Here is a 562,864-nt window from a genome sequence, read left to right on the forward strand (position 1 = left end):
CTCCTGGCTCCCCAGGCTCCCCAGGTGACTGGGATCCACACACAGGATCCACCTGTGTGTCAGCCCCGCACACAGGCCCCGGCACAGTGCCTGGGGACACAGCGTGGGTGTCAGCCGCCACCTGCTGGTGGGACTCTGCATTGTGGCGTGTCGCCCTCTGGAACCTTCTTCAGGCTCTGGCGGGACAGGGAAACAGTGAGCTCAGGGAGAGGAAATTCTGAGCTGGGTGGTGAGGATGTGGGGGCTGAGCCCCAGCCCTGCTGCCCGACTCTGGTCGGCTCTGCCGGCCTCCAGCAGCCATACCTGGTCTCCTAGGGGAGGAGGTGACGCTCAGCCCAGCTGACTCCAGGGTCCTGGGGTCCCCCAGGAGGGGCCATGCCCTAGATCTGACTTGGGAGGCTGGGCGCTGTCCCCTCCCTTCATGGCTTCAAGGCTGAACAGGACCTTTGGGGCCTTCGACCTGGGGACTTGGCTCTCCAGCATGTGTCTTGGGACCGTGTGAGGCATCCTGGCATTGCCGTCACCACGCATGTCCTTTCCACTCTGCCCGTGCCCTGCCACGTGTCCCCAGTCATGACCTGCAGTAATGTCCAAGCTGCTGGATGCTCAGGTCCCGAGTTGCCCGACAGGCCCCACGTCAGCCCCTGTTTGCCTTCCTGTGTCCACTGAGGGTCTGGGGGCTGCTGCACTTCGCTGGGCCCCTGGGCTGCGACAGGGACCTTGGCATTTCCAAGAGGCGGGGGTTCTGGGCAGATTCCCAGGCACCCTGTTCAGGGTGACTCTGGGGTGTCCCAGGCAGGTACCCCACTCCACCCTAGGCCCGTGATCTCTGCAATTCACTGCCATTGCAGGGGCCCCTCTGGGGCAGCCCAGTGGTGGTATGACCCTTAGGAGCTGACCCCACCCTGCCACGGCCTGGGCCTCCTCCTTCCTGCCCTGCAGTGAAGGTCCTCCATACCTATGCCCAGGCCACTATCTGGGGTGAACTTTCTGGAAACTGGCACCACCCCCCTGGCAGCAAGGTCTCCTCCACCTGAGACTCAGCCCTGCGGCACCTTGGGGGCCAGGTGGTGGCATGGCCACACAGGCTTGGAGATGCCCGGTGGGCATCGCGTGGGCATCGCGTGGGCATCGCACACCCTTGCAGGGCAGTCTCTCACTTAGTGCAGCTGCCTCAGGGCACTGGAGGGCTGATGGGGCCCCCAGGGCTTCTGGCCACTGACCCAGCAGTGTCCTCCCTTCCCCTCCCTGGCCAGCTGCAAGAGCTGGTGGGAGAGATGGGCCTGCAGGAAGTGGTTTCCCTGGGGGCCTTACCTGGCGGGGAGGCACCACAGAGGTGGCCCAGATCCTCTCCCCTCTGCATGTTAGGCCCTACCTGGGCAGGGCCGGGAGGCCGTCTGGGCACCCAACACCTGCCTGGGTCTGTGCTGTTGTGTGGCCTGAGGACAGCTGGTCTCCCTGGTGACCGCCTGGACCGGAGAGAGGAAGTAGTCAGCCGGGTGGAGGCAGTGTTGTCCACTGCCCTGGGAGAAGCATCTAGGACTGTGATCCCATCCCTCAATTATGAACCAGTTAGCAGAGGCCTCAAAGCTGCCCAGGGGCAGCCCTGTGGGGACAGGAGTGGACACCAGGTGCCCACCATGCTGCCCCTGTGCTCCTGGGCAATGGGTCCTGCTCCTTGAGTGGCTGCAGCGTGGCCTCAGTTCCTGAGCCCGGCTCCCACCCTCACACCTTGCTCTCACCTACCCTGTGCCGAGTTCCTACCCACCTCAAACCCCGTGGTTACTCTAGACCCCAAGTCCTGCCCGACCCAGCCTCTAGAGCCCTGGAACCCCCAGACTCGTCCTCTCACCCTGCGCCCTACCTCCTCCCAGCTCACTTGGTATGTGAGGTGCTGGAGGGATGGTGGAACCCCCTTGCAGCTGTAGCTACAGGCCAGACCCACAGAGTGGGTGACAGGGTCCTCTGGCCTCATCTGTCCTCCCTGACACTTACCTTGAGCCAGAGGATGTCCTAGAAGCCCAGAGTCAGGAGTGATGTGGAGGGGGGTTCCTTGCTGCCCCACTCTGAATGGTGCTCCCCCAGCCCTGCTCCCTGTGGTGCTCCCCCTCTCCCTATGGTGCTCCCCAGCCCCTCACCCCATGGTGCTCCCCAGCCCTTCTCCCCATAGTGCTCCCCAGTACCTCACCCCATAGTGCTCCCCAGCCCCTCTCCCCATGGTGCTCCCCAGCCCCTCTCCCCATGGTGCTCCCCAGTACCTCACCCCATAGTGCTCCCCAGCCCTTCTCCCTATAGTGCTCCCCAGCCCCTCACCCCATAGTGCTCCCCAGCCCTTCTCCCTATAGTGCTCCCCAGCCCCTCACCCCATAGTGCTCCCCAGCCCTTCTCCCTATAGTGCTCCCCAGCCCCTCACCCCATAGTGCTCCCCAGCCCTTCTCCCTATAGTGCTCCCCAGCCCCTCTCCCTATGGTGCTCCCCAGCCCCTCACCCCATAGTGCTCCCCAGCCCTTCTCCCTATAGTGCTCCCCAGCCCCTCACCCCATAGTGCTCCCCAGCCCCTCACCCCATGGTGCTCCCCAGCCCTTCTCCCCATAGTGCTCCCCAGCCCCTCTCCCCATGGTGCTCCCCAGTACCTCACCCCATAGTGCTCCCCAGCCCTTCTCCCTATAGTGATCCCCAGTACCTCACCCCATGGTGCTCCCCAGCCCCTCACCCCATGGTGCTCCGCAGCCCTGCTCCCCAGCCCCGCTCCCCGTGGTGCTGCCCCTAGCCCTGTGGTCTGCAGCACACAAGCTGCCCGTTTCCTCCCTCTCTGGACACAGAGGAGCTGGGGGTCTCCTGGATCCTAGGTCCCCTGGCTCTTGCTATCCCCGCTGGTTCCTGGAAGATGCCGGCAGGAAGAAGGGTGGGGGTGCTGGACCTGTGCCCGCAACAGGACCTGGCCATAAACCCGGGCGTGGTGAGGCCTGGTGTGGGTGGCTGACCCTCCTGGTGGACTTTCCTCCCCGCCTGGCCTGCAGCTGTTGGCCCTTCCCGGGAACTGGCACTCCTGTTTGTTCCTTGAAGGACCTGTGGCGTCTCCCGCCCTCGCACCGCGGGCTTCCTCTCAGGCCTGGGGGCTGTGCCTGCCTCCCTGCCCCTGTACCCATCCCACCCAGCAGTGGGTGCCTGGAGAGGCCACCAGTGACCGGGCGGGGAAGCCGAGTCTACACGGAGCTGGGGCCAGGGCGAGGCCCTTGTGGCCCAGCCTCCTCTTGGTGGCAGGGAGGTGGTCCTGAGAGCGCTTTTAGTGGCTTCAGTTAGGAATGGGCTGGGTACAGCATTTCCTGGGGCTCCACCTGGCCTGCAGAACCCCAGGAGATGACCTGTCTCCGCCTGCGGGTCTCTGGGCATCCCAACCTCTTCAGGGGAGTCTGTGAACTCCAAACGACTCTCCCAACAAGGCTGAGAAGGGGCTAGCCTTCTTCTTTAGTGGTGCTGGACATGGAGCCCATGACCTCGTGCATGTGGGCTAGCCTGTGCCCCCGAGCCCCACCCCAGCCCTTCCTTGCTGGCACAGACCCCCATATGGCCCGGCGGGGCAGGCCATGCTCCCCTACACACTCACGGGGGAAGAAGGGCGGAGGGAGGCCATGTCCGCGTGGCCCAGCAAGGTCAGGATGGTTCACACCCCCATTGTGCTCCAGCTGCCTCTGCAGGACGGGAAGGGGCCGCCTGTCCACACGGGCGCTGCTAGGCCCTTCCCCAGGACGAAAAGAAGCACCACTGAGACCTGGTGCCCTGTGAGTCCAGGCTCGCTAGTGGAAAGCAGCGTTCTGGACACCCCCAGCCACCGCGTGCGCCTGGCGGGGCCATGACCCTGAGTGCTCCCTACTGAACGTGGAAGACCCCGGCTGCGCGGAGCCCTGGAGCCGCACCTTCAGAGAGCCTGCCCAGGGGCTCACACCTTCCTCCCAGACCTGCATCCCAGTAGGCGGGCAGGCCAGGAACCCGATGACCAGGATTCAAGACCTTGGGGGGCTGCGCTCTGGTCACCCACTTCTTTGTCTCGGAAACAGGATGATCTTCTATAAAGTGTGACTGGGTCGGGACATGGTGTGTCTGTCATCATTGTTGAAGTGGACTGACACCTGTTGGGGACTCTGAGGTGGTGGTGTAGGGGCATCGCCCACGCTCTCGGAACTTTGAGATCCTCCTTGTGGCCAGCAGTCATGGGAGGATGGGCCTGCTGGGGACAGAACATGAAGGACTCCCTGACATCTTCTTGGGGCTGCACCTTGGGGAGTGGTGAGGTCACTCCCATGTGGAGGTGCAGATCCCCCAACTCCATTGCCCCCAGAGTTGCCCCTGCTCTGTCACCTTCCCCGAGGGGTCACAGCAGGGGACTGGCCACCCTGGTCACTTATCTATTTACTTATTTATTATCTAAAAGGATTTTTCTCTCTTTAAAAAATTAAATTTAATTAGTTAATTCATTTTTTGTGGTGCTGGGCACTAAACCCAGGGCCTCACACATGCTAACAATTGTTCTGCCACGGAGCCACAACCATCCCCTAGAAATCCTATTCTCCACTGTGTTAAAATACACACGGCATAAGGCTCCCGACCTGACCACGTCCAGTGCCCCACCCTGGGCGCTGGGCACACTCACCTGCTGTGGCCCTCCCACCTCCAGGGCGTCCTCATCTCCTCCGTCTGAAGCTCTGTCCCTCTGGCCTGACTCCTGCCCTCCAGCCCCGGCCCCTAGGCTCTCTGCCTCTGTGGACCTGAGGGCTGCAGGGCCCTGCGGGATTCTGCAGTGTCTGTCCTGCTGCCTGGCCCCTCTCACCAGGCGCAGTGTCCTGGGGTCCGTCCAGCTGGCAGCAGATGTCAGGACGGCCTTCACTTTGGAGGCCCAGTAGCATCCAGCTGCCCGGCTGCACCACGTCTTGTCTGTCCACTCATGTGCCTGGTTCTGGTTCTTCTGGGCTTGCACCACAGTGGGGCTGCTGGCCACATCTGACCGTCTGCAGAGCTGCCCTGCTGGCCCCACCGCAGAGGCCCCACCTTACCTTCCCACCATCTCCCCACCTTGCCTCCTATTTCTGTTCTTTGATAATAGCCAGCCATAGGGAGTGACCTATGGCCTTCTGGCTTGGGTCCACGCTTGGGAGCTTGGCCTGGACACCCGGAGGTGGGTGTCCACCATTGCATTGGAGGCCAGATCCCCGGTGCCCTGCGCAGGCTCCTGCACCCACTGTCACCCCTCATCTTCCTTTGGGGACCCCTGGCCCTGTCTCCCAACTGGCCAGAGGCTGATGAGTCTGACCCATGCCTCCTCTGAGGAGACCCTGTGGGAGACCTGCTGTCTTGAGGTCATTGTCCCCAGGAAGGCACCCAGAGCCGGCTGAGAGCTCCTTGGGGCCTCACGTCTGTGAGCCACAGCCCGAGTGTGGCCTGGAGAAATGACTGGAATGCAAGGGGGGGCCTCCCTGCCTTTCCCCAAGTCCAGTCTCAGGCCCGAGTCGGCACCCAGGACCCGGGCTCCCCCGCCCCCTTGGGACTGCGGACTGGACGTGGCTGAAAATCCGCACCACTGACGTCTGTCTTTATGGTCCTCTTCCTTTATTGCGTTGTTTGATTTTGTTAAATGGTGGTGTGGTGTGGGACACAGGCATTTATGGCCTCCGGTGACCCTGGAGCGAGGCCTTTCCCTCTTTACTTTGTGATCCTGTGGTGGCCCTGCCCATGGCTGTGACATGGGGAGCGCTTACCTCAAAGGCCAGGGGAGATGACAAACAGGGCCGTGTCTTCCACAGAACGCTGTAGATGTTGCAGAAACTGGAGAATGTAGGACGGTGGGTGGCAGAAAGCATCGCCCCCTGCCAGCCGCAAGGTCTCACGGCCTTGGGACCCCTCCCCTCCACGCAGTTCTGGGCAGCCTTGGGAGCATCCTTAGGCACAGCCCTGGTCCCTGGTTCTTCTCTTTTCTTTTTAAATATTTATGTTTTAGTTGGAGTTGACACAATACTTTTATTTTATTTGTTTTTACGAGGTGCTGAGGATCGAACCCAGGGCCTCGCATGTGCTGGGGGAGCGCTCTACCGCTGAGCCCAGCCCCAGCCCTGCCCCAGATTCTTTTCATTAAACAGCATTTGACTTTCTGAGTGTGAGGTTCCTGTGGGGAACCTGTGTGGCCTGGACACAGTCAAGAATGCCTACCTCGACCTCCAGCAGTCCCTCGGCAGCCCAGGGTGCCCTGGGCGGCCGTGTTGTCCTAGACGGGGGGTGGTGGTGGCCGAGGCCACGACCAGGGTCCCTCTGTGTTGTGCTGGTGAGGAGAGTGCACTGAGTCCCTCTGTGCTGGCACCATCCTCTGGTCATGGCTTTAGGTTGCTTTAGAGCCACTTTCCCCCGTGGTGGACGGGGGGAGTTAGGGGAGAGGTGAAATCCTCACCAGCAGTTGATCGGCTGTGAGTTATTCTACAGCCCAGCTGCACGGCTCTGGAGCCATCCGGCCGGTGGTGGGGCAGCTGGGCAGTGGCTGTTGCTGACTCTCCACGCAGTCTCTGGCTGCTTCCTGCTGGGATGTCCTTGGGAGAGACCAGGAGCCCCAGGATGCTGGAGTCCATCCCTCCTGTACACACGCCCTGACTGGGACACCCTGGAAAGCCCTGCGAGGGCCCAGCCCAGGATCTCGTTCTACTTTTGGGGGGCTTTGGGATGAGCCTCTGGCCTCCGGGGCCCTCTTGGAGGGTCAAGGAAGTAAGGCAGAGGCACTGCACTTGGGCACTATGTTTGGGCACGGTGCATGGGCACCATGTATGGCAACTGTGTGTGGGCACTGTGCACAGGCACCATGGTGGGCACCATGTGTGGGTGCTGTGCATGGGCACCATGTGTGGCACCAGGTGTGGGCATCATGTTTGGGCACTGTGCATGGGCACCATGTGAGGATACCGTGCATGGGCACCATGTTTGGGCACCATGTTGGGCACCGTGTGTGGGTACCACACATGGACACCATGTGTGGGTACTGTGCATGGGCACCATGTGTGAGCACCAGGTGTGGGCACTGCTCATGAGCACCATGTGTGGACACTGTGCATGGGCACCTGTGTGTGCACCAGGTGTGTGCACCAGGTATGTGCACCAGGTATAGGCACTGTGCATGGGCACCAGGTATGGGCACTGTGCATGGGCACCGTGTGTGGGCACCAGGTATGGGAATCATGTGTGGGCACCAGGTATGTGCACCAGATATGGGCACTGTGCGTGGGAACCATGTGTGGGCACCAGATGTAGGCACCATGTGTGGGCACTGCATGGGCACCATGTGTGGGTACCCAGTGTGGGAATTGTGCAGGGGCACCAGGCGTGGGCCCTGTGTGTGTGCACTGTGCATGGGCCTGTGTGTGGGCACCAGGCGAGGGGTCAGCAGTGTCCCTCAGCGTGTGCTCTGGAACCTGGAGAGCAACTGCAGAAGGGCCACAGGGAGATGGCCTGGGCTGGCGCTCCATGGACCCCGGTCTCCCACCCGTGATGCCTGCATCTCCTGGAGTGCCCGTGGCTTCAGAGCTGGTGCCCACAGCCCCCAGCTCTGCTTCCCCAGTGCAGCTGCCCTGGTGGGAGGACGCAGGGGCTCTGGGAAGCTGGGAGAGAGGAGCAGTCCAGGATGCTTCTCCAGGAGACTCCCCTCCCCTCTGCTCACCTCCCAGCACACCTGCAGCCACCAGGTGTTTGCTGGCACCTCCCAGGGCCTTGCCTCCCACCTCTGCCCGGACCCTTCTCTGCACGGACCTGCAGGCCACCCGCAGGACCCCTGGAACATGGGTGGTGTCTGCTCCAGGGCCACTCTCAGGGGGGAGAACCCCCTCCCCTCCCCTTCAGTCCTGGGGGCTGACCGCAGGCTCACGGGCATCGCTGTGGCTCCTGGGCTAGGCTGCTCTTCACTCTCCATTCATGCCGCACCCTCACCTCCAGCTTGTTCTGCTTGGGATCCATCCCTGGACTGATCCAAGACGGGGCACCGTGCTCTAGCCTCTGTCCACTTCTCTGTGGTCCTCCCCAGACTACTGGGCCAGCTGCTTCCAAGAGCTCTGCCTACAGGGTGGAGGCAGAGGGTGGCCGTGGGAGCAGACGGCCTTCTTCCCACCCTGGAGTGTTGGCTCCCCCCAGGTCCAGCCCGATGTACCCCCTCAGTCTGACACCAGCTTCTGGGCCCCTGAGGCCTGGGGAGGTCACCCCAGCACCCTGCTTGGTCCTGGCACCTCCCAGACTCCCCAACAAATCCGTGGGCTAGACCCCCTCCATTCAACCCCCCTGGCACGGCTTCTGTGCCTCCACTGGAGGATGCCCACGAGCTCTGGTGGGCTCTGGGGGTCTGGGCACACGCAGCCAGCACTAGGAGCCAGATCCCGCCTCCGCTCACTGTCTGGGTGACTGTGGGGCCTGTTCCACAAGAGGACGTTCACCAGTGCAGATGTCATGGGAAGGGGTCTGCAGGTCCCTTAAGGGTCAGAACTAGAACTACCACATGACCCGTGATCCCACAGCTGGGTCCACAGGCGCCAGAGAGGAGGGCGGTGCCTGCACCCTGCGCTTCCAGGTCCCTGCAGCCGAGGGACAGGGTCAAGCCAGTGGGAGAGTGAAAATGTGCTGCATTTTCAGTCATAGAAGGAGGGGCCTGCAGCCTGGGGTGACATGGGCCGCTTGGCTGAGGGGCGCGGCTGCCTTCTCTCAGCAAACTCACTATTCTGCTACTTCATAAGTGGTAAATTTCTTGGGGAAGATATTTTGAATTTATGCAAATAGCTTATTTCTCTTGAGACCTTAGCCCACGGGTTTTAGAGTCTTTAGTGGATATCAGCAGCAGCAATTCCTGCTCATGGTACTGATGGTGAGTTTTAATTTTCCCCATTTCTCCTACACCAATTAATGGGGATTCTTTCATAAAACGCGTTGACTCTGTCACTTCTCTGCACCACTGAATTCCTAGGCAGTTCATTCTTTGGGCATATCCAGCTCTGGACACTGGGAGCCCCTTGGCCATGACTCTCGCTGTCCCTCTGACACGCTCTCATCCTGTTTGGAGTGCATCCTTATTTTCCAGCATCACAAAATGCTTCAGGTTTATCTTGCCATTTCCTTGCCCAGAATCTCAGCCACTCCTTGAAGGAGCTGTGGTTCCTTCTATGGGAGGATGGTAGTTAGAAACCAAGATCTGGGCTCTAGGTGTGATCATTGCTACCATGTGACATTGCAGGCCTTCTCAGGGACACTGGAGAACACATGTGTAGACTTACCTGTGTGCATTTGCACATGTGCACACACGTGTACCCACTGTTTATTGTTTGAAACCACTGGGTTTTTAGTGCTTTCTTATGCAGCAATAGCTGACTGATACACCTGGCCAGAGATTTTCAGATAGTACTTCCAGCTTCCCTGGCCAGACAGCTTCCTGGAAGGTGCTGTCAGGGGCTGGGGATGGGTGGCGTTTCTCTTTAGAGTCCCTCAAGCCACCGAGGAGGGCTCCTCCTGCAGCCTTGTAGCTTCTTTTGGCACTGTCCATGCGAGCGCTGCTGAGCTCACCTGCAGACCCTCCTCTTTCTCTGTGCCTGTGTTCTGGTAGGCCTGTCTCTTCCATCTTGCTCCTGCAGCCCTGGGAGTGGAAGCTGCTTCCTGCTGCTCCCAGTGCTGGGTGCCTCAGTGCCGAGTTCTGCTCTTCCGCTTTCCACACGGCTCCCCTCTGCTGGAAATGCCTGGTGTGCTTCCTTTCCCTGGCTGGGCAGTACTGGATCCTGGGTGCGTTTGCCAGGCGCAGTGGCTGGAGAGACCCCAGAGAGTGGACGAGGGGGCAGAAGCTCAAGGAGTGGCCCTGATTCGTGGGATACTGCTACAGCAGTGTGTGGGCAAGCCTTCAGCACTGACCGCTGCAGGAGAAAACAAGAAAGAGCTCCAGCCAATGCCCCTACCTTGGGAATCGGGCAAGAAAACAGGAGCAAATTAAGCCCAATACAAACCCTGATAAAACCGCGCAGTAACACACTAGAGAAAGACCAGCGAAGCCATCAAGGAGAGCCTCGGGCAGGCCGACAGGCAAAGGAGAGACTCGTCACCACTGAGGGGAACAGGAGTGTGACGGCCACAATGCCACAGCTGCTGGAGGATCGTGAGGGACGCTCGGACAGGCTCGGACAGGTTCAGCCATGGAGGAGGTGGACAGATTCCTGAAGATACATTTTACCAAACTTGCTCATGAGCCAGTGACTAGGAGGGCCCCCTGTGGTAAAGGAATCGACTGTGACTAAAACCGAACTAAACAAGGCTTTGCCTCGGAGAGAGCCCAGACGGCTTGGCTGCTGACCTCTGCCCAGTGATGAGGGAGCAACTAGAACCACCTCTACACAAGCTCTTCTCCAAAGAGTGAAGAGGAGGAGCCCTTCCAGCGCCCTCTGAGGCCAGCGTTAACCCCAAACGAAAACCACAGAAAGACGGTCCAGGAAGAGAGCTGTGGATGGACATCCCTCCTGAGCTCAGGGGCCGACATGACCATGTTAACAAATCACATCCAGTGACCTATGAAACTTGCAGCAGAGGATGTTAGGAAGGCAGGTTGGCCTAGCCTGAGGCTCTGTGTCTCCTGACCGAAGGGCACAGCTCTGTGGTTGTGGGACATGACACAAGCACCCGGCTTGTAGACACAGGAGGGTAGCTTTCTTTCTTTCTTTCTTTTTTTTTTTTTTTTTTTTTGGTACCAGGGATTGAACTCTGGGGCGCTCAACCTCTGAGCCGCACCCCCAGCCCTGTTTTGTACTTTATTAACAGTCAGGTCTCACCGTTGCTGAGGCTGGCTTTAAACTTGCGACCCTCCTGTCTCAGCCACCTAAGTCTCTGGGATTACAGGCAGGCGCCACCGCGCCAGGCCTCCAAAGGACTTTGAAAAGCCACCGGCCCGTCCTGCGCGCAGACCTGGAAGGACGGAGCTGGCTGGAACCTGAGCCGTGCCTTGGGGAGGAGGAGCGAGCAGACGTCCAGGCTGGGAAGAGGCAGAACTGCCGCGCGGGACAGAACGGCTGTGTCCCGAGAGCTGCTGCCTGGGCCGGTGGGTTGTTACGGTCACGGGGCCAGACGGTCAGTGCAAGCCGTTCAAAGTGGACAAAGAAGGTTTGCGAATGGACAATGATAGAAAAAGAGGACGTACTCCTGGTCACCAGGAAAGTGCACACAAGACCACTGCGCGATCCTTGCCGGCATGGGGTCCACTGAGAGGAGCGGAAGGGCACGTGCTGGGTGCTGCCCTGGAGAGGAGGTGGGAAGAATCTCCCCTTCCCAGGCCGTGTGGGCGGGGCTCCGGGGCCGTGCGGGCGGGGCTCCGGGGCCGTGTGGGCGTGTGGTCAGGCCGTGTGGGCGGGGCTCCGGGCCCTGGGGAGCAGGGCTGCCAGGTGGTAGACCGTGGCGGGTGCCCCGTGGAAAGCCACAGAATGGGCACATCACAAAGGGCTGAAAGTAGGGTCTTGGGAGATCTCTACACCTTGCCAAAGCGGGGGCTGGAATGGGGCAGCAGCGCGGGGGCGTGATGAGCCAGACCCAGCGGGTCGCACAGGGAATGGTAGTCACCTGCGAAGGTCTGACGCAGGCTACGGGGCACAGCCTGTCACCCCCGCGACTCGGGAGGCCGAGGCGGGAGGAGCACAAGTTCCAGGCCACCTAGGCTGACGTAGCCCCCGAAAAGACCCTTACCATAATTGAGCTTCTCCAGGGAAGCCCCCTCCCAGTAATCAAGCTTGTTGTCAGCAAGATTTTACGAAGAACGTCAACAGGATTTCTGCAGAGAGGTCAATGTGGTTTGAAGATTCCTCTTTCTTGTAAAAGTCTGGTTTGCAGACAAATTGTGTAATACTCGGTTTCAAGAGAGCTTACTGTGCCAAAGTTACTGTTTCTGATTTCTTGGTGAAAACTTGTGAAACCTCTGTCCAGCCTGAGGATATGGGACAAAGGGTACGTGCTACATAACCACCCACTGTTATGTAAACCTGAGTATAAACCTCAAAGAGTCTCCACGCTTGGGGTCCAGAAGCTTTTTTATACATTAGCATCTCTGGACGGCTGCAGCTGAAATAAATCTGCTTCCTGAAAGTTCCTCAGGTGTTCAGCCTCATCTGTCCTACATCAGGGCCACTTAATGAGACGTGTCTCAAAACAAACAAACGAACAAAAAGGCTGGGATCTGACACAGGGGAGGAGTGCTTACCTAGCACGTGTTGAACCCCCAGCACTGAAAAACGTGCAAACACACAAAAAGTGTAGACAGGAAGTAGACTGGGGTGCGCCTAGAGCCAGGAGGGGCACGGGAGTCAGTGTTCAACCCGGGCTAAGTTTGGATCTGAAAGGCAAGATCGGGGAGATGGCTGCCCATATATTTCACGTGGGGAAAAACATTCTGTGTAAATGCCACAGTTAAAAAGTCCTGAAAAGCTCGATTGTATTTCTGTATGTTAGCAACAAACAATTGAATATAGGAATCAAAGTGCCACTTACAAGAGCATCAGAAATATGGAGAACTTAGGAGAAAATCAGACAGAAGAGGCGGAAGACCAGGGTGCGGCCAGGTGGAGACCTTCTCTGGAAGAAATCAGACCCCAGGAGCAAGACTCCCGACCGTGACTGTCAGTCCTTCCCACACGCATCGGCGTCCAGTGCAACGTGTCAAAAATGCTTAGAGACGGGAAACATTTTTTAAAATTGTTTTTGAAATTGGCAAATGGGCTCTAAAATCAGGAGGTGCAAGGACAGAAGGTAGCCACGGCGATGTGAGAAGGAGCAGGTGAGAGGGTCGCACTCGCTGGGTCGGGAAACCAGCAGGGTGGCACTGGCATAGACACCGCAGGGTCCCAGCAGCTCACCAGCGTGAACCGCGGCCAGCCTTCCCCCGGCCTAGGGAAGCTCCCGCAGCACCCTCACCCCACAGGGAGGAGCCCGCCCACCTGGAGCTGCACAGTTGTTGGGGGAGACAAGAGTTCCTGTCTCACACCGAAGCCAGCCTTGTGGAAGAAGAGATCAGTTAGTTGGATTCATCAAAATCATCAGCTTTCACTCTTCCAAATACACTGTGAGGAAAACGAAGACGAGGATCCCTAGGGCTCAGAAAGAAAGCCAAGAGTTGACCAATGGGCAGCGTCAGACTAACAAGCTTCTGCACATTGACGGGAACAGGAATGTGGAGAGAGAACCCACAGGATGGGAGAGCTTTGCCAGCTACTGTCTGCAGGATGGATATCCAGACTGGTAAGAAGAAGGCAAAAAACTTAACACCCCAAGCCCAAATATCCCGATTAAAAATGGGCAAATGGACTAAACAGACCTTCTCAAAAGAAGAAATGCGAATGGCCAGCAAATGTATGAAAAGATCGTGATCAGTTAGGAAAATGCAAATCAGACTGCAGTGAGATCTCATCGCACTCCAGTCAGACGGCCATCATCAGGAACACAAATCGAGTGTGGGGAGAAAGGTCCACTGGTACCAGGTTGGTGGACTGCAAATTAGTATGTCCACTCTGGAGAGCAAGCAGAGGTGCCTCAAGAGAGGAATGGGACCTCCATGTGACCCAGCTCCCCACTCCTCGGCACTCACCCTGAAGAGCTGGCATCAGCACACCACAGTGACACATGCACATCATGCTTAACGCAGCACGATTCTCAGTAGCCAGACCGGGGACCAGCCTAGGTGTCCATCAGCAGAGGAATGGACTGAAACAAAGTGGTGTTTCTGCTGGGTGTGGCTCCGTGGGAGAGCACTTGCCTGGCACGTGGGAGGCCCGGGGTCCCACCCTCGGAACCACATAAATAAATAAATAAGATTAAATACAGTGATTATGTTCATCTACAACTAATTTTTTAAAAAAGAAAATGAGGTATATATACACATGGAATTTTATTCAGCCATAAAGAAGAGTGAAGTTATGGCATTTGCAGGAAAATGGTTGGAACCTGAGGCCATTCTGTTAAGAGAAATAAACCAAACTCAAAAGGTCAAGGGTCCAGTGTCTCTCTCACATGCAGAAACTAGAGAGGAAAAGTGAAGAGAAAGGGGGGCAGATCTCACGAAAACCAGAGGAGGATCAGCAGAGGAAAGCCCAGGGGAGGGAGGTCTGGAGGGAGGGGGACATGCTGGGGAGGGACGGTGGCTAAATTACTTTGTTATGTTGTGCGCATGTGTCAATCATCCATCCACCTTTGCATCCACCCATCCATCCACTCACACATTTATCCACCTGTCCACCCACCCATCCATCCATCTACCTGTCCATCTACCCATCCATCCACCCATCCATCCACCCACCTGTCCATCCACCCATCCATCCACTCACCCATCCATCCAGCTGTCCATCCACCCATCCATCCATCTGCCTGTCCATCTACCCATCCATCCACTCACCCATCCATCCAGCTGTCCATCCACCCATCCATCCATCTACCTGTCCATCCACCCATCCATCCACCCACCCATCCACCCACCGGTCCATCCACCCATCCACCCAGGTGTTCACCCACCTGCACTCCATGCTCCATCCTCCCATGCAAGCATCCACACCCCACACCTACCCAGCCAGAAGCAAAGTCATGGAGTGCACCTACTGTGAGGGTGGCCATGGAAGAGCACACACAGGTCACTGCCTTCAAGGAACTCGCTGAGGGAGGGCTGGAAATCGTCACACAGTGAGGACACTGGTCAGTGTGAGGGTGTGACACCTGGGCCACGTCTTGAGGGAAAAAGGGGGTGGCTGCCCCAGAATGGCTGAACTCCTGAAATGCCGATTCCTGTCGGATAGCCCCGAATGAGGCCTGCCCACTGCCCACCTGCATAGCGGATCCCTGGCCTGCTCAAGGACCCCAGCCTGCTGGGTTGGCCTCTCCCAACTCTTCTATCCCCAAACAAAGCCCGCGGTGTGCTCACTTACCCAGCCTTCAACACGGCACTGGGGCCAACATCCTAACTTTAACCCTCGCAGGAGTGGGAGGTGATGTGGGGCCGCGTCGGCCCTCTCCAGGCGTTCCGAGACTGCAAAGGCCCAGGCAGCACTGTGATGGCCATGTATGAGCTCATCCACACGAGGTCTCAAGGGAACACCTGGGCAGGGAGGGAGGGGCCCTGCCAGGGCTTCATTTGGGCTAAGCTACTCTATTCCCGTGACACTAGGGCTGGGTCTACCTTGGAGGTAGACCAAGCCCCACTAGGTCAGTTAGGTCCAGCTGGAAGGGGCTGGGCTGCCAGGTGCTAGTACCTGGGTCAAGGGTGATGATCAGTACAATGGAGCTCAGTCAGTTTCACCTCTTTTTAATAGTTTTATTGCTACATGATGAGAGCACATGGGTGGGGTTCACTGTGATGCTCCCACACACACCTAACATAGAGCACATGGGTGGGGTTCACTGTGATGCTCCCACACACACCTAACATAGAGCACATGGGTGGGGTTCACTGTGATGCTCCCACATGCACCTAACATACAGCACATGGGTGGGGTTCACTGTGATGCTCCCACATGCGCCTAACATAGAGCACATGGGTGGGGTTCACTGTGATGCTCCCACACACACCTAACATAGAGCACATGGGTGGGGTTCACTGTGATGCTCCCACATACACCTAACATAGAGCACATGGGTGGGGTTCACTGTGATGCTCCCACATGCACCTAACATAGAGCACATGGGTGGGGTTCACTGTGATGCTCCCACATGCACCTAACATAGAGCACATGGGTGGGGTTCACTGTGATGCTCCCACATACACCTAACATAGAGCACATGGGTGGGGTTCACTGTGATGTTCCCACATGTACCTAACATAGAGCACATTGGTGGGGTTCACTGTGATGCTCCCACATGTACCTAACATAGAGCACATTGGTGGGGTTCACTGTGATGCTCCCACATACACCTAACATAGAGCACATGGGTGGGGTTCACTGTGATGCTCCCACATGACCTAACATAGAGCACATGGGTGGGGATCACTGTGATGCTCCCACATGCACCTAACATAGAGCACATAGGTGGGGTCACTGTGATGCTCCCACATGCACCTAACATAGAGCACATGGGTGGGGTTCACTGTGATGCTCCCACATGCACCTAACATAGAGCACATGGGTGGGGTTCACTGTGATGCTCCCACATGTACCTAACATAGAGCACATGGGTGGGGTTCACTGTGATGCTCCCACATGTACCTAACATAGAGCACATGGGTGGGGTTCACTGTGATGCTCCCACATGACCTAACATAGAGCACATGGGTGGGGTTCACTGTGATGCTCCCACATGTACCTAACATAGAGCACATGGGTGGGGTTCACTGTGATGCTCCCACATACACCTAACATAGAGCACATGGGTGGGGTTCACTGTGATGCTCCCACATGACCTAACATAGAGCACATGGGTGGGGTTCACTGTGATGCTCCCACATGTACCTAACATAGAGCACATGGGTGGGGTTCACTGTGATGTTCCCACATGCACCTAACATAGAGCACATGGGTGGGGTTCACTGTGATGCTCCCACATGTACCTAACATAGAGCACATGGGTGGGGTTCACTGTGATGCTCCCACATACACCTAACATAGAGCACATGGGTGGGGTTCACTGTGATGCTCCCACATGACCTAACATAGAGCACATGGGTGGGGTTCACTGTGATGCTCCCACATGTACCTAACATAGAGCACATGGGTGGGGTTCACTGTGATGTTCCCACATGCACCTAACATAGAGCACATGGGTGGGGTTCACTGTGATGCTCCCACATGACCTAACATAGAGCACATGGGTGGGGTTCACTGTGATGCTCCCACATGTACCTAACATAGAGCACATGGGTGGGGTTCACTGTGATGTTCCCACATGCACCTAACATAGAGCACATGGGTGGGGTTCACTGTGATGCTCCCACATGACCTAACATAGAGCACATGGGTGGGGTTCACTGTGATGCTCCCACATACACCTAACATAGAGCACATGGGTGGGGTTCACTGTGATGCTCCCACATGCACCTAACATAGAGCACATGGGTGGGGTCCACTGTGATGCTCCCACATGCACCTAACATAGAGCACATGGGTGGAGTTCACTGTGATGCTCCCACATACCCCTAACATAGAGCACATGGGTGGGGTTCACTGTGATGCTCCCACATGCACCTAACATAGAGCACATGGGTGGGGTTCACTGTCATGCTCCCACATGCACCTAACATAGCGCACATTGGTGGGGTTCACTGTGATGCTCCCACATGTACCTAACATAGAGCACATGGGTGGGGTTCACTGTGATGCTCCCACATGTACCTAACATAGAGCACATGGGTGGGGTTCACTGTGATGCTCCCACATACACCTAACATAGAGCACATGGGTGGGGTTCACTGTGATGCTCCCACATGACCTAACATAGAGCACATGAGTGGGGTTCACTGTGATGCTCCCACATGTACCTAACATAGAGCACATGGGTGGGGTTCACTGTGATGTTCCCACATGCACCTAACATAGAGCACATGGGTGGGGTTCACTGTGATGCTCCCACATGTACCTAACATAGAGCACATGGGTGGGGTTCACTGTGATGCTCCCACATACACCTAACATAGAGCACATGGGTGGGGTTCACTGTGATGCTCCCACATGACCTAACATAGAGCACATGAGTGGGGTTCACTGTGATGCTCCCACATGTACCTAACATAGAGCACATGGGTGGGGTTCACTGTGATGTTCCCACATGCACCTAACATAGAGCACATGGGTGGGGTTCACTGTGATGCTCCCACATGCACCTAACATAGAGCACATGGGTGGGGTTCACTGTGATGCTCCCACATGCCCCTAACATAGAGCACATGGGTGGGGTTCACTGTGATGCTCCCACATGCCCCTAACATAGAGCACATGGGTGGGGTTCACTGTGATGCTCCCACATGCACCTAACATGGAGCACATGGGTGGTGTTCACTGTGATGCTCCCACATGCACCTAACATAGCGCACATGGGTGGGGTTCACTGTGATGCTCCCACATGTACCTAACATAGAGCACATGGGTGGGGTTCACTGTGATGCTCCCACATGCACCTAACATAGAGCACATGGGTGGGGTTCACTGTGATGCTCCCACATGTACCTAACATAGAGCACATTGGTGGGGTTCACTGTGATGCTCCCACATGCACCTAACATAGAGCACATGGGTGGGGTTCACTGTGATGTCCTACATCAGGGCCACTTAATGAGACGTGTCTCAAAACAAACAAACGAACAAAAAGGCTGGGATCTGACACAGGGGAGGAGTGCTTACCTAGCACGTGTTGAACCCCCAGCACTGAAAAACGTGCAAACACACAAAAAGTGTAGACAGGAAGTAGACTGGGGTGCGCCTAGAGCCAGGAGGGGCACGGGAGTCAGTGTTCAACCCGGGCTAAGTTTGGATCTGAAAGGCAAGATCGGGGAGATGGCTGCCCATATATTTCACGTGGGGAAAAACATTCTGTGTAAATGCCACAGTTAAAAAGTCCTGAAAAGCTCGATTGTATTTCTGTATGTTAGCAACAAACAATTGAATATAGGAATCAAAGTGCCACTTACAAGAGCATCAGAAATATGGAGAACTTAGGAGAAAATCAGACAGAAGAGGCGGAAGACCAGGGTGCGGCCAGGTGGAGACCTTCTCTGGAAGAAATCAGACCCCAGGAGCAAGACTCCCGACCGTGACTGTCAGTCCTTCCCACACGCATCGGCGTCCAGTGCAACGTGTCAAAAATGCTTAGAGACGGGAAACATTTTTTAAAATTGTTTTTGAAATTGGCAAATGGGCTCTAAAATCAGGAGGTGCAAGGACAGAAGGTAGCCACGGCGATGTGAGAAGGAGCAGGTGAGAGGGTCGCACTCGCTGGGTCGGGAAACCAGCAGGGTGGCACTGGCATAGACACCGCAGGGTCCCAGCAGCTCACCAGCGTGAACCGCGGCCAGCCTTCCCCCGGCCTAGGGAAGCTCCCGCAGCACCCTCACCCCACAGGGAGGAGCCCGCCCACCTGGAGCTGCACAGTTGTTGGGGGAGACAAGAGTTCCTGTCTCACACCGAAGCCAGCCTTGTGGAAGAAGAGATCAGTTAGTTGGATTCATCAAAATCATCAGCTTTCACTCTTCCAAATACACTGTGAGGAAAACGAAGACGAGGATCCCTAGGGCTCAGAAAGAAAGCCAAGAGTTGACCAATGGGCAGCGTCAGACTAACAAGCTTCTGCACATTGACGGGAACAGGAATGTGGAGAGAGAACCCACAGGATGGGAGAGCTTTGCCAGCTACTGTCTGCAGGATGGATATCCAGACTGGTAAGAAGAAGGCAAAAAACTTAACACCCCAAGCCCAAATATCCCGATTAAAAATGGGCAAATGGACTAAACAGACCTTCTCAAAAGAAGAAATGCGAATGGCCAGCAAATGTATGAAAAGATCGTGATCAGTTAGGAAAATGCAAATCAGACTGCAGTGAGATCTCATCGCACTCCAGTCAGACGGCCATCATCAGGAACACAAATCGAGTGTGGGGAGAAAGGTCCACTGGTACCAGGTTGGTGGACTGCAAATTAGTATGTCCACTCTGGAGAGCAAGCAGAGGTGCCTCAAGAGAGGAATGGGACCTCCATGTGACCCAGCTCCCCACTCCTCGGCACTCACCCTGAAGAGCTGGCATCAGCACACCACAGTGACACATGCACATCATGCTTAACGCAGCACGATTCTCAGCAGCCAGACCGGGGACCAGCCTAGGTGTCCATCAGCAGAGGAATGGACTGAAACAAAGTGGTGTTTCTGCTGGGTGTGGCTCCGTGGGAGAGCACTTGCCTGGCACGTGGGAGGCCCGGGGTCCCACCCTCGGAACCACATAAATAAATAAATAAGATTAAATACAGTGATTATGTTCATCTACAACTAATTTTTTAAAAAAGAAAATGAGGTATATATACACATGGAATTTTATTCAGCCATAAAGAAGAGTGAAGTTATGGCATTTGCAGGAAAATGGTTGGAACCTGAGGCCATTCTGTTAAGAGAAATAAACCAAACTCAAAAGGTCAAGGGTCCAGTGTCTCTCTCACATGCAGAAACTAGAGAGGAAAAGTGAAGAGAAAGGGGGGCAGATCTCACGAAAACCAGAGGAGGATCAGCAGAGGAAAGCCCAGGGGAGGGAGGTCTGGAGGGAGGGGGACATGCTGGGGAGGGACGGTGGCTAAATTACTTTGTTATGTTGTGCGCATGTGTCAATCATCCATCCACCTTTGCATCCACCCATCCATCCACTCACACATTTATCCACCTGTCCACCCACCCATCCATCCATCTACCTGTCCATCTACCCATCCATCCACCCATCCATCCACCCACCTGTCCATCCACCCATCCATCCACTCACCCATCCATCCAGCTGTCCATCCACCCATCCATCCATCTGCCTGTCCATCTACCCATCCATCCACTCACCCATCCATCCAGCTGTCCATCCACCCATCCATCCATCTACCTGTCCATCCACCCATCCATCCACCCACCCATCCACCCACCGGTCCATCCACCCATCCACCCAGGTGTTCACCCACCTGCACTCCATGCTCCATCCTCCCATGCAAGCATCCACACCCCACACCTACCCAGCCAGAAGCAAAGTCATGGAGTGCACCTACTGTGAGGGTGGCCATGGAAGAGCACACACAGGTCACTGCCTTCAAGGAACTCGCTGAGGGAGGGCTGGAAATCGTCACACAGTGAGGACACTGGTCAGTGTGAGGGTGTGACACCTGGGCCACGTCTTGAGGGAAAAAGGGGGTGGCTGCCCCAGAATGGCTGAACTCCTGAAATGCCGATTCCTGTCGGATAGCCCCGAATGAGGCCTGCCCACTGCCCACCTGCATAGCGGATCCCTGGCCTGCTCAAGGACCCCAGCCTGCTGGGTTGGCCTCTCCCAACTCTTCTATCCCCAAACAAAGCCCGCGGTGTGCTCACTTACCCAGCCTTCAACACGGCACTGGGGCCAACATCCTAACTTTAACCCTCGCAGGAGTGGGAGGTGATGTGGGGCCGCGTCGGCCCTCTCCAGGCGTTCCGAGACTGCAAAGGCCCAGGCAGCACTGTGATGGCCATGTATGAGCTCATCCACACGAGGTCTCAAGGGAACACCTGGGCAGGGAGGGAGGGGCCCTGCCAGGGCTTCATTTGGGCTAAGCTACTCTATTCCCGTGACACTAGGGCTGGGTCTACCTTGGAGGTAGACCAAGCCCCACTAGGTCAGTTAGGTCCAGCTGGAAGGGGCTGGGCTGCCAGGTGCTAGTACCTGGGTCAAGGGTGATGATCAGTACAATGGAGCTCAGTCAGTTTCACCTCTTTTTAATAGTTTTATTGCTACATGATGAGAGCACATGGGTGGGGTTCACTGTGATGCTCCCACACACACCTAACATAGAGCACATGGGTGGGGTTCACTGTGATGCTCCCACACACACCTAACATAGAGCACATGGGTGGGGTTCACTGTGATGCTCCCACATGCACCTAACATACAGCACATGGGTGGGGTTCACTGTGATGCTCCCACATGCGCCTAACATAGAGCACATGGGTGGGGTTCACTGTGATGCTCCCACACACACCTAACATAGAGCACATGGGTGGGGTTCACTGTGATGCTCCCACATACACCTAACATAGAGCACATGGGTGGGGTTCACTGTGATGCTCCCACATGCACCTAACATAGAGCACATGGGTGGGGTTCACTGTGATGCTCCCACATGCACCTAACATAGAGCACATGGGTGGGGTTCACTGTGATGCTCCCACATACACCTAACATAGAGCACATGGGTGGGGTTCACTGTGATGTTCCCACATGTACCTAACATAGAGCACATTGGTGGGGTTCACTGTGATGCTCCCACATGTACCTAACATAGAGCACATTGGTGGGGTTCACTGTGATGCTCCCACATACACCTAACATAGAGCACATGGGTGGGGTTCACTGTGATGCTCCCACATGACCTAACATAGAGCACATGGGTGGGGATCACTGTGATGCTCCCACATGCACCTAACATAGAGCACATAGGTGGGGTCACTGTGATGCTCCCACATGCACCTAACATAGAGCACATGGGTGGGGTTCACTGTGATGCTCCCACATGCACCTAACATAGAGCACATGGGTGGGGTTCACTGTGATGCTCCCACATGTACCTAACATAGAGCACATGGGTGGGGTTCACTGTGATGCTCCCACATGTACCTAACATAGAGCACATGGGTGGGGTTCACTGTGATGCTCCCACATGACCTAACATAGAGCACATGGGTGGGGTTCACTGTGATGCTCCCACATGCACCTAACATAGAGCACATGGGTGGGGTTCACTGTGATGCTCCCACATACACCTAACATAGAGCACATGGGTGGGGTTCACTGTGATGCTCCCACATGCACCTAACATAGAGCACATGGGTGGGGTTCACTGTGATGCTCCCACATGCACCTAACATAGAGCACATGGGTGGGGTTCACTGTGATGCTCCCACATACACCTAACATAGAGCACATGGGTGGGGTTCACTGTGATGTTCCCACATGTACCTAACATAGAGCACATTGGTGGGGTTCACTGTGATGCTCCCACATGTACCTAACATAGAGCACATTGGTGGGGTTCACTGTGATGCTCCCACATACACCTAACATAGAGCACATGGGTGGGGTTCACTGTGATGCTCCCACATGACCTAACATAGAGCACATGGGTGGGGATCACTGTGATGCTCCCACATGCACCTAACATAGAGCACATAGGTGGGGTCACTGTGATGCTCCCACATGCACCTAACATAGAGCACATGGGTGGGGTTCACTGTGATGCTCCCACATGCACCTAACATAGAGCACATGGGTGGGGTTCACTGTGATGCTCCCACATGTACCTAACATAGAGCACATGGGTGGGGTTCACTGTGATGCTCCCACATGTACCTAACATAGAGCACATGGGTGGGGTTCACTGTGATGCTCCCACATGACCTAACATAGAGCACATGGGTGGGGTTCACTGTGATGCTCCCACATGCACCTAACATAGAGCACATGGGTGGGGTTCACTGTGATGCTCCCACATGCACCTAACATAGAGCACATAGGTGGGGTCACTGTGATGCTCCCACATGCACCTAACATAGAGCACATGGGTGGGGTTCACTGTGATGCTCCCACATGCAGCTAACATAGAGCACATGGGTGGGGTTCACTGTGATGCTCCCACATGCAGCTAACATAGAGCACATGGGTGGGGTTCACTGTGATGCTCCCACATACACCTAACATAGAGCACATGGGTGGGGTTCACTGTGATGCTCCCACATGTACCTGACATAGAGCACATGGGTGGGGTTCACTGTGATGCTCCCACATGTACCTGACATAGAGCACATGGGTGGGGTTCACTGTGATGCTCCCACATGTACCTAACATAGAGCACATGGGTGGGGTTCACTGTGATGCTCCCACATACACCTAACATAGAGCACATGGGTGGGGTTCACTGTGATGCTCCCACATGACCTCACATAGCGCACATGGGTGGGGTTCACTGTGATGCTCCCACATGTACCTAACATAGAGCACATGGGTGGGGTTCACTGTGATGCTCCCAAATGCACCTAACATAGAGCACATGGGTGGGGTTCACTGTGATGCTCCCACATGTACCTAACATAGAGCACATTGGTGGGGTTCACTGTGATGCTCCCACATGTACCTAACATAGAGCACATGGGTGGGGTTCACTGTGATGCTCCCACATGACCTAACATAGAGCACATGGGTGGGGATCACTGTGATGCTGCCACATGCACCTAACATAGAGCACATAGGTGGGGTCACTGTGATGCTCCCACATGCACCTAACATAGAGCACATGGGTGGGGTTCACTGTGATGCTCCCACATGCAGCTAACATAGAGCACATGGGTGGGGTTCACTGTGATGCTCCCACATGCAGCTAACATAGAGCACATGGGTGGGGTTCACTGTGATGCTCCCACATGTACCTAACATAGAGCACATGGGTGGGGTTCACTGTGATGTTCCCACATGCACCTAACATAGAGCACATGGGTGGGGTTCACTGTGATGCTCCCACATGTACCTAACATAGAGCACATGGGTGGGGTTCACTGTGATGCTCCCACATGCACCTAACATAGAGCACATGGGTGGGGTTCACTGTGATGCTCCCACATGCACCTAACATAGAGCACATGGGTGGGGTTCACTGTGATGCTCCCACATGCAGCTAACATAGAGCACATGGGTGGGGTTCACTGTGATGCTCCCACATGCACCTAACATAGAGCACATGGGTGGGGTACACTGTGATGCTCCCACATGCACCTAACAAAGCGCACATGGGTGGGGTTCACTGTGATGCTCCCACATGTACCTAACATAGAGCACATGGGTGGGGTTCACTGTGATGCTCCCAAATGCACCTAACATAGAGCACATGGGTGGGGTTCACTGTGATGCTCCCACATGCACCTAACATAGAGCACATGGGTGGGGTTCACTGTGATGCTCCCACATGCACCTAACATAGAGCACATGGGTGGGGTACACTGTGATGCTCCCACATGCACCTAACAAAGCGCACATGGGTGGGGTTCACTGTGATGCTCCCACATGTACCTAACATAGAGCACATGGGTGGGGTTCACTGTGATGCTCCCAAATGCACCTAACATAGAGCACATGGGTGGGGTTCACTGTGATGCTCCCACATGACCTAACATAGAGCACATGGGTGGGGTTCACTGTGATGTTCCCACATGCACCTAACATAGAGCACATGGGTGGGGTTCACTGTGATGCTCCCACATGTACCTAACATAGAGCACATGGGTGGGGTTCACTGTGATGTTCCCACATGCACCTAACATAGAGCACATGGGTGGGGTTCACTGTGATGCTCCCACATGTACCTAACATAGAGCACATGGGTGGGGTTCACTGTGATGCTCCCACATGACCTAACATAGAGCACATGGGTGGGGTTCACTGTGATGTTCCCACATGCACCTAACATAGAGCACATGGGTGGGGTTCACTGTGATGCTCCCACATACACCTAACATAGAGCACATGGGTGGGGTTCACTGTGATGTTCCCACATGCACCTAACATAGAGCACATGGGTGGGGTTCACTGTGATGCTCCCACATGTACCTAACATAGAGCACATGGGTGGGGTTCACTGTGATGCTCCCACATGACCTAACATAGAGCACATGGGTGGGGTTCACTGTGATGTTCCCACATGCACCTAACATAGAGCACATGGGTGGGGTTCACTGTGATGCTCCCACATGCACCTAACATAGGGCACATGGGTGGGGTTCACTGTGATCCTCCCACATGCACCTAACATAGAGCACATGGGTGGGGTTCACTGTGATGCTCCCACATGTACCTCACATAGAGCACATGGGTGGGGTTCACTGTGATGCTCCCACATGACCTAACATAGAGCACATGGGTGGGGTTCACTGTGATGCTCCCACATGTACCTAACATAGAGCACATGGGTGGGGTTCACTGTGATGCTCCCACATGACCTAACATAGAGCACATGGGTGGGGATCACTGTGATGCTCCCACATGACCTAACATAGAGCACATAGGTGGGGTCACTGTGATGCTCCCACATGCACCTAACATAGAGCACATGGGTGGGGTTCACTGTGATGCTCCCACATGCAGCTAACATAGAGCACATGGGTGGGGTTCACTGTGATGCTCCCACATGCAGCTAACATAGAGCACATGGGTGGGGTTCACTGTGATGCTCCCACATACACCTAACATAGAGCACATGGGTGGGGTTCACTGTGATGCTCCCACATGTACCTAACATAGAGCACATGGGTGGGGTTCACTGTGATGCTCCCACATGTACCTAACATAGAGCACATGGGTGGGGTTCACTGTGATGCTCCCACATACACCTAACATAGAGCACATGGGTGGGGTTCACTGTGATGCTCCCACATGACCTAACATAGAGCACATGGGTGTGGATCACTGTGATGCTCCCACATGCACCTAACATAGAGCACATAGGTGGGGTCACTGTGATGCTCCCACATGCACCTAACATAGAGCACATGGGTGGGGTCACTGTGATGCTCCCACACACACCCCCCATAATTTCTTTCATTAGCTACACATGAGATTACAATGATCTTGGCAGTTCATTCATTGGAATCATTGGGGTATGATTTCTCATTTTTCTAATTGTGTAGATTGCAGAATCACACTGTCACCCACCATGATTTGATGGGTCTTCCCACCAACACCTTCCTCCTCCCGTCCTCCTTCTGATATTCCCTCCACTGATCTCTCTACTCTTATTTTTAAAGTTGGCGTGTTACCTTGCTTGTACAGTGGGACTCTGGTGTCATCACACGTGGGCTTGGCACACTGTGGTGGGTTTTCTTCCCCAGGTCACCTCCTCCCTGCTCCCAGTGCTCCTCCTCAGTGGCTCAGTCCCCCCTTCCATTGCATGGGCTGTCATCAGGCTGGTGATCATGGTGTCGTAGTGAGTGGCCCGAGTGACACACCTTGCGGACACATGGGATGGTTTCATTGAACAGCAACGTGGTGGCAGGGAGGTCAGAACAGGGAAGGTAGAAGAGGGGATGTGGGGCGGGCAGAATTTGCACCACACCAGAGGAGCCGGACAGTGTCAGCCACTCACTGTGCGTCTGTCACGGTTCTCCAGGGACAGAGGCAGTAGGGAGCGTGTGACAGAGTGTGTTCTGGGGTGTCCCTTGAAGGAACTGGCTCTTGACCTGATGGGAGCTGCAGGTCTGGCACTTGCAGGCAGGACGGCAGCTGGAGACCCAGTCCTGGGTCTTCAGAGGCTGGAACCGGCTCGAACCCAGAGAGCACATGGTGGCGTTCGCTGTGATGGTCAGAATGCCCTCTCCCTCAGAGTCTTTGCTCGACTGGGCAAGGCCCACCTTGCTCAGGTGGGCCACCTGCTCACCTCTGAAGATCTTTGCAGCAACCTCAGGACTAACGTCTGACTGACCTGGGTCTCATGGCCCAGCCAGGTGGACAGCACAGGGTATCCTCCCTGATTTCCCCATTCCTGTCCTCCTCCAGCAGCTCTACCCAGGCATCTGCTTCCTGATGAGTCAGTGGTGGACACGCCAAGTGGAACAGTCACCTCAGAAGCCCGTGACGTCCTTGCTGCTCCTCCCTGGCTCAGGCTGTAAATCCCACGTCCTCCCTGGGAACAGTGTCTTGTCCAGGTAAACACTGCGGGGCGTGGGGCCGGCAGGGAACCTGGCACTCTGTCCCCCTGGCTCTGGGTCTAGCCTGCCCCGGGTTGGACCGGTGGCTAGCTGGGCTGTCGCTCTCACCGGGGCACCACATTCTTCCCACAGTTTGCTGTGTCAAAGCCCCCTCCCCGTCACCATGCCCATTTTGTCCTGCGGGAAAGCTACAATGGCAGAGGACCCCGGGGCCAAGGGCTGAAGATCCAACTGAGGCGGTGGCAGCTGCCCACACTGCACCTGTGCTGAGAAGAGGGCTGACCAGCAGACGGTCATGGGCCTTGTGTCGGTCCACTTCAGGGCCGTCTGATATTCTGACCTTGTGCATCTCGACCTCTGCAGCCCTGGTGGGGCGTTTCCCAGCTTATTTTCACCCTGGGTCTCTTCCCCTGACTCTGAACTGTCCTGGTCCCCGACATAAGCTAAGGGCACTTGATGACCTCAGCCAGCAATAGAGAAGCTGGCAGTGAAGCCACCTGGGCTGACTGTCCTGTTCACCACCATCTGCTTCAACACCAGCCCCTTCCCACCATAGGCTGCCTCTCACTGCCAGCTCCCTGCTGGGCCACCTGACACCACAGCTCACACAAGCCTATTCGAGACCCTCTGATGAGCCCAGAGGGCTGGGGTCACCACCACTGTCCTACATAAAGGGGATACAGGTTGACATTGTCCATCCAGCAAGGACCCACCTTCCATATATATGGAGAACCCACCTTCTCCACCAGGGAGGACTACCTTCTCCATCAGGGAGGACCCACTTTCTCCATACAGGGAGGACCCACCTTCTCCATCAGGGAGGACCCACCTTCTCCATCAGGGAGGAACCAACTTCTCCATCAGAGGATCCACCTTCTCATCAGGGAGGACCCACCTTCTCCATCAGGAGGACCCACCTTCTCCATACAGGGAGGACCCACCTTCTCCATCAGGGAGGACCCACCTTCTCCATCAGGGAGGAACCACCTTCTCCATCAGAGGATCCACCTTCTCATCAGGGAGGACCCACCTTCTCCATCAGGGAGGACCCACCTTCTCCATCAGGGAGGACCCACCTTCTCCATCAGGAGGACCCACCTTCTCCATCAGCGAGGACCCACCTTCTCCATCAGGGAGGACCCACCTTCTCCATCAGGGAGGACCCACCTTCTCCATCAGGAGGACCCACCTTCTCCATCAGCGAGGACCCACCTTCTCCATCAGGGAGGAACCACCTTCTCCATCAGGAGGACCCACCTTCTCCATCAGGAGGACCCACCTTCTCCATCAGGGAGGACCCACCTTCTCCATCAGGGAGGATCCACCTTCTCCATCAGGAAGACCCACCTTCTCATCAGGGAGGACCCACCTTCTCCATCAGGGAGGAACCACCTTCTCCATCAGGAGGACCCACCTTCTCATCAGGGGGGATCCACCTTCTCCATCAGGAGGACCCACCTTCTCCATCAGGAGGACCCACCTTCTCCATTAAGGAGGACCCACCTTCTCCATCAGGGAGGACCCACCTTCTCCATCAGGAGGACCCACCTTCTCCATCAGGAGGAACCACCTTCTCCATCAGGAGGACCCACCTTCTCCATCAGGGAGGACCCACCTTCTCCATCAGGGAGGACCCACTTTCTCGATCAGGGAGGACCCACTTTCTCATCAGGGAGGACTCACCTTCTCATCAGAGAGGACCCACCTTCTCCATCAGGGAGGACCCACCTTCTCCATCAGAGAGGAACCACCTTCTCCATCAGAGGATCCACCTTCTCATCAGGGAGGACTACATTCTTTATACAGGGAGGACCCACCTTCTCCACCAGGGAGGAACCACCTTCTCATCAGGGAGGAACCACCTTCTCCATTAGCGAGGACCACCTTCTCCATCAAGAAGGACCCAACTTCTTCATCAGAGAGGACTACCTTCTCTATACAGGGAGGACCCACCTTCTCTATACAAGGAAGACCCACCTTCTCCATCAGGGAGGAACCACCTTCTCCATCAGGGAGGATCCACCTTCTCCATCAGGAGGACCCACCTTCTCATCAGGGGGGATCCACCTTCTCCATCAGGGAGGACCCACCTTCTCCATCAGGGAGGACCCACCTTCTCCATCAGGAGGACCCACCTTCTCCATCAGGAGGAACCACCTTCTCCATCAGGGAGGACCCACCTTCTCATCAGAGAGGACCCACCTTCTCCATCAGGGAGGACCCACCTTCTCCATCAGAGAGGAACCACCTTCTCCATCAGAGGATCCACCTTCTCATCAGGGAGGACTACATTCTTTATACAGGGAGGACCCACCTTCTCCACCAGGGAGGAACCACCTTCTCATCAGGGAGGAACCACCTTCTCCATCAGCGAGGACCACCTTCTCCATCAAGAAGGACCCAACTTCTCCATCAGGGAGGACTACCTTCTCTATACAGGGAGGACCCACCTTCTCTATACAAGGAAGACCCACCTTCTCCATCAGGAAGACCCACCTTCTCCATCTGGAGGACCCACCTTCTCCATACAGGGAGGAACCACCTTCTCCATACAGGGAGGAACCACCTTGTCTATACAGGGAGGACCCTGTATAGAGAAGACCCCCTTCTTCATCAGGGAGGACCCATCTTCATCATTAGGGAGGACCCACCTTCTCCATCAGGCAGAACCCACCTTTCTCATCAGGGAGGATCTCACATTCTTTATCCAGGGAAGATCTATCTTCTCTCTAAGATCTACCTTCTCCATCAGGGAGTATCCACATTCTCCATCAGGAGGATTTCCCTTTCATCCAGAAAGGACCCACCTTCTTGGAGCTAAAGGCAGGGGGCTGCTGTGCTTAGCATCCTATCTGGCTAGAATTCCTCTAATCCCTACCAAAGCAGAGAAAGCCTGGCATGGAAAATCACTGCCTCTTGGGTTGCTCCTTGGGTTCCCTCAGGGCTTGGTGCCAGCATGTGCAGCCTAAACAGGGAAGTGGTACAATAGTGTTCAGCTCAGTTCCCTAATCCCTACCCAGGCCACACACTCAGCGTCCCTGTGCTCAAGTCCTGGCTGAGAGGATGGACCCCAGGCCAGAACTAGTGGGCACAGTGGGACCAGATGAGGGGCTTCCTCCCAGGCCCCTGGCTAATGGTCTTCTTTGCCCCTGACATCCTTAGAGTGCAAGGACTCCACTCCAGTCCTGTTTGTCCCTATGGCCTGAGGGTCCTTCCTGTAGTGGTTTAGAGGCCTGAGAGTGAGGTGGCATCAAAACACAGGCTCTGACGCTGGTGGTGAAGAAAGTCTGGCCCTAGCAAGGGCTCCCCTCTAGCCCAGGTCACCACCTGTGTGGCCCTTGACCAGGGCAGCAGTGTGGCCAGGGGAAGAGGCACAGTGCCCTTGATCCAGTTCCTCCATGACCATTAGACGGATCCCTCCTCACTGTTTCTGGACCTCAGGACCCCGACTGGCATCTGAGGCCGACTTGAGCCCACTGTGAGCATTCCGGCTAAACTCTGAAACTAAATTCGGGATTGTCTCTGTTTTCAGGAGGATGAAAATGCAGTGAGGGGAGGGACTCCAGATTCTAGTTTATCTCCTGCTCCAGGGGGGGTGCCAGTGGGTGCCTCTCCCTCTCTGTGTGGCCTCGAGAGCCGGCACCCTCGGTGGGTTTGGGTTTGGGGCTGGTATATGCTCAAGGGCTACACACGGTTCCTGGGGGGATTCCAGGCACCAATGTCCAGCTTTGGGCTGGGCTCAGAGAGCCTGAGGTTCATCAGAGGCCACTGTTCTCCCTGGAGCAGGATCCACTGCCTTGAATGAGGTGTGGCCAGGGGAGCCTGGGCAGGTTGCCCCTCCAGGCCCCGTCCTCATGCATCCCCAGGGGCAGCAGCAGCAGGTGGGGGCGTCTGCGAGGGCAGGGCCTGCTGCGGGGGCACCCCCCCTACCTGGGCCTCCTTCCTTCGGGGACAGGCATTCCAGGCACTGAGCCAGTTCCTCCATGCTCCAGGGGACTGGGTTCCGGCAAGTGTCCCTGGCTGGACTGGTGCTCCTCAAGTTCTAATTACATGTAATTCCAGAGACTGGCTGAGGCTAGGAAAACAGGGGGATTAGGGAGGGGACAGAGCTGGGCTCTGACCCAGGCGAAGAGCTCCCTGCAGCGGGGTGGACCCCAGGCCCCACGGGAGCTCATAGGCTGCCTGCACACGGGGAAGGTACAGGTGGCCAAGTCCTGCCCGCTCCCCAGAGTTTGGACCCCTGATGGGTGGGCTTGGCTGCCTTGGGGTGACAAAGGCCTGAGCTCTTTGGGGGACCTGTGGCCATCTCAGTCCACACTGCCTGGGGAGGAGTGGGGTCCCGGGAATGAAAGAGATTGGTAAATGCTGGTCATGGATCTTCCAAAGCCCCTTGTTCATCCTGGACTTTGTTGGCGGGGGGGCACTGGACTGTGGTCTGGTGGGCTGAGTGGGCCCATAGAGTCTGCCAGGACACGCTTCCGGTGGGAAAGCCCCTACCCTGTCCCCTGGGGCCTGGTCCGCTAGTGGCTGGGAGGGGTGGGAGGGTCGCCCTGGGTGTGTTCTGCATTTGGGTAATTGGGCTGCTGCATCCTGAGGAAGGCCAAGTTTGCCCAGGGAGTCATAAAAAGATAAATGCAGATAACCTGAATCAATATTTTCCCACTGTGGTCTCCACGAGCCCCCACAGCTGTTTTCTTGATAATCTGGCCAACGCCCCCACCCTCTGCCCCTCCCCTGCCCTCCGCCCTCTGACGGCCCACTGGGGCATATAAGTCCCAGACTCCAGGCCGGGGTGCTCTCCCACAGTGCCCTTCAGAGCCGCCATGGGGCTGCAACTGGCCCGCCTAGTGGCCATCTGCCTGGCCCTGGCCTTGGCTGGAGGCTCTGCACTCCAGAGAGGTGAGAAGCCTGGTGAGGTGGGCAGGGGATGGGCAGAGAGTGCTGGCACAGGAAGGCAGGCATCCAGGAGCAGGCACAGCGCCTGGGGGTGGGCTGGTCCCCTCTGCCTGCATCCGCTGGACTGCGTACACTGGACAACCAGAGTAGCTCCTGCCTGGATGAATCGTTGCGGCCCTTGCCGTCCCTTTGAGCTTGGTAGCCTGGCCAGAGGGGCCCAGGGGACCCCATGCCCAGTGGAAGCTCAGCAGAACACCTGAGGGGTGCTTCCGAGGTGGCGAGTGTGGGGTCCCAGGACAGCCCTGGCGGGTCAAGGCCTAGGCGGCACCTCTGAAGAGGGGCTGTGTCCACCTGGTGAAGGGTCACTTCAGCCCAAAAGACTAGGGAACCTCCATTCCATCAGGGCTCTGCATCAGGTGGACAGAGTGACCAGGGTGCCTGACAGTCCCTCGGCCCTCACCGCCCGCTGGGTCGCACCCCAGGCCAGGCAGCTGGAGATGTGCTCCTGGGGCTGAGACCCCGGCCGTGACCCAGGCCTAAGAGGTCCTCCTGCAGTGGGGGGGCCTTCTGGACATGGCTACCTCTGGGGCCAGCTTGGGGTGGACTGGGGCAGAACTCCCTGGGCCTGGGTGGCTCACCCCGTGCCTCCACGGTCCCCACAGAGGCCAGACCCCGAAGCCATGGCCACAGCGTCTGCAGCACCTGGGGTGACTTCCACTACAAGACCTTCGACGGTGACGTCTTCCGCTTCCCCGGCCTCTGTGACTACAACTTCGCCTCCGACTGCCGAGACTCCTACAAGGAATTTGCCGTGCACCTGAAGCGCAGCCAGGGCCAGGGTGGGGGCCATCCCCAGGTGGAGTCCATCCTGCTGACCATCAAGGATGACACCATCTACCTCACCCACCAACTGGTTGTGGTGAATGGGGCCATGTGAGTGGGCTTGGGCAGCGTCCCACCCCGTAGCCTGGGGAGGGCTCTGTGGTCTAGATAGTCCCTGCTGGTGGCCCGGGGGAAAGCCCTGAGGGTGGACTCGGGTCACAATTCCCTCCGTACACACTGCTGAGGCCCCTGAAGGTTGACAGGGGTCTTCACCCTGGGAGCCCTAGCTGTCCCTCCCTTGGAGCTGGCCGGGGTCCTGGGCTGGGGAGCCTGGAGCTGCCAGAGCTGCTCCCCAGGGTAGGGTTTCAGGAGCTGCCCACCCTGGCTAGCTATTGTCCCCTCATTGTCTCTGGGACAATGAGGCCCTCTTAAATGTATTCCTGTCCAGCGGGTTCCCACCTGCGGGCCTGCCCTCTTCCTGCCCCAGGGGTTCTATTTCCTACCCTAGACTCTAGCTGAGCTCCTACCCTGCCTGGCCTGCCCGGCCTGGGTCATGGTGGGTGGAGAGCAGGAGGGCCCCTGGGTGAGGCAGGTGCCCGGGGGGGAGGTCTCCGAGAGCATCAAGACTGTCTAGGGTGCTGGGTGGGTGGGGGCTGAAGCCCCGCCCCAGGCAGACTGAGAGAGGGCCTGGAAGGGGGTTGGGTGGCCTGGCCTCCTTCTCCCCCCACTCTCAGGGCTCCTGGGAGGGCCCTGCCCAGGACAGTGCCCACAGTGTGAAAGGAGATGAGCAGTCTGAGTTGGTCCTGCCCCAAGGAACCTGGCCAGCCCAGAAGAGGTGTTCTCATGTGCCCCCTGGGCCTGGCCAAGTCTGTTTGTGGCCCCAGTGTGAGGCCAGGCCAGCAGCTATCCCCCATCTCCCACCATGCACCCAGCCTCAGTGCCCTCTGGGCAGCAGGACCCGGAGAGGACAAGAAGGGTGGGCCCTGGGCCAGGTGCTGGCAAGTGACTTGTGGTGCCCCCGCAGGGTCAGCACCCCACACTACAGCTCTGGGCTGCTCATCGAGAAGAATGAGGCCTACACCAAGGTCTACTCCCGCGCTGGTCTCTCCCTCATGTGGAACCGTGAAGACGCGCTCATGGTGGGTACCAGCATCCTGGCCCCTGGGGTGCAGGGCTCCTCCACCAGCCAAGTCCTGGTTGACCTTAGGAGGGTGCAGGTGGTGGAGACAGCGGGCAGCACCAAGCCTTGGGGCTGTCTGGCCCTGGGGGCTGCCTGGCCCTGGGCTGTCTGGCCCTGGGGTGGCCTGGCCCTGGGCTGTCTGGCCCTGGGGGCTGCCTGAGGGCGGCCTGGCCCTGGGGTGGCCTGGCCCTGGGGCTGTCTGGCCCTGGGGGCTGCCTGGCCCTGGGGCTGTCTGGCCCTCAGCTTCCCGCCCCCCCAACACGCTGCTTCTCAGTGGTAGATGCCCCTCTTCCCTGCTGCTCCTTATTAAGGTGCCAGCCTGGCCTAGGGCTCCCCAAGGCCTTGGGCCCACTCACCTGCCCACTTCCCCACAGCTGGAGCTGGACAGCAGGTTCCAGAATCACACCTGCGGCCTCTGCGGGGACTTCAATGGCCTGCCGTCCTACTCGGAGTTCCTCTCTGAAGGTGAGCGCTGGGCTGGGGTTCTGTGGGGTGGAGGCAGGGGTGGAGCTGCTGACCGCTGACCGGCTGTGCCCCCAGGCGTCACATTCAGTGCCATTGAGTTTGGGAACATGCAGAAGATCAATAAGCCTGAGGTGGTGTGCGAGGACCCCGAGGAGGTGCCCGCACCTGAGTCCTGCTCCAAGCACGTGAGTCCCAGCCTGGGGGCCCTTAGAGTTTCTGGGTGGGGCCCCCATCTGTGGGTGCTCTCGGGAACCCTGCTGCGGGGAGAGAGGGGAGCTGTGAGCAGTTGCCCACCCCCACGTCCTTCCTGCCAGCGTGCTGAGTGCGAGAGATTGCTGACCGACGCGGCCTTCCAAGACTGCCAGGCCCGGCTGCCGCTGGAGCTGTACGTGCAGGCCTGCATGCAGGATCGCTGCCGGTGCCCGCAGGGTGGGGCCTGCGTCTGCAGCACCCTCGCCGAGTTCTCCCGTCAGTGCTCCCACGCTGGCGGCCGGCCTGGGAACTGGAGGTCGGCCTCCTTCTGCCGTAAGTGGCCCGAGACAGAGCCAGTGGCAGCCTCCCTGGGTCTAGGGAGCCCCGGGAAGGGGTCTGTGCCAAGTACCCGGGGGCCACAGCTGTGGGGAGCCAGGTGACTCCAGTGGCCGAGACTGAGGCCCTTGGACATGGCCACCTGCCACCGTGCTCTGCCCTCGTGGGATCGCCTGTTCACGGAGCTGCCTTCACTTCCAGCCAAGAGCTGCCCCGGGAACATGGTTTACCTGGAGAGCGGCTCACCCTGCGTGGACACCTGCTCACACCTGGAGGTCAGCAGCCTGTGCGAGGAGCACCACATGGACGGCTGTTTCTGCCCAGAAGGTTGTTCTCGGGGGGCGGGTGCCTGCTGAGTTGGGGTGGGAGCCAGGCTGGCAGCCCCGCCCTGGGGAGAATGGCATGGCTGAGCCGCCCAGGGTGACTTCACCTCCCCTGCGGTCCCAGGCACTGTGTATGATGACCTCACGGGCAGCGGCTGCATCCCCGTCAGCCAGTGCCACTGCAAGCTGCACGGGCACCTGTATGTGCCGGGCCAGGAGATCACCAATGACTGTGAGCAATGGTGAGTTGCTGGTCCAGGGCACAGGGCCTGGAAGGCTGGGGCGTCCCCGAGCCCTGACCCTGTGTTCTGATGGCCGACAGTGTCTGCCATGCTGGCCGCTGGGTGTGTAAAGACCTGCCATGCCCTGGGACCTGCACCCTGGAGGGTGGCTCCCACATCACCACCTTCGATGGGAAAAAGTTCACCTTTCACGGGGACTGCTACTACGTCCTGACCAAGGTGGGTGGGGTGGAGCTGGGGGCCCTGGGCCCTCCCAGCAGGGGACTGGCTGGCCCTTGAGAAGAGGGGGCCTGGGGCTGTCCCTAGGGTGGTGAAGGGTGTTGAGAAATGGGCTTCCCTTCTAAGTCACTGTGGAGCCCTGGGTTCAGGGCTGGGCCCTGCCTCTGGGCCACAACCCTCCTGCCTTCCCCACACAGGGCGACCACAACGACTCCTTCACCCTCCTGGGCGAGCTGGCCCCCTGCGGCTCCACGGATAAGCAGACCTGCCTGAAGACAGTGGCACTGCTGATAGACAGGAAGAAGAACGTGGGTGCCCTGCCTGTCCCCCCAGGGCTCCAGACTCCTTGAAGCCTTCTCAGCCCTGAATACCCTTGGCCTGTCTTGTAGGTGGTAGCCTTCAAGTCGGACGGCAGCGTGCTACTCAACGAGCTGGCAGTGACCCTGCCCCACGTGGCTGGTGAGGGGAGGGGACCCAGAGCTGGTCTGGTCGGCTTGACCTGCTGGGATGTGGGCAGCTGGGGGCCTGGGGCCCAGGAGGCTGGGCAGGGGAGGGTCCCTGCTCACTGGGCCACGCGGGCCTCTGCGGTGGGTGGAGGGAGCCCCCTGCGGCACCAGGCTGCGTGCCCTCACTGCGCCCTCCTTGCAGCCAGCTTCTCCATCTTCCAACCCTCCTCCTACCACATCGTCGTGAACACGGCCCTCGGGCTGCGGCTGCAGGTGCAGCTGGTGCCCGTCATGCAGCTCTTCGTGACGCTGGACCAGGCTGCCCAGGGGCAGGTGCAGGGTGAGTGGCCCCGCCTGGCTCTCCCCGCCCAGGTGCCCCCCCCAGCCCAGACCCCTCCCAACCGTGTCCTGGCCCCCCAGGGCTCTGCGGGGACTTCAATGGCCTGGAAAGTGACGACTTCAGGACGGCGGGTGGCCTGGTGGAGGCCACGGGGTCCAGCTTCGCCAACAGCTGGAAGGCCCAGGCCAGCTGCCACGACAAGCTGGACTGGCTGGACGACCCCTGTTCCCTCAACATCGAGAGTGGTGAGGCTCGGCTCCGCGGCGCCCACGGCCTGCCGTCCCCGAGCTCCGGCCAGCGGGGCGGGCAGGCGGGGCTCCTGGTGGGACAAGGGGTGGGTGAGGGTGGGTGGGTGGTGGCAGCCTGCCAAGTGACATGGTGGGGGGTGACTGGCTCATGACTGGGTGGTGACCCTCGTCCAGAGATTGGCCCGGAGCCAGGACAGTGCGCCTTCCACCCAGCACCCCACAGCACCTGGTGGCTCTTGGCCCCTTGGGGTGGAGAGAGAGGAGGTAGCAGGGTGCACCCTGCCCAGAGCTTCCAGGGTATTTGACCAGAGGGACTGAGGGGGCCAGGGCTGGGGGCCACCCAGCCGCTGGACCCGGAGCGTGTGAGGGGCCTGGCCTTGCTGAGGCTCCCACCTGCCTCCCCAGCCAACTATGCGGAGCACTGGTGCTCCCTCCTGAAGAAGACGGAGACCCCCTTCGGCAGGTGCCACCTGGCGGTGGACCCCACTGAGTATTACAAGGTCAGTCCCCTCCCCCATGCCGTGTGCCATGCCCAGAGCCTGCCTGGCGTGCCCAGTGGGTGACGGGCGTGTGTGCTGAGTGCACAGGGAGCCGGGTCGCACCCGGGGCTCCACCTCACTGCCCCCCCCCCCCCCCCCGTTTGCTTTCCAGAGATGCAAGTATGACACCTGCAACTGTCAGAACAACGAGGACTGCCTGTGCGCAGCGCTGTCCTCCTATGCACGGGCCTGCGCCACCAAGGGCGTCATGCTGTGGGGCTGGCGGGAGCGCGTCTGCAGTGAGTGCCCCCCGAGGCTGGGCCCTGAGCACGGGTGGCCCAAGGGAGGGTCATCTCCTGCAGCTGGCTCTTGGCGGGCACCTTCAGGGACCAGGGATGGGGGTGGTCAGGAGCTGTGGCAGCTGAGTTCAGGGTGGGCGTCCCTGGGCGGCTGCCCTCCCTGGTCTCTTGGTCGGATGGGCGCTGCTGCCCTGAAGGAGCGAGGCTCAGGGACAGTCTTCGGGGATGGAGCTGGGAGCTGGTCTCTCCTGCGCCTCACTCTGGTCCCTTGTTCTCTGCAGACAAGGACGTGGGCTCCTGCCCCAAATCTCAGACCTTCCTGTACAACCTGACCACCTGCCAGCAGACCTGCCGCTCGCTCTCTGAGGGGGAAACCCACTGTCTCAAAGGCTTCACGCCCGTGGACGGCTGTGGCTGCCCTGACCACACCTTCTTGGATGAGAAGGGCCGCTGTGTGCCCCTGGCCAAGTGCTCCTGCTACCACCGAGGCCTCTACCTGGAGGCGGGGGATGTGGTCTTGAGGCAGGAGGAGCGCTGGTGGGTGTCTGGCCTGGGCAGGGAGGCCTGGGGTGGGGCAGGTCTGCCTCTGGAGCTCTGCTCTGAGTGAGACAGGGGTGCAGATGGGCCTGGGGCGGGGGACTGGCAGGGGCAGCTTCCCTTGACTGTCCCGAGTGAGGACTCCTGGGCCCTGTTTATCCCCCTCTCCTTCCCAGTGTCTGCCGAAATGGGAGGCTGCACTGTACGCAGGTCAAGCTGATCGGCCAGAGTAAGTGGATGCTGCTCTGGGCATGGCCACGGGCCCTTTGGCTTGCTCCCCTACCCCTTCTCCTGCCCACCCGTGCCCGCTAACTTCAGCGTGAGCTCAGGCAGCCCCTTTGTCCCACAGGCTGTGCGGCCCCAAAGATCCTTGTCGACTGCAACAACCTGACTGCCCTGGCCACCCGAGAGCCCCGCCCCACCAGCTGTCAGACGCTGGTTGCTGGCTATGTGCGTGCTGGGGAGGGTTGTGGTGGGTGTGGTGGGTGGGCTGGGTGGGCTGGGTGGGGTATTTCTGGCTGAGCCATTGTGGAGGGAGCAGGTAGACTCCTCTATGCCCTGTCCACCAGGTCCGGATGCTGAATCCTATGGATACTGGATTTTGTTGACACTGCCCCTGTTGTGGGAAGGAAGTGGTGGCCTCTGGGCCCCCTGGGAACAGGGGCCAGTTTAGCGGCTCTAGGCAGGCCACCTTCACCTGTCTTCCTGCCCACATGTGGGCCGGAGGGGAGAGGCCTGGGGCCAGGGAGAGATTCTCCCACTGTGTCCTCCCAACTCCCAGAGGGAGCTTTGGTCTCATTGAAGCCCCCTCTGCTGCCCCCAGTACCATACGGATTGTGTCAGTGGCTGTGTCTGCCCTGAGGGGCTCCTGGATGATGGCCGGGGTGGCTGTGTGGTGGAGGAGGAGTGCCCGTGTGTCCACAACAAGGACCTGTACTCCCCTGGGGACAAGATCAAGCTAGACTGCAACAACACCTGGTAAGTGGCCTGGCTGAGGGTACCCTGCTGGGTCCTACAGGGCCAGGGGTGGCTCTGGCTCAGCTGATGGGCAGTCTCTCAGGTCTGCCCCTGGTCCTGGAGCAGAGGTGGGGTGCAGGGTATGTTTGGGCTGCTGTGGGTGCTGTTCGGTGTCCTGCATGGGCTGCCAGGAGTTGTCTCCACCAACCCAGGGTCTAAGCCAGGTTGGTGTCTGAGCAGGGGTGGGGCCCTGGGCTCTGGCCCCTTCAGGTTTCCCTCCTATTCTCAGCACCTGCCAGAGAGGACGCTGGCAATGTACCCAGTTCCTGTGCCACGGTACCTGTTCCATTTACGGGAGTGGCCACTACATCACCTTTGACGGGAAGCACTATGACTTTGATGGACACTGCTCCTACGTGGCTGTCCAGGTGAGGCCTGCCCTGCCCCACGGTCCCCACGGTCCCCACGGTCCCCACGGTCCCCGCTCTACCGGCTCTGAGATGCAGGAGACCTTGTGGGAGGCCCGTCCTGTGCCCCAGGCCCCACCTGGTCAAGGTTTGGGCTTCTGGCTGGGAGAGGGGTGGGCATGGTAAAGCCCCCTCTCCAGTTCCGTGACCCTCCTGCTGAAGTACCTGTGTGTGCACACGCATGTGTAATCAGGACAGGCCTGGCTGGCTGGCCCAGCCCTGGCACCCCCGGTGCCACTGTTATCCCCAGCCACCCGATGAGGGGCTGCCCTCGCCAGGTCTGAGTTGGAGCTGGCTGACCTCACCCACTGGCCCCTAGGACTACTGCGGCCAGAACTCCTCAACAGGCTCCTTCAGCATCATCACTGAGAATGTCCCCTGTGGCACCACTGGTGTCACCTGCTCCAAGGCCATCAAGATCTTCATAGGGGTGAGTGCTGCCCATCCCTGGGGTTCCCAGAGCCCTCGGGGACCCTCGGACACTGCTAGTGACCTGCCTCTCCTCTGGGCAGAGGACGGAGCTGAAGCTGGAGGACAAGCGCCGGGAAGTGGTCCAGCTCGAGGAGGGCCACCAGGTGGCCTACACCACGCGGGAAGTGGGCCAGTACCTGGTGGTTGAGGCTAGCACCGGCATCATCGTCATCTGGGACAAGAAGACCACCATCTTCATCAAGCTGGCTCCGTCCTACAAGGTGGGCCGCCCCGCCGGCCAGCCCTCTCAGGGCCGCCCCTCTGTGGCCTCTGAACTGCGCTGCCCCCCCCCCCCCCCCCCCGCCTGGCCTGTGAAGCCTATGCTCCTTCCCCACAGGGCACTGTGTGCGGCCTGTGCGGGAACTTTGATGACCGCACTAGCAACGACTTCACCACGCGGGACCACATGGTGGTGAGCAGCGAGCTGGACTTCGGGAACAGCTGGAAGGAGGCCTCCACCTGCCCAGACGTGAGCACCATCCCGGACCCCTGCAGCCTGAACCCGCACCGCCGCTCCTGGGCCGAGAAGCAGTGCAGCATCATCAAGAGCAGCGTGTTCAGCGCGTGCCACAGCAAGGTGGGCGGGGCTGCGGGCCTGGGCGGGGCCACAGCCGGGTGGGCGGGGCTGCGGGCCTGGGCGGGGCCACAGCCGGGTGGGCGGGGCTGCGGGCCTGGGCGGGGTCACAGCAAGGTGGGCGGGGCTGCGGGCCTGGGCGGGGCCACAGCAAGGTGGGCGGGGCTGCGGGCCTGGGCGGGGTCACAGCCGGGTGGGCGGGGCCGGGCGAGGGGCTTGGGCGTGGCCCTGCAGCCTCTACCGTGCGCTGAGGGCACTCTGGGGAGGGGCTCCCTGTGGAGTACTTGTCCTGGAGTTTTCTCCTTTCTCATTGTTCTTTGGACACATGAGGAGATGACCAGGTGATCCTCTGAGACTCCTGGTTGGACCCAGCCTCCCTCTACCTCTCTGACTTACATGCTCACAATGGAGGGAGGGAAGGCAGGTAAGGGGCTAATGACCAGATGGCCCCAGATACTGGCAACAGAGGGCAGGACCGGTTTTAGGATGGCCATCTTATCCTGAGACCTTCGAAGCCCCAGGGCTGCACAGTCAGGGTGTCTTTGGACACCCCCAGTTATGAGTCACTTTGGAGCCCTGGGCCGACCAGGGCCAGACGCAGGGTCCTGGCCTCATGAAGGCAGCGAGGGCCCAGGGCACACCACGTCTTCTCCTCAGGTGGACCCCACGGTCTTCTACGAGGCCTGCGTGCAGGACTCCTGTTCCTGTGACACGGGGGGCGACTGCGAGTGCTTCTGCTCTGCCGTGGCCTCCTACGCCCAGGAGTGCACCAAGGCGGAGGCCTGTGTGTTCTGGAGGACACCGGACCTGTGCCGTGAGTGCCCGCTGTCCTGACCAGGGGCTGCAGAGAGGGCTGGGGGCAGGCGGCACTCCCTCCCCTCCAAGTGACAGCACGTATGTCATTAACCCCATGCTTCCTGGGATCACTGGGAGACCTGGTTGTCCAGACCTGGCTGGACGTGTCCCTGCCCACTCCCCCATCCCAGCCTCACCTTTGTCTGGGCCCCTGCCTGCATCCTGCTGAGTCTGACCCTGTCCCCATCCTCCTGTCCTCCCTCCAGCCATATTCTGTGACTACTACAACCCCCCGGACGAGTGTGAGTGGCATTATGAGCCGTGTGGGAACCGCAGCTTTGAAACCTGCAGGACCATCAACGGCATCCACTCCAACATCTCTGTGTCCTACCTGGAGGGTGAGCAGGGAGGGCCTTGGGGGCAGGGGGTAGCCCTGCTGGTAGGCGTCGTGGGGCTTAAAGCTGCCATTGGCTGGAGACCCATGGGAACCCTGGCGGGAGGCCTGAGGTCTGCAGATCTGAGGCCCAGGGGGCGGCCAGGCTCACCTGTGGCAGAATGTGTCCTTCGAGCAGTGGGCTTGGGCTGCCCTGAACCTCCTCAAGGAGAATCAGAGAAGCAGCAGCTAACAGCCCTGAGAGGGGCTGGCTAGGCAGAGGACCCCCAGGGGTGGGGAGACCCAGCCCTCTCTGTCCCCTGGCCTTGCCAGAGGAACACCCCGAGAGACACGACTGATGGGTGGGGCTGCTGGGGAGGCTCCAGTGGACCTCCCTGGAAGTCCAAGGCCCTTGCCCTGTGCCCGTCAGGTTGCTACCCCCGATGCCCTACGGACAGGCCCATCTACGATGAGGACCTCAAGAAGTGTGTCACTGGGGACCAGTGTGGCTGCTATGTTGGGGACACCCGCTACCCCCCTGGAGCGCTGGTTCCCACGAAGGACATCTGCACATCTTGGTACTCAAGCCCACAAAGCAAGGGGTCAGGCGGGGGCTCGGTGCACACGCAGGCACGCCACACACACACACACATAACAAGCACACACATGCCTGCACACACACACAATCCCATGCTGCTCCATGCAGGTGCACATACCCATGCGTGTGCACACAGCCACATGCATCTCATACACACACGTCCGCACACAGAGTGCCTGCCTGTACTCATGCATGGACACAGTCCCGCAGGTGCACACAGTCACACATGCACACGAATGTCACCTGCCTGTTCCAGCTTTTCCCCATCTTACCTGTCCCGTGCCTCTGCCCGCATTTAGAGCCTGGCGGGTGGGGCTCCTCTGGAGCTGGTTTTGGGGATGGGGTCTGCACTGGGAGCAGGCCTGGAGGGAGGGCAGGAGGCCTGCAGCCACTGTGCTTCCTTTGCAGTGTCTGCACTGACTCCTCACATGTGGTCTGCCTCCCGGAGGAAGGTAAGCTGTCCTCTGTTGCTACCTCTGCGGCAGGAAGCCTGCAGCCTGCCCCGTCCCTGCACCCATGGGCCTGGCCTGCGTGGGGTTGTCCTCCTGGGTTCCACCTGTTTGGTGCCCAGACATGTTCAGACCTGCTCTGCTGTGCAGCAGCCCATGGGCTCCTGTGACACGCTGAGTCCCTTCTTATGGGAGCCGGTGCCTCATGGGGAACATCTGCTGCCCCTCCCTCGGTGTCTCCTATGTTCTGATGAGGCCCCTTCCTCAAGGGGAGGAGATCCAGGAAAGGGGTCCTGCTGGGGCACTTGTGGAACTGGGGGCACCCAGTGTCTCCTCAGGTGTGAGTCTGCCTCCACCTGCCGCGCTGATGGCTGGCCTCCTCCCCCCAGAAAAGATTCTCAACCAGACTCAGGACGGTGTCTTCTGCTACTGGGAGTTCTGTGGCCCCAATGGGACAGTGGAGAGGCACTTCAACATCTGTGCAACTACCACGGCACCCCCGTCCACGCCGACTTCCTCCACCACCTCTGTCCCCACCACCACCTCCTCTGTCCCCACCACCACCACCACCACCACCATCACCCCCTTCACCAGCCCAGGTGAGGCCCCATGGCCGCGGATCTCTGCTGGGGACCTTGCCTTTCCCCAGCAGCCCACGTGGCCTGGGTGGCCAGCTTCTGTCTGCAGATCAGCTGCCAGATGAGGTAACATCCATGTGGCCTGTGTCCCTGCAAAGATGCCTTTAAGGCCTAATCAGAGGACTTCCTTAAATTCCTGTTTGTTGTGGTCAAAATCATGGACACACTGGACAAACCACCAGGGTGTGACAAGACACAGGAAGGCACACTGAAAAGTGAAGAGAGTCAAAGGGTCTCGGCCTGGGTAACGAGACCCTTCCCCTCTCTATTGCAGTTCCATCAACTTCAAGTAAGTGATGCTGCAATATGTCACGGTGACAAACAGGGCCAAGATGAGCAAAATCTATAGAACTCCCAGGAGGCTGCTTGGGGCCTGCGAGGCTGGTGGGCTTCTCTGCTGAAGGACCAGTGATGGGTGTATTTGGGCAACTTTACTGTCTGCTCAGGCCAGGGACTAGTGAGGAGGGGCTGGACCTGCGTGAGGGACCATGCGGTTGGCCAAGAGTAGAGACAAGGCCTGTCCATACTCCCCCTTCCTGGAGCTGTGGCTCTACGGGTTCCTCCTTTTGTTCCTTTTTAAATTTTCTTTTTTTTTTTAGTTGTAGTCAGACACAGTACCTTTATTTTATTTATTTTTATGTGGTGCTGAGGATCGAATTCAGTGCCTCGCACGTGCTAGGTGAGCGCTGTACCCTGAGCCACAACCACAGCCCCCCCTTTTGACACTAGGATGTGGAACAGCTGCGGAAGGGGTGCCTACCTGAAGCTTCAAGGTTTGGGCCTGTCAGACCCAGACATGGCCTGGGGTGGCCTCTGTCCTCTGGGCCTCAATATTATAGTTGTAAAATGAGGGTGAACTCAGTTTAAGCCCTGTCCTGCAAACTGGTCCATTAGAGATGACAGGAGGGGCAGCCATACCTTAAGGATGGTCATGGAGGTCCCAAGCCCTTCTGGGCATGGAGACCTTGAAGGTGCCTCTGCCCAGATGCAAATGACCACTGGGGGGGGGTTTGCTTCTAGAGCACTGCTGCTTCTGGACTGACTGGATCAACGAGGACCACCCGAGCAGCAGCAGCGATGGTGGTGACCGAGAGACCTTTGACAGTGTTTGCAAGGCTCCAGAGGACATCCAGTGCAGGTCGGCCACGGAGCCCCACCTCTCCTGGGAAGAGCTGGGCCAGAACGTACAGTGCAACCTCTCCGTTGGGTTTATCTGCAAAAACGAAGACCAGTTCGCGACTGGACCATTCGAACGCTGCTATGACTATGAGATACGGGTGAATTGTTGCGTACCATGGTGGGAATGCCCCACCTCGCACACGACCACGCCCACGCCCACACCAACGACCACGCCCACGCCCACGCCCACGCCCACGACCACACCCACGACCACAATCACAACCACGCCCACGACAACACCTATACCCACAACCACAACTCACGCCACACCAACGCCATCACCAACCACGCCCACAACCTCACCCACGCCCACGCCCACAACCACAACCACAGAGTCCCCGAGTCCAACGACCACCCCCACGGTGACAACAATCCCAACCTCCACCACCACCACGACAACCACCCCTCCTTGTCTGGACTGCGAATGGACTGGCTGGCTGGACTCCGGAAAACCCAACTTTGACAAGCCAGGAGGAGATTTTGAATCAATTGGAGGTGTCTGTGCCCCGGGCTGGGCAGCTAACATCTCCTGCCGAGCAGCGATGTATCCTCAGGTTCCAGTCCAGCAGCTTGGGCAGCAAGTGGTGTGTGACCTCTCAGTAGGACTGGTCTGCAGAAACGAAGACCAAAGGCCAGGCGGAGTCATTCCCATGCCCTTCTGCCTCAACTACGAGATCAACGTCCAGTGCTGCAGACCCTGTGGCTCCACATCAGCACCGCCTACGACCACCACCACTGAGACCTCCACAGGGAACGTTACCCCAACTCTCACCACCATAGAGAATTCAACCTCAACAACTGTCACCACACCGACAACTACCACGACCCACACCCCAACACCAACACCCACCACCACGACCACAGAGTCCCCAAGTCCAACACCCACCACCACGGTGACACCAACCCCAATATCCACCACCACACAGACCCCAACCCCAACATCTACCATCACTACTATCTCCACTGAGACCACAACACCTACACCCACCACCACGACCACAGAGACCACAAGCCCACAGACCACCACCACGGTGACACCAACCCCAATATCCACCACCACACAGACCCCAACCCCAACATCTACCATCACTACTATCTCCACTGAGACCACAACACCTACACCCACCACCACGACCACAGAGACCACAAGCCCACAGACCACCACCACGGTGACACCAACCCCAATATCCACCACCACACAGACCCCAACCCCAACATCTACCATCACTACTATCTTCACTGAGACCACAACACCTACAACCACCACCACAACCACAGAGTCCCCAAGTCCAACGCCCACCACCACGGTGACACCAACCCCAATATCCACCACCACACAGACCCCAACCCCAACATCTACCATCACTACTATCTCCACTGAGACCACAACACCTACACCCACCACCACGACCACAGAGTCCCCAAGTCCAACGCCCACCACCACAGTGACACCAACCCCAATATCCACCACCACACAGACCCCAACCCCAACATCTACCATCACTACTATCTTCACTGAGACCACAACACCTACACCCACCACCACGACCACAGAGTCCCCAAGTCCAACGCCCACCACCACAGTGACACCAACCCCAATATCCACCACCACACAGACCCCAACCCCAACATCTACCATCACTACTATCTTCACTGAGACCACAACACCTACACCCACCACCACAACCACAGAGACCCCAAGCCCACAGACCACCACCACGGTGACACCAACCCCAATATCCACCACCACACAGACCCCAACCCCAACATCTACCATCACTACCACCATCACTGAGACCACAACACCTACACCCACCACCACAACCACAGAGTCCCCAAGTCCAACGCCCACCACCACGGTGACACCAACCCCAATATCCACCACCACACAGACCCCAACCCCAACATCTAGCATCACTACTATCTCCACTGAGACCACAACACCTACACCCACCACCACACAGACCCCAACCCCAACATCTACCATCACTACTATCTTCACTGAGACCACAACACCTACACCCACCACCACGACCACAGAGACCACAAGCCCACAGACCACCACCACGGTGACACCAACCCCAATATCCACCACCACACAGACCCCAACCCCAACATCTAGCATCACTACTATCTCCACTGAGACCACAACACCTACACCCACCACCACGACCACAGAGACCACAAGCCCACAGACCACCACCACAGTGACACCAACCCCAATATCCACCACCACACAGACCCCAACCCCAACATCTACCATCACTACTATCTCCACTGAGACCACAACACCTACACCCACCACCACGACCACAGAGACCACAAGCCCACAGACCACCACCACGGTGACACCAACCCCAATATCCACCACCACACAGACCCCAACCCCAACATCTACCATCACTACCACCATCACTGAGACCACAACACCTACACCCACCACCACAACCACAGAGTCCCCAAGTCCAACGCCCACCACCACGGTGACACCAACCCCAATATCCACCACCACACAGACCCCAACCCCAACATCTACCATCACTACTATCTCCACTGAGACCACAACACCTACACCCACCACCACGACCACAGAGACCACAAGCCCACAGACCACCACCACGGTGACACCAACCCCAATATCCACCACCACACAGACCCCAACCCCAACATCTACCATCACTACCACCATCACTGAGACCACAACACCTACACCCACCACCACAACCACAGAGACCACAAGCCCACAGACCACCACCACGGTGACACCAACCCCAATATCCACCACCACACAGACCCCAACCCCAACATCTACCATCACTACTATCTCCACTGAGACCACAACACCTACACCCACCACCACGACCACAGAGACCACAAGCCCACAGACCACCACCACGGTGACACCAACCCCAATATCCACCACCACACAGACCCCAACCCCAACATCTACCATTACTACTATCGTCACTGAGACCACAACACCTACACCCACCACCACAACCACAGAGTCCCCAAGTCCAATGCCCACCACCACGGTGACACCAACCCCAATATCCACCACCACACAGACCCCAACCCCAACATCTACCATCACTACTATCATCACTGAGACCACAACACCTACACCCACCACCACGACCACAGAGACCACAAGCCCACAGACCACCACCACGGTGACACCAACCCCAATATCCACCACCACACAGACCCCAACCCCAACATCTACCATCACTACTATCTTCACTGAGACCACAACACCTACACCCACCACCACGACCACAGAGACCACAAGCCCACAGACCACCACCACGGTGACACCAACCCCAATATCCACCACCACACAGACCCTAACCCCAACATCTACCATCACTTCTATCGTCACTGAGACCACAACACCTACACCCACCACCACAACCACAGAGTCCCCAAGTCCAACGCCCACCACCACGGTGACACCAACCCCAATATCCACCACCACACAGACCCCAACCCCAACATCTACCATCACTACTATCGTCACTGAGACCACAACACCTACACCCACCACCACAACCACAGAGTCCCCGAGTCCAACGCCCACCCCCACGGTGACAACAATCCCAACCTCCACCACCACCACGACAACCACCCCTCCTTGTCTGGACTGCGAATGGACTGGCTGGCTGGACTCCGGAAAACCCAACTTTGACAAGCCAGGAGGAGATTTTGAACAAATTGGAGGTGTCTGTGCCCCGGGCTGGGCAGCTAACATCTCCTGCCGAGCAGCGATGTATCCTCAAGTTCCAGTCCAGCAGCTTGGGCAGCAAGTGGTGTGTGACCTCTCAGTAGGACTGGTCTGCAGAAACGAAGACCAAAGGCCAGGCGGAGTCATTCCCATGCCCTTCTGCCTCAACTACGAGATCAACGTCCAGTGCTGCAGACCCTGTGGCTCCACATCAGCACCGCCTACGACCACCACCACTGAGACCACCACAGGGACCGTTACCCCAACTCTCACCACCATAGAGAATTCAACCTCAACAACTGTCACCACACCGACAACTACCACGACCCACACCCCAACACCAACACCCACCACCACAACCACAGAGTCCCCAAGTCCAACACCCACCACCATGGTGACACCAACCCCAATATCCACCACCACACAGACCCCAACCCCAACATCTACCATCACTACCACCATCACTGAGACCACAACACCTACACCCACCACCACGACCACAGAGACCACAAGCCCACAGACCACCACCACGGTGACACCAACCCCAATATCCACCACCACACAGATCCAAACCCCAACATCTACCATCACTACTATCGTCACTGAGACCACAACACCTACACCCACCACCACAACCACAGAGTCCCCAAGTCCAACGCCCACCACCACGGTGACACCAACCCCAATATCCACCACCACACAGACCCCAACCCCAACATCTACCATCACTACTATCTTCACTGAGACCACAACACCTACACCCACCACCACGACCACAGAGACCACAAGCCCACAGACCACCACCACGGTGACACCAACTCCAATATCCACCACCACACAGACCCCAACCCCAACATCTACCATCACTACTATTGTCACTGAGACCACAACATCTACACCCACCACCACGACCACAGAGTCCCCAAGTCCAACGCCCACCACCACGGTGACACCAACCCCAATATCCACCACCACACAGACCCCAACCCCAACATCTACCATCACTACTATCTCCACTGAGACCACAACACCTACACCCACCACCACGACCACAGAGACCACAAGCCCACAGACCACCACCACGGTGACACCAACCCCAATATCCACCACCACACAGACCCCAACCCCAACATCTACCATCACTACTATCTCCACTGAGACCACAACACCTACACCCACCACCACGACCACAGAGACCACAAGTCCAACGCCCACCACCACGGTGACAACAATCCCAATATCCACCACCACACAGACCCCAACCCCAACATCTACCATCACTACTATCTTCACTGAGACCACAACACCTACACCCACCACCACGACCACAGAGACCACAAGTCCAACGCCCACCACCACGGTGACACCAACCCCAATATCCACCACCATACAGACCCCAACCCCAACATCTACCATCACTACTATCTCCACTGAGACCACAACACCTACACCCACCACCACGACCACAGAGTCCCCAAGTCCAACGCCCACCACCACAGTGACACCAACCCCAATATCCACCACCACACAGACCCCAACCCCAACATCTACTATCACTACTATCTCCACTGAGACCACAACACCTACACCCACCACCACGACCACAGAGACCACAAGCCCACAGACCACCACCACGGTGACACCAACCCCAATATCCACCACCACACAGACCCCAACCCCAACATCTACCATCACTACTATTGTTACTGAGACCACAACATCTACACCCACCACCACGACCACAGAGACCACAAGCCCACAGACCACCACCACGGTGACACCAACCCCAATATCCACCACCACACAGACCCCAACCCCAACATCTACCATCACTACTATCTCCACTGAGACCACAACACCTACACCCACCACCACGACCACAGAGACCACAAGCCCACAGACCACCACCACGGTGACACCAACCCCAATATCCACCACCACACAGACCCCAACCCCAACATCTACCATCACTACTATTGTTACTGAGACCACAACATCTACACCCACCACCACGACCACAGAGACCCCAAGTCCAACGCCCACCACCACAGTGACACCAACCCCAATATCCACCACCACACAGACCCCAACCCCAACATCTACCATCACTACTATCTTCACTGAGACCACAACACCTACACCCACCACCACGACCACAGAGACCACAAGCCCACAGACCACCACCACGGTGACACCAACCCCAATATCCACCACCACACAGACCCTAACCCCAACATCTACCATCACTACTATCGTCACTGAAACCACAACACCTACACCCACCACCACGACCACAGAGACCACAAGCCCACAGACCACCACCACGGTGACACCAACCCCAATATCCACCACCACACAGACCCCAACCCCAACATCTACCATCACTACTATCTTCACTGAGACCACAACACCTACACCCACCACCACGACCACAGAGACCACAAGCCCACAGACCACCACCACGGTGACACCAACCCCAATATCCACCACCACACAGACCCCAACCCCAACATCTAGCATCACTACTATCTCCACTGAGACCACAACACCTACACCCACCACCACGACCACAGAGACCACAAGCCCACAGACCACCACCACAGTGACACCAACCCCAATATCCACCACCACACAGACCCCAACCCCAACATCTACCATCACTACTATCTCCACTGAGACCACAACACCTACACCCACCACCACGACCACAGAGACCACAAGCCCACAGACCACCACCACGGTGACACCAACCCCAATATCCACCACCACACAGACCCCAACCCCAACATCTACCATCACTACTATCTCCACTGAGACCACAACACCTACACCCACCACCACAACCACAGAGTCCCCAAGTCCAACGCCCACCACCACGCTGACACCAACCCCAATATCCACCACCACACAGACCCCAACCCCAACATCTAGCATCACTACTATCTCCACTGAGACCACAACACCTACACCCACCACCACGACCACAGAGACCACAAGCCCACAGACCACCACCACGGTGACACCAACCCCAATATCCACCACCACACAGACCCCAACCCCAACATCTACCATCACTACTATCTCCACTGAGACCACAACACCTACACCCACCACCACGACCACAGAGACCACAAGCCCACAGACCACCACCACGGTGACACCAACCCCAATATCCACCACCACACAGACCCCAACCCCAACATCTACCATCACTACTATCTCCACTGAGACCACAACACCTACACCCACCACCACGACCACAGAGACCACAAGCCCACAGACCACCACCACGGTGACACCAACTCCAATATCCACCACCACACAGACCCCAACCCCAACATCTACCATCACTACTATTGTCACTGAGACCACAACATCTACACCCACCACCACGACCACAGAGTCCCCAAGTCCAACGCCCACCACCACGGTGACACCAACCCCAATATCCACCACCACACAGACCCCAACCCCAACATCTACCATCACTACTATCTCCACTGAGACCACAACACCTACACCCACCACCACGACCACAGAGACCACAAGCCCACAGACCACCACCACGGTGACACCAACCCCAATATCCACCACCACACAGACCCCATCCCCAGGCTCCACCACCACAGAGACCCCAACCCCAGGCTCCACCACTACACTCACCCCAACCCCATCCTCTACTGTAACTGCCCCTGTCACTGAGTCCACAGCTACAAGCACAGCCACTCCTGCTGCTACGAGCACTGTCTCCCCTACTCCCACTCCCACCAGCACTGGCACAGAGGTTCCCACCCCTACGGGCACAGTACCCACTACCGCGTCAACCGCGTCCACACCTGCAACTTCACCCTCCACCCCCGTGACCACTCAGTCAACCCCCTCCCTTTCCACGGAGTCCACCACCCTTCCCAGCACCCCTCTGACCACCAAGGAGCCTTCTAGCACCACAGCGTCACCCAGAACAACACCCCCTGTGGCCGCTGTGACTACGGGCAGCACTCCTGGACCTGAGGCCTCCACTTCGGGCACCACCCCACCCTCTCCAGGTAAGGAGACGCATCCCACCCTCCTCTCCCAGGAGAGCCGCCCTCTGCCAGGGAGCCTCACAGCTCTGGGCTGGCCTGGCTCAGTGCCTCGGGGGGCTGCCCTTGCTCTGCCCAGGAGGGTGGGCCCTGGGAAGGCCGAGGCTGGCTCCGCGTGCCTTTCCCTCTGAGCACCATCACTGAGTGCAGGGAGCCCCGACCATCATCTGTGCCTGGGCCGCGTGGGCAGAGCCCCTTGGCGAGCCTTGGGCTGTGTAGAACAAGGCCTGCCTGGGCCTCCCTGCCTGGGCCTCCCTGCCTGGGCCTCCCTGCCTGGGCCTCCCTGCCTGGGCCTTTGGAGCCTTGGCGTGGCAGAGGAGGCCAGAGGGGCCGGCACGCTCAGCCTGCAGCCCTGCAGCGCCTCCTGCAGCTCTGCTGCTGCCCTGGGCCTCGGCCTCCCCTGCAGTCCTCCCATGGCACACAGTGTGAGTGGTGGCTTCCAGAGCCTTGGTCTCCAGCCAGCCGGCCACCTTCCCCTCTGTGGTCCTGTTGTCGGGTCCCCGTGGCACCTAAGAGGAGTGACGGCCTCAGCTCACGACCTGTCCTTACAGGCACACCCATCTTGAAGACCACTCCCCACACTGTGCCGACAACCACTGTGGGGACTCCCACCAGGACAGGGCTCCCCTCTACCATGCCGACCACACGGGAGACCACCAGAACCTCGTCCTCCTGGGGGACCCTGGCCACGTCCACCCCGATCGAGTCCCCCAGCACCCCGTGGGAGATGAGCACTTCCACCACCTGCTGCGTGTTGAACGACACGTACTACATCCCAGGTGTGTTTGGCCGTCCACCCCCAACACTAGGCAGCCGAAGCTGGGTCTGATCCCTGTTTAATGTGACAGGTTAAGGACCAGGCAAGGTCCAAGCCAGGAACTTGCTCAGGAGGCGGGAGGACAAGGGTGGAATGGGACATCTGGCTGGAAAGAGGGACCAGGGTCCCTCAGCTCGTGAGCCTGGTCAGGGTGGTTGGTCCATTTTCTGTTGCCATGACAGACTACCTGACACTAGATCATTTTTAAACATTAGAGGTTTATTTGGCTCACGGTTCTAGAGGCTGGGAGGAGCGTGGTGTCAGCACCTGGTGAGGTCGTCTGTGCATCCTGATGTGGCAGAGGGCATTCCCAGGCGAGCGGGGCAAGCAAGCTGGCTCCAGCCTTGTTCTCTTCTTCTAAAGCCACTAATGCCACCCCAGGGCTCCACCCCGAGGACCCCATCTAAGCCTGGTCACCTCCCAGAGGCCCCTTCCCAACCCTGTAGCATGTGCCCAGGGACAGTCACACGGGCACCCCTGGGGCACATGACTGTCTGGGCCCACAGCAGTACCTTCTCTGTCTTCCACGGGACCTGCGTCCTCTAAGGTGGCCACCCTGCCTCTGGGTGGCATGGGGACTGGACCTCTCTCTCCCCGCAGGTGACGTGGTGTACAACAACACCATCGGGGACACCTGCTACTATGTGAACTGCTCTGTTGACTGTGACTTCCAGTACTTCAACTGGTCCTGCCCGTCCACGCCTTCCCCAACGCCCACATCCTCGGTGCCCACTCCGTCCTCGGTGGCCACGCCTTTGACACCCTCAACACCCAAGCCCTCCACGCCAGCGACCACATCCTCCCAGCCGACACCCGGCACCACCAAGCCCACTGGGTGCCTAGATTTCGATCCTCCGAGACAGGTCAGTGGGCCCGGGTGGCCTCGTTCCCCCGTGCCAGGGGTGTCCATGCGTCCGAGGCCTGAGGGGTCCGAGATGCTCCTCCCCCTCCCTGCACCATCTGCAGTGCAGGGTCCGCTGCAGCCCTTGGCCTTCTCCAGGCCTGGCCAGGTGGCTGGCCACCACGAGGCCCTGTTGCCGGCGGCCCCTCTGGGGTGGCGAGGACTGCCGTGCTGCCCACGTGCAGCCTGTTGACCCCCAGGGCCTCGTCCTGCAGGAGAACGAGACCTGGTGGCTGTGTAACTGCACCATGGCCATCTGCAAGCACGACAACGTGGTGGAGATCGTGGAGAAGGAGTGCCAGCCCCCGCCCATGCCCACCTGCTCCAATGGCCTCAAGCCTGTGCGCGTCCTGGACCCCGACGGCTGCTGCTGGCACTGGGAGTGTGACTGTAAGTCCCTCCCAGTCGCTCGGGGACTGCCTGCCACTCCCTCTCTGGTGGAGGGTGGCATGGCTGGTCTCCTGGGAGCACGCATGCCCTTGGGCGCAGAGTCCGAGGGCTGAGCACCTGCTGCAGGCTTGGCGCAGGGCCCAGGGACTTCTCGCACTCCTTCCTCCCCAGGTCTGGGGACCTCCCCAGAACGAGGAGGCCTTCCAGGTTAGAGGGGCCCCTCTGGCTCCACACCGAGGCCCTGTCCTGCGGAAGGGCCCTGTGGATGGTGGGGAGCCAGGTCCAGCCTGCTCTCACACCCAAGTGCACCAGGCTTTTCAGGCCCGCTCTCCCGACCTGACCCTGAATCCTGACTGTGACCCGTTGCGGTCCCCACCCCTGCCCGCCAGCTCACTGAGCTTCTTCTGCAGGCTACTGCACGGGCTGGGGGGACCCGCACTACGTCACCTTCGACGGCCTGTACTACAGCTACCAGGGCAACTGCACCTACGTGCTGGTGGAGGAGGTGACCCCGCAGGTGGAGAACTTTGGGGTCTACATCGACAACTACCACTGTGACGTCAACGACAAGGTGTCCTGCCCCCGCACACTCATCGTGCGCCACGAGACCCAGGAGGTGCTGATGCAAACCACGCAGATGATGCCCCTCAAAGTGCAGGTGCGTGGGGTGGGCCCGGCGGCGAGTGTCCACAGTGGGCGAGCACGCCGGGCTCTGAGCGAGGTCCCCACAGCAGAGGACAGCAGCAAGGGCCCTACCTAGCCTCCCCGGAGCCGGGCTGGAAGGTGGGATGGGGCGGGGTCTCCTGGGGACACAGCGTGCTCTTCTCAGGCCCTCCAGGTGTGTTCAGGGACCCTGCGTCCCACCACTCAAGCCCCGCCCGGGCACAGGTCTCGGCAGAAGCTCCTCCCGGGGACAGGGCGGGTGGTCAGGGCTGCCCTCCTGCAGGTGCAGATGGGCCTCTGCGTCACACACGGCTCCCAGAGGTGACCGAGGCTGGGCAAGGCAGGCCTCTAGCTGGCTGCCCCCTGCTCCTGCCGGGGCGCCTGACCAGGAATGCTGGCTGCAGGTGCAGGTCAACAAGCAGGCGGTGGCCCTGCCCTACAAGAAGTACGGGCTGCAGGTCTACGAGTCAGGCATCAGCTTCGTGGTGGACATCCCCGAGCTGGGCGCTCTCATCTCCTACAATGGGCTGTCCTTCTCCGTCAGGCTGCCCTACCGCCTGTTTGGCAACAACACCAAGGGCCAGTGTGGTGAGCTCCGCAGCCCCCGCCCGCCCCACCTTGGGAGCTGGGGGCCTGTTCAAGCGGCGGGCATGGGCCTTCTGCCCCTCTGTTGGGGCGCTGTGGTGTGGTCCTGGGTTTGGTCCCTGTGGGGCGCCCACAGGAGGGGGCTGGCCACGAGGGACCTGGGCGGGGGGAGGGGTGGTCTCCCAGGGACGACCCTGGCCCCGACGGTCCAGGCTGGTGCTGGTGCGACGGGACCATCCTTGCCGCCACAGGCACCTGCACCAACAGCACTGCCGACGACTGTGTGCTGCCAAGTGGGGAGATCACCTCCAACTGCGAGGCCGCAGCTGACCAGTGGGTGGTGAATGATCCCTCCAAGCCACACTGTCCCCACGGCAGCTTCACCACCAGGCGCCCGGCCCTCACAACGCCAGGGGGCAGCCACTCCACACTGCCCAAGAACTGCACCACGTCTCCACTCTGCCAGCTCATCAAGGACAGGTGACCTGCCTGGGCCTGTCGGGCCTGGCCACTGGGCAGCTGTGGGCCCCAGGAAGCAGCCTAGCCTACCAGGAGGATGCAAGGCCCAGCCGAGCGGGGAGCTGGAGGGCTGAGCACGGTGCTGTCTGGCCCAAGTCAGGGCGCAGGCCCAGGCCCCTGTTCCCACAGGCCAGCAGCGTTCCTGGGCACCCTGCTCTCCTGGCCTCCTGGGTGGTGCCAGCTTAGCTGCCCCAGAGGCCCTGGGTGGCCCAGCCGGCCGAGCACAGAGCTGGCACTCAGGGCTGACTCTGGGGAGCCAGGTTTGAGCTTAGATGGAAGGGGGCCTCCCGAGGCGGGCAGCAACGGACAGGTCGGTGCGGGGTTGGGCTTCAGGGGGCCTTCCAGGGCTGCTGGGGAGGCTCAGGGCACCCAGCGCTCCCCCTGGGGCCCAGTGGGTGTGGGTCTCCTGTCCTCCAGGCCGGTCCCTTCCGGCTGCTCCTGCTCCTGCTGTCAGCCACAGGCACCCCTGATGGCCACAGGCTGAGCATGCCGGGGGCAGCCGGGGTGGGGGTGTGGGACAGGCGGGTGTGGTCACCTGGCCTGGAGCCGACCAGAGCGTTAACTCGCCCCGCAGCCTGTTCTCCCAGTGCCACGCCTCCGTGCCGCCCCAGCACTACTACGACGCCTGCGTGTTTGACAGCTGCTTCGTGCCTGGCTCTGGCCTGGAGTGCGCCAGTGTGCAGGCCTACGCGGCCCTCTGTGCCCAGCAGGGCATCTGCATTGACTGGCGGGACCACACCCACGGGGCCTGCTGTAAGTGCCCCTGCCCCTGCCCCGCACCGGGGCCTGCAGGCCAGACGAGGCTCTCCAGATCTGCAGGTTGTGAAGCCTGGAGTTAGACCCAATGGGCTGGGCCAGGCAGGGCCAGCCAGGGCTGAGGCTGGGTCCCCAGGTGGGGAAGGACAGCCCGGAGGCCGGGTGTGGAGTTCTGCACCCAGCTGGGCCAGGGTTAGGGTGAGGTCGGTGGGTGTGGGCCTCCTGTCCTCCAGGCCTGTCCCTTCCCGCTGCTCCTGCTGTCAGCCACAGGCATTCCCTGATGGCCACAGGCTGAGCATGCCGGGGGCAGCCGGGGTGGGGGTGGGGGACAGGCGGGTGTGGTCACCCGGCCTCCAAGCTGACCAGAGCGTGACCACGCCCCCCAGCCAGGCACCCACCAGGCACCCACCAGGGCAGGACAGGGGCCACAGCACTGAGTCATTGGCCACCTCTGCTGGTGTGGGGAGGTCCTGGTTGGGAGGGAGCGGGCAGCTGTCACTGGGGATGTGCCCTCCTGAGTGGCCCTCTGGTCCTTGCTTTCTACAGCTGTGACGTGCCCATCTCACAGGGAGTACCGGGCCTGTGGCCCCTCACAGGAGCCCACCTGCCAGTCCAGGTACGTAGTGTGACGAGTCCCCGACGCATGGGCTGGCAGGTGGCTCCCTCCCCATCCCACCGCCCTGGGCCAGAGGCCCCCCTGAGGATCCTCTTCCTTCAGCTCCTCCCCGCAGAACTCCAGCAGCCTCGTGGAGGGCTGCTACTGCCCCGAAGGCACCACGAGCTACGCCCCGGGCTTCGATGTCTGCGTGAAGACCTGCGGTATGCCACCCACCCCGCCCCTCCTCAGTGTCCATGGGGCTGGGCCCAGGGTGGACCCTGCTCCCTACAGTACCAAGCTGTGCTAACAGGTGTTTCCTTCCTCTTCCAGGCTGTGTGGGACCCGACAATGTGCCCAGAGAGGTAGGTCTTCCCCTTTGTGCTGGGGGTCTCCCAAAAACCCTGAATTTTGGGGAGTGGAGTGGGGTCCGGTGGACATGAGACCGAGTAACCAGTCACTGAACCCTGGGATACTGATTTAGCAGGGACGCCCACGCACTCATCCACTGTCCATTTCTTTGTCCATCTGTCCATCCAAACATCTCTCCACCCACTTGTCCATCCACTCACCCACCTGTCCATCTGTCCATCCATCCATCCTCTTATCACCTGGTCATGGATTTATCCATCTGTCCATCATCCACACCCCCAGCCGACCCTCTCTCTGTGCATCCACCTGCCTGCCCACCATCGTGTGGTCTGTCAGCACTGGGGTGACACATAGGCCACTGGGTGGGGTCTGCCTCCAGGTTAGGGTCATGGCCCTGAGGCTCACTCCTGGCTCAGTTCTGCACAAACCTAAGTGATTTGAGAGGTGCCTTGGCCCCACACCAGGCCCGTGTTGGTGGGTGCTGGTGAGCAGGTCACGGCTGTGGATGGCAGCCTGGGACCCCAAGAGAGCAGCTGCTGTCCTTCCCAGAGCCTGGCCTGTGAGCCAGGGGTGGGCAGGGATGTGGCTTCCCCTCAAGACCCCTTGGCCAGCTGCCTAGGACAGCCCTTTCCTGCTTGGCTGGCCACAGATGGGTCGCCCTGCAGCCCTGGCACGGTGGTGGGCGGGGCCTGGTGGGGCCCTTGGCTTCAGCAGCCCACGTGCTTCCTCCGCAGTTTGGGGAGCGGTTTGTGTTCGACTGCAAGGACTGCGTCTGCCTGGAGGGTGGCAGTGGCATCTTGTGCCAGCCCAAGCAATGCAGCCAGAGGGCTCCCGTCAAGTGTGAGGAGGACGGCACCTACCTCGCCACCGAGGTCGACCCTGCCGACACCTGCTGCAGCATCTCCCTGTGCAGTAAGGCCAGCCGGAGCGGGAGGCAGGACCCTGGGCCCCACTGTCATGCAGCGGGCACCCTGTGGGCAGCCCCTGCCCTGGGAGCTCAGGATGTGGCCATCCCAGAGGCTGTGGGGCTCCACTGGACATTCCCCTGCAGGGGCTGGCCTGGGAGGGGTGAAGGGGAACCCCCCGGGGTGCAGGGGCCCTGTGCTATGTGGCAGGAGGTGGGGCTTTGCCGGTGGGAAGCACCCTCCTTAGGAGTCTGCATCCACCTTCAGAGTGCAACACCAGCCTGTGCAGAGAGGAGCCCCCCTCGTGCCCGCTAGGATTCCAGGTGAAGAGCAGGATGGTGCCCGGAAGGTGCTGCCCTGCCTACTCCTGTGGTACGTGAGGCTGGCTGGCATGGCTGGGCTGTGCGGGAGGGCTGGCTACGGGAAGCGGCACCCTCGGGGGTCCTGTCTGTGGATATGTCCTGAGCTGGGGCTAGGCCAGGTGGCCACTCAGGACAGCCTCTGAGGGCCTCTCCTGCTCTCTCCCAAGTGCCCAAGGGTGTGTGTGTGCACCAGAACGCAGAGTACCAGGTGAGCCCTGGGCTGGCAGTGGGGAGGTGGAGGAGGGAGGGGAGGTTGCGGCCCTTGCTCCCCGTGGGTGGGGAGGGGTGTGGCCGGGGCCTGGCAGGTCCTCATCGCCTGCCTGTGCCCGCAGCCTGGCTCCCCAGTGTACTCCTCCAAGTGCCAGGACTGCGTGTGTACCCATGCCGTGGACAACAGCACCCAGCTCAATGTCATCACCTGCACCCATGTGCCCTGCAACATCTCCTGTGACCCTGTAAGCCCCAGCTGCCCTCCTTCCCCGCTCCCCATCTCAGGGCACCTCCTCCCCTCTCCCTGAGAAGCACACAGGCCCTGACGCTTCCACGGAGTTTGTCACACTTCCTCCGTGCTCTCCTTGCCCACTCCGTCCCTGCCTCTCCACCTTGGCACCTACCTGGACTGCAGCTTCTCCAGGCAGGCAACCCCTGCAGCCCCAGGTGCCTCTGGGGTGCAGGACAAGCCTGCAGCTGGGCCTGGGCCTTGTCTGTCCACAGGGCTTTGAACTTGTGGAGGCCCCTGGCCAGTGCTGCAAGAAGTGTGAGCAGACCCACTGCATCATCAACAGGCCCCAAAGCCAGTACCTCATCCTGAAGGTGCGCCAGGGACACCACCCACGGCTGGGAGGTTCCACAGAGCGGGTGGGAGCAGAGAACAGGGGAACCCTGGCTCCGCTGGCCGAGTCCCCCAATTCTGGGTACAGCTGTGGACAAGGGTCCTGGGGCTGCTGCAGCAATGTACACAGTGCGGTGGCTTAAGCCAGCAGGACTCGATTCTCCCAGTTCTGGAGTGCCCAGCTCTGGGGTCCAGGCTCACAGGGCTGGGGAGGGGGAGCCACGGGGAGGCTCTGCCTCCGTCTCCAAGTGGCTCCTTCCCTGCGTCTGTCTCCTCCTCTGCCTCTCATAAGGATGCTGCCCCTGGCTTTGGGGCCACGCTAATCCAGGATGACCTTGTCTCAAGATCTTTTGTTTAGCTTCATCGTTAAGTGTCCTTCTCCCAAATGGGGTCACTTCATAGGTCTGGGCACAGCTCCCTGGGATGGGGACAGAACCTTTTCGGTTATGTGGGCTGCAGGCAGGCGCCTGTCCCGAGACCCCTTGTCCACTTGCCTGGTGCTGCTGGGCCTGCAGCTGGTCTGGTCTGAAAAGCTGCTCTTGTCGTGTCCCCACTCTGTCCTGGTTTGTGTCTCTGGGCTGCAAGACCTTCCCACGTGTCCTCACTGATGCTCTCTGCCTGCAGCCCGGGGACATTCAGAGCAACCCCAACAACAAGTGCATGTTCTACAGCTGCATGAAGGTCCACAACCAGCTCATCTCATCCGTCTCCAACATCTCCTGCCCTGACTTTGACCCCAGCCGCTGTGTCCCAGTGAGTGGGCCCCTGGGGCGTGGGTCTACCATGCTCTGCCCAGAGTGGGGCCCCCAGTGTTCCTGAAAGGCTGGTCCAGTGCTGGGACCTGGCCTCAGGCCTGGCTGCAGCTGCCCAGGAGGCTTTGTCCTGGGCTCCTGCAGGAACCACCCCTTCCCAACCCCGTGTCAGGAAGGGGGTGCCCATCCACTCGGGAAGTCTGGGGGACCCGGGCTCATTCTCCTTTCCCCCCAGGGCTCTATCACACTGATGCCCAATGGATGCTGCCAGAGATGTGAGTACCGTCTGGCAGGCACGGCCTGGTGGGTGGGTGCCACAGAGCCCCTGGAGGGAGGAAGGTAGAGAGGAGGGTGCCCCAGAGCCTGTGCCTGCTGTGCCGTCCTCTCTCACACTATGCCCAGGAAGAGGCAGGAGGGAGCTGCAGGCTGAGGGCTGCCCCTGGGGGATCGGTGGCGCCAGGTTGGGGGCTGCTGTACTTGGGCAGAGGAGAGGAAGTGAGAGCTGTGTGAGACCCCTGCCCCTTGGCCTCCTCCCAGGCATCTCTCTCAACGAGACCAGGGTCCCCTGCGCCACCATCCCAGTAATCAGGGAGATCTCAAGGGCCGGCTGCACCAAGAATGTCACCATGAACTACTGCTCCGGGTCCTGCGGGACTTTCGCCATGTGAGTCCCAGGCTAAGCCTGTGCCTGGTGGGGAGCCCGGGGGAGTCCAAAGAGAGGCCCGGGGGCGGGGAGGCGGCCCCTCACCCGGTCCTCGCCCCCAGGTACTCGGCACACGCCCAGGCCCTGGACCACAGGTGCTCTTGCTGCAAGGAGGAGAGGACCAGCGAGCGCGAGGTGGTGCTGGACTGCCCCAACGGCGGCACGCTGGCTCACACCTACACGCACATCGAGAGCTGCCTGTGCCAGGACTCCGTGTGCGGGCTCCCGCTGGCGCAGCAGAGCCGCGTCCGCCGCTCCAGCCCCCGGCTCCTAGGGAGGGCGTGAGCCGGGAGGCGCTGCCCCCGCCGCTGACCTGCCTCGCCCCTTCGCCCCTGAGCTTGGATTCCTCTCTGCGGATATTTATTTTCTGAGTCTCTGTTAGATCTTTTGCTTTCTGATAATAAACTCAGGCAGAGATGCTGTACTGGTGTGGTCTGACTTGATGCCCGTTGGCCACTGGTCCGCAGGGTCCAGGGGTGTGGGGGTGGGGTGCCCCAGAGAGGACCCTGGGCCCCCCACCGGTCCGGCCACCAGTGTGCACACAGGACCCAGGGATCCTGGCCTTGCCCAGTACTGCCCAGAAAAACCAGCCCCAAGCTCTCTGCGTGTGCCAAGCCCTGGCTGGGCAGCTTGACCTCAGGCCTGTGAGACGGTCCCAGGGTCTTTCATGGCCGTTTCCCAGGCTTTCTGCTGCTGGGGTGATTTTAGTCCAGCACGAGCTGTGGGGTCAGTGTGTGCCTGTGTGTGTGGATCTCTCTGGGTTTCTACCCCGGAAAAGCCAAGAGAATCAGCTCCCGCTGCAAACTAGCCAGAAGTGGCCGTGGCTGGCTGGCCAGGGTTGCAGGCAGCTTCCAGGCAGAGCCCGCCAGGCCTCCCACTGGCCTGAAGGCACAGTGGACGGCTGGCCACGCGGACGTGTGTGACCTCAGACACAGTGCCCTCACGTGTTTGGGAGCTGAGGCCCTGGCTGTCTGGGACTCATGGAGGCTGGTGGAGGCTGCCCATCTGTAGGTGCGTGCAGAGTAGCCCCCACCTCCTCTCTCAAGGCAGCAGGCAGTGTTGGGGGAGCCCCAGGTGTCCCGGAGGAGGCCAGAGCCCCAGCACCCAGTCTCACTGCGGAGCCTTGCTGCAGTGCCCTCAGGACGCACGGCACCTGTGCGGCGTCCAGAGCTGCCGGCCAGAGGCCAGAGCCCCTCTTCCTTCTCTCCACTCGAGGCCTCCTCGGGGCTGGGCTGAGACAGCTGCCCTCCCAGGCTGTCCCACCTCCGCCCGGTTCCCTCCCCACCTGACCTCTGGACCCCAGGGAGGGCGGCAGCTGTGTGGCAGGGGCAGTGGGCTGAGGGCCTGTCAGGGTGCCCATGCCTTGGTGTCTCCCTGGTCCTGGAGGCTGCTCAGGTGTGGCAGTCTTCCCAGTGCCCCAGCTGTCCTTGCCAGCCCCCTCTGGGGACCCAGAGCCCGCAGTGTCTAGGCCTACGGACTTCTTGGGAAGCCAGAGGGCCTGGGCCCACCCTAGAGCCACTGGGTCCTCTGGCAGAGCAGATGTGCTGAGGGGACGTGGGCTGGCCACCCCTGGCATGGCCATGCGGGGCCTGGTGCTTCAGAGCCAGTGCTTCCATGAAGTCTTCAAGGCCCGAGTCCCAGAGCCACTCCACGCCCCGTCTGGTGCTGGAGGGCAGGGGCCCTGAGCAGTCGTGTGTGGCCCGTCCTGGCAATGTGTCACTTCTCTGGCAGCCCCAGGATGGCGGTGACCTGCAGGGTGGGATAGGCTGCTGTGGACAGAGCCCTGGTCAGGAAGAGGAGGAAGGTGCTGGCAGGTCCCTGGATCTATCTCTGGGCCTGCCGCTGTGAAGCGGGTGCTCCAGGGGCCACCGAATGGGTGAGGGTGCAGCTGGGCCCCTGCCTGCCCTTCCGTGCTGAACCCTTCATAAAGGGACTCCACCCCAGAGCAGCCCACTCCTTCCCAGAACAGGCCCCTGACCAACCTAGGCCATAAAACCCCCGGACATTAAACTCAACCTCACACAAAAGGCGTTAGCCAGCCACCATGGAACTAAGGTAGACAGTAACAACACAGGCGACTGGAAGATCCCCCTAAATTTGGGAATTGGGACACACACTTGTTTTTTGTTTGCGGTGCTGGTGACAGCACCCAGGCTAGGCCTAGATCACTTACCGCTGAGCAACACCCCAGCCTCTGGGACACACACTAAATAACCCACGGGTCAAAGAGGAGGCTCAAGAGAAGTTAGGAAATGTTTTAAATAGACTAAAAATGAAAGCAAAACTTATCAAAAAGTATTCCTTAGACCTTCACAGCGTGTTTTCTTGTGTTGGTGAGAGGGAAGTCTCGATGGCCCATGTTCTACCTCAACACTCTAGCGGAAGACGAGCAGGTGGAGCTGGAACAAATGAGGCTAACACACCCGTCCAGGGGCCTCCGGGAGCACCCACTTCACGGCTTCAAACCCCAGACTCCAGGCACACAGAACCGAACGGGTAGAATCAGTGAAATGGAAAAACTGGCTCCTTGAAGAGATAGAAGTAAAACCGAATGAACCTCATCAAGGAGGATCATGCAAAAAAGAACGAGGACTATACACAGACGAAGTGTGGGACAGGGCTACACCTCCCACAGACCTCTCAAGGACTCGGAGGGGAAAGGGAGACCATGGTGTAATGGGGTTGACAACTTGATGAGGCAGACACGTCCCTCCACAGAAACAAGTTCACAAAACTGACCCAAGAAGAAACAGGAATCAGCCCCATCTTGTCTTAGAAACCGAATCCATCACCTGCAGGCCTTCCTCAGGACGCCTTATCTGTGATTCTGTAAATATTTAGAGAAGAAATAGCACCAACCCCATTTAAACTCTTCCAGAACATAAGTGAGAAGGGAGCACTGTTAACCACTGAGCCCCATCCCCAGCCCTCTTTATGTTTTGTATTTGGAGACAGGGCCTTGCTAAGTTGCTGAGGCTGGCTTTGAACCCATGATGCTCCAGCCTCAGCCTCCTGAGCTGTTGAGGGAAACATCTCTCAACCCATCTTGCAGGTTTGCATCTCTCCAGATTCCAGAAGCAGTGATGTGGTGAGAAACAGCTGTCGGTGCCTGCCAGGAGCAGAGGTACAGAGCCCAGAGAGGAATGTTGTGAGGCCGTCCGGCAGCACGTCCCAGGAAGGGCTGGCCAGGGCGACTCTCCTGTCAATACAGCACAGGAGAAAAGCAAAGTTAGAGGAGAAGGACTGGGCAGCCCTGAGGACCAGCAAGACAGCTGAGGGACCATGGACCACAGAGCGGGAGGGCCACCCAGGGGTGCAGAAGACAAAGTGTGTGGGTAGGTGGCCCCGCAGAACCCACAGAGCCCCCACCAACGAGCTCCGCCTGCAGGAGCCAATCGTGTGTCTAGGTAAAGGGATCAAGTCAAAGCAAACAACTCCACTTACAATAGTATCAAAAACACAACCCGTGGGAAGACATTTAACAAGATGGTGCAAGAAATGTAAACTGAAGGCCACAACACATCCCAAAGCTAAATTTAAAAAGACTTAAATAAGAGGAGACATAGGCCAAGTTCATGGGCAAGAAGGTTTGATATTGGTGAGATAGCTGCCTTCTTTGAATCTACCTGAAGAGTCACGAAATACCCATACAATCCCTCACGGTCCTTTTGGAAGCAATTGGCAAGCTACTTTTGTCTTATTATTATTATTATTAGTTTTCTCTCTTTTTCCGTATTTTAAACAGGTGCATTGTACTTGTATAGGTTGTTGTTGGAGGTTCAATATGTGATGTCCACACACACAATGCAGCAGCCTGGCCTGGCCGGTGTCCCTCCCCTGCACTCCCCCTTCCTCCCTTCCCCCCACCCCTGGTCCTTTCCTCTACTGACCTTCCTTTCATTTTCATGAGATACACCCACGGTCTCTTCTCCTTTTTCCTCTCGAGCCTCTGCTATGAGAGAAAACACATGACCCTTGACCTGAGTCTGGCTTATTTCACGTAACACAATGCTCTCAAGCTCCGTCCATGTTCCTGCACATGCCGTAATTTCCTCCTTCTTTGTGGCTGACTAAAACTCCACTGTGCATGTCCACCACATTCTCTTTATCCACCCGTCCATCGAGGGACACCTGGGCTGGCTCCGTCGTCTGGCGGCTGTGAATGGTGCTGCTATAAACGTGGTGTGTGTGTGTGTCACTGTAGTGAGATGACTCTAACTCCTCAGGGTCAATACCGAGGAGTGGGACAGCTGGGTCACGTGGAGGGTCCCTGCCTGGTCTTTTGAGGAGCCTCCCTACTGATTTCCACGGGGGTCGTGCTAATTCACAGTCCACCCACAGTGTAAAGGGTTCCTCTCCCCGCATCCTCCAGCACGTGTTGTTCACACCCTGATGGCTGCCCTCCTGACGGGTGTGGGACACAGCTCAGTGTGGTTGTGAGTTGCATTTCCCTAATTGTTAATGATGTTGAACATTTTCCATGATTTGTTGCCCATTTGAACTACTTCTTTCGGGAAGTGTCTGTTTAGCTCATTTGTCAATTTATTAATTGGGTTACGTGGTTATTCAGCTTTCAGTTTTCTGAGTTCTTTTTAGTTTTCTAGATATTAATCCTCTGTCAGCAGAGTAGTTGGCAAATACAAGTGGGAAGCTGCATCCTGTGTCCAGAGGGCACCAGAAGTCTTGTGGCCCATTGCAGCGGGATGGACAAAGCGTGGGCCTAGGCCTTCATGGGGCTCTTATAAAGGTGGTACCTGTACCAGTTGCCTGGTAAGTTCATGAAAAGATGCTTAGCGTTAGGACCTGCCCAGTAATCGCAGGGAAAGCCACGGGGTGAGGCAGCTGGGAGCGTGGAGCGCTCCTGTGCCTCAAGGCCATGGCCGTGTCCAGCCAGGAGTTTACCAGGAAGGGAGCCCAAGCCACACGGCTAGTCCATGAATGCTGAAGGCAGCCGCGTTCAAAACTCCCAGACCCAGGAGCAACCTGGGGCCCGAGGCAGCGAGGTCTGCGACGATGCGTGCTCAGCCACGGGAAGGAGCCAGGGCCAGGGCGGCCGGCAGGGGCCTCGCGGCGTCACACTGCGGGAGGACACCAGGAAGACTGCGGGGTCTACACTTAGGCAGTTGCGTGGGTCGAATCACAGAGACGGAGGCCACGTGACACCTAGGACCCGGGAATGGACTGCCGGTGGCACAGATGAGCTCTTTAGGTCCCTTGCCTTGTGTGTGGTGCCGGTAACACAATTGCATGCCATCACTCACCTCATAACACCACACTCCCCGGTGGAGCGTCCTGTTGGGTGTCCGCACAAGCGCATAAGAGTAAGAATGAGGCAGGCCTAGCTCCTGGGACAACCACGCTCTTCAGCTCCTGTCTGCAGTGGGCCCCTGGGCTGGCTCAGCGGCCATCCCCACTGTCCCCTGTGGGTCTGTCCCAAGGCCTGGCGGCAACAGCTGGGAGCTGGAGCCACGTCCTCCCCGTGTCCAGCAGGGCCAGGGCTCAGGTGGCCGGCACAGGGCATGCACAGGGCTGCATGGGTTCCGGGGCAGCTGGAGCATAGGAGCACAGGATCCGCGGCTTAAGACAGCACGAGTGCGTTCCCAGGCCCTGGAAGCCAGAGCCGAGCCGAGGTCTCCCCAGGACCGCCCTGCTCTGCAGGCTCAGGGGGTGCTTCCCGCCTCCAGCTTCTGCAGCCCCAGGTGCCCCGTGGCGGTGGCCACGTGGCCCCAAGCTCTGCCTCTGTCTCTGCAGGAAATCCTCCTTTGTGCGTCTCTTATAAAGACGGTCCTTGGGTTCAGAATGATCTTACCTTGAGATCCTTCTTAATCACATCTGAAAAGACACTTTTTCCAAAGAGTGTCACATTTAGGGGTTCCAGGGAAGAGGACATGGACAGATATTTTTGGGGGCCACCATTTGGCCCATGACCACAGCCAAGCCAGACCCGTATGGTCGTGGGTGTGGGTGCAAGTGTGAGCGGCTGGGGGCCGGTGTGACTGGAGGCCTGCCGGCGCTCGTCTCCCCCAGACTCTTCCAGATGGCTGACTGGAAGAGCAGGGAAAGTGGGAGCGCTTAGCCATCTTGTTTTTGAGACTAGTATAATCTCGATGCCAAAGGTCGTCTCTGAGATCAGCACAAGGGAGAACATTGCAGCTGAATCTCACTTCTTCACACAGCGCCGCCTGGCGAGGGAGTGTACCGGCATGTGGGACCCCAAGCTGCGGCCAGGGGCCGACTGGGCCACGCTCCTCCTGCCCTTCTCTACTGCACCCCAGGAGGGTGGGACTGCATAAAAGACCGCCATCTTTGAACATGGCGACAGAAGTGCACACCCAGCTCTTCTCTCTCCCCTTCTCTGGGGCTTCGCCCACCTCGCGTGTGCCTGTCCCCATGTCCCCTTGGGCGGGGTTTGTCTGGGTCTAGGGCTGCCTGTGGCTGGAGGCTGGCCTCGCTGGTTCAGGGGTTCAGAGTAAGAAGCACATGTACCCACAAGCACAGCCTAGCACTGGGCAGAATTAGTGGCCCTGGGCTGGTCCTGCCAGAGACGCCAGCTCCTTCACTTGGTCAGACACTCAGGTAGACTGGGGGTGGCTGCGTGCAAAGCCCCTCCCACTCTCCCATCCAAGACATCGGCAATAGGGCTTCCCTCATGGAATTCAGGGATGGTTCAACCACAGAAAACTGGCTATCTTAGGAACTGGTCAGGATGGGCCCTGCGGTGCCAGAGGGGACAGAGGCTGCCTAGTCCTGGGGCTTGTGACAGTCAAGGTCTCCTCAGGCATCCTGAAGCTACAGCTTGGCTGGCGCCTGCTCCACATCTGTGTCCAGGACCCAGGCAATGAGGCCACTCTCACCCCCCAGGTGGCCATCAGTCCTGGTAGAGAAAGCCACCCAGTGGGTCTTCCCAGTGTCCAGGACCCAGAGTGGTCCAGCACTGGCTGTGGCCCTGGGCGCAGGGATGGCAATACCTCCACTGGGCAGCAGAGGGAACCAGAGACACTTGGTGGCTCCTGAAGTTTCAGGAATGTCACAGGACATTTTAGGAAATAAGTTTTATTGGGTACATTTGAGGTTTGCAGCATGATGCCATGGGATGCAAACACTAAAACGTCACCATAGTGAAGTAGACTGACACATCTATCATCTCACACATTTTTTGGGTGTGGCAGGAGCTACTAAATATACTTGTGCATTTATTTTTAAGTTAAATGTAATTTAATTTTTATTTTTGAGACGGATCTTGCTAAGTTGTCTAGGCTGACCTCAGATTTATGATCCTGGGGTGGCCGTGAGTGTCACTGGGCCTGGCTGACAGGTGTGTTTAACCTAATCCCCAGGACAATGCCTCAGGCTCCCAGCGGGAAGCTTGCGGTCCTCTGCCCTGCGCTGATCTTAGTGGAGGCAAAACAGGACCAAGGGACCCACAGGGGGAGCAGGCGTCCCTCACAGGAGGAGGGGCCTCTTCCGAGGATTCACAGCGACACGGGCTCCCTGGGGCCTCTGCCCTTCCCAAGGCAGTTGGGAACAGGTCGCTGCAGCCGCGTGCTCTCAGTCTTTGCCAAGGGCAATAAAGCAAGAAAAGAGGTGACGGACATCAGGACGGGAAGGAGAGGGCTGTCTGAGGCTCTGCTGTGAGGCAGCTGGGGGCCGCATCAGAGGCAGAACAGATGCAGCTGCTTGATCTTGGACTTCAGCCTCCAAAACTGTGAGCTAAACCCCTTTTCTTTCTTTATAAAGTTCCTACCCAGCATTGGGTATTTTGTTGTAGCATCTGAAAGTAGACTGAGACCTGGAATCACTAAAACCACAAGTCATTAGAGACTGACACATTTGACTATGTTACACTTGAGAAATTGTGTTTGGAAACTATCAATGTGATGAGGTAAAAATATAAGCCAGGAAGTGAAAAAAGATGATTTCCACGTGTTCTGTGATTATTGACGACCAGTGTCCAGAGTGTCTTGTGTTACTCAGTTTCCACCACTGCAACAGAATACTCCAGATAATCAACTTAATGAGGGAAAAGGTTTATTTTGACTGACTTGCGGTTTCAGGTTTCCACGGTCACCTGGGAAGCATGCGCATCATGGCAGAAGTGGGTGGCGGAGGAGACTTTTCCCAGTGGTGGCGGGAAGCAAAGGGGGCGCAGGAAGGGGGTGAGGGCTCCCTTCGGGGCTCACCTCTAAAGAGTGACCAACTCTCTCCAGCAGGCCCCACCCACAAAGGCCCCACCACCTCCCCATAGCTCACAGGCGCCTGGTGGCCCCCCGCCTGCGGACAGTGGACGCCTATCCTATCCCGCCATCACCTGGGAACACAAGTGGCCAGCAGCAGAGCCAACCCGTCGAGTCCACACGTCTCCGGCTCCTGAAGGCGCTGCAGAGCGCCCAAGCTTGGGCACAGTGGCCCCTGCGGACTCGGCCGGCCTGCGCAGTGACCCCTTTCCAATACTAATGTGGCAGGCGCGTGAAGATGTCTGAGGACCTCCTTGCCTCCGCAGAGGACTGGACGGGGTGCCCCATCTTTGCTGGGACCTCTGATTTACCAAAGGAAAACTGGCGGTGTGCTAATGTGGTGAGTGCTGCGTGGTCAGTAGGTGGGGTGCGTGCTGCCCTCCTCTGTTCCTTGGGGTGCTTGAGACGGCTCATCTTGAAAAGCCTGGGCCACGGGCGCTGCAGCCACGTGGCTGGAGTGCCGAGCCCCTCCCACCTGGGCAAGGGCCTGTCGCTCTCTGGGCCCTGGTTCCCCTGAGGACGACTCCCCCCTGGACTGAGCCATCCTGGCTGAGGCCCTGGCCAGTGACCAGATGCCAGATCCGAGCAGCTTGCCCCTGGAGTGGCGTGACTGGCCCCTAGAGCCTCTGTGGGGCCAGGCAGACCTTGGAGAGGAGCCCCAGGAAGGCTTACAGGATGGACAGTGTCCAGTTGGGACCTACCTGGCAGGATCCCGCCGGCCACCCTGGCCTCCCACTCTGCTCTGGCGGACTGATGCGGCCGCCCGGGTCTCCTGCACGACGTCTGCATCTTGGAGCCTCCCCCCTGGGCTGGGAGACAGGTTCTTAGGGGGGATAAAGCTGAGGGGGCACTGGGGTGGTGTAATCCCACACCAAGGTGTTCTGCTAAGAAGGGAGAACAGGGCAGGCCCAGGACCCGGCAAGGACCCAGGGAGAAGATTCAGCCCGAGGCCCCTTGATCTGCGACCTCCAGCCCTGGGTGTGGGGCAATGGACTCTGGAAGCACTGGTCAGTACTGCCTCAGCGTCCAGAGCCGACTTCTGCACCGTGGAGCTTGCTAGTTGCTGCTGTTGGCATTCCCGTCCACTCCTCCGGAGACTGGGCGGAGCAGGGGTATTGATCAGCCTTGCTCCCCTCCCTGACATCCAAGCCGCGGTCTCAGGAGTTGACTCTTGCCTTAATCTAATGTGGACGGGTCAGCAGAGCTCTAGGCTGCTGGCTCGGGGGACCCTGCTATGACCTCAGAGGATGATGGCCTTCACGCCCTGGACAGCAGAGGCTGCCTGGATTCACAGCATTACTCCTGAGCTCCACAAGTTCCCAGCTTCCAGTCTCAGGGTGCTGACCACCTGCTGGGCAGCCAGCCGGTAGAGCCACCCTGCCTCCCTCTCCCCTCCCTCTGCTTCTTGGCAGTTTTCAGGCTGAACCAAGCCCACCCTGCCCTTTCACAGCATTTGGGCATTTCCCCGGCCTCCTCCGGGTGGGCGGGCCCATCTGCCAAGGCCAGCAAGAGCGGTCCTGGTCCTGGGCTGAAGGGGCTCCTCCCTGCGTCCTCTCATCTCAGGGGCTGCCACTGAGCCATCCTGTGGGCCCTGAAACCCTGCTTAACATGGCCAGTGAGTCACCCAGGTGTCCTCACACTCCCTGGACAGGGGAGGTGGCTCTGTGGCCCAATGTCACAAGAGCAGCCTGGCTGCTGCTCTGCAGGGTGGGCAGTGAACCAAGAGCCTGTGTCCCCCAGGGCTCTGACATGTGGCTTCAGGGGCCTCCAGGGAGAGACGGGCACCCAAGCCTGGCTCACCACTTGGTCTGGCTGCCCTCACTGACTCTGAGGCCCTTGCAATGCCACGGCCTAAGTGACTGGCCTCAGTCTGGGCTTAGAAACAGGAGCCACAGGGGTCAGTTGGCCAGGCACAGCCCCCGACCAGTTGCCCTCACCAGGGGATGAGGCAGGCTGCCCACATGGACAGCAGGACAGTCAGCCACAGAATAAGTTGGTGTGGCCTGCACCAAGGCCCTGTTGGCCCCTGTGCTTATGGGTACCTGTCCCCCATGCCGCCCAGTGTCCCCACACCTCACACGAAGACCAAAAGCCCCAGTGCCACCTGGACACCAGCCTGAGCCATCCTGACCCAGCCCACATGGTGGCAGGCCTCAGGCCCTGCCTGAGAAGTAGCCCAGGATGGGGGTCTGGTGGTGGGCAGAGTGCAGCTCCCCAGAGCCTCCGGCCCACGGCACGGGGCCCAAGCAGAGCCCGGAGCAGGACGGCCACCCTCTGCCAGACGTAGGCACCTCGGGGCCTTCCTGGCCAGGTGTCGGGGGATGGCCACGCTCCAGGCCACGGAAGTTTACCCAGCGATGGAAAGGACTTCCTGTGCGCCTTCCCGCGTGAGCTGTGGTCAACTCACTGATAAGCCAGATAAGCGTGTGCCAGGGGTGCAGGGTGCCGTCTGGGGCTGGTTACCCCCCCCCCCACCGCTGGTGCGGCTGTCCCTCTCCTGCCACTTCCCCGGTGGTGGCTGTGACAGGGAAGTGGCAACTCCACAGTGACCATGTGGCCCGTGTGGCCCAGTCCCAGCCCTGCCCGGGAGCCCATGGGAGCTCTTCCCCAGGTGCAGGGCGGAGAGGCCCCCAGGAGCAGCCGGAGGGCATCTGAAGGCAGAGGCAGCTCCCCCCCACCCCAGTTGCCTGTGTGGTGCTGGGTGCAGGGCCCAATGCCAGTGTGCGGTGGCTCCCGTGGCCGCCTTCTTACCCGGCCTCTTCTGAGGGCGGCTGAACTTCCCGGAGGTGTCTTCCCGCCCTGCCTGCGGACGCTGCAGAGCCTCTCAGACGTGCTCCCGTGTGGGGTCCTCCCTGGATGCCTGCTGGAGCATCGGTTTTGAGTCTCCCAGGCCAGCACCTTGCCTGGACTACAGGCCTGGGCTCAAAGTTCTTTCAGCGCTTTAACAATGTCACTGCTCAGCCAGGTGTGGTGGCCACGTCTGTCATTCCAGGGACTCGGGAGGCTAAGGCATGAGGCTTGTAAGTTGAAGGCCAGCCTCAGCAACTGGCAACTTAGTGAGGCCCTAAATTAATAAATTGAAAGGGCTGGGATGTAGCATAGTGGTAAAGCATCCCTGGGTTCAGTCCCCAACACCAAACAAGTGAACGAATGAATGAGTGAATAAGTAAATAAATAAAAATAAGTAATAAATAAAACAATTTCCAATTGTGGCAAAATCACCCAGCAAGCTTCCCCTTTAACCACTTTGCCTACCATTCTGTGTGCGCAGCACCCCTGCCCCAAGTGACCGTCCCCATCCACCCAGAACCCAGGGAGGGACTGCCTTCTGTGTCCACACACTCGTTGCTGCCTCCTCCTGGCTGCTGTGGACGTGGGCAGCAGGTGCGACAGTCCTCATCTGCAGCTGTCTCTGTTTTGATGTCTCTCTGTCTCTGTCTCCGCTGTGGTCTCTCCTCCTGGCTGTCTCTGCATTGTGTCTCCCTCTCCATCTCTCTCTCTGCTTCTCGTCCCTGAGGTCCATCTTGCCTGGGGTCCCTCCTTCCTGCAGGGTTGGTGTGGGTGGGGCTGTGGCGTCCTGTGCTCCCCGCGGGTTGAGGGAGCAGAGTCCCCCAGGTGGCCTCGCTGTGCAGGAGGGCAGGGTTGTGAGAGCTGTGGGCAGCCCCGACCCGTGTCACCCCCTGTGGCATAGTCGGAGCCCCAGCACATTCTGGAGGTCTGGCACGAGCCCCACTCTGCTGACCACAGTGTCGGGCCCAAGGCCTTCAGCCGGCTCTCAGTGGACAGGCTAGAGGCTTTTGGGGAATTTCATCCCTGGGTGAATTCAGCCAGGGCCAGGCACTGGACCTGACCCCCGACTGTCCTCCATACAGAACCTGCTGGGCCCTGGGGTGCCTCGGAGAGAGACTGGTTGGGCAGGCTCCCCACCCGCCACCCTCTCTGATGGGTCTGGGGCATGGCTCACCTGTCTCCTCGGGGGACAGAGCCGCTGGTCTCTCTGGTCTGCTAACTGCCCCGCCATGCAGGTAGCCCTTGGGCTCTTGTGCTCTCCTTTGCCGCCTTGGTTGGTGGAGAAGCCAGGGGCTGAGCCACACTCGGGCAGCCACTGGGAGGTGCTGCTGCGGCCTGCACGGAGTCCCCACGGGGGCCTGGGCCTCCTCCAGGCCAGGCTGTCTGGCACGCTCTGGAGGCTGCCTGCCTGGCCCCCAGGGTACGTGGACGCTCACTGGGCTGCTCTGGACAACGGGGGATAGGCTGGGCCACCGGAGGTGGTGAGACCCCAGAACCCAGGCCGGCCCATGGAGTGGGTCCCGAGCCCTAGGTTCAAATCCCAGCCCACTGTCCCCACCCCTGTCCTCACCCCAAATCAGGCCTGTAGCAGCTCCGTGCAGGCAGCAGCCAGTTCAGCAGGTGCCCTGCACCCCGAGTCCCAGAGCCTGGTTGGTGGGTGAACAGCGTGGGAGAGGGGAAGCTCAAGGCGCTGACAGAGACTGGACCCGGAAGCTGCAGAGGAGGGAGGGTCCCTTGAGCCGTGCCCCACTGGAGGCCAGCCCTGGCCCAGCCCCCACCTCAGGTAAATGGCCGAGGAACAGGGCCCAGTGTTTGGGGATAGTTGAGGACAAGGAGCAGCACCCTGGGGCATGTCCCTCACAGATGTGTCAGAGGGACACCCCTCCCTGAGGCGCTTTGTGCAGGGTCAGCAGGAATGCAGAGACCTAGGGCCAGTTCCCACAGACCAGCTTGTAGCACTCACCCCTGGCCAGCACAGGTGTGCACCGAGGCCTCGTGGGGGCCGAGAAGGGGGAGGCCCAGTGTAAAGGCTGCTGTGCTGTCACTGGTCATCCACAGCCTTCCTCCTCCTGGGGTGGACATGGTTGGCAGTGCAGGGTCCAGTAGGGGCAGGCAGGGCTCCCAGGCAGCTCCCAGGGCTGGGCATAGAGTGGGCCCCAGGCACATTCCAGGAATGGAGCAGGGTTGGGGCTGGCGGAGGAGGGCCGTGAGGCTACAAGGGAGGAGGATGGTGGGTGGCCAGGGTGAGGGCCACTGGGTGTCCAGCTGAGTGGGACCAATCAGGGGAGGGAAATGCGGAAGCCCATGATTCTGGAAGAATCTGCCAGGGGCTGAGAGAAAGAAGGCGGGGTGGCAGGGGCTCGAGAGAGCTGCCAGGGGCCACTGGGTGCAGCCAGGCCTGGGCCCTCCCTGAGGGGCTCTGAGCGTCCAACCTGGGGAGGCTCCGGTGGACCCCAGCGCTGGCTCTGGGGTGGGGCTCTGGGTGGGGGGGCCTCCTGGGTGCTCAAGGGAGACTCTGCACTGAGTTCCAGTGCAGGTGGGAAGCTCCCCACTGCCCACCAGCCTGGGCGCTGACCAGCACCTGGTCATCAGAGCTTCGTTGAAACCCCACAAATCCCATAGCTAAACAGGCAGCTGGGCCAGCCCTGTGTGCAAACAAGGTGCGCCCGCGTGGCCTGGCCACGTTGTCTGGGGGGCGCGGGTCCCCGCCCCCTGCCCTCCTGCCTCCAGTATTCCCACACGTCCTGAGGTGTGCCCTCCCTCACGTGGACGCTGCTGGCTTGGAGTCCTCTGGAGCAGAAGGGGGCAGCATCCTGCAGGGCCAGTGGCTGGGCCTTGCTTGTCTGGGGGACGGTGGGGGCCAGGGGATAGTGTGGTCGGCAGCCCCACGTGGTGACTGACGGAGGAGGAAAGGCCCACCATGGGAGGGGACCGCTGGGCTGGGGGCACCCTGTGGAGGGTGGGTCACGGCCTCCCGGGGCCACAGGCTCAGGCCCTGGGCTGGAGCCCCGTTCCCCCGCCCCGAGGTGGGCCCTCAGATCCAGGCAGGGCTCCTCCTGTTCAGCAGGCCGTGGCTCTGCCCTGCCGGGCTGTGAGGGCAAGTGCTGGCCCTGGACCCGGCTTGGCCACGTGAGCTGAGTTGACTGTGGCAGCCTCGAGGGTGACAGGAGCAGCAGACCGAGAGCCAGGAACATGATTCGCGCCTGCCACGCGGAGCTCCCACCAGCGTGCAGAGTGTGAGTGAGGTCTCGAGTCTGGGGGTCCATGGGGGCTCGGGGGCTGAGAGGCACCGTCCTCCCAGGCACCCCCTCAGCAAGGTTGGGCCTCCGCCTCCCAGGGAGGCCCCTGCCTCTGGGGCCTGCGTGACGGTGCTGGACAGGAGCTTGCCTGCTGCCCGCGGCCCTGGCCGTCCCGGAGGTCAGCCTACGGCTTCCTTTCTGGCTCATCTGCAGAGACCCCGCTTTTCCACCTCCTCAGTGCTGTCCCCACTCCCAGGACCAAGCAGACCCCCGCTGCCCCTACCTGCTCCTCACCTGGCCCTTGGCTGTGTGGTCACTGCCTGATGACCGTTCTCTCACATGAGCTGAGGGGCCTGGGTCCGTCTCCCACTGGCATCCTCCCACCCTGGGTGGGGCCCTGACACAGCTCCGTGTCTGCTGGACGAGGGAGAGTCCCCAGACTAGGACAGCCCTGGGGGGCAGCTGGGCAGTGTCCCAAGGCCCTCCGGTTGGAGTCCCTCAAGCTGGGCAGGCCTTGGAGGTGGCTGAGGGCAGCCCTGTCTGCTCTGCGCCATGGCACCTGCTCTTGGGCCTTGGTTGGCATTGCTGAGTGAGCATGGCCCTCCTGCCTCCTGCATGGCCACAAGTGGACTAAGAATCCCAGTCCACATGGTGCCCAGACACCGGTGGCACCCACGGGGACATCCCTGCTCCTGGGCCAGGGCTGCCGCCTAGAGGGGGATGGACAGCCGAGGACTCAGCTCCAGTTCTGGGTGTTGTCCTTAAGTGTGTCCATCAGAAGGGTCCTCTGCTGCCCTCAGCTTCCCCTGACCTCACCCCCTCTTGGCCTGGATCAGCATGGCTCCAGAGACACTGGTCAACTGCAGCAGTCCTCCTTCCCAGGGCCTGACCTCTGCGCCCAGGCCCATTCCCATGCCCAGGGGAGATAACCTGGGCGTTTGTTTTCCCAGGGAGGAGGGTGACCGGAGAAGATATTTTCCTTTTCTGTGAATAAATGCGTCTTTTGCTGGCACTGGTGCCAAGGTACACGGCTCACGGACCCAAGAACCCTGCTGGGCTGCAGGCCCATGACTCAGGCTTCCCCAGGGAACCCGGAACCACTGGACCTGAGCTGGAGGAGACCCGGATTAGCCCCGAGGGTGCAGTGCCTTGTCATCCCTGGGCTGTCCTCCAGGTGCCCCCAAGGGAGCAGCTGCCACTGACCCACCTGCAGCAGCAGCAGTGGCACAGGGGCTGGTGCTGAGCTGCCCCGGGGCCCCTCTGCCAAGCTGCCTGGCCCGTCCTGGACAGTCTGTGGGTCAGCCGGCGGGCTCTGCCTGCAGCACCCAGTGAGGCTCTCCAAGGGCACAGTGGCACAGGTGTGTGGTCAGAGCTCAGTAAATATTTGCTGAATAAGAGACAGAACGAATGGCCTGCAGGCTTCTGTCTGCAGTAGGTCAGGGAAGGCTCCGTGACCCCACTCACATGCAGCCCCGGGGGGCAGGTCTGCCCTCCCTCTTCCGCTCTTGCTCCCCTGTCAGTTCCTCATGATGTCCCCGTCACTGTCTTGGGCGTGACACTTGTCGGCCGAAGGCTGGCGGAACCATGTTTTGGATGGTCCTCTCATTGGGCTCCTCCATGAAGTTCAGGATTTGGTCCCGCAGCTCAGATGTAGCCTGGGCTCTGCTTGGACGCACGGGTCAGGCTCCGTGGGTGCAGCTGGTGGCATAGCTTGAGCACTCGGAGCCACAGAGCTGAACGTGGCCCTTACGTGTGGTCACGGTGGCAAATTCTACTGCGAAGTTCACCACGTTACAAAACACAGTATGAACAGAGGGAGGTGGGAGACAACCCCATCCTGACCACGTGCAGTGCCCCACCCTGGGCGCTGGGCACACTCACCTGCTGTGGCCCTCCCACCTCCAGGGCGTCCTCATCTCCTCCGTCTGAAGCTCTGTCCCTCTGGCCTGACTCCCGCCCTCCAGCCCCGGCCCCTGGGCTCTCTGCCTCTGTGGACCTGAGGGCTGCAGGGCCCCGCGGGATTCTGCAGTGTCTGTCCTGCTGCCTGGCCCCTCTCACCAGGCGCAGTGTCCTGGGGTCCGTCCAGTTGGCAGCAGATGTCAGGACGGCCTTCCCTTTGGAGGCCCAGTAGCATCCAGCTGCCCGGCTGCACCACGTCTTGACTGTTCTTCCGGCAGCTGAGGGATACTTGGTGGTATCTGCCTTTCGGGGTGATGGTTGATGGTGTGTGGACAGGACTGTGCAAAGGCAGGTTTGTAAGGACTGAGCACATGTCAGTGACCCATGAGCTCACACCCAGGTCAGCAGGTGGCTGCCCCAAGGATGGGGCTATGTCCCCTGCTGGGTGGGGCTGGAGCTGCCTATGGGAAGGATCTGAACTGCTTTGGCACGGCCAGGCAGACCTGGCCCTGCCCACCAAGCACCCCTGGCAGTCTCCTGGCCCATGTGGCCAGGCCCAGGACAGCATGCTGGGCACCAGGACCAGTGGTCACTGCCCCAAAGGCCCTGGTCACTTCATATCTCCTGAGCAGAGCCACCTGGGGGGAAAGTCACAGCAGGGCCAGGGGTGAGTGGGGAGGGGTACTTGACATAACTGGGGTCACCAGCAACACGGAGACTGCCTGAGCTTGGCTCACGGGGTCTTGGAGACCAACTGTGCAGAGCACCTGATGTGCTGCTCAACTCTGTCCCCCTTCCTGCTCTTCATGGGGTCCACTTGGTGGTGCTGAGGCTGTCCAGCCAGGCCTCCATGCCCTACCCAGCTGAGAAGCCACACGGGGCTTTGTCTGTGGACATGAGCTGCCCATCGGTCTTCAGCCCTCTGCCCCATCCCCATGACCTGTCACTCCCGTCCTGCCAGTCTCCTCCTGGAAGCCTGACCCTGTTTACAACACTGGGCTCCTGTTCTGGCCAGCAGGAGGGCTGGAGGATAGGGACAGCAATTCCACAAGCTCTGAGTTCTGGGACCATCCCACCCCTCAGCAGAGAAAGGGAGGAAGGGACACTCAGGACACAGCACAGAGCAGTGTGGCCAGCAAGGGCCAAGCAGGCCACATCCAGGCTGCCCAAGCCAACTTTTCCCAGACTTACTGCCTCTTCATACCTGTCCAGGGTCAGAGGAGGCACCTGTCTCCAGGGTCAGAGGACGCACCTCCCCAGGACAGGGCCCTGCGTCTGCTCTCTGCTCAGGGGTGATCTGGACATGGGTTCAGGGCTCAAGCTTTCTGGGTCTGCGTGGAGGAGCATTTTTCTGTCACTCTTAGCTGTCTGCCTGCTGGGGGCAGGCTGTGCCCAGGAGGGACTCGGACATGGTCTCAGCTCTAGTGGACCCTACAGCCTTGCCTGGGTCTTCAGTGCGATGGCCACTGCATGTCTCCTGGGTCTGCTGTAACAAATGACCTCAAACTGGTGGTTGAAAAGGACAGGAATTTGTCTTCTTGGTCCAGGAGGCCTCCATCGGACTCAGGAGGTGGAAGGGTCCGTCCCCCGGCTCCCGGCAGGAACTCGTCACTCACCCAGCCTCTGGGGGCTCAGTTGTCTCCTTTCTTCTGATGATTTTTGAGTCCCGAATCCCTGTCTGCCCTTCCCTTGTAAGGACACTGGTCCTAGCATTTAGCCCCCACCCGCCAGGTGCTCTTTGGGATCTACACCTGCCAATATCCCCCAGAAGGCAATACCCACAGGATCAGAGGTCAGCATTTGGGCTTATCTTTTGGGGACGGCCGTTCACTGTACCTCATTACAGTCCTAGGGGCCAGATGAGACTCACCGTTCAGCCACAGCTGTCCCAAGGAGGGGCAGGGTGGTTGCTCATCTAAGAGCCTTCAGGATGGGCAGGAATCCCACCTGTGCCAGGTCAACCCACAGGGCCAACAGAGGCCTCTTCAATGTCCACACATGGACAGCGGCAGGCTGGAAAGTCCTATGCATGGGCCTGTTGGGTGGGCAGGGCCTGCTCCTCATGAGCCCCGGGCGTCATCCACAGGGCCCTGTCAGTGGGCCCTAACCCTGAGCCAGGTGGCGGCCTCAGGAACTCCCAGGCTGGGTGTCCTGTGGGCTCCTGAGCTGGGTGTCCTGGGGGTTCCTGAGCTGGGTGTCCTGGGGACTCCTGAGCTGGGTGTCCTGGGGGTTCCTGAGCTGGGTGTCCTGTAGGCTCCTGAGCTGGGTGTCCTGGGGACTCCTGAGCTGGGTGTCCTGGGGCTCCTGTGCTGGGTGTCCTGTGGGCTCCTGAGCTGGGTGTCCTGGGGACTCCTGAGCTGGGTGTCCTGGGGGCTCCTGACCTGTGTGTCCTGGGGGCTCCTGAGCTGGGTGTCCTGGGGTTCCTGAGCTGGGTGTCCTGGGACTCCTGATTGGGTGTCCTTGGAGTTCCTGAGCTGGGTGTCCTGGGGGCTCCAGAGCTGGCTGTCCTGGGGACTCCTGAGCTCGGTGTCCTGGGGGTTCCTGAGCTGGGTGTCCTGTGGGCTCCTGAGCTGGGTGTCCTGGGGGCTCCTGAGCTGGTATCCTGGGGGTTTCTGAGCTGGGTGTTCTGGGGTCTCCTGAGCTGGGTGTCCTGGGGTTCCTGGGCTTGATCCAGGCCACGTTATGCTTTGCTCCCTCATGGACGCCCTCATGTGGATATGGGACTGTGATGGTGTGGTTTGGAGCGGACAGTGTCTTACTGAGGGCCTGTCCCAAGACAAGGTCATCGTCACATCTACCAGGAACCACCTGGGGCCATTTGGCCTCCTCTGCATAGCATTTGCTTTCTGAGAACCTCAGGGCAGACAGGTGGCACCGCGGGCTTGGTAGACAGAGAATATATACCTGAGAGTTACTGTTCACTTCCACATAAAGACAGGGACAGAAGGAGTCCCAGTGGGCAGTGTCCCCTGCTGCTGGGAGTTGGCAGGCCTTGGAGAGGGTAAGACTGATGGATGGCTTCCCAGAGCTGCTCGGGAGTGCAGGGCTGTCTGCGCCTTGCCTGCCCATGCACCTCCTCAAGGACACCACGTGGGAGAAGGCCGCTGGGCTGGAGACCCTCAAGCCCCCTTCTGCAGCCAGCCAGCAGCCTTCCCCACTGTCCAGGGGGACACAGTCCGTGGCTGGGCACCCTGTCCAATCACCCGCTTGGCATCTCACCCCAAGGTCCTGGGAATGGAGCCCCCCGAGCTGGCTGTGCATGGGACAAATCTGCTCACCCCAGGGACAGCAGTGTTTTGGGCCAGGGTATCTGTCCTGAGTTCCACATCTCTGTCCAGGGACGTGACAGAGGCCCTGTGGCCATGAGTTGAGGTGGCCGCCCGCTTTGCCGCCCTCAGACCCTGCCTCCAAGGCCTGTGCCAGCTGAGCTTCCAGCCTGGCTTACGGTCTGCCTGGACCTCAGTGCCAGGAGGCGGGCCCTTGGGTTCTGCGGTGTGCCCCACACGCCGGATCAGGTCAGCTGAGACGGACCCCCAGCTGAGACGCTGACAAAGGCAAGAAGGAAGTGGGGGCCACTCACATACCCCCGCTTGGCCCTGGGTGACCCATGACGAAGACAGAGTCCCCCGGGGCCAGTGAGCGAGGCAGACACCACCCCTGCAGCAGCAGTGGCCATGCTGCCCAACCCCAGGCTGGCCTGTGGTGGGGCAGTGTGGTGGGGGTAGCAGGGCGGGTGGCCCTGTGTCCAGGGTGACAGGCCCTGCCTCTCACCCCAAGGACATTCCTCACTCCTGGCCTCAGCAAGTGACAACTCTGGTTTGGACCTTGGCAGAGGCTCCTGGAGTCATGGGAGGTCCCTGGGGGCCTAGCTCTGTGGTCCTCCAAGGCTCTGACCCCGCCCACCACTTGAGGGTTCAACAGGGTCATGGGGCACCCCAGCCTTGCCAACCAGAGGCCCACCAGGCTTCACTCCCACACAGAGCAGGGCGGGTAGCAGAGGGGCCTCTGGACGCAGGTCCAGTGGGTCGAGAGCACCGGGGGTGAAGGATGCCGCGTGCATGTGGCCAGTATTTGAGGAAAGCACATGGCCAGCTGCCCAGGGCCTGTCCATGCTGTCCTGGACCTGGGTTGCCTGCTGCTCCAGATGTTCACACAGGAACACAAGTGAGTCCGGCAGGCAGACCTGCCCCCAGCCAGGGCCTGCTGCGTCCAGGAGCCCGCAGGAGCCAGGAGGGAGCAGGGCACTAGTGGGGACGGGGCCTGGGGTCCCGAGAACAAGGCCTGGGCTGAGGGCCCACCCCCACCCTGTGCTTCGCCTCCCCAGTCCAGGCCCACTGTCCACCCCTGGTCATCTCCCGAGGGAGGCTTCTGACAGGGTGCCTCTGGCTGCCTGTGCCTGCTGAGCTGTGACGGGTTCTGCCGACCATGTGCCCCCTGCGTCCCTACACGTGTCCCACTGCCCAGCCACACTGGCTCTCTGAGCTCTCTGAGGTCCACCTGGGGTCTGGGTTCCTGAGGTTTGCAGGCAGGAATCAGTGTGGACTCTCGGGGTGCCACTGGAGGGACAGATGGACGGACTGAGCTGCAGAGGCACGGCAGCCCAGTGCTGAGCCATGCACCCTCCTGGGGCGGCGGTCAGCATGGGCTGCGGGGGTGCGGTGTGACCCTGGGCAAAGCGCTCCCCTGGGAGGATGGCCAGTCCCGCAGGCTCAGTGCTCAGTGGCCTTGGTCTGGAGGGGGCTGGGGGTTGCCTCCCGGGGTCCAGGCCTCTGGCAGCCTGGGAGTACCTTCCCCTCTCGGCTCTCACCTCCCCCTGATGCAGGTACCTCGAGCTCAGGCTGGTGGGCCTGGCCCTGAGCGGACATGGGGCAGGCGGTGGGATCAGGGTGTGACAGGGACACTGAGGTCTAGTGTCATCTGCCTCAGGCCTGCCACTCAGCTCAGAGCTGGACCTTGGCCATAGCTGAGAGACTAGAGAGGGGATCCATGTTGGAGACTCCCTGGCTTCCCCTCCTAGGCATGGACACTTCCCTGGCCACTAACGTGGACAGTGGCCATCTCCCAGGGCCACTGTTTTGTATCTAGACCAGGCTCCAAAATGACCCTTGCCGGTGTGGTGCAGGGAAGGGGGATCAAAACCGTTTGCCCCCTGAGTTGGGCCAGGGGCCTGTGAGGCCTGGGCCCTGGCCTTGCTGGACACCTGGGAGTGGCCCCTGACCTGTCCCTTATCTAGGCTCCTGTCGGGCGTGGCTGTGCTGGCAGCAGATAAGCAGATTAACCAGGTGTGCGCCTTCAGCTGGGGCCTGGGCTTTATCAGGCCAGGATGTTGTCTCAGGTGGAGCCGGGCCGGCGGGCGGGCCCAGGCCGGAGGGCGTTCCCCAGCCCCTGAGAGGCAGCTCTGCCCAGCTCCCACCTGGCGGGGCAGGGCGGGCACCAGACCAGGGTCCTGCTGTCCAGTGCGTGTGGGGCACCTAGGGCAGGAGTGGAGGGAGCTGGGCGCTGGTGCGGCGCTAGGCCTGGGGTCCCTCCCAGGACCATCGACCTGGGCGTCCCCCACATGTGGAACGGGGATGGGGGTCCAGGGGGCCAGCAGGGGGCCTCAGGCACCAGTGTCTGCTGCTGGGCCAGGGCCCCCCAAGGCTGACAGTGTCCCCACACGTCTGTGGCCAGGTCCCAGAGGGGATCCTGCTGAGGGGGAGACTGCCCTGGAGTCCCTACTGGCTGTCAGTCAGACGGCGTCTCAGGAGAGGTGCCCGTCACAGTGACACCCAGCCAGGAAGAGTGAGCAGCTAGGAATGTAGGGAAGACAGCCACAGGCAGGTGTCCCCTCGAGTGGCGGGACAGGGCCAGGACGGTGAGGTGGCCCACTGAGGAAGGGGCTGAAGCTGGCTGGGAGGGGTGGGGCCTGGGCGCACCTGAGAGGCCCAGGGTGCTGAGTGGGGAACTTGGGGGGTCAGGCCCAGGGGCTGGGGGCCCCTCACGTCCTGCCTCGCCCACAGCCAGCCTGGCTTCCCACCTAGGCCTGCACGGCCAGGGCGGCCCTGCCCACCCCTTCCCCAGACGTCTCTGCATCTGTGCAGCCCTCCAAGCCCCAAGATGCTCTCCCAGCCTCACGGCCACTCGTCCACGTCCTGCTCTGAGTCCCAGACCCTCCATGAGGCCCCCACCCCCAGCAGGAGGTGCAGCTCCCCAGCCTGTCCTCACCCACCCAGCCCTGTGGCTCCATCCTGCCCTCAGAGGCAGCCGCGGCCTGGCCTCCGGGTCTGCCCCTCTGGTGGGGGGGCCCAGGCCCCGAGGCTGGCCAGGAGCCAGGGTGCAGGAGTGGGAAGGCAAATACCCTTTTGTGTGCTGCAGGCGCTCTGGGGACAAAAGCTGGGGGCTGAGGAGCCCCACAGTCTAGACAGCCAGCCCCACCCGGGGCAGGGGAGGGGGCACCAGCAACGAGGCAGAAGCTGTCTGGGCAAGGCTGCTGGCCCCTGGTCCACGGAGGCCAGGGCAGTGAGGCTGCAGGAAGGCAGCTCCATGCAGCCCTGGCTGGGGCCTGAGCCCCTCTGGACTCTCAGGCCCCAGGGAACCTGCTGAGGGGCCAGAGGAGGGCAGCTGGGGCTGTGGTCCTGGGCTGAGGCCAGGTCTTGCTGCCCATCTTTCTAAAGAAAGGCCTTCAGACCTCCTGTCTGCGAGGGGCGGGTCAGCATCGGCAAAAGCTCTGGCCAAAGCTCTCCCTCAACCTCTCCCTCCCTCCTTCTCCATCCCTCCCTCCTTCTCCCTCCCCCTCCCTCTCCCTCCCTCCCTCCCTCCCTCCTCCAACCTCTCCCTCCCCCCTTCTCTGCTGTCCTTGATCCCCTCCTCTCTTCCTTCCTACCTCCTCCCCAGACACCTCTTTGAGGCGAGGCAGACAGGAGCCTGCCTCCTGAGGTTCTAGAGACCCCACCCCAAAGCCCCAGTCCTGTGCTGCCAGCCTCAGAACCCCCCAGTAGGGCCATGAGAGTGGGGGGCCAGGGTCTGGGGCAAAGTCAGGAGGTGGGAGGGGTGACACCGTCCCGCGGTCTGGCTGCTGGTCACTAGCCATTTGTTCACTCCATGGCATGCGGTGCCACCCAAGGTTGGCAGTCCCACTGTACCCCAGGGAGGCACAGTGCCCCCCCCCCCAGACTCCTGGGCCTCCCTTCACTCCTGTGGCCTCTGTTGTTGTCCACGCTGGCCCTGCACGAGGAGTGCCCCTTGCCTCCCCAGCCCAGGTGCAATGCCGGGTGGACACTTAGCACCCTCAGGTCTGCCCTCCCTGCGGTGCTCTGCCTACCCCCCCTGCCCCGTCCCTTACTCTTGACTGCTGGCCATGCACCTGTGAAGTGCCCGGCCCCTGGCCCTGTTGCCCACGATCTCACCGCAGGTTGCCACCCTAGGCGCAGCCTGGTCCTGGAACTGCTCTCAGAGGCCCTGCTCCAGTGGGTGGGGAAGCCCCGGCCAGCTCACAGCTCATGCCCCGGAGCCTGGGGTGAGCCTTACTCCTTTAAGTCACGGACTTTTATGTCAAGGACAGATTTCCCAACCAACTGGTGACCCAGGGACCCAGGGGACCCACATCGTGAGCGCTCCAGGGAGGCCACAGCCTTGTGCCTGGCAAGCAGACTCCCAGCTGTCGGGGCCCGTGGAGAGTCCCAGAAAGCCCATGGAAAGGGGGCACTGCACCCGACAGAGCAAGGCCCCAGGGCATCGGAGCTCCTGAGGACCAGGAGGGAACTCCGGGAGGGAAGGCCCCGAGGGGCTCCCTGTGCGGCTAGGAACAGCCCCACCTGACAAACACACCTGCCACTCAGCCGCAATCAGAGGGGGCAGCATGGGGGGGCTCAACCCTTGATGACGCCAGTGGACGGGGGTGAGGTCCGTGTTGGCTGCTTTCCTCGGAGCCTCCCTGTCTGCAGGCACCCAGAGAGAGCTCAGGCCAGCAGCAGCAGCTCGCTGGGCAGAGCAGACTGAGGTCAGCTCCATGCCACCAGACAGACTGGACGTCCGGAGAGACTGCAGACAGGATGGCTGCTTGAGTGGCCGCTGACCACACACAGGGTGACACTACACAGCTGGAGTACAGCAGGCAGGGGCCTGGGCAGAGTGTGCAGCTCATGGTGGCTGTGGGGGCCGCTGGATCAACCTGGGCTTACCCTGAACTCAGAAAGGTGACAGCTCAGGAAGAGCACCGTAGCCAGGGACAGACTGCTAAATCCAAGGATAAGGGCAACGCCAAGAGAGACCAGACAGCAAGGACTGCTCCCGGGACCAGGTGGACCCACCAAGAATGGAACCAGCTGCTGGAACAGAACTTGTGCTCGCGAGGAGAGTGCCAGGTCTCAGGGCTCTGCAGCACATCATACCCAAGTCCAGTGCACAATGAAGACGTCCAGACAGCGTGATGGAACCAAGAACAGAGCGATCATGGACCTGCCCCACGGAGAGCCCAGGCTGGCATTGGTAGGTAAGTAAAGCAGCCGTTATAAACACACCGGATCACTCACAAGGGAAAGCAGAGAGGAGACGGGAGCTTGGGGACAGATGTGGAAACTCTAGAAAAGGAACCCAGTGGAAATCCTGAACAGAAAACCCACCAAATCTAGAAACCCAATATCTGAAATATAATAGTCCTCGAATGGACTTGACAGAGAATTAGAGCTTCAGAGGAAAGGACTAAAGAGGGTGGGAAAAGATGTAAGAGAAAAAGATTTGACTAGAGCCACCAACCCTGAGAAACAGACTCAAAGTGCAGTAAATACAAAGAAACTAACTGTACCTACACACGGGATAGATAGATCGCTGCAAAAACAAAAGGCCAAAGAAGACCTTTCGAGCAGCCAGGAACCACCCAGGACACAAAGAAAACAACTCTAACAGGTGGATATGAATCCAATCAATCACATAAAATTACACTAAACGTAAGTGAACTAAATATTCTATTAAAAGGCAGAGATTTTTCAGGTTGGATCAAAAAGCAAGACCCAATGTTATGTGATATATATATTTTGCCAAAGATCTTCGAATAGTCACTTTAAATGTATTGATTTTATTATACTAAATTAGACTTCAATAAAGTTTATTTTAAAAGAAAACAATTGGTTCCCTGAAAGGAGAGCAGACAAAGAGGAACACAGGAGCAAAAAGCAGGGTGACCTGCAGACAAGTGCAGACCCAGACAGGACACAAGCACGCCAGGAGGTGCTGCCCAGCCGCCTGGCCGGGGCTCCTGAGAACCCCCGTCACCCATCCAGGTGCACACAGACACACAGGACCCTCTCGTGGGGGCTGGGTTAGTGGGATCACAGCCCCAGCAGTGAGGGTTCAGCCACACAGAAGGGGAGCTCAGGGGTGGCCATAGGGACAGGCAGGGAGTGGCAGGCCCCCAAGGCTGTAAAAGCCCAGGGCCAGCAAGTGTTTCCTGAGGCTATCCTGCAAGTCCAGGGCCTGGAGGATGCATGTGAGCAGTGGTGACACGGATACCAACTCAGCGAGAAGACGAGGGGTGGTACCTGGGAGCACAGCTGGGGGCCTGGGGCGATCCGTCCCCCCTGAGGCGACCTCACGGAGTGCAGGGAGCACACTGTCTTGGGGCGACCCAGAGGCCTGGTCCTTCCCACCCTGTTGGGAGTGGTCCAGAGTGAGCATTCGGAACACACCTGGAAGGCGGGTGGGACCCAGGGGCGGGAAGCGGTGCCCCCTCCACACAGAGCTGGCAGACCAGAGGTGGGGGTGGGTGCTCAGGCCAGGGCGGCCATCACAGGGAAGAGGCCCTGGCCGGGAGAAGGCGGGCCCACCTGGAAGGCGCGGGGAGGGCGGGGAGGGGCAGACCAGGTGAGGGAAGGAGCTCCAGGGAAGGTGTCCAGCGAGGAGCGTGGGTCTGCCCTCTCTGCCTTCCTTCCACCTGCAGCGAAAACCCCAACCTGCGCGGGCGGGGCGGAGGGCGGGGAGTGGGCAGCTCCGCCTGGGGACAGCTCCCGGGGCCTGGTTTGGCTCTGCCCCTGGAATGAGCTGATGATGAGGGAGTGAGGGGGACCTGTGTCAGGAAAGGGCACCCGGCCAAACTCGGGGACTCTGGGGCCACCGCAGAGGGCCACTAGAGGTCCACCCAAACCGGGGGCTTCCTGCTTCTGTGTGCCTGGAAGGCTCTCCAGGGGGCTGTGCTGGAGCTGGCTCTCCCCCGTGTCCCCACCCCCCTCAGGGCAGCGCAGGCCCAGTGGAAGGTCAGGACCTTAGCACCACTTGGTGGGACCGCAGCCCGGCCAGGAAGGTCCATGAGGCCCACCGGGAGCAGAGCTCCCCACCCCTGCAGTGAGCAGACCCCTCCCCCAGGTGTCACTGCGCAGAGTGGAACGCCCACCCTGGGGCCCCTCCCAAGTGTCCACTCTAGGAGGTCAGCTAAAGAAGGTCAAGGTCCAGAGCCTCATAACAGCATCCAGAATGTTCAAGTTTCACACAAAAAGGCTCCACAGCCCCAGAACCAGGAGCATCTCCACCCAAGGCCCATGGCGGTCAGCAGGGGCCAGCGGGGAGAAGATGGGTGCTGCATCCAGCAGAGACAGGGCAGCTGCTGCGAGGCCTGAACTGTAAAACACCGACAGACTAAGAAATAAGACGTCTCAGTGAAGAACCAGAAAGTCCCGGCAGAGAAGCAAAAGTATGAAGGAGAACCAGGGAAAATCAGAGCTGAGATTACGATAATCAAAAGGATGAAAGCAGCCGGTGCAGTGGCCCACCCTGTATCCCAGCCGCTCGGGAGGCCGAGGCAGGAGGATCACGAGTTCAAAGCCAGCTTCAGCAAAAGCGAGGCTCTCAGCAACTCAGTGAGGCCCTGTCTCTAAATAAAATGCACAAGAGGCTGGGGACGTGGCTCAGTGGTCCAGGGCCCCTGAGTTCAATCCCTGGTACCCTGCCCCCCACCAAAAAAAAAAAAAAAAGAGAGAGATAAAAAAGCAAAGACAAAACCCCAGTGGTTGGGCCCAGAGACGGGGTGGAGGGAAAGAGCCCCAGAGTGGGCATCAGTGCACTGCAGCCGGAGCAGCTGGCCCACACCCTGGCCAGCAGGAGGTCAGCCATAGGGATTGCGGTCATGCAGACGAGGCTCTGACATTGGGGCCGTGTGCCGAGGCCTTGGTCCCCAGGGTGGCTCTGCAGGAGGAGAGCTCAGGAGGCTGGGCCAGGGGAGGCCTTGGGTGGCCGGCCCGTGCCCCGTAGGGGATGGGGGGACCCGGCCCCTTCCTCTGTCTTCTTCTTCCACTAGGACAAGCACCCAACCCCAGGCCCTCAAGCAACAGGGCCAATGGGTCCTGACCGGGGCCTCCAAAACGGTGAGTCAAAGCCCACCTTATCTCTTCCTAAGTGGCTTATCTCGGGAATGTGTTGCGTTGACGCACAGCTGATAACTGGAGAAGGGACCGGGCGGCTGAGAGGGCAGTGGAAGCAGCAAGGCGGAGGTCCTCCCAGAGGGCAGAATGGGAAGCCCAACCAGGAGAGCCCCAGCAGGCCACTCCAGGAGGCCTCAGGGCCGAGCATGTGGGGACCAGAGAGCGGGTTGGAAGCCCAAGAGACGGCGTTTTACCCACCGCAGAAGGATAGCCAGACTGGCCACAGGCCGCCTCGAACCCACAAGGCTGCAGGGAGCAGGACCGTTTCCCAGGGCTGGCAGAGAGGGGTGGGCAGCCCAGGATGACGCACCTGCATCCTGCGGGAGTGCGGGCGAGCCGAGACGCCCTGGGAAGGCTCAGAACCCGTCCCCAGGAGGCCAGGAGCCGGCAGGAGCAACAGAGGTGTCCACTGCCCTCCGCACACCAGCAGAGCATTCGGCCGAAGCCATCAGCATGCAGAGGAGCCAAGCACCGTGGTCAACCAGCTGCACCAAGCTGGCACTGGACACTCTGCCCGCGACCGGGCAGAGGTCCACGGAGTGTGCCTGGGACAGACCTGCCTGGGACAGACCTGCCTGGGACAGACCTGTCTGGGACAGACCCTGCCTGGCCCACCCAGCCTCATGTGGAGCTCGACAGCGAGTCAGGCCAGGGCTCAGCACAGGGTGTCCATGCGAGAGCCCCCCAGCACCTTCACTGAGGACCCCCCTCCACATGACCCTCTGGCCAGGAAGGAGCTGGCTAATTGGCAGCAGCAGAGTTCCACATGTACCCTTTTTGAAAACTTTATTTGTTCTTTTTAGATATCCACGACGTGAGAGTGTTTGGGCGTACACACAGGGAGGGTGACTTCAACACCGTGTGGAGCTACCCCGGTGTGTACTCACACGTGAGCGCAGGAAGCTCGGTCCCACTTCTCCTGTCTTCCCAAGCCCCTTCCCGGGTCCTCCCTTCATTCCCCTTTGTCTAACCCAGTGAACTTCTATTCCTCCCCCTTATTGGGAGTCAGCGTCCGTCCGTCCGTACATGACAAAGAACATTTTAGCCTTTGTTTTTTGGAATCAGCTTATTTCACTTAGCACAGTAGTCTCCAGTTCATCCATTTACCTGCCAATCGGCGATCACTCTTCAGAAAGCCCCAGGAAGCCAGGCACAGGGCCTCGCCTGGGATCCCAGACTCGGCGGCGAGGCAAGAGGATCACAAGTTCCAGGCTAGCCTTGGCCACTTAGCCAGGCCCTGCCTCAAGATAGAATAAAGAGGGCTGGGCTGCGGCGCAGAGGTAGAAACGCCCTGGGTTTCCATCCCAGTGCCCGAAACAAAACAAAACAAAACACCTCAGGAAAACAGGGATTTCCTCAGTGAGACAGAGAACAGGGACCAGGGTACAACCCAGACCAAACAGCCCTGGCACTAACCCTGTCCTGGGAGGCGAAGGGTGCGGGGACGGGCGAGGACTCGGCTCAGCCGGAGAAGGGAAAGGGTCCTGGGAGGCGGAGCTGGAGTGGAGCCTGTTGGCAGGTGACGTGGTTGTCTGGATAGGAAATCCACAGGCTCCACCCCAATTCAACCAGAGCCAGCGTGTGCTCAGGAAGAGGAAGGGTGCAAGATGCCCACCAGGTGTGACTCGGGGTGGACGCTGGCCACAGTCATGCCGTCACTGGCCTGCAGCACCACCATCCACAGTTGCTCAGACAGCACGGAAGGCCCAGGGCTGGAGGGCGCCCGGACGCGCTTGCTGAGAACGAAGAGCACCCATGGAAGAGCTCGGAGGTGTGCACAGGGACTCTGTGCTCAAGCGTGCCCCAGCGGAATTCAAAGTAGTCAAGCTGTCGATTCTCCCCAAATTAAGGTTTAATATAATTTCCATCGAAATCCCAGCAAGAATTTTTGTAGCTGGAGACAGGTCATTCTAAAACTCATACGGGAAGGTGGGTCCTAGACTAGTGTGTTAGTCTGTTTCCCGGGACTGCAGCAGAATACCTCAGCTAATCAGCTTATAAAGAGAAAAGGTCAGCTCACAGTTCTGGAGGTTCCAGCCTGTGGGCTGCTGAGCCTACTGCTCCGGGTCTGTGTCAAGATGGCCCTTCCTGGCCTGAGCCCTGGGTGGAGCAAAGCCGCTTGCCACAAGGACAGGAAGCAGAGTGGGAGGTGGGAGGTGGCACCGCCGGGCACTGAGGGGACGAGGCAGCTAACTGTGCGTTGGACATAGCTGGCCACCAGCCCCACTGAGGGCACTGGGCCATCCTGCATGCTGGAGCCGCCCCTCAGCCCCTCAGCTGGCCTCATGGGGTGGAACCTGACCGGCAGGGAGGGTCAGACTCCGTGTAGCGGTGCACAGAGCGAGGGAGCAGGCCCCAACGGTCACCTGTGGTGTGCTTCTATAAAGGCCATCTCCAGGGACAGCAGCAGCAGTGGCTGCCAGGGCGAGGGCACACACTGGGTGGTGGGGACACTGTCCACTGCTGGGGGGCCGCTGCCCTCACCAGACGCAGACGCAGAGGAAGGGTCTGCAGTCCACCTGAAGAAGCCGCTCACAAGCCACGTTCCCCGTCACGTGAGGCTCCACCGTAGGCGTCCCCACGAGGACCAGAGTCAATCTCATCAGGCCCCAGAGGAAGTGTGACTGATCCCATTGGGGAGTTACAGAAGCAGGGTCTCTGGGGAAGGCGCCACTGGGGCTCCAGGGCAAGACAGAACAGTGCACGGCCCTGGCCTCCAGGTGCCCGTGGAGTGGGCATCTCCCTGGAGCGCCATTCGAACCCTGCACAAGGGGCAGCACTTGGGTTCCCGAGGGCTGCCTAGGGTGCGTCTGCCGTGTGCGTCTGAGCCACCAGCATGGCTGTCTGTGTCACTGTTAGGCTGTGGCGCGTTATCACAACTCAGTCTGAAGGAGGCAGGGGCAGAAGCGAGGCAGCAAGCCTCGACTCCGAGGCCGGGGCTCCTCTGACCTGCCTTCTTTTCTGGCCTTCCATCTCCTGTATGGGCCACTGTCATGGCTGCAGGCCGCCAGGAGACCCAGCTCCCCTCTGGAGACCTCCCCTGACCTCCTGCAAGTCCCTTTCGCCACCTAAGCTAGCGCCCCAGGGGCCAGGAGGGCGCGCACCTGTGGGGCCGTCCGTCAGATGACGGGGTCCGTGTGCCAAACACGGGCACATCCGCGCTCTTCTGCACACTGCAGCCACAGGAGAAGGGCACGAGCCCATCCCTGGGAACACACTCAGCTCCTGGGACACAAGACCGGCGGGCCAAGACGCAGAGCTGCCAAGGGAGACTGAGGCAAAGCAGGTGGGCAGTGGCCACACAGGGGACAGCAGCACATGTTCAGGTTTCCCCAAGACTAGGGACACGGTGGAGAGGGGCCCTGGGTTAAGGGGGGACAGGGTGGAGGAGGGGCCCTGGATTAAGGGGACAGGGTGGAGGAGGGGCCATGGGATGGGGGGACCTGGATTAAGGGGGGACAGGGTGGAGGAGGGGACCTGGATTAAGGGGACAGGGTGGAGGAGGAGCCCTGGATTAAGGGGACACAGCGGAGGAGGGGCCATGGGATGGGGGGACCTGGATTAAGGGGGGACAGGGTGGAGGAGGGGACCTGGGTTAAGGGGGGACAGGGTGGAGGAGGGGCCCTGGATTAAGGGGACACAGCAGAGGAGGGGCCATGGGATGGGGGGACCTGGATTAAGGGGGGACAGGGTGGAGGAGGGGACCTGGATTAAGGGGGGACAGGGTGGAGGAGGGGACCTGGATTAAGGGGGGACAGGGTGGAGGAGGGGCCCTGGGTTAAGGGGGGACAGGGTGGGGGAGGGACAGGGAGACCTGGTGGAGGAGGGGCCCTGGGATGGGGGGACACGGTGCAGGCAGGGGCCTAGAGTCTCCAGGGAGGCCCAGGGTCCCAGGAGGCCCCTCTGCACACCCCCGGCAGAGCAGGCAGAGGCTGAGGCTGAGGCCAAGGCCGTGGTAGCCCATGGAGCGGCCAAGGCTCTCACAGAGCTGCCAGGTGCAGGCCATGGGAGGGGCCAGGCAGCACGTGGAGGCCGCAAGGCAGACTGGGCTCACCTGCTCCCTTCCTCGTTCTTCGCCCCTGGGTGTGTGTTGTGTGTCTATAGGTGTGTTTGGTAAGTGCATCTGATGTGGTCTGCGCTTGTGTTTGTGCATTTGTGAGCACCTGTTGGTATGGTCGTGTGTGTTTGCACATTTGTGAGTGTATGTGGTTGGGGTGTGTGCGTGGTTGTGTGTGTGGTTGTGCATTTGCATGTGTGTGGTTGTGCGTTTGTGTGTGGTTGTTTGTGCATGATCGTGTCTGTGTGCAGTTGTGAGTTTGTGTGTGTTGTGCATGTGTGATTGCGTGGTCGTGTGTGTGATTGTGTGTTTGTGTGTGTGGTTGTGCCTATGTGTGCGTCTGTGCCCCAGGCCGTGGCCCATGCTCTGGGCAGTGCGTCCACCTCTGCCCTCCCTGAGCTGACCTCCTGGTCCTTGCTGTGCCCTTCACCTCTCCCCCTCAGCTTCACAACTCTGAGCTTGTGCGTGATGAGTGTGCACTGCTTGGCACAGTGCCGTCCTTTCCCGAGGGTTTCTCCCCAGGGCCACTGCTGGCTGCCGGCCCTGACGTCTCTGACCCTGGTCCTTCTGGGTGTGGGGGGGGTGCCCCCACTTCCCTGGGGGCTTGGTCACATGAGGTGGGCCCGAGGTTGCCGTGCAGGGCTGAGCTGCTGGCCAACCCCCTGGGCCCCAGCCAGGAAGGTGGGCAGGCGGAGTCCAGGGGTGCCCGCATCCTGGGCACCCGGGCTTGTCTACCTGTGGGCTCCTCAGGGGTCCAGGAGGGTGAACATGGGGCACCTGGCTGTGCCATCCAGGATGGCTGCCCATGCCTCTGGACTCACGGCCCTAGAACACGGCGTCCCAGGCCTGGCCCCAGCCCTGGGGAGAAAGCCCTTCCCCAGGACAGGAAATTTCCCCAGGAAAATCAGCCCTGAAGGTCTGGGGCGGAGGGTGAGGCGGAGCAGGAGGTCAGCAGGACCCCAGCTGTGGGCGGGAGCGTGGCGCCAGGGCTGGCGGGGAGCAGCGCCTCCTCTCGGAGGACCTTTCCCCAGAGTCCCGAGAAGACGCCTTCGGGCTCTCAGGTGTGGGACCGCGTCTCCAATTTATTAAAGCAGGTCAAGTCCACAAACCCAAACTGCCCATCCTGACCTCGTTCAAGCCCAGTCCGAGGGTGCTGGGCACCTGCCCCTGCTGGGCGGCCTCCTCCAGAGCTTCCTCACCTCCCCAGGCCCCAGCTCTGCCCCGTGAAACTGCTCCGCCTCCTGCCTCTGTCGGAGGATCTGGGCGCTCGAGGGGCCCGCAGCAGCGGAATCCCGCAGGGCTTCTCTCTGGGCCTGCCTGTGTCCAGGAGGGCCCGTCCCCGCAGCAGGCTCAGAATCCCCTCTGAAGGCTGAGCCCTGCTCCTCCTGGGCGTGCCCTGCACTAGGTGTACACGTCCATCCTGTAATGGACAGGGGCTACTTGCCCATTTTGGCTGGTGGCTCATGGGCTGTGACCCGGGTGTGTGAACAGGTCCTCTGGCTACTGTGGGTGCACACCCACGAGGGCCTTCTGAACTCGTCACCTGGAGAAGCGGTCCCTTCTGTGTGCCAGGGCCCTGCACATACTCCTCTTGTCCAGGGGTCAGACGTTCTCGCTGGGCCCCAGTGGCCTGGGATCAATAGTGAGAACATTTGGAGGGACTGTGCACTGTGACCCTGAGGTGGCCCTGTGGTGCTCCAGGTCCCCTGCCCAGGGTGGGAAAACAGCTGTGGAGGGTGCTTGGGCAGGGTCCCAAGTGCGCCTCCCACTACCGGAGACTCCTGGGGGTCTCAGGGTTGGGAGGAAAGGTCTGGGCTGAGGAAACTGGCTGAGCCATGGTCCCCAAGGAGGACCTGGTCAGGGGATCTGTCCCAGGGTCTGTGACCCTCCACCCCAAATTTATTTGTAGGCACACACGCACTTGGAGCTGCTCTGAAGGTGCTGGGGACATAGGAGGGTGACAGGTGGTCAGGGGCTGGAGGACTGAGGTATGGGAGCCCTGGGGACAGGAGGAGCAGGACGAAGACCAGGTTCCCAGGAGCCAGCGCCAGGCCTGCTGGTGGGGGGAGCGGGAGACCTGGGCAGACTGGGCGGGTGCCCGTCAGGCTCTGGGAGACACGGGGCTCAAGGCCAGCATCAGCCCCTCTCAGCAGCCGACCATGTGGTCCTGGCTGTGGACATGGACGCAGGCAGCTGGTGCTTTGGCCAGAACCATGGGTCTGAGGGGGACAGGACTTCCTTCAGCTGCCCAGGCCAGATCTTGGGAGGAATTCTGTTTGCCCAGTGATTCAGAGAAAACAAACCCGTGCGAAAGGGCTCAAATCAGAGTGGCCCCACCAAAAACCAAAGTCACACTGCTCCTTTCCTCCCTGGTGCTGAGGTGCTGACCCCGCCCAGCCAGCCCAGGTCTCAGCTCCCTCTGTGCAGGGCAGGGAGGCCCCGCCGCGGCCATCGCCCTCTCTGGCCCCCTAAGCGGAGCAGGGAGAAACTCAAGATGATGTCCGCTGATCAAGGAAGTTCCTGGCTTGGTGAAAATCCACTGGGGAGCCTGCCCCTTCTGTCAACACCAGCCGTAATTCCTCAAAGTGTCAGGTTGCCCCGCTGGGCTGCAAGGGGCCTCCCCAGGGCCAGGAGGGAGCCCGCTTCCTCCTCGAGAGCTCACGAAATCACTCTCCAGGTTTCACACAGGTCTCATCAAACAGGACGCCGGGTCCTCCCCGCACACTGCTGACTTGGCAGTCAGAGTGCTGGTCTTGCTGGTGGTCTTGCTGGTGGGCCCATCCCTAGACCCTTGGGCATGCACCGTGCATCAGTGACCGGGAGTCCCACGAGCCTGTTAGTAAACCTACCGTTATTTCACATGCCGCCATGTAACCAGGAAAGGGGTGGGTGCCAGAGTGGTTCAGCGTGTCTGAGGAGTGCCAGGTGCCGGCCCTGGGAGCAGCAGGCAGGAGCGTCCTGGCCTCTGGGCACTGTCCAGGACCAGGATAGCTCAGAGCATGCTGCACTGACCTTGTCCTCTGCACAGTGGGTCCGACAGCCAAGGATTCCGAGGCATAGAGAGGGTGAAGGACTGGTCCACGTAGGCACAAGGGCCATCGCCTCCCGCCCTGGAGGGCCACAGGCCAGCCCCACGGAGCCCTGTGGGCCCCACAGTGGGGAGCGTGGGGAGCTGCCCACCCCTGGCCTCACAAGACAGAGCCCCTTGCCCTTCGTTCCTGGGCAGGAGAAGGAAGGCTGAGGCCTGGCTAGTCTGGGCATTTTACAGGGCATGGCCCCCAGGTCCTACTGGCCAGAACTGGGCTGACCCCATGTCCTGCAAATGACGGTGACAAGCTGGGACAGTCGGGGGGACCCCAACTTGGGCCTGGAGTTGTTGAAACCAGAGGCCCATCCCACTCATCTGGGCCCGTGACAGTTGGGCCGGGCCAGGGTCGGGCCGGGCCAGGGTCGGGCCGGGCCAGGGTCGGGCAGGGCCAGGGCCGGGCCGGGCCACGGGCCTTGTTTTCCTGACCCGAGCAGAGTCTTGCTGCTCTGGTGGGGATGGAGAAGCAGAGTGGGAAGGGCAGCCTAACCATGCGGCTCTGCTTGAGGGGACTGGGGCTAGTCATGTTCATCTCACACATCTGAGGGGTGCTGGGCTGACCACTCTGCCCATGAGGAGCACCTGGCATCCTGGGGGTCCTGGGGGTCCTGGGACAGATCTATTTTCATCCCCAAGGGAAGTAGGGCCACCGTATGGGGTCAGTGGCGCTTCCTTGTCCCCAGGCCCCCACTCCCCCACCTCTGTGGGGTGCAGGATACCCAGACTTGGCATTCCTTGCCCCAATATGGGGCCTGAAACCAACCGGATCTGGGCTGGCCTGGGGCTTAATCTCCACTGAGTCACCCGGGCACAGCCTGCCAGGACAGAGGGGCGGTTGGGTGCTGGCTTCCTGTGCCGGGGGCTGGAGGCAGGATTAGCAGCCTGACGGCAGCATGACCACGATGCTGTGGGACGTGCCCGGCCCCCACCCTGCCCAGGCCCCAACATTTTCCCTATCTCCATGGTAACTCCGGGGGCCACTCCGTCAGGGCCACAACCCCAGCCCTTCTCGCTGGGCTCTAGGAACACTCGCTTATCTGATCCTGGAGGGAGGGCCCTGGCTCAGCCAAGCCCAAGCCCAGCGCTGAGTGGCCTTGGGGCTCAGCGGGGGTGAGGGCTTGCAGGGCTGCTGCCTGGCCAGGTGCCCCACGGACTTCATGCCCTCCAGGGTGAGTGAGATTCCACTGGCCTGGCACAGCCCCTGTCCCAGTGACCTTCCTTTTGCAAGCCATGGGAGAAGGGCCCTGATATTTAGGGACTAGTCATTGGGCCACACTCTCCTAACGCTGGCCTAAAAACTGACTCTGCCCCCCCCCCCCCAAGGCTGGGCAGGTTCTGCCCCAGGGCAGGGAGAAGCCCTCAAGGAGCAGTGGGTCACCCACACGGTGGCAGGCAGAATGTGCCCAAGAGCGCTGGGGACAGAGGCCGTGTGGAGCCCCTCAGGATGGGCAGGACTCCTGGTGCCCAAACCTGTAGGCCTCAGGGACAGTCTGGGGACCCCCGAGGCCCTACTCCAGGTCTGGCAATGCTCATGATGTGATTGATGGCACCTTCTCAGCCAGAGCCATCAGGCCAAGTCGGCTCGGGCCCATCAGTAGCTCTCCAGCCTAGTGGGCATCAAGCTCTTCACAGCCAGAGGCCACCGGTGAAGGCAACTGGCCCTCTGCTGCCCAGGGCCTGCGAGGGGCTTGGAGCCTGAGGCATAGCTGGGTCTTGGGCAGGTAGGGCTGGGGGCTGCCCTGAGGAGGAAGCGAGGGTAAGGATGACCCCCAGCCAGGCCTGTGGCAGTCTCGGGGGGCACTGGCCAGCTGGGCAAATGCTGGGGTTTCTCGAGGCACCAGGAGCTCATGGGTCAGGCGGCCAGACACAGAAGGGGTCAGGGAAGGTCCCCATGGGGAGACAGGTGGGGAGAACTCCCCGCAGCAGGACTGGGGGACCCCTGGGCAGCCAGGCCCCACCCACAGACACACCCCTGTCTGCCTGCTGCCGGCTACTGACCAGCCAGCGCCCACTGTTTACCTGGGTGAGGGGGACCAGAGGCTGGCCCCGCCCACCCACGGGAAGCGGCTGGGGCTGGAGCCAGCCCCGGGGCTATAAAAGCCTGCTGCTGACCAGAGTCACTCCTCAGAGGCCACCTGTGGGGACATTTCCCCACTCTCCACACCATGGCTGTTGGCCGGAGGAAGCTGGCCCCACTCTGGGCCCTGGCCTGGGCCCTGGCCTGCACCCAGCACACAGGTAGGCTGGAACCTCCAGCTTCCCCAGGTGGCTCCCCAAAGACCCGGGGAGGCCCCGGCCCCAGGTGGGCAATGGCAGCTGAGTCCTTGCCTGGGTCCTGGGCTAGCTAGGTGTGTCCATGAGGGGTTCCAGCCATGCGCCCCTGCCTGTGGCCTTGACCACCCTCCAGCAGCGCCTGGCTTGGTGGGTCGGGTGGGCTCTGGGCTGCCAAGCTTCTGAGGGGAGAAGCAGGAGCCCATTTTCAGAGTCCGCTCAGGCCTGGTCAGGGCCGGCTCTCTGCCCTTTGGACACCCCACAGGCCTGGTTCACCGGCTCCTGCCTGTCTAGGCTCCTGGGGGTGGCCTGGGGTATGTCTTGGGGTAGGTGTGATGTCCAAAGGGGAAGCGTCTCACCCACCCCTCCACCCCTGAGAGTCATGGGGCTCAGGGTCCTGAGACTTCTGTGGTGTCCCGGCCTCTGCTGACGGTGCCCCGGGTGATGTCCAGGGGTGGGAGAGACAGGGCTCCTGGAAGGGCAGGTGCCTTCCCTGCCCACCTTCCCCTCCACTGGGCAGCCCCAGAGTCAAAGCCTCGGCTCCTGCCTCCTGCATCTCTCCGAGAACGTGCTGGGCTCCCTGCCCCTCCTGGCCACCCCCTTTCCTTCAGTGTGGCTCTCCCTGGGCTCAGAAGTCTCCCAGGACCCTTGGAGGAGTGCTGGGCCCGCAGGGAAGGACAGGGGTGAATGGGGCTCCCAGGGGAGCTGCCCGTCGCAGCCAGCACCACCCGAGTCCCCAGCCCCACTGACCCTCCCGGTGGCCTCCTCCAGCACATTTCCAGGGCGAGGACTGCTCCCTGATGCTGGGGGCCTGGCCTCACTGGCCCCTCCCAGGCCAGGCCTCCCGCCGCCCACTGTGGGGGTGTGGAGCACAGCTAGGACGTCCTGGCTGGTGGAGGAGGGGGCAGCCTCCGGGCGACGGCACGTGTGGGTCCCACTCTTTCTCTGTCCCCGTGTGTCTGTTCCCCTGGGCCGGCCAATTGGCACCTCACAGGACCCCTGGGCAGCAGGGCACCAGGGAGATGAGGGCCCCCAGCCTGGCCCGAGGACCCCAGGGGCAGTGTAGGATCTGGGAGGTGGGCTCAGTGGAGTGAGTCCACGCTCTGCCCAAGCCCCTCCTGTGCGCGGCTCTGGGTGGGCCAGGCCCCTCCCCCCACCCTGGCTCGGGGGGCGTCAGGCCAGTGTCTGGGATAATGTGCACATTTGTGCAGCCATGGAGGGCCCAGTCTCCCTGCAGGCCCTGCTCCAGCTGCCCTGGCCCTCCTGGCCCATCCAGCCACTGGAAGCACCGGCTCACCCTGGCCCTCCGACCCCTGGCCTCCTGTGACAAGCGGTCACTGAGCCATATCTCTAGTCCTGATTCCCAGTGGAGTCCCTTCCCAGGATGAGCATTGCTGGCTCTGTTCCCACACCCCACACAGTGACTGAAGGGACAGGAGTGAAGGAGTGGTCCCTGGAGATGCAGGGCCAGGGTGAGGTGGCCCGGGCCAAGGGCTCAACGGGGCCAGCAGAGGGAACGCCCCCAGGGGTCTCTCTCTAGCCGCCAGCCCGACTCAGACAAAGCCCACATGGACGGAGATGTCCAGCCCCCAACAGGGCAGAGGGAACATTCTGCGCTGGCCACCCCGCACCTCCCTCCGTCTGCAGGCCTGGTGGCACATCCCGAGGCACCTGTCTGCACGGCTCCTCAGGTTTGCCCCCTCTTCCGCAGGCCAGGCCCAGCAGGGCTCTCTGCAACCCGGCCGTGAGCACAGCGCCGACCTCTCTCCCCTTCCAGGGCACAGCGGTGAGTCTTGGCCTCTGTTCCCTACCCTCTGCCTGCAGAGCCCCTGACCCCACCTGGGTGGGCACAGGGTCCCCAGGGGCCACTTGTCTTGGGCTGGCTCTACAGCAGACAACAGCTGTGGCGTCAGAACTTGGGGCCGGAAGACATGCTGGTGTACACGGCCTGGCCAGTCCCTGCCTGGCCTCTCTGGCGCAGCCCGTACCGGTCAGGGGTGGGTCCCTGAAGCTCAGGCCCTGAGGGACCTCAGGGGCTGCTGGCTCCATCGCCACAGGGCCAGCCGGGTGCTGGGGCTGGGGGCCGGGTCCCTCCGTCTCTCCCTGTTTGACTCTGCTGCAGCGACCCGCACACCTTTCAGGCTCTGGTGCTGGCTCTGGAGGGCGGCCAGAGGTTTCAAAGCGGGCGTTTGGGGTGTTTCAGGTTAAAGCCCCGTCTGTTGGCCTTTCCCACAACAGTCCAAACCAGGAGCAGCAGTGCCTAATCTCCTAATCTCCTTGACCCAGGCCTTTTTGCATCCCAGGAGCAAGAGACCCCACACACAAGCAGCAGGTTCCGGGCCCTGGGGCCGTGAGGGCCAGCATCCCGGGGCTCTGCAGCGGAGAGGGATGGGAAGGCCCGGGAACGCTGGGTGTGGGCCGGGTGCCGCGCTCGGTGAAGGTCTCAACAGCAGGTGCCAGACTGGGCTTACAGGCCCAGAGCTTGGATCCGCTGGCCCTGGCCCATCTCCTCAGGGCAGTGGCGTCCCTGGCTCCTGGAGGCTGTATGCACATCCCATGAGCTGCTGTCTCCACAGGGGACCCCCTCCTCAGGATGACTGACACCCCGCCTCTGAGGGCCATCCCTGTGGTCCAAGGTGAGCGAAACCCGAGGCCGGGAAAGAGGTGTGGGTTAGCGGGGCTCCCCTCCCTCACACCTGCAGGGGCTTGTTGGAAAGGGAACCCCCAATTCCGGGTGTGAGGAAGCATTGGAAAATTGTCCCAAACTGCCATGGCCGGTTCCCAGAGTTCCCTGGGTGCAGAGGGGACCCCAGATGCCTGACCCTGGGCAGCAGCACGAGGGGGGACTCCGGGGGCAGGTGGAGGGTCATCCCTGGTGGGTGCAGTGGGCGCAGGGCAAGCTCCTCCAAAGGCCACGCTGTTGTCCCGCAGCCCTGAACCGGGCCCACAACGGGCGGGTGTGCAGCACCTGGGGCGACTTCCACTACAAGACCTTCGACGGCGACATCTTCCGCTTCCCGGGCCTGTGCAACTACGTGTTCTCTGCTCACTGTGGAGCCGCCTACGAGGACTTCAACGTGCAGCTGCGCCGCAGCCGGGCGGCCAACACCACCACACTGAGCAGGGTCATCATGAAGCTCGATGGCCTGGTCATCGAGCTGAATGAGAGCTCCGTCCTGGTCAATGGCCACCCGTGAGTCTGAGCCCCGGTGGCACCCTGTGGGGTGGTGGTGGGGGTGGGCAGGGCGTCACCTTTGAGGGAAGAGGCAGCGGTGCTGGCCAGGCTCTCTGGGCCCTGCACACAGCCACCTGCCCTCCGGGGCCCTTCCCGGTTCCTCCAGGACACCAGGGCCTCCAGGCGCTCTTTCCTGTCACTCACAAGGCTGGGGACCCTCCTGGCGGTGACCCCCTCCTCGCCCTGCCCCTGGGCGCCTCAGCCCCACCCTCTCTCCACAGGGTCCAGCTGCCCTTCAGCCAGTCTGGGGTCCTGATGGAGCGCAGCAACGGCAACCTGAAAGTCACGGCTCGGCTGGGCCTCGTCTTCATGTGGGACCAGGACGATGACAGCCTCCTGGTGAGGCGGCGGGGTGGGGAGGACAGGCCTCCTGGGAGGACAGGGTGGTCCTCTGGGTGAGGCTGGTCAGGCGGGATGGATGGGCTTCCCCGCGGGGGTGCACACCTCCTGTCCTCCAAGGGCCTGGCCTGCCCTGGTCAGCTGTCCAGAGGGTGGAGACTGCCCTGGGCCAAGGGGGCAAGAGGATGAGACCCTGCCCCACGGGAGGTGAGGGGCAGGACCAGCAGAGCCCTGGGGTCTGCTCCCACAGAGGAGCCCTGCTCGGGGCCGCGCTGCCTGCAGCTCCTGGGTGGGCCTCATGCTTGTGTCTCCCTGGGGATTGGTCCCTCCTGTCCTGGGACTGGCTCTGATGGCTCCTCCCATTCCAGCTAGAGTTGGACAGCAAGTTCGCCAACCAGACCTGTGGGCTCTGTGGGGACTTCAACGGCATCCCTGTGTTCAGCGAGTTCTTTTCCCACGGTGAGGCTCCTCGAGGCCACCTGTCCCCTCCTCAGCTCCCCGGAAGGCCCGGTCTCCCAGAGTCCCACAGCCCCTGCCAACATACTCTCACACCTGTGCACAGGCGTGTGCACATGCAGACCTGCTCAAGGGCACGGTTCTAGCACACACCCTACACACACGTGCGCAGACACACGTGCCCACTCAGTCCTGGCGTCTGCCTGCCTCAGGGGTGCGTGTGGGAAGCTGAGAGCCAGTCAGGACCCTGTCCTCCGTGCTGCTGCCCTGGACAGGGGCCCAGGACCCGCAGCCTCCCTGGAAATTCGCACCTGCTTCCTCAATGCTCGCGTCGTGGCCACGAGAAGTGGCGTTCCAACTGTGGCTGCACAGCCAGCCTCCCTGACCGTCCCCCAGCTGCCAGGCCCACCCCCAGAAGGGTGTCCAGTCAGGGGCATGGAGCCTGCCCAAGCCTCCAGCTGCCCCTGGCCAGCGAGGCCCTGCGCAGGGCTGGCCAGGGACGCGCAGGCTCACTTTCAGCCCCTGGCGCAGCCCAGCCCAGCGGCAGGGACAGTCTCCAGGTTCCTGCTGCTTCCTTGAGTCATTTCAAGACCCCCCGAGTGTCCCAGGGTGGGCAGGAGGGGGAAGCCCACCTGGGGGCTCTGGCCCCTGGGACTTCATGGCCTGGGTGCTGGGCTGCAGGGTCTGGGGCCTGCAGGAAGAGCCAGCTCCCTGCTTCCTACAGATGTCAGGCTGACCCCCATCGAGTTTGGGAACCTGCAGAAGATGGACGGGCCCACGGAACAGTGCCAGGACCCCGACCCTGCACCCCAGAACTGCTCCACCGGCTCCGTAAGCCTCAGAGTGCAGGGCAGAGGTGGGGGGAGGGGCTGTGGGTGGTCCTGCGATCTCGCAGGGCGTCCCCGAGCCTGGACTCCTGCCTGGCCCCAGGGCATCTGCGAGGAGCTCCTGCGAGGCCAGCTGTTCTCGGGCTGTGCGGCCCTGGTGGACGTCAGCAGCTACGTGGAGGCCTGTCGGCAGGACCTGTGTCTCTGTGAGCAGGCCGACCTGCCCAGCTGCATCTGCCACACGCTGGCCGAGTACTCACGGCAGTGCGCCCACGCAGGGGGCCTGCCCCAGGACTGGAGGGGCCCCGACCTCTGCTGTGAGTGCCCAGCCCTGCCCTACCCCCAGTGCCCATTCCCACCACGCTGTCCTGAGGGAAAGGAGCTGGGTGTGACGACCTGTCCGGTGGCCCTGCAGACCAGACCTGCCCCCTGAACATGCAGCACCAGGAGTGTGGCTCCCCCTGCACCGACACCTGCTCCAACCCCCAGCGCTCCCAGCTCTGCGAGGACCACTGTGTGGCCGGCTGCTTCTGCCCTGAGGGTCAGTTGGGGGCCCACCCCTGCCAACCCAGGCACAGGACCCCCCCCAAACACAGATGCCTTCTGGGTGCCAGATGGCTATGGCTGGAACATAGAAAAAAGACCCCTCAGACCCTGCTGGGGGTGCCCCTGGGCCTCAGGTTGGCTGGGCCCTGGGGGTACCTGTGTCACAGCTGACCTGCTTCCTGCAGGGACGGTGTTTGATGACATCGGCCAGACTGGCTGTGTCCCCATGTCTCAGTGTTCCTGCCTGTACAATGGGACCTCCTATGCTCCAGGGGCCAACTACTCTACAGACTGCACCCAGTGGTAGGTCCCTCCCTGTCCCCAGCCTGCCGAGGGCCAGTTCCTCTGGGAGCTCAGGGCTAGGCCTAGTTGCAGGTCTGCTGTGGCCTCGCAGCCTGCCGGAAGCCCCGTCTGGAGGGGTGCGGCAGGCCTGGTGCCCTGGGCAGCACACACTGTGCTCCTTCTCCTCTGCTCCTAGCACCTGCTCCGGAGGCCGCTGGAGCTGCCAGGAGGTGCCGTGCCAGGGCACCTGCTCTGTGCTGGGCGGCTCCCACCTGTCCACGTTTGACGAGAAGCAGTACACAGTGCATGGGGACTGCAGCTACGTGCTGACCAAGGTACAGCCCTGGGCACCTGGGACGGCCAGCCTCCCTGGGCCCCCCCCCCAGCCCGGGCTTCACCAGGGGAGACCATGAGGGAGTGCCTGGGTCACTTGGATGCTGGTTGGAGTGTAGTGTCCCCTGTCCAGTGCCCTGACCCCTCTGACCTTGCATTTGGGTTTCCAGTGGCTTTATTTTTAGAGCAGTTTGGGGGTCATTTGTTGGTCGGGCAGAAAGTGCATTGAACCCCAGCTGCCCACCTCCCCGCCCAGCTCGCCCTCTTATCATCTTGGGTCAACGTGGTGTTGGCCACCACTGAAGAGCAAAACCCACGTGCCCTGGTCCCTGTGTCGTGGCCTCCGGCAGGCTCTCTGGCGAGGTGCATCTGTGGGGTGGATGAGGCCTGGCGTCCTGCATCCACCATGGCAGTGTGGTGGGCAGCCGCTGCCCCGGATGTCTGCTCCCTGTCCCTCTGCCGGCCCCTGGGACCCCTGGTCTGCCTCCCGCAGGGCCTCCCCAGCCCCCCCAGCCCCCCAGGGCCTCCCCCAGGACCTGTGTGGAGGCAGTGCTTTCCCTCAGACGGTGAACAGTTTCCTCCCTGGGTGCCTGGCTGTGCCCTCGGGGCCTTCTAGCAAGGGGCAGTGTGGGCTGGAGGACAGGGGCGAGGCCGAAGAGGTGAGCGCCACGTTGCTCCCCACAGCCCTGCAACGACGATGCCTTCACGGTGCTGGCCGAGCTGCGCAGGTGCGGTCTGACCGAGAGCGAGACCTGCCTGAAGGGCGTGGAGCTGCGCCTGGGCGGGGGCCCGACGGTGAGTGTCGCCCACGGGCAGGACGGGGCGCGACCCCCGCTGCCAGGCTTCTCCGCCAAGCCCTGGATCTGGCCACAGCAAGTGGACCCTCTGCCCCGGCCAGCCGTGTCCCTGCTCGTAGGTCCTCTGAGGGACCGTCCCTAAGTGGAGCAGCTCAGTGCCAGCCCCACCCGGCCCCAGGAAGGAGGGACACACCCCTGGCCAGCAAGGTCTCTGCTGGACTGACACTGTCTGGTTTTTACGTGGCTAAAAGCACGTGTGACCCTCGGAAAGGTCAGACTCAGAGCGAGTCAGGGGCAGAGCTCAGGGTCGCCGCCCTGTGGGCTCTAGGCGCACTCCGCAGCCTCTGCAGGGACCAGGGGGCGGTGGTGGAGGCCGCCCAGGCCCCCGCTGACTCGCTGGCTGTCCGCAGGCTGTGGTGGTGAAGGCCAGCGGGGAGGTGTTTGTGAACCAGATCTACACGCAGCTGCCGGTGTCCACAGGTGAGGGCACTGGCCCACTCCCGCCCTGGGGCTGCCTGTGGGTCCTGCCCGGCACCTCCCCGTGAAACCCCTGTGCTGTGTCCGCAGCCAACGTCACCCTCTTCAGACCCTCGACCTTCTTCATCATCGCGCAGACCAACCTGGGCGTGCAGCTGGCCATCCAGCTGGTGCCCACCATGCAGGTGTTTGTGCGGCTGGCCCCTGAGCTCCGGGGGCTGACCTGTGGTAAGAGGTGGCACCCCGGGGTCCTGGCGCCCACCCCGTCCCTGAGCCTGCACAGGGCCTCGACATGACTTTCCTCCCCAGGTCTCTGCGGGAATTTCAACAGCATCCAGGCCGATGACTTCCGGACCAACAGCGGGGTGGTGGAGGGCACAGGTGCCGCCTTCGCCAACACCTGGAAGACCCAGGCTGCCTGCCCCAATGTGAAGAGCAGCTTTGAGGACCCCTGCTCGCTCAGCGTGGAGAACGGTACGTGGCCATCGCTGGCTCCCTGAGGACCACTCAGGGGCTGGTGCACCTGTTTGGGTGTCTCCTGACTCTGTCCTGGGGTACAGCTGTCCCCGCCTCAGGCTAGTGGTGAGCTGGCCATCCTGTGCACTGTCACCCGAGAGGTGAGTCTGGGAAGAAGGAAACGGGGGCAGAGCGGAGCCCAGTGTGTCTGCCGGCCGGTCGTCAGGTCCGGAGGAGCCTCGGGCCGACCAGGCTGCTCACCTGCAGCTCTGGGGCCGGCTGCAGGGTGGAGGGGAGTACGTCCGTCTTCCTGTGCTGCTGACCGTCCAGCCCCTGCCCCGGGCAGGCATTCAGCCAGCAGGTCCTGGCTCACTTGCTCTCCCTGTGTGGCCCACCCCGACCCAGAGAAGGGGTGGAGAGGTCTTGTCACGTCCGTCCCTGGTAGTGGCTACCCACGTCCCTAGAAGGTGGTGGCACTGGGAGGCTGGGCTGGGGACCCAGGAAAGGAGAGAAGCAGTAGCCATGGCGCCTCCAGGCCTCACGGGCCCTTCTGTGTCCGAGTGCCGGCTCTATCTGCTGCGGGCAGGAGCAGCCCCGGGTGGGTTGCCCAGGAGTGACCATGGACAGCCTGCCTTTCGCCCACAGAGAAGTACGCCCAGCACTGGTGCTCACAGCTGACCAGCCCTGACGGCCCCTTCGCCCAATGCCACGCCACCGTGAGCCCCAGCACCTACTATTCGGTAATGCCCACCCACCACTCCTGCAGTCAAGGTCCTGCTGCTGGGCTATGGGGACGCCCCCAGGGAGTCAGGGGACACTGAGAAGGGGCGCTGGGCAGTGAGCCTTCTCGGGACTGTAACAGCCCAGCAGGCCCCAGGGTGGGTTCCAGGACCAAGCCGGTCCCTGGGCTCCCCCTGACTCATGCACTGGGCCTGCCTGGGACTCCAGCCCTGTACTGGACGCAGGAGCTGACCCAAACAGGGAATCAGTCGTGGCAGGGGCTGGACCCCTGGGCCACAGAGATAAAGGGCCAAGGTCTTGCTGGAGCCCCAGCCCCATGGGGTGGCCAGCCCTGCATGGGGCTCTGCTCAGCTGCACGTGGGGTGTGAGGGAGGACCCAGGGAAGCGTCCCAGGAGGCCAAGATGGGGGCCCAGACAGGGGCTGGCAGGGTGGGGGACATTGGCCACATGTGTGCTGAGTCCCTGACCCTGATGGCTCTGGCCCCCAGAACTGCATGTTCGACACGTGCAACTGCGAGAAGAGCGAGGACTGCATGTGCGCGGCCCTGTCCTCCTACGTGCAGGCCTGTGCCACCAAGGGCGTGCTGCTGCGTGGCTGGAGGGCCGGCGTCTGCAGTGAGTGCCGGGCAAGCGGGCCCCCCCCCTCGCCAGGCCTCAGAGCCACCCCCCCCAAGGCCCGTCCTCTGCCCACGGCCATCACAGTCTGGGGCTCTGTCCAGGAGGCCTGGGTCCCTGACTACCCACTGCTGCCCACCTGGCTGTGCCCATCAGCATCCTGAGTGTCCCCTCTTCCTGGCTTCCTGCAGCAAAGCCCACAACCACCTGCCCCAAGTCGATGACCTACCACTACCACATCAGCACCTGCCAGCCCACCTGCCGTGCCCTGAGCGAGGAGGACGTCACCTGCCATGTCAGCTTTGTCCCTGTGGATGGCTGCGCCTGCCCAGAGGGCATGTTCCTGGACGCCTCGGACAAGTGTGTGCCGGCTGCCAGCTGCCCCTGCTACCACAGGGGCTCCATGGTCCCCAACGGCGAGTCTCTGCACGACAGCGGGGCCGTCTGGTGAGATGTGCCGCAGGGGTGTGGGACAGGGGCTCACTGGCCAGAACACACCTGCTGACCATCCCCTCCTCACAGCACCTGCACACAGGGGACGCTGACCTGCATCGGGGGCCCAGCGCCCACCCAAGGTGAGCTCGGAGAGGGGCATGGCTGTCCCCAGGCCCGTCCTCTCCAGGGGAAGCCCTGAATGGCTTCTTTGTCCCACTCCAAGCTAGGGGGCAGCGGCAGCTGACTGGCCTCTGTGTCTAGCACCGTCTGAGCCCTGGGCTCTGCCCCAGGTCAGCGGAGTGACACACACCAGTGTGGCACTCCACACTCCCACCCCCTGCCCAGGCAGGCTCCTCCGCCCCTGGGGGCCATGTGCACGGAGCCTGGCTGGAGGGACTTAGGGTCCCCTGCACCCCCCTTTTCCCCAGTGTGTGACGCACCCATGGTCTACGTCGACTGCCACAATGCCACACATGGGGCCACCGGAGCTGGCTGCCAGAAGAGCTGTCATACCCTGGACATGGCCTGTGTGAGTGACTGGTGGCCCCAACAGTCTCCCTGATGGTAGCCAGGGTCCCCCACGACCCCTCCTGCCAGGGTTCCTCAGAGATGCTCCTGGGGGAGGGGGTGGCCAAGCCGGGCCAACCGCTGGACCGGGTCCCTGGAGGACCCCTGCCTGCTGACTGGGCTCGCCTACCCTTGGCCCCGTGGAGGACGATGCAGGTCCAGGCAGCTGTCCCCACCACTCACTGTGTCCATGTGCCCTACAGTACAGCCCCCAGTGTGAGCCGGGCTGCGTGTGCCCCCCAGGGCTGGTGGCCGACGGGAGTGGGGGCTGCATTGCCGCTGAGGACTGCCCCTGCATGCACAACGGGGCCAGCTACAGGCCGGGGGAGACCATCTGGGCAGGCTGCAACACCTGGTATGTGGCTCAGCGCCCCAGGGGACGGTCCTTGTCAGAAGCCGAGGAAGCCCTGGCAAGGCCCCGGGCTGACACACATGGCCCAGGTTCTCAGGGGGACTCTGGGTGGCCCAGGCCACGAGACCCTCTGGGCATCTGTTGGTCTGCTGGGTCCTTCCTCTTGGGGAGGGGTGGCTGCCAGGAAGCACCGAGGGTCCCCACAGAGCCCCTGGAAGTACCCTGACCTGACCCCTCGTCCTCTGCAGCACCTGTGAGAACAGAATGTGGCGGTGCACAGAAGAGCCCTGCCTGGCCACCTGTGCCCTGTACGGGGATGGCCACTTCCTCACCTTCGACGGCCAGCGCTACACCTTCAGTGGGGACTGCCAGTACACGCTGGTGCAGGTAGGTGGTCTGCCGCCTCTGTCCATAGCCACGCCCAGCCCTGTGGGGCAGCTGCCCTGGGGGCTGCAGGCCCACCCGAGCCCCGCCCTGACAGCCTCCTCTCCCCAGGACCACTGCGGCGGTAACGGCAGCGCCAAGGACGCCTTCCGTGTGGTCACCGAGAACGTCCCCTGTGGTACCACGGGGACCACCTGCTCCAAGGACATTAAGATCTTCCTGGGGGTGAGTGAGGGGCACAGCTGGGTGGGGCACTCTGGGGGCTCCATGGTGGCACAGAGCACCTAGAGGGCAGGGTCCCCCGGACCTAAGGGACGCCTTGCCTCACAGAGCTATGAGCTAAAGCTGAGCAGTGGGAAGGTGGAGGTGGTCCAGAAGGGCGCAGGCCAGGAGCCGCCCTACACGATCCGCCAGATGGGCATCTACCTGGTGGTGGACACCGACGCAGGCCTGGTGCTGCTGTGGGACAGGAGGACCAGCATCTTCCTGAGACTCAGCCCTGAGTTCAAGGTGAGGCCCAGAGGAGGCCCCTGCTGGGGGCCATGGGACATACCGGAGGGGCAGAGGGACAGAGTCAGCCAGAGAGGGAGAGATGGGGTCTGAGAGCAGATGCCGGGGCTGAGCCTCCGGGCAGCAGCGAGGAGGGAGCCCTGGTGTGTGAGTCCTGCAGCGTCCCAGCCCAGGGGAGGGCAGGCTGCGGATGCCCTCAGTCTGGACACTGGGAGTCCAAGCCAGGTGCAGGCTGAGCTCCCAGGAGAGACCTTTCTGTCGCAGCTTTGGGCAGGGCATCCTTGTCAGGTGGCTGGGCCACTCCCCATCCTCTGTCACCATGTGGGCCCTCCCTGTGTGTCTGTGTCCACATCCTCCCTTGCATAAGGACAGCGGACATTGGATTGAGGGCCCATTCTACCCCAGTGTGACCTCAACCTACCACATCTGGAAAGGTCCTCTTTCCACTCAGTCTCGGTCCAGCCCCAGGACTGAGTCAGAGCCACTGCCCAGCCCACTACAGGACACACCAGGCTGGCTGCTGTGGCCCCAGCACAGGCAGGAGGCTGGAGGGAGGGCAGGCCGTGGTGGCCCCTGGAAAGTTCGCAGTCTCTGGCGCTGTGTGGGCAGCAGGGTGTGAGCAGGGCCCTGAGGCCACCCTGCAAACCTCGCACCCCTCCCCTTTGGAGGACCATCCTGCTGGATGCTCAGGTGGCGGTGGGCTGAGGAAGGGGCTGTGCCCAGGGTCTCTTCTCCCTGTGCTTCTGCAGGGCAGGGTCTGCGGCCTGTGTGGGAACTTCGACGGCAATGCCCTCAATGACTTCACCACGCGGAGCCAGGCCGTGGTGGGTGACGCGCTGGAGTTTGGAAACAGCTGGAAGCTCTCCCCGTCCTGCCCGGACGCCCCGGTGCCCAAGGACCCCTGCACCACCAACCCTTACCGCAAGGCCTGGGCTCAGAAGCAGTGCAGCATCATCCACAGTGCCACCTTCGCCACCTGCCATGCCCATGTATGGCCAGCCAGGCAGGGCAGGGGGGTCTCTGGGCTGAGAAGGGACCACGGGCAATGGTCCCAGGAGGCAGAGGGGACAAGAGGGGGAGGGCAGCATCAGCTAAGAGCGCAGAGACCTGGGGCTCGGGGTCCCATGTGGACATGCCACAGTGGCCGGGCTGGTGCACTGCTCCTAGCAGCCGTGGCCTGAGTTCTGTGGGGTGTTGCTCTGAGCACTGCCCCAGAAGCCCCAGGCGGGCAGGAGCCTGTGGGCCAGGTGGGAGCTGGCCTGTGGGCACAAAGGCAGTGCCGGGAAACCACTGTAGGCCATGCGTTTGCTCTCTTGAGCTCCAGTGGAAACTGGCCCAGGTCAGTGGCCACAGGCCAGATCCTCCAAAAGCCCAGTGGCTCCCGGGAGTCTGAGGCCCGTCTCCCTCAGGTGGAGCCGACCATGTACTACGAGGCCTGCGTGGGTGACGCGTGTGCCTGCGACTCGGGGGGAGACTGTGAGTGCTTCTGCACCGCTGTGGCCGCCTATGCCCAGGCCTGCCATGAAGCCGGCGTGTGCGTGTCCTGGAGGACACTGGACGTCTGCCGTGAGTACACGGGCCAGGGGCTCCAGGGCCCGAGGTGGCAGCGCTCAGCACCGTGTGCCTGGCTGCATGCATTGTCCCTGGAGGAGTAAGAAGGCCTCCAAGGAGGAGGGAAGGGGTGGACGGGCGTCCTCGGGTGGAGCGCTCAGCAGAGCTTCCGCTGGCCCAGAGAAGCCCGGGGACGAGGGCCCAGCTGGGCTGCTCTGGCTGGAGACCCTGCCCTGGCGCCTCCCCTGGTCTGGCCCGCCCTGGTCTGTTTAGAAGGCCCCAGGTGCAGGCCGCTCTGACCACCCTCCTTGCCCCGCCAGCGCTGTTCTGCGACTACTACAACCCCCAGGGGGAGTGTGAGTGGCACTTCCAGCCCTGCGGGGCGCCCTGCATGCGCACCTGCCGGAACCCCAGTGGGCGCTGCCTCCATGATCTGCGGGGCCTCGAAGGTGGGCAGGGGACGGGCCTGGGGGGGGGGAGAGGCCTGAGGCTCTGCTCCCAAGGCCTGGGCAGCTCACGGGGCTGCGCTCTCCTGACCCCACGAGGAGCCCGTGGCCTCAGCCTCTGGTGCACGGTGGTGTCGTGGATAAGGCTGAGGGCTGGGGACAGTCCTGGGGTGGGGTGGCCAGCTGGCCTACGTGGCTGGGACTCAGTCCTCTCTGTCCCACAGGCTGCTACCCCAAATGCCCCCCGTCGGCTCCCATCTTCGATGAGGACAAGATGCAGTGTGTGGACAAGTGCTCAACCCCAACACCCCCCCCACCCTGCCGCATCCACGGGAAGTCCTACCGGCCCGGGGCCACCGTGCCCTCGGACAAGAACTGCTACTCTTGGTGAGTCCCTTGGCAGGAGGCCCCAGAGCCTAGAGCACGTGGGGGATTCAGGCCCATAACCAGCAGCCCCCGGGACTCGTGCCTGCAGGACCCAGAGGGTGCCCTGGGCCGGTCTCTGGGGGAGGGGCCTCAGCTCTCAGGGGTGGTGTCTGCCGTGATGGGCCGGTGGCTCTGGGTCCGGGTTCTGGACCACGGCAGGCATTTCTCAGGGGCTATCCCCCGGATTCCCCAGGCTCAGGGGTGAAGCTGAGTGTTGGTGCTTGTTGGTCGGGGGATTCTTGGGATGCAAACAGGAGGGGTGGTGGGGGAGCTGAGGCCAGATGATCTGCCAGGGACCCAGGGGTGGGCAGCCAACGCCATGGTTGGGTAGAGCACCAGCAGCTCCTTGGCCCCCCACCCGGCTTCCACTTGTGTGGACTGGGGAGTCCTCAAGAGGGTGGGACCTCGGGAAGCTAAGTGTGAAGTCCCAGGCCTGGGCAGGGACTCCACCCCCGGCAGTGGGCATGGCCGAGGGCAGGCTGTGCTGGCGCCCGTGCCCCAGCCCTCCTTCCCTCTCCCCAGCATCTGCACCGAGAACGGCGTGCACTGCGCCTATGACAGTGGTGGTAAGCAGCCGTGGCCTCCTGGGTCTGGGGTCTGGTGGGGAGGGTCGCGGCCTCGCCTCAGCCATCTCACGGATGGCTGCTGTGCTCCCACAGCCTGCGTCTGCACCTACGACGGGCGGCACTTCCACCCGGGGGACGTCATCTACAACACGACAGACGGCATGGGCAGCTGCATCTCCGCCCACTGCAGGGCCAACGGCACCGTGGAGAGGAGGGTCTTCACCTGCAGCCCCACCACCCCCAGGCCCCCAACCACCTTCTCCTTCTCCACGTCCCCACACAGTAAGGACAACGGGTGATGGCAGAGGGCCCTGGGTGTCCTGGGGGGTGTCGCTCTCCCAGCGGACTGGCGTGGCTTCTCTTGCTGGAGGCCAGGTTCACGCCTAGCTCTGGGCAGCGGTGGCAGCCCCTGGGTATCAGGCACGGCAGTGGCTCACTCTCTCCTCCTTCCCTGCCATGGGAAGGGGCTAGCTCCAGGGTTTCACTCTGGCTGACCTGGAATCCACCGCTCCTTGGGGAGCTCAGGCCCCGGCTCGAAGCTTCCAGCACAAGGCAGCCAGATGCATGTGGCTTCTGCTCAGGGCAGGCCCAGGGGGCAGATGCCCTGTACTGAGGTCAATCCACTTGTTTATTGAAGTACTGTGATGCCCACCTGCCCACTGTTGGGCAGGTTCTGAGCAGACAGGTTCACTTGTGTGTCCCTGGTCATTCAAATTTCAACATTTGCCCATTTGCTGTGGGGAAGCCCACCAGGCAGCCAACAGGACAGCAAGGTCATCAGAGCCAGGACCCAGCGAAGCCAGCCTAGTGTGCCCCTTGCTCAGCCCGCAACCTTCTTTCCCACAGCATTCAGCTCGAGGCAGACCACAGGTGTGGGCTCCAGCCCCACCCAGAGCACGGTGCACTCCGTCCCTGTGAGCACAGCCTCATCCACGGCCACGGGCACGCCCCTCAGGACGACGCCTGCCACATCCCCTGTTTCGCCCTCTGCCCACTGTGGGGAGAAGTGCCTGTGGTCCCCCTGGCTGGATGTGAGTCGTCCCGGGCAGGGCGTGGACAGCGGTGACTTCGACACGCTACAGAACCTCCGTGCCCACGGGTTCCGGGTTTGCCAAGTGCCGAGGGCAGTGGAGTGTCGAGCTGAGGACGCGCCCGAGGTGCCGCTCCAGGCCCTGGGTCAGCACCTGGAGTGCAGCCCGACGGCTGGGCTGACCTGCCACAACAGGGACCAGGCATCAGGCCTGTGTCGCAACTACCAGATCAGGGTCCTGTGCTGCAGCCCCTTGCCCTGCCCCACCTCCAGCCCTCCAGCCACGCACAGGACAACCAACACAGGGGCCAGCACCTCCGAGGGACCATCCACAGCCTCTCCTGTCACCACGAGTGGCCCGGGCACGGTCCCCACGACCAGTGCCACGGTGTCCTCCACACCTGTCAGAACATCTTTCTTGAAGTCTAACCCAACTCCAAGGCCAAAAACAACTTCAGGAACATCCTCTGCCTCTGCATCACCCCCGGGGACTTCCCAGGTCACGGATGTGCCGACCACCTCTGGAATCAGCCCGGTGAGCTGCTTACGGGAGTCCTGCACTTGGACACAGTGGATAGATGGCAGCTACCCCGGGCCTGGAAGAGACAGTGGAGATTTTGACACTTTTCACAACCTGAGATCCAAAGGGTATAAGTTCTGTGAAAGGCCCACAAGTGTGGAGTGCAGGGCTCAGTTCTTCCCCAACACGCCCCTGGCAGAGCTGGGACAGCAGGTGACCTGCAACTCTGAGGAAGGGCTGATCTGCTGGAACAGGGACCAGCTGCCGCCAATCTGCTACAACTATGAGATCCGGATCCAGTGCTGTGAGCTGGTGGACTACTGCAGGAACGAGACCATAGGGACCCCAAAATCCATCGCCACACACCCCAAGTCCCTGGAGACCAGCGCCACCACGAAGACCACTGTGACCACGGGAAGTCAGGCCACCTCGACAGGGCACACTATCCACCCAACACCAGTGCACACAAGTAGAGGGACATCAGTGGGCACAAAGGTCACCCAACCCCAGACCACCGACTGCCAGCCACAGTGCACCTGGACCAAGTGGTTCGACGTGGACTTCCCAGACCCCGGGCCGCATGGCGGAGACACGGAAACCTACAGCAACATCCTGAGCAAGGGAGAGAGGATCTGTCTCCAACCTGAGGACATCACCCGGCTGGAGTGCCGAGCCGAGAACCACCCCGAGGTCAGCATTGAGGCCCTGGGCCAGGTGGTGCAGTGCGAGCCCCACACGGGCCTGGTGTGCCGCAACCAGGAGCAGCAGGGGCCCTTGGGGATGTGCCTCAACTACGAGGTGCGTGTCCTGTGCTGCCACACCCCCAAGGGCTGTCAGACCACAGTACCTGTCACACATTCCAGCACCTCAAGGGAGACCCTGACCAGCCAAGTTCAGAAGACAGACTCTGCACTCACAGTCAGCCCAAGCTCCACGAGGGAGACCAGCTCCACCTCTGTGCACACAGTCAGCCCAAGCTCCACGAGGGAGACCAGCTCCACCTCTGTGCACACAGTCAGCCCAAGCTCCACGAGGGAGACCAGCTCCACCTCTGTGCACACAGTCAGCCCAAGCTCCACGAGGGAGACCAGCTCCACCTCTGTGCACACAGTCAGCCCAAGCTCCACGAGGGAGACCAGCTCCACCTCTGTGCACACAGTCAGCCCAAGCTCCACGAGGGAGACCAGCTCCACCTCTGTGCACACAGTCAGCCCAAGCTCCACGAGGGAGACCAGCTCCACCTCTGTGCACACAGTCAGCCCAAGCTCCACGAGGGAGACCAGCTCCACCTCTGTGCACACAGTCAGCCCAAGCTCCACGAGGGAGACCAGCTCCACCTCTGTGCACACAGTCAGCCCAAGCTCCACGAGGGAGACCAGCTCCACCTCTGTGCACACAGTCAGCCCAAGCTCCACGAGGGAGACCAGCTCCACCTCTGTGCACACAGTCAGCCCAAGCTCCACGAGGGAGACCAGCTCCACCTCTGTGCACACAGTCAGCCCAAGCTCCACGAGGGAGACCAGCTCCACCTCTGTGCACACAGTCAGCCCAAGCTCCATAAGGCAGACCAGCTCCACCTCTGTGCACACAGTCAGCCCAAGCTCCACGAGGGAGACCAGCTCCACCTCTGTGCACACAGTCAGCCCAAGCTCCTCGGGGGAGACCAGCTCCACCTCTGTGCACACAGTCAGCCCAAGCTCCACGAGGGAGACCAGCTCCACCTCTGTGCACACAGTCAGCCCAAGCTCCACGAGGGAGACCAGCTCCACCTCTGTGCACACAGTCAGCCCAAGCTCCAAGCAGAAGACCAGCTCCACCTCTGTGCACACAGTCAGCCCAAGCTCCACGAGGGAGACCAGCTCCACCTCTGTGCACACAGTCAGCCCAAGCTCCACGAGGGAGACCAGCTCCACCTCTGTGCACACAGTCAGCCCAAGCTCCACGAGGGAGACCAGCTCCACCTCTGTGCACACAGTCAGCCCAAGCTCCACGAGGGAGACCAGCTCCACCTCTGTGCACACAGTCAGCCCAAGCTCCACGAGGGAGACCAGCTCCACCTCTGTGCACACAGTCAGCCCAAGCTCCACGAGGGAGACCAGCTCCACCTCTGTGCACACAGTCAGCCCAAGCTCCACGGGGGAGACCAGCTCCACCTCTGAGCACACAGTCAGCCCAAGCTCCATAAGGCAGACCAGCTCCACCTCTGTGCACACAGTCAGCCCAAGCTCCACGAGGGAGACCAGCTCCACCTCTGTGCACACAGTCAGCCCAAGCTCCAAGCAGAAGACCAGCTCCACCTCTGTGCACACAGTCAGCCCAAGCTCCACGAGGGAGACCAGCTCCACCTCTGTGCACACAGTCAGCCCAAGCTCCTCGGGGGAGACCAGCTCCACCTCTGTGCACACAGTCAGCCCAAGCTCCACGAGGGAGACCAGCTCCACCTCTGTGCACACAGTCAGCCCAAGCTCCACGAGGGAGACCAGCTCCACCTCTGTGCACACAGTCAGCCCAAGCTCCTCGGGGGAGACCAGCTCCACCTCTGTGCACACAGTCAGCCCAAGCTCCACGAGGGAGACCAGCTCCACCTCTGTGCACACAGTCAGCCCAAGCTCCACGAGGGAGACCAGCTCCACCTCTGTGCACACAGTCAGCCCAAGCTCCACGGGGAAGACTAGCTCCACCCCTGTCCCTACAAGCAGCAGCAGCCACACTCCAGCACCTGAGAGCACCCACTCCACACCCCAGACCACCGACTGCCAGCCACAGTGCACCTGGACCAAGTGGTTCGACGTGGACTTCCCAGACCCCGGGCCGCATGGCGGAGACACAGAAACCTACAGCAACATCCTGAGCAAGGGAGAGAGGATCTGTCTCCAACCTGAGGACATCACCCGGCTGGAGTGCCGAGCCGAGAACCACCCCGAGGTCAGCATTGAGGCCCTGGGCCAGGTGGTGCAGTGCGAGCCCCACATGGGCCTGGTGTGCCGCAACCAGGAGCAGCAGGGGCCCTTGAGGATGTGCCTCAACTACGAGGTGCGTGTCCTGTGCTGCCACACCCCCAAGGGCTGTCAGACCACAGTACCTGTCACACATTCCAGCACCTCAAGGGAGACCCTGACCAGCCAAGTTCAGAAGACAGACTCTGCACTCACAGTCAGCCCAAGCTCCACGAGGGAGACCAGCTCCACCTCTGTGCACACAGTCAGCCCAAGCTCCACGAGGGAGACCAGCTCCACCTCTGTGCACACAGTCAGCCCAAGCTCCACGAGGGAGACCAGCTCCACCTCTGTGCACACAGTCAGCCCAAGCTCCACGAGGGAGACCAGCTCCACCTCTGTGCACACAGTCAGCCCAAGCTCCACGAGGGAGACCAGCTCCACCTCTGTGCACACAGTCAGCCCAAGCTCCACGAGGGAGACCAGCTCCACCTCTGTGCACACAGTCAGCCCAAGCTCCACGAGGGAGACCAGCTCCACCTCTGTGCACACAGTCAGCCCAAGCTCCACGAGGGAGACCAGCTCCACCTCTGTGCACACAGTCAGCCCAAGCTCCACGAGGGAGACCAGCTCCACCTCTGTGCACACAGTCAGCCCAAGCTCCACGAGGGAGACCAGCTCCACCTCTGTGCACACAGTCAGCCCAAGCTCCACGGGGGAGACCAGCTCCACCTCTGAGCACACAGTCAGCCCAAGCTCCATAAGGCAGACCAGCTCCACCTCTGTGCACACAGTCAGCCCAAGCTCCACGAGGGAGACCAGCTCCACCTCTGTGCACACAGTCAGCCCAAGCTCCACGAGGGAGACCAGCTCCACCTCTGTGCACACAGTCAGCCCAAGCTCCATAAGGCAGACCAGCTCCACCTCTGAGCACACAGTCAGCCCAAGCTCCACGAGGGAGACCAGCTCCACCTCTGTGCACACAGTCAGCCCAAGCTCCATAAGGCAGAGCAGCTCCACCTCTGTGCACACAGTCAGCCCAAGCTCCACGAGGGAGACCAGCTCCACCTCTGTGCACACAGTCAGCCCAAGCTCCATAAGGCAGACCAGCTCCACCTCTGTGCACACAGTCAGCCCAAGCTCCACGCAGAAGACCAGCTCCACCTCTGTGCACACAGTCAGCCCAAGCTCCACGGGGAAGACTAGCTCCACCCCTGTCCCTACAAGTAGCAGCAGCCACACTCCAGCACCTGAGAGCACCCACTCCACACCCCAGACCACCGACTGCCAGCCACAGTGCACCTGGACCAAGTGGTTCGACGTGGACTTCCCAGACCCCGGGCCGCATGGCGGAGACACGGAAACCTACAGCAACATCCTGAGCAAGGGAGAGAGGATCTGTCTCCAACCTGAGGACATCACCCGGCTGGAGTGCCGAGCCGAGAACCACCCCGAGGTCAGCATTGAGGCCCTGGGCCAGGTGGTGCAGTGCGAGCCCCACACGGGCCTGGTGTGCCGCAACCAGGAGCAGCAGGGGCCCTTGAGGATGTGCCTCAACTACGAGGTGCGTGTCCTGTGCTGCCACACCCCCAAGGGCTGTCAGACCACAGTACCTGTCACACATTCCAGCACCTCAAGGGAGACCCTGACCAGCCAAGTTCAGAAGACAGACTCTGCACTCACAGTCAGCCCAAGCTCCACGAGGGAGACCAGCTCCACCTCTGTGCACACAGTCAGCCCAAGCTCCACGAGGGAGACCAGCTCCACCTCTGTGCACACAGTCAGCCCAAGCTCCACGAGGGAGACCAGCTCCACCTCTGTGCACACAGTCAGCCCAAGCTCCATAAGGCAGACCAGCTCCACCTCTGTGCACACAGTCAGCCCAAGCTCCATGAGGGAGACCAGCTCCACCTCTGTGCACACAGTCAGCCCAAGCTCCATAAGGCAGACCAGCTCCACCTCTGTGCACACAGTCAGCCCAAGCTCCACGAGGGAGACCAGCTCCACCTCTGTGCACACAGTCAGCCCAAGCTCCACGAGGGAGACCAGCTCCACCTCTGTGCACACAGTCAGCCCAAGCTCCACGAGGGAGACCAGCTCCACCTCTGTGCACACAGTCAGCCCAAGCTCCACGCAGAAGACCAGCTCCACCTCTGTGCACACAGTCAGCCCAAGCTCCACGAGGGAGACCAGCTCCACCTCTGTGCACACAGTCAGCCCAAGCTCCACGCAGAAGACCAGCTCCACCTCTGTGCACACAGTCAGCCCAAGCTCCACGGGGAAGACTAGCTCCACCCCTGTCCCTACAAGCAGCAGCAGCCACACTCCAGCACCTGAGAGCACCCACTCCACACCCCAGACCACCGACTGCCAGCCACAGTGCACCTGGACCAAGTGGTTCGACGTGGACTTCCCAGACCCCGGGCCGCATGGCGGAGACACAGAAACCTACAGCAACATCCTGAGCAAGGGAGAGAGGATCTGTCTCCAACCTGAGGACATCACCCGGCTGGAGTGCCGAGCCGAGAACCACCCCGAGGTCAGCATTGAGGCCCTGGGCCAGGTGGTGCAGTGCGAGCCCCACACGGGCCTGGTGTGCCGCAACCAGGAGCAGCAGGGGCCCTTGGGGATGTGCCTCAACTACGAGGTGCGTGTCCTGTGCTGCCACACCCCCAAGGGCTGCCAGACCACTGGGACACCTGCCTGGACTGTCCCCCCCGAGCCCTCCTCTTCAGTGCCCTCCACCTCAGCTGTGGCCTCCCCGTGGTCGCCCAGCTCTGCGCCATCATCCACCCTTCCCTGCTTCTGCAGTGTGCTGGACCAGCTCTACCCTGCAGGTGAGTGTCCCTCGGGCAGGCCTTGGAGGCCCACTCTTGACTCCCTTCTGGCCAAGGCCGTGCTGTTCCGGAGTCGAGTGGGCCTTTCTTGTGGCCAGGGCTAACTCTTGCCATGGCCTGTAGCCAGAGCCCCTGTGCACTCTTGGCCACTGCATTCAGGTGGGGGCTCCCTGCCTGTAGCCAGAGCCCCTGTGCACTCTTGGCCACCGCATTCAGGTGGGGGCTCCCTGCCCCCCTGGGGGTCGGCCAGTTTGCCTAGGGGGCTGCTGTTTTGCAACCTAGCTCTGCTAACCTACCGTGTCTCCTGTCGGCAGGGTCCATCATATACAGCCAGAGAGACCTCTCTGGCCATTGCTATTATGCCCTGTGTAGCCAGGACTGCGAGGTGATCAAAGGGGTTGACCACGACTGTCCCTCCACTACGCCGCCCCCTACCTCAGTTTCGTCCCTGTCCATGTCTACCCCTGAGACAGGGTGCCCAAATGTGCTTCCCCCAAGAGAGGTAAGCCCACCTCCTGCCCAGCAGGGCCCTGTGGCTACTGCAGAGCCTCCTCACCCCAAGTCCTCATGAGGGTCATGCTGACCATTGGGAGCTAACCCTGCTGTGCACTAGGGGGTCCTTCCCCCAGGATTTTGGATGGGTGGGCTTGCAGGTCAGTTGAGCCTATGGGGTCTGAGGCTGAAACACCACTTGCTGAGGGTGAAGTGGGGGCCAAGCAGGTGGCCATCACTGTGGACTGGGCAGCACACCCAGGGCCGGTGGCTGGGGATGGGCTCCTGCACACAGCACCTCCCCTCCGGGCAGCTTGGTGCTGTGGGGGGCACATGGTGGGTATGGGCACGAGGCTGGGAGGATGGGGCTCAGAGAGTCGCAGACAGCATGGTGGCCATTCCCTTTTCCCATGAGGACCTCAGGGACTGTCCCCCTGGGCACCGAGGGGAGGGCCCACCCCAGGGATCAGACCCTGCAGCTGCCCTTGCTTCTGCAGAAAGGCGAGTCCTGGGCCATGCCAAACTGCACCCAGGCCACCTGCGAGGGCAACAGCATCATCTCCCTGCGTCCACGCAAGTGTCCAGAGGTGAAGGAACCCACTTGTGCCAATGGCTACCCAGCCCTGAAGGTGGCTGACCAGGACGGCTGTTGCCAGCACTACCAGTGCCAGTGTGAGCTGGGGACCCGGAGGGGGGCCAGGAGAGAGGGTGGAATTGGGTCAGACTTCAGGCAGAACATGTCAGCCACGAGGCTGGGATGGGTGTAGGTGACCCTCACCTTGGGGTGTCCAGGGAAGCCTGCAGAGCCTCTGCGCCCTGCCCGCTGGGATAAGGGGAGGGGCATCCACTCCTGCTACTCTGAGGCCTCCCCAGCTCCTGCTGGCCACTTGCCTCTGGACGGTGAGGACGGGCTCCCCAGCTGCCCGTGTGGGGGCGGTGGGGGGCCAGGCATGCAGGAGGCCTGGAACCTCTGGTGAGCCCCCGGCACCCGCAGGTGTGTGCAGCGGCTGGGGCGACCCCCACTACATCACGTTCGACGGCACCTACTACACGTTCCTGGACAACTGCACGTACGTGCTGGTGCAGCAGGTGGTACCCGTGTACGGCCACTTCCGCGTGCTCATCAACAATGACTTCTGTGACCCCAAGGACCAGTTGTCCTGCCCACAGGCCATCATCGTGGAGTACCACCAGGACCGCGTGGTGCTGACCCGCACGTCTGTTGGCGGGGTCATGACCAACCAGGTGGGGCTGCCCTGACGTGCAGGCAGGAGGTCGGCCTGCAGCTGCCCACCCCTGCCCACGTGCTGACTTCCCGGTGGCTGTCCCCATGTCCAGATCATATTCAACAACAAGGTGGTCAGCCCTGGTTTCCAGAGCAACGGCATTGCTGTCTCCCGCGTGGGCATTAAGATGTACGTGACCATCCGGGAGATCGGTGTCCGGGTCATGTTCTCTGGCCTCATCTTCTCTGTGGAAGTGCCTTTCAGCACCTTTGCCAACAACACCGAGGGCCAGTGTGGTGAGCCTGCCTGGGCACCTGGGCAGCAGGCTCGTGGGCTGGGGCACCTGGCCGGGCTGCATGGGCCCCCGCGTGGGCTCGCTGGGCGCACACCCATTCACCCCGAGGGAACCACCTAGGGTTGGCTTCTCAGAGGGACAGTGCAGCCCGGGAAGGGGAGGGGCCGGGGCTGGTCCCACAGGTGAGGGTGGAGATGTCCGGCCAGACCCAGCAAGGACACACTGGGTGCTGCAGGGCACAGTCTCCGTGGTCCAGCTCTGACCACCTCCGTCTGGCCAGGTACCTGCACCAATGACAAGAGGGACGAGTGTCGCCTGCCTGGAGGCACAGTGGCCCCCTCCTGCTCTGCAATGTCAGGCCACTGGAAGGTGGACGTCCCCGGCCAGCCGCACTGCCACGGGCCTACCCCGACACCCCCCTCAACCACACCCCAGACAACTCCTGTCCAGTGCCCCCCATCGCCACTCTGTGAGCTGATCCTGAGCAAGTAAGGGTCTGTCAGGGGTGGGCAGCCCGCTGGGCCCCCTGCCAAGGGCAAGAGGGCCTTCAGGAGGCTCCTGGGAAGGCCCAGAGCTGCCCTGTCACAGGCCTAGAATGCTGTCCTGGAGCTCTGGGTAGGGTGGTCACTGCCAGAATGCCACCACAGGGCTTGGCTGCAGCCAGGCTGGTCAACCTCCGAGGGCCTTTGCTGTCCGCTGTCACGAATGCAGGCCTTGGTCACCTCCCCAACACCTGGTGATGGGGAGCCTGGTGCAGAGGCACTTGCAGGAAGGGGGTGGGGGCCCGACACCCTCCCTCGTGCGTGCAGAGCTGAGGAAGGCCACTGTCCTCACCTGGTGCTCTCTGGGGCGTCCTGTGTCGGGAAGACCCCGCTGTGGGCTGGTGGCCCACACCACATCTGCCCCATCTGCCTGCAGGGTCTTCCAGCCCTGCCACCACGTCATCTCCCCGCAGTCCTTCTATGAAGGCTGTGTCTTCGATTACTGCCACATGACCCCCCTGGACGTGGTGTGCTCTGGACTGCAGCTGTATGCGGCGCTGTGTGCCTCGGAAGGCGTGTGCATCGACTGGAGGGGCCACACCAACCATGCCTGCCGTGAGTGTCGGCAGATGATCTGGGTGGGCTCAGGGGGTCAGGCAGGGCTTCCTGGAGGAAGAGGGGAAACCCAAGTCAGGGTCCTATGGCCTCTGGAGGGCTGGATGCAGGTGGTCATGGGTGGGCAGCAGCAGAGCCTGAGGGGCCCAGAGCCTGGATGGACGGGTACCACTGACAGTTACTGAGGGCTCCGGAGTGGTGGTGCGCAGCCGGAAGTTGGGGTCAAGAGCCCAGAGGCACAGCCTCGAGCTGGCCCTCAGGGTGGCTTCTCTCCCTACAGCGTTCACCTGCTCGGCTGGCCAGGTGTACCTGCCCTGTGGCCCGTCCAGCCTCCCCTACTGCTATGGGAAGGACAGCACCAGCTCCCTGTACGTGCACCCTCACCCCACCCACCGTGGGTCCAACAAACCCCAGAGCCCCCCTGGGGGCCCCCTCCCTGGCCAGGGCACTGCTGCCCTGGGGAGCAGGGGCTGCAGCCCACTCTGCCGTCCTGCAGGGCCCTCCCGGAGGCCGGTCCCATCACAGAGGGCTGCTTCTGTCCCGAGAACACGATGCTTTTCAGCAGCGACGCCCAAGTCTGTGTGCCTGCCAACTGCAGCTGTACGTCCCCAAGGGCTTGGTGGGGGTGGCAGAGTGACCGTGCCTGCCTGGTGGCAACCTCTGATCTCTCTCTCTCTGCAGGGTGCCTGGGGCCCCATGGGGAGCCAGTGGAGGTAAGTGTGGATGGGTGACCCTGAACCCCAGGAAGCTGAGGCAGGAGGTCCCTGAAATGCAAGCCCTGGAATGGCCAGTGTGGGCTTGGGTTGAGGGCTTCCTCTCAGTCCCAGAGGCCCAGAGGAAGGGCAAGGAGATTGGCCAGTGGCCCGACAGGAATAGGAGGCCCCTCTTCTTAAGTGTCCTCCCTACCCAACTTGGGGTGACACTGGAGCTGCTTTGTGGGTACTGAGCCCCTGCCTGGCCAGGTCCTATCTTCTTGGGACCCCTTCCATCCTCACGGGGCAGGCCACCCCACAAAGCCCTTCCCACCTCATCTCCGGCCCTCCTGGGGTCTCCAGTACCAGTGCCAACCTGAGCTCCTGTCACTTCTGAGTGCTGCCCCAGGTGTCCCCCGCGGGCCCCACCTTGTGAGCCAGCCTGGGCCAAGGCTGACCTGTGGCAGGCTCACACAAGCCTCCTCCACAGCCGGGCCACACCATCAGCACCGACTGCCAGGAGTGCACCTGCAAGGACAGCTCCCAGAACATGACCTGCCACAGGAAGCCCTGTCCCCTGCCCCCCGCCTGCCCCTTGCCCGGCTTAGTGCCTGTGCCCACGGCCCCAAAGGCTGGCCAGTGCTGTCCCCAGTTCGTCTGCGGTGAGCCCTTGCCTGGTGGGGATGGCTGGAGGGGCCAGGGCAATCCACTGCTGGGGTAGGGAGATCCCTCCCTCCAGCCCCTCTGGGGACCCCAGCAGGGGTGTGGGGAGGGTGGGGTCTGCCAGCTCTCCTGGGAGCCCTGGGGAGCAGGCCCTGAGGCTGGTGGGAACGGGTGCAGAGGGGGCCGTCCCTGACTCCCTCGCTCACCTGCAGCCTGCAACACCAGCTACTGCCCGGAGCCCCAGCACTGCCCCAAGGGCTCCCGCCTGGTCCTGACCCACGAGGAGGGGGCCTGCTGCCCAAGCCAAATCTGCCGTGAGTGTCCTTGACCCTTGCACATGCATGCTGGACACTGCAGGCTGGGGACTCTGGCCAGGGATTCCTGAGGGCATAACTGGATGAAGCCGTGGTTTGTTGGGGCTGAATGTTGGCACAGATCTGATCTGATGACTCCAGCAATGAGCATCAGAACTTGCTGGTGCCCAGGAGGCCAAGGTGGCCAAACAGGGGAGGTCTCGGGTGGCATGGTGGGGTGGGCTGGGTCCCTGCCTGCCAGGGTTACAGCCTGTGTATCTCCTGGACAGGCGGAATCGGCTGCAATGTCAACGGGACCGTCTACCAGGTAAGGCCCGTCCAGCATTCGGACACCCCACAGCCACAGGGACTGGGTCTCCCACTCCTGGGCTCCCTGACGGCCCCTAGGGGTAGAAGTAGAGTTCAGAGCAGACCCCCCGCAGACCATGTCTCAGAACCCTGCCCGGACCAGGGAACGAGTCTTCATGGATCCAGTCTGCAGCTTGGTGTGGCTGAGGCCCAAGCCTGGCCCCAGGCCCCCAGAGGTGCTGATACTGGGTGCCTGGCCTCACTGGGTCCCAGCAGCTGGCCACTCCTTGGTATCCTCCTGAGTACACCAGGCCTCTAGCCGGGCCCCCAAAGTGTGTGACCCCAGAGCCCCGCTGGGGGGCTCATCCTTGTGACAGGGCTCTGCACCAGGGCCACCCCAGGGGTGTGGGTTGGCCTGTGGGCAGGCTGGGGAAGCTGACCTGTGAGGGCTGGGGCCTGTCCCTGGGCCCAGTCCAAGGGCACTGACACCTGGCCTAACTCCCCAGCCTGGCGCCATGGTCTCCTCCAGCCTGTGTGAAAGGTGCTGGTGCGAGGCAGCCGGCAGCCCCCCATCGGGCAGTTTCCTGGTCAGCTGTGAGACCCAGATCTGCAACACCCACTGCCCCCTGGTGAGTGCTGGCCCCACCACTGCCCTCGTCCCCTGGGCAGACAGCGCGAGCTCAGGCCGTACATCCACTGTCCCTGCAGGGCTTCGAATACCAAGCTCAGATGGGGCGGTGCTGTGGGAAGTGTGTGGCAGTGAGCTGCGTCGTGAACACCCCCAGAGGCCGTGGCCACTTCCTCCGCGTGCGTAGCTGGGCACCTGGGGCCTCAGGGCGGGGGGCTGGGAGCCTGGAGAAGCAGGTCTTGGGCTCCGGGTGGGCGGGGGGCAGAGCTGCCACCCCCCCTGTGGGAGCTCCAGGAAGGCCCAGGCAAGGCCCTGCCCATGGATATGAAGGCAGAGAAAGCATTGTGTCCTGAGCAGGCAGGGTCCTGGGCACTGGGCACTGAGTGGACAGGGTCTGGGGGTTCCAGGCTCTAAGTGGGCAGGGTCCTTGGCACTGAATGGACAGGGTCCTGGGGCCCTGGGCATTGAGTGAACAGAGTCCTGGGGTACTAGGCACTGAATGGACAGGGTCCTGGGGCACTGGGCATTGAGTGAACAGAGTCCTGGGGCACTGGGCACTGAGTGAAGGGTAATGGGGGCACTGGACACTGAGTGGACAAGGTCTGGGGGATACTGGACACTGAATGGGCAGGTCTTGGGGGGCAGGTCCTAGGGGTTCTAGGCACTAAGTGGGCAGGGTCCTTGGCACTGAATGGACAGGGTCCTGGGGCACTGGGCATTGAGCAGGCAATGTCCTGGGGCATTGGGCACTGAGTGAAGGGTAATGGGGGCACTGGACACTGAGTGGACAGGGTCGGGGGGATACTGGACACTGAATGGGCAGGTCTTGGGGGGCAGGTCCTAGGGGTTCTAGGCACTAAGTGGGCAGGGTCCTTGGCACTGAATGGACAGGGTCCTGGGGCACTGGGCATTGAGTGAACAGGGTCCTGGGGTACTAGGCACTGAATGGACAGGGTCTGGGGGGCACTGGGCATTGAGCAGGCAATGTCCTGGGGCACTGGGCACTGAGTGAATGGGGTAATGAAGGCACTGGACACAGAGTGGACAGGGTCTGGGGGATATTGGACACTGAATGGGCAGGTCTTGGGGGGCAGGTCCTAGGGGTTCTAGGCACTAAGTGGGCAGGGTCCTGGGGGTTACTGAGCACTGAATGGACAGGGTCCTGGGGGCACTGGGCACTCAGTGAACAGGGTCCTGGGGCATTGACCACTGAATGGGCAGGTCCTGGGGGGCACTTGGCACTGAGCAGGCAGGGTCCTGGGGCACTGGGCACTGGGGCACTCGGGAGTTCTCTCCAAGGCAGGTGCCTGGCAAGGCCATGATCTCCCCGTGAGGGGCACTTACCCTGCCTCCTTTCAGCCTGGTGAGTCCTGGTCAGACCCCGAGAACCGCTGTGTGACCTACCGGTGTGAGAAGCACCAAGACAGGCTTGAGGTGGTGACCGTGGAGAAGCAGTGTGCCCCACTCAGCTGCGCTCGGGTGAGCTCCCGCCCCGCCCAGCCGCGGCTCACCCAGTGACGGGAGTTCTGTGGGGCCAGCGGGCCTGTGGCCCTCGGCCTGCGTCTCTGCACCTCCATTTCTGGGTAGGCTGCTGAGTGGCCTCCCTGGTACTAACAGCTGTCCCTTTTTGGCACAGGACCAGGCCCGGCTGAGCTCCGACGGCTGCTGCTTCGTCTGCCCACACGTTGGTAAGAGGGCGGGTCTGCTGGCAGGTCTGACTCCAGCCATGGGGGTCCAGGAAACAAGTGGGTGGTGTTGACACTGCCTCACCTCCTGTGTCTGTCTGTCCCCAGAGACGTCCTGCATGCTGCACCACAGGAACCAGACCATCCGGCAGGGCAGCTGCAGCTCGGCCGGGCCTGTGCGCCTCTCCTACTGCCAGGGGAACTGCGGGAACAGCACCTCCATGTACGGGACCCCTGTCCGTGGCGCCCTCCCCGATCCACAGGGAGTCCCTTGGGGCAGTGTTCACAGATGTGATCAGCAGTGGGGTGCAGTTAGGTCCACCCAGCTGGGGTGGGGCAGATAGGCAGGACCATGAAGGGAGAGGAAGAGGGCTGGAGGCCCCCAGAGGGATACCATGAGGGCCACTGGGAGTTGGGGTGGGGCAGCAGGATTCTGAGACCCACAGGCCTGGCCTGTTTGGAATCAGCTCTTGTGTTTGCTGAGACCCCATCCCAGCTCCCCTTTGTAATTTGCTGCAGCCAGCCGTCCGTGGGTCCCTCCTGACCCTGGGACCTGGGACACACAGTGATGGCTGGGATCAGCCCTGATGGGAGCATCTGCCCCCAAGTAATTGGCGAATGAGAACTGGAAGCTCGACACTGGCCACAGGGCATGTGCAGCCTGGTTGTGTCAGGGTCTTGGCCTGGGTGGCCCGTGGCAGCAGCTGCCACTGTGGCACCTGTGGCAGGGCACCTGGTGCTGAGCAGACTCTGCCCGCAGGTACTCCCTGGACACCTACACAGTGGAACGCAAGTGCCAGTGCTGCCAGGAGCTGCGGACCTCACGGAAGAAGGTGAGCCTGACCTGTGCCGACGGTTCCAGCCGGACCTTCAGCTACACCCAGGCAGAGGCCTGTGGCTGCCTGGGCCAGCAGTGCCACTCACCAGGTGACACCAGCCACTAGGATCATCGGAGTCTGAGTCCAAGAAGAGCAAAGAGCAGAGCCAGGAGTCAGAGAGCAGTAGCTGGGAGGGACTGCCCAGGCCTCCCCAGTGAGCTGGCCAGTGCTGCTGTGTCCTCTGGGACACACCAAGGAAAACGTCCTTTGAATCCTCCAAGGCCAGTAGAACATGCACCTTCGTCAAGGTGGCTGCCGTCTAGGACATGCTGTCCACCCACCATGTTCTTTTCAAGGGAGATCTGACCCTTGAGATGTCCATGGAGGTGGGGAGGCCCTCATCCACCTGTGCCCCCCTGTTCAGGAATGTGGGGTCAGTGGGGCTCTTCTGGTATGACTCTGACCTGCTCCTTGGGACTTCAGCATCACACAAAGCTCTCACTAACGTGGGATGTGGGTATTGGCTGCCCTCCTACCTCAGCCATGGGCCCATGTCCCCCTCCTCAGGAAATGACCAATCTGTTTCATAAATACACTTGGAGCATTTTGCAATTTGTGGACCATGTGAATTCTTGAACTTGGACATAAACCCAGGAATAGGGTGGGGTCAGCCCCAGACCCAGGAGCTCATACCCCAGGCTGGACACTAGGGGCTGAGGGGCCTAGTGAGGGCCACCTGGGGAACCCTGCTGCCTCCAGCTCCTTGGGGTGCCCATCTGTTTCAAAAGGAAGACAGGAAGTGACTTTAGGTTTGTCCAGAGGTGATGGTCACTGTGCAGAGGCCACTGACAGTCCAGCTACTGCCCAGAGTCAAAGAGGCATCTGGTCACAGCACAGGGAGGGTCAGAGAGTGCCTCATGAATGAAGGAACAAATGAAGTGAGTGAAAAAAATCAGTGAATGAATGAGCTAATGAGTGATTGAATGAATCAGTGAATGAACAGTGAATGAGTGAGTGAATGAACAGTGAATGAGTGAGTGAATGAACAGTGAATGAGTGAGTGAATGAGTGAGTGAATGAATCAGTGAATGAGTGATTGAATGATCAGTGAATGAGTGATTGAATGATCAGTGAATGAGTGAGTGAATGAGTGATTGAATGAGTGAGTGAATGAATCAGTGAATGAGTGAGTGAATGAACAGTGAATGAGTGAGTGAATGAGTGATTGAATGAATCAGTGAATGAGTGAGTGAATGAACAGTGAATGAATGAGTGAATAATCAGTGAATGAGTGATTGAATGATCAGTGAATGAGTGAGTGAATAATCAGTGAATGAGTGAGTGAATAATCAGTGAATGAGTGAGTGAATGAGTGAGTGAATGAATCAGTGAATGAATCAGTGGATGAGTGATTGAATGAATCAGTGAATGATCAGTGAATGAGTGAGTGAATGAGTGATTGAATGAATCAGTGAATGAATTAGTGAATGAATCAGTGAATGAGTGATTGAATCAGTGGATGAGTGAGTAATTGAGTGAGTGATGAATGAGCATTAGGGCATGGATGAATGACTCAGTGAGTGAGTGGGTGAGGAACTGAATCCAGGCAGCCCCACAAGTGGCATCAGGACATGTCCATGTGCCCAGGAGATGACCTCTGAGCTGTGGCTTCAGCTGGTGAACCCACACTCCCGGGGTAGGCTCCATAGAGAGCCTCTAGATGCTGTTGCCTAGTACCCAGCTTGGTGTGTGTGCATGTGTGGTACCTCCAAGGGCACAGGGAGCTCAGCAACTCCACAGAGGACCCAGTGACACTTTGCAGAGTGTGGACAGAGTCCTGGAAATCCACCTAGCTCCTGCTCCTCCCTGTGCCCGCCATCCACCCTCCAGAACTGCCATGATCTTAGTGGATCCCTCTTCTGTGAAGACCCAGGGAATGAGTCAGTGAACGAGTGACACCTGGCACACCTGAGACACCTGGCCTTAGTCACTCAGCACCAGTTACACCAGGGGTGGAGGTGGTAGGCACTGCTGGCCCCAGGCTCCAGAGCTGGTGGAGGGATCCAGACAGGCCTGGAATGGGCAGGGAAACTGTCAGCCCAGGGGCCACATCTTACATCAGTGCCCAGCGGGTTCAGACCTGGCCCAGCCCCAGCCCAGGACAGGCGGGGCAGGGGGAGTGCAGTCAGAGCAGATGCCAAAGAGCAAGGTGTCAGCTGGCTGGGTCCTGGCCACATGTGGGGAGACCTGGGCTGGACCTTAGAGGATGGGGGCTGACACCTGGGCACATCCTGGGGCTAAGGGTCCTGCCTAGGCCTCCTAACATCTAAGGGGTCCCAGAGCCCCTCTGTCTAGGCAGAAAGTCCTCTGACCTGTGGACATTGGGCAGGGCGAGGTCAGACATCATCTAGATGTCCCTGTGACATCAGGAGGGCAGGGACATTGTCCTCATGTCTGTTTCTTGTCTCACAAAGGGAAATATGAGGCCCAGAGAGGCTGCATGCTGGCCATCAGCAGCATGGACGTGGGAAGCTGGTCTCGAGTCCCTTGTTTGTGTGGGCAGTTTCCCTGGTCCCAACTCCTGGAACTTGATGTCACTGTTTCGATCACCTGCTGCCTCAGTTATCATGAACCAGGCCCAGCTGGGGAGGGGCTAGGGGCCCAGCCCTGACCCAGCCCTGACTCTGCCCTGACCCCCAGGGCTAGGCTGCTTGGTCTGAGGTCAGAGCCGTGCTGGCACACTTTGTTGGCAGGAGTGTGGCTGCATGTCCTGAGCCTGCCACACGGGGGACAGGTCAGGTCGAGGGCTCAGGTCCTGGGGCTGGACTTAGGTTCTTGGCAGGCCTTGTCCCTTGAGGCAGCCCCGAGTGGGGACGCAGACCGCCTGGAATCTCAGGGGTGTGGCCCCTGGAGGGGGTGAGGTTGGCTTCTTAGGGTTCACATAGCGACCCCCTGGGCAGGGACTGGCTGGAGGACCACGGCCCTCCCACCCCTTCTGCCCTGTGGCCCCCAAGGCCCCCCAAGCTCCTCCTGCTCTGAGAGGTCAGGGAGTGCAGCTGGACCCAGTCCTCTCTGGGCTTTGGGTTTACAAGGGGTTCACCCTGACAGCTGGCCTAATGACAGGCGGCCTCCCTGGGTGTGGGGGGGTCACTCTGGTAGGGCCTGACAGCATGGAGGTTGAGGGTGCCCAGTGTTCTCCCCAGGATCTTGTCCCCCATCTGCCTCACCTGATTTGGGCTATCTGCTCCCAGCTGTGTGGGCCACAGAGTTGATTTGGGGGGTCAACTCTGTTAGTGACCAGGTGGGGGCAGCAGAGGGGCCTTCCAGGCATGACCACTGGTGGCAGGGCAAAGCCCAGCCTGGGAGCTTGGCCAGTCCTGCAGGTCTGCTCTGGGTGCCCTGCTGACCCCACTGACCTCCCATCACCCTAATTGGTGATGCTGCCCCCTGGAGAGGATCAGGTGTCCCAGCAAGCCACCTCTTCCTCTCAGGGTGGGGTGGGCACTGCAGTGACTAACTCTCCACCCCCCGGAGCCCTCAGAGGCCTGCGTCACCTCCCTGCCTGGAACCATGGCATGGTAGCAGGAAGTAACCGGATCACACGTCCCTGGGTGGCAGCACCCGCCCACCCTGGCCCCCACAGTCCAGGCCAGGTTGTGCAAGTCACTGTTTCCAGAAAGAGACACAGAAGCAGGACATGTCCCAATAGTGTGGTGGGGCCATTTGCTCTGCCCGCAGTGCGGCCCCTCTTTCCCATTCCTCCTGAACACGCGAAGGGGTGGAATGACCGGTCACGCTTGAAATGAGCAGGAAGAGGCTGTGGGCCCAGGCTGGCTTGGGCAGCTGCTAGGTGCCCCTGAGGCCCCGTGAAGCCTGGCCCTGGGGCTGGGCCCGCTGTGGGGGCTGCCGCAGGGGCCCACAGACTTGAGTTCCACCTCCTTCATGCTTGGGACCCATGCTGGGGAAGACCCTCTGTCCCAGGGCTTCTTGGAGCCTGGCAGACCTGACCCAGCCCTGGCCCCCAGGGGTCAGAGCCAGGGCACTGAGGCCCCCGCAGTCATCCTGGCAGGGCAGGGTGGGGTGGCACAGGTCGGAGGGGCAGAGCAAAGCAGGGACGGGGGGAAGGGAGAGTGGTCTGGGGGCGGAGGAGAAGGGGCCTCCAGACCCCTGCCACCCCCTAGAGGTCAAGGTGACAAAGCCCTGGAGCGGGGAGGAGGGGCAGCCACGCAGAAGCAGGGAGGTCTCTCAGGGCTTTGATGGGCAAACGCAGAGGGGTTCTGCCCACAGGGTCCCAGGACAGGGTGGCCGGGACACGAGACCCCAGCAGGCCTCTCGCTGCGGTAGCTTCCTGTCTCCCCTCAGAGGAGAATGCTCTACTCCTGAAGCCCAGCTAGTGGGCTGCGCCCAGGACTTCACCTTTTCACAGACAAAGCAAAACTGAGGCCGAGGAGGGCCACCCCCAGCGTGTCCTGTGGGTGGTCGCCAGGGCTGGGCAGGGGGCTGGCAAGGGTCGGAGCAGCTGCCGGGGCAGGTCCAGCGCGTGCTCTGCTCTCTCTTCCGTCACGGAGTGACTCAGTTCACCTGCTGGTGACGGCCCTGCTGCCATCTCACCCACCTCTGCCTGCCACCACTGTCCCAACCTGCATGCCCTCAGCTCAGAGCCCTACCCCAGGGGTCCCAGCCTCGGTGGCCTTACCTGTGACCCTGGGGCAGGGTCTCCTGCGCTGGACTCCCCCGGCTCAGCCTCCACCTGGCACAAATGGCCAAGCAAGGTCAGGCCTCCTGAGCCCTGGCTGAGCCCTGGCTGAGCCCTGTCCCTCCGGGTGCTTTCCTCATCACCACTGTCCCCACAGTCCACCCCTAAGCCCCAGGCCCATCCGTGGCTGTCGGGGGGGGGGAGCTTGATGTCCTGTATCCCAAACTGGGGTGGCACTGTCCCAGCACAGACCCCCGCCCCCCACTTCTCCCAGCTGCCCTGGCGAGTGAGGATGGCCCCGGACCTGGGTCTCTGGCTGTGCTCACTCCCTGCTGGGGGAGGGGACCAGCCGTCGTCCCAGGAAGGAGCCCGTGCCAGCTGCTGCCTTGCCAGCCCCAGCACCCGACGTGGGGCCTTGTGGGCTGAGCTGGGCCACAGGAGGGTGCCCAGAAGGGTCCCTAAAACAGATCACAGCTGCCACAGCCCATTGCAGACCTGTTCTTCCTCCAAGGCAAACAACCGAGACTCCGTGACATTCCAGAATAGCCAGGCTTATGCCCTCAATGGGCCCCTGGCCCGTGCCAAGCCAGGACTTGTTCTGTGAGTGTCTTGGTGCTTCCGAATTGAGGAGCAGGCCCGCCACAGCCTCAGAGACCCAATTTCCAAAGACCCCAACCTGGGCTGTGAGGAGTGGACCTCTGGGCACTCGGCAGGGCAGCCCTTCCCACCCACTGGCCCCTCCCACGACTCTTGCACTTTGGCTGGCAATCTTTCAGTTTCCACCCAGAGGAGTCCCCCTTCAGCCCCAGGGACATCTGAGCAGGGAGCCAGGCGGGCTCCCAGGAGCCTGGAGCCTTAACTGTCCCCAGACGAGGGCAGAGCCTGTGCCTCCATCTCAAGACCCAACTCTCCCAATCACCCAAGAGGAGGCTGTGAGGCGGGGCTCCCTACTGTCCCCACACCCGGCCTCTTCCTGCACCCTCGGTCAGCCTCAGCCTCCAATGGGACCGGGATGGGGCAGTTCCTCTCCGTCCCTCCAGCTCCATCTTTAGGGGTCTGTATTTCCTACTGAATGAGTTCTGTCTTGTCTGAGGGCTGTGCTCTTGGGCCTTCCATGAAAGGAGCCATGAACAAACACTGAGGGTTCTGGTTCTGCTCAGAGCAGGCCTGCAGGCGGTCCCACGTGGATGGTTCTGTATGGAAACGGTGGGGCTGAACCTTAGTGGCAGGTCGTGCCTTAAGTCCCCTGCTCCTTACACATGTCTGCCATGGACTGGGCACCTGAGCCAGGCTCGGGAAGCCCCTGCACAACTCCATAGAGACCCAGCCTCTTCTTCAGGATGTCACGGGCAGCTGTTCCCAGAGTGATGTCCCCAGGGCGATGTCCATACCTCCGACTGGGACCGCAGCAGCAATGGCTGGACCACTTTCCCAAACTGTTTCTGGAGAGGCCGGTGACGCCTTGGCTGTTGGCACGTGGGTGTGTACGTGCAGTCCTGTGCTGCAGGTCTCCAGCTCCTGGATGTGCACACTCAGGGTTCACCCAGGGGTGTGGACCTACAGGAAGGGGGCTCTCCCTGGCTGGGACCCTTCTTCCAAACCACAATGCATCCTGAGGGGGACCTGGTGGCAGTTCCTCTGGGTCCCCAGCAGCTGGGGGCTGAGCAGTGCTGGAGGAGAGGCCCTGTGACCTCACCGCAGCCACCCCCAAGCCAGTCCTCACCATACCCTTCATGCTTCCTGATCACCCCAGGGTACCGTTCAGTGTTGTTTCCTGGCCACTGACCTTGGGCAGCCCTGACCCCGTGACCCTCAGGAGCATACACTCACCTCCAGCCATCTGAGAATTTCTTTCCAAGCATCCACATTTGTCATGTGGTGATGTGGCCCTGGGAGGCCAGAATACAGGGACATGAAGACACCCAGCCAGGCACAAAAGCAGGGCCGAGGAGCCACACCTGGGCCTGGGCCCCTGCAAGGGTCGGGCCTGTGGGTAGGGCTGTGTCTCCCCTTCCCCGGGTCCAGACCAGGACTGGGGTCTATCTCTTGGGCCGGGCCAAGGTCTCCCTGACCCCAGGGGCCCAGGCAGGTAACGGGGGAGCGGGGCCAGCAGCCTGGGTGTGGATGCCCAGCCAGCCTGGGTACCAGCTCCTCTCAGCACCAGGCCCTTGGGGAAGGCGGCCTCGACGGCCCCGGGCCCTCTGCAAACCCCACAGTCACTGAGTCAACACCAGGTTCCTGCAGAGAAGGGAGGGCCTGTTTGCCCACTGACACTTGGCACCTCTGTCCAGGGACAGGACACGGGGCCCCCGCTCATGTTTGCTTCCCTCTTGTTGTCTAATCCTGAGCAAATGTGTTGGCCGCAGGGCCTGCCTCTGGCTTTGTCCTGCACGCACACCCGCCGCATCCGCTCCCACTTCTCGGCCCCTGTGCCCTGCCGGCCCACTGCCGAGAGGCAGCCCAAGGCCACAGCCCTCCACAGGGTGCTGGTGGGACAGGGGAGAGGAGGGCACACCAAGTGCGGGGTGGGCCGGGCGTCTGGCCCCTCTGCTACCTGCTCCCCCAAGACAGCCGCCCCCCCCTCACCCTCCAGTTCACCCCTTTCCCCTTTGCCCTCCCCACCTCACACTGGGGTCCCTGTCCACAGGAGGCTATGGCAGTGGCCCCTCTTGGCCTCCCATGGCTCATTCTTCAAATCACACAGAGCGTATGGGACTTTATTTTTTTTTATTTTTTAGGTGTTGATGGACCTTTATTTTATTTGCTCATTTACATGTGGTGCCCGGAATCAAACCCAGTGCCTCACACGCAGGAGGCACGCGCTCTACCGCTGAGCGACAGCTCCACCCCCGGGACTTTTTATCTTGATACAATTTTGAATTTACAGGTTAGTTGTGAAAACAGAACCAGGGGCCCCCCGTGCCCCCTGCCCCGATGGGCCAGCACACACTTTGCTCTGTGTGCCACTATTTGTACCTACATGTTTTTTCTGAACTTCTTGAGTGTAAGAAATATACCACTTCACCCCAAAGAGGCAGGAGTGTCCACAGCACCAGAGACCTGACGAGGGACCCCACGAGCCAGCCATGTCCCTCACAGCTGCTCACCTCCCACGCAGGCTGATCCAAGGCCACATGGCACAGGAGTGGCCTCTTTAGTCTCCTCTCTGGAACCTGACCTAGCCCTCCTGTCTCTCGACCTGGTCGCTCCTGTGGCGTGCGGGCTGGTCTTGGCGCACAGCACCACCCCTGGCCTGCCACACTTAGGTTGGGAGCCCCTGGGGCAGAGACTCGGTGCAGACAGGCCCTCCCAGGGCGGCGCATCAGACCCGCCAATGGGAGGGCCACGTCACCCCTTGGTGCAGCGCTTCCTGGGGAAGCTGCCCAACCCTTGGAATTAGTAAGAGCCTGTGGGAGACGCTGGGGACCATGCGACCTCCTGCTCCCTCAGCCTGCCTTTGCTACTCTTCGTGTCTGCCAGGATCTCCCTTTTCCCTCCACTTTTCTTAGGAGACATTCTGCCATAGAAAGGGCTTTCTCCTCTCGTCCATTTATTTATTTTTCACTTATCAGTATAGACTCCTATTTCAGAATGGATATTTTTAAAGCTATGCATTAGCTAGCGAAGTAGTGGGCTAGAAAGCTCTAAGTTTCCTCCTTTACGGAAACATTCACACCACCACCAACAACAACCCCCAAAGCAAGAAGAATCTGCCCGACCACCTTTGCCAGGGCTCTGGAGAAGAGCTGAGAGTCAAATTGAGCAACTAGCAAACACCCAACATGCAGAAGCCACTTGAGGAGAGGAGGGGTGTTCGCAGCACTTGACTCACACACCCGTAGCCGCCCCAGACATCCATGAGTCGGTCTTGAAGAGTCGCCCCCTGCCCGAGGCCAGTTGGTCCAGCATGCTGCGGGAACTCTTGGAAGACTGGTGTGACATGCCCAGCTCCGGTTCTGTTGGGCTCCATCTGGAACTCCAGTGGGAAAAGCTTCAAGAGGCTTCACAGACTCCTGGAACAAGAGATTAAGGGTGAAGACATCCAACAGACCGCAGGCCTAGATGAGCTGAGGGAGAATGTGGGAAATCAGGACATCCAAAGCAGCCTGTATACAGGGGAATGTAGGAGGGCACAGTCATGCCAGGCAAGACCTCACCACACGCTGATCCCTGGGCTTGGAATGAGCTGACCTCAGTGTCAAAGGACGGCTTCAACCCACAGCCAGGGTGCAAACTCTGGGGACACTTCTGTCAATCAAGGAAATCTCTTTTAAAACATTAGTGAAGAGGGGAGTGGAGTGCTGGGGAGTGATATTGGCCAAATTATATAATTATGTTGTGTGCCTGTATAAATACGTAAGAACAAATCCCATAATAACATACAGCTATAATGCACCAATGAAAATGTTTTAGAAAATTAGTGGAACACAAGCTAAAGGAACTGCATCTTTAGCAATCACTCATGACAAAGAGTAGTCCTTGCAAAACTAGTTTGGAAACATCTGAAAAACAGTGGGTTTTTACAACTTCCAGCAATAAGAAAGAAAAATAAGAATAGCAAACACTGGAGAGGTGGCAGAATCCAATTTCCAGGGTTATCACATAATAGTCAAATCCCTGATTTTTCAACAAAAACAAAATCACATGGCTTATAAAGAAACAGGAAAACATGACCCATTCAAAGGAATAAAATTAACTGACATAAATCATCCTTGAGCAAATTCAGACATCAGGACAAAGACTCTAGGACAACTGTGTTAAGTATGCTCAAAGGGCTAAAGGAAAACATAAATAAAGAAACAAAGGAAATCAGCAAGACAAAGCTTGCATAAAGCCAGAAAATCAACAAAAAGATAGGGACCGTAGAACCAAACAGAAATTCTGGGGCCAAAAACTCTGAAATGAAATCATGGCTAAAGTGTTCAAAAGCAGATGTGAGCAGGCAGAAGGGACTCAGAGAAGCTGAACATAAATTGGAAGGATCAAGCCTGAAGAGAAGAATTAAAGGCTGGAGAAGAGTGAATCGAGCCTGAGTGACGGTGGCGCAGCACCCAGGGCCACACCAGAGTCCAGAGGAGAAGACAAAGGGAGAAAAATCATCCAAGGAGACAAGAGCCAACAACTTCCTAAATCTAATGAAACACACAGATCTGCAAATCCAAGAAGGTGGTGACCTCCAAGTAGGATAGACTCAAAAAGATCCACCTTGAGACACGTGATAGACTGTCAAAAGATGAAAACAAAGAAAGAATCTTGAAAGCAACCGGGAGGGAGTGACATGTGCCATTTGAGGGCTGCAGAATTAGCACCAGATTTGCCATCCGGAACCTGGGAGGCCAGAAGGGCAGTGGAGCATGTTTAAATTGCCAGGAGAGGAACCACCTGCCAGGAATTCCCTATCTAAAAGTGTTCTCCAGAAACCAGGGGGAAGGTACAACATTCTCAGATAAGCAACGGCTGTCGAGTGCATGGCCCCTGGACACACCCTACAAGAAATGCCAAAGAAAGTCCTCCAGGCTGGAATGAAAGGATACTAGAGAGTAACTCGGGTACCTGGAGAAATACCTCCAGGAAACTTAATGCATGGGAAAACATGAAAGGCCGGCATTATTGTCATTTTGGTTTATAGCCCCACTTTTATTTTCTATAGGCTTTAAAAGGCAAATGCAGCTGGGTACAGTGGTGCACACCTGTAATCCCAGAGGCTCAGGAGGCTGAGGCAGGAGGGTTGTGAGTTCAAAGCCAGCCTCAACAACTTAGCAAGGTCCTAAGCAACTCAGTGAGACTCTGTCTCTCTAAATAAAATTTAAAAAGAGGCTGGGGATGTAGCTAGTGGTTGAGTGCCCCTGAGTTCAATCCCCAGTACCCCCCCTCAACAAAAAAGGCACATGCATAAAAATAATTATAAACCCAAGTTTTAAATGTGTGAGATGCAAGGGGAGGTGACAGGGCAGTGTAGAAGTAGAGTTCTGTAGGCAATTGAAGTTGTTATCAATTCAGATTAGACTATTATAGATTCAAGAGGTTATATGTAATCCCCACACTAACCTCAAAAAAAATCTATAGAATACCCACAAATAAAATGAGGTGGGAATTGAAATTTGTCACTTCAAAAATTCAAATAGACACAAAAGGAATGTTGAAGGGAATGAGGCTCAAAAAGACAAGCAGACTCAGGCAGCAAGGGGAGGCAGCACCCGCTTCACAACCCTGTGATGAAGATGTTGACCTTGCCCCTGGAAAGAGTGATTGGCAGACTTGGGACCAGAGCCCACCGTTGACCTCCGTGCTATCCACAAGAATTCCCAGAACCGAGGTTCCAAATAGGCAGAGAGTGACAGGACAGAGGGAAGGACGATGTTCCCCTGCAGACTGTCACCAGAAGAGAGCTGGGGAGGCTGCACTATGGGAAGAGAATCCACACTCAGGCTACAAGAGACCAAGAAAGACCTTACGTGGGACACAGGAAGAGTCGCTCAACCTGTGAATGTGTGTGCACCAGGCACCGGGCTCCAAGCCGCCCAGCCCTAACCTGGGCAGAACCGGAGGGTCAGACGCTAGCAGGCCTCTGGTACCTCATTTTCAGCAGCAGATGGAGAAAGGGGACAAGATAGATGCCCAGCAGAGGCCTGGTGCACCACCACAGCCAAGATGCACACACAACCCAACGGCAGAACACACGGCTCAAGCAACGAGCAACACACTCATGACAAGCCACAGGCTCTGAGCCCCAGGAGCCAGAGTGAAATTAAAGCCTGAAATCATACGGAGTGGGCTTTGCAACCACAAAGGCATGAAGCAACAGATCAACAAGAGGAGGAAAATGGACTGTTACAAATGCGTGGAGATAAAACATGGCACTCTTAAGCACCCAGGCAGTGGGAAGAGGGGTCGGAAGGGACGGTGGACCATTCCTAAGGCAAGGGAAACAACGCGGCCCCAGAACACTGGGGTTCAGAGTGGGAAGGTGCGCAGCCTGTGCGGGCAGTAGGAAGGAAAGACCTCTCATGGCAGCTGACCCTGCGTCTGCGGGAGCCAGGAGGGGAAGGGAAACCAGACCTAAAGCCGGCAGAGCGGGGTAACCAAGGTCAGAGCAGTGACGAGACAGCAGAGACAGGAAAGCAGCACGGGAAGCCAGCAGAACCAACGGGCTCTCTGGAAAGATCCGGGAAAGGACAAGCCTGTGATGGAAGGGCTAGGGACAAAGGAGCAGGTTCGATGGCTGAAATGGAAAAGGACGGTGGCAGGGCAGTGAATGACCCCTTGCTTGAACTGATCCCTGGACAGAGCTGATGCCACTCCTGGGAATTCCCCAGTGGAGCTCACCAACTGAAGACTGCCCACTTGATGGTGGGCTCTGTCAAGAGGGAGAGGTGTGTGCCTGCCGTGGAATTCTGTAGTTCATGGCTTTGAGTTCCACGCCAGCTCCCGGGACAGAGGCAGGGACGGAGGAGTCTGGCACAGCAAGATGACCGCATGTTCCCCCGGTGAGATCCTCAAGCCTGCCCGCTCAGCAAGTGCTCTTAACAAGGGCTTCCTGGGTGCCACAGGAAGCCCCACACACTGCAGCTGTGAAGTGGCAACACGTGTGTCTCTAGCCCTGAACTTTCTGGTGCACAAAGAACCACGCCGCCATAGCCTTTGACCCTCTGATTCTGAGCCCCTATATCAGTAGACTTGCTGGCCAGCTCCTGAGTCCCTGTGTCTCCACCAGAGTGCACGTTCCCCAATCCCAGCTTTCTCTCTGTACCTGTGTGTGGTTTTCTTAATCTCCCATCAACTCTTGCTGGTTTCTCGGGTTCAGCCGTGAAGGCTGTGGCATTTGGTGGCCCATATGGAGAACTGGACATGGGAATTTTGATGATTAGATGAGAGGATGCTCCCAAGGATACACGTCAGACAGAAAAGGTAAGGAGCCCAAGTGTGTCGTCAGGTGTGAAATAGGGGTCAGCTGGGACCCATAAAAGGGATCTCTGTTACTTTGCTTAAGACTATGCTTAAATCAAAGAAGGCACAGTTGTTAAAAGTCTTTAAAATTTGTTACTTGCCCCTGGTCCCCTAAAGAGGGAGCAGTAATATAGAGACATGAGCAACTGACACCCTACTTAAAGTAATGCTTAAGGCTGGCGGAAGAAAAAAGAGAAAAGGGGCTCTCCAGAGGAGACATAGACTATACACCACGCTTTACGAGAATGGTTTTATAAAAGAATGAACAGTTGAAGGACAACAGCCTTCCTTGCTTCTTGGTTTCTGTTAGATCATGTGAATTACACAGCCTGCAAGATTTACAAAGTTTATGGAAAACCAGTTAAGACAAAAGGAAAAAAATGTAAGCTGCTTGGCCTGGACTGGCTGTCTTATCTGCTTTCACACTCTACCAGCCTGCTCTCTTAACCAGTTCCTCCCTAATGCTACAGCACAGAAAGAGAGAAAAAAAGGAAAGATTCCAAATTTATAAACTCTTTTTCTTAAAACATTTTTCCTGAGGATTTCACAGGCTCCCACATTCTTTAAATATGGGAACTGATTCTAATCTCAGATAAAGTATACTCTGGCTTGATAAAGATGTTCTCTGGGTTCTTTTACTAAAAGAAAGATGTTCTCCATGTTCTTTTACTAAAATACAACCATGTAATTTTTAAAATGACTTTTATTTTTAAAAAAATCTATACTTTTGAGCTCGTGATTTTATGGTAAATTCACATTTGATCTTGTGTGTCTAAAATAATGCATTTTTTTCTGATAACTTCCACTTTATCTAATTATGGAGGTTTTACACTCTGTCTTTGTTTGGAGGCCAATTTTTCTAGGGATGGTGGTGTTGGGAGTGGATCTGATAGCCATCAAGGACAAATGGCCAGCAATCTGAATGCTTAATTTCAGTGTCAATAATGGCTGTTAGATTTTACACCTAGCATTTCCAATTGTATAGGTCTGTCCTATATTTAAGTCATAATATAAGTCTGATGGACTTTATTTTAATTTATAATAGGTTAAATATAATAGAAACTTTTATAAACATCTATAAAATTGCCTGCTACCTGTGGAGCTCCCCTTACAAAAAGTTACAAAGAACTTTTTGTTTTGTGTATGTGTGCACACCTGTGTATTGTGTTTATATATGTACTTGTGTCTATATATTATATACATGGCATCAAAATTGGCATATAGATAAAGGGATGCTCATAAATTAAAATTTAAATAAGAAATGGATCCACATATTTTTTAGTTTGCGTGACTTAAAAAAGAAGTACAGTATAAATTGGGTAAAGAGATAAAAATAAAGATGTCTTTAAAAAGTCTTTCTTGGTGGTCAGACAATAAAGGGTTGATTTGTATAAAATGTAATGAATATCCATTGCTTCTAGAATTTTTCTTCAACAAGAAAGAGATGGTTAATAATGTTAACTACATTTGTCTGATATTTTGGCTTTTACAGTTAAAAATAAGAAAATTAGACTTCACATAAATTAGATTAATTTTCATAAATGTGTTTGTTAAAGGAGACATCTGATTAATTTACAAAATTAAAATGCAAAAACATCAACTGCTAAATATAAAATCAAGCACTGTTAACTTCTTAAATTCCTTAAGATATTTAAACATTAAATATGTTTTCATAAATTGGTAAATGAAAAAAGTAAGATTGCTTTGTTTCTGGTCTTTACTAAAAACAAAATGATTAAGGACTAAACTTCTACTTTCATGTATTGTACTAGAAACAAGGATTAAGAAAATATCCTCAAAGGATGATAAAATACTACTATTTTATTTGGACCTAAAAAGCCTTCAGTTTTCAGACTCGGGCTTTGGGACCCCTCAAGGCCAGCGCTCTCTGGAGTGAGGTCAGCAATGAGGGAAAGAAGAGTCTGAGCCAATTACAGTGATTCCCACTCCTCCACCTGCCCTGTATCCTTCACTGTCCAGGCTAAAAAAAAAATTAAATTTGTCTGTACCAGTTTGTCTGTTTTAAAGATTCTAGGTATAAAAACATTTGGGGATAAAAAGTGAAAAAAATATATATTTCTAAATAGAAAAGTCTTTTGTGTGAAAAAGTTAAAAAAATGTCTAAGTAAGACACAAAGGGTTTGTGAAGGGTAAATCTAAAAAAAAATTGTGTGTAATTAAATTGGTATATATACTTAACATAATATGCAATTTAAAGACTTTTCCTCTTTTAAAAGGAAAATTCCTAATCTACAAGGCTGAAGGCCTTGAACAGGTCTCTGGGATGGAACATGCTTACAAAAATGAATAAGAAAAAACTGACATTTTCACAGACATTTGTTGCCGCAGCCCGGCTGGCTGGGCGAAATAATCGGGGTGTGGGGGGGAAATAATCGGGGTGTGGGGTGGGGGCGAGTGACGAGGAACTTGTGAAAGCTGATACAGCAGGAGTGGAGGAGTGGGAGCCGTTTATTGTAGGACAGGAGGGGTATATATACATAACTGAATACACAGCTTAACTTAATTAACATAAACTAGATACAGCAGTCAACCAATAAGGAATCCTCATCATCTTAATGATTACACACAGCTTAACTTAATTGACATAATCTAGACACAGCAGTCAGTCATTAAGGAATCTCTATCATCTTAATGGCTCGCTGGCATTACTTCTCAAACCACTCCCTCTGGCAAAGTGCCAGGCGCCATCTTGACTTGTCTGTGGTCCTCATAAGAATTTCTGAAAATATTAATTTGCTCTTACTTATCAAGATAATTTCTTATGTATTTTAAATTTTATTAATTAGAAAAAAAAGTCTTATTTTTTTCTAATCAATAAAATTTGTCCAACTCTGGTTAAACAACCACTGTTATTTGGAGGATTATACCACATTGCTAAGCCAAAATTCTTCTTCAAAAGCTAAACCTAGTCAATATAAAAACATCAGTGTAATTGTGGTACTGTTACCAGCTTCTTTGTATTCTAAACGTATTCCTATACAAGTTTTCAAAATATAAGGTTTAAGAGAACACTTTACCAAGCTGGTGTTCTCCAAACTGAAGTTCTCTGTAACAGTGGTCTCTTACAGACTTATATAAAAATATCAAATTCAGATGGAAATTTATTTTATGTCATTGAACATTTTGAAATTAGATAAGAATAATGTAAGTCATAAAATTTTGTGTCACTCTCTACACTAAGATGGGAATTTGAGTGCATTTTTAAAAGGCAATAAGGAGAGCCTTATTGGTTCATTTAAAATTTCATTATTTATTTAAAAGTTAACAATATGGGATGTAAAGATATTTTGCCACTTTCCAAAAAAAGGAGGTTAAAACCTCTCTTGTTTGATTCATGTAATGCTGAATTATGTTAACTGATTCATATGGACTCAAAAAATTATATTTAAAATTTTTATAAAATAATATTTGAGAAAGAGATCAAGGTCAGTTTCATAAGTAAAACACCTAAGATGTATCAAGAGGTCACTTCACCTGAGTTAAGACTCTGCCTCTCACCTTGTTCCCTGTTAAGATAACCTCTCAAGTTCACTTAAAGTTAAGTTCAGAAGAGAGTACAAAGATGACTGTGATCTTAAAATAAACAGCAAATATAATAAGTAGCTAAATAAAGGTTTTGATTACAAGTCCTCTTCTTCCTAATATTTGAGCAGCCTAATTATAAGACATGTGATTTGTCCACAAAATTTTAAAACTAAAACTGATGTTTCACATGTTCTCAGTGAATTTCAAGTCATTGGGAGATATCACCTGGTTATGGCCTCGCTCACATGTATCCACTAGAGATTTAAGACCTTTATTCGCCACCGTGTATGGCGTTCCCGCTCTGGCCTCTCCTGGACGGCTTACTACAGGAGCAAGGCTACATTCACAAAGGTTGAAACTGCCCTCAAGGCTGCAAGACTTACTAGAATCAATTCACAGGAGCCTATACGCCTGTTGATGCTTCCTACGTCTCCTATCCTCCAGGGGCCATACGGCCATCTTCAGGAGTTCTTGAACAGCCTTGCTCACGCTCCTCCAAAACCTTCAACCCCCTTTCAGAACTTGGTTGCTCAACTTACTATAAAAGACAGAAGCCGAGCCTTCCTTCATTGCGGTGCCCTTTTCTGTTGAACAACAACGTTGACTTTGACAATCCCTACAGGCCTCGGAGGTGAATTTGCTAATTTTTCTGATCAGTAAAATATACACATTAAGTCATTGCTCTCTGTGTAGTCCCTTTTATGCTCTCTTGGTTTTAAATTGTGATGCCAAGGGTCGCAGTGCAGCTCAGCGACACACGGCTCTGACGTCAGTAGGCCCGCAGGTCTGGTCTGGGGAGAGACTCACAGGCACAACGGTGGGACAGGCCAGATCCAGCCATCGTGTGGGGTAGAAGTCAGAAACAGCAGCTCATCCTATTTGGGTACCTGAACATGCTGTTAGTCATCATCATGAAGGTTCTTGAGCCGCAGTTCAAATGACTGAAGCTCGTTCAGGACATGTTGATCCCAACATCCATGGGGAACAAGAAGTTGAAGAAGAAGAAGTGGAAGAGGACTCACCAGACCCAGAATACCACCCTGCCAGCATGGGAGTAGAGAAGAACCCGTGCATCAGGCTGAGCAGTGGTCAGCCAGCGGGGAGGTCCCAGTCCCCAGCCGCCGTTTGTGGCTATGCTGGCTTTTTAAACTCTCAGGTAAGTAGGGTTCATGGGGAAACCTATCGGATTTATTTCCCAATCCACCTTTAGTACATCCAGCTGTGTGGCCAATATTTACTAATGATACACACACGATGGGAGGCCTTTTAGATAAACATATTACCCCTGTTCATTCAGCTGGATTTAATGATACTGGATGCCGTGGGAGTCTACCTATATGTTGGTCCCACAGTCACATACTGGATGTTTAAAAGTGGTCCCAAGGGCTGGGGCTGGGGCTCAGTGGTAGAGCGCTTGCCTAGTGTGTGCAAGGCTCCGAGTTCGATCCTCAGCACCACACCACATAAAAATGAATAAATAAAACAAAGTATTTAAAAAAAGTGTCCCCAAATGATGGGACAGTATATGGGGGAGCCAAGTAGCCAGTCACTGGCCCTTGGAATGTAACTAAATATTTCCACAGTTATAAAAAATGGGACGCCCCAATGACCATGTTTCCTACAGAGCACCCGCCAATACCTGACTGTCCTAAACATACTACTACAATGGTATGTTTCCTAGATGGGTGGCGTGTGCCAACATGTGGCCAGAATGATATAGTGTCTCTCGTTTTGTTGTATTTGGAATAGTCACTTTGATATCTGCTTTAGTCTCCTTCATGACCTCTGCTACAGCTTATCCAAAGGCATTCAAGATGCTCACTTTCTTGATGATTTAGCTCAGAATACTTCCAAAGCTTTACAAAGCCAGGCAGATATTGAAGACAAGTCGGGGATTAAATTAAATGCCTTAGAAGCTACAGTTATTAATATAGGTAATGAACTGGCTGCCCTAAAATTTAAACAGAAGCTTCACTGCAATGATAACTACAAATATGTCTGTGTCACAGCAGCAAAATATAACACTTCTCAATGGGATTGGGAGAAAGTTAAGAATCATCTTATGGGCATTTGGCAGACGAATGATAGTCTGGACCTTATGGAGTCACACCATCATATTCAAGAAAGTCAAGAAAGTCAAATTGATTGTGTAAGTCCCACATGGCTTGCTAATCAAATACTTAACTACTTAAATGATTTTAATCCCTGAAATATGTTAAAAAGACATCTAAGAACTTCAAAAAATAGCCCATTGCTGACACTTAAAAAATAAAAAGGGGAGAGATGTTGGGAGCAGTGAGTGACCCCTTGCTTGAACTGATCCCTGGACAGAGCTGATGCCACTCCTGGTAATTCCCCAGTGGAGCTCACCGACTGAAGACTGCCCACTTGATGGTGGGCTCTGTCAAGAGGGAGAGGTGTGTGCCTGCCGTGGAATTCTGTAGTTCATGGCTTTGAGTTCCACGCCAGCTCCCGGGACAGAGGCAGGGACGGAGGAGTCTGGCACAGCAAGATGACCGCATGTTCCCCCGGTGAGATCCTCAAGCCTGCCCGCTCAACAGGTGCTCTTAACAAGGGCTTCCTGGGTGCCACAGGAAGCCCCACACACCGCAGCTGTGAAGTGGCAACACGTGTGTCTCTAGCCCTGAACTTTCTGGTGCACAAAGAACCACGCCGCCATAGCCTTTGACCCTCTGATTCTGAGCCCCTATATCAGTAGACTTGCTGGCCAGCTCCTGAGTCCCTGTGTCTCCACCAGAGTGCATGTTCCCCGATCCCAGCTTTCTCTCTGTACCTGTGTGTGATTTTCTTGATCTCCCGTCAACTCTCGCTGGTTTCTCGGGATCGGCTGTACAAGTTGCAGCAAAAAGGGACACTACTGCAACTCTACAGAGATAAAACTATCCCAAGAGGGCACCGTGAGCAGCACAGGCCACGATGCCCACTCCCAGGACACCACCTGACAGTCAGTTCTGAGGAGTGACCAATAGCAAAAGCACAATTCTCAGGGGGCAAAGCCAGAACGTTCCAGGAGAGGTCCCAGGACCCCACAGACTTCCCAGGAATGCCTTCAAATATTTACCAAAGAGTGACACCAGTGCTTCTCAAATCCTTCCAAAATACTGGGGAGGAAGGGATGCTCGTCTGTGAAGCCATCCTAGGGCACTGCAGGAAGGGAGAAGAGAGACCAGCACCCCAAGCACATTTATGCAAAGACCCCAAAAATGTGCTAATGGACTAATGCAGTGGGATTTTAAAGCATTAACCCCCACCCCCGGCCAAGGGCGTTCTATCCCTGGGAGGCAAGGATGGCTTGAGATTTGGAGATCAACCAATGAAGTGCACCACATTAACATCCTCATATGGCAACCACACACAGGGAACGTGACCTGGGAGGGAAGCACTGAATATGACAGAGCCTTCCTCCAGGGTCAGGCAAGATGCAGGTTCCCCACTGATCATTGTTCAAGGCAGAAGTGGAAGCTTTAGCCAGAGCAACGAGGCAGGAGGAAGGCATGAGCCGCCCAAATTGGGAAGGAAGAAGTGAAACTACCGTCACAGGCGATGTCAGCCTCAGGCAGAACACCCTGAAACCTCCACAGAGGGCTGTGCTGCTAATAGAAGCCCTACAAGCTGCCAGGCATTGGCAAGGGACACATAAGGAAATGGCTCCACTCACAGAGCACCAACAAGGGGAGACATTCGTATGTCTGACCAAGCAGGCAAAAGATCTGCACTCCAAAAACTACCGAATGTGGTTGGAGAAGCATTTTGAAGACACAAAAAAATGGGAAACAACCTGTATTCATGGATCTCAAGACTTGGTATGGACGAGATGGTGATGTTACCCAAAGAATCTACAGAGTCCATGCATCTGGAAAGAAATTCCAGTGGTGCACTTAATAGGACCAGAAAAATCCATCCAAAAATTCATGTGCGATCTCATAGGACCCTCAGTAGCCAAAATATTCTCAAGGAAGAAGAATGAACTTGGAGGACTCCAACCTGCTGATTTCAAAACTTAATAAATACAAAACTTCAACAAAGGAAACGGCTGTGGTGCTGGCATACAGCAGCTGGGAATGAACACTCCACATGGCCAACTGGGTCCAGACTTGTGTGCAAGAGCTCGCGGTCTTTCCAACACACACGCAGTTCTGGAAACACTAGATGTGCAGGTGCAAGAGGGCAGCTAGACCCTTGCCTCACACCCACGAGCTCAGGAGTGCACCAAACAGCCCAGAGGCAGACACAAGAGCTGAACCATGAAACTCCTAGATGAGAACCGAGGGCGCTCGTGTCATTGAACCTGGCAGTGACTCATCAGACATGACAACAGAACACAAGACAATCGGTAAGTGGGACATCAGCACTAAAAACGCAAAAAGGTGAGGACCGAAGAAAATGCCTTTAAATCACTTACCTGAGAAGGACCGGCACCGGAGACACAGAAAGAACTAAACAACTAATGCCCCAAACAGCAGAAAACCCACTCATCAGTGGACAGAGGACATGGCAGGCACTATCCCAAAGAAGACATGTGGATGGGCAGTGGGCTCATGGAAAGAGCACCACAGGGAGAGGCTTAGGGAATGAACACCAAAACCAGAGGCTGCCTCTCACCCAAGCCAGAAGACAGCCAGCTGGGGACTCGAACGGCGTCCCTGTGGTGTGACTGTAAAATGGAGCAGCTGCCGTGGCAGAGGGACAGCTCCTCAAAGCCACCACATGGCCCTGCCAGCCCACTCCTGGCACGGCCAGGGACGGAGAGCTGGGGACTCCTGCGGGCTGTCGCCACAGCATTGGCCACAGCACAAGGGCCATTGGCCATGTGGACAACCCTATGTCAGGGCTGAGCCCTCAGGGCCGTCCACCAGGGCTGAGGGTGAGCAGGGCTGGGCAGTTGGAGACAGTGGGCGGTGGCTTGGGCTGGTAGCAGCTGTGGCAAGAGGTGGCATATGTGGAGACGGCCTCTGGAGGGGACTGGGGAAGGTGTCATGGCCCACAGGGTCAAGGCAGGCCCTCACTCCTCATGGGATGAGTCGTCCAGGGCGATGTGCCCTCCCGAGGCTCTGTGCAGTCCCCTTTGTCTGGGCTCAGAGGCTAGAATGATGGACAGGGACTCGCCCCAGGCTGGGCCAGGCTCCACCGTCAGAGCCACAGGGCAGGTTCCTGGCACAGCCCGGGGGGCCGCTGGCCAGCTCCCCCTTCCCAGCAGGAACAGCCGTGTCCCTTCCTCCTTACCCCTGCTCCCTGCTCCTTCAACTGTGAAGAGGTAAACTGGCCCCGCAGGCTGAGCAAACAGGCTGGGTGGCTGGCCACATCCGGGTGTCTCAATAGCCGTGACCCTGACCGGCCACACTAGGCCTGTCCTGCCCTGTCCATGGGAGGGTGCCCAGGCAGTCCAAGGGCAGGACCTGGGTTGGGGCTGCAGCTGCCCCCCTGACCACAAGCCTTTGTTGAGCGCTGAGTGAACACAGGGCTGAGCCCACCCCTGAGGAGCTCCATCTAGGAGAAGGTGGGCAAGGACAGGCAGGACACCCTGACTCAACAAAGGGCTGGAGTACGCCGGACCCCAGGTCAGCAAGGACAGAGGCCTCAGGGCTGCTGGAGCAGGGGAGAGGTGGCCACCCAGGCAGTGGACCCACACCTAGCAACATCCGGGGTGGTGCCCAGGTGCTCTTGCCACCAGCTTTTTGCCCAACCTGTGGGAGGAGAATGGGGTCCAGCAAGTGAGCAGCCCATGAGCACAGAGGGTCCAGGCCAGGGTACCAGCCCACCCCACGCCAGGGTGGGGGTCCTTCCAGCCCTGCAGCAATGGGCTGGATATGAAAGAAAACTTTGGAGACCATGAAAACCTTATCCCTGGGAACCTGCAACTTGGGGAATGACGGGGTGGGGACGAGCCAGTTGGAACACTAGCCTGGGATCCTGAGGTCAGAGCCCAGGCTCACTAGGGACAGCCCAGGACCAGGCGATCCGCCATGTGGGATCCTGAGGCCTCCCCACAGCAGGCCTTCATTAAAGGAACAGTGGACAAAGGGGAAGACAGGTCCCGGCTTGGCCAGCAGCCCTCTTGAGCCCAGGGGCAGTCTGTGGGGCCATTGGTCAAGCAAGGGGTGATAGTCAGCAAAATGTGTCAAAAACTTTTGAAATCATTATTACGGTACAATGCCCAAGACCCAGAAGTCCCCATCCTGACCACATTTAGTGCACGGGGCCTTAGGCACTCACACTGCGCGGCTGTCAGAGCTTCCTCACCTCCAAGCTGGAGCGCTGCGCCGTTGAGCCCCACTCCCTCTCCCAGTCCCTCTCCTCCTCCTCCGTGTCTGTGATTGACCACAGAAGGGACCTCATGTGAGTGTCCTTCTGTGATCCTCTTATCATCTCACCCAGCTCGGCCCTCAAGTTTGCAGGATACATCAGAATGCCCTTGGAAAGCTGCGTGCTCCCCTGTGCAGGTGGACCACATTTTGTTTGCCACTCATCCACCGTGGGCTGCTCCACCTCTCAGGAGCTGGGGAGGATGCTGTGAGGACTACAGGTGCAAGGATCTGAGTCCCTGCTTTTGATTCTTTGGGGCAAGTACCTAGGAGAGGGATACTGGATCACACAGAGATTTTAGTTTCATCTTTTGGAGGAACCACAGGGCGTACCCCTTTTTGAGGGCTGTTCTTCACGCGGCCACGCCCTTCTCCAGCCCACCCTCAGCATGCAGGCTTCTGCTTTCTCCACGTCCTTGACAGCCCTCGCTGTCCTCTCTCTCTCTCTCTCTCTCTCTCTCTCTCTCTCATCACAGCCAGCCTAGTGGGCATGGAGTGGTTCCGGTTTTAAGATGGGTTACCATTTTCCCAGTAATTCCACCTCTACAAATTCATCCTCAGAGATACAGACCCAGGGGAGCAGGGTGTGGCTACCGAGATGCTGATCTTGCAGCAAACAAAACAAGCAGACCTAGAAAGCTCCCGAGTGCTCCAGCAGCTGGCTGAGCCACAGGCCCTGGTGCTCCCTGACCTGGGGTCCACCCCAGGGCAGATTCTCAGACTGCAAGACAGGGAACGGAAAGCCCAGTGTCCGTCAAACAGGGAAGAAGCGCTAAGCCAGGGCATCCGCGTATGCATCCTGTAGAGGGTGCTGGTAGAGGCTGTTCACGGTCCAGCAGTGGCCACCCTGTGCCTGGGAAGCTTGACAAGCACATTTAAAGGCTGGGGCCTAGAGGCCCCTGCTTGGGCAGGGTGGGCAGTGGGGCCAGGAAACCCCAGCGGCCCTCATTGCCACCACTCCCCAGCCTGTGTGCAGCACCCTTGCCTGTCCAGGACCCCGGGAGTGCACATTGCCTCACCCCCACACAGGTGTGACAAGCTGGCTCTGGAGGAGGTGCGGGATGCAGGCGCTTCTGGCCTGCCTTGGCCAGCCAGCCTTGAGCCTCTCTCCCCAGCAGAGTGAAGCCTCGTGCCTTCCCAGAGGGCTCTCCCAGCGCACTGGGGTCTCTGCACCTGGATCCTCCACCCAGGAAGCCCGTGAGTCACAAAGATCAGGTACACATGACCAAGGGGCATTCCTGAGCTGAGCAGGAGCCATGGGGCCAAGCCAGGCAATGACCCTAGAGAAGTCAGTCTGCCCACAGTGCCTTGTCACTCATCAGGGACCATGAGCTGACGCAGGCTAGGCCCTCCACCCCTCCAGCCCACTCCTCTGTGGGCCAAGTTCCAGGAGGAGCTGACGTTGGGCAGGTCTGCGACTGCCCTCCCCACAGGCCCAGGAGCTCTGTATCCAGAGCAGCCCGGCCAGTGGCCCTGCCCTCTCCCTCCCAATCATCAGAAGCTGCAGGGGGTGGAGAGGGTGACCCCTGTCTGGTGGCACAGAGCTGCAAATCCTTCCTCCTCCAGGCCTCTTTCCTGCCCCGGCCCCTCCCCAAGAACAAACACCCTGGCTGCCTGGAGCGGACAGTGCCCTACCTGGCCTTGAAGCTGGGCCAATGTGCTCCACTACATAAGCCCAGGCCCCCAGAGAGGGAGCACCTTGCCCCACTCCCTCCTCGACTGCCGGCCCGCCCTGCCAGCCCCAGGATGGGCACCAGCAGCAGGAGCTGGGCACTGGTGTGGGCCCTCGAAGCCCTGCTCATGGTGTGGCCGGCAGGTAAGGCCAAAGCCCCTCGCTCTCTCGATGCCGTTTTCCCGTAGGGTAGCCTCTACCCGGGCATTTTCCTGACCAGCTGGACACAATGCCCTCTCCACATGTCTGACACCATGGCCCCCTGGCCTCATGGGACTCCTGGGTCCTCAGCCCACGTCCCACTCGGGCCAACAGAGTGCCAGGAACCAGAGACCAGCTCGGCTGAGGGTGTTGGGGAGAAGATCCTCAGCCTCGGGGCAGGGCCCTGGGAGGAACCCCTGAGGATCTTGGCTTCAGGTTGGAGCAGGAGAGGCCATCAGCAAGGGGCACGGCTGGGATCTCCCCGGGGCTCTGAGAGGCCCAGCTTCACAGTGAGGAGGGGCAGCCCCAACATGTTCCTCTGCCCAGGTCCAGCCTGTCCTCCACAGCTGGGATAACAGCTGGCAGAGCACCCCCAGTGGGGCTGGGCCTCCTGGTAAGGGGGAACTATGTCTGGGTAATAGGGCTAGAGCCAGGTGGACAAGTAAGGCCCAGAGCTGCCACCTGAGCCCAGGGCTGACCTGGGTTCCTAACATCCTGCCTGCCTGACATGCATCTTCTGCCACACAGGCTGCATGGCCCTTGTCACCCAGCTGTTTCTCTTAGCTGTCTATTCTTGGGAAAGCCACGGTGCTAATACTTACTGTCATCAGGGAAAGACATGGCCCTAGTGAGCTGGGCATGGCTGCCTGGGGCCCAGCCTCCCCAGCTCTGCTCCCATTGGAGCTCAGGGCCTGGGCAGACCCGAGATCACCTCCGGTGACCAGGAGGCACGGGGGTTCTTAGAGGACTGGGGCTGGGGTGATTCCTTCTCCAGGGCCGGGGAAAGCTGTGGAGGCCCTGCCCGCTGCCAGGTTTGGATGCTAGCCTGCTCTGCTCAGCCATGTGCCCCCCTATCCAGGCTCTTGGGGGCCTGAGCAGGGTGGGCCTGCTCCTCTAACTCTCTGGTTTGGTGGGGGCAAATAAAGCCAGAAGTGGACTTGATTTTTGTCACAGCTGTGGCTGATGGGGTAAGCTGGACCCTGCAGAGGGATTCAGGTCTCTCTCTCCTAGACATGTTAGCTCATGGGATTGTGTATCCAGACCAGGTGCTCCCAGTGGCTGACAGCTGGCATTTCTCTGCCAGTGACAGAGACGGAGATGCAGGCTGCCTGGCCTGAGGAGGGCCTGCACAGGGCGGATGCACACAGGTTGGGGGTGGTTTGAGCCGGGTGTGACACCTGGCATTGTTGAGACTGAAACAGTAGGTGGCAGGGGCCAGGCTGGGCCATCTATCTGTGCTGGGGAGGGGCTGTGGGTCTGGGGCCAGGGGTGCTGAGAGGGAGTGGCCGTGCTTCTGGGAAAAGCAGTCAAGCAGGGTCCTTGAATGGGATTCATGCACGGCCAGTCCCTGCGGTTTCCAGTCTCCAGCAGGACATGGCTGGGAAAATCAAACAGGAGGCTGAGCTGCTGTGGCATCGAGTGAGTGTGGCTGTGTCCAGGCCTGAGTGCCAGAGTGGGGACCTGGCCCCTTGTAGAGCAGCTGGCCTCACCCGAGCCACTAGGGCCCTGGGAGCCTGTGAGGTTGAAGCTGCCCCTCTCCAGGCTCCCCAGAAGTCAGGCTGGTGGACGCAGCCTTGCCGAGAGGCAGCGGGCAGTTCAGGTCACCTTGGACAACCATCCCCATACCGGGAGCCGGATACCTGATCTGACTCATGGTTCCAACTGGGACCTGGTTCTGGTCTTGGGTTTCTGCTAAGTCACACCTGGAAATCTTCAACTGTGGTCCACCCTCACAAAGCTAGTCTTTGTCCCCTGGGACAGGAGGCATGGGGCAGAACCCCCTAGATGGTAGCCATGGTTCAGGGACCAGGACCATTTCCTGATTCCATTCTCTTCCTTGAGCTGGTGGAGGCATCTGCCCTGTCACTCGAGAGATGAGTGTCACTGGCAGGGCTCACTTTGCCTGGGGGCAGCACAGAGCTCCAAGGCAGCCAGCCAGCTTCTGTGTGTTGAGTGGCAGGGCTGGGGCACACAGTAGGCAGGGCTGCTGGTGCTGGGCCGAGTCCTGTCCAGTTCCCAGAGCTGCTGTGCAGAGATGGGCCTCAGGCCAGAGCCTGTCATGGTCAAGGCTGCTGATAGGTCTGGCTTCTCTTTGATTTCCATCCCCTTTCCTGCAGAGACGCAGGGCCATGAGGAGCTGAGCTTGGGGAACCCAGAACCCACCCAGGACCATCACAGGACAAATAGTGGTATGTGTCCTAGGCTCTGGTATGAGGGCTCCTGACCAGGCAGAGGGTTCCAGCCAGGCAAGGTGACACCTTTTCACATAGCCATGTGTCCCACCAAGACCCTCCTGGATGGTGCCAGGCATAAGGAGTTCCAGAGAAGACAGAGTGTGGAGCACAGGATCAGATGCTCCCATGTGGTGAGCGTGCACGTGTTCACACACATATACACACGACTCATGCAGACAGAAACACACAGGGCAGGAGTGCTTCCAGGGTCTAGGAGTGTCCAGAGGTGAGCAATGAAGAACACGACAGCCCTACCACCTGGACCAATGCATTAGTCCTGGGCTCCCCAGTGTCCCTGGGGTGGGTATCACAGAGGGCAGGGGGCCTGGGAAGGGCACACCAAGTGACCTGGCCCTCACTTGTAGTCTACCTCCCGTCCTCGTCTGCCTGGCCTGTGGTCTTTCCACCTACCACCATCATGCCCAGCACAAGCTGTAAGTAGACGGCACCCCCACCAGCTGGGGTGGGGGTCACAGACCTGGGGGTCAGGGTGGTACAGTGTGGGGCAACCAGGCAGCTCTGGGCAGGGCCTGAGGCTTCCCTGCGGACAGCTGCCGAGCACCCTGGGGCAGAGCGCCCTGTCGCAGGTGGGAGGACTGGTGCGTCAGCGCAGCTCCAAGAGCAGCGTGGTCGCCAGCTTTCCTGCTCCAACACAGGTGCCTGGTCTCTGTGGGGGGGCTGGCACAGAGTGGGCAGAGGGCGTGGGGTGGGGACATGCAGAGGTGGCTCCATCACACGGCTCCCTGCAGCCCTGAACCGGGCCCACAACGGGCGGGTGTGCAGCACCTGGGGCGACTTCCACTACAAGACCTTCGACGGCGACATCTTCCGCTTCCCCGGCCTGTGCAACTACGTGTTCTCTGCCCACTGTGGAGCCGCCTACGAGGACTTCAACCTGCAGATGCGCCGCAGCTTGGCAGGCTCCAGTTCCACCATCAGCCGCATTGTCCTCAAGACCCAGGGGCTGGTGCTGGAGCTGTCCCACAGCTCTGTCCTTGTCAATGGACAGCGGTGAGCAGGGCCCTGGGGAGCCACCACCAGTCTTCTGGGCCCCAATCCCTCGCCACTACCACGACTCCCAGGTGGGGCCAGGACCAGAGCCAGAAGGGCTCTGGGACCCACTCATGCCCTGCTGAGGGAGGATTGGAACTTTCTTCCCAGGGAGGAGCTGCCCTACAGCCGTGCTGGCTTCCTGGTAGAGCAGAGTGGTGACTATGTGAAGGTCAGCGTCCAGCTGCTGCTGACCTTTCTGTGGAATGGGAGGGACAGTGCCCTGGTAAGCATCATCATCATAGGGACATACAGGGGGCTGGAGGGGACCTTTCTGACCCCCAGGGCAGGTGGAATGGGGGGACATACCAGGCAGGCCCTGGAGCCAGGGGCCATGTGACCAAATGGAGCTGCCCCTGTTCTGTCCTCAGCTGGAACTGGACTCTAAGTATGCCAACCAGACATGTGGGCTGTGCGGAGACTTCAACGGGCTCCCAGCCAGCAATGAATTCTTTGTCCACAGTGAGTGCTGCCTGGGCCAGGGACCAGTGTGCCCAGCCAGCCAAGGGCCGACAGTCCCAGGGAGCCCAGGAAGGCAGATTTGGGCAGGGGCACCGGCATGGAGGGAGGTGGGGTGGGTATGCCATTTGGGGGGTGTGGGATTCTCCTGTTGGCTGACTGCAGGGGTCCGTCTCCCGGCTCCTGGGCCTGCAGCTCTACCCACACTGTGCTTTCTCCCTGGTAGATGCCAGGCTGAGCCCTCTCCAGTTTGGTACCCTACAGAAGCTCGATGGTCCTACGGAGACCTGCCAGGACCCCCTGCCCTCACTGGACAACAACTGCACGTATGAAGTGAGCACTTTCTCCATGGGACCCCAGCGGGTAGGAACAGCAGGAGGCCTTGGCAGCTGATGTGGGGCCATGGTCTAAGTTCTGAGGAGCGTCCTTGCCTGACAGAGGAGAGTGGGTCTCTGTTTCCCATACAGTCAGAGGCTGGGCACTGGTGTGTGGACCCCAGGAAGGCAGTCAGCCCAGCGCCCACCAGCAGAACAGAATGGGCCTGGGAAGTTGGGTGACTCTAGGGCACACATGCTCCAGGTGGGTGGGTGGCATACACCAGAAGCCCAAGTGCCTGCCTCTATCAGGTTGGGCCAAGGAGGCACCCAGAGATCCCAGAACAAGAAGCCCTTACCAATATCACAGAGGACTCCTCCTTTGGATGTGGCCTGGAATGGGTAGGTGGATGGATGGGTGTGTGGGTGGATGGGTGGGTTGCTGGGTGAGTGGAAGGAATCTCAAGGGGAAGGAGGGATTCCTTGGTCTGGTCTGTAAGGGGCAGTGTCCCCAGATAAGCACAGTGGCAATCCTACAGCCTCCCTGTCCCCCCCCAGGAGGACATCTGCCACTGCACCCTGCTGGGCCCGGCCTTCGCTGAGTGCAATAAGCTGGTGGACCCCGATCCGTATGTGACTGCCTGTGTCCAGGATCTGTGCCACTGCCCCACATGCCCATGTGCTACCATTGCCGAGTATTCCCGCCAGTGTGCCCAAGCAGGGGGCCAGCCACAGAACTGGAGGGGCCCCAAACTCTGCCGTGAGTGCCCCCCACAGGGCCCAGGGCATACACTGGGAGTCAGTGCCTGGCATCTGGCTGGAGAGACAACAGGGAAGAAACGGCTACTCAGGGGCCCCAAAAAGAGGAGCAAGTGAGGAGAGAGGCAGGTGACGGGATAGCTGTGGAGACAGCACGGAAGTGAAACCTCGGGGGCTGGGGGCCCAGAGGGAGGACCTGGACCTCAGGCACAGTGAGCAGACATGTGTCAGGACCTCAGGGCACGGTGGGAAGAAGGGCATGTGGGAGGCATTGGGCCCAGGCGTCCCTCACATCCTGCCTCTCCCAGGAGACACCTTTTGGGGACCTTGGTGGACATGGAGGCAGGGAATGGGTGCAGTCCCAGCTGACCTGAGTGGTTGGATGGGACCCCTGGGCTAAGGGCCGCCTCCCTATTGCAGCACGGACGTGCCCCATGAACATGCAGCACCAGGAGTGTGGCTCGTCCTGCACCGACACCTGCTCCAACCCCCAGCGCTCCCAGCTCTGCGAGGACCACTGTGTGGCCGGCTGCTTCTGCCCTCCAGGCAGGCCTGTGCCCTTTGCCCCACTGTTAGCACCTTCAGGGTCACTGTCTCCGACATCTGACCCCAGCATCTGCTGAGGGCCCAGGACAGCCCTCCTCACCTTGGAGGGCTGGAGGGCCCTACCTGGGGTCCCACCCAAGGGTCAAGGTTGGGGTGGGCACTGTGAGGAAGCCAGGGACCTGATGTCCTGTGGGAGGAGGCAGCACAGGTGTCACAGGCCCAGGAGCCAGGTGGAGAAGCAGGCTAGAGGACACAGTGCTCACCCCAAGCCACCAGGGTTCAGGCAGGGGCAGTGTCCCAGTCTAGGGGCTCTTCTTCTACTTCTGAGGCTGTGGTCTTCTTAGAGGCAAGATGCCCCCACACCCTGGGAAGGTGACCTTTCTCTATGCCTCAGTGTCCCCATCTGTGCACAGGGAGGCCCTGTGCTCACTAGCCCCCCATCCCTTCTCCAGGCATGGTGCTGGACGACATCACGCACTCTGGCTGCCTGCCTCTGGCACAGTGCCCCTGCACCCACAGCGGCCACACCTACATGCCCGGGACCTCCTTTACTACCGCCTGCAGCTCCTGGTGGGCCCCCAGCTTTGACAGGGTGGGAGGGGTGGGCCCGCCTCTTCCCCACACCCCTCCTGCTTACGGTCTTTCCACCCAGCACCTGCTTTGGGGGTCTGTGGCAATGTCAGGACCAGCCGTGCCCTGGCACCTGCTCTGTGCAGGGAGGGTCCCACATCTCCACCTATGACAAGAAGACATATGATGTCCACGGAGACTGCAACTACCTTCTGTCCAAGGTGCGGCCCCGGCAGGGCCTCTGGGTCCCTCAGTCCTCCCACCCTAGTGAGGGTTCCTGGTGGCTGTCTGCTTGGGGGCACTCCCCTGCTGGGAGGGAAGCCCCAGGCCCCGAGACAAGCTGCCTGGAGGTGACCTGGTGCCAAGGCCACTTTTCCACGGGGCCACATCCAGCCTTCATCAGCATTGGGCATAGGGATGCTCCTGTCCCACACTCAGCTCACACACACGCGGTCTCCCAACAGAAATGTGCCGACAGCAGCTTCACTGTGCTGGCTGAGCTGCGGAAATGCGGCCGGACAGACACAGAGAACTGTCTCAGAGGAGTGACACTCAGCCTCAATGGTGGGGACACGGTGAGAGACCAGTCCTGTGCACCACCGTGCCCTGGGCTGGGAGTAGCAGAGGTGGGAGGCCTGGGAGATGAGTCAGACCCCCTGCTTTGGCTCCCGGGGCAGCCACTTCCCAGGTGGACAGTTCTGGGGCCCACCACGCCTGTCACCCTGAGCTTCTCTCCGGCTCTGTCCCTGTGGGGTCCCCAGGCCAGAGCTCGCTCCCCTTTGGGTGGCCAGCTGGGGCTGGCTGCCACAACAGCTCCTCCAGCCACTGACCGTGACCCCGCCCCTCCAGACCATCCGGGTCCAGGCCAGCGGTGGCGTGTTCATGAACTCCATCTACACCCAGCTGCCTGTGTCAGCAGGTGCGTAGCTTCCTGAGACACCGGGCTAGGTTCAGCACCTCCCAAGTAGGGTCAGCCCCTGAGCCCAGCAGGGTCCAGCTCTTCCCCCGCAAGTCCTTCATGGCCTCTTACCTACAACTTGGGGGTGGCAAAGGTCCTGCCCCAGGATGCTGTGGGGACCTGCCCTCTTGGGAGGTTAGCAGTCCTTCAGGACCTGTGAATACTGTGGGCCACAGGCATGAGAGCTCCTGCCTATGCTGCAGGATCGAGCAGGGTGGCTGGGCCCAGTTGCTACCTGTCCCAGGCAGCACTGCCTGTCTGGCTAGCCAGGCTTCAAGTACCCCTGACAGCCCACCCCTCCACCACAGCCAACATCACCATCTTCAGACCCACGTCCTTCTTCATCCTGGTGCAGACAGGCCTTGGCCTGCGGGTGCAGGTGCAGCTGGTGCCCCTCATGCAGGTGTATCTCAGGCTGGACCCCGCCTACCATGGCCAGATGTGTGGTGAGGCCCTGGTGGTTTGGGGCCTGGGCTGGGGAGGGGGTCTGTACACAGCTGGAGGCTGCCAGGCAGTGGGTAGACGGAGGCTGGCAGTGGACAGGGAGTGCTGGAGACCCCAGCATCAGCCCAGGATGCCTGACAGCTGACTGGTGGCCAGGGAAGTGGCCAAAAAGCAGAGCGCAAGCGGTGCTGCCCCAGCTCAGGCCAGCCTCTACCCAGCTTATCTGCAGATGGTTCTGGAAGCAACCCCAGGGGAATTCCCCCTTTATCTGCCTTGAGGATTGGGGAGGACAGGCTGAGTAGACAACTTGCTGTAGCTGCTGCCTGGCTCCTGCCCCCAGGGCTGTGTGGGAACTTCAACCAGAACCAAGCTGATGACTTCATGGCCCTCAGTGGCGTGGTGGAGGGCACAGGTGCCGCCTTCTCCAACACCTGGAAGACCCAGGCTGCCTGCCCCAATGCCAAGAACATCTTCGAGGACCCCTGCTCACTCAGTGTGGAGAATGGTACCCTCTCCCCCACAATCCCACCAGGCAGCCCTGACTGACCCTAGGACCACAGGGACTCTGGCAGGGCTTGAGTGGCCTTATGTAGGCAGATGGCATGAGTGGGTTAGAGTTAAGGAGGGAGGCACCCTGGGCATGATGGTGGAGGCCCCACATTCCAGCCCCATTCCCTGGCTGAGAGGCCGGTGAGGGGCAGTAGCCACTTCTCTCCCTCTCCAGAGAACTACGCCCAGCACTGGTGCTCACTGCTGACCAACCGCACAGGCCCCTTCTCCGCTTGCCACTCCACCATCAACCCCTCATCCTTCTACTCGGTCAGAGCCCATGAGCGGCTGGGGTGGGCTGTGGGGGGCGGCTGGAGAGGAGCCCTTGGAGCACCCCTGCCTCATCAGGGCCTCATTCCCCACCCCACACACACACACACTGCCTCCCGTGGATTGGGAGAGCCCTGAAGTGAGAACTGCCCACTTGGAGCTGACGGACAGCATGGGCATGTAGCCAGAAGCAAGAGTCCTGGAAGCTCCTGGAGAGGGTCCTTCTGGCCTTAGGCTCCATGTGGACACCTGCTCTATGTCAACACTTCACTCTCATGAGGACGCCAGTCACTGGAAGAGGGCCACCGCTTGGCCTTGACTTTACTCCATTCTTTGCACACTTGGCCTGTCCAGAGGAGCTGGGAAGAACTCTGGGGCACCTTTTTGCAGACACAATTTAACCCACAACAGGTGGCTTGGGGGTCACTTTTCTGGAAGTCCAAAGTTCTAAAAAGCATGTGACCCTAGCCCTGGGGGTGTTCTCTGATGACAGAGCCAAGCTCAATCCCATGCCCATCCCGTTGACATGCCTCTCACCAGACCCTTCCTCAGTTTCCCCTTCCCACCTAGCCACACACACCCCCACAGATCATCCTGAGTGAAGTATCTCCATGCAAGTTGGGCCTGTCCTAGTCTTGTGGACCCCAGATTTACCCAGTCCCGACCTGGCCTTCAGAGCAGACTCTACTCTGCTGGCCTGCCACCACTTCTCCAAGATGACCTCAAGCTCTGTTCCTAACGTGAGGCCTGGGCCACCCCCTAAGGAGGCCCCCCTGTCAAGTCCCCCACACGGGCCATCTGTCCTTGAGTCCTGACCCTGGGTGGATTAAGGGGGGAAGAAATAATGGGGATGAGGGACCCTGGGGACTAGGTCCCTGACCCTGATGTCTCTGGCCCCCAGAACTGCATGTTCGACACGTGCAACTGTGAGAAGAGTGAGGACTGCATGTGCGCGGCCCTGTCCTCCTACGTGCAGGCCTGTGCTGCTGAGGGCATGCTGCTGCGTGGCTGGAGGGCCGGTGTCTGCAGTGAGTGCCAGCTGGGGTACCCCCTCAGAGGATGGGGTCCCCTCAACAGCTGTCTAGGCCTCATGGGTGGGAGTGGGGCTTGCGGGCCTTGGTGAGGGACAGTGATTGCTTACTGGATTCTTGGCCAAGAGCTTTGTGTGTCCCCACCCAACCTCATGAGGACGTTCACTGTTCCAGTCAGAGGAGGTGGGGGGTTGGGCCAGGTGGCCAGCCATTGACCTGTCCCTCACCCTTACCCACACAGCCAAGTACATGAGCAATTGCCCCAAGTCTCAGATCTACCAGTATGTGGTGGACACCTGCCCGCCCACCTGCCGTGCCCTGAGTGAGGCCGACACCACCTGCAGTGTCAGCTTTGTGCCTGTGGATGGCTGCACCTGCCCGGAGAACACCTTCCTGAATGACGCAGGCATATGTGTGCCCGCCCAGAAGTGCCCCTGCTACTTGCATGGCACCATGGTGGCCCATGGGGAGACCGTGCAGGAAAACAGCATGGTGTGGTAAGGAGGGCCATGGATTGGGAGGGCCTGAGCTCCCTGTACCCCTCGCCCCTCCAAGCCACCCTCACAACTCATTACTGCCCCCAGCCCAGGCAGGCAGGGTCTGGCTGCAGGTCTGTCCATGCCAGATATTTCTGTGCCCCATCCCATCCCCGAAGGGATCTGAGACACAAAGGGACCAGGCTGGGGGAGGACACCTGCCAGGCCCTCTACCAAGAGGTCTGGAGGTTGTGTGAGGGTCTTGGGGACCAGAGAGTGGTGGCAGTGTGTGCCTTGTGGGCCTCCTGCCAGGCAGTTCTCACTGGGGCCAGCAGGGTGTGCCCTGACCCCACTCTTTCCCTGCCTTGAAGGCAGTCTCTTCACAAGCCATGTCAGTCAGTTTCCATCACCAGGACACGAAACCTGTGGCCAACCTATGACGAGGGTTACTCTAGCCACAGTTTTGGAGGTTGCAGGCTGGCTCTGCTGCTGTGTGAGGCAGGATGTTGTGGTGAACTTGCAGTCTGCATGGCGGGGAGCCAGAGAGTGAGAGAGGGGCCAGGGTCCCACATCCCCTCAACATCCCCTTTACCTGCCCCAGTGACCTCGCTCCTCCACTCCTCCCCATAGCTCCAAAGACTGGCTGCAAAGCCTTTGGCACGCAGGCCTTTCAGTGACATTCTGGGTCCAAACAGTAGGACAAGCTGAGGGCATGTCCTTCTCCCTATGTCCAGCTGCCTTCCTGAACATGCACCTGCCTTTTCCGGGTGGGGACCTCCACAGAGGCCCCAGGAGCAGCTTTCCCGCCTCTTCAGGAGGTGGGGCGGCCTGGAGAGGGCCGGCCCTTGGGGGGGCAGGAAGCCTGGGGTGGAGTCTGTGGGAGACGCTGGGTCCAGAGCAGGCTGGCCTGTCTCTTGCAGCTCATGTGCAGATGGGAAGCTGAGCTGCCTGGGAGCCCTGACGCAGAAGGCCGCATTTGGTAAAGCACCCGCCCTGCCCAGCGCCCTGGGGCCATCAGTCCCGGCCTAGACCCGGCCTCAGGCCCAGCAGAGTTGCTCAAGGTGGAGAAAGGCCAGGAGTCTGTCCCACAGTGTGGAGGTTGCCCTTGAGGTTGGGGTCCTGGGCTACACCACCTGGGCAGCATTCACAGTGACCTGGGCAGCATTCACAGCAGCAGGATGGAGTCAGCCGACTTGGGGTCCAGGGAGACTCTATCCCTGGGCCCCTCCCACGTGCTTGATCTCCCCAGGGTGTGTGGCGCCCATGATGTATCTGGACTGCAGCAATGTCTCAGCGGGCACCCCAGGGGTCGAGTGCCTCAGGAGCTGCCACTCCTTGGACATGGACTGTGTGAGTCTTTCCGGGCACAGCCATGCACAGCCCATGGCCCCAGCCGACATCCTAAGCTAGGGGGATGCAGCCTGTGATGATCCTGGGTCCTGATGCCTCTGGGGGACCCATGGCTGTGAGCTTTGTGGACCCAGGTACTCCACACCTGTGTGGCTTCTGTTTGGACACTCCTAGGATGGACAGTGTCCACTTGGTGTCCTAAAACCCTGAACTGGGGCAAACAGGCCTCTCTTAGTCCCTGACCCAGACTCCCTGTGCCCCATAGTTCAGCACACACTGTGTCTCAGGCTGCGTGTGTCCCCCGGGGCTGGTGGCAGATGGGAGTGGGGGCTGCGTTGCCCAGGAGGACTGCCCCTGTGTCCACAATGAGGCATCCTACAAGCCGGGGGCCACCATCCGGGTCGACTGCAACACCTGGTAGGTCTTGATCCCCTTAGGGTCAGCGGGCTTGGAGGTGTACATGGGGACAGTGACTGGAAATGGTCTGGGTGTAGCAGAGCTTTGGCAGGTGGCCATGCTTATAGGACCCCATTCTGTGGAGAAGGGGCCTGGGTCTTTGACCCATGGTGACAGGATGCATGCCCACGGCAAGGTTGCCCTTGCCACAAGTTTGCCCCTGAGCCTGGAGGGGGCAGAATGCAGGCACAGGAATGGCCAGCAGCCTCAGAGGGCAAGCTCTGTGAGCAACCCCCCACCCCACCGTCTAACAGCACCTGCAGGAACCGCCGGTGGGAGTGCAGCAGCCAGCCCTGCCTGGGCACCTGTGTGGCCTATGGGGATGGCCACTTTATCACCTTTGATGGCGAGCGCTACAGCTTCGAAGGCAGCTGCCAATACACCCTGGCCCAGGTGGGTGCTCCCACCTCTCCCCAAGGCTGGTGGCTGGGGCCCATGACCCTGGCCCAGGTGGGTGCCCCCACCTCTCCTGAAGTCTGATGGCTGGGGCCCATGACCAGCGTCATCTCTTCCTGCCCAGGACTACTGTGGGGGCAATGGCAGCTCCAGCGGGACTTTCCGCATCACCACTGAGAACGTCCCCTGTGGGACCACAGGAACCACCTGCTCCAAGGCCATCAGACTCTTCCTGGGGGTGAGAGCACATGAGCAACCCCTGCAGCCCCCCAGCCTGAACTCCATCCTGGGCTCTCTGCCACAGTGCTGTTCCCGTGGTGCGTCGCGGACACGCCCAAGCCCAGGACTCAGGACAGCAGATGCTTGCTGCCTCTCCATCCTGGGGCCAGAGGTCCCAGATCAGAAATGCAGGGCCAGGCTCCTGAGAGGCCTGGGAGGGCCCTTCATGGCTTGTCAGTTCTAGGGACCTCAGTGTCCTTGTCTTGTGGCCATTCCACTCCAGTCTCTGCCTGTGTCTCCTCACGGCCTTCACTGTGTGTGCTCTCGCCTCTCTCATAAGTACATTGCCATGTAATGCAGGTTGATCCCATTTCAAGATCCTTCTCTGAATCACCTGCAAAGACCCCCTTCCCCATAAGGTCACAGTAACATAGCCTGGGGATTCAACTGTGGACCAATTTTTCGGGGGGGGGGGGGGCATAATTCACCCTACCATGCCTGGGGCACTCCTTTCAGAAAAAGCATTCACGAGGCAGAAAGAAGAGCTCTGGATCAGGGCGCTTCTCCCTCGAAGGATGGGGAGGAGCTGAGAAGGCAACAATAGGTCGGACGAGGGGAGTGAGGGGTGGCATGGGGCACAGGGCTGGACAGAGTGGGCCTTTGGGGGCTCCTCAGCTAGTACACAGCCTGACATTCCCACAGCCTCCCCTAGCTACCAGCACTTTCTGCCATCCTCCGGCCAAACTCCCTCCACCAGGGTTCCTTACACCTCAATCCCCTGTGTGCGTGAACTCCCTGGCTGGAGAGGGTCCTCAGGGTTGGCAGGCTGGCTTCTGGCCCCTAGCAACCTGCAGCTGTTGTCCCTGTGTGCCTCCATCTGCAGAGCTATGAGATGATCCTCCACGAGGGGGGCTTCAAGGTGTTGGAAAGGGGGCAGGGTGGGGATCTGCCCTACAAGATCCGCTACATGGGCATCTTCCTGGTCATCGAGACCCGCAGTGGGCTGGTGGTGTCCTGGGACCGGAAGACCAGTGTGTTCATCGGTCTGCATCAGCATTACAAGGTGAGTGCAGGCCAGCAAGGGCTTCCTCCTCACCTGGCCTGGAAGGAGAGATCACCTACACAGCCAGGTTCCAGAGTGAAGAGTTGAGCCACACTCACTGACAGGTGCTTTGGAGCCTGGGATGGATGCTGGCTCTGTCCACTGGCCTTTACTTTGGCAGAGGGCTCTCTGGGGTACCCCAGGACCTGCTTCACACCTTGTGCCCATGCAAGTTCCCTCGGTGCTGCCCAGGGGAGCTGGGTGCCCTCCCTCTTCTGCTCCTGGCCAGGCTCTGTGCCCAGGCTCCCTTCTCCCTGTGCTCCTGCAGGGCAGGGTCTGCGGCCTGTGTGGGAACTTCGATGGCAATGCCCTCAATGACTTCACCACACGGAGCCATGCCGTGGTGAGCGATGTGCTAGAGTTTGGAAACAGTTGGAAGTTCTCCCCGTCCTGCCCGGATGCCCTGGTGCCCAAGGACCCCTGCACCACCAACCCTTACCGCAAGGCCTGGGCCCAGAAGCAGTGCAGCATCATCCATAGTGCCACCTTCGCCACCTGCCACTCTCAGGTGGGGCTCAGAAAGACCCACAGCTCTGGGCCTGGTGGGCAGGGGCAGCAGATCGTAGCCTCTGGGTAGGGCTGTGGATGCAGCGGGCCTCGGAGGATAGTCTTGACCTGACTGCATCCCACAGCACAGGGTCCTGCAATCCGGGTTCCAGTCTGGCTCTCCCACTAGGCAGGCTCTGTGGTCTTTGTGCCAAGCATGGAAGTGTCTTCATTGTTTTGGGACCCATCCTTGAGCACAGCTCTCATCAAAGCTTCCCAGGGAGGGATCCTTGACATATCCTGTGACAATCTCTAGAACTGCCCAGGCCGCAACACTAACAGAAAGCTAGCAGGGGCGTCTCCTAGAGGAAGTGGGGATAGTTTTCAGTAGAGACTTCCAAATATCATTTCCCGTGGCTTTAACAAATACTGAAGTATCCACTCAGGGGCATGGCTTCCTCATTCAGGATCCTAAGTGGTAGTGAGAGGAGGGTAGCTCATGTAGGAACAGCTGCTAGCTAACACACAAAGTGACCTTTGCTGAGGTCACTCCCCATGGCCCATCCTTAGACGCAGGTAGCTGCATGCAGGTAACTTCCATTGACTTGGAAGATGCTTAGTGGCTGACAAAATTGACCTCAGTTTTGAAGGCTGCCATGTTGAGGGAAGGAAAAAATTGGATCCACCTATGGGTCTACTGTCCAGAAGAATGTGAGTTGGGGGCTGCCCCTCCTTGACCTAGACAATGGGCAGCTCCTTGTTGTCCAGGCAGGTTAACCATGTGGCCCAAAGTGCAGTTTGGAGTTAAGCAATACCTGTAATCTGGCATGAGCTGTCCAACCCAGTACTTCCTCAGGGCACATCCTGGGTGCCAGGCTCAGCCCAGCGAATGGGAACAGAACCTGCTAGCATGGAGCTCACCTTTGGGAGTGAGACAGCCAGGCGGTCAGGGTGGGCTCTGCATAGGAGCCTGGCAGGGAGTCACCAAGGCCATGGGAGCAGCAGTCCAGGGAATGAGTCAGCCAGCAGGATGGTAGAGGGGGCCAGGAGGCTTGTGGGCTGGAGCAGAGCAAACCAAAGGCTTGGGAGCAGAGAGGCAACCAGGGATGGCTCGTGTCCCTGGCAGGTCTGGAAACTGCACCCCATGAGCAGGTTCATATAAGAAGGTCTGAGGAGCATGAGTATGGGTGCCCCAGTGGGCAGGTGCCCAGGTGGGCTGCAGAGGTGGTGCTGGGCAGCTCCCATTTGGGATACTCTAAAGATACTTGAAGCCCAGGATCCAGGATCTTGGACCACTGGTGTGGGATTGACCTACAACTGGCTGCAGAAACTTGCCCAGGGCCAGCTGGCTCCTGTCCGCAGCACACGTTGCCTTCTCCCTTTGCTCCAGGTCGACTCCACCAAGTACTACGAGGCCTGTGTGCATGACGCGTGTGCCTGCGACTCGGGGGGAGACTGTGAGTGCTTCTGCACCGCTGTGGCCGCCTATGCCCAGGCCTGCCACGAAGCTGGCGTGTGTGTGTCCTGGAGGACGCCAGACGTCTGCCGTGAGTAGGGGCTCTGCCCATGTGCTGAAGGGCGTGGAGGTGGGAGGTGGGGCTGTAGCCTCTGTAGCCACATGTAGGCTCTGGGACTGCCTGGCAAGCAGACACACAGACACCCAGTGTGTGTGAGACTGCACACACATGCGTGTCCACCTGCACAGCTGTAAACATAGGCAGACCAGACAGACTCTCCACAACAATGTGGTTCCCAATAAAAAAGGAGCTACAAAGGCAGGGCGAGGGATGGTACCTCAAGCCCTACATACCTGGGCTCAGCCCAGGATGGGCCCTAGGGACATGCCAAGGGAGGTAGCCTGGCAGGCACACGCTTAGTCTCCACTCTTTGTGCCCAGCGCTATTCTGTGACTACTACAACCCCCGTGGGGAGTGTGAGTGGCACTACCAGCCCTGTGGGGCCCCCTGCCTGAGAACCTGCCGGAACCCCAGTGCACACTGCCTGTTTGACATGCCTGGCTTGGAAGGTAAGAGCAATGTCCTGGGGGGACCTCCAGGGCCCACTGCCAGGGTGGGCCTACAACTCTTGAGATGTCTGCTGCCAGGGTTGGGGATGCTAGGCTGCCCCTAGCTGACCCGAGAGGGCTTGAGACTGAGTGAGAACCCATACCCATCCTAGGCTGCTACCCAAAGTGTCCACCCAGCAAGCCCTTTTTCAACGAGGACCAGATGAAGTGTGTGGCCCAGTGTGGCTGCTATGATGAGGATGGAAACTACTATGACATTGGCACGCAGGTCCCCACAACCCAGAACTGCCAGAGCTGGTGAGGCAGGGGATGGCGGGGGTACAGGGAAGGGGTGGCCCCCGCAGGCACTCAGCCTCCCCTCCCTCCTGCAGTCACTGCACCCCTGGCGGCCTCCAGTGCTCTCACAGTCCCTCGGGTAAGGAAGGGCTACTGGGTTGGGTTGGGGCTGGGTTAGAACCTGGGAGTGAGCCCATACCTGCTGGCCCCCAGCCTGCACATGTTTCTACGAGGGCCGGACTTACGGCTACCAAGACATCATCTACAACACCACCGACGGCCTCGGTGCCTGCTTAATGGCCATCTGCGGAAACAATGGGACTATCATCAGGAGGGCGGAGGAATGTCCTGGAACCCCGTCCACAACACCCTTCACCTTCACACCCTTCACCACAAGTAAGCCCTACCTGGCTCAACAGAAGCCCCTGGCCTGGGCCATCATGTAGCCTGTGGCAAAGTGATGTTTGGCTGAGTCTGGGACAAGGGAAGACCCCGGGACACATGCCGCAGGAGACCCTATTGCAGAGGACCCCTGGGTCCTGACCCATGACCTGCTGGAGAGACTCTATCAGGGGTCCATGTTCTCATGCCCTACCTGTAACGAGGACCCAGGAAGTCTAGGCACAGAGCTGGCAGGGCTTCCACAGGCACCATAAAGATCTCCCAGGTCCCAGCTGATCCTCAGCACAACCCATGCCAGCAACTGTGTTTCCTTGCCTGGACACGGGCAGCCAAGCCCAATGCCCTAGTAAGCAATAACCCTGAACAAGGCGTGGGCTGGCCCTTGTATGAGGGGCTCACTATCACCAGCTCCTACTGGGCATGGCGAGGACCAGGCTCATGGACCTCTCACTCCATGCAGGCACAGTGCCCACAGCATCCACGGTGTGTGTTCGCAAGGTTTGCAACTGGTCCAGCTGGTACGACAGCAGCCGTCCAGAGCCTGGTATGGGAGGTGGCGACATGGAGACACTTGGGAACCTGAGGCAGAAGGGGTACCAAGTGTGCCAGGCCCCGGCAGCCATCGAATGCCGTGCAGAGAAGTTCCCCAGCACGCCGCTGCAACAGCTGGGCCAGAAGGTGAACTGCGACCCAGACAGAGGTCTGACATGCTTCAACAGTGAGCAAAGCCCGCCGCTCTGCCACAATTATGAGCTGCGAGTGCTGTGCTGCACCCATGTGCCCTGTGGTCACACCCCGTCCCCAGGTACCAGCACCATCAAACCTCAGTCAACAACACAAGGCACCTGCCAGCCTCAATGTGAATGGACAGAGTGGTTCGACACAAATTATCCCAAATCTGAGGAGGACGGGGGAGACATAGAGAGTTACGACAGGATTAGGGCAATGGGGGGCAGTATCTGTGAACACCCACAGGACATAGAGTGTGAGACAGACCTCTACCCTGGAAAGAGCCCAGAAACATTGGGACAGCAAGTAAAGTGTGACGTGCACTACGGCCTGGAGTGCCACAACAAGGACCAGACAGGGCTGTTCCCCATGTGCTACAACTACAGACTGCGAGTCCTCTGCTGCGGCACAAGCCACTGCGCAGAAACAGCTAGCAAACACCCACGGACCACAGTGCCAAGCAACACGACAAAGAGCACACACACACTAGGGTCAGGGTCAACAAAACCTACCAAACACATCCCCCAGCCTGCGACGGCACAGACCACCACCCAATGCCATCCCAGGTGTGAGTGGACAGAGTGGTTTGACATGGACTTCCCCACCTCTGGGGTCGAGGGCGGGGACATGGAGACCTATGAGAACATCAGGGCCGCAGGGGGCAAGATATGCCAGGAGCCCCAGAAGATACAGTGCCGGGCAGAGAATTACCCAGAGGTCAGCATCGACCAGATCGGGCAGGTGGTGACCTGCAACCCCCAGGTAGGGCTGGTCTGCAAGAACAAGGACCAGACGGGAAAGTTCAACATGTGTTTCAACTACAACGTGCGAGTGCTCTGCTGCGACTCCAGCCACTGCCCCACCACAGCCACGCCACTGCCACCCACTCCTTTGTCCACCACGCTGGCGCCCACCACCGCACTGCCCACTACCACCGCACTGCCCACCACCACACCCCTGTCCACCACCACCGCACTGCCCACCACCACCCAGACAACCACCTACTGCCAACCAAGTTGTGAGTGGACAGAGTGGTTTGACACGGATTTCCCCACCTCTGGGGAAGAGGGCGCAGACATGGAGACCTATGAGAACATCAGGGCCGCAGGGGGCAAGATGTGCCAGGAGCCACAGAAGATACAGTGCCGGGCAGAGAACTACCCAGAGGTCAGCATCGACCAGATCGGGCAGGTGGTGACCTGCCACCCCCAGGTCGGGCTGGTCTGCAAGAACAAGGACCAGACGGGCAAGTTCAACATGTGCTTCAACTACAACGTGCGAGTGCTCTGCTGCGACTCCAGCCACTGCCCCACCACGGCCACCACACTGGCGCCCACCACCACTGCACTGCCCACTACCACTGAGCTGCCCACCACCACCGCACTGCCCACTACCACCACGCTGCCCACCACCACCGCTCTGCCCAACACCAGCCCCCTGCCCACCACCACCGCACTGCCCACCACCACCCAGACCACCAACTACTGCCAACCGAGGTGTGAGTGGACAGAGTGGTTTGATATGGACTTCCCCACCTCTGGGGTCGAGGGTGGGGACATAGAGACCTATGAGAACATCAGGGCCGCCGGGGGCAAGATGTGCCAGGAGCCCAGGAAGATACAGTGCCGGGCAGAGAACTACCCTGAGGTCAGCATCGACCAGATCGGGCAGGTGGTGACCTGCCACCCCCAGGTCGGGCTGGTCTGCAAGAACAAGGACCAGACGGGCAAGTTCAACATGTGCTTCAACTACAACGTGCGAGTGCTCTGCTGCGACTCCAGCCACTGCCCCACCACGGCCACCCGACTGCCACCATCTCCTTTGTCCACCACGATGACGCCCACCACCGCACTGCCCACTACCACCACGCTGCCTACCACCACGCTGCCCACCACCACCGCGCTGCCCACCACCACCCCGTTGCCCACCACCACCCCCCTGCCCACCACCACCCAGACTACCACCTACTGCCAACCCAGGTGTGAGTGGACAGAGTGGTTTGACACGGACTTCCCCACCTCTGGGGTCGAGGGCGGGGACATGGAGACCTATGAGAACATCAGGGCCGCCGGGGGCAAGATGTGCCAGAAGCCCCAGAAGATACAGTGCCGGGCAGAGAACTACCCCGAGGTCAGCATCGACCAGATCGGGCAGGTGGTGACCTGCAACCCCCAGGTAGGGCTGGTCTGCAAGAACAAGGACCAGACGGGAAAGTTCAACATGTGCTTCAACTACAATGTGCGAGTGCTCTGCTGCGACTCCAGCCACTGCCCCACCACGGCCACCGCACTGCCACCGTCTCCTTGGTCCACCACACTGGTGCCCACCACCGCACTGCCCACTACCACCGCACTGCCCACCACCACCGCGCTGCCCACCACCACCGCGCTGCCCACCACCACCCCCTTGCCCACCACCACCCCCCTGCCCACCACCACCCAGACTACCACCTACTGCCAACCCAGGTGTGAGTGGACAGAGTGGTTTGACTCGGACTTCCCCACCTCTGAAGTTGAGGGCGCAGACATGGAGACCTATGAGAACATCAGGGCCGCAGGGGGCAAGATGTGCCAGGAGCCCCAGAAGATACAGTGCCGGGCAGAGAACTACCCAGAGGTCAGCATCGACCAGATCGGGCAGGTGGTGACCTGCCACCCCCAGGTCGGGCTGGTCTGCAAGAACAAGGACCAGACGGGAAAGTTCAACATGTGTTTCAACTACAACGTGCGAGTGCTCTGCTGCGACTCCAGCCACTGCCCCACCACGGCCACCACACTGGCGCCCACCACCACTGCACTGCCCACTACCACCGCGCTGCCCACCACCACCGCTCTGCCCAATACCAGCCCCCTGCCCACCACCACGGCACTGCCCACCACCACCCAGACCACCAACTACTGCCAACCGAGGTGTGAGTGGACAGAGTGGTTTGATATGGACTTCCCCACCTCTGGGGTCGAGGGTGGGGACATAGAGACCTACGAGAACATCAGGGCCGCCGGGGGCAAGATGTGCCAGGAGCCCAGGAAGATACAGTGCCGGGCAGAGAACTACCCTGAGGTCAGCATCGACCAGATCGGGCAGGTGGTGACCTGCCACCCCCAGGTAGGGCTGGTCTGCAAGAACAAGGACCAGACGGGAAAGTTCAACATGTGCTTCAACTATAACGTGCGAGTGCTCTGCTGCGACTCCAGCCACTGCCCCACCACGGCCACCCCACTGCCACCGTCTCCTTGGTCCACCACACTGGCGCCCACCACCGCACTGCCCACTACCACCGCACTGCCCACCACCACCGCGCTGCCCACCACCACAGCGCTGCCCACCACCACCCCCTTGCCCACCACCACCCCCCTGCCCACCACCACCCAGACTACCACCTACTGCCAACCCAGGTGTGAGTGGACAGAGTGGTTTGACACGGACTTCCCCACCTCTGGGGTCGAGGGCGGGGACATGGAGACCTATGAGAACATCAGGGCCGCCGGGGGCAAGATGTGCCAGAAGCCCCAGAAGATACAGTGCCGGGCAGAGAACTACCCAGAGGTCAGCATCGACCAGATCGGGCAGGTGGTGACCTGCCACCCCCAGGTAGGGCTGGTCTGCAAGAACAAGGACCAGACGGGAAAGTTCAACATGTGCTTCAACTACAACGTGCGAGTGCTCTGCTGCGACTCCAGCCACTGCCCCACCACGGCCACCGCACTGCCACCGTCTCCTTGGTCCACCACACTGGCGCCCACCACCGCACTGCCCACTACCACCGCACTGCCCACCACCACCGCGCTGCCCACCACCACCGCGCTGCCCACCACCACCCCCTTGCCCACCACCACCCCCCTGCCCACCACCACCCAGACTACCACCTACTGCCAACCCAGGTGTGAGTGGACAGAGTGGTTTGATTCGGACTTCCCCACCTCTGAAGTTGAGGGCGCAGACATGGAGACCTATGAGAACATCAGGGCCGCAGGGGGCAAGATGTGCCAGGAGCCCCAGAAGATACAGTGCCGTGCAGAGAACTACCCTGAGGTCAGCATCGACCAGATCGGGCAGGTGGTGACCTGCAACCCCCAATTCGGGCTGGTCTGCAAGAACAAGGACCAGACCGGCGAGTTCAACATGTGTTTCAACTACAACGTGCGAGTGCTCTGCTGCGACTCCAGCCACTGCCCCACTACGGCCACCCCACTGCCACCATCTCCTTTGTCCACCACGCTGGCGCCCACCACCGCACTGCCCACTACCACCACGCTGCCCACCACCACCGCGCTGCCCACCACCACCCCCTTGCCCACCACCACCCCCCTGCCCACCACCACCCAGACTACCACCTACTGCCAAATCAGGTGTGAGTGGACAGAGTGGTTTGACACGGACTTCCCCACCTCTGGGGTCGAGGGCGGGGACATGGAGACCTATGAGAACATCAGGGCCGCCGGGGGCAAGATTTGCCAGAAGCCCCAGAAGATACAGTGCCGGGCAGAGAACTACCCCGAGGTCAGCATCGACCAGATCGGGCAGGTGGTGACCTGCAACCCCCAGGTAGGGCTGGTCTGCAAGAACAAGGACCAGAAGGGCAAGTTCAACATGTGCTTCAACTACAACGTGCGAGTGCTCTGCTGCGAATCCAGCCACTGCCCCACCACGGCCACGCCACTGCCACCCTCTCCTTTGTCCACCACGCTGGCGCCCACCACCGCACTGCCCACTACCACCGCACTGCCCACCACCACACCCCTGTCCACCACCACTGCACTGCCCACCACCACCCAGACGACCACCTATTGCCAACCAAGGTGTGAGTGGACAGAGTGGTTTGACACGGACTTCCCCACCTCTGGGGAAGAGGGCGCAGACATGGAGACCTATGAGAACATCAGGGCCGCAGGGGGCAAGATGTGCCAGGAGCCCCAGAAGATACAGTGCCGGGCAGAGAACTACCCTGAGGTCAGCATCGACCAGATCGGGCAGGTGGTGACCTGCAACCCCCAATTCGGGTTGGTCTGCAAGAACAAGGACCAGACCGGCGAGTTCAACATGTGCTTCAACTACAACGTGCGAGTGCTCTGCTGCGACTCCAGCCACTGCCCCACCACGGCCACCGCACTGCCACCGTCTCCTTGGTCCACCACACTGGCGCCCACCACCGCACTGCCCACTACCACCGCACTGCCCACCACCACCGCGCTGCCCACCACCACCGCGCTGCCCACCACCACCCCCTTGCCCACCACCACCCCCCTGCCCACCACCACCCAGACTACCACCTACTGCCAACCCAGGTGTGAGTGGACAGAGTGGTTTGATTCGGACTTCCCCACCTCTGAAGTTGAGGGCGCAGACATGGAGACCTATGAGAACATCAGGGCCGCAGGGGGCAAGATGTGCCAGGAGCCCCAGAAGATACAGTGCCGTGCAGAGAACTACCCTGAGGTCAGCATCGACCAGATCGGGCAGGTGGTGACCTGCAACCCCCAATTCGGGCTGGTCTGCAAGAACAAGGACCAGACCGGCGAGTTCAACATGTGTTTCAACTACAACGTGCGAGTGCTCTGCTGCGACTCCAGCCACTGCCCCACTACGGCTACCCCACTGCCACCATCTCCTTTGTCCACCACGCTGGCGCCCACCACCGCACTGCCCACTACCACCACGCTGCCCACCACCACCGCGCTGCCCACCACCACCCCCTTGCCCACCACCACCCCCCTGCCCACCACCACCCAGACTACCACCTACTGCCAAATCAGGTGTGAGTGGACAGAGTGGTTTGACACGGACTTCCCCACCTCTGGGGTCGAGGGCGGGGACATGGAGACCTATGAGAACATCAGGGCCGCCGGGGGCAAGATTTGCCAGAAGCCCCAGAAGATACAGTGCCGGGCAGAGAACTACCCAGAGGTCAGCATCGACCAGATCGGGCAGGTGGTGACCTGCAACCCCCAGGTAGGGCTGGTCTGCAAGAACAAGGACCAGAAGGGCAAGTTCAACATGTGCTTCAACTACAACGTGCGAGTGCTCTGCTGCAAATCCAGCCACTGCCCCACCACGGCCACGCCACTGCCACCCTCTCCTTTGTCCACCACGCTGGCGCCCACCACCGCACTGCCCACTACCACCGCACTGCCCACCACCACACCCCTGTCCACCACCACTGCACTGCCCACCACCACCCAGACGACCACCTATTGCCAACCAAGGTGTGAGTGGACAGAGTGGTTTGACACGGACTTCCCCACCTCTGGGGAAGAGGGCGCAGACATGGAGACCTATGAGAACATCAGGGCCGCAGGGGGCAAGATGTGCCAGGAGCCCCAGAAGATACAGTGCCGGGCAGAGAACTACCCTGAGGTCAGCATCGACCAGATCGGGCAGGTGGTGACCTGCAACCCCCAATTCGGGCTGGTCTGCAAGAACAAGGACCAGACCGGCGAGTTCAACATGTGCTTCAACTACAACGTGCGAGTGCTCTGCTGCGACTCCAGCCACTGCCCCACCACGGCCACCCCACTGCCACCATCTCCTTTGTCCACCACGATGACGCCCACCACCGCACTGCCCACTACCACCACGCTGCCCACCACCACCGCGCTGCCCACCACCACCCCGTTGCCCACCACCACCCCCCTGCCCACCACCACCCAGACTACCACCTACTGCCAACCCAGGTGTGAGTGGACAGAGTGGTTTGACACGGACTTCCCCACCTCTGGGGTCGAGGGCGGGGACATGGAGACCTATGAGAACATCAGGGCCGCCGGGGGCAAGATGTGCCAGAAGCCCCAGAAGATACAGTGCCGGGCAGAGAACTACCCAGAGGTCAGCATCGACCAGATCGGGCAGGTGGTGACCTGCAACCCCCAGGTAGGGCTGGTCTGCAAGAACAAGGACCAGACGGGAAAGTTCAACATGTGCTTCAACTACAACGTGCGAGTGCTCTGCTGCGACTCCAGCCACTGCCCCACCACGGCCACCGCACTGCCACCGTCTCCTTGGTCCACCACACAGGCGCCCACCACCGCACTGCCCACTACCACCGCACTGCCCACCACCACCCCCTTGCCCACCACCACCCCCCTGCCCACCACCACCCAGACTACCACCTACTGCCAACCCAGGTGTGAGTGGACAGAGTGGTTTGACTCGGACTTCCCCACCTCTGAAGTTGAGGGCGCAGACATGGAGACCTATGAGAACATCAGGGCCGCAGGGGGCAAGATGTGCCAGGAGCCCCAGAAGATACAGTGCCGTGCAGAGAACTACCCTGAGGTCAGCATCGACCAGATCGGGCAGGTGGTGACCTGCAACCCCCAATTCGGGCTGGTCTGCAAGAACAAGGACCAGACCGGCGAGTTCAACATGTGTTTCAACTACAACGTGCGAGTGCTCTGCTGCGACTCCAGCCACTGCCCCACCACGGCCACCCCACTGCCACCATCTCCTTTGTCCACCACGATGACGCCCACCACCGCACTGCCCACTACCACCACGCTGCCCACCACCACCCCCCTGCCCACCACCACCCAGACTACCACCTACTGCCAACCCAGGTGTGAGTGGACAGAGTGGTTTGACACGGACTTCCCCACCTCTGGGGTCGAGGGCGGGGACATGGAGACCTATGAGAACATCAGGGCCGCCGGGGGCAAGATGTGCCAGAAGCCCCAGAAGATACAGTGCCGGGCAGAGAACTACCCTGAGGTCAGCATCGACCAGATCGGGCAGGTGGTGACCTGCAACCCCCAGGTAGGGCTGGTCTGCAAGAACAAGGACCAGAAGGGCAAGTTCAACATGTGCTTCAACTACAACGTGCGAGTGCTCTGCTGCGAATCCAGCCACTGCCCCACCACGGCCACGCCACTGCCACCCTCTCCTTTGTCCACCATGCTGGCGCCCACCACCGCACTGCCCACTACCACCGCGCTGTCTACCACCACCGCGCTGCCCACCACCACCCCCTTGCCCACCACCACCCCCCTGCCCACCACCACCCAGACTACCACCTACTGCCAACCCAGGTGTGAGTGGACAGAGTGGTTTGACTCGGACTTCCCCACCTCTGAAGTCGAGGGCGCAGACATGGAGACGTATGAGAACATCAGGGCCGCAGGGGGCAAGATGTGCCAGAAGCCCCAGAAGATACAGTGCCGGGCAGAGAACTACCCAGAGGTCAGCATCGACCAGATCGGGCAGGTGGTGACCTGCAACCCCCTGGTCGGGCTGGTCTGCAAGAACAAGGACCAGACGGGAAAGTTCAACATGTGCTTCAACTACAACGTGCGAGTGCTCTGCTGCGACTCCAGCCACTGCCCCACCACGGCCACCACACTGCCACCATCTCCTTTGTCCACCACGCTGGCGCCCACCACCGCACTGCCCACTACCACCACGCTGCCCTCCACCACCGCGCTGCCCACCACCACTGCACTGCCCACCACCACCCAGACCACCACCCAGTGCCAACCCAGGTGTGAGTGGACAGAGTGGTATGACACGGACTTCCCCACATCTGAGGTCGAGGGCGGGGACATGGAGACCTACGAGAACATCAGGGCCGCCGGGGGCAAGATATGCCAGGAGCCCCAGAAGATACAGTGCCGTGCAGAGAACTACCCTGAGGTCAGCATCGACCAGATCGGGCAGGTGGTGACCTGCAACCCCCAGGTCGGGCTGGTCTGCAAGAACAAGGACCAGAAGGGCAAGTTCAACATGTGCTTCAACTACAACGTGCGAGTGCTCTGCTGCGACTCCAGCCACTGCCCTGTCACAGCAGGCATTTCTTCCTCTACACTGCCCTCCACACCTGGTCCCACCAGTGGCCTGGGCTCCACTGTTCTCGTCAGCACACGCACCTTCCCTGAGCCTTGCTTCTGCAAGGCCTTTGGAGGGCTCTTCTCACCTGGTGAGTTGGATCACAGGGTCTCCCTTTCTTTCCCTGGTGGGTGTGTCCTGTCTTCTCTTATGGTCCACCTACCTATGGTGTAGTCTCCTCATGTCCTTGTCTGGCCATCCTTCTCCTCATGTGGCTGCCCTGTGCCCCTAGCCTTGGCAGTTGCCTTCAGGTCGTTAGCCTCCTTTGGGTGAGTGCTCTTGAGGTTGTTTTCTGTCTCGTAGGCGATGTCATCTACAACAAGACCGACAGAGCTGGATGCAACTTCTATGCCATCTGCACCCAGAAGTGTGGCATTGAGCGCTTCCATGGCACTTGCCCCACCTCCTCACCCACCATGTCCTCCATCCCTGTGCCCCCACCCTCACCGCCTCTTGGCTGTGATAATGCTGTTCCTCCCCGACAGGTAGGCTTCCCTTACCCTGTTGTGTAGGGATTTTGTCTGAGACCTCAGGTTTCAGAAGAGGGCCAGCACTTGCAATTGTTCTACTGCCCTTAGCGGTGGCCAATGACCAGCACCACCACCACCCGCATCCCCTCAGGCTTCGTTAGCGACCCATGCCCTGGTATCTTTTTGGGTGCAGGCGCTGAAAATCCAGGGTGTTGGTCATCACAGTCTTTTTTCCCTCTGGTGGCTCCTGTGCATGTGACCTCTATCTTAGGTGTGCTGGGTGATGGGACCCCATGAGCCGCCCCAGGTTGGCACCCTGCTTGTTCTCTGCTCCAGGTGAATGAGTCCTGGACCCTGGAGAACTGCACTGTAGCCAGGTGTGAGGGAAACAATCGTGTTGTCCTGCTAGAGCCATCGCCCGTGGCCAGCATCACCTGTGTGAACCAGCACATGCCCATCAAAGTGTGGAGCCAGAGCCAGCCTTGCCTCTTCCACTACGAGTGCGAGTGTGAGCAGGCAGTGGGTGGGGAACAAGCCGAGGCAGAGGAGCAGGCCCTGCGTGCAGCAGGCTGGGAGGTGGCCAGCCATCACTGACTGTAGACTGACTGCTCAGTGAACACGCTTGCTCTGTTAACCTGCAGGCGCATGTCCTCTGGGAAGGGCTAAGGATGCAAACCACGACCAGAGGGGATTTTTCTGGGGGTCTTGAGGATCTGCTTCTGTTACCAAGGGCACAGGGCATCACAGTCCTGCTGGCCTCAGGACAGCAGACACCCACAAGCCTCTCCGTCCTGAGGCCAGAGGTCCCAGATCAGGATGCAGGCCAGGCACCCTGAGAGGCCTGGGAGGGCCCTTCCTGCCTGTTAGTTCTAGGGGACCCAGGTGTCCTTATCTTGAGGCCACACCACTCCAGTCTCTGGCTGTGACTTGTCATGGCCTTCTCTGTGTGTCCTCTCCTGTCTCACTGGATTCAGGGCCACCGAGGTAATGCAGGCTGATCCCATTTCAAGATCCTTCTCTGAATCCTCTGCAAAGACCCCTTTCCCATAAGGTCACAGACACAGGTCCAAAGGTACATATGGCTTATGGGGACAAAATTAAACCCATGACACACATTTTGTAGATGAGGCAACTGAGGCCTAGAGACTTGTGTGGCTGCCCTGAGTCACAGTGGGGCTGAGGAAGAGGACCTCCAGCCTGTGTGTCCCACAGGTTTCTGCAGTGGATGGGGCCACTGGAACTTCATGACATTCGACGGTACCTCCTACTCCTTCCGGGGCAACTGTACCTACACCCTCATGAGGGAGATCCACCCTCGCCATGGGAACCTGAGCATCCTCATTGACAACCACCACTGCAGGGCCCACGACACGGCCAGCTGCCCCCAAGCCCTCCGAGTGCACTACGAGTCCACAGAGATCATCCTCACTATCACCAACACCAGCGCCGGAGAGGAGAGCCTGGTGGGTCCCTGGGCAGGTGGAGCAGGCCCTCCCCATGCAGAGGCCAGGAGTGTGCCTTCCTCCCTGCGGTGGCAGTCCCCAGGGGTGCAGGAGGACCCACAGGGCAGGCTGCCTGAGGCAGAGCACATCTGTAGGCCCCACGTCCCTGAAGGAAAACCCAGTCTCTCGGACGGAGGTGGACATGCTGGCCTCCAGTGCTCAGGGATCAGAACCCCTAAAAGCTGCCTGGACCTGCCCCTGGCTAGGGTTTCCTGCACTTCCCCAGATCCTTTTCAACCACATGCGGGTGAGCCGGGGCTTCAGCAAGAACGGCATTAGCGTGTCCGTGACGGGGGCCACCACGATGGGCATCCACATTCCTGCTGTTGGCGTGAGCATCACTTTCAATGGGCACACCTTCCAGATCCAGTTGTCCTATGGCTACTTTGGCCACAACACGGAGGGCCAGTGCGGTGAGTGGGTGCAGCCTGGCTCCCAGCTGCCTGCTCTCCCCCAACCACCTGTCCAGGCCAGAGCCATCTCTGGGCCTCCCAGTCGATAGAAGGACTTGGGTCAGAGGATACAGCCAGAGGCTTCCTGGGCTCCAGCCTGCAGTGACCTCTGCCCCACTCCCCAGGCACCTGCACCAACAGCCAGAGTGATGACTGCCGCCGGCCTGATGGCACCATCGCCCCCACCTGCCAGGACATGGCCAAGACCTGGGTGATGCCTGACAGTAGCCGAGAGGACTGCCAGGCAGTACCCCACCTTCCTGTCACCACCAGCCCCCCACCCCCAGTGTACAGCACAACTAGCTCCACCCCCTGCCCCATCTCACCCCTCTGCAAACTGATGCTGAGCGGGTGAGTCCTTGGCTTTGATATGGTGGGTGTGGGCAACAAGCCCTGCCCGGCTGGATTCTTCTGGGCACAGAGCACTTAGCCCTGCAACCTCTTGTCTGAAGGGTCTTTGCTGAGTGCCACAGCCTCATCCCACCTGGTCCCTTCTTCCATACCTGCGTGAGTGACAGCTGCCAGGCTGACACCCTCATGCTTTGCCAGAACCTGGAGGCCTATGCGGCACTGTGCCGCTCCCGGGACGTGTGTGTGGACTGGCGCAACGCTACCAGTGGGCTGTGTGGTGAGTGGAGCAGACCCAGGCTTCCAGCCTCCTGAGCCTGCCTGATGCCCATCTAACACCTGTCTCTGCCCGCAGACCACCCCTGCCCACCCACCAAGAGGTACAGGCCATGTGGCCCCATGCAGCCTGCAGCCTGTGACTCCAGGTGAGCTCAGGCTGGGCAGTGGCTTCCTGGGCTCCAGCAGTCTTCCAGGGGCAGCAGTCTCCTCGGTCTGTGTAGGCCAGCCAGAGGTCCAGAGGAACCAGAAGACCAGAGCACGTTGGGGCTCTGACCCTGAGCTCTGTGGCCCCCAACTCCAGGACTCCCTGGAACTCCTCCAGAGCTTCCAATCCCTTGGGCAGGGCAAGACACCAGGGAGGATGCCCATCTACATTCTGACTCTGGCCACTGTGGCCATCCCCACCCTTCCTTGGCTGCTTGTAAGGGGCTCAGAATCCTGCTCTTCTTCCCTGTAGGACCCACAGTCCCCTGAGCTCACAACTGGCTGAGGGCTGCTTCTGCCCTGAGCACCAGCTCCTCTTCAGCTTGAGCACAGACATCTGTGTGCCTGAATGCTGTAAGCATGTCCCCCGCTACAGAACGTGGAGCCCATCTTCACCTGCATAGACAGGGTCCCCTGTGTCACAGGCCCCATTCTGCCAGGCCAGAGCATAAGGTGGCCACAGCAAGGCCTACAGTCTTGCAGAGCCCCAATGGCCCCCTGGAGCCAGCTGCACAGGGCATAGAGCTCTTGTGCTTGTTACTGCTCCTGTCCTGGGCCACTCAGGACTAGAGTAGCAAGGACCCCTGGAAAATTCCCCACCCCAAACCCTGTCCCAGCAACACCACACCCATGAGTTCTCCCAGGGCTTCTGCTCCATCCTGGTGGGAAGACAAAGGCCTAAAGTGGGCGGGCGACCAGTCCCAAGAGCACACATAGTCCGTGGCCTGGGCCCCATCTACCCAGCACCCTGAGTGACTCTTCCCTTCTTCCAGCCTGCGTGGGACCAGATGGGTCTCCCAAATTTGTGAGTGGTTCTGCCCCCACCTGCCCCTACCCCATCTTGAGCTGAGGGAGGGAGGGAGGGAGCACCCTACCTTGAGTGGCCAGCTCTGCCACAGTCCTGGGGCTGACATCCTTCCTGCCCTGTCACTCAGTCTGTGAAAGGCCAACCCTGCTGATGGGGACCTGGCCTGCTCTTGCACAGCTGGGAAAGCTGAGACCTCATCTGGAGCCAGCCCTGTAGCCTGTGGTGACCCTGGCATGGTCTTTTGCAGCTGGGAGAGCAATGGATCAGCAACTGCCAGTCCTGTGTGTGTGATGAGGGCTCAGCATCCGTGAGGTGCAAGCCGGTGCAGTGTGAGGTCCAGGACCTGCCTCTGCAGTGTGGGCAGCCTGGTTTCATGGCCCTAACCAGGCCCCAGGCCAACAACCCCTGCTGCTCTGAGACACTGTGTGGTGAGCACCCAATAGCAGGAGTTGGGGTTGGGGAGCAGAGGGGATGTGTGTCCTGGCCTGACCTTAGCTGGACCACTTGGTGGGGCGGCCTCAAGGCGCTTCCGTTTTCCACCTGAAGATGAGGCTAGTACCTCTGGTTTGACCCCTAGATGGTCCCGGGCTTGGGAAGGGTTGGGGGTGAGAAACACAGCAGCCTCTGAGAACCAGAAGCCTGCACATCCAGGAAGGGACAGAAGCATGCCACTGGGCGGCTCCCCTGACAGGCCCCCTTCTCCACAGTCTGCAATGTGACCACCTGCCCCCAGGACCCACCTGAGTGTGGGCCTGGGCAGGAGCTGACCTACACCCAGGAACAGAGCAGCTGCTGCCCCAACTTCAGCTGCCGTGAGTGGAGTGGGCAGGGTGGGGCAAGGCTGCACCCCAACCCCCTCTGGGACCTTGTTGCTTAGGAGAGTGGGCAGGGCAGGGAGGGACCCAGGTGCACTCAGCCCTCCTTTTCCTTTCAGGACCTAAGCTGTGCAACTACAATGGCACTGTCTATGGGGTAAGGGCTTGGCCTGGGCATGGTGCTGGCAGGTCTCGGGGGCAGGTGGGGTACCCATCTTCCTCAGTCCCCTGCCTCACGGGTACATCTCTGCACCCTGTTCTCAAGAGCACTGGAAGGCTGGCCTCCATACATGTTCATGCATTTCAGCTTTAGGGACCTTGCAGAAGGCAGTCAAATGTTAACTCTGGGGTCCCTGCCCATGGCAGCCCCTGCCCACCAAGTCCTGTGCTCTGCTAGGGACACATTTACATTCCAGTTGAGGAAGAAACAGTTCCTCTGTGCCCCACCTGGCCACAGGGAGGGTCCTGGCCCTGAGTCCCACCCAGTATCCTTGGTGCACCCCCTGATCTACTGTAGGTCGGAGCCACCTTTCCAGGGGTCATTCCCTGCCACATATGCATCTGCGTCTCCATGGGAACCCAGGCCCCAACTGTGCAGTGTAAGGAGGTTGCCTGTACCACCTCCTGCCCCCAGGTGAGCCCGAGACTCGGAGACCCAGCTCCAAATGCCTACCTGGTGACAGCCACCAGGAGGATATTCCAGCTCAGCCTACACTGGGGCCTTATTTTTCGCCACAGACAGGGTATGAAGTAGGAAGAGTGGAAGGGGGATTGAAGGGACAAGACCTGTGGGCTACTGGGACAGGGGTTAGGCTAAGCAGGGACAAGTAGGAAGGGGGATATAGCACTGGGAAGGGACATGGCCTCACAGCAGGTGGCTACCAAGGAGGTATGCAGGCCCCCTGGCGTGTGGTAGGAAGGCAGGCTGGGCTGGAGGAGAGAGACCTGACCATCCCTTCTGCCCTTCAGGGCTTTGAGTATTCAAGATCAGACAGACAGTGTGTTCCGATCACCTGCTTCACACCGGAGGGCCAGTCAGTCCAGGTAATTTAAGAAGGCTTTAGAGATGGGACTCTCCTGGGAAATCCTCACCTCGGTGGGGCTCAGCTCCAGGCACTAACCCCGCAGTGCCTTCCTTCCCTGCATTTCAGCCCAATGAAACCTGGGTCAGCAGCCATGTGGACAACTGCACTGAGTACCGCTGTGAGACCAAGAGTGGGATCCCCGTGCTGACCCCACGGCCCAAGCCTTGCCCTGACGTGTCCAACTGCAGTGTGAGCATCTGGGAAACCCCGCCCCAAGAGGGCCTACCCATGGGGAATTACCATCCCCAAAGACCCCACTCCCGCCATGCCCAGGGAAGGTCTCCTGGAGCCCACCCCACTCCAGGAATATTCCCTATCCTTGGCCCTGCAGGGGATCCTCAGGAAAGCTGGGTGCTGCTACTCCTGTGAGGAAAGGGGTGAGTCGAGGCTCCTTCCTACCACCCTCCAGTTCTGCCCCATGACTCCTGCCAGAAGCTGACAGTCTTCTCATATGAGGCGGCAGTGGGACCCCAGGTCCCAGATCCACCCCTGAGGAACGGAAGGGGTGGTTATGATGGAGGGGAGGCTCCCCTAGTCCAGGGCCTTGCAGTGAGGATCTGAACTGTCTTTTTCCAAGACTCGTGCCAAGTTCGTGACACCCTGACCGTCCTGCGGTACCAGGGCTGTGAGACGGAGACTGTGGTCAACGTCAGCTTCTGCGAGGGCTCCTGTCCTGGAGTGTCCAAGTGAGTGGACAACGTGGTCTGTCAAGAGTATAGCAGAGCTAATAGGCCACCCACAGTCACCTAGGGCCTGTCTGTGGGCCTGCTGACCAGCTCTGAGTCAGGAGGCCACACCTGCTACAGGAAGGAGGGAACAGGCTTCCAGCAGGGTGCTCTCTCCATGTCCATCTGCGCATAGCTCCATCCCTAAGGAACGGAAGGGGTGGTTATGCATGGAGGGGAGGCTCCCCTAGTTCAGGGGAGCTGACCAGGCCAGGGGTAAACTCCAGGGCCTAGGGAGGATCCAGAAATGTCTGCCCAGAGTTAGTGAGATGGAGGAGCCAGTTCATGGTCAGGGATCTTCGGGGTCCACAGAAGGCAAAACAGGGTTCAAAGTGACCCTGAACACCCAGAGAGCCCAGGAAGGGAAAGCCTGTGTGCTTGGGGAGATGACCAGGGGCCACTTGTGGACAGATGGGGCAGCTATCAAGAGCATAGAGGAACATAAACACTGTAGTTGCTAAGAGAAACCTCAGGGATAGGGGGCCATCCTAAGGGTAGCACCATGTCCACAGGTACTCAATGGAGGCCCAGGCCATGCAGCAAAAGTGCACCTGCTGCCAGGAGAGGAGGACCCACCAGGAGGCTGTGATCATGCGGTGTCCCAACGGCACAGACATTCAGCACACCTACACCCAAGTGGACGAGTGCAGCTGCTCCCTGTCCTGCCTCTCCTTAACCCAGGCTCCCATGGACACACACATCTAGGGGTCACTGGTGGGGAACATCCTGGCCCCCATCCCTGTGCCCCTCCTCCTGGAGCCAGAACACGCATCACTGACTACAAAAACCTTGGGTGGGCCTGTGAGCCTTTGTGGCTCCCAGTGCCTCTGTCCTACTTCTCCCTGCCAGTGCCCTGGAACATTATGGACAGTGAGGATCCACTTGAGGAAGGCACAGGCAGGTGTCCTGCCCTCAGAGACCCTCCAGCCTGTCTGGGTCACTTACCATCAGGCCCCACCCTGGCCTTATGCCTTCCTGATGGCATCAAGATGCCCTGAAGCAAAACTGAGCACCTGCTGCTGCCATCTCACCACAGGCCTGGGGGCCCCAACCCACAGGGCTCTAAGAGGCAAGATTTTCTGCCAGGCGCCAGGGAGCTCCATCAGGCATGGGGGCTACCTGTCCATGTCTGCACCCTAGGGCTGGCTGGAGGGGACTTGGGGGCTGCTACGGGTGGGATGGAGGGGAGCCCCCAAGTACCCCTCTGCTCACTTAGCCTCAAACTACAATAAACCCTGGCATTGTGTGTCTCCTTCCTGAGTCTTTATCTGCCAGCTCTATCTGTGGGCCTGTTCCGGCTGATGAACCTGGCAGGGCCACACACACAAAGAGCCTCTGGGAGGGACAGGCAGCAGGGCAATGGGAATCTGTGGGTCATGTGCAGGCCCCTGGGCACCACTGGATGCCAATCTTGGGCTGTGGGTATACTGGCCAGGCCTGCAGACACCAGCCTAGCCATTATAGGGACAGGGGGGCAGCTAACATATGTAAGACTGGATCACATGCAAAGACTGAAGAGTCTGTGGACAGCAGGGAGGCAACCCTGACCCCAGACATCATGGAGGTGTGGCTGCCTCCCAGCACAGGAGTATGAGGTGGGGGCCGGATATGTGCACAGCCTTGCTCAGGCCCCAGGGGCTGCAACTGATGCTGGCACTCCATGTCCACCACCACCTCCAACTCAAAGGCTGGGGATATGGAGGTGGGGTGCAACAGGAAATCTACCAACGAGGACACAAACATAGTGTGGGACGCAGGGTACCCTAACTGGGCTTGGCTGCATAGGAAGGGCAAGAAATTAAGTGGGCAAGGGCCTACTATAAGTGGTGCTGCATCCTGGGGAGGCAGAGACCATGCTGGCTACCATGCTGACCAAGAAGCCTTTGAAGGGGCAGGGGGTCTCTGCCTCAGGCTGTCCAGCCCCCAGGACGTGGCAGTGGTCAGGCTCTGCAACATAGAGCTCCTGCTCCTTCCTAGGGCCTGATGAAGAGCATCTGGTTTCCCCTCATGGCTATGGCCAAGCCTGGCAGGCAGGCCACCCCACAACTGGACCAGAGGTAATCCAAGGGACTAACAAGGCTGCAGGTGAACAGCAGGGACACATGTGGTCACTGGGGTCGCCTTCTTCATGTTTACTCTACATCTCAGAGTCTGACCTCCTAGAAAGTGTGGCAAGTCCCTTCTCTGTCTGGGTCTCTATCACACCAGTCATTCCCGTGGCACTGTCACCTGCCTGGGACAAGCACACATGCCAAGCTTTCAGTGTGCCAGGGCATCATCCTTTCATCCCGACCAAGGTCTCATGCAGTGTGTGCTATTACTGTTCCCACTTTACAGTCGGGAAACTGAGGACAGAAATAAGAAGATGCTTCAGAAGGGGTAAAAGTCCTCTCTAAACCACAGGTTCATTGCAGTGCCAGGGGAGGTAACTGCAAAAACAGAACAAGGAATAAAATCAAGAGTGCTAGTTACTTTAAATATATTTTTAAAGGGATTTCTGGCTTCTAGATGGAAAAGTAGGCATCTCTTTCCCCAAAGATAAAAGGCATGACAATGAGAGGAACTTTAAAATAGGAGCAACTGAAAGTGACAGTGAGTTAGTAGACAGATGCCTTCCTGAGAAGCAAAGACTCTGGAAGCACTGATGGTGAGCTTACAGGAAGTGCACTCTTGGCCCCAGCCACCAGCCCCCTCAGGAAGCCAGCACTCTAGAGTGCCAAAGCTCCAACAAAACGGGTGAAAGGCCCTGTAGTAGGATTTTTCCCCCCAAGATTTAAGGATACTGAGGACAGATCTCAAGTTTTGATATTTTTCTATTGAGCTCCACAGAAAGGAACAGAGAGGGCAGAGAGGCAGTATATGACGAGGTAGTGACCTTCCAGAAGGAAAAACAAAAGCCCCAGGACTGGAAGGCACTCCAAGAATGCCATAGAGATGGAGAAAGGCAGTCCACTCCTCACTCACGCAGTGAGATTCTGGAACACCAAGCACAAACATCAAGGTTGCCAGATAGAAGCAGCAGGTCACCTGCTGAGGGGCACAATTCTGGTGGCCTCTGGCCCTATGTCAGTTGTGCTGGACATCAGGAGACAGTGTGCAGTGCCTGAAGGTGCCAAGGAAAAATGTCTCTAAGCACAAAGTTCCACACCCAACAAAACTCTTCTGTAAGAGTGGCAGGAAGAAAACTAGTGACAAAGAGTCAGGCAGATGCCTTACACAGACCCTGCATGAACTAGGGGTGAAGCTGGCCTGTGGCAAGAAGAGTGACAGAGAGCAGCCATCCTGAAGCACTGTAAGAAGAAACACCCAGAAAGCATGCAAAAGCTCCCCATCTCCATAGGCACACTGGTCTGCGTCTTTCTCTGTGGCTAGTGCTTCCGGGAAAGCACTTGCCTGTGCTGGGGCCCTCTGTGGAAGTGCTACAGTTACACCTTCCACCTTACACTCTGCATCCACCAGGGGTGGTGTCTGAGTGGTATGAAGGAGGGTCTGAGCCACTGTATTTCCTTCCTCTGCCCATCACCCTGGGCCAGGTCTTCCCACAGTGGTGTCAACTGCCTGGGCTTTGTGATCTCAGTGTCAACAGCAGCCTCTGCCATCTCACAGCTGAGGGTCTTCACTTTGAGCTGTTCCCACAAGATGCATCCATGCTCTTCAGCCTTCCCAATTGCTGCGTAAGGAGCTTCCAAAGAGCCACAGCAAAAAGAAACAAAACAAAAAATCTGGCTTGCAGGACTTTGATGGGGTTGTGTATTGTCAGCAAGGACAGCATGCAGACCAAGGCAAGGTGGCCATGGGGATGACTGGGTAGCAGCTAGGAAATGGCAGGCTTGGACCCATTCTTCACACATCAACCCTTCTGCTGCTGTGGTCTGGCAGTGCTGGAGGTGGAACCCAGGGCCTCAGGCATGCTAGGCGCACACTTTACCACTGGGTACAACCTAACCCCAACCTTCATGCCAAGGACACATCTACTTGGATGGCTGACCCAACACCAAAGAAATAGAAGTATACAAGCAGTAGAAAAAAATATGGGTAAACATATTTAAGCCCTGAAAATGGAAAAGGCTTTGCTAGTTATGAAGAGAAATCCAGAAACTCTAAAGGAGAGAATAAAAAATTTGACAACATTGGGCGGGGGGGACTTTTTGGGCTGGGATTGTGGCTCAGTGGTAGAGCGTTTGCCTCACACGTGCGAGACTCTGGGCTCAATCCTCAGCACTACATAAAAATAAATAAGTGAAATAAAGGTATTGTGTCCAACTCCAACTAAAAAAATAAATATTAAAAAACAAAACTTGTACATGAAACAAAATCAACAGCAAAATAAAAGGCAAAAGTCAGACCAGCAACACAGCCATAGCCCCCAATACAGAAGAGCAGCTAAGAACAGAGAAGAGAGACCAGTGGTCCTGAAGACAATAGACAATGTAAGCCAGAAACAGAAGAGATTCTTTGCAAAAAAAAAAAAAAGGAAAACAAGCATCCCTCAAACTCACTCAATCTCACTCCCTGAAAGAGATTCAAGTAGAGAGGCTGCCCTGGCAGGTGGGGTTGGAGGGGTCTGGAAAGACCTGAAGATCACAGGTCCCTCCTGGGCTCAGAGAAGTATTTCAAATGACTCAAACACAGGGACTGAACAGACCCTCCAGGGGAATCCACTCCAGTCGGCCACAGCCCTGCCTAGCTCTGCTGCCCCCCTCAGGCCCCTTTCTGTTCTGCACCACCTCCCAGGGCCTGTACTTTTCTGCCCCAGCTCACACCTGGCATCTCTCTGAAGGGCTGTGCTCAAGTGCCTGAAACTGCCTCCCTTGGGAGACCTTAAGCCAAAGTGACTGAGACGGGACTACAGGAAAACCTGGCTGGTTAAGGCCTCCCCTGAAGCTGCCCTTTCTGTCGGCACCCCACTACCTCCCTCCTTGCATTCCCCTGAGAGTACGTCCTTAAAAAATTACACACTAAGAGTCCTCCGACAGTCTGCTTCTGCAGAACTGTATCCAAGACCTACAGCACCAGAAGCAGTTCTGGTGAGCAACCAGTAGCAATGGGACTCTGGGTAGGATCTGTTGTCCCAGCCAGAGGGCAACATAGGCCTCCTACAGAGCCTGAGATGCTCACCTGTTCCAAGTGGGGGTGCAGGCATGAGATAAGCTGCTGGCCCAGATGCCCTGGCACAAGAGGTGACAAATACGACCCAGGAGCTGGTGGGCTGGGGTCGCACACCACTGAGGTTGGAGAGAAAGACAATAGGCTCTTGTCTGTCAATGCAGGTGAAGGCCTGGTATGAAAGCCAGACCTCTGGCATATTTAAAGCCAGACCATCTCCTGCAGCTGGAAGGTACTGAGTGCTGGTCCAGAACTCAAGTTCAAGAGGGCAGGAGGTGAAAATGCATGCACCACTGGGTCTCCTCTGCTGATGCCAGGCCCTGATGGAAAGAGTGGGACCCTGAGACCCAGGGTTGGGATATCACCTAGAGGCCCCTGAAAATGAGGCCCCCCAGACCTGCAGAGCCTACTGATACAGCCTCACTGGTTGCTTAATAGAGCTGCCCCCTTGCTCAGACTCCATGAAGGAGCCCCACCTTGCTGGAGGCAGATACCTGGCAGAGCACTGCTGGCACTGCAAGTCTACCCACACCTCTGCTCCTTGCAATTGTCCAGGAACTCAGGCCCAAGCACAGCTGGGCTGAGGAACGGGGACCTCCTGGGTATGAGGGAAGGAGCCAGGCAGGGCCTGGCAAAGATGCCTCACCTACAAAGGCAGTGAGGAGGAGGTGGAGGAGGCCACCCAGGAGGAGCTGTCCTCTGCAGGGGGTGCTGAAGGTGCAATATCTGCCACAGAATCAGGCTCCCTGAACAGCAGCAGAGGTAAGAGGAACCTGAGAGCAGAGCAAGGTGGCAGCACCTCAATGCCAGAGGTCCCAGAGGTAGCTAACAAGAACAATGCACAGAGCAAGAACAGGAGAGTGCAGGCTGATATCAGTCCCCTCGTGGAAGGCCCTGACCCCTCCACCCACTTCCAAGTCACTGGTAACGGAGAGGTGGGTTCCCTTATTATAAGGGCCCTCACAGTCATCCAAGGTGTTGGGAACCTGGGCCTTCCCATGGCACCACTGTGACCTCTGCTAGGTAAGGCTGTGTGGGGTCAGATGCTAGAGTCCTGGCCCAGGTCTGCCTTTTTGTCCACCTCATAACAGACCTATCTCATTTCCCACACAATTGGGATACTCAGTAGCCAGCACCAACCCAGAGACTGCTGTACCTGTTCAGTAAAAGAAACCACAGCAGGAAGGCCAAGTGGGACCTGAAACCACCACACTGCAAGTGCACTGGCCTGCAAGCCAGAGCCTGAGCTGACAGCCCAAGCCCAGAGGTCAGAGCCCGTGGCCCAGGCTGAAGTTAATCATCTCTCCTCTCCTCTAAAACACAAGGAGAGGACTGGGGCTATAGCTCAGTTGGGAGATGCTTGCCTTGCATGCACTAAGGCCCTGGGTTCAATCCCCAGCATCACACTAATTACATAAATAAATAAAACACGAGGAGAACCTACTGTCCCTCCAATTACCCAACTTGTCCCTCTTTTGCATTGTTGCCAAGTATTAAAATTACTTTATCCCACCTTAAACATTATGGTTTACATTGTTCACATAGTCATGCTCTGTTCACTGTGACTATTATTATCTCATTAGACCCAAAATATTCTTGGCCTCTGTCCTTTCAGACCCTGAGTCCCTCACTGACCCCAGCATCCATTCAGAGGCCAGGTCTCATCTCCTACCTCTCAACCTGTCCACGTGTCTCTCCTCTATGATGCCCACCAGAGGACCCACATCTGCAGAGACGTGCACTCTGGGGTGGCAGTGCCCACTGTTAGGCGTTCTCGGGTTCTTCCCATGCTGTGTGCTTTAACAGTCCCTTCTTGTTCACATTGCACCTTAGTCTATCAAGGTCAGGGAACCCGGCACACGTCACCCAGAGGGAACCCTGAAAGCCTGGAGCCCAAGGGTCTGGCTGCTTGCTGCTTCCTTGTGGAAGACGCCTCCAGTGCTCTCAAACTGGTAAGTGCATGTTTGGCAGCCCATGTCAACCACACGTTCCTATAGGAAGACGTGCTTTTGCTTCTACCACTCTGTGGGGACACGCGTGGATCTCACAGAGGCTTCCTGAGCTGCACAGGAGCATGGACCAAACTCCAAGTCAGTAGGGAGGACTGGGTCATTAACTTCCAATGCCCTGGCAAGCCCCTTTCCTTCTCGTCTGTGTGTGCCCACAGGTGGGTGTTTCCATACACTAGGGATGAGGTTCCATACACTAGGAGACTATTGCCTCCTCTCCAATGTCCTGGCTTGAATGAGGTCTGATCCTGATCCAGGCCTGTCATCAGCTAATGCCCTGTATGTTTCAAGGCATCAGACCTCTGCGACTGTCCACAAAGGGAAGCCAATGGAGTGTCTCCCAGTGCTGGCACTCTGACACACCCTGAAGAAAATGCTGCAAATGGAGACCAGGCCCTCCTCTCAGCCCTCGACGGTTCCATACACACCGCACCCCCACCTTGGGGACTTCCCCACTTTCCTGTGGACCCAGCTCTACACTCAGAAAAGTGTATTTGAGCTTTTCTCCCTGGAATTTTAGGTATCCTGTCATGAGGGGCTCTGCCCCATTGCTCCCAGGTGGACAGCTGGTTCCTTAACTAGTCTAGTCATCGTCTGAGGCGCACTGTCCCTGAGCAGGGAGTCACATCAGACCCCCAAGAAACAAGCGGTGGTACTCAGTTCTGGCACACTACCAGGTCAAAGTAGTCTGGAAGAAAGAAATTACAAAAAATAAGAAAGGTGCTTGACAACAGGGAGCCAGTAACAACTGCAATCCACGCCTATGGCCACCTTAGAGCCAGAGCTCCAATTCTCCTCCCTCTAGTGGGAACAACAAAAAGGCCAGGCCTTTACGGTTCTGCCTCCCTCACTTTCAGTTTTCATCCTGACAACCCTGAAGCAAGTTGCTATTACTGAGTGCATCTGCCGATTGTGACCGGGTCATCACCACTGCACACCAGGAGCCGCATTAAAAAACACTCAAGAATGAAGATGGTAAACTTTCCCTTAGGGGACTTTATTTCTCTATTTTTGTATAGACCGTTTATTAAATAAGAAGACTGAAAAGTAAAAATATATTTTACAATCAAAGAAAAATCTGGATCTGGATTCCCCCACACACAGCAAATATCCAGGGACACACAGTTCTGAGACAACCCCACTAACACCCGCACAGCGGGTTTCAGCCAACGGCAGAGAGTCCATTAAGGGAAGAGACGGCCTCGAGAGGATGCGGCGTAATCAAACTACACAAAGTCCTTCTCATCACACAGAGGGTGAGGTGGAAGCCAGAGGGCACAAGCTCTAGCACACAGTGGGGCTAACAGGGCAGACCAGCCTCACTGAACACTGGGTGTGGCTTGCCATAGCCTGCATCCTCAAACACAGGGACAGGAGCAGCCAGACCCAGCAAGAGCTTGCCCCCAGCCAGGAAGGAGCCCATGTGCGTCTGCCCTGACCTCTGCCTTTGAGCTGGGTCAAAACACTCCTTCCAAGCATGGCAACCTTTTACCAATACTGGACACAGGTTGCGACGTGGTGGAGTGAACAAGAACTGAGAGCACGACACCTCCCACTGCCCTGGACTCCCAACAGAAGATGACACACAGTGAACGGAAGAAGTCCTACTTAACTAATGGCCTAAGAAAATGTGGTCTTTTTTTGGTCTATTAAAAAAATAAAGTGTTCATGAAAAAGAAAAGGAAGAAACCACAGGAAGTTCAAAGTCATCTTAAAACTGCCACTCTCCTCACTTGAGTGCCAACCCACGAGTGCTGCCTCCATAGGCGCTGTGGTGGCAGCTCTGGGGCTGGTTCTGTGACGCTCTCCCTAGGACATGCCCAGCAGCAACACATGCATTAGACAGACAGCAAAAGTATGACAGGACCCAGGAGCTGCAATCATACCTAGGCCCTGGAGGTGGGTGCTGCAAGCCAGCGAGCCCCATGCCCAACCTGCTGAGAACACTGAGCCAGCTGCCTGGGAAGTCCTGGCTGCCCACCACGCCCCCCTCACAGGCCCACCGCAGCCTGGGGTGGAGAATTCCAGCGGCTGGCGTGTTGAAGCAAGTGGTAGAGTCTATCAAAAGCACATGGATCTTCTCTACCCTGCAATTCAAAGCCTTATCAAAGGGGTACCTCCTCCTGCCCCGGTACCACCACGCTGCCTCAGGGTTACGGAAGTAAACACTATGAACAATGCACCTGAAAAAAGCACCCGCAGGTGGCAGAATGCACTGTCCTCTAGTGAACCTCTAAATCTAGTTTTTAGAGGGACAGAGGTTGAAACTTAAGTACTTCCTCCGTCTAAATGTTTCAGGTAGGTGTGAACTGATAGGATTCACCTTCACACCTGTGTCTCACAGCCAAAGGCTAGGTGCAAACACTTGAGAGAAGCAAAAGCAACTGCAATTCAACACAAAAGGCAACACCGCAGCCTGGCTTCTCGGCACACAGTTTAAAGTGCATCACTAGTGACCTGAGTCGGGCCTACCACATGTCACCGTCTGCCCCCACAGCAATGCTCAGCAGAACATGGGTCCCGCCACACTCCAGGGGGCTGCATGGCAGACAGGTGCAGCTCCAACCTAAGAGATCTCCAAACACTGACCCCAGCTGGGTTTCCACTTCTGCCACCCACTGGACTACAGTCCTGGTGCACAGCATTCGCCTATGTCACGTCAGCAGCAGCCAGGGACCGGAACACGTAGGAGCAAAAGCAGTGCTGCACTCACGTCCCTCCCCAACATCAGGCCCAGTGGTGAGGGCCTACCAGGAGGAAGAGAAGCCCTGGCATAGCAACCACAGAGTCAGAGATCAGCCTCCAGTAGGCGAAGGGCACAGTAGACACTCAGCAATTTCTAACACCCTGGCAGAGGCAGCTGCTTTCCGTAAGAATGCTTTCCAGAACAGTGTGAGAAGGGGAGACACAGGTCCTCAAGCAATAGGAGCATGGGTCTGTGTAGTGACACGGCTGCCCATCACCGCCCAACCCGAGATGAGGAGGGAGCTGCTCCACCCCCACCAACAGTCAACAGGACTGCCGGGAACTGAAAACCCACATGCATCTCAAGAACGGTGGGGAGGGTCAGCAAAGACGACCAAGGAAGGGGTATGTGGGTGGTCTTCATAGGAATCTTGTTGGGATGGTGACACTGGGAAACCCTGGGTCACCAAGTCCAAAGGGCTGGTGGCAAGAGGCCATGAAAAACAGGCGGGTCTAGGACTCTTCACCCATCTGCAGCAGGGAGTTGATGGCTGCGTCCTTGTTCCCTCTCTGGGCTTCCAGCACAGAGCGGATCACCTCCCTGTCCATGTTGGGGAACATGTCCTGGATGGCCTTCAGGTCCTCCTCGCTGCAACGGGGCTGAGCGGTCACAGCTGGTGCAGGCATGGCCACGGGCACCATGCCAGGGCTGCAGACAGCAGGCATTCCTGAAAGCAGAAAATTGAGTGTGGAAGAACATCAGTGTCACAGAAATGTGGTGTCAATTTCTGCTTAAGAAAAAACAACACACTTGTTTGGCTCCTGAGGGGACAGGTAACCTCAGATCTCCTTGAACACTGATCTGCAGGCATACCCACAGACCCAGTGGCCTCTCACACCTACCACAGGCAAGCTGGGCTAGATAATTTGTTTTCTTTATGCACAAAACCCAAGTCAGATGTCCCAAATCTCACATGAAGTTACCGCACAATTACAAGTGACCACACATTCTGATCCCCCAATACCTCAGGGACTCCCACTCCAGACGACAATCCTGCCTGACAGAGGCCCCGACACAGGTCTCAGCTTGGAAATGAGCACATGCCCTCATCAGGTATCTCTAGGACGCCCTCTGCAGTAGAGCAAGGACATTATTAATGAGGGAGAACAGCATGGCAAGCCCTCAGCAGCCAGCAAGGCCACACATTGACCCCAGGACCAACACCACACTCACCAAAACCCACCAAGCAAATGCTCACCAGTGCCTTCAGGGAGGCTCTGCCACGGTGCCTACAGCAGCTCGTCACCTAGCCTCAGGCCTACGCTGGGAGGAGGCGTCTGCCACAGAGGCTCAGGGACCACTGAGCTCAACCCTGCTGTCTAAGACAGGACAGCCCAGGCTGCAGGAAGCACTGGAAGGGCTGGTTGACTAACGACGACAGTTCCCTTTGAATTTCTCTCTAAAGTTACAAGGGGTCACAACGTCATCAATTCTTTAAGCTTTAAAAGTGTGAACAAGCCTCCCAACCAGATTCCAGGGAACAAACTTAATTTTAGGACACAGCTTTCCTTTCCCAGCTAAATTCAGAAGACCCTAAAGGCTACATTCTGAGGCAGAAAAGGCAACAAGGCACTAAGAGGTGCTAATGGGTGGAACTGGGCTGTGTGACTGCATGTCTCCGCCCCCAGCACTCTTGCCCAACCAGCCAGCCTACCAGCAGAGAAGGGTCGAAGAAAAACACCACTCCCACAGCCCTCGACACATGCTCTCCTTCACACCACACACCTGCCTAGCTGATCTGAGACACCTGGAGCTGTTCAGCTTCCATAACAAGAAGGGAGGAAACCACAGCAGGGTGTGGTAGTGCACACCTGTCATCCCAGCCACTCTGGAAGTTGAGGTGGGAAGATGGCAAGTTCGAGGCTAGCCTCAGCAACTCAGAAAGGCCGTGTCTCAAAATAAAAATGTAAAAAGGGCTAGGGAACCAGGGGTGGTGGCGCATGCCTATAATCCCAGAGGCTAGGGAGGCTGAGACAGAAGGATCTTGAGTTCAAAGCCAGCCTCAGCAACGACAAGGGACTAAGCAACTCAGTGAGACCCCGTCTCTAAATAAAATACAAAATAGGGCTGGGATGTGGCTCAGTGGCCGAGTGCCCCTGAGTTCAATCCCTGGACCAAAAAAAGAAAGGGGGCTAGGGACGCAGCTCAGTGGTTGAGAGCACCCCTCAGTTCACTCCCCAGTACCGTATACAACAATAAAAACAGAAATGATAATGAAGATCTTGCTGTTTAAGAAAGCAAGCAAAAACCACACGTGGCCAGGTGAGGATGACACAAGGCTCACAGAGCACAGACTGGATGTTGCCTGGCTCAGGCCCTGGAGGGGCCCGCGTGGCCTCACTTGGGCGACTACAGAAGCACGAGGAAGCCCATGTAAATGCAGCCAGCTATACATCTCCCTGCAACCCTCCAGGCTGACTGTATCACAGCGAGACAGGCTCCGAGAAGCCCAGTTTATTGTTACCTGCTCTCGTGAATCAGGACATGTGAGGTGGCACAGCAACTCAAAAGCCTGTGGCACCTCAGGGATCAAGCTACAATGAACAGAATGAGCCTGAGATGACATGCTCCTCCCTCCTCCAGGGTGGACCCTACACACTTGACCTACATTTAACCTGTCACCCTGATGGACTGTGGATGTGTCTAACAAACACTTGGTAAATCGTGAGGGCAGATTTTTGGGGTCTAGCTGGGGATGCTGTGGGGAAAGAATGGACAGAAGCCTTGAGGCCTTGGTGGTACACAAACAAGGTCCACTGTGGCTCGGGCAGTGCAGGTAGGGAGCCACAGGAGAGGAGGAAGGGCCTCGAGCCAGCCATTTCCCCTGGCGCATTGATACAAATCAGCACTGTCGGACAGGGCAGAACCTGCCTCACTTAGCTACAACACACACACTGTGGGGACCTGTGGTAGGCACATTTCAGCAAAGTCCGATTCTCTACTCACAAACAGAAAGTTGAGAAGAGCAAACGTAGCAGTGTTCTGATCAAAAAGAGCTGGTGCTTAATGCACAAGCATGCAGAAAACACAGGCAGAGGCAAAGGCACACCAACTCACGTCACTTGTAGCCCACCATGACCTCATGAGACGCCCAAACACACAGGGCACGCAACACCCATGCCACGGCCTCCGAGGTCCCCCTGCACAGGAGACATGGTGCAGAATGAAGCCTGCAGAGCACCTGGGGTAGGGCCACCCAGCTCCAGGACTGCTTTGTGAGCTCAAGGCTTGTTAGCCGTCCAACACAATGGAGCATGCCCAGAACAAAATACTATGTAATCTATGTAATGATGTTATGTCTTGAGCTTTCTAGTTGGTGGAGTCAGAAACACAGAGCAGCAGCCAAAAGGAAAAGAATTCTAAGCAACAACTTACAAGTTAATAAAAACCAAATCCTCCAGCAATGGCAAGGTGCTAAGAAACTCAGTGAGACCCCGTCTCTAAATAAAATACAAAATAGGGTTGAGGATGGGGCTCAATGGCCAAGCACCCCTGAGTTCAATCCCCAGTACTCCAAAAAAAAAAAAAAAAAGGAAAGAAAAGAAAAAGAAAAATGCTCACTCTAAATGGAACAAATCATTTATGTGGCTTCAAGTCCTCTGATACTGTGAACATGTGTGCAGAAAACGGTGATGAGCATCTGTGCAGCACCTGCTGGACTCACCAAAACAGGGCATGGCCTCAGAGCTGGCTACTCACATTGAAGCTGCCAGGTACTGTTTCTTCTAGATTCCTCCCTCACCTGCCCCAGGAACAGAAGAGAGGGGAAAAAGTGGATGCAGGCAGCTCTGCTTTTGTGCTGTATTGGGGGCATCAACACTGGTAACTAGCAGCCCCACGGAAGCCCAAGGATGCCAGCCACGAGGATAAGAGACTGAGCTGCAGGGAACAGCGGGAGCAGCTCTGCTCACCTGCCTAGATCAGAGACTCCAGGCCTATGGTGAAACGAGGCACGGGAGGAAACAGAAATTGCCACTGGGAGGCCTGCTAGCGCTAGCCAGTGCAGGGACCCAAACCCTGTGTTCACACCCAGGGGTGTCTGTCAGAGGCCCAGCTGGCGAGACACCTGAAAATAAACTTTCCACTCAACTTTCTCCACACCACAGGGAAAAAGGAAGCATAATAGCAACACAGAGGAGTAGAAAAGTTATAAAAGGTCATTTTCCCCCAAAATAGCACATGGGTGGCTGCTGCCTGCCCCTCAGTGGCTCACAACCTCATGGAGCCCCTCTGTATCAATTAATGGGGCATGCAGTCTGAAGCCTAGGACAAGCAGTTGCCAGGGGCTCCCAAGGTTAGGGGCATGGTCACCTTTTCTCCCCAACTTGCACACATGGGCAGGTGGCCAAGCAGCAGCTCCTCCTCTCCCCGCTCAGATCACAGACTCCCCCAGGACCAGCAGCAAGAGGAGGAAGAGAGTGCACCCAATCCCCCACAGGTAGGACCTACTGCTCCTCACAAGTGGGAAACACTTGGGGAACTCGCAGCAGGCTGGTGTCCACCAAACTGGCTCTCTCGGTCCACTGTGTATCCCCAAGGTAGGAGCTCCACAGCACACATCTTCCAGCACTCCACCTCAAGAAGGTTCTCAAAACCATGTTAAAAGCCCCACTAGAACCATGTGATTAATCGTATTGGTTAACTATCTGAATCTGAAGGAAACTAATCTGGGAATCAAAATGCTCCTTTATTTAAAAAGCACACACACATAAACTCTATCTTCAGGCTATAACTGACGGCCAGAAAGCTCTGATCACATTTCCCTTTTCCACCCTCACCTCTCTTCAGTGCTGTGGGGTCTGCACTTCCAGGAAATGCAGAGAAAAAAGAACCTAAAGGGGACAACCCAGTTCTGATGGGCTCACAGTCTGCGAGTCATGGGACACCCCGGTCTTTTAACCAGTGAAGTGGTTGGTTCCTTCCAAAGAACAGGTGGAAGGGTCCGTGGCTTTCCTCCCATGGTCTGGAAAGGCAGCAGTGGTAATTCTGACTTCAGAGCCTCAAGCACAGACACTGAGAGGGGTTTTCAGGGCTGGGTCCATCAGCACACAAAGGCAGCTGTGCACCACCCCCTGTGCACACGGCAGGTGAGGGATGACAGGTAGCCAGGGCTGGCTGAGAAGTCGGCCTCCCCATTCCTGCTCTGCTTCCTGCAGGGCTGTGTCTCATCACTGGCCTGAGAGTGTGCACACATGCTGAGAGCCATAGCCAAGTTGGAATGAAGCATGGCATTTTTGCCAAAATACTCCTGTAGGAATATTTTTTGTTGGTAGTACAATAAATAATGAAGGCAAACTTATATCAATTCTATCCAAATGCATATTTTCCATATATGTTTCAATAATTTTTAATGCCTTTCTTGCTTTAGGAGTTAACATGTGGGGTGAATTTGGATCTGATGGACCTTTTAGAATATCAAATAAAGGTCCCAACTCTCCTGTTGGTATGCCTAGATAAGGCCTTATCCAATTTATGTCTCCCAATAACTTTTGAAAGTCGTTAAGTGATTTGAGTTGATCTACTCGTATTTGAATTTTTGGTGGATGGACCATGGTTGAGGATAATAGAACTCCTAAATAATTAATTGGAAAATTTAATTGTACTTTATCTATTACTATCTCTAGATTATAATTTTTTAATAAGTTTGTGTGGCATAACACTCCAGCAATATGTTTTTATCTTTATGTGCTAATAATACATCATCCATATAGTGAAATATTTGTAGTTCAGGATTTTGATTTCTAAGTGGCTGGATTGCTTTGTTAACATAAATTTGACACATAGTTGGGCTGTTAGCCATCCCTTGAGGGAGTACTTTCCATTCATATCTCTGATCAGGACCTTCATGATTCAGTGCAGGGATAGTAAATGCAAAACATGGACTATCCTCAGGATGAATTGGAATTGAAAAAAAAACAATCTTTAATATCTATAACTAAAACATACCAGGTTTTTGGCAAAGCAGACAATTGGGGAATCCCCGACTGAGCAGGTCCCATGATAACCATCTCATTATTAATGGCTCTTAAATCTTGCAATAATCTCCATTTACCAGATTTCTTTTTGATTTCAAAAATGGGAGTATTATGGGGAGATACAGAAGGTTGTATATGTCCCTCCACTAATTGTTGTTTGACCAGGTCATGGGCTACTTGTATCTTTTCTTTAGTCAGGGGCCACTGAGGAACCCATACTGGTCTTTCTGATTTCCAAGTAATTTTTATTGTCTCAGCGACCCCTTCTGAAAACCCAATCCATGTCTATTTATTCCTTGATCTATTTGAATTGGTGCTGCTACACCTTGTTCTTGTTTTCCTAATCTTTTTTCTTTCCTAAAACCTTGTCTAGCCCTAATAGTGGGCGCATTTGGACTGATGTTATTTGTTAATGTCAAACCTAATTGATCTAGGACATCTCGTCCCCATAAATTTATAGGAAGATGATCCAATACATATGGCTGCATAGTTCCTTCACATCCTTCAGGATCCTTCCAATCTAATACCATTGCACTTCTATGGGGATTAGTTGCCACTCCTAGGGCTCGAAGCGTTTGAGTGGCTTGTTGTAATGGCCAATGTTTTGGTCATTCTTGACGAGATATGATGCTAAGGTCTGCACCTGTATCAAGTAGCACATTAAATTCATGTCCTTGAATATTTAGTTTTAGCATGGGGCAAAAATCTAAATTTAAAGACAGCATAGCCCAATCTACACCTGTGGAGCCTAATCCCCTGGAACCTCTTTGTACAGTACGGCTGGAAAATTTATCATGCAGGCTGGGTATTATTAATAACTGTGCTATTCTATCTCCTGGTGAAATTACTGATATACCTCTTGGAGAACTAGCTATAATTTTTATTTCACCTTCATAATCGGGATCAATTACCCCAGGACTTATCATTAAGTCCTTTTAGAGTAGAAGAACTGCGTCCCAATAATAAGCCTACTGTTCCTTGGGGAAGAGGTCCTTTTACTCCTGTGGGAATGATTTGAACTCCCATCTCTGGAGTTAATACTGCTCTGGTGGAGGCACAGATGTCCAAACCTGCGCTCCCTCTGGTTTGTCTGATGAGGGATCTAATGGATAATGTGTCCTGGGCACTATCCTGATGGTGTTGCTGGGTTCCTCCATTGCCCCGTATATTTGTGGTTGTGGGCCCCGGAGCATTGGGCCCCCCTGTCCATTTTTTGGCAATGGAGCCTGATGCTTTTCTCCACAATATCATGGGTAAACACCTGGTCCTTGTCCGTTTTTTGATAATGGAGTACCCTCTATGGTGGTTTGAGAACGGCATTCATTAGGCCAATGTCTCCCTTTATGACATCGTGGGCAAATACCCGGTATTCTACTCCTTTGATACCTAGCTTTGTTAAACCATCCTCCTATGGGGCAACTCCTTTTAAAATGTCCTATTTGTTCACAATTGTAGCATGTTTTTGGCCTGGCATCTAAAGCCTGTTGTACTGCAGCTGCCAGGACTTGCCCTTGTTCATTAATGTCTCTACATAATTTAATATATGTGTTTAAATCTCCATGTTTCCATAGTCTAATGGCCTCCTTGAACCATCTGTTTGCTTGCTCAAAGGCTAGCTGTTTAATTAATGGCATTGCTTGCTCTGTATCCCCAAAAACTCTGGTAGCTGTTTGAATAAGCCTATCTACAAATTCAGCGTAAGGTTCATTAGCTCCTTGTATTACCTTAGATAATTGACCTTGTAAATCTCCATGTCCTTGTAAAGTCTTCCATGCCCTAACTGCATCTGCAGCAATTTGTGAGTATATAGCAGGATCATATGCAATTTGTTGCAGCTGACCCTCATAAGGTCCCTTTCCTAACAACATATCTAGATTTCTCTGAGGATAACCAGCTGCTGCATTTCGCCTGTCTCCATGCAAAATTCCTCATTGGCAACCGTCCATAACAGGTATTGTCCTCCGTTTAGCACAGCTTTACACATACTACTCCAATCTGCTGGCATCATGGTCAAGTTGGTAATGGATTCGACCAGGCTTATGGTGAAGGGTGCTTGAGGACCATAGGTTGTTACAGCCTCTTTTAGCTGCTTCACTGTTTTGAAATCTAAAACATGGTGAATTTGCTGCCCTCCTGCCTGTTCAAATACAGGGCATCCTAATCTTTGAGGTCCTGTCTCAGGATCCCATCTATCAACTACGGGGGTTGAGGGCCCCACAGGCAGAGCTGTTGGTTGGACACTTACGCCCTCTGGTGATAGAAAGGTGTTAGTAGCAGCCTCCTGTTGTAACTTTTCCTGCTCTAAACTTTCTTCCCCTTTCTATCTCGAGAGGCCTCCTCTTTTTTTCTGATCTAATATGTCTTCTACCATAATCTGAACTGAAAGGTTTGGACTAGGCAAACAAAATCATCATCCACAATGGCAATGTGCCAACTGGCAGAGTTCCTGGGTTTTTCTTTTCCCTGTCCCTTAAATCTTCACCATGATGGTCCCATTGTGATATATTCAACAACTCCTCCTTAAAAAGCCATGGGCTACATTTTTGTATTGTATCAACATATGCCCTGACTCTCTTAACATGTACAGCATGGCACGTGCATGTGTGCACCTCACCCAGAGTCACGGACATGAGTTCTTCACAACAGAGACTTTGCAGCACAAACTCAGAGCTACAACAGTGACAAAAAAACATCAAATGAACTGAATACAGCTTTGTATTTTCAAGGCAGGAGAGGAGTAGGAATGCACTGGAAAATATGCACTTCTGAGAGTTGACTTTGAAGAAAAGAAAACCCTAATGTAAGTGCTGCTGCTCCCACCTGGTCGGCCTGAGACTCTGGGTGACTGTAATGGATGGCACCCTCCCTCACCCAGCAAGTGCCAGCTCAGGAGAGACAGTGTTGCCATCACAAACATTCAGGAATGATCTGACTCAGGGGACACTGGGCATCAACTTCTATCAGGACAGGGCACTTCAGCACCAGCCAACACTACCAAGTTAACTAAGAATGGACCAAAACTTCAGAACCTAGGAGAAGCAGCTAACTCCAGGACAGAGGGAGGGAATACATACGAGCTGGGTCCTTCCAGTGGTGCCAGAGTCAGGAAGCACTCAGAGAAGGTGGAACACATCAAAAGGACAGAGTGTCCAGACTACAGCCAAACCTGGAGTCATTGAATGACAGTACAGTAACAGACTCCAGCCCAGGGAGCAAAACCAACCAGGCCCACACGGCTACAGCTAAGTCAGGGGACAGCTCAGACGACAACCAGGCAGCAGCGGTGACCACGAGCAGACACCAGGAGGGTGTCCAGGCTCAGTCCACCCATGTGCAAAGGTAGTCACCTCATCTTCCCACCCACACAAGCATGGAGGACTAAGCAGCAATGAAGAGGGAGGGCAGCCTTCCAGGGCAGAAGCTGGGCATACCCACAGAGGTGGTGGGCGAGGGGCAGCACAGTCCTGGGGCAGATGGTGGTGTCACAGGGCCTGACACAAGGCCCCAGACACACCCCAAAGTCTCAGCCCAGGGCCTGGATGTTGCCCTGAGATGTCTGGTGGGGTCTCATCAACAGACGGCACCATCTGCTTGCTCTGTGGCAGTCCCCAGCATGGATGCTGTCCTGAGCAATGGGAATCCTTACTTACAGGAGATGCACACTCGCGTGGGGGCAAAGGTGGGCACCAGGAGGCTATAGTCTCCAAAGATTCTGGCAAAACGTTCTTTTTTTCTATTTTTTAACTTTTCTATAAGAGAGTATTTCAAAATCTAAAAGTATATGTCAAAAGTAAAGTTCAAAGTCTCTGTTTATAAAGAAACATAGCCTTTCCTAAAATAAACATTTTGCAGCAAACTTTAAACACATTTGCAAAAAGAATAAAGGATAGGAAGCAGAAAGATAAACAGGTCAATAGCTTTTCTTTTATCCAGAAGTTGATTTCCTATTAACCATATATGTTCTGGTGTTGGTAACTAAAGCAGACACAATAGTGTCCCCACAGAAGATGTTCAGGTCCTGACTCCTAGTGCTGTGAATAAGGGGGCCATGTTTGGAAACAGGGTCTTTGCAGATGTACCTGAACTAAGATGAGGCCGTGCTGGAGCAGGCTGAGCCCTTGTTCAAGACAGGAGAAGACACCCCAAAAGGCAGGGAGGTGGGGAGGCCCACACAAGGGAGGCAGCACTGGAGTGACACAGCTATGGGCCCAGAAGCTGGGAGAGGCAGGAGGGACCCCTCGCCCATCAGGGGCCTCTGAACAGAGTGGTCTTGTCACAGCCTGTTCTGGACTTCTGGCCTCAGGAATTGAAAGAGAACAGATTTCTGTGTTTTAGTTCCCTCCCACCTCCCACCTGTGGCCCTAGTTGCAGCATCCCTGGGACATGAAAAGCCTGTGTTCCCTACAAGTCCCTGCTCCTGTCCCAGACCTTCAACTCAGGATAGCTGGGCAACAGAAATTTCACATAAACAGGATATGATGCGCTGGATAGAACACGGTGGCAGCCCAAGTCGATGCTCTAAGGACAGAGCCCTCCAGACCTCAGGGCCCTGATGCTGAGTCTGACAGGTACCAAACTTCCATCTGGGTCTCTTGAGAAGGCGAGATTCCCTGCTGAGACACCCTCTCTGTCCACTTGCCAAGGTTCTCTCCTTGAGCTCTTGATGACCATGGCTGCTTTAAAGCTTCTGGATCACCCTGGGCAACTCTGTCAGCCTCATGCTCTGGTCTTGGCAGACATTCCCGACACTGCAAGAGTCCTGCCCTGGGCTCTAAAGACTGTTGCCCTAGGTTCTCATAAGCAACTTCATCAAGGTTGAAGTCCCTAAGCTCTACCCGCTCTTGTCAGGGCTGGCTTCAGCACATGTAGGGGCTGACGAGCCCCTCTGCTCTGACTGGGCAAGATCCCAAGTGCCCCACATTGCTCTGTCCTGCACCAGCCTGGAGCAGCACCCTAGGCACCCACCACTGGGTGTCTTACAAACCCAGGACCCTCTCACATGGCCCCTGCCCCACAGAGTCTCCACTCCCACTGCTGCAGTCTCTGGCCTTTGCCCCTTCAGGGCAGTGGAACTCCCCACTCTCTGCTCAGATCTAAACTCTCTGGACTCTGGCAAAGAACCAGGATGACTACGGTCTGTCCTGTTGTCTTTCCTCTCAGGATGACATGGTCTTTTCCTGCCTAGTGGCTGACACTGGAAAACAGCTGTCACCCTGTCCACCTTGCCCAGTTTCATGGCTATTCTAGAACAAGGCCCAGTTAGGCACCAGGTGCTATCAGGCCCCAGATGGAAGGTAACCAAAGGTTACCATGAAAACTCAAAAACAGGCACACAAAGGTGCCTTCCAGCTGATGTGACTGCCACCATGATGGCTAACTCGTATAGGCGAGCAGGCAGCAGACAGGATGCTGAAAGGCAGGGTGTGCTTCACCAGCAGAAGCTGCCTACCACAGTGTCTCCCACACCAGGCACTGAGAGATCTCATCTCCACATCTCCAAAACGTTCAACATTCCTTCTATGCACAAACAATTAGGGAAAACACAAACTGCTTCCTACACACACATAGTAAGTTCCAAGGCAACCCTGGACTCTGCTTCAAAAGGTCTGTCTACAAGGCCACCACCCTCACAGTTCTACACTAGCCCAAGCCCCATATGCATGCTCTAGGGTCCCTCCCTCCTCTTTCCTACTCTCTGCCCCAGGGCCTTTGACTAAAGGAGAAGCAGCACACAAACCTGCTATGGGTACGTAGCCAACGCCCTGCTGGTACACAGTTGGCATCAGGACCACAGGCTGGGGTGGCATCATCATGGCAGCCGGCAGCGACTGAAACACACCGAAGACAATCAGGGGGTCAGGGAAGAAGGACTACACCACATGTCAAAGCTTCTTCACTTCCAGTCTCACCAGAACCCAGACACAACAAGAAAGTGGAGTCCCAGCGTGGGTGCTGTGGCCTCGGCCATTGTGCCTACTCACACCAACACACCAGCTCTCCTCGGCTGGGAGAGCACAGGGTGAGGGGCTTGGGCAGGAGGTACTACAGACCTGCAGCACCAGGTTACAGGGTGCAGTGGGGAGCACAGGCTTAAGAAGGCACATCTAAGTGTGATTTTAGGGTCTGTTTTTGAGAGCTCATACCTACCCTAGCAGTTTCTCTCAACAGTCCTGGAGTTCAGTTCAAAACAAAGTATGAGCCGGGTATGGGGGTGCACGCCCATAATCTCAGCAACTTGGGAGACTTAGGAAGGAGTGTGGCAAGTTCAAAGCCAGCCTCAGCAACTTAGTGATGCCCTAAACAAGTCTAGCAAGACCCTGACTCTAAAATATTAAAAGGGTTGGGGATATGGCTCAGTGTTAGTTAAATGCCCCTGGTTTCAATCCCTGGTACAAAAAAAAAAAAAAAAAAAAAAACAACCCACAAAAACAAACCAAAGCACCTGAATTGGTTAAGTAAACAATGGTTCTGTGCTCGTGAAAAGGCCTGTTAAAGATGTGAACACCTAGCGGTAAAGGCAGGAGACCAGAAGGTGTCACTGCTGTGCCACCTCATCACACATGTGGGCTGGCCATGGTCCTCTCCACTCTCATAGCTTAAAACTTTCCCAGTAAAAGTTTAAAACAAAAAAGGAAAAAGCCCTGGGTGACACAAAAAAGATGGGGAAGTCTAAGAACCCAGACCCTAGCCCAAGGATTACAGGAGCCACAGTGACCCTGAGGATGGGAGTGGGCAGGAGCCAGGCTTCTGCTCCATCCTTGAGGTACCCAAGCTACCTATGGTCTCTCTCCCCAGCACCTCACCACTTCATGGTCAGTCACTGCCTCCTGGGGAAGGACCCACAGGCCCTAGAACCTGAGGCCTGGGCTGGCTGCATCACATCACTTGCATGGTGCGACCCCAAGGCACCAGGGCCTACAGGGACAGTGGAGGTCCCCTAGGGCAGGCTGCTCCCTCTGTAGACTGACCAGTGGGCATGCTCACCGTGTAGGACATGACCAGGTTGATCATGCCTTCCTTGTCGTCTCCCTGCCTCCCGCTCAGGCTGTACCACTCGTCCTCCACCTGGCCCTGCTTCAGGGACTCAGGGATTGTGATGTGTGTCCAGGCAATGCGGTCGTCCATGGAGAAGGCTCGCTGAGGACAAGAGGAGACCCCATCAAGGCCCATGTGATCCATGTCATAGAAACCAGAGCTCTTGCTGCTGCGTGCCCCTTGGACCAGCCTGCATCAGATGCAGATCTCACCAGTAAGACAGAATCCCTCCCAGCCTTCCTGATGGAGCACCCTGTCCAGTTGGATGTCAGCCCTCCATGATTATCTGAGAGGCCCAAGGCCCAGCTCTCTGTACCTCCTGCCTAGTCATCAAGACAGGATAGACCAAGCTCTCTGCAGAAAAGGGAGAATCCCCAGTGCCGCTGTCTTTCTCCTGCTATGCCCAGATGCCTACTGCTCCTCCCTAGTCTCTAATGGCCCAACCCCTGCTCCACCAGATGCCATTTCTGCACTCCTGCAAGCACAAGACCAGAGGAGAATGCTGAGCTGCCACTCAGACCCATTCTGTTTCCCCTGTGCTCCCCTGTGGGCCAAAGAAAGCAGTGGGCAGGAAGGAATAAGAGGAGAAAAGACTGGAGAAAGAGGCAGAGGGAAGAGGGTAAGGGGAGGCTGTGCCCCAGCTCCTCCTGGCCCTCACCCTGCAGCCCCAGCTTTTGAGGCACATGTGGCCTCAGCCAAACCTCAAAGGAACCTCCTATAGCCACCTGAACTTCCTGACTGGACCTCAAGAATGCTGCACACCTGGCTACTGACCTGGCCAGGGGACACTTGAGGGATAATGCTGGTGGGCTCCGTGCCTTGTATCAGTAAGAATACTGTTACTACCACAGGCAAGGGAATCTAACCAGCTTAAAACTCAACCTCCTCATGAAGAGCTGTCCATAAAGTGGCCAGTGTTTGTGTCACTGGTGAAGTTTCCAAATAGTTGCTGTCGAAGGAGCTGAAAAGCAGGGGAGAGTCGAGGCCTGTGGCAGAGCCACCTACTATCAGGTGTACAAAGCAGCCTAAAGCCAGTGGGTGGCCTGTGTTGACCATGGTGTGTTGCTCACCTCATCAAAAATTTCAAGGTAGAGCGAGTCCACGCCCGGGGGCACTGTGCACTGGATGACCTTGTTCCAGCGAGGATTCTTGGCACCATTGTGGGCCGTGGGTGTCTCGTACACTGCATAGCCCAGGCGCAAGCGGCAGTAGGGGTCCATGCGCGTCATGCCGTAATTCTTAGCCAACTTTGCCTGAAATGAGCCAAGTTCAGCAAGATGAGTGCCCACCACCCCACTGCCACAGGAAAAGCGAGGGCTGTCAACGTCCCACTGAGGCGTTTTGCTGGCGTGAACTTCAGCCACCGGAGCTCACCTGAGCTTAGCTGTGACTTGTTCCCAGGGTGCCAGGAGCAGGAACTACTGATGGGCTTGTCCAACTGTGACAAAGTACTCAAGGCCATGCTCAACCTAAGATGCCTACCCACAAGGTACACTTCCAATATCCTCCTCAAAAGGGGTGAAGGGAGAAAATGAAAAGAAAGATGCCCCGAAAGGAATGAGCCAACCCAGAGCCCCAGAACCTGGTGACACCTGCTGCACAGGTTTCAGGACACTGTGGCCAGGGCTGCCTGGGGCTCCTGACTCTTCCCTTCACGAATGGGAGTGCTAGGAGCAACCTGAACCCTGTTCTACTATGGTACTGGCTCACAGGGACAAGAAATGGTCTTTCCTGTGTTACGGGTCTCTGAATCACAGACCACAAGTCCCTTACTTCAGGCCAGATGGTCTGCTCGGCTGGAGTGAGTGTGCTATAAGGAACAACACAAGCAAAACTGTGAATGGGACGAGATGCTGACAAACAAATCACTGTACAGCAAATAGGAACTCAAAACGCATCAAGGTTTCCAAAGCTATAAAACCTCTACCAGAAAGCAGGAAAAAATCAGAGCACTGCATTAGGCAAAAAAAAATCTCTTAGGTAGAACCAGCAAAAGAGCAGAAAAAAATCTTAAAAACAGGACTTCATCAGAATTATGAATACCCATTCTTAAAAGAAACTTAAGGACCATACAAGACAGGAAGGAAATATTTGCAAATATCACATGTGATAAAGCACTTGTATCCAGAACATGGAAACTCTCACCAAGACACACAACTCTAGGAAAAAATGAGCAAAAGATCTGAAGAGATATTGATAGTGAATAAATACAGGCAGCCCAGTAAAGAACGGTCAACATCACAAGCCATCAGAGGGATGCAAAATAAAACTCCAACCACCACAGAGACTACTACAAACCTATTAGAATGGCTACAATGGAACAAAAAACAAGACAATGTCTGACCAAGCCCCATGCTGACGAGAGGTGGGGCCACTGGAGCTCTATGTGCTATGGGCAGCAAAGCAAGATGGCATAGCTACTAGGGAACCTGCCACATGCCCCACTCTGGTAAACTAAAGTGCAGACTTTGGTTCACACAGAATGCCACCTGCAAACACGTTCAGGGAAGCTTCAGCCCTATTGCCAAGAACTGGAAACAACCTTGTGTTCTCCAAGTGGGTGAACAAACAATGGTGGTGCAGCCACACAAGGGTGGGGGAGGGTAGACTACACACTGCAGCAAACACAGCCAGACACTGCCACTCCAGGGGCGGTAGCTCCAACCACAGTTCGGGGTGGGTGGGGGTGCTGAATGCTAAAGGGATAGAGAGAACAGCGTGAGGTGTTGGGGAAGTTTTCAGTATTGCTTATACTCATCAAAACTCACTCAAGTGCACAAAGCCAAAATGAATGCATTCTAATGTTGATATTCTCAATAAGGCCAACTTTTGAAAAGCACTGCAAACCACAGGAAAAACCTGTCACCTGCCTGCCCTTTCCAGCCACTTTGTTTCTTTCTTTCCCCTCTGAAACACCAACAAAAGCCTTTGCACGCTGCCTACAGACTCTCCCGACCTGCCCACACACTTTCTTCCTTGATCCGATACCACCACAGAGCTTGTGCCAAGGACACCACTAAAGGTACCTCTGAGCCCAGCTCACCTCCGTCAGGACAGGCTTGCCCTCCCCAGGGTATCCACTTACCTCTAAACCATCCTCAAGTGAACTGTGACTCTCCTTCCTCACCATTTGTTCAACCCCACTCTGTTCTCCTGGGGCCAGCAAGAGACCTCTTTCCCTCACACCTAGCATGCATTCTACCAAGTGTGGCTGGTCTCCCTTCCCAGTGTGTGAGAGAAAGATCAGTACTGGAAGTGAGCCCACCCTGTCAAGGCTCCCGAGGCTAGGTTGGGACAGAAGGTGGGTGCAGGGGCTCGCTGAGGGGCAGGAAACAGGGAGAAAGAGATGGAGAAAAATCCTTTGGCCTCCACTTCTAGAAGATAGGACTGGGGAGATGGGAGAGTGATACCTACTAGGACTGAGGAGAAGGCAAGGTTGGACACATGAGTTTCACTGGGGTTTGTTGTATCTAAAATGACCACTAGACACCAGAGAAGTCAGGGCCCTGATCTGTACCAAGGAATTCAGCTGTGGTCAGGATCTACATGGGCTACTGGAGCTGCTTGCCCTGAGTGAATGGCTGGGAGGAGGAAGGCTACCGACATGGCCCCTGGAGGTCCCAGGAGATGAGAATCCAACAGGGACTCTGAGCAGCCTGAGTGGCCTCCCAAAAGCTCAGAGAAGGAGGTCTGTCTATCAAAAGGGAAGAGGAGGACCGGGGTTGTAGCTGGTGGAACAGCGTTGCCTAGCATAGGTGAGACACTGGATTCAATCCCTGGCACCAAATTAAAAAAACACACAAAATAAAGGTTAAATTCTATTTAAAAAAAAAAAAAAAAGGTAGGGGGGCAGAGAAGGATACCAGGAGGACCAGAAGTGCCCCTCAGCAGCGCCCCTGATGACACAGCCCTAGGCAAGCTGGTGCATGGGGTGCAGACAGGCTGCTGCAGAGGGCTCCAGGACTCTGGAGAGAGGGAGGAAGGCCAGGGGCAGTGGACACCTCTGAGGCTCAGCCAGCTCTGGTGCTTGCACTGTGAGGCAGGGCACCTGCAGCCACCTTGTCCTACCAGGCAGCAGTGCTCAGGATGCACCAGCTACAGGTGGGCCAGGAACTTCCTCAAGGCAGTGGGAAGCAGCATGCTATTTTAGAAACACATCCCTGAGCAAATGTTTGAGATGAGTTATGAGGAAAGGAGGCTGGCTGTGAACACCCTAACAGCAGACTAGCTGAGCACCCAGGGCAGTCGAGCATCCCAGCTGGGCTACATGTTATCTGATGGCCTTCCTATAGTCCTACCTCTCCATTTTCCTCCTGGTTCTGTAGGACACTCTGGGTAGTCATAATGAGCTTCAGCCCAACAGTGTACTTTAGCTTTCATACGAAAGTCCTTTGAGCAATCCAGAGACATATACTGTTTGTCAGCATGGAGCTGTAGGGCTGAGCAGGTGCCACTGACTGCAGGGCAGCAGGACAGGGCCAGGTGAGGGAGCCGCCCACGTGGCACATGCTGGTGGGGCCACGGGCAATGCCAGTTTCCCCCTGCTGCCCTGAGGACCAGGCTCTCCACATGAAGGAGTAGTATCGACATGGAGCAGACACCCACCAACACTCAGTAAATTATTTCAATTAATTTAGACAGAACCCTGGGAAATCATCAATAATTTTCATATGTGTTTTTTTCCACACTAGATAGGTATTTCAGGAAAATCTGGAACCAGAAAAATTCATTTGTCTATATGGGAAAAAAAGTATAAAGGCCAAAATCCACATTCCCCCACCTGAGTATGGCCTACCTCTTGTCCTCCCCTACCCATGCCAGCTGCCCACAGAATAGAGAGCCCTGGCACCCACCTGTACCACAGTGATGCTGAGGCGGCCCACAGTGCCCACTGCCCCTCCATACTGCAGCTGCTGGGCTGCCTGGGCGTCCAGTTGAATCTGCTGCTGCTGCTGCGTGGGCGTAATGCGGAGGAAGTCCTGTGGGAGCTCACCGATATATACCTTTGGGCAAGGAGAAAAGACAGAATGCATGTCACAGGCCTATGAATCACAGCAGGGCATCAAGCAACCCCACAGCACTCCCCCTACATGCTGGGACCAGCGTCCAGCCTCCCTCCCCCATTCCTGACCAAGCACCAGCTTGTGCTCAGCCTCAGTTTCTCCATCTACAAATGAGAGCCAGGGAACCAATGTTTCTGGCCTGATCCTTTCCAAGGCTTCCCTGCTCAGAAAGTTCTCAAAAACATATCACAGTAAGGAAAGCTTAGAACATGTTTTAGCCACTAAAACCGAGTTCTCATTCTCAAAAAAGGCTTACTAGATGGTTTCTCGAAGTCTCCCACACTCCATGTCTGTGTGCATGATCCACATTTCCTTGCACCACAACTAAAAACAAGGCCTGTGCACTGCATGTCACTGGGTCAAACAAATGAGATGAAATTAGAACCTGGATCTAAAGTTATTTGAAAAACACTTTGTCTGATAAACTTCAAGTATTTCTACTTGAAACAGTTCAAATTCAAAAGGGGCCTAGAGGATAACAAGAGGCACACAGATTCAGAAGGCCTCACTGCTCTGTTTTGTCCTCTCGCCTAACCCTGTTGACCCACTTGCCCAGCTTTGAGGACAAGTGGGAGAGGGAAGGGCCGAAGGACAGGAAGACATACACTCCAGAGCAGGGATTTTCCAAGACCTAAAGGGCTCCAAGAATATCAGAGTTTACAAGAAAAACAGAGGAGACCAAAGCAAGAGTCAGCAGGAACAGACTCCTAGAGGTAGCCCTGGCTGAGATACCTAAGGCAAGAAGAGGTCAAGATCCACTAGGCACTGAGGACCCAAGTGTGTATGTCCAGAGCCAGGCACCAGTGGCTTCACAGAAAGCCAGCACTGGAATTGGTCCACCTGTCTGGGTGAGAGGGCCCAGGAACAAAGGTTGGCCAGGGCAGCCCTGGAGTAAGCACAAGCCTCCTAGGAAGTGCATCCCCCTAACTGCAGCAAGGTGGGCCACCTGAGGTATGACACTGCTTTTCCTATGCATAGCTGGGGCACCTTCTAAAGTATCATGGGCAAGAAGTGCTGAGGAAGCCTGCCAGCCCCCAAAATTCCTGCAGGAGGGAAGGCAGGCAGGCCTGACTGCTGGAGGAGGAGCTCAAGCCCTAGTGGGTCCAGCTACCTGCCAGCATCAGTGTTGCCTATGGTGGTCCTGCTGGCCAGGATCATGCTCAAAAGAAGCCTGAGGGTCACAGAAGCAAGCACAGCCAAGCATGTTCACTGAAAACTGCTACAAGGAGCACTCAGTGGCCCAGGTGACACAACACCGAATGTCTCCACTGTGCAAACCAGTCACTCATGCTTGTTCGTTGTGGGCTTCCACTGACATATGCCAGGCAGGCTTCCAAGTTCTGCAGGTGGCTGAACTCCTGACATGCCCGGGAAGCACCTCTCCCCAATGGCTCTGGTCATGAAAGGTTAAATTAGGTTAAGTTTAATTTTTTTTTTCTAATAAGCTGATTTGGGAATAATTTTGTATTTAAAGAAAAACTCCTTGCCTGACTCCCCATCTCTGGGTTTCCAGAGAAGATAAACCAGTCAGAGGTCCAGAACAATGGGAGGGCAAGGCTGTCTTCATCAGGAGTGTCTGAGCAACCCCACCCAACCGGAGGAGGAGCTCCTGTTGAGGAGAGCACACACCCTCCACACCTCTAAGCTCTAGCACAGGCTGAGGCCAGGAGGGACCTCACCCTCACAGAAGCTCCTGCTGGAAGGGGATGCCACCGTTGAGGCCGCCGTTGCCAGGAGATAGCTGCAGCTCCCCAGACGTGAGGCAACCTCTCCTGGGACCCTCTCATGGTATGTTGCACAGGTTACAAGAAGTCTGGGCAGAGCCTTGAGAAGGGTCCCGTGGCAGGAGACGCCAAGAGCCTGTTCCTGCCAGCACATGGGAAATGCTGACAAATCCCACAGGGGCTCAGGGCTCAGTCTCCCAGGCATCTGGACTACATATGCCTGTGTCTTGTGGTCCTCACACACAGCCTGCATCTCCAAGTTCCGTCACCAGCTTTGTCTACTCACCATGAATACATTATTTTGCAGAAACAAACACATAATTGGCCAAGCACAGTGATGCATGTCTGTACCCCAACCTGGGCAACTTTGTGAGATCCTGTCTCAAAATAAAAAATATAATGGACTGAGAATTGGGAATGTAGCTCAGTGGTATAGCTCCAGGGTTCTATCCCCAGTATAGCAGGGAAAGAAGAGAGGGAAGGAGGGAGGGGGAGGGGAGGGGGAGGGGAGGGGAGGGGAGGGGAGAGGAGAGGAGAGGAAGAGAGGAGATGAGAAAATACAATACTCACAACAACCAAGCTCTTGGAGTCAACACACACAGGCTAAATTCCCACCTACTAATCTGAGAGGCTGCCTACCACATGCCATATACTATAGCTCTAGGGCTGCTGTCGAAAACATCTGCACCTCCTGGGAACACACCCAGTGCAGGTAGACAGGTCAGCAGGTGTCCCAGCGCTGGTCAGTGTGTGGGGGTGGTCCTGGCAGCTGCTGCAAAAATGGGAGTCAGGAAAACCTGCTCACAGGGAGTCAGGATGAGTCTCTTCTTCATCAATCTCTTGTCTGTCCCCTTCTTAGGAAAGGAACCTCCAGGCAGTGGGATTCCTTTTTACTGTATTCTTCTAGGTTTTTGCTACAGAATGGGACTGCTTTTCAATGGGGCAAAAGTATATCTAAAGAGCAACTATACTGTTACTTTTCAAAAGGTTTTCTTTCATCTTAAGGTTACAAACAGGAAAGGGTAACAAGGAGAATCTGTATGACTAGGCAGGGGAAGGGGAGCAAAGTCTGTTTACAATGGAGAAAGCCACCCACTCTGCCTAGGCCAAGTGACCATGTCTCACACTAGGGACATACTGCAGAACTCTGCCCAGTCTGCCTTCTCCAACCACCAAGATCCCCCCCAAAACAAGAGAAGCCTGAAACTCACAGATTAGAGGAGAGGCAGCAGTCACATATGAGTACAGGGTAGGGACCCCAACAGATACAGGGAGCAAGCAGAGTGTAGAGCTGACAGGCGAGGACCAAAGCCAGCTCTGCTCCCAGTGATAGGCACACTGATAGTAAGTGAACTAGATGAGGGTCATGGGGTACTCTCTACCATCTCTGGAGTTTTTCTTTAAATACAAAATTATTCCCAAATCAGCTTATTAGAAAAAAAAATTAAACTTAACCTAAAGAAAGAGAGGGGAGGGGTGTCAGCCATTGCCAAACAACAAGCAAACTGGTTATGCAACCAACACGCTGTCCACAGAAGAAAGACAAGCTTGCCTGCTGGTGCAAGTTCCTGCTGGTTTCTCAATTTAGAATGAATCCGTCCAAATGAGGACACATTTCTATACCTTAAAAAGCTACCACTGCTAACAAAATAAGTTAATGCTTCACAATTCATGGGTGGGTCCAGGTGCTGACGCAAATTCCCTCAAATTAGTGGCAGTTCTGGAGAATGTCATGAATAATCATGTATTTCACATGTATTTTTAAAATTCAGTGCTAATCCTAAAACATATTTTTGCCATATTATGACAGAGATGTTTGGCCACATGAAAATATATGCTTTATCCTGCTCAAAGATGTGGGAATGTAAAAAGAAAATGATTCAACTTGATATCAGACACAAAATGGATCTTTTTAATATGGTTTTGCTTAAAGTTTCAAAATAAGTAAACTGAGTTCAACACTAACAAATGATTTTAAAGCCCTTTGTAAAAACTCCAAAATTCCACTTCCAAGGACCAGTCCTGAGAAAATGCTTGCTTACACGTCTATGAGCACAGGTATGCTTGCTGCCTCTTTGCTTGGGAAAAGGAACAGTCATCTGGGGTGCCAGCATGGCTGGCTCTCCCAGCCAGGAGCATCTGCCTGACATAGACCTACAAGCCCTGAAAAGGAATGAGGTGCTCCTATCTTCCTAACATGACAAAGAGACCCCTGGGTCCCTGATGGAAAAGAGGGTGGGCAGAAGGGACATGCTGGGCCTCACACCTGGCACTGCCTTGTGCCTAGCCACTGAGTACAGAGCAGTGAACCAGTGGAGAGAGTGTTTGAATCCACTCCTGGGTGTGCTTGAAAGGCAGAGCCCATGGGATTTCCTGGCAGATGAAGGAGACAAGGTGGTCCCAAGGCTTTTGTCCTGAGCAACATGAAGGGAGGATTTGCCCACCTGCATGTCTAAACCATTCCAGAGGAAAGCAGAGAGCTTCTGGACTACAGGTTCTGAGTTTAGGAAAGAGGTAGGAGAGGACAAGCACCATCACCAGCACACATAAAGCCATGGCACTAAGAAGACCTCCAAGGGAGTGAGGGAGAAATTGGCCAGGTGAATGTGGTGTTGGAGCTTCTGTGATGGCTGAGTCAGAGCCAAGGGCTACTGCCCCTGGGTGCAGCCTTCCAGAGCCAGAGCTGCTGTCCCTCCTACCAGTTCCATAGCCATGCTGCCTCCCTGCCTCTCGCAGGTCCCCCAGCCCCATAAACCATCGTGTACCTAGCTCTACTGTCTAGCTGGTGTCAAAGCAAAGATAGTTAGGGATTTGGCCACAGTAAAAGCCAAGTTTCTGAGAAATGAAAACTGAACCATAGACACCCAGCAAGTTCACTAGTCCACAGTAGTCCCCAGACCAGGCCTGGGGCAGGCACTGCCCACACACCAACTCTACCCATCCTCTCTTAAGCCCTGAAAACAATTTTGTGAATGGTGACCAGATCAAAGACTGAGAGTTGTTGCTGTACTTAAAGTCTCAAATAATTTACATGTCCAAAATTTCAATAGGCAAAAAAGAAGTAATGACTCTCAAGAGAGGCCAGGCAGAGGTTTGAAAGGCAGGAGGAAGACAGCAAGCTGACTTTCAACATACCAAGAGGAGAAGCAAATACCAACCACAATACCACACACAGCAGCATGGGTCCTTAGGAATTAAGATCTAAATGAGGAACTTTAAGCAAAGGTAAAGAGAGCAGCATATATTTCAGCAAATCTCAACAAGCACTGACTGCATAAAAATGCTGTTGCTCCCTGTGGGAGGGTCAAAAAGAAAGCAGGAACTATAACACAGAGCATACACAGCACCCAGGCTAGGAAGAACTCATCCAAGGCTGCACTGAGGTCTTGGCATTGCCAGGCAAAGCAACTATGATGACTGACTTCAGAGCTTCATCTGCATGTTAACATTTCTAGGTTAACCACTCAAGAGAACAAAACACATTATGTATTTTCCAAACCAGCACAGAATTTAGTAATGAACTGAATGTTTTTAAACCTATGTATAATAAATCAAAAAGGAACAAATAAAATAAATAAAAGCACAAAAGTGTTAAAACATGTATATATACTCATATATATAAATATATTCATATATATATACACTCACACACACACAAACACGTGTATGTAACAATAAAAACTAAGAGTTTTGGGGCTGGGGATGTGGCTCAAGTGGTAGCGCACTCGCCTGGCATGCGCGGGGCGCTGGGTTCAATCCTCAGTACCACATAAAAATAAAAAATAAAGATGTTGTGTCCACCGAAAACTAAAAAATAAATATTAAAAAAAAACTAAGAGTTTTTATTGTTACATAAGACGTTACTGGAGATTGAACCCAGTAACGCTCTACCACTGAACTATATCCCCAGCCCTCTTTATTTTTGAGACAGGGTCTCACTAAGTTGCTGAAGCTGGCCTCGAACTTGCAATCCTCCTACCTCAGCCTCCTGAGTCACTGGGACTACAAGTTTGCACTAACACACTGGACCTAGATATTTGGCTTTTTAAGAATGCAGCTGTGGGCTGGGGGTGCAGCTCAGTGGTAGAGCACTTGTCTAACATGCATAAGGCCCTCAGTTCTATCCCCAGTACTGTAAAATTACAAGAAAAAAGAATGTGCCTGTTTGCTATTGATGATGAATATATCTTAAACATAGATTTTGAGTAAACTGTAAATCAAAGAAAAACAAACAAATAAACACTCCCTAGAAGGAAAGCAAAGTAGCCATCCTAGTATCAGACAAATGAGCAAAGGTAAAAGGTCAGAGAGGCCACCACTTCCTGGCCACAGCCCCACTTACTGGAGGATCAGCAATGCTAAGTATGCATGTATAATTAACCTGGCCTCAGATTCCCAAGCAGACGTTCACAGCAGCCAGAGACCCGAGCCAATGACCCAGCTGGTGAGCACCACTCAGCCTGCTCAGGACCTGACCATAAACATGTAGCTAGGGATGAGAGCCAAAGACTCAGGCACAGAAGGCTTGAAAACCATGGGCTCTTGGTACACTCAAGAAAGAGACAGCCAATACAAACCTCAAAAGAAAACCAACCCCTTCCTCTATCCCTACAATAAGGGGAAAGACTAGGCAATTAACTTTGCCTGCCCTGACACACACTCCTTCAAGACAGACAGATAGCTCTGGCTGATGGCAAGGCTTATCATTACAGCCCAGTTCACAAATGAAGAATAGAAGACCATTTTTGAACACCACCCCTTGCCATCCCTAATGAAGCCACAAGCTTAGCAAGAGTCATCAATGAAGTCAGAGACCAACATAACCCTGGACAGGCCTGTGCCACCAGGGACCATCCGAGAGACACCCAGAGATAAGGGCAGAGCTGGCCACTGATCAACCAGCATCTCCAAAAGCAGGACAAGGAACCAGAAGCAGATGACCCCACACACTGACCACTCCTGACATGAATGCCAGCCAGCCTTAAACAGGTCTCCTGCCTACATACCCACACACCCACAGAGAAACAGGACCCTCTGTCACTTCTTGTTGGAACCCCTTTGGAGCTTTCTAATAGAACTAAGCAGAAGAAAGGTAGTCATTCCAAAACAGCAGCATTTTTCAAAAGTAAGGCAGATGCAATACAGGGTGTGGCATCCCTTAGTGGCTATTCAAGAAAAACTACCCTGAAGATGTATGTGCTGCTTCTCCTGAAGCAAGAACTGCACTGGTTCTGCTAACAGAAGCAAAGACTCCTTCCTTCAGACCTGTAGGATGCTAGGTATATACATGTCCTCCCCTCACCATCCCTAGCTCAAAGAAGGGACAAAGGGCCCTCCCATACCCTTGTCAGATTGTCCTCTGCCCCTTTACAGCCCACAGGATTCTGCATGGGAATTCCATCCCCACCCACGGGAAGCAGTAGTCAGCCAGAGTCAGCTGCCCAAGCACAAGTTCAGGCTCCCAGGCTGGAAGACCTGAACCATGACCTAAACCCCACCAGGGGCTGACACGCAGGAGGCTGCCTGCCAGATTCCAGGACTGACCACACACACTCACTGTATCACAGGTTCTGTTTGGAAAGCCAGCACCCTGTTAATCTTCACATCTCCATAACTCCGTTTCTTGTAACAGAAAAAGTAGGGATGTAATAAACATCAATACATCCTGGCAAAAGTAAGAATTTTACTGGACCCTAGTCACTGTTGCAGCAGGGGCTATGGGCAGGTCAGCTAGCAGCAGCTGCTGCTGGAAAGGGTGAAGCTGCAGAGAGCATGTGTCCAAACTCACAGAAACACTGTCACTGGCCAGATAAGGCTCAAGGGTCATTTCAGTCTTCCATCTATAAGACAGCTTGCTCATGGCCAAACAACATACCCCCTTCTCCATCTCCAGAACTTCCTGTTTCCAGTGGCTCCCCTCCTGGTCCACTCCATGCTTCTGTTTCCCTTTCAAGACTCAAGTCGGATATACTGCCTCAATGAGACTTACATACCCAGGCTGGGGAGCAAATTTCACAGCACCTAACTCCTGAATTGAGGCCTGGACCGTCTGAGTCACCACTTACAGCCACCTGTTCTGGTGCTACACACCTGTGGTTCACTGAGCCATGGGTGCTCTGAATGCCATGATCATTCACACTGCTGAATATTTTAGTCATCATGTACCCCAAGTAGAGTCCAAGACTCCAGTTCACTAATAATGCCGCCTTAGAGCCCAGACCCAATGTTACTGCATGCTTGCAAGTCATTAGGGTGCCCCTAAAACATTGCTTTGTCTACATGTAATACAGATAGGGAACCATGTGACCCCCCTGAACACTGAACAAGTAGGAAACTGGACCAAGCCACAGCACTGGACACCACAGATCCACCAAGTTTGAACACTGCCTGCATTCCCAATAACTCATCAGTATGTACATTACTCCAGTTCACATGGTCACAGCAACAAAGACAGTTCCCATCAGTAATGGTGAAGGCTAACATTGGTTGCTCACTTCATTCCAGACAGATTGCACCAGTGTACTAACTCGAACTCAGTCCCACCCCAGACTGAGTTTACAGGAGGTCAGGACACTCCCAGACCACACAGCAATGGAGGGGCTGTCCTGCTGGTCACTTGCTTCAGTGGAGGATAGGGACAGGGGAAAGCCCACATCTCTGTTGAGCAAGCCAGGTAGAAATGAGAAAACTGCCAACATGACCTGCTGTTGTTCCCTAGGGTGGCTCTGGACGAAGACATGGAAACAGTGAGCAAGGGAGGCAACCCTGACTCTCCGTACTGACTCTGGAAAGCTCCCACACCAAGTGTGACAAGTATGTCGGGAGGTTCACATCAAAGACCTCAGAAAAAGTCTGCAGCAGAGAGTCTGCTCTCTGACAACACTGTCAACACCCAGCTTCTCTAGCCTCAGTTCTGCACTCCAGGGGAAGGACACTGAGCACCCTCAGCTGAGCCGCTGGGAGACCATCCCGGCCAGCTCTCCAGAGGACACAGCACCACTACGGAAACCAAGACAGGGCTCCAGAGAAAATTCCAGCCGGAAGGGTCTTCCATCTTCCAACTTCCCTGATCCCACTCTCTCATTTGCAAAGGAAGAAACCGACTTGGAAAGGTGACCACTAACTGGGCCCAGAAAACGGTCCCCACTGCCCTCGCTGTGTGTGGGGGTGAGGGAGCTGCCTCATCCGGGGCCCGCCCGGCTGGGGGTCCTGAAGGCGCCAGCTCCGGCCTACCACGGGCCCAGCCCGCGCGTGGGTCCAGCCCCACCCCGAGCTTCCGCGCAGCACGGCGGGCGCGCGCGACGGCCGAGGAAAGCCGGCGCCGGGCCGCCCGCGCCGCTGACGGAAGAAGCGGCCCGAGGCCCCTCCCGTTGCTTGAGGTCGCCGCCCCCGCCTGGCCCTCTCCGGTGGCCTCACCGGCCCGCGCTGCGTGCTGACGGTGGTTGCCATGGTGGTTCGGCGGCCCCCCACACCTCGCCGACCCGACAGTGACGCGCAGGATAAGCTCTTCCGCCCCGCCGGAGCCTGCGTGCCAACGGTTGTCCCCCAGGCAGCCGCCGTCCGTCAGGTGACGGCCGCCGTGCCCCGCCCCCGGCGCGCTCACCGCGCAGGCGCAGCGCAGGCACCGCCCCTTCCGGCTTCGCCGCGCACGCGCGCTCCAGGTTCAGGGGGGCCGGGACCGGCCGCTGGAAGGCGCCTGCGCAGTGGCTCTCTCCCGCCCCGGCCGCCCGGCGAAGGGCTCCCCCTCGCCTGCCTTCTGCGCATGCCCACACTGCAGCGGAGTCGGGAACTCCTCACTTCCGTCAGGTCAGGCTACAAGCTGGGGTCTGGAGATACCATCTCCCCTGGCAGTTGTCTGATGCGCTGGAGAGGATTGTTTAAGATTGAGAGCAAACCATGGGCAGCTGTCCCTGCAGTCCTAATTCACTCAGAATCCCTTGGAGGTAGAGCATTTACGTGGGAACGCTAAAGAAGTGGACCCAGGGGAGACCGGCCCAGGCCTAGGGGTGGTGGGGGCCAGGCAGACGAGAGCGATAGGCGCTTGAGGCTGAGGGAAGGGTTCTGTAGACTGTACTGAACCGCATCTTTCCTTTCCAAGAAGCGATTTACTCCCAGCCCTGCCTGGCTACAGTGGACACAGCCTGTGTGGACACAGCAAACGACCTGCTGTCTGCAGGAGAAATACGGGCCCAAGATAATGTCAAAAAGAGGAACCTGAGTTACCCTGAAGGAGAGGCTTTTGTGACCCTTTCCGCAGAATAGATCCTGGTACTCAGGAGGCTAAGGATAATTCCCTCTAACCAAAAAATCTGTAAGAACAGGTTCCAATTAGAACTGGTCAGCATGGGCCAAAGTGACCTAGAGTTGTCCTGGCCACAGGGCCTTGAAAGTCTGATGTCATCCTGCAGTCAGTCAAAAGTTAAGAGGTTGACCTGGACAGGACTCTGGAAACTTCTCCTGGACCCCCAATAAAACTGGAGCAGAGACGAGGCACACTGTCCCTCTCGTCTGTGAGAGGACCCACTCTCCCTTGAGAGTGTTCCTTTTCCACCTTCATAGCCCTTTAATAATTCGTGCTTGTTACTCGCACGACATGTTCAAAATCTTCTGAACTGATTGCAAGAATGGGGGTGTTCACACTACCCCAGTTTCCGAGAAGGTCCCAGCCCTGTACTGAGGGGCACAGGTTTGCAGGTGAGTGGAAGAGCTGAGAGAACCCAAGTGGCCACCCTGTGTTCTGCATAGCTCCCCAGAGGGTATCTCTCAGCCCTCCCCAGGATTCTGCCAGGGAAGACCAGCCTTGGATCTTCCAGCCTATTACTCATCTAGGGGTGCTGAGCTCATTGTCTCAGTTCAGCAAAGAATTGAAGAACAGGGTACAGAGATAGCAAACAAGCAGCTGGTTTATTGCAAAAGTCACCGAGACAAACTTCTCCAAAGAGAAGAGGCCCCAGAGCCAGGAATGTGGTGGGGAAGTCTTGGCTTGTTCTTTTTATGGTCTCTGGAATTTCCTCCTTTCCTTACCTCCTCCCCTGTCCATGGTCTCCTCACTATTATTGATTGGTGCCCTCTGTGACGATGCATCTGTTTTAGTTTTTCTATTTTATCCCCGACTTAGGGGCATGAGTACAGAAGTATCTGTCTGATTGGGTCCCCTGCTTATGTCCACGAGCATTTTTGTCAAGCAGGAAGTTGACCTCATCAGAAAACTCTCTCCATGCTCATTTGCTCTGGCCCTGCCCTCAACCTCCCTACTTGCCATCTTGCCCTGGCTGCTAAGGCCCTTCTTTATCTCCCTCATGCCTGGGCCCATCTTCTCTGCACTCCACAGAGGACTACAGTGTAGCATGAAGAGTGAGGTTGTGTTCTTTATCTCATGAATTTGAAGAATAAAATCCATGGACACGTGGGGCTGGGGCTGGGGCCCAGCGGTAGTTCACTTGCCTGGCATGTGTGAGGCACTGGGTTCAATTCTCAGCACCACATATAAATATATAAATAAAATAAAGGTCTATCAACAATTTAAAAAAATTTTAAATCCATGGACACAAGGGTAAGAGCAAAGTCACAGGCTTTACTAGAGTAATAGAAAGAAACCAGTTCTCCCAAAGAGGATGGGGTCCCCAGAGAAGGATACTAAAGAGAGGCTACTGTCTAGGGGTTTATATAGATCTATAAGTTTAAAGAAGTCAGCCCCATGCCCAACCCTGGGTAAGGCATTCAGTGACACAATGTATTCATACAGCTTTAGTCCAAATATTGATATGAAAATATCAATCAGTCATTTCCCCTTCTTTGGAGAGGCATGGACCCATCCACCCCACCCCCAGTCACATAGGTCCTGATTTTAAAAGTTTAAAAGTTTCTTACCAACTATCTTCAGTGCTGTGTGTGTTCTACTGCCCAGGAAGATACCCAGGGACCCACCTCCCTATTCTCCCAGCCTCATCTCTTCCTCCTGACATCATTACCCCCCACATCTGTAGCAGTAACCCTAATTGCTTGAGGGAATTTGGGTAATGACCACTCTAACTTTTTTAGGCTGAAAGCGGGTGTTGAGAAGGGAAGAACAGTCAGGGTCTTTGTACAAAGTCCTTTCTAATGGGCCCCCAGATAAGTGAGGTGGTACTTCCATGGTAGATAGCATCTCCATGACCATCTAGAGTTAACAGAATCTTCAGGAGACTCGGGCATCAGGGCAATACAGAGGTCCATGGTGAGAGTTGGCAGGTGACTGGACATGGTCTACTTAGGATGAGGATCATGCCAGTACAACAATAAGCAAGACAGCAAAGCATTATTTTTTGCAAACAAATAGCACAAAAACAATCAGTGTTGGGGCTGGGGTTGTGGCTCAGAGGCAGAGCGCTCACCTACCATGCATGAGCACTGGGTTCGAGCCTCAGAACCACATAAAAATAAAAAATAAAGATATTGTTATAATTAAAAATAAAAAAACTAATCAGTGTTAGTCTAAAGACCATGATCATAGTAACTTGTTAAAAAGTGTGGCCTGACACAGTGTTTATACTAGTGAGTGCAGGACAATTAAGGCTTTAGAAACATCAACGAAGCTGTTAAAGACATATGCACAACTCTAAATTTTTGTAGTGGCACAGGTTCCCCTTGAGCTATGGAATGCCATCTGATTTTTGTAAAATAGCTTTCTCATTGGCCTTACTTCTGTGTTAGCAGAAGGGTCCCTTTAGTTATGTCACTTAGGACTCTCTTGGTAAAGTTAGCTAGAGCTTTCGTGCGCCACATTACATCTTTTAGAGCAATCCAGGGGACAAATATCAGAGCTAAATAATTACACCAGTGAAAATCATATTGTGCTCACCTATTTGGGAGGTTAGGAAAACACTGTAGGTCTCAAACTGACTCAGAGCAAGCCTAGCACACTGGAAGCATCTTTTGTGGTAGTTTTCAGACTCTTATACAGGAGTCCCCCCCTTTTTTTTAGCCTCCCAGTTTAACTTACTTTTGGGGGGAATGACACAAGTGTACATGTCAGGTTACATTGAAAGAACCATGTTCTTTTTTTTTTTTTTTTAATGCTCATGTATGGCTGTGCTTTGCTTATAATTCTCCTGCCAGGTATTTAAGGCCAAGTTGGTCAAAAGTTGACCCTGTTCTCATCTACTGTTAGTAATCAGCAGAGATTTATCAGGGATCGCTCTTGGGAACCTTTGAGAAGACTCTTGGCTCCTTTAGCTTTCCTCGACCAGTCATGCCATCTGCTGACCACATAGGGCTTCCTTCAGAAGTATCAGGGATACTTCCTCCTCCAATACTCCTCTTCTTTGCAAAATATGCACTGTCTGGCTTCCTGTTCTCTAGGGTCTCCACACTCCCCTTGATGAAGAGGTCCAGTGCCTCCTCAGGTTCAGGGCCCTCAGAAAAGTTCCATCATCCCCTGAGCTCCAGCTGACCTTAGTGGGCAGGGGCCAAAATACTGGCTGCTTTTCCTTGGCCCTTTTACTTCCTTGTCTTTGATCTCCAAGTTTTGGAGAGGCCATTTCATCATTTTGAAGTAGGAGTAGTGGGTTTTAATTTCAATATCTGTAATTTCATAGTCACCCTCTTTAATTAATTAGGGACAGTATTAGTACTAAAAGTCAGCATTACATTCTATCTGTTCTGATGCCGATGGTTTATTGTCTTAAATCAACTCAGGTTGGTCCATTAGAAGAAGTAATTTTCTAAAATACTAACAGGCAACAATTATAAAGTAGTATGAGGATTTAGTTCGTGTAATAGCTTCAAACCAAGAGACCTGGTGTTGATAATAGTACTTAGGTATATTGATATCTATTTCACGTCTACAAAGACCAATTTATGAATGCATCACATATAAAATCCTTTTCATATTTTGTTTCTTTTGCAACTCTCTTATAATCTTAAAGACCTTTTATAATCTACTCAAACCTTTCCTTGGTTTGCATTATATCCCTTATTTACTTTGAAATCACAGTAATCTTTATAACAAAAAAAAATCTGTCTTTTGAACACAATCTTAAATAAGCTTAATTCTGGCCTGTTTTGGAGCCATACTAACATGGAGTAAGGTGAGAGGCAGAGCCTTAACTCAGGTGAGATATCAGAAATGGATATTATCTGATATATACATGCATTTCATTTATATAACAATAAAACATTTATGTAGTTAAAGAAAACAGATATAAGCCAGGTTTTTAAATGTCAGTGTGGCCCTTTCATGTCAGATACAATGTATAAAAGAGCCTTCATTCATTACCATGCCTGTATTAAACATACATAGCTTCCATTTTACAAGCTTTTACATAACACTTAGACAAAGCTGAGACAAACATACTTTGTTTTTTATTTGTATACATGTCTTTAGTCACATAAGTCTAGAATGACAGCTGTATTGTAATATCCTAAAATAACAGTTGTTTGTTTAACCAGAGCTACAAAACAAATTTAAAATAGGTATGAACCCTAGTTCATAAAACCTAATAGACACAAGAAGTTATCTTGATAAACAAGATCAGATCAATGTTTTTAAAAATCTTGTCCTTTTCCCTCAGTTTAATAAATGTAGACTTGATTTCAGTTTCAAATCTCCCCAAGCTACCTAAATTGAAAAAGCTGAGCTCTATGGAGGTCTGGATATGTTAGCAGAAAGACTTTCCAACCTCACACATCTAAATTCAAGTGGAAATAAACTGAAAGACATCAGCACCTTGGAACCTTTGAAAAAGTTGGATTGTCTGAAGAGCCTGGATCTGTTTAACTGTGAAGTCACTGATCTGAATGGTTACTGAGAGTGTGTTCGGACTCCTGCCCCAGCTGACCGACCTGGACGGCTACGATGCAGAAGACGGGGAAGCCCCCTGACGCAGATGCGGAGGTGGATGGTGTGGATGAAGAAGAGGAGGAGGAAGAAGGAGAAGTGAAGAAGATGAGGAGGATGAGGATGGTGAGGAGGAAGAGTTTGAGGAAGAAGATGAGGAAGATGAGGTCAGCGGAGAGGAAGAAGAATTTGGGCATGATGGAGAAGTAGATGAAGATGAGGAAGACGAGGATGAGGATGAAGAAGAGGAAGAAAGCGAGAAAGTTGAAAAGAGGAAGAGAGAAACAGATGATTAAGAAGAAGATGATTAAGACCCAGAAAAACCGCCAAACAAAACTGTTCAGTCTTGGTTGGACTGCTCATGGATTTGATAGCTGTTTAAAAAAGAAAAAAAAAAAAAAAAGGTAGCTGTGATACAAACCCCAGGACGCCCACCCACCAAAAGGCCAAAGAAGAGTTCCTGTGACATTCCGCCTTCCTCCTTTTAGTCCCTCTTGTAATCCACCGCCAGCCTGGGGAGTTTGCGCCAACAAAATTGTGAGCATTGTTAGGTTTTTTGTGTAAGACTCTTGCTGTAGCATGGAGAGCTGTGATTGGTGAGTCAACTGTCTGCAGCTACCAGTTACACCGAGATTGTAACAGCATTTTTACTTTCTGTACAACCAAAAAGCTTTGTAAATAAAATCTTAATATTTTAAAAAAAAAATCTTGTCCTTTTTAAGCACAGAGAGAGAATTAGACTTTATTTTATATTGGTACATTAAAAGGTGACCTTAGAAAACTCCTTAACTTCAACTGTCTGTACTGAGGACATGCAACTTAATCACATGAAAAATTTTTGAGATATACCTTTTACAAACCTTTTGTAATTAGACTCTGTAATTTCTTTGCAGAAAAGTAGCTTTGTCCTGTTTCACTTTTTTATTTTGAACGATAGGATAAAATAATTACTTTACCGTACCAGATATCTTTCAGAAATATTTTTCCTTATAAAGAAAATATATTTTTTTATCTACAACTTTTTACATTTAAAAAAAATATTTATTTGTAGATGAACATACAGTATCTTTATTTATTTTTATGTGGTGCTGAGGATCAAACCCAGTGCCTCACACATGAGAGGCAAGCACTTTACCACTGAGCTACAGCCCCAGCCCCTACATTTTTAAAAATATTTATTTTTTAGTTGTAGTTAGACACAATTTACTTATATATTTATTTTTATGTAGTGCTGAGGATCAAACCCAGGGCTTCACAAGTGCTAGGGGAGCACTTTACCGCTGAGCCACAACCCCAGCCCCACCAGCCCCTACATTTTTAATCCTAGCTGTTGACCTTTTAAGTTTACAATTTGAAACAGTCCTGAAAATTTATGAATGTATATAAAATGACTTTTTGTCAATGAAATAAAATACTTTGTTTTCTCTCTAGTTTTTTTTTTTTTTAATCAAAACTAGATTGGTTTTGTTATTGTTGTGTGATTCCTGGCATGTAGAACAACACATGTAAGTAGAATTCTAACCCTTGATCATCTATTTTTGGTAAAGACCCAGAAACAAAGCCATCTTAAATTGACTTTTCATTTACCAACAATTTATAAAAACACATTTAATAAACCCCAAAATATGTTGTCTTATAGAATTTAAGAAGCCAAAAGTACTAGAGTTTATATTTTAGTAGTTGATAAGTGTGAGTATTTTAACTTTGTAAATTGATGTTTCTTTTTAAAAAAAAAAAAACATGTTAAATGCATAAATAAATACTTGGGGGGTAAATCTGACCAAAATGTTCAAGACTTGCACAGTGAAAATTATAAAATGTTGCTGAGAGAAATTAAAGAATACACAAAAAGTGGAAAGACATATTGTGTTCTTTTTAAGACATGCTTTTTTAAAAAAGTTAATCTCCCCTAATTGATATATGGATACACATAATCCTACTGAAACCCCAGCAAGCTCCTCCTCACAAGGAATTGAATTAATATGGAAATGCAACAGACAGAAAAATCCAGAGGACGGTGGTGCATTCTGTAGTCTCTGTGCTGTGGGGATGTAGTGAGCCCAGGAGCTCAAGGGCAGCCTGGTAACAGAGAGGGAGGGAGGTTGGATCCAGAACAATTGTGAAAAAGAAGGACAAAATTGGAAGTTTCAGTACCTGATGACAAGACATACCATAGAGGCCTGGTGATCAGGCCACTGTGGTATGCCGCCACCAGGGCAGACTGAACACCGATCAACGAAACAGAACGCACAGTCAGACCAGAGTCACACTCGGTGGCTGATTAGTTTTTAAACATACTGATTTGTGGTCAAAAGGGAATAACATCAACTTTGACCCCCTTCAAGTGTGCATTTCTGTAGTTTTAAATGTATGTACTTTGCAAAGCTGGAACCCCCTCCCATAAGCACCAGCCCCAGCCTTCTGGCTGCATCAGCCACTTTACTCCCTGTTTCTACGTCTGTGACTCCTCTGGGGACACCCAGAAGGGTTGAGCTACACTCACCTGTTCCTTTGTAATCCTACCCCTTGCCTCATTTGACTGGCTTGTCTCACTGAGCACAGTGTCCTCAAGGTCACCCATGTCAGAATTTCCTTCCTGAATGGCTGAGTAACACTCCACTGTGTAGATGGGCTGCGTCTGTCTGTCCAGCCATCTGTCCAGCCACTTGGCCTGCTTCCGTCTCTTGGCTGTGGTGAGTAATTCCATGTTAATTCATTCTGGACAAAGGTGCAAGACTTTCTGCAGAGAAAGGATGGTCTTTTCAGCAAATGGTGCTGGAATACCTGGGTATCACGTGCAGAACAGTAGCCTTGGCCAACACAGTGTTTCAATGGACAAGTTAAGGATTACCGGTGGACATAAGTGTGAAATACATAAACACACACCTTCCTGAAAGAAATGAGAACATCTTCGTAACTTGGAGCTGAGTGAGAATTTCTTAGATACAACAGCCCATTTTTTTTTTTTTTTTTGGTACCAGGGATTGAACCCAGGGGCCTTAACCATTGAGCCACAATCCCAGCCCCCTCATCCTCAGCCCTTTCAATATTTTACTTAAAGATGGAGTCTCCATGAGTTATTTAAGGCCTTCCTGAGTTGCTGAGGCTGGCTTTGAACCTGCAATCGTCCTGCCTCAGCCTCCCAAGCTTCTGGGATGACAGGCGTGGGTCACCACGCCCAGCTCCCAATGTGATTTTTATGAGATTGTACTTAATTGAATTTAATAACTTTTACTCCGGAAGACACAGTTAAGAAAATGATAAGCAATAGACCAAGAGAATATTTGCAAATCACACATCAGTTGAAGGAACATTGTGCAGAACAGATCTGAATACCTTCAAACTTAATAAGTGTGTGAGCCATTCCAAATGCACACACACACCTTTAAGTCCTGATGCACCACGGGGATCTGGAAGGTCACTCTAGTCTGGCGCTGGAGGTGCTGTGACTTGCAACTTGGGCTTTCCTTGGCTGGGGTAACTAGGCGAGGCCCTAGGAGTAGGTGGCACGCAGAGGGGTTGAGCTGCACTCACCTGCTCCTTGGTAACCCTACCCCTGGCCTCATTTGACGGGCTTCTCCTCAATAAAAGGGTGCAGCTCACGCTCCTCTCTCTTTTCCACAGATCCCTAAGATCAGAGGAGCTGTGACAGGACCCAAAGAAAAAGGTGTGTCTCTGTCTCTGTGTGATTATTTCATGCCAGCCCAGTTCCCCTGGAGTGACCCCGAGTGTTTAGTCATGGAATGCGACAAATAAGAAAAGCAGCAACCCAACTGGAATGCTCAGAAGGGTTGGAAGGACACTTGGCCACCAAGATAGGAAAGATGCATTAAAACCACACTGAGAGGGGCTGGGGTTGTGGCTCAGTGATAGAGCGCTCACCTACCACTGCACGAGGCACTGGGTTCCATCCTCAGCACCACATAAAAATAAAATATTGTGTCCACCTTAAAAAAAATAATAAATCATAAATATTTAAAAACAAACAACAACAAAAAAAAACTACAGTGAGCTGCCACCACAACTAGACCCATCTTCCAACAGTGCAGTGGGAGACTCTTGAGCCATCCCCCAACCTGGGTCCCTGTCGGGGCTGTCTCCTGGGGATGTGGCAGCTTTCCTGTGAATGGGTGGTCTCCAAAGCCACAAGGAGCAGCCCCCAGGGCAGACGCAGGTAGAAGCCAATGTCAGGGCTGCTTAGAGCCCATGATCCCAAGGAAGGGGTGAGCCAGGCAGGTGCATGGTGCAGAAGCAGCCTGTCCTCCCGCGAGGCAGGACTGCAGGTGCAGGCACAGGCCCTGCCTCAGGACAGCAGACACCCACAGCCTCTCCATCCTGGGGCCAAAGGTCCCAGATCAGATCTGCAGGGCCCGGCTCACTGAGAGGCCTGCGGGGGGCCTTCCTGCTTTGCCAGTTCTAGGGGCCCCAGGTGTCCTTGTCTTGTGGTCACAACGCTCCAGTCTCACCCACGTCTTCTCACATCCTTCTCCTCTGCCACTGGACTCAGGACCGCCCAGGGCCACCCTCTTCTCGTCTCCCACGCCCACAAGTGCACCCGCAGGCATGAAGCACACATGTTTGCATTGGAAGCAGCACTTTCTGGGAACACTGCTGAGTCTGCTGAAGGCAGCCACTAGTTCCCTTTGTCACCTGAGACTTCACTGCGGTCACCTCCTGGTACTGATTTCAGTGTCACTCCAACTGTCCTGGCTCCCTCTCTCTCACACACCCTAATTCTGGGCTCCCTTAGCTGGGACACAAGAGAGGGGTACTGGGCAGAGTAGCCCTGGCCAGATAGCTGCAGGAGCCTTGGGATCAAGAGAGGAAGGAAAGACACAGAGGGTCCACCGCCGTCTCCTCCTCAGACTCCGTGTGTGGCCCACACTGCACCTGCCAGCTCTTCTCTCCCCTGCGGGGCCCAGAGCCAGCCCAGCCTGTGTGCTCCGGGCTCTGGGTCCCTTCTGTCCCTCCTCCAGGCCCCTGGAGCTCTACTGTTGTAATCCACACACCACCCGCCCATGTAGTGTGCACGTCGGTGGCTTCAGCATACTCACAATATATTTTTGCACACTTTCATGACCCCAAAGAAGCCCTGCCCCCCCCAGCTGCCACTTGCCACCCAGCCGCCTCTCTGCTCAACTGCCCCTGTCTCTGGGGATGGGCCTGTTCTGGACATTTCACGTCAGTGGAATCAGACTCCTCTGTGTCTGCTCATCTCGGCAGTGTCCTGGAGGGTCCCCGTGTTGGAGCAGGTGTCAGAATGTCCTTCCTGCTGAGGGCCTAGTGACATCCCATGGTGTGGGTGGACTCGAATGTTCATCAGCTGACCCACCAGGATGCTTGGATGGCTTCCACGTCTTGGCTACTGTGGACGCTACTGATGTGAACATCTAGACCCTGTTTTCAATCGCGTCTCACTCCTCCTCAGGGACAAACAACCCTCCATCACAGGGGTGTGACACATTCTCCGGTAGCTGCTGGACACTTAGGTCATTGTCACATTGGAATGTTGTGAATAAGACTGCTATGAACATTTGTGGACAAGCTTTTATGTGGACATGGGTTCTCATTCCTCTTGGGCATGTCCTAGGAGGGAACTGCTCAGGCACATGGCAGCTCTGTACCCAGCATTTGAACAACTGCTGACTGGTCCGCAGCAGCTGTGCCACTTCCTAGGCCCAGGGGGAGGGCTCCATTTCCCCACGTCCTCCCCAACACTGGCTGGCTCCCATTTTTAATAAATAAATAAATGAATAACTTACTATTATGAACTGGGCTTGGTGGCTCAGGCCTATAATCCCAGTATCCCAGGAGGCTAAGGCAGAAGGATTGCAAATTCAAAGCTGGCCTCAGCAACTTAGTGAGACCCTATTGCAAATTAAAACATAAAATGGGCTCAGGCTGTATCTCAGTGGTTAAGCACCCCTAGGTCAATTCCTAGTACAAAAAAAAAGTTACTATTATGGCCATCCTAGTGGGCTTAAGGGGGCACCTAATGGGGTTTGGATTTACATTTTTTGATGGGTGACGTCAGACTTCCTTTCAGGGGCTTACAGGGTATTCACTTATCTTCTTTGGAGAGATACCTGTTCATATCCTTTGCCTTTTTGTTTTTGTTTTTGGACTGGGGATTGAACCCCAGGGGCATTAACTACTGAGCCACATCTCCAGCCCGTTTTATGTTTTATTTTGAGACGGGGTCTCCTTAAGTTGCTTAGGGCCTCCCTAAATTGCTGAGGCTGTCTTTGAACTCACAATCCTCCTGCCTTAGCCTTTGGAGTCGCTGGGGTCACAATCATGTGGCACTGTGCCCAGCTATCCCTTGCCACTTTTAACTGGGTTGTTTGTCTTATCATTGTTGAGTTCTATCAGTTCTTTCTATAACCTCCCTTTATTTTTTATTTTTATTTATTTATTTTATTTTATTTGGGCAATCCTGAGGATTGAACCCAGGGTGCTCCAACACTGAGCCACATCCCAGCCCTTTTTCTTATTTTATTTTGAGACAGGGTCTTACTAAGTTGCCAAGGCTGGCCTTGGACTTGCCTTCCTCCCACCCCAGCCTCCCAAGTCCCTAGGATCACAGGTGTAGTCTTGGCACCTGGTGAAACGTTTTAATATAGATGAAGTCTGGTTTACCTGTTTTTCTTTTTTTTTTTTTGCTTTGCTTTGGGGTGTCATATCCAAGAAACTCAAGGTCACAAAGTTTGCTCCTGTATTTTCTTCCAAGTGTTTTGTAGCTGAGGTCCTATGTTGAGGTTTCTGATCCACGCTGAGCTGACCGCTGTCCATGGTGTGAGGTTCTGGTCCCTTCCTAGGAACTACTGAACTGATGAACATGCCCTGATGCTCTTCTGCCTGGAAAGTTCCTGTTCTTCTATGAAGACCCAGCCCTGGCCTGCCACCACGCTACTGCTGTTACATATCCCTGGAACGTGTCTTTCCACAGCACCAAGGGTGGCTGCCGTGGAGGCTGGCAGGATCAGGTACCATTAGATGAGTGTGGGCTGAACGTGGGCCCCACAAGGGCACCCCAAGCATACATCCAGCATTGGTGATGCTCACCTGCTGGGCTCTGAAGTGGGGACTGTCCAACCCCCTGGGCTCTTCAGGAGAGCCAACAGCTATATGCCACAAGTGAGAAACTGAGGCTGGGGGCAGCAACTCACCCATGCTCTTGTGGGCAGTGAGTGGGGAGTGAATCTGCAGGAGAGATGGATTCTGCAGGATAAGGGTAAATCAGAGCTCTGCTCTTGCTTGGAGCCCCCAGTGGAGTGTTACAGGTGTGCCCAAAGAGGTACCAGACACCTAGTATGCAGCTGTTGGCTGCTGATAGTCACATTAGGGAGTCTGTGCACACAAGAGCATCTGCTGGAACCCAGAATTCCTGTCACAGAGCTCAGGAAAGCACCAGCTCTTCCTTTCTGAGGTGCTAACTAATTCAGAGATGTTGGAGGCCCTGAGAACAACACAGTCTGAGAACAAATGTCCTGTGTAACAAAGCCTGGCATTGTGCTTCAATCAGTGTGCTTAGGTCTCCTCCAGGTGGAGCTGGCCCGTGTGTCCTTGCCCAGCTGTGAGGTCGGGCTAGGTGGCATGGAGAATGGTGCCCTGCCCAACCATGTCTTCCCGGCATCCATCAGTCTCCCACCTGTGTTAAGGCTGTGCCCTCCTGCCTCAAGATCATGCCAATGCTGGCACCCTGGCCAGCCCCAGCCACTGCCTGCTGTCCGTTCCTCTGGCCTGGGCCAGGGGCTCCAAATCCAGGGGGCATGGAGCAAGCTCCTTATTCCCTCATCACTTCTCCCTCTGATAGGGAAGGCTTGGAAACACACCCCGTGAATCAAAATCAGCCCAAATCAACCATGGCTCTGACCACGGTCAGCTTGCTGCTCCAGAAGCCACTGCAGATCAGATCACTCAGACTGAAGATGAGGGTGGCTGGCCCTGTGTGTGGGAGGTAACTCAGCAGGAAGGCACCAGCTGGGCCCTGGATACTCTTGGATATCTCCTTCCACCTGGGTTCCTCAAACCCTGAAGGTCCTGGCCTAGTTCTCACACCCAGCCTTACCGTGGGCCAGACACGCAGCCCACGGAGTGGCCTTCTTCCCAATGGACCTGTTTCTGCAGCTTCTCTCCAGGCACGATCTTCCCAGCTCTGTCTTCCACGGAAGTAGCCAAGGTCCTGGACACCTTGCTGCACCCTGCTTCCTGCTCTGGCTTCCTTGGGACCCCTGCCTCAATTGTGGCATGGTTGGGAAGCTGATGTGCTTCTGTCTAGGAGTCCCCTCTGACATGCAGCGGCTGCTCCACGCCAGCTGTCTCCTTACACTTTCTTGCCTTTCCCTTATTTTTAGTCTCTGGGCAGACTTAAATATATATATATATATATATATATATATATATATATATATATATATATATATATATATATATATATATATATATAACAAAAACACTGTTCCTGATTGGGACTCTGCGTTCTCCGTGGTGAGAAGCGGGAAGCCAACAAGTGCTAGGTCGTCCAGAGCGCCCACGGTGGTCCCATGGCTCCCGCTGCAGCAGCTCCTGCTGGCCAAGTCTCCAGGGCCTCGGAGCTGCTGCGAACACTGCGTCACTAAAAAAGGGAGGAGGCTGACTCGCAAGTGAGCAAATCCTAGCAAAACCAAAGGCGATGGGACTCAGAACTTCGCGCCACCTATGTTCCCTGTTGCACGTGCTTGCGCGCCAGCCCGCTCGGGTGCTTGCGCGACGGCATCTCTGGCACGCCCCTGGGGACCTCTGGCTCAGTCTGCAGAGGCTGCGCTGGGCGACGCTGCATCAGCCTTGGCGGGTGCTTCGTGGACTTCAGACCTGTTGGGTAGAATGTGAACAACGTAGATTAGACTTGGAACTCTGCGCCTCTGTGGCTGTAAGGCGGCATTTTTCGTAACATTCTTCCGAAAAAGGGGGAAAGGGGATGGAGTGGGCATATCTCAGGAAAACAGGAGGCGGGGGAGGGCAGGGAAAGGGGCAGTGCGCATGTACTAGTAGGTAAAACGAATCCCACTATTATGTATAATTATAACGCACCAATAAAAAAGCATTGCAAATAAATTTAAAAATAAAACCGGTTTAAAAATTCCTCCAGAGAATGCTTTCCTGGAGAGGAGGTCAGCCTTGTTAGACAGACGCCTCTGTGTTCACTCTGGCTACATCGTACCCACAGTGCTGCATTTGTGCACTCTAGAGGGGAGCCCGTGGGACAGCACAGCCTTGGGGACAGTGGAATGGGTCTTAGGTTCCCCGGGGCTCACCACCTTCCACTCCGCAGGGTTTCTCCCATCCCCACTGACCTGATCCACTGCATGACAAACAAGTTGTTTATACACTCGTGCTCATTCGAGAAGTGTGCCGAGAACCCCACCCCCTCCTTCTAGCCAGCTGCTGCGCTGGCCGCCCCCGCAGGAGAGCAACTCTGCCACCACCTGGCCGCCCCGGTGCAGGGAGCACACCTTGACCCTGGAAGCCCGCAGCAGCGTAGGGAGGAAGGCAGCCGCGCAGAAGAAGGTGGACAGTGACTGAGGTGATTCGTTGTAGGGGGAGATGAGTACTTGGATTGCAAACTGCTTAGAAAACAAGCCCCCAACGAAGTCCCAGGTTTGGGGGGCAGAATAAAGCCTTGAGTCATAAGATGAAAGAGATGAGAAGCCAATTAGGGTGGATCGACAAAACGCACCCCATCAGAAAAGAATTAATAACGTCAAAATAGAATTCTACAAGTTGCAGGGCACAGTGGTGCAGACCTGTAGTCCCAGCTGTCAGAGATACCCAGGTGCGGCCAGAAGTCAGACGCTGCTGGAAAGTGGGGGGCAAGGCAGACCTTTACTTCCGGCGGAAGGGCTGCTAAGAACCTGGCTGGCAGGTGGGCCTGGGCGAGCAGTCTGCCTGCTTATATCTCTAACCCAATGCTGCGCTGCCCTTCACTCTGATTGGAGACGCTCCAGATGGGCTAAATTTAGAATTAGGTGGGCAAAAGGGAAGGGCCAATTAAGGCTGAATAGTAGATTTTGAATTGAACTACCAGACTTTTCTATCTCACATAGAGACTCAAGAGGCTGAGGCAGGAGAATTGCAAGCTTGAGGCCAACCTCAGCCACTCAGCAAGGCGCTAAGCAACTTAAAGAGACCCTTTCTGAAAATAAAAAATGAAAAGGACAGGGGTTGTGGCTCAGTGGTAAAGCATGCTTCACTTCAATCCTCAGTACAAAAAAGGAAAGAAAACAAGTAAATAAAAAAGACAAAGCCAACAACTATATAGAAGAGGAGAGGAAATGACGGATAGGATACTAAAGACTTTGTGTGTGTGAAATTCGTGGGATCAAACCCAGGGTTTCATGCATGCTAAGCAATCATACTACCTTTGAGCTATACCCCTAACCCACTAAAGACATTTTGAAAGTTAGAAGACAAGCCTTCACGTGAGCTCATGCCAATCAATTTGAAAATCTTGATGAATTGATCATGTCCAAGGCAATGTGGAGTTCTCTCTTTTTTTTCCTTTTAATTTTTTTAGTTGTAGATGGACACAATACCTTTATTTTATTTATTTTTATGTGGTGCTGAGGATCGAACCCAGTGCCTCTCACGTGAGAGGCGAGTGCTCTACCGCTGAGCCACAATCCCAGCCCCCTGCCTAACCCGTTGGTTCCCAGGAGCCAGGCTGGTGTTACACCAACCCTGGAGTGCCAGCTTTCTAAGAAACCCAGAGAGGCAGAAAACCAGGAGGAGCCATGACCAGGAAGACGGGAGATGATGGTCATTGCCCCTGAGGACACCACAGGGATCTGGCAGAGTGGTGGACATTGTGCTCCTGTGTCAGTGGCAGAGCACAACCCTCGAAATTCGCTGCACCACTTTGCCAGGTCCACTTCGCAGTTTACTGAGCCCTATGTGTATGCGGAGGAAGCCAGATGCCCTGACGCTGTCCCCCACCCCCCCACCCCCACCCCCGTCTCAGTGCACAGTGCAGGGGCACTAGGCACACTCGCCCTGCTCTGCATCCCCAGAAACTCCGCCAGAGTGTTCTCATCTCCCCAAACTGAAACTCTATCCGTATATATTGACTTTGCCATAAGCACGTTAGTAGTGTTCTCAGGCCTGCTGCCACAAAGCATCAGATCCTGGTGGCTTCAACAACAGAAGCTCACTGTCCTGGGTCTTGGGGCAGAAGTCCAGGATCAAGGTGTAGCATGCTGGCAGGCAGCGTCTTCTCCCTGTGTCCTCATGTGGTCCTCTGTGTCCTGATCTCCTCTTGGATGACCCCAGTCCTATGGATTAGGACCACCCTGGTGACCCCACTTTAACCCTATTACATATTATTTCCCATCTCCAACAGGCACAGTCCCTGGCCCTGGGGTTAGACTTGGATTTCCATGTGCTCGGGCACAGCACGCAGTCGACACCTGCTTCCCTCCGCTTTCTCTTCCCCCTTTCCACAGCACCCAGCACTGAGTAGAGGCTCCAGGCAGCCCCCCCCTCGGGGACAGGCTCACCGGCACTGGGCTGAGGCAGCTCCCTTCCATTCCTGCTTTGCCAGGGGTCCCCCCTTTATTAATGCATTATAGTTATGCCTAATAGTTGGGTTCATTTGACAATGTATGCTGAAACTTGATTTACTCCTTTTCACCCTCTGCTATCCCCTTTCCCCCCCTTTCTCCTTCCTCTATTGGTCTTGCTAGGGTTTTTTTTTCTTTTAATCATGAATGAATGTTGGATTGTATTAAAAACTTTTCTGCAACTGTGGAGACCATATCCGTATGATTCTCTGTTTTCCTGGTGAACTTTGCTGATGAAAATTCTTCACCGGGGCTGCTCTGCCACTAAGCTACACCCCTGCCCTTTTGATATTTTGTTTTGCTAAATTGTCCAGGCTCCTGGAACTTGTGATCCTCCGGCCTCAGTTGGCCTCAGAGGGGCATGGCCGCCCCGCCTGAATCTCTGATGATACCTCTGAGGGCCTTTGGTCTCGAGGTCCTGTGCTTTGTGCTTTGTGAATCTCTAGGTGTGCACTTCCCACCTTTACCACCTCTGATGTGGGGTGAGCGTAGCCGGAGCTGCCATCTCATAATAGCCCTCACTGGATGCTGGCTGTGGCATGGGGTCCCCCCCACACATAGGCGAAGGTGGGGGTCCTCCTGTGGGTGCTGGTGGAGCTGTGCATGATCCCTAGAAGGTGATTTCAGGACCATTTGGAGGAGGAGGAGGAGCTCCAAGTCCAGCTGGACCTCCTGGATCAGCACTCCACGGAGATCTTCTTTTAGGCACCAGCATCAGAACTCACCAATTTGGCTTCGATTGCTTAGAAGACAGCCCTAAAGATGTCAGAGGCTGCTGTTGGGAGAACACTGCATGAGTCTTGTGGGGCCTCCTTAATGCACCCAACAGATGCAGGAAGGTGCCCAGCAAATGGAAAGGCACTCCTGCTCGTGGGCAGTGGGACCCAGCCTTGTGCTGACCTGGCTCTTCTGCATTGATCTAGAGTTCAAGGTGAGCTCAGTGAAGACCCAGCTTGCTGAGTCCTGGCAGCGGGCACGTTCCAGGCAAAGTTCTCATGGCAAAACACCTCTGTACCAACAGCTGGAAAGAAGTGTCTGGAGGGCTGGACCTGGCAGATGTGAGAACACCCTAAAAACCGCAACTATACCACTTGGTGCAGGGACAGCCAAGTCAGAGGCCAGACATCTGTGGAGGGGCATTGCCAGGTAAAGGCAAAGATGGGGCTTTTAATATTGCCACAGGGATGACCAGCTGCCATTTGGAAGGAAAGGACAGGACCCTTCTGGAACTCAGCTCTGACCATGCTGGGCTGCAAGCTGTACAGACCGGCCCCCAGCAGGTGCTCTGAAAACCATGATGACCTCAAGAGGGAGGAGTGGACGCCTTGAGTCTGAGCCAAAGTCTCCCCTGGAAAGACAATGGGGAGAAAACAGCATTTCTAGATGGGTATTGCGGGGTTAGACGCCTGTTGCTGGTTTCATGTGGCTCTCCAGGGCTAGGCTGTTCAAGTTGACTGAACTTCAAAATCAGGTCTTTTATGGAGAAAATGAGACTTGCCTTATGCAACTGACTGACTGTATTCATGCGTGATCGGTTCCAGGACCCCTGAGAATACTGAAATCCGTTCTTTAGATAAAACTGTGTAGTATTAGCATACACCCTGCACACGTCCTTGCCGGTACTGTAAGTCACTCTAGATTACCCTCCACACCTAACACAGGGTGAGGGCCCCGTCATAGCTGGTAAACTGCCTGGTGTAGGGAGGGGATCGGGACAGTCTGCACGTGTTCAGTACAGTCACAACTTTTTTTCCAAGGGTCTTTTTCTGTAGTGGTTGAGTGGTGGATGCAGAATGTGGACTCAGAAGCCACTGCATTCAGGGATGCCTTCTGTGGTTCCAGGACTCTGTAAGTTTCATTTCTTTGTCTCTGAAACGTGACTAGGAATGGCTCTTGCGATGTGGACGCACACTCAGGATAAATTGGAAGTACAAGAGCAGCTGTCCTCAGAATGTGAGCTGCCACCAGTGTTAGGACAGTTACTAATAAATGCCATTAACTTCCAGGTGGCATCTCCAGCTGCCTCTCCGCCCAGCTCTTGTGCTTTTTCCCTCCTGCCTCTGCAGGGTGTCCTCCACCTGCCCCTCTCCCTACAGGGAAGAGAGCTAAGAGTGGCCCAGGACTTCTCCCTCGCACTTGCCCGCTCACCCAGTGATTGCTGGTGGCCAAGCAGGTGATCTGACTTGATTCCGTATTTCTGCCTATTGATTAGTTAGATGTTCCTTTGCAATGAGGTTCCAGATCCCTGCCGCAGCTGCAGGGGCCTGCTCCGTAGTCTCTGCTCGCCTTCCAGGTATCACCAGCTGCCTCCTGCTCCTCCCAGGTACTGAGGGGGCTGAGGCCCAAGCGCCAGCACCCTCCTCTCTGCACACATTCTGAACAAATGAAAACCAAGATAGAGTGGCAAGCGTGTGCAATCCAGCTGGGAGTCCCGGTGAGCATTGGAGGGTGTCTGTCTGGGTTGCTGGGGTGACGTGCACCCACCTCCCAGTGAGAGAGTCTGAACTCACACATCAAGGCCAGCTGGTGGCAAAGGAAATGCTTGCCTATCCGGCCTAGCGGGGCTGTCTCTGCACTGAGCTCCCCAGGGAAAGCCCCCCATCGCGCTGCAGGGAACACCCTCCAGTGTCCCAGGAGGTCGTGCTCGGCCTGCAGATGGCGGCAGTTTGTGGCTCTTCCCATTGCAGGTGGCGCAATTCAAGGGGGTCCTCAGAAAGACCATCGAGACCTGCACACTCAGTTCCCTGGGGGACAGCCTATTTCTGTGCCTGGCCCCATGGGGCTTTGTGACCCTGGCTGGACAGCTTGAAGCTCATGGCAGTCCCAGAGAAGGCCCCCTGGTCCCCTTTCTAATTAGAATTCAGATGAGAGACATTCATTTTGATGGATGATTTGTGGCAGTCCCCAGGCCAGCAGCACAAAGCCCCACCCCTGAGGCCCCACCTGCTCTGTCTGGCCTGACATGGAGACAGTCGGTGTCCAGCTGCTGCCTCTGTTTCCTTTGTCCCTCGGCACTGTCCTCTATATGCCAGGCTGTGGCTTCTATCCCGAAGGCCCGAGGGGCAGCCGGGGCCCAGTGATGACCATGGGACATGACCAGAGGTCAAGTGGGCGAGTCTTTTAGTTAGTCACCTACCTCAAGCCCCCGTGGCCTGCCCTGTAGGGGCCTCTGAGCACTTTGGGTATGGGCTTTGGCCTGCCATCTCCCACCTGGTCTCCAGCCTGCCCGTCAATTCTCCAGCCTCCCCGTGAGCCCCCAGAACATCCTCTCTGCCTGCACTCTGCAGACCCATCTGCCACTCACACCCCAGACCCCAAGGCAGGACACAGCTGACCCTTTGCCTGTCCATTCCCCTGCCAGAGGCCTCAGGGGCCCAGCAGTTCTGGGACTGTTCCAGGATGACCATAACAGGGTCCTTGTTGTGGGTCTGGCCTCAGGATCCAGGAGCAGTCCTAGGGGAGAGGGTCCCTTCCAGACTCTGTGTCTGCAGGAGGAGCCGGGGTCTCACAGGCCCTGTATTCCTGGACCTCAATCTGTGACCAGAGATGGCTCCATGGATCTGGAGTCCCTTCCTGCCCTGGCTGCTGGGTACCTCCTCCTGGGTCGGAGTCTGAGCATCTCAGCCCATGGTCTGCAGGAAGACTTGCTGGACTTTGATCCGAGGTCTGCTCTTGCACAACCCACCTGGCTCAGTAAATAGGAGAAAGTGCAGCCAGTGGCTCACCTCCCCTGCTGGCCTGGCCAAGGCATTCCTGAGTGTAGTCCCCCAGACACCACCTCCCCAGTCCTCTCGAGTAGCCTGACCTGACCGCTGGGGCCCGGCTCATTCCTCCCCTTTGAGAAAGGGCGGGGCGCCTTAGGTGCTGCTGGGTTTGGGGTCCAGCTCTGGAGCTCAGGCCCCTCCTTCATATACTCTCCTTGAGGGACAGGGACCTGTCTGTGTCCTCACCCCCAGAACCTGTGAATGGGGCCTTGTGTGAAAAGAAAAAGTGTATTTGCCAACGTGATTAAGTGAAGGATGAGTCATTCTGGATTGGGGGGCTATGTCCTTTGACGGTGTCCTCATAAGAGGCAGAAGAGTCAGGCCCAGAGGAGGGATGTGGCCACAAGTCAAGGGGTACCTGGGAGGAGCCCATCTCCCCCAGGGGACTGGGAGGAAGAATGGCTCTGCCTACCTGCGGACTTCCAGACTAGGACCTGGGAGAGAACAGTTGTATCTCTATGGAGTCCCCAGTCTGTGGCTATCTCACCTGAGTCCCTGAAGTGGGTCAGCAGCCCTGGGTCACTCACACGCCCTTGGGCAGGGCTCTCCAATAGTGCACTGGCGTTTCCCAGCTACACATGCAACGGTTCGGAAGGATGTGGCCAGAAGCCACCTGGCAGTGAGCAGTGGCAGGAGCTCTGAGCCGGCGACCAGTCATCCCTGTTGGAAGAGCAAAGTGGCCCATCCACACAGTGGCAGGTCTCCCTCCTTATGAGGGAATGAGGCTCTGACACACGTGTGGGAGGGCTCCTGGCCCAGGCAGCGCCACAGGAAGGACATGGAGGGCAGCTGGCCTCTAGGTGAGGATCACAGCAGTGCGACCTGGTTGTGAAGTGGGAGAATGTGCTCATGAACCAGCGGAAGACACCCCTGTGCAGGGCGAGCACCCTGCCCGACACTGCCCAGCTTGTGGGTGCAGGACGAGCACCCTGCCCGACACTGCCCAGCTTGCGGGTGCAGGACGAGCACCCTGCCCGACACTGCCCAGCTTGCGGGTGCAGGACGAGCACCCTGCCCGACACTGCCCAGCTTGCGGGTGCAGGACGAGCACCCTGCCCGACACTGCCCAGCTTGTGGGTGCAGGGCCGTCCTCCATCGCCCCCGCCCCCCAGGAGGAGCGTGTGAGTGGTAAAGCTGCAGGCCCTCTCAGCCACGTCCTGCCCCCTCTGTCTTTGGGATCAGTTAGCATGAGGCCATCGCCAGGCAGTGTAGGCACCGGGGCTGGAGGCCAGGTGCAGCCTTGGAGGTGAACAACACGCTACAATACAGACGGACCACAGGACGCTATGGTCAGCCAAATAAGCCAGTCACAAAGTCCAAGTGTTGCCTGAGTCCACTCAAATGAGGTCCCCATCAGGGAACTGTTCCCGAGGAAGTCCTGTCTCCTTGTTGTTCATTGACTTGAGTGCCAGCGGGAGGTCTCATGGCTGGCCCGCCCAGTCTGACCCCACCCCCAGCGTTGCTGTAGATGGCTCTGACATATGGGTCACGATGGTGGTAGCTGAGGCTACATTTTGGGGACCTAAAATCCACTTCTGCTGAAGGCACGGACTCTCTACTAGAACCTGCCAGGTCAGAAAAGTGGCCGGAGTGGGACAGGAAGCCTTGGCATCTCTGCCTTCACATTGTGTCTGTCACCTTTACTGCCTTAACCTTTGGGTCTGAGTCCCCCCAGCTCTGCATGTTGTATGTTTGTTGACCACTTGAGAAATGCTCTGTGCCAAGCTAGGCTGCAGGTTAACCTGACCCACACTTGCCTGGGCTCCTTACCACCGCCAGCTTTATGGTTAAAGATGCCCACCAGCCACCACAACCAGAAACACCCAACCAGGAAGGAACAAGAGGAGATGGCCCGGAGGTCCTGGGAGACCTTGGCCTCATCCCTTTATTAGCCCATCCCTGCCCCTCGTTTCTCCCATCCTATGTCGTAGCCCCCACCCAGGAGGGACAAGCTGGTCTGTGAGCAGAGCTCCCTGTTCTCTGCTCTCTGCCCTGGGCTGAACCTGGGTTCATTAGCAAGCCCCACAGAGACAGACAGGGAGGGAGTCCACATTTGGTGGACAGGTTGCTGTGAGGGGAGATGAGGACGTTCTGGAGGTGGAGGTGGTGACGGCTGCACCCAGTGTGAAAGTGCCTGAGCCCCTGGACTGTGCGCTGAATGTGGACAAGACGGGAATTGTGTGTGTGTTTTACTACAAGGTGGACAGCTAATTTTGTCTGAGTGGATCTCCATGGTGACCGGGGTTTTGCAGCCCTGGTGAGGACTTCGGCCAGGCCTGCCTTGTGGAAGCATGGTGGAGGCCCGGTCCCGTCCGTCACAAGGCCAGCACAGTTTTGAGTTCACTCCTGTGGAACTGGAGAGCATGGAGAGGGAGTCCTGGTGGTGGAGGGAAGAGGCCATTGCCGGGCGGTTTAGGCACCAGGCTGGAGTCCAGGTGTTGGTGGCTGGTTAGGCTGCCTCCTCTCAAAAGGTTTGCATTTCACTGCCTGTGGATGTAAGGACTAAATGCAGAACCAAACAAATCCCTGTTTGAAGCTGGATCTCAGCACCCTCTCCCCTCAGTTGACAGTGAAGCAAGAGGAAAAATCAGAACCCTATGGGAGTGTGGACCTCCCCGAGATCAGCTGCTCGCAGAACGCCCCTCTCCAGGAGTCAAGCAGGTCATGCACAAGAACACACGGTGCTGGGGTTCACAGGAGCATGTCCACGTGGTGGAAGGACTGACGTCTTGCTGTGCTATGAGTGCTCTGGATGGAGGTGAGAGCCCAGGCCAGGGGAGGTAACCAGGAAACACCAGTCAGGCCCTCTGCCCAGCGCGGTTCATGCTCCAGTCCTTCTGCACAGCTCTGGGAGCTGTACCAGCTCCTTCCCCTCCTGCCTGAGGACTCTGGATTCTCCATGCCCCAGGCGGCCCTCCTGTGCTTTGCTGCCATCTGTACAGAGCTTCTTGCTCCTGTCAGAAGCTGCCCACCATGAAGCCACCCTGTCTGCAGCCTCCCTTATTGCTGGGCTCTCCTCCCGGCCTGTGTGCCTCAGCCCTGGGCTCCCCGCAGGCAGCAATGTGCTCCTGGGCTCCGTGTGACCCTCAGCCTGTGCCCATGGGAACCCATACTCATCTCCCAGGGCTGTTTTGAAGAGTGAGAAGATACAGGAAAAGCTGTTTGAGAAAACCCAGAGCTCTGCTCACGCATTGCTATTAGACCCACAATGGCTGGTCCCTGTGTCATGGGTGACAGATCCCCGTGCCGTGGGGTTCATTCTCAAGTTAGGGAAGCAGCAGGGACCCCTCAAACGCAATTTGACAGATGACGTAAGTGCAAAATAAGTCCCAGAGTGTGTGCAGAAGAGTTTAGACACAATGAAGAGTGTTGAGGAAGGGTGGTTCACCCAGGAAGGCACCTTCTGGCACCAGGGAGCCCAGAGCTTCAGCTCACTCCAGGAGCCCTCCCCAGGCTCAGTGACCAGCCCTACTCTCCTGATGCTGCTCCCAGGAGCACTTCCGGCCCCTGCATCCTGAGGAGGAGTAGGGAGGGTGGACAGTGGGGCTCATCCAGGTTTGGGTTCCTCTTGATCACCCTGAATGCATGGGGCATCCTGCCTGAGAGACACCAGGGCTCAGCGACATTGGGTTCCTCTCCAAGGAGCTGAGGCAGCAGGAGCCACGCACCCGGGTCCTGAGACCAGGCCCTCCTGACATGGGGCAGGACGGTTAATGCTGCCCAGCAAGACTTGTCGGAGAAGAGGCCAGTGCTTTCAGCCCAGTGCCAGCCCAGTGCCGCCCACCTGTTGAGAGCTGTGTGAGCCAGGCCTTGGGGCTGCTGTCTCCTGGGCAGGGCCTTTGGGGACAGCCTGGAGAAAGGCCCCATCCAGGCCCATTCTGCACTGTATGCATGCCCTCAGTGGAACCTGACCCTGTGGTAGTATCCTCCTGCAGGGCTGAGCAGGGCAGGAGAGGGCAGCAGCTTCTAAGGCTGGGATTTTGTTCTCTGAGCTGACCAGCCCACCTGACCTGTCCTGTTTCTAATCTGCACAGATGCTCTTGAGAGTTCAGGTCCCTTAATCCAGAGTCTCTACTTCCTGCTTTTTCCATGAAATTGGCCCCCAGGCTTCTGATCAGGAGGGTTCCCCAGGGCCCCAAAATACTGGTGCCAGGCCCGGGGCTGCTGCTGCCATTCCTTCCTGTTTGCAAGTCAGAAGCCCCGTCCTGGGGTGGGCTGAGGTGGGGGCACTGCTGCAGCAACCACAGCCTTAGGCAAGCCCCTTCTCCAGGAAGGGGGCGCTTCTCTGAGTTGAGTCCCAGCTGTGGGCTTGCTGAGAGTTCAGCCCTGGAGTGGAGCAGCTCAGCTGGAGACAGGGTGGGTTGTACCCAGCTGGTGAGGTGGGCAGCAGGGCGGCTTCTGCAGTGCCCCTGGGGTCCCCAAGCTGGCCGGTGACACACTCCAGACCTTCTTCAGAACTGAAGGGAAGACACCTGGTCCCTGCCCCCCTTCAGGATGCAGGCTCTTTGAGACAGGACAGGACTAGATGGGACAGGACAGTCCTTCGCAGCCCTCTGCTCCCCTGGCACCTGGCTTGAGCTCCAGGGCATGGCCAGACCCTGAGGTGAGGGGGGAGGAGACTCCTGAGACAAGGCCTTGCCGCTGCCCAGAGCTCCATGTGTGACTGTCGGCTGCCTGGAGACCACTTCCCTGGGCAGACCCTGGCATGACAGCAGAGGGGGCTGGCATGTCCTGTCAGGGGACCTCAGGGTACATTCTGGGAGAACAGGCCTCCCTCCACAGCACAGGGCTCCTGCCACCTCTACCTGCCCAGCCTCCCTGGCAGCCGTCTGTGTGGGTGACTGGCCTTGTGCACCTGCTCCCAGGTAGGGTTGCCAGGCCGCGTGGAAGAATCCCCTTACACTGGGTGTCAGATGAGACATGACCAGTTCTCGGGTCACGTACCCTGAACACTGCGGGGCTACACGTGCACTAACAGAGTCATCCTTGTTTACCTGAAATTCAGGTTCAACAGGTCTCCTGACCACATCTGCTCACAATGCAGGTGTGTAGAGGGAACAATGGCTCTTGTGGGCACAAAACCCGGTCCGAATTCTTTGCAGGGGTATCCTTTGTGGGGAGCCCCCTTGGTGCAAAACCCAGGGGGGCTGTGGGGACTCATGACCCAGAGGCCGTTTCCACTTCCTTCCTGAGGCTCAGCCAGGTCCCCTCAGGCTCTGGGGGAGGGGCTGCCCTCAGGGGAGCAGCAGGGGGCCAGTGCCTATCCTGGACTGGGCGGCTCAAAGGCATCCTGGGAGGGCCCAGCCCAGTGCTCGGTGGGCAGTGTTCCTGTCTCTGAGGAGGGTGTTGAGGAGCAGGGGTGCACCACCTCAGTGCCCCACCTGATCTCTCCAGGGCTTCAGATGTCACACACCCCCATCTAGTGGAGCCCAGGCTTGTTTCTGCCACACCACACGCCTGTCCAGGACAGGTGTCCGGCATGGGCACACTTTAATGGAGGCCTGACCCCAGCGCATGCCTGTGTCCTCCCCTGGGCCCCACGGAGAGGAACAGCGTCTCTTCCAAAAGAAGCTAGAAGCAGCAACCCACCAAAGCAGAAGCGGACAGAGGGACTCTCTGGGCACTGGCAGGGAAGGAGCTCTGGGGTTGTGTGAATGGGCTGTCGCCCGCTCCCTGGGGGTCTGTAGGTGTGGGAGAGAGCCGGCTGCAGGGTCCCCAGGCTCGGGTTCCAGAGGGGCCAGAAGTGGCTACTCCCTGATGGCTGCTGACAGCCCTGGCCTCCCCTGCCTGTTCCTTCTTACCCACAAAAGCCCTGTGAGCAGGAGTCCTCACGGCCGCAGGAAAGCCTGCTCAGCCAGGTCCTCGGTCAGTGGTGGCCGACTCTCCAAGCCTCTTGGTTTGGGTGACCTGATCAACCTCAAAGTGAGCCAAACTGTGATGGAAGTCACCTGAGTCTTGGGTGGCTGTGACACTGGGCCGTGTCCCTGCAAAGCACATGCTCTCCTTATGGAGCACCTTCAGGGACACCTCCTGGAGCAGCCAGGCAGTGAGCGCCCACAGCTGGGGTGCCATAGCTGCCGCCCAGTCCCCGTCCCACCTCCCCAGCCTGCGTGTCCCCCACAGCCCCCATTGGAGGCCCTGTACTGCTATGCCCTCCGCCTGGACGTCCCAGCCCTTAGACCTGAGGTCCCGAATCCCACGCCTCATCCCCATGTGGGGCCCCTCCTGCTGCCCAGGAGCTAGACTCTGATTTTAGGGGAGATTGCTTTTTTAAGACCACGGCTTAAAAAAAAAAAAGGTTGCTTTTGCTGTTGTGGGCTGTGCAGCCCACCCCTCTGCTCTGCCAGCGTCCAGAGGGAGCAGGTGCAGCACTGTCCCCAGGCACCCGGGGCCCCAGCCCCATCACAGTGCCCATTGGCCAGAGGCCCATCTGCTGGAGTCTCTGCAAGTTGGGTGGAGAGTGGGAGGCGTGGAGACCCATGGACAGGGAGAGTCTCTGTGTCAGCCGCACCGTGGGGAAGGAGGGCAGCAGGCGGCCCCCAGCCTCCCGCATGGGTCCCTCTTCAGAAAATCGAGCTGTCGCTGGCCTTCCCCAGCAACTCCCAGCAATTCCAGGGCTCCCTGCGTGCACAGCCGCGCGTGGGATACCGCCGTTCCACCAGGTGACCACCTGCAGCGCTGCCTGGGCTCCAAGCTGGGCACCCACGAGCAGGAAAACACAGTTTCTTTGTGTCTGCAGCATTCTAAAGAAAACAAAATGCTCTACTTTTCTTTCTGCTCTGTCTTGGGAAGTCACACTCGTCTTCCTCCTTCCAGGCACTGGAGCTGGAAACCCTCTGGGAGGGCAAACAGGCGGAAAGGCTGAACCTGCCCGGGGTGTGTCCAGATGGTGGTGGAGCTCCGCTGTCCCCTAGAGCCAGGATGGGGACACCTGGTTCCCTTCACCCTCTCACGGGTTGGGATGAAGGAGGAAAGGGGCAGGAGCCTCTGTGGTCACGCTCCGGAGGCTGGCGATGTGCACCAGGAGCGTGTGTGCAGGCTGGTAGTGTTGCATTAGGCTCTGAGGACAGCTGCGTCCCACCTGAAGAGGTCACCAAGACCTGTTCCCACAGCAATGGCACACAAAGACCTTTTAGGAACAGGCTTGAACCAGCCCGCGGCCACTTCGCACACGGCCAGGAAGGTCCTGCTCCAGGGGAGGCACCTCTGCAAGGGACAGTGTGCTGGTTCTGTGATGGGGCTATGGGGACGGTCTGGGGACAGCACCCACCCCCACAGCCCTAGGCCAGGGCCTGGGCCCTGCAAACTGTGCAGGAGGCTTCATGAGCCTCTGTGTGTTCACGCGGGCCAGGTGGAGGCCGGGGTGGAGGCTGGGGAGGGGCCTTGTAGTCCTCACAGAGCACCACAGCCAGAGGGTTCAATCACAGTCACTGTCCCTCTCCTGAGGAAGGCAGGCTCAGGGTACACTGCTGTGGGCTGGCTCCTCCCACAGCCTCTCTCCTCCCGGTGTCCTATGCTCCTCTTCTTACGGGGCCCCCAGCCGTGCGGATGAGGGCCACCCTAATGGCCTCATTTTAGCTTAACCACCTTAGGGATTTTACAAGGGCTTATAGCTGCACCAGCCACAGAAGGCTTTGCCTTTAGGAGCCACAAAAGGAGCCTAACCCTGACCCATGCCCACAACTTGGTCTTTACAAGGCCAGTTGCTTTCTGAGGAGAAAAGGGCTGCTGTGGAGCTGGCTGTGGGCTACAGCTGTGGCCCCAGATACCCCTCCTGGGTGTGGGGGACAGGGCAGGAGAATGGACTACATGGCTTCTTCACAGAAGGGCTGCAGATCAAGGATCCCGGTGCTGGGGTGGCGGGACAGGACTAAAGTCTCTCCAGGGAGCTGGGTGAATGGGAGGTGGACAGCAGGATGCAGTTCCAGTAACCATGACAACCGCCGAAGGCCCCTCAACCTCCCGCATCTCTTGGGAAACATGTCAGGTCAAGACCAAGCGAGGGTTGTGGTATTGAAGGGTCCTGAGAAACCAAGAAGGAAACCCTTATTAAGTCAAGTTTCCTGGGAAATGCTAACTTTGCAGGAACTGAACTTCACCAGTCACTTAGGTACAGAGAATTGACACTCAGGGTTACCCTGTGATGAAGCAGGTGGCTTTCAAGAAATGTAGACTCAATCCATTGAGCCGTTTAACTTTAATTATTAACATTCAACATAATTATGAGAGGCTTTTCCTCCCTCGCATCCGAGGAAAGATCTGCTCTGTGCGTGGGGGCGGGAAGAGTGCTTGATGTACTTCTCCTAATTCTGAAAAGCAAACAGTGATGACAATAAAAACCAAATTGAAGTCATCAATAAACGTTCTCATTACAGACAGGAGCAGACGGCCGGGAACTAGGGCAGAGGGTCCTCTCCCTGCGTGGCTGGGACCTCACCACAGCCTCACAGCCCGCTCATTAAACAGTAAATACAAAGACAGGCTAAAAATTCACGGGATATTAAGCCACAACTCACCGGAGTAGGACACCGTTCCTTCCTGATATTCCTGCCATCAATCACTGGAAGACCACACGGGTGTTCTGCCCCATCGCCTTGGACACTTCCTTTCTGTGTCGACTCTTCCTGGCTTGCTGCAGAAAGAGTGGCGGGAAGGCAGAGTCCTGCGCCCCCCAATGGCGGTGCCCACATCAGCAGCACTTGCGTCCCTCCTTCCCCAGGTCAGCCCTTTCCCCAGCCTGTCCTCCCTCTGGTTAACCCCAGCGTGCACGAATTGGAGGGGGCACAGGGAGAGCGGAGTAGTTCTCCCCTGCTCTAGGGGCCCCTCAGAAACAGCACACCTATTCTTTGCCCCGGCCCCAGCACTGTGCGCCGGCCTTGGGGCACCCTGGCTGTCGGGCCCTGGCTGTTGGGCTCTGGGCTCCCTGCACATCCTAGGTCCCACCAGGCAGAGGGGGCATGGAGACAAAGCCCTGGTTTTAAGGGTGTGATTCTTATTTTTTTCTCCAGCCTGTTTTTAAACATTTTTAAATTGTGGTAAGATATACATAAAATGCCACTTTCAGCAATTCCAGGTGTGAGATCCAGCCACGTTCAAATGCTAAGGGAATAAGAAGAGGGATGGCAGAGCAAGACAGAGCTCGCGCCTTCCCAACTGTGCCCACAGCGGCCTCCAGCCGGAGCCTGCCCGGCAGACCATGCCCCCAGCCCCTCTCACCAAGCCACCAAGGAATTCCTTAAGGGATCTCACCTTAGAAGTACTGGAAAGTCATCTGTGTCCTGGGCTGCCGTCTCTGCCCAGGGGCTGTGACCCTGGCCTTGGGGTTACCAGGCCCCGTCTTTCCCAGGACGGCCCTCACTGACCAGAGGCAGAGCTGCTGGCGCAGACTCAAGGCCCTCCTTGCTCCCGGTTCCTTCCCAGCTCTTCCCCACGTGCCTGGGGCTGCAGGGGCCCCTCCCTGGGCAGGCAGGAAGCTAGGGGGTGGGAGGAGCAGAGGCCAAGGGCTTGGGACCAGCCTGACCTCAGGTGGAGGGGTGGAGAACTGCTGCAGCCCCCCTGAGCAGCCTGGAGCGCCCAGGACCGGCCTGCAGGGTGGGTGTGTCCTGGCCCCTGCTCCAAGTTCCCCTTATCTTGACTCCCCCCAAACTGAGCTCAGGTGGGGAGGCTGGCCCTCAGGGAAGTGGTAACAGGGGCCACTGGGGAGAGAGCGCAGTCCCCCAGGTGGGCAGGGCTTGGGCACCTGCAAGGTTTCATTTCCACAATGACAGGTAGAGAGGTTCCCTCGTGCATGGCCATGGCTTTGTGGGTGGCGAGTGACGCACCTAGGAAGCCAATGGATGAGGGAGATGATCTCCAGAACACAGGATGGTCAGGCCGCTGAGCAGGGGAGCAGGCCCAAAGAGCCCTCAGGTGCAGGGGCGCATTCCCAGCCTTTCCCACTCTTCCCTCTCGTCTCCACACCCCCAGTCTCAGCATGGCCCATGGGTTCCTCTAGACTTCCAGCCTCCAAATTGGCGAGCTGAATAAAACTCTTCCCTTTGTAAGTACCCAGGCATTTTGTTATAGCAACAGAAAGCAACTAATACAATACTATGGTTTCAGAGGGCCACATCCATGGAAGCCACCAAGGCAATGCTGCAAAGGAGCATTCGATGACCAGGGAAGATATGCACGTCACGCACATTTGCTGAGCAAGTGGTGGCGTCCTGTGAGGGAAATAAACGGTGGGAAACAAGGCCAGAGAGACGCAGGAGGGCCCAGCTTGGCCTCTGTCCTGACAGAAATGGGCCCCACGGAGGTGTTTGCAGAGGAGGGATGGGACCTGAGTCCCTCCCCAGAGGACCCTCAGAGCTGTGCTTACCTCAGAAGAGGCCAAAGATAAAGCCATACTGCAAAGCCCTCTAACTGGGAATGGGAGTGTCTTTGCCACCAGGGACAAGCCCTGGAAAGACACAGACCACCAAACCTGGCTCAAAAAGAAGCAGAGAGACTCTAGAGGTCTGTGGTGGGGCTCCATGGTAGAGCACCTGCCTGGCAGGCATGAGACCCCGGTCTGGTCTCCAATACCACACACACAAAGTTAAATAGATCATAACAAGTCAGGAGGTTGAATTGGTGATTTTGAGACTTTCCACCAGGGCACACACGGGCCCGGTGGATTCGCTGTTGACTTCCAACAGACACTTAAATAGGAATATCAATCCTTTACAAACTCTTCTTTCCAAGAAACAAAAGGGGAAGGGCACTTCCCAACTCATTCCCCGAGGCCAGACCACCCTGATACCAAAACCAGAAAGGGATATCAGAGACGAGAAACTACAGATCAGTATCCCTGACGACGGTGGGTGCAAAAGGCCCAGCAGTGCATTAGCAAACAGAATCTGTCAACATACCAGAAAGCTTACACCCCATGGCCAAGTAGGATTACCCAGGAATGCAAGGTGAGTTTAAATCTGAAAACCAATTAATGCAATCCCCCATGTCTAAAGATAAAGAAGCAAAAGGCACACGATCATCTCAGTCAACACAGAAAGACTTCTCACAAAATCCAAGACCCTTCTGGGGCAGGAGTTGTGGCTCAGTGGTAGAGCTCTTGCCTAGCATGTGTGAGGCACTGGGTTCCATTCTCAGCACCACATGTATATAAATAAATAAAATAAAGGTCTGTCAACAACTAAAAATATATTTTTAAAAATCTGATACTTTTTCATGATAAAAAAAATTTCAGCAAGCAGGAATCAAGGTGAAATTCTTCTCACTGATAAGGGGCACCTGTGGAAAATCCCACGGGGTGTCTATTCTCCACCCACCAAAGGACAGTTGGATTGTTTCTAAGTGTGGGCTGTTACAAATAAAACCTCAATTTCCTGTGCATGGCGGGTCCCATTTTTCTTGGGATTGCTGGGTCGTAGTGGAAGTGCACATTCACTTGATGACAAGGTACTCAACTGGCTCCGAGTGGCTGCGCCTTTCATGCTGCTGTCCACCACGTGCAGGAGTCCAGGGCATGCCACAACCTCTCCAGCACAGCCTGTGCCTCCCTTGTGAGCTCTAGTCACTCGCTGGTGTGAATGCTGCCTTGCACGTTTCCCTTCCTGCTTCAGACAATTAATCAAGCTGCACATTTTTGTGTGCTTATTTGCCATTTGTATTTGAAGGGTTTTATCCATTTTTTTGGTCCAGTCATCTTATTTTTGAGTTGTAAGAGCTCTTTATATATTGTGGATACAGGTCTCCTATCAGAGATGTGTTTTGCAAATATTTTTTTCAATCTGCGGTTTTTTATTTTCTTCACAGTGTCTTTGAAGCATATATTTTTAAAAAATTTTGCTGAAGTCCAATTTATTATTTTTGTTTTATTTTACAGTTTGTACTTTTTAAAACTTTTATCCAAGCAATAAAAAGGACACAAAAATTCTCACCTGTTTTCTTCTAGAAGCTTTATAGTTATAGCTCTTATATGTAGGCTGACTTCTACTTGGTACTTTTACACACTTGCTAATTTAGTTAAAATGATATTTGTATATTGCAAGGTAAGGTTGGAAGTTCTTTCCTTTCATGTGGATGTCTATTTGTTCCAGTAACTTTCGTTAAATGAATATCCTTTCTCCATGGGATTATCTTTGCACCTTTGTTGAAAACCAATTGCCATAAGTGTAAGACTTTATTTTTGGATTCTCATCTCATTCTTTGGTCTATCTACAGATGTCGTTAGGTCATCCATACTGTCTTGATTGCTTTAGCATTATAATAGGACTCAACTCTGATAGTGTGAGCCTTCTAGCTCTGCTCTTCTTTAAGATGGTGTGGGCTTTTTTAGGTCCTCTGAATTTCTTTATAAATTAGAATCAACCTGTCAGCTTATAAAACAAAAAAGACATGAACCAAACTTAGCTGTGGTTTACATGAGAAATCTACAGATTATTTTGGAGACAACTGTTTAACAATATTGTCTTGTAATCCATGAACATGGCATAACTCTCTCTTCATTAGGTCTTGTTATGTCTCTCTCAGTGGTATTTTGTAGTTTTCTGAGTCTCATGTATCTTAAATCTGCCCCTAAGTATTCAATGTTGTAAAAATTCTATTTGTAAATGGCACTGTTTTAAAATTTCAAGTGCTAACTGTCCATTATTAGTACAAAGGAATAGAATTGATTGGGGGGCTTTTTATTCTGTGGCTTTGGTAAAATCACTTAATTAGTTTTAACAGCACTTTGTAGCTTAACATTTTCTACAGACAATAGTGAAACATGCAATTAGAGATCACTTAACATTTCCCTTCCAATGGTTGGGACCTTTTCCTTGCCAAATACACTGGCTGTGTCCTCTGTCCGTGTTCAAATGGAGCAGTGGAGTGCATGTTCTCCCCGTCTTTCTGATGGCGGGGAGAGCCCCTCTCACCATTGTGAGGTTCATTCTTTGTCAGCTTCTATCCCAAGTTCACTGAGACTTTTTCTTTTTCCTTTTTTTCTTCTTTTTGTACCAGGGGTTGAACCCAGGGGCATTTAACCACTGAGCCACATCCCAGCCCTTTGTTTTTAGGTTTTCTATTTTGAGAGAGGGTCTCACTAAACTGCGTTGAGCCTCTCTAAATTGCTGAGGCTGGCTTTGAACTTGTGATCCTCCTGATTCAGCTTCCTGAACCACCAGGTATACAGGTGTGTGCCACTTTGTCCAACTGTCACTGATAGCTCCCCTCCACCCCAACAAATGATCTTGTGTCTTTTTCTGTTCTAGTTTGCTAACAGGTGAATTATATCCATTGATTTTGAAAGAATAACTGACTTGCCTCAGCCTTCCTGGAAAGAGCTCCCCAGGGTCACATGCACTTTTTTCATATCATGCTGGAATCATGTGCTGATGTGTTGTTAAGGATTTGGGTGTGCAGGCTCATAGAGGTAGTGGACTTCAGGGTTCTTCTCTTGTCCTGCCTTGTGTGGTTTTGGCACAAAGGTTTCATGTCATTGGGAAGTCTCTGTCTACTCTGTGTTCTGACAGTGTTCGTGTGATGGAGTGTTGACCCACCAATGAGTCTCTCATCAGGACTTTCCTCAAGGGACATAGCAATTTTGAACACTAGTCCATGTCTTCTTGCTCAGTAGCACTGGACCCCTCCTGGTTCCTGTCCCCACAATGTGATTGAGAAAGCCACCAAGAACTGTGGCATCCACAGTCTCAAGTGCCTCTTAGTTGCTCTCCCCCAAGTATGTTCCTTCCCAGGCATCTCTGAACCAGACCCAATGGGCCAGGCTGACAGAGCCTGTGCACGAGGGGTTATACTTTTGAAACCAGAGTTTGAGATAAAATTGGATTCTATGCTTCTGCTGGTGGGTGGGGTCTGTGTAAACTACAGGATTCTGCAGGCAAGAAAGCCCCTTTATTTTTAGCAGCTAATCACAGCAAGGGATGCCTATTGGTGTCAGCTCTGAGGGTTGTAGCTGACCTAGCTGAATTCTTCCCTAATAGTACGGAGTGGCATGTTACAGCTCTCAGTGCTGCCCCTCTAAATGGTGCCCCCCCCCCCCCGTGTTGCAATAGACCCCAGAAGCTCACACCAACTTTCTGGGTTGCTGAATCACAAATCTGTAGAATGCAATTCATGGGGAAATGGAAGGCAAGAGTGAAAGAGTGGGATTTATTCAGGAGTGCAGAATAGAAGCAGAATTCTTGCAGGTGCATGAGGGGACTCCCACAGGGGTTGCCACTTGAATGGGCTAGCCTAGGGGTCAACACTATTGGTCCAAATTTATGCTAATGAGGGTTTGGAAAAGTCCAAATCCTATTGGTCAGTCCTTGAGTAAGAACTCCCATTCAAGTTGGCCCTACTTCTGTTTTCTTGCCTTTGGTCCAGAAGTGGGAGATTGAAACCCTGTGGTTGTGGATGCTTGGGGGTTCAGAGCTGCAGCACTCTGCAACGTGGGCATCCACGTTGACCTGGGCCAGGCTGCTGTGCTGTAATAGGCAGGCACACTTGGCTTGCCTTGGTCTGGCTTGCCTCAGGTCCGCACTGGCATGGAGGGGTCCCCACAGCTGCATGTCACCTGTGCTCCAGCTGCCGCTCCACAGCTCCAGACAAGGACCTAGTGTCTGTCGTGAAGGGGTTAATTTGCAACAGATACAACAGGACAGGCTCAGTTGGGAACTGACTCCATGCAGCCCTGGACCTGGGCAATGCTGGCAGTGGTGACCTGGGCAATGCTGGCAGTGGTGACTTGTGGTCAGGCATCACACCAAGGCTGAAGGTTTAAGGCAGACACACAGTGGCAGGAAGAGCCCCAGCTGAGCCCTGGAGACTAGGGTGCAGGCTGCACAAGCAAAGAAAAAACTGAGGAGTGGCCAAGCGGGGAGAAGGGAGCCAGGGAGCTGGGGTGGGGTAGGAACAGGGAGGAAGTGGGGTCTGGAAGGAAAGAATTTTGGTGACCAGATGAGAATGTTCAACAGGCCAAATACTGCTGAGAGCACAAGAAAATGAGTTTGTAGGCTGAGGAAGCCAAGTGACTTCGACAGCACCAGTTGGCAGGGGGAAGCTACTGACCTCCTGGGAGGCCACCACCAAGACCACTGCCCGGTTTATGGATCACCTACATTCTCTCCTGCACTCCCGCAACTTCCACCAGATGACCTGTCTACCTCCAGCCATACCCCACTGCTGGACAATTTCTTCAGTCCAAAGTCCCATGCACTGTTTATTATTCACCTAAAAATCACCACTTGTTGGTGGGCCCTCACTGGAAGGGCCCATTGCTCATCCTGAGAACCTAACATTTGACACCTGATGAAGCTTAATCCACAACCTCCAAAGACATGCAAGATATGGACAGGACAGGCCTGTGCAGGGGACAGTTGTTCAGGGTTGCCTCTCTTTCTGGGCTGGAAATGTAACAGCCCAGAGTATTCTACTATCCACTGGTCTCTCCAAGGAGCCCTGGGAAGAACTGAGCCTTTCAAGGTCCACTATTGAAACCCCAGGGGTGGGCAGGAGCATGTGGGCAGCTGGCCATCAGCAGAGAGGGCATGCAGTAGAAAGATCTGCCGGTAAAATGTCAGCACTCAGGAATGTGCTGTAGATGGCACCATGGTGGTCAGTGCAGTTCCCCTGGAGGTCCACAGGTCCAGGGACCCCTAACCCGCCCTCAGTTCTCTCCTACCACCTTCTGCTGTACTTCAGGAAACCCAAGTGCTTTTCTGCAAGAAGAGAATCCCTTCAGGTCTGGCTGCCTCTTTGGATCAGCCTGCTGTCCACAAGCCTTCCCCAGGCTTCTCTGGAACTTAGATGCTCGCGTACTCCAGCCTACAGCTCAACCTGAAGAGAGAAAGCTTCAGAGCAAAAGTCTGGGACTTCAAGTGCAGCCTGCTGCTGTGTGACACTGGGTGAGCTCCTTGGCCTGGCGGTCCTGGTCACCACTGCTACACAGGAATTGCTGCCCCCTTATTCCTGTGTGAATAGGAGCCGCGGTGAGGATAGCTTCCAGGCACTGCCTCTGGAGGAGCAAGGTCAGGGCTGGGCATCGCAGTGTACAGCAGTCTTGACTTGAATGCAACACCCCACTCCACACACAACCCGGGACTAAGTGCGGTGCCTCCGCACCCCAACCTGCATGCAGCACTTCCGCCGTGTACAGCAACCCCACCAGAGCTCAGAACCTGGCCTATGTGCAGCACCCCAACCTACATGCAGCGTCCCTGCAGCAAGACCACCGAGTGCAGAACCCTGCACCCAACCTACATGCAACATCCCTGCCGGCTTGCAGCAACTCTGTTCTGCATGCAGGACCCTGGCGAGGAGCGCGGAACTCCTTCGGAAACCCGAGCCAAAGCAGCCACCTGCTCCCACTCCCCACGGGCCCGCTGCCAGCACGATCCGGGGCTGTGCCTTAAGGGCCGTCTGTGCACAGCCAGAGTACGAGGCCGGGCGGCGGGTTGGAGGTGCCCTGGCCTGGCCTTGCTCCACCTGGTCCCCGCCCCAACCCCGCCTGGTCCTCAGCTTAACTGTTCCAGCCTCCCTCAGCCCAGGCGGAGGCGGGCGAGCAGTTGGTGCGGGCGCTGATTGGGCAGTGACTCTGATTGGCTGCTGCGGGCACCATTAGCCTTGGTCACTACATCCCGCAGCACTCGATCAGACTCGGCTCTGCTCGGCTCGACTCGGCTGCTCGGCTCGGCTCGGCAGAGAGGCTCAGTTCGGCGGCGTGGCTCGGCTGGGCTCGGCTGCTCGGCTGGGCTCGGCTCGGCAGCGCGGCCGCGGACGGGCGTGCGCTGGGGGCGCGGGGCGCGGGGCGCGGGCCTCGGCGGCGGCGGCGGCGGAAGCCTGGTTCCCCCCGCCCGCCCTGTCCTCTCGACGAGGCGGAGGCATCACCCCGGCCGGGCCTCAGACGGGCGCGGCGCGAGCGGCGCGGGGGGCGGCGGGGCGCGGCGGGGGCGCAAAGCAGTGCGGCCCTCCCGGGGGCGCCGCCGGCCGGGTCAGCGCGGACGGCACTCGGCGGACGCGGACGCACGGCTGGCCGGCCCCTCCCTGCCCGCGCCCGGGCGCCCACTCGCCGGCGCGGGGCCCGGGAGCGATGACATCGACGGGGAAGGACGGCGGCGGGGCGCAGCACGCGCAGTATGTGGGGCCCTACCGGCTGGAGAAGACGCTGGGCAAGGGGCAGACAGGTGCGTGCGCGCCGGCGCTGGGGGCGCGGGCCGGGCGGGCGGGGGGTGCCGGGCGCGGCGCGAGAGGACGCGGGCGATCTAGGGGCGCGAGTGGCCCGGGACGCTGGTCAGACGGGCTGGCGGGCGGGCGCACCTCCGGGGAGGCCGTGCGGACCCGCCGGGCGGGGCCGAGGAAAGCTGCCTTAGTCGTGATGCTGCAGGCCCGGCCCGAGCCGGCGGCCGTGAACAATGGGCGGCTCGTGCGCCCCCGTCAGCCCTGCGCCTGGGTCCCTCCGCGGAGCCCGGCAGGCCGCGCGGCTGCGGTCGGCCGGGCGCGGCCCAAGGACACGCGGCCCGGCCCGGGGCGCACCGCGGTGGGGCGCAAAACACGGCCTGGCAGCGCCCGGCGGCCCCGCTGCAGGTGCGCGGGCCGGGCCGCATTGTGCACCCGAGCGCTGGGGCCCATTGTGCCGCGAGAGGAGGGGGCCGAGCGGGAGCCCATCTGCCGTCTGCCGCGCCGCGCTAATAGGCGTGCTGCTGGAGCAGCTGCGCCCCGGCCGCGCGACCCCGGCGGTCCTGGCCGCCGGAGCCCCACTGGCCAGTCCCGGACCTCCGTTCGCGGAGGGGGTGGGAGAGAGCGAGGACCCGTCAGAGAGCTGGACAGCGCCTTCCTCTTCTCCCAACCTCAGGCCTCCGTGTATGCGACACTGTGCTCCCTAGGGGAGGAAGAGGTTGACTGTTACTGGGCCTGGATCAGTATCCAGGTCTGGCCCCTGGAGCAGACCCAGAGTCTACAGAGGAGGGGACTTTCTGGCTGGTCTTGGTTGTCTTTCCCGTGACAGGTTAGGTCCCCGCAAGGCCCAACCCTGGGCTAGCAGTGTGCACAGCTCCCCTTGCATTTGGCTAACTTTCCAGGCCTGGTTGGGCTTGGCCAGCCCCCTCATCTGGTCAGCCAGGCGCGTTCACACAGTCCTCTTTGTGGGAGGCTGGGACTCAGCCATTTTCTTTCTTCTCCCAGGACCAGCCTATCTCTGGTGGCCCAAAGGTTTAATTGGCACTGACCACTTCTTTTCTTTTTGGAAAGTTCCCCAGAGCCCAGGGATGGAGGATAGCAGGAGGTTGCCCTCAAGAGTGGGGGCCCAGGAATCCCTCTGCAAGCACCCCAGGGCCACAGGACGCAGAGCTAGGCAGTTGTGTCTGGGAAGAAAGTGGGCCAGCCTGGGCTCTTGGGGAGGGTGGCAGCCGTGATGTAGCAGAGGCAGGAAGGATCTGGGCTGCTAGGATCTGCCTCCTCTCGCTGAGTCCCAGGGCCCAGCCCAGGGCTTGTGCCTGGACTTGAGGAGGAAGCACAGACAGCTGTGGTTCAGCTGAGTCCAGGAGAGGCACCTTTCCAGGGAAGGACAACTAGTTTGTGACATCCTTGGCGAAGGAAGGGCCCAGGGCAGCCTAGCGCAGGAGGCAGGGAAATGGTCTAATTATCATACCAATAAAATGTCATCACGAGACACTCTCTCTATGCACCTGATGACAGCGTAGGTTATGTGCAGTGCCTCCGGCCCCTGGGGGCAGGGGCTAGTCTCTCTGCTCCCCACTGGGTTATACTGCCCTACAGTTAAGTATGGGAGGTTCTTCCCATTAGCAGCCTTGGCTGTGAAAGGTGTGTGCAGAACTGAGAAGGCAGCCTAAGCAGCCTCTCTGCCCTGCATCCAGGAAGCAGCCTGATCCAGAGTTCTGGTGGCTACAGTGTAAATGTGTAGCCAGGAAGTCCACCACAGCACTTGTCTTCTGTGAGGGGTCATCTTCGTGGATATGGGCCCTGTGTGTGTGTGTGTGTGTGTGTGTGCTGGGCAGAGTTGCTGTGTTCCAGACCTGCCCTTTACTCCAGAGGGGGACAGACTTCCTGCAGGGAGACCTCAGGGGAGAGTGTGGGCTCTGCCTCTGTCTACCACCGCCTATGGACCTTGTGGTCCTGAGGACTTGTGCTGGGACCTGGGGCAGTTGTTGCTGGGCTGGCAGGGGGAATCCACCAGCAAGGGCTCTGCTGGGCTTTTCCATTATCCAAGAAACTCTTGTTCAGTCACTTATGGGGCTTGGCCCCTGCAGGGACACCAGAACACAGTCCCTGCCACCATGGTACCGGCAGGAGTGGGAGACCCTGCAAGCCTAGGCAGCAGCTGCCTAGGTCCTGGAGGGAGCATTGCATGGCCCTCATCCTGCGGGCTCAGTGGTAAACATCAGGCACCTTCCTGCGGAAACCAGAGCTCGGCTTTGGTAGCCCAGGAGGACCCGGGAGGACCCTGTGGGAGGAGGGAGGGGACTGTGGGCCCTGGCTGTTTTTGGAGCCCCGTTGTGCCTAGAGTCCCTTCATCCAGAAGCAGGGGAGGGGAGGGTCAGCCATGCCAAGGACTGGGAATGGACATGAAGGCTACCCACCAAGTCCCTGCCGTCCAACTCACCTGCCTCCAGCTTTCCCAGCTTCGGTCACAGCTGGTGGGTGAGGGGACCTGGGACCTCTCTTCCCAAGTGGAACTCTCTGGCAGTTGGTGGCCTGGAGAGGTGTCCAGGGTGGTGAAGCCAGTTAGATTGGGGCAAGTGATAGACAGAGGGGGGCGTGTGAGGGGAACGTGGCAGAACTGAGGATGTCCCTGGAAGTTGCAGGTGCTACCTGGAGGGGAGAAAGCGGCAGAGCTGAGGAAGACACAAAGGGGAAGGAGGTGGGTGCTGGGACCATGTTGGTTTGGTGAAGTGGAGCAAAGGCAGGGAGGGACCCACCTGAGGTGCTGTGTGGTGCTGAGGCCCAAGGGACGTGTGGCTGACTGGACGGGACCTGGTGACCTCTGTGGTGGTATAGGTGACAGAACTCCATTTTGGGGACATAGGTTGTGTCTGGTGGTCACCATGCCACCAGGTGGGCCTTCTGCGAGTCTCGCAGGTGATGGTGCAGTCCCCTCCCCGACATCAGACCCTGCTGTCTGACCAGCTATGCCCACAAGGGAACTGGGCCTCAGAACCCAGTCTGCCAGCAAGGGCAGTGTTCCTGGGGGAGGAAAGCCTGGGAGAGGGCTGCCCACACAGGACAGTCACAGTTGAGTGTTGGGGTGGGCAGCTGTCCCACCTGGCTTCTCTCCTGCTCGGGTCTCCGCCCAGACAGCCCAGGTGCCACCCCAGCCCTCCTCCAGCAGTGCAGACCCTGCCTCAGAGCCCATTCCAGGTTGGGAGCTGGTCTGTGAGGACTGTCCCCAAGGGGACAGCTTGGCCCAGAGGGTCCGACCCACTGAGGCACCTGTATGGTCTGCTGCACTGTCACTGGCACGGTGGGGCGCCTGCAGGGCCAGGGACCACTTGTACTGGAAAGGCATGCTGGGCAGGAGCCCTGGCCCGGGTGCCCACACTGAGGTGTGTCCTGAAGTGCTGGCTGTGAGTAGGAGTAGGCTCTGCCTGACCCCGTGAGGACACTGGTGTGGCAGGCCCCTGCAGGGCTGCTGTTCCAGGGTGGGCTGTGGCTGGTCTCTGCCCTGATGTCGCCCAGGTGGGGCTGGTCTAGACTGTCGAGCACATGGCCCACACAGCTGCCTGGCTGGCCCTCCCTGCGATGTGAAGCTTGGCCACCCTTCACCAGCCCCCTGGGGAGTCTGTTTCTGACAGATCCTCACCTAGGCTCAGGGGGAGCCCGGCTGGGACCACTGAGGTGCCACTGCGACAGAGCTGCCAGCAGGCTCCTGCGTCCTGCCCCTTCCCTGCCTGCCCGGAGTGCTCACAGGGTGGCCACGTGTTGTGCTGGTTGTCACTGGTGTGTGGACTCCTGATCTACCCATGTGGCCGGCTCCTCTCCCCAAGCAGCCAGCTCAAGGCCAGCAAGGACTGTACTTCAGGGCACTAGGGCTGCCTGCTGCTTGTCCTGCAGCTGGCCCTGGCCTGCTCCTGAGTGTGGGCCCCAGTGGGGTGGGCCCTGTGCCCTACTGTCTGTCCTGGTTTCTCTCCTAGTGTTAGTGGAGTGTCCTGAGTGCAGGGTGGGCAGGCAGCAACAGTGTCCTCTGCTGGCCACGGGCCCTGCCCTGGCTCGGCTCCTTCTCTTCGCAGCAGACGGGCAACACTGAGTGCAGCCCCAGTGGTTGGGAAGTCTGTGGCTAGTGCTCCACAGGAGCAGTTGAGACCTGGTGACTCTCCTTGGACGGTACCTGGGGACAGTGAGGCTGCCTCTGGAGGCTGCACCTCTGTGTGCAGACCCCTGGGGTCGCTGCCGCTTGATGGGTGGTTCTGTCTCACTGGCCTGGCCTCTGTGCATGGTCCTCCTGGGCTCTGGCCACCAGGCAGCAGAGGGGCTTTGAGCCTCAGGACTCCTATCTGTGGAATGGGTTTCCATGGAACTTTTGTGAGGCTCCAAGGCTGGATGGTGCCTGGGCCAGGCACAACTGTTGTGTGGTAGTGGGCAGCAGGGGCATCTGTCAGGGGCTGCTGGCCGTCTCTCATGTTGTCCTGTACTCTGCAGGGAGTTGAGGGTGCCAGAATGTCCTGGTGCCTGCAGGTGGTGGGGTCAGGGGTAGGCCTCCGTGTGCTTGGCTCTAGGCCCAGGTTCCAGCCCAAGGTGGCCAAGCTGCCCGCAGGCCTCCCCGAGGCCTCACCCCAGGAAAGCCGGCTGCTTAGGCTGACCTGGGCTCTGGACAGGATGGAGGCTGGGCTGGGACTGAGGCTCCAGGGACAAAGCAGAGATTGTGCCAGGCTGGCCGCCTCTCAGAGCCCAGCCTGCTCCGTCCAGGCCTTGTTCCACCACTTCTGAGGGGCCAGTGTTCCGGAGCCCAGCAGCTGGGAGTCAAGCCCCGCCTGTAGGACAGTGTCCCCCGTCCAGCCTTTAAAGAGAAACCTCTTCTTTCTGTGGCCTCTAGTGTCCTGGCCGGAGGTTGGGTCTAGAATTCCTCCCTGAACCAGGGTGGTGAGGGCACCTCCCTGGCAGAACATGAGGGTCTCGTAGGTTGATGTGTGTAGAGTCTGGTGGCACTTGTCCTCAGGCTAAGATCAGGTCCTACCTGCCCCAGGGGTCCTGGTCTGTGGGAACAGATCCACTTTCCATGGGTGGCCACAGCATCCTTGTGGGCCTGGCCAGGGTTGAGCCGACAGTTCTGGGCTGGTTGGGATGGGGGACAGGGCCAGGTTGGGAGTCCTGGGATCCTCTGGAGGGCTCCTGGGGGCAGGAGTTCCTGGCCTGCATCAGGATGGAGGGCCTCGGGGAATTCACCTCATTGCTGCCCACTCTGAGCTGAGGCTGGGCACAAGGGTCCTGAAGGGCAGTGTTGGTCTTCCTGGCCCTCAGGCAGAGACGGTAGGGCAGCCTGGACAGCTGCTGCGTGGCCAGTGATGTAGGCGGGGGCAGCTGCACGTCAGTAAGGCTCAGAGCTGTGGGCGGTTTGCAGGGAAAGCCTGCATGGTCAGGAATGTGGCCTCGGAGGGATGGCGTGGCTGGGAAGCCCAGGGGGACCCGGGCTGCTGGGCAACGTCTTGCCTGGGTGAACAAGCCAGGGCAGGGGCTGGGGTGGCCTTGCCTGGTGGGCTCCCAGTGTCCAGGGAGAAGGACTTCTGGGTCACACCACATGACTGTGGGTAACTGAGGCCAGCTTCAGGGACCTGTGGCCAGAGCAGGGCTAATTTGCTGGGGTTGCTACCATGTGGCTATGCTGGCCGGAGGCTCACCTGGGCCCTGCCTACTGTTTCCTGAGCAGGCGACCTTCCTGCCCTGGGTCTGAGAGTTTTCTCACATTGGCCAGAGGTGTCAAGGTATCCCATCTTCCCCAGGAAAGGTGCTGGCCAGAGGTGGCCCCAGCAGGGGCCTTGGCACTGCTGCTGGCTGGTGGCACTAGGGGTGAGAGGCAGCCTGGGTTCTTAACTCACTTTGTCTCAGAGACCTGAGTTCAGCAGCAGGAGCAGCTCCCTCCTCAGATAGCCCTGCCCTCCTCCTCATCTTCAAATGCCCCTCCTGCTGGGCACACAGCAGGGCCTGCAGCTCCACAGGGCCTGGCCAAGCCTGGAGGTCTTTGGTGGGCAGGGAGTACATGGGAGCAAGCATGGCCCTGAGGCCTGGGACTTACCTAGGGGCCCAGGAGTCCCTGGCCATTGAGAGCAGCAGGCTTCCGTGTGCCCTGCGGTTTCCTGAGGCCTTGAGCCCCTGGCTGGGCTTAGAGTCCGCTAGTCCCTGCTGTGGACTGCTCCTCCTCGGGGCTTGCAGGGGGCTTCAGGGGGCTGCTGGCACAACACTGCAGTCCTCCCGTGGCACAAGGGCCCCTCCAGCCAGCCTGGGGCTGGGCAGCCCCGTCCCAGCCTGTCTGGGCCCCGAGGTCTAGTCATGGGCAGGGCCACCTCCAGGTGCTTGGGTGGGAGCCCAGCCTGCAGGTGGGGATCGCTTGTCTTCACGCCTTGGCTTCCCCACCTGTGAGTTGGCCTGGGCGAGACAGAGAAATGATACCTGAGGACGTCCTTGCACGGGCTGAGTGGGGGCCTGGCCTGGTGCTGTGGCCAGTGGTTCCCTTGGGATTGGAGGCGTGCAGCTGGAGGGGCCTGGGATGCAGCAGGAGAGACGAGGACAGATGGTCATTGTGCCTGCTCACCCCCGCAGCTGATGGGATTTTCATCTGTGGGGCAGCGAGCAGGGAGGGATGATGAGGATTGTGGTCAAGCCAGCCGGCCAGCTGTGCCCAGCCGACGAGATGCATGGCCAGCACAGTCCCTCAGGGCTCTGGCTGGCAGCTGCTGTCCCCCTGCCTCACAGGCCCTGGGCTGGTGAAGGGATTTGTTCTGTCCCTGTCCCTTGGCCATGTGTGGCCATGGTGACCCCTGGAGTGGCCTCACCCACCCTAGCCCCTGCCTTCTGCCTGCAGGCATCGGAGCAGCAGGTCCACTGTGGCCCTTCAGCTCCCAGCCTTCACACTTGGGGCTGCTGACCCTCAGCTCTGTGGTTCCTGGGACTTCTGTGGGGTTGGGGCTTTTGTGGGAACTGCGTTCCAGCCCTGGGCTCACCCCGGTCATGACATTTCCTGACATGGATGTGGAGAGGACTCTCTGGAACCCAGCAGGCTCCGGCCTTGGCTGCAGGACATAGGGCCAGCTTTGCTTCACACCCCAGGCCCATTATTTGAAGCGCGTCCCAGGCAGGGTTTACTAAGTGTTCTTGTGTCTGGCCTGAGAAGGCAGGCTCTTAGGTGGCGGTGTCTTTGTCACCCTGGAAACTAATGCTGATTTCTAGATACCAGCAGAAGTCCAGTCTGGTGCAGCAGTTTAACTTTGAAGGACTGTCCCCTGAAGCCTGGACCTCCTCTGCTGGCCATTCTGCATCTGCTACCCAGGGGACAACAGGGGTCTGCGCTCTCCCCCAGGCCATGGCCAGTGCCCACTGGGCCCTGGGTGGGGACCGTTCTCAGGGGTCCTTTGCCCTGTGTCACCAAGGCTGGGCTATGGATGGGCCTGATGGTCTGCATTCCTGACAAGCCCATGGTTGATGCTGATACTGGTCAGGGCCTCACCTGGAGGGTCAGGGGAGCTTGTGGCCTGTCTGCCTCCTCTTACTCAACCCCTGACCCCCAGCTGGGGCGCCACCTTGAGTCTATCACCATTGTTCGTGATGCCCCAGCACCAGGCCAGGGTGGGGGCAGAAAGTGTGGACTTGAGTCTGCCTGGGGACAGTGGCTCCCACGTTCCAGAATGTTCACTGCAGGCCAAGCATGTGGGTGCCATCTCAGCAGAAGTGGATGTCACACAGGAGGAGCAGGGCCCATTTTAGTTCTGCTGCTGGGAGCGGGAATTGCCACCCCAGAAAGCCCAGGTGCCACCCCAGGCCTCCAGTCCCTCCTTCTGGGGAGGGGACAGGTGAGGATGCAGGAGTGGCCACGGGCCCCCCAGGGCTGTCTGCACAGGCTGGACTGCAGGCAGGTCTGAGGAAGTCTTCCTCCCAGACTCCTCATGGTGCTGGACCTCTCAGCGTCAGCTCCCCAGGCCTGACTGGCTGGACGCTGGGTTCTGCCACAGCCCCTCATTCCCCTCAGGCTCCTGGCTCCAGGGCAGCCTCGGCCTCTGGGATAGGGGCTTTCGCTCAGTCCACCTTCAAGGCCTCTGAGGGTCACTGTGGGGGACACTGCAGCATGTCCAGCAGATGCACAGTGACAGGGTGGACGTGGAGCTGAGTGACTGCAAGATACCTGTCCCAGCTGCTGTCTCTGGAGCTGCTTTGCCAACACGCCTGACCTGTGGCCTCAAGGCGTACTCACACATGTGATACCCACCTGTGCACACCTGCTGCCTGGGCACCCGGGTTCCGTCTGAGGTCGGGGCTGTGCCAGGAAGTGGGTTGTGCTCTCACCTGTCAGTCAGGGCTCATGCTTGGTGCAGGTGTGCATTTTACGGTCTGCTGACCAGGTCTGAGGCAGCCTGGCAGAATAGGCCACTGTTCAAGAATAGGCCCCTGGGGTGGGGGCGTGTCCCTGGAGGATGTGGACAGTTGGCACCACATGGTCCTTGACCCCTGCACCCATGGCACTGAGCCTCCTGGGTGACGGGCAGCTCAGGTGGCCGTCCACCCATCCCCGTCCACTCTCCCTGGTTTCCAGGCCCAACTCGCTGCTTGTCGGGAGCTGTCCAGCAGGACTGTGCTGAAATCCACAGTGCCTGCTCTGTGAGGGGGCTGCCGGCAGGTGTTGGTCCCCAGACCCCAGCTACAGCTGGAGGGAGCTCAGGGGCTCTGCTGCCTGCTGAGTCCCAGGTCTGCCCCCGGCCGTGGCCTCAGGTCTCTGCAGCCGAGGCCCTGGTGTGCGCTGGGCCTCCTGTGGCCATCAGGTGTGTCCATTCTCTTCTGCAGGCTGGTCTGTCACTGGTGGAGAATGGCCCCCACCTGTAGTTGATTCTGACATCGGCTGCGTTTCTCGTGGGCTGCTGCAGCAGACCCCTCTGGGTGACTCTGACAGGGACGATGGCCTGGGGTGTGGGCGCCCGGGGTGGGGGAGTGACACAGTCTGTCACCTGGTGCAGCCTCCTGGGTGCCCTTTTTCTGGGCTCTTTGTGGCCTATGAGTGGATGACATGCAGGAGTGTGGGATGGCCCTGGGGTAGACAGGGGCTTGTAGAGGAGAGGCCACTGCAGGCTGGGCCCTAGGCTGCCTCAGCTGAGTCAGTGCTGTCTCTGTCCCACCAGCTGGGAGGCGAGAGGTGAGAGGTGCCAGGTGACCCCCCCAGGCCACAGGCCAACCCAGGCATCCCTCAAGGCTGTGCCCCAAGCCCTCTGGGCTGGGAGACTTAGGATTGGCCTGGACTCAGGGAGCCGCTCCTGCCCTCCTGGGCTGGCTTGGGGGGAGAACATGGGCTGCAGGCAGGTGGGGCTGAGAAGGAAGAGAGGCCCTAGGGGCCTGGCTCCCAGAGGAGGATCAGCACCAAGCCAGCTGCCAGGGTGTCTCGGATTGGAGGGTTGTGAGCTCCAAACCAAATCCAGGGATTCACACCTAATCACAGCAGTACAGACAGAAGCTCCCCTGGCAAGTGCCACCGTGTGACAAGTGTATCTGTGGATGGACACAGCCGTGAGTCCTGGACTGATGGGGCCACCACTTCCCAGAGAGCGGGGGCTGGTGGATGCTGACCCTGGGCCTTCTCCTGTGGGACGCTGGCCCTGGGCCCAGTGGGCACTGCTGGACCCCAGGCCTGTCTGTGCTGCCCAGGCTGAATGTGGCTGCCTGTCTGCTACAGGAGCCCCTGTGAATCTCACAAGTGGCACTGATTCTGAGGGACATTCTCTTGTCTTTGAGAGAGTCCTTCTGGGGAGGCAGGCCTCTTCCAGAGTGACCAGTGGCCACAAGCATGCTCCCCGATCACTGTTCCAGCTGATTCTTGCTGGGCCTCAGGGACTTACCACTGGTTGCCTGTCTTCTTGGGCCTGGATATTGAGCCTTTTCCACCCTGGGGGTGGCTGGCGACCCCAGAACAGATTTGACATGAAGCTCTAGGTGGTCTCAGGTCATGTGTGTGTGTGTCGAGGCCCTGGCCTGTCCTCTCCCCATATGGAGCCCAGGCCCAGTGGATCTGGCATCAGCTGAACTGGACCTGGGCACTGAAGCCCTGGATGCCTGGGGCCTGATCATGGGTACCACAGTGGCAGGGCAGTGTCCGGCTCTGTTCTGATGAGTGTGGCCTTGGGAAAGGTGACCCTCCTGGTGGTTCACGGCTTCATGGCTTCATAAACTGAGCCCGTGCCCATCCGGCCAGGCTGAGCATGACCGGAGAGTTTCTAGGTGTCTCATCTACCTGGGGTGGCCTGCAGGCCGGGCTGAGCACGGCCGTGTGGTGGGTTGCTGGTGGCTGGGGCAGGAAGTGGGTTCTGCTGGGTTCCTGCTCCTGACCTGGGTTTAGATGCTCACCTGCGAGGTCCTCAAGCACCTTGCGTCTGGGTGTGTCTGGGCTTCTTTAGCGAGGGTCCTGTCCTGGTGTGAGTATTCTAGTGCCATGCCCAGTGGCATGGAGGCAGTGACAGATGCCTGGCTCCCTTCCTGGGGCATGTGGTGGGCCCCTCTGTACGCCTCTCCAGGCTAGACCCATGGGGTACCAGCAGGGTTCATGGGTTCTGGAGGGGGCATCTGGGGCCGGGGCCCCTCGCAGTCCCACAGAGACACCCCGTGGCCCTGCCCTGGCCACCCTGGAGCCGCCGGTGTTGTGCCCTTCTGCAGCTGGCCTCAACCCCCAGCCTCCAGCACCCCGAGGCCTCCGAGGGATGGGACCCAGGGCGCCAGGGCTGACTTCTCCCATGGGCCTTGCTTCTCATGTTGCCCCTGTCCTCTGCCCCCATTCCCAATGCCTCCCTTTCCTGACCCTTGTTCCCTGTCATGTCCCCTCCCCAGGAACACCCTCCCAGGGTTGTGGACTTTGTAGGAGTTGGCGTGCCAGGATCGAGTGCCAGCCTGACTGCCGGCCGGGTGCAGACCCTGGGTGCTGATTGCACAGTGTGGGGCCCTCTGACCTCATGTCCTAGCCCCTGGAGGAGAGTGCAGTGAGGAATGGCAGGGAGCCCGGAATGACAGAGGCCACCAGCCCCAGCACCAGCCCTGCCCAGGTTCCGGTGCAGCCACTGGCTCTGTGGCACTTGGGGACAGATGTTGTTATTTGGGAGCACCAGGGCGTGGGCCAGCAGGCTCTGCCTCTCTCCTCTCCCTGTCCTTCCTGCCTGCTGCCCACTAAGCAGATTCTATTATTACCCCACACTGGAGATTACCGCGCAGACGGCTCCTTGGGGACAGCAGGCACTCACGCAGCGGGGGCTGGGCCAGTGCTTCCGTCCCTGTCGCAGTGGGTGACTGCAGGGCCCTGCGTGATTCCCTCCCTGGTGTTGCGGGTGGGGTGTGTGTGTGTCTGGTTGTCTGGGTGGCAGGTCCGTCTGGGGGTAGCGTCTGGGCCCCGGGAGGTTGCCCCTGCTGCAGAGGGCGTGGGAGTGATTGGACCCGGGGCAATGGCCAGACGCCGCCTCCTCCCTCTCTCTGGCCCGCCGCAGTCCTCCCCACCAGGGCAGGACTTGGAGCTCCTGCACTGCCCCACAGCACACAGCACCCTCACGTCTGGGTTAGACCCCAGAGGTGTCCCTGGAAAGTGTGGCCCGGCCTCCCTGTAGCCCCTGCCTGTGCCATGCCCACCTCTCAGCTTGCTGGGCTTCATGAGGTCCCTACCCCTGCACCCCAGGCTCTGAGCTCCTGCACCTCCTCTCTCGAGCTCCCTGAGTCCTCCTGCAGGGGCCTGGCAGATGACTTAGGTGGGGCAGGGCAGCTCTGTTTAGTAGAAATCTAATGTGACCACCTGGCACCAGGGGTGTTGGGGTGGGGGTTCCCACTCATCTCCAGGAGTGTGCATCCCTACAAAAAGGTCATTCCCGTGTGGGTTGGGCCCAGGCTCTAGCAGGGAGGGCCAGGGGCACCCTGCCCGTCCAATGGCAGTTCTGGGACTCAGCACTGAGCTGTGGGAGCTGGGCCTTCCTGGCCCTCTGGGCCCCACTCCTCATGCCTGCCTCAGCAGTGGGGACCAGAGGTGTCCCTGGACCGAGGAAGTGCTCTCACTGACCACTCAGTGATACTGGGGTCCTGCTGGGCCCACACACCAGTGGAGGACATCACTGAGGGGAACTGAGCCCTCAGTATGGGGAGGTAGGGCAGGTGAGAGGGAGCAGGTGGGCCAGGGGCAGCTCTGGTTCTGGCAAGCAGACCCTTTGCCAGCTGTGCTTCTGGGAGGGTGGGCCCATCGCTGGGCTGTCACAGGGCCTGGAGGGAGGACGGCAGGACCCCAGCCAACAGCTTGTAAAGAGGCTTGAGGCCAGAGATGGAGGAGGCTGGAGTCTGCAGCCTAGGGCTGGGGCTCGAGGGTGTGTGCCTGTGTCTGTGTCATGAGCACGTATGTGGGTTGGTGTGGGGGTGCACAAGTCTGTGCGTGCACAGGTCACGTGCGTGTGTGCAGGTCTGGGTGCCTGTGTCTGCCTGTGTGTGGGATGACAGGCGGAGGCTCCCTGGGGCTTCCCAAGGAAGGCATCCCCAACCTCATCACCATGGCAACCCCATCACCCATCCCTGGGGCCCTTGAGGGGTGGGGCCTGCGAGCAGGGCAGGAGGGAGCAGCCTCGGGCTCTGGGGCTCTGCTGTGGCGTTTGGGGGAGGGGATCTGCTGAGCTGCCCTGCCACCTCTCCTCCCCCCCCCCCCACAGCTGTCCCAGACAGGCCTGCTGAACGCCCCAGCCCCCAGCCCCCTGCACTCTGTCCAGCACAGCTTTCTTGCCATTCCAAGGGTCTGGACAGCACTGTGCAGGGATCGCCGGTGGCTGGGTCTCCTCTGGTCATGTCACTGTGGAGCCCCCCCTATGGAGTGCACTGGGGCCTCCAGATGTCTGACCCCCAGCCAGAGGCCCTGCCTCTCCTCCCTCCCACACTCTGCTCATCTCTCCTGGCCCACGCTGACCTCCCTGCCCCCACCCTGCATGTGCCTTCACAGAAAGTGCCAGCATCCTCCCAAAGACTTCTCTTTCTGGGGTCCCCGGGCTGCCACTCTGCAGGTGGGCTGGCCCGTGGCCTTGTCAGTAGCTCTCCAGACCCCAGGTCTGTGCTGTAGGGAGGGGAGGGAGGGCCTCCCGCTAGGACAGCAGCCCCGACAGCAGCCCCATGGCATTTCTGAGCAGTGGGGGTTCAGCAAGTGATCTCACTGGGCTGATTTTACAATACTGAGTTGCAGAAACCAGTTAATCAAAATCTAACGTGGCACTATGGGGGCTGGAGTAGGGAGGGGTCCCACGGGGTCCCACCCTCCTCCAGGAGGGTTGTCTCCACAAGAATGCAATTCCAGTGTGTGTTGGGCTCGGGCAGAGGCTCCCTCCCCGGCCAGGGGCACAGAACAGGGGCATGGTAGGGGGGCTGTTTGCCTCTCAGTTCCCCACACAACCTTAAACTGATGGCTTCACAGCACTTTGGGAGCCGGGGAAGGCTCTCAGGGCCTGCCTGCCTGGGGGGCCGTAGGAGGGGGCTGCCCTGTGCTGAGCAGCGCATGCCTTGGAGGAGGCCCCATAGCTCTCAGACAGGGTCTCCTGGAACACCCGCCCTTGCTGCAGTACTTCTGAGGCCCGGGCCGTGTGGGAGGTGGACACCTGTGGTCGGTGGACACCTACGGGGACTCTGGCTGGGGAGGGTCGGCTTCTGTCGCATCATACCGAGGTTGGTCCAGCTGCCTCTGTGGTTGCCATGGCAACCTGTGCTGGCAGGGGCTGAGTGACTGCCTAGGAGGGAAGGGGACCCCGTCCTACTGGCTGACAGCCCCTCCACATCCTAGCAGCAGGTGTGAAGCCCCCCATCCTTATGTGCTGGTGGTGGATCTGGGGGAGGCTGAGGCCCCTGGCTGGTCATTTCAGAGTCCAGCTCTTGGAACCCCATGTCTCCTTTGCCTCCAGACCCTCTGCTCCCCCAAGGACCCAGGCTGCATCCTTCTTGCTCTCTTGCCAACCTGGGGGACCCAGGATGACCGGCTCATGGCCTGGGCAGCACGGGGCGGCCTTCTGCAACCAGGTAGCCCGGCCAGCCTGGAAAACATGCACCTGCCGCCATTTCCTGGCCTGGACACCAGACAGCAGAAGTGGCAGGAGCTCAAGGGACACTCCGTCCCGAGCCCTCCCTGAAACTTGCGTGTGTCTGGAGTGGAGGGTGCTGGCTGTTGTGTGGGCTGCCCCCATGCCACCCTGACAGGCACTCCAGGGCTGTCTACGTGGGCCAGGCTGCAGCGAGTGGCCAGTGCATGGCACTTCCTGCTACCAGGCGCGGTTCCTCCGCGGCTCAGGATCATTTCCAAGTCCTTCTTGGTGCTGTTAGGGCCCCAGGTCCTGAATGTGGGGGTGTGCACAAGCCTTTCTGGGCTGAGCCCTGCCATGGGCGCTGCCTCACTCCACAGCCCAGGTCCCTTGTGACAAAAGGGGCAGGCCCCACAGTGGCTGCCCCTGCCCCATGGAGGAGCAGCTGCTGGCCCTGTTTCCTCCCTCCCAGGACTGTGCCCTGAGCTTGTGGGGGCTCCTGGTGCCTGGGACAGGTCTCCCTGGTGTTGGTTGGTTTCTTGGGCAGGACCATGACGCCCCTTATTGCAGGTGCTTAGTCACCTGCATCTTACTGGGAATCGCCTGTCACCCCCAGCTCATTTGGAAACAGCTGGCATGTTGTGGGGTTCTAATTGGCTGGTCAGAGCCCTCTTTCCCAGTCCACTCAGAGCTGCCATTCTGTTTGGGGTGGATCTTGGGGTCCGTGTGACGTCCCAGGGGCTAGAGTGTGCACCACGTGTCTCCTGCCCCGAAGCTGGAGAAGGCAGTGCGGGCCTGAGGGAGGGGCTGTGCAGGACACAGGACAAGGGGGCCGCAGTGCGTTGGCCTCCTGTTGGGGTGGCCTTTCACAGGAGCGTGCTTAGGCGGAGACCAAAGGAGCACTTGAAGTTCATGCAGCTCTTGTGCGTCAGCTCTGCCCCAGAGGACCGCAAGACAGCTGCGGAGCGGGGCGCTGGGCCACCCTGACCACACAGCAGTTCACAGCACAAAAGAGCCCTGAGCAGGCGCCTCTGGCGGGGGCAGTGTTTGCTTGAAGCTGGGGGCTCTGAGCTGACTGGCTGACTGAGCTGGGGTGCTGCTGGCTCCTGGCAGTCCTTGGGGCTCTGCCTCTTTCTGGTCTTGGGCCTGGAGTTGATGTAGGGTGGGTGAAGGAGCCAGGCGCCCCCCTCTGAGGGGGCTGGACATGCCCTTGGGCAGCACCCACAGATCCCAGCCAGGACGTCCCTCCCCACCCTGCCTGCCCAAGCTGGGCCATGGGCCTCCTCAGGTGCCCCCCCTTTGGCCTAAAGGTGGGGCATCCCTTGCAGTGGGCATGGCACCAGCCTGGGTGTTGTGGGTTAGTGGGCAGCCAAGCCAGGAGTTCACAGGCCTCAGAGTCCAGGGCTGGGGCTGGGCTGGGCTGGAGTGGGGTGGGGTGGGGGGTCTGAGCTGGGGCCCAGCTGAGGGGAATGGAAGGAAGGGGTGGGGGCAGGGATCTGTGGATGCTGCCTGCCGGTTCTGCTCCGGTCACCATGGCAACAGATGGAGGTTTGTCAGGAAAGAGGAGGGGGAGGCTTTGACGGAGTCTGCTGGGGTTTAGAGACCAGCGGGATCTTTCAGAGATGGGGGCTCTCTGACCTTCAGTGGAGAGGCTTCTCCCAGGGCCACAGGTCTGCCTCCCAGGACGGGAGGGTGGGCTTTAGGTGTAGGCCTGAGCCTCCTTCCTTGGGTCTTCCAGCCTGGCTCCTGGGCTGGAGTCGCAGATTGGAAGGGGCTCTGTCCCTAGCTGGACAGCCCAAGGGTCAGGGCCCCAGCAGGCTGGGAGCTGGGCAGTGGGCATGGCCTGCCTCCTCAACCCTGGAGTTGGGGAGAAGATGTGTCTGGGACTCCAGCCTCACCCCATATGACTGCCGACCCAGGATACCTCCTTGGGGTGGGGGACCACCTTCTCTGACTGTGGAGTCCTAGCCGACTGTGGCCCCTTCCCTGGAGAGCTCCCAGGCCTGACCCAGCAGGTGGGCAGGGCTGCATACAGGAGCCCACCTGGACACACTCCCAGACTGGGTCCAGGCCTGCAGGACACTCACTGCCTGCTGTGACCTTGCATGAGTCAGCAGTGTTCTGTGGAGAGTGGGGCTGAGCCTGGCAGGCAGGCCCAAGCCATGGCCCTATGGGGGCCGTGGGAACTCCACCTGCACAGGTGCTCCACTGAGGCCAGCTGGGAGGGCGGGCACCTGCACGAGGCCTGATGTGGCACTGCCTCCCTAGGGGCGAGGCCTGCTGGCACCGGCCTGGCCACAGTGCCGAGGGACAGACTTGACAACTGTCATGACATTGGGAGACCCCCTTCCCCAAGGAGCACAGCTTGCAGTATTCCAGTCCTGCTTCCTGGGTCCTCGTAGGGACAGTGGGATGGGGCCCTGCCGTGAGGCAGTGGGCCCCCTTAGAGAGCACTGGGGTGTCAGGTGGTGGGAGGGGCTGTATCTGGGAACCAGGGACAGCAGCCGCCAGCCCAGATGCAACCCTGCCCACCTGCCCAGGGTGGCCTTGGCACCCAGACACAGGGCACCTCTGCCCCAGCTGGCCGGCGCTTTGGGGCCCAGGGTGCAGTGTGGCTCTTGATCCCCATAGTTGGGGTGGCTAGGGGCCCCCTTTGGATGCCAGTTCCTGGCAGGGCAGGGGGCAGCAGATGAGGCTGCCTGGCAGTCCCTCCATGGTGCCCATCACGCCCCCTTCCCTGTCTGCCCTTCCCTGCAGGCTTGGGAGTGGGATGGTCATGGCCCAGGCAGGCCTTTCTGGGAGGGTAGAGGGCAGGGGCTGGGCTGGGGCTCTGCATCTCATGGGGCTCCTGGGCTCAGGCCCAAGCCAGCATCTCTGGCTGGAGCAGGCTGCCTATACTGGCCCCAGCTGCCCCTTGGGTACCCCTGTGGGCCCTGTGGTCCATCTTGGATAGTGTCCCCCACCATCAGCCTGTTAACCTCCCAGATGGCCCCTTCCGGCAGTGTGTGCCAACCCAGCACCCACCTGGTCAGCCCAGGGCCCCGTTCCGTCCCCTGCCTTCTGCCTCCCCCTATAGCCCCTTGCTGGAGCCACCAAGAGAGGCCTAGAACTGGGGGCTTCCCCATCCTGGGCCTGTAGGGGACCCTAGGGGGACATTGACCCCTCTTGGTAGGCCATGGGCTCCTGAGGGCAAGAGCAGCAGAGGCCTTGTGTCTGAGTCGCTCCGTCCAGCAGTGAGGGCCTCTGGCCACAGGGTTTGCAGGGAAGTGTCACCCTGTCCTCAGGCCTGGCCTTCCTGTGGGAACCAGCTATGTCAGGAGGGGTAGGACTTCTTGCCTCTGTGAGAGGTGGGCCAGGTGCCCTGCCCTCTCCCCTGCCCCTGCCCACCAACAGGGGGCAGGGCTGGGCAGTTGTAGCTGTAGTGGCTCTCAGCTTGGCCCCTACAGCTGCCCTGGGGGGTGGGGGGGAGACCCCCACCCATTCCCACTTCCCTCTGTGTTTCCCAGGAGGCTCCCAGGTGTGGGTGGGTGTGGCCTTCCCAGGGCAGAGACCCCCACCCATTCCCCCCCTCCCTCTGTTTCCCAGGAGGCTCCCAGGTGTGGGTGAGTGTGGCCTTCCCAGGGCGGAGACCCCCCACCCTTCCCCCCTCCCTCTGTGTTTCCCAGGAGGCTCCCAGGTGTGGGTGAGTGTGGCCTTCCCAGGGCTGACAGGTGGCCAGGGGCCAGCTGGTCTTTTACCTGTCTCTGGGCCAGCCAGCTGGGTGAATTGGGGCCCTGGCTGCAGGTCTGGTGTGAGTCCTGCCAGCCCCACGCCCCTGTGGCGGCTGCCCATGGACTTCCACCTGCTCTCAGGGCTGAGAGCCAGGGGTGTGGGGCTGACCTCAGGCCCCACTTAGGTCCACAGCCTGGGGTTGGCTGGGCCGGGTTGGGCTACCCCTCTGTCCCCTCCCTGCAGGCCTGCAGGCTGCCCATAGGGGACCCTGGGTCAGCTGGGCCCCCGGGGTGGGAGGGAGCTTCTGTTGGAAATGCCTGGCATCCACGACCACTTGGAGTCGTCCGTTAGAGGTTAAGGGGTGCCCTCACCCTGGGGAGAAGCACAGTGGGTCCCTTGGCTGATTTGATAAAGTGCTCCCACGTCAAACTGTGTCCAGAAGGTAGGAAGGTGGGCAGCCGCAGTCCTAGGCCAGGGGTCCCTGGGGTCCGTGAGACCTTCCGGGGTCTGACTGGATACTGTTTGTTTGACACCATGGGAGACGCCTTCTCTGAGCGGCGTGAGGACCGGAGGGCTGTTCTTCTCCCTGACCCCCACGGGGGCGGACAGGGCAGTTAATAAAGTTGCACTTACATCCTTGTGTGTGGAACAGCTTTATTGTTTGTCAGTGAACAAGTATTTGTGAAATTTGTTTTAATTTCTAACACAATAAACATCAGCAGACCTAACCACACAAATAGATCTCTACTAGTGTCCTCAGTGATCTTTTAAAGCCTTATTGTTTTTTTAAAAAATGTTATTGTATTTTTTAACCTTTATTTTATTTTCTGATTTCTATGTGGTGCTGAGGATGGAACCCAGTGCCTCACACGTGCTAGGCGAGCGCTCTGCCCTGAGCCCCAGCCCAGCCCCTATCCTCAGTGATTTCTAAGTCACTGGAAAGGCTAAAGATCCTGGGTGAGGGCTTGGCCCTGCAGGCTGAGCCGAGGGCTGGGGTGACGTACCCCATGGGCTCTGCTGCCACCGCCACAGGATCAGCCCTTTGGAGCAAGACCCTCCCATCTCCCTGCGGGACCTCTGGACCTGCCTACGGTGCCCTTCCAGGAGTGGACTTCAGTTTGCGTGAGCAGTCCTCTGCTGGGCAGGGGTCCCCTCTTGGGCGTGCCTCCTTCCTCCTTGGGTATGGCTGGCACCTGGTGCTCCCCTGGTGGGGACAGGTGTGGTGCTCCTGCCTCTCCGTGGGCTGTGGGGACGCCTGGCTGGCTCTCAGCATGTAGGCAGGCAGGCCATGGTCCCTGTCTTCTTTCTGGAGAGGAGGCAGGTGCTCCCATCCCTGGTGCCCTGAGCATCTCTCTGTCTGTGCTTCTGTCTGAGCGATCCCAGGTGGGCCTTGCTGGGCGCTCTGTCTGCTGCGGCTCAGAGTTCCGTGGATCTGTGGGCAGGTGTTTAGTTTGTCTCCTCTTGAAACGTGCCCTCTGCCCCTCGTGCCGCTGTTTCTGGGACTCAAGCGCAAGGGTAGGCCTGTGGGGTGTCCTGCAGCCTCTGATGTGTTGTCTTCACTCCATGCTCTGTCCCCATGTGGACAGCTCCCATTGCCCTATTGTGGAGCTCTGCCGGCCTCTGTGGGGTCCACTTTGGCCTCTGTGGGGTCCACTCTGCTGTGAGCCCATCTGAAGGCCCTTGTCCATCTTTCCTCCAACTAGCGATGCCTTGAGCCCCTCCCCAGCTTCCCCGGGCAGCTGTGTCTTGCTCTGCTGTGCCCCCAAGACAGGCCACATGGCCCCTTCCTGCTGAGAACGGGCGGGCAGGGCTGCCCCCGTCAGGCTGGTCACTGGATCTTCACAGGACTTTGGCTGGGTCAGGCCTGGCGGCCCCTCAGCTGGCTGGGCCAGGTGTCTAGGGGAGGGAGCCCAGGAGGGACTCATCTCCCAGGAGTGGACACGGGCTTGAGTGTCACCAGGAGAACTCTGGGTTTGCTGAGCCGCTGAGTGCGCTGCCCAGAGGGTCCCCCCGGGCCCTGGTGTCGCCCCCTGGGGCTCCTCCCTTGTCGCGAGCTGGGCTCTCTGGTTGGCCATCTGTCCTGGCGTCTCTGTCCTGCTCCCGTCAGGGGCATTTCGTCTTTTCATCTTTATTCCATGGTTTCTTTGCCAGCACTTACCATTGTTCCCGGGTCCCCAGGCCCTTTCTGGTTCTCTCCTGCTCTGTGTAGAGGCCTCACCTTAGCAACTCCTTCAAGTCTTGTGGAGCAGCATGGGACCTCTGGGCTGCCCGAGGCCTGCCCCAGTGTTCTCTCCCTGGACTTCCCCTCCCAGGCACAGCTCCTCCCGTGCTGGTCATGGGGCACTTCCCGGGGAGGAGGCCCCGTGTGGTTCTGATAAGGAAGGAGCAAGGTGTTCTCACCTGGGTCTGCGGTGTGTGACCCCCGCCTGGAGCTGTCTGTCATGTGCTGATGGGCAAGGAGTGGGTCAGGGTGTTGCAGTGAGGCCGGGTTGCCCGAGGCACCCCTGCCCCTGCTTGGCTGGACCTTGTCCTGGGTGGTCTCTGTCCAGGCCTGGAGGGAGGTGCAACCCTGAGGATCTCGTGTTCAAACCTCGGTGATTGCTCCCTCTGTTTCAGCAGCCCGACTCTGGGGCCCACCCTGACCCCCTTCCCTGGCCCAGACACGCACAGCCTCCCCGGTCCCTGGAGACAGCCCAGCCCCTGTGCAAACTTTTCCGAGGGCTCTGAATGCGTACGGTCTCTCCATCACTGCTGGCCTGCCTCTTCTAATCAGAGGTGGGGTCCTAGGAGCAGCCCTGAGAGCCAGCCTGCCCAGGATCCAGCCTGCGTTTCTGGCAGTGCCCTGGCAGCCAGGGTCCCCCTCTGAACCCAGAACTGCTGCTCCGCACCCTCTTCCACCCCTGGGTCAGCAGGCCTCTGGGGAGCAGTCCCTCCCTGCCTGACTCCTCTGCCCTGAAGCCAGCCTCAGAAGCACCCCCGGGCTCCACTAGCCCAGGGCCATTCCTCCTGGGGAAGCCCAGCCTGGAGGACTGGGCACCCAGCATCCCATGGGGAGCGGGGTGTCTGTGTGCACAGGGGTGGGGGGCCTCAGCCCGGGCTGATCAGTGGCTTCTATCCTATCTTTTATTTGAGTGCAGAGCAGAAGAGGTCATGGGGCAGCTAGGGACAAGAACAGCTCTGAGCCCCTGTGGGCTGCCTTCGGGTGGAGGAGGGCCCCTGGCTTGGCTGGTCCCACCTGGGACCCCCTGGCTGGGTTCTCTTCTTGGGAGCAATCCCAGGCCCCTCCTGGAGGAGGAGGAGTCAGTGTGGGGTGACTAGGACTTCAGATGTGGGGGTTCTTGTCCAGTACACCACAGCAGGGTAGAGTGTTAGGAGAGCCCTGTGGCTGGGGGGCATCCGAGGGCCCACTCCTGAGGTGGGGGGAACCAGGCTTCTGCTCCCCATCCCCCCCTGGGCTGCAGAGAGGGTCTGCTCTGCCTGGGAAGGGACTTGGGGTGGGTACTGGGAGAGGGGGGTCGTGCAGGAGTCCTGCCTCCCCTGGGACGGGCCTCCCTCCAGGCACAAGCTGTGGGTTGGGTCTGCAAGGTGTGGCAGCCAACTCCCAGTGTTTGGGTGCTGGGCTGGGGCACAGCAGAGACAGCCCAGCGGCTGCCGGCAAGTGAAATATTTCAGGGCTTAATTAATTTAATTTGAGAGGTTCCTTTTCGGAGCGTGAACAGTCGTCTCCCCAGAGACGCCAGCCCTCCCTGGCACACTGGTGGGCGGCCGCGGTCTGTGTGGTGCCGCCTCCTGCTCCTGCGGGGTTAGGTTGGGCTCCCCTGGCGGGCGCAGCCTAAGGAGTCTCCATCTCTTCCTGCACCCTGCGCACCTGGCTGTTGGTTCCCTGTGTGCGGGTCAGTGTGGAGCCGCTGTCCTGTGTGTCCTGCACACCCCAGCCACAGCCTTGCTGGGCCTGTACAGCAGTCTGGTCACTGTAGGCTGGGACCAGCAGCCATGGCCTGGAAACCTGGATGCCTGGGCAGGGAGGGGGTCTGGCGTTCCCAGACTGTGAAAGCCAAAGGTCACATGGCCAAAAGCACCCAGGTGTGAGGCCCTGCCTCTCCAGGCCTCCTCTCAAGGGTCAGCTTTTCCTGGAAGCCCACGTGGACCCAGCTGGCCCTGTGGACCAGCACTTCTGGCCCCTGCCCGGGTGTGGGGTTGTGGTGTGTGTATTGGGACTGTGGCCTGAGTGTCTAGTGAGGCCACCATGAGGCTGCTCAGAGCTGGCCTTCTGGTGGGGCCGCAAAGGCTCCATCAGGACATCCCAGGGCAGTGGCCTATGGGCTCTGGCAGGATCCTGCTGCGTCCGCCCTTGGCGACCCAGCCCGGCTGGGCGGGGACTCAGTTTCCCAGGTGCCCACGTGTGTCTGGCCCCGACACTCCCTCGGACCTGTGTCCCGTTGGCCAAGGTCGCAGTCAGCATTGTGGGTCTCCAGGTGCCAGCATCGTGCTGACCCCTGTGTGGACAGCTGCGCCGGCCAGGCTGCGCGTCTTCACACCAACTGCTGCCCGCAGAGAGCAGGCTGAGGAAGTGGGTCACCGCCCTGTGGCGGCCACCCAGAAGCTGGGCCACCTGAAGGGCCCAGTTCAGGATGACATCCACTTGATTCCAGAGCAGGGCAGTGGTGAAGGGGGCCCAGGGCGCTGGAGCACTCCACGGAGCACTGGCCTGCCCTGGCTCTGCAGGGTGGCTTGTCCGCTGACTCAGGCCTGGGCGCTCTGACGTGTCCTGCCTGCGAGGAGCCTCACTCCCAGGAACTGCAGGGAGGCTGCTGCTGTGTCTCTGTGCCCAAGGACCGCTGACTCCACAGCTGCCCCGCCGGGCCAAGTCAAGGCCTGCCCCACGGCTGCCAGAGACCAGGCTCTCCTGTGGGGCAAGGGCCATGTCCAGCACCAAGGACAGCACCCTGTGGGTCCTGGTTGCAGAGCCCCGCCTCTCCCTGCAGCTGAGGCACTGAGAGGGCAGGTCCTCAGCATGCTGTAGCCCACCACTCACTCCCGCCACATCCCCTCGCGGGGCCTGTGGCCAGAGGGGCCCACCCCAGTCCACTGTCTGAACTCCTACCCTCTCTCATACCCAGCTCCAGGTGGCCCTCCAGGCTGGTGACTCAGTGACCCTGGGGCAGCTGGCTGGCACCTGCTGCAGTGCACCGACAGGGGGCATGGAGGCTGGGTGCCCGTTGACCCTCCACCTAGCAGCTTCTCAGGCACTGGAGAGCCGAGTCCACTGCTGGGGGGCATATCATGGCTGGGGAGGGCCAGCAAGGGACGGGGATGCCGAGAGTAGGGCCTGAAGCATGGGGAGGGTCTCCACCACCACTTGCTCCTCCGGAAGCCCACCTGGGGGCCACCTCTTCCTTCTACTGGGGACAGGGCTTATGGTGACAGCCATCTAGATAGTTGCTAAGACAAGGTTCCTTTGTATAGCCCATGCTTGGCACCCCCAAATATCACTACAAGACCCCCAGAGGTCAGGGCAATGCAGGGCAGCCGCCGGGCTTGTGTCTTAAGGGCCACTCTGTGCAGTGTCACGAATCTCAGGGGACCGGCATTGAAGGCCTGCACCCTGTGTCTTCCTGTGAGGCCCAGTCCCTGAGGAGGGTGTCCCCTGGGGACAGGGTGATGATAGAGGGGCAGATGGATCTATAGCCACAGTGCTCTCCAGCGTCCATCTCCCAATGCTTAGGCCAGATGTGGGGAGACCAACAGGGGGACGCACACAGGGATGTCATGAGAGGTGTGTGGCCTCTAGCTGGTCCCAGAGTCCTGCAGCCTCATGACCCACTTGAGATGTAGTGAGGACAGCTGGCGAGGGGCCAGGACTCACTGAGGAGGGCCACAGGATGGGCCCAGGCCCTGCGTCCCCTGCCAGCTGGTCACTTTGAGATGGGTCCTCCGGCCTGCAGGTGCCTTGGTGTCAGGTGGCTTGTGCTGCAGCCTAGGGCCCACGTGTCCACTGCCTCCCAACCCTCCAGGAACCCCGTTGCCAGTACTGTCATGTGCCTGGGGGACCCCACTGACACCAAAGAGCAGCAGGACCAGGTCTGGGCAGGACCTGCCCCGAGGTCAGGAGCTCCCGGGGCCCAGGTCCTCACTGTGGCCCCAGGGCCCAGGATGCCGGCAGCCCCTCACCCTCCCTGCCCCTGCCTCCCGCAGACGCGGTGGTGGGAGCTGGAGGTTCCTTGGCTTCGGTCCCACCCATGCAATTATCTGTGACACGTGCACTTTCCTCTTGAGCCTGGTGTGTGTAAAGACAGTAATTAGAGATAAAGTCACAATTGGAAAATAAGCCCCAGCGAGTGGGAGGGCCGGGTGATTCAGGATGATCCTGGGCTTCCCCCCAGTAGCCGCCCGGCCCACAGTCCCAGGGGCTGCAGGGCTTGGACCTAAGGACTGGAGGGCTCCCGAGGGCACGCTCGCCACTCTGCCACCAGGGAGGTGGCCAAGCACCTGGGCACCCAGACACCCAGCCCCAGGGGCCCCTGGGGCTGTGGGAGAGTAGGACATGGGGCTGATTCTCTCCCGAGGGCACCAAGGAGGGGCACCTGCATGCTGGGCTTTACGGAGTGGGCAGGAGTTCTCAGTAGTGGGGAAGGACTTTGTGGTCAGAGGGAAAGTAGTGAAAGGAGGTGGAGATGGAGGGAGAGGCAGGGATCAAGGACACCAGCATGGCTTCCCTGCACGGGCTGCGTCCTAAGGCCGGATGTGTCTGAGCAGTGGTGGGGCCTGACCTGGCTTCTGTGCCTGTTGTCACTGGGCTGGACTGCCTCTGCCCACAGGAGCCCTGAGGAAGGCCTTGCGCCTGGCAGGAGCCTCTTGTTTGGGTGGCCCTTTGTACTCCCAGCTGGTCCCTTGATGCCAGAATCTCCCCTCCTGGAGGCGGGGTGGAGCCCAGGCCAGGCCCAGCAGATCTTGGGGGCACAACTGGTGGTGGGGACAGTGGCTGCACCCTTTTTATGTCCAACTTCTGGGACTTTGATCCTTGGCTGCTGTCAGGTGCTCTGCCGTTCACACCCACTTCCTGTTTCCTGAAGCAGGACCACGTTTCCCACACACATCTTGTAGCCCCGTCATCTGAGGTTGCACATGCATGTGGGTTTGTGTGCACATGTGTAGGTGTGTGCACGTGTGTGCATGGGTGCAGACGTGTGATGCATGTACAAGTATGTGTATGTGTGTATACGTGTTTATGCATGCCTGTGTACATGCATGCCTAAGTTTGTGTGCTGTCCCTGTATGGGGCCCTGAGCTCTGAGACCAGCATCTCCCCTGAGGTCAGCCAGCCAGTGTCCACCTGTGGTCCCTGATATTATGTTTGTAACGCTGTGTCTTCAGGGCTGCTGGTACCCTGGCTGCTGTGCTGTGAAGGCAAGACTCGTCCCCTTTGGGACATTCACATCCATTCTCCCTGAGCTGTGCAGAGCCAGGCCGAGGCTGCACCCTCCTGCCCTGGGACGGTCTGCTGTCTGCCCCTCCCGCCCCACTGGTCCTGCTCTCATTAGATCCGGGGAACACAGGGCTGCTTTCTGTCTTTGGGGTCTCAGGGTTTGGCCTGATGGGACAGGAAGTTCCGGGAGCTGGGCCGATCTCCCACTTCTTGTTGCCCTTGTGTCTCTGGCCTTGTCTCTGTCTGGGCGGTGCTCTGAGGTGTGGCCTTGTGGACTGCAGGAGCCTCTCCTGTGTGGGGCTCTTGTACCTCCTGGCTGTTCCCTGGGTCTCCTGAGCCTCCAGCTCATGTGGGGACCTGCTGGACCTTGTTTGACCTGCTGCACCCTGGCCACGTGCAGAGAGTCTCGTGTCTGTTGGGAAGAGCTCCCAGTGTCGGGGGCACCCCTGTCCTGACTGCTGTGTGGAGGAGCCACTGCCAGCCCTGGGTCAGCTGCGGCGCTTGCCAAGGTGGCTCTGCACGATGGATGGGCAGAGCTGTGGACGCCGTTCCTGCTGTGCTCTGCGCTCCCATCTGAGCGGGAAACACAGGCAGCTGGTGAGGCCCCGGGAGCCTGCACCAGGCCTGGGCTGGCGTTCCTCGGAGCACACCCCGCGGAGGGCAGCAGCTGCTCCTGCCTAGGGAAGCTCACAGACACCCAGGGTCCCCTGGCCCTGCTCCCCGCAGGCTGGCCAGGGAAGTGTCAGCCTATCTTGGGACCTCTGGACCAGGCCTGGAGGAGGCATCTGTGCCCAGCCTGGGACACAGGCTAGGGGAGGTGGCAGGGTTCCCAGGGATCCATGGGAGCTGATGACCTGCAGAAAGCAGGGCCACCATCACTACCAGAGGCAGGGACTGTGATGCCAGACTCACCGGCATAGAGCCTGTCCTGCAGGATGTGATCGGCGGTGAAGATTTGGGCTCCAGAGGACAAGCTGAGACCAGGGCCAGGGCCAGGGCCAGGGGAATGTTTCCAAACCATGTGACACACAAAAGCTTGATTTTCCCACCTGAGACCAAGGGCTCTTACAAACAGGAAAAGCGGCACACACGTGTGCACACACCAGCCTCACAGGCTAGGGGAGCTGGGGAAAGACCATACCTGGCCGGGGGCAGCTGGGCAGTTGACATGGCAGGGTGGGGTGGGAGACCAGGGCTCCATGGACATGATGAGTGGAGGTAGCTTGAGCACCCGTCCCCAGGGCTCCAGGGAGGAGGGTCTTGGGCCACAGAAGGCTGGGTGGAGCTGCCTGGGGAGTGGGCCTGGGCCTGTCCTGGTGTCCTGGGGCAAGAGTGATGCGGCCTCAGGCACAGGTCTGTGGGCTCCCAACTGGGATGGCCTCCCCCTGTGGAAGGATGAGGGCTCACGGAGACCAAGGCTCAGGGAGGGGTGGGCTTTGGGGGGCAGCATGCCACCTTTCCATGGAGCTGTTCTGCCAGTAACCGAGGGACCCCTGGGCAGACGGTGGCCATGGAGCCCAGCAGGCTCGGGTGCTCTGGGAGGGAGGGACAGGGTGCAGACCCTAAGCGAGGAGTCCCAGTGGGAGTGGTGCGTCCCTGCTGGCCAGGTGCAGGATGCTGCGTAGCCCTGAGTGGCTGAGCCTGGTCCCCTCTCTCCTGCAGGCCTGGTGAAGTTGGGAATCCACTGTGTCACATGCCAGAAAGTCGCCATCAAAATCGTCAACCGTGAGAAGCTGAGCGAGTCTGTGCTGATGAAGGTGAGCTGGCTGGGTGGGGGCGGGGCCTCTGCAGTCCCTCTGGATGGGGACAGGTGCCCCAGGACCTCCTCCTCCCCTGTGCCCACTCCTCCTGGCCACAGCAAGTGGCTTCCCTGGCTGAAGGACAGGCCCCTAGCAGACAGACCTCCCTGGTGTTCTCACCTACTGCACCTGTTTCCCCAGTTAGAATAGAGGAGACCCCGTCCCTGAGGAGCCCCTCCCCACATCAAGACCAGGCTGGGGGCGGGGCGCATGTGCTGGAGTCTGGTCACTGGGACTAGTGCAGCTCTGTGGGTAGAAGGCTCCTGGGGTCTGTCCAGCCCCTCAGTAGGCTACTGGATCCTTGGGGCATTATGAGGCCTGACTTTGGTGGGGCAGAGGTCCCGAGACCCTGTTCCCACCATATGGGTATGGGACGGGCTGGGGTTGCTGCAATGGCCAAAAGAGTGTCCCCTTCAGCAGGGCTGAGGCCGAGCCCCCGCCTGGGTGCTGGACAGCTCTGATGGTGTCCTCGTTCAATCCCTCATCCTCCAAGGTGTCTGGCCACGCAGGTGCACAGGGCCTGGGGGCATCTCTGCAGGGCAGAGCTGGCCTGGACCAGGCCTGGTGGTGGGAGCCAAGACAGGTGACAAGGACAGGGCTTAGGTTAGGGTTGGGAGCAATGGCCAGGATGAAAGTGACCGAGACCCATGGGGATTTAGGGACTGTTGATGTTATAGTTTTAAGGGTGCATGGCTGCTGGAGGCAGCAGACACTGGATTGGGAAAACCAAGCACCCGGAGGAGAGTTGCGCAGCTATAAGGGACAGGACAGCAGTTTGGATGGACTGGAGACTTGAGGGGTTGGGAGCTGACCTCTGACCCTGCCGTGGGGTGCAGCTGAGGCTCAGGGGGGCCAGGGCAAAGGCAGCACCAGCTCAAGTGGGGCTCAGGATGAATGCTGAATCTGGGACACGTGAGTGGGAAGCATAGAGCCCAGTGGCAGGAGGCCAAAGCGTGGGGAGGAGGCCTGGCACCACGGGGGGAGAAGAGCCAGGGGCAGGTGCAATGAGGGGCACTGAGCTGCCACCCTCCTGCCTGGGTGACTCCTCCCTGCCAGCTTCCGCAGGGAGAGCAGATGTAGAGGAGGGTGAGGCCCTGCCTGCCGCTCAGAAGCAGGCCTGTGGTGTCCTCTGTCCACCATGCTCTCAGGGGCCACTTCTGACCTCCCTGGGCCCTGGGACAGGCTCTGTGCTCCCCGCAAAGGGGTGGGGGAAGCCAGGACATTTTTCTCACAGCCTGCTGTGCTGCACATGTATACACACAGGTGGCTGCGCACCCACCTGCAGCCCTGCCAAGGCTACAGCTGCCCAGGTAGGTCTGTCCTGGCTGCTCACCCTGGACTCGCCTAGAGCAAGTCATAGCCACATGCAGTGGGGACCAGGCCAAGGGCACCCTTTTCCCTAGTCTACCCCAAAAGCAAGGTCAGATAGTGAGTGGACAGGCAGTGCTCTGGTGGGGAGAGCTGCTCGTCAAGCCCTGGCTTTGAGGGTGGCCTGATAATCGTCCACTTGGCAGGTGGAGCGCGAGATCGCCATCCTGAAACTCATCGAACACCCACATGTCCTGAAGCTGCATGACGTCTATGAGAACAAAAAATATTTGTAGGTATTGCTGGGCTGGAGTGCTGGGCTGGAGAGGAGTACTGGGATGGAGTGGAGTGCTGACTGGAGTGCAGTGCTGTGGTGGAGTACTGGCTGGAATACAGAGCTGGCTGGAGTGCAGTGTTGGGCTGGAGTGCAGTGCTGGGCCGGAGTGGAGTGATGGACCAGAGTGGAGTGCTGGACCGGAGTGGAGTATTGGGCTGGAGTGGACTGCTGGCTGGAGTGAAGTGCTGGGCTGGAGTGGAGTGTTGGGCTGGAGTGGAGTGCTGGGCTGGAGTGGAGTGCTGGTGGAGTGGGGTGTTGGGCTGGAGTGGAGTACAGGACTGGAGTGCAGTGTTGGGCTGGAGTGGAGTGCTGGCTGGAGTGTGGTGTTGGGCTGGAGTGGAGTACTGGGCTGGAGTGGAGTGCTGGCTGGAGTGCAGGGTTGGGCTGGAGTGCAGGGTTGGGCTGGAGTGGAGTGCTGGCTGGAGTGGAGTGTTGGGCTGGAGTGGAGTTTTGGGCTGGAGTGGAGTGCTGGCTGGAGTGGGGTGCTGGCTGGAGTGTGGTGTTGGGCTGGAGTGCGGTGTTTGGCTGGAGTGCAGTGCTGGTTGGAGTGGAGGGTTTTGCTGGAGTGCAGTGTTGGGCTGGAGTGTAGTGCTGGCTGGAGTGTAGTGCTGGCTGGAGTGCAGTGTTGGCTGGAGTGGAGTGTTTGGCTGGAGCGCAGTGCTGGTTGGAGTGGAGTTTTGTGCTGGAGTGGAGTTTTGGCTGGAGTGAAGTGCAGGGCCGGAGTGAGTGCTGGGCAGACTGCAGTGCTCGTTGGAGTGGAGTCCAGGGCTGAAGTGTAGTGCTTGCTGGAATGCAGTGCTGTGGTGGAGTGCAGTGATTTGGTGGAATGCAGTTCTGGCTGGAGTGTAGTGCTGGCTGGAGTGCAGTGCTGTCTGGAATGCCATGCTGGCTGGAGTGCCGTGCTAGGCTGGAGTGCCATGCTGGCTGGAGAGCCATGCTGTGGTGGAGTGCAGTGCTGGCTTGAGTGTAGTGCTGGCTGGAGTGCAGTGTTGTGGTGGTTGCAGTGCTGGCTGGAGTGCAGTGATGTGTTGCAGTGCAGTGCTGGGCTGGAGTGGAGTGCTGGATGGAGTGTAGTGCTGTGGTTGAGTGCAGTGCTGGCTGGATTACAGAGTTGGCTGGAGTTGAATGCTGGCTGGAGTGCAGTGCTGGGCTGGAGTGCTGTGCAGGTCTGGAGTGCAGTGGAGTGATGGGCTGGAGTGCAGTGTTTTGGTTGAATTCAGTGCTGGCTGGAGTACAGAGCTGGCTGGAGTGGAGTGCTGGGCTGCAATGCAGTGCTGGCTGGAGTGCAGTGCTGTGGTAGAGTGCAGTGTTGTGGTGGAGTGCAGTGCTGGCTGGAGTGGAGTGCTGGGCTTGAGTGGAGCACTGGCTGGACTGGACCTCGGGCTGGAGTGCTGTGATGAGGTGGAGTACAGTGCTGGCTACAGTGGAGCTCAGGCTGGAGTGCAGTGCAAGTCTGGAGTGTAGTGCTTGCTGGAGTGCAGTGCTGTGGTGGAGTGCAGTGTTGGCTAGAGTGCAGTGCTGGTTGGAGTGGAGTGTTGTGCTCTAGTGGAGTGTGGGGCTGGATTGGAGTGCTGGCTGGAGTGCAGTGCAGTGCTGGAGTGAAGTGCTAGGCTGGAGTGGAGTGTTGGGCTGGAGTGCAGTGTTGTGGTTGAGTGCAGTGCTGGCTGGAGTACAGAGGCTCCCTGGAATGGAGTGCTGGGCTGGAGTGCAGTGCTGGCTGGAGTGTGCTGGCTGGAGTGCAGTGCTGGCTGGAGTGTGCTGGCTGGAGTGCAGTGCTGGGCTTGAGTGGATCGCTGGCTGGACTGGGCCTCGGGCTGGAGTGCAGTGCTGAATGGAATGCAGTGCTGGCTAGAGTGGAGCTCAGGCTGGAATGCAGTGCAGGTCTGGAGTGTAGTGCTGGCTGGGGTGCAGTACCGTGGTGGAGTGCAGTACTGTGGTGGAGTGCAGTGCTGGCTGGAGTGCAGTGCTAGCTGGAGTGGAGTGTTGTGCTCTAGTGGAGTGTCGGGCTGGAGTGGACTGCTGGCTGGAGTGCAGTGCAGGGCTGGAGTGGAGTGCTGGCTGGAGTGGAGTGTCGGGCTGGAGTGTTGTGGTTGAGTGCAGTGCTAGCTGGAGTACAGAGGCTCCCTGGAATGGAGTGCTGGGCTGGAGTGCAGTGCTGGCTGGAGTGCAGTGCTGGCTGGAGTGGAGTGCTGGGCTGGAGTGCAGTGCTTTCTGGAGTGCAGTGTTGTGGTGGAGTGCAGTGTTGTGGTGGAGTGCAGTGCTGTGGTTGAGTGCAGTGCTGGCTGGAGTATAGAGCTGGCTGGATTGGAGTGTTGGGCTGGAGTGCAGTGCTGGCTGGAGTATAGAGCTGGCTGGAGTGGAGTGCTGGGCTGGAGTGCAGTGCTGTGGTGGAGTGCAGTGCTGGCTGGAGTTCAGTGATGTGGCACAGTGCAGTGCTGACTGGAGTGCAGTGCTGTGGTGGAGTGCAGTGCTGGCTAGAGTACAGAGCTGGCTGGAGTGGAGTGATGGGCTGGAGTGGAGTGCTGGCTGGACTGGAGCTCAGGCTGGAGTGTAGTGGGCTGGAGTGCAGTGCTGGGGTGGAGTGCAGTGCTGGCTGGATTGGAGCGCTGTGTGATGGGGTGCTGGCTGCAGTGTGGGCTGGATGGGTTGTGGAGAGGCCATGTGGCTGGCAGCACAGGCTCTTGCCTCACCCTCTGTGATCTCTCTGTGGGTGTTCTGGTGGGCAGTGGAAGAGCCTTGTCTCAGGCCACAGAGGCCATTGCTTCTTAACCAGACCCATGGGACTCACAGAACCATCAACTTGAGGCCATTGTGGGGTTGGGACAAACTTCCTGGAAAAGGGGCAGGGGTTGGGCAGGACTTGGACCCTCCTAACAGTGGTCCTGGAGCCTTGTGGTTCCTCTGCCAGGGTGGCCACAGCTCCCTACCCCTACTGGGCCTTCCACCTACCAGTCTCCCTCAAGGGACCTGGGGTCCCTAGCTGGCTGACCTTTGTCACCACCATGGTGGCCACAGAGCCTCTCCACCCTGGCATACCTAGGTGGGACTCCCAGCTCCCCTGTCCACTGCATAGACCATGCCTGGCCTCACTGAGCTTGCCTGCAGAGCTCCATGTGCTGGTCTAGGCCAGGTAAGGGCTGCATGCAGAAGGGTGCTGGACGTCCTGAAGCCTGGAGCCCCTCCCCACTGCCCACCTCTCCAGGGCTTGCTGCAGACGCAGCATCATGCTGTCCTGCGCAAGCTGCTGAGCTCTCTCGACCCCATTTCCTCGTCTCCAATGGGGACAGTGCACTGCTGGCCAACTCTGAGTGTTTACCTGGTGGCAGGAGAGCCAAGGGCCCCTCTCAGTCGAGGATGGGGTACAGTGGCTGGGGTCTGTCACCACAGACCTGGAAGCTGTGGCAGAGTTCACCTGGACCTCTCACCCATGTGGGGGGCTGCCAAGGGGCCCAGCAGGGGTGACAGCTGCACCTCGTCCTTCTGCCCTCTCCGACCTACCAGGGTGGGGGCAGGTGGGGGCACAGGCAGGGTTGGGGCAGGCCAGGCTCACGTCCCTGTGGCACAGGACTCCTCCTGGGCTCCCACCTCTGCTGGGTTCCTATGGAAGCCTGAGCCGGGTGCCTGCATGGGAAGGCAACTCTGGAGAGGCTTCCCAGCAGGGAGAAGGGCGGGGGAGAGCCGGTGGGACACGGCCTGGCCAGAGACAGAGGACAGGGAAAGGAGGAGCCCACGGGGAGGCCAGAGCAGCCAGGTGTGCTCCCAGGGACTCCCAACCTCACCTGGGTCGCTGTTCTGAGGCCCTGCAGAGCACCACGTGGCCAGTGCTTGGGCCCTGCCCCACATGCTGCCAACTCCCCAGACCAGCCTTCCTGCCCAGAGTCCCACCCAGTGCCCACACGTCCGCCTTCTCAGTGCAGACAGGTCCTCCTGCCGCAAGGCTGAGCCTGTCCTTGGTGCCACTGCCCCATACCCACTTGGGGGTGTCTCCCGCTTCTGTGCTGTCCCCATCTGTTCACCTGCCCCATGTCCCTGAAGTTACACCCAGGCCCCACCTCAAGGGCCTCTACACAGCATGTTCTGAGCCCCTCCCCAGTCTGAGTAGGACTGCAGCTGCTCCCCTGAGGTCACCAAACACCAGAGTCCACACTGCCCGTGGCCCCTGCTGCCCCCATCGAGAAGCCAGCCCCTAGGGCTCTACCCTGTGGCTAAGTGCCTGCAGGCAGGGAGAGGAGCATCAAGCTGTGCCAGTCCCAGCAAGTTCTGTTTGGATGCTGAGTCCACTTCTCACAGGCCATGCTTAGAGGAGCATGGGACAGCCCCCTCCATGGGGAGGCAGTGCTGGCCACCTGCTGAACCTGGTGCCCCCTCACTGATCCCTGTCTCCTCGGGCATCCCATGACCTCAGCCCTGGCCCCTCTGCACAGCAGCTGCTGGTCCATGGCCCCGCCCCTGGGGCAGCACTGGGCAGCCCTCCCCACTGCATGGGGGCCACTGAGGTGTGAAGGGTGGGACAGGGCAGCGCCCGTGCACCACCCCCTCAGAGCCCAGCCCACCTGCACTGCTTGGAGGTCCGCCAGAGACCCAGCCTGTCCTCCACCCAGACCCTGGGCTCCCTAGGCTTGCGCAAGAGGGCCAGGGTGTGCGTGCCAGGATGTGGCAGTGCAGCTGCTGATGCCCCCTGTCCCGCAGATACCTGGTGCTAGAACACGTGTCCGGGGGGGAGCTGTTCGACTACCTGGTGAAGAAGGGGAGGCTGACCCCCAAGGAGGCCCGCAAGTTCTTCCGGCAGATCATCTCTGCGCTGGACTTCTGCCACAGTCACTCCATATGGTGCGGCCCCAGCCCGAGGCCAGTGTCCACACAGCTCCCTGGGGCACCTCCCAGGGCGCTCAGAGCCACTGTCGGGACCCCAGCACGCTGGGCCAGGATACCTCCCCTTCTCTCAGGCACACGGGTTGTCATTGGCCACCGTTGGTCCAGCTCAGGATGGGGGTTTGAGGGAGGGCTGCAGTTGGTCAAGGGCTGTCTGTGAAGCCCAGTGGAGGGTGTGGGACCTTGGCGAGCCAAGCCCGGGCCTCCCTCCCCAGCCACAGGGACCTGAAGCCAGAGAACCTACTGCTGGACGAGAAGAACAACATCCGGATCGCAGACTTCGGCATGGCGTCCCTGCAGGTGGGGGACAGCCTCCTGGAGACCAGCTGCGGGTGAGTGGTGCCCTGCGTCTCTGTCTGCGGTGGGGAGGGGCGGTGGGCAGTGGTTCTGGGCTCCAGGCCTCAGCTCCCGCAGAGCATGTGGGGATTTAGGTCGTGGGAGCTTCCTTGGGAGCCATGGGCCCGCTGGGCATCCTCCCAGGCCCGGGCTGGAGGGGAATGCCTCTGGGCGGAGCGGGGCCTGGACGGCAGGTCGGGGCCTCCGCTCGCTGACCCACCACTTTTGTCCGCAGATCCCCCCACTATGCCTGCCCAGAGGTGATCCGGGTAAGTTCGCGCTGCAGCCGGTGGTGGAAGGGGGCGGTGGGTAGGTTGGAGCGTCTCCGCCCGGCAGGGCCTGGCCCGCGCCACCCCAGCCCTGCCCGCGCCGACCCGCTGCCCTCCGCCCTCCGCCCGCAGGGGGAGAAGTACGACGGCCGCAAGGCGGACGTGTGGAGCTGCGGCGTGATCCTCTTCGCCCTGCTGGTGGTGAGCGCCCGCCCCGCCCCCGCCCCGCCCCGTGCCCGCGGGCCGCCGTGACCGAGCCTGCCTGCCCACAGGGGGCGCTGCCCTTCGACGACGACAACCTGCGGCAGCTGCTGGAGAAGGTCAAGCGCGGGGTGTTCCACATGCCGCACTTCATCCCGCCCGACTGCCAGAGCCTGCTGCGCGGCATGATCGAGGTGGACGCGGCGCGGCGCCTCACGGTGCGTCCTGCCCTCCCGGACCTCGCCTGGGGGCCCGCCCCTGCGCAGTCCCCGCCCCTTGCCGGTGGCCTGCTGGGCCGAGGAGTCACCAGGGGGCTGGGCTCCTCAGGGTGCATGGGTGACCGCACCAGTGCCTGGGCGGTTTGGGGACCAGTGATGTGCCCAGGTGTGTGGACGCTTGGGCATGTGTGCCAGGGGTGGGAGTGAGTGTGCCAAGAGTGTGTGTGCTCAGGTGTTGGAGAGTGTGTGCCAGCTGTGGGAGTTAGTGTGCCGGGTGCCATGTGTGGGTCAGGTGTGCCAGGGTTTGTGTGCCCAGGTGTGGAAGAGCGTGTGCCATGGGTGTGTGCACAGGTGTGGGAGTGAGTGTTCCAGGATTGTGTGCCAGGAGCATGTGTGCTCAGGGGTGGGAGTGAGTGTGCACAGGTGTGGGACAGCATGTGCCAGGGGTGGGTGTGCCCAGTTGTGGAAGAGTGCATGCAAGTATGTGTGCACAGGTGTGGGAGTGTGCCAGGGGTGTGCACATCCAGGGTGTGTGTGCCAGGTGTGGGAGTGAGTGTGCCCGGTGCCCTGTGTGGGTTAGTGTGTGCTGGGGTGTGCACATTCAGGGTGTGTGTGCCAGGTGTGGGTCAGTGTGAGCCAGGGTCCCTGTGCACAGGATGGGAGAACACATGCCAGATGGGTGTGCTCGGGTGTATGAGTGTATATCAGAGTGTGCGTGTACAGATATGAGAGAGCCTGTGCAGGGATGTGTGCTCGGCTGTGTGCCCAGGTGTGGGATTATACAGAGGTGGGTGTGTGCACAGATGTGAGTGTGTCAGGGCCGTTTTGCCTAGGTGTGTGTGGGCATGCCCAAGTGCTCAGGTGGGTGGCAGGCCTGTGCCTGTGTGACAGGGGAATGCTGGTGACCACTCTGGGCATCTCCCTAACTGCTGTCCTGCCTCTGGTGTCCTGGGGAAGCCCCTGGGCAGAGTGAGGCCTTCCCCGAAGGTGGCTGCATCAGGCGAGGGGCCCTCCAGGCAGGACGGCCATTGCCCATAGAGAGGAGCAAGTGCCCTCTGGGCCGGCCTTTCCAGGAGGAGGGACTGTCTCTCCCCCCCAAGCAGGCTGTCCCTGAATCTGTGGAGAAGGGCTGTAGTGGGGCTGCCTGGCCTCCTGACCACACTGCACCAGCCCTCCCTGCCACCTGGCCCTCCTGGCTTGGGCTGCTTTCCCTCTCTGCCCCTGGGATCCAGGAGAACCTGGCCTGGGCAGTTGCCTGGAGGGCTCTGCTGGCTCCTCTGCCTCCCTCCTCCCAGGCCCTGCCCTGCCAGCCCCCTCCCCTGGTGGCTCCCTCTGCACCTGGGGAGGCAGGGCAGGGGTGCTGGCCTGGGCCCCGCCCTGCCTCCCGGCTCCTGCTCTCCCTGCCTCCTAACGTGGGCGCCCCCGTACTAACTCCCTTTCTCTCTTTCCTTGTAGCTAGAGCACATTCAGAAACACATATGGTATATGTAAGTAGCTTCTCTGACCACTAACGCCCGCTTTGCCTGTTGCTGTGGCCTGTGAGGAGGGGGGGAGGGCACTGGCCAGCGTGGGCTGCCCCAGCCTTGCTGTCAGCTGTCCTGTGCTGGTGTGGCAGGACGCAGGAGGCCTGCAGGGGCTGGTCATAGAGACAGCAACAGGATTCAGGGGCCCAGATGAGGGCGGGCCTCCCACCCTCCTGGCCACCTTAGGGTGGGTGGAGTGGCCTCCAGCTGGCTGGAGTGAGTGACCCCTGGTGCTGTGTTGTCCACAGAGGAGGCAAAAATGAGCCTGAGCCAGAGCAGCCCATCCCCCGAAAGGTGCAGATCCGTTCGCTGCCCAGCCTGGAGGACATCGACCCCGACGTGCTGGACAGCATGCACTCCCTGGGCTGCTTCCGAGACCGCAACAAGCTGCTGCAGGACCTGCTCTCTGAGGAGTATGTCCTGGGTGGGCAGGAGGGGCTGGCTTGGCCATGGGCTCCACACTCCAGCTCTGGCAGCTTCGGGGAAGGTGGCCAGAGGCAGCGTCCTCCTGGACCACGGGCAGGCACACTGTCCAGGAGTGTTTGGGAGCCAACCCTCCTGGTGCCTCTCGCCCCAAACAGGGAGAACCAGGAAAAGATGATTTATTTCCTCCTCCTGGACCGGAAAGAACGGTACCCCAGCCATGAGGACGAGGACCTACCCCCCAGGAATGAGATAGGTATGAGGCCTGCAGCCCATGCTGAGTCCTGGGGCTTGCTGGAAGCCAGGGCTGACCCCTGTCTGCACACAGACCCTCCCCGGAAGCGTGTGGACTCCCCGATGTTGAACCGGCACGGCAAGCGGCGGCCCGAGCGCAAGTCCATGGAGGTGCTCAGCGTGACAGATGGCGGCTCCCCGGTGCCTGCGCGGCGAGCCATTGAGATGGCCCAGCATGGCCAGAGGTGCGTGCCTGCCCTAGGGTGCCACACCAAGGCAGCACCCTCCTAGGCTGCTCTAGACCTGGCCCCGTCTCTTCCCACTGGTCCTGAGATCTGGGCCAAGGCCACTGGCTGATCAGAACTGCACGGTGCTGGGGTTGCTAGCAGGACCGCACAGGCTGAGCTGGACTGAAATGGACTAGGCTATGCTGGGCTGAGCTAGGCTGAGCTGAGCTGGACTCAGCTGGGCTGGGCTGAGCTGGGCTGGACTGGGCTGAGGGGCTGGGCTGAGCTGAGCTGGGTGGGCTTCACTGGGCTGAGCTGTGCTAGGCTGGACTGGACTAAGCTGTGCTGGACTGATCTGAGCTGGGCTGAGATGGGCTCAGCTGAACTGGGCTGGACCAGGCAGAGCTGAGCTGGGCTGGGTGACTTGGCTGACTGAGCTGGGTTGATCTGAACTGGGCTGAGCTGGACTGGGCTGGGCTAAGCTGAGCAGAGCAGAGCAGGACTGGGCTGAGCAGGGCTGGGCTGGGCTGGGCTGAGCAGAGCAGAGCAGGACTGGGCTGAGCTGGGCTGAACTGGGCTGAGCTGAGCAGAGCAGAGCAGGGCTGAGCCGGGCTGAGCAGAGCAGGGCTGGGCTGGGCTGGGCTGAGCAGGGCTGGGCTGGGCTGAGCAGGGCTGGGCTGAGCTGGGCTGAGCAGAGCAGAACTGGGCTGAGCAGGGCTGAGCAGAGCAGAACTGGGCTGAGCAGGGCTGGGCTGGGCTGGCCTGGGCTGGGCTGAGCAGAGCAGAACTGGGCTGAGCAGGGCTGGGCTGGGCTGGCCTGGGCTGGGCTGAGCAGAGCAGAACTGGGCTGAGCAGGGCTGGGCTGGGCTGAGCAGGGCTGAGCTGGGCTGTGCTGTGCTGAGCTGTGCTGAGCTGTGCTGAACTGGACTGAACTGGGCTGAGCTGGGTTGAACTGGGCTGAGCTGGGCTGGGCTGGGCTGGTCTGTCCTGTGATCAAGCCATGTTGAAAGCTGCCAGTCCAGAAGGCTTGTCCCTCATTGATGTTTGACCCTCTGTGGGTGGCCAGTGGCAGTGTCGTGGCCAGGGATGTGGAATCTGGGGGAGTGCTGAGTGGGTGTGTGTCCCGTAGGACCCCTGGAGGGAGAAAGGGTGCCCAGAACCTGCATTGCCTGGGTGGGACGGAGCTGTGGGAGATGCTAGGTGTGGCCTCTGAGAAGGGGTCTCCAGTCTTCCCTCCCCAGGTGGGAGTCCTAGTTGTGTGAGACAGACATGGGCCTGGAGTCCCATCAGCCCTGGCTGTCATTGTTCAGCCTTGGGGTCTGGGCCAGCACCCCACTGCCCCCTCTCTCTAGTGGGCAGTGGGGTGCCGAGGGCCTCACCAGAGGAACTTGCCAGAAACTGCGGAAACACAAGGCAGCTGGGTGGCCATCAGGATAAACTGCCAGACCTCAGTGCTGGCCCCAGGCCCTCACCAGGGATCAGGGCTGGCTGGGCCTTCAGCCCCAGGGTGCCAGCCCTCAGGGTCCTCCTTCCAGTTCACCAGCTGCCAGCCTGGGGCAGCCAGGGTCTCCTCTGGTGTCCTGCTTGCTGTAGGCATGCTGCTCCTTGCAGGACCCTCCCAGCAGCCTGAGCGCATGCCTTCTGCTCTTGTGGCCATCACCTTCCCTGGGCCTTGCAGGGCAGGCTGGGGGCCAACCTGAGCCCTTCCCACCCTGCATGGCCTGAACTCCTGCCCCAACCCCCAGGCCTGGCTGCTGTGGGGTGGGACTGCCCCAGGGTTTCAGAGGCCTTTTGGCCTGGCACACCTAGCCTGCTTTAGCTTCTGGCTTGGCCTCTTGGCACTGGGCCGCAGGGGCCACTGGCCAGGACTGCAGGGGTCCTGGGGCTGGGGTGGGGGCTGGGCATCCCCGGAGGCCTGGCCACCCTGCCCAGCAGGCTGCTCAGGCAGGCTTGCTGTGGCTCCTGCCCCGTCCTCTCTCGCCGTCTCTGTGTGCTGGTCTGGGGTTGTCAGGTCATGCCCTACCTCAGAGCTGTGTGGAGGTCTCGCCCGTGTGGCCCGGGCGGCAGACGGGCCTGGCAGTGACCTGCGTGCGTGTGGCCGTGGCAGTAACTCTGTTTTCTCGCTTTGTTCCTGCTGTAGTAAAGCAATGTTCAGTAAAAGCCTGGATATCGCTGAAGCCCATCCCCAATTCAGCAAAGAAGACAGGTACACACCCTGCCCGTCCGTCCGCCCTCCCAGCCCCAGACACACAGCCCCTGCCTGGCCAGGCAGGCACAGGCAGGGCCTGGAGGCGGGGCTGGGCTGGGCTGCAGACGCTTCCTGACCCCTGCTCTCTGGGAATGGAATGTCCAGCCAGCCAAGGAAGGAGCATGGCCAGCTGTGCTGTGGCCCAGGAGGGGTGGGTTTGCTGGGGCAAGGCTGATGGCCAGCCCGGGGGAAAGACCCGCACACGGTGCGTACACAGGCCCAGGGTGGGGGGCACCACTATGCTCCCCACCCTAGGAGCCCCACGTGGCAGCAGGGAGGCCTCCCTTTTGCCGGCGCTTGGCCTTGGTCCATTGGGCCTGGCTGGCACTGGCTGCTGTGGCCCTGCTGCCCACAAGGGCTGGGATCAGCCACCCCGTTCCCCTGTGCTGGCAGGTGGTGGCTGACACCCTGGGTGGGGGCACTGCCTGCAGAGCTGCCTCCCAGAGCTCTGGCCCCTTGGGCCTCGTCCCTGTGGAGCCTGCCTGTGCCCTGGCCCCTCCCTCACCCTGCACCCCCCTCCACTGTCCTCAGGACCGCGCCTTTCCTGACGTGCCAGTTGTAGCTCAGTGTCCGGGGGCCAGGCAGGAGGCCTGCTCAGCCCCAGCCCTGCCGCAGCTCCTCTGCTCTCCTTGCGCCAGGTGGCAAGCTCCTGGCTGGCCTGGGGAGCCCGGGCCCTGAGCTTGCTTGCTCGTGGCTGCTGCCCCCAGGGCACCCCCTCTCCCTGGACACCTCCTTGGGGCCGGGCTCCCTCTCTGCACCTGGGCTTTGCCCAATGCTGGCCCAGGCAGGCTCCTGGCAGAGGGTCTCGCTGCCTCCCTCTCCCTTGGCAGTCAGGTGGGGAGACCTGCAGGTTGCTGCCACGGGGCCCTTCCCACAGGTGCCCGGGGGCCAGCTGGGAACCAGGCAAGGGCCAGGGTGGCCAGGGTGCTGGCGCCCTCAGTAGCTCCTGAGCCTAGGAGCGAGTCCTCGGTATGGGCCGGGAGGCCCTTTGCAGCCGGGCTGGCCAGCAGTGGGCACACTGGGGGCAATGTGGGATGGTCTTTTACTCTTTCCTGTCCTCTTCTCTCCTGTGGCTGCCACCCCTGCCCCCGTTTCCCTCCTCTAAGGATGGCAGGTGCCGCTGCCCAGGGGTGAGATGGCCTTTGCTTGTCCTCTCTTTTGGTGTGGTGGGGCCAAGGCCTGTGCCTGCCCTCAGGCAGCTGCTCCCCTGTGGTGGTGGACACATGGGCTCTCTGCTGTGCCTGGCCGGTCTTCAGCCAAGTGGGGCAGTGACGGTGCAAGAGGAGGGCTCTGGGCTGGCCGCAGGCGTCTCTTGTGGACATTTGTGGATGTGGAGGGCTGGGCTAGTGCCCAGCTGGTGGTCCACACACCCGTCGCTGTGACAGCTCAGCCTTGGGGTCCGTGCTCAGGCAGCAGGGGAGTGGACCCAACAGGAGGCTTGGCAAGGATGGGGCTGGACCCAGTTCACAGCAAGCCTGCACCTTGCCCCTCGTCCCTCCATCTACCCAGGGGCCTGCAGACCTTGCTGAGGCCCTCTGGGCACCTTATCCTGTGCCAGGCCTGGGCTGCTGGTGGTTCCTGTGTGTGGGGAGGAGCCCCAAGGACCCCAGCTGCACACTCGGTGCTGATGGGTGAGGTCAGCAGGGTGATCCTAGGCACAGCTGTGCATCCAGGGACCTCTTAGGGTTGGCAGGTGTGAACCAGGCCCCAAGGCCTGGGGGCTCCGGGCTGGGTCTCCAGGCCTCTTGGTGGTCCACCTGGGGAGAGGAGCAGGAGCCCCTCCTGGCCGAGTCACTGTTTTGTCCTTTGCCACCCCCAGGTCTCGGTCTATCAGTGGTGCCTCCTCAGGCCTGTCCACGAGTCCACTCAGCAGTCCCCGGGTGAGTGACCAGCCATCCTGACCTCAGCTGTGGGTCTGCCATCCCGCGTGCACAGGGCCGGTGGGGCGGGCACAGGCCGGGACTCAAGCCCGCTGGGCTGGGCTGCCTTGTGGTTGCTGCCCTTGCTAACTGCACGTTCTTCTGTTTGTGTTGTGTGTTTTCTCGTCATTCCGTTTTCTTTTGTGGCCCACCCTCCCTGGCTGCCCGTCCGTCCTGCTTGGGGTCCTGTTTGATGCTCTGATGCTGGGTTGCACGGGGCGGGTGGGGCATGTGGGCGGCTGCATGGTCACCCTGCCCGCTGGTTCTCTGCTCCCTCGTAGCCCATTAGAAAGTCCATCCTGCCCCCCCCTCCCCCCGAGCTCCCCTCCACGGCCTGCCCCCTGGCCGCCTCCCTGGAGTCTGAAGCTTGCCGGAGCACCTCGCGGCCTGGACCTGTCCTCCCTCCACAGGCCGCCCCACGGCCCAACCCCAAGACCCAGACCTTGCCGTGCAAGGCCAAGCTCACCGACAAGCCACTACAGGGCACCACGTCCAGTCCACTCCCCGCCTGCGCCCAGGCCCAGCCTCCTGTCGCCAGCCTCAGCCCCCCGCTGGCCTTGCCCCCAGGCCCCCTGGCCCTGCCACCCCCTGCCCGGCTCCCTCCCGCTGGGACTGAACCGAACACCAAATCTGTCCCCACCATACAGGTGACCCCTCACCCCTCGCCGAGGGGCAGTCCCCTCCCTACCCCCAAGGGGACGCCCGTCCACACGCCAAAGGAGAGCCCAGCCGGCACGCCCAACCCCACACCGCCATCCAGCCCAAGCGTTGGAGGGGTGCCCTGGCGGACACGGCTCAACTCCATCAAGAACAGCTTCCTGGGCTCTCCCCGCTTCCACCGCCGGAAACTTCAAGGTCAGAGCCAGCACCGGCCAGGGCAGGGGACCAGGGCAGGGGACAGCTCCAGGCCTGCCCAGCCCTATTGGAGTTGCCTGCAGACAGATGGCAGGGTCTGGGGGCTGCTCTGCAGCCTTGGTGCCCTCTCAAGTCTGCCCTCGCCCCATCCCAGCTCCTCCCCTCACGCTCCCCACTGTACCCAGTGTCCGCTGCCTTCTTGGGGGGCTCTTCTACCAGAAGCTGTGGCAGCAGCCACGCTGCCCGAGGCTCCCCTCACACAGGCTGGGCCAGCACCTCTGGGTGTCGGCATCGCCAGCTGTCAGCTGCAGCTGCCTGAGCCCAGGGAGGAGGATCGGCTGCCACGGGTGGTGGGCAGTGCACAGGCCCTGCACGGTGCTGGGTGGCCAGCTGGGTCTGGGCTGGTTGGAGGCTGAAGGAGACACAGCTCGACTTCAGCACCAGAGGCTGGACAGCTCCCTGCAGGCTGAGGGCTGGTGGAGGTGATGGGGGAGCTGGGGCAGGGGCTGAGCCTCTCTCTCCCTCTTCTTCCCTTGTGTGCAGTTCCCACACCCGAGGAGATGTCCAACCTGACCCCGGAGTCCTCCCCAGAGTAAGTGGATCCTGGAGGTCTCCTGGCACTGGACACCAGACCAGCTGGGGAGGGACTTGGGAGACCCTTCCCCAGGGCAGGTGGGGTCCTTCTCGAGGCGGCCCTGCTTCTTCCCCTGGTCCCACTGCAGGCAGGGCCCGACTGGGGCTGCTGAGTCTCACCTTGGGCCCCACTGGGGTGAGGTGTGCAGGGGGTGCACTGTGCTTCCCAGGGCCTGGGGGATCGTAGGCACAGTCGGGTCTCAGGAAGTCGGGCTTTGCTGAGGAGGGATAGCTGCAGGAGGCAGGGCCCAGCAGCAACATGGAGGACCTAGCAGGCTGGGTAGGAGCTTGGGGACAATGGAGTGGGCAGAGTGAGACCTGGCCCTGGCCCTCTTGAATGCTGAACTTGAGGAAAGGACACCCAGGCAGGCAGAGCCATGGCCACCCTGCAGACACCAGGTGCCTGTATGGCACATCCCATGGTGACGCCTGTGAGCGTCGAATCCTCTCTTTGTCCTTCTCAGTGGCCTCTACTGGTCAGCTCTCTGGCCACTGCTGATGTACATGTGTGGAAGTGCTGCGTGACTCTTGTGCAGTGCTGCTGCAGAGCACACCTTGGTGGGGGTCTTGTGGCCTCTGCGTACAATGGTGGTGGGGACAGCCTGGTCAGAGCGAGGGGAAAGACTTATCCTGCCATTGGTGCTCAGTAAGGAACCCCGGGAGGCAGCCTGCTCTGTGCTAAACCCTCTGGGAGCGGCGTATGCAGGGGAGCCGTGGACTTTCTGTCACGTTGTGGCGGAGGCACGGTGGCCAGCGGGTGCCGGGGAACCCTGTTTGGTTCTGCTGTCAGTTGGGCTGCTGCCAAAAGCTTTCAGCCTCAGACTTGCAAGTCTTCTGTGTTTTGGAAAAATTGGAAGAAAGCCCCCACAGCCTGACTCCAGTGCACCAACCCGCTTCCTCTCTCGCTGGTGGGGGCCCTCGGAGCCTCATCCCCTCCCAAGGGCCTGAGCAGATGCAGTGGCCCCCAGGCTCAAGACGCCGTCACCTCCTCCGTACTGAGGACTTGCTCCCTGGCTGCCGCCAGCCCAGGTTGTTCGTGGCTTCCAGAGACAACACGAGGACGGCCTTGTGAAGACTGGAGAATTCTCTCCTCGTGGGAAGCCTGTGTGTCAAGCCAGGCCCACTTCCTGAGGGGGTGGTCTGTCTCCCTGCGTTCACTGATCTAAGTGCTGTTCTCATCCCCAGACGCCTGGTGTCCACACCCAGGCTGGACGATATGGCCCAGCCATGCGGACATGAGAGCTCCAGCAAAACCACCCCGGCCCACTCAGGCCCCTCTGGTCATTGGGCTTCTTTTAGACAGGGGACCCTCTGTGCCAGACGCCACACCACAGAACCCAAAGTCCATGACCTCAGTTGTGATTCTCTGTCTTCCTTGAAGGAGGGGCGTCAGAAACCCATCTGTGTCTTCCCGTCTGCTCTGTAGGAGGCCCTGAGTGCCCCTGGTCTTCAGGCCCTGACGTGGGTACTGGGCATGGTCAGGCCAAGAGCTTACTCAGAGAGCTTCAAACAAGATGACCGTGGGCTTTGGGCAGCAGGAGCACGAAGGGGCTGGGTGGGAACATGGCGCTCAAAAGTCATGCTGAGCCTCAGGCCAGCCCAGGGCGGGTGCTGCCCGCGCAGGTCCTCCTGCCCTTGCTGCCCCCCCATCTGCCCTGGGCCCAGATGCTGGCAGTGGCATGGGGGTACCTCCCTCCTGCCACCAGCCTCTGCACTGCCACCCCAGCCTGTGTGGGTGCACTGGATGTGTCTGCCCTACGGCTGCCGGTGTGCAGGCTGGCGGTCACTGGGGAGAGGAGCCCACTGTGGTGGTGTGCAGGCTGGGGGTCACTGGGGAGAGGTCCCTGCAAGCTCAGCGACTCCTGGTTTCCAGGGCGGGAGCCTGGATGTGCCCCACTGGGCACTGAGGTGGTGTCGCCTGGATGTGCCCCACTGGGCACTGTGGTGGTGTCGCCTGGATGTGCCCCACTGGGCACTGTGGTGGTGTCGCCTGGATGTGCCCCACTGGGCACTGTGGTGGTGTCGCCTGGATGTGCCCCACTGGGCACTGTGGTGGTGTCGCCTGGATGTGCCCCACTGGGCACTGTGGTGGTGTCGCCTGGATGTGCCCCACTGGGCACTGTGGTGGTGTCCCAGGGCACTGGGGAGGAGCCCTTCCCAGCCCCGTGGTGGTGGGCAGGCTGGGTCCCCAGGGCTTCGGTGGGGAGACTGCCAGCAAGGTGGCAAGAGGCTGAGCCGTTTGCCCTCACTCAGAGGTGCCACCTGCACGTTTGCCATATCCCCCTGGTTCCCATTCCAAGGGGCAGTAGCCCCCTATGGATGCAACTGAGGCTGGCAGTGTCTGCCCAACACGCTGGCATCCAGCTCCTGTCCGGGCAGGGGCTCCACCGCAGATGGCATCTGTGACTTAGGAAAGAGTGGAAAGGGGTTGGATGGCCTCATGCAGTGAGAATGAGGAGCAGGATGACCTGGGGTGGCAGGGGGCCAGGTGGGCCCGGGCCTGCCTGTCAGGCAGCTGAGGCCCGCTGGGCAGCAGTGGGTGCTGGCAGGCCAGCGGTCACCAGGTGCTGGGTCAGTCTGAGGAAATAGGCTGTGGTAAGGTGGATCACATGGCCAGGTGTAGATCACACTGGCCCTGGACCAGGTCTGGGAGTCCAGGATCTACATGTGGGGCCTGGTCTCCCAGGCAGAGCCAGCAGCCATCATCCCTAGGTCACCTACCAGATGAAAGGGGCACGTGGCCCTGCTGTCTGCAGCTTCTCTCCCATGCCTGCCTGTACACCAGGTTGGGGGTACTTCTGCCAGGACGGGCACAGCAGGGACCTGAGAGCAGGGCAGGGCTGGGGCTCCCTTCTAGCTCCCACCCCTGCCTGCCTGGCTGGTGTCCAGCATGTGCAGCTGAGACCAGCAGGGCCTCTGAGAGCAGGTTCGGGGTAGGAGGTGGAGTTAGTACGTTTGGAGAGGGTTGGGACCACAGGCTTGGGCTAGGTTAGGGTTAGTGTGGGGGTCAGGTTAAGGTTTGGGGCTGAGTTTGGGGAGATGGTTATGGGTTTTGGCCACACAGTGGTGTTGGGGGTGGGTGAATTAGGGGCGAGACGGGGCCAGCATTGGGGGCCGGTGGTGGGCCTGCCAGTCATCACAGCCTCTGTCCCCAGGCTGGCCAAGAAGTCCTGGTTCGGGAACTTCATCAACCTGGAGAAGGAGGAACAGATCTTCCTCGTCATCAAGGACAAGCCCCTGAGCTCCATCAAGGCTGACATTGTGCATGCCTTCTTATCGGTGAGGCCAGGCAGGGCCTGGCGGGCTGCCCTCCCCCCTGGGTCCAGCCTATGCAGGCAGGCAGCTGGGGCCCAAAACGAGCCTTGGTGCCCTCTTGCCCACGTGCTTTCCTGCTTGGAGAAGCACTGCTGGGGGCCCTTGGCCTGCAGCAGGGGTGGGGGGCTGCTCTGGGCTGGCTGTGGAGGGATGGGCTCTGGGCATAGGGTGGGCTAGAGTCTGAGGGTCAATGCAGGTGGCCACACAGCTCAAGGGAGGCTGTGAGCTTGAGGGACCTGTGTGGGTTCCTGCTGACCTTCTGTGGACACCTGTTTCCTGTGCCCCTCTCCTCACCCATTGGTTTGTAGGCCTCACACAGCCCCTACCTTGCCCATGGAACCCAGTGGTCCCTGTGAGGGGGGGGCCAGGCTTGGGGTCTTGAATGGGTGTCTCATCTTTTGGGTTCTGAAGAGCAGAAGGATCCTCAAAGACTTGAGTAGAGATATTGTTTTAGCCAGGATGTGAGCTCTCGGTCCATTCAGGGGGCTTCTGTCCCTGCTGACATCCTGTCCTGGCCTGTGTCCTGTCTGGGGACTGCCTTGTGCTAGGCCAGGCCTGTCTGGGGCCTTCTTAGCTCATATCCCCATCCTAGTCCATCCTGGTCCACAATATGCTGGCACTTGGCCCAGGAGAATCATCCTGTACTGTGGTCATCCACCCTGAGGATGCCCCCCCCCCCCGCCAGCCTCAGGATGCCCCCCCACCTCCCAGGGTGGCTTTTCCCCACTGGACACACTGCCCGAGGGACCCTCAAGCCTTACTATCTGTGTGTCTACAGCTAAGGACTTCCCCTGGTGCCCCAGAGAGGGCTCAAAACCTTGCCAGGGATGCCCAGCCTGGGAGAGCAGTTGGGTTTCAGGCTGCAGAAGACACCTGTTCTCTTGCAGTCCCTCACTGCTCTCAGGCCTGGGCCTGTCCCCTTCCCAGCCCCATCTACCACGTCCCTGCATGCTGCTCCTGGGTCGCCAGCCCGGCGTTAGACAGAGCCAGGGCCCTGGTCCCCTCCCCGTGCTGGCCAGAGGCCGTGTGCTGGTGCAGCCTGTCTCCCATGGCTCTGCCCATGCTGCTCAGCACTGAGGATCTGATTGAGCTGGGGAGGACTCAGCCCCTGTGTGCCTGGGCTCCAGAAGACCCAGGGCAGGGGACAAAGTCTGCACCCTTAGTGGGGTGCTCTGATGCTCCCCTTAGCTCCTGCTCCCCAGCCTCAGGCTGCAGGGGTTCTCCTGGCCCTCCCTGCAGGCCCTCCCCACAGGCCCTCCCGCAGACCCCAGGGCCACAGTTTGCATGCTCCTGACAGGCGGGGGCTGGGGACAGTGACTCTGTTAGTCTTGCCTGCACCACGCCTGCCTCACAGATCTGGAAACAGGCTCAGGAGCACAGGGCCTGCGGCCTGGATTCTCTGTGTCGAGCAGGGCAGAGCTGCAGGGCTGCCCCCCAGGCTGCCTCCCAGGAGGGCCGGCTCTGCTCATGCTGCGCGCTGTGTGCTCTCCAGATCCCCAGCCTCAGCCACAGCGTCATCTCCCAGACGAGCTTCCGGGCTGAGTACAAGGCGACGGGGGGCCCAGCCGTGTTCCAGAAGCCGGTCAAGTTCCAGGTGGACATCACCTACACTGAGGGTGGTGAGGCCCAGAAGGAGAACGGCATCTACTCTGTCACCTTCACTCTGCTCTCAGGTGAGCCTGTGGCCGGGGGCAGCTTTGGATGGCTGTGCGGCACAGGGATATGACCCCTATCTCCCCCAGGTCCCAGCCGCCGCTTCAAGAGGGTGGTGGAGACCATCCAGGCCCAGCTGCTGAGCACCCATGACCAGCCGTCTGCCCAGCACCTGTCAGGTGAGGCGGAGGCTCAGCTAGGGCACCTGTGGCTAGCGAGTGGGGCGTGGCCAGTGGTGCTGTGTGGATGGGAGGTGTGAGGGCCCAGCACGGCCTCCCTGCCCCAAGCTGTGGCTGCACCGCTCAGGAAGCAGGGCCCCTCCCCGGGCACAGCGGGCTGCAGCACACTGAAAGGTGCCTCTTGTCCACTGTAGAACCCCCCCCGCCAGTGCCAGGACTAAGCTGGGGTGCTGGGCTTAAGGGCCAGAAGGTGGCCACCAGCTACGAGAGTAGCCTCTGACGCTGGCAGGTAAGGTGTCCGGCCTGCTGCCGGGGTGGGGAGGGGCTGCGGGCAGGGCCTGGCAAGAGCCAGGCTGGCCTTGAGAGGGGCACCCTATGCCCACTCGTCTGTTCTGGCCCTGGACAGGCCAGCGGGCCCAGCACCCAGGCAGCTGGACACTGGGGCAACCTGAGCAGGCTCTGGGAGTAGAGACCAAGGCCCTGCCCCTTGGGGCTCCCTGCCACACAGCACCCTAAGAGGGCTGGGGCTCCCCATCTCCCTGCAGCTCCTGACTACCTGAAGCCCTGCCTTGAGCAGCACAGGGACCTGGCCGCAGAGCAGGGTACTCAGGGGAGGGCTGCTAGGCCCTGGCCAGCAGGGGCATCCAGGCCACTGGCATCTGGTGGGGAGAGGCAACAGCTGCACACCTGGCCCTGTGCATGGCACACGCGTGTGGGCCCCAGGAGGCAGGACCTGGGCACGTGCATGGCTGTCTGTTAGCCAAGGGTTTGCTGAGTGTATGCATGGGGTCACTGTGAGTCATGCAAGGGGGTTGGGGCCTTGGAGACACAAAACAGCCCAAGCCCAGCCTCTCTGAGCCCCACAGCCAGCTGGGTCTCACTGGGCCCTTTTCCCAGCCTGCTGTCTCCACAGCTGGGGCCTGTCCATCACTTCTGTGCGTGTGTGGGGTCCTGGAGGTCCTGTTTAACCCTGCCCCCATCTCATTCCATCTTCCTCCCATCATCTGTGGATGTGCCTCCAACATGCACCTCGTCACCCCACGGTGACAGCCCTAGCCCTGGCCCAGGCTCCAGGGAGCCCCCACTCCTGGGAGCCAGCCAGCAGTGGGCAGGAAGCAGGGTGGGCCAGGTGCCCAGGCAGGCACTGTTTGGGGGCAGGGGGACGTGCCGTCGACCTGAGCAGCCTGTGCCTCCTAAGGGCCAGGCCCCACCATAGAGCAGAGGGAAACAGAGGCTGGACGCAGCAGGCAGTGCCGGGTGACTGAGCTGAGGACAACAGGCCGAGGCGGCTCTGGAAGGGTGGGTGTGTCTGGGGGCAGATGAAGCCCAGGTGGGGCCACTCAGCTGCTGAGGTCCTTCCCTGTTCCTGGCATCACCATGAGCAGAGCCCCAACCTCAGCCCTGGCCTTTGTTGAGCGCTGTCCTTCAGACTGTTGGGTGCTCACTCTGGACCCTGTCTGTCCCCTTATGGACCTGGGACCTCAGCCTGTCCCACTGTTGCCTGCCATGGGTCTCCTGTCTCCCAGCCCTTCCTGGCGTCCTCCTCCATACTTCAGTGACTTAGCTCCAGAGCTTGTCCCTCACAGAAGGGACAAAGGCAGCTCCTCAGGAACCTCCTGTCCTCCGGGACCCTGGTGGCCACTCTGACAGGGAACCCAACCCAGGGTGGGGGTGGGGAGGCTGAGAGGCCCCTAGTGAGCAGGCCACATGCACATGTCCATCTGTCTGCAGGCCCCAGGGAGGGCTTGGAGGGACAGTTCCCACCCCAGGGCTCTGCTACCACCCTAGCCTTGGCCCCTGCCAGCAGGACACTTCCAGGCTCAGCAGAGGGCGGGAGAAGGACAAGGAAGGGGGGCCAAGACAAGTTGAGGGGTGAGTGGGAGCCACCCCATGCAGTGCCTGAGTGGCAGAGTGGGAAGATGCACAGGGGCCAGTGTAAACCATGCCAGAGCAGTATGTCTGTCCTTAGGCAGGCAGGGAACAGAGCAGGAGGCAGCCAGGCAGACCCCAGGACAGGGCTACGTCCTGCCTTCTGGCTCTGGCTGCTGGGAGATCTTCCACTGCCACCTGGCTCCCGCCCCACTGCAGGCAGGCAATTCCTGCTCTGACCCCTGCCACTAGCTTAACTCTGTCCTTGCTCTAAGCCCTGCCCTCAGGGCCTAGCCCTGTGCCCCTGCCCATCCCAGCACCGCCTGGTCCTAGATCTTCCCTGTCTGGGCCCTGCCCACTCCTGGCCCCACCCATCTGGGCCCAACCCCTCTGGGCCCTGCCAGAGGCTGCAGGTGGCCAGCCGGTCAGGTAGGAGTGGGCAGCCTTTTTCACTCTCTCCCTCCCTCCTCTCTCCATTCTGTGCTCCAGACACCACTAACTGTATGGAAATGATGACGGGGCAGCTTTCCAAATGTGGTAAGAATCCCTCACGCTCACCTGCACCTTAGCCTTGGCCCCACTGCTCACCCCACAGCCCACCTGGCCAGTGCTGCCCTGTGCTCCTGAGGCTGTCTTGGAGGCTCTGTGAATGCACAGGCACCCGACCACCCAGTCTCCCTGCCCCGTGGCCCCCATCTTCTGCCAGGAGCAGTATCCATCACTCACTCCCCTCCCTGGGCAGCCCCTGTCCATCCCAAGGACCAGGGCAGGCACAGGAGGGACCCCAAGGCTTGGAGCAGGAAGGGGTCCCCATACCTAAAGTCGGTGAGGGTCCAAGGTATAGGTGCTGGCCTGGAGTCAGAATGGATTCTGTCCACGGGCTGTGCCTGGCAGGGTGAGGAGGAGGCCTGCAGGGCTCTGGGCTTAGATGGAGGTCAGGTTAGGAAGGAGAGTTGAGGTGCCCCAATGGCGTGCCTGGGCGGTGAGCACAGGCCCCCGGAGGGGTGGTCACCCTGTTTCTGCTCATTCTTCCTGCTTTCTGGGACCAGGAACCTGGCCTAGCTGTCTGTCCCCAGACCCCTGCCTGCCTGCCTATGCCCTCCATGCCTGTCCACCCATCCGTCCATCTGTCTGTCTGCTGCTGAATGTCCACGCTGGCCAGGGGCTGGCTCCAGGCCTCCTGGGAGGCACATTCCCTTGCTGAGTCCTTGGGTGCTGGCTGCAGCCTCCCCACCCTTGTGCAGGCTCCTGCAGGGGGCAGCTGCTGACCTCAGGGTCCTGCTCAATCTTGGGGTTCCTAGTGGGCCCTGGCCTTTACACCACTATTTCCAGAATGGGGTCCGCCAGCCCACATGGCCCCAGGCTGGGAGGGGAGAGGAGGGGTTCCCAGGGCTCTGCGGGGCCCCTCTGGGGGCGGGAGCCTCCCCCCTGCCGCCTGCTTGCTGCAGCCCTGCCCGCCCGCCCGCCCGCCCGCCTCTCAGACACCTCCTCGGGCTTTTCTTCCTCCTCAAGGCCCCTCCGTTCATTTGTTTGTTTGTTCTCTCTCCTTCCCTCCCTTCCTCTTTCTCCCCCACCCTTTTCTTTTTCTTTTCTTTTTTTGTCTCTGTTCTGTGTACCCAGGCAGCCCATTGAGTAACTTCTTTGACGTAATTAAACAACTTTTTTCAGACGAGAAGAACGGGCAGGCGGCCCAAGCCCCCAGCACGCCCGCCAAGCGGAGTGCCCACGGCCCCCTCGGTGACTCCGCGGCCGCTGGCCCTGGAGGGGACGCCGAGCACCCAATGGGCAAGGACACGGCCGGGATGGGGCCGCCCGCCGCCCGCTGCGAGCAGCCTTAGACACTAGTCCCTCCCCAGCACAGCGCTGACCGCGGCGCCCACCGCCACCGCCTAGTGTGGACCCGGGCCAGCCGCCCGCCCAGACGTTGCCTCCAAGCCTGGGAGCAAAGGAGAGCGCGGGGCCGCGGCGTGCGGGCGGGGCGCCGCTCGCTCTCTTTTCTCTCTCGCGGTCATTGTCTCTGCCTGTCTCTGATGACGTCGCTTGTTTCCGCTCTGATACCAGGAATTATCCCGAAAAGCTAACATGCCACCTCCAGGAGGCCACCCTCTGCTCCGCGCGGACACTGGCTGACCGAAGGCAGCTGCTGCGGACCGCCCTCCCTCCTCCTCCTGCTGCTGTCGGGCGGGCGGCGAGGCCAGCGCACGTCCACCGCCCCTGGCCGCCCGTGCAGCTCCGCATGGCCCGCGGGAGGAGGGCCCGGCTCCGGGATGCCTCCTCCAGCCCAGCAGACCTGCGGCAGGGACAGCCTGCCCTGCCGTCTCAGGGCAGGGGCTGTGGCAGGCGAAGCCGCACCTGGAGGCCTCCCGGCCGTCTCCTCTCCTCCACACCTTGGCCTCTCCAGGGCCACCTCCTGTCTCGTCTGCATCCATTTCTCCACTGCCTCACTGGGGGCCGCGGGCACACCTGGCTTTGAAGGTCCTCCCTGGCTGAGTGGAACAGACCCTGCAGGCGCCGGAGCTGCTGGGGCTGGCCAGGCTGTGGGGCTGGGCTGAGACCAGTATTATTTATTTGCTATTTTAATTTATTGAGTTTCCTTATTTCTCTGTTCTCTGTTCAGGGAAGGGGTGGCGGCATGCCCTCCTGCTGTCTGTCCCTGCCGTCTGTCTGTCTGTCTGTCTCGGGCAGGGTGGGTCCGGAGCCAAGGTGCCCTCTGAGGACACAGCCGTTGGGGGCTGGGGGCAGTGGGGCTGGCCGGTAGATGCGCGCTGGCAAGCTACTGTAAACTTTAAAGAATTCCTGCAAGATATTTTTATAAACTTTTTTTTCTTGGTTGTTTTTGGAAAAGGGTGTAGGGGTGGGGGGACCGCGGGGGCAGGGCTGAGATTCTGTGTTTTGGTTCCTTGCTCTTGGTTATTTCTATATACATATACATATATATATTTAAAGAACTGCGCGGGTAGCTCTGCCCCAGGTGGCTTTATTGCTGCCTAGAAGCAGCACCAGCTCTGTTGGGGGACTTGGGGCTGAGTGTGGTCCTAAGCAGGGCGGCTGAGGCCGCCCCCTGTGACCCACACCTCTGCCCCTCTGGCCAGGCCAGGCTGGGTGACCTTGGTTTAGTGTCTGAGACTGAAGGGGTAGAAAGAGGGCCCTGGGCTGGCACCCCACTGACACACGGGATGGCAGGCCCACCTCGGGGCATTTTTTTAATTAAAATTAAAAAAAAAAAAAAGCTTTAAAAAAAAAAAAGACAAAGTCAGTGGCGTGTGCCTCTGCAGTGTGTTTCTCCTGTACGTGGTGAGGTTAGGGGCCTGGCCACCCTGCCCGCTGCCTGCTGTCCACTGTCCACCGCAGACCCGCCTTGCTCCACCCTGCCTCCGGCTTCCGTTCACGTCCTTTCTGTCCAGCTGGCCTGGCCCCCGAGGCTGGCACCAGACGCGGGGCGGCGCAGGAGGCAGGGGCAGGCCCGATGCATGCCTTTGCTGTGGTGTCTCCCCTGCCGGCCCCCCGTGTAGATTTTAATGCTTCTGTTACATTGAAACTCCACCACAGGCTGGGATTCCAGGCATAAAACAAAACCAAACACCTGTAACAGCAAGAGCCACTCGGCACAGCGGGAGCGGGGGGGCTTGTCCAGGAGACAGAGCCACGCGGCACAGCGGCAGGGGGGCCGGGGGGGGGGGCTTCTCCGGGAGACAGAGGGTGCCGAAAGCAATACCTCTCCTTGGCCTTCCTCTTTGTACTCCAGACACACGCGGACTCACGCGGACGTCCCCATCCAGTGTACCCCCTGTCAGATGACTGTGAGCAACTTCAGTTCCAGAACAATAAATTCCTTCCGAAAAGACAATTGATGCAAGGTCTCCATCCACACTTGATGCAAGGTCTCCATCCGGGCGGGGTGGGTTCAGGAAAGGCAGAGACGCCCTGAGGCGGCTCTCACCCCGATGTGAGCCTGTGTGGGCTCTGCCCAGCTGAGAACAACCCCTGCACAGGGGTCCAGGCAGCCACGGTCAGTCACATGTTGCGTCATCTCCCCAGACTGCCCTGTTCTGAGGCAGTACCACAGTTGGGGACAGGACTGGCATGGAGCTCTGCTGTGGACAGGGCAGCAGGAAACAGGAGCACTGTCCCCACCTCATCCCTGCAGCTCCACTACCACCCTGAGACCTGTACAGGGTCACCCAGCACCTAAGCTTTCTCCTGGAGAAGGAACCTTCCTGCTCCTTACTTGGGGAGAGTGCAGGCTGGACACTGACCTGGCCCAGAAGTAAGGGTCCCAGGTTGCTGAAGGATGGTCTCAGTCACACCCACTGTGGAAGGTCGCAGGCCATGGCACCATGTCACCCACAGCCTGGCTGCCCTTCTGCTGTGAGAGCATAAAGGGTGGATCCCATTCCCAGGGCCAGAAGACGGCAGGCCCCATGTTTGGGAGGGCCTAGGAGTCCCCCACAGCCTGAAGGCAAATGGGACAATCTCCAACAGGGTTCCGAGCAGAGAACACCATGTCCACAAAGCCACTGTTCCCAGGAGTGGCTGCAGTGCGGCCTAGTGGCAGTGCCCAGCCTTTACCCCGCCATCTCTAGAGAAGGGCTCCATCACCCGTGCCAACACTGGGGGCTGGCTGACTGTGGTGGGGTCATCCGGTGCTCTGTGGAAGCTCTGGGGGGCTCTGAAGCATTCCTGGCCTCTGCCCAATACCTACCAGAAACTGTCTTCCGCTTCTGCTGTGACAACCCAAAGTTCTCCCAGATATCGCCATGCATCTACTGGGGCAGAACGGCACGGTTGAGGCCCTATTCTACAGCTCAGCATCTGGCTGGCGGACCATCTTGGTGAAGGAAGAAAGCCCGAGAGCACCACGCTTTTCTGCTTAGCTCTGAGCCCAAAGTCCAGAAGCAACAGTGCTGAGGTGAAGCTGGGGTCATCCCAATCCTGGAGGGCACTATGTCCTCAAGGGAGGGGGTTTCCAGAAGACACTGAGAGCAGCCAAGGGACAAACTCTACTGCCGTGACGCGTAGCACATTATCTCAGTTAATGTGAGCTTTAAGAGAGCTTCCAGGAAGGAACTGGGTGCCACCATCGAGCAAGCTGCATAGTTGGCTGGCTCTGGAGGTCCCAGGTTGCAGGTCGTGGGTAGGAAATCTTGGCCTGTGGTCCTGCAGTGCTCTTCTGAGAGCTGACCACACAGACCCGCTGGACACTGAGGTCTACGGTTAGCTTAACGTGCACTGGATTGAGTCCCAGAAGGAAACCAATCGACTGAACAGACCTGCCGGCTTCCCATCTGCACACCTACTGCCCCCGTGGCTCAGGAAGGGGCCTTGCCCTTCAGTCTCACTTCTCCCACCAAGCTCTCTTGGTTTCAGCTAACAGAAGCCAAAGCAAGCTCATCCCCAAACTGTATTTATATAAAAAAATAAAATAGATACGAAAGGTTTCCTATGTGTCGACACTGTCCTGAGCACTTAGACTCAGCATCAAGCCAATGGTCCTCAATGTTATTCCTATGAAGAAATTAAAATGAGGACTTGGGTGGAGTTCCCAACCCCTAGTTCTCGGGTGCATTTTGGGTCTGTGCCTACCACGGCCTGGCCCAAGGGCTGGGTTCCCAGTGGGCGGTGGGGATGGCTGACTCATGGCTGCCAGGGCTGAGTGCTGGCAGGAGCTGCCGCAGGGTGAGGTGAGCACCCACAGGCCTCTGCTCTGAGGGGGCCTGTCCCAGCTTCGGTCCCCACTTTCAGTTGGCCTCCTGAGTACAGAATCCCTGGCGTCATGAGGCCGAGGAGCTTGGGAGAGGGTGGACCCTCAGTGTTCCACGGGCCAGCCGCCCTGCCCACCCATCCTCTGCCAGGGAGTTCATCACCAGAGGCGTCCGGGCCTCTCTGGCAACTCTGTCTCCCATCTTGCCCCCTCTCCCTGTGGCCAGAGCCTCCCCACCCTCTTCTCAGTCTTCTCTCCTCCCCTTAACATTCTCCCTTCCCTGGACGACCTCCCCCAACATACAGCCTCACTTCCTGTCACCACCCAGGCTTCTTTTGGTATCATCTGCCAAGGGATAGAGGGAGGTCAGCAGGAAGCCAGAAAGAGGAGGGCCGATGGAGAGGAGAGAAGACCCTGGAGGACATCAGGCAGCAATGCCTGAGGAGGGGACAGGGCTGGGCTGATGAGCAGGGAGAGCAGTTCCCACCCAGAAGCCCAGCACCAGCCTGCGCTGGGACATGGAGTTCATGGTAGTCACCTACCCAGGAGCACTATGGCTCCTCCTTTGATGGATCCTCTTATTAAGGCCTTCAAAACAGACCCTGGGAGTGCCTCATGGCCCATTTTACAGAGGGATTAGATTCCTATCACTGCTATAACAAGTTACCCCCAACAGTAGTTTAAAACACAAACCTCTTCTCTTGTGGTTTTGGAGTCAAGAACTGGTAGGGCTCACTGAAGTGATCTCACAGAGCCAAAATCAAGGTTCCGGCAGGGCTTTGTTCCTTCTGGGGCTCAAGGAAGGCTCCACCTCCCAGCCTTTCTAGCCTGAGGCCTCCCTGCACCCCTTGGGTCAGGGCCCCTGTCCACCTTCAGAGCAGGAGAGCAGGCTGTGTGGCACGCGGCTGTCTCTGCAGCTCCCGCATGTTAAGGCCCCTGGTCACACAGGGCCTGGTCCATCTCCACGCCAGGCCAGTACTTTATAGTTCCTTCCTCCTAAACTGCATCTATACTTTAAAACCCCAGCTATGTCAGGGACATTGGTGGGATGCAGGCACTGGGACCCGAGCACGTTGGGGTGAGAGACGTTATTCGACTTGCTCAGGTCCACTGACTAGCCCCCGTTTGCACATGAGGTGGGTGACACTCTGGGTGTGGTCCTTCCTGGGCAAAGTCTCTCTCTGTGTGCTTTCTAGCCACAGAGGCAGGGCAGAGCCCAAGCAGCTGTACAGGTCCCTGTGGCTCATGGCTCTGCCCCTACATTCACCCCCTGCCCTCTGACCCCCAGTCTCCCTGTTCCCCTGTACTGGGGAGTGAACTCAGGGGTGCTCTACCACTGAGCTGCACCCCAGCCCTTTCTGATTACTAAGTTGTCCAGGGTGGCCTCAAACTTGCGATCCTCCTACATCGGACACCCAAGTGGCTAGGGTTACCAGTGTGTGCCGCGACACCCACTAGCCCAGCTTTCTCTTAATGAAAAGCAGCGAGTCTGTAGCTGGACACTTTCCTTCGCTACTTCCTGGCTGCAGAACCCTGGGGGCCCAACAGGCTTTTATCTCACCCAGTCTCCCTGCTTTCAGGTCCAGCAGGCAAGGTTTCTGAGGACAGCACTTTCTCAGAACCTCATGGGTCTCTACCTCGACCATGTGGATTCACTCCAGGAGACAAGCGGCTTTCCATAGGCCCCTACAGACCTCCTTTTCTCTATTTTAGCTTCTGCTTAGATGACCAAAGGTGTCTATTAGCCACACACTTTGTATCTTCAAGAGCCCTCTGACCTTTCCATCTTTCTGCTCATCGGCTGCACCCTCAACCCTTCCTTGGACAAATCTCCTCTGCGATTTGGCTAGGCTGTTGAGAGCTCCCTGCTGCTCAAGGGCTGCTGCCCGCATGTTCTCCTTCCTCCTAAACTGCATGAGCGGCAAGATGGGACCTTGCTGCCGCCATCAGTCCATCTACCGAATGCCCAAGCTAGCTGTGTGCGGGTCCTGCTTTCCTCAGCAAGAAAGGACGGCTCAGCCGCGCCTTCCCCGTGACAGGTTCCTTGCTCCTGGCCCTCCCAACAGCACCTCAAACACTGCTATTTCTGCTCAGAGGATGATCTCAGCAACTCTAAGTTCCCTCAGAGATGAACTGGCCTTTCTCCATCACCTCCCTGACTCTGCCAACCATTTGCCCAGCGACTCTGGGCTTTATCATGCCCCGCGGAAGTCTTCCCATCTCTGCCTACTGCCCAATTCCAAAGCCACTTCTGCAGTTCCAGGGGTCTGTTCTAGTAGTGCCTCACTCCTGGGACCAGAAACTGCCTTCGTTTTCTGCAGTTGTGGTTGCCACAAGTTTAGTGACTTCAAAGAAGACAAATTTGTTACCTTTTAGTTCTGCAAGCCAGAATACAAAACGAGTCTCATCAGGCTAAAATTGGGGTTTAAAATTGGCATGGCTGGTTCCTTCTGGAGGCTTGTGGGGACAGCTCATCTCCCCTTCCCAGCTTCCAGAGACCCTGAGCTGTGCCCCTTGCCCACCTTGGCTCTTTATTTCAAGTAAGGACCTGTTTTACGTGAAAGGATGCTCAGGATGACCTCGGCACACTGGGATAACTCAGGTCTCCCACCTCAAGGTCAGCCTGCAGCTTTCACTCGCTTTGCCACAGAAGCACTATGGAGTCGCAGGTTCTAGCAATCATGACGTAGACTCGGGAAAACATTGTTCCATCTGCCAGGACAGATGAGAGAGAACCTGTGGGTACCTGCTGGGATTCAGTCTGGGCTTCTTCAGTGTAGGGAGAACTGAGGGAGCTGTGTGCAGCCACCTTCCTGCAAGCAGGGAAGCTGCGGCAGAGGCAGGAAGGCTTCCTCAAGGGCCCAGGTTTTGGACAGGACATGGCAGGTCTTGCAGCCAGAAGCCATCCAGGAGGCAGGGCGCACACTGCATTGCCCTGTCACCCTCAGAGGCGGCAGGAAACATCCTCCAAAGGGCTGGTTCTAGCCTTCATCCAGCTGCCCATCCCCTCCCAGGTGGGCGTGTGGCAGGAGTCCTATAGCACCCTACTGAGTATCAGGACAACACGCACCCTGGACACTTGCCTGCGGCTGTCCTGTGATGCTGGTGGAGATGTGTCACCCCTTCCTTCCAGGCCCCATCCTGCAGCTCCAGCCCCACCCTAGACAATCACAGAGCCCAGACGCTCCCCACTCACAGGCTCCTCTACCTCCACCAGCCCCCACTGGGCAGCCAGGCCATGTTCCTAAACACACTGACCCAGGCTGCAGGCCAGATGTGCTCCCTGCAGAGCTCAGTCCAGAGCCCAGCTCCCCATGCCCCATGACCTGGGAGCTGACTAGAGGACATTCCTGCTAGGCCAGCCTCCTCCCTCCTCTTGCCATCCCTCCCCTGGAGGTCCTGTGGCACCCTCAGCCACTGCAGGTGCTACCCCAGCTGTCAAGTTCTATGACAGGAGACATGATGAGTATCACCCAGGGTGCGAGGCTTGGACAGCCCAGTGGGCTCCATCCCTGGCACTGAGTCAGCAGGCTTGGGTTGAAAGTCCAGGCACTAGGGAGTCTAAAGCGACCCCAGCTGACCCTCCGTGCAGCTGATGGTCAAAATCACAGGGCAGGACCCATATGAGGAGGCAGTGGGGCCAGGATGTGAAGACCCTGGGGTGCCCCTGGACTTTCTGGGGAAATTTGGGGCTATCAGGTTGGGGGCAGCTCTCAAGGATGGGAGAAGGAGAGGCTGTCCCCAGAAAGCAACAAGGAAGCTGCTACCCAGGTTCAGAAAGCAGACAGGTGGGACTGGCCCAGATGGAGCTGAGAAGACCCCATGGGAAGCAGAGAGGGAGGGGGCTCTGGCCTCCAGTTCCTCTCTGGGGCTGGCCACAGTACAGAGAAAGTAGAGAAAGGGCCTATCAGACACAGGCATGCTGCACAGGCTAGGCTGGAGGCCTTCCAGAACCCAGGCGGCCAGCAATTTGGGGGTGTATGTGGAGACTGAACCTTCTAGGAATCTACCTCCAGGGCATTGTCCTCAGTCACCAGGCATAGCACGCCTGGCCACTGGGGTGGGGCCTGAGGTCCTGTGCTGGCTAGGCCCTGTCCCTGCCCTGGCTCTCTCCCTCCCCCACTCAGTTTCCAGACCAGCTCCAGGCTGCAGCTCAGGCCCCTGGCCCCACTTCTTTCCTAAGCCCTCTCATGTCTGCAGCCCTGAGCTCACAGCCCCAGACAGGAATGGCCCCTGCAACAGAGCCCACGGCGCAGGCTGGCCAGGAATCCCTCAGACAACTGCAGTCTCATGAGAGGGTGCCTGTCCCTGCATGAGGATGACACAGGAGGTGATGTGGTCCCGGCAACCTGACACTGCTCCAGGACAAAGACAGGGCTGCCCACTGGGAGGGAGGAGCGACCAGGCTGAGGACACACTAGGCTCTGACCTGAGAGGATTCTTTTTATTAGGACTGCACAGATGAACTGAAGCGGATCTCTGCCTTCTGCTGACAGCCGCGTCTCCAAGCAGGGCCTGAGCCCTGTGGTGGCTCCGCCCTGGTACCTGCACATGGCAGGCCCTCCCTGCATCAGGGAGGCAGCAGGAAGGGGTGACGGGAGCAAGCAGCAGGTAGGAGCCCTTGCAGATCACCCCAGGCCTCCCATAGCTGGCTGACTCAGAGCCATCCACAGCCAGGATCCCAGCAAGGCCAGGGGTGGGGGACAGGGAGGGGTCTCTGTAAAAGTGAGCCCCACCCCCAAACAGAGCAGAAACTCAGGTATGCAAGCCAAGCCCCCATGGAGGGGGATCCACCTACCACAAGGTATTTCTGTCCAAGCAGTGGAGTCCCCCAAGGAGGGGCGAGGGGAGGGCGGGGCCGCACGGGAAGACCCAAGGGAGGAACACCCTGCAGAAGACTCAGCCCTCAGTCCAGTAAATGCTTGTTGAATGCGTGAATGAATCCAAAGGCTCTCCGCTACCCACGGCACTCATCCATCCAACAGGGGAGCAGGAGGTGCGTGGCCCAGCAGCAGCGTCTGTGGAGCCCACACTCGGGCGGCCTGGCCTCAGAGCTCACCACCAGCATGTCTGGGCACGTGTGCGCACACGCAGACCCACGGTTGTCTCTTTGCACATGTGCACCCCTGTCCAGCCCTTGGGGCTCATCTCTCCTTCACGTGGTTCTGTGCCCCGGGGGCCCCACTGCTGGCCCCGTCCCCACCCCCACCGCCCCCACTGGGGCTGCTGCACAGCACCTCGGTGAGGTCGTCCAGCACGGCGGTCTCTTTGGGGTCGAGCAGGTTGAATTCCCTGGCGAAGAGGATGAAGTGGACGTACAGTGTGTTCAAGTGTCCGTGCAGCTCGAGCGCCAGGGTCTCCTTGAAGTGGGCCCAGTAGATGTGGCCCAGCACGTGGAACAGGTACTTGCAGATCTTCTTCACCAGGGACTCGAAGGAGCTGGGGAATTCTCTGCCTAGGGGGAAGCCGGGTGTCACAGGCCTGCAAGAGGCCAGGCTTCTGCATCCAGGCAGCCTGGCCAGCCTGGAGCACACGCACCTGCCGCCATTTCCTGGCCCGGACACCAGACAGCAGAAGTGGCAGGAGCTCAAAGGACACTCCGTCCCGAGCCCTCCCTGAAACTCGCGTGTGTCTGGAGTGGAGGGTGCTGGCCGTTGTGTGGGCTGCCCTCATGCCACCCTGACAGGCACTCCAGGGCTCTCTATGTAGGCCAGGCTGCAGCAAGTGGCCAGTGCATGCCACTTCCTGCTACCAGGCGCTGTCCCTCGGCAGCTCAGGATCATTTCCAAGTCCTTCTTGGGGGCCAAGAAGGGCCTGTTAGGGCCCCAGGTCCCGAGTGTGTTGGTGTGCTCAAGCCTTTCTGCGCTGCCTCACTCAACAGCCCAGGTCCCTCATGACAAAAGGGGCAGGCCCCACAGCGGCTGCCCCAGCCAGCCCCCAGCCCCAGCCAGCCCCCAGCCCCCAGCCCCAGGAGCAGCACCTGCCGGCACTGGGCGCACCGTGAGACGCACCGTATTTCGTAGGAAAGACGTCCTCGTCAGTCACCAGCTTCTGCACGGAGCTCATGACGAAGTCCACGTACTGAGGCGCCGTGCACTTCACCTTCTTGCCCCGCTCGTCATGCCAGCAGTACTGCCTGTGGGACAGAGGTCAGTCAGGACGCCTGCCTGGCCACCGCAACTCCCCAGAAAGAGCCAAGCCCAGCCTGACTGAATGCACAAGCGGGAAGCCCACTGTCTGCAGTGACGTGTTGTCTCTCTGTTACGTGGACATGCACCCCTGCTGGGAGGCAGCCTGGGACCTGGGATCTGCCAGGAGGCCCCCACCTTGGCAGTGTCCTGCTCCCACTGCTCAAAGCTACACCCTTCCCATAGAGCCAGTGGGTCTCCAGTCAGTGGCCTGAACCCTGGGCACCCACCCAAGCACCTCCCCAGCCAGACATGGGTGGCCAGTCCTCATGTGACTGCTAGCCCCAGTAGGCCAGTGCCTGCAACAAGGACCCACCGGTGCACAGCCCACTCATGCAGCCACAGTGGGCCTCATGGCACTCACACTCCACACGGGAGCCCGTGCTGCCCTCAAAGCACACGGCTGCCCTGGGGGCCACTCTGGGAGCAAGAGCCAGGGAAGGAATCACACAGGCTCCTCACTCCACACCAGTCATGGGGACAGATTAGGGTTGTCACTGCTGAGATGGGTCCTCATGTGTGGGCCCACAGCCTGTTCATCCACTTGCCACCTGGGGGCGATCTGGGTTCTTCCCAGGTTAGGGCACTTGAGGACCCCACTGCTGCAGACACGCCTGCGGTGGGTCTGTGTGGACGCAGGCTTCCCCTTCTCTAGGGCAGATACCCAGGAAGGAGTCACCGGTCACAATCAGTATGTGCTTCAACCGTGAGCACCTGCCAAGCCACTGTGTGGACGGCGGCACAGCTCGACCCCTTGTGCTGTGCGTCCTCCGAGCACTTGGCGTGCACAGGTGTGCTGCATATGTGGCAGGACCTCGTCCTGGCTCTGAGTGGACCTCTCTGGCTGCTTCTGGTGGTGGTGAGCTGTGCCTGAGCCCTCTGCCCGAAATGTCATGGGCCGTGTTCCCAAGCACTGGGACCTCTTGTTAGGCTAGGGACTCTGTCCTTCAGCAGTGTGTGGCTCCCGATCGCACTTGTACACGATGCTCTCCCACCCTGTAGTTTCTTTTCTCTCTAGGAGCAGAAGTCCAGGTTCTTCATGAAGTCCCTGGTATGGGGTTGTCCACCAGCGGATGATGCTCTGCTGTCAAGTCTGTGAGCTCTCTTACACCTTCTTCTGAAACTCTCCTAAGTGCCCAGTGTTCTCTGAGGAGCGTGCAAGGTCCAGGTGGTGCTCTGTTCCTTTCTCTCCCTGCTGCTGAATTCACTTGGCATACTGTCAGTATCAGGCCAGTGCAAGTGCCTTCTGCACTCTGCTCTAACCCTGTGCTGAGTATCTGTCCCTTGGCCAACACCACTCTGTCTTAACTGTGTGGTTTTGCAGTAAATCCTAACACTGGGGACTTCACCAGCTTCACTCTAGTTTTGGAATCACAGCCGTTGTCGTTACTGTGCCATCCATGCACATTTCAGAGTTAGCTGGACCAAAGCCACAGACTAGGGCTGCACTAACCTGAAGGCCTGTATGGAGGGCAGCTGGCACCCTTGCATGCTGGCGCACGGGCAAGTCCCTCCACCCATGCAGGCCACCTGAGATCTGCTTCTGCAGTGCACCCCACAGGCACAGACCCTGCAGATGCCAAGTTCATACCTCAGAATGGCACTGTTTTGGGAGCTACTGTGGGTGGTACTGCTTGATTTAGGTTCCAACTGTGCATTGCTAGCACATAGAACTGTTTGTTTGCTTTGCCTGTTGACCTTACTGGATTTATTTTTTGCCTGAACCTTGAGGTTTTCACGATTGTGTTCTGCACAAATGTGGACCTTTCGTCTCTTCTTTTCTTGCTTATCTTAGGAGATGTATGACTCATGCACAGAAGATGTTCTGCAATGTCTCCTACTGTCTTCCAGGGTCTTTGCAGTGACAGCGCCACTTGTCCCTCCTACCCAGCATTTGCCTCTCTCATCTTCCTTGCCAGGGGCATATCAATTCTACTGACTTTTCCCAGAACCACATTGTGGTTTCACTGATTTTCCCTGTTGTTTTCCTGAGTCAATTCTGGTGATTTCTGCTCTTATTTCTTTTCCTCTGCTCAATTTGGGTTGCTTTTGCTCTTTTTCTAGTTTTTAAGATTGAAACTTATCAATTTGAGATCTTCCTTCTCTTTCTGAAATAAACACGGAGTCCTATAAATGTCCCTCTCGGCCTTGATGTGGCTGCGTCCCACAAATCCTAGTATTTTGTGTTCAATTTCCCTGGAGACTTCCTGCCTGACTTCCAGTGTCCGTGGATTTTCCTGTCTCCTGTTACTGATTTCCAGTTTCCCTACACTGTGTGTGGACACCTTCCTTAGCATTACTAGACTCTTCAGGACATGTCAAGGGCTCTCCCGTGGGAAGGACATCATCTATTTTGGTGGCTCCCTGTGAACGTGACACTGCCCTGGCTGGAGTGTCCTCAACCACTGCTGCACTCTGCGCTCCCGCAGCTGAGACCCCCGCCCTGGGGGCCTCTGGCCTCTGGCCTCTGCTGAGGCTCTGCAGACTTAGTGCCCAGCCCATCCTTTCTGCTCGAGGAGCTGACTGTTCTCTAGCACGCGACCGTCGCCCCAGCGGCGGCCTTGCTGTCTCTGCTGGCTTGAACATAGCCACTTCGGCTGCTATCTGGGTGGCATCTCCTTGGCTTGTCCTGATGTCACCACACTTAAAGTGATGCTATGGCCAGGCACAATGGCACAGGCATGTAATCCCAGCAACTCAGGAGGCTGAGGCAGGAGGAGCGCAAGTTCTGAGCCAGTCTCAGTGACTTAGGCCCTCAGCAACTTCACTGAGACCCTGTCTCGAAACAAGAAATAAAAACCACTAGGGACAAGGCTCCATGGGAGAGTACCCTTGGTTCAATCCCCAGCACCAGACAGACACAGTGATGCTGTAGTCTGAAAGTGTGTGTCCCCCAAACGTATCGAAGCCTCACCCCAACCTAACAGTGTTAGGAGGTGGGCCTCTGGGAGGTGATCAGGCCCCTGCAAGGGGACCTGTGCTCTTATAAAATAAAAGGCCCAGAGCACCTCACAAAAAGGTACCACCTATGAACCAAGATGCCCTCACCATATGCCAGATCTCTGTCCCTTGACCTGGAATTCCGGCCCCAAAGCTGTGAAGAACAAACATCTGTGTGTTCAGAAGCTGTCCGTCTGAGCATCCGTCACAGCAGCCAGACGGAGAGACCAAGGCTGCAAGTCTGCGGCCACCGTGTGCCCAGGCTTCCTTCCCACTGTGCCTTTGTTCCCACAGGGCGTGCTCAGGGATGTGGACTTTGGGGTGGCCCTTCTCCCCTTCACACTGGTGATGTATGGAGCCCCCCACCCAGCTCCCCAGGCCCATGGCACTGCACCATCCTCTCCTCTGGGCCAGCATCACCACATCTGCACACTGCTTCACAGGTCAGTCCTGTGGGGCTCACCCTGCTCCTTGAATCCGGAGGTCTGTCTCTGTGGGAACCACTGAGTCATGACCTCTGCACATCATAAGTCCACTTTCTCTCCTCCCCCTGGGATCCCAACAAGCCTTTTGTGGGACAGGTGCCAATAGGATAATGAGCTGCCCCAACCTGGCATATGCCCTCCCATGACCCAAGCATAACTGCTGGCCTAGAGGACAGCAAGGGGCTCTGTGGATCCTTGACCAACCTCCCCTTTCCTTTTAAGTTTCCATTCCTTGGTCTTAAAACGTCCCTAGGAAGGGATTACAGGAACATTAATTAATACACAACAAACCCACAGAGGAGGTTTCACACAAGAACAGGGAGGAGGGACTAGGACTATAGCCCAGCGGCAGAGCACCTGCTTTGCACGTGTGAGGCACTGGGTTCAATCCTCAGCACCACATAAAAATAAGTAAAGATATTTTAAAAAAATAAATAATAAAAAAAAAAGAACAGGGAGGAGAGCTTCAGCTACCCTGGCTCTCCAAGGCACACTGGACAGGGTGGAATGCAGGCCTAGATGCCGGTCAACCCAACACTAAACCCTACATGCTTTCAAGAGGCTTGATAAAATCGCATCCCATACCAAAGGGCATGAGGGTGCAGAGGAGCTGGGAGGTGCTGAGTTAGCCTGCACAGGGCACCCAGGGCACCTAGGGCACCGCCTGGCTGCAGGCGTCCTCCTCAGCCAGGTTAGACACACACTTTCAAGTGCTGCCTTCACCTGCCATCAGGGTCTGTCACGGGGATGGTCCCTCAGAGGCCAGCTCTGCCCCACCTGTGCCAAGCCTACTCTCAGCAGACTGTGTGGAGCTGTGCCATCGTCCCCAAGTGATGCCCAGCTGGAACACCTGATTCTCCTGGGCAAACGGGGTGGAGAGCCATATGCTGCCTACACCCACCAGTGCCATGTAAGCAGGCCCAGCAAGCTGAGGCCTGGGAACACCTACCACCTGCCATGCAGAGGCTTCTGGTGGGTTCCCAAGAGTGAGCTCAGCTTTATCTAGGGACTTCTTCCTGTGACAGGAGCCTGGAAAGCTGTATCCTTAGGCAGGAGGGCTTTCAGGATGGCGTGCATGCACACACGCTCCCGTGTGTCGGCACCTGTCCTGAGCTGCAGCATCCTGATGACAACGAGACATTAGAACCACCACTTGACTTGGATATACCACTCCTCAGAATGTGCCCAAAGGACTTAAAATCAGCCAGTTCACAAAAGCTAAGCTACGGAACCAACCTAGGTGCCCTTCAACTGATGAATGGATAAAGAAACTGTGGTATATATACACAACGGAATACTACTCAGCCATAAAGAAGAATGAAGTCATGGCATTTGCCAGTAAATGGGTGGAACTGGAGATTATCATTCTAAGTGAAATACGCCAATCCCAAAAAAACCAAAGGCCAAATGTTCTCTCTGATATTTGGATACCCTGATATTTGTGCTAACCCACAGTAAGGGGGCAGATAGAAGTTCATTGGATTAGACAAGTAAATGAAGGGAAGGGGGAATGGGAATAGGAAAGACAGTAGAATGAACTGGCCATGACTTTCCTGTGCTCATATACGAGGACACAACCAGAGAAACTCGACATCATATACAACCACAGGAATGGGGTCCGAATTAGAATAAGTCACACTCCATGTCTCTGTGTCAGAACACACACACTCTCCTGTCATGTATCTCTGAGAAGAACACAGCAAAACAAAACAAGACCCTGAACCTCTTCAGTGCACCAGCCCCAAGCTGAAGCCTGCAGAGGGGCCTTCTGGCTCTGGCCACTCCTACCCGTGCAGGCGAGGGGCCTCAGGGACATCCGCCTGCTGTGGAGCTGAACATACACGTGCTTCCAGAAGAGGCCAGAAAAGGACAGCCAGAATGGGGCTGTCTGAAAGCCACCAAGAGGGTGTCCCAGGCCCAACCAACCTAGCCTGCTCACTCCAGCCCTGGCGCCCGTCTCAGGACACCGACAGCTCTGAGGAGGAGCCCTCGCAGTGCTCCACAGCCCCAGGGAGCCACATCCGGGTGATCCCTTTGGAATTCTCCCTGCCTGTTAGCCTCAGTAGCTGCGGGCACCTCCTGTGCTCCAACAGGGCCCCTCAAGGCCAGGCCAGAGGCTCCTTAGGGACAGGATGGTGTGGAAGAAGGCCCAGCCTGAGACTCTGCAAAGGCTCCAGGTGTGGAACAAGTCTGAGAAGCCAGGAGCCCGGGTGAAAAGGCAGCAACACCCACCCTGTGCCCCCGGGAGGGGCTGTGCCAGGCCATCACTCACGTGTTACACACGGCCATTGTCTGACACGTCTCTCCTGTGCAGAACTCCGAGATTGTGCTATACTGCAGGTTGATGTGGTGGAAAAATGTCGTTGCTGGAAGAGATGGAAAGGACGGGTGAGAACACGCCCCTGCTTCCAGCTCATGTGTGCATGGCTCAGCCAGGGAGCTCAGGCTGTGCAGGGCCCCACCCTCCCACAGCCTCCCCAGCAGGTGGACTGCTGAGACCTGCTTGGGCACACTCCAGGATGCCCATGGAGGGGGAGAGGAGATGCCCCTCCCCACCACTGTGGCCCTCCCCACTGGCCTGCACGCACTGTTGCTGGCCAGCCACTCATTGAGGTCGATCTCCCGGGGCAGCACCACAAGCTCCTTGAAGGCGAAGTCGGTGATTCTAGACTTGGTGTGCTCTGGCTCCAGGTACACCTTCTTCTCCTCTGCGGCAGGCTTCTTGCCGTTGGGCTTTGCTTTAGATTTCCTGCCAACAGAAAGAGGGCAGTGTGGTCACCGCATGCCCCCCTGGACCAGACCACCAGGGCCTCATGCAGACACAGGCAGTGGGGAGGCTGCCAACACCTAAACCTGCAGAGGGACCCAACCCTCTCCAGAGCCGGCAGGATCGGAGGCCATGGCTACAGGTGGGAAGTGTCCTACATGTGCCTGCCCTGGCCCCCATCCTCAGGGAGCTCTGGCCTGGCTTACAGGGGCACCAGGCCTCTGATTCGTTGGAGGCTAGAGCCCAGGGAAGGCAAGTGGTAGCCACGTGAGCACTGGTTGCCTTTCTGGGGCTGTGACCACAACCCTACACTATCCTGTGCAGCCTCAGTGTGCACCCTTGGGGTATCTGTGTCCCTCTACAGTCAACCTCACTATACCTGTGTCCCCCTGTAGCCACACTGAGTCTCACTGTGTACTCATTTTGAGATTTCAGGGGGTACATGCCTCAGGAGTAGGGCAACCTTACCCCACGTAATAGAAACCCTGCTGCTGGGCACCCCAAGAGTGCAAAATGGGCTTGGGCAGACAATGTCAGCAGCATCCTTCCTTCCTTCCTGTCACAATCTCCAGGTGGCTGCTGGACAGCATGCACAGGAGACAGCCTCTCCCTTAGTGTCCCTGGTGTGCCCAGCCAGGACACTCCCACCTGCAACCTGCAGCAAGTCCCCGGAGAGGCACATGTAGGGTGTCCACAGGTCAAGGTAAGGCAGAGGTGGTGTGGGAGCCCAGCCTCTCCAGGACCCCCAGAGACTCCTAAGCTTCTCCCACAAAAAAGATTTTTTTTTTTTTAACGAAACTGTGCTGCTCTGTTAACACACAGTAGGCTTGTCATGGCCATTTTAATTTTTTAAAATATTTCTTTTAGTTGTAGATGGATACAATACCTGTATTTATTTATCTTTATGCAGTGCTGAGAATCAAACCCAGGGCCTCACATGTGCTAGGTGAGTGCTCTACCACTGAGCCATATCCTATGGCTATTTTTAAATGAAGAGATATATCTTAAAAGTATCTTGCTTTCCTTTGAACTGGGTAAACTTCAGCATCCAAGCCACCATGCAGAGCATGCTCAGGTCCTGCAGATGGTCACCTCCTCCAGACCAGCTGCTCCAGTAAACGCCGTGGCAGCACTGAGCCTGCACGCGGGAGGCTTTTCCACCCACAAGCTTCTAAGAGGCACTGAGATGCGGTGCTCCTACCAGAGTGCCCTGTTGGCTGGGAACGCCTGGCCCAAGTTCTCAGCCTCTAAGGCCAGCCAGGAGACTCCTCTGACAGAGTCTCTCTGTCATGTGGCAAAGTCTGCCTGGGCAAAAATGTGACTAGGAGCAAAGAGCTTTTACTTGACGCCTCCATACTGATCTCCCCAAGGTGGCTGCTGAAGGGCCCTGCAGATGCTCCAGCTGGCCCACCAGCCTCGCCCTGCAGCGAGGAGATAATGCCTTCTGAGCAGGCGCTGCCTAACATCAAGCCATGGCAGGCAGGAGTGTCTCCCAGTGGCCTCCAAGGACCTCGGTGGTAGCAGCAAGGGACCAGGCTGTAATTGCTGACAGTATCTGCATGAGGCTCTCCGACATCTTAAGGCTCCCAGTGGGGCTCCTGGGAGGGAAGCCTGAGAGCGTGCAGGGAACCCCTCCAGCCTGGCCTCAGGTTCTCATCTGAACAACTGAATTCCTCAATGGTACACAGGATCGTGAAAACACAGTGTTAGTCAATTTTGTCATGAAGCCTTGTGACCAAAAAAGGGAGGTGCCGAGGCTCCACTGAAGAGATGAAGGGATAAGGGTAAGCACCCAGTTTGCCCTTCCCCCAGTGACGCCACCTGCTGCAAGGAGCACAGGTGCTGATCAGGGGCCACAGTGGGCCAGAGAAGTAAGGGGAGGTACAGACCCTGCCAGAAGGGGCTGGTCCCACAAGGTGCCTCTTTGGAAGAACCACCTGCTCCATGGGGTGGGGTGGGGTGCAGGGAGCCCTGGGCTGCCCTGGGGGAAGAACAGTGTGCTAATACATGACCACCATGGAGTGGCAGGGTGGTGAAGGTGGTCCTGGCCTCTGTCCCTAGCATGCCTCTCTGGGTTGCTGGTGCCTCTGGAAGGAAAGAAGGCACCAACCTGACCCTGTCTTCTCCTGAGGTAGACAGCCAGCTGCTGCCCCTAGCTGTTCAAGAAGAGATGTAGCATAGAAGTCAGGCCGGGCATGGGCTGGGCACCTGCCTTCCCACCCATCCCGAGGACACAGCATTCCGACCAAGCAGGGCATGTGGTCCTGGGAGGTAACCTGGCCTGCTCTGTGTGCCTGACCTCCACTAGCCCTGGGAGGCCACATGGGAGGTGAAAGGTCTTTGTAACTTTCTGACCAGGTCCTATTTTTTTTTCCCTTGTATTTTGAAAGATTGCTGATGGTTTACTTAAGAGAAAGAGGAAAGAAAAATGTTCCCTGAATGCCAGGGAAATGTTTTCCTTTTGGCTTCTCACGGCAGATCTTCGCCTTAAAAGGCGACTGAGCTTGGCCTCCAGGGCAGAGCTGGGAGTGGCCAGAGCCAGACAGGGGACAGGACGGGGCCCTGGGGCTCCTGACACACAGCAAGCTCTGAGAGCGCACTCAGGGGTCTGCTGGGCTGAGGCACAAGTGTGAATGCACTACACACAGTGAGGCCACCTCAAAGTTCCTGGCAAGAGCTTCTGGGCCCCACAGCTCTGGCCTGACATAGTCAGCTTCCAGTCCTTCCCAGAGCTGCTGACCAGGACAAGGCCAGGAGGCGCTCTGCAGAGGTCCTCAGGACACTTCCACTCCCTATCCCCAATAATTCTTTGACCCCCGCTCTTTGACCACCAACATGAGCTGAGTTCATGCAGCAATCAAAAAGCTGAGACCAGCCTAGAATACAATGCTGGGCACGTGAGCCCAGCCTCATGCCAGCAGGGTGGATTCTCTGCAGGACCCAGGGGCCAGCCCCCACTGTCACCAAACTGACCTTCATCTCCTACACACCTTGCTCTGCAGGCAAGTCCCACTTGGGCCAGTGACACATGCTGAGCCCAGCTCCCATCGGGGGACCACAACTGCAAGGCCAGGTGGGCTGCATTGGGGCCAGGCTGCCACCAATCTCCTTGTTTTGTGGCTTAAGAATTGTCCCCTGTGAGCTACAGGCAGTGGGATGGGCGACTAGGCAGAGCTGTCAGAAGCAACCAGGGCTTCAAGGTTTCAGGGCTTCAGATGTCCCTCTGGGGACCCCTCGGGGAGGCTGCCCTATGGACAACATCCTGTCCTCACACCTCACACTGTTACAAAGGCTGGGACAGGCCCCAGAACCAAGGCCAGCCTCTACCTGGGTTCTCAGAGGGGTCAGGCAAGGGCAGTGCCTGCCTGAAGGACCTGGCCCCCTGTGAGGGGCCACAGAGGCTGCGGGCTGTGGCTGGAGAGCAGCAGGCAGGCCTGTGCTGGGCACTGGCACTGGCTTACTTCCACTAGAACCTGCCCTTCCAGACCAAACAGGCCAGTGCAATACCATGTCTGAAGCTCTTCTCTCAGTTTCATGGTCCCTATTACCCAAGACCAGCCAGAGGTGCCCAGAGCCCAGTACACAACTCTCCTGCCAGCCCAAGCTTCTCTAGATCCTCATCACAGGGCTCACTTGGTTCCATAGGACAGGACCAAGGGGACACATAGGGCCCAGACTTAGCCTGAGGAAGGAATCTGCAAGTACGGATGGCGGGGCCTCCACAGGACAGTCAAGCATGCCCAGGCCCAACCTGCCTTCCTTCCCTGGGCTTAGCCACGTTCCTCTGATCTAGTCCTGGGTGCTCTGCCCAGAGCCTCTGTTCTCCTGGGTGGTCCTGGCAGACAGGAGACTCTCCCACCCCGCGGTGGGCTGAGGTTGGGCCCTCTGGTCAGGTGCCACCCTCTTTAAATATGCCCCAGCCCTACCAGAGTCACCTTCTTCCTGCTTCCCACACACCTGTCTTCATCACTGCTTGTCCTCCATGACACCAGGGTCTGTACGCCCCACCTGCAGCACCAGCCCACACAGCAACCTCTCCTGGTCCTCTAAGACCCCAGCAAACATCACCCCAATTCTTGCCAGCCTGTGCTGTACGCCCAGCCTTCCTGCACCTGGCATGTACTGCTGCCACTATGGGGCACCCTCACTGGCACACCCACTTGCCAAGGAGCAGCAGGAGCTGGCAGGTTCTAAAAACAAAATGAATCTTCATGGCATCTGTGTGACAGGCAGGGGCCAGGCACAGAGCAAGTGCAGCTAGAGTGGCATGGGGCACAGGTGGGTGCTGGAGCAGCATGGTGCCCAAAGTGGTAGTCTGAAACTCCTGCTCTTGCCTGGAGCTGGGCCACCTGCAGACTCACCATAAGTCCCCATTCTGAGCACCACGCTCTGTCTTCCTCAGCCTCTGACCGCACAGTGTTGGGACATTAAGGTTCTCTGAGAGATAAGCACGGGTGGATCTGGGGAGTGGGTGTGGGAACCTGAGAGGGTGGAGGCCCTGAAGGGGGTGGCAGCAACCCAGGAGGTTGGAGGCCTAGGGATCGCAGAGATCAGGTCAAGCAGGTCCCTTATGGGGGACTTCAAAAAAGCAGGAACTGGGCAGGGGTGGGCTCTAGCAGCTGGAGGGAAAGTGGGAAGGGTGCTTGCCTTACCAAACCTGCCGCTTGTCCCGACCCACATAGCTCAATGTTGTGGGGGCAGGGGTGAGTGCAGAAGGTTGGGGAGTGCAAGTTCTGGAGCTCAGTCCAAGAAACACTATTGCTAGAGGATGACAAGAGGAGGGCATAGTGTGTGCCATCTCAGAATCTTGCACTCCCCACAGACAAGTGCAAGGTGAGGCCCTGAGATGGCCTTCCCTACCATCAGGCCAGGTAGACCATCCCTCCCGTAAGGAGCCAACCACTCTCAGGCTCCTCCTGATAGCCCAGAAGACACCCAGGGGAAGGGTGCCCATTCTCCACCCAGCTTCCCCGGGTCTCAGTGAGGTCTGTAAACTATGTTTCTAACCGGGAGGTGCCCCCCCCACACCTGAACATTATTGCTGCAGGCCCAACACCCCCCACCACTGCCTCAGAGGTCCTCCTGGCCCATCCAATTCCTCCCTGCACCTGCAAAAGGGACCATGAGCTCTCTTCTAGCAGGCAGGCTGGCACCCCAGGCAGGTGTGCTTCGAGTAGCCTATTAGGTCTGGACACAGCAAGAGACCCATCCACTGGAAATGCCCAGATACCTCAGCCAATGTGTCTGGGAGAGTCAGGTGCCCCCTGTAGCCCACGAAGCCACAGTGCTCAAGTGCACAGCACTGCCACACCCCTGCCTATTAAGGAGGCTCCTGGGTAAGGCCTGGCTAAGTCGCCCCCTTTCAAGGAGACTTCCCCCCAGTGAAGTCCCCTCTGCCATGACTTCCCAGGTGGCTATGAGGAAGATGAAGCTGCTCCATCTTCCCTGGCTCTCACCTAGCATCTGCTCCCACTATACACCTGTGGACATCCGTGTGCAGTCTTCCAAATGCCACTGATGTCAGCCACTACTCCAGATTGGAACTAGCTATGTCACCAACTTGCCCAAACATTTCCAAAACCTCACATTTTCACATTAAAATCAGACAGCTCACTCTCTACCTTCCACTTACTCCCACTGTGAAGCCCTCCCTGCAATGATGGACAGGCGGTCAGGTTGCAGCCAAGAAAAGAGCCAGCGGTGCCTTCAGACAGCTGGACACAGGAGCCACGTGCCTGAGAACTCTCGCTACCACCTGATAGACACCACTAGTAGGCTCAGTCCCCTCAGAGCCTCACCGGGGCCCTGAGCCCTGTTTCACTGGTTACAATGAAACCCACACTGGAATCAAAAGGTGTCTGCTTTCATTTTAAACGATGACCTATTGAGACAACAGGCAAACCTGGGAAGGAAACCTGACACATCCTAGCACAGCCCCAGGCACCCAGAAACTGTAGCCAGGTGCAGAACTCACACCAACACACTCAAACACAAACCAATGCACATGTACACCCACACACCAGGCTGGTCGGAGGTCAGAAAAATGTCAGAAACACTTCTGGCAATAACTCCTTCAGTAGCCAACTTCCCACCAGACTCCCGGGGTGCCCCACATCACTTCTCTGGACCAGGACACTCAAGGACAGGCTGTGGGGTCACTCCTGCTTCAGACAGCCCAAGTCCCTGCCCAGGGGCCAGTCACTGGAAGCAACAACAGGCTAGACACACCTGCTGGTGGTGAGAGGCACCTGCTGTCCAGAAACACCCGGAGGGGACCAGGCAGGAGTCAGATGCCATAAGCCCCGAGAGACTGAGCCAGTATGGCGGGCACTAGGGCAAGCTCCCTCCTAGGGTTCAAGGCAAGGCTACCTGCAGGGCAGCGGCAGCAAGCACAGGCAGTTAAGGGGAACCTTACTGGGTCGGCTGCTCTGGTCCTTGGCCGTCCCACTTTTGAGACAGCACAGGGCTCCCAGCTGCTTTGCCTGGAGGCAGCTGAGGCCAGGCCAGCTGCCCCAGATGGACCTCTGTGGGAAGGCGATTACCTGAGCACTCTGCTGACTGCCTGAAGTACCATTTTGCAGCGGAGTCCAGTTTTTGGGGGCTGGCTGAGCAGAGCTCGGTCTGTGGGGAGACTGCAGTGATCTCTGAGCATGATGAAGGAGAGCCGGAGCTGGGAGGAAAAATAGGGCCCAGGCCTGTTGCTCCAGGCTCCCTCCCTCGGAAGTGCCCTCCGCCCTCGCTCTGGGCCAATGAGGAGGCCTGCAGAAACAAACAGTTGTTCCCTCAACAGAGTAAAAGGCTGCCAGGGCTAGCCAAATGGGAAACAGGGAGGGCCTGAATTGCCTTTTCAAAGTATGCAGAGCTGGCTGGCAAGGCGGAGCCAAGCAAGGCCAGAGGAGGGGACAGGGCAGGCCCCAGTCACAGTAAGGGCCCTCCAATGCTACCTAAGATTGATGCAGCCCTAGCCTCCCCACTGCCCACTGAGCCAAGCCAAGAAACCAGCAGGCAGGTGGGGACCCTCCTGCTGGTTTCTTAGCTTGGTTCAGCAAGACTCAAGCCAGGGACAGACAGGCATCTGCAGAGTGAACATGAGACCCTCACTCTAGGTATGGTGGGTGCTAGGGCAAGGGTCTCTGGGTCAGACAGACTGGCTCCTGAGGTGTCTGGAGGGCACTGACCTGGCTCTGGGCAGGGGCTACTCCTGCAACAATGGATGGTCAGCCATGACCACCACCACCAAGGGCCAGAATCTACAAAAATGTCCAGGTTGCTTTCCTACCAGGGCTTGAGAAGTTGTGTGGCCAGGGCCTTCTTTACGGCTAGTCTGCATATAGAAACAGCCAAGTCCTGAAAATCACACCCCAGGAACAACTCTCCCACTCATTCTCAGACTGGGCCCCAGGCAGCAACAGTATGGTCCACAGGAGCTCCACCCGGTGAACCCCGACACCCTGCCCCAGCCTCCCAATGGGCAGAGCCCCTCTGTGGCAGATGGCAGGTGGTGTCAGGCTGACAGCACACAGAGCCACCTGGGAAGCAGCAGAGGGAGGTGAGGGAGGCAGGTTCACACCCAACAGCCAGGAGGGCTCTGATCCAGTGGTCCTGTATTTCCACCAGAGCAAGTGCAGTGCCACACACAGACCCAGCCTCGCACTCTCCAGGAACCGCGAGGAGGACTTCCCGGGCTGGCTCCCTTCTCTATCACGTGGCAGCTGTTCCCAGGCCACGGTTCCACTCTCCCAGCCAGGCCACCAGCAGCAACAAAAGCACCTGGGAGGGCACAGAGCTATGCTCCATCCACTGAGGAGTGCTCCCTCTGTCCTAGTGTGGGCACCCTGGGTCCTGTGGCGCCACACTTGTGCCAGTCTGTTTGCCAAGGCAGCACCACTAGCAGTGAGGGGACAGTAGACAGGCAACAGGGGGACACACACATATGGCAAAAGGGGGCTGGAAGGTGGGAGACCAGGAGGTGCATGATGTGGACTTGGAGCTGGCAGGGAGCAAAGTCTACGTGGAGGAGGGAGGACACAAGACTGCCTGAGGCGGGCTCAGGTTGGGAGGGGTGACTGAGGCACACTGGCTGGTGAACAGCAGAAGCTGCCATGAGGGTGATGGTGAGAGGGAGACACAAGGCACGGGAGAGGGGCATCCATCCAAAGCCAAGCTACAGACTACAGACAACACAGGGCGAGGGACATGGGACCCCTAAAGTGCAACGTACAGCCCAGTGAGTCTCAGGAATGCCATGGCAGCTCCTGAGAGCAGCAACCAGGGTGCACAGGTGCTGCCAGAGGGTCCCTGTTTCTTCCTTTCAGTGTAGAGAGCAGGAGCTACTGCCCACCCAAGTTGGGGCAACCAGAAGACTAAAAACTGGATAACCAGAGGGCCCAGCCGAGAAGATGAGCACACTTGGCCAGGCAGGGCTGCTCAGGCACTGGTGTGGTCTGGCCTTTCCCCCTAGAAAAGGGGTAGCCCCAGCACCCTCAAAGCAAAGCCAGCCAAGGAGCATGCTGGGAGCAGAGAGCACAGATCAGGGTGGACAAGAGCAGGCTGGATTAACACGGGTAGGGCAGGACACACAGAGCCATGAGCTTGCATTTGTGCAAGTATTTTATTTGTAATGAGCTTATAGTTTCAGAACAGATTTAGATTTGCAGAAAATTTGTAAAGATAGAGGACAGAATCTCCAGGTAACCCCTTATACCACCATTGTGCATTTTTTAAAATGAAGAAAGTCAACATGGATACATTGTTACTAGCTAAAGTCAATGTTGAGACATTGTTACTAGCTAAGCCCACAGCTGACTCACATTCCCTCCACTTCCCTCTGGACCCCTTTCTGTCCCAGGACCCACCTGACATGTGGTCCTGCCTCCTGGGGCTCCTCTTGGTTAGGAGAGTTCATTTTTTATTGATGACCTGAGCAGTTTTGAGGAGGACTGGTCAAGGGCACCACGGGGAACCCCTGAGTTGAATTTGCCTGGCACTTTCTCAGAGCTAGACTGAGGCTGTGGTTTGGGGGAGAACCCCAGAGAAAAAGTGCCCTCCTCGTTACCCCCATGCAGGGTCCCCACTGTCAACCCTTCTCAGCACTGTGACGCTGCCCCTGACCTGGCTGAGGTGAGTCTGTTAGGTTTCCATTGTAAAGCGACTTTCCCCTTCTGGGAAGGAGATGGCGCTGGAGAGCCACAGGTAATGGTGGGAGTCACATCTCACGTCTGACTCCCTTGGAGTTCTCCCCACATAGAAACTTGGCTGCATGTGGAGGCACAGGTGTTGGTCTTGCACTCGCTGGGATGCAAGGCCCGGGAGCTCTCCATCGGGTCCCCGAGCCCCAGACTGTGAGTGTGGTTTGGGCCCTTCCTCACCCTCTGGCAGTACAGGAAGCTAAGGCTCATCCTGGATGCTCCCTGCCCCAGCCCTGACATCAGCCCCTTCTTGAAGGAGTCCTGGTTCCTTTACTGCAGAATATTAAAAACCGAGATCCCATCATGGGTGTGTGAGTTGCGCTGGGGTGTGGTTTCCAGGCACTCTCACCACAGCATGCAGCCGTGTGTGTGTGTGTGTGTGTGTGTGTGTGTGTTTGTGTACACACATGCGTGTACACACACCTACTGCTGAACCTCCCTCTGAGTGAACACCTGCATCTATTCTGTGTTAAGCCAGAGGTTCACCCTGACGTCCCCAGCTCGGGCCCATCACTGCAAGGGTCATTTCAACCCTACCAACATGGCCACCATGAGAAGCTAAAGTAAGTACGGTGTTGTGGTCACCTGTCACCCAGCAACTCAGGAGGCTGAGGCAGGAGGATGGCAAGTTCAAGGCCAGCCTCGGCAACTTAGTGAGAACTATTTCAAAATAAAATTTAAAAGGGCTGGGGAATCTAACTTAGTGGTAGAGCACTTGTCTGGCATGTGAGAAGTCCTGAGTTCAGTTCTCAGTTCAAAAAATAAATAGCAGCAGCAGCCACTGCTGAGGAAAATATGCACATCAAATACAAAGTAAGTGAGAGGAAACACAGGGCAGAAATCCTCAAAGCAATGATGAAGAATTACATTCAAAGTCAGCCCTGACCGCTGCAAAGCCAATGTCCCAGCTAGAGAAGTGGAGCAAGAGGTGGGGCTGGGACCGAACATGAACTCCCACATCAGATGTTCAAGGGGACAGGACTAGGACCCTACAGGCAGTAAGAGGGTAACAGGCACCACAGGTAATCAGAGGCTGACAGGAAGTGGGACGCAGAGAGGCCCCTCACAGGCTGAGTAACCAGGCCACATGCTAAGGAGTAGAAGGGTCAACCTTATGCTAAACAGCTTCCTGGAGTGAAGAAGCCAGGTGTAGGGTCTGCCGAACAAAGCCTGCCAAGTGCCTCAGGAAGGAGAGCACCAGCATGACCTCTGGGCAAAGGCAGGTATCGCAAGACAGCTGCAGAGCAGCAGCAGCTTCAGGACAGAGGTGCAGACCCCACCACAGGACACCCACAAGCTCACTGCCAACACACCAGAACCACGCTGTGGACGAGCTGGGCCACGTCTGGAGTCAGCCTGTGTGATCCACCACAGTAGTGGAAGAGAAAGCAAAACAGGACCATCACAGTTCTATCAAAAATAAATAAAACAAGGTGCAGAAGGACTGCGTGGCAAAATACTCACGCCAACCTCTGGCAAGCCAGGAACAGGAGGGAATGTTCTCAACTGACAAAGGGCACCCACAAAAACCCCAAGCAGACACCAAAGGCCCGGCTGAAAGGCGGGACCTCCCTCGGGCCAGGCAAGGCTCCTGCCCCCTTGCACAGCACTGTTCTGCTGGTCCTGGCCCTGCAGGAGGACAGAGTCCTGGAAAGTGATAGGTGGGTGTGCTCGGGACGGAAACACCCAGGGAACCCGTGCACCTGCTGGAGCTGCCCAGGACCTTTAGCTAACCCACAGGAAGCCAGGCCAGTGTGAAAGGACACTCACAGGGGCTCCTAGCAGCAGCAAACAGAAGAAAGCTTACAAGATTCTTATTTACAACTGAACTTTTCTAATATAAGAGCAATTTCAACAAAAACTGTACAAAGCTCTCATTGAAAGTACAAAGCAACACAGAAATTAAAGACCTAAGTAATAAATAAAAATACCATTGTCACAGATTGGAAAACTCAATATTGTTAAGATGTCAATTTTCCTAATCCAACAGACTCAGCACAACCCTACCAAAATCCAACACAATTTATTTTACATTTTTTAGAAATTAACAGGATTCTGCAGTGCACATGGAAATGTAAATGGACCCAGAGTAATCAACCATTCTAGCAAAAGGAAGCCACACAGAAGGTCTCACACCCATTTTAAGACCCATCTACGACTATCACATCAAAAACCCTGTGCAGCGGACACCACAGACGGATTAGCAGAATATCACTTCAGAACAGATCACACTTATGTGCTGAACTGGACTCTAACACAGGGTGGAATCACTCCATCGGAAGAGAAAGTGTCTTTTTAATAAGAGTGCTGAGAAAACTGAGTACCACCAGGCCTAACCAACACCCTCCAGCCCTGCCTTACACACACACACACACACACACACACACACACACGGGCCAGAGGCCGTGTTGCAGCTCAGAGTGGGTGAAGTCTTGTGGAGTTTCAACAGCATTGACCACAAAGAAAACATGGGTGGGGTACACTTCACCAAGATTTACACACACACATTTCTATTCAAATCACCATTAAAAAATGAATAGGCAAGAGCTGGGATATAGGTCAGGGGCAGAGCCCTTGACCAGCATGCCTGAGGCCTGTGCTCTACCCCCAGCACCACAGATAAATAAATAAGCAAATAAACAGCCTTACTCCAACACTTAAAAGCATTCACAGGCAAGCCACAAATTGTATGTATCTAACAAGTTCTATCTAGACTACGTAAAGCAGTCCACAACTCAATGATAAAAAGACCAATTTCAAGGACAAAAAACCAAAAAGACACTTACAAAGACACTGGCAGAGCTAGAGTGCTCTGCACGGCAGTTGGGTATTGGGGAAATGCAAGTCCCGTTTCCCCCCGCCCCCATGAGATGCCACTGGAGACTTACAGGACAGCAGGAGCCAAACAGACCTGGAATACCTGACCTCAGCGAGAGGCAGAGCAACCACAGCGCTCACACAGTGCTGGCAGGTGCAGGACATGGCACAACTATTTTGGGATCTAGCTGGAAGCCTCTTTTAAAGTTAAACATGCCTCTGCAAACCAGTGACTCCAAGGCTAAGCACCTACCAGAGAAAGGAAACATCCATCTATACAGACTCACAGCACTAACCACATAGCACCAGGAAATAAAGCACCCCAGAAGTCTGAGGCCGGGGATGGCTGGACAGGCTGTGATAATTCACAGGGTGACCACCACTTGGACAGCACACTCCATGGCTCAGCCCCACAGACATCATGTGGATTGGAGGCACCAGCAGCAAGAGCAGGGCCTCCAGCACAGGCCACCCCTGCAGAGAGCAGGGCAGGAAGACCCCAGGCCAAGCTGAAGGTTCTCAGAGGCTTTGGGGGTGAAGGGATGCCTGTATCTCCCAGGCATGGTTGCAGGAGAACCCAGTCACGAGAATCACAGAGCAAGGCTTGCAACCTGTGACTGTCATCCTTTGTCCTCAATGCCAAGCGTTTAAAAACTAGAAGTCCACATAAAGGAAGGAGAGAAAGCAGGCTGAAAAGCCACACATCAAACGCCAGTAACCCATACTGTCAAACCACTGGACCGAACAGTGGAGTCCAGCCTCCATGAATACCAGCTCTTGGGAAAAAAATTCTTTTTGGCGGTCGGGGCGGGGTGGGGGTGGGGGGTAACCAGGGATTTAATCCAGAGGTGCTTAACTACTGAGCCACATCCCCAGCCCATTTTTGTATTTTATTTAGACCTTTGACAAACAGACCACTCAACTAGGCAGAGGAAACCACACTTTCCAGAGGCCTTGGCGTGCTTTGCTTGAGAAACTACTGCCACAGAATGACGTTGGCCCTGACCCCTGATTTCCTACGCTGAAGCCCAAAGCCCAGGTGTAATGGCATAGCAGGTACAGCCTCTGGAAGGTGATCAGGGTTGGAGCTTATAGGTGTCACAGCCAGGGGTCAGCCCTAGTGATGGCACCAGTGGCCTAATGAGAAGAGAAAGGTTTCAGGCAGAGCACAACAGAAGCTGAAATTACCACAGAAGTCACCAGATGTTCACATACTCCTGCTGGGAGGACACCATCACCCATGGAGCTGTCCTGCCTCCAGAAAAGAACCTGAACATCAACGATGCATCAGATCCGGGCACCCACCAGCAGGGACAGGCTGGGTTCCCACAGGCAAGGCAAGCTGGTCTTCCCACAAAGCAAATGCAGAAAAGACAAGAGCAGGGCTGAGACTGCAAGGGACAAAGCCCGCAGCCTGGCCAACACCACCATGCCAACCTCACCTGCTAGTCCGATACTCCACTCCAGTTGGCACGATGCTGGGACCTCAGGGGGCTAGCTGAGGAGGTGCTGGGTTCTCTGGGCTGTTGCAAGTTCTTGTGAGTTTATAATTACTTGAAAATGTAACGTTAAAAAACAGATTCCCAAAGCCCATCAACCGGCTGCAGTGCATGAACCTTGTCTGAACACACTTCAAGAGTCAGGAAACTGCAGACATGTGGACGGTGCTGGATGCCCCAGGTCCATCAGGAAGTGCCACTTCAGCGAGGAAAAACACCTCTGCCTCCACACACAAGTGGAGATGCATACCAAGGAAGCCAGGCACAACTAGAATCTGTTTCAAAACAACATGGGTGGGGAGAACCAGCAAAGGTGCTAGGCATGCCCCGAAAATGGCACACGCAATCACCTGCCCCCATGGAGGGAACACTCAGCAAGAGCCCCTTCAGAGAGGCCTCCCTGACCACCCTCTCCTGGATCATCCTCAGTGGCAATTTCCCTTAATAGCCAGAGCTACCAAAGCTGGGTGACTCAGAGTCCCACCCCAAGGCAGACGCGTGGGGCACCCAGAGGCAGCCAGGTGAGCACTGTGACGGGGCCGCAGTGCAGACATGGCCTATTCCCAATGATGGCTGTGGCACAGCACCTCAGGGCTACCACTCTCCTGAGTGTGCACACAGCTTGCCCTGGGTGGCTCCCAGTCCCATGCCTGGTTTTGGGGACACAGCCACCAACCAGTAACAGTATCCATTCTCTGCAGAGGCATGGGTGTCTGTGGCCAACCAGACTGCAGGAGGAGGGGTGATGGTGACCACCACAGCACCCATGACCCTCTGTAGAAACCCCTAGTCACTCCTCTTCTCCTACCCCCTGGAAACCAGGCAGCTAGGAACAGCAGGGCCAAAACCCACGCAAAGGGCAGCTGGCCCAGACGGCACTCAAAAGCACACCACAGCTTTCTGTCCACAGAGGACAGGCTTTCTCTGTGTTGCTTAGCACGCAGCATCTCGTGTCCAGGAAGGCTGAGCATACCTGACCTTGAGTGGAATAACAAGCCACAACAGCAAGTCCAAGCCAGCCTGACCACCTCCCTGCCTATTGTCCAGCGAGCCCTCAGGAAGCTGTCAATGTTCTCGGAAGCTTCCCTTCTTCCCTCTCCCAGGAGCTCTTGCTGGGTGTGAAGCCTGGGGCATGAGGGGCACTCAGGTGACAAGGAGCAGATTCTAACTTCCCTGGCACCCAAGGAGATAAGAATGCAAATGCTCTGAAGATCTGGCAGGAGGGCCAACAGAGCACTTGAAGTGAGAGTTCGTCGCACCTCCTGTCCATTTTTAAGAGAAAGTCTAGATTATGACTGCCGATGACTGTAGCAATGCCTACAGAATTACGTGCAACCTCCAGGCAAGAAGGATGTGATCAACTGTAAAGACCCCGAGGTCGAGCTGTGTGTCTCAACCCAGCCTGTGTGGGTCCCCGCCTCCCTCCCACTTGGCATCAGCGGGGCCTGGAAAGGACAGCTCTGGCTTGAGTCTTGCTCCTAGGCAGTGGTGCAGGCCTGCTCGCAGAGCAACTAAGGAGCCAGCCTGGCCCAGCAGCTCCAGCAGCATGGTCTGTGGGCACAAAGCTGGGTGCAGCTGCACAGCAAGGACTCCAACACCTCCACGTGGGATTACCACGGAGGGAGTAAAGGGAAACTGGTCCGAGGAGCCCCCGCCCCACGTTCACATGTCACAGAAGGCGAGTAATATCTGTGGCACCCCACCCGCAATGTACCTGGCCTTGCCGGTCTCAGGGCTAAAGGGTCAGGTGTGGCTAGAACTTGGGTGGGAGAGGCATGGAGGCAGATTCCAAACCAAGTGAGTGACAAGAACAGCTTAGTGAATTGAGCAGTTATGGAGTGAACACACCTGTCAATGGAACAAAAGAGTGGCCACTGGGGCTGGGATCATGGCTCAGCGGTAGAGCGCTCGCCTAGCACGGGCGGGACCCGGGTTCGATTCTCAGCACCACATAAAAATAAAGGCACTGTGTTGTGTCCATCTATAAAAAAGATATTCTCTCTCTCTCTCTCAAAAAAAAAAAAAAAAAAGAGTGGCCCACTTGCAGCCATTGGAGCCACAGGGACCAGGATTAATCTTCCACCTGAAACAACACTCCATTCCAGTGGGTAAAATGTGAAATGACGGTCCTCAAGACCCTTGATGAACATCAGGCAACAAGGGACAATGGCCCCCACAAAAAGGAACCACACAGTGTCCCCTGTACCCCATCTCCTGCCTGATGGAGTCTGCACAGCAGGGATACCCCACGGAGTCCAGTGTGCCCGAGCTGGGAGACACGCAGGGGCACCCCGTGGAGTCCAGTGTGCCTCAGCTGAGAGACAAACTGGAGGTCTGGGGAGGGCACAATGCTAGAGGTCTCAGGGCCTTCTCTTCTCCTGAGAGTGAGCTGCCAAGAACCCACCAAGTCTTCAGCCAAGTACCACCTGCAGCGTAGGGAGCTGCTAAGGAGAGCACAGCCACCTGGAAGACCAGGACACCCTGGAGGTCCACATGGGATGTTCGCTGAATATCAAGTAAACCCAGTGGAGATTTAAAAGAAAAGCCATTCCATAGGCCCTCCTCACTGAGCCCCTACGTGACCCCCATGATGCCCTGCGAGGTACCCACTGGCCGCTCACATGTGGTCATCCCCTCCAGACCACAGACCTGCTCTATCCTCCCAGTTGCTCAGGAGTCCTCCCTGGTGCCCTTCATGGACTCCACATCCCAACAATTGAGGGACCCTGATGGTTCGGTCAACAAAGCACACCAGGATCAATCTCTCCCCCATGTCCCTGAGAAAGGCACCTGTGAGCTCTCAGTCATCAGTGCAATAGGGAGGTTCCCCTCCTTCCTCTCTTCAGGGTTGTGGGCATGATCCTTGCACTTAATCAATCCCATCCTTCTGCTCAGAATCCTCCATGGCCCCCAGATCTTGCAGAGAATAAGCTCAAGTCCTATCAGTGGCCTCAACTGCCCTTCAGGTCCCCACCTCTGTAATATCCCACATCCTGTGGCTCAGTCTTGCAGGTCTCTGGCTCAGAAGCAATCCCCCAGGGGACCTCCACCCCATCCTGCCCTTCACCCTCCACTCCACAGACTGGCATGTTGTCCTGTTAGGATGGAGAGCTCTAGGAAGGGCCCTCATGTGCACGGTATTCCCAGAACTCAAAACAGGAAATTAGTATCAAGGCCAGAAATTAGCCCTTTAAGCACAAAGTTATGGGTGGGTGATGAGAAAGTCAAACCACAATCAAGTGAACCAAAACCTGTCTTCCCACTTTCAACATCTTCCCCAGTCCTACAGGGCCTGAACCAACCCCATATTCTGACTCTTTGGTTCCCTAATGGCACGTAGGGCAGTGCCATAGGTGCCTCCGAGGCCGAGATGGTCAAGCCAGGAGCTGCAGACTCTAATTACAGGTTGGCCAAGACTAGGAACACAGGGGAGGGCAGGCCTTGCTCCAGGCAGTGACCTCTGTGGACCTACTGCCACGGGCTCACCAGGGGCTCAAACTGCCCATGCAGACCACATCTCTGAGTGGCCATTCTGGCATGTGGGGAAAGTTGACCTTCAGAAGCCACACACCTCTGGTCCCCTTGGGACCGGGCATGGCTCCCATGGCTGCAGCAAGACACAGGGACAGGGGAAGGTCTGTAAAGCGGGATCTCACCTGCTACGAGGCTGCGCTGCTGTACCGAGAGCCCCAGGAGGAGGGCCTTGGGCCTGCCTTGGCAGCTCTCTCGGACTTCACTGCCAGGACTGGTGCCACGTGTTGTTTCACCCCATATGTGGCACCAAAGAGGTGCTTGTTGAAGAAGAGAAGCAGGCCAGGGGGAGAGACATGAACATGCCTTTGTGATGGAACCAATTGGAAAAGAGGCTCAAGGGCTCTGCTGCCGGGCTGTCCTCAGGCCCAGCAAGACACAGGCTGCACACAGCCAGGCCAAGTGGGGCCCACTCAGCCCTAGGCAAGGAAGGCCCAGTCCATAGCCCCACCTTCCTCTAGCCCCCACTACCATGAATGGGGGCACCCCCAGAGGGGAAGGCCTGCCTATCAGGCCCAGGGTCAGTTCCCATCTACAGAAGGAGCCTCCCAGGGTCCTGCAGACCCCCAATCTAAGTAGTGACCTGCTAGCCACTGGGGGCGGGGGGGGGGGGGGGATAGCCTTGCACTGACCAGGCACAGGCTCAGGCTTTACAGGCCTTTAACTTGGAAAGCCACTGACACCTGGACCCTGGAGACACTCCCAGAAGCAGGCACCTGCCACAGACAGCACTAGCGTGGCCAGGCCAAGGGTGCCCCACAGGTGGGACCACCAGCAGCCCCTGGCACCCTGAGTGTACCAGGTGTACCAAGAAGAGCATATGGCTGCCAGGGCTCCCCACAGCTTGAGTTGGGCATCGGGCCAGAGCCACTCCACGCCTGGTCTGCCCTGGGAGCCTCGCGTGGCTGCACTGGAATGCCATGCGGGAGCCACTCGGCCCTCCACCCTCTGTGCCCTCTCCTCACTGAGAGCCCACCACAACCACAACCCAGGACTGGTAATGCCAGGGCTCAACGGTGATGTCAACCACTTCAGGCTGTGGGAAGAGGAAGGCGAGGCAGGACTGGGGGCCAGAGAGCCCTGAGGGGTGGGCTCAGGCTGGGAAGAGGTGGGCTCTGTGCACAGCTAGAAGAGGGGCATGGAACACAGGAGGAACCTAGAGAGCCTGGTCCACCTGGAGAGTGGTGTGGGCAGGGCCAGGTGAGGTCTGAACCACATCCAAGAACATGGGCAGCCCCTGGCAGGACTTATTAGGAGATCTGAGATCACATAGGCCAGGGGACAGGAAAGGTACTAGAAGGTGGGACAGCAGTTTGGGGTGGTGGACAGATAGGCAGCTGGATCTGCAGATACTTAGACATGAGCCTGACAGAGCTGGAGTCAAGTTCCTGACCCCCCACTTAGGTGGCCTTCGTGACCACACTGGAGATGCTCACCACACGTGATGCCTGCTCACCTCCATGGGGAAGCATTAAGCCTACACCTCAACCCTAGCCCACCTAGAGTTGGAGATGGGCAGCCCCGCAGTCACCAGGCAGCAGACTGATGCTCCCAGACTGCTCCTTCCTCAGGCTTGGGGTTCCTCTCCTCAGGTAGCCCCAGTGCAGCTTCCAGGATGGCTGGTGCCTAAGCAGCCCTCACCCAGGAGCACCGCCACACATCTCTATGTGGCCTGTACCACTGGACAAGCTCCCAGGACACCAGAGCTACCCAACCCAAGAAGCCCAGACCATGTGTCAAAGTAGCCACTTCAGAGCCCTGCTGTCACTGACACAAAGCCCATGTGCCCCCAATGACATGCCAGCCAAATCCACTAACCTTGCCTATATTCCAATTAGTACTGCACCCACAGGCCCTGAGCTCCTAGCTGGCACTGGAAGGGGTAGGGGGCTGGCCTCATGAGGAACGCACCTGGCCAGGCTGTAGGAGCTGCTCCTTGCAGGCCGCATGGCTGGGAAGAGTGCTCTCAGGAAGAACTCCAGGGCGACCACTGGCCCCAGCTCAGCACGGGAAGCACATCTGGGTGGCTTTTCTGACAGCAGCAGCTCTCCCTGCCTTCCTGAGTTATCAAGAGTCAGAGTAGTCGACAGCTGGGTGGAGAAGAGCACCGCCCACTGCTGGGAGCAGGCGTTCCTGAGGGAGGGGTTCGCCTAGCACACCTTGGCACCAGGATCCAGAGGGCAGCAGGTGGAGGTGGGCAAGGACTTTTGTCTGCTCAACCCCAGAGGACCCCCTGGCCCTTTCTCAGTTGCCCAGGAGGCCAGCCATCACCATGATGGGCTGTGCCCTTCCAGTCAGAGGAAAGGCAGCTTTCTGAAGCCCACTTGGCCTCAAAGGCCCCAAACAGCGCCCATACACGGGGTGCTCCACAGCCTAAGGCTCCCAGTACCTATTCGCCCAGTTGCCCCAGTGGCTGTGAACAGATGGCACTGAAGGACCCTGGGTAGTAACAGGACACTCCGCTGTGAATTCTGTCCCACAGCTCCCTTTAGGAAGCACAGGCAGCCCGAGAGTGCAGAGGGGTGGAGGCAGCAGAGAACTGGTCCAGGATGACCACAGCAGCACACCCGGGACCCCAGGACACCTCCTGCAGGCCATGGAGCGTCCACCCTCACTGGGCCAAGGGGTGTTGTCTGCACAGTACCTGGGCCAGACCCAAACCCTGCTCCTTGACCACATGCCAGCCCCACAGCAGCTCAGTGAGAGCAGGCAGGATGAGTGTGCGCTGGGTGTGAGGACCAGGTGCAACGCCAAGTGGCTTCTCCAGTCTGATGACTATGTGGACCATGGGCTGACACGCCAGGAGAAGCAAAGAAGTTGCTTCCTGGGACCCTGCATGTGCTGGGCAGCAAGTGACTGTCTGCCACAGGTGCTCTGGTCCCCAGCCTGAGCCGGGAGTGGGCCTCGCACAGAACCCCTGGCAGTGAGGGGAGCATGGCACTCACACTCAGGCTGCCTTCCTCTCAAGCCCAGCCTGGCAGGAGAAATGCATCAAAAACAACTGAAAGACGGCGGAGGGCAGCTAGACTTTTATTTGAGTTTTGAAGCTGTTCTCCTCTTGTTTCTTCACTCAAGGAAACACGAACATGCATTTCAGAAACAGACATGCATGCCTGTGAATGTTGGTCCCGGGTCCCAAGTGGCTTCTGAAGCTAGGAGAGCCAGGACAGGACTCAGCAAGACTCCCAGAAAAGGGGCTGGGGATATAGCTCAGTTGGTAGGGAGGTTGCCTTACACGAACAAGGCCCTGAGTTCAATCCCCAGCACCACCAAAAAACAAAACAAGAAAGACTCCCAGAAAGGAAGCAAACAGGGCAAATGAGAGGTCTGCCCAGCATCTGACCAAGGCCTGCCCCCAAAGAAGGCACAGGGGTACACAGAAGAGCAAGCCCCAGGGCAGCCTATACCTGCAGCCCTCGACCTGCCTGGTTATTGCTAACAGATGCTCAATCGCGCACTGTCAACGGTGCTTCCAGACCTAGCCAAGACAGACTCCCAGAGCTGGAGGGCTCCAGACCTCTGAGGTCTTGGATTGCAGACCCTGGGAGACAGGGCCATAATCCTTTTTCTCATTTTAAATAGGTAGCAGCTGGCATGATGCTGGCACCTAGGAGAAGCCAAGGCATGGGACATCTACACATCAGAATTACATGCACAGTCCCCTTCTGTTTACCGTCTCAATGGCTCCTCCTGACCCTCCAGATGCTGACAGCACACAGTACACATGACAGAGTGGTGGTGAGAAAGGTCCACAACAAACAGGCCCCAATGCCGCCAAGTTCCTCATCATCAGCATAGGGGCACAGCAGGAGACACCACAAACAGTGCACAAACAGAAAGGAACCTCAACAAGTGGGTAAGGCATTCTCCAGCTCACAATCCACCCCAATTTGTAATTTTTCTCACCAATAAGCCTCCTAGAACAGTATCTGCACCGCACTGCCCAGCCTTGTGTGGACACTTGTGGGCCAGCACACTGCTAAGCTGTGTGTGCTTGTGGGGATATTGTATTCTCTGTGCCCACTGTTTGTTCTTTCTAATGCTCTTTCCCTGCCTCCTCAGCCCGAGACCCCAAGGCCTGGGCAAGTGGTAGCATGCAGGCCTCCCTGCCTGGGCCTGGAGGATCTGCTGAAATGCTGGCCGGTGCCTTCTGCACCTCTTTTCACAACACAGCCACCTGCAAAGGAGCTTCTGTGTGCTGCTGGCCCTGCCCCATCACCCCACCAGAAGTCTGCTTCCTTCTCAGCATTCCCAGCACCTACAGCAATCCTGGGAATGCAGGGGGATGAGTGGGTGGCTGAGCAGAGGAGCTGAGACACTCTGATGGCCCACTTCCAGTGCTCCAGCGTGCTCCTGACTTCAGCTCTTCACCCACACGAGTGTCCAGGCCACCGACAGCCTTCCCAGAAGAAGGCTCACCACTGCCAGCCTCAAAGACCAGCCTCCATTGGACTGCTCTCCTCTCATTTTTGTTAAACTGGCACAACAGACAGTTTCCAAATGGCTGGGTGAGCCCCAGGTCCACACATTCAGAAAGAGGCCCCAGTGTGGCTTCTTGCAGCTCAACATGCTTCCATTGCTAAAGCATCAAGGTCCAAGAGGGTAAAAAGAGGAAGTTTCCGAGCATGGATGCAGAAAGCCCCAAAGCAGAGCCCATGAAACAACTGGATGCCTAAAATGTTAAGCTCAGGATGAGTGGGTGCTGCAGTCCAGCTTCAGCTCTCCCAAGCCTGCCTGCCACAGTAGAAAGTGCCCAGTGCTAGGAACAGTTGTAGACAGGCAGAAAGGGAACATGGGGAGAGGAGACTCAGCCCAGGAACAGGAAGACTAAGAGCTCCGTCCTGTACACAGGGGAGCAAGCCACCAAAGCACAGCCCATGCCGGGAAAACTGGTAAGCTGGGCTTCATTGAAGCCAAGAACATTTGTGCTTCGAGACACCATTAAGTAGAAGAGCCACAAATTAGAAGAAATTTGCAAAAAACATAGCTGATAAAAGACATATCCACAACAGATAAAGAACTGCCAAAGTCAAGACCACAAGCCCAGTATAAAAGTAGGCAAAAGCTTTTTAATGGAGATTTCTCCAAAGGTGGAGGAATGGCTAAGAAGCACATGACAAGGTGTCTTACATCATCAGTCATCAGGAAACACAAGTTAAAACTTCAGTGACAGCACTCACACTCTGGACACAGAATCAAGAGGGGCAGTCACCAGGGCCGGGGTACGAGAAGTTGAGGCTCACGTGCTATGGAACAGCAGGTCACAGTTGCTAAGGGCTGGGCGTGGTAGCCACGCCTGTCATCCCAGAGATTTGGGAGGCTGAGGCAGGAAGATGGAAAATTCAAGGCCAGTCTTGGCAAATTAATGAGACCCCATCTCAAAATAAATAAAAAGGCCTGGGAATACAGCTCAGTGGTAGAGCACTCCCGGTTCAATCCCCAGAACAAGATGCCAATGGTTCCCACACCCCCGTGGCCCCATTAAGTCCACTCCAGTTCGAGAGAGAGACACACACAGATTGGACCCTGAGAGCTCCTGGCAGCTTCACTCTCCTTCCTTGAAAGCTGGAAACCACCTGAAGTCCTTTGACAGGTGAAAGGTGAACAAACTGCCTCTCATCCATAAAGAGACCACTTCTCCATAAACACAGCAGCACCAACCACAGTGGGGACCAACGCCAACTGCACCATGCGAAGAAGACGGACACAGAAGGAGGTCCTCTGCCAGTCCCTCTCACTGCAATCTCAGCAGGAACAAAACAGCACGGCTGGAGAGCAAAAGGGTAGCACCGGGGGTGGGACGTGGGGACTGACGTGCCACGCAGTGACTGCAGAGGGGGCACGCGGCTACACGTCTGTCAGAACGCGCCAAGGCAGAAGGCCTACCGTGCCAAAGCTTACTAAACACATGTGATGACTCTTAAGTAAGCCAAGTCACATGCACAGAGCACCCCACTCAAGGAGCCTGACTGCACCTGCCACCAGGGAGAGCCTGGGGACCACGGGAGTAGAGGCAACACTGAGCATCCATGCAAAGTCCCCAACAGGCAAGGCAGTCCCTGGCACTGGACCAACAGAGCCAGCTCCTCTGGGGCTGAGAAGGGTCATGGGTGTGGCTGGTCTTCTGCCATGGGTGCTGTGTGTTCACTGGTGAGAACCACAGACAGGCACACTGAGAGCAGCTCTCCTGTGTGTGCTTGGCCCTACACAATCCAACCCTCAAAAATAGAATGTTCAAAAACATGAACAAGAAGAGGGTGACACCTCAATTTGTGAGGTTTCATATTTACACTGGACACAGTTACAGGGTTTGTTACTCTCTCAATTGTTATTTGTTTATCTATTTATTTATTTTAGTTAAGGACGGACCTTGATTTTGTTTATTTACTTTATGTGGTGCTGAGGCTCGAACCCAGTGCCTCACACATGCTGGGCAAGTGCTCCACCACTGAGCCCCAGCCCCAGCCCCAGCCCCAGCCCCAGCCCCTCTCAATTGCTTTGTACATGGGTGACTTTACAACAACCAATAGCTCTGCTCTGTCTTCAGACAGAACGGAAGTTGCCAGGGACAGGCCCCAGGCTCCCCAGACACCCAGTAACTTCAGTCAGGCTCTGCCCTGGAAGACGAAATGCCACTACTCCATTAATGGAAATGGCCTGGAAGACCTGAGAAAGGCCCCTTTTGCTTGCCAGCGTCAAGGCAGTCAATGCCACATGGGTCTCCATGTGGACCACAGAGACAAAAAAAAAACAGAGCTGCCACACAAGCAAGACCAGGCTGGAGTCATGGACAGCACCTGAGGACTCAACCGTCCTTCAGCATCCTGAATCCAGAGGAAAACATGTCTGCTGAGAGCTGGGCAGTGGGCAGGTTCCCAGCCCCCGAGTCCACAGGTTGTTGCACACTATCTGACCCTCTGTGCAGGCAACTGGCACTGGAGGCTTTGCCCTTGGCCACCGGGGGAAAGATACATGTGGAAGGGAGGCATCCACCCCCTTCTCTCCTACACTGAGGGCCAGAGAGGAAGGAACAAAGAAGAAAAAACTGTCGTGAACTTTACTCCTAAGTCCACCACTGCTCCCACAAGCAGCCAACAACACCTGAAACGCAACACCTGCTTCCCTCGTACGTAGACCCCAAGGAAGACGGGGATAGTAATACCCTCTCTTTCAAGTTGCAAGGGGCCTATCCTCCACAGCTGTCTCCCCAGGAGCTGGGCAGGCTATACAGATGCAGAATGTGGAAAGGCAATGAGCCAGGGCACCCAACATAACAGCATGCACACAGGAGCCCCCTGCATGCCCTGCCCACTGGTACAACACACCTACCACACAGCCGCAGTCTGCAGGAAGTCAGGGAAGATCCTTAGGCAGCAAGCCCAGGCCTTGCGAAGGCCAGGCTGGACACCCACTGTCCGGCTGAGGTGAGGGTGAGCAGGCTGAAGCTGTGTAGAAAGAGCTGTCTGGAAAAACTGAATGGGCAGAGGGAGATGGGCTGTAGTCCACACCAGGGCCAGAACCAGAATTTCAGCACAAATTTAGAAGACAGAGAAACGCACAACCACCCCACACCAGGCCTTCTGTCTGGGGTTCATGTCAAATCAAACTCCAAATTATTAAGGCAGCTAGTGCAGCTTACCTAGTCTTCTTTGCCTGGCTCCAGAGGAGGACTGCAGAAGAAGCAGCGGGGTCCAGGGGCCTCAGTACCCCTTCCCTCCCATAACCTTAGGTTCTTCCAGGATGGGCAAGGAGATGTGAGTGGGGGTTCATTTTCATGGTCTAGACACATCCATGTGCCAGGGAGGTGGAGCATGAGCCCCACACTCACCTGCACAGAGTCCCAGGTGGGCCACACATGTGGAGGTCAAACAAGCACAGTGCTCACTAGGCTTGGGAGTTCACAGGGCTCCAAGGCAGGTCCACGGCAGCAGGGGACTTTGTGACCCTGCCTGTCATCAACTCCAACACCCTGTTTCACCAAGCTGCTCGGGCAGAGGAAAGGGCAATGGCAGGCTCTGCCAAGCCACCCCGCCCTGCCTGACTGGTATAAAAACCTCAGCTGCAAAATTTATCCCAGGCCAGTCCCACAGGACTGGAGCCTCACATGGGTGGGAGGCAGAGGCTGTGAGGACAGCACAATGGAGCAGAGCTCACAGGAGCTGGCCCACCCACGGGCTGGGCTGCGAGGCCTCCCAGTGCCACCCTCCATGTTATGAGCTAGGCAAGGGTCTCCCACAGCAGCCGTATGGAAAGTGATCTAACAGAAAAACTGGAAATCAATGAAAGAACCTCTCATGGAGACGCCAGTGGGAAAGGACAGGGTGTTCTGCCAAGAGGGCTGGAGAGGTCTCCACACAGAGCTCCCCACAGAGGGTCAAGGGTCTAGGAATACCATCTGCCACAGGTCAGGGAAGAAACCAGGGCCACTTCTGCAGAACTACAGCCTGGCCTCAGGAACGCAGGAGGCACAGCCCTGGCAGGGCAGCCTCTCGTGCACGCCTACAAAGCACACAGTTTGTCCCACCACAGCCAGGAGTGTGCCAGGGCTGTGACACCGCAAGACATGAGTCACCAGCCAGAGCAGGCCCCAGATCAATACCAACCACATCACTGGTCAGCACCTGGCACTGTCCTTGCCCTGCTGTAGATGCCTGGTGAGGGACATGCCCAGGGTAGACCCCAGGCCTGGTCAGGCTGTACAGAGGAAGAAGAGGCAAACAAGCAGGCAGGAGGCTGGCCAACCCAGCTGGGAGCCCAGACAGCAGCCCCTCCAAGGCACAGTCCTCTCTAATTGGAAATGCTGCTTTTGTCTCTGAAGTTGGAGGGACGGTGTCAGAACCCGCAGGCCACACATTCCAAGGGTGAGAGCAAGTCAAAGGGAAAGCAGTGCAGGAGGCGCAGCAGCCACCCTCTAGATTCCTAAAGGGGGGCCCAGTGACCGAGAGGACAGGGCTTGCAGAGAAGCTCAGCACGAAGCACCCACAGAAACAAAAGGGACCAAAGAAGACCATCTGCTGCCCCACCAGGGGCCTGAGCCTGACCCAGCACCCCAGTGAGTGCATGGCAAGTCAGCTGCATGGCCGTCTCCCTGAGCCTGGCCCAGCTCCAGCCCTCAGCCTAAGCTTGCTCAGGACACTTTTGGACTCAAATCTCCAGGCCTATCTTGATCCACTTTCTGTTGCCATAACAGAATACCAGGAGCTGGGTAATTTATACTAAGCAGATTTACTCAGCCTCTGGTTCTGAAGGCTGGGGAGCATGGCACCAGCACCTGGAGAGGGCCTCTGAGCTGCCCCATCCCATGGCAGAAGGATGAGGGCAAGGGAGGACCAGAGGAAGCAGGAGGGGACAGAGCTGCTGTTAGGACAAACCCACTCTTACAATAATGCCATTAACCCTCCCAGAGGGCAGAGCCCTCACCTCTTTAAGGACCACCCCCTAGCACTGTCACACTGGGGGCCAAGTTCCCGTGAGCTTTGGAGGCACACTTGAACCCCAGCAGCCTCCATCCACTCTAATGGCTCACAGGCTCCGGAAGGCCACCTAGGCCTATGACCTGTACACACGACCCTCCAAACAGCCCTCATCCCAGAACGCTCCCCTCACCTCCACCTGCCATTCCTCCAGCCAATCTGCCCACCCTCTCCTGGGGTTCTGTGGGCTCAGTGGGAGCAGGAAGTATGGCTGCTGTCTTCTGCTGGGTCCTGGGGAACCAGCCCAGGCCAGCAGCTGTCAACCCACATGTGAATGAGGGCCTCATATACAGAAGGTACCTGCGAATCAATACCAGAGAAATGACCACCACACCAAAGAAAGGGGTAATGGGCAAGGAGAAAAGGTCCCCGAAGGGAGAACCACAGGGTCAACGAGCACAAGAAAAGAAGGCTGAGGTCTCCAAAGCAGTACAACCAGAGACGATGGCTGCCACCTCTTCCCACAGCAGCAGGCACAGAAGTAGTAGCACCCTGCCCAAGGGCTGCCTCACAGAATGTTCCAGAAGGCAGGAACTGAAGGTCCTTCAGTGGGAAAGTCTAACTTTCGCAACTGATCACAGACACGCAGCCGAGAATGGCTATAAAGAAGGAGAGGACGAAGCTCCACGCACAGGATGACCTCGCTGAGGTAAAGGCCCGTGCCCACAGGGAGCAGGCCAGACAGAGCACAGTGTGGACAGTCTGGGTGCGGGTGGCCTGGAGGGCACAGTGGAGGGCACTGTGGGGAGCCTGGAGGTGGGTTTCGCTTTCCTTGATGGATTTTCCGTGATGCACACTGGGGCATAATGAAATTTGACACAGGTTTTACTTTCTTTGTACGTGCATGGATTACTGCAATTTCTCATAAAAATACAGCATCACTGTAATCAGAAGGAAATAATAGTTTAATTCTGAAGAGAGAGATGAAAAGGCCTAGAAATAAAATGCCAATAGTAGTCTTTTTTCCTGGTTCCAAATTCCAGTAAGCTTGCTGTTATAATTGAAAGATAAAATTTAATCCCTATATCCTAAAATAGATTTGAAAATTAGCAAAACTTTTGGTAGTCTGCTAAAAAGTCAGACATACACTCACCATGCCATCTAGCAATCCCCTCCTCACTGTTAACCCTCCAGAAAAGGAAACATATCTATTTCTTGAGAAATGGATTTGCCAGCAGGTGACTGAAGGAACTATGGTCAGTATAGCTGAAAAGTGGACACTCAAGTGTCCACAGCCAGAGAGCATGCAGCCTGCCCTGGCCACCTACAAGGGGTGGCTCTCGGAAGCAGGAGGAGCCTACCCTGGCCTACAACCACATGGCGGGCTCAGGGGGAGTAAGAAGACAGGCGTGGTGTGCACAGGAGCCCTGGGCTCACAACAGGAACAGCAGCTGTCCCTGAGTGCAGAGAGCCGCCAGGTGGTGCTGGGGCAGGTGAGAGACTCACGGGGGATGGACACGTCCCAGGGTTGCTCGCACAATACCACACACTTACTGAACTGTGTCTGGAAACTGGGGGGTTTTGTGGCTGTGTAAAGGACATCTTTTTTTTTTTTTTTTAAGAGAGAGAATTTTTAATATTTATTTATTTATTTTTTTTAAGTTTTCGGTGGAGATAACATCTTTCTTTGTATGTGGTGCCGAGGATCGAACCCGGGCCGCACACATGCCAGGCAAGCGCGCTACTGCTTGAGCCACATCCCCAGCCTGTAATGACATCTTAATCGGCAGCTTGCTTTCTCTCTCTCTCTCTCTCACACACACACACCACACACACACCTTTGCAACCCAATCCCAAAACTGCCAAGACCAGAGTGGGCCTGACTGCTGGGAAGACAAGGCGAGGCAACCCAGGCTGCAGCAGCCTGCCCCCATCAGGGGAGCCCCTGGCCCACTAGCACACCACCCACCCGAGCCTGGTTCATGAGGGAATACAAGAGTGTGGGTGAGTTCCTTTCATTTCTCGTTTTTTTCTCCTCCAAATGTCGTGTGTGTGTGTGTGTGTGTGTGTGTGTGTAATAGATGGACACAATAGCTTTATTTATTTATGTGGTGCTGAGGATTGAACCCAGTGCCTCACACGTGCTAGGCAGGTGCCCCAGCACTGAGCCCCAGCCCCAGGCCCCAAATGTCTTTTGAAGGCACGCATTATGTGTGTAAAGAGGAAAGATGCATGGGCTGGGGATGTGGCTCAAGCGGTAACGGGCCTGCCTGGCATGTGCGGGGCGCTGGGTTCGATCCTCAGCACCACATAAAAATAAAATAAAAGATGTTGTGTCCACTGAAAACTGAAAAATAAATATTAAAAAATTCTCTCTCTTTAAAAAAAAAAAAAAAGAGGAAAGATGCAAAGCCTCGGGAGGGACGGCACATGGGGAGCGCTCCTTACCTCACTGGCAGCCATCAACAGGCCTAGCTGTGCTATTCATGGGAACACAGGTTAACAGGGCCTTTCTGAAACCTGGAGCCCGGTCACAATCATCAGGGAAATTAAAGCTACAAGGACAAGCCCCAGTCAAGGTGCCTGAGGAGGAGACCTCCCTCTGAAACGAGCTCCAACAGTCCCCTAGCATTTTCCAAACGGTCTCTCAGGGTGATCCCAGAATAAAAGTCTCATCTGAGAGTCTTCACGGCTGGTGCCGAGAGGCAGACCCCAGCAAGCCTCGCCCTGCTGCCAGCTGCCTCTGAGTTCCTCCTTCTCCACATCGTTAGACCTTCTGTCTCTCCACACTGGCCTCCACAGAAGCTTCCAGAAGGGGACTCAAGGCAGGTATCTTTATTTCACCCTCACAGCTCATGCACTGGCCACTGAAGTCAATGCTGGAAATCTTCCTCGGACAGCACGTCAAAGGCTGTCTCAGTTTCCGTGCTGGAATTTGAATTCTTACTCTTGTTCAAGCAGATATGCCCTGGTTCTCTCTTGCTTTTCCTCTATGGAAATTTTCAGAACGCTTTTTCACTCCTGGTGTCCTGCCATGTCACGATTATGTGTCTTTCCTTCACTGAGCTGGATGATGGGCAGCCTAGTCAACCTGCGGGCCACCTCCTGTGACTCTAGAGAACGGCTGTGTCCGCTCCTCACACCTCTTCTCGGCCCCTGGCCTCATCTTTGCTCTCCAGGATCCCCGCCTGCCAATTTTGCTCGCTTGCTCCACCTGCTGGGAAGCGTGCCCCACTTCATCTTCCACGATCTTCAGAGCCCAGCACCCTCCCAGCACTCTGCACAGCTGTGTTTCTTCCTTCTCAAGGTTGCTCCGCAGCCCAAAGGTTCTGGGTAGACCAAAGATGGCTCTGTATTCCTCTGGTGCCTACAGCTGGCTCAGACTCTATCATGTGCAGGCACTCCCCAAAACACCTTGATCCCCAGCCCACCCATGTGACGGACACGCTTCGTGCAAAGAGGCCTCACAGGAGGCCATCTGGCTCTAGGGCAGGAGACGTGTCCCCTCCCGCCATGTCAGACCCCACTCTCTTACTAGAGGGCAGATGCAGGAGCTAAGACCCTAAGGACCAAAAGTGGGAGGGCTGTGGGCAGGGGAGGTGGAACATCCTCCAGGTTTGATTTGCATGGTGGTGACCCCCACTGGGCCTGGTGTCCAGGACAAACCACTGACTCAAACTCGTCCATAGGTCGGGTCCTCCTGCTTCTCACATCTACATCCAGAGCACCAGTAAGCTCCTCCTCAGAGGCGCAGGCCACACCCACCATGGGCTCATTCTATAGTTCTGCAGCGGATGGCCTCTGCTGGCTCAGCCCGGAGAGTCTGCGTTTCACACACTGGACATCCAGCTCTCCAGCTTCCTCCATCACTGGCTACTGTCTTCTCTCCCTCCTTCTTTCCTGCAGTTTCTGGCAGACCAGGAGAAGGTCCCATACACTGCAGTCCACCCTCTGCCCAGGACAGAAAGAGGATGCACCATGTGACGTGAGCAGCGGAAGCCATGTGGGCCCACTAGTTCTCACCCTCAAGGTCCCATACAACTGCTAACAGACGCCCACAACCACTTCTCCACTTGCACAGCAGGCAGCTAGTGAGGAAGCCACACTCCATGGCAGGAAACCTGGGCTGCAGCCCCTTATCCAGCACCTCTGCTGGGGCCCCATGGAGCACAGACTCGAGTCTGTTGGCATGGGCAGGATGTCCTATCCCAGCTCAGGTGGACTCTTGGGCCTATGTGGCGGGTGGGCAGGTGGCAGGCAGGCTCCATACCTGCCCCGACTCCCAGTCAGCAGGTGGGCCCTAGGCGGAGCCTCCCATGGCACGTACCTATGCAGTCGAAGGCCACGGTCTTCCCCCAACCCAGAAGGTTGAAGATTGCCTATCCTAAGCCACGGCCACACTCAAGTCCTGACTCAAGGTTTCAGAACGGACACACCATTTCCAAGGTGGTGTCAGAGACCAGGGACCACAGACCTGGCACCCAGCTGGGCTCTCAATCCAGAGCCCAGGGTATGGGTGGCAACTCAGTGTGTCCTGCACATGACAGGAAGGGCACAGCAAACCTGGACGCTGGAGACAAGGGGCTAGTGCGGGCCCTCTTGCCTTCCTCATACTGCTTGGACAGGATACCCTGTGCAAAATGCTACGACAACTGAGCAGCCTGTGATTCACACAGCCCCACCCTTCCAGTGGACAGCCATGGGGTCCCCAGTACTGGTAGTGATCTGGCTCCAGCCCAGGGCTCCTGCGTGAGTGAGCAGCAGTGGATAAACTATGAATGGGGTTGCTATCTACATATGGGACCTTGAACTCAGGTCAACCATAGAGCACAATCAGGGTCCCCCTGTAGAGGAGGGAAACTAATGCCATTCCAGAATATGCTAGGCACAGAGCCAGGAGGGATGGAAGTTTGGGGATGCAGGGATGGCCACAGTTTACTGGAAACCTTCAAACAAAATTCCAGCACTGCAGGTGAGAGTCAAAACAAATAAGGCCAGAGTAGTCCAAAGAAGACAATATCATTTGTACCTGCTGGACAGTCAGAAATGAAATGCTGATCCCCTAGCCATCAGTCCAGGTGAGCACTCAGGCCTTCACCACTGCTGGGGCAGAGGTGCAGACCCGGAGCCTGGTTATGCAGGCACACAGTGCAAACACCTCGTGGCAGTGGCTGCATGGTACTAGACCTCACTCCAGCTCCCCTCGAGGCATTCCACTTGCTCAAGTCACGGTGACCCTTTTCTCATCTTCTCTCGCTGACCGCGCAATGTGGCAGGGATAGCCTCTCCACACAAAGGGGGTCATACTCAAGTGGCCAGGCTGTAGTGGCTACCCCTTACACCTGCCTGGGTGGTCAGTTGCACCCCCTTAGAGAGATGGAACCCACCTACACACAGCTACATCACCCAGGCAGAAAAGAAACAGTGGCTGGTCCTTGTTTTCTCCTCTCCCTGGTGGGTCCCGCATGGGCACAGGCTGCCCTGGTCTGGGCCCGTGTGCTCCACTGCTATGGAGACATGCTGGGAAGACACAAATCTGGTCAAGCAGAGCCCCTGAAGGTGGCTGCCTCAGCTCCTTCTGAGGCATCTGAACCCTGTGGTCCTAGGCTCAGGGCTGGCTCACCCCACACTTGGCCTTCACTTGTCTTGGGAAGTTCCACCTCTGGCTTACCTCCCTCCTCCACCTCCCAAGCCTCACTGATTCAGGAGCACATCTTTAGATCACCCCACACCCCCATCAGGGTACCCATTTTCAGGGAGGTCTAATGACGGGCCCAAGGCCTCATTGTCTTGCCATCTGTCTGCTGCACGCTTCACTCAAAACCCATGTGATGGACATCCACTTCCCCAGTAGGAGCACTGAGGATGGGTGCGCCTCTGCACTGAGGCCCAGGCTGGCATGCAGGCAGCAAGGAGCATCCTGGCCAGGGCCACCTCACAGACTCCAGGCAGCAGCAGGGAGCCTGGGCCAGGCTGAAGGAGACACCAGAGAAGGACCCAGTATAGCACCTGTGTGGCATGCTGTGGTGGTCATGAAATGCACCCTAGATCCCAGTGCATGTCACTACCCTGGGCCAAGCAGCCAGCCCTGCCACCAGAAAGCTGGCATTCCCAGGGGCAGAGACAGCATACGGAGAACTCAGTGGATTTCAGCTTATACTTGCTATGGAAAAGCATGTGAAGGAAAGGTGGAGAGACAGGCACCATGACACGTGCCTGCCATCTCAGCTACTAGGAGTGCAAGTTCAAGGCCAGCCTGGACAGCTCAGTGAGACCCTGTCTGAAAATAAATAAAAAAGGCTCAGTGGTAGAGCCTCTGCCAAAAAAAGGGCGGGACAGGGAGAGGTGACCAGGGCAGGAGGAGTGTCCACCAGAAGTGGGAAGTCAGGGAAACCTCTCTGGGAAGGGGACATCAGCACCAAACCTGAGGAATGGGAAGGCACAAGCAGGCTGAGGCCCCAGGGCATAAAGGAGAGCAGAAGGATGGGGAGACTTGAGAGCCATGCATGGGGCAAAACCCAAACACACAAGGAACTCGCAGAAGTTGAGAGCAAAAATTAACTCAATTTAAAAATGGGCCTAAGGTGACATTTTTCCAAAGAGGAGGAAGATGAGGATGAGGAATGGCACCTCAATATTTTTACTGGGCAAGCAGAAGCTCTGTCCCATGAGCCCTGTTTGACAAATAGGCCTAGAAACAGTGGCTCACCCCAGGCACCAGGCACCCAGCACCTGGAACATAGACACTAAGACCATTTCCCATGACCAGCAACCAGCACAGCTCAGTTCTAGACACAGGGCAGCAGGGGCACAGACAAACCTGGGCCACACTGTCATAGCAGAGATGACAGGACCGTTCTAGGGCCCAGCAAGCCAGGGCCCCAGCCAGGACAACATGCTCACTGGCTGACCAGGACAGCTCCAATCCATGAATGCACATGCACACCTTAATGCTCATCAGGTACTTCTAGAGGACCACAGGGATCAGTGAACTAAAATGGAAAGGATCAAGCACCTGCCCTGATTTTTGTGGGTTGATCGGCAGCCAGCAGGAAGTAGTTCCTTTTCAGAGACACCTTCCAGCTAATAAGGAAGAAAGACAAGGAGAATGTCATGCCACCATGAGCAGGTTCCAGTGACTCCAGGGCTCTGGCAGAGGGCAACGACTCACACTGTCCCCAGAAGAGGTGGCCCATCTCATACCGAGGAAGCACCCACACTTGTGAAGAGCTCTGGGTCTTGTCAAAGTACAGGCCCATGTAAGTCCAGGGACAGAGAGACGTGGTGAAGAGCACAGTCCAGATGGGGCGAAACACGGGCATGACCTGGCTTCCTCCACAGAAAAGCACAAGGAAAGAGCACACAGCTCAGGAGGGCCTGGCGGCAGCACAGGCAACACAAGCCAGCTGCAACCTGGAGCTGAATGTGGGTCTCCACTGGAACAGACTGAGGGAGGGAGCCAGAGAGGGAGAGACAGGGAGGGAGGAAGCAGAGCTGAGCAGTCACCTGGAAGGGAGGGAGGAGGCAGGGACGGGCCTTACACTGCCAGAACACCTTGACACAAGCTCTCCTGAACCCCAGGACACCATGCGATGAATCTCACGCCGCCAACACAGTCACACATCCTCCAGACCCAGTGGCGCCACCCTGCCTGCACTGTCCTCAGAGCCAGCCGCACAGATGAGGTCACTGCCACTTCCTTCCTTCCTCACAAGCCACTTCAACACAAAAAAAACAGCCCTTCCAAGACTCCTGTCACCACCCTCCAGACACCCAGGACACCATCCAGGGCCAGGCCCTCCATGTTTCTGGAAATAGCCGAAGAGTCTGCTTCTCGTGGATGAATGAGATGGTGCCAATTCTGGGAGAAGCGCTTCTCCCTCTGCAGTGGTGCACACATGGGTGCACCCATATGGACAGAGACAGGGCTATCAGTGCTCCCAGGTGACAAAGTTGGTGGTGGGCAAGCAGAAGCTCTGCCCCATGAGTGTGCCTGGGGCAGTTCTGGATGCCAGGAAACCTGGAAGGCTCCTCAAGCTCAGATGGGCAGCTGGCCCCGGCCACAGAGTTGTGGGCCAAGAGCATCTTTCTAGAGAGGTTCTAGGTACGGCCCGCCTTGCTATGCCTTTTGCTCCCAGGAAGGACTCTGCTACAGGGGATGCTGACACAATGGCAGGCCACAACACCCAGGTCTCAAGCTGTGCAGAGTCAGACTCACAGCAGGTTTCCCACAAAGGGAACCACTAGGGTCCTCAGAGGCCCCTGGCTATGCACATGCCTGCATGAGACAGGACTGGAGGACTCAGCATGGGACAGGGTGGGGGGTTAAGGTGGGAGCCGGTGTCTGGTGCCTGGCTAAAGAAGGGAGGATGAGACAGGGCAGATGTACAACCCACCTCCACCCCAGGAGAGGAGAAGGGATCAAGAAATGAGTAAACCCAGGAGGAGCCCCATTTTCCTTCCTTCCAGACCAGCCCAGAATGCACAAGCATCAGACCACAGTGCCAGTGACCAAGTGCCCAGGCTCCAGGCTGGGGCAACTCAGGGAAGTGAAAGATGTGCCTGCTCACTCCCTCTCCAGGAGAAGAAAAACAGAATGAATGAAAACCTGTGTCCAAGCCTGGCCCAGGAGGCGAGGTGGGTCCTGGGAACACTGTGTAAAGGGAGACTTGTGCCAGGCGCTGCACTCTAGATGGGACTCCCTTTCAGCCACAGCTGCTCCCAGAATCTGGCATGGCCTGTCCCATCATACATTGGACAGACTCTCAGGGTGTGGGAGGTGGAAGTGGCCAGAGTGGCATTATTGCTTGTCTGCTCTGCCCAAGCAGGTCTGCATCCCTCTCACCAGCAATGGTGACCACAGGGAAGTGTCTGATCAGGAGGGGCAGGGCAAGGGGCAGTGCCAGTGGGGAGGTGCCATGGTCCCAAGCTGCTCTCGCACAGCATGCCTGCTACAGGCCGCAGCTCCTCTTACAATGTGGTCTCTTTGGTGCCCTGGGACACCAGTCATGCTTAACCTCTGCGGAGGGTTCCTGCCAGGGCCATTTCCTCAACTCCTCCTCTCCTTCACAAGGATGCATGAAGAAGGCAGCCTCAGGAATCAACTGCCAAGGCCAGACCCAGGAGCCATGTGCACGCAGTCTAGCTACTGGAGCCTGCCCAGCTCCCCTGGACATGCTGGGGGGCTCCTCCAAACAAGTGGCTAGGCAGAACCTCCTACCAGATGTCCTAAGCTATAGGCAAGCTATGCACATGGGAAGGACCCTTTTTGCATCTCTGGGGTGCCAACCAGAACTGGGGAAAGGCATGTGAGGCCAGGGGCATCAGTGCCCATGTCCACGTAGTTCTCCATCCTCACTGAGCACTCATCCACTGGGCACCAGCCCCAGTGAAACCCTGGGACATGGAACCCAAGAACTAACTGGCCTTGCTTCCCAGGGGAAGGCCAGCACATGGAGCCCAGGAGAAAGCAGAGCTGTTACAGGCAAATACTACATTGGGAGGACACCCAGCGTGTAGCTGGATGGGAATGAGAGGTAGGGATATGAATCTGAGTCCTTTCTTGGCAGCCTCTGGCCACCCAAGTAGAAGAGCAGAGAAGAAGGACTCTGGTACTGGCCAGAGACATGGGATATAGGTCAGAGGGACAAGCCACTACTGGGGAAGGGTAAGCCCTGGAACCTGTGAGGTACGTCTAACTGTTGCCAGGCTGGGGAAACCTGAAGACTGGCGTGAACTCCAGGGCATAATAAGACGTCACACCAAAACCAGGAGTTCAGGAAGAGGCTGGGCTGCTCTAGAAACTGAGGTCGGCACTTCCATCTCTTAGTCAAAGCGGGTTCAGCACAACTGTCAAAATTGGCAACACAGGGCGGAGCCCTGACTCCAACAGGCAGCAAGGAGACTGCCGCCCTGTGGACAGCTCAGAGCCAGGCGCCACTGAGCTGGCAGAGAGGAAGGGCAAGTCCTGACTCGCTCCCACTCACAAAGGCTGCTTCTGGAGCCTCTCCCAGAGAAGCCTGGTTTGTGACGGTTACGTCCAGGTGCATTTATCTGGGGGCTACCTATGGCTTCAGGGCCTTCTCTGCACTGAACCAGGGTCAGTTGCAGTCACCAAGCTCCTTGAGCATCTTCTCTCCTTCCTCAGTCCCACTGTCTTCCCATCGCCAAGGAAGGGGCCATCCCATGGTCTCAGACACTGGCCTGTTAGTGTGCCTCAAGGTGAGTGGGGCCTCCAGAGAGCAGCGCTGCCCCTGCCCCTTAGGCCACCATTTAGGGACATGCACTGAGGTGCTAACCCTCAGGCTAGCAGGATTGGGAACTGATGGCCCTCTTCCTCCCTCCATTTCCCCAGCCCTTGCACCAGCTGTTCCCACGAGGTTCCCCACACACCCCACCCACACCAGACGGCCATCAGCACGTGCGGACGGGGTCTGTGTCTCCAGGCTTCCCTGGCTCACCCCCCATGCAGCCAGGGCCATCTGCAAGGCCTCTCCATGGCTGCTCAAGCCCCTTCCCAAGGCACTGGCTCCTGCCTCTGGCTGCTGCTGGGAGTACTGGGCCTGAGTCTCACCCCTCAGGGGCTGCTTCTCTCTCTAAAAGGCAGCATCTGATGACCAGAGCTGCTCAACTTCAATGTAAACCAAACCATTCATCCTTTCCTGTATGTTAGTACTTTCCAGTCCTAATTAAGAAACCTTTTTTTAATCTAAGGGTCAAGATCTCAAACAGTGCCATCCCTGCCCCCCAAATATGATGCAAACCATAATGTGACCCATGGGTATAATTTTAAACTTTCAATGACCACATTTAAGAAGTCAAAGAAGCTGGGTGTGGTGGTGCAAGCTGGTAATCCCAGCAGCTTGGGAAGCTAAGGCAGGAGGATCACAAGTTCAAAGCCAGCCTCAGCAACTCAGTGAGACCCTGTTTCAAAATTAAAAATAAAAAGGGCTGGGGATGTGGCTCAGTGGTTAAGTTAGGTGCCCCAAGTTCAATCCCCAGTACCAAAAAAAAGAAAAAAGGTTGGGGGGGGGGGGGGAAGCAGCTGTAGCAGCAGCAGCAAAAAAAAAAAAAAAGGTGAAATTGATTTTGATGTATTTTATTTAACACAAAGATCTAAAATATTACCCTCCTGACATGCAACCAATATGAAACGACACGAAGAGGACATCTTCCATTACTCTTTTCGAGTCCAGTGTTTTCTACAGGACTTTGCCAGAGGACATACTGGATACTCCTGGCACTGCGTTCCACTGGTTCAGCTCTTCTTTCTATGCTGTGAGGCTTAAATTTAAAATCCAGAGTTTTTAAATACCGACAGATACCCAGCATGGCTCATCAAGGCTTGCAGTCAGCATCTCTCTCTCCCTCTCCTCTCTCTCTCTCAGTCTCATTGACATCTTTCACTTAATTCCTGTTTTCACAGAATCAGCCTCTGGCCAACAAACCTCTCCTTGAGGCTTCCCCTCCTGTCTGGCTGGCCAAGCACCATCTCCCTCCTCCTCCCACCACATGGTTTGTCAAAGGCATGCTGAAGGCTCAAAACTGCTCTGGCCTATCTGCATCTGGCAAGTCTTGCAATACTTGTGTTATCTTTCAGTGAAAGCCATTTTCTAAGTCTTTGTCCCACCAGTTACTCAGAAGTGTGCTTCTATAGTGACCTCTAAAATGAAACTACAGAAAGAAATTGAAGACCTCAGAAGATGGAAAGACTTCCCATGCTCATGGATAGGCAGAATTAATATGATTAAAATGGCCAGACTTCCAAAACAGTATACAGATTCAATGAAATCCCCATCAAAATACCAATGACATTCTTCATAGAACTGGAAAAAGCACTCCTAAAATTCATTTGGAAGAATAACAAGAGGCCCAGAACAGCCAAAGCAATCTTGAGCAAGAACAGCGATGAAGGAAGCATTACAATACTCTATCTCAAATTATACTACAGAGCTACTGTAGCAAAAACAGCATGGTACTAGAATCAAAATAGATATGAAGACCAATGGAACAGAGGCACCAAGACAAACCCAAATACTTACAACATCTGATTCTTGATAAATGTGCCAAAAATGCAGGCTGGAGAAAAGACAACCTTCTTAACAAATGGAACTGGGATACTGGATATCCCATTCAGAAGAATGAAATTAGATCCTTATCTCCTACCTTGCCTGGAAGTAAAATCAAAGTGATCAAAGACTTGGGAATTAGACCAGAAACCATGCAACTGTTAGAAGAAAACATAGGGTCAAATACTCTATCATACAGGTGCAGGCACTGACTTCCTCAACAAAACCCCTAAAGCTCAAAAAATAAAACCAAGAATCAATAAGCGGGAAGCCATCAAACTAAAAAGCTTCTGTACAACAAAGGAAACAATTAAGAGACTAAAGAGAGAGTCTACAGAATGAAAAAAAAAGAAAGATCTTTGGCAGCTACTCTTCTAACAGGGGATTAATATTCAGAATATATAAAGAACTCAAAAAATGTGATGCCAAAAAACAGATAACCCAATTAATAAATGGGCCAAAGAAATAAGTAGAAACTTCTCAAATGGAAATAGAAATGATCAACAAATATATGAAAAAATGTTCAACTTCTCTAAAAATTTAGGGAAATGCAAATCAAAACCAAGATTTCATTTTAATGGTTACAAACAATAATAAATGCTGAAGAGGATGTGGGAGGAAAGGTACATTCATACTTTGCCAGAAGGAATGTGAATTAGTACATCCATTATGGAAAGCAGTGTGGAGATTACTCAAAAATCTAGGAATGGGTCCACCATACAACCCAGCTATCCCACTCCTCAGTATTTATCCAGAAGAACTAAAATCAGCATAGTGTAGTGACACAGCCACTTCAATATTTAGAGCAGCACAATTTACAGGAGCCAAATTATGGAATCAACCCAGAAGCCAACAACAGATGAATGGAACAAGAAACTGTGGTATATAAACACAGTGGAGTTGTACTCAGCCATAAAAAAAAGGGAAAAAATACTGGCATTTGCTGGTAAATGAATGGAAATCGAGAGAATATTTTAGAAGAAATAAACCAGACTCAACTCAGAAAAATCAAGAGCCAAATGTTCTCTTTCATATGTGGAAGCCAGAATAAAATAAGGGAAAGAAGGTGGTAGGGAGGGGAGTGGATATCTTAAAGATCTGAGAGAGATCATGGGAGTAGAGGAAGGAGGACAAGAAGAGAGGAAGCAAGGGAGAGGGTAGAAAGACGGCATGGAGTCAACAAGAGCTGGTCGCACACCTACATGAACGTACCAAAAAGAATTTCACCTGTATACTACTGACGTATGTGTGTGTGCATACACATATATGAATAAAAAAAAAATCAAACTTAAATAGATAAAGCTGTGAAGGGAAGATCAACAGGAGGAAAGGCCATGGGGGATGGGGGAAAGTGGGGGAGGGGAAAGAGAAGGGGGAAATGGGAACTGAAATCAAATGCCTTGCATGTATATTGTTTTGTCAAAATGAACCCAAATACTATGTATAATTATAACGCTCTAAAAATTTTTAAAAATTAAAAGAGGGGAAATATGATTCCTTATGTCTAAGCCTAAGGAGTTACTACCTCTGTCAATTTCCAGTTTAATGCTGCTTTGGTCAGGAGGAACACAGTTGAAGTAATTTCAAGACACTGAGACTAACTGAGGTCTAGGCCGGAATCTGCAAGTTTCTCAGAGTTCGTGAAGGGGCATATGGCCCACAGGTGGTATGCTCTCTGCTCCCTGAATCAGCCCAGATGTGTTCCTGGGCCACACACCTCATGCTGACTTTGGGCTAGAGCCAGATGAGCTGCAGGACAGAGCCCCCTCCCTGACATTACTGAAGGACTTTCCTGCAGCTCAGCCTGCATGGCTGCTGTGTCCTCCCCCAGGGCCCTGGGAAGAAGAGGAAGGGCACACCAAGACAACTTCCTTCAGGTGACTGGAAAGCTCCACCTGCCCCATCTGTCCAGGTCCCAAGGCTACTGGCACAGGTGGGCTGGAACTGAGGTACCCAAGAGCCAGCCCGAGAAGTCATGCAGGGTCTTTGTGCAGAAGTCAGGTAGGCAAATGGAAGTTCCAAGGCTGAGGACACGATTGAGCACAGGCCAGGTGAGCTAGTACAAGAAGGGATATCCGAGAGAGGGCTAGCCAGGCTGCAGCTGGCTGGGCACATGGGGTGAAGCTGGAGGGAGATGGATCTGGACTTCATCCCACAGGCAACAGAGTCTGCCAGAGGGTCTGCTAAGTAGGAGGATGACATGCTCAGTCTCTTCTATGATGGCTTTGTGGAGGGTTCAAGTCAATGACCAGGACACAGATCCCCTCTGCCTTAGTCACCTCTCCTAAGAGGAAGGGGCCACAAGGTGGGTCAGCCCAGGAAACCAACAGGCTTCTGGATCAGACCCTACAGCCAGGAGCTGGCCCAGGGCTTCAGGACACAGTGCAACCCTAGTCTCTCTCACCAGGGACATGGCCAGGGTCCTTATCTTAAAGGGTTTGATCATTGCTCTAGAGTCCTACAAATGTCATTTCAGGGAACATACTTTTTTTTTTTTTTTTTTTATCAGAAATGACATAAAATAGCAGTGCTAGGCTGGGGATAGAACTCAGTGGTAGAGCACTTGCCTAGCATGCAACATGCTCTGGGTTCAATTCCTAGCAGCACACACATACATACAAAGAAGACAGAAAGAAAAACTACCCACAGCAGTGCTCCCGTCCCATCAACTGCACCTAGCAAGGAACACCAACGCTCAGAAGGGCAAGGGCCCAGGACTTCCTACCTGTCTGGGATGGGAGGACCTGGCTGTGAAGACAGAAGAGTCAGCAGAGAGCACTGACAAGCCTGGGAACAGCTTTGGGTGCCTCTTGATCACACCCCTGGGCCACTGGATAAAAACAAAGCCCCAGAAAAAATGTAGAGACCGTGGCTGTGGGCAGGGCTACCTGACTCTGGAATCACCAGGCTGGGTGGGGCACTCCAGAGGTGGTTCCTCTGTCCCATGAGGACCAAAGCACAGCACCGCAGGAACAGCCCTACACCACAATCCACTACACTTCACCACACCTGCAGGTACACAGAACACCTGAGCCCAGCACCCTCACTGCCTGCAGGGCCAGGAACAAGGTGAAATCTTACAAGGAGCCCCTCCTCCCCTAAGCAAATGCAGCTTGTACTGCAATGGCTGCAGGCACAGTCGCTGCCTGCCAGCCAGGGACTACTATGCTCACACAGCAGAGGCAGTGAGGGAGACCCAGACCTGACACAATAACCCACGTCACAGCTCCGGACACAAGAACACTGTGGCCTGATCTGTGGGACAGCCAAGGCGATGCCTTAGACCACTGTGTGCTAGCCTCAGTCCGTCCCATCCCATTTGCCTTGCTGTGCTGGCAGGGGCAGGGAGGACACTGGGCACAAAGAGGCAGATGTGAGATGGGCAGGCGCTGTCAGCAGACCTCCCTTACCAGCCCTTTGCTTGTGTGCCATTCCACCCACATGACTCCCAAATGTGGGCTGGACAACTGGACGGCCTGGAACATTGCCACGTGCACATGAGAGCTGTTCAACCCAGAGCATGGGGGGAGCCTACTGGAGGTGGGCAGCTATGGGCCCCACCCAGTGCAGCCACTGTCACCTCCTGGAGTGCAAGCTGCACAATAGCCTGGACTAGACAGGCCTCCCCTCCAGTCTTCCTGGCGGGGACACAAGCATCTTACACCCCGTGACTGCTTACTGGCTGTAGGACACAGCTTTAGCTCAAAATTCAGAATGACTGTCCCTGGTAACGGGATGGTTTGCTTTTTGCTTTCTGTTCTTTTTCTATGCTTCTTATTTCTGTGATAGACATGTAATGCCAAGTCCCACAAGACAAGACCTTGTCCTGTTTCGGTGTCATGTGCACAAGACTCGAGGCACACCCATTAGCATTCCACAAGTGCAATGGAGGGTCCTGAGTGTGTCCCCACAGCAGGCTATGGGAAGAGAAGTGGGGGCACACAGGCTGGAGGGCAAGGAAGCAAGCATGGGGTGGAGGAGTGTCATTAGGCTGGCCTCTCCCGGTCCCTCTGACAGCAGCACATGGACCACCAGGAAATGGCATGTCTACACAGACACAATGCAGACTCTCGAGGGAACTCACACCGCAAATCTGTCTTTCTAAGCTGCCAGAAAGGACCCAGTTCCACCCAAGACTGGTGGCATCTTTCTGGAAATTGCCCCTTCTTGTACTGACACAGTGGAAGGCCCTGGTGGCCTCTCTTATGCACCTTCCCTTCTGTCCTAAACATCAACATGAAACACAACAACAGTAACAATGGCCACCTCACCTTCCTTCCTGGCCGCAGGTGCTGGTGCTATGCTGGGAGCCCTGCAGGAACTGGCTTGCCCCACCCTCCGCAGGCAAAGAAAACAGCTTATTCCTGCGCCACAGGTAGAAAGCAGTCAGTGAAAAGGGGTGCTGTGGAGGTTACCTGCCAGGGCCAGCAGCAGGACTCTGTCCTGACCACTACACCCTCACCAGCCAACCCACCGGACACCGTTGCAAAAGCACTCACCCAGATGAAGCCAGCGCACCAGGTATCCTGCTGCTGAGCCCACAGTGCCCGCCACTCTGCTGTACAGGGCCTGCCTTGGTGGCACCAGCTCCTGTGTGTCCCTCCCTCGTTAGGACTGCTGGCCTGTGCTGAGTTCTCACTCACTGGTGAAGCCCATGGGGTCTGCTGGGAGGTGCAGCCAAGGAACACGGCAGGGTCCATCAGGCTGTGGGCAATGCAGACACATGCAAGAGATAAGCAGCCCCTACAGCAGCTTGACCACCCAGCAAAGTGCACAGTCGCCAGTGGGACTTCTTAAAACACCAGAGCAGGCTGCTTGGCCAGCACGGCCCCTTCCTCCTTCACCCACAGGACGTGGCAGCTTCTTGGCATCCCGCAGTGCTGCAGCAGATCAGTCCAGGCTGTCAGAAAGCACAGTCCTTCAGATCTGGGCCTGGGGCACAGGAACTCTTCTTAAACAAGGAACCATCCCAGCTCCTCTCTCCAAGACATCTCCTTGTCTCGCGTGCCCTGACAAGGTGACACTTCCAGCCTGAAAGCCAGTGGATCTCAGTTCCCCAAGTCACAAATCTGTCAGGCCAAGCCCTGTGCGGTGGGCACTCAAAGAGGCCAGAGATGACACCTGGCCCTAGGGCCCAATGATGGCACAAAACTGGATGCCTGTCTTGCCCACTGAATCCTCTCACTTGGACCCCTCAGCCCGCAGGCTGACCTAATGTGGAGACAGCCTGACCAGGTAGGGAGCAGCCTTGCCCGGGAGGCGTATTTGTTTTAGCAGCTTCTAGTTAATGAGTAGCTGGTACTGGGTAGTGACCACCAGCTCCTCCCATCTCCCAGAGGAACCGAGGGCAGCCCAAGGGCACTGAGAAAGCCAGAACCCACCTAAAGCCTCCGGTCCGGCAGCCCATCAGAGTGGGTCAGCAGCTGCCTGCTGAAGAGGACAGCTGTACCTGCTGCCAGCTGGAGCCAAGCCTCTGCCCACTGAGTCTCCCTCAGACACCCTGGTTCTCCCAAACAACTGCTCGACAGAGTCAAGGCATCAAGCTGAGCTGCCAGCCCCACCCAATAGGACCCGCCAGTGTCCCCACAGCCTCGCACCCTTCGAAGGCACGTGAATTGGATGCTATTTGCAGGCTGTGGCATGGTGGTGGCACTAGCCTTCATCGTGGGAGGACAAGAACAAGGCAGAAGGAAAATCCCAGGGCAGCCTGCAGGCGCACAAACTGACCAGGGGCAAAAGCAGTTCAGGAGCAAAGACAAGCACATGGCAGAGGATAAACACTTCTTCCTCACGCCCTCCAGCAACCTTGACAGAAACTGGCCAGGACAAAGGGTAGCATTGCTTCCCAAGGCAGACAGATGGCCGGCCACTAAGGGAAGGGCCAAGCATCCAACATGGGCACGTGTCCCCATTCCAAAGTGAGGTGCCTCCTTTCAGAGGGCACTGTGGACAGGAGGGCTCAGAGCAGACGTCCATTCATGGGCCTCACTGCCTTGCCCTGCACCGCTGGTCACAGACCTGACCTCAAAAAATGCTGAGGGAGGGAAGGAAGGAAGGAAGGCAGGAGAAGAGCAGAGGGAGGAAACTAAAGGCAGGGCAGGCACGTGTCACACCTGCTTAGAAATCAGGGAAGAAGAGGCGGTCAGGAGGCAGTCAGGGCTCCCAAAGGAGTTGGGAAGGGGCAAAGGGCCTGGCATGGACCATGAGGCTGCATGTCCTTTGGGGAGCCATGCTGACAGGACCAAGCAGGACAGAGGAAGCAGATCTGCCTGCAGAGGGCCTGAAAGGCCAGGCTGAAGGCAGCACAAAGTCACCACAGGGAGGCACAGGGCAGCACTGCTGTCAGCAGAATGCAGGACACTTCTGTGGGAAAGCCTCCAGCCAGACAAACAGAGTGGGGACAGGGACAGGTGTTGTCCAGGTGAAGAGAGTAAGCCAGCCTGCTGCAGGCAGGCAGAGGGATGGTCCTTCTAAAACACTCAACCAAAGAATAAGGCAAGCCCCCGGGAGAGGCAGGCTGGGGCGAGCGCAGACGCACACTTGGCTCACCACATATCCTTGGTGCTTCTGTGCCGCTCCCACGGGTGCTGACCCTCGACTATGCGGGGCGACTGTGTCCTGTGAGGGCACACAAGGAGAGTTCCCAGAGTGACAGGTGGAAGAGTGGCCCCAGGTAAGAAGGGCGGCAGGTACTTAAGTCGGCCTCAGCAGCCCTCCAGCATCCACACACTGGGGTCAGATCCAATCTCCACTCAGGGACGGGACCAGGAAGTGAGAACCCAGATAGCCCCCTCACTCTCTGCCTGGCCATCTCCTTGAAGCAGAGCCTTTACAGAACTCCACTAGAAAGAGGCACCACCTCGGCAGTGCTCAAAGTAGCCACTCACACAACGGGCCGGCCCTCCAGCCCAGGCTTCTGTAAGGGGTGAGGACCCAAGAGCCAAGACGGCTCCACAATTGCCCCAAAAGAGCCAGTGGCGCAGAGTCAAGGTGCTGTGATCATGACTTGTCTGCTCTCAAGAACCAGTGCTGCCTGTGTGGGACAGGCTCCAGTGGAGATGAAGCCGTCCGCTCAGCGAGGATGGGTGAAAGCAGAGCAGGGGGCCCACATCTGGCTGCGCACTGCCCTCCACAGGGTGGAGAGGAAAGGCAGAGCTACCCTAGGGGAGCACCCAGGCCTGGGTGCTGGCTGCCTAGGCCCATATCCCACCAGGCAATTCCAGGCATATCAGAAAGGCAGCCCTTGCACACTTCAGGGGTCTGGGATGATGTGTGGAGGGCTAAAGTCCAGCTGTCACTTTCACCCTCTGAGGGCCCACACTTCCAGTGTAAGCAGCCTTTCTGAAATAAGTAGATATCAAGGCAACCGTAGCAATGGACAGGAACAGAAATGAGCTCTCCCCACCTCAGCTTAAGGGTACCTAAGACTGCCTCCTGACAGCCCAGCACAACACTCAACCCACCATGAGGACTCTCACACCCTCCAGACCCTGCTGGTAAGGTCCAACTCAGTCACTTCAAGGGAAGCACACAAGCTGCCCACCTGGGCCCTGAACCCTACTCTCCACACTGTCATGCAGAGGAATTAGTTTGCCTGCACCCTTTCCTGACTCCTCACCTGCCCTGGAAGGCTGAGAACTGTCACTGGCACTCCAGGGCTGCTGGGATCTTAGGAACAGCTGGCCCAGCATCCCCACTTGTACCTCCACTGCCCCTGAATGCCCTGTCAAGAAGCAGGCTGTCCCCTTCCACTCCTGCCCCCAAATCTGGGTGCTCTGATTCCTTGACCAACAAAAAGCTGTGGAGGTGAGGCTCTCATCCTCCAGCGCACCCACTGCGGTTCTTTTGGTGGAGGCCCAGCACCAAGAGCCTGAGAGCGACAGTGCCCGAGCAGGGTCCAGGCCCACAGGGGACCCTGGGCAGTACCGTGAGCACACGGTGTCCCTCACCATCATCCCCCCTGAGCTTGTGCAGAGCTCCACAAGTACAAGACCACAGAGAATCAACCAGGCTGACCTGAATCCAGCTCTGAGAAAAACAATGCCATTCCTCTGCTCACTATTTGTATTCCAGAAAACAGTTACTCTTTACTTAAAAATTTTAATATTAACATATTCTGGGTTCTCATCCTTTCTAAACGAATTAGAGATTTTTTCAATTTAATTTTTTTTTTTTTAGTTGTAGATAGACACAATACCTTTATTTTTTTTTAATGTGGTGCCGGAATCAAACCCAGTCCAGTGCCCTGTGTGTGCTCAGCAATCACCCTATCACTGAGCCACAACCCCGTCCCTCACTTTTAATTCCTAAAACAGTGAGTACTGATCATAACTATCTCCGCAAGCCCTGTGACCTGCAGAGTGTGAAGAGTCCTGGAGCGGAGTTGGAGAGCCTACTCCAGCTGAGGGGACCCTCCATGGGTAAGAGCCTTGCTCCACAGGGAGAGAGGCCTGGAGCAGACCCAAGTTCCCATGGAGAGGCACTGGAGCAAGGTCCTCCAGGCCGCCAGCCCCCCACTGCTGGAGGCAGCACAGAACAACCTGAGGGTGGGGGCTGGAGCCTGAGAGAAGAATCCTGAGTTAGGACGTTCCAAGGAGGCTGACGAGCAGGAGCCCACCCTGGCCCCAGTCAGGGCCTCAGAGCCACGCCAACGCTAGAGATTTACCTGTGTGCAGAGCCACAGCCTGGCCCCTGCCCCTGCGGAACACTGACCTGCAACCTCATGGAGCTGGCGTTTTACTTTTGGGAGTGGAACCCCTGAGCCAGCAAGTTGCGCTCCCTGAGCATTTGCCTAGCATGTGCAAGGCCTGGGTTCCATCCCTAACACTGGAGGGGGAAAAAAAAAAGAGTGTGAAATTGTGCTTTCTGCCCAGACCCACCACTGCTTCAAAGACACAGCCGATGACAACAGGGCATGTGGGGAGGACTCGCCGGCCCTGGCTGTCACAGTTCACAAGCCGAGCTGAGGCAGACCCACGGTGCTCTGCACACGTGCACAGAAACAGGGCCGGGAAACACATACTTCCTGTCTAGCCCTTATACCTGGGAGATCTACCACCGGATTCACCAGCCTAATATGTAAACATCACTATTCCCTAAACAATGCTATTTACACAGCAGTTAGTTTGTGTCAGGCATGACAAATCACCTAGAGATGACTAAGTACACAGGAGGGCCTGCATAGGTTCTATGCGAATAAACACCTTTATGTAAGGAACTCAGTCTTGAAAGGTTTGGTATTCCAGGGTCCTAGGACCAAGCCTCCCAGGGATACCAAGAGATGACTATATAAAATTGCAAGTTTATAATATTTCCCATTTAACATCATGGGGTCTTTGTTGGTTTATTATATTTCATATTATTTCATATTGCATCTTTTACAGGAAGGGGTCCAGGGATTGAACTCAGAGGCACTCGACCACTAAGCCACATTCCCAGCCCTATTTTGTATTTTATTTACAAATAAATAAAATTTGCTTACTGCCTCACCTTGCTGAGGCTAGCTTTGAATTCACAATCCTCCTGTCTCAGAGCCTCCAAAGCCACTGGGATTACAAGCATGCGCCAATGCACCCAGCTCATATCACATTTTTTAAAACCTGGTTAGTATGTGAAAGCTAGAGAGGAAAAAGGAAACGAAAGGTGGGGGCTGAGGGTCTCATGAAAATCAAAGGGAGATCAGTAGAGGAAAGGGATTAGGGGTGGAGAAAAGGAGGGAGGGGGAGTGCTGGGGAGTGATACTGGGCAAATTCTATCATTGTTTTGTATGCATGCATAAATACATGACAATAAACCCCATCGTTATGTATGAATATAATGCACCAGTTAAAAACCGTAGAAAAATGACAGTACCAGAAGAAAAGTAAATAAATAAATAGAAGCCTGGGTACTGGCACCACTGATGCATCTGTGTCAATCCACAACTCTCCTAAGACAGTCGCCAGAGATGAGCCCAACAGGACCTTGGCTGTCACCCCAGAGCCATGCTTAGGCTCCCTGCTCTCTTGTCTACGGCCTAGCCCCCCCTCCGCACGCCTGCCTCTCCACAGCCAGCAGGAAGTGCAGCAAGGCGCTGGCTCCACAGGAGCCAGTGTGAACACAGTCCCCTGGCTCAATCAGGGACAACCCACTCATCAAAAATAGTAAAGACCATACTCAACTGTAAAATACAGAATATAAACAAGTCCCCAAGTTCACAGTGGCCTGGGGAGGTGGCAGACAGCCACCTCTCGTAATCTCATGGCATCCTCGGGGACCTCTCAGGACTTTCCCATCCCTACTTCCCTACCCCCAACAGCAGGGAGGCTCCCCTGGGCGGGCCCCTCAACTCTGCTTACCACAGCACAGGACACAGGGGCCACTCAGTTCAACCACACTGGCTACACAGTCTCATATCTCCAATGCCACTTACTGCTTGTCACCTGGCACCCAGCTTACCACACATGGCCCCAAGAGAGCAGACCGTGGAGTGGGAAGACAGGTGGCTGGGAGAAGACCTAAAGCAGCTCTGTCAGCAACAGCAGCCTCTGTGGAGGAGGGGACCCGGCCAGAGCCACGCAGAGCCAGACCCCACAGGGACAAGCCAAGCGTGCTCACACTACGCCTGAGCTAATTTTACACCCCTGGGCTCACCCCCAGGGCAGCTCCAGGCTCAGGCATCTGGCTCCTCAGGGCCACCTGGCACATACAGGCCTTTCCAGACTAGGGACCCAGCCTAGCAAGTAAGGAGCTGAATGTCACAGTGCAGATTCCCCAAGGGTTCCCAAGGCTGTTCCTTGTGCCAGGGTGGGGTGGGAAGTGAAGGGGTGCTACTGAAGGAACTAAGAAAAACCCCTGACCCTGAAAAGGACACAGGCAACAAGTCGAGTACAGACCTCCTCTCCTGCCTCCAGATCTGCTGCCTCCCCTGCTCCACCTCTGTGGGTGCTCCCTGTCCTCCTGCCACACCAAAACGCTGAAGCTCACCCAAATCACCACCACCCAACCCGGCAGCTACAAGCTCAACCACAGCACACAAACACGTGATGTGGACTTCACTGTATCCCTCTGCCCCGGGAATGTCCACCAAGGACCACGGGAACCACGGCTAAACCACGCAGCCAGGTAGCTGTGCATTCTGACAGAACCCCAAAGAGAAGGAACCAGGAGAGAGGAACGTGTGCACAGCCAGGTCCAGGGCAGAGATGTAGGGCCCACACCCCTCTGGAGGGGCCGCAGACACACAGGGCCCAGACGCCTTGCCAGCACCTCCTCCTTCTCTCCTGAAGCGTCCACATTTCATTTTGTTCAATTGTTTCTACTTCCGAGTTCCAGGCACTGTCCCACAGAGCTACAGTGAGCACTGCGGGTGTGCCCCAGCTACGTAAATCCTGTGCAGAAAGAACAACAAACACGAGGCAGGCAAAGAATAGGAGGCACCTCTACCCAGACAGGCAAGAACAATGTGCACCACTTTCTCTCCTGGAGCAGCGGCAGGAGGCTGGGCACAGGGAGCCCCCCAGGAAACAGGCCATCCCTCTGCATGCCCCCAGCAGCCAACTAGAAGCAGCAGAGGAGCAGACAAGGGCCTGGGTATGCTCACCTTCCACAGGCTCTTCGGGTTGAACCCCACACAGTACCACACAGTAGTATCTACACAAACACAGGAAGCGGGGTTTGAGTGTTTGTTTCCATGGCCACTGCATGGACAACACAGGAAATGCGGCCATCCAACATCCACCTCCTGTACCTGATGACCATGGCAGAGACCACAGCCTCTCCTGTTTTTATAAAAGCTCCTCAGTTTTACAGGTAAGCACAACCTCATCTGTAGTCCTAAGCATAATGTTGCTAGCAAGATCTGGCAGGCAGTCCTGGGCATTGGCTTTCCTAGACCCTGGGAAGAAGCCTTGCCAAGCAGATAGTGGGTAGAGTCCCTGTGAAGGGCAAACACCAGCCTCACAGGTGCCTGACATGCATGTACTGGTTCACGCTGCCACTGCCTACCAGCCCTGCACAGCAGAGCCTTCCTGTGGCACCTCCAACAGGTTCACACCATGCCCATTTCCTACTGCTACAAGGACATTTGGTGTGGAGACTTCTAGGGGATGCTCCAAGCAGGACACAAGAGAGATGAAGTATTGCTGAGGGTGTCCTGGTGCACACAGCACTGGTGACCGCTCTCCTCTTTAAAGGGAATCCAAAAACAACATCCTCTCAACAGAAACCTCTGCAAACCCAGCCCAAGAGCCCTATAGAAAGATGGGTTTCTGCAATCACAGCTTGCAGAGGACTGGCTGGCTGCTGGGCAGCCTGGCTGCATGGCCCTCTTCCAGCATGCTTCTGCATGGCTATTCCTGCTTCCTGGACACAGCGCTCCTCGTGTCTCCTTGGAAAATCCTTATGCACCCTCCTCACTACCTCCGCCATGCTTCTGTTGCACGTCCTTGCCCTCCTCTGCCAGTCTGAGAACCTGAAGGCACTGATCCTGGAGCCCTTCAAAGGGCAGCCAGAGAGTTTGGAACCCAGGAGGCCCCGGCTGAGGAAGAGGCCAGGCTCACTGCCATGAGGGGCTGAGTCACAACAGCATCAATCATGACTGCAGAGTGGACACAACCCAGAGGTCCATCCACGGGTGAATGGAGGAGCATAATGTGTGTGCCTCCACATAGCGATCTCATGTGGCAGCAAAAAGGACAAACCACTGGTATGCACAACACAGACGGTCTTTAAAAGTGGTACACAACACGACCAGTCAAAGCCAGACATCCCGATTCCTTCAGTGTGAAAGGCCTAAACCTTAAATACCCCGAGGCAACCGGGAAGTCGACACAATGGACCAGAAGGTTCTCAGGGAGTGACAGCAATACTCTAAAATTAAACCAGGATGATGGTTACGAAAGCCTGTAATTTTCCTAAAAGTTATTTAATTGTACACTTAAAACAGCCAAACTTTGTGGCATGTAACTGATACCCCAGGAAGCCGCTGAAACAAAGCAAGACTCCAGCCAGTCCAGTCAGTGTCAGCTACCGGAAACAGCACCTGTGAGAGAAGCAGGGGAGTGAAGGCTGGCCACCTGCACACAGGCCTTCCTTCAGAGCACAGGGCTGCTGAAGGCAGCTCTAGACAGGCCGTGAGCCCTGGGGCCTCGCAGCAAATACCTGTCAGCTAAGTAAAAGTCACCACCTTCAACTGCACTCTGTCCGGAATGGCCGACACGAAGTTCCACCTCCTCTTGCCAGCACCAGAGAGCTCCAAAGGCACCTCACCACCCCACCTGCAGCCTGGAGAGCAGCAGAAGCGTGCCACTGTGTAGGCACCTGCTGTGCCACAAGAGCCAGGGGTGCCCCAGGAAGGCTCCCCTGAGGCCTGGCGCAGAGGGTGAGGGCTCATGGCTGGGATGGCCTGACGGGAGGGCCAGTTAGCTCCCATCACCCAGGAAGGAGGAAGTTTCTCTTCCTCTGACTCCCAGGTGCTCAGGAGCCTCTGTATTGTGCTTTCTGTTAGATAAAATGTAAACCACACATGTACCTTCTGTTCACAAATGCCTGCTGCCACCAGCAAAGGAGACAGCGCATCCCCTAAGCACCAAATAGTGCAAGAAAGAGTTCCTCCTCTCCCAGACTTCAGTAGTTTCCCCTGGACAGTGCCCCGTCCCCGCAGCCTAGAAGAGAGCTAAGGCTGACTACACAGGTGGCAACCCTTTTGATTTATAAATTACTTTTTGTAAGAAAGGAAAAGGAAGGAAGGAAGAGAGTTTGGACAGGACTTCAACAGCCAGCTCAGAGCAGCGCCAAGCAGAGGAAATGTACAGGAAGAGAGGCCCAGGGCCACACCTCATAATACTCCAGAAACATCCTGGCCAGGTCCCGCCAAGTCCTAACGCGCCGAGTTCTGCCCTGGCTTCCCCAGCACATTTCCCTGCAGGGCCTCCCTTCCTGGGAGCAGCTGGAGCACAAGATAAGGCTGCTAAATGCTCAGCAGGCTGGGCGGGCCTCTCCTGGCAAAAGGGCAGATGTGGTTTTCACCTGCTCATCTGCAGACCACTCCTCTGGTTCTAACACCTGTCATACAGAAGGCAGTGGCTGTTCCCCTCAGTCCACACTTTGCAACCCAATGTGAACTCATCCAAAGAAACTCTTTCTTAAAACAAAAACCTTTTTAAAACATACACAAACTGTACTCCAAAATACCTCTTTCACACTGAATAGTTTCAATTAAGAAAGTATCAAAAAATAGTAAAAAAAAAAAATGATAGTTTCCCAATTTTTCCAGACCAACGCCTAGTTAAAGGATGAATGGCAAATGAAATCCAGCATCAGCACACAAGCCTGTCTGGGAGGCTTGTGTGCTCCTTCACTCATACTGACCCCTCGCTGGCTCTCATCCAGGGAGAAGCCTGATCAAGTGAGCAACGGACAGAAGTGGCAAGATCTGAGGTCTCTGAGGCTCCCTTGCTCTGCAGCTTGCATATCTTCCTATTTTCATAATGGATGTTCAGTAAATGTGTGAAATGAGCAGCAGGAGGAGGAATGGAGGAACACCTGGGCCATCCATCTGGGCTCCACCATCCTAGGACACCAACGTGAAAACTAGTTCTCAAGGAAGAACCATACTTGACATGAAACACAACCACTTATAAAAGAGCTTCTAATTCCAGAGACTGTTAAAAAAAAAAAAAAAAAAAAAAACAGTTTATGGTTCCCAACATCCCATCTGCAATCCACTAAATTTAAAACACAAAAAGAAGATAGTCACAATGCCTTCTAAATCCCTCTTTTAAAATCTTCATTGCCCTGTCGGAGCTGCATCCCTATTTTTATAGCCAGGCAGCAACAAATGTTCCTTCCCTTCCCAGGGGCCTTTCCAGCCTGCCTCTAGCACCTGGACTAGCCCCATTCCAGAGCAGGAGATGAGTGCTCGGCTATCCTTTATCGGAGGGCTACTTGTCAGGAAGGTCTTGAGAAGAGTCACAAGAACCAGACCCTCAGAAACCTGACATGTCTGGATATTCACAATGATGACGGCAAAGTTTACAAAGCACAGCCATGGTCAGCTTAAAGGATGTCTGCTGGTGAGTCTCCAGCACAAAGCACCTGCTAACCACCGGCAGAGGCACGTAAGGATCACACACTACAACAGGCAGCTTTCTGGTTGACCCAGCTGATGGAATCGTCCTCCTGCCATCAAGCCCTGTGAATTCAACTACTCCAAAGGGACTTGCTCAGAGGCTAGGCTGCCTCTCACCCATAAATGCAGAAAGCAACTGGGTGATTCAGAATAGGTGAACACAGCTGTGGGCCCTCCACTCGCAGAGCCTGTGGGCTGCACAGGCCTGCACAAGACCTCTCTCTACACTGACAGCTTCCAGCCTTTGCCACAAGCCAAACGCGCGCTGGCCTCAGTTTACCTTTTCACAACCCTGTACTGCAAGTTCCACAATTTCCTTATGACAAGCAGGTCTAGAGAGGTGTGCACTGCCAGCGGGCAGCAGGGCTGGGGTGCGCGGCTGCCTCTCTCCGACCCCATGCCTTCCCGCGCCTGCTGCCCCGAGTCCTGCACTCCGACTCGGCCCCCGGTCTGCCCCTCACTGGACTATGAGTACGGAAGGGGAGGGCCGCCTCCATGGCCCCTGCCCTCCCACCCAGGGCCGGAGGGACGCCGGCCGAGTGTCCAGCGAGCCTGGACCAGCTTCTGGGCTCCAGGGTCCAGGCCCTCGGACAGCGATAGCCCCGTTCCCGGCGCGCCCCACAGGAGAGAGCCGCCGCGGGAAGGGCCGCCGGAGCGCACGGAGGCGCCGCGCCCCTCGAGAGGACGCCGCGAGCCCTCGGGGCGGGACGACTGCCCAGGCCGCGCGCCCCGGCCCCGGCCCGCCGCGGATCCCGGCGCAGCCAGCGGACGCGGCCTCGGGGCAGCGGAGGACCCGCCCGGCGACCCGCCGTCCCCCGCCCGCCGCAGGCCGGCGCCCAGCCCGCCACTCACCCCATGAGCCAGTCCATGGCTGCGCGGGGCCCGCGCCTCGCTCGGCCTCAGCCCCGCCGGCGGCCGGAAGTAAACACTCGTCGCGCCCGCCTCCGCCGGAAGTGACGCGCGCGGCCTGCTGGGACGCGTAGTCCCGGCTGCCCCTGCGGCCGCGCGGGGACGCCGAGGACCGGGGACGCCGAGGACCGGGGCCGCGGACCCCGACCCGAGCGCCGGGACCCTAGACCTCCGACCCTGAGAACCCCGGAGCCCAGACACCGGAGCAGAGGCCCCCGGATCCCGAGGGCTCCAGACCCGGAGCCTGACCGCAGGCCCCAAGCGCCCGGACCCAGACCCGGATCCTGAGCGCTCCAGATCCCGGACCCTGACCGCAGACCCTGAGCGCTCCAGACCCTGTGCTGGACCCTGAGAGCCCATAGCCCTGAGCACCATGGACAGAGAGCGGGAGCCCCGAATCCCCAGAGCCCTAGACCCTGAGCCTCTAGCGCCCCGGACACCAGACTCTTGGGCCACTGCCAGGCTTGTGCTGCCTTGCCTCTAGCCCCTAGTATGCATCGATTTCCAGTGTGCCCCTGGCTGTCCCCTGGTTCTTGGCTGTCCCCTCTCAACCCAGATCCTCCTCTCCAGCACTGGGTCCCTCATATGCCCGGTCATCTGTCCCACCAGCTGCCTGTCCACCTTCAGTTCCCAGAACACACCCATCATTAAACCAAGCAGGACTGAATTATTATTCCCTGTCCACCCAGGTCCCAGGGCCTGGCCAGCATCAGAAGCTCAATGACTCCTATAAAGGACTGGAGTCCCCATTCTCCCTCCCCCCTGGGAAGTGCTTCTAGGAGCACAGACCCAAACAGAGGGAGCTTGGCAGCCTCATCCAGGGGGATGTCCTGTGATGGGGTGACACAACCACTGGGCATCAAATGACAACTTCAGGCCAACTGCCCACCATAATGTAAGTGACACATACTTGAAAGAATGCTCACTCTCCCTAAGGGCCACTGCCAGGTTGCTGAGAAGTGTCCACTCCTCCTTTACCACCTGAGATGAGTAGTGAGGGAGGGAAACCCATCGAATGCAGGTCATCTCAGGAAGTGAGAGAGCAAAATACATGCTGACCTCATTCTCCCAGCTGCCCATGTGACCATGGCTAAGATCTCCTCTGTCCCTGCCCCAGGACCACCTTCTTTTATCCAGCCACAGTGGGTGGCATCTTGACCGAACAGAGCAGCCCAGCCCATCACTCCTGAGAAGTTTCATCCCTTGACGATTGTGCCTGCTTTGGGCTGCCTTGGTTTCCCTTAGCAGCTGCCCTGGACTGGTCATCCTAGGACATGCTAGTCTCTTTCAGTTACTAACTGGGGAACTTGGACAAGCTGTCTGATGTCCCTTGCCTCAGTTTCTTTTTCAATATAATGGGAATAATAATTCAGTCCTGCTTGGTTTAATGATGGGTGTGTTCTGGGAACTGCTTTCTTAGGCTGTGTATCTTGTGTGAACATCAGTGTGTGCTTGGACTAGGCTACCTGCTCTTGCTCCCAGGCTGCAAGTCTGTAAGTCATGTTATTCTGCTGAACACTGCAGGCAGTGGTAGCACAGAACACTTAGGTATCTAACCAAGTTTGTTTACACTGGTATCACCACAAACACGTCAGTAATGCCTTCTATAAGACATGATGACATGACTAGGCTCTAGGAATTCTTCAGCTCCATTATACTGCCCTCCCCCCAGTGCTGGGAGGGAACCCAGGGCCTCTTGCATGCTAGGCAAGTACTGTACCACTGAGCTGCACCCCAGTCCTCCATTACAATCTTGGACAACCATTGAATATGCAGTCTATGGCTGAGCAAGGTGACCTTATGCAGTGCATGGCTATTACCAAACCAAAGGTATAATCCTGCATGAGGTCACTTGTGTAGGTGGAAGGTGGACAGTGGTGAGGTGTGGTGGGCATTGAGGAGCATGGACCACCTGCTTGTGCAGTGTGCCCAGGCTTGAGTTTGGCCATCTTTTCCTGAGGGATGGTGCACTGTGACAGTGGACAGTACCCTACCTCCATTAGCAGTTTAGACCATGCATTATGTGGTAGTCCATGGTTTTATAGGTGGTCTGATTGAAAGCCCAGTGACCAAAACTTGAATCTCAGAGAACCTTAACTCACTTCTGAAGAGATTGCTGCTTTGCTCCAAAACCATGGGTTCCTCCTTTCTCATTCATTAGAGTTGGCCATCATCTTCATGCGGCACCACTGAGTCTGTCCAGCCATAAGAGCCACAGGAGAGAACAGCTCACACAGCAGCCCCAGCTGAGCGTTTCAGTCTGGGGCACACTCAGAGCTCCTGTATTTCTGGGTGTCTTGCTAATTATATATAAACAGCACACTCAACAGGCATTGCTCAAAAGTCATAAATTCCTGTCCAATGCCCGTATTCATTTCTTTCTCTCTTTACTTCTGCCTTATCCATCTCTTCCTCTCCCCCTCCGACATCCTCCTCATCTTCCTTGGTAATGGCATGCTAAGCAACCAATTCATGTAGTCAGGGTAGCCAATGAGATGTAAATGGATGTTGTTGGATGAGTTCCAGGAAATACTTTTTATCCTTCTTCTCAAGCCCCAACCGTGGCCCAGTCTCATGCTTCCTGTCAAGAATAGGAAAATGATGGCTGGAGCTCTTGCAGCCATCATAGAGCACAAGACAGGTAACAAAAGCAGAGCAGAAAAATAGGAAGAACTTGAGGTCCCCCTGAAATTCTGGAATTTCCCACAGCAATTCTGAACTTCATACCCACACTTACTTTAATTGAAAAAAAACTGGTCAAATCACTGTTCTTTCCAATTTCTGTCACTCAGAGTTAAAGGCAATTGTCTAATTGATACACCCATAAAAATGCTTGTCTTTTTCTTTATGGTCAGATGCTCAAGGTGCAAAAACTCATCTTTCACTTTGGAGGTGTCTTCATATTCCCAGACCACTGGAGCCCTCCAAAGTCACCTGGGTGGCAAGTTCCTAAATATTCATGGGTATATCCCCTTAGCAAGCATGTGTGCTATTTTAGCATCTCCTAGGTTCTCTGTTCCAGGGCCTGTAGCAGGACAGCTACATAGTGGAGGGAGTGACACCTGAGCATGCTCAGAGGATCAGGAGCACCAAGCTGTGCCCGGCATGGCAGGACAGGGCAGGCCCCATGGGTCCAATGGCTGTCACCAGTGTCCTCAGTCCCTTGGTATTGGGGGGGGGGGGGTGTTAACTGGTTGGTATGTTTCAGTGTCACCTGAGGGTCCAGCTGTTAGAAACCTGGTCCCCAGGGTTGCTGGGCTAGAAGGTTGTGTGCACCTTTAAGAACTGGCATGAGTTGGGGATCTTCAGGGGAATACCTCAAAAGGAATTAAGGTAATTCTCTGGAGACTCTGATTTGCTCTTGTGGCAGGGCTGTTATACAAAGAGTAAAAATAAATAAAATAAAAACAGGGCAAGCCTGGCCCCACCCATGCCCTCTGACTTGTAGCCGGGATCCATCGCTAGCTCCTGTGTGCTCTTTGCTCTTGCTGTTGGCCGTGGGGAGAGGCAGCCCAGGGGTGGCCCTCACCAGGGTGGGCACTGTGCTGTCTAGACTTCCAGCCCCCAGAACTGTGAGCCAAGTAACCCTCTTCACACTATAGAGCTAGCTTGTCAGATGTTTTGTTGTGGTGACAGAAAGCTGAGTGCCACCCTACCCTGAGGATCTCAGAATGTGACCATATTTGGAACTAATGTTATTGAAGATTTAACTAGCTAAGGAGAATTAGGGTGGGCCCCTAATCCAAAGTGACTTGTGACCTTATAAGAAGGGTACCAGTAACCCACAGCAGCTAGGAGCAAGGTCCAGAACAGACTTCCTCACAACCCTCTGGAGGAACCCACCCTGGCCTGATGCAGTGGCACACGCCTATAATCCCAGCGACTTGAAGGATTGTAAATTGAAGGACAGCCTCTGTATTTTAGCAAAACGCTCAGTAACTTAGTGAGATCCTGTCTCAAAATCGAAAAATGAAAAGGAATGGGGATGTAGCTTACTGGTAAAGTGCTCCTGGGTTCAAAACCCAGTACCCAAACCAAAACAAACAAAAACCTAGAGGGAATTAGTCCTGCTGACACCTTGTTCTCATTTCTGGCCTCCAGAACTCTGAAAGAAAAGTTAGTTGTGCAAACTAACTAACCCACCAGTTCCAGAGGACCAGGAGATACCTGGTACCCTGGGGTGGAACTCTTAATGCCAGGCTCTGCTGGGCATGGGGGTGTGGTAGGGGACAGGTGTGTGTGTCTGCTCTTCCTGGGGGTCTTCTGAGTAAGGCTCTGTCTGAGGCCAGGAAGGTCAGCAGGGACCATGGCCAGGCTGGCAGGCCAGGGAGGGCACCTTCTCACAGAGGAAGGTCTTTAGTAAACAGCCCGCAGAAGAGGGGTGGGAGGTGCAGCCTTGGGAGCTTGGTGAAGCCGTCCAGATGAACTTGGCATTTCCAAGCCTGAAGGCCAAGGAAGGAGGAAATGTGGCTGCAGATACAAGTGGGAAAGTTGACAGTTGAAGCCATGGGTGTGGCCGACCTTTTCGAGGGACTGGGAGGCTAGGGCAGGCGCGGGTGTGGGCAAATCCGAGTCAGCGGGCGGGCGGGCGGGGGGTAGGCCTCCGAAGGAGAGTGGGAGGGGCCGCGCGGCGGGGTACTTGAAGACCTGAAGCCAGGCGGAGTCTTCCTCCTAGCCTTCCGTCCCCCGGTCGGCGCGGACGCCGGCAGCAGGTGGCGCTGCGGGCTGCTCTCCGCCTCCGGACTGAGGGAGCGCGGCGTATAGGGGGCCGAGGTGCCCGGCCGCAGCCAGCTCCGAGGGCGCTGTGCGCGGCGACTGAGACGCGCCTTTTCTGGAGGAACGCGGTCCCGGCGCGCAGGGAGGGGGCACTCGTCAGCTCGGGCCGAGCAGGTTTTGCCCTCCCGGGGCGCGGACCCTGAGGCGCGCCAGCCAGGAGCGCTGCAGCAGCGCAGCTGCTCATCGCGCCCGTGCTCTGTTCTCGCTGGGTCTGGGGATCCCGGGCGCAAGCGCCAGAGCAGCCACTTTGAGGATGAAGGGCGCCGCACTGTCCGGGAGTGAGCGCTGCCCTGCAGCGCCTGGCCTCCTGCCCCTGTGAGCCCGGGCTGCGCCCGCTATCCACAAGAAGTGGAATGGGCTGCTGTCATGTATATCTGATTAGACCAAAGGAATAAATTAATTAATTTTAAAAAGCGGGGTGGGATCTGGCCTCTCGGGATGGAGACCCCAGGGCGCTTTCCTTCCTCACCAGCCACCGCTGCCTTGAGTACCCCATACCGGGCTGATGTCACCTCCTGTCCTGGCAGCCCCACCCACTGACACAGTCCTTCCCCTGCTGGGCCTTGATCTCGGGAAGGGGCGGGGCTGCCAGTCACCAGCAGGGAAAGGGAGGGCCCCAAACTCCCCCTCCCACACCCGGTCCCCCTACCCTAAGTTCTGCTGCTCCCTGAGTGTCCGGTTAGAGTTTGCTCACAGGATGTTATTGGCTGCATCAGGGACATCCACCTGTTCTTACCAGTCCCCCAGCCACAAGCCTTACTCTCCTCTCGCGGCTGACCACCAGCAGAGAACAGAGAAGGGCACTTGGTGGGGAAACCCAGGGAAGGTGTGTTCTTCCCAAGTCTCTGGAAGGCACTACCTGGCTGGGATGGGGGTCTTGCCTGTGAGTGCTCAGCATTGCCTGCCTGTGGGTGCCTGGCCTACACCTAGGTGTTCAACCCTAGGTGGGTGGGCAAAAGGTAGGAAGAGAATACCTGGGTCAGAAAGATGCCGGCCCAGAGCACTGCTGTGCGCTGGTTCCCCATTAGCTTTAGTGTGTTCTTGAACAAGTGGGCAATGTTCTGCCTCTGACCTGGGGGAGATTCCTGGCAAATGATGGGGTAAAGGCCCCCCTCTGAGATCCTCCTTCCTTCAGGGTTCTGGGCAGACTTAGGGTCCACCCATCCCAGCCCTACAGAGTGTGAGGGATGTTGGAGGGTCTCCCAGGCATGGGTTTGACTAGAAAGGGGCAGAGAGAGATGGGGCACTGGAATCTCTTTCAGCTTGTCCTGTGGGTATCAGGAGAAGGGGCTACTGTCCAGCAGAGACCCAGAGCCCAAGGCAGGGAGCTATGGTGGGTGCAGCTCCCCATCCCTCCCAACCCACGCAGCAGCTCGGAGGCCTGGGCTCTGAGTCACTGCTCTGGCGTGGCTGTGCAGAGCTCCCAACTTCGCCCTGCTTCCCAGTTTCCGGGTGCAAACACCCTATGGACTGGGGCAGGGCAGGATGCTTTTGGCCCGGCTTTGTTTCCTCCTCTGGCTCTGGCACTCAGACTGAATCTCCTTCCCACCAGGCTCCGGGGCTCCCTGTCCCCCAGCACCCCTCCCATCTTTCCCCCCTACTTCTATTTCAGGCTCTCCTTGGCTATTTATAGCTGTGGCAGACCAATTGCATCAGCCTGAGTCTGGCTTCTGCCTACCATGCCAATGGTGCCCGACCCTGGATTGCTGCATGATTCCCCGTGGAAAGGGGAAGAAGCCTTCCCCTCTGCTCCCAACCCTTCTGCTCAAAGAGCTGCCCAGGAAAGTCCTCCTGCACTCGACTTTCACATTTGGTGTTTGCAAAGGCACTGGGGGAACGCCTCTGGACTAAGCAGCCAGCTGGACTCTGTCACCTCCTCTGGGGTCCCAATGGTGGTCCTTCATGGAGATATGCTCTGGCCCCTTCCCACTCCAGAGTTCCTCTTCTTCAGCCCTTCCCCCAGAGTAGGCTCCCCCTCCCAGTCTGCTCATTCAGACCCTGCCCTCTCAGAGAATACCCCCTTGGCAGCTGCTGCCGACCTGGGGACACCAGCAGGCTCTGAAGCCAGGCAAGTCCTTATTCAGTTTGGGAAGGATGAAGAACACTTACTAGACTCCTGCTGGGTGTTGGCAGAGGCCTTCCCTGGCAGCACCCTGCTTTGTGCCTGAGGCCCTCAGCCTCGGTGTGGCTCCTCCCCCGTGCAGCGCTTCCTGTGCCCTTTCTTCACCCTGTGGTCCTCGGCAGTGCCCCCCTGCACTCTCAGCCTTTTCAGGCACAATGTGTTTTGGAGGCCAGGAAACCCTTCTGAGGACCAGCCACCACACTCTCCTGCCCAGAGCCCCTTCAGTCCTGAGCCTGGGCAGTGCCTGGTGCACACACCCACAGAAGCTCCGGCAGGGCTGCAGGGGCTGGAGGGTCAATGAGACCAGCAGCTCAAGGCCAGGCCCAGGACCGGTGAGACAGGGACCAAGTGGAGCCCAATTTTGCCTCTGACATCTGAAGGACAAGCCTTCTCTTCTTTCTGGGCATTGGAGCGGGCTGAATTGGGCTCTGTGGTGGGTCCAGCCTCGGGACTGCTAGTGTGTGCCTTACTCATTGCACGTCTTCTGGGTTCCATCTGTGTGTAAGGACCAGGAGCCTCTTGGCAGCACAGTGGGAGAATGGGGGTCAGCACACAGCTTCACAGAAAGGGACTGCTGTTCTCCTCCAACCCCCAGAGCCATCCTCCTGCCTCCTATCCATTCACGCATTTATCCTCTCTGCTTCCTGTCTACCCACCCCCCATCCATCCACCTATCTGCTCTCCCACAGCCTTCTACCTTTACCCACCCATCCAGAAGCCACGAGGCGCCTAAGAGAAGTGTCGGGGTAGAAGCAGGGAGTCATGGCTTTGGGGGAGCTTCTGTGCATCCCCAACATGGTAGTCAAGGGCAGCTGGAGCCAGCCTAGCATGTCCATCTCTTCTGCTGCCCTTGGTCAAGTTGACCTCAACCTGGCTGAGTCAGTAAATGGCAACTACCCGACACCTGTGTGGATTCTCACGCTGTCACCAGAGTCCTGAGCCTGTAAGACCCCTGCACTACACCCCCTGCTGCTGCAGGTGCTCATGAGCATGGGGTGGGGCACACTGTGTGCCCAAGACATCAGTAGCTTTTTCCAGTCCTGGTTTTATTGACTCCTAGGGGCTGTCAGGATTATAAATAGATGTTCTTGAGCTAAAAATAGCCTCGCTGGAGTCAGACCATGCTCCCAGCTTTCAGCCTCTCTGAGGACTCCTGAGGATGCAGGATTCGAGGACCTGTCTTCTGCAGCCTGTGGAGAGGACTAACTGCACCCCTTCCCCCTCCTCTTTTGCACATACACGTCACACACATGTACTCACACACATGTGCATACAGACACACTTGCATGTGTTGGACCCGGTGTCGCATCACTGCTTTGAAGTACATATCTGCTTGCAAAGTGGGAAGGGTCCCTGGACGGATCAGCCAAACCTCTCACAGTTGCTGATCTGCTGAGGAACCGCCTGGAAACTCCAGACAGCACTTTGAGTGGTGGTTGGTGCATCCTGAGAGCTGGCTACATTCGAGCTGCTGCTGGACTGACTCCTGAGCCAATGTGAAGAGACATAGAAAAGATTCTCTGGAAGTCCACCCTTGGGAGCGTGGGAGGATGCTCACGGCCACGTGGCTGTGATGCCCCACAGTCGATAAGCCCAAGCCAAGGGCTGCGCTCACACTGTGGAATCTGTGCAGCTGGTGCACACCAGGATGCTCTGGGCGGGGTGCATGTGTGCAAGCCGAGGCCAGGCTACCTCCAGGGAGAGGAACCCAGTGGCTGGACACAGGGTAGGACACACGGCAGCACTTTCCACCAGATATCCTGTGTCCTTTTGATCCTGGTACCATGCACAAGTGGTACTTAGTAGATCCCATTTCTAATGGGAAAGCTACTATCTAGCATGCACACACAGGTACAGACCTCTGCAGGGCTGCATCCAGCTGTTGACAGTGGGGCTGTGGGTGAGGGGAGTTTTTAAGTCTTCTACTTTTACTAGCAGGTAATAATAAAAAAGGATATTTTACAGGGTAAGAGTGCACCCGAGACCAGTCCCTCCTCATCCTGGCCACAGGGGACAAGCTGCCCCCTCCCCCAGCACTTTGCTCACACAGCAAGAGGCAAGCAGCCTTTCCAGGCCCAATGCACCAGGGTCATGGCCTCAGGGAGCTTCCAGACTGCTCCCCACCCCCACCCCTGCCCACCACCTGCATGAAGAAAGAGGCAGCCAGGCTCTGGGAAAACATCCATCTTAGGATTTATTACAGCACATTGTTTCCAAATACAAAAGGAGGGAACAGGAAAGTGCAGCCCATGGGGGCAGGAGTCTGAAGGGCAGCAGGCTGGCGTCCCAGTCCTCAGGGACCGGGAGCCTTGGGTGGGGGACTGGCCGCTTCTCCTGCGCTGGACTTTCCAGCAAATAATAGGAGGGGGCCAGGTCCATTCTGGGCCATCTCAATGCCAGGCAGTGGCCAGGTGGGTGGGGTAGGATGGGTGGAGAGGCTTGGATGGGACCCAGTGACCCCTCCGTACCTCAGACAGTAGGTGGAAAGGGACCAGGGAAGAGCTTGTGCCCAGCCTCCCTGGCATACAGGAGGTGGCAGCCAAGACCAGTGTCACAGAGTGAGAGCAGAGACAGGCTGCCAGCCCTATATACCCCAGGACAGAAGCCACACCTGGGGAGGGCAGGAAAGGGGCCTTGGGACCTGCCCCAGAGTTTGGGGGCTCAACCAGTGGCCCCAGACCACTGTCTCCGGGACAGCAGGGGTGGGGCGAGGAGGGGGGAGCCAGTGCATCCTCCACACCCAGGGTCACCTCAGAAACCCAACACGACAGACAGGAGGCAAATTTACATAATTAATAATAATAATATTAACCAATAATAATAAATACTTAAACCTCTAATCCATAGATTGCAAATACAACAATGATAGCTTATTTTTGGGGGGACAGGGTGGGTGGGACAGAGGGAGCAGGAACAGGACTTTTGCCGAAAGGAGGAACAACAGGAACACAGAGTGTAGGTCAAATGAAGAACAAATAGAAAGACAAGGCCGAGGGGGTGTTGGGGGCAGCAGGCTGCAGGACCCAGGCCTGCTACAGGAGCCAGTCCTGCGTGAGCCTCCCTCTGGCCAAGCCCTTGGCCCCTTCCTAAGGTGACAGCCAAATCCTAGACTCTAGGACACCTGAGGGGCAGGGACCTGTATCTTGCCCTCAAAGCCTTGTGTCCCTATGACTTAAGAGAATATGGGACAGTGACGGGGGTTTCTCTTTTGCCTTTATCCCGAGGCTGGAGGCTGGCCCTCCTGGGCCAAAAAGCCCCCTGGGGGGTGGGGCTGGCACGTCACCTTGAAGATACAGGGAGAGTGCCCTGGGAAAGGGGTGTACTGGGGGTTTCTCTCCTGAGAGGCCCCTGTGGGGGTTGGGGCAGAAAAGGGGATTTCTCCAGCATCTGCTCCTGTCTGGGGCCTTCCTCTGCCTTAGGATGGCTCACCCAAAGTCAGAGGCCCCATCCCCTGGAAGCATGCAGGTTTGGCAGGTGTGAACTCCCTGTGCAAGGCAGGCCTGTCTTCCAAGGCCACTCAGCCTGCAGGTGTCCACCTGAATTCCAAGACCTGCCTGAGGCTGGTGTTGGGTTGGAGAAGAGCCCAGAACAAGATCCTAAACCCATGCCCTCCTCACAGACGGGCCCAGAGCCCTGGCTAGCCTGGCTCCTCCTGCTTGACACAGGAGTCCCGGGGAGCCCAGGTCTCTCACTGGGCTTCCCCCTGGGCAGGGGCTTTAGGGGGCATCCCCAAGGAGAGGAGATGGGAGCAGCCTCCTCTGAATGGAGGCCATTCTGAGGAACAGAGCGACTCAGGCAGGAGTGGGAAGCCATTTCCAACCCCATCCCTGTCCTGGAGGCCACCGTACCTGACTCTTAGGAGTCCCCTTTGCTAAGCCCCTCTGAAAACCCTAGCCCCATTGGACCCAGTGCTCACCAACACCTGCCAGGGAACAGCAATGGGGTGGTGGGCAGCAAGGTGCTCCTCAAGTCAAGACTTGGCACCTGGAGCTGGGGGTTGGCACCTCCTGGGAGGGCCCCAGCTCCCAGGGCCCCTCCCCCACTTATGGCTTTGGTGCAGAGCCCAAGAAGGGAGAAGAGAAGGGACATGGGAGAAAGGAGGCAGGAGGGGAAAGGGAGGTTCTGCGGCTCAGTTTGTGGCAAAGTTTTTTTTTTTTTTCTCCTTTTTCCCCTTTTTCTTAAGTAAAAAGTGCACGAAAGCTGGCAGCCTCTTTGCAAGGTCAGCAGTGTTTCCTGGGGAGGGAGCGGGAAGGGGCCCCAGCCTGGCACCCAGCTTGCAACTGAAGGTGGCCTCCTATTGCTTAGAAACTGTGTTTCAGTTAAATACCAGACAGTAAAAATAGAGCTCCGAGGCCCGCCCTGCACTGTTGCCAAATCATTGCCAGAATGAACAGCTTAAATAAATAAAAAAATCGAAATATTTACTTCTCGATAAAAATCGCAGTAAAACCATTTACCTTTCTTTGCATTATATATAATATATATTTATACTGGGTCCGGCTACTGGCGGCCGAGCCCGGAGTGCTGAAGACAGCAGAGGGGCGCGGAGACCCCACGGAGGGGTCAAGACACCTCGATGACCTCCACGCTTCCGGAGAAGCTGGCCTGCTTGCCCAGACCGGCCAGGTCCTCGCCGCGCGCGCGCCCCTCCACCATGCCCTCCTCGAACTCCATCTGACAGCTGCGCCGCTTGAACTGCGTGTCGGGGGCCGGCTCATCGGGCCAGCCGGTCCGCGCTTCCCGGGGCTCAGCCCGGGCCGCCTCCCGCCGCCGCAGGTCACTGCCTGGTCCTGGTACACCAGCCCGGCCGAAGGCTGAGAACCGCGTGCCACCCGCCCCCTGCGCGCCCTCGGGGCTGAAGCACCAGGGCCCGTCTGGGGACGGAGTGCCTGGGGAATCCAGGGGAGGCGCCCAGGTTCCTGCGCCAGCCGGCTGGCCTGGTCCGGGCAGTCCAGCCGACAGGGCTGAGAGGCCATGCCGCGGAGTCTGCCTGGCTGCATCGCCAAAGTTCAGGCCGAGGCCATGGGCTGGGGAGCGCGCAGGAGAGCCAGCGGGAGGCCGGGGCCGCCGGCGGGGACGTGGGCGCGCCTCCGGTGCTGGGTCCGGGCTGTCGGGGCTGGGCGAGGGGAGACCCAGCGTACCCCCCGACGGGCTGTCCAGCTTACAGAGCTTAGGGGCCTCTCCAGGGTCAGGCGGGCCCGGGCAATCTGGCCGCCGGCTGGGGGCGTAGGCGGACTTGATGTCCAGCGAGAAGGAACGCTTGAGGCGGTTGGTATCTTGGAGGCGGTCGGAGGAGAGGTGTAGGCCATGGAGGCCCTGCTGTAGTGCGCTGGTAGCCCGGGCCATGGGCACTGGGGCCTCCCCACCGGTGCTTGGGCTGCCCTCCCTGGCTGCGGTAGTCGCTGCGTTCCCCGTCGCAGCGCTCTCTGAGGTAGGTGGTGGCAGCCGGGGCAGTGGGACCCCTGCCGCAGGGCCTGGGAGGGATTCAGGGGTCCCAGGGTGGGTCGCATCACCCTGCAGGGCAGCCAGTAGCTTCAGGCTCCGCTCATACTCCAGCAGCTGGCCCAGGAAGTTGAAGTTGGGCGAGATGGATGGGCGCCGGTCCTTCACAAACCTGGAGTGGGCAAGGAGAGGTAGTCAGTGGGAGAGGCTCTCACCAGGTCCCACACATCAACTGATGTGTGCCCACGGACTTCGACTTCCCCTTCCTGGCCAGGGCAGGAGGTTGGGCCATTCGGATGCCAGTGGGTGGAGAGGGGAAGGGAGGGGATGCTGTGGGCCATAGGTTGCTGAGTTCAAGCACCTGGAACCCAGGAGGAGTGCAATACCTGTAGGCGTCATCAGAGGACATGCCCATGGTCTTCATGATATAGGCGATGGCGATGGTGGCAGAGCGGGAGATGCCAGCCAGACAGTGGACGATGACTTGGCAGCTGGACAGCTTGGCTTTATCTGGGAGCAGAACCATGGGGACCAAGTGAAAGCTGAAATTGCTAGGCCCCTCCCTCCCTTTGGTAGCAACCCCCCCCACACACCTGTATCAACAGTCCCAGCTACTTCTCAGGGACCCCTCCCTTGCCTGAGCAGAGTGGCCACAGTGGCTGGCCTCCCCTCTGTCTCAGCTTGCCCTCCTGGGAGGGGAGCAGCAGCACCCAGCCTCACCAATGAACTCGATGGACTTGTCCAGCCAGGGCAGCAGCTTCTCGCAGTAGTTGTCATTGATGGGGATGCGCAGGAAGTGGCTCTCGCAGATGAAGTCTGGCTTGGGGCAGGAGTTGCTGGCATTGAGGACATAGCTTATTCCATTTTGGGTCATCAGATCCTGGAGGGGAAGGAGGATGGGTTGAAGAGGTGGCAGAGAAAAGAGAAGCCCCCTGGTGGGGTTAGACGCTCTTCTTCTCTGCAGCCTGAAGGCCGTGAGTGTTGGGGTGCTCCTGAGCCTAGATCCCAAGCCCCAGTTGGTCCTGGTTCATGTGGAAGGGGCTGGGCCTAGGAGCTCCCTCCCATCTCAACACAGAACCCAAAGGCCTTGAGCCGGAGCTGGGGGGGCCGCTGGCCTCCCTGCAGCCCCGCCCACAGTCTGCGGTAGGCTCCCAGGAATTTCATGGTTGCCTGGGCGGTGCCTTTACCCTTTTCCCTTGTCACCATTTTTAAAACACGGGATTCTTTCAGAGCTGGCAGGGGCCCAGTGACATCAGCAGTTTGGCATGCGGGCTCCAGCTCCACCACGGAAGGGGCTGGGAGCCTGCCTCTCCACCCAGCCCTGCTGGTGCCTCCCCCATGCCCTGCTCCGCTACGTTGGGCTGGGGCCCTCTGTTGTCCTGTGCCCCCATCACATGCTCTCCCACCCTGGTTCATCCATCGCCCCTTCCCTCTTCCTCCCCCAGGCTACCCCAGGAGTTAGCTCTTGAACCCCTGCTTCTTTCCCTTGTCAGCCAGAATCCCTAGCAGTGCACACACCTTATTTAGGACGTCTTTCTGAGAGCCCAGGTAGAGGTGAGGCAGGATGCGGGTCAGGCCCACACTGGGCACAGGCAGGCAGGGCTGGGAGAGGCTCATGGGCAGCAGGGTGGCAGGCTTGCCCTCGCAGAGGCCAGGGAAGCAGGAGGAGAAGGTGGCAAACCCGCCTGTAGGAGGAGGCACGGGAGGCACGTCAGGCCGGCTGGCCAGCTGGGGCAGGAGAGAGAGCCCGGGCACTGCACCCGCTGCCGCAGCTCAGCCACACCCTACCGACCCTGCGCAGAGCTGGCCAGCCAGCCTCTGGCCCAGGTACCTGGTCTCCTGCTGGCAGGCCTCTCTGCCACGCTGGGGGCGCGTGCTGCCGCCCATTTACAGCCTGCACCTACGCCCACATTCCTTCTCATACTAATTAAGGGATGGCCCCACTGTGGATGCTGCTGTGATGCCCATAAATGTGGGGTCGAGGTGGCCAGCTAGCACAGCATGCGATGGCCCAGGCAAGGGCTGGCTCCGACCCCCACAGGGTCTCCTGTTGAGGGCAAGGGTCACACAGCTTGGGGAGAAGCACCGTCCTCAGTCCCAGCACACCGCTGGCCCAGGGCCAGGCCAGGCCTCCCGTCTCCTCTGCTGCACTGATGCAATCCCTCCCTGACTCCACTTGGCTGGCAGCCCCACGCCTGGGCTCTGGTGCCAGGCCTCCGAGGTAAGGGCTTCTAGAGGGCCCTTCCCTGCCCCGGGCATGACATCACCCACTAGGATTGGCATAGCCCGCAGGGACATCTGTGTTCTGGTCGGAGCTCTGTTCCACCAACAGGAGAAACCTGGGCACAGGGAGCATCTGCCCCTGCCACATGGCAGGCGTGTGCCCTGCCACCTTCCAGGTGCAGGCAAGTCCCAGGCCCCAGACTATGAAGGGAACCTTCCACTGACGGCTGAAGAGACTCAAGCAGGAGTCCCTGGTGTGTCTGACTCAGCCACACAGGGCACAGCAGGCCTCTGGCCTCAGTTTCCTTATCCTGCCTGCCACACAGCATTGCTGTGCAGCTCAAAGATAAGAATGACTAGGGAGACAGGAGAATGGACCTGGCCACACCTGACCTGGCTGGGGTGACTGCTGAGTCTGACCAGGCACTGGGCAGCACCCATCCAGTGGCCACCAGTTCTTGATAGGGCAAGCTGAGACCTGTCTAGAATTCCCCGGGGTGTCCACATTTCTTGGGAGACAACCCTCATAGCGAGTGGGTTCCTGTTTCTGGCCTCAACCGATTATCTAGCACATGAGACAGTAGCTCAGACCCACCCCATCCCATGGGAAAGGGCAGGAAAGTGGAGGCAGGGTCTTGGGCCTGGGAATACCCATGCTATTTCCTGCCCTGGTCTTCAGGAGTGGGTGCCAGGGACCTCCACACTTCTTGAGGACAGAGAAGTCTGGCACTTTGGCCTCACCCCGGTCCAGTTCACAGATAGCTGATACAATATCCACCCAGAATGTGTGCTGTGTGGGCTTCCTGTACACCCAAAGAAGGCTTGACTTGGAGGGGGCATGGAGATGACCTGGGAGCATTCAGGCCCTAGCTTTGGAGGAGAAGTGGTTCCTTCCTTAGGAACTGCTGGCTGGACAGGAAGGAGCAGGTGATGTTGGCACTGGGAGTGCTGCAGCTCACAGGTCCCCTGAGGGGAGGTTGAGCTGGGTGCTGTGGGGGCTGGTGGGGGGCAGGGGGCGGGGGGGCGCGCTCCTGCTCACAGCCCAGAGCCAGGGTAGCCCTGCATGTTCCTGCAGAGGTCAGGACCTGGGAGGGTTGGGTCTCTCCAGACTCTTCCCCAGTGCATGCTTCTCCCCGACTCTCCCAGGGACCTCTCTGCTCTCCCTGCCCCTGGCCACAGCATGGGGTGTGGATTCCATCAGAGTCCCCCCCCCCCCCCCCCCCCCCCCCCCCCCCGGTCTCCTCCCAAAGCAGGGAAGTTCTGGCATGTGTGGCCACCTGGTAGCCTTCTCAGCCATGTCCCAGGGAAGTCTCCCAGGACCCCCAGGCAGAGCCAGGCAAGTTGGGTGTTTCTATAGAGTCTCTAGGTTTCAGGATTTCAGAGCTGTCAGGGCTCTGGGGATGTTCTGGCAAGGGAGGGGCACCAAACTTTAATGAGTGGGTCTCTGTGGGGCCTAGGAGCCTCCCTAGCCTCCAGCCATTTCCCAAGGACACCTTCCTACAGCCCACCAAGGCTGCCTGTTCTCTGGGGTCATGGAGGGCACACCTGCTAGCCACAAGGAAATCTCAGACACACGCCAAAGGGCAGGTACTGGCATGTGTGCCGCCAGACAGACCCCACGTTCACCTTTCCTGCTGCCCCGAGAACAGGGTCCCAGACTCGCAGCTGCCTGCATGGGAGCACAGAGCCCGAAAGGGTTCCCAGTCCCTCTGGACTCAGGGAGGGCTCTTGCTGCAGCTCCCGTGGGGGTAGAGGGCCTTCTGGGGTGTCTGGACTGGGCTGCAAGGGCTGGGTTGGGGGCACTATCGTGACACTACCTGCCCTCCTTCTGGAGGACCGACACTCCAGCAGGCACTGGCTCCAGGGAGGGCACACCGCTGCTTTGAAGAGCTAGGCCCTCTCCTGTCCCTGCCCCTGCTGGACAGGACAGCCTGTAGCAGCGGTGGAGTGGGGGCTGGGTCACAGTAGCAGACCCTGGATTAACAGTGCTGCTCCTGCTTGCCGCAGATCTGCCCTGCCAGGGCGTCCCCTTCCCTCCACTGTGCCACCCTCCTCTCCCTGGCCCTCCTCTCGCCCGGGCCCAGGAGTGAACAACAGAGGAGCCGGGACCAGGCACCCCTGCTGGTGGTCACGGCAGGCAGCTCCCTCCCTACTCCCCACTCCCCTCCTTCTCACTGCTCAGGGGAGGGCTGGCTCAGAGCAGGGGCTATGCCCACCTGAGGGAGGAGGGCTGGTGGGCAAGGCCAGGAGGCTGGCCTGAACTCGAGTCCTGACTTGGTGTCGCCATGAGCCCACCTCATGTGATGGGACCATGCCTCCTTCCTGGCTAGGCCGTTTGAGAACTGGGGACAGACGTAGACCTGGTAGGGGTGGATATTCAGAGTGCGAAGAGCAGGTGGAAGCTGAGAGCTGAGTGGGTAGGGACAGACAAGACCAGCCATGCCCGCCAGGCAAACCCCAGCCTCCCACCCCGTACCCCCAGGGAGGTAGGCCCTTCTGAGCGCTGGCCCCCTCCCTAAGCAGATCAGGGAGGTGTGTTCCAGACCCACTTCTGACTCTCAGAAAAGCCTCATGGCTCCCACTCCTGGCGAGGTGGCAAGCTGGACCCAGAAGGGTTCCTGTTATGCCCAGGACTCCTCCCTCCCTCCACTCTGACTTGGCCTCCAAACGGTAACCTAGGGGAAGAGGACTAGATTCCAGGGTGTGCAGCTCTGTGCTGTGCTTATGGGTCCCAAGTTCACACACAGGCACCGCAAACCACCGATGCCCCCAGACATCACAAGTGGGACACATGGCTGCAATTGCCAGGTGCCCAGCACGGTGACCGCAGGGTGGGTGTCAACTCATTCAGACACAAGAGACTATAGCAAGTACCTTGCATGTGGTACAGAACCCCAAGCCTCCTAGATGCCCCTCAGGAGGCCTACCCAGCAGCTTGACTAATGTGGTCTGCAGGTCCCCAAGGCCTGGGTTGGGGGCCACTGTGCCTGCTAGGTACCAAAGCCAGAGGGCCAGCCTGGTTGCTCGCTGGCCATCCCACTGTCCTCCACAGGGTGGGTATGTGCTGTCTTGAGCCTCCACTCTCCACCTGCCTGCTACACCCTGTGGTGCACAGAGGTTGGGTTGCGGGAATGCTGATAAAAACCTCAGACCCAGGGGGGGAGCGTGGGCATTCCTGGGACACACCATCTGGCTCCTCTGGGACCTGGGCCACCTCCCCAGGAAGTAGATCCCACAGAATCCCTCTCACCATTGCCTGTGAGTGTGCACGTGCGTGAGTGAGTGTGTGTGTGTGTGCCAGGGGCTTTCAGTCTCCAGTGTGGAGCCACAGGGCCAGGGCTGCTGATGCAGAACAGGTAACCCCAGGCAGCAGCCCTGGCTAAGCAGGCTGTGGTCAGCTGTGGCCTTCAGGGAGACCCCCTTGGTACAGACCAGTTCTAGCTCACACAGATTCCCAAGGGTGGGGCCTCTGCCTCTGCCCTGTGACCCAGAGCTTGGGTCCCTGGCCCTGCTCTAAAAGAACTGGCCTTGGGGTTTCCTCCTGTCTACCTTTCTACCTGCTGACCATGGCGGCAGGCCAGGTTACCCAGGTCCTGAAGCGTGAGAACTAGAGGCACTGAAGCCTCCCCACTGCCCCAGCAGACACTGGCCTCCTTGGACACCCCATCCCAGCCAAGGAGACAGTGGGGAAAGAGGAGAAGGTGTCCCGGCAGGGGCCCCTTTGAGCTCACCTGTGAGGATGGCCACACTGTCGAAGCAGCCGTCCAGCTTGCTGAGCAGGATGGACAGGAAGCTGTCTGCTGCCAGCACACTGGCGTCCCGAGTGCTCTGGTCATAGACCACCACGTCCTGTGGTTCCGTGGCCTCCACCTGGGGACCGTGAGGGCAGAGGTCAGGGCGCCATGGGCACCCATCAGGTGCCCTGTGTCCTGCCACTGCCTGTTGCCTCTGGTTCAGGGAAAGAGTGAGGGGTCAGAGGCCCAGAGGAGGGGGTGCTGTCACCTTGCTCCCTGAGGGTGGGCAGGTGCCGCCACAACCTCACACATTCTCCTTCACCTGCCCAGACACACACACTCACATACCCCACCTGGGCAGGTGCAAACACCCATGGCCTTGCAGACAGGCATCAGACCAGGGAAAGACAGAGGGGCTCATGATGAAGGAAATAGAGTGGCTGTCCACTGTGGCCAGGCCCATGTCGGAGACACAGGAGAGTGACAGGTCCTGTGCCACATGTATGAGGTCTGAGCTGCCTTCCAGGGTGGCTGAGCCATCCTCAGGCTCTTAGAAGCATGTTTCTTGGATTTCAAAGCAGTGCCCTGGGTCCAGGCTCAGTGAGCTGACTGCTGGCCCACCTGACTCCTCTCCCCTCCAGCCCCTTGATGGAGGAACTGAGGCTGCAGGGGACCCCACCTGCCACGCCAGGATGCAGGCCTGGGGCTCCTGCTGCCCTCCTCCCTACCCCACAGGCCAGTCTTGGGGCCAGATGTTGAGCGTTTTTGCTCAGACAGGCTGAGGTCCCCACCCCCCAAGCACACTCAGTCCTTAAGCCAGCTGAGCCACCAACCCTGGCTGGATGATGTCATCGGCAGCCAATGGGATTGCACTCTGGCCGGGAGTCCTCATTGGGGGTGATTAATCACAGGATTCCCTTCACTGGAGCCACGGGGAGCCATTCTGGCCTTGAGTGGGGACTCCTGACAAGCAGCCATCCCACCTGGCTCCTCTCACATCCCAGCCTGCAGTGGGGAAGAACTGTGACCAGGATGCTCCCTAAGCCTCCAGGCTGCCCCAACCTAAGGTGGTAGGAGGGGTTGCTGCTGCCCACACAGGTCACTGGCTCAGTGTCTCTCCCTAGTAGCTGGATTCAGTGGTTCTGAGGAGAAATGAACTGTCCAAATGAACTGTTCCTTCCTGCAAGGACATTCCTGGGGGGCCACAGAGAGAATTCTGGCTCACTGAAGACCCCGGGGGTGAGGGAAGGACTGGGAAGCTAGCCATATGGACTGCTCAGCGTGGGCCCCAGACCACTCCTCCTGCCCTCATGGCAGTCAGAGTGGCCACCCAGCTGTGCCTGCGTGTGTGTCAGCCCCCTGGCCCCTGTGTCTCTCGTCGTTCTCTGTACCCTGTGAGGGGCTACACCTCGGTGTGGCAAGCCCACCACCTCGATGATCTGAGTGGGCACGCAGACAGGCAGGAGGCTGGCAAATGAGCAAGACAGCCCAGTGTGGGTTCAGGGGCAGAGGAGGTTCTGCTGTGCACTAAGAGGTGACGGGGACACTCTCGGGGACAGGCGAAGGGTACCTGACTGCGCACAGCGGGCTGGATGAGCTCCGCGATGGTCACTTTGCCCTGCTGCAGCCGCCGCTTCACCAGCTTGGAGCAGCAGATGTTGACGGAGCTCAGCACGTGCCAACTGTTGTACTCCACAAAGGAGCGGCTGTCAATGACCAGAGGCCCCCCAGGCCCGCCTCGCAGCAGGCTGGCCAGCTTCTTGGCGTCCATCACTTTCCTCGGGAGCCGGTCCCCGGCCATGGTGGGGCAGTGTGTGGTGGGGAGGGTGACCCTGAAGTGAGGAGGGTACGGCCTTGCGGCGTGGAGACTGCCCTAGTGCATGGTGCCAGACCTGAGGGAGAGGCAGGCTGTCAGCAGCGCCACAGGCCCCGGGGGGGGGGGGGCAAGAGACTCCTGGGCAGGCTGGAGCTGGAACCCGGACATGCACCTGGAGCACTTTGTCCCAGACGCATCAGTCTCACCCAGGGTGGAGGACACAGGAGACCCTGTCCAGCCCCTGCACTGTCCAGTCCTGGCATCAGCAGCTGCTCAAGGCACAAGGAGGCAGAGGAGGGTAAGAGGGACCCAGAAAAAGGGTCCAGACTGTCCCCAGGGTCCTTCCTCTGGACCCTGGCATGCATCTACACTCTTCTGTTCTCTGGCCCGTTGGCCTCTTCCTTATCTACCCACCCCGAGTAAGACGGGTCCAGAGCTTGCCCTCGCCCCTCTGCCCTCCGCCCAGCTAGCTGCCCTTGCCCCTGCCCTCCTTCCCTGGCACAGTGCCACAAGGCCAATCCCTAGAGGCTCATCTCCCAGGGCAGCTCTCTGAGCCGATAATCCCAACCCTGGTGGGGGCGGGGGCTGGCACTGCCTCTGCTAGCTATGGCTCCTGGATGCTGAAGGCCAGGGTGCTGGAGGAGGAGCCTGGATGTGAGGACAGGGACTGCACTGCCCCAGTTCTGCAGGCCGAGGCTTGGCCCACGCTACCTGCTGCACAAAGGGGTGGGTTTGAGTGCATGGCCCCTGTGGGGTGTGCGGGGCAGTGCTCGGGGCAGTGCTCGGCGCAGCAGCGGCCTGGGGTCTCAGGGCCCCTTCGGGGCAGCCTGCAGATGAAGGTCAGAGCCCCAGAGGTCCTCAGCATGGCCCCAAATGTCCTCGGGCTGAGGGGTGTTTAGAGGTGGCAGGCACCTGGGGACACTGGAAGCCCTTCCTGCAGGCTTGGTGTCAAGTCCTATATCCCCTGTCACCGGCCAGCACTGGCCTTTCTCTAGGTGCCCTCAAGCCTCACAGCCCCTTAGCAGACACAGTGTCAGGGATGACAAGTCTGCTTTACATATGGGGAAAAGGAGGCTCAGGGCAGGGGTGAGACCCACCCAGGTCACACACAAGGAGGCTGGACAGAACCCAGGGTCTGGGTGGCCCCGCGTGGCTCCAGCCCCCCAGTGCCATGGTAGCCTTTCAGTGGAGGTCTGTACTGTACCATATCTGTACCAGCCCAGGGCGTACCCCAGAGCCTGTAGCAGAGGGACAAGGTGGGCAAAACCCCCTCAATGAGCCCTCAACCCACAGCCACGTGGGGCCCTGGAGTGGCACACCTGACCTCAAGACATTACAAACAGCTCCATGAAGCTGGGGACCACAGTGACAGCTGCCACTTGCTCTCTATCCCCTGGGTCAGCTCTTAGGCCAGTGGGTGACGGCTGTCGGCAGAATCCCAGAGAGGGGGCAGAGTAGCTAGGCGGGTACAGAGGAGCCTCGACACAGCCACCAACAGATGTAGTGGGGCAGGATGGAGCCCTGCTGCCCCTGGCCACCCCCAGAACTCCTTTCCTCGGGCACTTCCGGCTCAGCCCCTGACCTCTCCCCTCCTGCCCTGCCGCAGCTGGCCTCACTAGGCCAGAAGGGTAGCCGTATGCTGAGCCACAAAACTGTGGAGTGCTGAGGGGCAGCACAGGGGCATGGGGACCGTGAGTCCCACTCACTGATTCCCATGCCTGCCATCTCTCCTCATTCCTCCACTGGGGGAAGGCCAGGATTGCTGCCTCTCCCTGGGGCCAGTTCAACAGTGACAATCCCTGCCTGCTGAGTGAGGGGTTTCCTACCTACTTGCTGAGGGGATTGCTGCCTCCTGAAGGGGGCCCTGCCTACAGATTTAATTCCTATATGAACTGTCTTGGGAAGTTCTCCTCAATTCTAACCTGAATCCTGTACAAGTTGGTGAAGGGCCAGCAGGTCTTCTGGACAAGAGAAAGCAGCTTGTGCAGGCCTGGGCAGAACTTCTGCCCTGGGCGGCTAGAGCAAGAGCAGGCCACAGTGAGGTAGGGACACTGGGGGCTGGGGGTCCCCAGGCTTGCCACCCCAGAGCCTCAACATCCTCACCTGCTAAGTGGGCAATGCTCTCACCTGAAGCAACAGAAGCAGAGGACGCCCAGTACAGAAGGACAGGCAGCTGGGAGAGGCCCAGCACTCACAGGCCCTGGCCCTTACACAGCCCTGAAGGAAGCTGGGATGGACAGGTGCCCATTCAGAAGACAGGCAACCAGCGCAGGCCTAGGAGGGTGGTGGTGGAAGGCCTGACCCAGAGGGAAGGGCAGGGAAGGGCAAGTCTGGTTGCAGGGCCCTGGGTGGGAGCTGGAGAGGTGGGCAGGTGGCTCAAGGCCTAGTACCTGGTCCCTGCCCTGCCTCCCAGGAACCCTCGGAGCTGAGGCTTGGCCCTATTAGCCACTATAGTATTGTTATTTGCAGCCGAGGGGGACTCATTAGCAACTTAGCACCTCCATCGTCACCATGGCAACGCAGAGGTGCCAGGCAACAGCCACAGCAGCCACAGCGCAGGCTGCTGTGCTCTGCTGAGCCGCAGGTCGCCCCTCCCCGCTGGCTCCCACTCCTCACAGCAGGTGCCCTGTAGCTGGGCCTGCCTTGGCCCCAGCCTGTGAAGAAGCCCGTCCCCCCACCCTGCCCTACCTACTCTTAATTCCCAGGATCCACCTCGCACTGCAGTTCACTGGCTCCCGCCTGCCTCCTCTGAGGCTTTCTTGTCAGCATGGGGAAGGTCTGGCCAGAGCACACCCTCCTGCAGAAATCTCTGCACCCTGGTGCCCCCAGGGTGCATGCTGGGGGGTGGACAGGCCCTCCCCTTTGGCCTTCGCCAGATGCTCTGATCAGAGTCCAGAGCTGGGCGGAGTATGTGGGGAGTGGAGAGGTTGGGCCAGCCCTGAGCAGGTCAGCAGGGTTAGGACAAGCAGGGGGAACTGAGGCAGGCCAGCACCCCATCAAGCCCCCCCCCCCCAGGCCTGACCCATATCCCATTCCTGGGAACCTAGGAACCTGGGAACCAGGGTGGGAGAACAGCTGTCACCCTGCTATTTCAGAGCCTGGTGTGGGCAAGAGGAAGTCCTAGTGGGGCAAGACCTGCAGGTACAGTCTGAAGGGCTCAGAGGAAAGGGGGCCCCAAGTCCAATGTCCCAGGCTATGACCTTCCAGCTCCCTCACAGCCCAGCCTGGCTCCTGGGCCCACACTGCCCTCTGCAGATGCAGGAAGACACACACCGTTGAACCTGGATGGCCTACAATCTACCTCTCCCCGTGTGTAATTACTCTCATAGGGACGCAGGTGCGTACACATGAGGTGCCAGAGTGTGCACACGCCCATGTGCATATTCACACACATGTGCTCACCCTCTGCATACCAAAATCCCTGAGCATCTCAGTACACCTGTACCCCAGGTACTAGCTCTGAGAACTCACACACTGACTCCTACACCTAAGGCCTCCACACAGCATTCGTGTCCCCGAGCGCATAAGTGACTAGCAACAGTCAAGTACTGGGGCCTGCCACAACTGATAGCACACTCACCAAGCTACCTCCTGCTTACACCTAGTGAGAGGGAACTCACTACCTCTAGAGATGGCTCCCAGAGCCATCAGCCACTGGAGGACAGGGATGGTGTCTCTCTTCCCCTGCTCAGACAAGAACTTCAGACAAGAACTGATGATGGAGAACTCAGCTGCTGAGATGCTGGCTCACTGTCACCCAGGGGCACCTCTGGAGGCCAGGAAGGGAGACTGGAGGGGTCATCAGGAGACAGGGGTTCCAGTGCTCACAAGGGTTAGTCCAGTGCTCTTGCCCCTCCCTCCCCTCAGCTCCCTGGGGCAAGTGGGGACATAGTCTGCTTTGGCTGGGACAATGGTAAGGCCATGCAGAGCCAGCACTGGACTGGAGAGTGGCATGGAGGCCACCTCAGTTCCCAGGAACAGGAGTGGGCCCAGTCTGGGGTGGGAGAGGCACAGCAAGTAGGCCTTTGAGAGGGAGGCCAGAAGTTTCCCTCCACTCCCACCTGGCCCTTGCAGCCCCCCTGATCTGCAGGGCTGCAGTCAGTCACTGTCCCGAGCAGCCCAGAGGTGGCATCAGTCCTTGAAGTCTTGTGACCAGAGCCATTTCTCCCTTGCTGTGAGTTTGGACCCTTCCCTGCTTTCTCTAAGCTGCCCACGAAGGCCTCCCCAGACCTGCCACGGACCAGCCATTCTCTCTCCTGGGTCTCCAACGACGCAGTTGAAACTTCTGGGTCCAGACATCAGCACGAGCCCAAGAGAAGAGATGCCAGGAGGAGTCCTGACACAGGAGGACTTGAAGCTCTCTCTGCATCTCTGCTCCCAGGGGTAGCCTCCCCAAAGGCTGAGGGCAGGAGGGAAGAGAACTGCCCAGCAACTCTCCTGAGGCCCCACTGGAGGTATTTCAGTCAGACCTAAGGATGAACTTCTACCTCCTGGTCACATGATCTGCCCATGGGGCAGGTGCTTGTCAACTGAAGAGCAAATACACAGAACTCTGTCCTCCCTGTGCAGAGCCAGGCACTGCAGGCCACACTAATTCAAAAGGCTGCTCTGGGAGCAAGCAGGTGTGAGATGGTCTGTGGGGGTCCTCTGTGCTTCTACACAGACCCCTCGGGCAGGGGCATGCAGCACAGAGAGGGCTGCTCTCCTGCCTTGCCACATCCCACCCCATCCCGAAATGCACAACAGAGCACCGCAGGGCTAAGCCGAGCGTGCCACCGGCTTCCTCTTTCCCAGAATATCTCCAACCGCATCACTGCACCACCAAGGCCCCCAACTCCCCGGCAAATCCAGCGCACCTTTGCAGCAGGAGGTCAGAAAGCAAATTCTCCCAGCAGGGATGACTTGGTGGGGGCTGGGTCTATTGTGGCTCCTCCCTCTCCTGGCCAGGCTGGTCGGCACCCTGCAGCTGGCCTGCACCCCTCCCCAGGTGGGCAGAAGGCCTAGGAGGCTGGCTGAGCCGGCCCCTCCCCCAGCACCGCGTCTGCTTCTGCAGCCGGCAAGGATGGTCTTTATTCCGCATAGGCTGAGCACCCCCAAGGTGCGGGTGTGGAGCAGCCTGACCCAGAGGAGGATCTGCAGGTTCTCCCCGCGCAGATGTGGACCGAACCCTTTCCTGAGGCTTCCTGCGAGCCAAAGACCGTTTTTCCTATGGCCGGCCCAGGCTCCACATCTCCTACCGGCAAAGGACGACCTTCTCCCATTCTGGCCCCCAAAGGGGATGCGGCGTAGGGGCTCCGACAGCTCTGCGTTTGCATCAAATAACCCATCTGGGTCCTTAATTCACGTCCCCCCCCCCAAATAAGAAGGAATTTCGGGGAGAAGCAAAGCAGCCCCCCGGGCGTTGAGCCGGGCGGGGGTCCGCAGAGCGTACCCAGCGAGCCGAGGCCGGGGCTGGGCCCTAGTCCTGCGCTCGCGGACTGGGGCCGCCTCCTCCCGGGCGCCCGCCGAGAGACCTCGACGCTGCGCGGGTGTCGGGCGCTTGGGTCGACCCCTCCCCACCGGTTCTCCCGCTCCCCGCCGGGCCCGGCGCCCCGCTCACCTGGTTCTCTCTCACCGCCGGGACGCACCGGGACCCGCGCCGCACTCAGGGCGCTCGCTCCGCTGCGCCGCCCATGGGCCCGCCCGGGGGCCGCGCAGCCGGGGCAGGGGCCGGGGGGGCGCACTGGCCGCGTCGCCGCCGCCCTCGCCGCCGCCGCCGCCGCCGCCGCGGGGAGCGCTCGCTCGAGCCGGAGAGCGCGCACTGCGGGCGGGCACGCGCGCTCGCGGCGCGCATCCCAGCCCGCGACTCGGCGGGCGCGGCCGGCGGCTCCGGCTCAGCTCGGCCCGGGCTCGGGCTCCGGCGTCCGGGTGGGGCGGGGGCCGCGGAGCCGGCTCAGCAGCCTCGGGAGCAGCGAGTGACAGGCCCGGGGCGGAGGGCGGGGCCGCCAACAGGGATGAGGTCATGCCGAGCGAAAAAGCCCCTGACGTCACCTGCAGCCAATCAGCACGCGCAGCTCGAGGGCAGATGACGTCAGCCGTGCCCCGGCCCCGAGTGCAGATTAGAGGCGGCGGCCGCGGGGGCGGGGGTGCCGGGGCTCGCCGCCACCGCCCTCCGCGCTCACCTGGCACCGGCTCTTAAAGGAGCTACGCGGCGTCCCGGTCCCTTGCCCGGGCGACCGGCGGCGGTACTGGGGACCCCACCACCAGGAAGCCTTTCCAGCCTAGGGCTCAGCGTGGCCCCAGGACCCCCCTGCCTTGCTGCGCACAGACCCGCGGGCGGTCCTCCTGTCCATTTCCTTGGCGCGAAGGTCCTCTCCCTGCCGGCCTGGGCTGGAGCTGGAGCCGGCTTCTCTCCTGTCCCCAGTCTTTGTTCACACAGAGCCGCAGCCCGGAGGGCCTTCTTCAGCCCCCGTGCGGCCTGCGAGCGCGCGCACGACGGGCCCAGCAGGCGAAGCGTCTTACCTGCAGCATGCACGTTTACCCTTTACGCGACCCCTGGAGGTGGGAGCCCGGATCTCCACTTTGCTTGGGTGGAAATCGGAAGCTCCAGAGGCGACATGGTTTGTCTCAGGTCACAATCCCGTCAACGCTGGAGTTGGGCCGTTTCCAGAACTCTCTAGCGTTCTTGGGGCGGCACTGACCCTAACCCCACTCATGACCTCTAGCCTTTGATCCTTCCAGTGAAAACTCACCCCTCTACAGCCCTCCACGACCACCTTAATGTCACCCAGGCAGGCTGGGGAATGTCAGCCCCAGCCCACCACTGTGGGAACATAAGCACGTCCAGAGCGCTAACAAAACATAGATAATGACACCTTGGACCTTATTGGGCCGGAAGCACACGGGGGCCAGTTCTGAGGCCACTCCAAGGCACCTGCAAGTCTCAGGTGGCCACCCTAGGGACAGCTGTGGCTCAGGAGGGGCCTGGTGGGCCCAGAGTCCTTCACTCAAGTTCATCCATTATTTACTGAGCACCTTCTTTGTGCCAGGCCTTGTGCCCTGCACCAGACCCGAGAAAGAGAACAAAGAGCCCTGTATGTGGGAGCTGAGGAGCCCTGGGAGTCTTTGAAGGTAATGATTTGGGGAGGAGGAGTGTGACAGGACACCTCAGACATTTAAAAATTGCCCTTGAGTGAGGTGTTGGATGGACCATAGGGGCCATCACTCTCCAACCTGGGCCCCCAGCCGGCCTGTCCTCTAGGGTCACCCTGGGGTTTGGAGCTGGGAGTGCAGTGCCTTACTGGAGGGAGGTGGGAAGAGCTGAAGGGCGGCCCTCAGCCAGTGCTTGTTGAGTGAAGGGTCTTAGGAAGGCTGACCGACAGGCCAAGCCCCTCCTGGGACCACAGGCTCAGAGGGTAAATGAAAACTGGACCCTCTGGGCAGAAGGTGGGTGCTGGGCAGGACCCTGCAGGACCTTCCCCTTCCACCCCTGTCTCCTGTGTGCACAGCAGGTGTTCAGGCACTGCTGGTGGCTCTCTTCCCTCCCCAGCCTGAGAAGAGTCCAGGCTTTGTGTGTTTGGGTCGGAGGGGGGAGTGCATTGCTCTTGGCTCAGAGGAAGCACAGGACAAACACCTGGAGGGAGAATCCTGGAAGGAATCCCTGGGAGCCCCTGGACTATTTGGGGTTGGCTCTAGGTTCAGGTCTTCCCTCTCTCCCTGCCCCAAGCTGGACCCTGGCTGGAGGTGGACCCTGAGCCTGGAAGTCAGCTGCATGCATGGCCAGATCAGTGGGGGTGGGAGATATGACCTTGCTGGGTTTCCACTTACTCCTTGTCTGAAAAGTGGGGAAGCTGAGCCCTTGGAATTCAGGCTGAGACTGGAGGGGCCACATGGTAGGAGGTGCCTGCAAGGCTCCTGAGAGGGCAGCAGCAGGCCTTGAAGGATCTGGGATCTGCAGGTGTGGGGTACTCACTGTCAAGAACTCACCTTAGGGGCTGCCCGACCAGCTTTCTCCCCATGCCAGGCCCAGAATGAGCCTAGTGGGGGACTGCACCTCCAAGGTGTCCATGTGACTGCTGCAGGATAGGGCAGGAGCCTCTTCATCCCAGCGCTGATGTGGTCAGCAATTGCAGATGCCCTGGGAGTGGCCACTGGCTCCTAAGACCTCCGGGCATGTGCAGCACTCCTCACAAGGCCTGAGCGGGGGGGTGGATGGTGACCAGGAGTCCCTTCTGTAAGATTTGGGAAGGTAAAGATGTGGCACTCGGCTTCCCCTAAGACCCTGGGCACCCCAGGAGGAAAGGGCCATACGATTGTGGTTCTTTTAAAATCCCAATAGAGGACTCTCAAGTAAACCAGCAGTTAAAACCTCGGACTCTGCCACCAGCAAGGTGGAGGTAGTTCCCACTGTGTGGGGGCGTCCCTTTCCCCTCCTCTTGCACTGCTCCCTCAAGGGCCATGCCTGGGAAGCTGGGACTCTCCACAGCAGCCCACAGCAGCCAGCTTCTCCTCTCCGCGCAGGCGTGGATGGGGACGGGGCTGCGGTGGGCTGAGTAAAGCGGAGTAGCGCTTTGCATCTGCGCTGGGCCAGGAGCGGGATGCCTACTGCGACTGTAGGTGCCTACCGCGGGCCAGCGCCAAGCCGGACTGGGACTGAGGTCGCTGCCTCTGAGTCCGCGGGGCTGACAGTACTTTGCGTGGGCCGGGGAGGCGCCGAGGCTAGGGCGGAGGTCAGGCGGGCAGCGGCGCGGGAACGCTTGCACCCGGCTGGCAGGTGCGGGGAGCCGGGAGGCCGGGCGGCCCGCGCGCGCCCCCTGCAGCCCACAGGTCGCGGTGCAGGCTGGTCGCCACCGCCGCCGCAGGAGAGAGAAGGAGGTGGATCTCTTTCCTGAAAAGAGTGGTGGGTTTCCGCTGATTTGCGGTTCATTGTTTCCAGTAACCGTGCGCATTAACCATCCATGCTGTTCTATCGCCCAACCTGATATTTTTTAAAGTCAAGGCAGAATTAATGGCGTTAATTAATTTAAGGCGTTAAAGCAGATTGTCATCCCCCCCCCCCCCCCCCCCGCACCCCAGCCTCATTTGTTTTTAAAAAATCGTTGAATCGTTGTGCTGGGGATGAGCCCAGAACTTGTGCGTGCTAGGCAGGCACTCTGCCACTGTGCTGCATTCCCAGCCCACAGTGGCACTGAGAACGTTGGCCTAGCCGGACTCTCATCCCCACCGTCCATCTGCATTACCCTTTGTACTGCGAAGCTGAACCCGTCTCCATTAGACAGCAGCTCCCCACAGCCGCCCAGCCCCTGGCACCTGCACTCAAGGAGTGGGCATTGACAGATGAATACACCCAGGACAAGCCCCAGGCCTTACATCAGTCCCCTCTCTCTGGCCTGTCCCACTGGCTAGTGTTGCCAGTTCTCCAAGTACACAGAACTGGAAATATGGTTGTGTGTGTGTGTGTCTGTCTGTCTGTCTGGCTGGCTGGCTTCTTTCTTGCAAGAAAGCACCTTCGAGATCTCTGTATTGCTGCTTTCCCACACTTGACCACAAACATCTGTGTGGTGTTATGCTTTACAGTGGCCAGTGGCATCTGAACCACTTCTCTGTTTTACATATTAGACTATTTCCATCTTTTGGCTGTTAACAACACAGCGTCCTTTCAAATATCTAATACGCAAATTTCAGGTTATTTCCTTTCCTAGCGTTGTTATTGTGACACAGGAAAATTTACAAATGTACAGAGAACAAGGTCAACATTTTTCCATTTTATTTTCAGATTAGAAAGACAACGGTTAAGATGCAGGTGACCCTGCCCTCACTTCCCTTTCCAGAGGCAGGTACTGCTCAGGCTTGTGGATGTCTTTATAGTTTAATTGCATATAGAAATCTCCACGTGTAGCAGGTAGGTTTATTTTGTGTGCTTTGACATTTATTCCAACTGAGCATGGTGGCACACACCTGTAATCTCAGCAACTCAGGAGGCTGAGGCAGGAGGATGGTAAGTTCAAGGCCAACCTCAGCCATTTAGTGAGGCCCTGAGCAACTTGTGAGAGCCTGTCTCAAAATAAAATATAAAAAAGGCTGTGGATATGGTTCATTGGTTTAGTGCCCCTGTGTTCGATCCCTAGTATCAAGAAAAAAAAAATCTGTCAGTTCATCCTTGTTGGTGAAGCAAGCCTTGCTTTTTCTGGTTAGCTTGCTATCTAGTTTTCTGTTGTGAGAGTAGTCTGGGTGTCGAGCCATTCATGAACATTTGGGCACAGGTTTTGCCTCATAAACTACTGCTGCCGGGCAGAGCTGATGGATACCTCCCAGCTCCCTGGCCAGCTGCTCTGTTAAAACTGCAGAATCCAAGTCCCCACAGCCTGCTAAGTCCAAATCCATATGTTAACAACTTGACCAGTTTGCACATTCAGATTTTTGATTTTCACTTTTGCAAACTTTTGCTTAATTTAAAACATTATTATATAATGTGGAGGTGTTGCTCAGTGGTACAGCCCTTGGCCAGCATGCAGAAGGCCCTGTACAGGGTCAACCAAAAAAATAAAAAAATTACATAGTAAAGTTGATATTTCATTGGCATTAAAAAATTGTGGTAAAATACACATAGCATGAAAGGAACCATCTTAGCTATTTTAAGCATGCATTTCGGGGACATTAAGCACGTTCACACCACTGTACAGCCATCACCACTGTCCACCTGTAAAAGCTTCTCATCTTCCTGAATTGGAGCTCTTTCCCCGTTCAACATGAGCTTTCTGCCCTCCGGCCCCTGACACCGCATCCTCTCTGTCTCCGTGATCTGAAGACCCTAGGGGCCTCATACAGGCAGAACTGTGTCTGTGCCCCTGAAGTGGCTTCTTCTCACTGAGCATCACCTGCTGGAGGCTCATTTGTGCTATAGTGGTGTCCTTCCTCTTTATATTGCTGGACACTGGGTTGTTCCCGCCGTTTGCCTATTGGCGCATGTCTGGTGTACCTTGGTGAACATGCATCTGTTCTTATCCCCACTTTCATTTATCTTGGGCTTGGCATGTGGAGTGGAATTGCTGGAGCATGTGGTGATTCTAGGCTTAATTTTTCAGGAGGTGCCAGGCTTTCCCACGTGGCTGCACCACATCGGCACCCTGCACCCTACACTCTGAGTAGCACTGCACCAGGGTTCTGAGTCCGACATCCGTGCCAGGCTGGCATTTTGAGCTGTGTAGTTCTGTGAGTTTTAATGCAGGTGCAGGTCTGGGCACCAGCATCCTAATCAAGATGCAGGCAGCTCCATCACTGGCACATCTCCTGGGTACCATCTCCTTATATCTGTGTCCCCTGCCCCTTTTCACTGCAGCTGGGCATCCGTTCTCCAGTCTGCGGCCCAGCCTTCCTGAGAATGTCATGAGGGGAGCTTTGAGATCTGGGGCCCTGAGGGTCACCCAGGTGGTTGCAGGTGTCTATGGCTCTTCCCCTTTCACTCTGAGTGCTGTCCGTGGCTCAGATGGACAGTTGCCCTGTTCACTTATTGAAGGGCGTTTGTGCTGCTTTCAGTTTTTGGTTATTGTGAATAAAGTAACTCTAGACCTGCACATACAGGTTACTGTGTGAACACAGGTTGTGTTTCTTGGATAAATAGCCAGGTGTAGGGTTGCATACCAAGATGGGCATGGTGGTGCATGCTCTTGACCCCATCTACTCCAGAGGGAGGATCACTTGAGCTCTGTAGTTCAAGGGCAACATTGCTCCCTGACCACTTGCAAGCCAAGTGTCCATTAATATAAGAAGGAAGGACAATTTGTCACATGCCACAACATTGATGAGCCGTGAGCACCTTGTGCTCAGTGAGATAAACTGGTCACAAATGAATGATACCATGTGACTTTGCTTGTGTCGGGTCTCCATAGCCATCAGATCCAGAGGCAGAGGCCCTATCTTGAAAAAAGCATGATAGATATAAAGATATAGCTTAAAAGTAAAAGGAAAGAAAAAGATGTTAACATATTTCTGTTAACACCAGAAAAATCCAGGCTGACTAAAAAAATGTCAAAAAGTTTTTTAAAAAGCCATGCACACCCGTGATTCCAGCAATTCTGGAGGCCGAGGCAGGAGGATCACAAGCACAAGGCCAGCCTGGGCAGCCTAGCAAGACCCTGTCTCAAAATGAAAAACAAAAAGTCGGGATGTAGCTCAGTGCTAGAGCACTTGACTGCCAATTGTGAGGCCCTGGGTTCATCCCAGCACAGCAACCCACACACACTCACCCACACACCAAAACAACCCAGCACAATACAACATCAACAGAACACGCAAACAAGCACCACACTCTTCCGGAGTGGCCATGCCATTTATATATCAACCTTTGGGAAGTGGCCTCAGGCCAGCTTCCTCGGAGGTATGCACGTGGAAGAGGGTTGCCAGGTGGCAGGATACGCCCTCCCGAGCTTCCCCAGATGTTGCTGCTTTGCTCTCAAAGTGGCTACTAATTAATGTACACACCCCTAGTGGGTTATGAGGACTCTGTTTCTTAACACCCTTGTTAGCACTTTGCATTTGGACCTTTTTGTGGTTGCCTTCACTGACTGACTAGTTTGGAGGAGAACTCTAGGAAGTCTTTTCACATAGGCATATTTATTTAGTTTTTAAAATGGCCTTCTATTGCTTTATGGTTCTCACTAGATAGGTCTTATTTTATTAAGTATTTTAAAACTTATCTAATAATTTCTTTTGCTATGTTGAAAGGCTTTTTTTTTTTTAATCATAGTTTCTTATTGTCACCTGCTGTATGATGCTGTTCATTTGGACATTATGAACCCTCCTGTTAGTGCTGACAGAGTGCCTGTAGATTTGCTTGGATTTTCCAGTAGACAGTCGGGCCGCCTGTCAATCCTGACTATCATTTCTTTGTAAACTTTTCATTCCTTTTCCTTGTCATATTGCATTGGCTACAATTGCCGTTCATGGCAATGGCGGGAGTCATCAGTCCCTAAAAGAGAGAGTGGGGATGGGTGCATGTGTCTCCTTGAAAGCGACAGCCCTGGGGAGGCAGGTGGGGAGGCCTGGAGCCAGCGAGTGTTGTGACCTGCAGGACAGTTGATTCCAGGGAGATCCGAGACGAGGCGATGAGGGATGGAGAAAAGACCTGACATGTGAAGGGAGGAAAGGTGGGGCTGGGTGGTTCAGCCTCCTCTGGTGGAGGAGGACTGACCATAGCAAGCTCAGCATGTTGATTATACAAGTTCTGTCATTAAAAGGCTATTGTGGGACAGTTTCTTCAAAGTAAGTGGAGCCAAGGTCATGCGTCTGGCCAGCTCCATTGTGATGACAGCTTGCACCCCTGGCTCTGGCCCCTGAGCAGTTATGAATTGTGTAGCTCTGTGGCTGGCACAGAACCATCTGTTGAACAGTGTGTCACCATAGCGACTGGGCTATCTCTTCGGCACCTTGCTCTGAGAGTTCTCCAGAGGGTGTCGCCTCTGTCGCAAGACAGTTCAAGACCCATAGTTCAGTCACTGCTCCCGACAAGGGAGGGGAAGCAAGCTTGAGGGTTAGTCGCCCCGCTGGTCTGGCCATGGTGTTTGGAAGTTGCCACTGGTGGCTTGTCTAGGTCACCTCCAGGATCTGCAAGGAGACTGCCTCTCGGAATGGTCTAGAGGAGGACGGTGCACCTGCACACTCCGTGTCTGCTGTCCTTGCAGGTGAAAGCTCACCTCGCTAGGAATTAACTTCCCTGCTCCTTTGGGTCATGCTCCTCGTCCCTCTGGGCAGTGGCTAGTATCTAAGTTGGGCCAGGAGCAGAGGCTTCTGGGGCTTCTGTTGCTGCAATGTGAGTCCAAGGTTGCCTCTCCAGGCAGCAAGGCCAAGAGCTGAGGCCAGGACAGCAGGCTGAGCAGGTCCTGTACCTGGAGATCTGTCCTGTGTCCTGACTGCGAGGGATAGCCTTCCGCTTCCTCCTCCCCCTTCCTCCCCCTCCCCTCCCCCTTCCTCCTCCTCCCCCTCCCCCTTCTCTCCCTTCTCCCTGTCCCCCTCTTCTTCCTCTCCCACTGCCCCTCCTTCCTGGGGTACGGCAGATATAACCCAGGGGGGCTTAACCACTGAGCCACATCCTCAGCCCTTTTTATTTTTTATTTTGAGACAGGGTCTCACTAAAGTATTGAGGCTGGCCTCAAACTTGTGATCCTCTAGCCTCTTGAGTTTCTGGGATGACAGTTTTGCACCACGGTACCTGCAGGAAGGACATTCTTTAGTCCCCAGTCTATACTAGTTGCTGTCCACCCACAGCTGGCTCTCTGGGTGCTTCCTGTGCTGCCTCGGTGCTCACGTGAGCGTCACATCCAGAGGCACAGTCTAGGCCCTTGGCCTCACCAGGGTGAGGTGCCCAGCTCCATGCCAATGCTTCTTCTTCTGGGGGTTGAATCAGGGTGCTGGGGTGTAGGCTGGGCTGTGGGGGTGGCCCTGGGGGGCTTAACTCCCCCACTGGAGGGTGCTTGACTTCCTAGAGGCCCTTTTGGTCTCAAGAACTACCAGCTGGCGCCTTGGGGATTCCCACAGCTACACGCGGCCTGAGTTATTTGTTCTGGGTTTTGTCTGGTGTTAGGTGCCGGGATCTGTCTTTCTGGCCCTACACGGCTTCCACACAGGGCCTTGGCACTGACAAGGGGACGGAGGCCCCTACTGCAGAGGCAGATCCTGACAACACACTGGTTATCTCGGTCCAGGGGCCGGGTCTTCCCGTCAGCCGCTGGTCACCGGGAGCAGCCACAGCCCTGAGGTTTGGGCCTGCCCCTGTGCTGGGAGTCTACCAGGTTTCGTCAGTATTACGGAAATCTCCCTGGCTTGGAAGCACCGTAGCCATTGAAACTAACCCGGACAGCAAGGCTGCAGGGCAGTTTGGGGGCTGCACAGGAGACCCTTGGTCGTGGCTACCCACCTTAGGAGCAGTCCCCTGCAGCCCCCAGCCCCCACACCACCACCAGCTGTTTGCTGGCCCAGGTGGCCGGTTTCCTCCTCTCCCTGTCTGTACAGGTCTGTGTCCATAGGGTCCCCCAGGTCAGCTATTTCCTTTCTGCCTTGACTGAGAAACACAGGGCGCTGACCTCACTGCAGCCTGTCACTGCAGGTCCCTGCAGGCTAGAGCACCAGCCAGGCCTTGGACATTCCCAGGCACTGAGCAGGGCATTCAGGTCGTTGCCCCCAAACAAGGGATGACCAAACATGCAGTTCAACACTAGAGACTCACCCACCCAAACCGGGTCCCTTCCGCCTTCTGAGCACCACCCCAGCCTCACCGCAGACGTCGCTGGGCACTGTGTCCCCTCCCCTTGCTCTTGTCGCCAGGAGGCTGCAGCCCTCGGGGTGCCTTGGCCTTTACTGCTTGCTACTTCCTTTGGAATCCTAACTGGCCCCGGATCAGGACAGCCTGGGCCTCCCTGAGGGAATGTCCCTGCTGTGACTTTTGGGACAAGTCCAGCTGGTGGTAGCTGGTGGTCCACGAAGATTAGCCTTGTGGTGCTGGGCAGACAGGAAGGAGACACAGGAGGCAGGAGGCCCCTGGTGAGGCCAGGAATGGCCTGTGTGACAGGCTGAGACCCGCATGAAGAGATAGCCCCAGCCCAGCCCCGCAGGCCCTGCACGGACGGATCCGTCGTCCATGCAACACACCAGCTGTGTGGGCCGGGCCTCCCACCTTCCTCTCTGTTACTGAACTTACATGTTAGTCTCATGTCAAAGCCAGACCTTCTCAGAGTGGGCACGAGTGTGTGCGCCGTGGCCTCGTCTGCTCCAGTACTGACCCACTGGACACTTCCTCCTGGACGGCAGGGGCTCCACCAGTGTGTGATCACCCTGGCCTGCTGCGCATGGGCCCCACCACCTGTGGGGATGAGGCCCCTGCTCAGGCAGCTGCCTCTGGAGACCTCCCTGACATTCCCATTGTCCCCTTTTGGACCTGGAGCAGGCCGAGCCAAAGCTCATGTGCCCTGAGGCGGCTGGGCCTGAGGACGAGTGGCTGGGGAGGTCCTTGGGAGCAGGAATGTGCGCCTGTGCATGGACCAGCACCCGCGGGGATGCTGAGGCCTGGAGTCCACCGAGCAGTGGGGACGGCTGTGGGCAGGACGGCTGAGAGCCCGGGGAAGGCAGGCGGCGTCCCCAAGCACCCCTTGGTCCCTGGGCCACCCCCCTTTCTCATGGCCTCCCCACTTCTCTCTGACCTTCCGTCTCTCACACGTCAAATAACCAAAACCCTGAGCCTGGTTTCCAGAATCTGCAGAATGAGGTCCGAGTTCAAGGACCAGGAGGGAGAGAGGACGGGAATAGGGTACCAGAAGTTTCCCTGGGGAGCTGGGGACTGCTGTGATCTGTCTCCCCGACTGGGCCTTCAGAGGTGTGAGGTCCTGCAGGCGGAGCCCTCCTCAGAGGGACCGGAGCCCAGACACAGACCCAGAGCACACCCTCGGCCGTCCCTGGTCACAGGTCCAGCTCCACCTCCCACTTGGACTCTCAGGAATCACTTCTCTTGTTGATAAGCCCCACCCCGCACCCCGTGTCTAGTGTTTGTGACACACCTGAGCTGGCCAAGACAGAACTGCGAAGGAGGCCACGATGACCCGGCGGAGGAAGCCACAGCGACCCCGCGAAGGAGGATCTGCAGTGAGGGTCAGGGCTGGCCAGTCACTGGTGTTCCTGCCGGTGACAGCCACAGTGCATGGAGGGCCACGCCGTACCTATAGGGCTCTGGTCTGGTTCAGGGCGTGTGGAGATCACAGTACAGTCATAGGTTTTGGTCCCGTATGTCCCAGCCCTTGGGAGGATAGACATGAGCACACAGTGGGTGTGGGTAAGTGGGTTTATTAGATGTCTAAGGACAGAGGTCTGAGCTCTGAGATTGTAGAGCAAGCAGCTGAGGACCCCCTGCTGCTGCAGGCTGCCTGTGATGGGGAAGGGTGGGGATGGGCACGGGCAGCAGGGGTGAGGAGGGTCACCAGAGGTTGGAGGAGGAGGCACTGGAAGCCATTCTCCTTGGAGACAAGGGCCTGTGGCATTTCTTGGCAGGAGTCCAGAGAGAAGTGTGCATGTTTGGCAAGGGAGGACAGGAGAGAGGACTGTGGGTGGAGAAAAAGTGGCTCAGAGGGTGCCAGGAAGTAACTGGGAAAGCCTGGGCAGGAATCCCTGACTCCTGACCAAGAATGGCACCAACCTGGTAAGAACCTTGCAAAGTTGAAAATCAGAAATCAGATCTTGCACTGGCAGCACACGGGGACACAGCAGCTGGACTGGCAGCAGGAGGACCCACAGCCTGAAGAGCAGCAGGGCTTGCAGCAGCTGGACTGGCAGCAGCAGGGCTTGCAGCAGCTGGACTGGCAGCAGCTGTCCTGACAGCAGCAGGGCTTGCAGCAGCTGGACTGGCAACAGCAGGGCTTGCAGCAGCTGGGCTTGCAGCAGCTGTCCTGGCAGCAGCAGGGCTTGCAGCAGCTGGACTGGCAGCAGCAGGGCTTGCAGCAGCTGGACTGGCAACAGCAGGGCTTGCAGCAGCTGGGCTTGCAGCAGCTGTCCTGGCAGCAGCAGGGCTTGCAGCAGCTGGACTGGCAGCAGCAGGGCTTGCAGCAGCTGGACTTGCAGCAGCTGTCCTGGCAGCAGCAGGGCTTGCAGCAACTGGACTGACAGCAGCAGGGCTTGCAGCAGCTGGACTGGCAGCAGCAGGGCTTGCAGCAGCTGGATTGACAGCAGCTGGACTTGCAGCCCCCACAGGAGCCACAGCCCCCCTTGCAGCCCCCACAGGAGCCACAGCCCCCCTTGCAGCCCCCACAGGAGCCACAGCCCCCCTTGCAGCCCCCACAGGAGCCACAGCTGGAGCAGGAACAGGCTGGCACACAGCAGCACACGGGCTTGCAGCAGCACACGGGCTTGCAGCAGCTGGAGCCACAGCCCCCACAGCTGGAGCCACAGCCCCCGGAGCAGCCACAGCAGGTCATGGTTCTGGAGGTGGAGGGTGGAGGAGGTGAGAGCAGCAGGTGGAGAGGGAGGAGTGAGGTGTGGGGCCTCCTGAGCCAGGGCTTTAAGTACCTGTCCGGGGTCAGGTGTGAAGCTGGGCACCTGGTCACTTCCTGGTTCCTGTTTGTGCCATTTTTAGGTCCTCTTTATCCTGTGTCCCTCTTAACAGCAACCCTTGTGTATGGCCCATGTTTAGTGCTTGTCAGGTGCCTAGTGGGGCCAGCTCTTTTGTCAAATTTGTGTCCATATGGGAGGAAGGTCCCAGGGTGCAGCCCATTCTTGTTACCTGAAGAGTCACATTTGATTAAAAACTTCTCTGTTTTAGATCTGCAAAGGGTACAGAGAATGATGTATCACATAGCCATAGAAAACATCCAACTTACGGAAATAATCACAACATAGATGAAGCCTCCTTTATACATCGGGTTGTTTTTGTTCAGATTTGGAATTACCACTCCAAGGGCCTCACGCTCCTACTGAGCATGGATGGCCTTTCAATTTACTTCAAATGCTCAAACTTTGTGTAATTGGTGGTACACGGTCTTTCTCCTGCTGCCAGCTTCTCCTGAGACGGCTGGCGAAGGGTCTACAGGTGACTGTGGGCCCATCTTGATCTCTGGCTGTAGTGCTGTTCACAGAGGTGACCTCTGGTTGAGCTGTCACTGTCTCCAGCAGCACCACCTTCTGCGGAGGCTCCCAGTGCATTTGGAGTGGGTGCGCCTGCCTTTGCCCCTCAGCCCCTTTCCATGGTGGCGGTGAGGGTTCCAGCCGGTGCTGAGGAGACAGGGAGGCCCCAGGCCTGTCCACTCCCTCCTCACCCTGGGCTTGACCAGGACCCCTGGGGAGGGCCACTGCTGTCATCTCATTTTCTAGGTCCCTTTTCATTTGTTTTCGTTTCCTCCTCACATCCTTTGGCCACACAGAATTGGGCTCTGACTCTTTGTATGGAGGTCTGAGTGCTTTGAACGTTTGCATTCTGACCAATAATGCACGATTGCAGGCTCATCCCAGCCTTCGGCCTCCTCTCCTTCTCCTTCTCCACCCCCTTTCCCTCTTCCTTCCCCCTTTTTACCAAGTTTTCATCTGAATGTAATAAAGTGTGTGTGTGGGGGGGTTGACTGTGAAGTGTCCCCCAGAGGCTCATTGTGAAGGTTTGGTCCCCAATGCAGCGGTGCGCAGAGGGGGACTTGGGGCAGTGCCTGGATCCTGAAGGCTCGACCTCATCAGTGGGTCCATTCATGGGGGCACTCACCAAATCCCCCTGGGGGGTGGAGGAAGCTGGGGATGGGACCCAGGGGGAGGGAGTGGGTCCTGGGGGTGGTACTCTGGGAACTCAGCCTTGTTCTTGGCCCTTTCCTGGCTTGTCCTTCCTGGCTGCAAGAGCTGAGCAGCTCTCCTCCTGCACACCCTTCAGCCATGATCTTGTTCCTTACCTCAGGCCCAGGACAACGGAACCAGCTTTCCTCCTTCACGTTAGTGTTCTCAGGTGTTTTGTCCCAGTGACAAAAAGTTGATTGACGTGTGTGTGTGTGTGTGTGTGTGTGTGTGTGTGTGTGTGAAGCTTTCAAAGTTTGGAGATTATTTATTTATTTAGTGGTGCTGGGGATTGAACCCAGGGTGCTCTATCACCAAGCCACATCCCTAGCCCTTTTCAATCTGCATTTTGAAATAGGGTCTCTCTAAGTTGCTGCGGCTGGCCTTGAACTTATGACCCTGTTGCTTCTGCCTCTCAAGCTGGATCACAGGCATGCACCACTGTGCCTGGTAAGTTTGGAGTTTAAACCACCTAGAATTGGGCTGGGATGTAGCTCAGTGGCAAAGCGTCTGCCTTGCATTCGCAAAGCCCTGGGTTCGACCCCCAGTTCCAAAAAAAAAAAAAAAAAAAAAAGACAAACCACCTAGAATTGAATCTTGTTTGTTTGTGAAGCACGGTTTCCATCTCTCATTTTCCCCCTGTGGATAACAGATCTGGCCGCAGCTGTGGGTTTTCCTGTGACCTGTCCTCTTCCATCTTTTCAAGCCCCTGGCTTCTGTCTGCTCTAGGTCTCTTAGAGTGTCCCCATTCTAGCATCCTGCTCCCCGAACCAGGACAGCCTGTAGTGACCTGGACAGCCTGGGTGGTGTATCTGTGGATTCAGCTTATCAGGTTTCAGGAAGAATCCTTATCAGAATGTTTATTATACCTGAGCTGAACTTGCAGATTAATTTGGGGGAGAATTGTCATATTTAAGATTTTGAATTCTTATCTGTGGATGTCATATATATTTTAAACATACTGAACATGTATGTGAAACATATAACATGATAGGCTGGGGCTGGGGCTCAGTGCAGAGCACTTGCCTAGCATGTGTGAGGCACTGGGTTCAATCCTTAGCACCACATAAAGATAAACAGGTAAAAAAAGGCATGCTGTCCATCTACATACAAAAAATGTTTTTTTAAACATATCAGCATATTTTAAAGTTTTAGGCTATATTTACACTTACACTCAGATGTTTCCTGCATTAAGTGCTTTCCTGGTTAGAGTCACTGTTATGTACACACCTTGTTTTTTTTTTTTTTCCGGTTGCTGTTGGAAATGGTACCTTTTAAAATTGTGTTTTCTAACTGTTGTTGATTGTTTTTGTGTATTTTTCTTGTTCTCAGCAACCTTGCCAAGTTCTATTTTTTTTTTGGGGGGGGGGTACTCAGGATGGAACTCAGAGGCACTCAACCACTGAGCCACATCCCAGCTCTATTGTGTATTTTATTTAGAGACGGGGTCTCATTGAGTTGCTTAGTGCCTCACTTTTGCTAAGATTGTCTTTGAGCCTGTGATACTCCTGCCTGGGCCTCCCAGCCTGGGATTACAGGCATGGGCCACTGCCTCAGGCCAAGTTCTATTTTTAATTCCAATGATTCACCTGTAGATTTTCTGTGCTGACACCCATTTTAGTGAAATTTGGAAGTATGTGTTCCCTTTTCATCTTTGTGATTCACTGTTCTGATCAGGACAGGGCTTTCATGGTGTAGTGGACAACTGGACTCCTGGTTTTGGAGGTAATGCCTCTAACAGTCTGCTGTTGGGTGACATGGACCGCACATGCTGAGAGTGCAACTTAGATGAAGGGAGGTCGCTTTCATTTCTAATTTGCAGATCCCTTTTCCTGTGTCTTGAGTACGTGTTGAACTTGACTGAATGGTTTCTGCAGCCGTTGGAGTGGCCGGACCGTGTTTCCCTTTAGTAAGGTGGTGAATTTGGGGTGAGGAGCCCTTGCATTCCGCCACTGCGGCTTGTGGGATGTGTTATCCTTTTGCGCGTTTTGGCTTTGCATCGCCTCACCAGCCAGGCTGTGTGCTCGGCCCACTGCTCCAGCCCGCTTGGCTCTGGTGGCCTCAAGCTACCTGGCCGCACGGTGAGAGGCACCCCCCGCCCCGGGCCTCCTGGCTGGGGAAGCTGGTCCGAGCCGTTCGTGACCGCCCCCTGGCGGTCCCGCTGAGAGGCGCTGGGGTCCCTGGCGCGCAGGGTCGCCGCGGTCTGGCTGCCTGCTCTCCAGCTGCTCCGCGGAGATCCTTTCAGGTCGGCTGGCGTGTGCTCCTCACCGTGCCTCTCTCTCACTCTTCACGGCTGCTGCGAGTCGTTTTGTCCCTCTTCCTTCCCGCTCAGATCTTAGGCCCTTGTTGCCTCCCTCTCCATTGCTCACCAGCTTTTCTAAAAGTTGCTTTTTTCAATCTTTTCAAAGACCAGGTTCTCTGTTGGTTCTCCCTACTGTGCGTTTTACACACTGTTTTGTCTATTCTGCTCTTACCTTTAGCCACCCACGCCTTTTCTCTTCTTTTCTGTTGTCCCTTCCCCACTTTCTCAACACAGACGTGGCTCAGGAACTTCCAGTCTATTTCTGTACAGCCAACTCGCAGGAACCTTCCTGAGCCGAGGGTGTGACCTGGTTTTGACATGCACTGTTTTCAGGATTATTCAGCTGTCCAGGTGGCTGGCCCCGGGGGTGTTTGCAGGTGGCCCACTGAGATCCATGCCCTGTGCGTGTGCCAAGGTCTCCAGGGACCCTCTGTGTCTGCCTGCAGTGCCAAGTTGCTGTTTGCTTATCATCAATGGAAAGATAGTAAATGTATTAAAACTGCCCCTGGGGCTGGGGCTGTAGCTTAGTTGGTAGAGTAATTGCCTGGGCACTGGGTTTGATCCTCAGTACCACATAAAAATAAAATAAAGGCATGTGTCCATCTACATAAAAAATATTTAAACCAAACAACAACCACAAAAGCAAACCCTGCTCCTGTGGTTCTGGATTTAAACCTTGTCATTCCTACAGGTTTTTCTTAGTGGAACTTGAGGAGCATCAGTTTAGGTGTCCGGGCCTCCTGGCTGGACTGTTCTCCTGTGTGGATGCCTGTAGTGCTGCTGGTTCCTCCTGACACCCTGCAGGGTGGAGGTGCCTTCCTCCCGAGGAGTTGGCGGTGTAACCCCAGCTTCCCGCTCTTCCTGAGCCCCTGTCCATGTGGACGCTGCTTTAGAGTGGACCATCCTTAGAGTGTCTGTTCTTCACCCACTGAGTTTTGTTGAGACTGATGATACATGTGACTTGCTCTTACTGCCCTTTGCATTTGACTCTTCTATTTTTAACATTTCCTCTCCCTTCTCTTACATGGAGCTTTCAAAATTCATTTCTGTTTTCCTTTGACTCACTTAGAGTTGCATACTATGTTCCCAATCTCCTTTTTGTTTTGCAGAGTGAGGGATGGACCCCTGGAGACATGAACAGGTGCCTCATTCCTCTGAGCTACATCCTAATCCCTGTGTTTCCCTGTTTAGTGACAGCCCTCGGAATTTCATATGCTTTTTTTTTTTTTTTTTTTTTTGGTACTTGGGATTGAACCCAGGACACTGTAGCACTGAGTACATCCCTAACTCTATTTCTTCCTCTTATTTTCATTTTGAGGCAGGGCTCACTAAGCTGTCCAGGTGGCCCAGAACTTGGCATCCTCTAGCTGAGCAGCGCATGGCCAGGCTGCTCTGGACCTGCCCAGCCCTTGCGTTAGGTGGGGCGGTTTTCCAGCTTGGCCTCCTCTTGTTCTTCCACCCCACATGCTCACTGCTGCCCATCTACGTGGTCACTGCTGGCAAGCTCACCCACATGCTGGCCAGTCACTCCAAGCATCCTCCTGTTTCTCCAGGGCCCTTCCTGTAGGTCCAACTTCCTTCCTCCGAGTCTCTGTGGCTCTGAGGAGGCACCTGCAGTTCTTCGGGAAGGCAGCCCTCGGGCCTCCCCTGGAGGGGTGCTCGGGCTCAGAGGGCATGCTGCAGAGCTGGCAGCTGTGCCCTGCTCATTCTGCTCCAGTGCTTCTGCGTGTGGGTCAGTGGGTCTGGCCCTGGAGACACTGTGCCCTCCTGGATTGCTCTGAGGGCTCATGTATGTTGGATTCTTCCGCTGCGTCTGCATACTGAATCTGGGGCTCGGGAATCCTCTGCTGTGGGGGAGTCTTGCTGTGCCCACCTCTCCTGAGCCCCCTCTGCTCTGAGGTGTCAAAGCTACCACTCTGTGCTCCTGTGTCTTTCTGCCCCCATTTTAATGGGTTCGTATTAGCTACACACAACATCAGGATTCATTCTGACGTAATCATAAATGCGTGGAACATAATTGGCTTGAATTCAGTCCATCTAAGAGGTCACTTCTGTTCCCCTCCGTCCTTCTCCCCCTCTTTCCTTCTCTTATTCTACTGATCTTTTTGCTATTTACTTATACTTTTTAAAAATCAGTGTCTTGTGGATGCACACCGTAGCGGGGCTCCCTGTAGTGTGTTCACGTGCACAGAGGACACAGGTCAGTTCCAGTCCGTTGTTCTTCCCTTCTCCCACACCTCCTCCCTCCCCCTCCGGCCTGCGATCTTTCTTTCATTTTGATGGACTCCCAGGCCCCCCACCTCATTCCCCTCCCCTTATTTTGGAATAGCTTCTGTGTCTTTAAAAAAAACACATTTACTGAGATAAAACCCACAGGTTGTACAGTCTGCCTGTCTGACGCGTGCAGTGGAGTGGCTTTAGTGTATCAGACTTGTGCAGCCGTCCCCACGGTCAATCTTAGAACCCCGGCCCTGTCCCCGACTGCTCATCTCTGAGCCTTTATGTCAGCAGGTCATGTGACACGTGGTCTCTTGTGACTGGCTCCTGCACTGCCCATGTTGAGGTTCATGCGTGTGACAGTGCCCGGCAGTGCTCTCCTCCCTGGTTTAGACTTCGGTCACGCTGGCTGCTTGGCAGCTAATGGACAGTTGGTCATTTCCAGCTGGCTGGTGTGGAGAGTGCTGCTGCCCGCTTGTGCACTGGTGTTCATGAGGACAGAGCTTCGGTTCTCTGGGGTCTGAGCCTAGCGCTGAGCGGCTGGACACTGGTGTTCGGTTTAGCCTTTGGCTGCTTAGCCTTAGGCAGGGCTGCCTGCTGCATCTGCAGGGACCTTCTCAGTGCTGCCTTGGTCTCTCAGGGCCACCTGGGCATTTTCTGGGGATCTACCCACCCCCTCACCTGGTCTTGCTCCTGCTGCAGCTGCTTGGGTGAGGTATTGAGGTTTTAATTTTCAGTTCTGCTCTGTCCTCTCCCAGATGCGCTGGTCTGGTATATGAAGTATTTAGAACCTGTTCCAGGTTTGGAGGCTCACGCACCTCGAGTGCATTCTGTCCCTGTTGACGTTCGGGGCTCCTGGGGTCCTCATTTGCTGGCTGCTCTCCCCGGTGGTTGCTGCTCCCTGTGGTGTCTGACTTGGGGTTATGTCCTCAAGTGCCTTAGTGCTTGACCCTGGAAACCGTCCCATGGGGTCTGGGTGCGGGGAGCCGTCCTCGAGGGAACTCATCTTGCCTCCCGACTGGGACCACTCCTGGGGGTCCTGTGTCCCTGTGTCAGCAAGGACATCACTCCCTCTGATGCAGGTCAGGCATGAGGTCCTGGGGACGTGTCCCCCGGGAGAGAGGCAGAGGCAGAGGCAGCCAGATTTCCTTTGCTGGGTTTCGGACATTTTCCAGCTCACCTTTTCCCTGCAGGTAAAAGGGCTGGTTTACGAGGGGCCATGACCCTCACTCTGTGGTCTCTGGGGTAAGTCTTTTTTATTTTGGTATCGGGGACTGAACTCAGGGGCACTCAACCACTGAACCACCTCCCCATCCCTATTTTGTATTTTATTTAGAGACAGGGTCTCACTGAGTTGCTTAGTGCCTCGCTTTTGCTGGCTGTGAACTCGCGATCCTCCTGCCTCAGCCCCCTGAGCTGCTGGGATTACAGGTGTGCACCACTGCGCCCGGCCTGGGGTAAGTCTCTGAGTTTGGCTCAGCTCAGGTTTGCCTTTGTTAGCGGGACTGTGGGATCAGTTCACACTGCTCATCAGCTTTGTTCTTGACTTTGACCCCTGGGGATGTCTCCAGCTTATTCTGGGGTGAGAACGCAATCATTTTTATAGCACAGAGCACTTTTCCTCACCATAAATAACGAACCCTGGGGGTGGTTCTGTGGCAGAGCAGTTGCCCAGCATGTTTGAGGCCCTGGTTCCATCCCTAACACCCCAGACCCCAGAGAAGAACCCAGTGTAGAAAACCTAATGGAAAATAAGGATCATTTAAAAGATCCACAGAGTCTTGTATCTAAGAGTCAATCTATAAAGAAGGTCTGAGACGTCTGCAGAAAATGTAAAAATAGTTTTTAGAGAAAGAACCTAAGGGGAGGACTGGATAAATGGAAAGAATACCATGTTCATGGATGGAAAGTCTTGACATCATAAGAAGTTTAGTTTCTTTATATTGATCCACGTTATTTAATGGTTTTAATTATAACTGAGACTTCAGAGGGATTTAATTCTAGAATTTCTCCCACAGATTGAAATTTATATGTAAAATTTGTGAATTTCTGGGCTGGGGTTGTGGCTCAGTGGTAGAGCGCTTGCCTAGCATGCATGAGGCACTGGGTTCAATTCTCAGCACCACATACAAATGAAAATAAAGGCCCATTGACAACTAAAAAAAAAATATTTTTAAGAAATTTGTGGATTTCTGAGATAAGAAGGATTAGTGAGCAACAGGGGTTCTCTGCCAGATGTGAAGGTATAGTAAAGTCTTGGCTAATCAGAAAGCTTGCTACTAGCACATGAACAGGTAAAGAGATGAAAGTACAGAAGAGCAGCACAAAGAAGACCACATGGTTTGGAACTTTATGTTTTAACAAATAAGGAAGATAGCTCATCCTATGCACAAAACTAAAATTAGATGCCTACCTTATAGCCTTTAAAATCCAGATGAATTTAAAATCTGAAAGAGTATGTGAAAAATCTAAAAAAAAAAAAAAAAAGGGGGGTGGGGCTAGGAAAGAAATTCTTAAACACAATCCTCAGAGCCTGAACAATAATTAGAAAAAAAAAACCCTGGATTTAATCACATGAAAACTGCAGATATATGCTTCAGCACCCCCAGCCAAAGACATGAAAAGATGGTGGATAGCCAGGTGTAGTGCCACACCCGATAGTACCCAAAACTTGGGAGGCTGAGGCAGCAGGATCACAAGATCAAGGCCAGCATGGGCAACTTAGTGAAACCCTGTCTCAATAAAATCATAAAAAGCACCCCTGGGTTCAATCTGAGTACAAAAATGAATAAATACATAAATAGCTGTTGGTGAAGGAGGAGGAAAGGTTTGCTCTGTTTCTAATCATGGATGATGGATCAATGTCTAGACTATCGTGAACTCCTACAAACCACCAGAGAAGACAGGACGACCCAGCGGGAAATGAAGAATGGGAATAGGCTACTCTGAAATGGCAACAAGGACACTGAGAGGTCTTCAGCCTTCTCTCCAATGAGAGCGAAGGGAGGGATACAAGATGTTTGTCCCTGTCCCAGACAGAGCGACCCCTGTAGCCTGCTTGGTGAACCAATATGGCGGGGCTGAGGCTGAGCATGTGCATGGGTTTTGACATAGGGAGGTGAGCCCTCACATGTGCCCCAGAGAAACACCTGCCCAGATGTGAAGGACAAGGAGTCCCTCATGGCGTGTACCCACTGTGAGGGTGACTGAGCATGTGTGCTGGGAAGACCCCATGTTTGTCTTGACTACGGCACACGTGTAGGTAAACTGTGGAAGTGGGGCGATCTGTGCCCGTGGGTGGGGATGAGGGTGCCTGCGAAGCAAGTGAGTAAAAATGGTGTCTACGCAGGATTTGTTCCCTGGGGACTGAGGTCCCTCCAGTTCTCAGCACACGTACGTATTTGGATGTTTGTTCATTGTGTGGCACAAGTAAGACAGATTCTTTTGCAAGTATTAGGTAGACCATGTGCTCAGTGTTCATCTGGATCTTGAACCTCCACAAAGGCTCTTGAGCTGAAGGCGTGGTGCCAGCCTGTGGTGCATTGGGGGTGGAGGGAACCCAGGAGGTTACTGGAGGAAGCTGGGTCATTGGTGGTGTGCACTTGAAGGACTATTAGGACCCACCCTGCTCTGTTCTGTGCTTTAGGTGATCAGGAGGTAAAGAGCCTCCTTGGCCATGCCCACCTGCCCTGATGTACTGTGCTGCCACAGGCCCAGTACAACAGTGACCCTGACCGAAACCTGAGACCACAAGCCAAAATAAGCCTTTCCTTCTTGATTGTCTCTAGGGGCTGGGATGTAACCCAGTGGGAGAGCACTTGCCTAAAACACACAAGGCATAGAGTTTTGTTACGTCGGCGGGTACTGAGTTCATTGTCTCTGTTCAGCAAAGAATCGGAGAACAGGACACAGAGGCAGCAAGCAGGCAGCTGGTTTATTGCAAAAGCAACAGAGACAGACTTCTCCCCAGAGGAGCGTCCCCAGAGCCAGGAGTCTGGAGGGGAGTTTTTGCCTGTTCTTTTTATGATCGCTGGAATTTCTTCCTTTCCTTATCTCCTCCCCTGTCCCCGGTCTCCTCACTGTTACTGATGGGTGCCCTCTCTGTCCACGTATATGCTCTAGTTTTTCTATTGGATCCCCTGCTTAGGGGCACGAGTACAGAGTGTCTGTCTGATTGCGTCCCTGGCTTGTCCATGGGCACTTTTGTCAAGCAGGAAGTTGACCTCCTCAGGAGACCCTCTCGATGCTCCTTTGCCGCAGTCTGGCTGGGCACAATCAGGAGCCACTTGTCAAAAGAAACTAACTTTATTTTTAGAACCACACACCAAACAAAACAGCTCCTCAGGAAAAATCCTCAGAGCCTCAACTGCCACCACCGGCTTTTTTCAAGCCTCTCTCTCCCCCCCAAGCTTCTTCTCCACCTCCCACAAACCTCCTGCTCTTGAGGCCGATTGGCTGGGTCACGTGGGCAGAGCCAAAAAGTCCCCCAATGAGCAGCTCCGTGGTCTGAAAGGGCAGGGAAACAGTCCAATGAGCATCACCGCAGAGGAGCCAATCAGCTAGATGTTGCTGGGGCCGAGGAGCCAATCAGCTAGATGTTGCTGGGGCCGCTGTGAGCCAATCATCAGCCGGCAGCTGGATTGCTGGCAGCTGGAAGTTTGCTGGGGCCCCTTCGGCTGTGGCTCTCAACATCTCCCCCTCTCTGTTTAAACAACAAGCATGTGGCTTAGGGACCGTGCCTGTTAGGCAGTCCAATTCAACATATGGTCCTTACCCGTCATCGGATGAACTGACCTCTAGGCGTCAGCCTCCTGTCTTAGGTTGGTACCACTGCAATTGGATCATACCCGTCACTGACTACCGGTCCAGCATACAGCTATACTTGTGGATAGGCCTTTGCACCAGTGGGGGGGTGAGGTTCTTTGCCTCACCTCTGTTGGCCCCCAAATTTTAGATCATCACTAGTAGAGGAGGATGCAAAATGCCATGACATTAAGCCAATTGAGGGCTCCTTTGAAAAATTGTACCACCGGTGACATCATCAGCAAAAATACCCCAACACTACCACAAGTCGCTGCACCAACAGATAGTTCAAAATGCATACAGGTGAGCTCACAATGTGTCCAGGCAAGTTCTGCAAGCAGTTCAGTGATGGCTATTGTAGAAGGTGTAGATTGGTTTTATCTTTGACTTCACCAGCACTGGGATGAAGATAGGAATTCTGGCAATAATGGCTAAAGAAAAAATTATGTAACATTACAGAAGGCACTAAAAGAAAACAATTTTCTTAACAATTTACATTGTCTTCACCGGCACTGGGATGAAGATAGGAATTCTGGCAATAATGGCTAAAGAAAAAATTATGTAACATTACAGAAGGCACTAAAAGAAAACAATTTTCTTAACAATTTACATTATCTTTAAGAGAATTATTAAATATAATGAAAAGGAAAGGTGAAAGTAAACAAACAGATCTGTTAACCTTCTTTTTTGTTTACATATTAAAACAATCCTCAACAGTTGTTTACCCAATATAAATTAAACCATATAAATCACGTGAAAAAAAAAATATTTGGATCCATTTTATCATGAGCGCTCATCATATATGATATATGGACATTCAAACATATAACACAAAACACAAGTGTGCACACATAACATAATACATACAACACATAACATTATAGTAAAGGCCTTATAACTTTTTACAGGTGAAATCTCCATAGCAATGTTTAAAAACTCTATAGTCAAAAAATAGAACTGATCAGCAAAACATTAACCTAGGTCTGTATGAGCTCAAAAAACAAAATAGAACTTCATGATATGGCAAAGGGCAATAATAAAATAGATATTGAAAAAAGCATCCTGGTTCTGTTGCAGATGTAAGAATAGCCAAACTGGAGTTTTGGATATCAGTTGTTATGGATTTGAGCCAAATCATCTTCTTTTTGGTCTGTAGAAATCGCTTTAGTTAATCTTTCTGGAATCCAAATCGGCTGCTGTTCTCCCTGTGGAAACACATAAACAGACCCCCGACTCCAGACAATCACTGGGTCAGGACCTTGGTTAATCTCTCTGGAATCCAAATCAGCTGCTGTTCTCCCTGTGGAAACACACAAACAGACCCCCGACTCCAGACAATTACTGGGTCAGGACCTTTCCATTGTCCTGTTAGAATATCCTTCCAAAGTACCTTGGGCTTATGTACATTTTTTGGACACATATGCCTTTCCGCAGCACTAAGTCCTGATGAATCCAAATTTAAAAAGTTTAGAGTAAAAAGGGTTATTTTAAGTTTATCTTTGGGGAATATATACCCCTTCCCAATTCCTTCTTTTTGCTTTAATAAGTACATTTTAATAGTTTGATGAGCTCTTTCAACTATGCCTTGTCCCTGTGGATTGTATGGGATTCCTGTTATATGAGTAATGCCAAATGTTGAGCAAAATTGTTTAAAAGAGGTAGAAGTATAACCAGGGGCATTATCTGTTTTTAACTGTTTTGGAACACCCACAGTGGCAAAATTTTGTAAGCAATGAGCTATAACATCTTTAGTTTTTTCTCCGGCATGAAGGGAGCCCATCAAAAATCCAGAAGAAGTATCAACTGTAACATGCAAATATTTTAATTTTCCAAATTCTGGCAAGTGTGTGACGTCCATCTGCCAAATATGGTTAGGTATCAATCCTCTAGGATTGACTCCAAGATTAACTTGTGGTAAAAAGGTCACACAATTTTGACATTGTTTTATTATTTGTCTAGCTTGTTCCTTAGTTATTTTAAAACGCTTTTGTAAAGTATTAGCATTGACATGGAACTTTTTATGAAAATTTATAGCTTCTTCTAGTGTAGAGAAAATATGTATGTCATGTGTAGTTTTATCTGCTAAATCATTGCCCAAACTAAGGGCTCCAGGCAATCCTGTATGTGCCCTGATATGTCCTATAAAGAATGGATCTTTTCTGTCCCAGATTAGACTTTGTATAGTGGAAAGCAAAGAGAAAACAGTAGAAGAAGGGGAAATCCTACCAGCATCTTCAAGAGATACTATAGCATTAACTACATACTGACTATCAGAAAATAAATTAAATACAGAATCTTTAAACATCACAAAAGCTTGTAAAACTGCATTAAGCTCTACCTTTTGAGCTGATTGTTTGGGTACTAAAAATGTAAAAGTTTGATCAGGGGTAACTACTGCTGCTGTACCATTATTTGACCCATCAGTGAATATATTTGGAGCATTCATGATAGGTGTTTTTCTTGTCATTTTTGGAAAAATTACAGGATGCAATGACCAAAAAGACAATAAAGGATTAGATGGTAAGTGGTTATCAAATGAAACATTAGATTTGCACATGATTATTGCCCAAGTATTTAACTCATTAGCTAACTCATCAATTTGATTCATAGTATATGGAGTAATAATTTTATTGGGAGAAATTCCAAACACTCCCTTTGCTGCTTTTATTCCTTTGAGTATTAATTGTCCTACAGCCTCAGGATACCTAGTAAGAATAGTGTTAGGAGAATAAGATAAATGTATCCATAATAATGGACCTTCTTGCCAAAATACTCCTGTAGGAATATTTTTTGTTGGTAGTACAATAAATAATAAAGGCAAACTTATATCAATTCTATCCAAATGCATATTTTCCATATATGTTTCAATGATTTTTAATGCCTTTCTTGCTTCAGGCGTTAACATTCGGGGTGAATTTGGATCTGATGGACCTTTTAGGATATCAAATAAAGGTCCCAACTCTCCTGTTGGTATACCTAAATAAGGCCTTATCCAATTTATGTCTCCTAATAACTTTTGAAAGTCATTAAGTGATTTGAGTTGATCTACTCGTATTTGAATTTTTGGTGGACGGACCATGGTTGAGGATAATAGAACTCCTAAATAATTAATTGGAAAAATTAATTGTACTTTATCTATTGCTATCTCTAGATTATAATTTTTTAATAAGTTTGTAAGTGTGGCATAACATTCTAGCAATGTGTTTTTATCTTTGTGTGCTAATAATACATCATCCATATAGTGAAATATTTGTAGTTCAGAATTTTGATTTCTAAGTGGCTGGATTGCTTTGTTAACATAAATTTGACACATAGTTGGGCTGTTAGCCATCCCTTGAGGGAGTACTTTCCATTCATATCTCTGATCAGGACCTTCATGATTCAGTGCAGGGATAGTAAATGCAAAACATGGACTATCCTCAGGATGAATTGGAATTGAAAAAAAACAATCTTTAATATCTATAACTAAAACATACCAGGTTTTTGGCAAAGCAGACAACTGAGGAATCCCTGATTGAGCAGGTCCCATAATAACCATCTCATTATTAATGGCTCTTAAATCTTGCAATAATCTCCATTTACCAGATTTCTTTTTGATGACAAAAATGGGAGTATTATGGGGAGATACAGAAGGTTGTATATGTCCTTCTGCTAATTGTTGTTTGACCAGGTCATGGGCTGCTTGTATCTTTTCTTTAGTCAGGGGCCACTGAGGAACCCATACTGGTCTTTCTGATTTCCAAGTAATTTTTACTGTCTCAGTGGCCCTTTCTGAAAATCCAACCCATGTCTGTCTGTTCCTTGATCTATTTGTATTGGTGCTGCTATACCTTGTTCTTGTTTTTCTAATCTTTTTCCTTTCCTAAAACCTTGTCTAGTCATAATAGTGGGTGCATTTTGGTTGATGTTATTTGTTAATGTCAAACCTAATTGATCTAGGACATCTCGTCCCCATAAATTTACGGGAAGATGATCCAATACATATGGCTGTATAGTTCCTTCACATCCTTCAGGATCCTTCCAATCTAATACCATTGCACTTCTATGGGGATTAGTCGCCACTCCTAGGCCTCGAAGCGTTTGAGTGGCTTGTTGTAATGGCCAATGTTTTGGCCATTCTTGACGAGAGATGATGCTAAGGTCTGCACCTGTATCCAGTAGCCCATTAAATTCATGTCCTTGAATATTTAGTTTTAGCATGGGGCGAGAATCTAAATTTAAAGAAAGCATAGCCCAATCTACACCTGTGGAACCTAATCCCTTGGAACCTCTTTCTACAGTACGACTGGAAAATTTATCATGTAGGCTGGGTATTATTAGTAACTGTGCTACTCTATCTCCTGGTGAAATTACTGATATACCCTTTGGAGAACTGGCTATAATTTTTATTTCACCTTCATAATCGGGATCAATTACCCCAGGACTTATCATAAGTCCTTTTAGAGTAGAAGAGCTGCGTCCCAATAATAAGCCTACTGTTCCTTTGGGAAGAGGTCCTTTCACCCCTGTGGGAATGATTTGAACTCCCATCTCTGGAGTTAGTACTGCTCTGGCGGAGGCGCAGATGTCCAACCCTGCGCTCCCTCTGGTTTGTCTGATGAGGGATCTGATGGACAATGTGTCCTGGGCACTACCCTGATGGGGTTGCTGGGTTCCTCCAGTGCTCCGTATATTTGTGGTTTTGGGCCCCGGAGCATTGGGCCCCCTTGTCCATTTTTTGGCAATGGAGCCTGATGCCTTTCTCCACGATATCGTGGATAAACACCTGGTCCTTGTTCGTTTTTTGATAATGGAGTACCCTCTATGGTGGTTTGAGAACGGCATTCATTAGCCCAATGTCTCCCTCTACGGCATCGTGGGCAAATACCTGGTATTCTACTCCTTGGATACCTAGTTTTGTTAAACCCTCCTCCAATGGGGCAATTCCTTTTAAAATGTCCTGTTTGTTCACAATTGTAGCATGTTCTTGGCCTGGCATCTAAAGCCTGTTTTACTGCAGCTGCCACAATTTGCCCTTGTTCATTAATGTCTCTGGCATCTAAAGCCTGTTTTACTGCAGCTGCCACGACTTGCTCTTGTTCATTAATGTCTCTACATAATTTAATATATGTGTTTAAATCTTCATGTTTCCATGGTCTAATGATATCTCTGCACCAACGATTCGCTTGCTCATAAGCCAGGTGTTTTAGTAATGGCATTGCTTGTTCTGTATTCCCAAAAACTCTGGTAGCTGTTTGAATAAGCCTATCTACAAATTCAGCATAAGGTTCATTAGCTCCTTGTATTACCTTAGATAATTGACCTTGTAAACCTCCATGTCCTTGTAAAGTCTTCCATGCCTTAATTGCATCTGCAGCAATTTGTGCGTATACGCCAGGATCATATGCAATTTGTTGCTGCTGATCCTCATAAGGTCCCTTTCCTAACAACATATCTAGATTTCTCTGAGGATAACCAGCTGCTGCATTTCGCCTAGCCGTCTCCTTGCAAAATTCCTCATTGGCAACCTTCCATAACAGGTATTGTCCTCCATTTAGCACAGCTTTACACATATTAGCCCAATCTGCTGGCGTCATGTTCAAGTTGTTAATGGATTCGACCAAGCTTACAGTGAAGGGTGCTTGAGGACCATAGGTTGTTACAGCCTCTTTTAGCTGCTTCACTGTTTTGAAATTTAAAACTTGGTAAAATCGCTGCCCTCCTGCCTCAAATACAGGGCATGTTAATATTTGAGATCTTGTCTCAGGATCCCAACTATCAACTGCGGGGGTTGGGGACCTCCCAGCATATGGAGGTGGCCTTGTTAGTTGGACACTTACGTCCTCTGGTGATAGAAAGGTGTTAGTAGCAGTCTCCTGTAGAGGTGGTGCTGTTGGTTGGACACTTACACCCTCTGGTGATAGAAAGGTGTTAGTAGCAATCTCCTGTTGTAACTTTCCCCCTGATGGCTTTTTCTGTTTTACACTGTCTTTCTCTGTCTGACTAACTTGAGAGGCCTTCTCTTTTACTTGAATCTTTTCCTCTGTCTGACTAACTTGAGAGACCTTCTTTTTTACTTGAATCTTTTCCTCTGTCTGACTAACTTGAGAGACCTTCTTTTTTACTTGAATCATTATGTCTTCTCCTTCCTCTACCATTGTCTGAACTGAAGGCTTTGGACTAAGCAAACAAGATACGAACGTCCACAATGGCAATGTGCCAACTGGCAGAGTCCCTGGGCTTTTCTTTTCTATTCTTTTTAAATCTTCACCATGATGGTTCCATTGTGATATATTTAACAACTCCTCCTTAAAAAGCCATGGGCTACATTTTTGTATTGTATCAACGTATGCCCTGACTGTTCTTGATTTTACTGAGATGCCTCCTTCCTCTAACAATTTACTTAACACTCTTTCAGTTTGTTTTTTACTAATTTCTGATCCCGTATTTCTACTATAATACAACCCAACAAGATGACGCCAAACAAAACCGAGACAGAATGAGATAAAAAGGGAACAACAAAAAGTCATTATAGCCTTTCTATCCTCCTGACATGTGCATCCGTCCTTTCTCCCTATCTGTTCCTCAGACGTAAATAGTTTTTCCTCAGATGTGAGCGGTTTTTCTTCCGTCTCACTCATCTCCAGGGACAGGCAACTTAAAACAAAAGTGAAACAAAATAACAAAAGAAGAATCTTAAAATGGCTACCCATCCTCTCGCCCTGTCCTCAGGGGCGAGCAGTTTCACTTACCCTCAGTCGCTCCCCGTGTGAGCCACCAAATGCCGCAGTCTGGCTGGGCACAATCAGGAGCCACTTGTCAAAAGAAACTAACTTTATTTTTAGAACCACACACCAAACAAAACAGCTCCTCAGGAAAAATCCTCAGAGCCTCAACTGCCACCACCGGCTTTTTTCAAGCCTCTCTCTCCCCCCCCAAGCTTCTTCTCCACCTCCCACAAACCTCCTGCTCTTGAGGCCGATTGGCTGGGTCACGTGGGCAGAGCCAAAAAGTCCCCCAATGAGCAGCTCCGTGGTCTGAAAGGGCAGGGAAACAGTCCAATGAGCATCACCACAGAGGAGCCAATCAGCTAGATGTTGCTGGGGCCGAGGAGCCAATCAGCTAGATGTTGCTGGGGCCGCTGTGAGCCAATCATCAGCCGGCAGCTGGATTGCTGGCAGCTGGAAGTTTGCTGGGGCCCCTTCGGCTGTGGCTCTCAACACTCCTTGCTCGGGCCCTGCCCCGACCTCCTCACTCACCATCTTGCCCTGGCTGCCGAGGCCTTTCTATGTCTCCCTCAGTGTGATCTCCAGCACTGCAAAGAAAAAAGTTGATCATCTCAGGCATTTTGTCATAGCAGGGGACGGCTGACTGACATACCTATGTAGAAAACAAGCAGAAGTCTTTCCTTCCCACCTTGTCCAGTATGGGAGAGCAAATGGCAGTCTGCATGTCGCCCAACACCTTTGGCTCTTTCTTCTCAGCAGCTGATCATTGAAAGGTGCTGTACACACCAAAGCCCTTGGGTTCCTCGACTTGTAACCACTGGTCACTTTGTGGTATTTGTTTCCACTGCAGAGGTAAAGCATGCTGCACCTGGTGTCAGCCTTTCTCATGGCCGGGTCTTCTTGGCTAGCCTCCATTAATCTCTAAATATTCTGTGAGCTTAGAAAGAATGCGTATTGCAGAGCTGTGACGGGACACTTTCTGTAAGTCATTTTGGATCTGCTTGTGAATTCTGAGTTCAGATCTCCAGACCTGCCCTGCTATTTTGTCTGTTGGTATTCAAATCACTGAGTTAGGAACATTAAACTCCGCTGTTCTATTCTTGTTCTCTCCCCGCTGTGGTTTGTCATGGTTTGCTTTGTGTCTTCCGAGGCTATTTTGTTATGTACATAACATCCATACAACTAGAGCTTCCTGGCTTATTTAAGGGATCCTCTTTGTTTCTCAAAAAAAATTCTGGCCACTTTTTGGGTACTGGGGGTGGAATCCAGGAGTATTTAACCACTGAGCCCCATCCCCAGCACTTTTTATTTAAGTTGCTGAGGCTGCTTTGAACTGCCATCCTCCTGCCTCAGCCTCCCAAGCCACTGGATTTCAGGTGTGTGCCATCGCACCCAGCTTGGCCTTCATTTCTATTTTTCCTACTGTTGATACAGCTTTTTTGCAAGTTATATATTTTTCCATCCATTTGTTTTTAACTTTTTGTATCCTTACATTTTAGGTGCAGCTTTTGAGTTTGCATATAGATAAATTAAAAAAACCTAGTCTAGCTCTCTTAAAATCGAGGACTTTGCCCATTTACTTTAGGTGTAACTTCTGAAATGCATGTGTTTAAATCTACCATCCTGGTTGGTGCTTTCTGCTGCGTCCCTAACCTTTTCGGCTCCTGGGATTCACTGGGTGTGTTTGCTCTGCTGTTTCTTCCACTTGTTTGTTTATTTTTTGGTACTGGGGGTTGAATGCAGGGGTCTTAACCACTGAGCCCCATCCCCAGCTCTTATTATATTTTATTTTGTGACAGAGTCTCTCTAAGTTGCTTAGGGTCTCACTGAGTTCCTGAGGCTGGCTTTGAACTCACGATCCTCCTGCCTCAGCCTCCCGAGGTGCTGGGACTACGAGTGTGTGCCCCACGCCCGGCCTTCTTGCACTCTTTGCAGGTGGCCTGTCCCCTCTCTCTGAGCTTCCCTGAAGTGCTGTGTCCTCATTTGGTGTTCTCCTGCTTCTGAGTGTTGGACCACGTGTCCTTGGGCGTGAGCTTGGTGGACACTGCAGGCCGAGGTTCTGACCTGGGAGGCGGGTCTCGGGGGGGATGCAAGGCGCCGCGGGAAAGCTCCCTGCTCCAGGGACCTCAGTTCATCCTGAACGTTCCCGGGCAGCCCTGGTCCTCTTCTGAGGTTCCTTGGTATTGGGGGTTGGAAGTCCCTTTGTCTCTGCAGACACTGACAGTGGGCAGGACATGGGGAACTTTGTCCCCGGCTGCTGGCTCTCTGGGGCTCGCTCGTCATTGCTGCAGGGGCCACCCGAGCCTGTTTTATGTGGGGAGGTGGCAGGTGCTATGTCCAGGGCACAGCAGTGCTCCCCGGCACTGAGATCCTTCCGGCATCTTGAGCCACATTTCTTCCGGGCACTGCCAAGTGGAGTCACCATGTTCTCCCAGAGGACCTGGAGGGTGCTTGCCCCCCTCCTCCCTGTGGTGGAGACCCCAGCCTCTCGTTTCTGTGTTCGCCTATGTCCTCCCCCAGCTCCTCTCTCTCATCTTGGGAGTCCTGGCTCTGGAGTGGCTGTTCCAGGTCCCTGCACGGTCTGCATTATTAGGGTTGGCTGCAAGTGTGGCTGGGAGCCCCTGCCCGGCCACGCCTCTCCTGTGGTGGGTCTCTCCCTCCACGCTCTGCAGGCGGGCAGCCTCCTCAGCAACCTCCGCCCACCCAGAGGTGACCCGCTGCTTCTGTACCAGTGTGTGCTGCAGCCCAGAGCAGCTGGCTGTGTGGCAAGGAGGCCAGCTGGGTGGCACAGCGGCACAGGGCAGTTTTACGTTCCTGAGGCTCCCCAGAATGTGCCGTGCTCAGCTTCCCTCTCCTGCGGGATGTTACTCTTTCAGGGGCCATGGGCACCCCCTAAGTGTCTGCAGACCTTTGGCGATTCGAGCCCTCGTCTGTTTATCATCCCAAAACACTCATTTTGCATCTGCCAAATGTGGACTTGTGGCCAGAGGGAGTGGGCATGCCTGGGGCTTTTCTCCTCTTGTCCCCTGACCCTAGCCTGCCCTGGGACCCTCCAAGGGCCCTGCCTTTCCAAGGACCAGCACTTCTGTACTGGGACTAGAGAGGAGAGTGGGAAGAGGGAGTTGCTACTTGGTTATTCATGCACACAAAGTCCCACTCCATGGACTGTCAGTAATCAGCGTTCTGCACCCTTCCTGGCTGGTTCTGGAGGCCAACCCGCCCCACTGAGCCTGCACCCTGCAAGCAGAGACGGGGAAGGTGTATGGGGGCCTCAGGAAGATGGAAGTGCTGGGCGTCACTCTATGTGAAAGTCCCAGGCCCCCTGGAATGGACCCCTACCCCGCACCTAGAGCTGCTAATTAGCTACTTGAGGGAGGAGGTGGGAAAGAAAGCACTGCACCAAGCACACAGTTGGTTTACACAGCTTAGGCTTTATTAAAAGGAAGTTCGTTTGTCATTTTGTTTTTTTAAAACAGGAGAAGTTGGAAGCAACAGGAAGGAAGGAAATCTCTTAGGGAAGTGAGTCAGAGGAGCAGGAAGTGGCCTGGGAGGACCCAGGTGCTGAGGGTCAAGAAGTTGTTTAAAACAATCCTCGGTGAGCACCGGAAACCTTGCCTGGCTGTGGGGTGGGACCCTGAATCTGAGAAGCCTGGAAAGAGGCAGGCAATGGTCACTGTGGCTGTCAGCTAGGCACGTGCCCACGTGCAGAGGAAGGCCTCTCTCCGGCACCTGGAAACATGCTTCTCTAGAGGGAGAAAAGTGGAGACAGAGCCCACCAGAGAGGGCGGTGAGAGCAGAGGATGAAAGGCAGGAGAGGTTGTAGTCACCTCAGGGAGGCCAGTGGACAGGAGCTGACCAGGGACAAGAAACGGTTTCACCAGACACTGAGAAACCCTGAGGCCTGAGGTCAGAGATTTAGATCTTGCACTGGCAGCAAATGGGGACGCAGCAGCTGGACTGGCAGCAGGAGGACCCACAGCCTGAGGAGCAGCAGGGCTTGCAGCAGCTGGACTGGCAGCAGCAGGGCTTGCAGCAGCTGGACTGGCAGCAAGAGGACCCACAGCCTGAAGAGCAGCAGGGCTTGCAGCAGCTGGACTGGCAGCAGCAGGGCTTGCAGCAGCTGGACTGGCAGCAAGAGGACCCACAGCCTGAAGAGCAGCAGGGCTTGCAGCAGCTGGACTGGCAGCAAGAGGACCCACAGCCTGAAGAGCAGCAGGGCTTGCAGCAGCTGGATTGACAGCAGCAGGGCTTGCAGCAGCTGGACTTGCAACCCCCACAGGAGCCACATCCCCCCTTGCCGCCCCCACAGGAGCCACAGCCCCCCTTACAACCCCCACAGGAGCCACAGTTCCCCTTGCCACCCCCACAGGAGCCACAGCCCCCCTTGCAGCCCCCACAGGAGCCACAGCCCCCCTTGCAGCCCCCACAGGAGCCACAGCTGGAGCAGGAACAGGCTGGCACACAGCAGCACACAGGCTTGCAGCAGCTGGAGCCACAGCCCCCACAGCTGGAGCCACAGCCCCCGGAGCAGCCACAGCAGGTCATGGTTCTGGAGGTGGAGGGTGGAGGAGGTGAGAGCAGCAGGTGGAGAGAGGAGTGAGGTGTGGGGCCTCCTGAGCCAGGGTCTTTATACCCCTGTCTGGTGGCCTCACAGGACACATGGTCATTTCCTTGTGGCTATTTCTGATTTTCCAGATCTCCTCTCCTTTTATTTTTGCGAGGGCCTTCCTACTGGCTCTACCTTCTGTTTTCTTGATTTGTCTTCCTTATTTATCTGGGGCCCTCTGATTGCTGCTTCAGCTCAGGGCTATCAGGTGTGCTGTCAGGAGTCCAGCAGGTCACCTGCTGATGACATGTGACTACAGGGTGACAGAAAGTTCCTGCTCAGTGTTCTTCCCTGTGCTGTTGATTTCCCGGGGACAACGTTCACTTCAAATTCTTTCTTAGGTTTCAGAAGTCGTCCGTGGTCTTACCGGGAACAACAAAAAACTGGAGAAAAGGCCCTGGCCCTGACGCTGCCGCCTGCAGGTGGAGCGGGCTGACCTCCCGCGCACGCGGGTGCTCACTGGACGCGGCCGTCTCTCCTCAGCTCCGCAGGCTGCTGTCGCCCTGCCGGAGCCCCTCACTTTGTTACGCACTGTGTGCAGCCCGCTGGCCGCAGAATCCCTTCCCTGTCCAGTTTCTGAAAATCCCGTAAGTTTCTCTGGATGTTTTCTCACTTCTCTGTTCAGACCACTGTCCAGTGCTGGGCGAGTTCCCTCCTGGAGGGCCTGGCCCGTCTGCCCAGCACAGACCCCCGCGGCTCCCGGGGTAGGGTCCCCAGCCTGGGTCCCTGCCCATCCTGACCAGTTGCTGAAGCACGGAAGGACCCCTTGACAGTGGGCATCCCTCCTTGTCCTGGCAGCCCCCCTGGGTTGGCCTGAGAACTCCCCATTTGGGTCCCTCTGTAGACGCCTCCCCAGAGGGTCAGGGCCCTGGTCCCCAGGCCTCAGTCCCTTCCAGGTGTGGGAGAGGGAAACCCAACTCCTGTGTCCCCACGGACTGATGCCCCAGGAGAGGCCCTGGCTGGGACTGGCTCCTCATGGGCCCCAGGGAGGCCTGGCCTCCCTCTCCCCCGCCCCACGGGGCCCAGGGCCATGAGGAGGTGAGGGGCCTGTCCACTCAGGTGCTGCTTCAGCCTTAGGAGCCCTCTCCTTCCCTGTGCTGATGACGCCTCAGCAGGGGCGGAAGCCCCCAGACCCCAACACGCAGCCTGCTCCCAGGGCTGGAGCGTGCTGCTGGAGGGTGGCCAGGCAGCTGTGCCCAGGGCCCAGGGCTTCCCCTGCCCCACCTGGCACCCACTGGGCACCCTTAGCTTTTGGGGAGATGAGGGGTACCCAGCCAGGCCCTGGCTGGACTCACTGCTGTCTTCAGGAGGTGGACGGGCAGATGGGGCCTGATGACAGAACCTCAGGGGCTTAGACAGACCCTCCCCCCACTCCCACCTCAGGGCTCAGGTCAAGGGCAGACCCTGTGCAGGGCCACAGCAGGGGTGGGGGTCCTGAGCGCTGCGGCCAGGGGAGGCTGCAGGGGTGCAGGAAGCCTGGGAGGCAGGGGAAGGGAGGTGGGAAAGTAGTCTTGAGGCACTGGAAACACAACTTCCCAAAATCACGGGATGCAGCAGAACATCCTAAGGATGTAGTTTATTATGTCAATAATCACCCACTTAAGAAAAATATTGGTCAGGCCCGTGGCCACCAGTTCTGTTCCCACTCCTGGCCAGCACAGGTCGGGTGGCGCTGGTCAGCTTCAGAGTGAAGTTGTTAGTGTGACTTCGTAGGGACCAGAGCTGGTTCCCACCTTGTCTCCGCCACCGTGGCTCCGCTGCCGGGACCTGTGCCATCAGCCCACGGGCCATGCCTGGTGGGGTGACCACAACTCGCTTGTGGCGTCTACCCACCAGGGCGGGAGACCTGGCACCAGGTGCATTACTGCGCGTCTCCCCGCCATCTCCAGGACATCGTCCTCAGGTCCTGGGAAAAAAAGACACGGGAAGAAGCAGCCGGAGGGCACCATGAGACTGCGCTTCCTGCGGTGGCCCTACGGCCAGGGGACCTGTGCCACTGCAGAGGGCACTGAGTGCAGTTCGCTGCCCACGTAACATGGCTCCTCTCCCCTCCACCCCTTGCTGAAGCTCTGACCACCTGGTGCGGAGCCTCCTGCTGGGCACTGACCTCAATTCCCACCGCTTCGCAGGAGCCTGGGAGGCCTGGGGGAGAGCGCAGAGGGACCCGTAGGGCGCAAGCCAGGGGCTGTCGATGGCGCCACCTGCACCTCGCCCGCCGCCAGAGAGGGAACCGGACAGGTGAGTTCAGGACAGCAGCCACCGCCCTTTGCCTGGGACCCATGCGCTCTCCCCGCAGGACACAGGCTCTTGGAGCAGCCGCCCAGCGCCCTGCAACATGGCCTCAGCGCGGGAGCCGCAGCGGGACGAGCACCCCTCCAGTGGGTGTGCCCCGCCCAGGGCCTGGTGGGCCGCCCTGCGCTCCTCCTCCCTGCCTGGTCTCCTTTCCGTCTTCAGGGTTAAACTGGAATTGAGAGGAGCACAAGTTGTCTGGGAACCTGTCCACCGCCACCCCCAGAGTGCTGACCCCCAGAGCGGCCCTTCCAGTGGGCTATCTTGGGGTTCCTGGACTGGATTAAGGAGGAGTCCATTTCCCAAGGCTGCGGCATCACAGCCGGACGCTGGAGACGTGAGGACCTGGGCCAAGAAAAGGCTCAATGCAGAGTCAGCGTCAGGGATGTCAGGTGGCTGAAGTCGCCAAGGGTGGTGCACAGGCCATTCTGGCCATTCTGCTTCCGTCTCAGGGACACCGATGCCTTGGGGCCCAGATGTACCAGGCAGGTGGCATTGGCAGAGCTGAGTGCCATCAGCGGTTCATGGCCTTCCCAGGTCTACTTCCCCTAGGGAGCAAGCTCAGCCCCTTCCTCCTGCCCAGGACTCCCCGAGGGTGTCTCACCTCCTGGAATCCACCCGGGGCAGCCTCTATCTGCTCCTGGGCCTGAGGTGCAGGCCCAGGGTGGCCCTCCAGGAGTGTGAGGAGAGGCGGGGTCTCCCCGACCTGCCGAGGCTCCTGGCGGGTGGTAGTGCCAGGAAGTTTGGAGGTGACACCTGGCTATACCCCAGGCCTGTAGCAGGGAAACACTCCATTCAGGGCGTCTGTGAAGGGCCTGGTGCTGTCCAGTGGGAGGAAGAGTCGGCCACACTCCCGGCCTCTGGGCAGGGCTTTTCTGGGACGCACCTAGGGGTGGCTTTCTGCAGGAGCGTCACTTGCCTGTTTTATTTCTCTGTGGGCAAATAAGACAATCAAGAAAATGCTGTAGTCGTGCTACTGTGTGCTTGCCTTGAGATCTGCCACGCTGGCGCCTCCATTAGCTTCATCCTCCATGACACTGGGATGACCTGCCGTCTCCTCTTAAGGTGTGCTTGGTCAGAAGCTTCTGATTTTGTATGTTCCTTTGTGTGCATATTCAGTCATGCGTAAGTGTCCTCAGCAGAGAAGGCTGGCCCGAGTCCTAGGTGAGGGTCCAGGGCACCTCTCACCCACTTCCTGACGCTGGTGTCCAGGTGAGTGACGGGCACCCAGTGACAGTGTGAAGGCAGGGTCCTCAGGGTGATTCCTGAGCAGTTGTCTTCCACATCTCTTAGCTCTTTGCCACGAAGGATTTCACCTCTTTCTCTGCTGTCTGAGTTGTGAACAAGTTTCCAATATTTTCACCCGCCCTTTGGCTTTGGTTGCAGAATTTTTAAGGACTGATTATTGCCATGCACAACATTTTAATAAGACAGACTTTGTCAATCTTTTACAGCTTATATGTTTTTGAGTTACAGCTCTGCAAGTCTTACTTCTGTAGAACACTAGATAAATAAATCCACATTACTTTATAAAAGCATTAAATAGCTTCATTTTAAACATAATGTAGATATCGGATGCATTTGGATTTTTTGCTGGATTTTTACATGAGGCATGGACTTAATACTTTTCTTCAATTATCTAAAGATCTTGGCCAGGTGTGGTGGCACGTGCCTGTGGTCCCAGCTACTTGGCAGTCTGAGGCAGCAGGATCGCTTGAGGCCACAAAGTGAGACCAAACAAAACAAAAGGGAGACTTAGGTGCTGGCCTCTGTCCCTATCAGTACTGGCCCCATCCTGCAGGATGGTATTTGCTTTTCCAGCCGTCTCAGGGACAGCGGCTCTGACAGCTGGATTAACAGAGGGCACAGAGGAGGGGGTGCCTCCCACAAAGGTGTGGCAGAGGTTTAGTATAAAGCTTAACAATCAAAAACAAATACTCTTCAAGGTTTTTGGCTCCATGTTACGGAGCCAAAGCTGCCCCAGTGATCACATCTCGGGGTGCTTGCAGCAGGACAGCGGCCTCTGTCCTCAGGTTCCACATCCCGAGAATGTCCCAAACCAGTCAGTACCGAAGGAGTGCAGGCCCTTTGCTGTCATCGCTCCTGGACAGCCCAGCACAACTGCCATCTGCATGGCACTTTCTGCAGTAGGTGTTCAACCAGCAGGAGCCAGGGGACAAGCAGGGTGTGATGGGTCCTGCGTAGGCTGTGCCCCCTGGGGTTGGGGTGTCTCTGGGGGTCCTGGGGCCAAAGCTTGTGGATACCCAGGCGACTGGTCTTACACACTCTGCGTCACTCCTGCTCCAGAGGTGCGTCTTGAAGGGGGGCTGACAGCACTGTCCCATGTGTGGCTTCCGTGGTGAACTCCCCCAAGGCAGAGGCCATTAAGAGGAACTTGGCAGGAGCAGGTGCCCCTAGCTAGGGACAGGAGTCCTCATTCCAAAGTAGGGTCTCTATACACATTTTGCTATGACTTTAGGACATTTACAGGAGAGAAACAGGCCAGATGTGCATAATGGATCTGCCTGTCCCGGTTTCTTAGAATAAGTAGAACAAACAAACATCAAACTGAAAATTGAAGAAGAATGGCTAACACCATCTCATGCTCAAACCCAAAGGCTCAGACCAGAGCCTGTCGTCTTACCAGAGGGAAGCGTGCCCCACCTCCAAGTCCACCCCCGGCGTGGACGGGACACCAGGACACGGTCACTGGGATGATCTCTAACACTCAGGGCCACTCCTTGGCCACACTGTCTACCCCATGAGCTTTAGGGTGGACGTTCCTAGATACAAACCTCAGCAGAATCCATACAGCTTCTCCCTGGCTGCTAACACACAGCGACTGGGACAGTAATGTCCTCCATGAGGTCCCGCGGCCTGGGCTTGCCTGTGCATGTTGCACAGGCTCAGGGACAACGGCTGCAAGGGGGAGGGAGAGTGAGCCGGCTCTGGCCACCTGAAGTGACCAGACATCTGAGTCCCCACGGCAGCCGAGTAGGCTGGATTACAGTGGAAAGCGGCTGGAGGCTGAGTGGAGGGGTGGTCGCTGTGGGGACGATCGTGGCTAGAGGTGGCAGTGTCAGGTGCACTGTCTAGGACCCTAGGGAGCTTGCAAGGAGGAGACTGGCCATGAGTACCTGAGGTCAGTGCAGAGCCAGAGTCCTGATGGCAGCCAGTGGGGCCTCCAAGTGCAGTACCTGCTGCCAGGTCTGTAGCACTTGGTGAGGTACTGGACAGGAGGAGGCCAGGTCCTCCACACAGGAGGGACTCAGGGAAGAGGCAGCCCTCACTGGAACCCCAGCTCTTCTGCAGCTTCTTTTTGTGGAAGCAGCCCCTCCCCGTCTGTGGAATCAATCATCTGCAAAGGAATCTTCTTGTCACGCGTGGACGTGTTGATTCTCCTCTGGGGGCTACAACGGGCCCTGCCACCAAGCCCCTTTGAACACCAGGCCTGCAGCACAACATAAGTCCTGCAGCAATGCACAAGTCAAAGCCTGTCCAAGATTGGGAGGGTCTTGATTCCTACCGGCAAGATTCAAGGCACAAATTGGTGTCGACTCTAAGGATGTTAAACCAAGAAGACAGACAGAGCTTAATAAGGCCGAGTAGTCAATCGAGAATCTGCGTCTCGGATCAACCCAGGTGCTTGGTGGTGGTTTTTAGCATTTGCGGGTTGCCCAGAAGTTGGTGGTGGACCTCCGTCCATGAGGTCGAGACACGGGAACTTCCCTGGTGTGCTCTCGAGGTGGGCCTACAGACCCGTTGAGAGGGACTGTGGGGTGAGCTGCTCAGCCTCACCCTCTCTGTTCCCCCGTGAGAGGCAGTGAGAGGCCCGGCATCCTGGAAGACCCTGCCGTGGCCCCTTCCCTGAGCGCACAGTGGCGAGGCAGCTGCCATGGAGCACAGGGGCCACAAGAGGCAGAGGACGAGTGACAGCCCTGGGCCCTGTGGGCCACGTAGTGCCATGGTGTTGTGTTTTCTCACAGGTGCCAGGGTGAGCCTATAGAGGCGTCAAACGGGCAGGAGGCTGCGTGCACACACACACACACACACACACACACCCCATGCCCGGGTGTGTTCATGGGAGTGTACAGCCTCTTGCTGTGCCTTCTCTTAACCCTGTTCAAGACTCGAGGCCTCCTGGTTGAAGAAACACGGTGTCTGCAGGGTCCCGGAGTCTGCCGTGGCTGCCGCACCTCCTACCAGTGTTCACGCAGCTCCTGCCACACACCCACCGCTGACTGGGCCCATGCTGGTCTCCAGAGGCCCCAGATGCTGCTGCAGCTCTGGTCGGGGCCTCAGGAGCCTCTGGAGCTACTCACGTAGTGGGTCCCCCCAAAGAGTCAACAGGAAGCCACGGGCAGGGGCTTGGGCACATCCCAGCTAAGTTGAGTTGAGATCATGCAAAGCCCAAGGGGCCGGGGGGGGGGCTCTGGGTGCCTTCAGCAGCAGCAGCAGGAGGAGGATGTGTGGTTGTAGACTGGCTGCAGGATACACGGCCTGTGGCTGCGGGTGAGCAGTTCTGAGCCAGCCATGTTCCTGCTCTGTGTCCCTGTGCGACGGGGAGGCCTGGGCGCAGCTGGTCTTCCAGGGAGGATACAGCCCTCAGCCGTCAGTTTCTTGTCCCCGCCTGCCACTCTGCTCTGCTGTCCGTTGGCACTCTGAGCCAGCTTGGTCGCTGTAGTGGCTGGAAGGACAACATTCGGGCAGGACCATGCCATTGCTGGAGGAATCAGAAAGCCTCTCTCCGCAGGACGACTCTGATGCTGGGGGCCGCTGTAAAATAGCACGGCAATGCCGCAGCGCTCAGAGGGCTCGGACGTCCGAGAAGCCAGTGACTCAAAAAGCTGCTGCCCCTGAATGAGAGCCGTGGTCTGCGGAGCTCTGACTGGGTGCTCCTGTCCACCAGGACCAGAGGGCTGCTTGGTCTTGGGGCCGTGGTGCCCACAGTGGCCCTGTGGTGGTGACCGTGGGGGGCAGGCGAGCAGGAGAGGGCCAGCATCAGGGCTCTCACCATGGTGAGATCAGAAAGGGCCAGGCTGTCACCCACCCGACCTGCCTCACAGCCGCAGGCATGCGCCTGGGAAGCTGAAAGGCCCCGCGGGAAGCAGAGCTGGCGAGGAGCTCAGCGCCATCTCCCCCAGCTCAGGCCCATGACACAGGACAGGTCCCGGCTGGCTCGAGGCGTTGGGCCACAAGCCAAACCCAATCAGAGCATCATCACCTCATGGGGATCTGGCAATCCCTGGGAAGCCAGGTTGAAGATGCAGTCAGGGATACAAACCTTAAAGCCAATCAGGACATTAGATGGATTTCCCAGGTGGAGTCCACGCAGGTACCAAACAACCCACCAGCAGCTAAACCCACCACGGCCAGCGCAGAACAGTCAGCCCAGCGGCTGCAGGGCGTGACCTCCAGAGGCCCTACGGCAAAGGCTCCAGATGAGGGGACGCGCCCCAGGTAAAGGGCACAGCGCGGCCTCAGCAGCTCCGCGCCCGCAGGAGACCGAGCAGGTGTCAAGTTCAAAGAATCAAAGGAATGAAGCAGGGCGACAGTGAGCCAGAGAGGGAGCCCCGCCAGGCTGCAGGTGACAGAAAGGGACCCAGTGGGCTTCGGGAGGCTGAGGAGTAGAGCAACTGAAACAAAGATCCAGGTGGCGGAGGCAGAACCAGCCATGTGAGGGAGCGAGGGAAGGAGAGCTTGCGGGCAATGACCACAACCACAGCAGACTTCACAGAGACCAACAAGTTTGCAAATTACACCATCAGGGCGTGGGAAATGACCAACAGAAGATACTAGAAATCATGTGTCTGGAGGGAGGCTTGTGTCAGGAGGACATTAAAAAAAACGCTTATACTGAAAAGTTGGCTATTAGAAGGGACAAAGGATCTGAATACCTACTGGTTTTTTTTTTTTTTTTAGTAGCAGGGATTGAACTCAGGGGCACTCGGCCACCGAGCCACATCCCAGCCCTATTTTGTATTTTATGTAGAGACAGGGTCTCACTGAGTTGCTTAGCACCTCGCCTTGCTGAGGCTGCCTTTGACCTGTGATCCTCCTGTCTCAGCCTCCTGAGTCGCTGGGATTACAGGCGTGCGCCACTGTGTCCCGCCTGAACTCCTACATGTCCACGCTTCACAGATGGCCAGCAGACTCGTGAACGAGAACTTAATCACTAGGAAAAGGTGAATCAAATGTGAACCACAGGATGGACTAAAGCCAGACAGTAACGGGCATCTGCGTGGAAGTGACCCCAACGCCAGCATTCCCACCCTGGGGAGTTTTGCCGTGCTAATGATTCACAGGCCACTTTTGAAATACTGAGGACACAGGACCAAAGCAACAGTTACTCCCATGCCACTCACGGGCAGCAGCAGGGCTGTCCCGTGAGTCGCCTTCCCGATGTGGCCTGGAGGTCTTCCCAGCCCTGCAGGCAGGAGGGGTGACATCAGTGGTCACGCCCTGACCATGCCATGCCTCTCTCTGCCTCTCCCTTCTGCTCACTGTTGAACTGGACGGAGGCCAGCTGCCTCAGGGCCTTCAGAGGAAAGGAGTCCTTTTCTGGGAGAATGAGAAACAACTCCAAGTAGAAATGCGAAACTTGCAGAAGAAAGCGATGAAAGGACCTCAATTTTTGTCACCCTGAGGCCCACAGGAACAAAAGTCCTCCACGGAATGACCTGCTGGCTCCCTTCTGAAGAGCCCAGCAGAGCGAGGGACACTGGCCCAGAAGCAGGGAGTGGGCACCTGCTCCAGCCTGCAGAAGCACTTGCTGTGGTATGCAGTCAGAACCTGCTTGCCGAGGGCACTCGATCGCCAAGGCTCCCGTGGCCACGCACAGCGGATATTGTAGCCCAAACAAGCATTCATGGGACAGACTGCACAGAGGACAGGGTGGCCCAGGTCAGCATTGCTGAGACCAGGTTACCCCATGGCCAGACCAAGGTAGGAAGGTATTTCCTCGGTGGTTGGGGCATCCCCGAGATTGTGAGAGGGTGACTGAAGCAAGTGTGGACTCCCTGTTCCCATGAGGAAGCCGGCCAGGGAAGGAGGAAGCATCCCCGGAGGAGTATAAGAAACCCCAAGAGCCAGGGTTGAGCCTCTACTCAGGAACAGGAGACCAGACACAGGAGAGAGGGGGAGTAGTTCAAGAGACCTCCAGCAGGGGGCGGTGAGCGTCTACCCAGGAACACCAGACCGGTCCCAGGAGAGCAGGACCAGAAATAAAAACTCTAGAGAAGGAGGACGCTGGGGGCAGGGGGTAAAGACACCAAAGTTCCCCAGACGGCCCTCTGGGCTACACGATGAAATATCAGAAATAATCCCAGGACAAAAGGGGAAAAGAAACCACCGATGAGAAGATGCTGTTGTTTTATTTGCCCTCAGGGTGGATCCTGAAGCCTTCAGTGTTTTGCCAAAGTTTGGGCAGGTGAAGGTTGAGAACGTCAAGCCCTGATGGCATCTGCAAAGGACAGCAGCCACAGTCAGGGTCACAGAGCAGGCTGTGGTTGGGGAAAGGGCCAGGGTCCTCTTTCCTCTTAAAATCGCTAAGAGGAGGATAAAACTGGCTCCCTGGGGCAGGATGAGAGGTTGGGGTCCTCTTGTCCTCCCCACCACACCCTCCTGGGCTCCGATCCTGGTCAACTGAGGAGCAGGGTTCACCTCCTGCTGCCCAGCAGGGCTCCAGAGGAGGCAGAGGGCAGCCAGAGCTGTGCCAGGCTTCTGCCCTGCCCAGCTTCCACCTCCCTGCCTGGACCAAGAAAAGACCCAGAACAAGGCAAACCGGAGACTCCACGTGCCCCTTTCCCCAGGGAGGGAATCTGGTTCCTTCCTCCCCTCCACCCTCCATCCTTCCTGTGAGGTCCCTCTGGGGGCGGGGAGTTGGGTTTGTAAAGGCCCCTGTTTGGATTCACAGCAAGGGACAATGAAGGGCCAGCAGACTGAATGGATCGAGGGAACCCAGGAGAAAGTGTTGTGGACTCACGTTGGTGGCCCTTAGGGCGAGGAATGTTGGAACCCCACCTTGTGACTAATGGCTGGCCTGACAGTGCCGGAAAATCACAGAAACCAGAGACGGTGGGAGGATGGCACCCAGAGGACTCTGGAGAGACGCTCAGGAGGTGCAGGTGAGGGGTGCAGAGTGCGGAGGCCAGGCTGGGCTCTCCACCCCAGGGCAAGTGGCCCAGCACACCAGGCCCTAAGCATCAGGGGCCAACGGGGCCTCGCTCAGGACACCTGAGAGACAGGAGGCCAAGGACCACAGAGGGGAAAGGAGGAAATACATGCCAAGGACCACAGAGGGGAAAGGAGGAAATACAAGGTGGGAAGGAAGGACATTCCAAGAGGGAGTGCCCCAGGTGGGAGGGAAGGAAGGGTGCCCCCTCCTGCCCTTGGTGGAGCCCAGGGAGGTCAGGGGCTTCCACACAGAGGCCCCACCCACCACGCGCCCTGGATCAATATGGAGATGGCCCTGGAGGTGGAGAAGTAACCTCCTGACTGCCTGTGGGGCAGCAGCTCCTCCTGGGTGCATCAGTCCACCCAGGGCAGACGTCCAGCAGGAGCTGCTGAGGTGGAGAAGAAGGGGAGGTCCTAGTGTCCCCACTGTTGAAAGACTCAAGAAAGAGGCAAAACCAGACAGACCCAAATAGGCGCCCCTTTGTGCCTGAGGCAGGGGCCAAGCTCTTAGGTCAGACTTACTGTGGGACGGGTCGGTAATCAGTCACAGGGAAATTCAAGTTTCCCCAGCCTTCTAACGGCCAGAGAGCCAGGAGAGATTCTTCCTGACCTCTGGACAAAGGAGGGACATCGAGGGAGACTCTCTGTAGAAGGGTCCTCCTGAGTCATTCAAGGAAAGGGACATGATGGACATTCTGTAGGACATGGAACGCAGTCAGAGTGGGGGTTGCCCGGTGCAGGTCACCCAGACCTGTGAGCTCTTTGCTCTCAATCAGGCCCTAAATTTCCAAGGGAAAGGAGGGGGTGACGTGCACAGATTCTAAATATGCCTTTGGAATTGCCCACACTTTGGGAAAGATCTGAGCTGAGTGTGAGTAATTATTAGTAAGGGGAAGGATTTATTACATGAAGAAGTAATCACTCAGGCTTGGGAAGCCTGCTATTAGCAGAAGAGACAGCTACTGGGCAGGACATCAAAGGGGCCATAACGTGGAGGCCCAAGGCCACAGCCCAGCAGGTGGAGCAGTGAAGAGGCCCCATTTCTATTTCACCCCTGCTTCATTCCCTCCCCCAGTTACCGCACATTCGGCCCACAGAGAATAAATAACTAATAAGGTCAGGAGCCTCCAAAACTCCAAGGGTCAAAGGCTTTCACCAATGGCAGAGAGATGCTCACAAAACCTACTATGAGGGAAACGGGGGCCACTTCCCTAAGGGAGCCCCGGGGCCCATGAGCCATGCATTACACTGTATCAGGAGTGTGCGGATGCTTGGGGAGGGACACCATGGCCAACAGTCCCCAGAGCTACATGCCCTGTAGAAGGTCAATAGACAGGCTTGGAGGAGACTGCCCAGGGGGGAGGAACCCTGGATGAAGACCCTCTCAAAGCACCTGGTCGACTAGATCCAGACGCCCAAAACAGGTCATCTGAAACACTCGTTATAATAGTTGCTGTGACCAGTGTGGCCAAACTAGCAGGTTCCAGCAAGGGGCGAAGGGAGATTAGAAAAATAAAGACTCACGTTTGCAGATTGTAAAGTTAACAGCTGGGATTGGGTGGAGGGCTGCTCTCCGATGGAGAAGCAGCTCTAAAGAATTACGCCAGCAATCTTTATTATATGTGTCTCATTGATCAGATTAAAGACAACGCAAGCATTTTTCTTTATATTCCTGAAAGTTGCAGAGTTAGCAACACTAAGCAGCTCATTCCTCAGTTACATACTACAGCTACAATGTGCAATGTTAGGAGCTTTGTGTAGCTCTCAAGAAAGTCCATTGTTTAAAGTTACTGTTACGGGGCAGGTTCAGGAGCAGCAGAGCCAGTGAAATGTTGTTGTTGTCTTAGCAAGTGAATTTCTTCATTCTCAGGAGCTGTGTGCTCGAGGTCAAGGTCAAGGCTGATAAAACTCTAGCACAGAGCCCCTTCCTGGAGGCATTACCATAGCAACTGGGCATCCTGCACCTTTGCACAGACCCTTCCCCAGGCACCGAGCCTGCCACAGCCATGAAGTCATCAGGGAACCCAATTTCAGACACTGCTCTCTCACTGTTACTGCTCTCCACAAATAGTAGAGCATTTAACCAGCTGGGTAGACGCCATCCCCCTGCCCAGCACCACTCCCAACAACATGGCCAAGGTCTTGTTGGAATCTGTAATCCCTTGACTTGGTTTGAAGAAGAACACAGATTCAGATAATGGAGGCCATTTCACCATTATTAAAGAACTCATGAAAACCTTCAATATAACGTGGGACTCTCACACCCCTGTCACCCTCCTTCCTCAGGAAAGGTGGAGAGAAAGAACCAAACTCTCAAGAGAAGAACCACTAAGCTGATATTGGAGACAAAGCCCCCCCTGGATTGGACACCCCCCACTGCCCTCCTCTGACTTAGAACCTCTCCCTGGAGAGTTGGAGGCTGTCCCCACGTGAGCTGTTCCCTGGGTGGCCATATCCAGGAACACAACGGTTTCCCCACCTTTGAAACGAAGGCTCAGTTTCCTAGAAGTACACATTGGGTCTCCTCTGCTTTGTCCTCCCTAAGGTTGCAGGGCCTCCTGGTGCAGGCCCCACCTCTGGGGTTTCCTGCACAGTCACATCGGCCAGGTGACCACATCCTGATCCAGGTCTGGGAGGAAAACCGGCTGGACTCTGCTTGGGAAGGGCCCTGCCAAGTCCTGCTCACGACCGAGATGGCCCTTTGGATCGCAGGACAGAGTTGGCCTCTGTGCAGGAGCACAGGAGCCTCAGCTTCCACGGGGGAAGTAGTGACCTCAGTCCACCCCCAGAGCCCACCCCATCAACCTTGACAGGACTCTAATGGCATCATAGTGACGTGGAAAATCCCATCCTGTAAGTTGATCATTAATGTAACCTGGACCACCTCCCTCTGGGTTAAGTTGAAGCCTGTCAGGCTGTCCCCTGTGGAGACCTACATAACTAGGGAGATTATCTGGGGCAAACCAATATCACTGTCCAGCAGATTCTGGGGAAATTAATGTCTGGAGATTTAATCATGATGTCACCATGGGTATCTTAGAAGTCAGAGATTTACAACTAACTTTTAAAGTAGAAATTGGCTACATGAGGCAAAAGCCCGGATGGAAGGAGTTAAAAGTTCTGTTCATGCATGAAATAAAGGCAATTGTTCTGTTGCTCAACAGGGAGCCTGGAGACTTGGGAGGTCCCCCCTGGATGGACCTCAGACCCATGGGCATGAGCTCTATGAGATCCCTCTGTCAGGAAGACAACTTGGGGAAATGAATCTTGCAGGACCCTATCGTTGTTGTTCCTGGTATCTAAGGGCCCAAGGCAAGTGTCCCCAAAGACCATCCAACCTCCTTCCCTTGGAGCCAGTTACACGTCCTGTCTCTCTAGGGTGTGGGTAGGTGGGGGCAGTTGGTTTCCTGGGAAATATATCTGATGCAGTGAGACCCTGTCCTTTCAGGAGATGTCTAATCACGTGGCACTTCCTCTAGCTTGGCAGGTGCTGGTGGTATTGTGAAGAATATAAATCGATGGAATAAGAGGAAGCTGTAAGATTCATGTTCTTTTCCGTCGAGTTACACCTGTCGTCCAAGCCCTCCCCTTGCCCTGCCCCGTGTAGATTGTAACTCAGAGCTCTCCTGTCAGGACAGGCGACAGTGCTGCCTTGGGAGGAATCCGGGGGATGCCCGTCCAGTGCGCTTGCTCGTGTACAATTCGAGTGGAGCCCACACTTTGGTGGAGTTGGCTCCCTTTCGAAGCCAGAGCTAGACAGGCAGTCAGTATAGATGGGTGAATTGAGTCAGGTCGGTCAGGGAGGCCAATTCCAGTGAGTCCAGGAAGTGGAGACTTCCCCTGAGGGACTGAAATGCCTGCAGAGCCCTTCCTCCACCCTACTGAGATAACCTGCCCTGCCCCAACCTGTGCTGAGTTACCCTGTCCCAGGACTCGCCCCTCCCTACACTGAGCTGTAAAGTTAATCAACGCATCCTGGGCTGCTCCGTCCTGCTCTGCCCCCTCAGCCCACCCGTGTCCCACCCTTTGGCCATCCCACTGACCATTTCCTGGGCCTAGTCCTGTATGCAGGAGGGAAGAAGATAAGGGGAAGAGAGCAGAACAAAGGATCCTAAGACATATAAAAAGGCAGGGCACCCCCACTTCTTGGGGTACCAGGACACCGGCTATGACCCCCTTCTCCCCTTTTAAATAAACCCTGCTGTATATGCTTGGCTCGGCGTCTTGTCTAATGTCATATTCAACATGTGGGGAAGGAGGACTTGTCACTGGTACCCAGTGGTGTCACCTCCACCCCGACACTTCTCCAGGCAGATCAGTCTCAGCCCTTTAAGAGGAAAAGGGATCTCTCTCTTCCCAGGTGGTCATTTGATCACCATATTTATGTAGATTCACTTGGAGTCCCTTGAGGGGTCCCTGATAAATTCAGGGCCCGAGGTCAGATTGCAGCAGTTTTGAGTCAGTTGACTTTTGGTGGTCTACGGCAAACCAAAATGTAGATTGGATTAATTACATCGACTATGATCAACAAAGGTTTATCAGGGACACAGAGACGCTGTGGGGAAGTGCGGCACCCCTGGATGCTGCGGGTGGCCCGACAGGGGAAGAGAGGAAGCGTCTCACGCAGTGCTGGGCTCAGGTGGACGGTGGGACCTCTGTAATCCTGCCCTAGGAGCGGTCTTACTCTGCAGCTGAGAAGGGTCTCCACAAACCGGGTCCCATGTCAAAATGATCTTTCATTAGATACAGTTGAAAGTGAAAGTCGAACGATGTGAACCAGGTGTGAAGAATATAAATCGATGGACTAAGAGGAAGCTGTAAGATTCATGTTCTTTTCCGTCGAGTTACACCTGTCGTCCAAGCCCTCCCCTTGCCCTGCCCCGTGTAGATTGTAACTCAGAGCTCTCCTGTCAGGACAGGCGACAGTGCTGCCTTGGGAGGAATCCGGGGGATGCCCGTCCAGTGCGCTTGCTCGTGTACTCTGTGGGCCAGAAGTCCAGTTTGCCTTGGTGGCCCCGGTGTTTCTGACACCTGCGAGGGCCACGGCTCTGTCCCCCCATGGTGCCTTGGCCTGCTCACTCCTTGCTCATTCTCCATCCTGAGCTCGTTTCTGACCATTTTGCATCTGGAGCACCGGGCAGAGGTCGTGGGCGTGGCGTCTGGTGCAGGGCCAGCACCTACAGGGCTGCAAACAGGGGCCACCCATCCCAGAGATAGCTGGGAGGCTGCGGGCCTTGGAGCGACCCAGTACCCAGGCCTGGCCCTGGCTGTGTTTACCTTCTCCGAGGAAAGTTCTCTCGGCTTCTAGAACGCCCCCCCACCCCGCCGCCCCCTCCTCATGCCCCCATCTCTCAAGGTAGCCATGTACCAGACTTAGCCGTCTCCACTTCCCAGTCTACACGTCTGCCGTGGGGGGCTCGGTAAGCCCAAGATGAAGCCGCATCTGGATGACGGCGAACTCCAGATTTGCCTCTTGAACCTCAGACTCAATTAGGTCACCCCTCGACAGGAATATCCAACAGACGCCTCAGACCCAGCCTGTGAGGGACTGTGTCTCAGCAGGACCTTCCCTAACGCGCTGCCCACGGAGGGCTCCAGTTTCATCACTGTGGTCAGGAAGGCCAGGGTCCACAGCTAGCCGGTCTCTGATGCTCGCCAGTCCAGGCCATGAGCAAATCATGCTTGGTCTCCCTGGGAGATGGACGCAATCCAGTGAGCCTCCCCACCTCAGGGGCCCCATCCTCTTTCCTGGACCCAAGCTGTGGGCTCCTGATGGGGTCCGATGCCTCGGGTCCAGCCCCATCAGGGATCCAGGGGTCCTGAAGGATGAGTGGCCTCCGCAAAACAAGAGACAGGAGGACAGGTTGCATGTTACAGCAGCCTCCAGGAGGATCTGCTGTCCGTAGAAGGGCCTTTATTTTTATACCTTTTTTGCAGGTAGTTAATGGATAGCCTCAAAGCCCGAACTTCTTTGATTTACATAATTTTCAAGAGTTACAATCCTTTCTGACATATATTGATTACCTAAGATATTGAGTACATTGTTTAAAATATTTTCCTGTAAATTTTGCCAATCGTGATTAAGCTCTTACGTTTTTACCTCAATCACTAGGTGCTAGAACATGCAACTCGGCTACATGTCTCTTGACCTATTATTAACTTTTGACTTTAAAGCATACCTATAATTATTTCATTAACCTTTAACTTTAAAGCATACCTATGATTATTGGTAAGCTTTCTTACTTCTAAAGTCCCAGTGAAACACACTTAAAATAGTGAAAGCCTATTACTTAAAAGCCTACTACTCTGAAGTGCCTCTAAAATATAACTATGTTAATTTTACATTATTTTTAATTTCCAAGGTAATTTCCTTTTTTCATATGACCTATTTAACTGCTTTCTTAAAGAGTTTTTTGATCCTTGGTCAAAGTACACCAAGTATTCTTTAACTAAAGGGCAGGCTCTGCGCCTCAACCCATTTGCCATTAATGCCAACTATGTTTTCCCCATTTTCATCATAAATTCCTGTGTAAGGCGAGGGAGGGTCTGTTGGTGGTATGTCTTAATTGTATCCTTAGTCTCATTCTGGGAATTTTCGTGCAATCTCAGGCAATACGTACTTTTCTTATTGATTGACCTATGCCCTGTTATCCATGTCATCAGTATCATAACCCAAACACTGAACATTCCTCATGGTTCTTGTTTCCAGACGGTGTGGCCCTGCCACAGCATCCCCCACACTGTGACCCTGTCAGACAGTGGGTGCAGGAACACCTTCACCAACCCTCCAGCGCACAGTGTCTCCCACCTCACTGGCACCTGGGTGGGAGTCCTGGTGCGTGGGAGCCCTCCCAGGTCTTCAGTGCAAGCACAAACTGCAACCGCCCCTGCTCAGTTACCGCCTCCTCCCTTCCCTGGTGATGCCACATCAGTGCCAGCCTCACCAGGCACTTGTGGGAAGGCCCCTGCCTGCAAGTCCCTGTCCTCTGGAACCTGCATCCCTGACCCTCACAGCCTGCAGGTTTCTGTCATGCTACAATCACACGCCACCCACCCACTCCACAAGGAGCTCTGCTTCTGCTCTGGCCCCGCCTCCCCACCCACCCATGAGCCCACCACACAAGCACTTCTCATTGCTGCCCACCATCTTCCTCCCCCACAGCCACCTGTGCCCCAGATGGCCTGGTTCTCTCTGTTCGGTCCCTTGATGGCCTCCAGCCACCAGTATGGAGCCAGATACACTTCTGTTGAAATTCCGGAAGAAAAAAAAAAGTGTGTGAATTCCAAACTGGTTCTGGAATGAAAGAAGAAAATGTCAGGGTGAGGGGTGTGAGTTCTCTGGTCTGGGATTTCTGTTTCGGGCCCAGGATTCAGTGAGGAAGAGTTCCCTCCTAGACACCCTGGGGAATCCTAAAGAGTGTGAGAGTGAGGGGATGGTGCTGAGGCCATCCTGAGCGCAGGGGACCTGCTCTAGCAATGGTGGGGTTGGGGACGCTGTTAAAGCCAGGATCCCCCCACCTGACTGAGAGTTCCCAGCACTCTCCTGCTCACCGACATGTTCTTTACCTCAGGATGCTGGAGGCAGGAGGGGTGTGGTCTCTGGGCCACCAAGGAAGGGCTTCTGTGGGGACAAGTGTGACTCCTGTGCCTTGTGCTCTAAGGCAAGCCTGTTCCCTGCCACCCTGTTTCCTGCCACCATATGCAAAATCAATGCCACCTGTCATCAACACCGTGAGTGAAACTCAGGATCTTCGTGTTGGCCAGAGCAAGGTGGGGGTCTTAAGCTCATTTACCAGAGTCATGCAATGAAGTGAGTAGTCCCCGAATTCTCAGCCAGGGCCCAAGACAAACTTGGACCGTGGACTGAGGTGGAGACGGGCTTTGCTTCAATCTCTTGTTCTTTGCGTTCATTTACCCAGATGTTTCCACAGTCTTTCCCACAGGTGCAAAAATGGTTGTGAAAGAAGAAAGAAAGCCAGATCCTTCAGGGTTTCCATGCCGGAGATGGACAGCTCATAGGAGAGCCCTGACATTTCTGCAGGTGGCTGGTGACTCTCCTCTGGCACTGAGTCCCCTGGGCCCTGCTGCCAGCCTGACCACCTATTAGGTGCAGGACAGGCTGAGTAAGCTGTTTAGAGGGCATGCCAAACAAAGTTAGCTGCAGGATGACCTGGCCTCTCAAACCCTCTGTCTGGTTCTTTATCAACTATTTGCTTCAAGCCCAAACGCCCAAGCCCCCGCTCAAGGCCGAACACTTAACCCCCCTTGTGCCAACAAGGCAGCTTGCAGACCCAGAGACCTCATTAGATTTGGGCTATAAAAACTCCCTCCTGCCGGGCCCCTCTCTCTCTTGCTCTCTCTCTTGCTTTCTCTCTCTCTTGTGCGGGCTTCCTCTCTCTCTCTCTCTCTCTCTCTCTCTCTCTCTCTCTCTCTCTCCTTCTCTTTCTCTCTCTTCTCCTCTGTTGCACTGCTGCAATAAAGCTCTCTTGGTCGCTCTGAGTGTTGCGGTCACTTTCCTTTCATTGGTGTCGAAACCCGGGAGAGGGTTAAAACCCACTTTTGGGTCTCTTCCTTCGGAAGTGCCACTCACCCGACGACCTGAACCTATTTTCTCGATTGCCAGAACTACATCCACAACCGACCTTTGATTGGTGAGTTTCCCCTTCCTGGAGTCCTAAACCCAATGGTGATGTAGGGAGGATTTGGCCGTTGATTGTCCGGCAAACCTGTTTGCCACCTGCGGGGAGGAAAACACCCCACCACAGCCTTCAAGGCCACGGTGGCCTTCAGGGACTCCTTCTTGGGCAGATTAGACTCTTGGGTTCAAAATTATTCCCCTTCCCAGTTGGTAATTTACCAGCATAGGCTTCTTAGGTCTCCCTCAAAGGACTGTGAAACCTCTAGGGACACATAACAGAGCACTTAACATCACACCCTACCCAGACCTCATGGTTTTGGTGACTCCTAAAATCCTAGTCCTAACATCTTCAAGACTCGGCCTCCAGAGAGAACCTTACCCTTCCCTTCCTCTCTCTTCCCCTGTCTCTCTCTTTGCCCTCTTTCTGGCCCTGGGAGTATCCGGCCTCTCTAGGAGGGGTCCCAAAAAGCCTTGGCCAAGGTCTCCCACAGGCTCCAGCTCCATCCAGGACGAGAGCTTCGACTGTCAGGATTCGGTGACGACCAATCTCTGCAGCTCGAACCTGCCACTAAGGCACTCCTGAGTTTTGGCTCTAGCGGGGACGCCCCTTTTGCCAATAAATCAGTTTCCTCCTTCTCTCTTATACTATCTTTGCGTCTCCTTCCCTCTCCCTTATACTATGTTTGCGTCTCCTTCCTTCTCCCCTATACTACGTTTGCGACATGGGTAATGTGTCCTCTCTGCCGGTCGACTCTCCCCTACAATGCCTCTTGGATAACCTCAAAACCCTCTCCTTGACACCAGACATCAAACCCCAAAATTGATCAAATATAGCACCCAGGCCTGGCCCACTTATCCCTTAGACAACCAAAACAGATGGCCCCCCTTTTGGGTCCCTGGATCCCTCCATTCTAAGGGATCTCTACAATTACTGTGAGCATTCGAAAAAATGGGTAAAGAGCTGCTATGTCAAAGCTTTCTTCCTGCTTGTGCTCTCTGCACCTCTTGCAGACCTCTGCAAATTCGTCTAGCTTGCAAACCAACTTCCCCAACCACCGATCCCCAATCTTCTCCTCCTCTAGACTCATCCACTTCTTTTGACCCTGCTGATGAATTTCCACCCTATCGCCCAGCTCCAACAGATCCTCACCCTCAGCCTTCTGCCCCAGACTCTCCGCCATCACTCCCACCTCAGTAACCTGCTTTCTCTCCTCCAATTACTAGATCAAAAACGTACACCACCACCCTTCCTCAGACCGTTGCCCCCTTGCTGAGGTAGCAGTTACTAAAGGAATCCCTTCACCCACTCACTCCTCTCTTCTACTGTTAGCACCCACACCGGGTCCCACCAGGTCCTTTTACCAGCTAACCCGAAGCTCAAACGAGCTGAGGAGAGCCCTCAGACCCCTATCCAAGATCTGGTGAAATGGCCTTTAAAGTTGCTTTGTCATCACTGAAAACAGGTTACTAAGAATCAAAGTCCCTTACAGGCTTTTTGGGATATTCATTCCCGTCTTCCCCTCTGCTCTACCTGTTCTTCTGCTCAAGTTTTCCTTGCTAGGGAAAATCCCAAACCCCTTTCCCATTATTCTTTCACATCTCCTTCCTCATTCTCAGATCAAAAGGAGCTGCTCTCAGCCCCGCCTTCCCGTCTTCCCCCTCCCTACCAGGCCCACAGAAAAGTCTTAACTGACCTTCTCCAGAAGTCTTCACCATGGCTGATTTTAGGACTTTCAGCAAAAGAATCTCTACAAAAGAGTTTAATGTAGATAAACTTCCTATTTTCATGTTGCCCTGTTTTACTTGGCTACTGTCTGGAAAAAATCAGCACTCCAAAAGCTAGACACCTCCTTACTAGTTTTTCACAAAAATATGTAAACAAGGCCTCTGGCCTTGAGCTGGGCTTCATAGTGCTGACTACATTTCTAAGATAAGGAAGTTACCAACTGGGCTCCATGGTAACAGCTGGCAGGAGGAGAAAAGAAAGGGAAGAAAAAGCTCACCCCTTCCCAGGTGTCCTTGAAGGGTTAACTTGCCCAGAACAGAGAAAAAAAAAAAAGAAAAAAAACCTGCTTTTTGTGAACTTCTGCAGACTGTGAACTTCTGAGCCCCTCCCCTTACATGCTGGGTGCAAAATTCTGAAACTACCTAAACTTGGGGTTCAGGGGGTTAATTGATTATGGCAGAGGCTGTGTCCTCTGAATCTGCAACCAAATAAGACTGTTTCCCTATCTTCACTGCTATCTTAGGTGCCTTGCCTTGTCCGTCCCTACAACAGTATAATTCTATATACTTAAACATTGTTCATGTTTTCATGAAATGGTAAACAGATGTGATTAATTATGTAATGCAAGTAAGAAAATATCTCTTATTAAAATGGAATAACTTGCCTAAATTCATAAATTTACAAGGATTGTTTCAAAGTGTGAATAAAGAAGGAGTTAACAGATGGGAAAGAGAAATTAGAAGGTTCTAAGTATGGATTTAATAGAAGGAAAAGGTGTTTCTAGATAAGGTGTTTCTATATGATTAAGTAAATAAGAGGGTATAAGCAAATGATAAAGAAGGTCTATGTATGTTGGCTATATAGGTTTGAGTAAGTGATAAAGAAGTTCTGTGTAAGTTGGTTATATATGTAAGTTTTTTGAGCAAGTAATCTTGAAGGAATTAAGCATTATACAATTATGGTCAAACAACAACTGTTATTTTGCAATATTGGTAATATATTATTTCTTCTATTACTCTTCTTTGTATGTTAAATATGTTCATACTTTCCAGGTATAAAAATCATTAAGATAGAAGCTTTTAAAAAATTATATCAAGCTGGTGTTCTCCAAAAGGTTTCATGGTGATTTTAGGCTTATAAAAATAACATATTGGAGATTTATTTATATCATTTAATTTTCTATAACTGGACCTATTATCAATAAGATTAATATAAAGTTCTATAAACTGGGTACAATTTAAATGTAATATATTGTGTTAGCTGGTATTCATGTGACCTCAAACAACAATATATGTAATCTTTATAAAGTGATATTTAAAAACAAAGATCAGCTTCAATACTAGAACACTTTACCTAAGATTTATAAATCTTAGCCTTACCTGAGATAAGGCTGTGCCTCCCATCTTACCACATGTTAGAATGACTCCAAAGTAGGCCAGACTTCAGCTAAAGCCCAATACTCTTAATTTAAGGTGAAACTGACTTTGCTGGATGTTTACGATCAAGACTTAAAGTTAAATTAAAATGGCCAAGTAAACCAATATTTGGCTCTGGCCCTCTGAGTCAGTCTGAAACCAGGGAACAGGGGACTTCTCTAAAGTACTTTGCAACTCTGGGCCACATAATCTCCTGATCAGGGAGATTAATGAGACCACTGGAGAATGAAAAGCCAATCGGTGCACTTGCTGTGAATAGGAGGGTCATGGGAGACAGGAGACATCCCTGATGCTTCCAAGGGAAGCCACATGATCAAGCAAGACCTGGACCCATCCTAGCGCAAATGGCACTAGCAGAACTAAGAAGCTGCTCTCAAGTTCCCCCACGAGTGACCCCTATGGGGACTCAGCTAACTCTTAACAATAGATAGAAACAAAGTCAATTTTGACCAGCTTGATCTTAAACACCTACCAAAAACAGTTAAGCCAAAACACAGTCATTCCTGGGAGTAATGAAGGACAAGAACAGCTAGAAAAGAGGAGACAGCAACTAGGCTAACAGTCTCCATGGGGAATATTCAGTCAAGTATGGCCTTGGCTCCTCCCCGTCACAGGACCCCTATTAGTTAGTCTTCTTTATGTTTCTCCTAATAGGACCATGACCATTAAACTGCCTACAGAAGTTCCTGCAAGATCAGATACATAAATTCACCAACCAGTCAGTCAATCAACTACTTCTTTAAAACTACCAGCTCCTGATGCCCAAGACAGAGACCTACGACTCATGACCAACTCCTCTAGCTGCAGAGACTCTGCCCCCACCTAAAACCCTCTCTAACCCCTTTTTCCAGTTCACAACCCCTCTTTCACTTCCTAGGAATGAGAACTACTCTCCAGCAGGTCCACTCTGCTTGTTCTGTCTGCTCTACAGTATCCCCACAAAGAAGCATCAAACTAAACTCCCCAGGCATCAGATGAGGAGCCATCAGCCAGGCGAAGACTGGTAGATCAACTTCACTCATGTGCCTAGGCACAAAAAGCTTCGCTACCTACTTACTTTGGTTGATACTTTTTCAGGTTGGATAGAAGCCTTCCCTACATCCAGGGAAACTGCTGACACTGTCACCTCCATCCTCATTGACAGATCATTCCCAGGTTCAGACTTCCCGCCTCCATCCAGTCAGACAACAGTCTGGCCTTCACTTCTCAGGTTGTTCAACTAGTCTCCAAAGGCCTCAACATCACTTGGAGGCTCCACATCCCCCACCATCCCCCATTCTCAGGTAAGGTTGAGAGGCCTAACGGCATTCTCAAGGATCATCTCACTAAACTTGTTATTGAACTCAGGCTCTCCTGGCCCAATCTCCTGCCGTTGGCCCTCACCTGAATTCAGGCAGCCCCAAGGGCCCCCTCAGGCCTTAGCCCCTTTGAGCAATTCTATGGATGCCCTTTATTAACCACCCAAAGCTTTTCAATCCCTCCTCCTCCCCTTGTGCCCTACCTGTCCTATCTCACACTTCTACACAAACTCCTAAAGGAACATGCAGACCGGTGCCTTCCTGCGCCATTCATTGCCTCAATCCCAGCACAACCACAAACTGAATTGGACTCTCTTCAACTCGGTGACTCAGTCTTACTTCAGGAACTGCATTCTCAATCATTGGAACCTCAATGGATGGGACCCCATACAGTCATACCTACTACCCCAATGGTGACCAAGCTTTTAGACACTCTCACTGGTACCATGTCTCCCACCTTAAAAAGGCACCTATTCCAAATGTCCAATCCTGGACTTCCACCATGCCCACCAAACTCAAAATTTCTCGCCAACCCTTTTCTTCTTTTACTAATCATTATTCTCTCTCAAGTTTTTATCTCAAACCACAGATGCCGCTTCTACATTCCAAGTGACATGGCACCAGGATGACAACACCCACTCTCAGTTTATGGGTCAAGGCGATTGCCCTTCCACTGGCTGCAATTGGGCTGTCACCCTTAACATTACTGGATTCAACCAAGCCACCTCCAATACTTCCTAGAGTCCCTGCTACAGGACCAGTGGCTGATACCAAGAATCTCCTCTGGCCAGGACTGGTTTGATGCCATCGATGACTTGAGGCTTCAAGGAACTTTTATGGACTTTACCCCTACCGAAGCAGTTGTCTGTAGCCACTGGGTTTTATTTCTGGCTGCCCTGTTATTCTCAGACCTGTCCCCCGAACATTCCTCGACTTCCCCTTCTAGGTACAACGCTGCCCACCATTAAGCAGGAAGTAGCCAGAGGACTTTACGCTGTCCCCCATGTCACTTAGAAAAACAAAAAGGGAGGAATGTTAGGTGCAGGACAGGCTGAGTAAGCTGTCTGCAGGGCATGCCAAACAAAGTTAGCTGCAGGATGACCAGGCCTCTCAAACCCTCTGTCTGGTTCTTTATCAACTATTTGCTTCAAGCCCAAATGCCCAAGCCCCCGCTTAAGGCTGAACACTCAACCCCCTGCTCAAGGCTGAACACTTAACCCCCCTTGTGCCAACAAGGCAGCTTGCAGACCCAGATAACTCATTAGATTTGGGCTATAAAAACTCCCTCCTGCCGGGCCCCTCTCTCTCTTGCTCTCTCTTTTGCTTTCTTTGTCTCTCTCTTGTGTGGGCTTCCTCTCTCTCTCTCTCTCTCTCTCCCTCCTTCTCTTTCTCTCTCTTCTCCTCTGTTGCACTGCTGCAATAAAGCTCTCTTGGTCGCTCTGAGTGTTGTGGTCACTTCCCTTTCACCACCCACCCGGCCGAGTGCCTCACATGGAGGCCTGTGTGCTAGGGGTGTGACTTGTTGGTATTGTGCAGCACCCGCTTACTGTATTTTTCCTGTCATAACAATACCAACACATGAATTATGAGAATGATAAACTTTGGCAAGTTAGAGGGTATATGGCAAATATGCAAAATGAATTGTATTTCTATCCACCAACAACAAACAATCAAAAATGAAACGAAGAAAGCAATTCTACTTACATCAGTATCAAAAATAAGAAAGTACTTAGGAACAAGTTTAACAAAGAAGTGCAAAACTCATATGCTGTGAGCTAGAAAACATTACAAAAGAGTTTTTAAGAGAGAGGAACAAATGGGAAGCATCCTCTGTTCCTGAACATTTAAAGTGGCCAGACTCTTCTCTGGTCTATGGATCCAATGCAGTCCCTACTGAAATCCCAGCTGGCTTTGTGGCAGATGTCTACAAGCTGGGGAAGGGGTGCAGCTCTGTGGCAGAGCACCTGCTTTGCCTATTGTGCAGCAGACCCTGGGTTCATCCCTAGCACAGCTGGAAGAATGGGAGGAATGGGTAGGGAAAGGAAGAGGAAGGGGGAGGAAGGGGGAGGGAAAGGAAGAGGAAGGGGAGGGAAGGGGGGAAGGAAGAGGAAGGGGGAGGAAGGGGAGGTGAAGAAAGAGGAAGTGTGAGGGAAGGAGAGGGAAAGGAAGTAGAAGGGGGAGGAAGGGGGAGGGGAAGGAAGAGGAAGGGGAGGAAGGGGGAGGGAAAGGAAGAGGAAGGGGAAGAAGGGGGAGGGAAAGGAAGAGGAAGGGGGAGGAAGGGGAGGTGAAGAAAGAGGAAGTGGGAGGGAAGGGGAGGGAAAGGAAGAGGAAGGGGGAGGGGAAGAAAGAAAAAGGGGGAGGAAGGGGGAGGGAAAGGAAGAGGAAGGAGAGGGAAGTGGGAGGGAAAGGAAGAGGAAGGGGAGCAAAAGGAAGAGGAAGGGGGAGGAAGGGGAGGGAAAGGAAGAGGAAGGGGGAGGGAAAGGAAGAGGAAGGGGGAGGGGAAGGAAGAGGAAGGGGGAGGGGAAGGAAGAGGAAGGGAGGGAAGGGGAGGGAAAGGAAGGAAGGGGGAGGAAGGGGACGGAAAGTGGACAAGCCAGTGCTAAGCCCATGGGAAGTCAAGAGGTCTGGAGGAGCCAGGACACCTTGAGAAAGAAGAACAAGGCTGGGTTCCCATTCTCTGATTTAGAAGCTTACCACACAGCTACACCATGGTACAGGCATAAGGACAGACATGTAGATCAGTGACACAGAACTGAGTCCTGAAATGAATTTTAACATTACAGACAATCAATGCTCAAAACGGTGCTGACACTGAAGCCAGATTTACAGATAGGTAGTTAGTGTAGTTAGGTAAATAGGGTCTAATATGGAGTAGATAAAGAAAATGGAGGCCGTTTTTGAGAATGGAGTCCAGGAAAGCAGAGCAGCACTTGGGGAAATTGAAATGTTAATGTCCCCAAGGCCAAGCCCATCCATTGGGACTGTTAATGAAGCAGCTCCCAGCAAACAGGGAGGGGCTAATCCAAAAGCCGCCCAGGCCCTTCCTGCCCAGATGACTCCTCCAAACCACTGTCCCCCACCTGTTGGGCCTTCCCACCTGCTTTCTATCACTGAGAGATGACGGGAAACAGGGCAGGAGTGTGGGAGAGCTGAAAGAAGACCTTGGCTATAAAAGAGGGATACCTCCCCTTCCACGGATTCCGCCTTTTGGGTCCCCTTCTTCCTCCGGGGAGAAGTCCTTTCTGCTGACCTTTAATAAAGCTTCCACTGTCCACTCTCCACGGGCCTCGGCCTGCTTCTCTGGTGTTATACTTCAGCATTGGGGAAGCGAGGACTCGTCACCAGTAAACAGTGGTAACAAATCACTCTGTGGGAGAAGAGCCTTCAGCAAATAGCGTGGTGTAGCTGGACATCCACCCTGAGAGCAAGGCTGCCCCTCCCACACTGCACACCTGCTGGCTTGGGACAGTCTGAGTGATTGAAGGGTGAAAGCTCCCACCCTTTAGAAGGGACTATAGGAGCACACTTCATAGCCTGGTGGCAGGCAAAGCTTTCTAGGATATGACTCCAAAAGGAACAAGAGAGAACACAGATGGGTAGACACCATGGAACTGAACCCCTGTGCTTCCGAGTGTGCCACCTGGAAGGTGAAGGGCGCTCCCAGCAGAGGAGGAGTACTGACAAATCCTACTGGAAAGGGAACTCGTATCTGCAATATTGCAACTCAACAGTTGAAAGATGAGCCGCCCAATCGAAAATGAGCAATGCCCCTGAATGGGTACTTCTCCAAGGAGCATAATGGGTACTTCTCCAAGGAGCATACACCAGTAAGCCAATAAGCCACGAATAGACAATTGGTGTCAGCCACCAGACCACAGTGAGGTAGCACGGCATCCTTGCTGGAAAGGCTGAAGTAAAGAGACAACAATCACCAGAGCAGGCAAGAGCGTGGAGGGCTGGAGCCACCGCCACTGCTGTGGAACCCAGGGCCCAACATCCGTCCACTGAGCTGATAACACATGAAGTCCATCCAGGTGTGCCATCCAGGTGGGGGGTGTTCCTCAGCAATACATAGGGACCAAGCAGGGGCACATGCCCTTCCAGGTGAGAGATCCATGCATTGTGGACCGGGGACCCAGGGCAGGTGGCTCTGCAGATGGGCAGATGGTGACTGTGGGGATGAGAGGCTGAGGGAGTGGAGAGAGTGTGGCCAGGCACGGGCTTCTTTTCAGAGGATAGGAGTGTCCCGACATTGACAGTGGGTGGATGGAAACGTCAGAGAACACCGCGGAAGGCTGGATTCCATGGCGTGTGGAATGCAGCCCAGTGGCTATGAAAATAAGAGAAAATGAGAAAAGAGAACTTAGAGAGAAATCACAGGGTACGCAGAGGAAAGGTGAGCTCCTCTCCCCCAAAGTGTAAGTACCCAAAGTAGTTGTGTCCAAGTTAAAGAAATATCACCATGATACCAACACCCAACTCCCAGGGAAATACAGGAGCCTCTGTTAGAAAGTTTCAAAGCCTCATGGAGGAGGGTGGGACCAGAAACAAGGAAGAAGGTGTAAAGGACTTAAAGTAGAAGAAGCACAGAGAATTCAAGAAAGAAAGTGAGGGAGGGCACGGGGTGGGGAGGAAGGGAAGACAGATGGACCAGCTGCATCTGAGACACAGCCAGGGACCTAAAGGAAGACCCCCTGGGTGCTGCACCTGTCAGAGGGCATGGCACCACAGGCACACAGGCCTTGCCTCCTGCCCAGGAAGCTGCTCCTACTGCTGAGGGTCCTGTAGTAAGGGGCTCAGACAGCAAGGCTTACTCCAGCTAATCATTGGCCAGATTTCAGCTCGGGATCCATTGGTCCTGCTGCTTTGGGCCAGGTGGCACTTCATGGTGGGGGCACACGGCAGTGAAACCAGCTCACCTCATCACCAGGAAGCAGAAGAGAGGAGCAGTCCCCTGGGGAGCACATCCCAGTGACCCGTGGAGCTCCCACTGGTTCCCACTCTTGAAGGGACCATTGCTGCCCAATATCTCCATGCTGGGGATCACCACACAGGGGCCTTTGGCGACGCTCCAGACCCTGCAATCTGCCCTCATTAGCATGTCTCTGTACCTGCGGGGAGCTATGAAATGCTGGTGAGGGTCACAGTCCAGGGAGGGCGGACCCTCGGAGACTGAGGTTTAGTCAAGACCATAGAAAGCTCCTCTCCCTACACATTGCCACCACAGGGAATGTGTAGTAACACAGGGAATGTGGCAGTAACAGGGAAGCGCAGCAGAAAGAGTGGCAGTGCATGCTGCAGGACAATCATGACAGAAACCCAACATCAAGGGCCAGACAAAACAAAGTCCCCATGGGTGCTTGAAGCCTCTGTCACCCACAGCTACACCAAGTTTCTGCTGCCTGACTCACAGCCAGAGCAGCATACAACCTGGTACTAAAGGCTCCGTTACTTCAGCTCTTCCTGCCTGAGAGATGTCCAGCTTTCAACAGACGGCCACGAGATGCAGAGAGGTGAGAGAATGTCACGATGGCAAAAGGTGCGACTTACGCAGTCAAAGGGGAGAAATAAAGAATGTCCACACGCTTCTGCCCTTTTCAATGCTTTATTCACTCAAATCACTCAATGCAATTTCACTCTATAGGTTCTTAATCAAGAAGAAGACAGTCCGTAATGCTGGGCACTACAATAGACATAATCAATTCACAGCAAATAATTCTAGATTAATTCTAAGCACTGCAAACACACTTAATCATGACAGACATTCCCTCTGTGTGCTAAGCTCAAGTGTCAGAACAAAAGTCTCAAGCCTTAGGCTCTAAGTCCAGCAGATGCCCACTCACTCAGACTGTGGTGATCAGGTCAGGGACCAAGGCAGGCTTCTCCTGGGGTGGAGCTGATGGCCGATTGAGCAGTGGGTTGTAGGGAGAAGTTGTGGCTCTCACCAGGGTCAAGATGTGGCCATAGGGTGTGAGAGTGGTGAGGAAGATGCAGAGGACCAGGCAAATGATGAGAAGATCTGGGATGTCGGTCCAGGTCCTCACCAGGCTCTGCGGCATGTGGGCATCAGTGTCAGCTGCTGAATGTCTGTTCACTTGCTCCATCATTTATACTAAATTTTGGGGCTTCTGACCCCGCTTTGAATCCCTATTAGCTGCTACTGGATTTCTCAGTGATGTCATTTTTCCTGAGGTTAAAGCATCTGATCTGGTGGACCCCACCCTGATTTTCTCACCTCTCCTCCTTATGGGGTCAGGACAACATGACAGAGACTTCACTCTGAGCTTGTTAGGGTGGGGAGAAGTGACTTGTTTGTGCCTGAGGGCCACCCTGGAGGGCTCCCTAGGTGTGCCTGGTGGGACTGCAGGTTTCAAACTGGAGTTTTAAAATGGAGTTGCTTAGGCTCAGGCCTCAGGCCATCCTCACAGAGAAGCAGCCTAAAAAGTCAAGGCAAAGGGCTGGGGTTGAGGCTCAGTGGCAGAGCTCTTTGCCTTGCACATGTGAGGCACTGGGTTCGATCCTCAGCACCACGTAAAGATAAACAAACAAAATAAAGCCATGCTGTCCACCTACAAGTATGTATAAATAAATAAATAAATAGAAATAAAAAAATAAGTAAAAAAAAATAGTCAATGCAAGCCTCAGGACCAGGCTCAGCATGGCACAGTTGCTGGAACCACCAGGTGGAATCTCTGCCAACTGTGGATAATGTGTCAGGTGCCAGTAGGAAAATTGAACAAAGAAACACTTGTGAAGAACAGATGGGTGATGTAAGCACAGGGCTGGAAATTCAAAGAAAGGATCAAAATAAAGGGCTAGAAATCGAAAGAAGTAACAGAAATGAAGAATGCCTCCAATGGCGGTCAGTAGACTGGACAGCTCTGGGACCGGGCCAGTGAGATTGCAGTGTGTCCAGAGGCCTCTTCTAGCTGACATGCAAAGGGAAAGCAAGGCAGTAGGAGCACAATTCGGAACGACCACTGGTTGCTCAGAGCCCTTGCCAAAGAGCAGCCCTGGAACAGGCTTCAACCACCGCAGCACTGTAGATGGCTGTGGAGAGTGACTCGAAGGGTTTGAGGGAGGATTCAGAGAGGCACAGGTGAGGAGTCTACCCACAGCAGAGGAGTAGATGCCATCTGATGCTGAGAAAGATCTGCCTTAGTGGTGTGGCTCAGTCTCCCTGCTGCCAAGAAGCAGGACAGAGATGCAGGCTCCAGGGGGCAAGGGCTGCCCATGGGCTTGTCCTCTGTCCACAGGCTCATGTGGTGATCTTCCTTGTCTGCACTGAAGCCACTCAACAAGGTCTTTTCCTTTATTTATTTTTTCTTTCTCTTTGGTACTGAGGGTTGAACCCAGAAAGATCCCACAAATGTCACCCCTGACCCCATCATGGACATTACCTCTAAGGTCTGCCTTAGAGGTATATGTTTTGTCCCTGGAGAGTGCAGTCTCCCTCTCACTTCCTGCTGCCAAACTCCCAGTTACTTTCCCCTGCCACACTCTTCCACAATGATGTTCTACTTACATCAGACCTCAAGGACTGGAATCAGTTCTCTGTGGACTAAGACCTCTGAAATTGTGAGCCCCCAAATAAGCATTTCCTCCTTAAAGTTGTTTTTGTCAGGTCTTTTGGTCACAACAATGAAGGAACTGGCCAAAACAAGTACAGAGAAGTGAGGTCATTTCTGTGACCAAACTGACATGTAGTTCAGAAGCTTCTGGAACTTCTTGGAATTTGTGGGAAGAATTTTGGAAAGTTTAGTGCTGCAATCTGGAAAAGCTATACGTTGTTGTCAGCAGAGCTTAATGGGCAATTCTGGTGGAATTCAGAAGACTGCAGACAGTAAAGACTGGGCTCATGAGGTTTCAGAAGAGAAGGAGGACTTTATTGGAATTTGGATTAGAGGTCATTAATAATACACTCTGGCTAAGAATTTGTCTGCATTTTTTCAACATCCTGATACTTTCTGTGAGGCTAAATTTAAAGGCAATGGACTTCTTAATCTGGTAGAAGAAATTTCTAGGCAGCATAGTATTCAGGCAGTGGCATGAATATTGCTGGTGGGTTTTAGCCAAGCTTATTGTGAAAATCAGGAGCAGAAAGCAAAGCAGAAAGATTTTAAAAACCTGCAGTTTGGCCAGAAAACTGTGAGTAAAATTGGGGCTAAGGAATATGTGGTTGTCAACATCAGAAACACTAAAGAAATGCTAAAGACTTTGCTCAAAGACAATAGGAAAAACAGCTTGAGGGCGGCTCAGGAATAGGCAAGATCACACCCATCTCAGTCTCAAGTGAGTAACAGTAAAAATTCCCCCGAGGAGTCCAGTGGGGCACCCTGCTTGCACAGGGAGGCGTAGGGAGTTGTTTTACCATGTTCATGTGCCCAAACACCCAGAGGCTGCTGAAGCCTTGCTCCCTGGAGGCTGGGCTACTGCTTGAGGTGGTGGCAGATCTTGGTGTCACCCACGTAGTGCTGGTTCTGCTGGATGTAAGGGGTTGTGGTGCTTCCTCTGAGATTTCAAAGGAAGGCCTGGGAGGCCTGGCAAAGTGCAGCAGGGTTGGAGTCCCTGCAGGTAGCCCCTGAGTGGCAATGTGTGGAGCCCTGAGGAGGAAGCCGAAGCTGCAGGGGAGGGTCCTGAGATTAAGAGATGCCAGTAACATGGAGCATCTGCCGAGGAAAGCTGCAGGAATTGAGCAGAGACAAGCCAACGAGAAGCCATGTGGCCTGCAACCAGCAAGGCCACCGGGGTGGAGCTACACTAGGTTTCTGGAGAGAACATCATGGTGCCCTGTGCCCCAGATGCTGGATGTGAAACTACAGAACTTGTTGCCCAGCGGGATTTCCGTCTTGCTTTGTTTCTGTCCATCTATGCCCCGATTTCTCCCTCGTGGAATGGAAATTTCTCTGTACCTTTATATACTAAACATGGGCAAGTTGCTTTTGATTTTTATAGGAGCTCATGTTGAGAGTGTGTCTTGAGTCTCAGAGGAAACTTTGGACTTGGATTCTGGGCAGTCTTGGAACTGTTGAGACTATGGGAACTCTTGGAAATGTTGTGAAAGGAGCATGACCTTTAGGGGCCAGGGTGGAATGTTATGGTTTAGATATGAGGTGCCCCATGAAGGTTGTGTGTGAGACACTGTGAGAAGGTTTAGAGGAGAAATAATTGGGTTATGAGAGCTTTACTCCAATCAGAGAATCAATCCCCTGATGGATTTAACTGAGTGATAACTCAGTACTGATGAAGTCACATAGGGTGTGGTTGAGGAGCTGGGTCCTTGAAGGCATCCTTTGAGGGTTATATTTTGTGCCTGGAGAATGGAGTCTCTCTCTACTGGCTGGTGCCATGTCCTGAGCTGTTTTCCTCTGCCACACACTTCTGTCCTGATGCTCTGTGTCATGTCAGGCCTCAGGGAATGGAGTTGGCTGTGTGTGGGAGAAAAAGAAGCCCATCAGTCTTTTCTGTCAAGCCAGAAAATCTCTCTTTTAAGTCCTCCTCACTTCCTGACTGCCATCTTCTTACAATAACTGCCTATCTCTCTAAAATCTGCACCCCTCTTCACTCCCTCAGTAGTAGTTCATGTGGCACAACATACTCAACCCAAGGGACCTTCCTGCCACAGGAGGATATAGGGAGGTGGGCCAACTAGAAGACATACTCCTTCAAATAACTCCACAGGAAATGGTGAGGTCACTTGACCAGTGAGCATGGTCAAGCGCCCCCTTTCTTCAACAGCTGTTTGTGCCAAAGACTGTGGCCAGCCCTGGCCAGTGAGCAAGGGTCCCATGCCTTTGCATCAGGGACAAAGGCTGAGCAGGTGCCTGCTCCCCGTGCCTGCTTTAGTTTCATTGCCGTGTGCCCTTCTGCACTGGAAGTAAGATTCTTGCCCTGCCGACAGGGCTGCTTAGTCCTGAGTGTTTATTTTGCTCCTGGGGTTCCCAGGACCCCAATATTTCCAACAAATGGACTGAGACCTTTGAAACTGTGAGCCCCAAAGTAAATTTTTCTTCTTGTGGGTCTTTGGCCACAGTGGTGAAGAGCTGAGGAAATCACTGTGAACGTGGCCTCTGCTCTGCCAGTTGTCTCCTTTCAGAGAGAAACTCTCTCTTCACATGCTGAGCACTTTTTCTTTAGTAAGATAGGGAGAGCATGGACTAACAGTTCTGTCTGCTCTTTGCATAATATCTCAAGACTTCTTCAAGGCCCACAGGTTTGATGTGATGACTTTAATTCCGTCCACCAGGTCAAGGCTGGTGTAAGGATAGCCTTAACCTAAGCAACTGCATGTAAAACTCCATTTTAAAATAAACCTGCAATCTTACCAGGCAAGCCTACAGAGCCCTCTAGCATGTCACCAGGCATAGCCTGATAAAACCAGCAGTGACTTTCCACAACCCTGATAAGAGTCAGAGTGAAGTCACTTGACATAAACATGTCATTTGCCTTAACCCTGATAAGAATCAGAAGGATAATATCAGGGGTAGGCCCTGACTCTAAGATGTAAGATGTTACTAAGAAACCTGGTAACAGCGATAGGGACCAAAAGGGTGTGCAGAAGCCCCCTAATTTAATATAAGTAATGGAGCAAATGAACATTCAGCCCGCCAACACTGATGCCCACATGCTGGAGAGCCTGCTAAGAACCTGGACTGACATCCCACCACTTCTTATCATCTGCCTGATCCTCTGCATCGTTCTCACCATTCTCAAACCCTCCAAGCAGCCTCTTGACCCTGGTAAGGATGGCGATGTCTCCTCAGCCAGTGGTCACCTCCACACAGGAGAAGCCTCCATCAGATCCTGACCTTATTGCTGAGGTCCGAGTGAGTGGGCATCTTCCGGACTTAAGACCTACAACTTAAAATCTAACACTTAGGCTTGTTGGGAGTACCCCGGCTCCAAAGACTAACTTCCCCATCCCCCGAGAAGAGCCCTCCAATGGTGAGCCCTGCTGGCTCACATGATCCTTACCCACCAATCAGACTAGCCCTGCTGGCTCACATGATCCTTACCCACCAATCAGAAAGCACCCCATGCCAACTGTCAAACCATTCCGTCATAACTGTCAAACCACCCCCGGCTCTATAAATATGCAAAGCTGTTCCTCAATAAATGGGCATTTTCTCCAACGATGAGCCTTGATCGTTCTTTCATTGGGGCTGAAACCCTGGAGGGGGAATGCCTCGCTGCTCGAGGGCCCCCTCTCTCAAGGCCTGCCGTCCTCGTCCACTCTTTCTAGCGCTGCTACTCGCACAACACCGGCTCTTCAGTAAGTGAGCTCCCCTATTGGGTATCCAACTTCAGACGGGATACACAGGGGCTTTGACCGTGATTGTCTAGCAAACCTCTGACACCCAATCTGGAGGAGAGAACGCACCCCACCACAACCTTCACAGTCATGGTGGACTCTCTGGAGCCCGGTTCATAAGCGGGAGGTCCTGAGGGGTGGAAGAACAGGCCCTCCTCTCTCTCTCTCTCTCTCAACCACCCTTGTCCTTCACCTGACCTATGGGGGCCTTCTTCCCTCCCTGCAGACTCCCCCTTATTAAATTCTGCACACAAGATTGGCCTTATTATCAATTAGACAATCAAAGTCAATGGTCCCCAGGAGGATCCCTAGATCCTGCAATTCTCAGAGATCTGTTTAACTTCTGTGAGTGCTTGAAAAAGTGGAAGGAGATCCCCTATGTTGAGGCTTTTTCTCTTCTTCATTCTCACCCTGACCTATCCAGCAGATGAATCCCCTCCCTACCAACCTCCCCCGTCGGCTCCGTCCAGCCCCTCAGGTGCTCCCCCTGACTCGGCCAACACCTTTAGTTCCCCCCAAACTAGGTCCCCCCCTAGTCCCACAAACTATGGCCCCCTTAAGAGAGGTTGCTGGACCTGAGGGCATTATCCAGGTACATGTCCTGTTCTCTATGAATGACCTCATGCAACTCGAGCGAAGGTTGGGCTCATTCACCACAGAAGAGAATTTCAATGGGTCCTCCAGGCTTATAGCCTCACTTATATGTTATTGGCTAATACTCTCCTTCTTGAGGAATGTACCAGAATCTGGGAACTTGCCAGAGCCCATGCGGATGAAACTCACCGAGTTAATCCCAATCACCCTCTGGGGCTACTTGCTCCCCCAGATCAAACTCCTGAATGGGATTATACACAAGCTGGTATACAGAGTAGGGACCGATTCTCCACACATATTATTGCTGGGCTCAAAAAAGCAGCATGTAAGGCCGTCAATTTCCTAAAATTACAAGAGACCCCATCGGAATTTCTGGATCTGCTTAGGCCACAATAACCTAGATCCTGAAACCCCAGATGGCTGTCATGTCCTTATGACATATTTCCTCTCGCAGAGCTACCCTGACATCCAGGCCAAAGCTCGAACAAGGCTCTGCCACCCCCCGACTGAGAAATTTTAGATGCTAGCCCAGGCCCTGCAGGGTGCTTCCTCGAGTCACTGCCCATCATCTAAGGTCAACTCCCCCCTGCTCCCGCGCCTGCTTCAAGTGTGGCAAGGAGGGACATTGGGCCAGGGCATGCCCTGCACCATGCACTCCACATTCCCCTGCCCTAAATGTCAACAACAAGGTCACTGGGGCTCTGACTGTCCTAGATCCCTTAGGAGGCCTATGGCCAGGGAACCCTCCGACCTTCTGGGTGTGGCAATCGAAGATTGACGGAGCCTTGGGTCCTTGTCCATGGCCGTAATGAGACAGGAACCCAGGGTGCGGATTCAAGTGGATGGGTGCAAGGTTGACTTTCTCCTTGACACCGGGGCTATCTTCTCAGTCCTGACAGAATTCTGGGGGAAACAGTGCCGTCTACCATTCCTATTGTCGGGGTAGGAGGAAAGACCATCTATCAAAAAAGACTCCCCTATTACTCTGTTCCATAGACAACTTCCCATTCTGTCAGACATTCCTTGTTATGCCCCAATGTCCAGTTCCTTTGCTCGGCCGAGACATTCTCTTTAAATTCAATACAACAATCAACATCCGGGCTCCTGGCATCAGTCAGGCCCCAGAATCGGCCTGTTCATCTTTTCTGGCCCTTTTGGCAGAAGACTGGCCATTCTGCTCCACTTGTGAGGCTGACATGAAACACCATACTAACCTGGTTGCCCTGATTGTATGGGATACCCACACCCCCTCCATCGTTTCCTGCCCACCAGTTAACATTCGTCTCAAAGATCCCAACACCTTCCCCAATCAGGCTCAATACCCCCTGTGCACAAAAGCTCTTCTGGGCCTACAACCTATTATTCGACCCTCTTAGCAAGGGGTACCTTCGTCCTGCTCATTCCCCTTACAATAGTCCCATACTAGCAATTAAAAAAGCCAAATGGGTCCTATCGCTTATTTCAGGACCTGCGACTCATCAACACCTCCGTTAGGCCCATACATCCTTTGGTTCCCAACCCATACACCCTGCTGTCTCAGATCCCCCACACTGCCACCCACTTCTCGGTCATAGATTTAAAGGATATCTTTTTGCCTTTAACCTGGACTGTCCTTCCTCAGGGATCTCGAGATAGTCCACACCTCTTTGGGCAAACCTTGGCCTCCGACCTCCAATCTTTTCTCCCCAGTGCCCCGAATAGACCCTCTTGCAATATGTTGATCGTCCGGCAAATCTCTTTGCCCACCTGCGCAGAGGAAAGCACCCCACCACAGCCTTTAAGGCTACGGTGGCCCTTAAGGACTCCTTCCTTGGGAAGATTCCTAAAGTCCTAGTCCTCTCACCTTTCAGACTCAGCCACTAGAGAGATGCTTACCCTCCCCTTCCTCTCTCTTGCCCTGCCTCTCCCCTCTTTCCGGCTCTGGGAGTATCTGGCCTCTCCAGGAGGGGTCCCTAAAAACCCTGGCCAAGGTCTCCCACAGCTCTGGCTTCATCCAGGATGAGAGCTTCGACTGTCAGGATTCGGTGATGACCAATCTCTGCAGCTCGAACCTGCCACTTAGGCACTCCTGATTTTTGGCTCTAGCGGGGATGCCCCTTTTGCCAATAAATCAGTTTTCTCCTTCTTTGCGTTCTCTTACCTCCTTCTTACATGGGTAATGTGTCCTCTCTGCCAGTTGACTGTCCCCTACAATGCCTCTTGGATCAAATATAGCACCCAGGCCTGGTCCACTTATCCCTTAGACAACCAAAGCAGATGGCCCCTTTTTGGGTCCCTGGATCCCTCCATTCAAAGGGATCTCTACAATTACTGTGAGCATTCAAAAATGGGTAGATATCCCTTATGTCCAGGCTTTCTTCTTGCTCCGATCCAATCCTGCTCTCTGCACCTGTTGCAAACCTCTACAAATTCTTCTAGCCCATCAAAGCCCATCCAAAGGGTGCTCAACAGATGACACTTATTTTCTTACTTATTTTCTTGGCCTTAAAGGGATATCAGGCCTCTTCATAAAAGGCCCAAATAGCATGTAAAGAGGTCACATATCTAGGGTTCTCTATCTCTCAAGGGAAATAGGCCATTACGGTGGACAGAAAACAGCTTATTGTGACTATACCTACACCAAAGACCAAAAATGACATACTCTCCTTCTTGAGTTTGGCTGGGTACTTCAGGGCCTGGAATTTCTCCCTCCTCACCAGACTGTTATATAATCTGGCCAAGGGCCCCCAAGATGAACCCCTACTCTCAGTGGTAGGGAAGTCCTTTAAAAAGGCCCTCCTCTGGGCACCTGCCCTGCATCTCCCCTACCTCTCCTGACCCTTCACCCTCTATGCACATGAGAATCAGGGACAAAGTCTGGGTGTTCTGGGTCAGGAATATGGCCCCACATTTGCACCAGTGGCCTACCTATCCAAACAGCTCGACCCCACCGTCAGAGGCTGCCCCCATGCCTCAGAGCCCTAGCAGCGGCCCATGACCTCCAGAAAGAAGCTCACAAGCTTACCTTTGGCTCCCCACTAACCATCTCATCTCCTCACCATTAAAGGATTTTCTCACTTACAAGGGGCTACAGTCCAGAGTTCTAAATCCTGCCTCCCTCCTCCCATCTTCTCCCTCACAAGATCTCCTCCACAAATGCCTGGAGGTATTAGAGATGTTGAGATATGTTTCTGTTATCCCTAATTTTTCTAGTGTTTTGAACATGAGGGGTGCTGTATTTTGTCAAATGCTTTTCTGAGTCTATTGAGATGATCATATGATTCTTATCTTTAAATCAACTGATGTGATTAAATTACATTTATTGATTTCCATATATTGAACCAACCTTGCATCCCTGGGATGAATCCCGGGTGATCATTGTGCATGATCTTTTTGATATGTTTTTGTATTCTATTTGCCAAAATTTTATTGAGAATTTTTGCATCTATATTCATTGAACATATTGGTCTGAAGTTTTCTTTCTTTGATGTGTCTTTGCCTGGATTTGAAGTCAGGGTGCTATTGGCCTCATAGAATGAGTTTGGAAGTGCTCTCTCTTTTTCTATTTTCTGATATAAATTGAAGAGTATTGGTATTAATTCGTCTTTAAAGGTCTTGTAGAACTCGGCTGTGTATCCATCTCATCCTGGGCTTTTCTTGGTTGGTAGACTTCTGATAGTGTCTTCTGTTTTATCACTTGATATTGGTCTGTTTAAACTGTGTATATCTTCCTGATTCAATTTGGGCAAATCATATGACTTAAGAAATTTTTTGATGCCGTCAATATCTTCTATTTAATTGGAGTACAAGTTTTCAAAATAATTTCTAGCTATCCTCTGTATTTCTGTAGTGTCTGTTGTGATATTACCTTTTTCATCATGTATGTTAGTAATTTGAGTTTTTTCTCTCCTTCTCTTTGTTAGCATAGCTAAGGTTCTGTTAGTTTTACCTATTTTTTTTCAAAGAACCAATTTTTTGTTTTGTCAATTTTTTCAGTTGTTTCTTTTGTTTTGATTTCATCTCTAATTTTAATTATTTTCAGCCTTCTACCACTTTTGGTGTTTATTTATTGTTTTCTAGCACTTTGAGATGTAATGTTAGGTCATTTATTTGTTGACTTTTTCTTCTTTTAAGGAATGAACTCAATGCAATGAACTTTACTCTTAGTACTGCCTTCATAGTGTCCCAGAGATTTTGATATATTGTATCAGTGTTTTTATTCACCACTAAGAATTTTTTAATCTCATCCTTGATGTCTTTTGCAATCCATTGTTCATTCAGTTGCATATTGTTTAGTCTCCAGGTATTGGAGTAACTTTTATTTTTTATTTTATCATTGATTTCTAATTTCATTCCATTATGATCTGATAAAATGAAGAGTGGTATCTCTCCTTTTTTATATTTCTAAGAGTTGCTTTGTGGCATATTATATGGTCTCTTTTAGAGAAGGATCCATATGCTGCTGAGAAGAAAGTATATTCACTTGATGAAGGATGAAATATTCTATGTAGTCAGTTAAGTCAAAGTTATTGATTGTATTATTGAGTTTTATAGTTTCTTTCTTTCTTTTTTTTTTGAAGGTAGAGAATGCTTTATTTTTTTTTAAGGGTTACCAAAGGAATTTTTTATTTTTTTATTTTTAATTTTTTATTATTAATTGTTCAAAACATTACAAAGCTCTTGACATATCATATTTCATACATTTGATTCAAGCGGATTATGAACTCCCATTTTTACCCTATATACATATTGCAGATTCACATCGGTTACACATCCACTTTTTTACCTACTGCCATACTAGTGTATGTTGTATTCTGCTGCCTTTCCTATCCTCTACTATCCCCCCTCCCCTCCCCTCCCCTCCCCTCCCCTCCCATCTTCTCTCCCTACCCCATCTACTGTAATTCATTTCTCTCTCTTGTTTTTTTTCCCCTCACTTCCTCTTATATGTAATTTTGTATAACAATGAGGGTCTCTCTATAGTTTCTTTATTCAACTTTTGTTTGGAAGATCTATTCAGTGGTGAGAGAGCTGTGTTAAAGTCACCTAAGACCATTGTGTTGTGGTCAATTTGACTCTTGAACTTGAGAAGGGTTTGTTTGATGAACACAGCTGCTCCATGGTTTGGGGCATATATATTTAAGATTGTTATGTCTTGTTGGTGTATGGTTCCCTTGAGCAGCATGAAATGTCCTTCTTTATTCCTTTTGATACCTTTGGCTTGAAGTCTACTTTATTTGATATGAAGGAGGTAACCCCTGCTTTCTTCCGCAGTCCCTGTGAATGGTATGATGTTTCCCAACCTTTCACCTTCAGACTGTGAATGTCTTTTCCTATCAGATGAGTCTCCAGGAGGCAGCATATTGTTGCTTCTTTTTAAAAATCCAATCTGCTAGCCTATGTCTTTTGAATGGAGAGTTTAGGCCATTAACATTCAGGCTTATTATTGAGACATGGTTTGTATTCCCAGCCATGTTTGCTTGTTTTTGTTATTTAACTTGACTTGTTTTCTTCTTTGATTAGTTTTTCCTTTAGTGTCCTACTTCCCTCTGCTGGTTTTCATTATTGTTTTTCATTTCCTCTTCATGGAACATTTTGCTAAGGAAGTTCTGTAGTGCTGGTTTTCTAGCTGTAAATTCTTTTATCTTTTGTTTATCATGGAAGGTTTTTATTTCATCATCAAATCTAAAGCTTAATTTTTCTGGATGCAAGATTCTTGGTTGATATCTATTTTCTTTCGGAGTTTGATATATGTTGTTCCAGGATCTTCTAGCTTTCAGGGTCTGTGTTGAAAAATCTGCCATTATCCTAATGGGTTTCCCCTGTATGTAATCTGATTCCTTTCTCTCTTGGCTTTTAATATTCTCTCCTTATTCTGAATGTTGGGCATTTTCATTATAATGTGCCTTGGTGTGGGTCTGTTGTGATTTTGTACACTTGGCATCCTGTAGGCTTCTTGAATTTGGTTTTCCAATTCATTCTTCATGTTTGGAAAGTTTTTCTGATATTATTTCATTGAATAGATTGTTCATTCCTTTGGTTTGTAACTCTATGCCTTCCTCTATCCCAATAACTGTTAAATTTGGTCTTTTTATGCTATCCCATATTTCTTGGGTTTTCTGCTCATCACTTCTTACCATTTTCACTATGTGGTCAGTCTACATTCTTTTCAAGATTATAAATTTTGTTTTGTTGTCTGATGTCCTGTCTTCCAAGTGGTCTACTCTGTTGGTGATGCGTTCAGTTGAACTTTTAATTTGGTTTACTGTTTCTTTCATTTCAAGGATTTCTGGGTTTTTTTTTTTCTTCCTGTATTTTTTATGTAGCTCTTTGTAAAAATAATCTTTTGCTGCCTGTATTTGCTCTCTTTATCTTCCTTCAGCTCACAGAACATTTTAATCATGTACATCCTGAATTCCTTCTGCTGTGGTTGCCATGAATTCTAATAATGTGTGTCTTGGTTTGTTTGGGGCACTTTCTTCCCTTGACTTTTCATGTTGCTCATGTGTCTTCCCTTCTTACTCTGTGGGCCCCAGGGTGTAATTGTTTCTACCCTATAGGTTTGTAGTGCTCCTGAGGGTTCCAAGACCTCTCCTTTGTGGGGAAGGATAATGTTAAAAGATGCCAATGTCAACAATACACCACCTAGGAACAATTTGTTGCTATTAAGACGTTTACAGTGTGGTCACAATGTACAGAAATGTTGGATTCGATTACTATCTATAATATAATCAGTAGTTTTGTAAAAGGGTTTACAGTTTCTGATGGTGGACAATGAACTTGGGGTGAGGCGTAGGATCACATGCTGAGGAGGTAAGATGTGAGGATATAGAGTTAATATATTTCAGGAAGTGTGAAAGAGAAATCTTATGGAGAGGGTTAGTAGCAAGAGAATAGAGAAGTAGTTTTGGGTACACATGTACATGGGAAGACAATATTTTTCTAAAACAAACACACATATGTATTTAGAAAAAATAAAGGATGTTAAAATAGTAAAAAGTGTAGGGGAAAAGGAAAATAAAAGAAAGGAAAAGGGGCATATACAACCACCTCTATATTATATTGTACAGATGTCTCGGTCCTCAAAATCCTAATTCATGCAAAGTTCTTGGTCTCATGTATGTTGGGGATGTGAGGGTTGGAGGATAGAGGGGGAAAAGAAAAAAGAGGATAAAAAATTCTCAAAGGAAGAAACCAGGATTGTTGCTAGTTTTAGAGATCTGTATCTTTCCTGCTTCCCTTCTCATCCAATAGGTGGGTTGTCTGTTGTTAGCTAGTATCTCTGCCCTCGGGATGGTGGAGGTAACCAGGGTGGGAAGGCTGGTCCTGGTGCAGCGCACCTGGAAACGAGGAGTGGCACCCGCCGGTCCCTTCAGGAAGACTGTACCTCAAAGTTTCTTTTTGAGTCCACTCATACGACTTGAGTGCCTGGTTCTCTCTCCCTCTCTTGCCTGAGGATTGCCCAGTTCCTGGTCTCTCTGTTAATCTCTGTTAGTCTCTAAACTTTCCAAACTTTTTCTCCATCGTCCTCTCTCTTAGCAGTTCCCAATTGAGGGAATCCTCTCCCTGGAACTCCCATGGACAGCGCCCTGGTGGCACTGCACAACTGTCTCATTGAGAGCTGTTTTGTGTTGGGAAGCTACTGTGCTGGGTCATCACCACTGGGGAGAGGGGGAGTTGGAAACCAGGTACCTGGCCAGCTGGATCTAGGAGCTACCCCCACCAATTATGTCAAGGAAGGTGAGCCAAAATGGAGGCAGTCTGTTTCCAGCACCAGGGTGTTGCGAGGTGTGGAGGAGCCAGGCAATGGCATTGAGCTGAGGGTAGGTAGCCACTGAGTGTCCTGCGTGGGAGCTGAGCAACGTCAGGGAGTTCTTAAGGGGTGCTGATAGGTGATCGTGCCAAGGCATGCACAAGCCCTGCAAGGTCTAGGACTTCGGGAGTTGGGTGTCAGGAGTCACGTCCTGCTCGAACGCTTGTTAGGGTCTGTAAACAAGTCACGATGGCACCTGGCATTTTGCCAGAGGGAGTGGTTTGTGAAGTAACGCCAGCGAGCCATTAAGTGTGGATATTCCTTATTGGTTGACTGCTGTATCTAGTTTATGTTAATTAAGATAAGCTGTGTGTATTCAGTAATGTATATATACCTCTCCTGTCCTACAATAAACAGCTCCCACTCTTGCTGTATCAATCTTCACAAGTTCCTCGTCACCCCCCGGTTAGTTTGCCCAGCCAGCCGGGCTGTGGCAGATGGTGGCCCATCCGGGGAGCCCCGGGACACTTGGGGGTAAAATCTGCCCGTCAATAGATAGGATGGGAGCAAATCTGCTTGTCCCTAGATAGGGCGAGAGGAAATATGGCCATTTCGAGAAAATGGAGAGGACTGATACAGTATGTTTGTGTCTTGTTTTGTCTTGAAATATTGTATTGTCTTTGTGATGAAAATATGAAAGGGGTGTTAAGTAAATTGATAAGGGAAAGAGGCACCCCAGTGGAACCAAGAGCAGTTAGGGCATGTGTTGATAGAAGCCCAGGAACTCTAGTCAGAAAGAAAAAGAAAGTTCAGAGGAAGAAGGATTATCAGGAAAAAAGTTGCACCAAAAGGCTATTACTAAATACTTTTCATTAACGGAGGGTGCGTGAATCGGTGTGGCGGCTGCTGCGTGTGTGAGCCGGTCACGGGGAAGCAAAGACTTTCCAAGCTGCAGCAGCCGGCTCTTCCCCACCCCCCGCCCGGGGAGTGGTACGCCACTGCCGAGAGCCCAAATCCAGACCTGACCCGACCCGGAGGCGCGGGGTCTCCCGGGCTCTTGCTCCCTGTGCCCCATGGCAGTTTGAGTCCAGGACACTCCCTGGGACTCTCCCCAGGAGTCCGGGACACTCCCCATCTGGGGCTGCCCGAGGACTCTGCAGCCGGGTGGAGGATCATTAAAGGTCCTGACCCAGTGTGTTTCCATGGGGAGAACAGCAGCTGATTTGGATTCCAGAGAGACTAACTAAAGTGATTTCTACAGACCAAAAAGATCCTTACATCTGCGATAATGGTTCTTCCACACCTGGAGGCTAATGAGTAATGAGCGTCATTAAGGCCTATTTCAAATATAAAAAACCTTGAGATAATGTACTAAATTGTTCAGAAGGTTGTTTTCTTAGCGCCTGCTGGAATACTACAGGATTTTCTTCAGCATCATTGCCGGAGTTCCTGCCTTCGTCCCAGTGCCGATGAAGATGAAGGTGGAAGAATTTCCAGTGTTTGAGACTTCGGATCAAGCTAGCTGCCTGCAGAACTTATCTGGACTGTGAATTTACCTGGACTGTGATTTACCTGGACTATGTGTTACTTATATGCATTGTGAACTATCTGTTGATGCAACGAATTGTGGTAGTACCAGGGTATCTTTGCTGATGGTGTCATCTGTGGTACTTGGAGCCATCAATTGGCTTGGTGGCATTTTGTATCCTCCCCTTCTGCTTGTAGCAGATTATTTATGGTGTTTGTGTAAAAACCACTATGGTCGTTATCCACAAGTGTGGCTGAGTGTGTTGGGCTGGTAGTCAAAGACGGGTAAGATCCAATTGCAATGGTACCAACCTAAGACAGGAGGCTGACGATTTGAGGTCAGACCATCCAATGATGGGTAAGGACCATATGTAGTATTGGACAATCTAAAACAGGCACGGTCCCTAAGCCACATACTTGTTATTTAAATTAAACAAAAGGGGGAGATGTTAGGGTCTGTAAACAAGTCAATATGGCGCCTGGCATTTTGCCAGAGGGAGTGGTTTGTGAAGTAACACCCAGCGAGCCATTAAGTGTGGATATTCCTTATTGGTTGACTGCTGTATCTAGTTTATGTTAATTAAGATAAGCTGTGTGTATTCAGTAATGTATATATACCCCTCCTGTCCTACAATAAACGGCTCCCACTCCTGCTGTATCAATCTTCACAAGTTCCTCGTCACCCCCTGGTTAGTTTGCTGCAGCCAGATCCCTGAACAAGGAAGGGTACTGTTGAGAGCCACAGCCGAAGGGGCCCCAGCAAACTTCCAGCTGCCGGCTGATGATTGGCTCACAGCGGCCCCAGCAACATCTAGCTGATTGGCTCCTCTGCGGTGATGCTCATTGGGCTGTTTCCCTGCCCTTTCAGACCACGTAGCTGCTCATTGGGGGACTTTTTTGGCTCCGCCTACGTGACCCAGCCAATCGGCCTCAAGAGCAGGAGGATTGTGGGAGGTGGGGAGAAGCTTGTGGGGGGAGAGAGAGGCTTGTGGAAAGCCGGTGGTGGCAGTTGAGGCTCTGAGGGTTTTTCCTGAGAGGCTGTTTTGTTTGGCATGTGTGGTTCTAAAAATAAAGTTCGTTTCTTTTGACAAGTGGCTCCTGATTGTGCCCAGCCAGACTGCGGCAGGGTACATCGTGGTGATTTCTGCACAAGAGCAGCTGTATAGGCGTTCTCTGTCCCTCTCAGAGATGCAGTATACCCACTCGGTGAGACTTGGGTCACAGAGCAACACAGAATGCTGCCTCTGTCTTGCCCACCATCTTGGATTCTGTACGTGTTCTTATCTCTCTGGAGGAAACTCCTCGGTGTGGGGTGCCTGAGTCATAGGGTAAGTTATGACGGCTCAGAGGACACCAACAACACCGCACACTGACTCTCTGAGATGGAGAAAAAGCAGTGCTGAGAGGGGAGCTCAGCAGCAGATGCCTACCTGGGCAAAGAGAAAGCTCTCCAACCCATCACCATTGTAAGCATGCATAGATATGCCCTAGTGCAACCCATTATTCTGCAGAATCAACAGCATCAATTATAAAATAAGAAGCAATGCAGAAGAGAAAGCTACACTGAGAGCAAGCAGAAGGAAGGAGGTGATGGGGAGCGTGAAGGGGAAGTGAAGTAGACACAGGAGAGGAAGGGGGAGACCCCAGGTTGGCTGTCTGAAGACAGCTGCAGAGAGGGGCCTCCCACAGGGCTGAGGGGCCCAGGACTGCAGGTGCTCCAAGCAGAGGCCACACAGGAAGAGCTACCAGCTTTACAGACTGGGAGGGTGGGAGGGAAACCCAGACGACCTTCCGCTCAGGAGCCAGATGACATGGAGGAGGGGAAGCCTCCCAGAGGGTCTTGTCTTACCCAACTGGAGAAGAAGCAGGAGATAGGAGCTTACCTGGAAGAAGAAGAGTCCAACTGTAACTAAGAATCTCCCACAGGGTAAAGCATGGGGCCAGAGGTCTTCACTGGCGACTCTCCAGCCACCTGGAGAAGGACACAGGAGCCCCCACACCCGCTCTTCAGGAAGGTGTGAGGGGCACGCCCACAGGCTGCTACCAGGAGGGGAGTGCACCAGCCATCCACAGTCCTGTGCCCGGGAGGTGAAGGGGGCAGGGCCCGGCCTCTGTTGTGGGCAGCGCCAGGAGGGCGTTCTCTCTCATGTTCCCACGCCTCCAGACCAGTCCTGCCCACGGTGCCCGGCCTGCTAGTTTGGGGAGTCAATCTAGGCCCCGGGGAAAAGGCACACAAGCTGGGGGCCGAGTGACACACTGTGCTCCCCAGGTCCCCGATGAGCGAGGCACACAATGACATGTCCGGGGCAGACCTGAATTTCTCATCTGACCTCGAGAGACTTGATGGAAATGAGTTGTCGGTAAGCCGACTGACGGGTTGAAATTAGTAGGAGAAAAGAGAAAGGACCTCACTGCCTCATATAGACCTGAGCCCATATGGAGCCCCGCAGTGCTCCCCAGGTGCAGCGGCCCCGGGGGCTTTGGGACAGGGTGAGAGCGCACCCGTCTTTACACTGCAGAGCCAAAATGGTGCATCTGAGCCCCTGCCTGCTGGAGCCCCCTGGAGACGTGCAGGCAGAGCTTCCTGGGTGTGGCTCCGGGCTGGGCCTGGGGTGGTAGGTGGACCCAGGCACAGAGGTTGTGGCTTCTCTGAGATCCTTCTTCGTTTGGGGAACCATTGTTGAGGACACAGCAATTAAGGGTCAGACGGGTGGGAGATCACGGGCCACTGAGATATGATGGCTCTTATGGAGGCCAGTCTCCTGGGTGCTGGATCTTCACAATGGGACAGACAGCCCTGGACACAGAGGGGAGCAGTCCTGGGCGTGTGGTTCCCCCTCAGGGTGCCCGTGGCCTTCTGTGGTCTGCTGGCTTCTCTGCCTCCCCTCCAGAGCAGCCCCACCGAGGCCTAGTCCTCAGCCTGGCAGTTGCTCTTGTCATTGGTCTCTCCGGCCTGGCTGGGCCTTGCTGGGATGCTCAGGGGTGGCACCCAGGGGGGGTGTTGCATGTGGCTGCCACCCTGGAGCCCATGACCTCCTTCTCAGACACAGTGGGCCTCTGCCTCCTGGTGGCCGTGAGCACCGAGAGCTCTCTGGGCACCCTCTTTCCCACCTGGACACGACACCACTCAGGCAAACTTCTGCCGTGGTCAGTTCACTAGGCTGGACTCTGGCCCTCTGTCTGCTGGTGGGGACTGAGGCCTAGGACTGCTGGGAGCATCCCGGGGTGTGGCCCATTTCTAGAAGGCGTGACAATATTTCAGGTTCTCACTTGCTCTGGGATGTGTGTGTCCAGCCTGACCCTAGCTGTCCTTGGCATATGCCACTCCTGGCATTGTCCTGTTGCCAGGATGTGCCGTGACATCTGTGTCTTGGCTGTCACCTTGCTACTTTGGGGCCTGCCCCTCACTCTCATTATGTACCTGCCTTTAGAGTATCTGAGCCTGGCCTCTGACTGCTGTGGCTCCCCTCCAGTGTGGTCAGCACGGCTCACCCAGCCGTCTTCTTGGTGGGGAGCCTGCTGGGGGGGAGGCACAGGGAGCCCCTCATGGCTGATGACTGAGGTGAGGGTGGGGGGACGGGGGACCCAGACGTGCCATGCCAGGGTGGTTCCAGCCTCTGAGCTGGGATTGAAAGTCTCTCTTCTGTGGCTTGGCCCCTTTGCAGAACATAGGGCCACCTGCAGCCCAGGGCTGCGTGGACTGGGGAGGTGTGTCTAGAGAACATGTAGGGCCTCCAAGTGCTGGTGATCATCTGACCACTTGCCACCTGTGTGGGCTTCCCAAGAAACCAAGTCGCCCTCTGAAGATGACAACAACCGCTTGGCCTGAGACCCGCTCTCCCCAGGTCCCCGGAGGCCTGGTGAGGAGGGTTTGGCATTCCCATGGGGACAGTCCTCATTCTTATTGTGATAGTCAGCTTTTTCATTGCAATGACCAGAAGATGGGGCAAGACCAAATTTAGATGAGGTGAGTTGACTTTGGCTCATGGCTTCTGAGGTCTCACTTACCCGAGCGCTGACATCACTGCTCGGGGACAAGGTGGGGCAGAAAATCACGTAGAAGGCCTCAGAGAGGACAGCAGCTCAGGACACAACCACCAGGACGAGGAGAGATGGGTTGAAGGTCCTTCCCGGGCCCTCTCACGCGGCCGGGACTCCAGGGCAGAGTGGCTGAGCCCGAGCACACCAGAAACCAGACACCAGGTGCCTGGGAACATGTCACGGGCTCTGAGAACCTGGAGGAGGACCAAGGGGCACTGGGCCCGGCCCACATTGCCTGCACAGAAGGGACAGTCAGGGAGGACTCCAACCCACAACTCGGAGCCTCTTGCAGGCCTCCTGGTGTGCTTTGTGCGACATGGGTGGAGGGACCCCAGGTCTGGAGGTGGACGGAAGCCTGGAGGTGAGCAGAGCAGTCAGGCAGGCTGGCCCACTCCGCCTCTGCCCAGTCTGCCCCGGGCTGTTTACAATGGGCTTGCTTGTCCACCAGTACATGGAAGACCAGCAATGAAAGGACCACACGGCCTGTTTTGCAGTGATAAAAGATGATTTATTGAAACAAAATGTTGTATTCCAACAGACAAAGGGAGGAGTGGGGTACTCTTGTCATGGTCGGGGGGATGATGTGATGGGGTGGGGACGGGGGATGTGGCTTCATAATTAAGTGTCCCTGGCCTCAATCCGTGCTTAAAAAAAAAAAAAAAAAAGGTTTATCCTAGGTTCAATCCAAAAGCCTGTATTTCCCCAGTCTTCAAGAACTTTTGCTGTGCTGGGGAGGAGCCCAGGCTTCCAACATGCTGGGCAAGTGCTCTTACTCAGAGGGCAGTCCCTGGCCCTTAGATTTGTGAAGTGCTTTCTACACAGTTGCTGCTCAGGGAGTGGCACCTGCTGGTTGGTCAGACCCTCTCCCTGCACTTGCTCCTACTGTGTTGGGTTGCCCTCCCCCCATTCCATCTGGTTCACAGGAGGTTGCTCTCTACTTCTAACCATTACCAGTTGTTCCATCCTCTTTCATTACTGCACCGGACCATGGCGCCAAAGCAGGTAGCAATGGCCCTGCTGAGATTGCAGTAAGTGCCCCAGACCCACCCCCATCAGAGGAGGCTCCCTCTGCGCAGGCCCAGATGGTTTTGCTCCCCCAATGGACTGTTTGTTAAAGCACTGTGGAGTCAGGAGTCCAGTAGGGTGTGTGTGTGTTTGTTTGTTTATTGATTGACTGATTGATTTAACATTTATTTTTAGGTGTAGATGGACACAACACAATGCCTTTATTTTTATGTGGTGCTGAGGACCAACCCAGGTCCCGCCCTTGCTGGGCCAGCACTCTACCGCTGAGCCACCATCCCAGCCCCTGTATTTCTTTATGAATTCTTTAGCAGTAAGTTTCCTTAGAGTGGTTAGCAGCTGCTGTCCACCCCTTGGCAGGTGGCTGCTGTGCAGGCAGCTTCCAGGGCTGGTAGCAGGGGCAGTGTGTGAGGGCTGGTAATGTGCAGATCTGGGATGTGCAGAGGCACTGGGCTCAGAAAGGGACCCAGGTTGACTCAGAAATTGGCTCAGCCAAGTTCTCCTGGTGAAAAGCAGTGATGGGCTCTGGGACTGTGTTGGCTGAGGGAGCACAGGAGGGACATGATTTGCACCTGAAGTGAGTGAGCTTGGAGATTCCAGGGTAGCAGGAGCCAGCACAAAGAGCTCCTGCTCCTACAGAATCTGGAAACCACATCACTGGAAGTGCATCTTCTGAAAGGAGGGGATCAGAATGGTGATGAATGGCTTTGCTGTGAGGTGCTAGGCACATTCCAGCCCCTTGCCACCTGCAGCCAGAACCTCAGACCTTGCACTGACAGCAAATAGGGGCACAGCAGCAGGGCTTGCAGCAGCTGGACTGGCAGCAGCAGGGCTTGCAGCCGCAATCCTGGCAGCAGCAGGGCTTGCAGCCGCAATCCTGGCAGCAGCAGGGCTTGCAGCAGCTGGATTGACAGCAGCTATCCTGGCAGCAGCAGGGCTTGCAGCAGCAGGACTTGCAGCAGCTGTCCTGGCAGCAGCAGGGCTTGCAGCAGCTGGACTGGCAGCAGCAGGGCTTGCAGGAGCTGGACTTGCAGCAGCTGGATTTGCAGCAGCTGGATTGACAGCAGCTATCCTGGCAGCTGCAGGGCTTGCAGCAGCAGGACTTGCAGCAGCTGTCCTGGCAGCAGCAGGGCTTGCAGCAGCTGGACTGGCAGCAGCAGGGCTTGCAGCAGCTAGACTTGCAGCAGCTGTCCTGGCAGCAGGGCTTGCAGCAGCTTGATTGACAGCAGCTGGACTTGCAGCCCCCACAGGAGCCACAGCCCCCCTTGCAGCCCCCACAGGAGCCACATCCCCCCTTGCAGCCTCCACAGGAGCCACAGCCCCCCTTGCAGCCCCCACAGGAGCCACAGCCCCCCTTGCAGCCCCCACAGGCGCCACAGCCCCCTTTGCAGCCCCCACAGGAGCCACAGCTGGAGCAGGAACAGGCTGGCACACAGCAGCACATGGGCTTGCAGCAGCTGGAGCCACAGCCCCCACAGCTGGAGCCACAGCCCCCGGAGCAGCCACAGCAGGTCATGGTTCTGGAGGTGGAGGGTGGAGGAGGTGAGAGCAGCAGGTGGAGAGGGAGGAGTGAGGTGTGGGGTCTCCTGAGCCAGGGCTTTATGTACCTGCGGGGGGTCAGGCACCTGGTCACTTCCTCCTGTGTGCAGGGTGTTTCCTCAGGTCACGTTCTCTCCTGCTGTATTCTTTTCCTGCTTTCCCGTGACTGCATGTACTAGCCATGTCCGTAGGTTTCTAAATTTGGCCTTTTCCTTGTCCATGCCATTTCAGTCTGACTGACTGGGCTTCCTGGGTGCTGGCCACCGGCCTCCCGTGCTGCCTGCTGTGGCCCGTGGGTGGTGGCAGCATGCCCAGTCTCCCGCACATCTGTCTGGACTTCCACTCTTTTCTATCTGGGGTTCACGTGCTACATTAGGATGATCCTGTCCTTACCAAGGAGAGGATGCCCTCGTCCATGTGACCTGGGAATGCTCTTATTGGGAGAATCCCTGCAGATATGACTGGGGGCCTCATCTCGTATAGTACAGATGGACCCTCAACGTGTCCTTATGGGGAGACAGAGGGAGGTTTGCTGCAAAGAGAAGAGAGAGATGAATGGGAGATGCCAAGGTCAGAGAGCCTTGATCCCTCCCCCAGGGGTTGCTGATTCCCCATCCCCTCCAGCAGCGGCACACGCACAAGTGGTCCTCCCGGGGCCTGCAGGGGCAGCGTGCTGAGCTCCTTCAGCTCCTGAGGCTGAGGTGGCACTTCTGGCACAGGGTGGCATGTGTGGGTTCTGTGATGGCAAGCTGCACCCACAGAGGATGGTGCTGGCTTTGGTATTTGGAGCTTGGCTGTGAGGAGGATCTAGAAATGTGGGCGTGGTTTGGAGATTGGGTGCTGGGTAGGGGCTGCAGGGATTGTGAGGTGCAAGCTAGAGAAAGCCTGGGTTGTATGGAAGAACCTTTGGGCAGACGTATGGAGGTTCAAGGTGCCCTGGGGGGACTCAGCAGGAATCGGGGAGCAGGTACTGGAGACGACAGGCAAGGCTGTCCTGGTCACCTGCTTGCAGGACACTCAGCTTAGTCAGTCAGGTTGCAGGGCGTGCAGGAGGCAGAACTGTGATGGGTGGGACCCCTGACCCAGGAGACCTCTAACCGAGGGCACACCCTGGTGTTTTCCTGGTCCTTGTGATGTGAGAGCAGCGGGATGCTACAGGAAAGGACTGCCCAGCCCAGGAGCCAGCCCCTGATCATCTGGGGGAGTCTCAGCCCGTCCAGACTGCAGAGACTTGGATGGGGATTTTAACAACTGGGAAAGCTCTGGACAGACCTGGGGTGTCTGGCCAACCATGTTGCTGAGGAGATTAGTCCAGCGTCTCCTGAACCCACACAACCACGTCCCAGAAGCAGGAGGGGCATGGTATGGCCCAGGAGCAATCTGGGGGTTCTTGTCTGGGGTGAGGTCCCTCCATACCATGGAAGACCCACGTGGCTTTTGAGAGTTCTATCAGCAAAATCTCTGCCAACTTGGGATAAAGGGATGGAGACAGGCAGCATGAAGAAACGCTGTTGGACTTCCAAAATTCTACAGTGGACAGGGTGAGCAAGTGATCTGGGGGCAGCAGTTGGCACCGTCAAGAAAAGAGAGGGGCTGCGTGGGCAGAGAGGCAGGTCCAGAGTGCGCCAGGCTGTGGAGGCAGCGCCTGGGATGCAGGCCACAGGGCACCTGCAGCTCAAGACCAGAGGTCAGCTCTGCTGGGTTCCATGGTTTCTGAGTCTGGGGAAGCCCTTCTGTTCCCTGCTGGAAGAGCGGTTTCTGTAAGCATTGTCTCATGCCTGACCCGCCTGTGATTTGTGATTTGCAGGGTAGTTCCCCAAGCCCAAGGTGCAGAGGACTTTTGTGCGGGGTCATTCCCTGAGACCCACCACACCTTATTTAGATGAAATTGGGTTTTTCTAATGGATTCTGTTTCTGTGAGTTTGAGGACTTGGGTTAATGCTGTAGTGGGGGAAGACTTCAGGGGAACTTTGGTGGAGTGAGTGTATTCTGCTTGTGGGACAAATGTGGGGGTATTTGGGGGCCACCGGATGGTCTATAGTGGGAGGAATAATGGCACCCACAGATGTTAGGCCCCCAGGGCCACAACCAGTGCATGGGGCCTTCTAGTAAAGCACAGCTTTCTGCCAGAGAAATGTACAGTACAGGGAGCACAGAACTTGATCTCGGTTTACCCTTTGTCCAACAGGATTTCAACGTTGAGTTTCAAGTTTTTTAGTCATCTGTATTTATCATTAAAACCTACAAGACATTATTTTGTGATTTAGCCAATACTCATTTAAATTTACCCAATTTGCCACTGCCTTTACTTTCTAATTATTTTTGTGATTTGGATCTTCTCACTGTATCCTTAGGGATGTACGTATTTGTTTTGCTGTTCTGGGAATCGAACCTGGGGCCTCACTCACTCTAGGCGAATGTGAGCTACATTCCTAAGCCTGTCTGCCTCCCTCCCTCCCTCCCTCCCTCCCTCCCTCCCTCCCTATCTATCAATCACCTGTCATCTATTAATCTATCATTCATGCATTATCTCTCAATCATCGCCCTCCCTACCTGTCTTCCATTCATCAGCTCTAAGGTATGATGGGCATACAGGAGACTGACTCTCAGTGGGAAGTGCAGGGTTTGGGGATCTGCACAGGTCTCTGTACCTGTGCAACAGCCTCCTGGGCAGATGTGGACTGCCCACAGCAGGCAGCGGGTCACCTGGGCTTCTGCTCAGCTCCTTGCCCCTCTAAGTGGCTCTGCTGGCGGCCTCTGTCAAGGTGGGTTCCTTTGCCCTTGTGGGACTTCAGGTGGTTGTGTGCACAGGGTGCAGGCATGCTCCGGAGCCGGGCCTTCCCTGTCCACACCACAGGCTGCTGCTCTGCCTCCTGCCTGGGGCTCCCCGCTGGACCCCCCACGCTGCATTTCTTCACTCACCCAGGTCGAGGCTGTTTTCACAGGAAGAAAACCGCTGTGAACCTCCACTTGGAGGACATCTGAGAGCGCGGTTTATCCCGCAGGGTCCAGGGTCTGTTTCCAGCGCCCTAGGTGGCAGGCCATCCCAGCGCCCTTCCCTGCAGACCTTCCCAAGGCCCAGGTGCTGCTCAGTGCGGGTTTATCAGGGGGGCCGCCGGGGGGCGCTGTGCCACGGTCGCTCTGAGCTGAGCTCTGTGTAAGGAGACTCTGCTTCCCCGCAGCCCCTGCTGACCCCTCTGACTGCAAGATGACCTTCAATCTCAAGAGAGGGGTGTATATACTGCAGTTGGTACTGAGGATAACAGACCTCACAACAAATTAGAAACGGGAAGAGGTGGACTATGACATCAGCAGGCTCTAACCTGGAATGTAACATGACTTTATTCATTGGCCTGAACTCTCGGCCCTGATGGGGTTTTCTGCTGGCCTGTGGACACAGAGTCTTGGATTCCGTCTTGATGGGATGACAATTTAATTTTCCATTTCCATGGCGGAAACAGACGGCTGGTTGAGTTCTTGCTCTACTGGGGCTGCTTCACGTGCCCCCTCTCCTGGCGGGGGTGGTTCTGAAAAGACACAAATGGATAGGCAGTGTAGATAGGTAAATCGAGTCACGTTGGATCTAGGAGGCCAATTTTGAGTGAGTGGGAAGTTGAAGACTGACCCCTGAGTTTTACTGTTTACCAAGATGTAGGGCCAGCCCAGATAGGCCCCCAACTGAGGAAACCATGATTGGTTCCCAAGTTTCCAGACAAAGCGGATAATGAAAAACCAGCCTCTACCTCAGAGCAAAGCCTGTCCAAGGAAGGGAAATCACCTTTGCCCTTGGAAAGACCCACAGAGCACTCCTAGGCACATTCCCACCCTGCTAAGTTGTTTATCTACAAATGACAGGAGAGATCTGCTGAGCCAGGTGTCCCTGACTCAGTCAGCCTAGGTGGGGACCCTTAGCAACCCCCTAGCAGCCACCAATCAGCATGAGACAGGGAAATACCTGGGATGCCAGATGACCCTCCCAGTAGTTTATGGTGGTTGATAACGTGTTGGGAAACTGCTGAGAGCCATGGCTGAGTCTGTATGGCCCCTGGCATTTTGCCAACAGTATTGATTGACAGGCGAGGCATTACTATCCGCCTCTGCCGCAACTTTTGAGTTCTCGCACTATTTTGGAGTTCTCGTGGGGCTTTCCGGGGATTCCCCGAGAGTTCCCATTGGTTGGGGAAGTGCAGGAGGAGGTATTTCCGGGAGAGATTTTGCGGCTGGGGGTTCCTGGAGAAGCCTCGTGGCGCGTTCGGGAGGATTCCCCGGGAGCTGTGTGAAGTGTTTTTCTGCGTTTTAAAAATAAAGTTTGTTCCTGCTTCAGTGGCTCGTGATTTGTGCCCAGCCAGACTGCGGCATTTGGTGGCCCGTGCGGGGAACGTCTGAAGCTTCGGAGTAAGTGAAATTGCTTGCCCCTAAGGGAAGGCGAGAGAATGGGTGACCATTTTAAAAAACAATGTGTTCTTGTTTTGATTTGTTTTGTGTTTGTTTCAAGCTGCCTATCCCTAGAATTTTATCAGGCAGATTGGGAAAAATGGTTGGCTCAAGGTTTGAAGTTGTTCGCCCCTGAGGAAGAGATAGAAATAGACCACAAATGCACATATCAAGAAAATAGGAAAATTGATACAACGATTTTTTGTTCCGTTTTTGTTTCATTCTGTTTCGGTTTTGTTTTGTGTTATCTTATTGGGTTGCGTTATCTTTATAACAGATTAGAAATTAGTAAAAAACAAACTGAAAGAGTGTTAAGTAAATTGTTAGAGGTTCAGACCATGGAGAAAGACATTTTAGATCAAGCAAAAGAGAAGGTCTCTCAAGATAGTCAGACAGAGGAAGAAAATTTAAAGGAAGAAAGCTTAGAGGAGAAACAGCTATTAGGGAAAAAGCTACAACAGGAGGCTGCTACTAACACCGTTCTATCACCAGAGGGCATAATTCAACCAACAGCACCCCCTATGGAGATAGCTGAGTGGCCCTCAAACCCCGTAGTTGATAGATGGGATCCTGAGACAGGACCTCAAAGATTAGCATGCCCTGTACTTGAGCAGGCAGGAGGGCAGCGAATTCACCGTGCTTTAGATTTCAAAACAGTGAAGCAGTTAAAGGAGGCTGTAACAACCTATGGTCCTCAAGCACCGTTCACTGTAAGCATGGTCGAATCCATTACCAACTTGGACATGACGCCAGCAGATTGGGCTAGTATGTGTAAATCTGTGCTAAATGGAGGACAATATTTGTTATGGAAGGTTGCCAATGAGGAATTTTGCAGGGAGACAGCTAGACGAAATGCAGCAGCCGGTTACCCTCAAAGAAATCTAGATATGTTGTTAGGAAAAGGACCTTATGAGGGTCAATGGCAACAAATTGAATATGATCCTGGCGTATACGTACAAATTGCTGTAGATGCGGTTAGGGCATGGAAAACTTTACAGGGGCATGGAGGTTTACAAGGTCAATTATCTAAGGTAATACAAGGAACTAATGAACCTTACGCTGAATTTGTAGATAGGCTTATTCAAGCAGCTTCCAGAATTTTTGGGGATACAGAACAGGCAATGCCATTTATAAAACAACTGGCTTATGACCAAGCAAATCGTTGTTGCAGAGAGGTCATTAGACCATGGAGACATGAAGATTTAAACACATATATTAAATTATGTAGAGACATTAATGAACAAGGGCAAGTCTTAGCAGCAGTACAACAGGCTTTAGATGCCAGGCCAAAAACATGCTATAATTGTGATCAAACAGGACATTTTAAAAGGAGTTGCCCCATAGGAGGAGGGTTTAACAAAGCTAGATATCAAACGAATAGAATACCGGGTATTTGCCCACGATGTCGTAGAGGGAAACATTGGGCTAATGAATGCCGTTCTCAAACCACCATAGAGGGTATTCCATTATCAAAAAACAGGCAAGGACCAAGTGTTTACCCACGATATCGTGGAGAAAGGCATCGAGCTCCATTGCCAAAAAACGGACATGGGGGCCCAATGCTCCGGGGCCCACGACCACAAATGTACGGGGCACTGGAGGAACTCAGAAACACCATGGAGGAACCCAGCAACACCATCAGGGTAGTGCCCAGGACACATTATCCATCAGATCTCTCATCAGACGAACCAGAGGGAGCGCAGGGTTGGACATCTGCGCCTCCGCCAGAGCAGTACTAACTCCAGAGATGGGAGTTCAAATCATTCCCACAGGAGTAAAAGGACCTCTTCCCCAAGGAACAGTAGGCTTATTGTTAGGACGCAGTTCTTCTACGCTAAAAGGACTTATGATAAGTCCCGGGGTAATTGATCCCGATTATGAAGGTGAAATAAAAATTATAGCTAGTTCTCCAAAGGGTATATCAGTAATTTCACCAGGAGATAGAATAGCACAGTTATTAATAATACCCAGCCTACATGATAAATTTTCCAGTAGTACTATAGAAAGAGGTTCCAGGGGATTAGGCTCCACAGGTGTAGATTGGGCTATGCTGTCTTTAAATTTAGATTCTCGCCCCATGCTAAAACTAAATATTCAAGGACATGAATTTAATGGGCTACTGGATACAGGTGCAGACCTTAGCATCATATCTCGTCAAGAATGGCCACAACATTGGCCGTTACAACAAGCCACTCAAACGCTTCGAGGCCTAGGAGTGGCAACTAATCCCCATAGAAGTGCAATGGTATTAGATTGGAAGGATCCTGAAGGATGCGAAGGAACTATACAGCCATATGTATTGGATCATCTTCCTATAAATTTATGGGGACGAGATGTCCTAGATCAATTAGGTTTGACATTAACAAATAAAATCAATCCAAATGCGCCCACTATTAGGGCTAGACAAGGTTTCAGGAAAGAAAAAAGATTAGGAGAACAAGGCACAGCAGCACCCATTCAAATAGATCAGGGAATAAATAGACATGGACTGGGTTTTCAGAAGGGGTCACTGAGGCAATAAAAATTACTTGGAAATCAGATAGACCAGTATGGGTTCCTCAGAGGCCCCTGACTAAAGAAAAGATACAAGCAGCCCATGACCTGGTCAAACAACAATTAGTGGAGGGACATATACAACCTTCCGTATCTCCTTACAATACTCCCATTTTTGTCATTAAAAAGAAATCTGGTAAATGGAGATTATTGCAAGATTTAAGAGCCATTAATAATGAGATGGTTATTATGGGACCTGCTCAATCGGGGATTCCTCAATTGTCTGCTTTGCCAAAAACCTGGTATGTTTTAGCTATAGATATTAAAGATTGTTTTTTTTTCAATTCCAATTCATCCTGAGGATAGTCCACATTTTGCATTTACTATCCCTGCACTGAATCATGAAGGTCCTGATCAGAGATATGAATGGAAAGTACTCCCTCAAGGGATGGCTAACAGCCCAACTATGTGTCAAATTTATGTTAACAAAGCAATCCAGCCACTTAGAAATCAAAATCCTAAACTACAAATATTTCACTATATGGATGATGTATTGTTAGCACACAAAGATAAAAACACATTGCTAGAATGTTATGCCACACTTACAAATTTATTAAAAAATTATAATCTAGAGATAGCAATAGATAAAGTACAATTAAATTTTCCAATTAATTATTTAGGAGTTCTATTATCCTCAACCATGGTCCGTCCACCAAAAATTCAAATACGAGTAGATCAACTCCAATCACTTAACGACTTTCAAAAGTTATTAGGAGACATAAATTGGATAAGGCCTTATCTAGGCATACCAACAGGAGAGTTGGGACCTTTATTTGATATCCTAAAAGGTCCATCAGATCCAAATTCACCCCGCATGTTAACGCCTGCAGCAAGAAAGGCATTAAAAATTATTGAAACATATATGGAAAATATGCATTTGGATAGAATTGATATAACTTTGCCTTTATTATTTATTGTAATACCAACAAAAAATATTCCTACAGGAGTATTTTGGCAAGAAGGTCCATTATTGTGGATACATTTATCTTATTCTCCTAACACTATTCTTACTAGGTATCCTGAGGCTGTAGGACAATTAATACTCAAAGGAATAAAAGCAGCAAAGGGAGTGTTTGGAATTTCTCCCAATAAAATTATTACTCCATATACTGTGGATCAAATTGATGAGTTAGCTAATGAGTTAAATACTTGGGCAATAATCATGTGTAACTCTAATGTTTCATTTGATAATCACTTCCCATCTAATCCTTTGTTGTCTTTTTGGTCTTCGCATCCTGTAGTTTTTCCAAAAATGACAAGAAAAACCCCTATCATGAATGCTCCAAATGTATTCACTGATGGGTCAAATAATGGTACAGCAGCAGTAGTTACCCCTGATCAAACTTTTACATTTTTAGTACCCAAACAATCAGCTCAAAAGGTAGAGCTTAATGCAGTTTTACAAGCTTTTGTGATGTTTAAAGATTCTGTATTTAATTTATTCTCTGATAGTCAGTATGTAGTTAATGCTATAGTATCCCTTGAAGATGCTGGCAGGATTTCCCCTTCCTCTACTGTTTTCTCTTTGTTTTCTGCTATACAATGCCTAATCTGGGACAGAAAAGATCCATTCTTTATAGGACATATCAGAGCACATACAGGATTGCCTGGAGCCCTTAGTTTGGGCAACGATTTAGCAGATAAAACTACACATGACATACATATTTTCTCTACACTAGAAGAAGCTACACATTTTCATAAAAGGTTCCATGTCAATGCTAATACTTTACAAAAGTGTTTTAAAATAACTAAGGAACAAGCTAGACAAATAATAAAACAATGTTAAAATTGTGTGACCTTTTTACCACAAGTTAATCTTGGAGTCAATCCTAGAGGACTGATACCTAACCATATTTGGCAGACGGACGTCACACACTTGCCACAATTTGGAAAATTAAAATATTTGCATGTTACAGTTGATACTTCTTCCGGATTTTTGATGGGCTCCCTTCATTCCGGAGAAAAAACTAAAGATGTTATAGCTCATTGCTTACAAAATTTTGCCACTGTGGGCGTTCCAAAACAGTTAAAAACAGATAATGGTCCTGGTTATACTTCTACCTCTTTTAAACAATTTTGCTCATCATTTGGCATTACTCATATAACAGGAATTCCATACAATCCACAAGGACAAGGCATAGTTGAAAGAGCTCATCAAACTATTAAAATGTACTTACTAAAGCAAAAAGAGGGAATTGGAAAGGGGTATATGTCACCCAAAGATAAACTTAAAATAACCCTTTTTACTCTAAACTTTTTAAATTTGGATTCCTCAGGGCTTAGTGCTGCGGAAAGGCATATGTGTCCAAAAAATGTACATAAGCCTAAGGTACTTTGGAAGGATATTCTAACAGGACAATGGAAAGGTCCTGACCCAGTGATTGTCTGGAGTCGGGGTTCTGTTTGTGTTTTTCCACAGGGAGAACAGCAGCCGATTTGGATTCCAGAGAGATTAACTAAAACAATTTCTACAGGCCAAAAGGAAGATGATTTGACTCAAATCCATAACAGCTGATATCCAGAACTCCAGTTTGGCTATTCTTACATCTACGACAGTGATTAACCAGGATGCTTTTTTCAATATTTATTTTATTATTTGCCTTTTCCCACATCATAAAGTTTTATTTTATTTTTGAGCTCATACAGACCTAGGTTAATGTTTTTCTGATCAGTTTTATTTTTTGACTGTAGAGTTTTTAAGCATTGCAATGGAGATTTCACCTAGGTAAAGCTTCAAGGCCTTTACTATTGTCTTAAGTGTTGTATGTTATGTGTGCACACTTCTGTTTTGTGTTGTATGTCTGTATGTGCGTATGTCCATATATCATATATGAGGAGCGCTCATGAATAAATGGATCCGAATTTTTTTATTCACATGATTTTAATGGTTTAATTTAGATTGGGTAAACAGCTTTGAAAATTGTTTTAATATGTGAACAAATAAGGAGGTTAACAGATCTGTTTGTTTACTTTCACCTTTCCTTCTCATTATATTTAATAATTCTGTTCAGGATAATGTAAATTGTTCAAAAAATTGTTTTCTTAGTGCCTGTTGGAATGTTACATAATTTTTTTCTTAGCATCATTGCCAGAATTCCTATCTTCATCCCAGTGCCGGTGAAGACAAAGATAAAACCAAACTACAGCTTCTTCGATAGATATCACAACAAACTGTAAAAACTGATGCATCAATGAATAATAACTCCACAAGTAATGCTCAATTAAGGAGTCGATTTACTTTGGGAGGAAATGGACATATTGACAGATTCCTCTGCTTTGAATTGCTTGCAGACCTTGCCTGGACTATGTATCACTTGTATGCATTGTGAACTATCTGTTGGTACAGCGAATTGTGGTAGTGCTGGAGTATTTTTGCTGATGGTGTCACCGGTGGTACAATTTTTCAAAGGAGCCCTCAATTGGCTTAGTGTCATGGCATTTTGCATCCTCCTCCCTTCTACTAGTGATGGTCTAAAATTTGGGGGCCAACAGAGGTGAGGCGAAGAACCTCACCCCCCCACTGGTGCAAAGGCCTCTCCACAAGTATGGCTGTATGCTGGACCGGTAGTCAGTGACGGGTATGATCCAATTGCAGTGGTACCAACCTAAGACAGGAGGCTGACGCCTAGAGGTCAGTTCATCCGATGACAGGTAAGGACCATATGTTGAATTGGACTGCCTAACAGGCACTGTCCCTAAGCCACATTGCTTGTTGTTTAATTAAACAAAAAGGGGGAGATGCTGAGAGCCACGGCTGAGTCTGTATGGCCCCTGGCATTTTGCCAACAGTATTGATTGACAGGCGAGGCATTACTATCCGCCTCTGCCGCAACTTTTGAGTTCTCGCACTATTTTGGAGTTCTCATGGGGATTTCCGGGGATTCCCCGAGAGTTCCCATTGGTTGGGGAAGTGCAGGAGGAGGTATTTCCGGGAGAGATTTTGCGGCTGGGGGTTCCTGGAGAAGCCTCGTGGCGCGTTCGGGAGGATTCCCCGGGAGCTGTGTGAAGTGTTTTCCTGCAGTTTAAAAATAAAGTTTGTTCTTGCTTCAGTGGCTCGTGATTTGTGCCCAGCCAGACTGCAGCAGGAAACCATGTAGTTCAGCACGAACACCCCTCTTGGCTTAAACCAATCAGTTCAAATGAATACCCCTCTTGTAGTAACCAATCACCCCTACCCAACTTGTTCCCGCCAGTGAATGTGCTAATCACGTTTTAGAGTTGTTATTTGATTTTCCCGAGGTGTGTGACGATTTGCTAAGAGATGCTATGATGTATGAGAAGTCCCTGCCTTCTCCAAAGAATGTATAAAACTGCTGCAAACCCTGGGCTCGGGGCCTCTCAGCGTCACCAGTTGCTGTGTGCATGTGTGGAGGACCGAGCTAGCTCACAATAAACACCTCTTTGCTGCTTACATCGATCTTGGGTCTCTGGTGGTCTTTTGGGGGTCCCGAATTCGAGCATAACACTTCACTCTGAATGGTGAATAGACCACTTAGCCAGTTTCCTCCTAATGGAAATCTTGTATCTTTCGACTGATACCTCCCTAAACTCCCCCCACCCCACCCCTGGTACCCAACATCCCACTTGAGCTGTTGTGAATTGCACTTTTTTTTATCCTACCTATAGGACATCAAAGAAGAGCTGAGTGTCATGGCGCAAGCCTGTGATCCCAGTGACTCATGAGGCTGAGGCATGAGGATCACAAGTTCAAGACCAGCCTGGGCAAGTTAGGTAGCTGCTACCTCAAAATAAAAAATGAAAAGCAAAGAAAAGGTGATGGGGGGGATTAGGTGATGGTGGGGGATGGGTGAATGTGGTTTCATACTCAGAAGGTCCTCCTGGAATCTACCAGTGATGTTACCTGCGGTACTGTGATGAAGGTAGAGGATTTACCAGGAACTCTTAAAGCAGAAACTGGATGTGGTGAGACAAAAGCCTGGAGGGAAGGGGTTAAGTGTTCTGTTCAGCCATGAAATCAAGGCAACTGTGCTGCTCAACAGGGCATCTGGAGGCTCGGGAAGGCTGATGCCCCCCTGGCTGGACCTCAAACCCATGGGCATGGGCTCTATGAGATCCCTCTTTCAGGAAGACAGCTTGGGGAATTGAGTCTTGCCAGACCCTATCATTTGTTCCTGGTACCTATGGGCCCAAGGCAAAAGCCCCCAAACCATCTGACCTCCTTCCCTTGGAGCCAGTTACACCTCATGTCTCTCTAGGGTGCCATTGACCTTCTTGGGAAATATATCTGGATGCAAGGAAAGCTGGTGTTTTTAGATGTCTAATCAAACAACACTTGCTATAGCTCGAGCTGGCGTCTGGTGGTATTGTGCAGGTCCAGTACTTGAGACCTGACCCACCAATTACAGTGGAACCTGCCCTTTGGTTAAATTGGCTAGCCCTTTCTCCCTGGTATTTCTCAGACCAAGTCAATCTCAGTTCCCCAGGAAGGAGAGGGGTCTCTCTTCCCCAGGGTCATCTGAACGTTGTATTTATATAGATTCCATTAGGATTCCTTGAGGGAGGGATTCTTAATGGGTTCAAAGCCAGGAATCAGGTAGCAACAGATTTTTAGTCAATTCTCTTAGTGTTTATGATAAATAAAAATGTACCTGGATTAACTACATTTATATAATCAACAAAGGATCATTAAATATACCAGAGATACTCTCAAGGGCATTGAGGAAAAATTAGATGCTACTGGTATCACACAGAAAGAACTAATCCCATCTATTCTTCTTCTTCTAATTGTTGCATTGGGAGTAGTGACTACAATCAGTCAGTTGTACCATCCCATGTGTGGGAGGTTTTATTCAATGACTGATATATCAGAGACAGCTCTCACCAAAAAACCCAGTCTCAAATCAAAACAATCCTCTTGGCTGGGCCAGGTGGCACTGTCCTGCTATCCCAGTGGCTTGGGAGGCTGAGGCAGGAGGATCACAGGTTCAAAGCCAGCCTCAGCAACTTAGCAAGGCTCTAAGCAAATTAGGAATACCCTGTCTCTCAATAAAAAATAAAAAAGGGCTGGGGTTGTGGGATAGTGGTTAAGAACCCATGGGTTCAATCCCTGGTACCAAAATAAATAACCAAATGAATAAATAATCCACCTGTAGTAGATACAGAAGAACATAAAGGTCAAACGATGTTATCTAAATTTGAAGAAAAGAATTTACATGGATCATAAAAAGGGGGAAATGGGAAGAAACGTCTTCCTGTCTATCAAAGTTTAACTGTCATGCAACACAAGCATGTTTACTGTAAGTTCAGTGCCATGTGGTCAGCTTGGAGCCATCTTAAGTTTGAGAACCATGAGGTCAGCTTGGAGCCATCATAAGTTAGGGAACAATGTGGGCAGAATGGGGCCATTGGTAAATTCCCTAACAGGTATCCAGTCACAAGAGTAGCCTTTTCCAGTGCTCTTCTCCCCTTTAAAATCAGCTACCCCATAGGTTGTGCCCCAGACCTCTTCCTATCAGGAGCGAGGAGCAGCACTTGTTAGAGGTAAAGATTGGCAGACTGCCCTCCCCCAGGTGTGTGTTGGGCCTCCCCCCTCTGCAGAAGAATTGTGCCTTGCCCACCCACTTCTGAGCAGGTGACTCACTTCTTGTGGCACCTCGGTGTATATAAGATGTGTGACAGACAGACAGATGGATAGATAGATGGATGGATAGACAGAGGGTGTTTCTGGGGCTCTCTTTTGGGGATGCGGACTGGCCCATGAGCTGAGGGATACCACAGCTAAGGCTCCATTAGTGTCCTGACTTGTACAGGCCCTGATTCTGGGTGGCAAAGTGCAGAGTATGGCCCAGGGATCGGCACCTGTTTAAAGCCGGTGTCCAACCACCCTTGGGATCCCAGGATTCCTATAGGACCTCCTTTTCCCTGTAGGAAATGGCTGCAGGTATTCTGGGGGCTGGCTTCCCCAGTGGCTGTAGTGCCAGCCCCTCCCCTGAGGGCATCTTCCTTCCTTGACAATTAATATGCTCTGAGGCACCCCAGGATTCAGTCCTGTGGGGCCCCCAGGCCTGGACTTTCCTTGACCTGTCCAGCTGACTGTGGATGGAGTACCCTCCAAATCTGCCCAGGGCATACTCCTGGGGGCCCAAGTCCTCCTGAGAAGGGGCGGTCAGGCGTTTGCAGCAGAGCTCACACACAGGCTGCATCTTAGAGGAGGTGGCCAGAAAAGGGGCATTCTGCCCAGGTTTCCCCAGCAAGGGGTCAGGTGTGGAACTCCTACGGGGTGTCAGGCGTTTCTCAGGGCTGGGTCCCTTTCCCTCCAGCATTTGGGGAACAACATGAACTCCTTTTCCAGTGCCTGGGTACGTCCAGGGCTTGGTTCAGACTGAAGCTGCGAACACCTGCACCGGGCTGGTCACAGGGCAGTCAGGGCACAGGAAGGAAGTGGAGACCTGCGGACACTGCACTAGTTCAAAAAAGGGAGCTACCCTTTCTGTGATGGGATTTTACTTATTCATATATTTGTATGTGGTGCTGAGAAGCAAACCTAGTGCCTCCCACATGCTAGGCAAGTGCTCTACCGCTGAGCCCGTGCCCCAGCCCCAGCCTTAAAGCCGCTTTAACACAAGCAGCAAACACTATCTAGTGCTGCTGTTACCCCACAATCGGTGTGCAGAAGTCCATCCAGGACCCATGCAGGGGGTCTCCCTAATGAGTCTTGCAAGACCAGCCTGGGCAAGTTAGGTAGCTCCTACCTCAAAATAAAATTGAAAAAATAAATTAGTGGGGGGTGGGCTGGGGATGTGGCTGCATAATTAAGTGTCCCTGGGCTCAATCCTTGGTTAAAAAAAAAATTATCATAGGTTATTCCAAAAGCCTGTATTTCCCCAGTCTTCAAGAACTTTGCTGTGCTGTGGAGGAGCCCAGGCTTCCAACATGCTGGGCAAGTGCTCTTACTCAGAGGGCAGTCCCTGGCCCTTAGATTTGTGAAGTGCTTTCTACACAGTTGCTGCTCAGGGAGTGGTACCTGCTGGTTGGTCAGACCCTCTCCCTGCACTTGCACTTGCTCCTACTGTGTTTGGTTGCCCTCCCCCCATTCCATCTGGTTCACAGGAGGTTGCTCTCTGCTTCTAACCATTACCAGTTGTTCCATCCTGTTTCATAACTGCACTGGACCATGGCGGCAAAGCAGGTAGCAACGGCCCTGCTGAGATTGCAGTAAGTGCCCCAGACCCACCCCCATCAGAGGAGGCTCCCTCTGCGCAGGCCCAGATGGTTTTGCTCCCCCAATGGATTGTTTGTTAAAGCACTGTGGAGTCAGGAGTCCAGTAGGGTGTGTGTTGTTTATTGATTGATTGATTGATTTAACATTTATTTTTAGGTGTAGATGGACACAACACAATGCCTTTATTTTTATGTGGTGCTGAGGACCGAACCCAGGTCCCGCTCTTGCTGGGCCAGCGCTCTACCGCTGAGCCACCATCCCAGCCCCTGTATTTCTTTATGAATTCTTTAGCAGTTAAGTTTCCTTAGAGTGGTTAGCAGCTGCAGTCCACCCCTTGGCAGGTGGCTGCTGTGCAGGCAGCTTCCAGGGCTGGTAGCAGGGGCAGTGTGTGAGGGCTGGTAATGTGCAGATCCTGGGATGTGCACAGGCACTGGGCTCAGAAAGTGACCCAGGTTGACTCAGAAATTGGCTCAGCCAAGTTCTCCTGGTGAAAAGCAGTGATGGGCTCTGGGACTGTGTTGGCTGAGGGAGCACAGGAGGGACATGATTTGCACCTGAAGTGAGTGAGCTTGGAGATTCCAGGGTAGCAGGAGCCAGCACAAAGAGCTCCTGCTCCTACAGAATCTGGAAACCACATCACTGGAAGTGCATCTTCTGAAAGGAGGGGTTCAGAATGGTGAGGAATGGCTTTGGTGTGAGGTGCTAGGCACATTCCAGCCCCTTGCCACCTGCAGCCAGAACCTCAGATCTTGCACTGACAGCAAATAGGGGCACAGCAGCAGGGCTTGCAGCAGCTGGACTGGCAGCAGCAGGGCTTGCAGCAGCTGGATTTGCAGCAGCTGGACTGGCAGCAGCAGGGCTTGCAGCAGCAATCCTGGCAGCAGTAGGGCTTGCAGCAGCTGGATTGACAGCAGCTATCCTGGCAGCAGCTGGACTTGCAGCAGCTGTCCTGGCAGCAGCAGGGCTTGCAGCAGCTGGACTGGCAGCAGCAGGTCTTGCAGGAGCTGGACTTGCAGCAGCTGTCCTGGCAGCAGGGCTTGCAGCAGCTTGATTGACAGCAGCTGGACTTGCAGCCCCCACAGGAGCCACATCCCCCCTTGCAGCCCCCACAGGAGCCACAGCCCCCCTTGCAGCCTCCACAGGAGCCACAGCCCCCCTTGCAGCCCCCACAGGAGCCACAGCTGGAGCAGGAACAGGCTGGCACACAGCAGCACACGGGCTTGCAGCAGCACACGGGCTTGCAGCAGCTGGAGCCACAGCCCCCACAGCTGGAGCCACAGCCCCCGGAGCAGCCACAGCAGGTCATGGTTCTGGAGGTGGAGGGTGGAGGAGGTGAGAGCAGCAGGTGGAGAGGGAGGAGTGAGGTGTGGGGTCTCCTGAGCCAGGGCTTTATGTACCTGCGGGGGGTCAGGCACCTGGTCACTTCCTCCTGTGTGCAGGGTGTTTCCTCAGGTCACGTTCTCTCCTGCTGTATTCTTTTCCTGCTTTCCCATGACTGCATGTACTAGCCATGTCCGTAGGTTTCTAAATTTGGCCTTTTCCTTGTCCATGCCATTTCAGTCTGACTGACTGGGCTTCCTGGGTGCTGGCCACCTGCCTCCCGTGCTGCCTGCTGTGGCCCGTGGGTGGTGGCAGCATGCCCAGTCTCCCGCACATCTGTCTGGACTTCCACTCTTTTCTATCTGGGGTTCACGTGCTACATTAGGATGATCCTGTCCTTACCAAGGACATTGGGAGTTGTGACTACAATCAGTCAGTTGTACCATCCCATGTGTGGGAGGTTTTATTCAATGACTGATATATCAGAGACAGCTCTCACCAAAAAACCCAGTCTCAAATCAAAACAATCCTCTTGGCTGGGCCAGGTGGCACTGTCCTGCCATCCCAGTGGCTTGGGAGGCTGAGGCAGGAGGATCACAGGTTCAACAACAGCCTCAGCAACTTAGCAAGGCTCTAAGCAAATTAGGAAGACCCTGTCTCTCAATAAAAAATAAAAAAGGGCTGGGGTTGTGGGATAGTGGTTAAGAACCCATGGGTTCAATTCCTGGTACCAAGAATAAATAATCCACCTGTAGTAGATACAGAAGAACATAAAGGTCAAAGGATGTTATCTAAATTTGAAGAAAAGAATTTATATGGATCATAAAAAGCGGGAAATTGGAAGACACTTTTTCCTGTCTATCAAAGTTTAACTGTGATGCAACACAAGCATGTTTACTGTAACTTCAGTGCCATGTGGTCAGCTTGGAGCCATCTTAAGTTTGAGAACCATGAGGTCAGCTTGGAGCCATCTTAAGTTAGGGAACAATGTGGGCAGAATGGGGCCATTTGCAAATTCCCTAACAGGTATCCAGTCACAACATGCCGCAGTCTGGCTGGGCACAGAATCGTGATCCACCACACAGCTTGTAGATTCAAACAGCAACTCTTTATTCCCAAACTCACACCAGCCATCTACAATCACGTTCTGGGGAAATCCACGTTTTCTGCCCAAATCCACCCCCACTGGACTTCTGTCTCCCCCAAAATACTGTCTGAATCCCGTGAGAACTCAAGGGGAACTCAGGCAGCAGGATACGCCCTATTCCCAGCAGGAATAACCTTAAACCTGGAACCACCCTAAACCCGAATTGTCCTAAACCGGAACACCTTAAATCCGGATCTGCCCTGGTCCTTGAGCCAGGTCACCTTACATGCAATGTCACTGCAAAATGTCCTATTTCCACGAGTCCTTCCACTAAGCAACATGGGGTATGCTGGCAAGAAAATTGTCATACCTACTTGGCTAATTGCTCCCAGCATCTCCCCCCTTCTGATTAATTAAACAAAAAGCAATGTGGCTTAAGGACCGTGCCTGGTAGGTTGTCCAATTCAACATATGGTTCTTACCCATCATCGGAAAACTGACCTTTAGGCGTCAGCCTCCTGTCTTAGGTTGATACCACTGCAATTGGATCATACCCGTCACTGACTACCGGTCCAGCATATAGCCATTGGCCCCCAAATTTTAGACCATCACTAGCAGAAGGGAGGAGGATACAGAAATGCCACGACACCAAGCCAATTGACAGCTCCTTGGGAAAAATTGCATCACTGGTGACACCATCAGCAAAGATATGCCAGCACTACCACAATTAACATGGGGTGCGCTGGCAAGGAAATAAAAATTACATCACTGGTGACACCATCAGCAAAGATATGGCAGCATTACCACAATTCGCTGCACCAAACGATAGTTACATAGTCTAGGCAAGTTCTGCAAGCAGTTCAAAGCGGAGGGGTCTATCAATATGTCCATTTCCTCCCCAAATCCGTTTCCTCCCAAAGTAAGTTGACTCCTTGATTGAGCATTACTTGTTGAGTTATATTCATTGATGCATCAGTTTATACAGTTTACTGTGATAGCTATCATAGAAGCTGTAGTTTGGTTTTATCTTTGTCTTCACCGGCACTGGGATGAAGATAGGAATTCTGGCAATGATGCTAAAGAGACATTATCCTGAAAAGGCTTATTAAATATAATGAAAAGGAAAGGTGAAAGTAAACAAACAGATCTGTTAACCTACTTTAAAAACAATCCTTAACAGCTGTTTACCTAATTTAAATTAAACCATTTAAATCACGTGAATAAAAAAAAATAATAATTCGGATCCATTTTTTCATGAGCACTCCTCATATAAGAAATATGGACATACGCACACACAGACATACAACACAAAACACAAATGTGCACACAAACGTACAACACATAAGACAATAGTAAAGGCCTTGTAGCTTTACCTAGGTGAAATCTCCATTGCAATGTTTAAAAACTCCACAGTCAAAAAATAAAACTGATCAGAAAAACATTAACCTAGGTTTGTATGAGCTCAAAAAATAAAATAGAACTTTATGATGTGGGAAAAATGCAATAATAAAATAGATATTGAAAAAAGCATCCTGGTTAATCACTGTCGCAGATGTAAGAATAGCCAAGCTGGAGCTCTGGATATCAGCTGCTATGGATTTGAGTCAAATCATATTTTTTTTGGTCTGTAGAAATTGCTTTGGTTAGTATGTCTCTCTGGAATCCAAATCGGCTGCTGTTCTCCCTGTGGAAACACACAAACAAAACCCCGACTCCAGATAATCACTGGGTCAGGACCTTTCCATTGTCCTGTTAGAATATCTTTCCAAAGTACCTTGGGCTTATGTACATTTTTTGGACACATATGCCTTTCCGCAGCACTAAGTCCTGATGAATCCAAATTTAAAAAGTTTAGAGTAAAAAGCGTTATTTTAAGTTTACCTTTGGGGGTATATACCCCTTTCCAATTCCCTCTTTTTGCTTTAATAAGTATATGTCTGTATCTAATAGTTGTCTTAGCGTTTTGCATTTTCTATCTGTAATACCTTACTTGATATTTTCAACCATTTTTTATCTTATTTCTATCTTCTAGTTTTTTTTTTTCCTAAGGTTTGTACATTCACCCTTAGTTGCTTTTTTTTTCCTCTTAGTTTTCTTGTTTCCTATTTTGTGGGTTTAAAATTATTGTCTTCCTGCATCTTTTCTATCTTTCTACATCCTCTTTATCTTTTTTCTTTTTAACTTTCTATACTTCTGTCTTTAAAGTTTTTCACTTCAAATTTTTAATCTTCTTTATCTAAATATCTTTTATCCTATTATCTTCCCATTTTCATGTTTTTTTTTTAAGTAATGCTTTTAAGAATAACTAGGCTTCGAATGACGCAATCTTTTCTCCATCATGAAGGCATTTTAACCACCTTCAATTTAACCTTTTAAAGCCTTTTGCAACTTAGACATTTTACAAATATCTTTTTTCTTTTTTCGGCCATGAAGGTATCTCGACCACCTTCAATTTAACCTTTTAAAGCCTTTTAATTATCATCTATACTGTACTTTTAAATGTACTTTTTCACCACCTACAACTTCACTCTTTTAAACGAGGCTTAGATTCTGTTTAAATCTCTTTAATATTAGTTTACATGGCTGCCCTTCAACCAAAGGCTTTAACTCCATTAAGAAGCTTTGTCTCAATCTGCCATGTACAAATACCTTTTTCTTCTTTCTTCCTTTCTCAAGCTTTTAAAGTAAGTCTAGTTTCCTCAAAATCTTTTTAAATGGCATTTTACAACTTTTTACTTTACCACACAGAGATTATCTCATCTAGAAATATTTATTTTTCTTTTAACCTTCCATATTAAAATATATTTCCACATCTTGAATCTTTTTATATCTCTTTTGTAGCCATTAACCCTTTTTATAAATTCACATTCTGAAACAACTCTTATAAAATTTCTGATTTAAACAAATTACTCCACTTTAATAAGATGAAATACTTTCACGTTTTTTATGATACTATAATACTACAATTGAAACCCAACTGAAAATTTTTCTACTCTTTGTATATAAATTACACATGATAGAATCTTAACTCTTAGTAACCTTGTTTTAGCAAAGACACAGACACAAAGCAATATTAAACATTTTTCCATTTACCAATTTATGAAAACACACATAATGTTTAAATATACTACCTTATGGAACTTAATAAGTAAAGAGTACTTGATTTCATATTTAGTGGTTGATATTTTAACACTTTAGCTTTGTAAATTAATCAGATGTCTGTAAAAACCAAGATCTTAGACAAATGTAGTAAACAGAATTAGCCATCTTTTTGTTGAAGAAAAATCTTTTTACAGGATACCATGATGGTCCCATTGATATACTTAATAACTCGTCTTTAAAAAGCCATGGGCTACATTTTTGTGTTGTATCAACATATGCCCTAATTGTTCTTGGTCTCACTGGGGTGCCTCCTTCCTCTAACAATTTCTGTTGCTCAGAGGCGAATAACTTCAAACCTTGAGTCAACCATTTTCCCCAGTTTGCCTGAGAAAGTTCTAGGAACAGGCAACTTGAAATAAAAACAAAATAAATCAAAACAATAACACATTGTTTTTGAATTGGTCACCCATTCTTTCGCTCTTCCTCAGGGGCGAGCAATTTCACTTACCTCCAAGTTTCAGGCGTTCCCCGTACGGACCACCAAATGCCGCAGTCTGGCTGGGCACAAATACACGAGCCACCACACAGCTTGTAGATTCAAACAGCAACTCTTTATACCCGAACTCACACCAGCCATCTACAATCACGTTCTGGGGAAATCCACGTTCTCTGCCCAAATCCACCCCCACTGGGCTTCTGTCTCCCAAAAAATACTGTCTGAATCCCATGAGAACTCAAGGGGAACTCAGGCAGCAGGATATGCCCTATTCCCAGCAGGAATAACCTTAAACATGGAACCACCCTAAACCCGGATTGTCCTAAACCGGGAACACCCTAAACCTGGATTGTCCTAAACCGGGAACACCCTAAACCTGGATCTGCCCTGGTCCTTGAGCAAGGCCACCTTACATGCAATGTCACTGCAAAATGTCCTATTTCCACAAGTCCTTCCACTAAGCAACATGGGGTACGCTGTCAAGGAAATTGTCATACCTACTTGGCTAATGGCTCCCAGCAACAACAGTAGCCTTTTCCAGTGCTCTTCTCCCCTTTAAAATCAGCTAACCCCATAGCTTGTGCCCCAGACCTCTTCCTATCAGGAGCGAGGAGCAGCACTTGTTAGAGGTAAAGATTGGCAGACTGCCCTCCCCCAGGTGTGTGTTGGGCCTCCCCCCTCTGCAGAAGAATTGTGCCTTGCCCACCCACCTCTGAGCAGGTGACTCACTTCTTGTGGCACCTCGGTGTATATAAGATGTGTGACAGACAGACAGACAGATGGATAGATAGATGGATGGATAGACAGAGGGTGTTTCTGGGGCTCTCTTTTGGGGATGCGGACTGGCCCATGAGCTGAGGGATACCACAGCTAAGGCTCCATTAGTGTCCTGACTTGTACAGGCCCTGATTCTGGGTGGCAAAGTGCAGAGTATGGCCCAGGGATCGGCACCTGTTTAAAGCCGGTGTCCAACCACCCTTGGGATCCCAGGATTCCTATAGGACCTCCTTTTCCCTGTAGGAAATGGCTGCAGGTATTCTGGGGGCTGGCTTCCCCAGTGGCTGTAGTGCCAGCCCCTCCCCTGAGGGCATCTTCCTTCCTTGACAATTAATATGCTCTGAGGCACCCCAGGATTCAGTCCTGTGGGGCCCCCAGGCCTGGACTTTCCTTGACCTGTCCAGCTGACTGTGGATGGAGTACCCTCCAAATCTGCCCAGGGCATACTCCTGGGGGCCCAAGTCCTCCTGAGAAGGGGCGGTCAGGCGTTTGCAGCAGAGCTCACACACAGGCTGCATCTTAGAGGAGGTGGCCAGAAAAGGGGCATTCTGCCCAGGTTTCCCCAGCAAGGGGTCAGGTGTGGAACTCCTACGGGGTGTCAGGCGTTTCTCAGGGCTGGGTCCCTTTCCCTCCAGCATTTGGGGAACAACATGAACTCCTTTTCCAGTGCCTGGGTACGTCCAGGGCTTGGTTCAGACTGAAGCTGCGAACACCTGCACCGGGCTGGTCACAGGGCAGTCAGGGCACAGGAAGGAAGTGGAGACCTGCGGACACTGCACTAGTTCAAAAAAGGGAGCTACCCTTTCTGTGATGGGACTTTACTTATTCATATATTTGTATGTGGTGCTGAGAAGCAAACCTAGTGCCTCCCACATGCTAGGCAAGTGCTCTACCGCTGAGCCCGTGCCCCAGCCCCAGCCTTAAAGCCGCTTTAACACAAGCAGCAAACACTATCTAGTGCTGCTGTTACCCCACAATCGGTGTGCAGAAGTCCATCCAGGACCCATGCAGGGGGTCTCCCTAATGAGTCTTGCAAGACCAGCCTGGGCAAGTTAGGTAGCTCCTACCTCAAAATAAAATTGAAAAAATAAATTAGTGGGGGGTGGGCTGGGGATGTGGCTGCATAATTAAGTGTCCCTGGGCTCAATCCTTGGTTAAAAAAAAAATTATCATAGGTTATTCCAAAAGCCTGTATTTCCCCAGTCTTCAAGAACTTTGCTGTGCTGTGGAGGAGCCCAGGCTTCCAACATGCTGGGCAAGTGCTCTTACTCAGAGGGCAGTCCCTGGCCCTTAGATTTGTGAAGTGCTTTCTACACAGTTGCTGCTCAGGGAGTGGCACCTGCTGGTTGGTCAGACCCTCTCCCTGCACTTGCACTTGCTCCTACTGTGTTTGGTTGCCCTCCCCCCATTCCATCTGGTTCACAGGAGGTTGCTCTCTGCTTCTAACCATTACCAGTTGTTCCATCCTGTTTCATAACTGCACTGGACCATGGCGGCAAAGCAGGTAGCAACGGCCCTGCTGAGATTGCAGTAAGTGCCCCAGACCCACCCCCATCAGAGGAGGCTCCCTCTGCGCAGGCCCAGATGGTTTTGCTCCCCCAATGGATTGTTTGTTAAAGCACTGTGGAGTCAGGAGTCCAGTAGGGTGTGTGTTGTTTATTGATTGATTGATTGATTTAACATTTATTTTTAGGTGTAGATGGACACAACACAATGCCTTTATTTTTATGTGGTGCTGAGGACCAACCCAGGTCCCGCCCTTGCTGGGCGAGCCCTCTACTGGTGAGCCACCATCCCAGCACCTGTATTTATTTATGAATTCTTTAGCAGTAAGTTTCCTTAGAGTGATTAGCAGCTGCTGTCCACCCCTTGGCCGGTGGCTGCTGTGCAGGCAGCTTCCAGGGCTGGTAGCAGGGGCAGTGTGTGAGGGCTGGTAATGTGCAGATCCTGGGATGTGCAGAGGCACTGGGCTCAGAAAGTGACCCAGGTTGACTCAAAAACTTGGCTCAGCCAAGTTCTCCTGGTGAAAAGCAGTGATGGGCTCTGGGACTGTGTTGGCTGAGGGAGCACTGGAGGGACATGATTTGCACCTGAAGTGAGTGAGCTTGGAGATTCCAGGGTAGCAGGAGCCAGCACAAAGAGCTCCTGCTCCTACAGAATCTGGGATCCACATCACTGGAAGTGCATCTTCTGAAAGGAGGGGATCAGAATGGTGAGGAATGGCTTTGCTGTGAGGTGCTAGGCACATTCAAGCCCCTTGCCACCTGCAGCCAGAACCTCAGATCTTGCACTGACAGCAAATAGGGGCACAGCAGCAGGGCTTGCAGCAGCTGGACTGGCAGCAGCAGGGCTTGCAGCAGCTGTCCTGGCAGCAGCAGGGCTTGCAGCAGCTGGACTGGCAGCAGCAGGGCTTGCAGCAGCTGGACTGGCAGCAGCAGGGCTTGCAGCAGCTGGACTGGCAGCAGCTGGACTGGCAGCAGCAGTTCTTGCAGCAGCTGGACTGGCAGCAGCAGGGCTTGCAGCAGCTGGACTTGCAGCAGCTGTCCTGGCAGCAGCAGGGGTCGCAGCAGCTGGACTGGCAGCAGCAGGGTTTGGAGCAGCTGGACTTGCAGCATCTATCCTGGCAGCTGCTGGACTTGCAGCAGCTATCCTGGCAGCAGCAGGGCTTGCAGCAGCTGGACTGGCAGCAGCAGCTGGACTTGCAACCCCCACAGGAGCCACATCCCCCCTTGCAGCCCCCACAGGAGCCACAGCCCCCCTTACAACCCCCACAGGAGCCACAGCCCCCCTTGCAGCCCCCACAGGAGCCACAGCTGGAGCAGGAACAGGCTGGCACACAGCAGCACACGGGCTTGCAGCAGCTGGAGCCACAGCCCCCACAGCTGGAGCCACAGCCCCCGGAGCAGCCACAGCAGGTCATGGTTCTGGAGGTGGAGGGTGGAGGAGGTGAGAGCAGCAGGTGGAGAGGGAGGAGTGAGGTGTGGGGCCTCCGGAGGAGCCAGGGCTTTAAGTACCTGCCCAGGATCAGGTGAGGCTGGACATGTGGTCACTTCCTGGTTCCTGTTTGTGCCAGGGTCCAGAGAATCTCCTGGCCCTGTGTTTTTAATGACTGTTTTCTCTGAGCTTTTCCTGAAGGTGCAGGCAGGTCTCCTCTGCAATCCCTGACGCTGTCAGCAGGTGGCCCCACTTCTCCTGGGAGCAGGAGGAAGCAGGGCCCCAGCTGCTGCCTGGCTGGCTGACCAGGGGCTCTCTTGGACAAGGCCCCATCAGCTCTCAGAAGCCCCTCTTTCACCCTGAGCCTCCACGGTGCCCAGGAGCCCTGGCCAGGGGACGTTTCTGAGGGTCCTGGGGCCTGGATCCAGCTCTCAGTTCTGCCGTTTCCTTGCTGTGGGAGAGTGTTGGGAGACTTGGGGACTGAGGTGACCCAGGTGAGGGGCACATCAGAGCTCTGCTGAGAGCCATGGACCAAGCCCCTTCTCTCTCTGACACTCGCTCTAGGCTTTGTCCTGGTCCCTGTTTGTATCACCTACTGGGAGGAAAATTCCATGTGTATTTAGGAATTTCACCGTAAGCACCTTTTCTGTTTTGAGAAGTGCTTTTGCTGTTTTGCGTTCCCTGTCTTACCATGGAGTTCTCTGTCACGTACCCAGGGCCCCTTGTCACCATCTGACTTCAGTGTTGGCCCTGCAGGTCTCTAAACGTCCTCTGTAGAGTCAGGAGCTGCAGGACCCAGCATGCAGAGTGGGCAGCAGGAGGAGCATCTGGTGCAAGTGGAGGACAAGCAGGTCCAAGGGAGGCAGGGCAGGTGTCCTGGGATGCCAGGCTGGGAATCTGGCCGCCAAGGCCCCGCCAGGGAGCAGAGGCCTGTGCCCTCTGAGGTGTGGTAGGGGCGCCCCACCCACACTGGGTGCCTTTGTGCTGCGATGGCTCCAGGCTTTGTTGCCCCTGTGCTGCAGTCTTCGGGCCCTTGAGCGGGCTCCTGGGGGAGCGGCCAGCGAAGCCCTGTGTGGACAGTGGTGCTGTGCCTCAGGGCCTGGTTCTTCCCTGGGTCAGGACTTGGGCTTCTGCCTGGAAATGGGTCAAGGCTCTGGGCTCTTTTGGAGGAACTGAAGTCAGAGTTGTGTTTGCCAAACCTGGAGTCTTGTGTTGGTTCAGCCAGGTGAGAGCGCTGGGCAGCCGCCCTCCCCTGGGTGGAGCAGCCACGTGCTGGGTCTCCCACTGGGCCTCCATGCGGACCGCGCCCTCCCACGCTGGGCCTCCTCGTGGACCTCGCTGAGTCTCCCTGGGGAGCCACATGCTGGGTCTGGGGCAGACTGTGCCCTCCGGCGCGAACCAGCCCTCCCCCGTGGGCGCGGACTGCGCTTTCCCTCCCTGAGGACCCCTTCGGAGGGGCCACACCCACCTGGCTTTGGTGATGGGTGCCTCTACTGGGCCTCTGCTGTCCCTCCGACTGTGTCTGGGAGTCCCAGGGTCACAGCTGCAGTCCCCAGGCAGTCGGACGGCAGAGCAGCGTGGGCCGGAGAGCAGGCGATCCGCCTCACAGGCCCGGCGGGAGCGGTGTCCCTGGGCCCCAGTGGTGAGCAGCCTCTGCGGTGGCAAGTCCAGGCTCAGGTCCCAGCCTCCCGCGGTCCCCTGCAGCGCACCAGGCGGTTCTGGCCTTCCCCTCCTTTAGTGAAGGTGCTGGGCTCCACGCTTTAGCCACAAACCTCACCACTCCTGGCCCTTTGCTCCCTCAGCAGGCTGCCCAGAGGCTGCCCCGAGGTCCACATCAGTCACCCAGGTCCCACTACATCCTTTACAGATCCACACCCCAAGCCCCTCCAGGACAGGCACCTTTGACCTCACCCTCAGGACCAGCAGGGCTTGGGTGACAGGTCGGCAAGCCAAGGGGTGGTGGCGCTGTGGGGGCTGCCTCAGGGAGGGCCTTGGGGAGCCCTGGTGAGGGGCTGGGATGCGAATCTGCTCAGGTGGTCCATCCCAATGCAGGGTTCCGTTACTCGACAATAGGATTCATTTTGACATTCTTATAAAAGCGTGGAGCGCAGTTTGTTCTAATTTAGTCCGCAGTGCTCCCATTCCCTTCCTCCCTCCCTCCCCCCACCCCCTTCCCTCTACTCTCCTAATTTTTATGCTGTTTAATTACAGGTTTTTTTTTTTTTTCTTTTTAGTTAGTGTCCTGTGTATGCACGTGGTGGTGACATTTCCCGTGGTGTACTCCTATGTACCCAGAAGACTCAGTCAGATTCCTTCTACTGCTTTCCTGTCCCATCCCCCTTTCCTTCTTTCTCCTTTCCATTCTACTCCACTGATCTTTCTTCTGTCCTGTTTTAGGTCCCCCCACCCCCATTTTGGATTGGCTTCTACATATTAGAGAAATTATTCCACCTTTGGTTTTGGGGGGGATTGGCTTATTCACTTAGCATCATAGTTTCCAGTTGTGTCCATTACTGGAAAATGCCAAAACTTCAGTCTTCTTTATGGCAGAGTAGTATTTCATTGTGTCTGTGTACCACAATTTCTTCGTCCATTCCTCTATTGAGGGGCATCTAGGTTGGTTCAGTGGCTTAGCTATTGTGGGTTGAGTTGCTATAAACATTGATTGGCTGAGTCACTGTGGTGTGCTGATTTTAAGTCCTTTGGGTATAAACTGAGGAGTGGGATAACCGGGTCAAATGGTGGTTCTATTCCAAGTTTTCTGAGGAATCTCCACACTGTTTTAGAGTGGTTGCCCCCATTTTCAGTCCCACCAGCAATGTGTGAGTGTACCTTTCCCCTTCATCCTCACCAACAAGTATTATTGCTTGTATTCTTGATAATTGCCATTCTGACGGGAGTGAGATGAAATCTCAGTGCAATTTTAATTGGCATTTCCCAAATTGCTAGATATTTTGAACATTTTTTCCATATACATTTTGACCACTTGTATTTCTTCTTCTGTGACGTGTTGGATTGTTTCCTTTGCTGTGAAGAAGCTTTTTAGTTTGATGCCATCCCATTTATTGACTCTTGGTTTTACTTCTTGTGCCTTAGGAGGCTTATTGAGGAAGTCTAGTGCTGAGCCGATATGACGGAGAACCAGCCTGCTTTTTCTTCTAGTGGGCTCAAGGTCTTCGTCCAATGCCAAAGTCCCTGATCCACTTAGAGTTGGGTTTCCTGCAGGGTGAGATAGAGGGCTTCAATTCCCATCTACTACATGTGGCTCTCCAGTTTTCCCAGCACCACTTGTTGACGAGGCTGTCTGTTCTCCAATGCAGGTTTCTGGCACCTTTGTCTAGTATGAGATAACTGTAAACGTGGCTTTGTCTCTGTGCCTCTGCTCTGCTCCATCGGTCTCCGGTTCTGTTTTGGTGCCAATGCTATGTCATTTCTGTCACTGCAGCTCTGTAGTGTAATTTAACACCCGGTATTGGGACGCCTCCTGCTTCACTTTTCTAGCTAAGGATTGCCTTGGCTATTCTGAACCTCTTATTTTTCTAAATAAATTTCATGACCGCTTTTTTTATTTCTATGAAAACATAATTGAAATTTTAATGGGAATGGCATTACATCTGCATAGCACTTTTGGTAGTGTGGCGTTTTGCCTATCCAAGAACATGGGAGATCTTTCCATTCTCTAAGGTCTTCTTCATTTACTTTCTTTACTATTCTGTAGTACTCATTGTAGAGGTCCTTTGCCTCTTTGGTCAGATTGATTCCCAAGTATGTTATTTTTTTGAAGCTATTTTGAATGAGATAGTTTCCCAATCTCTATTTCAGCAGATTCCTCATTGGAGTATAGGAAAGCAATTGATTTATCTGTGTTGATCTTGTATCCTGATACTTTGCAGAACTCATCCATCAGCTTTAGAAGTCTTCTGAGGGCATTTTCTTGGGTCTTCTGAATATAGAATCATGTCATCAGTCCATAAGTCTATTTATGTGATGAATTTCATTTATTGATTTCCGTATGTTGAACCAACATTGCTTCCCTGGGATGAAACCCACTTGATCATGGTGCACTCTTCTTAATGTGTTTTGTATGTGACTTGACAATATATTATTAAGAATTTTTGTATCCTTTTTAAAAATTTTTTTGTTTTAATGAGTTACATATGACAGTAGAATGCATTTATGCACTTTGATAAATCATACATAGATGGGATATAATTTCTTACTTTTCTGAGTGTACGGGTTGCAGAATCACATTGGTCACGCAGTCACATACACACATACAGTAATCATGTCTGTTTCATTCTACTGTCTTTCCTATTCCCACATCCCCTCCCTTCCCTCCCATCACTTCCCTCTACCTAATCTAAGGTCACACTGTTCTTCCCTAGTGCCCCCCAACTTATTGTGAATTAACATCTCCCTATTAGATAAAACATTCAGCCTTGGGTTTTGTGGATTGGCTTATTTCCCTTAGCATGATATTCTCCAACTCCAACCATTTACTAGCAAATGCCATAATTTCACTCTTCTTTAAAGCTGAGTAATATTCCATTGAGTATGTATACCACAGTTTCTTTATCCATTCATCTATTGAGGGACATCTAGGTTGGTTCCATAGTCTGGCTATTGTGAATTGAGCTGCTATAAACATTGGTGTGGCTGTGTTACTATAGTGTGCTGGTTTTAAGTCCTTTGGGTATAGAGCAAGGAGTGGGACAGCTGTATCATTGTCAAGGGTACTGATCTGAAGTTTTCTTCCCTCTGGTTTTGGTTTCAGGGTGACGCTGGCTTCATAGGATGAGTTTGGTTGTATTCCTTCCTTTTGTTTTTCATGGAATAATTTGACAAGGATTGGCATTCTTCTTTAAAGGTCTGGCAGAGTGTGGTTGGAAATCCACCTGGTCCTGGGCTTTGCTTGTTGGAAGGCTTTTTATAGATGCTTCAATTTCATTACTTGAAATTCATCTATTTAAGTTTTCTGTATCCTCCTGGCCCTATGTCTCTAGGAATTTGTCCATATCCTCAAGATTTTCTATCTTATCGGGGTATAAACTTCCAAGATAGTTTCTGATGATACTTGGATTCAGTGGTGTTTGTGGTGAAATTTCCTTTTTCATCTCAGATTTTGATAATTTTGAGTTCGTTTTTTCCTTTGGCTAGTTTGGCTAAGGATTTATCAATTTTGTTTATCCTTTCAAAACCCCTTTTGGTTTCCTTGATCCTTTGTATGGCTTTTTTAAATCTCCATTTGATTGATTTTGGCTCTGATTTTAATTATTTTCTGTCTTCTATTAATTTTGGTGTTGGTTTGCTCTTCTTTTTCTAGGACTTTGAGGTGCAATGTTAGATTATTTATTTGGTATCTTTCTATTCTCAATTACATGGGCTTTCCTCTTAGAGTCGCCTTCATACTGTCCCAGAGATTTTGGTATATTTTATCACTCTTCTCATTTACTTCTAAGAACTTTTTATTTCTCCCCTGATTTTTTCTACTATCCATTCTTCATTCAAAGGTGTATTTTTTAATCTCCATGCATTGAGTGGTGTCTATTTTTTTTTATCTTATCATTGATTTCTAATTTCATTCCATTATGATCTGATAGAATGCAAACTATTACCTGTATTTTTTTGTATTTGCTAAGATTTACTTTGTGACCTAAAATATGCTCTACTTTAGACAATGTTCCATGTGCTGCTGCAAATATAGTTAATCCAGTCACTGATGGATGAAATAGTGTGTACATGCTTTTAGGTTCATCCCACTCATTGATTTTTTAGTTCTGTAGAATCTTTAGTTTATGTCTGGATGAGCTCTCTAGTTGTGAGGGAGGTGTGTTAAGATTACCCAGTATTATTATGTTGTGTCTATTTTATTATTAATATTGAGAAGCATTTGTTTGAAGTATGAAGATGCACCATTGTTTGGGACATAAATATTTATGGGGCATTATATCTTACTGATGTAGGACTCTCTTAAGCAGTATGAAATGCCTTCTTTGTCTTTTCTGATTAACCTTGGCTTGAACTCCACTTTATCTGATATGGGAATAGCTACCCCTGCTTGTTTGCAAGATCCATGGGAACGGTGCATTTCTTCTCCTCCTTTCACCTTCATTCTGTGGATGTCTTGCCTGTGAGTGAGTCTTTTACAGATGGCGTATTGTTGGGTGTTGTTTCTAATCCAATCTGCCAAATTCACCCTCCCTCCTCCCTCCTCCCTCCCTCCTTCCTTCCCTCCCTCCCTCTCTCCCTCCTTCCTTCCTTCCCTCCCTCCCTCACTTCCTTCCTCCCTCCTTCCTTCCTTCCCTCCCTCCCTCTCTCCCCCTCCCTCCCTCCCTTCCTTCCTTCCCTCCCTCCCTCCCTCACTTCCTTCCTCCCTCCTTCCTTCCTTCCCTCCCTCTCTCCCCCTCCCTCCCTCCCTTCCTTCCTTCCCTCCCTCCCTCCCTCACTTCCTTCCTCCCTCCCTCCCTCCTCTCTCCTCCTTCCCTCCCTCCCTCCCTCCTTCCTCCCTCCCCCTCCCTCCCTTCCTCTCTCCTCCCTCCCTCCCCCTCCCTCCCTCCCTCCCTCCTTCCTCTCTCCTCCCTCCCTCCCTCCCTCCTTCCTTCCTCCCCTCCCTCCCTCTCTCCCCCCTCACTCCCTCCCTTCCTTCCCTCCCTCCCTCCTTCCTTCTTTTCATTTTCTTTTGTGCCAGGAACTGGACCCAGGGGTGTTTGACCACTGACCACATCCACAGTCCTTTTTAAAGCAATTTGAGGCAGTCTTGCTAAGTTGCTTAGGGCCTTGATAAGTTGCTGAGGCTCCTCCTGCTTCAGGCTCCTGAGCCACTGGGACTGCAGATGTGTGCATCTGGCCAACCTATGTCTTTCTATACACACACACACACACACACACACATATTTCGATTGTTGGTGGACCACTATTTTATTCCTTTATTCATATGCGGTGCCTCACATGTGAGGCAAGTGTGCTACCACCAGGCCCCAACCCAGCCCGACCTGTGTCTTGTGACTGAGGAGTTTAGACTATTTACTGATTTTTATTTTGATTCATTTCTAATGTCTGAATTGAAATTCTCCTTTAATTGACTGTTCTTCTAGTGTAATTCCTCCCTGTGTTGGTCTTCATGAAAGACTTTATTGAGTCTATTCTGTAGTGCAGGCTTTCTAGTTATGAATTCTTTTAGCTTCTGTTTGTCATGGAAGGTTTTTGTTTCCTCTTAAACTCTGAAGCTTACCTTTGCTGGGTGTAGTGTTGTTGGTTGGCACCCCTTTTTCTTTCAAGGCTTGGTATATGTTGTCACAGGTCCTCCTGGATTTTTGGTCTCTACATGTGACCAGCCATTTTTCTTTAAAAATTCTATCCTTATTCTGTATGTTGGGCATTTCCATGATAATGTGTCTTGGAGTGGATCTGTTGTGTTTTGTATATTTAGAGTCTTATATGTCTCTTGTATTTGAATTTCCATCTCATTTTAAGGTTTTGGAAAATTTCTGATATTATTTCATTGAAAAGATTGTGCGTCCTTTAGCTTGTGTCTCAGAGCCCTCCTCTCCCCCAGTGAGTCTTAAATCTGGCCTTTTCAGGTTATACCAGGTTTTTTGAATATTCTGTTCATGTTCTTTCTATTAACATCTTTTCTTTATTGTAGACTTTATTTCAAGATTATATACTTTGTCTTGGATCCTGAAAATTTATCTTCAAACTGGTCTAATCTGTTTGTGATGCTTCCCGCTGAATTTTTGATCTGGGTCATTGATTCCGTCTGAGGATATCAGCTTGACTCCTTTAGAGGATCTCATCTCTTTATTGACGTCATCTCTCCGTTCCTGCATTTCCCCCTGGTTTCTCTCCTCGCTCCTTCTCTCAGCTCACAGAGCAGTCTGACTGGGAGCTCCCTACGGTTGGCTCCTCTCTGGCTGTCCCCACCATGATGCAGTGAGGTCATGAAGCCTCATGCCCTGTCTGCAGGTTTGCGCCCCTCTCTTCCGTATCGTTTGTGTGTCTACCATCTATCAGTAGATTTCTGCCTTCTTCTTTTAATCCAATTGCTTCTTCGTTAGCTTCTTTCTCTTAAGAGCCCTGGGTTGGGCGAATACCACGATAATGATATTTAAGTGGACATGTGACCTTGCTCATCCCAATATCAGCAGGCTTTAAGAGGTGCCACTGAGCCCTGTTTATTATGACCACTCCGGAGGCACCCTCGTACCACTCAACAAGAAGCAAGAATTCCCTGCGATTGTTCTCTATGGTCCGTCAAGTTCAGGTATAAGTGTATAACAAAGTTCTGGAATAGGTCAAATAATTGGTTGTTAAGTGTATCAAACTTACTGTAACCTTAGGTGAGCACTGTAACAGGAGAGGAAGAAAGACTGGGCAAAAAGGGCAGGGAAAAATTGAGACAGAGAGAGAGAGAGAGAGAGAGAGAGAGAGAAGATATAGAGGAATAGTTCACACCAAGGTATAAAGGGGAATAGAAGAATGATTGGAATTTGAGGTAGTGGCCGATAATGTCAGAAGACAAACAGGGACAAACTAGAGCTAGAGAAAAAAGATGCGAGGAGAGAGAAAGATGATTCCCAGGCTTCAAACCATTAGATGAAATGGATTCTGATGGTTTGCAGGTACAATGGTGGCTATTGGTTAACAGTCATTCAAGTCAATGGGTCATTTAGATGATCAGGGTTGACCCTAGAGTCACTCACGGTAAACCGAGTGGAGGTGAAGAGAATTCTTGTTGACTCTGGGTTTGGATTTCACCGGGGGTTGCAGGTTTCGCAGATGTCCACCCGTCTTTGGCTGTGATCTCTCCTGGGTTCCAGGGCCACAGGAGCCAACTCCCTCTCAGCTCAGGGCCCTGCAGCTGGATGCTCAGAGGGTCAGTGCTGTGGGTTGGCTGTTTTTGTTGTGTGCAGTCTTCGATGCGGGCTCCAGAGGGTCCTGCTGCGCCCGACAAGTGCGGGCAGCTAAACTTAAGGTCTCTTGAGTGAATTTCCTGGGACACCAAATAAAACACAGACACACACTTTACCTTTAAATCAAGCTTCAGGACGGCTCCTCCACTCTCAGCCTCAAGCTCCCCAGATGAGAGAGCGAGGAAAGTCTCCAGAGGCTGGAGAGAGAGGGCACATTCAGAAGTGAGCTTTTATTGGGGGGACCCTCATTCTTAGAAAGTTCCATCCAAAAAAGGTTGAGAGGGGCAGGGTTACAAGGACAGGAGTAATTCGACCCCTGGGGCTGCGGGAGGGCACGTCTACACCTGAAGACACAGGATGGGGCAACATGGGGGTCGCTACAAAGGTAACCCACAGCCTCTTCCAGTCACAGGAAGGGAAATGCTACTCATGCAGGGTGACGGCCCTCCACATTGTCCCTGTGTGGCAGTGGGTCACCATGTCCCTGCCCCCATCCAGGACCCTTTCCACACCATGCGGATGCAGGGGGCTGTCTGTGAGCGCAGGGACCCTGGTTGTGGGTTTTCCACAGGTGCCCCCCGCTGACGCCGTCCTCCAATGCTCTAGTGAAGGGTCTCAGGTGGTTCACCTGGGCTCTAGTTCCCCCTGCCCCGGTTTTGATTGGTGGGGGTTGATCCCTTTGTAACTAAGTCTGATGCCAAGTTCCCCTAGTTTCCGAACAACGCCCTGTCACTTTCCAGTTGTGATCCTGGCTCCAGCCGTGCACGTGCTAAGGCTGGATTCGGCCCTTCCTGCTGCATCACCTCCCGCAATTCCCTGCTGGGTCTCCGTGTCACTGGATACTCAGGCAGCTTCCTTTTGTGTGGCCCTGCAACCCTGGGGACATTCTCTAGGCTTCCCATGATGCCTTCCCCCACTGTTGCTGGTCAGGGCCTGTTGTCCCCATGTCCCTCTGTTGGGGGACAGAGCTGCTGGTTGCTGTCTCTGAGTCGAGTGATGCTGTGCAGGGCTTCCTGCCCTCTCCTGGGTTGTAGAGGCTGAGCAGCCCTTCCTGGCACAGGTCCCCACCAGCCCGTTTGTTCCCCTTGTTCATGGAGAGGGGGAGGGGGAGGGGGAGGGAGTTTCAGTGGTTTTCAGCTAGTAGTGGTCCTTCTAGGCCACTAGTGGTCCTTTTGGGGGGTACCAGGGATTGAACTGAGGGGCACTTGACCCCTAGCCACATCCCTAGCTCTACTGTGTAGTTTATTTAGAGACAGGGTCTCACTGAGTTGCTCAGAGCCTGGCTTTTGCTGAGGCTGGCTTTGAACTCGTGATCCTCCTGCCTCAGCCTCCCAAGTCCCTGGGGTTTCAGGTGTGGTCCCCGTGCCTGGCCCTTTCTAGAAGTTCTTTCTGGCTGGATTCTTGAGGACCCACTGAGGGGCCTTCCCCTGGTTTGATTTGCAGCCGTCTGGGTGTGGGGCGTTGCTGGGACCTGCTGGCAAAGGGCTCACAGGTGGCTGGGGGACCCGGCTCCGCTTTCTTTTCACAACTTGGTTTTAAGTTGTTTGTGCTGCTTTAAGGGCCCTGCTGTCACTGTCATGCTTTAAAATTTCCCCGACTTTCCAGATGTTTCTAAGGGGGAGCCTGAGAGGTTTTCTGCCCCCCTCTCTCTGCTGCCCTCCCCTCCCCAGGTTCGGATTCACTGAGGGCACTGGGTCTGCTTGCTACTCGGGACCCCCTGTTCCGGGCTCTCCAGCTCTCAGACTTGGTGAGGTGGAGTCTGAGAGCACCTCAGTCCGCTCTTCCTTCGCTGCCTCCTCTGAGCTGTGAGGAGTCTGACTGCTGCCCGGCGGGCTCCCACCATCCTCCTGCCTCCAACCTGACTGTTCAGTGCAGCTCAAAGTCACTGTGTGAGATGCAGTCCAGGCACTGCGGGAACTGGCTCTGGACTCGATTGACAGCCATTCCGCCTGGGGGCTGCCCAACATGGGGTCCCTCAGGGTAGTTGCAGCAGGTCTCAGGACACCCGGGTGGACCTAGAGCTACAGATTCAAAGCTCTGAATCCCCCACGTCCTCCAGGGAAGGTGGGAGCAGCCAGCTCCTTCCTTCCTCAGCTGTTCTCAGGTGGCAGGCACCTGGCCACTGGCCTGGCCTCCTGGGCTCCTGACGACAGGCAACTGAGGCACCATGAGCATGACTCTCTGCCCCCTCACAGCAAGGCCACCAGTCGCACTCCACCATGGGAAATCAGGTCCTCGGCACCTCGTCTCTCAGCAGACCAGAGAATCAGGCTCAGAAGACAGGTGGCCAATGCAGGGAGCACCACCTCAGGACCTTCTCCTGTGGCCACAGCAGTGCCAGGGTCTGTGCTGCGTGTGCCCAAGCAGAGAAGACAAGCCACGACGCACACACACATGCATGGGAACACGTATGTATGTGCTCACATGTGTGCATGTGTGTGTATGCATGCATGTGCATATGCAGGTGTGTCTGTGTGTACATGAATGTGCATGTATGTGTGTGTACATGTACCCACGTGTGTGCTTACAAGCACATGTGTATGTATGTGTGTGCATGGGCATGCATATGTGTATGAGTGTGTGCATGCATATGGGCATATGTATGTGTGTGCATGCACCCACATGTGAGCATACAAGCACCTGTGTGTGTGCATGCACATTTATGTGTGTATGAGTGTGTGTATGCACCCACATGTGTGCATACAAGTGTGTGTGTATGCATGTGCGTATGAGTGTGTGCATGCATATAGGCATGTGTATGTGTGTGCATGCACCCACATGTGTGCATACAAGCACATGTGTGTGTGCATGCACATTTATGTGTGTATGAGTGTGTGTATGCACCTACATGTGTGCATACAAGTGCATGTGTGTGTATGCATGTGTGTGTGAGTGTGTGCATGCATATGGGCATGCATGTGTATGTGTGAATTTTCTGTGAATGCACCTACAAACTGGCGTAGGTGATTTGGGGGGCTGGCTAAGCAGTTCCTCTGAGGCTGAGTCTTCATGTGTGGCTGGACCTTGAAGTCACAGGTCAGATGGAAGAGGTCACAGGAGGTGCCAGGGTGAGGCAGAGCCCATGAGAATGGCCTGGAACCTGTGGTCTCACTAAGCTGCTGATTGCGTCCACTTCTGTTGCCCCTGACCTTGGTGGCCAGGGTGTCCTGCAGAAGCCAGAGTCCTCTGGAAGGAGCTGAATGCACACACTTGGCCCATGGGCAGGGGAGCAGGAGACATCCAAGGAGACCCAGAGCAGGTGTGGGCCTGGGTGCAGCTTCATGCCTGGAGGTGAATCTGCACAGCAGCAGCAAAGTGTGTGGCTGCCAGGTGGCTGCCCCTCTGGCTGTCTCGGGAGAGCCCTTCCCTATAGCTGCCTCTAAGGAAGGGACTCGGAAGCGTAGCTCCGGGAAGTGGATGCATCACAGAGCCATCTCACTTCCCCTTCCCTCAGCACAAATCAGCTACGCTGTATTCCCCTCTTTTTTGGTTATCTGCACGTGTTGCTCCATTTTCTCTGCCTTTCAGCCTGGGTCTCTCTCCTGTTGACGGATTCCTCCGTAGCCAGGTCCTTCTCCTGAAGAGCCAGTCGGGCGGTCCTCATGTCCACGCTCTTGATTCCTGGGGTTCTCTGGGTCTGTCTTAAGAGTCCGTGTCTCCCATCAGACCTCTGCTTCTCCTGTTCCTTCTCTTTCTGCTGAAGCCCCTCGGGTCTGAACGGCAGCTACTTAACTGCCCACTCCGGGTCTGGTCCGAGGCTGTCTCAGACGGCGCTCCTTCCCGGTCTGTGGCCGCACACCTCCTTGTTAAAGCCGGTCTCAAGGCCTGGAGTAAAAGGCACCGTGGAAGCGGCCATGGGCGTGAGTCGTGGGCTGGGGGCGGTCATTCCGGGGCTTCGCAGGGGAGCATGCGGGCCCAGCCTGCCCTGCAGCTCAGCCTCTCAGACACGTGCACTGGGCCTGCGGCGACTTCCCCAGCACCTGGCCCTGGTTCCCACGGAGGCTCTGCCCCTGCGAGCTGCTGTTCTCTCCTGTCTCTCTCCAACTCGGGGGCCACAGTCTGCCCGGTGACTGCCTCCCCACGGACCTGAGAACAGCTGCTTTCCAATTCCTTGGGCGTTTCTGCTGTGCACAGCTGGAATGCCGACTCCCAAGCTCCTGCATGGCAGGTTTGCCCCCGAGCACTGGCAGAGCCGCTGGCACCCCACCCAGCCTGGCGCTGAATAGACACCCACAACTGGGAAGGCAGCCTGCAAACCTGCGGAGCTCCTGTGGCCTTCAGACGGGGCCTTCAGACGGGCCACTTAGAACCTTTACCATGAGATGCATCCGACACATGAGCATGGGCTGTCTTCCCCACTGAGTCTGATCATCCCTAATTCCTCTCGGTGACATTTTGTGGGTTTAAGTGTCCTAGACTTGTACTTCAATTACATTTGTTCCTGGGCATCTTATTCTTTTAGATGCAGTGGCTTTATTTTCTTATGTTATTACTAGGGTTTGAACCCAGGGGTGCTTAACCACTGAGCCACATCCCCAGTTCTTTCTGTTTTTTGTTTTGAGACGGGCTCTCGCTAAGTTGCTGAGGCTGGCCTTGATTTGGTGCTTCTCCTACCTCAGCCTCCTGGGTTGCAGGGATCGCAGGCCCATGGATGAGGTTGTTTCTGAATGTCCTTTCCGGGTGGCTCGCTGCTGGCGTATGGAGCGCGGCTGGGTTTCGGACACGGGCCTTGCTCCCGTGGCTGCTGTGCTCGGGTCAGCACAGCTGGGTGTGAGTGCTGTGGGACTTGGGTGCCGGGGCCACGTCTCCCGTGGGCGTGATGTCGCTTCGTTGCTCCAACCTGGGGTCCTGTGTTGCCGTTTCTTGTTTTATTGCACCAGGCGGCTGGTATCTGCTGGGGTCTTGGAGTCACGTGGGACCAGCCCAGGCGTGTGTGGACAGACGTGAAGGACACGTGGCACAGGGGCACAGGTGTGCCAGCCAGCCCTGCAGAAGGGCCAGGCCCTGCCATCTGCAACGGGAGGCTGTGGGCATGTGAAATGAGCCAGGCACAGGGGGACCAGGGCGCGTGTGGAATTGCCAGGGCCTGGGGCAGGGGCAGGGGTGGGGCCGGGAAAGGGAGGCCGGAGTCAGTGCCAACTTGTTGTTTACCCCGCGTGCACGTGGGAGGGTGCAGACAGACCGAAGCCCATTAAAGTGAGCAGTCCGCACCTGCCAATCAAAACTAAGGTACTTTTATGAGAGGGAAACCATCTATCTGGCCAATTCGTGTGGAGTCAGGAAGTTGGAAATACATTTAAAAAGTTTTAAAAAGCATTTTCTTCTGAAATCGTTTTTATTTTGTCAGAGCTGAGGACGGAGCCAGGGCCTCAGGCACCAGGTACAGGTGCACAGAGAGCCTCAAGGACAGTGTGGGCAGGAGAGCATCCCACCGGCTTAACCCCTCCCCCAGTGGGCCAACTGTCGCCAGGATCACAGCGAGGAGCCAGCGCAGCACCCGCGTCCCCTGCTGTGCGACTCCCCCTTTCCACCACAGCCACGGCCACGGCACCCTGCCCGCCCGTCTCCTCTCCCACCCACAGCTCCAGGCTCTCCTGCCCCCAGGACTCGCTGCTTCTTTCAGCTTCTGGTCAGGGGTTTTGCGGAGCTTGCCCGGGGGGTTTTGCCTGATGTTTTCCCCGTTAGGCTGCAGGTATGGATTGGGGGCAGCGGAGGGCCAAGGGAGGTGTCTTTCTGCCTGACCTCCCTGCAGACCTTGGCCTGGATCTGCCCGGTTCGGGTGGCACCTCTGGATCCTCTGCTGTGAAGTTCCTGCTGCCCCTCCACAAAGTCCTGGGAAGAGTCCCTGAGAGCAGCCCACACTCAGGGAAAAGGGGTGAACATCGGCCTTCGGGAGCAGGTAATGTAACGTAATTGGTGGGGTGTGAAGCCGTCCTGGTAATCAGGCATTTTATTGGGTACATAATTCCAGTCTACCCAGTGTCCTGTTTTCCTCTGAAGTGTTGTCCCTCGTGTCAGCGTCACTGGGGATCCTGTGGCAGTGGTCACTGACCAGTCCAGAGGCATTGGAGTCTCCCTCCTCCCCACGACCACCTCGCGTCTCTGTGCACAGACGGAGGGGCAGGCAGCACCTCTCCAGAATCCTAGACCTTTCCTTCCAGACTGCTTGGTGCAGTGCCTCAGTGAACCCACGGGGGCCTCACGTGTCAGTTTTGGAAAGTTTTAAGCTAAAAATTCACATTATTAAAAAATTGCAGAACTATTCGGGTACCTATGTCTTTTGGGATGTGTTCTGGTGGGGGAGGTGTTTCAACTAATCCATCCATTACCTCCTCAGCAGCAATAGGAGGCAGGGGACAATTCTACCAGGGCCCAGAGTACCTTGTACATGCCTGGGACAGACATATAGGCTCCGCCTGCACCTCCTGATGTGGGTGCAGGTCCACCTGTCTTCCTGCTGCTCTCTAGGTGAAGGTGGCAGTGAGGTCCCCTCTCCTCCTGATGTGGGTGCAGGTCCACCTCTCTTCCTGCTGCTCTCTAGGTGAAGATGACAGTGAGGTCCCCTCTCCTCCTGATGTGGGTGCAGGTCCACCTCTCTTCCTGCTGTTCTCTAGGTGAAGGTGGCAGTGAGGTCCCCTCTCCTCCTGATGTGGGTGTAGGTCCACCTCTCTTCCTGCTGCTCTCTAGGTGAAGGTGGCAGTGAGGTGCCCTCTCCTCCTCATGTGGGTGTAGGTCCACCTCTCTTCCTGCTGCTCTCTAGGTGAAGGTGGCACTGAGATCCCCTCTCCTCCTGATGTGGGTGTAGGTCCACCTCTATTCCTGATGCTCTCTATGTGAAGGTGGCAGTGAGGTCCCCTCTCCTCCTGATGTGGGTGAGGGTCCACCTCTCTTCCTGCTGCTCTCTAGGTGAAGGTGGCAGTGAGGTCCCCTCTCCTCCTGATGTGGGAGCAGGTCCACCTCTCTTCCTGCTGCTCTCTAGGTGAAGGTGGCAGTGAGGGCCCCTCTCCTCCTGATGTGGGTGTAGGTCCACCTCTCTTCCTGCTGCTCTCTATGTGAAGGTGGCAGTGAGGTCCCCTCTCCTCCTGATGTGGGTGAGGGTCCACCTCTCTTCCTGCTGCTCTCTAGGTGAAGGTGACAGTGAGGTCCCCCTCTCCTCCTGATGTGGGAGCAGGTCCACCTCTCTTCCTGCTGCTCTCCAGGTGAAGGTGGCAGTGAGGTCCCCTCTCCTCCTGATGTGGGTGCAGGTCCACCTCTCTTCCTGCTGCTCTCTAGGTGAAGATGACAGTGAGGTCCCCTCTCCTCCTGATGTGGGTGCCTGTCCACCTCTCTTCCTGCTGCTCTCCAGGTGAAGGTGGCAGTGAGGTCCCCTCTCCTCCTGATGTGGGTGCCTGTCCACCTCTCTTCCTGCTGCTCTCTATGTGAAGGTGGCAGTGAGGTCCCCTCTCCTCCTGATGTGGGTGTAGGTCCACCTCTCTTCCTGCTGCTCTCTAGGTGAAGATGACAGTGAGGTCCCCTCTCCTCCTGATGTGGGTGAGGGTCCGCGTCTCTTCCTGCTGCTCTCTAGGTGAAGGTGGCAGTGAGGTCCCCTCTCCTCCTGATGTGGGTGCAGGTCCACCTCTCTTCCTGCTGCTCTCTAGGTGAAGGTGGCAGTGAGGTCCCCTCTCCTCCTGATGTGGGTGAGGGTCCACCTCTCTTCCTGCTGCTCTCTAGGTGAAGATGACAGTGAGGTCCCCTCTCCTCCTGATGTGGGAGCAGGTCCACCTCTCTTCCTGCTGCTCTCTAGGTGAAGGTGGCAGTGAGGTCCCCTCTCCTCCTGATGTGGGTGAGGGTCCGCGTCTCTTCCTGCTGCTCTCTAGGTGAAGGTGGCAGTGAGGTCCCCTCTCCTCCTGATGTGGGTGCCTGTCCACCTCTCTTCCTGCTGCTCTCTAGGTGAAGATGACAGTGAGGTCCCCTCTCCTCCTGATGTGGGTGAGGGTCCGCGTCTCTTCCTGCTGCTCTCTAGGTGAAGGTGGCAGTGAGGTCCCCTCTCCTCCTGATGTGGGTGCCTGTCCACCTCTCTTCCTGCTGCTCTCTAGGTGAAGGTGGCAGTGAGGTCCCCTCTCCTCCTGATGTGGGTGCAGGTCCACCTCTCTTCCTGCTGCTCTCTAGGTGAAGGTGGCAGTGAGGTCCCCTCTCCTCCTGATGTGGGTGCAGGTCCACCTCTCTTCCTGCTGCTCTCTAGGTGAAGGTGACAGTGAGGTCCCCTCTCCTCCTGATGTGGGTGCAGGTCCACCTCTCTTCCTGCTGCTCTCTAGGTGAAGGTGGCAGTGAGGTCCCCTCTCCTCCTCATGTGGGTGAGGGTCCACCTCTCTTCCTGCTGCTCTCTAGGTGAAGGTGGCAGTGAGGTCCCCTCTCCTCCTGATGTGGGTGTAGGTCCACCTCTATTCCTGCTGCTCTCTAGGTGAAGGTGGCAGTGAGGTCCCCTCTCCTCCTGATGTGGGTGAGGGTCCACCTCTCTTCCTGCTGCTCTCTAGGTGAAGGTGGCAGTGAGGTCCCCTCTCCTCCTGATGTGGGTGCAGGTCCACCTCTCTTCCTGCTGCTCTCTAGGTGAAGGTGGCAGTGAGGTCCCCTCTCCTCCTGATGTGTGTGTAGGTCCACCTCTTTTCCTGCTGCTCTCTATGTGAAGGTGGCAGTGAGGTCCCCTCTCCTCCTGATGTGGGTGAGGGTCCACCTCTCTTCCTGCTGCTCTCTAGGTGAAGATGACAGTGAGGTCCCCTCTCCTCCTGATGTAGGTGCAGGTCCACCTGTCTTCCTGCTGCTCTCTAGGTGAAGGTGGCAGTGAGGTCCCCTCTCCTCCTGATGTGGGTGTAGGTCCACCTCTCTTCACAGGTGAATTGTTCCTGTGTTTTCTGATGTCCTCGTTGATCTGCTCTTGGGTTCCCTCACTCTTCCTGTGTGTCTCATCTCTACATCATTAACTCCTCTCCAACATTTATTCCTCTTTTTTTTGCCTGCTGTTTATTTTATTTCCTGTCTTTTATCTTGATTTCTGGAGAGAAGCTCATTCACTCGTGTCTGAGCTGTCCTCTTTGGTATTGTATCATCTTCCGCGTGACCAGCATGCTAGCTTCATCCTAGAGGACCTAAGCATAGAAGTTAACTGGTGAGATCAAAATAAACACACATAAACTCAATTTGCCTTTTTCTTAACCAGGTCTGAGATGGCCCCCCTGGCTCCTTCCTTGAGCCACCTGGTGGGGCAGCGAGGTTTATACAAGAGACTAGCGGGAGAGAGGAAGGGCATGCCAGAGAGTGGCCTTTTATTGGGGAACAAGGAATTCAGGGGAAAATTCCATCCAATGAAGGTCGAGGGGGACAGCATTCCAAGGTCAGGGTCAGTGATTGGTCTCAGGGTCAGTGGTCAGTCACACCCCCACATGGATGGGCTCTTGCACCTAAAAAGGGTGGGGATAGGTTCTGACACAGCTTGGTGGGAATGCCTCACACCCAGTCTGGGAGGTGCCCAATCACGTGTGAGAATGGCTTCCCAGAGTATCATTTAGTGCTTTGGGTCCCCTTGAGCTCTGCTTTAGCTGCACCCCCCTGTTCCTGACAGGCTGTGTTTCAAATTATTTGAAAATTCTCTTTAATATTTCCCTTTTCACTAATAGATTATTTTGGAGTGTTTTGTGGAATTCACAAATATTTGGGAATTTTCTAGTATCTTTCTGAAATTGATTATACTTTCACTCTTCTGTGGACTGAAACTATTTTCCATCATTTATATATTTTTTAAGTTTCCAAGGCTCATTCATGCCTTGGGATATCGCTTCTCTTGGGTTCCTGTGTGGTTTCCTCTGTTGGTGACACATTCTCCACACCCCCAGGTGGTGTGACCATGGAATCATTCAGGTTGTCTGTCAACTTATTAATTTCTTTATTAATTTTTTTCTTTCCATTACTGAGAGTCTGGCAGGATCCCTGGACGGGCTGCTCTTCAGGTCTCTGTAAATAGTCCTCTCTGGAGTTGGTTTATCCGGGGCTTTTGTTTTCCTTTGGATCAAGGTGTGGGAATATTCTAGATTCAGATGAAGTTCCCGATGAAGAAGCACAGCTGAGGTTTTTGGAGGGGTAATAAAATCTGCTATTTGTATTTCAGCAATGTAGTTTAAGCTTGATGCAAATTCATTCTTTTTTCCTGTTTTGGCCCCATGACCAGAGTCTATTTAATGTGAGATCTTTTTACTATGCGTTGCACGTGTTAGGAGTAAACGCACATTGAATCTGGTAACAGGAAGCCCTGAGAGTCCAGTGTTGAAGTCGGAGCGTGACCTTAGCTGCGGTGTGTCCCCTTCTCCTTTCAGATCTTTTCAGTTTGGGAGCTCTGTTGTTAGGCACACGCACGTTTAGGATTTCCACATCTTCTTGGAGAACTAGTGCCTCTGTCATTTTGTAATGCTTTATTTTCTTGAAAACATGTCTTTGTCCAAGGTCTATTTTTTCGGAATTTAGTGTAACTCCTTAGCTTTGGGTTGGTTCAGGCTTTCATGGCTCACATCACCATCTTTCACTCTTAACACACACACACACACAAGTCAAAGTGGGTTTTAGACTACATAGAATTAGATCTGGCTGTTTATCCAAGGTGACAATATCTGCCTTTTAACTCCTCTCTTTAGATGGATGACTGTGGCGGATTGGGTTAAGCAGACAGTTAGCCCTCCCTCCACATCTGTGGATTCTGGACCCACGGGTTCAACCAGTTGTCCCTTTTAAGATTCTGTGGTCTTCTTGCTTGCCTGGTGTGCAATGAGAAATCTGCTGTCAGTCACACCTTGACCCACCTGTGTGGCCTAAGGTGGATCTTTTCTCTGACTTTGGTTTTCAGTAATTTGAGTATACCTTGTTAGGGTGTATTTCTTTTGAGTATAATTCTGTATGATGTTGTCCTAGATTTTTGGATCTGTGAATTGATGTCTTTCACTAATTGTGATAAGTGCCCGGTCATGATTCCTTCAACTGTGTCTTCTGCCTCCATTTCCCCTCCTTCTCTGGGTTTGGAACTGCCTGTGTATTAGTCCATTTTATTCTGTCCACAGCTCTTGGATGCGCTCTTCTGCTTTCTCTGCCATTGTGTTTCCTCTTGCCTTTCTTTGGTAAGTCGTGGAGACCCATTTCCACTCGCTTGCATGTGTGGACTCTGCTGAAGGGCACCTTGAGGCATTCTGCGTCTCCATTACTGTTTTTATTTCTAGAATTTCTATTTTTTAAAAAGGCCATTCTTTCTTCTACATGCTAGATCTACCTATCTGACCTTGCGTGTTGCTCATCTCCCAAGTTAATGATTGCTGCCGAGATCCACTTCCTAATGCAGTCACAGTCTGAGGTTCGGGGGGACTGCTCAACAGGTGAATGTTGGGGGCACATTCCGCCCATTAGCCCCACCCCCTTTAAAGCACCCTTTGTCCTCACCGGACCTCTCTCCCTTCCCTCCCTCCCTGCAGCCTCCCCCAAGGCCTGCCTGAGCACCCTGAGGGGCTGCCCTTGGGAGCTGCCCTCAGCCACCCAGGCCCTGCCCGCCACCTCAGTGGGCCCCAGTGTGTGTTAAATGAACCAACTGAGGGTCCAGGGGTGAGACTTGATGGGGGTCCTGAAAAGCAGAACAGCCTTAGGGTGGGGAGGGAATTTTCAGGGAAAGAACCACAGGAGAGCAGGATTTGGGTGAGGAGGTCTGTTCTCTGGAGTCTGATCTGTCCCTTAAGCAGGCACTAGAGCAGGTGGCCTCAGGCATTCCTAAGGAGTCCCCAGAGGGGTGCAGAAACACCCCAAATCCCCAGGGGAAGCCCCCTGGGCCTCCATGATGAGAGATGGCAGAGGCAGGGAGACTGGGAACAGGGAAGAGTAGAGGAAGGCCCTGTGGGAAGTGCCCAGGTAGGGGTGTGGGAGGCTTGGGCTGCAAAGGCAGCAGTGTGGGGGTGGGGAGGGGGAGGGGGTGAGGGAGGCCTGGGGGGGAAGGGGAGAAGGGCAGCGGGTGTGTGGGGTGGGGGCAGGGAAGGGTGGGTTTGAGTGGGGTGGGGGGAAGGGCGGGGTTGAGTGGGGTGGGGGGAAGGGCGGGGTTGAGTGGGGTGGGGGCGGGGAAGGTCAGGACAGATTTTCAGACTGTGACTGGGTGCAGGGGTCCAGGAGGGAGCAGCCAGCAGGAAGGTGACTGTGTCCTACAGAGAGCCAGGGAGCAGGGTCCCTGGGTCTGCAGCCTGAGGACACCAGATGCAGAGAGGCCTCAGGTGCTGGGCGCCCGGCTGCAGGTGGGCTGGGCCAGGGGATCCAGGCTCACAGCAGCCCTTCCACGTGGTTCCTCCTGAGCATCGGGAAGTGAGTGCAAGGCTGGGAGTGGAATGGCCATGGTCAGGCCTCTCTGAGGGCTTTGAGGGGCAGACCCAGGGGCCAGCCAGTTTCCATGTGCCATCCCTCTCCTCAGCCCTCTCACTGTGCTGACCAAGACCAGCTCTAGCTGGCCAGGAGTAGGCTGGCTGAACTGTAGAGGGTGCTTCCTGGGCACAGCCCCTGCTCCTGCTGGGCAGATGGACCTGCTTAACGCTCAGGTTCTCTGCCAGCACTCCAGCGTGATCCACAGCTCTCATTCCATCTCCTCCCATGAAAATGCTACAGTAATCCCCTTACTCACATTCTGCTTCCCAGACGGAGCTGTGGTGAAGTCACCAATAAATCAGATCCAATGAGTGTCGGGAGCCCTGGAAGCCTACCGTTGGAGCCTTAGGTCTTGCATTAGCAGCACACAGGGGCTCAGCAGCTGGACTGGCAGCAGCAGGGCTTGCAACAGCTGGACTGGCAGCAGCAGGGCTTGCAGCAGCTGGTCTGGCAGCAGGAGGGCTTGCAGCAGCTGTCCTGGCAGCAGCAGGGCTTGCAACAGCTGGACTGGCAGCAGCAGGGCTTGCAGCAGCTGGACTTGCAGCAGCAGGGCTTGCAACAGCTGTCCTGGCAGCAGCAGGGCTTGCAACAGCTGGACTGGCAGCAGCAGGGCTTGCAGCAGCTGTCCTGGCAGCAGCAGGGCTTGCAGCAGCTGGACTGGCAGCAGGAGGGCTTGCAGCAGCTGTCCTGGCAGCAGCAGGGCTTGCAACAGCTGGACTGGCAGCAGCAGGGCTTGCAGCAGCTGTCCTGGCAGCAGCAGGGTTTGCAGCAGCTGGTCTGGCAGCAGGAGGGCTTGCAGCAGCTGTCCTGGCAGCAGCAGGGCTTGCAACAGCTGGACTGGCAGCAGCAGGGCTTGCAGCAGCTGGACTTGCAGCAGCAGGGCTTGCAACAGCTGTCCTGGCAGCAGCAGGGCTTGCAGCAGCTGGACTGGCAGCAGCAGGGCTTGCAGCAGCTGTCCTGGCAGCAGCAGGGCTTGCAACAGCTGGACTGGCAGCAGCAGGGCTTGCAGCAGCTGTCCTGGCAGCAGCAGGGCTTGCAACAGCTGGACTGGCAGCAGCAGGGCTTGCAGCAGCTGTCCTGGCAGCAGCAGGGATTGCAGCAGCTGACCTGGCAGCAGCTGGACTTGCAGCCCCCACAGGAGCCACAGCCCCCTTTGCAGCCCCCACAGGAGCCACAGCCCCCCTTGCAGCCCCCACAGGAGCCACAGCTGGAGCAGGAACAGGCTGGCACACAGCAGCACACGGGCTTGCAGCAGCACACGGGCTTGCAGCAGCTGGAGCCACAGCCCCCACAGCTGGAGCCACAGCCCCCGGAGCAGCCACAGCAGGTCATGGTTCTGGAGGTGGAGGGTGGAGGAGGTGAGAGCAGCAGGTGGAGAGGGAGGAGTGAGGTGTGGGGCCTCCGGAGGAGCCAGGGCTTTATATCCCTGCCAGGGTCAGGTGTGAAGCTGGACACTGGTCACTTCCTGTCTCTGTCTCTGTTTTCCCAGGAGGTCATGTGCTGTGGTAAAGCAACACAAACTCCACTTCACCCTGTGACTTGCTTCCTACTTACACTTTTCCCTTTCTACACCTCAGGGTCCAGCTGTTGCTGGCTCTGGTGACCCTTGGTGGGGGGTGAGCTTCTCCACCCCTGCACAGTGCCTTTTACTGCTGGGTGCCCATGGTTACTCCCAAAGGTGGGACATTGTGAAACTTTTCTGATATTCTGTGTTCAATGTTTATGTCCGGGCTCTTTGGATTCTTGGTCCAAGTTTATCATGACTAAGGTCATGTTCTCCACCATGTCTGGGAGGAGAAAGTTCCAGAAAGATTTTTCTGTGCCGTGCAATGTTCTGAGGAGTGCAGCTCCTCTGGCTCCTTGTTCCCTAGGCTTCTGTGGCCTCTGTGACCTTGACTGGTCCATGTCATTTTTTGAGGGTCATGGTCTCAGATGTCTAGGGTCTTGGGGTGCTGGGGACGCCTCCCCTCTCTCTCTTGCCCCTGCTCCTGCAGCTCTGCGTGTCTCCCAGTCAACCTGAAGGCTTGGAAGGCTTCCAGGGGCTTCTTCTGCTCACTGACTGTCACATCCTGAGATGGCACCTGCCTGTGCGTCTCCCAAGGGAGCTTAACAGACCCCTAGTGTGTGGCGTGCTCTTCACAGATCCACGGGCAGGGTCCAGTGGCTGCACACTGTCCTCTGGATTGGGCACCTTAGGACCTTGGTCTGTCGGACCAGCAGTCCAGCACCCCTACAGTCTCCCCCACAGTCAGCAGCCTCTCCCTACCTCTGCCCAGGGCGGCCTTGGTCTCTCGCCCAGGGGGCCTGACAGTAGCCTCTTCTCTCCTGCGCACAGCCCCTCCCTCTCTGAGCTTAGTGATTTGGATTCCCTGACTCTGGGGGAACCCCCTTTGCTTGCCGTGTGTGTGCCTCCCTGTGGTATGGTGGACAGCAGGGTTTCCTGTTAGTTTCCACACTGAGTCAGGGTAGGACCTACACTGTCACAGGTGCGGTGGAAATTCTCTAGGGGAAGGTGCAGCTCTCAAGAACAGTGCCGCTCGAAAAAGCAAACAGCCAGTTGGTGGCGGGTAGTGGAGCCTGAGCTCTGGGCTAGGCTAGTCCGCAGGGAAGGCCGGGTTACTCGCTACTGGTTATCCTGTAACCTTGACCGCACGAACTGTGTAATGACAGATGCCATTTAAGGGAAGTTTACTTTCAGAATCTCAACATATAGATTAAAATGCTGTTTAGACAGATGAGGTTGGACTTGGTAAATGGACATGGCCCAGAAGGCAGCAGAGAGGAGACCTGGAGTGGGTCCTGCAAGGGCCAGGCGGCAGGCTGCTGCTCGTCTCCCCGGTGTCCACGGGAGGCCGTCCAGGCAGGCAGAGCAGGAAGCAGTCCAAGGAGTGTGTGAGCCAGGAGGAGCCAGGGAGTCCCACAGATGCTCCCAGAGGGGAACGTGGTGGGCCACGGCCACAGGGGGAGACGCTGCTGGAAGTGACCGCCAGGGCCTGGGCGTGGCTTGGTGGCAGAGTGCTTGCCTAGTGAGCGCAGCCCAGGGCTCCATGCCAGCACTTCCAAAAAAAGAAAAGAAGAAATGAAAACGAAACCCAGATCCCCTTTACACTCACTAGAAAGGTGGCAGCAGGGGTTGGCGCGGGTATGGAGAAACACGGGCCTCGGGGCATGGCTGGTGGGCCCCACTGAGAAAGGAGTTCACGCTTTCCTAAGAAGTTAGATCAGAGTTTCCAGAGGACCCACCCGCTCTTCCTGCCCGCCCCCTGCATTTGCTGGAGAGAAATGGACGCGTGTCTGAACAGGACTGGGACGTGGGTGTAGCCTGACGCACACTAGCCGCCTGTCCATCAGCTGGTACAGGGCAGCCCAGCAGAAGTGAAGGACTTCTGATAGCGCATCAACACCATGTGCCTCAAACACACGGCGCCTCAGGAAGAGGCCGGTCAGAAGGCCACATGCGAGTGGTTCCATAGTATGACCCATGAGTCAAGGCCAGTCTGCAGAAACCAGGCAGGCTCAGTGCTGCCCAAGACCAGGAGCCAGCCGCACAGGCACGAGGGAGGTCCTGGGCTGAAGAGAAGGCCCCGACCGGCAGCGCAGCTCAGGCAGCTTGACGGACCTGCAGTTGTCTGAGAACACGCGACACGAGAAGGGCTGCCTGCAGCCCCGTGTCCAGCCCGCAGGGCAGAGGGGCCCTGCGTGCAGAGGGGCCCTGCCTGCAGTGCCCTCGCTGAGCTGTGGATGGAAGTGGTGCTTGGGGATGTCGAGACAGCTGGAACTCGCAGGGACTGGTCCCAGTGCCTCTCTGTCTGATGCCACCCACTCAGCCGTCTAGCAGAGACAGGTCTGTAGTGACCCAAGGCAGAGCCACACCTGTGGGCCAGGAGTGGTAGGCGTCCCTGGAGGGGGCTCCAGGAGACCTCTGGGGCCGTCACTGGGGGACAGATTTGCTGAAACTTGTCAAAGTCGTCTTCAATTTCACTGTACCTAAGTCATGTCACAGTAACGGTGAGGACAAAGCCTCCTGTGGAGACGAAAGTCTGGCTGAAAGGTCAGCGCTGCCGTGGTCTCACAGGTCGTGAAGACACCATCGTCCCTCTGCATCCTACACACGACCTTCTGTCCAACCGCACGCATCCACTGGCCAGCCAGAGGCTCTAGTTGGGAGGGAAGATGAGCGGTGACCGGCGTTCCCCAAGATGACAGAATGCACCTTCACCCCTTCTTCAGCCCTCTGAAGTGACTTGTGACCCAGGAGCACAACCCCCAAGTTAAGAGAAGGAGGATGAGAGGCAGCCAGGGTCCTGCCACCTGCAGAGTGACAAGGGCCCCTGGGACCCCTGTGCAGGGTTCAGGGAGCCAGGCCACCCAGCCTCAGGGGAGCCTGGGGCTCCACCCCCAGGCACCTCCCCAACCGGGGACAGGAGGTGCTGTCAGGCAGATGGATGAGACTCTCCATAAGGAGCGAGGCGCCCGGTCAGCTCCCCACTCGGGAGGTCACTGAGCCAGCAGAAACCCTGGGGTGCCAGGTCCAGCAGAGTCCAAGGGGGCCAGACTGAAATTGGAGAGAGTACCCCACATATACCCCAGGACACGCTGCCCTGATGTGGGGGCGGGCATCCCAGTGGTCAGTGCAGTCCTCAGTGCTTCCAATGTGAGTCCAAGCCAGGACACATGACACAGGAGGGCAGCTCTTCAGGGGACCCAGACACCCTGCATGTCTCTCGGGGCCCAAGCAGGCCAGACTCGACTGCCTTGTGCACAGGTGCTGGCAGAAGGCCCTGTGGTCCCCCGGGACATGCAGTCTGTGAGGAGCTGTCACAAGGGCTCTCTTCTGACTCTGCCCTTGCAGGAGGTGGCTGCTAGAGGGTGCCAGTGACTGTGGCCTTCCGCCGGGCCCCTCTGGGAGTGCATCTGTGAGCTGCAGGTCTTTGCAGATGCGACCCCCAGGGTCTTGTTAATGGCATAGGGACACTCAATGGGGCTTGCTGTCTCCTGGCCGATGGCATCTGTGGGAGTGACATGCCACTCACAGTACCTGCTGGGGCTGCCCCACGGCCAGATCAGACTCCAGAAATTCCTAAACATAAAGACCAGGGAAAAGAACTCCGCAGGAACAGCGGACACTCTGCAGAGAACCAAAGAAAAGTTCAGATTTTGTAAGTAGCATTTTCCAAGAGATGGGAGACCATTTCCCATAGATTAGCCCAACAAGGCCCACAGAGTAGAGATGGGAAGAGTGAGAAAGGGTCCTACAAATTAAGAAGGTGATGGCAGGGTGAAGAGGCCACCGAAAGTCTGCAAGAGAGAACTAACAGTGGTCCCAGAACTCAGAAGAAAGGCAGGGGCGTGGTGAGGGAGGGGAGGGCCGACGGGGAGAGCTGGCCCCAGATCCTGGCTGAGCAGGGGACGCCCACAGAGACCTGAGGGGGCCCACAGAGGAGTGCGAGGTACCCAGCATGCGGTGGGAGGACTGGGGACGGCGGGAGAAAGCAAAGCATCCACCGCGGGCCTGGCCCCAGCACGCAGCCAGTGCAGCCAGCCAGGACTCTGTCCTTCAGATGGCAGAATGCGCCTTTGCCCCTTCTTCAGCCTTCTGAAGTGACCTGTGACCTGTGACACAGACTCTCCACAGGCGTGTCTGCCGTGCTTTGCTTCTCAGGAAACCACAGCAGATATGCTCCCCTGGGCCAGCTGGATCAGGACCAGGAGGGAGCAGGCAGGCCCAGGCCCGGGAGGTGGGAGGGTGCACCCTGCTCAGGGACCCAGAGGACCGGAGGCCAACAAAGAACCTGCAGGGAGCAACTGGACAGGAACCCCCCCTGGGAGCCCAAGGAGCCCCTAGGAGGCCACCGTCCGATCACCAGGAGACCCATGGGGTGGGGGTGGGGGTCCTGAAGAATCCCAAGGAGCTGCCTTAGGTGGAGGGACCAGAGACTTAAACCCAGAGCTGAAATCACCACCCAGTGACCCTGGAGAGACAATGGGTATCAAAACAGCATTTTTTTAATATTTATTTTTTAGTTGTAGTTGGACACATCTTTATTTTTTAATTTATTTTTGTGTGGTGCTGAGGATGGAACCCTAGCACTTGTGCTAGGCAAGTGCTGTACCTCTGAGCCACAACCTCAGCTCCTCAAAAAAGCATTAAAAAAAGTGAAAGAAAAGTTATTGAGGTGAATGACAAAACACACCAGTTTAAAAACTTGGAAGCATCGGGTGGTAGGTGGTCTTTTCTCTTCCTGTTTGTAGAGCTATTGTATTTTTTTGATGGTGTTCATGTATGACTCAGACAAAAATAAAATTGGAAGGGAGGGAGGGGGCGACTGAGGAGGCACTGGGTGCTTTAGACGCTGAGAAGCATTGTAGACCCTGACCATGAGGCGTGGGACCACACAGAGGGCAGGTGCTTCAACGGACGGGACAGAAAGGGCTTGTTTCTGAACAGAACTGAGCCCAAGAGTCAAGGTTAGGACACAGGTCAGACCCAAATGTGCAGTTTCTGATCCAGAGAGGCTCTGGAGGGGATCAGAGGGCAATGGCAGGAGCCAGGGTGAGCCAGAGCTGTGGCATGTATTTGAAAGTAGACAGCAAACAGGACTTCCCTGTCACTACAGCATAAACACACACAAGGAAGGGCGTGTGTGCTTGGACTACCTGCAAGCAGGTATATAAAGGCTTTCAGAGGAGAGGCCTCCACCTTCCTCTCCTCCTCCCTCTCCACCTGCTGCTCTCACCTCCTCCACCCTCCACCTCCAGAACCATGACCTGCTGTGGCTGCTCCGGGGGCTGTGGCTCCAGCTGTGGGGGCTGTGGCTCCAGCTGCTGCAAGCCCGTGTGCTGCTGCAAGCCCGTGTGCTGCTGTGTGCCAGCCTGTTCCTGCTCCAGCTGTGGCTCCTGTGGGGGCTGCAAGGGGGGCTGTGGCTCCTGTGGAGGCTGCAAGGGGGGCTGTGGCTCCTGTGGAGGCTGCAAGGGGGGCTGTGGCTCCTGTGGGGGCTGCAAGTCCAGCTGCTGTCAATCCAGCTGCTGCAAGCCCTGCTGCTGCCAGTCCAGCTGCTGCAAGCCCTGCTGCTGCCAGGACAGCTGCTGCAAGCCCTGCTGCTGCCAGTCCAGCTGCTGCAAGCCCTGCTGCTGCCAGGACAGCTGCTGCAAGCCCTGCTGCTGCCAGTCCAGCTGCTGCCAGTCCAGCTGCTGCAAGCCCTGCTGCTGCCAGGACAGCTGCTGCAAGTCCAGCTGCTGCAAGCCCTGCTGCCAGTCCAGCTGCTGCAAGTCCTGCTGCTGTCAGGACAGCTGCTGCAAGTCCAGCTGTTGCAAGCCCTGCTGCTGTCAGGACAGCTCCTGCAAGTCCAGCTGCTGCAAGCCCTGCTGCTGCCAGTCCAGCTGCTGCAAGCCCTGCTGCTGCCAGGACAGCTGCTGTGTCCCTGTGTGCTGCCAGTGCAAGATCTGACCAGTCCCAGGAAATCCCATCAGCGTCTGAAGATGTGTCTGGTGGGGCCTCTTACTCTGCAGATCCACCCTCATCCTAGGCTCTAAAGTACCCCTTCCTCCACCTTCAGAGCTGGGCACTCATTGCTGGGCTACGGAGGAGGTACCGGCTTTGTGCCCACCGTCCCCTATGGGAAGCCCTGGAGGGGCGTCCTGGGCTCCCCCTCCTTCTGTGCTGAAACACAGTCCCCTTGGAGCTCCTCAGCCTAGGTCCCTCACTGCTAGTGGCCCACTGGCCACCTCAGCTCTTCAGCCACACCAAACACTGGCCTCATGCCCACTCTTTTTCTCTTTGCATATCTGACCCCAACAGGGCACCGTAAATCCTTAAATAAATAACTCTCCCGCTCAGAAAGCCGTTCTTGTGGTGCATATTTTCCAGCTCCCCCCTCACAGGTGAAGTCACCATCTGCTGCGTCTGGGTACATGGTTCACTCTTGCAGCCATACACTGACAGTGACCTCTGCACAGGTCCATGCAGACGGGATGGCACTGAGGAAGACAGGTGCTGACTCTGGAGGGAAGGGGATTTGAGGCTCCATAACTGCAGAGTGGCAGGAAGGGACAGGACCGGCCAGTGGCCTCTGAGAGGAGATGGGGCCCTGGGTGAGGTGGGGGCCCCAGGGGGGGACACAGTAGAGGACACAGACACAGGCTGCGCTGGGGCTTGCGGGGGGTGGGTGGGCTCTGGCTCGGTGTCAGGACCAGACACTGTGCTAATAGTTTGTCAAGTAATCATCCTCTTGATACCTCTGTCTCCTCACCAAGGAGGTCATCTGCCACCTCGTCGTGGAGACTAGATGTCTGAACCTTGCAGAGTGCTTGGCACGTACTGGACACACATAAGGCATGCGGGGGTGCGGGCACTGCTAGGCCACAGCTCATGGGGCCACGTGAGTGTGTGTGACAGAGCTGTGCTGCAGGCCGGACCTTGAAGAGCACCAGGGGAGGCCGGGCAGGGCCCTGCAGAGTATGGGTGTTTTGAGGCTACACTGGGATGGCCTTGCAGAGGTGGCCTTGCAGAGGTGCAGCACAGCATGCGGGTCCCATGGCTGGTCGCTGTACAGGACCAGCACCTGTTCAGGTGTGGGTGGAAGCCACTGGAGGTGAGGCTCAGGAAGCCCCAGGTGCAGTTTGCCTGGGTGGAGGCTGCTGGTCATGAGGTGAGGAAGGCCGCAGGTGTGTTGGCTGTGTCCTGCAGTATAACAAATCGCACACTCAGAGACTAAAAACCACTCCCATACTTCACCTGCTCCCGTAGGTCCAAAGCCCAGGCCGAGGGAACCTGGGCCTCTCTTCAGGATGTCCTGGAGCCATTGTTGAGGTGACAGGCCATGTGGGGTTCTACAGGAGCTCTGGGACCTCTCCCATGCTCACTGAGGCTTAAAGGGTTAGTTCCTTTTGATCAGAGGCTTGAGTTGTCATCCAGAGACCATCTTTGGTGACTTGAGCTTCCTTGACCGGTGGACCACTGCCACTGGCCATTCCTAGCAGGCTTTGGCTTCCTTCCTGGCCAGCAGAGGGGCATCTCTCCATCTAGGCCCTGCCCCTTCTCAGAGCTCCTCTGGTTAGGCCTGGCCCATCCAAGATCGTCTCACTTTGGATCAGCTTAACTCATGGCAGACCTCAATCACATCTGCCCACTTCCCACAGTCACAGGGGTGAGGTCTTGCCAGTCACAGGCTCCTCCCATGCTCAAGAGGGGCACATAGGAAGAGGGTCTTTGAGAGCTAGTTCTACAATTCTGCTGTCACAAAAGGAGAGACAGGTCTGGGGAGACGGGGACAGGCCATGCTCATGGCCTACATGGGAATGCAGATGGAGGTATCCAGGAGAAGGTGAGAGGGGCCAGTGTGGAGTCACACCCAGCAGCTGTCGGATCGGAGGAGCCGCAGGGTGGAAGAGAATGAGTCAGATGACATCAGACTGACTGTGGGGTACAGACAGGGGATCCAAGGTGGACACCTGGGAACACAAAACCTGGAGGAAAGGAGGTGAAGGGACCCAAGGGGCCTGGCCTGGGAGCCCAGGAGGGCTTGACCCCAGGCTATCCACATGTTGAAGGCATGACTGTGTAAGACCCTGAGGAATCTACAAGACCCATCCAGCCAAACCCAGCCAAATACAGCCAAACCCAGCCAAACCCAGCCAAACCCAAACAAACCCAACCCAAACCAACCAAACCCAGCCTAACCCAACCAAACCCAGCCAAACCCAGCCAAACCCAGCCTAACCCAGCCCAAACCAACCAAACCCAGAAAAACACAACCAAACACAACCAAACTCAACCAAACCCAGCCAAACCCAGGAAACCCAACCAAACCCAGCCAAACCCAACCAAACCCAACCAAACCCAGCCAAACCCAAACAAACCCAACCAAAACCAACCAAACCCAGCCTAACCCAGCCAAACCCAGCCAAACCCAGCCTAACCCAGCCCAAACCAACCAAACCCAGCCAAACCCAGCCAAACCCAGCCAAACCCAGCCAAAACCAACCAAACCCAGCCAAAACCAACCAAACCCAGCCAAACCCAAACAAACCCAACCAAACCCAGCCAAACCCAGCTAAACCCAGCCAAAACCAACCAAACCCAGCCAAAACCAACCAAACCCAGCCAAAACCAACCAAACCCAGCCAAACCCAAACAAACCCAACCAAACCCAGCCAAACCCAGCTAAACCCAGCCAAAACCAACCAAACCCAGCCAAACCCAACCAAAACCAAACCAAACCCAATCAAACCCAGCCAAACCCAGCCAAAACCAACCAAAACCAACCAAACCCAATCAAACCCATCCAAACCCAGCCAAACCCAGCCCAAACCAACCAAAACCAACCAAACCCAACCAAACCCAGCCAAACCCAACCAAACCCAACCAAACCCAGCCAAACCCAGCCAAAACCAACCAAACCCGACCAAACCCAGCCAAACCCAACCAAAACCGACCAAACCCAATCAAACCTAGCCAAACCCAGCCAAAACCAACCAAACCCAACCAAACCCAGCCAAAACCAACCAAACCCAACCAAACCCAGCCAAACCCAACCAAAACCAACCAAACCCAATCAAACCTAGCCCAAACCAACCAAAACCAGCCAAACCCAGCCCAAACCAACCAAAACCAACCAAACCCAGCCAAACCCAACCAAAACCAACCAAACCCAGCCAAACCCAGCCAAAACCAACCAAACCCAACCAAAAACAGCCAAACCCAGCCAAAACCAACCAAACCCAACCAAAACCAGCCAAACCCAGCCAAACTCAACCAAACCCAGCCAAACCCAACCAAACCCAGCCAAACCCAGCCAAACCCAGCCAAACCCAACCAAACCCAGCCAAACCCAGCCAAATCCAACCAAACCCAGCCAAACCCAACCAAACCCAGCCAAACCCAGCCAAACCCAGCCAAACCCAACCAAACCCAGCCAAACCCAGCCAAATCCAACCAAACCCAGCCAAACCCAACCAAACCCAGCCAAACCCAGCCAAACCCAGCCAAACCCAACCAAACCCAGCCAAACCCAGCCAAATCCAACCAAACCCAGCCAAACCCAACCAAACCCAGCCAAACCCAACCAAACCCAGCCAAACCCAACCAAACCCAGCCAAACCCAACCAAACCCAGCCAAACCCAGCCAAATGAAAACAAACACAAGATCCTCTTGGAACTAATACATGAGTCTGGGTTTAGCAAGGTCCCAGGTTGCAACATTGACCCATAGAAATGCATCACTCATATGTTTGTTTACAAACCAAAATGGAATCACAGTATCATACACAAACACTCCCCAAATATATCGGCATAAACTTAACAAGAAGTACAGAATGTAGATGCTGAAAACTATGAAATGCTAATGCAAGAAATCCAAGAAGACCACATCAACAGAGACAGACCATATCACGTACTGCAAGGGTCCATGTGGTAAGATGCCGATTCTCTGAAATTAACCTGTATTTTAAAAATATCCCTATCAAAATCCTGCCAGGACACACTGTAGATATAGACGCTGTTCAAAACTTTACATAGAAAGATAAAGGAACCAGAATAACCAAAGAAAGGCAAAACCCGAACATGACTAGAGGAATAGCACTCCCTAACTTTAGGATAAAATTGCCACTGGGGAAGTCAGGACAGGGGGTGTTGGCGGAGGAAAGACTCGCAGAGCCACCCAGCAGAGCTGCAAGCCCAGTGTCTCCCAGCAAGCCCCGCCACTGGGGCAAGGGTACAGGGCGGTCTCTTGTCAACAAATAGTTGGGACAACTGGACATTTGTAGGGGGAGCAAAACTGTCTTGACCCAAACCTCATGTGTATTATAACTCGGATCACGAGCGGATGGCAGAAGAGATCCAGAAGGCAAATCTCCATGACAAGAGGGAGGTGGGAGCTCTCTCCCATGGCACCAAAGACACGGTCATAAAGAAAACCACAGATAAGCTGGGCTTCCTCGGAACTGGAAGTCTTGCCCAGAGCGAGACTCCAGCAAGGGGTGGGTGAGCAAGCCCAGACCTGGGCACGTCCCACTTACGGGACACACGACTTCTCCCAAAATATGCAAAGAACCCTCCAGACTCAACAGTGAGGAAGATGTCCCAGCGGGAACGTGGGTGAAGGGTCTGAAGAGTCAGTTCACAGAGGAGGACGACGAAGGTGAGATGGCCATGAAACAACGGTCAGCACCGGGTCAGCCCCAGGGGTCAGCACATGGCACAGCAACTAGGGTCAGTACAGAGGCAACACCAGGGGTCAGCACAGGGGTCAGTACAGGGTCCAGCACCAGGGGTCAGCACAGGGGTCAATATAGGGGCCACCACCAGGGGACAGCATAGGGGTCAGCACAGGGGCCACCAGGGAACCGTGAAACTCATTTTTAATGTGGTCTGGGGACCAAGCCAGGGCGCTCTACCACTGAGCCACACCCCCAGCCCTTTTCATTTTTTGTTTAGAGACAGTGTCTTGCTAAGCTGCCCAGGCTGGCCGTGAACTTGTGACCCTCCTGCCTCGGCCTCCTGAGTGGCTGGGATGACAGTATGGCCACCTCACCCAGCTGGCAATGCAAACTCAAAGGCCAATAAGACATCACTGCACTTCTATCAGAACATCTAAGGTCGTTTAAGATTCCGAAGATTCCAGGTGCTGGTGAGGTGGGGAGCCCCTGGCTCTTACCCAGGCTGGTGGGAAGACAGGAGGTCCAGCCTCTGGGGAAACCGGACCCACTGGGCCCACCAAGCTCAGCGGGCACTCTCCACAGGACCCAGTGGCCACGCTGTGGGGTCTGTCCCAGAGAAGTCAAAACCTGTACTGACACGAAACCCGGCGCCTGGAGGTGTTGATGCCCACTGAGGCCCCCTGAGGCCAGTCAGCTGGAGTGCAGCCCGCGCACTGAGGAAGGGACTGCCGGCCACGCGGCTCACCCTGACGTGGATGCCACAGCGTGTAGGGGCACCTCCCTCTCCCCTCTGTCCCTGCTCTGATGACCTGTGAGGAAGGCCACTCCTCCTCCCGACCACCCACAGGATCTGGTACCTGCTTTCCTGCTCCTTCAAGCCATTTTCAGGGCCCGTGGCTTTCCCAGGAAGCCAAATGTGAGCCGTGAACCTGCCGCACACCCTGCATGGTCAGTCTATGTCCACCACGTCTGGAGACGGTGTGAGCGACTCCCACAGGCTTGGCTGAAGGCTGCATCCCATCATGGTGGTGGCCAGGTGCAGGGCCTGGAGGAGGAAGGGTGAGAGGCAGGCCGAGGTCTGGGGCTCCACCAGCCGAGGGGTCGATGCTGGTCTTGTAGGGTGGTCAGCTCCTGCGAGAATGGGCTGTTAGGGAGCTGGCTCCTCCCAGCCCATGCACCGCTCGCTCTTCTCACACACATACCGTCATTGGGATGCCATCTGCATGTGGTCCTCCCCAGGGCTGAGCAGATGCCAGCCCTGTGTTCTTGGACCTCCAGAACCGTGAGCAAAACAACCCCCTTATCCTTATACAGTAATCCAGCCTCAAGTATTTTGTCATAGCAACGGAGAACAGACTGATCCAACACCCAGACTCAGTTCTGAATGGCAGTCCTTCCTGTTTCTGTGGAGCAGGGGACAAACAGAAACTGCCAGGGGTCCACACCATGGAACACCATGCGGCTGTGGAAGGTGGTCTGTGGACGCGCACTGTAATGTGGTCCAACCTCAGGGTTATCAAGTGCCAAGCTCAGCAGGTTGCACCCTGTGCAGGCTCGTCCATGCACACGGCAGTCCTAGCCCAGGGCCAGGACCGTCAGAGGGGACTGAGGGGCAGATGAGGACTCTTCAGGGCGATGGAAGGGCTAAGCATCTCTATTGCAGTGGTTTCTTGAGTCCTCATAGGCAACAAAATCTCACAGAACTGCCCACTGAAAGATCCATCCCCAAACTGGCGGTCCAGGCTGGGGTGTGTCCAGTGGTCAGTGCCTGCCTGGCCTGTGTGAGGCCCTGGGTCCCAGCCTCAGCACCACAGAGACATGATGGAGTCCCAGCGGGGCCTGGGATTGAAGGGACAGTAGAGGGCCAGGTCCCAGGTCCTGGGTGTGGACAGCAAACGGGATTTAGGGAAGATTCACCTTGAGGGTTACAGGGGAGGCTAGAGGGCAATAAGGCCTGCCTGGCTCTATCTGTGCCAGGAGCAGCCTCCTGAAGGCCAGGGGCCCGTCCTAGCTCCCGGCCTTGACCCGGCCACCGCAGGGAGGGAGGAAGTCTGCGTTCCGGAGACCGCTGGTCCCAGGCGAGGGCTCCTCTGAGCCCAGGGCAGGGTCCTGGCTCCTCAACCCTGGTGTGGGTGGCGTCCCCGCCCCGCCTGCCCTTCACACCTTAGCCCCTCAGCACCTGGGTTCAACCCCCACAGGCCCAGCTCCCAAATCAGCCTCAGGGGTGGGTCAGGTCCCCGCGACCAGCCTGCCTGGCTCTCCATCTGGCCACAGCGGGCACGCACCCAGCCCTGCCAGCCGCCAGCAGATGGCTCTGCTGCAGATGGTGAGCTGACCTCCACGCTGTCCTGAGGTTTCCACCCTGGAGCAGGGCCACATGGCCCAGGTGACAGCAGTGACAGTGCCATGGAGAGCCACAGGCTGCAGTTCCCAGGCCTCCCACCACGGGTCAACCTAGCAGACAGGCCTTCGGGGGTGCGGAGCCCAGCCCCAGGGATCCGAGCTGTGCGGAGGCTTCAGAGCTGGGGTGCAGTCAGAGCTGGGGTGCAGTCAGAGCTGGGGTGCAGTCAGAGCTGGGGTGCAGTCAGAGCTGGGCCGTCCCCAGGGAGCAGCCACAGGCGGAGAGCAGTCGCTGCCCCTGGGAGAAGGAAGTGAAGCCCCCTGTGGGGGTGCAGTCTCCTGGGGTCAGTTCTTCCTCTGAGGTGAGGTGCTAAGAGGGAGCGGAGCCTTAAGGGGCAGAGCCTAGTGGGGCACTGCGAGGTCAAGGGGTCATCGCCCCCACAGGGATTGGGGAAGCTCTCCTGGAAGCCAGTGGAGCTCACAGGGTCTGGTCCCTCCCAGTCTCTGGCTTCTTTTCTCCCCATGTGATCCCTCCCACCATGCTGCCAGGGGCCAGGGGCCAGGGGACATCCCCAGAGCCAGCACTTGCTGCTTAGACTTTCAGACTCCAAAAACGTGAATTAAATCAACGCTGTTTTCTTTTTGTAATTTTTTAATTCTAATTTTTTTTTTTTTTTTTGGAAAGCTGGTCATTTATATAACTGGATGTTGCCACCAGGATGGAATATCAATTTCTTCCCTGAATTGGAGTCCTAGTCCTGTTACTCTGGTTCTGTGTCATCATTTTAAGGTATGTGTTAGATTCTGAGTCTGAAGAAGACCCCTTCCACTCTCGGTATTTTTATAGGGTTTCATCACCAGCACAGACTCAAAGTACTTGAGGTTGTACATTCTGGCAGAAGTCAACAAAAATCCTCATTTCTTGAGCTTTTTGCCAATGTGGACTTTCTGGTGGTTCATAAGCCGAGACCAGGGACTGAAGTCCTTGCCACATACTTTGCATTTGTAAGGTCTTTCTCCAGCGTGGACCCTGTGGTGGGCTTAAAGGCGTGCACTCTCACTGGAGCCCTTTCCGCATGCCTCACGTTGAAAGTTTCTCCCGGGTGTGAACACTCAGATGGACTCCAAGATCTGAGGGGAGACTCAAGGCTTTACCACCCTCCTCACACTTATGAGGTCCTTCTGTGTGGACCCTCTGGTGATGGCAAAGACTCAAGCTCCCCCCAAGCCCTTCCCTCAGTGCCACCCTGTGAGGTCTCTCCAGTGTGTCCTCTTTGATGTGTGTGAACTGTGAACTGTCTCTAAAGCCCTTTCCACACACCCCCATTTATTCGGCTTCTCCCCGGTATGGACTCTCCGGTGGGACTGGAGGCCCAAGCACTGACCAAGCCCTTACCCCACACGGACCACAGGAGTATGGTTTCTCTCCAGGATGGACGCGCTGATGGCCTGGCTGAAGCTCTTATCACACTCTTCACATTTGTAGGGTTCCTCTCTGATGAGCGTGAAGGTTGACCTCCATCTGAAGCCCTTCCCACACTCCTCACATTTCTATGGCTTTTCTCCACTGTGAATTGCTAGGTGAAGTTTAAGATTTGAACTGTAGCTGAAGCCCTTGCCACACACTTCACATCTGTGGTGTTTCTCCCCAGTGTGGACTCACTGATAGATGTGAAAATGTGCCGCCTGAGTGAATCCCTTCCCACACTCCTCACCTTTGTAAGGCTTTTCACCCCCGTGGACCCTCTGATGGACACGGAGATTAACACTCCAGCCAAAGCCCTTGCCACATTCCTCCCATTTGTAAGTTTTCTCTCCAGTGTGAGTCCTATAATGAATGATGAGCCTGTGCTGCTACGGAATCTGTTGCCACAGCTGTCACATCTGTAGGACTTCTCTCCTGAGTTAGACTGGCGAGAATAAAAAGGGTTCTTACTGAAGCAATCGCCAGATCCCTGACCTTACCCAGTGTCTCTCCTGGGCGAAGTCTGACGGGTTTGCAGCTGTGTGTTCTGACTGAAGTGCTTCTCTCCTGGGGGAACCCTCTGATGAAGGTGAGGCACTGAACTATAATGGGAGCTCATTCCAACCTCACTACATGGATGTGGTCTCTCTTGAAAGGGTAACTGCATGTTGGAGCCATCAGTAGTGCTCCAGCCACATCTGTCACATTTGCAGGGCTTCTGCTCTGTCTCATTTTTAACATGTTCACTGGATGGTGATCTCCTCATCAAGTCTTCACACAATTGCACGCTGCTTTTCACACCAATTTGCTTATTTCTACTGAGATTCTCTGACTTGCTCAGAATGCATTCTGGCAAGAGTCCTGGGTTCTTAAAGTTGAAAACTCCTCATTTTCAGCATACCTGGAACCATTTCCTTTATGCTTCTTTATAATTCTCTCACTTTCAAAAACCTGAATGGATCTCCTTGTGATGACTGGAAATCCTTCCTCTGAAGACATCTGGTTATTTACTTGCAACCTGTTTCCAGATTTGCAGCAGGACACTCTGCATGTGAAAGGTATTTTAATGCAAATTTTTGAAGGGTTTCCATCTCATTTTGACTGGTACTGCCAAAATAGCTACTTCTCTGGGTTTCTGTCTCCATCATCCAAAGCTCTTCTTCTGCTTCCAACTGCGACACCATATCCACTTTGAAGGGAAGGTGCCTTACCAACTTGACCATGACGCCAGCAGATTGGACTAGTATGTGTAAAGCTGTGCTAAACGGAGGACAATACCTGTTATGGAAGGTTGCCAATGAGGAATTTTGCACGGAGACAGCTAGGCAAAATGCAGCCGCTGGTTATCCTCAGAGAAATCTAGATATATTGTTAGGAAAAGGACCTTATGAGGGGAAGCTGCAACAAATTGCATATGATCCTGCTATATACTCACAAATTGCTGCAGATGCAGTTAGAGCATGGAAGACTTTACAAGGACATGGAGATTTACAAGGTCAATTATCTAAGGTAATACAAGGAGCTAATGAACCTTACGCTGAATTTCTAGATAGGCTTATTCAAACAGCTACGAGAGTTTTGGGGGATACAGAGCAAGCAATGCCATTAATTAAACAGCTAGCCTTTGAACAAGCAAACCGTTGGTGCAAGGAGGCCATTAAACCATGGAAACATGAATATTTAAACACATATATTAAATTATGTAGAGACATTAATGAACAAGGGCAAGTCTTGGCAGCTGCAGTACAACAGGCTTTAGATGCCAGGCCAAAAACATGCTACAATTCTGAACAAACAGGACGTTTTAAAAGGAGTTGCCCCATAGGAGGAGGGTTTAACAAAACTAGGTATCAAAGGAGTAGAATACCAGGTATTTGCCCACGATGTCGTAGAGGGAGACATTGGGCTAATGAATGCCGTTCTCAAACCACCAGAGAGGGTACTCAATTATCAAAAAACGGACAAGGACCAGGTGTTTACCCACGATATCATGGAGAAAAGCATCGGGCTCCATTGCCAAAAAATGGACAGGGGGGCTGGACGGGGGGCCTAATGCTCTGGGGCCCACAACCACAAATATACGGGGCAATGGAGGAACACAGCAACCCCATCAGGGTAGTGCCCAGGACACATTGTCCATCAGATCCCTCATCAGACAAACCAGAGGGAGCGCAGGGTTGGACATCTGCGCCTCCGCCAGAGCAGTACTAACTCCAGAGATGGGAGTTCAAATCATTCCCACAGGAGTAAAAGGACCTCTTCCCAAAGGAACAGTAGGCTTATTATTGGGACAGAGTTCTTCCACTCTAAAAGGACTTAATGATAAGTCCTGGGGTAATTGATCCCGATTATGAAGGTGAAATAAAAATTATAGCCAGTTCTCCAAGGGGTATATCAGCAATTTCACCAGGAGATAGAATAGCACAGTTACTAATAATACCCAGCCTGCATGATAAATTTTCCAGTAGTACTGTAGAAAGAGGTTCCAGGGGATTAGGCTCCACAGGTGTAGATTGGGCTATGCTTTCTTTAAATTTAGATTCTCGCCCCATGCTAAAACTAAATATTCAAGGACATGAATTTAATGGGCTACTGGACACAGGTGCAGACCTAGGCATCATCTCTCGTCAAGAATGGCCGAAACATTGGCCATTACAACAGGCCACTCAAACGCTTCGAGGCCTAGGAGTGGCAACTAATCCCCATAGAAGTGCAATGGTATTAGATTGGAAGGATCCTAAAGGATGTGAAGGAACTACACAGCCATATGTATTGGATCATCTTCCTATAAATTTATGGGGACAAGATGTCCTAGATCAATTAGGTTTGACATTAACAAATGACATCAATCCAAATGCGCTCACTATTAGGGCTAGACAAGGTTTTAGGAAAAAAAAAAGATTAGGAGAACAAGAACAAGGTATAGCAGCACCAATTCAAATAGATCAAGGAATAAATAGACATGGATTGGGTTTTCAGAAGGGGTCACTGAGACAATAAAAATTACTTGGAAATCAGAAAGACCAGTATGGGTTCCTCAGTGGCCCCTGACTAAAGAAAAGATACAAGTAGCCCATGACCTGGTCAAACAACAATTAGCAGAGGGACATATACAACCTTCTGTATCTCCCCATAATACTCCAATTTTTGTCATTAAAAAGAAATCTGGTAAATGGAGATTATTGCAAGATTTAAGAGCCATTAATAATGAGATGGTTATTATGGAACCTGCTCAATCAGGGATTCCTCAATTGTCTGCTTTGCCAAAAACCTGGTATGTTTTAGCTATAGATATTAAAGATTGTTTTTTTTTCAATTCCAATTCATCCTGAGGATAGTCCACGTTTTGCATTTACTATCTCTGCACTGAATCATGAAGGTCCCGATCAGAGATATGAATGGAAAGTACTCCCTCAAGGGATGGCTAACAGCCCAACTATGTGTCAAATTTATGTTAACAAAGCAATCCAGCCACTTAGAAATCAAAATCCTGAACTACAAATATTTCACTATATGGATGATGTATTATTAGCACATAAAGATACAAACACATTGCTAGAATGTTATGTCACACTTACAAACTTATTAAAAAATTATAATCTAGAGATAGCAATAGATAAAGTACAATTAAATTTTCCAATTAATTATTTAGGAGTTCTATTATCCTCAACCACAGTCTGTCCACCAAAAATTCAAATACGAGTAGATCAACTCAAATCACTTAACGACTTTCAAAAGTTATTAGGAGACATAAATTGGATAAGGCCTTATCTAGGCATACCAACAGGAGAGTTGGGACCTTTATTTGATATCCTCAAAGGTCCATCAGATCCAAATTCACCCCGCATGTTAATGCCTGAAGCAAGAAAGGCATTAAACATCATTGAAACATATATGGAAAATATGCATTTGGATAGAATTGATATAAGTTTGCCTTTATTATTTATTGTACTATCAACAAAAATATTCCTACAGGAGTATTTTGGCAAGAAGGTCCATTATTATGGAAACATTTATCTTATTCTCCTAACACTATTCTTACTAGGTATCCTGAGGCTGTAGGACAATTAATACTCAAAGGAATAAAAGCAGCGAAGGGAGTGTTTGGAATTTCTCCCAATAAAATTATTACTCCATATACTATGGATCAAATTGATGAGTTAGCTAATGAGTTAAATACTTGGGCAATGATCATGTGCAAATCTAATGTTTCATTTGATAACCACTTACCATCTAATCCTTTATTGTCTTTTTGGTCTTCTCATCCTGTAGTTTTTCCAATGATAAGAAAAACACCTATCATGAATGCTCCAAATATATTCACTGATGGGTCAAATAATGGTACAGCAGCAGTAGTTACACCTGATCAAACTTTTACATTTTTAGTACCCAAACAATCGGCTCAAAAGGTAGAGTTTAATGCAGTATTACAAGCTTTTGTGATGTTTAAAGATTCTGTATTTAATTTATTTTCTGATAGTCAGTATATAGTAAATGCTATAGTATCCCTTGAAGATGCTGGTAGGATTTCCCCTTCTTCTACTGTTTTCTCTTTGTTTTCCACTATACAATGCCTAATCTGGGACAGAAAAGATCCATTCTTTATAGGACATATCAGGGCACATACAGGATTGCCTGGAGCCCTTAGTTTGGGCAATGATTTAGCAGATAAAACTACATATGACATACATATTTTCTCCACAATAGAAGAAGCTACAAATTTTTATAAAAGATTCCATGTTAATGCTAATACTTTACAAAAGCATTTTAAAATAACCAAGGAACAAGCTAGACAAATAATAAAACAATGTCAAAATTGTGTGACCTTTTTACCACAAGTTAATCTTGGAGTCAATCCTAGAGGACTGATACCTAATCATATTTGGCAGATGGATCACACTCTTGCCAGAATTTTGAAAATTAAAATATTTGCATGTTACAGTTGATACTTCTTCCGGATTTTTGATGGGCTCCCTTCATGCTGGAGAAAAAAACTAAAGATATTATAGCTCATTGCTTACAAAATTTTGCCACTGTGGGCGTTCCAAAACAGTTAAAAACAGATAATGGCCCTGGTTATACTTCTACCTCTTTTAAACAATTTTGCTCAACATTTGGCATTACTCATATAACAGGAATCCCACACAATCCACAGGGACAAGGCATAGTTGAAAGAGCTCATCAAACTATTAAAGTGTACTTATTAAAGCAAAAAGAGGGAATTGGGAAGGGGTATACATCCCCCAAAGATAAACTTAAAATAACCCTTTTTACTCTAAACTTTTTGAATTTGGATTCATCAGGGCTTAGTGCTGCGGAAAGGTATATGTGTCCCAAAAATGTGCATAAGCCCAAGGTACTTTGGAAGGATATTCTAACAGGACAATGGAAAGGTCCTGACCCAGTGATTGTCTGGAGCCGGGGGTCTGTTTGTGTGTTTCCACAGGGAGAACAGCAGCCAATTTGGATTCCAGAGAGACTAACTAAAGCGATTTCTACAGACCAAAAAGAAGATGAGTTGGCTCTCAGCAGGAAGGTACTCCACAGCAACCAGGTTCTAGAAATTCTCCTCCATTACATCTTGGTACAGCTTCCTCTGAGTAAGGTCCAGCAGCCCCAGCTCCTGTGTGGTGAGGACCCTAGCCACATTGTTGAATGTCACTGCTCCTGAAGCTTGGTCATTTGTTCCTGCTCCTTCCAGGGAAGGCCAGATTCCTGAACAGGCATGTCTCTTACAGCAGCTCCATGTCCTAAATGGACAGATGGAAAGTCCTGTGAACCAGGAGTCCCTTTCTCTTGTAGATGGATCCACAGAGTCCACAGGAGAATGCCTGGATGTCAGGGAGAGATGGGATCAATAAACTCAAGGACGAGCCTTCATTTCAGCGGCAACACAGTCCCTCCCGCTGCCCTGGTTCAGGGGGGAGAAAAGGCTACTGTGAGACTAGCCATTTCTCCTTGCCGGCTTCCAGGTGAAACACACGCTGCAAACACCGAACCCTGTGGACAGCAAAGGCGACCAGGAGCCACAGCGGACCTGATCCTTGACCTGAGCCTCATCTAACAGGCTCCTCCGCAGGACCTGCCGGCTTACTGCCCTCCCAGAGCAGGAACAGCTCAGAGATGGTGACGGCGAGCTGTCTCGAACAGATGGCAGGAGCATCTTCGGAGGCAGGCAGGGCTCAGGGGATCCACGCTTCTGCCCTCTGCCTCTCGGCCTCCACACCAGCCTCGACTTCTGCATGTTAAATCGCCGGACAGGTGGCCGTGAGACTCACATTCAGGCTGAAAAGGCTCTGCGGGTTGTTGTGGCTACAGGCAGGGTGGACTCACTTTCCAGACCAAAAGATGGTGACTGCCTTGCTTTCCTGGCAGAAGCAGCTGCTGTTTTCTTTATAAAGTATCTAGCCTCAGGTATTTCATCACAGTAACAGAAAACGGATGAATGCAAATAGCAACAAGAGTACACTTCCCAATGTTTGGACA

General features: G+C 55.8%; 15 protein-coding genes and 1 pseudogene across 45 annotated transcripts; 6 read left to right on the forward strand and 10 right to left on the reverse strand.

Annotated features, from left to right (window-relative positions):
* The first annotated feature begins 32,218 nt into the window (after positions 1–32,218).
* Muc2 (mucin 2, oligomeric mucus/gel-forming) lies at positions 32,219–62,302 on the forward strand. The gene is given in 51 exon segments (XM_071617016.1): positions 32,219–32,294; positions 32,954–33,224; positions 34,138–34,252; positions 34,668–34,758; positions 34,834–34,943; positions 35,073–35,283; positions 35,488–35,613; positions 35,734–35,851; positions 35,932–36,070; positions 36,268–36,378; positions 36,460–36,529; positions 36,719–36,856; positions 36,937–37,101; positions 37,510–37,604; positions 37,756–37,882; positions 38,164–38,419; positions 38,596–38,648; positions 38,769–38,869; positions 39,243–39,397; positions 39,666–39,804; positions 40,163–40,273; positions 40,356–40,535; positions 40,652–40,891; positions 41,546–41,702; positions 41,950–42,081; positions 42,487–42,634; positions 43,063–43,106; positions 43,493–43,702; positions 44,762–45,331; positions 45,701–46,641; positions 46,753–48,487; positions 48,860–52,690; positions 53,278–53,505; positions 54,144–54,406; positions 54,660–54,834; positions 55,245–55,492; positions 55,902–56,085; positions 56,334–56,562; positions 57,176–57,354; positions 57,904–57,973; positions 58,076–58,176; positions 58,286–58,317; positions 59,059–59,236; positions 59,497–59,601; positions 59,759–59,799; positions 59,924–60,046; positions 60,306–60,404; positions 61,048–61,176; positions 61,411–61,450; positions 61,713–61,839; positions 61,941–62,302. Coding segments are annotated over 51 exon segments (13,740 nt in total). The 3' UTR covers positions 62,164–62,302.
* Positions 62,303–69,889: 7,587 nt separating this feature from the next.
* LOC139706840 (uncharacterized) lies at positions 69,890–84,796 on the reverse strand. 26 transcript variants are annotated; one of them, XM_071615910.1, is made up of 8 exons: positions 79,245–84,796; positions 77,349–78,378; positions 74,866–77,252; positions 74,473–74,615; positions 74,077–74,347; positions 73,455–73,736; positions 72,864–72,972; positions 69,890–71,209 (listed from the first exon to the last, which is right to left on the reverse strand). In XM_071615910.1, the coding sequence occupies exon 1, from the start codon at positions 81,299–81,301 to the stop codon at positions 80,168–80,170; it is 1,134 nt and encodes a 377-aa protein (XP_071472011.1). In that variant the 5' UTR covers positions 81,302–84,796; the 3' UTR covers positions 69,890–71,209; positions 72,864–72,972; positions 73,455–73,736; positions 74,077–74,347; positions 74,473–74,615; positions 74,866–77,252; positions 77,349–78,378; positions 79,245–80,167. The 26 variants fall into 26 exon arrangements, with proteins under 26 accessions (XP_071472011.1, XP_071472010.1, XP_071472029.1 ...); XM_071615909.1 differs by having other exon boundaries at positions 69,890–71,714; XM_071615928.1 differs by lacking the exons at positions 69,890–71,209; positions 72,864–72,972 and having other exon boundaries at positions 73,294–73,736; positions 79,245–79,371; positions 79,484–79,546; positions 79,911–84,796.
* Positions 84,797–98,734: 13,938 nt separating this feature from the next.
* On the forward strand, positions 98,735–129,271 carry Muc5ac (mucin 5AC, oligomeric mucus/gel-forming). The gene is made up of 53 exons (XM_071616898.1): positions 98,735–98,807; positions 100,552–100,626; positions 101,417–101,476; positions 101,772–102,033; positions 102,297–102,414; positions 102,783–102,873; positions 103,595–103,701; positions 103,801–104,014; positions 104,113–104,238; positions 104,429–104,543; positions 104,722–104,860; positions 105,543–105,653; positions 106,066–106,135; positions 106,223–106,360; positions 106,442–106,606; positions 107,234–107,328; positions 107,818–107,944; positions 108,136–108,391; positions 108,467–108,519; positions 108,808–108,908; positions 109,150–109,301; positions 109,547–109,685; positions 109,794–109,907; positions 110,013–110,192; positions 110,942–111,181; positions 111,602–111,758; positions 112,064–112,192; positions 112,414–112,576; positions 113,138–113,181; positions 113,275–113,463; positions 114,028–115,745; positions 115,956–116,012; positions 116,922–117,809; positions 118,437–119,687; positions 119,805–120,504; positions 120,819–121,006; positions 121,494–121,668; positions 121,991–122,241; positions 122,335–122,518; positions 122,798–123,005; positions 123,436–123,614; positions 123,895–123,982; positions 124,111–124,214; positions 124,296–124,327; positions 124,797–124,968; positions 125,182–125,283; positions 125,553–125,590; positions 126,078–126,200; positions 126,280–126,378; positions 127,559–127,678; positions 127,836–127,883; positions 127,995–128,107; positions 128,645–129,271. Exons 1-53 carry the CDS (start codon positions 98,735–98,737, stop codon positions 128,826–128,828), a joined length of 11,025 nt encoding a protein of 3,674 aa, XP_071472999.1. The 3' UTR covers positions 128,829–129,271.
* Positions 129,272–152,960: 23,689 nt separating this feature from the next.
* Muc5b (mucin 5B, oligomeric mucus/gel-forming) lies at positions 152,961–186,396 on the forward strand. Its single transcript, XM_071616899.1, has 49 exons — positions 152,961–153,030; positions 155,205–155,276; positions 156,071–156,332; positions 156,483–156,597; positions 156,743–156,833; positions 157,057–157,163; positions 157,703–157,904; positions 158,324–158,449; positions 158,902–159,019; positions 159,102–159,240; positions 159,484–159,594; positions 159,869–159,938; positions 160,286–160,423; positions 160,762–160,926; positions 161,146–161,240; positions 162,142–162,268; positions 162,513–162,768; positions 163,668–163,726; positions 163,997–164,097; positions 164,363–164,514; positions 164,808–164,946; positions 165,074–165,187; positions 166,052–166,231; positions 166,539–166,778; positions 168,147–168,303; positions 168,654–168,782; positions 168,935–169,079; positions 169,154–169,197; positions 169,272–169,454; positions 169,688–169,705; positions 169,936–179,094; positions 179,307–179,488; positions 179,810–179,981; positions 180,686–180,936; positions 181,202–181,388; positions 181,553–181,778; positions 181,880–182,055; positions 182,131–182,200; positions 182,512–182,612; positions 183,032–183,063; positions 183,314–183,494; positions 183,774–183,878; positions 184,001–184,038; positions 184,399–184,515; positions 184,851–184,925; positions 185,033–185,155; positions 185,298–185,343; positions 185,544–185,652; positions 186,204–186,396. The coding sequence occupies exons 1-49, from the start codon at positions 152,961–152,963 to the stop codon at positions 186,394–186,396; spliced, it is 15,468 nt and encodes a 5,155-aa protein (XP_071473000.1).
* Positions 186,397–193,773: 7,377 nt separating this feature from the next.
* Tollip (toll interacting protein) lies at positions 193,774–222,937 on the reverse strand. 2 transcript variants are annotated; one of them, XM_027953488.2, is made up of 6 exons: positions 222,766–222,937; positions 213,416–213,565; positions 209,633–209,815; positions 208,512–208,664; positions 207,265–207,355; positions 193,774–196,219 (listed from the first exon to the last, which is right to left on the reverse strand). In XM_027953488.2, the coding sequence occupies exons 1-6, from the start codon at positions 222,796–222,798 to the stop codon at positions 196,005–196,007; spliced, it is 825 nt and encodes a 274-aa protein (XP_027809289.1). In that variant the 5' UTR covers positions 222,799–222,937; the 3' UTR covers positions 193,774–196,004. The 2 variants fall into 2 exon arrangements, with proteins under 2 accessions (XP_027809289.1, XP_027809290.1); XM_027953489.2 differs by lacking the exon at positions 222,766–222,937 and adding an exon at positions 213,882–213,902.
* On the forward strand, positions 222,797–228,477 carry LOC114106589 (acidic leucine-rich nuclear phosphoprotein 32 family member B pseudogene; annotated as a pseudogene).
* Positions 228,478–260,583: 32,106 nt separating this feature from the next.
* On the forward strand, positions 260,584–312,395 carry Brsk2 (BR serine/threonine kinase 2). Of its 2 annotated transcripts, none has more exons than XM_027953576.2 (20): positions 260,584–260,677; positions 287,502–287,596; positions 289,153–289,238; positions 293,973–294,113; positions 294,371–294,487; positions 294,727–294,760; positions 294,893–294,961; positions 295,033–295,179; positions 296,635–296,666; positions 296,951–297,115; positions 297,284–297,381; positions 297,454–297,604; positions 301,654–301,714; positions 302,401–302,608; positions 303,152–303,200; positions 306,397–306,520; positions 308,049–308,229; positions 308,299–308,388; positions 310,747–310,794; positions 312,319–312,395. In XM_027953576.2, the coding sequence occupies exons 1-20, from the start codon at positions 260,584–260,586 to the stop codon at positions 312,336–312,338; spliced, it is 2,010 nt and encodes a 669-aa protein (XP_027809377.1). In that variant the 3' UTR covers positions 312,339–312,395. The 2 variants fall into 2 exon arrangements, with proteins under 2 accessions (XP_027809377.1, XP_027809373.1); XM_027953572.2 differs by lacking the exon at positions 312,319–312,395 and adding an exon at positions 311,878–312,095.
* Positions 312,396–320,381: 7,986 nt separating this feature from the next.
* Positions 320,382–382,895, reverse strand: Mob2 (MOB kinase activator 2). Of its 4 annotated transcripts, none has more exons than XM_027953544.2 (5): positions 382,816–382,895; positions 328,160–328,320; positions 327,844–327,937; positions 321,970–322,094; positions 320,382–321,413 (listed from the first exon to the last, which is right to left on the reverse strand). In XM_027953544.2, exons 1-5 carry the CDS (start codon positions 382,830–382,832, stop codon positions 321,103–321,105), a joined length of 708 nt encoding a protein of 235 aa, XP_027809345.1. In that variant the 5' UTR covers positions 382,833–382,895; the 3' UTR covers positions 320,382–321,102. The 4 variants fall into 4 exon arrangements, with proteins under 4 accessions (XP_027809345.1, XP_027809346.1, XP_027809344.1 ...); XM_027953545.2 differs by lacking the exon at positions 382,816–382,895 and adding an exon at positions 381,204–381,235; XM_027953543.2 differs by lacking the exon at positions 382,816–382,895 and adding an exon at positions 347,285–347,337.
* Positions 382,896–391,963: 9,068 nt separating this feature from the next.
* Positions 391,964–408,670, reverse strand: Dusp8 (dual specificity phosphatase 8). Its single transcript, XM_027953649.2, has 7 exons — positions 408,585–408,670; positions 402,740–403,061; positions 401,167–401,305; positions 396,731–396,897; positions 395,933–396,092; positions 395,599–395,722; positions 391,964–395,384 (listed from the first exon to the last, which is right to left on the reverse strand). The coding sequence occupies exons 2-7, from the start codon at positions 402,968–402,970 to the stop codon at positions 394,334–394,336; spliced, it is 1,872 nt and encodes a 623-aa protein (XP_027809450.2). The 5' UTR covers positions 402,971–403,061; positions 408,585–408,670; the 3' UTR covers positions 391,964–394,333.
* Positions 408,671–420,174: 11,504 nt separating this feature from the next.
* Positions 420,175–420,915, reverse strand: LOC114106588 (keratin-associated protein 5-4-like). Its single transcript, XM_027953592.3, has one exon. It carries the CDS (start codon positions 420,913–420,915, stop codon positions 420,175–420,177), a length of 741 nt encoding a protein of 246 aa, XP_027809393.3.
* A 21,096-nt stretch (positions 420,916–442,011) lies between these two features.
* Positions 442,012–442,822, reverse strand: LOC139706842 (keratin-associated protein 5-4-like). The gene has a single exon (XM_071615950.1). It carries the CDS (start codon positions 442,820–442,822, stop codon positions 442,193–442,195), a length of 630 nt encoding a protein of 209 aa, XP_071472051.1. The 3' UTR covers positions 442,012–442,192.
* Positions 442,823–493,433: 50,611 nt separating this feature from the next.
* Positions 493,434–509,335, reverse strand: LOC139706933 (keratin-associated protein 5-4-like). Its single transcript, XM_071616900.1, has 4 exons — positions 509,298–509,335; positions 508,268–508,432; positions 494,106–494,193; positions 493,434–493,907 (listed from the first exon to the last, which is right to left on the reverse strand). The coding sequence occupies exons 1-4, from the start codon at positions 509,333–509,335 to the stop codon at positions 493,434–493,436; spliced, it is 765 nt and encodes a 254-aa protein (XP_071473001.1).
* A 788-nt stretch (positions 509,336–510,123) lies between these two features.
* On the reverse strand, positions 510,124–510,687 carry LOC139706934 (keratin-associated protein 5-5-like). The gene has a single exon (XM_071616901.1). It carries the CDS (start codon positions 510,685–510,687, stop codon positions 510,124–510,126), a length of 564 nt encoding a protein of 187 aa, XP_071473002.1.
* A 7,754-nt stretch (positions 510,688–518,441) lies between these two features.
* On the reverse strand, positions 518,442–519,095 carry LOC139707041 (keratin-associated protein 5-4-like). Its single transcript, XM_071617017.1, has one exon. It carries the CDS (start codon positions 519,081–519,083, stop codon positions 518,442–518,444), a length of 642 nt encoding a protein of 213 aa, XP_071473118.1. The 5' UTR covers positions 519,084–519,095.
* A 21,697-nt stretch (positions 519,096–540,792) lies between these two features.
* Positions 540,793–541,749, reverse strand: LOC139706935 (keratin-associated protein 5-4-like). Its single transcript, XM_071616902.1, has one exon. It carries the CDS (start codon positions 541,747–541,749, stop codon positions 540,793–540,795), a length of 957 nt encoding a protein of 318 aa, XP_071473003.1.
* A 5,431-nt stretch (positions 541,750–547,180) lies between these two features.
* LOC139707042 (keratin-associated protein 5-4-like) lies at positions 547,181–547,864 on the forward strand. The gene has a single exon (XM_071617018.1). It carries the CDS (start codon positions 547,181–547,183, stop codon positions 547,862–547,864), a length of 684 nt encoding a protein of 227 aa, XP_071473119.1.
* The last annotated feature ends 15,000 nt before the right edge of the window (positions 547,865–562,864 follow it).

The sequence above is a fragment of the Marmota flaviventris genome, chromosome 9 (assembly GCF_047511675.1).
Source record: "Marmota flaviventris isolate mMarFla1 chromosome 9, mMarFla1.hap1, whole genome shotgun sequence".
NCBI lineage: Eukaryota > Metazoa > Chordata > Mammalia > Rodentia > Sciuridae > Marmota > Marmota flaviventris.

Bases quoted from the DNA above. Each gene is read 5' to 3' on its own strand.
- Muc5ac (XM_071616898.1), top strand. From the start codon at position 98,735: ATGGCTGTTGGCCGGAGGAAGCTGGCCCCACTCTGGGCCCTGGCCTGG. The intron at 107,329-107,817 runs GTAATGCCCACC...TCTGGCCCCCAG, and splicing joins GCCCCAGCACCTACTATTCG to AACTGCATGTTCGACACGTG. The intron at 122,519-122,797 runs GTGAGCCTGCCT...CCGTCTGGCCAG, and splicing joins CAACACCGAGGGCCAGTGTG to GTACCTGCACCAATGACAAG.
- LOC139706935 (XM_071616902.1), bottom strand. From the start codon at position 541,749: ATGACCTGCTGTGGCTGCTCCGGGGGCTGTGGCTCCAGCTGTGGGGGC.
- LOC139707042 (XM_071617018.1), top strand. From the start codon at position 547,181: ATGACCTGCTGTGGCTGCTCCGGGGGCTGTGGCTCCAGCTGTGGGGGC.
- Dusp8 (XM_027953649.2), bottom strand. From the start codon at position 402,970: ATGGCCGGGGACCGGCTCCCGAGGAAAGTGATGGACGCCAAGAAGCTG. The intron at 401,306-402,739 runs GTACCCTTCGCC...CACGGTCCCCAG, and splicing joins AGCCCGCTGTGCGCAGTCAG to GTGGAGGCCACGGAACCACA. The intron at 395,723-395,932 runs GTGAGGCTGGGT...TTCTGCTCCCAG, and splicing joins CAAGTCCATCGAGTTCATTG to ATAAAGCCAAGCTGTCCAGC.
- LOC139706840 (XM_071615910.1), bottom strand. From the start codon at position 81,301: ATGCACAGCCAGCTCGGGGGGCTCCATTCCCAGGACCTTGGGGTGAGA.
- LOC139706933 (XM_071616900.1), bottom strand. From the start codon at position 509,335: ATGGTCCAGTGCAGTTATGAAACAGGATGGAACAACTG. The intron at 494,194-508,267 runs GTACTCCATCCA...CTCCACCTCCAG, and splicing joins GCCCTGGGCAGATTTGGAGG to AACCATGACCTGCTGTGGCT. The intron at 493,908-494,105 runs GTGCCAGCCTGT...GGGGGCTGCAAG, and splicing joins GCAAGCCCATGTGCTGCTGT to TCCAGCTGCTGTCAATCAAG.
- Tollip (XM_027953488.2), bottom strand. From the start codon at position 222,798: ATGGCAACCACCGTCAGCACGCAGCGCGGGCCG. The intron at 208,665-209,632 runs GTGAGCAACACA...TCTTGTCCTCAG, and splicing joins ACCTTGAAATTTTTGATGAG to CGAGCCTTCTCCATGGACGA. The intron at 207,356-208,511 runs GTGAGCATGCCC...GGTGTGTTTCAG, and splicing joins ACCTGGTCATGTCCTACACG to TCGCTGCCGGCTGCCATGAT.
- Mob2 (XM_027953542.2), bottom strand. From the start codon at position 334,990: ATGCTCAGAGATCACTGCAGTCTCCCCACAGACCGAGCTCTGCTCAGC. The intron at 327,938-328,159 runs GTGCGTGCAGGC...CATCTCTTCCAG, and splicing joins TGAGTGGCTGGCCAGCAACA to CAACGACATTTTTCCACCAC. The intron at 322,095-327,843 runs GTGAGTGATGGC...TCTGTCCCACAG, and splicing joins ACAATGGCCGTGTGTAACAC to GCAGTACTGCTGGCATGACG.
- Muc5b (XM_071616899.1), top strand. From the start codon at position 152,961: ATGGGCACCAGCAGCAGGAGCTGGGCACTGGTGTGGGCCCTCGAAGCC. The intron at 164,947-165,073 runs GTGGGTGCTCCC...CTTCCTGCCCAG, and splicing joins GCCAATACACCCTGGCCCAG to GACTACTGTGGGGGCAATGG. The intron at 179,095-179,306 runs GTGAGTTGGATC...TCTGTCTCGTAG, and splicing joins TGGAGGGCTCTTCTCACCTG to GCGATGTCATCTACAACAAG.
- LOC139706934 (XM_071616901.1), bottom strand. From the start codon at position 510,687: ATGACCTGCTGTGGCTGCTCCGGGGGCTGTGGCTCCAGCTGTGGGGGC.
- LOC139707041 (XM_071617017.1), bottom strand. From the start codon at position 519,083: ATGACCTGCTGTGGCTGCTCCGGGGGCTGTGGCTCCAGCTGTGGGGGC.
- LOC114106588 (XM_027953592.3), bottom strand. From the start codon at position 420,915: ATGACCTGCTGTGGCTGCTCCGGGGGCTGTGGCTCCAGCTGTGGGGGC.
- Brsk2 (XM_027953572.2), top strand. From the start codon at position 260,584: ATGACATCGACGGGGAAGGACGGCGGCGGGGCGCAGCACGCGCAGTAT. The intron at 295,180-296,634 runs GTGCGTCCTGCC...CTTTCCTTGTAG, and splicing joins ACGCGGCGCGGCGCCTCACG to CTAGAGCACATTCAGAAACA. The intron at 296,667-296,950 runs GTAAGTAGCTTC...TGTTGTCCACAG, and splicing joins CAGAAACACATATGGTATAT to AGGAGGCAAAAATGAGCCTG.
- LOC139706842 (XM_071615950.1), bottom strand. From the start codon at position 442,822: ATGACCTGCTGTGGCTGCTCCGGGGGCTGTGGCTCCAGCTGTGGGGGC.